General features: G+C 42.3%; 10 protein-coding genes, 3 long non-coding RNA genes and 1 pseudogene across 19 annotated transcripts in view; 7 read left to right on the plus strand and 7 right to left on the minus strand.

Annotated features, from left to right (window-relative positions):
* The window catches only part of LOC146273491 (Krueppel-like factor 15), an 8,026-nt gene extending 3,820 nt beyond the window's left edge, over positions 1–4,206 (plus strand). Inside the window, exon 3 of the mRNA XM_084705119.1 lies at positions 2,489–4,206. Within this exon, the coding sequence (XP_084561245.1) occupies positions 2,489–2,657 (169 nt within the window). The 3' untranslated portion in view covers positions 2,658–4,206. The remainder of the gene's footprint in view (positions 1–2,488) is intronic.
* Positions 4,207–44,092: 39,886 nt separating this feature from the next.
* On the plus strand, positions 44,093–68,161 carry cfap100 (cilia and flagella associated protein 100). 4 transcript variants are annotated; one of them, XM_084705197.1, is made up of 16 exons: positions 44,161–44,175; positions 49,670–49,711; positions 49,980–50,007; positions 50,188–50,285; positions 50,417–50,618; positions 50,946–51,013; positions 54,357–54,520; positions 54,707–54,787; positions 54,927–55,105; positions 55,274–55,379; positions 56,674–56,716; positions 57,147–57,301; positions 63,585–63,720; positions 65,200–65,402; positions 67,647–67,740; positions 67,919–68,161. In XM_084705197.1, exons 3-16 carry the CDS (start codon positions 49,980–49,982, stop codon positions 68,030–68,032), a joined length of 1,671 nt encoding a protein of 556 aa, XP_084561323.1. In that variant the 5' UTR covers positions 44,161–44,175; positions 49,670–49,711; the 3' UTR covers positions 68,033–68,161. The 4 variants fall into 4 exon arrangements, with proteins under 4 accessions (XP_084561325.1, XP_084561323.1, XP_084561324.1 ...); XM_084705198.1 differs by having other exon boundaries at positions 56,677–56,716; XM_084705200.1 differs by lacking the exons at positions 44,161–44,175; positions 49,670–49,711 and adding exons at positions 44,226–44,619; positions 49,247–49,274.
* LOC146273493 (uncharacterized) lies at positions 45,000–48,778 on the minus strand. Its single transcript, XM_084705815.1, has 3 exons — positions 48,714–48,778; positions 46,192–48,268; positions 45,000–46,105 (listed from the first exon to the last, which is right to left on the minus strand). The coding sequence occupies exon 2, from the start codon at positions 48,266–48,268 to the stop codon at positions 46,343–46,345; it is 1,926 nt and encodes a 641-aa protein (XP_084561941.1). The 5' UTR covers positions 48,714–48,778; the 3' UTR covers positions 45,000–46,105; positions 46,192–46,342.
* Positions 68,162–68,690: 529 nt separating the features above from the next.
* LOC146273494 (zinc finger protein ZXDC) lies at positions 68,691–96,073 on the minus strand. Its single transcript, XM_084705196.1, is given in 11 exon segments — positions 68,691–69,619; positions 83,157–83,258; positions 89,210–89,382; positions 90,741–90,825; positions 91,382–91,779; positions 91,782–92,174; positions 92,800–92,970; positions 93,178–93,308; positions 93,465–93,543; positions 93,752–93,904; positions 94,091–96,073. Coding segments are annotated over 11 exon segments (3,744 nt in total). The 5' UTR covers positions 96,063–96,073; the 3' UTR covers positions 68,691–69,532.
* Positions 96,074–103,112: 7,039 nt separating this feature from the next.
* Positions 103,113–283,126, minus strand: LOC146273495 (copine-9-like). Its single transcript, XM_084705201.1, has 21 exons — positions 282,914–283,126; positions 269,870–269,910; positions 232,121–232,167; positions 226,466–226,569; positions 191,517–191,556; positions 191,301–191,303; positions 191,018–191,094; positions 182,325–182,388; positions 153,118–153,221; positions 151,795–151,899; positions 150,757–150,798; positions 147,208–147,283; positions 144,894–144,947; positions 137,491–137,552; positions 137,247–137,293; positions 136,420–136,601; positions 121,955–122,082; positions 117,312–117,414; positions 117,037–117,094; positions 104,707–104,780; positions 103,113–103,325 (listed from the first exon to the last, which is right to left on the minus strand). The coding sequence occupies exons 1-21, from the start codon at positions 282,988–282,990 to the stop codon at positions 103,155–103,157; spliced, it is 1,659 nt and encodes a 552-aa protein (XP_084561327.1). The 5' UTR covers positions 282,991–283,126; the 3' UTR covers positions 103,113–103,154.
* An 865-nt stretch (positions 283,127–283,991) lies between these two features.
* On the minus strand, positions 283,992–318,120 carry mtmr14 (myotubularin related protein 14). 2 transcript variants are annotated; one of them, XM_084704106.1, is made up of 19 exons: positions 317,981–318,120; positions 317,483–317,631; positions 316,235–316,343; positions 304,256–304,331; positions 304,022–304,082; positions 302,720–302,842; positions 302,388–302,461; positions 296,622–296,692; positions 296,466–296,540; positions 296,140–296,206; positions 295,624–295,706; positions 295,322–295,398; positions 293,476–293,512; positions 293,130–293,200; positions 292,780–292,838; positions 292,020–292,155; positions 291,597–291,773; positions 290,590–290,769; positions 283,992–286,717 (listed from the first exon to the last, which is right to left on the minus strand). In XM_084704106.1, exons 1-19 carry the CDS (start codon positions 318,113–318,115, stop codon positions 286,537–286,539), a joined length of 1,941 nt encoding a protein of 646 aa, XP_084560232.1. In that variant the 5' UTR covers positions 318,116–318,120; the 3' UTR covers positions 283,992–286,536. The 2 variants fall into 2 exon arrangements, with proteins under 2 accessions (XP_084560232.1, XP_084560231.1); XM_084704105.1 differs by having other exon boundaries at positions 295,624–295,709.
* Positions 318,121–318,269: 149 nt separating this feature from the next.
* LOC146273497 (uncharacterized) lies at positions 318,270–341,382 on the plus strand. Its single transcript, XR_014766439.1, has 2 exons — positions 318,270–318,355; positions 340,983–341,382. It is a non-coding gene; the product is annotated as an uncharacterized LOC146273497 (long non-coding RNA).
* On the plus strand, positions 319,336–330,491 carry LOC146273498 (uncharacterized). The gene is made up of 2 exons (XR_014766440.1): positions 319,336–321,190; positions 329,993–330,491. It is a non-coding gene; the product is annotated as an uncharacterized LOC146273498 (long non-coding RNA).
* A 31,458-nt stretch (positions 341,383–372,840) lies between the features above and the next one.
* Positions 372,841–375,816, plus strand: LOC146273499 (uncharacterized). 2 transcript variants are annotated; one of them, XR_014766659.1, is made up of 5 exons: positions 372,841–373,099; positions 373,505–373,698; positions 373,869–373,918; positions 374,685–374,784; positions 374,927–375,816. It is a non-coding gene; the product is annotated as an uncharacterized LOC146273499 (long non-coding RNA). The 2 variants fall into 2 exon arrangements; XR_014766658.1 differs by lacking the exons at positions 372,841–373,099; positions 373,505–373,698 and having other exon boundaries at positions 373,788–373,918.
* Positions 375,817–375,947: 131 nt separating this feature from the next.
* On the minus strand, positions 375,948–391,378 carry setd5 (SET domain containing 5). The gene is given in 26 exon segments (XM_084705073.1): positions 375,948–378,687; positions 378,842–378,930; positions 379,029–379,156; positions 379,636–379,985; positions 381,430–381,522; positions 382,404–382,883; positions 382,987–383,043; positions 383,190–383,256; positions 383,325–383,472; positions 383,614–383,731; positions 383,947–384,207; positions 384,352–384,720; positions 384,812–385,036; positions 385,276–385,359; positions 385,518–385,693; positions 385,696–385,781; positions 385,984–386,093; positions 386,223–386,340; positions 387,453–387,601; positions 387,841–388,143; positions 388,258–388,296; positions 388,972–389,159; positions 389,286–389,350; positions 389,553–389,818; positions 390,176–390,278; positions 391,282–391,378. Coding segments are annotated over 26 exon segments (4,767 nt in total). The 5' UTR covers positions 391,353–391,378; the 3' UTR covers positions 375,948–378,063.
* A 14,936-nt stretch (positions 391,379–406,314) lies between these two features.
* Positions 406,315–411,402, minus strand: LOC146273501 (putative peptidyl-tRNA hydrolase 2). Of its 2 annotated transcripts, XR_014766452.1 has the most exons (8): positions 411,158–411,386; positions 410,088–410,201; positions 409,787–409,858; positions 409,594–409,668; positions 409,355–409,452; positions 408,125–408,239; positions 407,730–407,889; positions 406,315–407,602 (listed from the first exon to the last, which is right to left on the minus strand). XR_014766452.1 is itself a non-coding variant. In XM_084704229.1 (7 exons), exons 2-7 carry the CDS (start codon positions 410,193–410,195, stop codon positions 407,803–407,805), a joined length of 555 nt encoding a protein of 184 aa, XP_084560355.1. In that variant the 5' UTR covers positions 410,196–410,201; positions 411,158–411,402; the 3' UTR covers positions 406,315–407,802. The 2 variants fall into 2 exon arrangements, 1 of the variants encoding a protein (XP_084560355.1); XM_084704229.1 differs by having other exon boundaries at positions 406,315–407,889; positions 411,158–411,402.
* Positions 411,403–414,166: 2,764 nt separating this feature from the next.
* Positions 414,167–486,606, minus strand: plxnb1b (plexin b1b). The gene is made up of 39 exons (XM_084704227.1): positions 486,270–486,606; positions 468,749–468,851; positions 445,125–445,212; positions 443,592–444,759; positions 440,060–440,242; positions 436,225–436,353; positions 435,961–436,061; positions 434,964–435,096; positions 433,855–434,011; positions 431,798–431,906; positions 430,107–430,215; positions 428,527–429,507; positions 427,856–427,990; positions 427,487–427,609; positions 427,114–427,207; positions 426,477–426,643; positions 426,182–426,333; positions 425,649–425,754; positions 425,311–425,447; positions 423,794–423,967; positions 423,442–423,649; positions 422,847–423,089; positions 422,397–422,576; positions 421,594–421,742; positions 421,239–421,339; positions 420,314–420,531; positions 419,913–420,091; positions 419,620–419,686; positions 419,281–419,427; positions 418,974–419,139; positions 418,670–418,773; positions 418,383–418,467; positions 418,048–418,214; positions 415,569–415,729; positions 415,156–415,303; positions 414,987–415,051; positions 414,753–414,828; positions 414,428–414,502; positions 414,167–414,315 (listed from the first exon to the last, which is right to left on the minus strand). The coding sequence occupies exons 4-39, from the start codon at positions 444,747–444,749 to the stop codon at positions 414,211–414,213; spliced, it is 6,792 nt and encodes a 2,263-aa protein (XP_084560353.1). The 5' UTR covers positions 444,750–444,759; positions 445,125–445,212; positions 468,749–468,851; positions 486,270–486,606; the 3' UTR covers positions 414,167–414,210.
* Positions 486,607–494,175: 7,569 nt separating this feature from the next.
* Positions 494,176–498,171, plus strand: ube2v1 (ubiquitin-conjugating enzyme E2 variant 1). Its single transcript, XM_084705440.1, has 4 exons — positions 494,176–494,312; positions 495,606–495,754; positions 496,060–496,185; positions 496,575–498,171. The coding sequence occupies exons 1-4, from the start codon at positions 494,291–494,293 to the stop codon at positions 496,719–496,721; spliced, it is 444 nt and encodes a 147-aa protein (XP_084561566.1). The 5' UTR covers positions 494,176–494,290; the 3' UTR covers positions 496,722–498,171.
* Positions 498,172–506,038: 7,867 nt separating this feature from the next.
* On the plus strand, positions 506,039–509,004 carry LOC146273504 (transcriptional repressor scratch 2-like; annotated as a pseudogene).
* Positions 509,005–511,611: the final 2,607 nt, after the last annotated feature.

The following is a 511,611-nucleotide window of genomic DNA, read 5'->3' on the forward strand; positions in this document are numbered from 1 at the left end:
GGGACTGTGATTTGTTTAGAATAACATCACTGAGAAGGCGCCCCCTACTTGCAGCCATTGATATCAAAACACAGATACAGTAGGAGATACCATCACTAGATGTGCCACGGAACATAACTACAAACTAAACAACAACTTTGTTATTCAAAGTGCTAATTGTGTAGCTAATACAAATGTAACATATTAGCAAGTAGCAATGGCTTGAGGGGAAAATATGAACGAAGAGGAGTTTCAGAATCAAATCATTAAGACTGTTTTTGTTCATCCAAGTTCAAAGGTTGATTTGCAATGAATTTGCAGTGTTAATTAGGTGTATTTCAGGCATGTATTGCAAGTGTGTTCTGCTTGTAGATTCACACTTTTTGTTAGGAATCGGGCGAGAGAGTGCCGTATCTGGGATATGTGAGAATGGCGGGGGTGTCATCTTTCTGCGGGGTATACTAAAACTAGGACGAGGCATGTGGGTAGAGGTCACATGGGTGCAACTTGGGCGCCTCCTGTTGTGACTAGACAGCTGTACAGTGGCTGCAGCAGTGATGTGTGTGTGTGTGAAACTGAGCCAAGTGTATTGGTACAAGATCTAGACTTTCGATGTCTTCATAGCAGTTTGATTAAGAGGAGGTGGCTTAGGGATATGTGTGTGTGTGTGACTCTTGGCCCTTGGTTTAGCTGGCGGATTTCCTGAGACTGCAGAGTCAGGCGGTGAGAGTGACAGTATTGGGTGAAAGACTGTAACCATTGTGCTAGGGGCCATGTTAAACCCTTTACACAATTAACAGAGACAGGGGCACGCTAGGGCATGGATTCTGTATACACACATGGCATTAAACAGTTTTTCTTCAAGTTGGATGTACAATACATGTGTACATGCATGGAGGCATACTAGAAAAGATTCTTCAGTGAGCTTGTATCCAGTTCATATTTAATCGTTTACATTTTTAGGCATAGCAGACAGATTCAGCCACCATATCAATCCATATTGATAATACTTATTGCACCAACTTGGTTATCAGTCAGTGGAACATTTGGTTGTAATGCAGCACAAATCTTTTTCAGTACATGAGTTGGAGAAATCTGGATAGTGGGTGCCAACACAAAATGTAGGATGTAGCTGGAGTTGAAGCTGATGTCTGTGTACCTGCTTGAAAGAGGGTGAAGTGGGAAAGTAGTGATAAAAGGTGTGAGATGTGTTAAGATAGTCAGAGCACAAGGTGAAATGAAAGGGAATAACCAAATAGAACCATGAGCAACAGAAATGCAGAATAGTAAGGGGTCTGTTTCAGTTTAGCAAACAATCAGAGTGCGTGAGCACCACTGAGGAAGTGAGACGGACAAAGGCCAAGTGTTGAATAGTTGCCATGGCCGTGTGATAGGAATGTCATGGCTGGCAATCTGCATGGAAAGAAGAGAGAAAGAAAGCAAGAGAAGATTAAATAAGAGAGAGAAGTAGAGTTAAGAGAGAAAGATGAATATGGGCTGACCAGAGGATTGATGCTTAGTAAGTTACTGTACATTCACAGGTAATGTAATGCTACAGACAGTCAAAACCATTTTCTCACTGTTCATTTCGGTCATGTCTCATTGTTCACTTTCAGAGCCTCTCCCAACACAGAACAAACAGACACACAAACTGAAAATCTGCCACATATTTCACGCTTGTTACACAGAATTAATTTAAAGTGTAGTTAGAATAGGCATGCTGAGTTCAAATCCTTTAGAAGCTTAAAGAATGTTTTATTTTTTTACTTTGTGATCTGATTGTGTCAGTCTATGTGCCCTATTAAGTATTTAGTGACTGGCCAAGGCTTCTGAAGGGACAATTAAAATCTCTTGATATTTGGTATGTTTTATCCACTGTATTTTGCATCTTAATTAAGGGTGAAGATTGAATCAAATTACCATCCTTTCAGGTTAGGCTGTACCTAGTTAACATCTTGGAGATAGAGCAAGATTATGAGAGGCTTCAGAGAGTTTTTGCATCGTGGTCAAGTGCAGTTTTCAACTTGAATTAACGTCCATAATGTTTACTCTAGGTTCTCCTGCATTACTGTGCTGTTGAGCTTTGAAGCACAAAGGATGGTGCAGGGCAGTTTGCTAATGAGTCACATGACTGGGAATATTGGTGAAATAATTGTATCAATTCATTGTGTATGCATTGAAAATATAGGAGCTGCTGCTAGCATTGAATGCAAAACAAAATGAATAGAGATGTTGAAATCTGGAGAGGGTGTTTTCCCTTCTGTGTCATAGTGAGTTCTGTACACACTAAAGCTGACCATTATGAAAACAACTGGTTTATTCTCTGGAGAAATATTTAGGTTAGGTGTCCTCAGCATTTGTGCAAGTCATTATGCTTGAGTTCAATCATTTCCAAATTTCTTGACAGACCTTTCTCCAACAAAGTGTATTGTAATGTGATTATAACACATAAGATATGACATTCAAATAGAATTAACCTGTATTCCTATTATCTTTCTGTCTATTTCAGATTCTCGCGTTCAGATGAGCTGTCGCGACACCGGCGGTCCCACTCCGGGGTCAAGCCCTACCAGTGCCCTATATGTGAGAAAAAGTTTGCTCGTAGTGACCACCTGTCAAAACATATAAAGGTCCACCGCTTTCCACGAAGCTCCCGGACGGTGCGCACTGCAAACTGACTCCTCTCTGATCACTGTCAAACAGACATTGGCCAAGGAAGCAGAGAAAGAGTATATGGATGTGTGTGAAGGGTGTTTGTGACTTCAAATGTGTGTCTTTTGAAAAGAAAGCGTAATTGGGGTCATGGTAATTTATTGTGCAAATCAAAAATTGGTTACCATCTTCTCTGTCATCAGAATTTCAGAAAACTTGGTGACATGTTGTATTCTCTGTAAATGTTTTAGCAGTCCTTTATCTTTTGTTTCAGTGTAAGATAAGATCAAATCAACTTTCATTGTTTCATTGCTAAAATGTATATTGCTTCAGTAATGGCCTTGTGTTTCTATTTTACCTAGATAAAAGACTGCCTTTTTATCTTAAAAAAAAACGCCAATGTCTGGACATTCCTCATGTTATGCAATATTAAGGAAGTCAGGTTGAAGTTTCTCTGGAAACTTTTTGTCCTTGTGTTGGTTTCGTCTTATTGTGCCATGCATTTGGGTGGCGAAAAAGTGAAGCAATGAACTTAAATCATTTATGGACATGAACTACTGATGACACAAATAAGAGAATAAGATAGTGGGATTCCTCTCAAGAACCTGCTCCAATTATGATACAAGGCAAGGGAAAGTTCAAAGCAATAAGAATATCAAAAAAGTAACACTAGTAATTTTGTATATGTAAACAAGCCTTCCAGTCAGTGTTAGATTATTACTTAAGTTTGTTTTCAGCTTTTTATTCGAGTGAATAACATGTTTATGTTGGTCTTTTTTGAATTGGTAGCTCAAGTAGTCTTACAACTCAAGTTTGGCCTTAACTTGTCACAGTATCCTTTTGATAAAGCAACCAGTGGTCACATAATAGGTTGTTTATCAAGAATATTTATTTGTCGGGTAACCAGTGTCTAAATCAGGAAAAAGATTAAGGAGGTATTATACACTACAGTGCTCAGCATCCATAGCCATTGAGATGAATGTCTCAATTAGCTAATTTTGTTTGTTGTCAACACAAAATCTGCCTCAGTTGTTCAATCTGTTACTGGAATTACCCTCAAGTTTTTGTCCTCAACTTGCTATGGCAGCATGGGGCTCTGTATGCGGACACAACACCCTGGTGCTGAATGCCCGGAAGAACTATGTTCTGGCGATTCATAGTTGTTTCTGTTAGCTCTTGAATATGTATGTTATGTGTGTAACAAAGGTTGTGCGGATGACCGTCCATGCATATCTCATGTATGTTTGCTAACAAAATACAGGGGGTACACAATATTGTACATCATTCCTTTCATTCAATTTTTGAATTTTGAATGCTTGTTTAAACACAGGTGTTATATTGCATCCTATGAATGTATGTAAATATGAGGACGTGTACATGGCTGCATACACAAGAAAACACAAGACTTCTGATAAACTATCTTAGTCTGTCTTTGTGAATATTTCTAGTGTAAACCCTAAAAATGTACATAAAAAGTTTCAGTACATATGAATATATTCTATATTTTTTCTTTGTTCTACCCAAGATGCATTTACAAATAAAAAGAAAGCAAAGCACGTGAACGTGTTTATTTTCTCTATGCTGTATGATCATGAATCGTTCTCACGTTTGACTATGGTCAAAAACAATCCAAGATCAATAAACGGGACACAAAATAAACTCCCCAGCAAAACAGTGAAATAAGTACAAACAATGCACATATACAGTGCACACATTAATTTGTTGTAGTGGAGCCTGGTTTGCCTGATGTAACCCTTGTTGTGAGTCTTGGTTTACCACACCATGAAACCCCACTCTGGATATTATATCACCATCTTGATAATCACCATAACAATGAAGCGATTTTAGAAAAGGACTCAAACTGGTTTTATCACTTAACTGTCAGTCTGGGGTGGATTCCCTTACATCACGTACATCCCTGACAACCTTCCCAGTTTCCCAAATCCCTAAATGAACATGCATGCAAAGGAACAGAGGTAAAATACGTTTCCTCATTCTGAACATCCAGTACCTGCCAATGCCTCCACTGAATGCAGAGCAACCATATGGACGCCACTTTAGATTTATAACCACTCAGTTTACATGATATCCATTTTGATCACCGGCCGACACAGTGTTTGACATATACAAGGCAGACAGGCAGGCTGTCGTTGCAGTTAATGTTCCACGTGGAAAAGTTGCTGACTCACTCAACATAAGGAAACAGTCAACATGGTGTCATGTACAGGAGAGGGGGAATGTAAAGAGGAAAGGGGGGTGAGGGAGGCTGGCCCTTGAAACACTAACTTTGGAATGAGTCTGGTTTTGGATGTAGTAAACTGGTTTGTGTGTGTGGGGGAGTGGGGATGGATTAGTGGGTTTGACATGGAACGTGTATGTGTACTGTGGTCTGGGTTGCACTGTCCCTCTGCACTTCCCCTCCTTATTCTCCTGGTTCATGTTGTGTTCTACATTCTTTGGATGCTGTCTTGTCTGGACTGTACCACAACACTTAAAGTGGGGGTTTAGAGGGTAAAGAAAAAAAGGAAATCAAATACACGTCCGCCCACCTACCCACCTACCTTCCACATTTCTGGGATACTAGTTTGCATTGTGTAGCAATTGTGTAGTTAGTCCAACACATCTAGTAAAATAAACAGCAAGAGACACATTGCATCTTATCAAGGTTCTCAGTCCATTTTGGGCACCCAGACAACCCCAAGGTCAGTTGTTGATGAGAAATAGAGCATTGTCTAACATGTGAGCCATGCCAAGGATAATTGGCTGAGTAATTCATTGTTTGCAGTATGGAGAATGGAAGGAGTTAAAATCTATGTATTTTGTTACTTGCAAAATCTTCAAAAAAAAACAAAACATTATGTGTATGTGTGTAACCATCAAAGTTGGTACCAGTAAGTGGGTACCAATTCCTAGAATTGTCCAGACTCCTCCTAACCAGGTGTACCCATGTCCTGTTTTTGAGGAAATAATGGACAGCTCTGCCACTAAATCCTGTCCACCTTTAGTCTTTTTTTTCTCTGGTAAAAGGCAACCTACTCCCCAAACACAATCATCTGTGAATTAAATCTATGAGTAAAGAGTTACATGTATCTCACAGTACCTGATTAAGACATCTACTTAATTTTGAAAAAAAAAAAAACTGTTAATATACTCAAATTATGCTTTCAAGCAATGGCATTTTTGCATCTCCTATTGAACGATCCGCCTCTTAATATTTGAAATCTGTGGAGCTCGAATAGATATCTGAACTGAACTTCTTGATGCACTTGGGATGTATAAATGTTGGCTGTGCGAGAGTTATACACTCATAATAGCTAACTGTATTATTATGTAACCCAGGTATTGTTTCCCATGCTGAAACAGCCAAAAACTGCTGATAAGCTAAGTGCTAAGGTGTGCAAAGGGTCATCTTATCAAATATTAACTTATGCCCTACCCATTATTCTGTTTTAGACATTAGAGTTAAAATGCCATTCATTTAACTGTCTAAAACATGTGAATATTCTGGATTGTCTATAGAGCAGACAAAAAATAATGTCCATCTCACAAACAATATTAATTTGTATTATAGTGTTTGAGTAAAACAAGGAATAAAAGATCAATAAAGCAGGATGGTTATCTGTTGAAATGTTACAGAAAACAACATGTAATAATTGCTGTGTTGTCTCCTCAGAAATGTGTCTGAATGTATTTTCTAAACCAACCTTTATTATATTCTAGCTTAATGGTTCATTTAAAAAGTGCTTGATTGTGGATTAAATTCTCACTGTGGGCCATTACCCAAGAGCGTCTAAGCCAAGCCAAAACTATCTTTTATTTTTTGTTTGGAATTCATGTGCAAGAGAAGCTAGCATGACCCTTTTCACTCTTCCTTTTTTTGTCTTGCCTCCCACTCCCCTCCTTCTCTCTCTTAAGTAATAATATAGACTGGACTTGTAGAAACAGAGATGCATTGCATTCTGAAAGTTTCTCTGATTAGAGCCACGTTTGTGTGAAAAGTGACAAAAACATTGGCAACATTCAGAGGTGACATCGCCACTGTAAAAGTAGTATTGCCAAACTTTATAGTGAGACACAATATGGTGGATGCATAAAAGAATCATAAAGCTATGTATTTTTCTACTGTGATTATTGAATGTTGTGTGTGATTATGGATCATTTTAGGACATCCTCAGATCTCAGACTCAAGTGTCAGTCTCAAACAATAGTAGGCTACAGAACATATTTTTTGTTTGAATCGTTCCTTCATGGTATGTTATTGGCGATTACTTTACAGCCACAGAGTAATTCTGAAATAGCTATTTTACATTGAAACTGTGCATAACCCTAGATAGGAGTAAAATTTAACAGATTCATTATTTAAATTAACCTACAGAATTTATGGACTGAAGCATCTCAGGCAGAATTGTCCAGAAGCTAGAATTTGAGAGGCTCAAAAAAATATGTTGTGTAGCCTACTATCGTTTGAGTGGAACACTAAGGTGTTCATTTTAGGACATGGTATATGGAGTTTGTTTGTAGTATCCATGTCAACTGAAGGACTATGGGTTTACTTTACATGTGTGAACTTGCTTGCAGAAAGCAACTATTTCGTATTATATCAAATAGTTTGCATGCTGTACCAGTTAACAGAAACAACACCATGGTATTCACTTTCAAAGCTGCTGCTTTAGCTAATTCAGAAAGCTAGGCAACAGCTCCCTCATCTAGCTCTGACAACTTTTTTTCTGACAAAGTTTTGTCTGAGACTGACAGAGGTTTTTCTGACGGCATTTGGTCAGAGAATGACAAATGTTTTTCTAACGGCGTTGGTTTGATGGCGTTTTGTCTGAGACTGACAGAGGTTTTTCTGACGGCATTTGGTCAGAGAATGACAAAGGTTTTTCTAACGGCGTTGGTTTGATGGCGTTTTGTCTGAGACTGACAGAGGTTTTTCTGATGGCGTTTGTGTCAGACTCGTTTGAGTCTGAGATCTGAGGATGTCCTAAAATTAACACTGTATCATAAGCATAACAGGGGTGATGTTTATGGAGCTAAATCAGGGCCAAATGTTTTGTTAATTTGAAAAAAAAATCTTCGGTTGAAAAATTTAAGCTTGACATTCAAAAAGTTTTGGTCGAAAACTTGTAAAATAAAACCATGTATTCAAAGAAAAAATAAGTTTACCAATTTTTTTTTCAGGTTGAATACAATAAAAAAATTATTGCAAAATCTAATTGAAATATGTTTCAACTTTCATATTTTCACACTTTTTACGGTTTCAAAATTATTACTTTTTCACTTTCAGGTTTTTTTTTCTTCAGTTTCACACTTTTTGCCCCAATTTTGCGTAGGGGACGTGGCTTCAACTCAGAGGTGGGAATTATGAGTGACAGCCTAACAAAGAGGCAGAAGACTCTGCAATAATTATTATTTGCCACTGAAATAAAAAAATCGAAAAAACTCAACTCAAAAATTGAAGCCGTAAAAAAAAAGTTTGGAATCTGAAAACATGAAATGTGAAACTGTGAAAATATGAAAGTGAAAAATGAAAATTAACAACTTATTCAAAATTATTGCAAAATTAAATCGAAATTGTATTCAACCTGAAAAAAAATTGGTACACTTATTTTTTCTTTGAATACATGGTTTTATTTTTCAAGTTTTTGACCAAAACGTACATTTTCAATGTCAGGTTTTTTTACTAAAGATTTTTTTTTTAATTAACAAAACATTTGGCCCTGATTTAGCTCCATAGATGTTAAACATAAAGTTCTACTAGGGAAGCGCGTGAGACAATCTTTTTTGCAATAATTTGAGCACAAATACAGTTTAGTGAGCTTCATGTAATAAAATATTTCTTATGTTCTTATTATGTTTGAGGCTAAATAAGATCATTGGTAGTCCTATTACTTAGAAATGTTCTTTAGTTTCGTAATGTTTTTGTTAGCCTACCTAACTTCTGACTTGCGTGCTGACCCTGGTCTTCTGTGTGCTGCCGCAGTGGCAAGCACAGAATGGTGCACGAACCTGGAATTCTGCGGGCATGCATCAGTTTGTGTTGTCGTTAAACAGCGTTGATTTTACGAGCGTTAATTGGGAGACTGCATCCCCCCCCCCCCCCCTTGATTATCGATCAAAATGATTGCTAATAAAGTAAATTGTTAAAACTCAAACTTGAGATTTTACTGGGGCACAGCAGACATGGGAAAATGTGTCCAAACGTTTGACTGGTACTGTCCCAGTAAAAAGGGTCTAGCGATGCCCCTGAACTACCTATTTACAATACAGTGCACGTGCATTGCCACGGTAGTCGTACACATGCGCTAAAATGACGGGACGTGTAGGAGCCAATGTAGCGCATTCAAAAGTTGAATGTTTTCTTTTATTACAGATTTAATTAGATTCTTCACAACATAACATTTGGTTGTTATAACAGCTTACTTTTAAATGAGGTCTGACAATACTTAATTGAGAAGTAGTATTGCCATGGCAACATCAGGTTAGTCAGAACCGGTTATAGTCAATCCAACAAACCATCAAAGTGAAGTCTGTATACTTTACATTTAACATGTACTCTAAAGATCTTTTGTACCAGTGTCAAGCTTGCATAACGATTAAATGAATTATCTGTTATTGGGTCCTTGAAAGGAAAAGAATGATGATTCAGGATTTGGGAAAATGGTGAGAAATAAACTTGAGATGGAAATAGATTCACCAGACATACAGATTAGATGTGTCATACACACAATTGCAAAATAGTTAGTTTCCACAACTATCTGTGCAGTGTAGAGAGAGAGATTGATTTGAGGGGTGCAAAAGAAAGAGATAAGGTGGCATGTGTAGTGACGTCAGCGACAGACAGAATAGAAGAGACAGAGATGCACAAAGAGACACACTCCCCACCCACTGGTCCCTTTTGAAGGCCATGTAAGCATTGGATAGGATACAAAATCAATTTAAACTCTTTAGTTCAGGCCATGTTCTACTGTTGCCTCATGAGCAGAAAGAGATTGTCATGAATATAACTAATGTGATGTTGCCAGCTGTTTGACAAAAAAGTTGCTATCAGTTTGCTACAATTTTCTTTTTTTAAAAGACTGATCATTTTATAAGCATTCTTTCAATACTGTGAGATTTTATTGTAGACCTCAAGCACAGTGATCTTTGCCCAGTATTCAATATTTCTTTTTTTTTTTTGCAACCTTGAAATAAGGAAGTGACCACTTCAGGGAATGGTTAAAACTGTGGATGCTTTATCACTGTTGAAAGCAACTTATGATGTCAGGTCACCTACATCTTGTCGTCATGGTCAAGGGGTTGTGATATCCCTTTCTGATTGGGTCGGGGAATCAGAAATGCATTGTTATGCAATAGGGCTGATCTTGCCAAAGTAGTGGCAAAAGAGACAATAATAATTGCACAACACGGTGTCAACTGCACACTGACTTTAGCACATTGTGAAACTTTGATGTGCCGCAAGCTGTCCCCAAGCGGCGCATTTCTCAAGGGTGAATGTGTGTGCATGTGTATGTGTGTATCTACTACACTATAGTTTTTTGACATTCTTGATCAGATTCTGTGCACCTTTTAGGATGTAAGGTGAACCCTGTTTGACAGTCTGGCATCTACACAATCTTTAGCTCATAACAAAGAACAAGTCGTGCTAAGCTACCCAAAAAAGGTTTGTCCAGTCAATATTTGCGTCTATGTTTTATGCAGAACTAGTTTCTTCAGAGTGTAATAGGATTTTGGTGGCACGGTTCAACACGTGATCGATCTACACCATTAAGGTAGCTGCTTTTTGTCAACATGGATGGATATGGTTGGCAAATAGAGGATGGGACCTTGAACGTCACCTGGATGACCAGAAATTCAGCCCCTGACAGTGTTTTGCATGTGATACACTGCGGCATCAAGGGTTCTTTTATACAGGGCCCTCACATTGTCTGCTACAACCTGAAACAAATAAAGAACATTGTCCCTTTGCAAGGCAAACTTGGAGAAAGTTGAAAGTGTCCATTTGACTACTGTGTTTCAAGGTTCATTGCTTATAGCTCGTGTCTTTGTCTTGGCCTTGAAGGAGAGGCCCTAGGCTCAGGGGGAGGAAGAAGTTCCTCTTTCTGCTGAGATAGCCATTTAATCAATTGAGTCATATTTCGCACTTTAAGGACTTGTCATGTCTTGTCATCTCATGTTCAGACCACCAACATTAGCAAGTCATTACAGCTACTTCAATCACAGCCACACGTTCACACACTCTCACCATCTGTGTTGCAAGTGGTAAAAAAAAGAAAAGTGTACCCGCAAAATGTTGGTAGGCAGACACAGTTTCCTGATCATGTAGGACCTCCACTTGAGAAAGTAAATGGCATATTTGATCAATATTCAGCAACCACATATGGCATACATACTGGCGTATGACTATTAGGTTTACTGTTACCTCTCTATGGCACAGTGGAACGACATGAACATGGTCACATAGATTACTTGAAACATACATATGCCTGGGTTTCCGAGCTGCTGCCACCAGGGTCTGAAGAAATGCCACCTTACACTCCTTCCATCATGGGGCAACCCTGATAGCTGGAGGGCCAGCTCCTCAGCAGGAGTGAAGTCCTGCGGAGGAGGGCCCCCTCCAGTTTCCTTTGCCTAATTTTTCATCCTGTTGGCTGCGAGCAATGTCATGGTTCTATAGGCCCTTTGTATACCAATATCCTACAAAAGGGACTGACTCAGGCAATTCAGTCTTACTCGTTGGCAAGTATTGCCTACTGCTACTTACCGTTTTGAATTATGTTTTAATATTTATTTTTTATTTACTCCCATGAGATTGCCACTGCCAGGGTTGCAACTAAAATAATATAGCAACAAAAGTTTAAGTTATGGAATGCACAAGTGTAATTATGGTCATGTCTTGTGCCTGGGGCAGTGATATCAATAAGTAAGTCATGAAGCTTAGACATTTACAGCGCCTGCTATTTTCTGCCAGGTTGGCAGCAGCGACTTTGTTGATTTTTGCTTGTATTATGTCTGTATTCCTGATATGTTTGTATTACGATATTTCACGCAGGAGTAGACACAGTTTGTAAGATAATTGGGCCTCATTCTCGAACACAGTTAAGAAGAATTTAAGAATTTCTTCTGAATTGGATTTAGGAAAACATTTGGCATTCATGAAAGTTTTCTCATCTGGGATTTCTGCTGAACTTCAGAAGACTTTCCGAACTCGAAATAGCAGTCGTAATTTGGCCAAAGTTGTTTCAAATGCGATTCCTTAAAAAAACACAAGGGGAATCGCATTCAAGAAAACTCTCTGTGTTAGAAGTGTTAATGAATTTGTAAGAAATTGTTGGTGATTGCGTTCACATCAACTCTACAGACATCCTCGGATTAAAACAATTATTATAATTTACCTTGCTTAGTGTGCACACTGTTAGATCCAGTGGAGAACAATTCCACTGCTCATCTTACTGGTATGATCATGATGTTGCACTGATGCACCTGTGCACCAGTTGCTTTTCGCTTGGACATAATTGCGTTCCTGTTGCTTTCCTGACGGCATTTGGTCTGTGTCAATTCTGACTGCACACGTCACTGCTGTTGCGTGCCCTTATAACGGTCTGTCGGGGCGTGTATGTATGCAAATTCAGGAGCACAAGGACGCGCTTTCAATTGAACCTTTAGAGGAGTGAGTTCTAAATATTACCGACACTGCCAGCAGCGTGAGTTATTTTTTCGAAATGAAAGCTAGCTAGCTTTAGTTAGCTTCCGTTACCTAGCAACCTAGCATAATATTTGTAGCAATGCTACTACCTGCTAGTGTTACTTGTTAGCCTCCTAATTGTAAATTTTGAAGCCATACTATAGCGTTTGTCATATAGTTTTTGTCTATCGGAAAATAGTCGGTTGGAATGTTCAGAATCACATATATGTGACGGTACTCTGTGGGGCCCGCTTTCGAACGATCACATATAGCCTATGTGACGCTACTAATTAACGGGTTGATTGTAGATTTACATGACACGGGTTATTTATTTGAATGAAACACAGTCAGGAACATGAGACACAGTTAGCCCCATTGCCAAGAAACTAGGCTAAATTATCACACATTGTACCCATGCTCTTGCGTTAGCAAGCTAAACTAGTTTTGCCTACTACAGTCTAGGTGTTACTAGTAGCTAACAGTTACTAACAATGCTAACGTATCCTGTATCTAGCACCTGCCTTTCTCCAGTTCTTTCAAATAGATTTTCTAGACAGGCGTTTGCAATAAGCCAGACTGCTGTTCGTTTTCTGGCTATTTTTTCGGAAGCTTCCCTTCTAATGCCGACTACAGCTAGTCTAGCTAGAGTCATTTGATGTGTGTAGAAACGTATTTAGAATTCTACCTATACTATATACATGACACGTTAACATTGCTAATACCTGTTAGCACAACATACTGTCCTTACAGCTTGCGGTTGCAATGAGCATACGGTCGGAACAGCACCTCTTTCCAGGTTCAGCTTCCTAGCAAATCCTGCTTGAAATTGTCCAAGGTTGTCAAAACGCAAAGGAATGATTGAGTGTCAAACTTTGCCGGGATCTTCTCATAGACAACAGCAGCCATGCCTGTCGAATGTTTGGCTCCTTGGGAAGACTGTGAGTGTTAGCCTTCCCTGTACAACCTGTAACACAGCATTTACGACCGTGGTCCATTTTCAATATCCTTGTTATAATTCAAAACGTTCTTCTTTGTAATTCCTTATAAGTAGCCTTGTATCGGAGATAGACGCTACCTCGGGCTGGTCTGGATGTAAATTTTGGGGCGTGACAAAGATACAGACCAGAGCCAAAAAGGGCGGTCCCCGGTCCTACGTCACACCAGTGGCTTTGTTGAAAAGCTAGCGTTTTACAGCCAAAGTCTTTTTGAGATTTGCATAGGAAAGATGTGTCAATGGACTTTGATATTCCCTGTATGTTCATTTTACCCACCGAACTGTCGTTATTCAACTATGACAAGGTAAAATCGGTTTTGCAATCAATCGTCCCTTTAAAAGAAAATATAAAACTTGCCAATGTATCTTACTACTTGCCAATGTGTTTTATAGCAAAAATGCTAATGGTTATTTACTTACGAAGTAGGATTTTGAAAATGTGTCCCCTACTACAGTGCCGTTTGCCATCCGCTCATCAAATTTTCCATCACATTACCTATTTCACTAACAGGGAGTTTTAACGTGAGGGAAGATACAAAACGTGCCCCACCGGTTTCACCTTCGCAGCATGGTGGGTTTGTTGCTATCCTTGGGGGCATGGTGCCTGTACATTAACCTTTTCGGTTGAGCGTCATATTGAGGTTAGAAATCCCTTCTCTCCTCTTTTTGGTTCACCCGGTTGACTGGGCACTTTGTCTCCTAGGGAAAATGGCACTCCTCAGACGTTCGTGATTGGTGACTCCATCACTTGTATCATTAGATTAGAGCCACCGGCGATAGTTTACTATGTACCTGGGGCAGGGCTAATCTTAGGGTGCTTGCTAGCACTAGGGCTAAGGCAAAAGCCAAAGTTAAGGCACATGGTACACTCATTGATGAGAGGTACAAGAATATTGTCATACATGTCAGCACCAATTATGTTAGACTGAGGCAGTCAGAGGTCACAAAGGTTAATATAACACGGGCATGTGACTTTGCTGTGAGTCCACTACCTGTTAGGAGGAGTGATGAGATCTACAGCAGTCTCTCTTCTGCGCAGAACACGGTTTCAGATCTGTAGATGACTGGTCTCGTTTATGGACCAGACCTGACTTGTTGAAAAGTGACTGACTCCACCCGAGCTGGAGGTGCTTTTCTTGTCAAGGAATATAGAAGTGTCACGACTCAACACACAGCGTGCCCTTCAGGACAGCCGAGGACACTAAGGAGTCGGAGCAAGGCCAGTTCAGCCAAGCTGGTGAGGAAGTGAGCGGCCAAGCTTAAAAGGAACCCAGCGATTTTGTTTGTCAGTGCCCAATTACTTGGAAACTCTATTGGATACATGAACTCTTTATCTGTGCTTGACCCTACTTGCCTCGATTTCAGATTACGTTTTGGACTGTTTACTTGGACTCTCTTTGATTCACGGTATTGAACCCCACTTGTCTTTGAACTTCCCTTTGTCTTGCCCTATCTGGATAGCTCGACTGCTCTGTGTACTTTGACCTTGGACTGTGCCTGGACCTCGATTTTGAATTACACTCGAACAAACTGTCTTGATGGTGTAACCCTTATTAATAATAAGTTATTCAAGTATGTGAGGTGTATTTATTAGGACTAGATTGACAGAAGTCTAAGTTTGGCTTTGGAGTTTAGCATAGACAATAATACCCAGAATCACAACACACCAATCATTTCTTTTTGGGATTGAGTCCCTTTTAATTAATTAGTAATTAAGAAATTATTAAGCTATTTGTTATTATCCATTTACTATTTATTAATATTATGTGTTACTATTTATCGAACTATTGCTTATTATTATTATGTATTAACGGCTATTCATTATCTATTACTTTCTTATTTAATTTGTCTATTAACTCAACTTATTTATTCAGTAACATTACCCTTTTAACTGTTACCCTTTCAAATAATCATTTTTTAAATTTTACCTTTTGGAATGTTACCTTTTGGAATGTTACCATTTCAAATAATCACTTTTTAAATGTTACCCAGGTAACCAAAGAAAATAAAATACATACATTTGAATGATCAAAATAACAATGTAGCTAACATCTTCTTGGTGATCTTTGATAATTCGTGCAACATTCTTTTACAATGGTCAGTGTAAACCAAAATAGTCATTTGGGAATTTACAAATAACTAACAATCTCATGCCCACTTAAAAATGGACCCAGTAGCAGACAGTCGCCGCACTAACTATTTTTAGCACAAGTCACGATTCAGGAGCAGCGGCAGACTTCGATGGAGGTAAAATCTGAAACACAGCTGCAGAATGCAATGCAGCAGAAGACCACACCCCAGACCTTTAGGGTCACTCTTTTCTTGACATCATCATTCACCTGGTAGGTCCGAAAAAGATCCACAGAGGTATATGCAAAAGGTGCCGCCAGTTCAGTCCTCTCAGGCGGCAAGTCAACCATCACTTGTTGGCACTTTCTTGCTTTTGCCTTCCTGCAGACTGGGCAGCTGTCGACGACCTTTTGGGCTATTCTTTTTTTTGCCAAAAATATTTTATTTCAGTTTAACAACGTAAAATACAGTCCGTCACAGTCATATAATATGGAATAAAATCTTACATTATTGCAATGACGTAACAAAACAAAAACAAAAAATTAAAAGAAAAAAAAAATTACAAAACAGTGCTTCTTCTGTTTTAAAAAAGTGGTAATCTTTACAAGGTTTAGTAAATATATCTCATGTAAAATACAATTGAAAAAATTAATAAAAATAAAATAAATTCTGCCAGCCTAGAAACTACATTAGCCACTTTTTCACAATTATTCATCGTCTTGATCCTCTGTTAAGTCTAAATCTTTAACATAGTTCGTGAAAGGTCTCCAGATATTTTCAAATTGTTGCTGTTTATTTTTCAATATGTAAGTTATCTTTTCTAAAGGGAGGCATGACAACATCCGTCTGATCCATTGAGTTGTGTTAGGTTTATTAACCTTTTTCCATAACATTGCAATACATGTTTTGGCGTACAGCAAGCCGAGGTCTATGAATGCTCGTTCATTTTTACTATAATTGTGTTTTTCTGGGAATAAGCCTAACAGAAAAAGCTTAGGGTCAAGTAAAATTTGTTTTGAAATTATCTTCTCAAGTATATCTCGTACCTCTTCCCAGAACGTTTTGATTTTTCTGCATTGCCATATACAGTGAAACAATGTTCCCTCAAATTCCAGACATTTTGTGCAAATGTCAGGGATGTTTTTGTTGTATCGATTTAAATCAACAGGTGTCACATATGTCCTCATTAACCATTTATACTGAGTCAGTTTAAGACGAACATTTATAGACTTAGTGTGAGCACCAGCACAAGCTACATTCCAATCTTGATCGGAAAGGTGCAAATTTTCCCTCCAGGCATTCAACTTATACTGTGAACTTTCAGGAGAGTAAGATGTCATCAATTTATAATACTCTGATATTATACCCTTTTTCAAACTGTCTTTTGTCGTAATTTTTTCCAAATCTGAGTGTAGAGGTCTAGTAAGAGCATCGTCTAGGTTTACTTTAACAAAGCTTCTTAGTTGTAGGTACTTGAAAAAGTGTTTCCTATCAAGATTAAATTTAGACCTCAACTCCTCAAAAGACATCATGACACCTGAATCAGTTGAATAAAGGTCTTTAATCATGTTGAGTCCCTTAGAGTTCCATGATTTAAATGTTGCATCAGCTCTACCTGGTATAAATAACTGGTTACCCCATATTGGACTATATAATGACAATGATTGTGGTTCTTTTAAATATTTTTTTACATCATACCATATCTTTATCATATGTTTTACAATTGGATTTTTCGTTTTTTTACGTAGTTTTTTTTCTGTATCTGAGTATATGTATAAGGGAAGAGGTACTTTAAGACCTTCGGATTCCATTTCGCTCCAATGAGGGGTATCATTTGTTGAGAAATAGAACATAATAGACCTCAGCTGCACAGCCCAGTAGTACCATAGTAAATTTGGACATTTTAATCCCCCTCGATCAAATGGTAAATACAACAAAGACAAACGAAGTCTCGCCCTTCTATTGTTCCATATAAATCCAACAAATATTTTTTTAATTTTTGAGAACAAGTCTGAAGGTGGTGGCAGAGGAATATTTTGGAATAAATAAAGGAATTTCGGCAATATAGTCATTTTTAAGATATTAATTCTCCCAATTATAGAAAATGGTAGCGACGTCCATCTTTCAATCAACTCACTAATTTCAATCATTAACGGTTCATAATTTGCATTAACAACATTTTCTAGTTTAGGCAGTATCTGTACTCCTAAATATTTAAACTGTTCTACACTATTAAATTGGGTTACCTCAGAAGTTGGGTTTCTTCTGTCCTGTTCATTAAGTAGTAATATAGAAGATTTTGTATTATTCACTTTATATCCCGAAATATCACCAAATGTTTTTATTAGCTGTGACAAGGCCGGAATGGTTTGATTTAGTTTGGACATGAATAAAATTACATCATCACAATACAATGAAATTCGGTGTTCTATCGGTCCTACTCTTATTCCACAAAATTGAGGGTGTGAACGTACTGCTATTGCTAGAGGTTCGATTGCTAATGTAAACAGAAGGGGGGAAAGAGGACAACCTTGTCGGCAACCTTTACTGATTTTAATTGATTTTGAAATATTTCTATTTGTTAAGATTTCCGCTGTAGCATTTTTATATATTATCTGCACCCATTTTATGAAGTCAGTTCCACACCCAAATCTTTCTAGAATATTGAAAAGATAAGGCCATGTGACTCTATCAAAGGCCTTTTCAGCATCTAACGTTAGAAGTGCTGTATCTGATATTTCTTTGTTGGCATAAATTATATTCAGTACTCTTCTTACGTTGTGGAAACCTTGCCTTCCTGTAATAAAACCGTTTTGATCTTTATTAATGATATTTGGTAATAATGGCTGTAATCGTTTTGCTAAAAGCTTACATATTATCTTAAGATCAGAATTTAATAAACTGATGGGTCTCATGTTCTCACATTTGTTTGAGGGTTTACCCGGTTTTGGCAGTAGAGTAATTACAGCACTATTCATAGCTGGCGGAAGACTGCCATTCTGAAATGACTCTAGAAACATTTCAAGAAGTGGTGTTAGTAATTTGTTCTTAAATTTTTTATATAGATCAATAGGGAGACCATCCGGTCCTGCACTTTTTCCGGTTTTCATACTATCAATAGCGTGCCCAATTTCTTCTTTATTAATTTCTAAATCCATATCTACTTTTTGTTCATTTGGGATACTTGGTATAGTTAAGTCATCTAAAAACCTATTTAAATTTTGTACATTGGTTTCATTTATTGTGTCATACAATTCTTTATAATAATCTCTAAAGGCATCATTAATTTCTACAGGATCGACCACAGTGTGCCCATTCGATATAATGGTGGTGATTGATGTTCTAGTTTGGAGTTGTTTTATCTGCCATGCTAATAATTTACCCGACTTATCGCCTTGTTCATAAAAAGATTGCTTCAGTCTTAGAAGACTAGATGCAGCTCTGAAAGCAGACAACTTGTCATATTCAGCTCTCAAAATAAGCAAATCCTTTTCCATTTGTGGGTCAAGTTTCTCATATATTTTTTCCTGAAGAATCTTTATTTTATGTTCCAATTGTAACCTCTCCTCACGCACCTTTTTTGATTTAGAACCTGTATAACTTATAATATGCCCTCTGAGAAAGGCTTTAAATGCTTCCCATTTTATACAAGCAGACGTTTGTGTAGTATTAATTTCAAAGAATTCTTTTATCTGTTTTTCTATATATTTTACAAATTCTTCATCTTGTAACCATTTGTGCTGAAAGTGCCATCTAGGTGGATCTTTTGCCATTTGTTTATCGACATACACTAAGCAACATGGTGCATGATCTGAAACCACTATATTTCCATAGGAACAGTTATTAATTTTGGACCGCAGTTCTGAAGAGATTAAAAAATAATCAATTCGAGAGTACGTCTGAAATGTGTTAGAGTGACAAGAGTAGGCTTTAGCTTGTGGTTTCAATTCTCTCCATATGTCTAGCAGATTCAATTCTTTAATACAACGGATTATAACTGTTCTACACCGGTTGTGTGATTGATCTACTCCTGTGGATCTATCCACATTGGGGTTTAATGTGCAGTTAAAGTCTCCTGCTATTATGTGATGTCCTGTAAATGATGAGATAGAAAGGAACAGATCTACAAAAAATTTAGGATCATCAACGTTAGGACCATACAGATTTACTAAATTTAGGTTAACTGATAATAAAGAGCCTTGGACTATCAAATATCTTCCCCCTCTATCTTTGATTACATTTTTCACTTGAAATGGGACAGTATTATGAATAAGAATCATAACTCCTCTGGCCTGGGATGAATAAGAAGCTGTGAATACGCTGCCTTGCCACCTTCTCCTGATTTTTTTATTGTCCTCCTCTAGAAGATGGGTTTCTTGTAGAAATACCACTTTGGAGTCTATATCCTTTAATCTATTCATGACTTGTTTCACTTTTTTAAGCTTTTGCAGACCTCTGCAGTTCCAAGAAACAAAATTAAGTTTTACTCCTTGAGACATTTACAAAAAAAAGAAAAACAGATTACCTTGCAATATAAAAAGAATGTACAGAGAAGCATAACAAACCTGGACGTTAGAACCCACATCCAATACACTGAACATGAACAATTCCCCTTTACCCACTCTCGTGGAAGCCCCCCCCAAAACATACTGACTTCTGCTATCGCTGACGACCACTCCACACCAAGTGAGGATCAGTCAGACCACTGTTTACTTTTCTCTTACCAAACCGTCTCTGCTTCTGTTTGATTTGGCCTCAATAAACACTCATCTGCAGCGTAATAAGTTTGCTCTAATTAGTAATTTTAACAGTTTTAAATAGCCACATTTATAAAACATTTTATTTTTTATTTTTTAATACTTTGTGCCTTTTATACTTTCCCCACACGTAAGGCTTAAGTTACCGCCTACGCATATATATGAGATCAATGTGTATAATGCGTGTGTTTTGCATGTGTATGCATGTCGGCCACACTACACGGTGTGTTTGCATGCAAGTGTGATTTAGCCCCCACCGTTGTCCATCTGAATCTTCTTTATGAACTCTTGTACCTCGGCCGGGGTGTTGAAAGTGTAGGTTCGTTCTTTATATGTGACCAGCATCTTCGCAGGATGAATCACTCCATGTCGGATCCCTAGATTGCGCAGCTCCTGACGGACCGGGTCGAATTTTTTCCTCAGTTGGTGTATTCCCGTAGCCAAGTCCGGGTAGAACCGTATTTGCTGGTCCTTGTACCGAATGTCTTTTTTAGCCCGTGCAGCAGCAACAATTGCCTGTTTGCCCTTGTAGCTGAGGAACTTCATGATCAGTGTTCTCGGCGGCATCTTGGCGTCCCTCGCCGGTCCGACTCGGTGCGCCCTCTCAATGACCACTGATGACTGAAGAGCCGTATCACCAAGCACCTCCGGTATCCATTTTTCCAAAAAGGGGCACGCATCCCGTCCTTCGGCCCCCTCCGGGAGGTTAACTAGTCGCAGGTTGTTTAGTCGAGACCTGGTCTCCAAATCCAAGAGCTTGTCCTCCAGCGTTTTATTTTGTGACTCCAGCGTGTGTACTTTAGCTTGCAAGTCAACGACATCATCCTCAGCACTTGATATACGCAGCTCAGCCTGCGAGACCCGTTCGGTGCAGTCACTTATCTCCTTCCTCATATTTTCAATCGCCCTCAAAACTGCATCAAATCTTGACGAAAACTCCTTTTTCATAGAGCTTAAAGCAGCCAGTACTGCGCCTGCACTTCCTCCCACGAGTTCACCTTCTCCGCTGGCCTCCTCCGCTGCCACCGCCGCCGCCATGTTGTCTTCGTTAGCTTGCTTTGTTTCGCTATGAACACGATAGTCCGTTAACTTCGACTGTGTAGGAGACGCTTGGCCCTTGTTTTTGCCACCCCTCGGCATCTTAGAATCCACTCCAACACCGTTCGATAATATTTTTTTTTGCAAATGAGAGTTTTCAGTAGAAATTATAGTAGCAAAAGCAGAGCACTGTGAAACACGTCTTCCTACGTGGCTGCCATAACCGGAAGTCCCCTTTTGGGCTATTCTACTTCCTTTTACAACCCAGGCCTTTTTCCTCATCTTGACCAGGGTCCCAGCCACTCCGTTATGACCCTCACCGTGAGACTCCCGAGCTAGCAATGTAGACACCCATAATTTGTAAGGCAAGAGGGGGATTTAGGTACTGTCTCCTCTGAAACCCTGCACTTTACCACCACAGACAAAGATCCCAGAGTCCTGTTCTTTGTAAACCAAAAGCCTATCAGTTGTAGTGCTTGGGAAATTGGTTCCCTCTTGTGCAGCAAGGAAATGGTCTCGCAGCACATTTTACCTTTTCTTGGACAGAAAGGAAATGCTCCACATACCTCTGCTTTCACAGCACCTTCTGATCGAAAGGGGTCAGTTTGGCTTAGGACTCCACCAGCTTGATGATGGGGCCCTGGTCAGAGTTCCACCTCAGGTGCATCACTGCTCCATAGGCATGCTCGCTCCCATCTGAGAATGTAATTGCCCACGGCTCACCGATACGGCCTGAAGGAGTTAGAGCCCTGGTGAATTTGACTTCGCCGAGTTGGACATACTGTTCAAAAAGCTCAATTGCATCTTCCCAGAGCCCCTCTGAGAGAGCTGCTTCCCATGTAACTTTAGCTGGGCAACTTTTGCTTTTGGCTTCTTGGAACGCTCGGCGTACCACCATGGCTCCCTTTTGCTTTACAGGCGTCACCAGGCCGCCGGGGTCATACAAACCAGCCACTTGACTGAGCAACTCCCTTCTTGTCAGGGGATTGGGAGTCTGAGGCCTAACTTGTTCTTGCAGGAGGTTCTGACCAAGCTGCATCTTTCTCTGTCTCCTTGAGAAATGTATGGAAGTCATGACATGAAGCCTGTCTTCCCCGACAATGTAGCCAAGGCCAAGTGCCTTATTGTAGTCATCACCCATTTGATTTGGGAGGACCAAGGTTCCCTCTTTAGCTCTTGCTCTGTCATCTGGCTTGTCATGAGACTCCTGCCTCCCACTGTGCCCAGTGAATACCCACGGCTTGAGCTGAAACCCTCCAGCCTTCAGAATGCTCTCTACATTTGCCTTGATGGTTCTCAGGTGGCCAGAGTCATTTTGCGATGTCAGGACATCATCGACATAGCTGTCCTTCTGGAGTACCCGGCACTCCTCCTCAAGGTGCATGAACTGAGGGAGGTTGGAGGTCCTTGCATTGCGAGCTTGTCTCCCAGGTTCACCCTGGTGACAGCATATTCTCCCAGTTCCTCATCCCCCGAGTCTCGCCACAGGAATCTGTAGAGGTGCATTTCACGGTCCTTCAGCCAGACAGTTGTACATTTTATAATGTCACCCAACGCAGCGTATACCCCACCTCGGAACTTCAGGAGGACTGTACGGATCAGGTTGAGGACGTCTGGGCCCTTTATCAGCATGTCGTTCAGGCTCACACCTGAATTTCTGGCTGCTGTTCCAGTCAAGCCTCACCGGTGTCGTGATTGAGTGCGCATTCGGAGCGATGAGGTGACTGATATACCATAACGGCCCGGTCCAGTTGTTTATCATACCTCTGGAAAGCTTGACTGCAGCCCTCTAGATACCATATCATGGACCAGGGTGGCATAGACAGCTTTCCATTTTGGCTCCTTGGCAAGATGTTTTTCTGTTCTGAGGAATGTGGCCTCAACAGCTCCCCTGTTGTTCGGGAGCAAAACTGGGTCTTCTATCCAGGGGTATTTGGCATGCAAGTGCGGATCCTCGCTGTGGTAGTCGCCTGTGACGTACGCAAGCCAGCCTCTCACTACCTCAAGTTCCCATTCTTCAACAAGGGTCATCTCTTTTCCACCTGGCTGGCAGTTTCCATTACGACAGCCCCCACACCTTGGATCGCAGGCAGCGCCAATACTGTCCCATCTCCACCATTCCAGGAAGTCTCGGCCAGTTGCAAAGGTGACTGACTCCTGGATGTCCTGGCAGCTCCGACTGTTTGTTGGCTGCTGCTTTGGGATCCTAGCGGGCAGCTCCTCATACTTAAGTAATGGCGACGGTCCTCATTGACCTGGTAAAGTGAGTGTTGGCTGTGTAGGTTGACACGGCGACGTTCTCAAACAGGTCTGGGTGAGTGCCTCCAACATTCTTCCCCAGCGGTCCACCCCACAGCACAAGGTCTGCGACGACTCGCATTCGCTGAGGTGCCAGTTTACCCTCTCTGTGACTTATCAGCAAGCTGATATCCTTGGGTCTCATGAGCTCATCGGCTGGGAGGTCCTGAAAGATCTTTTGCAGTTGTCTTGCTGTTACGCCCTTGTCCGCCAATATCAAAGTTTAAAACAGCACGGAAACTGCTGCAGAGTATGATGCTAAGTGTTTATTTGAATCTAACACAAAGGATTGTTTCCAACAAACATGAGTGTGGTCTCGATCAGACTGGAATTGTTCGACATTCGCTTATATATTTACTCTCCATTATTTTGTGATATTTTGGTACATTATAGTTGGTCACAGATGCATTTATGTAGCCACACCCAGTTGGTCAATTGTCTCAGAATTTGAATTGCCAGTACTTTTCCTATGTATCCCCCTTCCAGGGCCTTCGTGAGGCATTGCGGCCCTGCTGCAAAGGACTACTAAGTTTAAGGACATAAATCTGTCCCCTGATATCTGGAGCTTGTAGTTCTCAATATCTGGGCTTTGTAGTCCTTCATGGGAGAGGCCTACACACATACTTCTCTCTCATGCACTCCAACTATCCATCTGGTCTTCCACATTTGGCCTTTATTAGGGTTCCTCCGGTGGGAGGGAACCTATTGCTTTTGTTAGTATTCTTATTAGGGTTCCTCCGGTGGGAGGGAACCTATTGCTTTTGTTAGTATTCCCATTATTAGGGTATAAAACATTGTTGTTTTCCATTGTTGTTTTCAACTGGAATTGCCTGATAGCCGTGTTGGAGGCACCCACGTTCAGTAAGTTATATTTTTACACATTTTAAGCTAGAATCAATGATTGGGTTCGTGAAAGTACACTACTCTTGAATTATGGTGAAGGTTTGGGCACTTTGAGACCTTTAGATTGTGAGTTTGAAGTGTCGGAAAACCAAACTCGAAAAGTATCTAGCTTTTTCCCTCTGTGTAATTACTGAATCATGTAGCATCTCGGCGAATTAATCAAAACGGTAGAGGAGGGCAGCTTTTAGGAGAACTAGCAATTCCCAACAGACCCGTCGGCTCAGAATTTTGATTTGGGTTGAGAAAGTCTTTGTAATAAGCCTATGCGCCAGGGAGACCGCATAGGCTTAGGCAGCAGCCATGTTTTGGTCGCGTCATGTTCATAAGTTCACAATTTTACAGTTCGGTCGACACCAAAAAATGTGTTTGTTACCAAACCTCGAGGAGGGAAGCTTTTAGGAAATGTAGGAATTGTGCTTGTAGCCAGATGCTCCAATTATTTTTGTGATTTGTGGAAAACTTGCAAGTGGAGTGAGACTGCGTCCCGAGGGTACATTGTTTTGACTTAGCCTCAATGACAGACTCGGCTCGCTCACTCACTGGCAGTGTGTAAACAATATCGTAATTCACTAAATTCTAGTCCTAAAACGTCAGGGAGGGCTGCTTTTTGTAGACAAGAGTCTACTGAAGATAGCCAGTATATAGGACCCTTTAAAACAAGCCTATGTCATTTGTCATTTTCCTGAGAAAGCGACCTACGTTAGCCAGGCTAGTTTCACTCGGTCAGCCTATTTAAAAGTCTCTGACAGTCAGAATCACTGTTTACAGGCAAAGGTCGAGCTGGTCTTTGGTCAGATGGGTATATTGACCAGTTTAGAGCTAAATACTCTTGCCAGAGCCTGGAATCTAGCCAAATGTTTTGAGTGACTTTGCATGGCCGGGTCTCCATCTGTTCAACACATTTGGATTCAAGCTCAAGTAATGCCACTGCATTTCACAGTCAAAACTGTAGTTTATGTCAAGTGTAGATGTAAAAAGCTTCATTTTTCAAAACTGACATGGATCCTTTCTTCACTTTTACAGGTCTGGAGGGTCATGCAGAGGCCTGCTCAACAGAGTTCAACAGAGGATGTGGAGAGAAAAACTGATCCCTTGCTGGACTACCCCCCCTCTAGCTGGACAGAATCAGAATCAGGACAGCTTCTCTTCAGCCCTGACCCTAGGACAGCTTCATCCAGCTGGCCTGCCCTGACTGCAGGACCTGCTTGCCCCTGCCTGCGGGCCCTGCTTGCCCCTGCCTGCGGGCCCTGCTTGCCCCTGCCTGCGGGCCCTGCTTGCCCCTGCCTGCGGGCCCTGCTTGCCCCTGCCTGCGGGCCCTGCTTGCCCCTCCAGAGACACAGTCACTCTACAGACACAGTAGCTCTGCAGACTGCTTTTTTGAGGATATTGATGAAAAAGGACAAACCAGTATTTTTTACTTTGATGAAAGTCTAAACTTTTAATCCTTTCCATGTCCCAGCATTCCAACCTGCTGACGTTTAGTGTCTTGAGTAATGAAACCAGTTCAAGTTATAGACTTTTGACCTGAATCCAATGATTAGTCATCTGAATAAAAACCACTCAAGAGAAGTACTGCTTCTTGGATGATTTGTGCTCCACGTCAGTACATCTAACACATTTGCCTTTGTTTCCATGGGATTCATGGAATTGCTTGTTTATGCTCCACCATTGTGTAATATAAAATATAATTTAGGACAGCAACTCAATTTTTGTGTTATCCTTTCGCATTACACACATTTAGTCAATGTTCTTAAACTCAACCGATTGTTGTCATTTTACCATACTGTTCATATTGAACAGACATCAGTGTTTGGGAAGATTACTGTATATTTCTACATTTTGATCTGTGTTTCCATCGTAAATTTGGTCTTTAATTTCAATTGTAAGGGGTATTAAAAGGTCTTAAATTTAACATGTTTACACCTGTAGAAACCCTGTGAAGCCCCCAACCCCCACTCCAGAGACAGTTGGTGACAGAGAGGCGCAGACATTAAGTTAAACATAGTTATGCCTTAAGAGTAGAGTAAAAAATAGAGACTAAATGTGTAAATGGATGTTGAAACTCAGTTCTCTGAGTTGGTGCATGTCAGTTTAGGCAAAGGTTGTCTTTTAAACCTCTAGGTTTTAAAATAATTCAGATTTGGAACTCGCTCTTTTATACATTTATAGTTGGATTTGACATTTAACAGCCATTGAATTCATTAAGCAAGTTGTTTAACTCAAACAAGCATAACAGTGTACATATGGTATACAAGGCTGCAGTCAGATTTGGCGAAATTGTTAGCTTGGATGTTATCTTGACATCTTGGGTCTTGATGATGATGCGCACGCAGCTTCAAGGCAGAAAAACGCGTTCCATTTCAGGAGACTCCGAGACCTTAGCGCGTCACTAGCATCTCGTCATATCACGCAGTCGGAGCACAGCTTGATCATCAGCGTCAGCGCCCCTTGGGTACCCAGCATGCAGTGCGGGATGTCAAATAGGCAAAGACTTGTGAAAAATTGTGCGTTTACAACAGCCGTGGGAGGGATTTCACATTTGTGTTTGTTCAGTTAGATGTTTGTAATATTATTGTTTATCAGTTAATATAATCTTGTTGGTCACCCTGAGAGTGCATGTTGTGTGGTTTAATCGGTAGTGAGAGTCAGCCATTGTAAATTAATTCTTGAAAGGAGTTGATCATGATTGGTGTCATAGAACTATTGCCTATGAGACTACTCTTGATTGTAAGTTGAATATGCTTCTAGAAAGCGGTCTTCAGGCCATCTTTGAGAAACTCTGGAAACAGTGTTGCAATCAATGTGTTTTGATTGTGGGAGGCAATATTTGGTCGACAACTAAACCTCATGCGTCTGCTATAGCATTTCTGGTTTGGCGGGACTTGCGCTACGAGGGAGGTAAACGGCATGGATTGGAATAGTGTTCGGGTAGGTGTGTTTTTATATAGGGTGAAATGGAATGAGAAATTTAATACAAAATGTCTGAAAGGGGTGTTTTTATGTAAATGTCCACAGTGCCTCAATATATTTGTGTCAATAAATCAAATATCATTTTGACTGATGGTTTTCAAACCCTATTGGGTTCAAGATGACATCACTCTGAAGTACCACCAACAATTTCACCTTGGTATGTCAAAACATGATTGAATTTGAGTAGTTTAAACTTTGGCTGAATCTAACAACTCTTACCACAGAAGAAACAGCTAACTTTTTTATACAGTAAATGAACATGACAATATTCAACACTGAGAACAGCTCAATGGACTGGGACAGTGACCTGCAAAGTATAAGGTTGCAGGTGTGAATCCAGCCGCAGTCTTTTAGCCTGTATTAAATTTGAATATCTGTTTAGTTAAACAGGATGACATCATTATGAAATACCATGCGCAATTTCATGCAATTCCACTTTGAAATGTCAACCGTTTCTTAACCCTTCTTCCAAAGCTGACCAGAGCTATTACTCTGCCCTTTCTACTCATACAGTCTCAACAGTTGGTGTGTAGCAGAGAGGATAGAGAGGCTGCCTTGTAACCTTATGTTCATGAGTTCAGATCCCCATTCAGCGTATTGTAGTTGGCCCAACATGAAGTAGCCTTGCTCTCTTGTTGTCTAACTCTTGACATTCTACAATTTAAATGTTTATAATATTTTGCCATTATGGGGAGGAACCCGCATCGCTGCTTGCAGCTACATTTATTATTATATTTCTCCGCTAAATGGCCCAATAGCTCAAAAAGTCCTGGACACGATTTTTTCCAATTTGGCCCAATGTTCTAAATCTAATATGATTTTGACTCATGGTTTTTCAAACCTAATAGGGTTCAAGACGATACCATAAACAATTTCACCTCTATATATGATTGAATTCAATTGAATTGCTCCACAGCGTGCGCTCCAATTTCTCGCAGGCTCATCCTGCTCCTTGACACTAGGGTGACCACCTGTCCCGCTTTGCGTTGTGTCGCACAGCATTTTGTCCCCTTGACCATAGGTGACCCTTGTCCCGCACGTCGCATATTGAATATGCTGTGCGATACAGCGCAAAGAGGGACAGGTGGTCAACCTACTTGACACATGCGCAAGCTTGGCAAGATGCACTCACAGCCTTTCTGGAAATGGTGTGCTGACCAAGCCTCCACCCTTGGTCTTTAGCTCCTGTTTCATTTAGCTTCCAATCGCAGCTCGCCGTTACAAATATAAATAATTTTTGGCGGCCATTGTTGTTTTCAACTGGAATTGCCTGATAGCCGTGTTGGAGGCAGCCACATTCGGTAAGTCCTATTTTTACACATTTTAAGCTAGAATCAATGATTGGGTTCGTGAAAGTACACTACTCTTGAATTATGGTGAAGGTTTGAATACTTTGAGACCTTTAGAACGTGAGTTTGAAGTGATGGAAAACTGAACTTGAAAAGTAGCTAGCTTTTTCCCTTTGTGTAATTAGTGAATCATGTAGCATCCCAGCGAATTCATCAAAAAGGTAGAGGAGAGCAGCTTTTAGGAGAATAAGCGATTCCCCAAAGACCTCGGCTCAGAATTTAGATTTGGGTCGTGAAAGTCTGTGTAATAAGCCTCTGCGCCAGGGAGACCACATAGGATTAGGCAGCAGCCATGTTTTGGTCGCGTCATGTTCATAAGTTCACCATTTTACAGTTCGGTCGACACCAAAAATGTTGAGGAGGGCAGACTTTAGGAGATGTGGGAATTGTGTTTTTAGCCAGATGCTCTGATTATTTTTGTGATTTGTGGAAAACTTGCAAGTGGAGTGAGATTGAATGACTAATTAGGAATGTTATTAGTTGTGTTGCTTACATGATAACATTGATTTATTTTGCCCTTAAACAGTTTTTAATTTTAACAGAAGCAAACCCAGATTGGTCATGTGATGATTTGAACTTTAAGTATTCAAAGTCTTACAGTACTAAGTGATGTACCTAATGTGGTGTACTGAAAAGTAGCTAAATAAACCAGACAATGCATTTATTGTACACAGTTAACAACTTTAATAGCTTGTGGTTTAAACTAGCAATGTGCAAAAGTGCAAAACATTCAACTCCAAATAACTTAAAGATACAGTATTTTCTTATTTCTTACAAAACTGATATTAAATTAAATACCTACAATATAGGCGAGGCCATGGAGAATGACTTCCGAAAAGGCTTCAAAAAGGTTCTGGACCACCATCCGGCGACTCAGGAGGGGGAAGCAGTGCTCTGTCAACACTGTATACGGTGGGGACGTTGCGCTGCTGACTTCGACGGGGGACGTCCTGGATCGGTGGAAGGAATACTTCGAAGACCTCCTTAATTCCACCAACACGCTTTCCGACGTGGAGGCAGAGTCTGGGGACATCGGGGGGGGCCCTTCTATCTCTGGGGCCGAGGTCGCCGAGGTGGTTGAAAAGCTCCGCGGTGGCAGGGCCCCTGGGGTGGACGAGGTCCGCCCGGAGTTCCTTAAGGCTCTGGATGTTGTAGGGCTGTCTTGGTTGACACGACTCTGCAACATCGCGTGGACATCGGGGACAGTGCCTCTGGACTGGCAGACCGGGGTGGTGGTTCCCCTCTTTAAAAAGGGGGACCGGAGGGTGTGCTCCAACTTTAGGGGGATCACACTCCTCAGCCTTCCTGGGAAAGTCTATTCAGGGGTCCTGGAGAGGAGGGTCCGCCGGATTGTCGAACCTCGGATTCAGGAGGAGCAATGTGGTTTTTGTCCTGACCGTGGAACAGTGGACCAGCTCTATACCCTCCGCGGGGTCCTGGAGGGTACATGGGAGTTCGCCCAACCAGTCTACACATGTTTTGTGGATTTGGAAAAGGCGTTCGACCGTGTCCCTCGGGGGCTCATGTGGGGGGTGCTCCGAGAGGACGGGGTACCAGATTCCCTGATCGGGGCTGTCCGGTCCCTGTACGACCGGTGCCAGAGTTTGGTCCGCATTGCCGGTAGTAAGTCAAACTTGTTTCCGGTAAGGGTTGGACTCCGCCAGGGCTGCCCTATGTCACCGATTCTGTTCATTACCTATATGGACAGGATTTCTAGGCGCAGCCAGGGTGTTGAGGGGGTCCGGTTTGGTGACCTCAGGATCGGGTCGCTGCTTTTTGCAGATGATGTGGTCCTGTTGGCTTCATCGGGCCGTGACCTTCAGCTCTCACTGGAGCGGTTCGCAACCGAATGTGAAGCGGCTGGGATGCGAATCAGCACCTCCAAATCTGAGGCCATGGTTATTGACCGGAAAAGGGTGGAGTGCCATCTCCGGGTCGGGGAGGAGATCCTGAACCAAGTGGAGGAGTTCAAGTATCTCGGGGTCTTGTTCACGAGTGAGGGAAGAATGGAGCGCGAGGTCGACAGGCGGATCGGTGCGGCGTCCGCAGTGATGCGGGCTCTGCATCGGTCCGTCGTGGTGAAGAAGGAGCTGAGTCGAAAGGCGAAGCTCTCTATTTACCAGTCGATCTACGTTCCTACCCTCACCTATGGTCACGAACTATGGGTAGTGACCGAAAGAACGAGATCGCGAATACAAGCGGCCGAAATGAGCTTTCTCCGCAGGGTGTCCGGGCTCTCCCTTAGAGATAGGGTGAGAAGTTCAGCCATCCGGGAGAGGCTCAGAGTAGAACCGCTGCTCCTCCGCGTCGAGAGGAGCCAGCTGAGGTGGCTCGGGCATCTGATTAGGATGCCTCCCTGGTGAGGTGTTCCGGGCATGTCCCACTGGGAAGAGGCCCCGGGGAAGACCCAGGACACGCTGGAGGGACTATGTCACTCGGCTGGCCTGGGAACGCCTCGGGGTCCCCCAGGAAGAGGTGGTGGAAGTGGCCGGGGAGAGGGAAGCCTGGGCCTCCCTGCTTAGGTCGTTGCCCCCGCGACCCGATCCCCGGACAAGCAGCAGATGACGACGACGACGACGACCTACAATATATACTGATCTGGGATTGTTGAAAACGGACCTGCTGTATCATCAACTGTAGCACTGGCACTTCTGGGCAGGAGGCGTTGGTGGTGGCCCAGCTCCAAAATATTTCAACAGTGTTCCGAGGGAAGATTCATATGAGTACATGGTAGACGGATCAGAATATTCATTTAACAACATAAATGATTTTACACAGCAGCAAGCCATCTGAGCACAACTCTAAATCTATAACTAGCTAACTGAGGCATAATGACATTGAAATATTATCACAATTACCCCAAAAGGGTAGGATCTATGCATGCTACTCTAGGCTACCTTTGTTAGCGAGCTTAACTGTCAACTAGCCAGTTTAAGTAAGCTCACAACGGTAGCCTAGTTAGCAAACCTATAGCAAAGTTCAATGGCAATCGAAATTGATTTTGAAATTGTTTTGAGCTAGTATGCATTTGCCTAGGTAAATCCGCCTAAGTGAATGCATAATAGCAAAAGAAATGCCCATTTTAACGGGGGGATCTAGCTATTGTTATATTTTGTTAGCTAGCTAGTCTAAGTGTTACACTAAAATGATAGCTAGCAAGCTTTAGCTAACGTTGAAGCTTGTTTGACACATGTGTCTCTAGACAGTAAATGTTTATGGTTAAAAACGAATTAATCATGCAAACATACCTTGATCTTGCTGTTTTTTTTGTCTTCCTCTGTTTTCTTTTCTCTGCACCAGAGAGTCTTTTTTTGTGACATTGCTTTTTGCCGTGTCAGATTGCGATTGCCGACTGATCTTTTCTGTTCTTGAACAATCGTCAACGTTGTTGCTGTATAGAATAGAATTATTATTATAGAATTCTTTTTATAGGGTATTTCACACTGTTCCTTAAGGTCTCCAAATAGGGTAGGCAACATTGGTTGGGCTGAAAATGTCCCGGCTGCTGTTCTATGCGCCCTAATGCACCCTGTGAAATAGCCCTTGAATAAAATGAGAGGGTTTCTTCTTTCCATGGTATGCTCATGAATATATAGATGAGCTGCGCGCTGATTGGTTGGTTTACAACGAGTGAAGCTGTGGAGCGAAGCGCAACATGACCAACAGTAGGCCTACTCACGGAAACATCGAAGGTGGAGACTTGAAATAAAAACGTATAAATAAACCTATTGTGTCTGCACAACACTGTTTTCAACAGACTGACTAGACATAACGTTAGTTGTTTCCACTTCTGTTGTCGAGCAAATGGGATCAACATAGGCAGTGCCGCCGTTCCCACCACGCGCATTGTGCGTAGGGCACCAAGTGCTGAGGGGGCAACAAAAATAGCCTAATGAAAAATCATCATAGTCATAATAATTATAATAGGCCTACAGATATTATTTTAGTATAGAAATATTATGCTCTTTTTAGGCATGTATATCACAAAACTGCTAGAACAAGAGATAGGCCTATATTTAATTGCTCAAGAAAGTAATGAGGGTGCCCCCCAAAAAAAACACTCAACTTCCCACGCTCCCCGTGGGTGCTCTTCCATTGGTCATCAGTGGTCTGTTGGATTGCGCCTGACAAGGTTTGACAGTAGGCAAAAAGTCAACTGTTTGGGAAATGGCCTCGAAAAGGCAGCAGGAGTAAGGAGCAGAGAAATGAAAAAATAAACTGCGAGATGATGCCCATGCATCACTTGCAGGTAAGTCCGTTAAATCATTCTTAAATACGGGAACTGTGCTGCTAATGTAATGCTACACTTCGAACTAGCTGACATTATTGCTAATCTTAGCAAACTCAAATAGACGGGCCTATGTTATAACTTAGCTAAATTGAGATTTTACTCTTAAACATGATATATGCATTTTACAAGTAACTGACGCCAGCTAGTTGTTACTTTACATTATATTATGCTTTTATATAAGACATATCAAATAGTTTATAATAGCCCCTAAGAAATAAAGGTGGAGAGCACCTTGGCTGCATGCTTTTAGTTTTGAATGTTTATAAATTTTTTTTGGTATAAGATTCTTTGTTTGAATATTTGGTCTCTTTCTATACAGATCTTTTTTCTTCGTATTTCAAAATTAATGCAGGGTCAAATCGTGAAAGAAGTAGGCTACAAGGAAGAGCACGTGGCCAAGGTAACTACAGTATAGCAACCAAACTATCGTGATTAGATATGGATATTAGTTTCATTAATAAGAAGAACACCGTGTTAAAAAAAAATTGTTGCAAAGGGTTTGAAAAAGTTTATTTTGAACACAAGTCCTAATACATTTAGCCTACATTTAGTCATTTAGCAGACACTACTCTCTTACGCTCAGACGATCTCTCATTTTAATACAAATCAATAGGCTAATATGATTGATAATTAATTAGCCTACACGTTTATGCTATTTGTGCATGTTTCTGAAGTAAAAAAAAAAAGAAAGAACATTTATCTCATATCTATCACTGTACAAAACACAACGGAGAACATGTTTATGTTCCACCTCTAGGCAGGCTCTCTCTACCTAGGCTAGGCTAATGGGAGCAGTGAGTCTGCGTCTTCGCTGCACACAGCCGGTGGATGCGGGGCTGTAGTGACGACAGGAACAAGTGCATGTCGCCCTCGACCTGCAGCCTCGACTGGTACTTGGTTTTGATCATGGTCAAGGCAGAAAACCCACACTCACACAAGTAAGTGGACGTGAATGGGATAAGTACTTGCATAGCCTTTATGGAGAGTGACGGGAACTCTATCTCCACAGACAGCCAAAAGTGTGAAAGCGACACTTCACGGATCTTCTGTTGCAACTCCATGTTAGAGCTCAGGTCAAGTAGGGCCTCCTCCTCTTGGATGCTTAATCCATCACGGAGCTCTGCTGGGAAGATAAATGGATTTCTAACCCAGTGATTCGCCTTGGTGTCCTCTCCAGAATATTCCCAAAACTGCTCGCGCAACCCCTTCAAATGCACATTGGCAACCTGCTGCACAGAGGCAACGGCCAGTCCTGCCTACTCCAAAACGTACTCCAAGGATGGAAACATTTCCACTAAGCCCTGTTCCACGCGAGCACACCACAGGTCCAGCTTTTTCTTGAATGCAGACACTTTATCATATACCAAAAAGACATGGCACTCCTTTCCCTGCAGAGAAGTGTTGAGCACATTTATCTTTTCAAAGATATCCGACAAATAGGCCAACCTTGCCACCCAGTTCATGTCCTCCATGTTTTTCACCAACGGAGAGTTGATTTCGGTGAGAAATAGGAGGACTTCCTCATGCAAGTCACACAGGCGGGTGAGGACCGTGGCCCAGGACAACCAGCGGACTTCAGAGTGCAGGAGTAGCTGGCAAAAGTGTGCGCCCATCTCATCGCAGAGGATGGAAAACAGACGCGCATTCAGGGTGCGGGATTTGAACAAGTTGACTATTTTGACTGCCTCACCCAGGACCGCACGCAGCTCCTCGGGCATCTTCTTGGCCGCCAAGGCCTGTCGATGGATGATGCAGTGACTCCAAACAGCAGCGGGAGCAACATCTTGCACTCGTTTCACCAGACCACTGTGGCGACCTGTCATTGCCCTTGCCCTGTTGCTACATATACCACAGCACCACTTCCAATCAATGGTGTTATTCTCAATGAAATCATTCAAGGCCTTGAATAATTCTTCTGCTGTGGTGTGAGCTGTCAGAGAATGACAACAGAAACTCCTCCTGGATGTTGAGCTCTCTGATGTAGCGCACGTAAGTCATCAACTGTGCGCAGTTAGCAACATTGGTGGACTCGTCAATTTGAATGGAGAAGTAAGGACTCTCACGAATACCGTCCGGCACCTGCTCCTTCACATCCAATGCCATGTCAGAGATACGGCGCTAGAAAGTGTTTTCAGACAAGGGGATGACATTCAACTTGGCCAGAGCAGCTTCTCCCATCATCACCGAGCACATATCCTTTGCAGCAGGTAGGAGTAAGGTTTCGCCGATGCTGTGGGGCTTACCCGCCTTTGCAATACGTAATGCTACCAGATATGATGCCTCAGTTGCCTTGCTATTGGTGGTGCTGAATGTTTCGACTGTCTTCTTCTGTTTGTTTAGTTCCTTTAACTTATTAGAAAAAAACTCCAGCGGCTTTAACACCAAACCTTTGTGCTTGGTTTCCAGATGCCTGCGGAGTTTGCAGGGTCTCATGCTATCATTAGCCATAACCTCTTTCCAGACCACACAGTGGTTTTTGAACATCGGCTGGCTCTATCCAAGAAAATCCCAACTTTAAATATTCCTCATCATATTTCCTGCGCTTTCTGCTGGGTTCAGACATTTTTTATTGGTAAAGTTGCTGTCACTGCTAGCTAAAAATGTTTTGTGTCAAGTATATGTCAGGACTGAGAGAGTGATTAAATGACCACAGCTGTATGAGTCAATAGGACATTACCATTACCTGAATGACTTGTAGTAATCGGAAGGTTATGCCTGTTCTGATGATGGCATAAACCATGTTAGATTGTTGGCTCTGTGCATTGTTTGGTTCTCCTCTCCCTGTCTGTTTCTGTGTCTTTGTTTCTGTTGCAGGATGGCAGGCAGGTAGAGGAGTTATGATTGCTGCAAGGGTACACCTGTGATATGTGCCTCGGTTCTTAATAAGCTGTGCCCTAACAAGCTGGGTTTCTCATTACCAGCAGGAACATCATCACAGTTTGTAGTGATTCTCTACACTTGCACTGATCCCACACCAACTCCCTACACTACTGATTTACATGACCCTAACATCCAACCATTTCTTTGTAAGCATTTCTTGTTGAATAAATACACTGTTATCTTTATTTCCATGGCTTGTCACTTCCTGAAGTTCCTAAGTATCAATCTAATCTTCCTATGAACCTGGTCATGAGAGCTTTAACAAAGCACTGTTTGGCAACACACCTCATGCCTGGCTTATACACATTTGTGTATTGGCACTTTGAAAGGTTTGAATTATTATATCCATATATCAATGTATAATTGTTAAATCCACTGCAACAATAGCACAAAGGAACACCAACAAAATGTGAATAGCCTACAAACAAATAGCCTACTACAGGCTTGAGGCGATTCTAGGTTTTTAAACTGGGGGTGCAAAAACATGCTCAAAATTACTGGATCTTAAAATGTATAATTAAGCATTAGAGTACAACAAACCATGATAGAACATACAACTCTGACATCACTTTAACATGTTCTATAAAAATGTAATCGTTCTTTTACATTCATTTGAAAATGGTATTCTCAAACAGTAGGGACTGCAAAAGCACCCCCCGCACCTGCGGTAAAATCCTCTATGCTACAGGCTGTTCACAGTTGGCTAATCGTACTCTATAGTTCTCAATAAAGACATTTTAACATATGAAACATGTAGCCTGCACGACTTGATTTCACTCAATAAGGTTTGAAAAACAAATCGGTGACGTAGCTACTTAGTAGGTGTGTTGTTTGGAGACGACGTGTGTCTCACACGGCTTAGTGGCGACATACTTATCTCAGACGTACTTAGTAGGCGTACGTTTTTTAATACTTTCTAACATACGTCACCGCCGTAGACGTTTCTTACAGTGCGTTCACACTGCAGCGACGCGATGTGAGCGACAACATGTTTTCCATTCATTTTCTATGGAACCAGGCGAATCGCTTGCATGGTGCATTGTGGGTAGCGATTTTCTCTAGCGATGGCCAATCGGAGGGTTTTGTTTCTCGTAACGTAGCAACCATAGTAAACATTTCTAGGTTTCAAGGTGGAGGAGAAACTAATGTTTTGTGTGGTTCCTTACTGTACCCAGTCCTGTACGATACATAGCTGTATCGTACAGAGATGTTAATTAAAAAAAAACTATGCATGGCACAAGGTTGCCGAAGTTGTTGGAGCTTGTACTTTCAAATTCAGTCTTGTCACATTACGTAACTTCGTTCTGTGGTAACTAGCTGGCTAGCTAGCCCGGCTGGAACTTCCTATTATATTGACAGATTAGCAGAGACTTTGAGTAATATAATCAAGCAATAAGCCCCAAGAGGCTGTGTTTTGCGCAAAGCGGAGTGCCGAAAACCCCCCTACCTGTTCTAAAATCAGCGCAAAACAGGGCTTATTGCTTTTCTAAAACTGTTATTACAAATATTTGATATGGTTTCATAAATAAAAACAATTAGAAACAAAATAGTTTAATAATAAACCGTCATTCTTCCGCCACTACAACGAGTTCCTACATAAATCGTTGCCAGGCAACAGCCAGATGGACACCTTTGCCTTGTTTTTTTATTTGAAATATTCGATGCGCAGTAATATGGAATGTTAAAGAATGTTATGAGGACAACCTGTAAGGTTATGCTGGATTTTGCAACGGCATGGAACACGATATAGCCAATCACAATCAAGGATGGGAACAACCAGTTTTAGAATATAACGTTTTTTACACGTCAACGTGTATGTCTATTAAAAGGTTTTGATTTTGTATACAAGTTGTATTTTGATCGATGTTGCGAGTAGGCTATGTAAACCCAAGTCTGCATACTTGGCCAACTACAACAATAACTTTAGAGAACTACATTCTACATGAACCTGATTGAAACGCCCCCGAGTGTGTTGAACTGTGGGAAGGCGAGCGATGGCAAGCGATTCGCGTCGCTGCAGTGTGAATGCACTGTTACGGTGCGTGTCCACTACACTGGAGCGGTGCGGAGCGTCGGCTTCCAATCCATTTTCAATTAAACCGGGCGTTGGATATTCTCAACTTTATGTAAATGAGGAGCGTGAAAACGCTAGCGTTGGCCAATCGGGTTGGTTTCTTGTAACGTAGCAACTAGCAACTGTTCGTCATGGTAAACATTTCTAGGTTTGACAATTTCAAGATGGAAGAGCAACTCATCGTATGTGTGTGTACGCACTCAGTCTTGTTTTATACGCCTCTGTACGATTAAAGAGACGTTAACAAAAAATGTATACCTGGCGCAGGGTTGCCGAGATTGTCGGTGTCCCTGGTGTGTTAAATTCAGTCTCGTCACTTTAGCTAGCTACAGTACGTTACCTAGCTCTAACTTTCTTCTGTGCTAGCTGCATACTGTACTAATTTAGCTACAGTAGTCTAGTTTACCCAGCACACGATTGACATTCAACGTTGAAATGCTGGTTGGCAGTCACTCGCTAGCCATACAGTAAATGTGTAGTGGCCATAACCTAGCGAATGTTACTGGAACAATGTTTGAAGTGCTGTACTGTAGCCTATAGCCTAGTTGAGAAGATCATGCAACATCTAGGCAGCGTATCTGATTCCTTGCATCATGCAGTGTAAAAGCTGTATTTTGATCGAGACAGGAGCACCTATATTTATATTAATAATGATCGTTATTGTAAGTACATGAACCCAAGTCTGCACACTTGTCCATGACACCGTTTTACACAAACTACAACAGTGACCTGAGAGAACTACAAATCTGTATTAACTTTTCTAACACGCCCCCGAGCGTGGAGCATTGTGGGAAGGCTAGCGGTGCATAGCGTTAAAAAATGCTGTAGTGGACATGCACCGTTACATGCTGTCACCGTCACGTCGTCGCCACTCTAGTTTGAAGTCCCATTAAAAAGAATCCACATGGTCAGGCGGCAACGTATGGTTAGGCTGCTCCTTCTCCCGGGAAGCCTAGGAATGTCCCTTTCCGCTCGCCATACTAATCACCCCCCATAGAGACGGGGCTGCGTCAAGCAAGGCGCAAAGGACTGGATGTTAATTACGCGTAGTTGACACAAAGGGGCATCTTAATACTTGCCCACTAGGCCTTCCATAAAAACTTGTCCAGTAGGCCTTCCATACCAGAAAGATATTGCTAAAATGGACCCTAAACAGGTGGTCATAACTTCAACTGGCCTTTCTCTGCAGTTAAATCAATCTTTGTCTTCTCTGGAGAATACAAATCTTGTCGATTTGTATAGCCTACAAATCTAACAAATCGTGAAAAAGTTTCTCTGACACGTTTAGGATTTAGTTGTGGCAAGTAATACAGATTAGTGTTTGCATTTTAAACTAGGCCTATTATCAAATAGCTACATTTTATTGTCAATTAGTTGACAATAGAGGGTTTTCATTGACGTCACGTTCTGGGCGGTAAACAGGATGCGCGGCCATTGTGGAGGCACTCAAGTGTAAAAAACTGAACAGAGTACAATGGAGTATTATGCGCTTTGGATACTTTAGGTGAATGTAGCCATGTCCAAACAACCGAAAAGCTCATCAAAACGCGTCCAAGATGCAAAAGCATATAGGGAAGGACTTGGACCAGAAGAAAATGTGCGATATTTCGAGAAATTACGATTTATTGGCGGTGCAGATCTCTACGAGTTAGCGTTAGCTCCCTCTTGGATCCGTGACAATCCAAGAGGGAGCTAACATCCTTCAGTTGCATATCCCGATATAGTCAACTACCTGGTTTTCTTGCCGAGCCCATACACAGTGGAAGACCTTAAATCCAACAAAGGTTTGGAGGCCTATAACCAGATGGTGTATGGATGGGTAATCGGGAGACGCAGTACCAAGTTAGGCCAAAGTAAGTAATGCAATAACGTTGTTAACCAACTTACCTTAACTGTATGATATTGCGATACTCAAGGTGTAGCCAAGTGACTCTCAATCGTGTTTTTTCCCTAGTAGATCTTGGTTGAGCATTCCCAAACACAAGCGCCTCCTTTACTTTGATAATCTCTGACATTCCTCTCCCTGGTTTTTAATAACTTTTGGAAGTCGATAATATTGCAAATGTTTTTCTCAATCTGTCCTATTGCCTATTGGTACAACTTGAAACAAGGCAATAATTAACCATTTTCCTTGACGACGTTCGCTATATACTTCAGTGCCTGTGCTTTGTTGTGATGCAGAGTGCCTCCAATATGGCGACTTCCGGTCTGATGACGCGCCGTGAAGACCCTCTAGAACTAGAGAAAAACGTCCATCAACTAATTGTTTTTCTCCTCCCGCAAAACTGCATCAGCACGTTTTTAAAAACTTTTAAAAACATAACTTACAGTATAACGTGCACATTATGCATTTGTCGGCTTTTTATGGACGAAATGCGACGTTTAGGCCCCGTCCACACAGCCCGGGTAAATAGGAAATACGCGTATTCGAATTGAAAACGATCTCCGTCCACACTAGCGTTTTCATATCGTTTTCCAAATGTTTGCCGTCCACATTAACACGGATACATGACAATCGTTGTCATGGTTACGCCACGTCTGTCCCTCCTTTCCCCCACGCTGCTCTGTTTACATGCACGCAATCAGCTGAGACTGACACTTGTTTTGAGGTTTAAAAAAACAGTTACACTAACTTATAAATAACTTATTAGGACGAGCAGCATATTTCTTTCACTTTCCATCTTGACGTTATAACCTCTAGAGCGCAAGCTACCCCAGTGCCATGGTAACTGAGCGTCATCGTATCTGAAAAGCTCCGGGGACCCCGTCCACACTACTACGCGTACCCGGCGTTTTCAAATGTCTCCGGCTAGGGGAGCGTATTCGAAAAGCTCCGTTTTCAGTATCCTAATACCCCGTATTAGTGTGGACGGGAGGTGCAAACGCAGACATATGTATGCGTTTCTAAATTTACCCGGGCTAGTGTGGACGGAGCCTTAGGCCCCGTTTACACGGAAGAAAAATGCATGTATTTTCATGCGGTTTGGCCTTTCACTTACACGAAAACGGAGGTTTTATCACGGAAAACGATCATTTCTAAAAACTCCGGCAAAAGTGGAGATTTCTGAAAACTCCGTTTTTGTGTTTGCGTGTGCACTAGCTTAAACGGAGTTTCAGGTTCTCAAACGTCACAGTAGGGGAGACCGGGGATGAAAGTAACACGGGGTTAGTTGTAACACTGTCAGTTTGACCAATTAGAAAGGAACTACGGTGATGTCATCAATATCGTAGACTCCCACGTAGACTCCCAAGTGGCAGTTCTTTGTTAGCAACACAAAAAAATTACAACCAAAAAAACTGATTTTCAGGTAAGAAAGTATTTTTTTAAATCAAGATTGTTATTTGCCTAGCGTTTCTTTTATTGTAGATGCAATGTTGCAATTTATATCACCTAATGGAGCCGTTTCTCTAGTTTAATTTGATGCTTAGCATTCATGCTAACTTCAAACCCACATACCTTAAACAGTTAGCTATGTAATGGCTGGTCGTTGTGGGGATGGTTGTAACAGTTCATAAAAAATGTTACAACCATCCCCTTATGATGACTCAATATGGTTTTTGTACTTTTCACCTTTTTTCTAGCATGCCAAGGCAGTGGAAGCGCAAAACAAACAGGGGTGTCCCTGCAGAAATTCTGAGGAAGGCTGCAGTTGAAGTCAGGAAGGGAGATTCTGTGAGATCAGTGGCCAAGGCCCATTCAATCTGTCACGTTACACTATACAGATATGTTAAAGCTGCACAGAAGCTCAGAGAGGAGGGTTCAAGTGAGAGGCCCCATGTAGGCTACCGTAGTAGTCAGAAGGTCTTCAGTGAGGCACAGGAGGAACTCTTGACAGAGTATTTAACAGAAGCAGCTTGTCTGTTCTATGGGTTAACCCCTCGAGAGGTAACAATGAGATAGGCATAGTATAAAAAATAATAATAATAATTTCACTTCACAATTATTATCCCCATTAGATCAGAATCAGAAAAGGATTTATTCGCCATGAATGTTTACACAGACAAGGAATTTGCTTTGGCAGGGAGTTGCATACAATAAAAATATAGGAATCTTACATTTAAATGTGGTCTAACTATACTAAGGATACATGAAGAGGTAGAGATTATTTACAGCTTTTCAGCAACAATTGTTGTGGCTTGTTTATTACTTATTGCCCCAAGGGCTCATACATCATTCATGGGGATAACAAGTTTACTGATCACTTGCTTTTAGGTCAGGAAGTTTGCATACCAGTTGGCAGAGGAGAATAACTGTAAATATCCCCATTCATGGAAGCAGAAAGCCATGGCAGGAACGGACTGGTTTTCCGGCTTCATGAAACGCCATCCAAATCTGTCCATCAGAGCTGCACAGCCAACAAGTTTGTCACGGGCCACAAGTTTCAACCGTCCAAATGTGGAGAGATTTTTCAAAAAGCTTGGAGATGTGATAGAGAAGCACAGCTTTACTGGAAACGATATTTGGAATGTGGATGAGACGGGTATCACAACTGTCCAGACTCCTGACCGTGTAATCGCACGGCGCGGTGTCAAGCAAGTTGGTGCAATGACCTCAGGAGAAAGGGGTGTCCTGGTATCTGTAGCTTGTGCTGTGAATGCACTGGGAAATGTCATTCCTCCAGCCTTTGTCTTCCCACGTAAAAGATACAAAGACCACTTCTTAAACGATGGACCACCAGGCAGTGTTGGGTGTGGTAATGGCTCCGGATGGATGCAGGAGGAAGATTTCTTAATCTTCCTGAATCATTTTGTAAAGCACACAAAAGTCAGTCCTGACAAGAAGGTTTTACTGTTGTTGGACAACCACAGTTCCCATCTTTCAGTGAAGGCAATCACTTACTGCAAAGAAAATGGGATAGTTCTCCTTTCTTTGCCACCCCACTGTTCGCACAAGCTACAGCCTCTTGATCGTAGCGTCTATGGTCCATTCAAGAAGCTGATAAACACAGCCAGTGATGCATGGATGAGAATGAATCCTGCAAAACCGATGACAATCTATAACATCCCAAGCCTGGTCAGGATTGCATTCCCCAATGCTGCTACGCCAAACAATGTACAAGCTGGTTTTAGATGTACAGGCATCTGGCCTTTCAATCCAGACATTTTCCAGGACTGTGAGTATGTACCATCACAGGTCACAGACCGCCCTGAACCATCTGCCTCTCTGGCCTCCAGCTCAGCCGAGCCAGTCCGAGCCTCCAGCTCAGCGGAGCCAGCCCAAGCCTCCAGCTCAGCCGAGCCAGCCCGAGCCTCCAGCTCAGCCGAGCCAGCCCGAGCCTCCAGCTCAGCCGAGCCAGTCCGAGCCTCCAGCACAGCCGAGCCAGTCCGAGCCTCCAGCTCAGCCGAGCCAGTCCGAGCCTCCAGCTCAGTGGAGCCAGCCCAAGCCTCCAGCTTAGCCGAGCCGGCCCAAGCCTCCAGCTCAGCCGAGCCGGCCCGAGCCTCCAGCTCAGCCGAGCCAGTCCAAGCCTCCAGCTCAGCTGAGCCAGCCCAAGCCTCTTTTCCAGTTGACCAGGCAGGTCAAGCTTTTTGTCTGACTCAGCCTCTGGACTTATGTCAAGCTGCTCAAAAAGGTTTCAGTCCATCTGCTCTCCGTCCATTTCCCAAAGCAGGTCCAAGGAAGAATGCCAATGGTAATAGAAAGAGGAGGCAATCAGAAATCTTGACAGATACACCTGTGAAACAGGCACTTGAAGATGAAGCAAGGAAGAAGACCCTTAAAAAAAGAATAACCCTGCCACCTGGAAAGGTGCAAAAGAAGAAAGCAAAGCAAAGAAGCAAAAGGCCCAAGCCCAATGTTCAAGAGGATTCTGAAACCTCAGATGATGAGAATTTCTGCATTGTGTGCATGGAACCCTTTGCAAACTCGAGGCCAAAAGAAATGTGGGTTAAATGTGTGAGCTGTCAGTTCTGGGCCCACACAGCCTGCACTCCAGGGGCAGCCGTCTACATTTGCCACCATTGTGAAAGTGATTAAACCTGTGACAAATGCACATACAGGAATACAGTCCACACACGCACACAAACGCACACTCAAACAAACACACACAGAAATAGTTTTCAGTTAATGAATTGTGTTTTTGTCACTTAAAATTGTTCAGCTTATTCAAAACAATATGTTCTTTGTTTATAAATAAAGTTATTGTACAAATTGTATTGTGTGGATCTTATTTTATCAAATTACCTCTCCATGTTACATCCATCCCCAGCTAGTGTTACAACTCAACCCAGTTGTGGGGTAGGTTGTAACAACGGAACTCTTTGTATTTGACACTAACTCACCTAATCTATGATTGTGTAGTAGATGTCCAAGAGAGTTATATGTGTAGAAGACAGATATGGGTTGTATGTATCAAAGTTTGAGAGAGCTAGCACAAACAACCACTGAGTTACTGATGCTCAAACAAAAAGTGTTACAACCATCCCCGGTCTCCCCTATGGGACTAAAAAAACTTATAGTTTATAGTAATAGGTGCTTTCGACTTCATGCAGCGCCGGCGTCGCCTGCAGCCCGGCTGACTTAAAGCAGTCAATGGCTTTCTCAGCTTCAACGCAGTCAGCTGTCGGCCCTGCCGGTGCTGCATGAAGTCGAACACAACTAGTGTAATGGGGTCATTTAATTGTGAATTGCGTTACATTTCTGAATCACGAAATACATTTGAGCATCGCATTTGTGAATCATTCAAGGGTAATTCTTCAACTATGGTACTCTTTGAGCTAGACAGTTTCAGAAAATGAAAACATTTCTACAAACAGTTTTTTAGTATCAGTTAGTTTCTCAATCTGTCTACAAACCTTCCCTTAAGTTGGCTGCAATGATTTGTATTGAATAATATATATTTTTTGCCATTTTTATCTGAGAGCTGAATAAAAATGTCATTTCCATCACGTAACAAAACATGTGTTTTTAAGAGAAAATAATTAAATATCTTCTGTTATAAATATATTTGATTAAATAGCACACACATCTCTGTTCAAATTTGTTATTTATTTATTTTTCAAAAATGTACATTAAAATATTTTACGATGTTTACACTAAAAAACACCTAAAACTAGGTCACTGGAACATTTCATTTACTTATCATAGCTCAAAATCATGTATTTCTCAAAGGGTATACACGTATCTTACCCATAACTGCACAATTATCAACACCACTGAATATAGTTGGTTTGTTTGTATGTTTTTGATATGTTTTACTTTAAAATATGTGTTGTGGTGGAAATGACATGGTGTGGCGGAAGAGACAGTGTGTGGTGGAAATGACATAGATAGCAACTTCCAATTAAAAACACATTTTCTACTGCTCTGTGGTGAACCAGAGCAAATCAGTAACATCTCACCAATATTTTAAAATGAAAAACAATCCAAAAAATGACAAAATATGAATTTGTGTTAGAAATCTGCAAATTTCTTCACTGCTTTCTATATTCTGAACTAAAGCAAACTAGTACGAACTAGGGCAAACTAGTACGAACTAGAGCAAACCCTTTGTCATCATAACCTTAATATAACCAGTTGAATATAATGTAGATTAACAGATAAAATAGGCAATATATTTTCAAATCTAAAACATATATGCTATATGCCTATGCTGACGTCAAACGTAATCATTTGGAATAACAAGTTGAATCTGACTAAATAGACATTGTATTTGCTAAATACTGCATCTGTCAAACTTGCATATGGACCAGAGGTTCAGTTATGTTTCATGGTCAAGAACAGAGCAAATTTCCTTCCAAATGGTTGGCTCCACCATCACATGCCTCTTTGTTACTGGTTGAGGCTCTGGGACCAGCCTGATCACATCTTCTGGCTGGTACCAAATAACATCATCTCTCATAGGCCAGAAGAACCTGTTTTTGCCAATATTACTCATGGTTCTCACCAGTGCACAACCCTCAGGGTCCACATCCTGTATGATGCCAGGGTAAGGATCCCCATCATACCGTACCACACACCAACTTCCAAGCAGTCCCTCATGCAGGTCTATGATGGGTTGAGATGTGCAGGTAACTGTGCTTGAACTTGGTGATCCCAATGCAGTCTCCATGTTCTGTGCTTCCAGTATGTTTACTTTTTTGAGACCAAAACACTGGCAAGGATGGGGATCTGCACAAAAGCAGCTGAGAACTCGCCAAGAAATCTCCCCCGGTCTTGTAGAGATGATCTAAAAGAACAAAATGCATTTACACACTGTGGAGACATAAATTGAAAAATGTTAAACTCTCATTACAAAGGTGACATGTGTGATACCTGATGTATCTGCATGGTTCCTTTGATGGTCAGCAAGCCATCAGGAAGGAGACAATCCATCTCTTCAATTTCCCCATCAGTGATGTACATTAACTTGACAGTCGATGGCTGGTTAAGCAGTTGTTCAAACAACACTTTTCCAGTTGGAAGGTCAATGCCCTTGGCCACAAAGCGAGTCTGCCTGGCGCTTAACAGCCGCACCTATTCCATCAGCTGGGCCCTTCCCATGTCCGGCCTCCAGAAAATTCCAGGTCACCTTTTGGAATCCCAGCTCGTATGGTACTTTGCTCAGGAAAAAAAAGTTCTTTTTTGATCTATACTGAGTGGTTGGGCCATCACTTATGACATGCAGGGTGGTTGCAGCTGCGTTTAGTTGTTTGAGGTAGGTAAGCACTTTTTTGAGGTGAGCCCAGATTGCAGGTGGGTCATGGCGCATTGAGGAACTAATGGTGCAAACAGACACAACACCATTCGTAGTGTGAGCCACACCAGTATGTAGGCTTACCTGCTGGTGGGAATCGCCAAAATGGACAGCTTGAATTTCATTGTGAAATTTGCACATGTAATTTTCTGCGAAGTCAATTTGTAGTACAATACTGTCTTCGTCAATGTTTTCTTTTAGTGCTCTCAAAGACAGATATTGATGTTTTATGTTGTGAATGTGCTTTCCCATCTTTTTTTTCAGTTGGTCCGAAAAGTCATCCAGCAGAGTCTTCAAAGTCCCATGTACTTTTTCCTTCGTTGTGTGGTGAACTTTGATGATTTCTTTGGAGCCATCTTTTTTCTTTTTTTCTCTGTCTTCCACAGAGCTTCTCCATTCGAACCACCAGGTTTGCTCTCCAGCATCAAAGGCAGAGGTTTGGAGCTCATGGTCTTTGCAATCCAGACACTCCCTGTACATGCACTCTTTTGTCACATTTTTGCAGGCAATTGAAGACATGAGATCGGTAACTTTGGACGTTTTGATTACTTTGTGGAAGAACAGTTTGTTTGCCATGAACTCTATGTTTGAGTGTAGCTTACACAGACATGTGTCTCTGTCTTTGATTGTTGGTGCAACAATCCAAAAGGGTCTCTTTTTGCAAAACTCTGCATAGGAGAGTCTAACTTCGGGATTCTCGTGTCTAAACTTCAGGTGCAGTGTCTGCATAGAATCCACCAGGAAGCGCTTTTGCATTTTATTTTTCATCTTTGTAATTGTCTCTTTCTTTCCAGTAGTGGCCCTACTGTTATCGTCACGTTCTAAAAACATTGTTATCTTTTCCTTCATTTCTTGGCTGACTCTGTTTCTTTGTGTTTTGCGGGTGTATTTGAGTTTGTCAGCCCTTGTCATGTTTGTCCTGATTAGCTTTGTAGAGAATCCAAACTCCTTCTTGGCCATGGTGACCAGGCGGTATTTTTTTAAGATATTGCCAGCCACAACTTTGGAGATCAGTTGCCGAGCTTTACGATTCTCAACATTCAGATATTTTTTTCTTATTTCTGACATAATGGTATTATGGAATAGGAGTGTCTTCTTTAACTGCTTGCTTCCTTGCTGCATCTGTTGCTTTGTTTTCATTTTAGGTGATTCTAGTGTCCCCAGGTTCTTCCTAAGTCGAATACTTCTTTTTTTGTATTTTTCAACTTTTCTGAGGGCATCCGCAAGCTTTTCTTTAATGTCATTAAGATCTCTGTACACCTTTGCTCTTGCCTTCGCAACCTTTTTTCTCCCTCTTTTCCTCTGTGGAGTTCTCTGTGGTGTAGGCTCACACAGCTGAGGTGTTTCAGGGGTGTCTTCTGCATAAACATTCATGTTGTCTGGTGATTGTGGTGGTGTTGTATGTGCCATAAAACTATTCACTGCTGAGATCATTTTCAATTTCCTACGTCTGTTTTGTTGAGAAATTCGCCACTGTCTTCTCATTTTCCGTTGTTCTCTTTTTGGCATTTCTGTCACAGATTTAACAACACCTTGTTGCTTTTTCTTCAGGTATCTTTCTCTGTCCCTCTTGAGGGACTCTGCATATTTAAGTGGATCTGATTTTATTCTTTCTCTGTATGATCTTGACCTCTGTGCTGTGGTATTGCTGGCCATCTTAAAGAAAGAGCCAAGACATTATGTCAAACTTACTTATCTATTGTTCTCTTATTTACCAATAATATTGTAATAAATAATAAAATACTTCTTTACTATCTTAACTTAATTAATTGTTTTTTTTTTTTACATAAAAGTTTTAGTATTGTAGCCCAAATAATTGGCTGTTCAGCACGAACAATGTCATTTCCACCACAACCTGTCTTTACCACCATTATGAACACCGTGGTGGAAATGACTGTGGTGGAAATGACATTTCCCCCCTTTCCCTCCAAAATCTCATGCTATGTTAGCCTGCTAATATTAGTTTTAGAGTTAGCATTAAATATACACAAAATACACAATATTAAATTAAATGTATCCAGTTATTTTTACGTCCATGTTAAATATGAGCTGTTTGGAAATGACGACCAATAAACATACTCTCAGTTTTACTCATATTTACCTTGATTTTTCTTCTTTTCACTAACCCCTGTAGGGGTCACACTTTCATCCAGCCATGTATTCCACTGTGGAGTTTCTGTTGCCATGGGTACTATGTATACAAACCTAAAACAATGATCCTAGGATTCTATTTTGTACAGTGTGGTGGAAATGACAGTGAACCCAAGGGACACGGGTTCTACTTATGAAAAATATAGGAACATGTGAATAAATATCACAATATGTAATATGCATAATTGAAATAGATATTATTTTATTATTTGTACTTGAAATCTACATTATTTAATTATTTAATGTAGAATTAGGCGAGGTTGAAGATACAAAGTCTGGCTTAGGGACAGAGGGAAACCATTAAAAACCATGCATGAAAGGCCTCATATTATATAATAAAAACAAAGATTGAGCCATGATACATTTTTTAGAAGTTCCCCTTAGGGTAAAGTAAGTGTGACAAAAACAAAAAAGAATAAATGTTCTTTAGTTTTTATTATTTCATCCAGGGACAAGAAAAGTACCATAGTTAAAGAATCACCCTCAAGCAAATGAACCTCGCGCCTGAAAGGTAAAGGAAGTCGATCGTGTTATCCTTAGTTGTTGTTGATTTTGAACATTCTGATTGGTTTGCATGGCTTTATCCTTCACATTACACTGCCGCCAACAGGTTTGGCATAGTTATAATGGCGCTCGGGGGCGTATATGCGGGTTCAACAGAAACATTTTTGAAAACGTACTTGTGTGTGCGACGTTATCTTTGAAAACGGAGGGGCAGAAATATTCGTTTCTGTAAACACCCGGCTATGTGTAAACGTGGCCTTAGACTTTAGCGCCATCCATTGGAAAAATAAAGAGCACTCTTAACAATGACGTTACTATAGCAACATAATTCAAACTCCGGAACACAGCACAATCGCGTTCCAAAGCTTCTCCAAAGGGTATTTGAGTTAAGTCTTTTATTAGTGTTTCAGCAGAAGACACTGCCAGGGACAAATCATATTGAGGGTATGTAGAGATACTAAGCCAATTTCGATACACCTCCATTTTACATTGGTTTAACATTTAAATGAACTACGCAGGCGATGCTGTTACTTTTACTTGTTTGCAAGACTAGCATGATGCATAGCCTATCAAAGTAGTCCCTGGCATGTGGTGTGGACTACCTTTCTGTACCAATTAAACGGTTGTCGGTGCCGTTTCACAATTAATCAACATCAATAACATAACATTTTCCATACAATCAATCCTAACCTGTAATCTTCTGTCTCTAAAGATGTTATCACCAGCATTTTCAGCTCCATGTAAGTAAAATGTGTTCAGCATCTTGTACTAGCAATCCGGCCTACTATAATTTCTACATTTAGTTCGAGTTTTATATGTTCTGCTCCACAAGGATACCAGTTATTTAGTCAGGTTCTGATCTGATAGATATGAGAAATACAAACTAACAATAGTAACTTTGGTTTGCTTGTTGTTTACAGCCACGGATGCCAAAAAGCCAAGGGAGAACCCATTCAAGCTGCCAAAAGACAATGATATATTTGAGCTCCGGAACAGGGAGAAAGAGCGTAGAAAAATGGTGCTTGTGTTTGATTTACAAATCACAAATTCGATTTGACTTTGCATTTGCTAACGTTATAGTTCACTTAAGAATCTAGGTCACTGGATTTGGGGATGGTTAAAGGTGAGTCTATGATTTTTTTTTCCAAGGAGCTACAGAGGCAGCTGGGCCTGAAAGTTCATGAGAAGGTCACTTATGCTGGTCGGGTGAAAGTCAAGCAGGCAAACCTGAGGAGGATCCTGTGGGATGGACAGGAGGAATTGAAGGAGAAGACTAGAGCTGAGCTTCAGGGAAAAGAGAGCAGAGCCCATCCCCAGATCCTCACAGCCGTGAGGATGGCCATGATTAAAGGTGGAGATTTTTTTTATGATGCATGCACAGGAGAGACACACACAGTCCAAATAATATTGTTTGGTTGTTTGGAATAATGCTTGTGTGAATAATGCCTGACATCGCTGATGTAGCTGCCCACTGCTCCTGACTGCCTTGGAGAAATAACTGAAATGGGGGAAAAAAAAGAGGACAACTTCCTTGGGGGTCCTTTGCATGCGTGTGTGTTGTCAGCTGATTCCTGCAAGCATCTGTGTGTGCCATACTGCAAGATTTAACTGGTTTTAACATTTCTTAAAATGTTAAAAGATGATCATTCAGTAACAATCAGTTCTTTTTCCCTCCTAGACCGTAATATCGACAAAGAGAGCATCAGCGAGTTTATTATCAAGAAGCGAGAGATGTTTCTTCTGGAGGTAAGAAAGCAAAGCAAAACAAGACAAGACATATGGACAGGCTGTGTAGGATTTCTTGAGTACACAAACAAAGGCTAGTGTTAAAGATGTAGACAAAAAATACAAATCTTTTGAAGGACTGGAAAAGTGTTTTCTGTATTTGCTTCACCTCATTATGGTAAAAAAAAAGAGTAGCAGCCACAGGGGTGATGCATACAAACAGCAACAAAGTGCATTAAATTATCAAAATAAATCGTTAACAAACAAAACCAAATATTCCAGGGAGCCTTTCTCTACTGAGGACCGGGGACAACAGCAAATTGATTGCTCTCTGTCACATCAGGCTGGGGTTCCGCGGTCACTGTAAACACAGTAGACCATGTGTTACCACAAAAAGAAAATACAATTAAGTGGCCAGCATCTGGCTCTCACTTCCGGGCTCTGATCTCTAATTTCCTGTTTAGCACAGCTTTTATTGCTGATCGCACAATTAGCCAATGAGCCACAGCTGTGAGCGGCACCTCTGTCAGCCTTGCTGTGTTAGTGTGCTTTATAGATAACATTTACTTACTTATTTACTTACTGTTTCTCCATTGCTCATTGGGAAGCAGGAAACAGCAATACTGGCTCAAATTCATTTTAGCCAAATTAAACAGCAATAGAAAAACCGGAGAACCGGAACTCATCACTTTGCAGTGCTAAAATCCAGGGCTGTGTGTATATATACATATATTTATCATTAAACTTACCATTATTGAGTTTGTGAAAAATGTATGAATATAATGGTAATGGTGTGCCTGAAAAATCACACTATTAGAGATTAAATCCACCAGGGTAACATCCTTAACACATGTAACTGTATATAACAAAATGTTACAAGCATAGCACCATGATACATTTATTTCCTACATAGCCTATGTAAAAGAAAATGTCCATCTCCACTAGAACTGTGTTACAATCAGTTAAGGTACTGGATTTATAAGTATTATACAATCAGCTGATAAGAGAGAGTTCACATACACCTCGACAAGAAATATGACCAGTTACACACAGAATAGTTGTAGCAAAGTGTGTCTTGGGGTATGAAGGTCTGGGGACAAATTTGATAGTAAATAGAGGGAAAAAGGTGACATACAGCCAACAGATGTTTGTTAAACACTCAGGCGGATACTACATCTTAGAACAGACAGCCATAGTATTTTAGGAAAGCTTACCATATCAGTACTCATAAAAGCTAGATCTGAAAGGTCAAGTGTACGGGTTCTCTTGACCCAGGCACCCAGTGCCTATATGCTGCTCTGCCTATAAAAAGTATATATTTTTGGCCTGACAACTGGTTGCAACTGTCACTGAAACAGTTGGAATAATAGATGTTTTTATTCCATTAGATACACAATATTGATTACAGTAAGAACATATGAATGTGTTTTAAGAAAGGATACATGAACAAATAATAAGGCAATAGTTGATCTACTGTTTATAAATAGATTCTCCCACACCCATAGCTTCTTCACATCAACACTGACCAGTTACAATTGTTATTGCTCCTGCTTGCTCTGTGTCTTTATTGTGTTTGCTTCCCTCAGCATTTTCAAAGTGTTTCTCATGGCTCTAAACTCCTGTTGTCTCTGTCTCTATGAGTCTCTGATTCATCAAAACAATCACACTACTGTCAGCTTTTATAATAATCTTGAATACATCAGTAACAAACATAGTAGTAGACTTCATCAAAGTAGACTACTTGACTGATCTTTTTTCTCTTGCCATACTGACAGTACTGAATAGTAATTTCTGAATTAACAATGGGAAACTAGATAACGAAGGGACACCACAATAGTGAGGTTATCTTAGCTACCTACATCATAATCTGCTCTGATGTTTAGTCACATGACGACGCCTCTATATCACTGTCATCAAAGTTTCCACTCGGGCAGTGTCACTACCTCGCAGCTGTTTCCTCCATTGGGAACTAATGATAAAAATGCGGTGACGAGATGGACTTGGTGTGCAAACATATCTTACATAGTGTGCTTTTTTGTCCCCGCTGAAGCACTAATCACCCCCCGTAACAGGGAGACAGTTTAAAGTGGTCAGCCAAGACCTGGCTGTGAGGAGGCTTGGACCTCTGTCACTGGTGCTGGGGGGACTGGATAAGCTTCGTCTCTGGGGACGCTACAAGAGATATACATGTTTGACTATAATTTTGCCCCACAGTACACACACCACCCACTAGCCATTTTGTCTGTTGTTTTTACACCTCACTTGTTGCTTAAACTTGCGGGACAGCTGGATTTGCGATATCACAAACACTCGAGAATTAATCTTGCCAAGCTCTCAAGTTTTTAGTTTCTGTATAAACAGCAGTGGTTGGGACCAATCAGCATCCTATGAGGAACTACTGTCAGCTAACGGTGTGGTTGAAGTTATCCTAGAAAGATCCATTCACCTGCCAAGTATGTTTTACAAATGCCTGTCCCTTTCCAAACAGTTTCCAAGGAAAACTCCCAACCCAGATGGATATGTTACAGTTACAGTGAACCCCTTCTCCACCCGTGCAGGGTTTGGATCTCAGCACAAAGTAACACAGAAGACCCAGAGAGGTCAATGTAGGAAAATATACTTTATTGATCAAATTAACAGGTGTCTTCAGTTTTCCCCACAGGGCAGGCGTCACCAATCACCATACAATACTAAATAGACTGTTAAAAGGAACATACTACAGATTAAGAAGAGGCACTACAACTGTAGTGATCTCCTAGTGGAGAGAAAAAGCACAAAAAAAACAAACACACTGGTGTAGGGACCGCCACCGAGGGCGACAGGAAAAAGGGCACAACAAAGGTATTTTAGAGTTATCTAGTACAGCACATATTGCACAACATAAAATGTATTCCTTACTGAAGGGAGACAGCCTCTGCAAGCGGGGCTGCAGAGGCTGTCTCCTTTTCAGTAAGGAACGTATTGCTCCAGTCTACCATCGGCTTATTGATGAGCCTTCTTGGGTTGTCTTGTTGATAGTTTTGTTGCTCCTGTATATTGGATGAGTTACAAAGGAGAAAAAAAAAACACAAAACAAAAGGGAAAGGGAGACCGAAATGCCAGGTGTCAACTCCTCAAACCTCTCTCCCTCCTTCTTACTCTCCTTTTTCAGCAGTGTTCCCCTGCACCCATCCCACTCTGTGACAGATATTTGTGACAAACCATCTGGCGAGTCAGGTTACTTGTTGCTGGCCTTGACTCTTGCCTCTTCTTTTCTGTCTCTGTCATTTTTGCTTTTCTCCGTATCCATTCCTCTTGTCTACCTAATTCAATAATTTCCTCTCATCTCCTCACTTCTACTTTCCACATTCTCACTGCCTCTCAGTACTCTCTGGCAGTGAAGTACGGGGAGATTGCACAGCTGGAGAGGGTGGCGGCTGAGGAGGAGAGGAAGCTGATGCAAGCTGAGACGCTCCTTGAGAACGATGCTGTCATGTTTGACGAGTTCCTTAAAGAGAATGACAAGAACTCTGTGGAAGCCATCAAAATGTAAACTCAAATGGCAGAATGTCAACTGTAGATATTTCCAGAACACTTAATGTAATCAATTACAGCAATTTCCATAGATACAGAAACAACCTGAACATTATTCCATGACAAAGTAATCAACAGAAATGTAAAATAATATAATCAATTGATGATTCACTTTATGAATAAATTTTGGCATTCTAATAGAGCTGAGCAAGAGACTAAGGCCAAACTGGAGAGGATTGCTGAGATCAAGAGAATTACTACTAAAATGGTGGCCATTAAGAGGTAAGTAACATGAGTGGTAGCCATGATGACATGATGAGTATTTTCCTGAATATCTAAGTAGTTATCTAGTTTTGTGAATGTATGAGGATGTGTCCAAATACATATGTGTAATATGTGTCTGTATATGATGATCTTGCAGTGACATTTCCAAATTTGAAGACATTCTGAAGGAGTACACTCTTTATAAGGACTTCCTCTTTAAGCTCTCACCTCCAGAATGGCAAGAGACCCAGAGGACCAAGGCCAAGTCTACCAAGATCCAGTCCACCACCAAGAGCAAGGACAAGGAGAAGGAGAAAGAGAAGAAGACTGGCCGTAGTATGTCATTTAGCTCTGTCTTAAATTATTTTGTTTTGAGTTGGGATGTGTATGTTTCACTGTCTCCAGTGTGGTCTGCATGTTGTGTATTCCATAATAATCAAGCCCTCTCTACCTATCCATTTCCCTCTCTCTTAAATTGAATATGTCTCACACATACACTTCCAGACATTGTGAACAAGGGGTCGTTCACCAGCAGAGACCTTTCCCAGCTGAAAGACCCTAAGGCTTCCTCCAGACAGAACAGGAAGTCTACAAGTCCCAGTGACAAAGCGTGAGAACTTCTGTACTTTTATGAAGGGAACATATGTTTGAGTTACAATCAGAGGTGGCACCATGGGTCTGAAACTGGTGAGGAGAAAATTGTAAGTGAGCCAAAAACGCTTGCTAGCTAATTAGCTAGTTAACTAGTCTCTATGCCTGAACATAATCTATTACTGTCAGCTGCAACAAAAGGTCAATTAAAACTAGTGCTGTCAAACTATTAAAATATTTAATCACGATAATGTCATAGTTAGCTCGCGATTAATCGCAATTAATCACACATTTTAATCTATTCTAAATGTCCCTTGATTTCTTTTTGTCCCATAATTTTTTCTCATTTTAATGCTCTTATAAACATGGAAAAGTGGATCGGATTGGTGCCAATGTTTTTATTTATTTATTGAAAACAACATTGCAATTTGACGAGGGGGCGGAGAGTCGCATCAGCTGTGTGCTTGGCCATCAAGTGGTATTTCAAACTGGACGTGCTGCGATGATAGCTCAGTTCACAACGACAAAACACACAGATCACTTTGGTCTTATCAATGGAACCATTTGGCAACTTTTTAAAAGTCAACTTTCCATTCAGAATCTTATTGGCAGTTGTTTTGTTTCCGGTCTAGCTAGATCTGTGGTCTTGTAGTTTTTCTAACGTCAGTAGTTGTTGCAACAGCATGTGAAAAAAACTGACAAGTTTGTTAAGACCAAGAACGTTAATCTTGCGATAAAAAAATGTACGCTGTTAAAATGGGTTTGCGTTCACGCCGTTAATAAGGCGTTTAACTGACAGCACTAGTTAAAACGCAATACGGCTTTGTAGGCGTTGTAAAAACTAAAAACAAACATATTATTTGTAACTCTACTGTTGTACAGTTCGTTCGAGCCGCTGTGAACTCTTTGCCGACCAGAGGATAGCCCGTAAATAGAGAAGGGGGAGCCTGCAGCCCTGGAGCATTGATAGTTTTACGGCCATGCCCTGACGCTGTTCCTGATGCATCCTAAAGTGGGGGAGGCTGTACAGTTACGTATGGGCGTGGCAGAGATTCTATAGGCAACAAAACTATGCACGCTGTGTATGATAGACAAAAGCCAACACTCTGAAGCAATATGGTTTGTCGCTTAACCAATCAGACTATAATAATTATTCTGATGCAAATGTTCTGTACAGTTAAGCCTATGAAATGTGATATTTTTGGTGGGTCTTTATACCGGTGTGGCAGTTGCCCCTGGCCACACCCTTCCTGGTGGCCCTGATTACAATAGCTATTGAATTTTGTGTTAAGTTCTCTACTTGTCCATTTCAGCAGCACTGTGTCAGAACAAGACTCAGAGGGCTCTGCATACGAGGTCAGTTTTACATAACATTTTCAGTTTACATTTCTCTGCATGAGGGTCAGGGTTAGTAAGATTCCATGGAGTCAGATTTTATTCATTGGTGATTGGTGAATTTTTACTGACTCACTGTCAGACGAGGTAAACAACAAACCTAAAGTACAAATTTAAAGACAATATATTGTGAAATTTAAATTCATTCTCAATGAAAATATATTTCAGTAGCAACAATGACTTGAGAAATTGGTAGGCATGGTTTTGTTTGGTTAATATCAAATCCCTAAGTAAATGTGACATTTAATTAAAGACTAATAATCAGAAAACCAACCCACCAAAAAGATAGGATATAGGATATATAAGAAAATGATTTGATAACAGCCATACTCTCTTACTCTCTCTGTATATAACATTGGTTTTCCACACTGTGTTTTGTCACTCCCTACAGGCGCAGCCTGAGCTTTACTTCACAGACCCACAGCAACTCCTGGACCTGCTGACTGAGCTGGAGGAGCAGAACCTGTCTCTGATCCAGAATTCCCGCGAGACGGAGGAGGCCCTGGAGGATATTCGCTACACCATGGACTTGACCCAGAAGAAGATGTAAGACCAGGGGTCAAGGGTCTGGGTTGGGAGGTGGAATTATACGTGTCCTGGTAGGAATGAGTCCAGGGGCTTTTTTTTACATTTGCTCACCCCCAGTTAGCTTTTGACCTCCATCCCTTTTGATGTGAACAGAGCGTAGCCTACTGCGCAGATTTTTATGACGTAAAGCATTGGCAATACAGGTAATACAGCAATGGTTGATGGCCACTCAACTAAAAATTAAAAAATTAAAGTTAAATTACAAATGGCTTGAAAAGAATGAGTATTCTTGGTTAAGATTGGTGCCTGGAAATGTTTATGAAGCGAACCTCGTGTCAGAAGAATTTCAAACTGGGGACAATGGGGATCAGAGTGATGGAATCGCACATGCAGAGCAAAAAACACAGAGATTACGTTAAGGCACGCCAGCAGCCTGCAATTGCTAGTTTCTGCTCCACCATTTCCACCGCTAGCAACGATGTCAACGCTACAACGCTGGATGTTATGATAGGAGCTATATATATAGAGCTAGCAATGCCATCTGACCTCTGAGCAATTACACACATTTATTCAATGTTCTTAAACTCAACCGATTATTGTCATTTCACACTGTTCATTTTGAACAGACATCAGTTCATTTGGAAAGATTACTGTATATGTCCACTTTTGTATTTCCATTGTAAGTTTGATCTTAAATGTCATTTAGAAGTGGTATTAAAAGGTCGTAAAAATACTGTGGCCCACGGGTGCACACCACTAGCCTGACATTTTCATACTCATAATTCTAGTCAGAACATGAGTCTGATAACTCTCCGTTGGGCTGTGACTATGGGGTGTGTTTCAACCGAACTACTAAAACAAATGCCTCTTCCGTCAATTGGATAGACCTACAACCAATCAGAGCTACGTAATATGTTGTTTGTTGAAAACGAATTCAACCCAAGCGCTCTTTCGTGACGTTGTTGATTACGTTACTGTTGATCATCTGTCCATCATCGTATAAAGCCTGCCCAGGCAATTTCATTGGTCCGCCCAGATCTAGGGATGGGCGTGGTTAATCGAATATCCGGATATCCTAAAGTAAGTTAGTATTCGAATATTTTTTCGAATACTTATGAGCGTAGTTTAATAAAAAAAAATGTTTTAATGAAAAACCGTTGCGTCGTGTTGTGAATTCTAATAGTTGTGACGTTAAAAATGATGAAAACCATCAAAAAAGGTAGGCTACGCCTGCGTTCTGCTGCGAGTCTCCTTTCATTTCATTTGGCGCTACAAGAAGCATTGTGTCCTGGCTAAGCAGTAGGCTACCTCGCAGCCACCTCAGTTCATGCAGTTTTTTCTATGCCGGCCTGCTCGTAAATCGACTCCGTACTGGCCTCTCCCCTGAGCATGTTTACGTGCTCATTTTCCTGAATAAAATGCGTATGGCTAATTCAGTTGTGGCTTATTTATTTTCTTACCAGTAGCCATGTAGAGCTAGCGTAATCCGCTGTTTATGTTTGCATTGTGTGGTGGCGCACCGTATCCTATAGGATTTTGGTTCCAAGTTAATATCCAAGTTAATATGCAATATTAACCTGGCACATGGACACCCGAGGTCTCAGTTCGATGATCGACTTCGTAGTCGTGTCGTCGGACTTGAGGCCGCATGTCTTGGACACTCGGGTGAGGAGAGGGGCGGAGCTGTCAACTGATCACCACCTGGTGGTGAGTTGGCTCCGATGGTGGGGGAGGACGCCGGTCAGGCCTGGCAGGCCCAAACGTAATGTGAGGGTCTGCTGGGAACGGCTGGCGGAACCCTCTGTCAGAAGGAGCTTCAACTCCCACCTCCGGGAGAGCTTCGATCATGTCTCGGGGGGGGCCGGGGACATTGAGTCCGAATGAGCCATGTTCCGGGCCTCCATTGTTGAAGCGGCTGACCGGAGCTGTGGCCGCAAGGCGGTCGGTGCATGTCGCGGCGGTAACCCTCGGACCCGGTGGTGGACTCCCGAGGTGAGGGATGCCGTCAAGCTGAAGAAGGAGGCCTATCGGGCTTTATTGGCTGGTAGGACTCCTGAGGCAGCTGATGTGTACCGGCAGGCCAAGCGGAACGCGGCTCTGGCGGTCGCGGAGGCAAAAACCCGGGCATGGGAGGAGTTCGGCGAGGCCATGGAGACTGACTTCCGAACGGCTTCAAAAAGGTTCTGGACCACCATCCGGCGACTCAGGAGGGGGAAGCAGTGCTCTGTCAACACTGTATACGGTAGGGACGGTGCGCTGCTGACTTCGACGGGGGACGTCCTGGATCGGTGGAAGGAATACTTTGAAGACCTCCTTAATTCCACCAACACGCTTTCCGACGTGGAGGCAGAGTCTGGGGACATCGGGGGGGGCCCTTCTATCTCTGGGGCCGAGGTCGCCGAGGTGGTTGAAAAGCTCCGCGGTGGCAGGGCCCCTGGGGTGGACGAGGTCCGCCCGGAGTTCCTTAAGGCTCTGGATGTTGTAGGGCTGTCTTGGTTGACACGACTCTGCAACATCGCGTGGACATCGGGGACAGTGCCTCTGGACTGGCAGACCGGGGTGGTGGTTCCCCTCTTTAAAAAGGGGGACCGGAGGGTGTGCTCCAACTTTAGGGGGATCACACTCCTCAGCCTCCCTGGGAAGGTCTATTCAGGGGTCCTGGAGAGGAGGGTCCGCCGGATTGTCGAACCTCGGATTCAGGAGGAGCAATGTGGTTTTCGTCCTGGCCGTGGAACAGTGGACCAGCTCTATACCCTCCGCGGAGTCCTGGAGGGTGCGTGGGAGTTCGCCCAACCAGTCTACACATGTTTTGTGGATTTGGAAAAGGCGTTCGACCGTGTCCCTCGGGGGCTCATGTGGGGGGTGCTCCGAGAGTACGGGGTACCGGATTCCCTGATCGGGGCTGTCCGGTCCCTGTACGACCGGTGCCAGAGTTTGGTCCGCATTGCCGGTAGTAAGTCGAACTTGTTTCCGGTGAGGGTTGGACTCCGCCAGGGCTGCCCTATGTCACCGATTCTGTTCATTACCTATATGGACAGGATTTCTAGGCGCAGCCAGGGTGTTGAGGGGGTCCGGTTTGGTGACCTCAGGATCGGGTCGCTGCTTTTTGCAGATGATGTGGTCCTGTTGGCTTCATCGGGCCGTGACCTTCAGCTCTCACTGGAGCGGTTCGCAACCGAATGTGAAGCGGCTGGGATGCGAATCAGCACCTCCAAATCTGAGGCCATGGTTATCGACCGGAAAAGGGTGGAGTGCCATCTCCGGGTCGGGGAGGAGATCCTGAACCAAGTGGAGGAGTTCAAGTATCTCGGGGGCTTGTTCACGAGTGAGGGAAGAATGGAGCGCGAGGTCGACAGGCGGATCGGTGCGGCGTCCGCAGTGATGCGGGCTCTGCATCGGTCCGTCGTGGTGAAGAAGGAGCTGAGTCGAAAGGCGAAGCTCTCTATTTACCAGTCGATCTACGTTCCTACCCTCACCTATGGTCACGAACTATGGGTAGTGACCGAAAGAACGAGATCGCGAATACAAGCGGCCAAAATGAGCTTTCTCCGCAGGGTGTCCGGGCTCTCCCTTAGAGATAGGGTGAGAAGCTCGGTCATCCGGGAGGGGCTCAGAGTAGAACCGCTGCTCCTCCGCGTCGAGAGGAGCCAGCTGAGGTGGCTCGGGCATCTGATTAGGATGCCTCCTGGACGCCTCCCTGGTGAGGTGTTCCGGGCACGTCCCACTGGGAAGAGGCCCCGGGGAAGACCCAGGACACGCTGGAGGGACTATGTCACTCGGCTGGCCTGGGAACGCCTCGGGGTCCCCCAGGAAGAGGTGGTGGAAGTGGCCGGGGAGAGGGAAGCCTGGGCCTCCCTGCTTAGGTCGTTGCCCCCGCGACCCGATCCCCGGACAAGCGGCAGATGACGAGACCAGACGATATGCAATATTTCTCCATGTGTGTCTTTCGTTTTTATCGAGGATAGCCTTCCCAATGTGTTTAATTTAGTCCAATGTAGCCTACTTTTGATTTCACATAATAATAGGCTATCGCTTTTCCGCCAAATTAAGAGCCTACGTCTGAAGACGCAGCGTTTTTTCAAGTTCATTGTCTTTTCGTCATGTTAATAAATTGATCTTTCATTTGTTTTCTTTATTCAACCCTTATTTAATCTAATAGCTGAACAGTCCCAATTATTGCCAGAATGTGTGGTGGTTCATGTGTTTACTGTATGCTTTGCGTCACGGCAGGCTAATTAACGGAACCACATTAACAAAAATAGATTATCCTACTATTCGAATAGTGAAATCAGTTCAAATCTCCATCCCTACCCAGATCCTGGTTTTATATAGTTATATAGTCCCCAATACGAGCCCCTCCAGACCCAACTTCCCGTCCAAATTTGTTTGTGGGCGGGGCTAAGTTGGGCTGGAAGCCAGGCTAGCACACCACAGCAACATTAGCGAAGCAAGCAAAAGTTGGAAACACAACAACATCAACACAACAACATTAACAAAATCGAAACAAAAAAAAACGCTACATTTCAAAAAACAATTTACTACTTACAACACAACAGCATTGGTTCCCACCACCAACATCAGCCGAGGAGAACACACAAGCTTTAGCCGAGAACACAACAGCATTAGTTGAGAACACCGCAGCATTAGCCGACAACACCGCAGCATTAGCACAAAACACAACGACATTTGCAGAAATGCTGCATTTCAAGTTCATTTCAAGTTCACACCAAATCGTTCTCCAGACCACTAGGGTGGGTGGGGATGTCAGTTCCTGCGTTTTGGCCACAGCACAGGGAACTTATTTTTTAACAATCCAATAACCAGTCTTCTGTTGCCTGAATTACAACCTGACGTTGATCACGGACATGTCTCCCAGGCCGGCTCTACACAGCGATGGCTAGTTCAAAACCCAATCTTTCGGACACAACTTCAACGACTTTTAGAGTTAGGCCAACACCACACATTACATTGGAGCAGGGGCGTCGTTAGAGCCTTTTTACTGGGGCACGTGCCCCAGTATAAATCTGCTGTGCCCCAGTAAAATCTAATTTTGAGTTTTAACAATTTACTTTATTAGTCAGTGCATTAATTTCGGCACACAAGTCAGAATTGAGGTGGGCTAAGAAAACATTACAAAACTAAAGAACGTTTCTAAATGTGAGGCCTACCAATCATCATATTTTGACTAAAACATAAAAACAATATTACTTATGAAGCTCAAAAAAACAGTAGGCTATTTGCGCCCAAATGAATGCGAAAGAAATGTACGTGCTCGCATTAACTATTGATGTCCTTGCCAAAGCTGATATCAAACTTGTGTTCCTGAGCTGTTGTATAGTGGGTTAAGCAAGCAGAGTTTCTATAGCCTATAGTGCATTGTGCGCAGCAAGCTTGAAAGAAAAAAAAGGGATATGAATAGGGGCTGTGCCCCAATAGAGTTTCATGTCTAACAATGCCTCTACATTGGAGGCTGGAACACACAGCCCCTGCAAGCACAATGTAGGGTGGGTTACCGCAGTCTGAAGTCCACGTTGTTGATTAACCTCCTCCTCGCAGTCCTCAGTAGTTTCCCCTCATAGCTTCTGTTAATTGGCAAGTATAAAGGCAAAAAACACAAAACAAAAGGGAAGGGAGGTCGAAACAGGTCGCAAACTCCACAAAAAGGACGTGTTTAGACATCAATTTCTGTCATCATGTGTTGTGATTACGCAAAACTTCTGGTTTTGTTTCAACCTAAACTAAAGGCATAAGGATAAGGTCGCAACCTGATGGGGAAGCTTTTAAACCTATCACTGAACATTTTGAAGACTTCAGCTTTTGTATGCGTTTTTCGATTATACTTGAAATATGGTTGTTGGACGACTTTGATCAAATGTTAATAAGGAGATCGTTGCTCCACATGAGCCCTTTCCTCTTTTTGTTAAAGCTCTAATGGGTTGCAACTTGTTACGTGACATTCTATTATTGGTCCGTTTAGACGTCTTTGGTCTGTGTTGCGTTCACATATCCAAGCCAAGCTTGTTTGGTGCGCATCAGGGTTCGGATGACAACGTTCACACTTGTTCACGTGAACCGCACTAAGCAATCGCACCAGAATTTGAATTAAACCAAACTTGACAAGTGTGAACACAACCTTAAACATCCCAAAGTCAATTTCATCCTTCTTTTGTTCTTTCTCATTCTTTTCTCCCTTTCTTTTACAAATGTGTACAAGTTCCTCCCACACCTCCACCCAATCCATTTCCCTCAACCCACATTCCCTTCTTCTCCCCTTTTTTAACTTGATTTCTCTCTTCCTCAGGCTGCATGAGACAGAGCAGCTGACTCAGCAGATAGATATTATGAACCACACCATCCAGAGGGAGAGAGAAAGGGCAACCGAATTGGAGTTGAGGTCCCGTCTTTTCAACTATGGCAACTACAAGTCTGACGACCAGGTAAGATTCAAAGGATTCTTGGAGGAATCTACACTGCCAGCTTCAAAACATTCCATTTCTAATTAGCCTTCCATGTGTAATAAGAAATTGTTTAAATCCTGTTAACTCTTACTGTAACAACACATGAAGAATTCACATGAAATGTAGTATTTCTGTTTTTATAATTATATAATTTTAAAGACATTCTACATACAGTTTTTGCTTTGTCATAATTGTGTGGAAAGAAAATATGAATTCATTCTCTTTGAGAGTAAGGAGTAAGTATTACTTAAGGAGTAAGTATTAAATTATCTATAATTTATAGAGATAATTTAATTCCTGCACTAATGCTTAGGTAGGTGGTACGTGTCAAAGTAACATCCACATAAATGGCAGGACCCAAGGTTTCCCAGCAGAACATTGCCCAAAGCATCACTGCCTTCTCCAGCTTGCCTTCTTCCCATAGTGCATCCTAATGCCATATGTTCCCCAGGTAAATGGGAGTAGTAGTGGGAGTCAGATGGCTGAGCGGTGAGGGAACCGGGCTAGTAATCGGAAGGTTGCTAGATCGATTCCCGGCTATGCCAAATGACGTTGTGTCCTTAGGCAAGGCACTTCACCCTACTTGCCTCGGGGGGAATGTCCCTGTACCTACTGTAAGTCGCTCTGGATAAGAGCGTCTGCTAAATGACTAAATGTAAATGTAAATGACACACACGCAGCCGGCCATCCATGTGATGTAAAAGAAATGTGATTCATCAGACCAGGCCACCTTCTTTCATAGCTCTGTGTTCCAATTCTAATGCTCACATGCCCATTGTAGGCGCTTTCGGCAATGGACAGGAGTCTGGGCACCCTGACTGCTCTGCGGTTACGCAGCATCATACGCAACAGACTACGATGCACTGTGTACACCTTTCTATCAGAACAGCATGAACCTTTTCAGCAGTCTGTTGGATTAGACCACACGGGCCACATGCATCATTTAGTCTAGCCATGACCCTGTTGCCGGTTCACCGCTTTTCCTTCTTAGGACTACTTTTGGTACTGACCACTGCAGACCGGGAACACTCCACAGGAGCTGCAGTTTTGGAAATGCACTGACCCAGTCGTCTAGCATCACAATTTGGCACTTGTCAAAGTCTCTCAAATCCTTCCGCTTGCCCATTTTCCTGCTTCTAACACAGCAACTTTGAGGATAACATTTTCACTTTTATGCCTAATATATCCCTCAAACTGACAGGTGCCATGATAACAAGATAATCAGTGTTATTCACTTCACCTGTCAGTGGTAATGTTATAGCTGATTCATAATGTACCATTGTTGATGCTTTTATGTAGGCCTATATTGTTTATTTTCTTCAATTTGTTTTATGTTGCTCTATATTCAGGCCCACATTGAGATTTTATTGTTGAAGGAAACCACTTTTTATTTGAACTTTTGAAATGATTGAATCATTTATTGATGTTTCTCTCATGCCCCATCTCTTTACTCTGCAGGAGGGATTGCTGGACACCCTGGGCAGAAAGGTGGAAGAGGTGTACCGTAGCTGCGTGGGCGACAGCGAGGGCAACCTGAGCACGCTGCAGATGCTGACGGCCATTGAGGGCCGCCTGGGCGAACTGCTGGAGAATGCTGAGATGATCCCCAGAGACCGGCTGCTGCTGGCCGAGCGGGCCAAGGATAAGGAGAGGAGGCTCAGGTACTGGAGCCCTTTCTGCTTATTTGTCTGTAGTAGCTGGTTGAAGGACTCGAGCCCGGTTAAATTTTGCTATCTGGGATTTAAGGGTTTAGTACATTTCGGGGGAGTAGAGAGACAGATCTGGGACCTGTTTATTTCCATAGCAGGTAGTCAAAGGACTCAGGCCCTTTCACTATCTGGCACTGCACTCCAGTGGATCTCATCCTACCTGTCGGGAAGATCCTACCAGGTCTCCTGGGGAGGCAAACTGTCAGACCCTCGCCAGCTCTCCACTGGTGTCCCACAGGGCTCCGTCCTTGGAGCCCTCCTCTTCTCTCTGTACACCACCTCACTTGGACCAATCATCACCTCCCATGGCTTCTCCTACCACTGCTACGCTGACGACACACAGCTGTACCTGTCGTTCCCCCTGACCGATCCGGGGATCTCAGCTAGGATTGAGGCCTGCCTCGCAGACATCTCCGCCTGGATGACCGAGCACCACCTCCAGCTGAACCTCGTCAAAACAGAACTTCTCATCATCCCGAGCCAAACCCTCCATCTCCCACGACCTCTCAATCACCCTGGGATCTGCGACGGTGACCCCCTCATCCTCTGCCAGGAACCTTGGGGTTACCACGGATGACGAGCTCTCCCTCACGGCCCACATTGCTGCGGTCTCCCGGTCGTGTAGATTCACCCTCTACAACATCTGGAAGATCAGGAGATACCTGTCTGAGCACTCCACCCAGCTGCTTGTCCAAGCACTTGTCCTCTCCAAGTTGGACTACTGCAACTCGCTGCTCGCCGGTCTCCCAGCATGCGCAACCCGCCCTCTTCAGAGTATTCAGAACGCGGCGGCCCGCCTGGTCTACAATCTACCCAGACGCTCCCACGTTACCCCGCTCCTCAACTCCCTCCACTGGCTACCCATAACGGCCCGCATCAGATTCAAGACCCTGGTACTGACCTTCCGAGCAGTGAACGGGACTGCACCCGACTACATCAAGTCTCTCCTGCAGACTTAAACCCCCACCCGTCACTTACGGTCTTCTTCAGACAACCGCCTGGTGGTCCCACCGCTCATGACCGCCTGATCCCAACACAAGCTCTTCTCCTGCCTGGCCCCCCAGTGGTGGAATCAACTCCCCACATCCATCAGAGACACAGACTGTCTCTCCACCTTCAAGAGTAGGCTCAAGACGCACTTGTTCCGGGAGTACAATGGTACTTAGGAATGGTTTGCTGAACCCAACGCTAGTTTCCTCAAGGATCACTCTTGCTTAGACTGTTGCTCTTGTTTGTTAGTGGTAGCTTATTTAAACTGTTTTCTATTTTAGTTAATCCTATTTTTATTGCTTTCCTACAGGTACACTTGCACTTAGAGTTTCATGTTGTTTAATTGTAACTTGTTTAACTACATGCTCTTATGGTTTCCTCCCTTTAGCACTTATTTTTTGGTTGTTCACAATGTGTACTTCTTGTTTTGGCTACCCGCAATGCTTTGGGGTTATCTTGTTGTTATTATCAGTGACCTATGCACTTTGTAAAGCTCTCTCTTGGAAGTCGCTTTGGATAAAAGCGTCTGCTAAATGAATAAATGTAATGTAAATGTAATAGGGCTGAACAATTTAGAGAAAAAAGATAGTAGCAATTAATTTAACTAATATTGCAATTGCGATTTAATATGCGATTGTTATATGATTTATTATAAATAAATTTAGATTTACACTACTCATTTCCAGTCAGCAACATAACACACAAAGTTCAGAAAAATTAAGGAGCACATATCGCCTGTACCTCTTCGAAAATATTTTAAGCGCTTTTTTTTTACTATGCATTGTACATGGCTTTGTGGTGTGGCATTGCCCCGCGAGGTAGCGACACTGCGCAACATCTTTTTAAAAGGCAAAATTGGCAAAGTGTGTCAGGTTCTGTCAAGCCTGAGGCCATGTACAGGTCAAGGTGAAGTGTACCGTGCAAAGTTGATCCTTCGTCTGCAAACTGCGTTACTCTCGCGTGTCACATGACCAAAGTAAAATCGCAGCCTTTGCGATTACAAAATCGTGTTTTGTCACACTGCGATGCAACTAGTCGTTCAGCCCTAACCTGGAACTTGAGCGTCAGTGTATTTCTTGTGGTTGGTAAAGTGAGGGCAGTTAGATGGATAGACTGTGTAGTACAGTAAATGCTGAGTGAGGTTATTGTTCCAGTTTGGCATTGTTAACTAAATGGATCCATCTTTCCTTCCCTCTGGCTGTCCAGGTTGCGTGATGAGAAGGTTCGTGAGCAGAAGCAACACCAGGAGGAGAGGTTGAAGAGGGCTCTGGAGAGAGCCCAGGCCGACATAAAAAAGGCGGTGAGATAATACATCTTCCATTCTATCAGGCCATTTACTGTTACAAACTAGCCTACTTATAATTGTATCTTTTTATGTAAAACAATTAATGTATTATAAAAAAATAGAAATTGATTAACCAGCCTGAATTTTATAATCGGTCAAGTGATTTTGTGAAAACAATGTTGTTCTCTTTAAGACCGGAAAGAAACTGATGACTCGATCACAGCCTCCTGTCCACAAGCAAAAACAAAGACAAGAGAACCCGTTGACTGACAAGAAGATGGAGGAGCACCTATACTTCTTCACTTAAGGGCTCATACCCTATCACAACATAACCCTTTGCAGATATTGACCAGACTTATTTAACCCATTGTTATTCATTTCTGATGTATTTGGGTTATAAGGATTACAAATAAACTGACATCCCTGGCCACGGTGACATTGTATGATGTTTGGGAAATGTTTTGAAGTTGTACTTATATCACTTGGCAGTTTTATTATTACTGGACTTACATAGCACACGCGGCGCTTGCTTTGCTAAAGCAGATATACCTGAAACCTCAAGAGAAAACAATACTTTACCAAGGACTTTCTGGTGTGATGCCATATTTTATTAACCAGTATTAGTCAGAAAATGTACGTTGGTAGAAAAATAAATAACACATTTCATAAATTATACAATGATAAATGATAAGATACAAACCCATATACGTTTTCATTATATGGTAGTTTGTGATATCAAATGTTTAGGCTGATGCTACATGAAACGTCTTAATCTAAATCACCCCAATAGAATGATCATAATGTGTAAAAAACAAAACAACGATTGACCAAAACATTTGTACCTAAATCCACTTGACTTCCTCTATCTTCACTTGAGATCCTCCATTTTCCCGATACATTTTTAAACACGGTTTTTGTATTTGGTTAATAGTCTATATTTAAAACAATGCAAACAAAAAACTAAATCAACGTACATGTGTTTTTAATCAATGAATCAAACATTTTTTCATCCGTCTATGTATGAAGAAAAAGCATTTTAGATCATTAAAAAGCTTTGGACAACTATTTCTTTCAATCCTTTATTTAAACTTTTCTGTCACTGCTATTTTGTAAACAAAGCGAATAAATAGGGAATGTCTCAGGTAATACAGTCCTGACTCACATGTAACTACTACAAATCCAAACAAGGCAGCGGTGCATGTTATCAACATAAAATGCTACTGTCTAGCTCATCGTAACACTAAATACTTTGGACACAAAAAAAGTAAAACAAAATTCCTAGTCGACACAAAGCAGTTTGTCAACAGTTGTGGCAAGGGGTATGGCATAGCGTGTCCATAAGGCATTGTAGATGCTCAGACAGGGTGTCAAGCACAGTGGCTTTGTGGCACCAGTTTAAAAGGAATTTGAAGATGTGGGTGTCTGTTTTTGTCCCTTTTAATAAAAAGGGAGAGTGCTTTTCTGTCATGATTGCGTTACATATTTCACAAAAAACTTAAATGTGGAATGTTTCTCTGTGAACTCTCACTCAATGTTTCTCTCAGTTCATCCCAAGGTGCAATTGGCTCTGGGCTTCAAGGTCATTGCAACCCCAGATTTTAAAAGGAAATTGTATTCTGAAGCATTGAAGATGCAGCAAGGCTTAAGAAACCTTGTGGTTAGAGATGATCCAACATCCCAACACTTGTTAGTAGCAGCTCTATCCTGTGTGGGTTGAGCAGAGGGAATGTCTCAGGTTCACGTCTTGTCATGCTTCTTCCTTCCTGTTTAGTGACTTCTGACCCTTTGGTGTTGGGCATGCAGTTGGTCACTCCAAGTCCTGCAGGTTAATGGTACTTCCTGTGAACTGGGAGTTATCAGAGCCGTTGTCATCCTCAGTCATGGCCGGGGGCTCCTGTGTGAAGACAAAGGACAAAGTTGATTTTTTGATGGACAAATCGACCAGATTAAACTTAATTATACCATGGTCTGGGTGAATACTCGATTTTGATTGGCTGCAGGGGTGTCCATTATTGGGTGATAACGGACACCTACTGCGTCATTGCAGCAAAACTGTCTTTTCACCATTCTAAATTATTCCGCTGGCAACATAGTATATGAGCCTGTACAAAATCTGAAATAAGTAACCATAACAACAGTGATGGAGTCAAAGCCTCCATTTACTCCGCTACGCGTCGGGCGGTTCACGCCTCCGCCTCGTCCATTATCAGGTGATATTGGACACCTCGTCGGGCATTATCCCTTACTTGTATAACTGACAATAACTTATGAAAACCCTGACCCATTGCACTAGAATTGTGTGCCTTTAACTAGCACTTTCTAAGTTTACTACAGTCCTGGTCAAAATTATTGGCGCCCCTGAATTTTAAGTACAGAATATCATAAGAAATAAATGCAAATGAACCAATTTTGTATAATCTGAATATTTTAATAAGATGTCCCAAGGTTACTTAACAAAAACAAAATTAATAACAAATACTTCAAAAATTGTAAAATAATACAAACTGGGTGTGCACGATATATCGACTCAAAATCGTTTTTTGCGGTATCACGTTGTGCAATATATCAATATCGAAAATGTCCCGAAAAGTATACGATATTTTGTTGAGAGACGCGCCGGGGGCTTTGTGTTGTGATCAATTTAGAGTACACGTTTCATTGGCCAGTTGCCCTGTCACACATGCACACTTCGACAGCTTGAGTAAAGAGGGGGATAGAGACAGTGAAATAAAGGAGCGAGAAGTGAAAGGACAGAAAGAGAAAGTGCGAACTGTGGGTGTGTGGAGAGAAAGGAAAGAAGAGACAGAAAAGACTTTGGATAACAGTGTCTGCTAAAATAAAGTAACATCAGAAGTAAGAATATGAGTGTGGCTCAGGGAGACGACGAAATTATAGAGATTGAAGAGGAAATGTTAGTAGCCAAAAATAATGCCTAGCCAGCATGAAAGTAATTTGGCTTTTAGCCAATGTTGCTCAGGCTAATGCACTATATAAAACGTGCCGTATGGTGGTAGGCTACAGTGCGTATGAGGCAATACAACCTTTTTTCTCACCTCAAAAATCACCACAAGACACTGTACGATGAGTGCATAGTAATATCTCAATATTACTAATATCTGCCACAGCTAATACGCCAGAGCTAGCAAAGCAAACATTGCTAGTGAGTGCTTTTGCTAGTGGTACTAACTACGACAAGAGCTCCAAGAGACATAACAAAATCACCAATGCTGTAACATAGCCTACTATTTGGCCAAAGACATGATGATGTCCATTTATACAGTCGATAAAGAATGCTACAATAAGCTTCTGAATGAACTGGAGATACCAAGAGAAACATTTTGGCCATTATTTGAGCGCAAAATAGTTTAATTGAGCTTTATGTCAAATAAACAGACGTTTTTCAATTGGTAAAACCTTGTCTAGTGATGCCATCACTCCGGCCCTGCTCCCATCCTCGCTGACACGTATCGTGGTAGGGCCCCCGGCCCAGCTATCGGTAGCCTATCTGAGAAAACTTCTAGTTTTGGAAAAGACGGGCTATGGACCCAACCAACTCTATTTGGGAGGGGAGAACTCCCTCACATGGTACAACCCATGCAGAGGCTGAGGTGTCAGAATGCGGAACATGTGTAGCCTACTTTAAAATAAGATAATACTAACGTGACAAATGTCAACAACAAAAAAATCCTCAACCAGCCCAAAAGTGAAGCGGCCCATCGGGAACTATCCCCATTCTTCCGGTTACCCACCTACTTGGTTGCCTTTGCCTTTTCAGCATGAGATATACAAGGTTTGGCGTAAGAGTGTGTGAAATGGTTGAAATGCGATATCGCAATATTCATGCTCAATATAACATTTTATCAATATCGTGCAACCCTAATACAAACATAAAATGTACCCCTCACACAATTTTTGGCACCCCTCACAATTTTTTGGTTGCAGAACCTTTGGCAACAATGACAGTTGTACAAATACAAAAAAGCATTAATTTCCAAACCCTTTATTCAAAAACAGAACTGACAGTGCAAATTCACAGCAGGGGCGTAGCCACGGGTAGGCACAGGCCTACCCAATTTGTTCTAAGGCCTACCCAAAGACGAAAATATCTCCGAAAAATTATGCACCGGTTGCACATCGCAAAGTAGAAAAGTAAAAAAAACTGAAAAGATGGCTATCCATATTTTTCTAGGCCTACCCCCCCAAAACAATTTTGGCTACGCTCCTGATTCACAGTGATTTTTTTTTTTTGAAAAGGTTATTAATATTAGCGTGGATTTAATACTATTTTCCAAAATGAGCAATTTATTTGAGTTTTGTTTAAAACTTTATTGAAAATTGAAAGGTTGTAGAAGTAGGCCAGACTTTATTATAATAATCTAGTGTAAATAAAATATTTGACACCATTTTGAAAAAAGCGATGTTTTTTTTTTTGTGATTTTCTATAATTTTATTTGAAACTTAATTGAAAAAGTAAAGGCTGTGGAAGTATACCAGACATTGTTATGGTACTCTGGTGTCTGTTTGAGGTTTTATATTCTTAAAATTATAAAAGGTCCGTATTAAGAACCGCTTGCGTCAGGGGCGGGGTTGCCGTGACCAACAAGACGAACATAATCCTTTGACTACCATTGGTTTACAATTCATATTTCAGCTAAACAGTACATGTAAATCAGCATCTGAATTAAAATGTGACGAGAAATGGGCAGTCTAGTAGCTGAAAATGTGCTTATTTTATTGATGAAACGGCTAATTTGTAAATCTGCTCCAAATTTTCGATGACTTAGCTAGCATCGCAGTGCAGCGCCACCTACTCTTCTGGCAGTGAATTGTTTTCAGCTCTCAGAGCCGTTGGAGTAGTATAAACTGAACCAATCCGTCTGACTCCGTCCGACTGTCCGTCCGTAAACGGAGTTGGAGAAGTATAAATCTGCCTTAACTTCACCTTGGTCAATTAACACACGTGTGTGTGAAATGCTCCCACACCTTGGATAACTTGGGTCGTACTGATTTCTCCGCCTCCGCCATGTGTTTCAGAACAACGTTACCAAACAACGTCTCTCCAATGGCCTTTCCTCTACCTCCGCGTCATGCTCAACTAAACTTTTTTTTTTTTATACTCAAACATCTCCCCGACATATTGAGTGGCGTAGTAATCGTGCAACATAACAAATTGATAATGAAATTTGTTGCCAACGCTTTTAATAATTGATTTTAATCGATTTGTTGTTGCAGCCCTAAACCATTTCTTTCTTTTTAAGTAAATAGCTGTATTAATTTGTCTTTTTTTTTGCTGGATTGTGCCACCCCTAACATTGATCACTTACAACAAGACCGATCAGGTTTTTGAATGAACATTGATATGGACATTGATACACTGTTGACACTTCACTAGTCACTTTACACACTGTCACTTTCAGCCACTGGTAGCACTTTCAGCTACTAGTTGCATCAGCAATATTGCACTAATTGTAGGTAACACTTGTCTTAGTTTAGCTTAGGTTGTACATTAGATATATATTATATGTATATTAGAGGTTTAGTATACCGTCTTGTATATGTTATTTTGTATATTAGTTGTATATTTGTATAATATTGTATATTTGTATATTTTGGCTTATTATAGGTGTAATCTATGGTCTGAGTACTCATATGTCATGTTATGTTATGCCAGGTTGTCTTGTCCTAAGAATTTCAGTGCCCAGTCTAACCTTGTGTTGTTCTGTTCATCTGACAATAAAAGACTTGAACTTGAACAACGGTAGACAAAAAATGTTGGTCAATCACTGAAATAACAGTACTAACCCTCTTTTTAAGATGGCGCTATATTAATCACCTGTATCATTTTAAACATTGCATTCATAACTAGGCCGTACATTTAACGTGCAACTCTTCCTTGATAGAGCATTATGTGAAGTTGTTTGCAATATCTATGCTGCATTTATCAGTATGTAAGAGGAGAAACGTATTACTCACACAAACACACACTCAGAGCACAAGAGAAATGTGAATGTTATGAATTGACAAAATAAGTTACTCCAATCAAACATTTGATCTTATTGATAAGCCTAAGATCAATAACAATGCTACCGTTTGACATAAAAGGACAACTGATAAACTCTGATGAATGCGGCCCATTGACAAAATATTTTTTTTAGGTACTTGAAAGTCTTGTAGAGCTGGTCAAGGTACCAAGGTCAACCTCATCAGCAGCGAAATAGATGGGAGAAGAACAGCAGTTGTTGTTGACAGGACTGTTGGAGAAAGGGGGCGTCCAAAGCTGGTAATTTCAAAAGACCACCTCCAGGATATGCTAGAATGAATATCGTAGTTTTCAGTCACGTGACATCCGCGGTGCCTTGGAGGGCAGAAAACTGCTGGCGATGGAGGCTCACACCGTAGAGACGCAGCAAAATTCTAATTCATCTTCCCACGTTTCTTTGGATCACCTCTTAGCTAAAGAAAAGGAAAGATATGGACACAAACTGCAAGTGCCGGACACTTACGATCCATATACAGCACCCGCTGCCGTATTTCTGCCCTTAAAAACCGCAAGGTCTTTATATATGTGATGACTATGTGATATCATTACTGTAAACTAGCTAACCCCTCTCTCCCAAACAACTGCTAACTATTCAAACGGAAAGTCAACTTTTCCTTTAATTTTTTACTTATTACAACTTCAATTACAAAAGTTGGGATGCTGTGAAAACGTAACCCTTGTGCTGCCTTCGGGTCACATGACCAAAAGGTTCATAACGAACCATCGTTGTGTTTACCCAATTTTACCCAATACAAAAGAAAATAAAAATAATTATTTTAACCTTCGCAATGTGGGGTTAAAATAAAAAAATGCTTCACTTTGTTTTTGTATGCGGTAAAGTTGTCGCAAACAAAGGTGGGTCACAATGAATGATGGGTCAGAATGACCCGAGGAGAACACAAGGGTTAACTAAAAACAAAGGACCAAATGAGACTGAAAAACCAATCGGTCTTACCACAAGCCTCACACTGTCTTTGTTTTACATTCAGTTGAATATTGGTGTAAAGGGATTTCCAAATCATTTAATTCCTAAGGCATTTTGAGTTTAGTTGTGTCTCATCCCAACTATTTAGCCAACTTTATCTCACTACGGCCACTGCAGTTGGTCGCCTTGATACGCAACAAACTATGTCAAACCGATTACATAAAGATCAAAAATCATTTTCTGTCAAAATTGAGATTTTTGATGGTTTGTATAGCAAGATTTAAGCCATGTCAAATCAAATGCTCAGTTTGCCTGCTCTTTTGAGTGCTGCAGCAGCCCCTAACAACTGATCAATGAAGTCAGGCTGTTAAACTTAAAAATAACTTGCTGAGAAGTTATTAATGTAGCCTAAACTTAAACTGACATTTACTTTCACAACGTCATTACGAACAAAAGGATTTTCTCCCTTATCACTTTTTGTTACAGATCGACTTTAAAATGATGTAACTTCAGTTGTGATAAAGATATCTGAGAGATTTAAACAGATTTGTATCCAGGAGAGTTTGTAGTTTCCAATATGTATAATACCCAGAAAGTACTTTGCAATCATAGGGTGTCACTTATTGACATGGTTCTTCATATGAAAATAATGAACTATTATTAACAACTATATTCACTCCAGGGCTCTAGAGTGCAACCAATTTCGCACTGGTGCACCTAACCTCCTCGCATCCGCTGCCTCTCCAGGAACTAAGCAATTTGTTTTTCTTTGACGGAACTCACACTCATGGTTGGATCATATCGTGGTCTAAACTAATCAGAGACAGAGATGGAGCGGGTCTTTGCCTCTGATTGGCTGTGGTCCATATATTCCTGTAGACCTACACTGCTCCGTGCTGTGTGATTGAAATTACGACCTGAGCACCAGAGAATCAGTTATGGCAGACCTGGGCATTGTACGGCCAGCGGGCCACAACTGGCCCACAGGCTTTCCCAATCCGGCCCGCGTGAGGTAAATAAAAAATGTAAAATAAATACATGTGTTGAGCTGTAGTAAATATGTAGTCCTGAAAGACTAGTGATCAAGTGATTTACAAATGTGCACTTGCGCAACCTCACCGACAGGAGAGTTAGCTGTTGGTTAGCCCTTGAAAATGAAAAACGAAAGGTTGATACAGAATGTAGTGTTTTTAACAAGACATGGACATATAAGTATCTGTTTACTGAGGTTAGTATAGTAGTCAGATAGTTTGACTTTTGATTTTACTAAGGGGAGTTCCGAACATCAACATGTCGCCGTTTGGCTTCCACAGCTGTAGAGATGCTTTTGTTACTAGACTGTCTCGCATGCAGCGTTGCAGTGACCTACACTGGTTTGAAACCACAGGTAAAGATAATTTCACCAATAAATCGTTTACTTGTAATCTAAGGTCATAATAAAACCTACAACGACAATGTATTTGTGAGGAATGTTTATTTTAATGATATAAAGAAGAAAACAGATGCATCACAGACCGCTGTCGTATGTGTCGCCCGCAACAGAGGCTTATGTCATGATGCTAACGCTTCAGTAAAATAGTAGACTACTGTTTCCAAAAATAGATGTACAAATATCAGCTCTTATTATATGGCCAAATTATATGGGTACGAGCTTTCTGATTGGGTAATGGGTAGTCATGCCAGCCGCATATTGACCTCGTCTGCGGTCTGATACGGACTATTATTGCCCTGCTCTGACGTCATCTGCGGTCTGATACGATAGTAGACTAAGGCTGCGTTCACACCTCTTTTTTTAGAAAAAAGCGCTGCCTTCAGCGCCTTTTAACATGCAACCCTATGGGCAAACGCCTTTTTTTTTTAAAGCGGCCGCCTTTTAAAAACTTCTAAAAAAGCGCTGAGCCCGACGCCTTTTTGAGTTCAATTTTCTCAACTTTTCAGAAAAAAGCTGGGTGATGTCAAGCGCCTTTTTGACAGCTGACCAATCAGGACGTGGAGAGTAGGTACGAGTGTACCTTCCCTAGTAACCTACCTTAGTTACCAGGCTATGGCTAGGGCTATGGCTCCTCAAACGCCAAAGCTAAAGCAAGTAATGGCATTTTATTGGCCATAGTAGCTAGCTGTTAAGTAACCACCGGAAAATAACGGATAATAATGTATCGCTCGACTATATGATTCCCGTTCAGGTTACAAAATTCTTGTTAGAAAAAGGCGCTTGACGTCACCCAGCGCTTTTCTGAAAAGGCGTTCAAAAGGCACTGAAGGCAGCGCTTTTTTCAGAAAAAAGAAGTCAAGTGTGAACGCAGCCTAAGACTAGACTAGTACTGTCATATTTACTATCCAGACGACACTGAATACATCAACAGTGACAAAGAAATTGTCACTGTTGATGTATTCAGTGAACTTTCTAAAATAGTCGTTATTTGTGTTGGAATTAAAGCCCTTTCAGCAGAACCGTGTTGTCCGCTTTCTATCAAAAGTAATTGGTTGCTAGGCATCACCTGAAACACACCGTGAGAAGATTTGAGAGCTAGCTACAATTAGCCTACCATTTATTTTCATTTACAAAAATGAAAAGAGCCATATAATAAACAACTTACTAACCTCGACCGTTCGGTCATGCAGGGAAATATCAAACTGAGGCTTTGCCGTTCCAGCCACCGTCCGGAAATGAGTCTCTGCAGGTTGGGATGTCTGTAAACCAGACTATTTTACTTACTGTAATATAATCCTAAACCTAAACCACTGAACGATACAGCAACACATCACACAAGCTTGAGTTCAATAAAAAAAAAAAAATGTGACTTTATGTAGGCCTGTACATGAAAGTCTTAAGCGTTAAATAACTATTTTGCTGGTAGGCTCCATGACGCCGGGTGAATTGGGCCCGTGAGACTGCAAACCAAAAGGGGACCCACCTGTCTACCAGATTAAGACGTTTTCTTAGGTACCTAGCGAAAAGTAGCCTCAACTTTCCTAGACTTTTAGCTACATCCTGAGTGCTCGCGACCAAAAGACTAAATTAAGTAACGCGTTACTTGTTTGAACAAGGAACTAGTAACGGATACATTAATTTAAATAAGTATCGCGTTAAGTTACCTAACAAAAGTAGTCTGACTACAGTAACGCATTATATTGTAACGCGCTGCACCCAACACTGGTAATTAGTTAATATTGTACAACATTTCACTGGGTTGAAAAAAATGTAAATAGTTCTCACCCTGGCATCGTTGCTTGTGGCGTTGCTACAGCTGTCTGCCATTTTAGGTAAAGCCTAGCTAGCCTATCTCCCAGAAGTTAACAAGCTGCTAAAGCAATATTCTGCTTCCATGTACTCGCGCGTGTTTTTGTGACGTTAGTAACTGGCTAGGAAGGTAGCTACAGTTAGCTTCACTTTTGCCACAAAAACCTAAACCGTGCAACAGAACGTAAATCCCAATAGAAGCAACACAATTGTGACCAACACTAACATTTTGACACCCACGTTGTCTGTGTAGTCCAAATATTGAGGGATTCTTAGGGAGGCGAAAAAAATAAACTAGAAAGGGACATTTCCTGAAGAAAATGTGTGTTTGCTGAGAACAGTTGAAAAGATGAATAGTGAAGGTTTTTAAAAGAGGTATGTGCTTTACGGCTGCCGCGATTCGTTGACGTCGCTGAAAATGCGCCGACATCAATATTTTAAATGGACGCATCTGTCTTTTTAATTACTATTAAAAAATACAAAAAACGCTTCAATTCATTATAACAAATGTTCTTCTTCAATATCACAACGTAATTGGTGCTTGCATGACGTCAGTCGTTGTTGGCTCAAGTCATTGGTTGACTCCAGCAGATCATGGCAGCTGCAGCAGAGTCCGACTTGGTTCTGAAACCCGAGTCCCCAAATACCCGAGGCTTCAAAAGTATGGGAATACTTCGACTTAACGCTATCATCAAACAATGAGGTGGTTTGTACACTGTGCAAAGTTGCAATGGCATACCACAGCAGCACTTGCGCTATGCACAAGCACCTGAAAAGAAAATCATCCAGTATAGCGCCTGTATGTTGACTGCCAGAAAAGGCAAAACCACCAATGTCTGGTGTTGTCTATTCATGTCTATTAGGGAGAGCCTTTTTAATATATGTTGTCATTGTAGCTGCTAAATACACGCATTATTAAAGCTATAAAGTTGTCTGCCTGCTACCTTAGAGTTTCTATTGAATAAATGTCTAGGTAGGTTAAATCTGGGATTATTCTACTTGGTTGATAGGATGGCTCTCTAGGCTACCTCTTGCTATTTAGCCAACTTGTTAACCGTAACCATGACGCGTTGTTTGGACAATGGAGGCGTAAGAAGTGATTTAAAGACGTTAGCCTTACTCCGGCTTTAGTGTGTGGTAAATGTAGACTACCTGGTTCTTAGATAATTGGTGAGTATCGCTATCAAATCATTACCGAACTGACATAAGCACCAGCCCAGAACCAGCACCTTGGAATTTTTGGTTTAAAAGGGGTGTGTGTTTGTGTATGTTGGGATATTTATGTACCTTATCTAAATATTTTAATTAACGTTGGAGTTGATAGTTTAAACCAACAGTTTTGCACTTTAATTTCTAAGCCTTTGTTTGTTTGTCAATGACATATACAGTTTGTTGTTTTCAAAATAAAATGGTAATTTTTTTTTGTGGAGAAAAATTAATCGTTTAGATGAATCGACTAATCGATAAAATAGTCTACAGATTAATCGATAGAATAATAGTCGTTAGTGGCAGCCCTAATGTGCTTTAAAAACAAAATGTTGAAAAAGTGTTAAAAGTATATCTGTCAGTGTTACGCATTACAATATTTTCTTACTGTTGAAAAAGGAGAACAAAATAGTTATGAAAAAAAGAGGTATGAATTGCATGGTCGGTGAGCAGCATTCTGATACCTACTCAACAAGAAACGTGCTGATAGGACACACGTTTTGCACTCGCAGCAAAAGATTTGCATCCGCAGAACAAGATTTGCATCCGCAGAAATAGTTTTGCATCGGTAGAAATAGTTTTGCATCCATAAAATACTGCTAAATATTTTCGATCAAAACTTATGTTATTGACCCTAATTTGACTCCATACATTCCTCTTTGAAGTGATTTCAGATTTCAGCTCTTTTCAAAGGTTTTTGATGGGCTTAGGTCATTGCTGGCCAGTTTAAAACAGTTCATCTTTTCAACCATTTTTTTGTGCTGTTGAATTTGTGCTTTGGGTCATTCCAGTCCTGCTTGGAAGACCCATCACCTTCGACTTAAACCTAGTTGACTGACACTGGGTAAGACATTTTGCTCTATGATGCCTTGGTAATCCTCTGATTTCATTATTCCTTTGATTCAATGCCTTCGGTACTAGAGGCAGCCACACAGCATGATGGAACCTCCACCATGTTTTACTGTAGGTAGGGTGTTCTTTTCCTCATGGGCTTCATTTTGTCGCCTATAAACAAACTGCATTCTCAGAGCCCATAGAACATTATCCCAGAAAGACGTGGCTTATTTATTAATGTTTTTGCAAACATTAGTCTTGCCTTTTTGTGCCTTTCTTTCAATAGTGGTTTCTTCCTTGGTCTTTGCCCATGGAGACCTACTTTGTTTGTCGGCATAAGGTACGGACCAAAACCACCACTCCAGATTGCTTCAGGTCAACCTGAAGCTCTGTAGATGTCTTGCATGGTGTTTTTTCCACAATCCGCACCAACCTTCACAGACTTCTCTCATTGAGTTATTCTTCTTTGCACCATGTCCTGGAAGTGTCTCGACAGTTTTATGATTGAAACTTCTTGATAACATTCCAAACAATGCATGTGTACATATATGAGAACATGCCCATACAATGTACGGACATATATGGTGATATTTACATTTAGTCATTTAGCAGACAATCTTATCCAGAGCGACTTACAGTAAATTACAGTAAGTACAGGGACATACCCCGAGGCAAGTATTGCCTTGCCCAAAGACACAGCTTCATTTTTTCACTGCCGGGAATCAAACCAGCCTAATCCCCTAACCGCTCAGCCATTTAGAAGGTATTCTAATAATGTTGTCAACGGCAGTATTTCAAATGGAATCCCGATTCAAACAGTACAATCTGCTAACTGAAAATGTGCCCCCAAAACGTAAATAAGATTGACATTTCTTTAGGGGGAATTGGCTGATTCAAAAGAAGTTTGCTGGAAGCGATCTTTGTCAGTATATATTTCAAATATTTTTCAATATTTTACAATATATTGAACACATATCTGTACATATATTTCATGTATATCTTTCCATATAATTTGGATTCCCCTGTCAGGGATAGGCTTTAAGGTAACACCCCCCTGAAGTACTGCAAAGTTTCACCTTTATATGTGAAAATATGACTGAATTAAAGCTGTTTGAGCTTGGACCAAATCTGACTATGCTTGTCATAGGAGAAACGTCTTATTTTAATATTCAGGTACTGAACATGGCATGGTCTAGATCTGGGAATGGCTCAATCGGATGAGAGGTTGTGCTGGTATACCAAGGGTTGCAGGTTCAACTCCAGACATAGGCTTAAAAAAACATTGTTTCTAGTCTTCTGGTTAATCCCGGTGTAACTATCTATTATGTCAATTTTACAATATTTAGCCATTTTGAAAGAGGAATCTGCCATTGCTGCTTTCAGCTATATATTTTACAAATATTTAAAATATATTTTACCATATGTTTAACACGCACTTGACACTATATCTTTACAAATATTACCAATACATTTTCCCATATAAATCGTAATACATTATGGTGGTATTTATAAATATAAAATTGCATATATTTTGGGATATATAAACACATATTATATATTCATGTTGAATATGTTGCAATGTATTGTCAAATATAAATATTAAATCCCATATATGGAAATATATTGCCTAATATCACATGATATTTTCCAATATACTGCGATATATTTTACTTCCGTAAGGGCCTGGAACCTTTCCCTGCAGTAAAGGAAATTTACGGGTACCAAAACAGCCACAGAGGAAGGAAATACAACTTGTAAGATGTGTTTTAGAGTGGTTGCTAGAGGAGACAATGCGTATGATATCCCATCTAAGGGAGCACCACCCGTCACTATTCTGCAAAATTCAAGATAACGGTGTACTGAAATGAACATTTGCAATAAGTTAAGTTTGGCACTGCTGAGATAAACTTTGAACAGTACTATTGACATGCTACCGACTGAGGCAGATAACAAAGCTAATTAACCAGCTGGCTAGCATCAGGTAGTTTCATGTTACATTACACCAGAGCCATAGAAAAATATTTTTCTCGGGAATTATGTCAAGCTTTTGCATAATGCCATGAAGGTAGTCAAAACGTTTCGGGGTAGTACCACCGTGTGGCCAAAAGTATAATTCAATTTTTAAAAAGCAAATTTGTTCATTAGTTTTGCTTTGCTTCTTTAGCTACTTAATTTACCTATTTTGTGCTGCTTGGCCCCTTAATTGCTGCTTGAAGCTATATTTACTTATGGTTCTTAAAAAAATTCAAATAACATTTGAACTATTTAACGTGACATGTTGACTGCTGTTAAAAAATGTTATATATGTTGCCTAAAAAATAAAATATAGTGTTCAACAAAAATATTTTAGAGCTGTAAATGCAATACCGCAGTGCAGTGGTATTTTTTCTGAATGTTATTTTACCGTCAATCTGGTACCGGCTCATGTCTACTTGTAGCCTTTGGAATTCTTAAGCTTTTGGATAATAGTATTTATGACGCTCTTGGACAGCTCTATTGTCTTCACCGTTATGAATAAGCAACTGGAAACAAACAGACCCTTTTTATGTAGCAAAACCATAATTTATTGGTTAACTGAGGTCACGTGAATGCTGACAATTAAGCACGGGTGAGTCTTGTTTTTTATTTTATTTGAGGAACTAATTTGAATTAATTAAAATTGTGCCAATAATTGTGTCCAGGATACATTTCCTTTTTGCATTTTGAATTTCACTATTATGCAAGCATTTCCTTTTGTTTGTGTTCAGTAACTTTGAAAATATTCTGATTATAGAAAATGGGTTCATTTGCATTTATTTCTTAAGATATTCTGAATTCTGTACTTAAAATTCAGGGGTGCCCATAATTTCATAATAAGATGTTGTTTGTTGGACGTCTCAGGTAAAATGGCCCTGCTACTGTGCAAGACTGATCTGACTGTCAATTTTGAATTGCGACTGTAATACAGGGAAGTACTCTGCTCTAGACTCAATATTTAAGACTGGATGAACTGAAGAATGGATATTAAGTGCTTTTCTCATAAATAATTCACATGCAAGTCTTTTTTTGGGGGTGGATATAGCTTTTCCTGACTTCCCAAACATTTGGGTATCAAACAGGTGTCATTACTGCAGACTGACTGCCTATGTAAGAGGAAACCTAAACATTAAAATGACAGTAGGTGAGAACTAGGAGGACAGTGTCACCTGGAGGATGTTGACGGGCAGGTCGACAGTGAGCTGGGAATGGGAGCTGGAGGCTTGAGAGCTCAACTGGAAGGGCAGGTCCCCATCACTGGCAGGGTCATCCTGTGTCACAAGCACACACAACACAGATTAGAACAAGTTAATAAATGCAAAGTGCCCTTCCATGATGCTGTGCCTCTTTGCTCAAAATGCTAAATCAACGAATTTAGATTTATTCTGCTGCAAACACTACTACTACACTACTGCAACTAAGCCCTACTACTTTTAAACGTTTTACATTACATTTACATTTATTCATTTAGCAGACGCTTTTATCCATAGCGACTTCCAAGAGAGAGCTTAACAAAGTGCATAGGTCACTGATAATACCAACAAGATAGCCCCAAAGCATTGTGGGTAGCCAAAAACAAGTAGTACACATTGTGAACAACCAAAAAATAAGTGCTAAAGGGAAGAAACCATAAGAGCATGTAGCTAAGCAAGATACAATTAAACAACATGAATCTTTAAGTGCAAGTGTACCTGTAGGAAAGCAATAAAAATAGGATTAACTAAAATAGAATACAACAGTTTAAATCAGCTACCACTAACCAACAAGAGCAACAGTCTAAGCAAGTCATTGTGATCCTTGAGGATACTAGCATTGGGTTCAGCAAACCATTCCTAAGTACCGTTGTACTCCCGGAACAAGTGCGTCTTGAGCCTTCTCTTGAAGGTGGAGAGACAGTCTGTGTCTCTGATGGAGGTGGGGAGTTGGATTCCACCACTTGGGGGCCAGGCAGGAAAGAGCTTGTGTTGGGACAGGGCGGTCTTGAGCGGTGGGACCACCAGGCGGTTGCCTGAAGAAGACCGTAGGTGGCGGGTGGGGGTGTAAGGCTGCGGGAGAGACTTGATGTAGTCGGGTGCAGTCCCGTTCACTGCTCGGAAGGTCAGTACCAGGGTCTTGAATCTGATGCGGGCCGTTATGGGTAGCCAGTGCAGGGAGATGAGGAGCGGGGTAAAGTGGGAGCGTCTGGGTAGATTGTAGACCAGGCGGGCTGCTGCGTTCTGAATCCTCTGAAGAGGGCGGGTTGCGCATGCTGGGAGACCAGCGAGCAGCGAGTTGCAGTAGTCCAACTTGGAGAGGACAAGTGCTTGGACAAGCAGCTGGGTGGAGTGCTCAGACAGGTATCTCCTGATCTTCCGGATGTTGTAGAGGGTGAATCTACACGACCGGGAGACCGCAGCAATGTGGCCCGTGAGGGAGAGCTCGTCATCCATGGTAACCCCAAGGTTCCTGGCAGAGGATGAGGGGGTCACCGTTGCAGATCCCAGGGTGATTGAGAGGTCGTGGGAGATGGAGGGTTTGGCCGGGATGATGAGAAGTTCTGTTTTGGCGAGGTTCAGCTGGAGGTGGTGCTCGGTCATCCAGGCGGAGATGTCTGCGAGGCAGGCCTCAATCCTAGCTGAGATCCCCGGATCGTTTTGATATAGGTGTGAATCCATGGGTGAAATATCCAGCATTCACAATCAACTCCAACCTGGACACACTAAGGGTTTGACACTTGGTCCCTTTCAGCACTCAATCAAACTCAAGATAGATTAGGCAGCATTTTGTGCAGATATGTGAACACTCCAAACAAACTCTGAGTACAGTTCGCTTAAAGTCCACATTGTGGTATACTTAACCTTAGTATTGAGAACACAAAGCGCTGTAGGTTTGCTTTGCCTTCTGCCATTGTATTATTTCCCCTCTAAGCTTGCCGTAGACAGACAACATGCTATTGGCTGGGACATAAAAAAAAAAAATAAAAAAAAGAATGGTTCAAGGATTGTTTGTTGTTGTTTTGTTTCCGGTCTAGCTAGATCCGGTGTGGTGTTGTAGTTTTTCTACCGTCGGTAGTTGTTGCAACAGCATGTGAAAAAAACTACAAAATTTGCTTGGCCAAAAAGAGCATTAATCGCGCGATAAAAAAATGTACGCCGTTAATTTGGGTTTGCGTTAACGCCGTTAATAACGCGTTAAACTGACAGCATTAATAAAAACATAAAAATATAGCTGCAAGCAGCAATGAGCAAAGGTGTCAAGTAACGAAGTACAAATACTTTGTTACCTTAAGTAGACATTTTGGGTATCTATACTGGAGTCATTATTTTTCAGCCAACTTTTTAGTTCTACTCCTTAAATTTTCACGCAATTATCTGTATTTTCTAGTCCTTACATTTTTAAATAGCCTCGTTACTCCAATTTCTGTTCGGCTTGTCATTGTAAAAAATAAATAAATAAATCGCGCCATCCGGAGTCAGGGTGTCAATAGAGCAAAGATTTGTTGAGATATTACCTCACTTACTTTTTGGCGCCTTTGTTGTTGACTTTGATTGGCTGTAACTACAAACGATAGCGAAAATGATTCTTTTGGCTTTTGTGAGGCTTGGTCTGGAGATCATGTGTGCAACATTTGGGGAAGATTGGACATAATTTGTGACTGGTGATAAATGTCAAACGTTTTTGATAATATTGGAAATAGCGTCAAATCTGTAAAACCAGAAATTGACACCATAGAATGCGTTGAACTTGTCTTGATCCAGGAAGTCCAACGATACCTCATTTTTGAAAATCGGGCATACAATTCAAAAGTTACATGTGTAAACGCACCTCCAAATTTGAACCGTTGGTGGCGCTAGATTGCTCAAATGGGAGACATGAAACTTGTTGAAAATGATTAGGCGACTGTCCTTAAATTGGACACATTTCAAAACTTTTTTACCATACGGTTCTTGGGGCTGATGATGCGGGTTCCTCCTCAAAATGGAAAAATATTATTAAAATGTACATTGTAGGAGGTCAACAAGAGAACAAAATGGATTCATGCAAGGCAAACAACAACAGGTTGAATGGGGATTCGAACTCATGCATGCAAGTCAGCTTCTCTATGCTCTCTGATACACGTCAACTGTTGAATCTTTATGAATAGAAAGGGTAGAGTATTATTTGGTCAGCTTTGGAAAGTTTAAGCAGCTGTAATTCAGTGATATTTTGACATATCAAGGTGAAATTGTGCATGGTACTCCAGAATGATGTCATGTGGAAGCCTATGAGGTTCGAAAAAATTAATCAGTCAAAAGGACATTAGCGTTATTGGCAAATGTGGACATTGAATTCAGCCATATTGTTTTATATTCATTTTTGCTGATAATTCTTTGAAAGACATGTATCCTACACATCTACAACAAATGTAGGTTTTCTACACACATGATGCCAGAAATCTGAAGTGCTGTCTAGATGAAGCGGGATCTTATTTACAAAGCACAAGTTAAAAAAGGGCCAGACCTAGTTTGGGCTCTTCTGGTGTAGTATTCACCCTATACAAAGACATATCTTACAAATCAGTTTTGTATTTTAAGCATATCGGTAAGCTAAAGTACATGAGAAGAACTTTGTTGTTTTTGACAAAACTTGTACAGAAAAATCCAATATAGCGGGCGTTATAGGTTCTTGAGGCTTTTTTGTTACTCATGAGAAATAAGGCATATACACGAAATATCTGAATTTTGGGACCTTTGGGCTGCCAATGGCCTCACTCTGAAAATTGACTCATTGGGGCATGGCCTGTAGCACCACCTATTGTTTCACATGGCCCATGTTTTCTATGGCAGTTACTAATGCTTTGCAGGGTCAACATGCCAAATTTCACAACTTTTTACAATACTGGTCTAGGGGCTGCCATTGACTCCCACTGAACCAGAATTAGAAATAATAATACCACCAATAACAATTAAAATTGGAATACTAACAAAAACAATAGGCTCCTCCTACTGGAGGGACCCAAATAACTAGACAGGGTACAATTTCTGGGGAAATTGTTAGGTGTGCTTGCGTCCTTTGCAGATGGGTCTATATTTTTTACTTAAATTGTACAACTTTATTGTTATAAGTTGAATAACTATGCATTATTGTTTATGAAGATTGCATAGATTTAAAAGCTTACATTTGTTGCTGCTCATTTAAACATCAAAATAATTAGAATTAAGTGTAGAAAGAAACAGGGTTCTTCCTGAGATTATTCTCCTACCCTGGGTTACCATGGATGACAAGCTCTCCATCACCCTCTACAACATCCGGAAAATCGGGAGATACCTGTCTGAGCAATCCACCCAGCTGCTAGTCCAAGCACTTGTCCTCTCAAAGTTGGACTACTGCAACTCGCCGGTCTCCCAGCATGTGCAACCCACCCTCTCCGGAGGATTCAGAACGCAGCAGCCCGCCTGGTCTTCAACCTACCCAGACGCTCCCATGTTACCCCGCTTCTCATCTCCCTTCACTGGCTACCCATCACCGCCCGTATCAGATTCAACACCCTGGTACTGACCTTAAGAGCGGTGAACGGGACTGCACCCGACTACATCAAGTCTCTTCTCCAGCATTACACCCCCACCCTACGGTCTTCTTCTGACAACCGTCTGGTGGTCCCACCGCTCAAGAGCACCCGGTCCCAACACTAGCTCTTCTTCTGTCTGGCCCCCCAATGATGGAATCAACTCCCCACCTCCATCAGAGACACTGACTGTATCCCCACCAGAAAAGGCTTAAGACGCACTTATTCAGGGAGTACAACGGTACTTGGGAATGATTTGCTGGACCTGATGTTAGTTCCTACAGGATCACATTGACTCTTATTAAGAAACTTGTTGCTCTTGTTGGTTAGTTGTAACTGATTTAAAATTCTTGTACTCGCTGTGAAATATTTTACAGTTGCTTCATGTTTTGGCTACCCGCAATGTTTGGGGCTATCTCGTTGTTATGATCAGTGACCTATGCACTTTTGTAAAGCTCTCTCTTGGAAGTCGCTTTGGATAAAATCGTCTGCTAGAATATAGCTGCAAGCAGCAATGAGGTGGCCAAGCAGTCAAATGACCCAGGAAACATTTTAGACATCCTTAGAACAGAGTTCCGAGTTCCTATACCAAGTTTGGTGTGAATCCATCAAAGATTTGCTGAGATACGACCCAACTTCCTGTTTGATGGCTTAACTGCAAATTTTGATTGGATGTAAACGGTTGCAAAAAAACTACAAAAAAAACATGTGATGGACTTTGTGAGGCTTGGTCTGAAGATAATGTCTGCCAAATTTGGAGAAGATTGGACAACATTTGTAGGAGTAAAGAAAAAACGTATTTTTCCAGTAATTCAAAATGGCGCCCGCATCAATTCAGCTGTTATCAAAAGTTATCATATATCACACACAATGGTCAGGCTTGGGATCTCACAAGACATCAAGAGAAAAATAAATGACTTTATTAAGGTAAAAACTTCAACAGTTAAAAAAATTATAGTTAACACTGAGCGCTGGGGTGTTTTCCAGACAATTATCTTTAGTGTTGCAGTATTTAGTTGTGTGAAATTAAATCAAATGTGAAAAATAGTCTGTGCAAAAGTTTCGGCGCCTTAATCATTTTATTGATTTGAATACCTCTACCTACTAAATGCTGATTAACTGCAACACATAATTAGTCTGATTATTTCGTTAAGCCTTCCATTCCATAGAAATGTGCATCCAGTCATTAGAAAAGGTATTTAAGGTAGGTAATTGCAAGTTATGCTTCTCTCTGATTCTCCTCTGAACAGTCGCAAAATGGGGGCATCAAAAAACAAAGATTGTTCAGCCGTATAGTTTAGAGGAAGGCTACAAAAAGTTAACCCGGAGGTTTCAGCTATCAGTTTCCACTGTGATTAATGTTATTAAGAAATGGAAGGCAACAGGCACAGTTCTTGTTAAGGCCAGAAGTGGCAGGCCAAGTAAAAAATAAGAGGCAACGGCGAAGAATGGTCAGAATGGTCAAGGACAACCCTCAGACCACCTTCAAAGATCTGCAAGGTCATCTTGCTGCAGATGGTGTCACTGTGCATTGCTCGACCATTCAGTGCACATTGCGCAGAGAACAGCTGTATGGGAGAGTGATGCTGAAGAAGCCTTTTCTGCACACGCCACAAACAGGCTCGCTTCCACTCATAAAGTTAGTCAGTCAGTCAGTCAGTCAGTCGAAATGTTGTTTAAAGCAAGGAAACTATTTACCTGCAGGAGCTGGATCTGGACATACTGGGTCCCTGTGACAGGGTCGCAGAGCGTCAGCCCCCCATTGGCTACTGTGGCACCGTTGCTATAACGGGCATTGCAGGAAGCAAATGATGACGAGGCACATCCAGCCTTTCCACCTTTACCTTTCCTCTGGCCCAGTCCGGAACTTCCTGTCAGGAACATTGTTGGAAAAATTGAAGATGTAACACATTCATCCTGTATAAGAATGATTCATGTTCAGAGAGGCCTACCCCCAAATCTGAATTCTGTGTAAACCTACAAGACCCTTATCTTGGGGCAGAGGACTAAGAAGAGGGTTTTTTGGGTTGTTTTAAGGATATACTGTGTGACAAGGACTATAGGTGGAGACGCAAGGTCTGATGACCATTTGTTGAAACTTATGTGAAGGAGCTTTTACGGAGATCAGGAGATCCTTTTGTTGTGTTTTAATCAGGGTTGATGTCGTAAACACACACACACACACACTCACATGCACACTCAAACACGCACGCACACACACGCACCAGGTCTATGCAAGGAGGTAATTTCATTACCATGATCTTGTTCAAAAGACTTGTGTGTTATTGTGCATACTTTCTAAATGTGTGTTCTTACCAGTGTTGGAGGAAGTTACTCCAAATAGTAATATATTAGTTATTACTTATTATTGTTCAGTAAAAGTAGTGTGATTAAGTTACATTATTACTTTCTGTACAAAGTAATATTATGACTTATTATATTACATTTACTATTACTTTTAATAGTAGCGAGTTTGACTTTGTAAAGAATTTGCAAGAACATAGGCTACAGATGCAAAATAGTGTTTCTTTAAAGAAGAACGTTTATTTCAAACAATCTTAAACATAAAAAAGGCTTATGAATTCAATAATAATATAGTTGTATGAAGAAATTACACTATGTTAGCAGCTACTTGTGGAAACGGGTCGCCATCTCTCTTTTGGTTTAGCTTTAGCTGGATTCCTGCTTTGTTTCTCTGTGGACACTTTTGAGGTGTTTTTTTAAGTTTGAAGTGCTGCTTTTGGCAGTATATAGTATTTTGTTGGGTTTGCAGTTCACTTCAATGTTTTTTCCTGTATCTTCAATGAAAGCAAAATAGTGTGAATATTTCCACCCAGAAAACGTAACACGTTCTGCGGCCATGACTGCTGTAGTGTTTGCCTGCAGCGTAAATCAAAGGCAAACAGTAGGTTACTGTGCCCAGGAAGTGTCGTTTAGGCAACAATCTGTATTTATAAGGCAATTTTAGTCCTTTGTTGAATTAATGCAGTAACGTGGACAATTAACACTAGTTACTTAAATAAGTAAATAATATTCCTCAATGTCAAAAACTAACACGTTATATTACTTTGTTACTCACTTAAGTTATAATATTATGTAACGCGTTATATCACATGACACGTTACCCCCAAACTGGTTCATACACATTATTATAATTTGCTCTATAAAAAAAATATTGATAGATGTAATGATTGAATGTATGACCGTGTCTGTTGAGCGTTCATGTTACCTGAGCAGGCAGCAGGACCTCTTTGCTTTCTCTTCTTGGCTAGTTGAATAGCTCTGTAGTCTGTCCGCGCTGAACCCCCACTCTCCTACAAGATACAAACACAAAACATACATTAAGGTTGTTCAATACATCCTCATACTCAAGACACTTGCTGTACAAATGTGGAACTTCCATTTCTCAGGTGATCAACTCATGTTTATCAACATTGTACAATCCCTAATCAGGCCTGAGGTGAATATTGCAGACATCCATCAAACAGCAAAAAAACTGCTAGTACAAGGTAAAAAGAATAACTTTTGTATAAATGTTTTACAGATTGATGGTTTGGGCCAGTATTTAGGTCCAAATAGCAACCATCATCCACAATTATTTGTTTGACAATTAATCAGCAACTGAAATGTGGTGGTTGTGGCAGTCCCCACATGTTTAACTAGTGGGATGCCCACCGGCAGAGCATGCTAGTGCAGCTCCATCGCCTAGTGCAGCTAAAGATGGCGATGAACGTCCGCATTTATATATTTATTATCCGTGAGTCCAAATGTTGCATAGCATTGGAAACCCTTTCTAATCTGTGGGAAACACTGGTAGAAGATATGATAGATTGATGAATCGGCTGTTCTTCAGCTCACACGTCTCTTTACCAGGAAGGAGCTCGGTGGCATGGCGCTGAACTCCGGGTCCTTCTGGGGGCTGAAGGTGGCACTGTGTCCTGGGAAGACGTACTGGGTCAGCACCTTGGCCCTCCCCTCCTGGGGTCCCAGTACCTCCACACACCCCAGCAGAGGCCCCATGCCTGCTCGACCACTCCCAAGACCTGCCTCCAGCACCTTGGAGGGCAGAGCCAGGAGCTCGGACACAGGGGGCCCTCCCGGGGAGGGGGACCCGTCGGGCTCAGTGCTTGAGGAGCCAGAAAGGTGTGTGTGTGCGAGGGCATGATCCACAGTGGCAGGACTCTGTAAGGTCAGGGCAGTAAGAGTCCCCAGTGCCTCTGTGGTGACAGTCTGGACATCGTCCAGGTGAAGGGTGGCTTGAGGGGGAGGACACTGCCGACAGCCCCCTCCAGCCCATGTTGGACTCCCATGTCGGTGCCGGCTGTAAGTATGAGCGGGTCCACAGCTTTTGTGAGTGTGGCGTTGGTACCTAGCGTAGAGCTCACTGAGGACGGGTCAATAGTGAGGATCCCTGAGCTGACCAGGGAGAGGTCCATAGCAAATGAACCTGTTCCACCCGTGCCTCCCACGGTTAGTCCAATTCCAACACCGGCAGCAGTCGCTCCAGGACCCCCAGGCACCCCAGAGAATAGGGAGCTGAGGTCAAGATTGGCCAGCTGGTCGACCCCAACAATGCCTGGCCCTGCCGCTGTCGTGGGTGTGGTGCTGATGAGCTCGCTGCTGGGGGTCAGGGCCGGCGTGGTTTCCAGCTGGTTCAGCACATCTATAATAGGAGGACAGGAAGATTTGTGTCAGAGTCAGACTCTGTGCTGTGTTCAACAAGGATCACCAGCTCTGTAATTGTCAGACAGAAATACATTGTAACAATGAAAATGATTATGTAGGAATTAGGGATGGGCATAATTAATCGACCCTGGTTAGTGGTGGCGGTGCATCCTGCTCTCGGTGTTAGCACGGAAGAGCTGCGATGCACAACGAGCAGATCCAACAGATCTGCAAGTCAATCGAGATACCCTTAGGTATTGTGTTATGAAGCGTTGTTGATTAGCCGGAAAAAACGAGGCTCAATTGTGTTTGAGCACCGGCTTCTAGCTGTCGGCTCCGCTTCTAGGAGTTACAGAAATAGTTGTTCTTCTTGTAATAGCTACAGATCTCAATGCGGAAACATGCTGTGTTTTTTCTATTTTCACGGCATTTTAATATAGCCTATAAATAGTGAATTTTAATATAAAAACGTTGATGATTAATCGAAAATCGATCGTTAATTCTCCCGACGATAGATTAAGACAATTTAATCGAATGCCCATCCCTAGTAGGAATCCCAAGGAACATAAATGCATCAGAGGCAGAACATACTTAGGTGTCAGGGTCAGTGTGTGTGTGCGTACCGGGGCTGAGGTGGTGGTGTTTCACCATGTGGCTCTTCAGACTGCTGCGGGTAGAGAAATGCTTGTCGCAGCTGGCCACAGGGCAGCGAGCCCTCAGGCTTCCTGCATCCTGCTTGTGCTTCTTGGAGTGAATGTATAGACTGCTCCGGGCTGAGAACTTGGCATTGCAGCCTGGGAATGCACAAACACGCAGGAAAAACACACACACATTCACAGATACTAGTTAAGCCTCTGATGCAGTTTTATAAAGTAATAAATATTGTGGAATCAATTACACTCACATTCTGCTGTGTGGTTGTGCCCAAAATGTATTTTTACATGGGGTCACCACAATAAACTACGGATCACATAATGGGCAGTTAAAGACCTGGCCCCCACCTTCAAAGTGGCACTCAAAGGGTTTGGTGCCCAGGTGGGTGATGCTATGGCCTTTCAGGTGCTCTGCCCGGGTGAAGGACTTGCCGCATCCGTCCTCGGGGCAGGTAAAGCGGCGGTCATCGTCGTGCTTCCTGTAACATCAATGACAGGAGGGTCACAGGAGTTTGCTCGGTTGGAACTCCAACATTACACTTTCCTACGAAAAAAAATTACAAACAAGTAACAACACGAAATGTAGAGACAGTGAAAAATTACACAAAAGATTGTGTTTTAGGGTTCAAACTTACCTTTTGTGCCTTAGTAACTTTGACATGCTGGTGAAAGTCCAGCCACAATTGTCTGAATCACAGACAAACGGCCTCTCCCCTGGGACCAGAAAGTTCACACCGAGTTGAAATATTGTTTAAAATGACAGAATCTACACAAATGTCCATACAAGTTATACACAAACTGATTATAGGCTTTATACATCACAATACCCCTACTCGTATAATCACATTTCAATGAATGGTATTCCTTAGTAGCTGATTCATTACTAATGACAATTGTGTTTATTCTTGTGGACAGTTTCTACCTGTGTGGCTTCTCATGTGGACCTTGAGTCGGCAAGCCTTGTCGTAGCACTTGTCACAGCCTGGGAAGGTGCAGATGAACTGGCCCGTCTCACGGAAGTGTGTCCGGTTGTGGGAGAAAAGCGCGCTGAAGGTGATAAAGGTCTTTTCGCAGCCTAGAGAGGACAAGGGAGTGGAGGAAGAAGTAGGCAAGAGGGTTATCTAAATCACGTTATTTTCGTAGTTTATTTGCATGCCATTCAAATGTAGATCACAAATACACCTCTTAACAGATAACATGGGGGGGGGGGGGGGGGTTGAAAAATGTGTGTTACGAAATAGTGACAATTACACAGTCTCACCTGGGAATTCACACTTGTACGGCCTCTGGGGTTCGAAGTGGACTCTCTGGTGATTGGTGAGCCGTGTGGAGCTGCGAAACCGCTCATTGCAGATCTCGCACACAAAGGCATTCTCTTGGTCGTGGGTCTTGACGTGCGCCCTTAGGTTGTAGACTGTGGTGAAGTGGCGGCCACAGCCCTCAAACTCACACTTATGTGGCCGGACCTTGTTGTGTGACTGGAGGTGGCGCTTGAGCTTGTATGAGGTAGTGAACGCCCAGCCACAGTCCTCAAAGGAGCACTTGAAGGGACGCTGATCCTCTGTGTGGTTCAGCAGGTGGACTTTAAGCTTTTGACGAGTGTCAAAAGTGATAGGGCAGCCCTGTTGTGGGCAGTGGAGTGCCACTAGGGCACCTTTCTTGGATAGTCCCATTGAATTGAGGGGATGGAAGTCCGCATTGCACTCGGTGGATGCCTCTTTGGAAGATTGGGACAAAAGGTCCCCCTCAATTATGGCACAAAGAGCTGCCCCCTCTTGCTTGATGACAGGGCATGAGTCCAAAGACGCACTCAACTCTGACAACGAACAGTCGTCAGCCAGGGCTAGTTCAGAGTCACTAATTGACAGGCCTGCTCTGGGCTCCTCGTTGTGGCCTGAAGAGGTTATGGCCACATTGCTGATCTTACCAATGGATTTGGTCCCACTGTCGTAGTTGAGAAGCACAATATCCTCGTGGTCTTTCATGCCCAGGTGCTCCTTCAAGCTGACCATCCCGTCATCCCTGTGGCTGTAACCCTCTGGAGGCGCAGCCAGAGTCAGAATCCCATTCTCAATGGTCACTATGATGCTTTGGTTATTTATCATTATGGTTCCAGAAAAGGTCTCATTGGCAGACGCACTGGTGGCGGCCACATCCACGTTTGCAGACTCGGTGAGACTGGTAAGGTCAGAAATTATGCCTGAAGTGTCCGTGCCGTCGTTCATTTCAACAGTCTCAACAGTGTCCGAAGTTTCTAAAACCAAGGCACTGTTATTTATAGGGTGAGAGGCTAGTTCCCTGGATATCTCCCCATCCATGTTCTCAATGCAAACTCGGCCACGGACGTTTGGATCGTCATACTCGTTTGTCTGAACAATGTTTTCATTCATTTCATAATGAACAGAGTGTTTGGCATGTGATATAGATGCCTCGTCCTCACCAACCGAGGTTGAGTTCACCAAATTAAATTGAGGGACAGATTTACGGACTGAAGTCCGGACTGCCTCCATCAAACTGGAAGGGCTTTCAATTTTTGAATTGTCTGCCTCCTTACCTTTTATTGCATCACCCTCTTTAGATAGAGCACTGGGACGATCTTTATTTGCGTCACTATTGTTGCTGTCTTCTTTGACAATGTTGAAAACAACATAGAATTCCTCCGTGTTTTTGTAAGCTACATTGTTGCTCTCCTGGGCCACTTGCTCCTTTGCCAAAGAATGTTGCTGGGAGGCGTCGTCTTCATACTGCTGCCGTAAAGCTGAAGGTTGCAGAAACTGTTGATGCGAATGTTCATCTTCCCCCTCAAAGAAAGGCAACGCCATTTGTAATATGTTATTCCCACTTTCGACTTCATATTTATAACCTGTCCTAAAATCGTGTGTGGGTAGTTGAACCTTTAACTCCCTTTCTTTCAAAGTATTCGCGTTACGCAGTCCAACGTTCGTAGTCTGCGTTTGCAGCAGCGGACAGTTTTTACCGTTCTGCCTGTGAGTGGGAAAGTACAAGCCACAGCCATTTTCTGCCTGTAGGCGAAATGGCGATGTCCTAGGCCTATTGTTGTTGTTGTCATTTTGCAGTTCGTGCGATTGAAGATGCTCATCTGTTTCGTTCTCGTTCGAAACGGAGCGAGAAAGTGCTTCTGTCGTTGTTCTACTAGAAGACGAACCTGTTCTACGTGGGGCGCCATGTTGATTGTGAATGTTCTGGCCATCTGAAAGCCCCTGGATTTCCATCTTGGTATCCCTGTAGCAGCAATGCATAAAAGGCCCGCCCTAGTCAAAGGCAAGGAAATCCGGGTAAGCCACCGCGGAGTTTACTGTGAACTGCAGGCTAGTCGTGTAATGGATCAGTTTGGACCGTTTAAAAAAAACATCCATATTTCAGAGCACATCTTTCTAAGAAGGCCATTCATTAAAAAAAGAAAAAATTATATATATATATATATATTTACGAATAAATTATCAATTACTAAATGATCAAATAAATGAGCAAGCGCAACGCTTACTGCATGTACAAATAAATGATATATGTATATATACTGTATGCAAAACATATCTGTTTATCTAAGGTTGCATACTCCAATAATGCCAGGAATCTCTCTCTCTGTCAGCGTGTGCATGTATTTTTTTGAATGGGATTTTAGCCCTTTCGAGAACCGGGCACTCTTACGTTCACACTGCAGACTTTTTTACCGCTCTGCACCGCCGGCCTTCCCACAGTGCACCACGCTTGGGGGCGTGTCAGACAGATTAATTCAGAGCTGTAGTTCTCTTAAATCACTGTTGTAGTTCGTATAATGTCATGGCAAATGTGCAGACAAAATACAGCTTTTACACACATTAGGCTAAAATCCGATACGCATTCTGGATCTGACATGATCTTATCTACAGCACACAATAGGTTATCTTTTTCCACACTTTTTTTTAGGACGAGTGAAAGATTAAATGCAATCCGCACTCTACGTACATTAACGGGTCTTGTTCCGGCTGGAAAAAAAGATGCATCAGACATAAACGTTGACATGTGTAACCTTTTATTATATTACTCGAAATCTCTGCAAATCAATCGCTAGATTATGACTTGCCACTACACATTCACTGTATGGATAGTGAGTGGCTGCCAGCCAGCATTTCAGCGTTGACTGTCAATCGTGTGCCAGGTGAGCTAGCTAGACTATGCAGCTAGCACAGAAGAAAGTTACGTAATGTGAAAAACTGAATTAAAGTACAAAATACAACACACCAGGGACGCAGACAACCTCAGCAACCCTGCGCCAGGCATATTTTTTTAGTTTACATCTCTGTAATTGAACATAGACGTATCATACAATACTGGGTATGAAGACACACATACGATGAGTTGATCTTCCATCTTGAAATTGTCAAACCTAGAAATGTTTACCATGACAAACAGTTGCTACGTTACAAGAAACAAGAAACCAACCTGATTGGCCATTGCTGGCGTTTTCACGCTCCTCATTTACATAAAGTTGAGAAAATCCAACTTTCGCCGCCCCGCTCGCCTTTCCACAATGCCCTACGCGGGCGTCAACGCCTGGTTTCATTAAAATGAATGGGAAGCCGACGCCCCGCTCTGCCCGCCCCGCTGCAGTGTGAACGCACCGTTAGTGTATGGCGTGAAATTAGTGCCAGGAGAGCGAGCTCTGTAAAAAAGATTTGTAACTTGCAAAAGAGATTTGTGTACTTCAAGTACAGTACTTAAAAAAAAAGGTTTTGTGTGTCCGTAGAAGAAAAAGATTTGTGTACTTGTAAAAAAAAGTTGTGTCTCCGTAGAAGAAAAAGATTTGTGTACTTGTAAAAAAACGTTTTGTGTCTCCGTAGAAGAAAAATATTTGTGTACTTGTAAAAAAAAGTTTTGTTTCTCGGTAGAAGAAGGCGGGAACACTGCTCCCAAAACCATCCAAGCCCATCGTAGCCATTTCTGTGTCTAGTATCATTGGACATTTTCGTCTGTCTATCACACATGACCTAGGTCGTAGTAAGTTTAATAGTTTTTAATGTAAATATGTATACGGATATTTATTTAGACAACCAGTCATTACACCTACCATTAGTTGGACAATGTGCAGCTAAATGGCAGGGAACTGGCGCGAAATATAGTGGTTTTCATTCGAAATGTATTATTTACTGCCAGTGTAACAGTTATCTGGGTTCAGATTAAATTCCACTAAATTGGCAGAACTACGCCACCTGCTGTTAAAATGTGTACCTGCTCAGAAGCTGCGTTAATTCCTCATAGTAACGGAGGATTTTTAGAAAGGTAACATGTAGTAAATGCTTGTGGAGGACAATATAATGTAAATAACGTGAAAAGTATTTAAAGGTTGACCCAGTTGTTAGGTCAAACATTTTGAAATTGTTCATTGGACACATTGTGAATTGTGAATACAACCTTGTACAATAATAAAACGTTCAATGAAAAGGTACATTTGTCTAGACAATATATAATGCAAATTGAACGAGCCTGGTGTATTCCTGGCCTTAGACAAGACCAACACCTGTGTCACAGGTAGATATGCAGGACTGCAGTGACAAGCTGAACATGGCATGATTGTCATAGTTTCCAAGCATCTTCAGGGACTGACACAACATGGTCTGGTTGTCTAATTAAATATCTGTATACATATTTACATAAAAAAACTATTCAACTTACTACAACCCTTATTCATTAGTTTATACTATTAAGAATGTGTTAACTGAAACATCTTTAAATGTTGCATTAAAGATACATGCCCATGGATATTTTGAACTATTAAACGTTACCAAATTACCTTCACTAGACAATGTTTTACCAATTGGACAAAAGGCTATGTTTGTTTGGTTTACATCAAGCTCAAAAAACTACTTTTCGCTCAAATCAGCCAAAATAATTTGCGCGCTACGCGTGCTCGCATTAAGCGTGGAAGTCCCAAAGCATCACATCAGGCACAGAATTTGCATGCATTAGCAGGGCGGTCGCGGTGGTGGCGTGTACGGGACCGGTTCTGGTAGGCTGGTCTGGATCAAAGTCCAGGGCCTATTTTTACTCCCAGTCCGTCCTTGTGTACTTGATAAGTATTTTGAAATTTCCCCAAATTAATTTGCTGCCAGTTTCGCAATGGATCTTTTTCAGCCATGTCACTATACAGTTCACAAATGCACTATGTGCACTAGAGGTAAGAGGGTCCAGGGGTGTCACAAGACCTTTTTTACTGGGACCCCACATGTCTTTTTACCTGTGCCCCAATACAAATCTGCAGTGCCCCAGTAAAATCTCAAGTTTGAGTTTTCACAATTTACTTTACCAGTGCCCAGGAGGCAGTCGGTGATTAAGATGTCAGTGAAACACACAAATACAGATTACGTGAATGATAGATGGTGCATAGTGCCAGTGATAAAAATTGGTGGCACACACACACACAGATTCCTGGAATTATAGATGGTACCTATATTTCTCAGATCACAATTTAAATTCTCTGTCATCTCTGAAGTACTTGTTCAACCTCCACACCATCTATTATAGTCATTTATGCACATCAGCAGCAATTTCTCATGATTTTAAACAAATAGCCGATGCTGTGGTACATTCATGTAAATGATTACGTAGCCTTCAATAAATTCCCTTCAGACATTTCCTACATTATAAATTGCTTATGTTATGCCTTATCTATTATTCCAGGAATCTGTGTGTGTGTGCCACCAACTGCATGTGCCTTTACCTTTGCAAATAGCTCTGAAAAAGTAGACTGACATTAGGCCTACTTCAAATGTAATGCCATTGCATGTTTCATAGTTTCACTTTATTGAACCACAACATCATTCTCTGTCACCCCTGGCAAGATTTTCTGTGCTGCATCTACGCGTACTGTTATACTTTGCTAAAATGGGTTTGAGTTCCAAAACTGTCCAAGCGTTATTACGGCTTTTTTTGCATTTGACAATATGGATTGGGAAAAATAAATAATTAAATGTCCGACAGGTACACGGACCCAACATGGTTGTAATATGTTTGATGACCACTAAGTGGCGAAATAGGCTCATTGATCAGCAATTGAAGTTGAACACTCGGTTAATCTAAAATCAGTACACTGAATAAATCAGCTTACTGAAAAACAAAAGAGGCATACTCTAATTAAATGTATAGGCCTATAAAATATGTCAACATATGTTTTTTGTGGCTGACTCAAAGTTTAACAAAGTGGACTAAAATGCGTGCAGCATTAAAATGAATGACTCCAGGGGTGGATTTGCAATGAAAACTTTGAAATCTATAACAGCTGCCATTCATTCAGAAATCATCTTAGTTATTACAATATCTTTATTTGATTTCCAAACTAAAGCTATAAACCACCATCATACAATTCTACAAGACCACTACATTGTTGACAAAAAATAACATACACATTAACATTATCATATAGAAACAGAGAGTAGGAAGACTGTTTACATAATATTCTGTACATTGACTCAAATGTACGGAAGCAAAACAGGTAAGCAAAATCTATAATAAGTATACTTGAAGGAAAAATAGTTGTGACCAGTATACTGTGTGGAGTGCATCAATTGTACTTAAATGAGGGCACAAACAAATACCGTACACATTAAATAAAAAGTCTGATATGCATTCTGCAAAGATTTTAACATGTGAAGTGGTTTCAACCTTTCTTTTATAATATTAACACACATGCACTTGTTAAAACACTGTGTGTTACACATCTATATATTTACTATTAATATATCATATAATCTTATAGAATCTTATAATTCAAGTAAACTGGTTGTAAACTAAATTCAGTGATCAATTTAGGCGCTTAAAGTAACGCAGCAAGGTCAGATTGCAACTACAACCAGCAGCAGTGTAATAGCCAAATAAGCATGCAAAAACAATAGAAATAACTTGCATTTAGTCATATAAAAATAGAATCCTCCCCTGACACATACATTGGGATTAAGACAGAGATAAGGCCACATATCAGTATCCTTTCTGAAGCCAAAAGACAAACTACTGTATTGTCCTGTCCATTTCATACTTCAGCTTCTACTGTATAATTGACCGTGTTTACAAAGTTTTTTGGACATGCAAGGGTTTTCCCAATAACATTACCAACCAGCCCAAAATGTGTCTTGTAAAAAGTATTTATGGATCATTGTCTTTCCAATTCCGGATTTCCTGTACATACTTTATTGTTGATATCAGATGCAAGCCATGAAATTATTATATTAGCCCATGCACTTGCAGCGAATACAGTGCATGAAGGAAACAATGACAACTGTTGTCTTGAAATACAATTAGAGTAATGTAACCGAAATGGTTTGGTAGTTTTTGGTATCCACCTCATACAATTTGCTAAAGGTCATTGAAATGTAGTTGCTTTACTGCAAGGAATTAGGGGCATGAGTGGAGAAGAGAAACAGACAGAATGACAGACAGAGAATGATCAAACATGTCACACAGAGAACTTTTTTTCCATCCAGTCCTCGTGGTATTCTTCTTTACTGTACATCCAAAACTAAAAAGGCTTAATAAAACTAACAACTCCTGAGAATTAATTAATTTTTTTAATTAAAATGAAAAGCCAAAGAATGCATCATTTGGCTCATTTACAAGCTCAAAGATTATGTCACCCTACGAGACATATCGGGTATATCTTAAATACCACAACATTTGCAAGTAAAATGGAACATTCAAACTTTCTCAAAACAGCTTGAGAGCAACTTTTGCCGATGCACGCCATTAGTCTTTCTTTCTCTGCACTTTCTGCAGAACTATTGAAGGGATGTGAAGGTGACTCTGGGCACGTGCTTTAATACATTGAAGCACTTTTGGCCTGTGAAGTGTGCAGTGCTTGGCCTTTCTAATTCTAAACAGACACACACTCCAAAGGCTTTAAAAGACAGCAGCTGGGACAACTGACTGAACACATCATAAATGATTCATAAAAAGTGCAGAATAGGGTTTTTTAAAGTTATCAATTGGAGGGAAGAAAAAATAAATTCTTTCATAAAAAAATGACAGCAGAAGAAGATAGGTGTTATAGTCAGGAAGTCATCAAATTGCAAAGAGGAGGAAGAAAATAGAGGCGAGAGCTGGGAATATTTTTCAGCCGTGTTTCATCTCAAGACAATTTCAAGGCCCTTCGTTTCTGGAAACATTGGCCTTCAGGGGCGCCTGCAAAAGCCACCCCGCTGGCATGGCCAAGTTCAATTATGTATATATTTGAAATAGAGGTTTCAAAGACCACTGTATTGAAAATGTAATACAAGCAAATGTTATAATCTTTACTGTATTTATATAATACATTTTCATGTGCTTACAGTGGCAAATATAACAATAATAATAATATAACTTGAATCAGTGCCATATCCACAATGTGTTTGCAATTGAGCATTTCCCCAGTCAAAAGGAATGAAAGAATGGTATTATTTACAACAGTCCAGGGATACCCACAATGTTCCTCTATGTAGCTCTTATCCAACCCATTCAAAGGCTTCAATGATGCCCTGAGAAGAATCCAAAACATGAAGAAATGTATTTGTTCTTATTCTGTCTTCTGACTCCATAAGAGTTTTCATGTGTTATAAACAATATGTGAATATAGCCTTTCTTAAAGTGGATTTTGTGAGTGATAAAGGCACTGCCATGGCAACCTTATGTGGACTGTTTTGATTCATGGAACCCAGTTGCTATTTCCTGCTTCTCACCACAAAAAACACTCAAACTAAAACACATGCTGATATGAGTGTCAGCAGTTGAGACACTAGTGAGCCATTGTTAGTCAGATAAAGGTGCAACCTTGTTTTTGGTCTCTCATAATGTTCAACTGTATCTTCTGAGGTGAAGAGAAAGAAGGCAAGGACAAAAATGGAAACGAACGTGAACGCAGAGGCTGCTCTCACCTTAAAAGGTCAAGTAGTGTTTGAACCATTCAGGTAGAGGCATACGTTACATCACAGACAGCTCACTGTGTGTGCCAGAAAGGAAGGCGCTCAGTCAACCAGCAGTGGAGAGAAGCAAGTCAGGAAGGGAAAATTAATGAATGTCACCATGGACTGAAAATCTGTCAGTGTCGCATTGTAGATTTGTCATTCTCTCAGAAACCTCATGGCAATCCCCCCAAAAATAAGAAAGAAGAGTTGAGTTTATATATATATACATATTGTTTTTGGCTCCATTACTTTAAATCTACATTACCCTACATCTTCAAGCAAAACATCTTGCCCCACACCCACCCTAAAACACCTTCCCTCGATGTTCAATGCTGTCACCAAGTTATTTCCCTCACTCCCAACCTCTTTCCTTCTACCCCCAGATGGATATGTTGGGCATTAGTGGGTGGTGGAGGAGGGTGGCGGAAGGGAAGGTCGAGGCTCAATTCTCCGACTCTTCATAAAGGAGAGAAGCTGCTCCGGGACTTCAGCTAGGACATCCTTGGCGAGCCTTGCCATGCTCAAAACCTGGTTCCCCGACCTGTCAATGTAGTCTCTAAATGGCACAAACTGGAAAGGAGCAATCTATTGTAGAAAATTATGCAAAACTTAAAAGTAATTTAAGTTAACAAAGCTGTAAAAGTATAGAATGAAGAACACAGTAAAGGTATACAGTAAAAACTATTATTAGCATACTGAACACAACTAGTATTTTTTACAAAATGTTTTGTCATTAATTGGTTGTGTATTTGGGTGTGTTGTCATTAGCATTAATTTAAGTGTAAAGGCATGTACTGTGTGTGTTTGTGACTCGATTATTTAGAGAATTGGGCTTTGCATTAAGTGAAATTCTCCAGCTGTATTGCTCAGGACTGATATGGAATTTTTGCCTGTATATAAACCTAATGTGGTTTAAATGTGATTTGTTTTGTAAGGCTTCTATGTTCAAGGTTAAGAAACAGGTTTCACCAGCTGTTGCTGTATACAGGATGGGGGCTTGTTTGTTGTAGAGTAGATGATAGCTGTTTAATTACTTCTGAGGTTGTTGTTCCCTGCAAAATGACAGTTGAACCTGAGATAGATGCTCCATTGAGTTTTATGATGGGGTGTTCTTCTAAGGGGGGACTATTGTTGAATTGTTGGGACTTTGATTGTATTTAAATTTGTATGGTTTTAGGTTTGTTTTGATCCTGGAATTCATTGTGAAGAAGACAGTGACCATTGAGGATGGACTAATGTTTAGAACTGTGTACTATAAAATGGTGTGTTGAATGATGTTCTTGGGAGTTCAGGGCCATCAGCTGAGAAGTGCTGGTGTCCGCTGGATTCTCCGGTTCCAATCTAGAATGCTAGATGGAGCTGTTCCCATCTGATTCATGGCCAGGTGTTTTTTGTGTTATTGTCTGATGTTTGTGTGTCAAAGATGGTTATGTTGGTGTAATGGTTGGGCTGTTATCAGTATGTTAAATAATTCAATTCATTTTAACTATTGATTCTCCCCCAAAATTCCACCACAGGACTCAGCGACAAGTAGCATGTGAAGATGTTTGGATGAGTGGTTCATGAGACATAATTATAAATGGGTCTGCCGCCATGTTGAACCGCACTAAGCAATGGAGCCATGGATATCAAGAGAATGGGCACTGCACTGGCATTCCCCGCCAATGGGTGTTACCATCGTAAAATATATAAAAAGATGTGTTGGTGACAGGTGTGTGGGGGAAAATACATTTAAAGAGATAGCAACTCTACACACCCCTAGTCCTACAATTGAAAGAGGTTTGTATGATAAAAATGTCATGTCAATGTCAAACAGTATTTATGTTTATTTATTTTTATTGCAAAACAGTGTACCGGGCGTAACACAGTGACTAACAAACTTGAACAGACAGCTTTTAACTATATTGTGGGAGTAAAATATGTACTTAGAGGATGAAGAAAAGCGTTTTACCTGGACGATATCACGCTCTGCAAAACGCCCCCTTGAGGACACTCTCACCTCGTCCCCATCGAGTTCCTCCATGGCTATGGAGCAAAGAGTTTGAAAGGATTCAAACCAAAATATCCCACCCCTTCACAGAAAGGTCACTTCTCCAAAACAAATGAACACGTTGCCGGACTTCTATCGGGAAATAGGTAGACAGACAAGTAGTCAATCATTGCATTTGGTACAAATTCTGTCCAATCATTAGTTCCGGTCCGACATTAATTATTGGTCATGTTTATTACAGTCCTGCAACGCCCACAGATATCAGTTTTGACTGTCAAACTTTTAGATTATTTGGTATTGGTATTTGTGGCATGTTGTATCAATATGCTAAATGTCAAAACTTCCCTTACAAAAAAGAAGTGTACTTTAAGTTCATTTTGTAAGTAGACTTAGTATAAAAAGTATACTATTATCATGTTACTTAAAGTATACTAGCAGTGTACTTAATTATATACTTTTTTTGTACTAAGTAAACTGAATTGGCCCACTTTTTAGGTCATTTAGTACACTTTACAGTACACTTATAATGTATTTCAAGGTTTACTTTTGAATACTGTAAAGAAGCCTGTGTAGTGCACTTTCAGTTCATCAAGTATAATTCCTAAAGTACTTCAAAGTATACTTTTGAATACTAGTAACCTATGTCTTCATTAAGTATACTTTGCAATAAGTGCACTTTCAATTAATTTAAGTACTTCAAAAAGTAAACTAAATAATTTCACTATGACTTACTAATATATTAAAATGTTCAAGGGCCCCTCAAATGCCTCTGATTTGGCGTCACTTGGCAGAACGGGGGCAAAGTTACACAGCAGTTTCTTAGCTGAAAGAAGCTATTTACTGCGTAAGCATTGACGATGCTTGAATCCAGCTCTTTATCAAACGTAACAGTCATTTAACTCATGGTTACAGTGGTAAACCAGCACAACAATGACAATTAACATGCAACAAAACACTACATTCTAATCAGACACATTTAAAAAAACTAAATTACTGAAGTTACATTTGTATTTCGAACAGAAAACTTAACAGCAAATTAATGCTATTTACCGCCTTGCATCATGGGAATTGGAATTTCTCAAGTAGCTTTTTAGTTTTTTCCATTAATACTCTAATTGATAATTGTTAGGATAAGAGTATAGGGCTCCAGAATGTTTTGGCAGTAATTAAGGTTACAGCTTCAGTACCAAAAAAGATTCAATGTGCAATGCATAATAGATTTTCATAGACATGAATAATTAGAATGAGATGGATCTAAAAAATGTAACCTGTAATGTACTTAAAAATTATTTGGACTGTTTTTGCTGTATAATAATAGAAAATGTACATCCTACTCCAGAAGAAATGTATCCATATTTTAGTGTACTTATAGTATACTTTAATATACTTGTTTTTTGTAAGGGACATCACATGACCCCCTAGTCTTCAAGCAGGGACATTGCTACTGTACTGACACATGATGATCACTTCTAGTGAACTTTATATTTGCCAGTTTTCCAGACACACATTTAAATCTTATTTCGTTTTGGGGGGTATTTTTTCAGTTGCAGAGAGTACTGTTTGAATCGTGTTTCCAGCTAAGATATTGCCAGTGAAAACGTTTTTACATAGCTTTCGCAACCCGCCCTCTCCAGAGGATTCATAATGCAGCAGCTCGCCAGGTCTTCAATCTACCCAGACGCTCCCATGTTACCCCGCTCCTCATCTCCCTCCACTGGCTTCCCATCACGGCCCGTATCAGATTCAAGACCCTGGTACTGCTAAGTGTGCACGATATATCGACTCAATATAATTTTTGCAATATCACGTTGTGCAATATCAATATCGAAAATGTCCCGAAAACAATGCGATTTTTGTGGAGACATGCGCCGGGGGCTGTGTGTTGTGATCAATTTATAGCCGTGCATTGGCCAGTTGCCCTGTCCTACGCACACTTCAACAGCGTGAGTGGAGAGGAAGATCGAACTGCAAATCGAGTGTGTGGAGCGAAAGGAAAGATGCAAAACAACCTTTTTTCTCACCTCAAAAATATCAAACGCCAACGGTGCCAAAATATCTGAATTGTTGTTTGTGTACAGACGTGACATCATCTGACGTGAAATATAATAAATAGACGTTTTAAATGTCTGTACACGTTTTGACGTCTGTATACGGACGTTTTCAACGTCTGTACACGTTTGGACCATCTATGCTTCCATGCTATTGGTTGGGACCAACATAGCCACCCCCCATTTTGACAGTGTCTGCGCTAGGCTGTATGTATCTATCATTTAGTATTTGCAGAGCCTGTTTAAGGAGAGCCTTGCCACTCCCTATTAAGCCCCATTGTACTGAATTTGGTTGCAGTTCCATCAGAGTTCCACTGGGGGTGATTGAGAGCGAGTGCATGTTGAATGGGAGTCAATGGAGCTAAACGGCTAAATTAGTCTCTTTCGCCTGATTGTCGTTGAGAAATCTCCGATTTGATTGTAGTTTTTGCGTGTTCAACATGGATTATAGGTCAAAAGTTGAATGAACGAGTACTTATGTCCTTTTGATTTCTTACAGGGTAAGTCGTTGTTGCCCATAACACGCTAGCATTCTGCTAACGAATGCTGATATTAGTTAGTTATATGTTAGTGACGGACTGACTACAACCAGAGATCCCGCTTGATGGCATTCGAAGCAGAACCAGAATGTCAGAGCATTAGCAACATTAGCAACAACATTAGCAAGCCACAAAAAAATGTGGTCGGGAAGTTGGGTCTGGAGTAGCTTGGTTGCGGAACAACTATACCCGAACAGGAGCTGTTCGGACCAATACAATTGTCAGGGCGGGCTTTATACGATGATGGACAGATGATCAACAGTAACGTAATCAACCACGTCACCAAAGAGTGTTTGGGTTGAATTCGTTTTCAACAAACAACATATTACCAGAGAATGTCTAATAAAGAAACAGGCTTTAAACAGGCTCTGATATCACGATGCTCTAATTGGTTGTAGGTATATCAAATTGAGTGAAGAGGCATTTGTTTTACGAGTTCGGTTGAAACACGCCCCATACTCACAGCCCAACGGAGAGTTCTCAGACTCATATTCTGACTAGAAATTATGAGTATGACAACGTCAGGCTAACTATCTGCTAGTTAGCCTCCTGATTGTAAATTTTGAAGCCATACTAAAGCGTTTGTCAAATAGTTTTTGTCCATCGGAAAATAGTCGAGGAGCAAGAGGAATTCATTGAACTGAAACAAGATCGTGGTTTAAAGCTAAACTTTGCTGATCTTCCTTTGGACAGTTTTTGGTTATCTGTTGCCAAGGAGATCCGCATTCTAGCCACAAAGCTATTTTGACAGTGCTCCCGTTTTCAACCCCATATCTGTGTGAGCTGAGCTTCTCAAGCTTGACTGCGATAAAAACCAAAAACAGACTGAGAGCTATTGAGGAAGAGCTTTGTGTGTGTCTTTCTACCATTACTGCCAGGATATCCATTTTGTGTACATCGAAACAGCCCCAGGTTTCCCACTAAGTATACATAAAAAAACAATATTATTAACGATGTATTATAATAAAGGTCATCTAATCTAATATCTATTGTGTTAGAGTGTCATTTTGTGTAATTTTGGTTGGTGGTGTGACCCAGGATTTTGGTAAATGTAAAAAATGTACCGCGGCTCAAAAAAGGTTGAGAAACACTGATTTACAGATTATTTTATCAGGTATTCCCTTGATGTGAGGTGTGTTTAGAGTGACTAAAGTCGCTCGGAAGAACGTCGGAGCCACTCAGAAATCATGATGTGTGAAGGGAACCCCGAGCACTTTCGGTTACACAATTTATCCTTGGGTATACCCATCACATTGACCAGAGGCTCTGCCCTTACCCCTTTTTGCTCTGTTAAATTGCTGCACTAGTCCACACTTGACCGGTGGGGATCTCATTCTATTATGACTGTAACTGTTAGCTGGTCTTGGCATTCTCTAATCCCTGCTATCCCCTCTCTGTCCCCCCCCCCCACACACACACACATCCCTTGTGGTGTGGGGGGTTTGAGCTGTCAGCACCTGCCTGGTCGTCGGTCTGCCAACGCTGGACCTGGTCGTCAACCGGAAACCAGTTTCCATGACGGCCAACAGCGAGTCTCGCGGTCCTGTCCTACATCTATAAAGTTCAACAATGGATTTTGGTGTTTCAAAACCCATTGACACTGTATGACTATGTTCTGCTCCTCTCTCTCACCAACCGTCTCTGGAGTAGGGGATCCCTCTCTGAATTGCTCCTCCCAAGGTTTCTTCAATTTTTTCTCCTGTTGGGAGTTTTTCTGGGAGTTTTTCCTTGTCTTCCTTGAGTGTTTAGGTTGGTTGAGGGGCAGTTCTATGGGCGTATGTAAAACCCTCTGTGACATGCTTGCGTGTAAAAGGGCTATACAAATACATTTGATTTGATTTAAGCTCCAACAGACATAACAAAATCACTGAAGCTGTAACATTATTTGGCCAAGACATGATACTCATTTATACAGTCGATAAAGAATTCTTCAAGAAGCTTCTGAATGAACTGGATAAATCCAATCTCTCTCGTCTCTCGTCATCTACCGCTTATCCGGGGGTCAGGTCGCGGGGGCAGCAACCTAAGCAGGGAGGCCCAGACTTCCCTATCCCCGGCCACTTCCACCAGCTCTTCCTGGGGGATGCCGAGGCGTTCCCAGGCCAGCGGAGAGACATAGTCCCTCCACCATGTCCTGGGTCTTCCCCGGGGCCTCTTCCCAGTGGGACCTGCCCAGAACACCTCACCAGGGAGGCGTCCAGGAGGCATCCTAATCAGATGCCCGAGCCACCTCAGCTGGCTCCTCTCTACGCGGAGGAGCAGCGGTTCTACTCTGAGCCCCTCCCGGATGACCGAGCTTCTTACCCTGTCTCTAAGGGATAGCCCGGACACCCTGCGGAGAAAGCTCATTTCGGCCGCTTGTATTCGGGATCTCGTTCTTTCGGTCACTACCCATAGTTCGTGACCATAGGTGAGGGTAGGAACGTAGATCGACTGGTAAATAGAAAGCTTCGCCTTTTGACTCAGCTCCTTCTTCACCATGACGGACCGATGCAGAGCTCGCATCACTGCGGAAGCGGCACCGATTCGCCTGTCAAGACTGGTTGGGCGAACTCCCATGTACCCTCCAGGACTCTGCGGAGGGTATAGAGCTGGTCCACTGTTCCACGGTCAGGACAAACCACATTGCTCCTCTTGAATCTGAGGTTCGACAATACGACGGACCCTCCTCTCCAGGACCCCTGAATAGACTTTCCCAGGGAGGCTGAGGAGTGTGATCACCCTAAAGTTGGAGCACATCCTCTGGTCCCCCTTTTTAAAGAGGGGAACCACCACCCCGGTCTGCCAGTCCAGAGACACTGTCCCCGATGTCCACGCGATGTTGCAGAGTTGTGTCAACCAAGACAGCCCTACAACATCCAGAGCCTTAAGGAACTCCGGGTGGACCTCATCCACCCCAGAGGCCCTGCCACCGCGGAGCTTAACCACCTCGACAACCTCAGCCCCAGCGATAGAAGGGCCCCCCCCCCCCGATGTCCCCAGACTCTGCCTCCACGTTGGAAATCGTTTTGGTGGAATTAAGGATGTATTCGAAACATTCCTTCCACCGATCCAGGACGTCCCCCGTCAAAGTCAGCAGCGCACCATCCCCACCGTATACAGTGTTGACAGAGCACTGCTTCCCCCTCCTGAGTCGCGTGTCCCTCGGGGGCTCTTTTTGAAGCTGTTCGGAGGTGATTCTCCATGGCCTCGCCAAACTCTTCCCATTCCCGGGTTTTTGCCTCCCCGACCGCCAAAGCCACGTTCCGCTTAGCCTGCCGGTACACATCAGCTGCCTATTTGTTATACTGAAACTGCATTCAAAGATTCCACTCCGTTTCATTCTACTTTACTGTGGCAAATATGGAAAGGAAATCCTTTTGTTCATAATCACGTTGTGAATGTAAATGTAAGTTTAACTACTAAGGTACATCATAAACTTCTCAGCAAGCTATTTTTAAGTTTAACAGCCAGACTTCATTGATCAGTAGTTTGGGGCTGTTGCAGCACTAAAAAGAGCAGGCAAACTGAGGATTTGATTAAACTTGGCTTGAAAATCTTGCTGGTTAACATGTCCAAAAACCGTTGAAATTAAGAGTTTTTCAGAAGTAATCATTTACTTTTTGTACATTACAATTAAGTTTAGGGTGTTAACTATACAAACATAAAAAATCTCAATTTTGACAGAAAACTGAATTTTGATCTTTTTTGGCTTATAGCGAACAATGAGCGGCCGTGACAACGACGGGTTATTGCAGACCGCCACACACGTTTAAAATATCAACATGAATATCAATATCGCAATATTCATGCTCAATATCGCAATATCACATTTTGTCAATATCGTGCAACCCTACTGACGTTCCGAGCGGTGAAAGGGACTGCACCCGACTACATGAAGTCTCTCCTCCAGCATTACACCCTCACCCGCCACCTACGGTCTTCTTCTGACAAACGCACTCTTGCACTTTTGAGTTTCATGTTGTTTAATTGTAACTTATTTAACTACATGCTTTTGTGGTTCTGGCCTTTAGCACTTATTTGGTTTTTCACAATGTATGTTTCATGTTTTGGCTACCCGCAATGTTTGGAGCTATCTTGTTATGATCAGTGGCCAATGCACTTTTGTAAAGCTCTCTCTTGAAAGTCGCTTTGGATAAAGGTGTCTGCTAAATGAATACATGTAAATGTAAATATAAGTCAGGGCCATTTTTTGGGACCAAATTCTTTGTTTTGATGTTTGATGTTTCAACTATGTAAGGCTGCAACATAGCCTATCACCATTCTCAACTGTGATTCAATATTAAAAGGGACTGTTGTAATTCCCGAAAGTAGATATTAACCCTCTCGTGGTTAATGATTCTGGGAACTGTTTGTCTCTCCTGGACTCCATAGTAGTTCTTAGAGACTCCTAATTTACCTTGTACTGAGTACCACTGATTTCCCAAAGTTTGTGTAGCTTTTACTGATAAGAGTTACATTAGTCTGGAAGTGACGGCATTTGTGAGGAACTGCCCTATGTGCCAAGTATACAAGCCTGAGGGACGGAAGACTGTCGGAAAGCTGCAGCAGACCATTGTCATCAGGCCTTGGGAGATAATGGGTGTGGACCTAATGGGTCGGTTTCTATGCATTTCCAACCTCAATGTCTACATGATAGTGTATGTGGATTACTACTCCAAATGGGTTGAGTTCATTGCCCTTCGGAAGGCCACAGCTGAATCTTTGTCTTAGGTCTTTAGGTGTTGTTACGGTGTAGAGTTAATTGAGATCCAGTGTTTCAGAATCTGAAGAAGGCAGTGTATAATAGGCAGTGGACAATATCATACTGCTTGAGAATTGTCTATCTACTAGAACTAGCCTGACAGACCATTTCAAATAGGTTTCGTTCCCTTTACATTTACAAACTATATAGGCTTTTTGGACATTGCACTGTGCACAGGATTTCGTATACAATGTATATATATTAATATGTACACTCACCGGCCACTTTAATAGGTATGCCGGTTCCTGCTTGTTAATACGCCTGGTCCTGCTTGTTAACACAAATAGCTAAGCAGCAAATCACATGGCAGCAACTCAATGCATTTAGGCATGTAGACGTGGTCAAGAAAACTTGCTGAAGTTCAAACCGAGCATCAGAATGGGGAAGAAAGGGGATTTAAGTGACTTTGAACGTGGCATGGTTGTTGGTGCCAGACGGGCTGGTCTGAGTATTTCAGGAACTGTTGATCTACTGGGATTTTCACACACAACCATCTCTAGGGTTTACAGACAATGGGCCTCATTATCGAACGCAGTTAAGAAGAAATTTCTTCTGAATTGGATTTAGGAAGACATTTGGCATTCATTAAGTTTTCTCATCTGGGATTTGTTCTGAACATTAGAAGACTTTCTGAACTCAAAATAGCAGTCATAAATCGGCCAGAGTTGTCTCAAATGCGATTCCTTAAAAACACACAAGGATCAAAGGAATTGCATTTAAGAAAACTCTCCGCGTTTGAAGTGTTAATGAAGTTATGAGAAATCATTGGTGATTGCGTTCACATCAACTCTACAGACTATGGCAAGACGTTTTATCATTTAACCAATGAATTCTTGATATCCAAAATCTCCAAATGGTGTCTCAAACTGGTGTTTAAGACCAGTTATTGTCATTTTTTGTGTTAGCATTAGCATATTAGCGCAATTTGACGATTACATCACGCTAGGGAGTCGTGTAGCAGAGGAGCCTCAGTCTAGTACTAGAAATATGGTGACTGACCGGGATGAAGAAGAGGTGGCAAGAACCACTAATGTATATGATGGCCCTCAGCCGGCCGTCAAAGCCAAATAAATGATTCATTTATCTTTTATTCAATGATTAATTTATTAAACGGTTCATTGTACCGAGGAGAATGAGTGGAGGGTTGATGAAGTGTCCTCCTGGTGAGTTGCTATCATTTAGCAACGCAGCAACAACCTCTGGAGCTCGTCTACGAATAGCAGTGCACATATACAATTTACTTTTACTGTCAGTGAATAGCACCGAGTGGAAGTCAACGCTTTCTTTATATCTAGTGATCATTCAGGGCCTGACATTACTTTTTGAGGCACTACACTAGCCTACATTTACGTTTCACTTTTCCATGCACAAAAGTCACGTCCGGGTAAACATTGTGCCTGTGACCTACGAAGATGAGCTGTAATATTATTCAAATGATAACAGTTGAGGTGTTATAAAAACGTTTTTTGTTACATTAAACATTTACACAATTTCTGCAGAATGAAACACTTTGTTATGTACTGTATTGCAGCTTTGTCCCAATATCTCAACAGATTGTGCAGCTAATTTGACTTGAACGAGGGCTTATTACTTGAAAGAGGAATTATTTACTGCGTCTTCTCAGTTACATTATCAGAGCTTGGAAATACTGTGACTTGCTAAAGTAGGCAAATAGCTAGTAAAACACAAAATGTCATGACATACATTTGATATAATTTCAGTCAAACAGCTGCAAGACCCAGTGAAATGTTATACGCTGATGACACGCAGCTGTACCTGTGGTTCCCCCCAACTAATCTGGGGATCTCAGCTAGGATTGAGGCCTGCCTCACAGTCATCCGCCTGGATGACCAAGCACCACCTCCAGCTGAACCTCGCCAAAACAGAACTTCTCATCATCCCAGCTAAACCCTCCATCTCCCACGATCTGTCAATCACCCTGGGATCTGCAACGGTGACCCCTTCATCCTCTGCCAGGAACCTTGGGCTCTCCCTCACGGCCCACATTGCTGCAGTCTCCCGGTCGTGTAGATTCACCCTCTACAACATCCGGAAGATCAGGAGATACCTGTCTGAGCACTCCACCCAGCTGCTAGTCCAAGCACTGGTCCTCTCCAAGTTGGACTACTGCAACTCGCTGGTCTCCCAGCATGTGCAACCTGCCTTCTTCAGAGGATTCAGAACGCAGCGGCACGCCTGGTCTACAATCTACCCAGACGCTCCCATGTTCCCCCGCTCCTCATCTCTCTCCACTGGCTACCCATCAACGCCCGTATCAGATTCAAGACCCTGGTTTTGACCTTCCGAGCAGTGAACGGGACTGCACTCGACTACATCTAGTCTCTTCTGCAGCCTTACACCCCCACCCGTCACCTACGGTCTTCTTCAGACAACCGCCTGGTGATCCTACCGCTCAAGACCGCCCGGTCCCAACACAAGCTCTTCTCCTGCCTGGACCCCCAATGGTGGAACCAGCTCCCCACCTCCATCAGGGACACTGACCTTCAAGAAAAGGCTCAAGACGCACTTGTTCCGGAAGTACAACAGCACTTAGGAATGCTTGATTGGACCTAGATCTAGAAGACATCATAGTAGCTATGGGCTAGCTATGGGCTAATTTGCCAGTCCCACCTGTAAAATCCCCACAAGATCATCCCAAATTAAATATTTTCCCCGACGTTGTAAACACCTTAATTAGATGTCCCACGTTTTGATGGTACTAGCAGAGCCCATATTAGACATTCTCTGGTACTAGCCTAGTGTTTTTTTCTAATTGATTTCAATGGTCTCAAAGCAGATTTTGGTCTGTTGTCTTCCCAACGTGACGTCATGCAATGCATTGTGGGAGAAAGAAACCATTGCTTTTTCGTATTATATTGCGTTTTATGACACCCAACAACATCAAATACAATGGATAACAGTTTAAATGTTTATTACCAACAAGCAAATAGCGCAAATTCGTTAAAATTTGTGAAAATTAACCTGCCAAATGGACTTTAAGGCAGTTCTGAAGGCAAATGGGGGTTTAACCCGCTACTAGCGAGGTGTACCTAATAAAGTGGCCAGTGAGTATATATATTAGTGGTGGGCATAGATTTTTTTTTAAAATCTAGATTAATCTCACTGTAATCTTGGCGTTATTCTAGATTAATCTATATTAAAATGGCCCATTTGAATTCCGCCAAAGGCACTCAGAATATGTGTGCTACCCAAATAATGACTAAAAGTAAGTCTTTGAAAATGGGTTTCTCAAGCCAGGTGGCGCATTTAGTCCAGGGACTCATCTCCTGTTTCCAAAATCCATCACAAACTGCTTGATAAAGCTGTTTGTGTCCGGAGTCCAGTGCATCTTTATCTCAACGGGAGTTTCTCCAAGGTTTGGAGCCTTGTGACCTTTCCATATCTCCCAGAATGTGGATTTTTTTAAATGAATGTGACACTAAATCCTGTCTGTCTTGCAGCATTCATGACAGGGTATTTCCATAATTGCAATCCAATTCTTATATCCCCAACATGTTCTACTCTAGATACAATAGGATTCATGTGCATTGATCTAACTAAAATCTTTGCAATCTTTTCAAGATTCAAAAAGATTTATTGTCCAATATGTTGCCATGTTAGAACATTTTCTTTTGATTGAAGGCAAAGTGTGTGTGTGTGATGTGTCAGAAGCATGAGTTTTGTATATGTATTGCATTGGGAATGAATGATTTGTTGTATACTGACTTTTTAGCCAGAGGCACTCTGAATCTTCTTCCTGATATTAATAGCTCAAAGCTTTGGTGGAGGGAGTGGGTGGCATCCTGGATGATGAAGTTGGATTTTCTTTCCACTGCTTATATAACCAATGCTAAATGCAACCATTTGGTCTCAGTCTAGAGCCAGTTGCATGGAGAACCTGACCAGGGTAAATTGTGCTACGAGCAAGCTAGCCCAGCTGGTGTTGCTACCCAAACTTCACTGAGGAAATTGTTGGACTGTGCCGGAAATTAAAAACGTTTCTTTTGACAAAATGTTTAGGTTGTGGCATTGAAGACAGCGACGCACCACACAAGCTTAAATACATTATTTAATGTGACATTACTTAATGTACATGCAAGTCTTGAATTGCTTAAATGTATGAAGCTGCTACACTGTAAATAAAAAAGATTAAATTACAGTAGGCTACTTATTCTGTTTATTATGTTTTTTTTCTGTATTTCTGAATGACAGGAAATACAGATAAAAAGACAATGGAAAAATGTTAATTTATTAGTGGTGGGCATTATTTTTTTTTAATCTAGATTAATCTCACTGTAATCTTGGAATTAATCTAGATTAACCTAGATTAAAGTGGCTCATTTGAATTCCGCCGAAGGCATTCAGAATATGTGTGCTACCCAAATAATGACTAAAAGTAAGTCTTTGAGAACGGGTTTCTCAAGCTCTAGTTAGCTTTGCTGATAAAGCTGTGCTGACGGGCTTACCTCAGTTGCACTCAAACATAGTAGTTTGACAACAACTCTTCCCCTGCGCTACATCAGTGTTTGGCCTGGCATCTTCCGCATTAGCTAAGGGATGCTTTGCATTTAGGTGGTATTTGAGACTGGAAAAACTCCTACAGTAAACTAATTCTGCATCGCACAAGGTGCAAACAACCGTAGTCTGGTTTCCATTGGGAAGCCTCTTAAAAATAAATTCCCTGAAACAAACCCGCCGGCTTCATAGCTGCATCCATGTTAGCACGTCACGTTCCATGAAAAACAGCAGATTGTCCAAGAATTAAAAGGCGGATTACAACTAATGAATAATTACAATTACAGCAGAACAGGCCCTATGTTCACAACAGCTACAACTAAAACGTTGTTTCATCGTTACTGACGTTACATCGTAGTTACAACTGGCCCTTTGAGGGCAACCATAATGCTGATGAATGCTTGGTGAAAATGAGTTTGACACATGCTGATGCACACACACCTACCATCAAACTCTGCAGGGCCCACTCCCACTATGATGATAGACATGGGTAGCGCAGCCGCCTGAGGAGAAAACACAAAAGATACTGTGTGAGATGTTTTGCGCTTACACACACACACACAACCCCTCATTCCCACATAACCAAGACAACAAACTCAAGTCAACATGCACATCGCAAAGACACATATCAAAACGGAAATTCCAAAATAATGTGAGTGACTATTGTCATCAGTAGTGCTGACTGGTGATTTACAATGGATAGTGTTGTTGTGTGCATACATTGACCACGGCCTCCTTGGTTTGCATCATATCTGAGATGACTCCATCTGTGATCATCAGCAGAACAAAGTACTGTGACCCGTCCGTCACGCCCTCTGCACACCTGCACACAGCAACAGGACAAAGTCTGTGATTAAGTGTGTGTGTTAGTTTGTGTGTGCCATTGGGTGGGGTATAAATGTGACTGTGTCAGTTTGTATGTATTTGTTACTGTCACAGCATACACTCACTGTGTGTGATTCTGTCAGTTTTTGTGCGATTGTGTCAGTATGTCACTGTGTGTGTGTTTATGTGTGCGTGATTAAGGAACATTGGCATGTTCAAAGGAAACACGATTTTGTCAGCTTTCTTTAGGGTTAGTCTCAACCCTAACCCGTACGTTACACTTCAAAGTCAAGACTCATTGTACTAAAACAAAAATTAAACAAAAGCTGAATAATAAAAAAAAAGTGTGTTTGTTTAGGCCAGGCTTCTCTATGACATGATGTACTATTTATGCATGTGTGTGTGTTTGTGTTTATATATCTTGCAGGTAACAGAGAGACCTGCTGGATTGCTGTCTGGCTCACTCTCACACTGGCCTGAGGGAAGTAAGACGAGAGAGCAGAGTTCACTACAACATTTCTTTCCCTCTTCCCCCCTCTCTGATTGTCGCTCTCTCTCACACTGTCTACTTCTGTTTTTTCAGTTTCTGTGTCTGTGTGTCTTACTCTCCATATCTACCTCTTTATTTTGCATCCCCCCTGTTCCCTGCCTCACTCCTTTTTCACACTTTCCAGAATAAATGTATTTCACTTTTCATCCCCCCCTCGGCCTGACTGTCTGTCTTGCTTTCTGTCAATCACTCTCTCCCTTTTGGCTTTGTTCTCCGCCTGTGTTCTCTCTCTCTCTCTCTCTCTCTCTCTCTCTGTTTCCTCTCACTTAAATAACCATATCTCCCTCTATAAATGCATGTGCACACACACAGGCTTCAGTTACTGAAAGAAGTGAATGGTGGAGAGAAGTAGTACACAGGCATTGAGTGAGAGACACAATATGGTGTATAACATCATGTCCTACATAACAAGCTGGTAATGTGAGAGACTAGTTCAAAAACATACTGCCCCTGCGTCGATCTACTAGTGCAGTACCCAAGGGATTTCAGACTGGCTGGTTGCTAGTTCTGACCCCATAGCGTACTCACCGGTGGTCCGACAATATCTGCCACCTTCCTCCAAGCAGCATTCCACTGAAGGCTATCCGTGTAGGCAGGGAGACTCTGATCATATCAAAACGGGAAATAGCCCGAAACGGCTATTATAAGTTTATCTTTCATCGCCATTGAGAATAAAAGCGAGTTGTAAACAGAAGGGTCAACTCCATGGTCCCATCTACATCCTGTACGTTCATTGGTGCCTACATCTTTACGCTGTGGACATTTTTTTTTTTTCATGGGGCCCAAAATTACTGCCAGCGCCCCTGGATATCAACACCCTGTCCCCCACACAGTGATAGTGTATTTAGCACAGGTTGCACACCGGTCCGGTCTGATATGGAATGCCGTTTTAGTCAAAATTAAATTAATAAATACATAGCAGGGCTCCAGACTGCGACCAAATGGTCGCATTTTGCGACCAGTTTTTGAGACAGTGCTAGCATTTTTTACAAGCACTCGCGCATGTGCGACCTACAAATTTTGAATTCATTGGGTGTGCACAATGTCAGCACACGTTAGCAACGACACATAGATACGACGTTCTAGTAAGACAGCGATATCAGCTTTCCTTCTGCATTCGGACCGTAGCTTAAAGTCTAGGAAAGTTGAGGCTATTTTTCGCTAGGTACCTATAAACCTAGCAAAAAGTATTGGAAAATTTAGGATATTTTTCGCTAGGTTCCTGCGAACATGTCTTAATCTGCCAGACTTCGTTCTTTTGGTGAGCAGTTTCACGAGTTCTTCTTACCCGGCGTCATGGAGCAGAGCAGCTAAATACTTATTTAGCACTAGCGTTGCTACTGTATCCCTCCCTTACTGTGTTTGAGCTGTTGCGCTGTTATACTCGGCAAGTATCGTGTTGTGGTGTCGGAGGACTGATCGAAAACTGCATCATACATTTAATTCATTAAGCTAAGACTTGCATGTACAGTACGTAATGTCACATTAAATAATGTATTTAAACTCTTAAAGCTTATATATGGTGCGTCGCAGGGGCGATTCTAGGAACAGACCTTTACGGGTGCTCAGCCCCCAATGAGAATGTGACATGAATACAATGCCTTGCAAAACTAGTAAAAAAAGTTAGTCTGGAGTCCTGCATAGGTAAATAAATATGGCTATGAAATAAACCCTGAAATTAACAAAATTGCAATAAATAAATATATCATCATATTAATATATAGCTGAATCCATTTACCTAAATAAATAAATACATTTACTTATTTCAAAATGACTTTTTTGTAAAGACAACATTTATTTAGTTCTTGAGACTTTTATTTCCTAACACCACATATATTTCCGAACACACATTTATTTCTGTACTGTATTCATTTCCAATCCTATATGCAAGTGAGAGGGGCGTGGTTATCTTCAGACCAAAGCAGCTGCACAAGATAAACTGCTCTACAGAACATAGACATTGATAACAAAGTCTTAAATAGCTTGAGACTTATTGAGCACCGTGTTCATGTGCAAGATGTACAAGTAGTATGAAGGGTGATTAGTGCCAGGTAAGGTTAGGTTACAAAGCTAGCAACCATTGCGACACCTAAATTGAAAAGTGAGGCAATCCTTCGATCAAGTTTCTTAACGCGTTGTCAATATTGTCAATGAAAAGTTGCAACTAACCAAGACGTGTCCAGACCAAGACCCATTCAACACGGTTACACAATACCCAAACCCAGATATTATAACATATATAATTTATGTTATTCTTCACTTTTTTTCTACCAATATTACCACTTGACTTGTTTTAATGACCAGTCAGTGACAAAACGGGTTTGGCTGTTTAGGTCGCTGCCAATACAGCCCAACACTAGCTAGCTGAAATAGCCACACTGATGATGTATTTTTATTATTTTCTCCGTTGATAGCGAGCTAGCCACTTAGCCTACAGTCAGGGCCGGATTAAGACATTTTGAGGCCCCTATATGACTTTGTAGCTTGTTGTTTACAAAGTCATTTGGGTTTGTGTGCGTGTCATGATGTGCGTCGGGGTGATATAGGGGCCTCAAAATGTCTTAATCCGGCTATAGAGTTATTGATCCCGGAAGTTTGAATCTGTGAATGTCATGCCAACTTTACCGAACTCGCCAAGTGCACTGACACATCAGTGCTTTAACGTCCACAGAGCCACTCTATAAATATGATCAGTTTAAACATGTGACTCACCATCATCACATCAGTGATATTAAAAGGCCGGTTTTTGCTCATTCTTAAAGCAAACAATGCAAATTCATCAATGAGCTTTTCAAAGACCAGTTGGCGCAGTATGTCATGCTCTATTGACTAGGGATGCACCAAATCCAGGATTTGGTTTCGGCCGAATATTGGGCTTTTTGACGGGAGTCGGTTTTGGCCAAACGTGGATTTTTTTCCACCGAACCCAAACCCTACGGTTGCACTTAACGCGCTATGCTGGTTGTTCATTTAATCAGATCGACCTCATAATTTGTTCCCATACAGTAGAAACATATCTACAAATGTGTGATCTCAAATATACATACATAAAAATGGATCTGGATCATTCAAACAATTCCCTCAGTGAAGGTTGCCTAGCAAGTGAGAGTAGCAGTGACTGACCTTCAGTGACAGGTGGGGGGAGGGTGCACAAAGAGCACATATTTGTGGTATCTTACTTCCAACTATTGTTTTGACAACTCAGTCATTTGGAGCAGATACACATCTTAAAACATGGAGGGCTACAGTAGGCCCAAGGACCAGGATTGACAGAGGCTGATATAGAGGGAGTATAAGAGCAGCTGACAAAGTTGGATGCGGTTTTCCCCACTTACAGCGCGGATAGCCGGTCACATGACCCTGAGACTTCAGACCGGGACGTTGTTACTAACAATGATTGCTTCCAGTAAACTTGTTATATTTGCCATGTCCTGCTTCAGGTTATTAATGCAAGCGTAGGGTTGTTTGTGTGACTCGTGCAGTAGAACCATTATATAAAGCCAATTTTGCAGTTACACCCAAAACATTAGAGACGGGAAAACAATATACAACACACAGTGGAAAGAAGAACACCTCAGCTGGCCTATCTGCCAGAGAGCAAAGAGAAAGAAAGGGGGAACAGAAAAAAAGATAAATTGAGGGAGACAGTGATTGAGAGGTGGTAGAGTGTGGGAGACTATATGAGTTTTAGACATGTTTGGTTCATACATAGTTGGAAAAATAAATCCAACCAATTAAAAGTTTGAAGTCAGTAAAGTTTGAACAAAGTAATTCATAGCTGAGCTGACCTACAGTTGGAACACTGTGAGAGAGTAATGTGTGTGTGTGTGTGTCATACACACATTTATTTCTCACATTTCACCATGTGACAATATTTGAGTGTGTGAATCTATTCTGCACATATTTGTGACTGTGTATGTGTGCACACGTGGGCATGTTAATGTGTGTGTGTGTTCATGCGTGTTGCTGTGTGTGTTCAATCTCGCACCGTGCCACTTGGTTGATAACAGGAGCAAAGTTGGTTGGTCCGTACAGCTGAACAGTTCGGAGACTCTGGAAATACGACTCCAGCACGCCCTCGATCCCCACACAGTTAGGGTTCTCTACGTTGAAGTTCTACAGCAAGAAACAGAGAAGTAGACACCATACTTTAGTTGTCATCACCTAAAGTTGTACAATCTTTACAGTGTTGGGAAAATCTGACAGATTACCAGCATTTATTTGTCAACCAGAACCAACCACAAAGCGCTACATTCATTTTTGTATACAAAACAATTCTGACAAAATCATACGTGATAAATGTGAAACTGTTGTAGACATTTTCGTCATATGCATATATGTATGTGTATGAAATCTATAATCTTCTATGTTCATTGGTAAGAGACAGAAAGGGAAGATAATTAAGTTGAGTTCAAAGGAATGTGAGGTGCTGATGGCTCTGTGGGCAGCTTGCCCTGGGGGATGGGTGAAGCATCTTATATGGCCTTCTGTCCTCTGGTCACTGTAAGGGTTCAATGAGACAGTTGCTCTGAAATTTGGCTAGAGAAGGACTGTGTCCTGTTTCATTGTTTGTGTTAATTAAAAGTATTGTTTGAAGATGACCACACAAAGGACAGTTGACCATTTGGCTTGCCACTCCTAGGGTTTATTATCTACAGCCCTGCAGAGAAATGCCACATCAAAGAACAGTGAGACATTTGATATGTAAATGTATTGTTTTAAGCTGTCACTAAGTTGAGTTAGCCAATCACAGAGTTTGCTACATTGATTGATTGACCTTACAGAATGCCATTGATCTAAAGTTTATATAAGGTTGAGCATGTGTGATAGTCAGGATCACTCTTACGAACGATATGTGTGGATGGCACCTCCTTCGTTAATGACTGATCAACAAAGCTTTGTTTAATCATATTTAATTGTATAGTCTTAATAAATTAAATTGCAACCGCCATCTTCGACTATGTTCAATCTACACAGTCCAGCAAGAATTTTCTACCACAGAAACAGCAGAAAATATTATAGGTAGTGCGGTGAATGGTCAGTGCCATTGATGTTCAATGTCTTTGAATGTCCTGAACATGTCAGACTTGACTCGGTTCTATTAATAGCTGTGAATTCTCCAACATAAAAGATTGTCTGCCCCAAACTTGGACAGTCTGGATGAAACTGTTCTCTTCTGCTCCTCTTGCTATTGACTATTGTCAAGCACTTCAAAAGCATGTTAGACTTAGGCCGAATCCCAATACTCCCCCTTCCCCTTACCCCTTCCCCTTAATTTACCCCTAGCCCTTGGCCCTCGAAACTAAGGGGTAAGGGCTACATAGCCCTAAGAAATGGGACACCACTTGGTTACAGGTACGTCATCTAGCACGTATCGATATCTCCAAAGCAAGTAGTGTTATGCACTGATATTAAACGAAATTTGCTGCTAATGGAGTTTACTTTAAACTGTAGACATACTAATCAAAGAAATGCGGGACTGTTGTGCAATTCAGCACTGTAATATTAGCGTACCAAACTAGCGATTTTTAGAAACGTTTCAATTAGGAAAATGGTTGCAAATACATATGTTCATGACTGTATATAACACAAAACAAGACTGTCATAATTTTTTTATCAATTAAGCTGAAAATATTATATTTAGCGGACTCTCTGGATGATCTGGCCGCCATTGTTGCCGGTCGCGTAGTTTTCACATAGCCCTAGGTTTCAAGTAAGCTCCCGACCTCACTTGGTTTTAAGGGTGTATACCCCTTAGTCTTAGCCCTTCCCCTAGCTCAAAAAGAGTATTGGGACACCACTAGCTCTCACGGGAACGCGCAAAACTAGGGGGAAGGGGGAGTATCGGGATTCGGCCTTAGTCACTACGTCTAGCCTTTTTTGTTTGTTTGTAATTTTCCTAAATATATACAGCTAGGAATCATACCAGTATACTACAATCAAAATATTGAATTAAACCCGGGGTACATGAGGGAGAATAAGAAATTCTGTGTACTGCAAGGACTTTAAAGAGTTGATGTTTAACCATGAGGGTACTGACCTTGGTTCAAGGCTTCTGACTTGCTTTTATTCCGTGCTATATAACTTTATTAGATCTTGACCTAACCAGTTACAGTATTTGGGCCATTTAACTTCACACTTCAACTGTTATGAACAGTTGAATGAGCACATGTTGGATGACAGTTAGCAGCAGTGGCGGCTAGTCAATAGAGGGCGCAACGGCGCCGCCCTCCCTGGTGAAACACTAAATACTCATTTTAAGCATGACTGTGTTAAAAATACACAAAGTGTTGTGTATATATATACAAAAATTATTTTTTGGGATAAATTTACTTCATGCTCGACATCTGGGCATCGAAACGCCTACCAACCTGCTGGCAATAGGTGAATTGCTGACCGTTGCTAACAAGAAACACATATTTAGCCAATCAGCGTCCTCAAAAATTATGGTTAAAGAACGCTGGAATTAGCGCATGTAAATCATACACAGAGGTTTCTCCCACGATTGGTAAGCTACACCAGAAAGGCCTGGCTAGCTGGATGCAGTCATGTCACTGCCTTATTTTGCTTCCCGTGCTTGCTTTTTATAACATTCGGAACAGATACAGCATGGACTGTTACAGGAGTTAAGGACATTAAACATTTATCTGAGAAAAGAAAACAATTGCACAAAGGCACACATGGAGAACACAATCAAGCTAGACATGCTAGGCAGAGACAATCGCTATGCAAATGGTCGAAGGTCATCGGATTGAGGTGAGGAGAAACAACGAAGAAGTGGATAAGAACAGGCACATTCTATCAAAGATAATTGATTGTGTTAAATTAATTTATAAATCCTTAATATTTAGTTTTACAGTAATAGTTGTTTCCTAATAATACCAGGGAGAGTGGCTCAAGTGCCCAGATGTCCGTGGTTTTCAATGTTGTGTAATGATATTTATAGTCCACAAATGTGGACATTTGCCTATGGCTGTGTGCATTAATTACATAATTACTATTTCACAGAGAACTCGTATCATGCAGTATGTGTTCAATTGTATTAGGATGGTTACCGAATTCACTGAATATTTCCCAGCCCCACCTAGAATCATTTTCACCAGCCGCCACTGGTTAGCAGTAAAGAAGACATGGCCCCCTATTTTGACGATCAGAATCGCCAGTATCAAAACGCAAAGCGCAAGTAACTTTGTGGGTGTGACTTCAGCTTGGTTGTTATTTTGCCGGTGGGATGAATAACTTTGCGCCTGGCCCAAATCTAAAAAGGGTTGGTCTGAAGTAGCTACATTACTAATGGGTGTGGTTTGGGCGTAACGTGCAATAAACCAATCAGAGCATCATCTCACATTCCCTTTAAGAGCAGCGCTTGTTCCATGGCGAATTGCTATTATAACGGCGGATTTGCCAGGCGCACGCCAGGAGCGGTTCACAGGAGGAGAACGACGTTCTCGTCAGAGATAGAGAAATGTGTAAGGGAAAGGCAGAGCAGTTTTCTCTTTGCACTAAATTGCCCGCTCATGCTGTTCATTCAAATTATTATTCTTATTGTATATTTTATTTTTTTAATTGGTATATTTTTTAATTGTTTAGTTCTTAGAATTAGTTTAATTAATGTACTTTTGTACTTAATTTATACCCGTTTATTGTTTGCACCTTCCTGCCACAGTAAATTGCGTGTTTGTGTAACATAAGCTTCATGGCGAATAAACAGAATTCTGATTCTGATGGGAAATTGCCACAGTTGTTACAAATAAAGTTCACATACATAGAAATTTCTTATGAAAATCTTTTTATAATCATTGAAGAAATGTAACACGCCATAAATCAAAACAATGTAATGTAGCTTTGCAGAAAGAAGACTCTGGCCTCGCCAGCAGTGTGCACGGACCAAGCTTGCGCCCTTAAAATAGCATCTGAATAATGCGCCATTAACTTTCGACCACGTTTTTCCTGGTCAGTAGCGGATTTGTTTTTCGGAAACTGCAAGATAGCACCAGGGAACATTTGCGCCGGAACACGCCTCCTTTTTCACTGAACCGCCCACGGGAGCGCAAAATCATTCTGATGTGCGCCTGTGGAGGGAAAAGTCCCCTTTGCGTCGAGTGCAAACTAGGAATGACACTTGCGTCGTTGACTAAGTCAATTGCGCTGGGTGCAAGATAGGGCCCTTGGTGTCACTTAAACTTCTAGGGTTCACCTTGAGAATTGAGATTGTCATCAATGATGTGCTTGTTTTATATAAATACATTTAAAACTCTTCTCAAACGTTGTAGTCTTCTAAAATAATTAGTTGAATTTTGTCCTAAATGAACACAGACTGTGTTCCCCTCTATTTTTTGTTGTTTTTATCTCCATCTCAACCTGATACTTAGCTCCTTTATCATCTTTCTGATTTCAGCTTTGGTTCTCACTTTTCATTAAACAGATGACACAATTTCCTTATTTTTCCCCTCTGTTGTTGCTTTGTGACTCACTTTTTCTTCCACCCTTCCTCTGCGTCGTCAAAAAAAATTCACACAGCTACTTGTGGCTGTCTCAGCTTGTGTGCTTGTGTACTTACACAACGGCTTGCATGTCGTTTTATGACTTATTTAGAAGCTGCCAGGTTTTTGGGGGCCTTCTACTTTGTGTAATATGGTTGGGAGGTCATGCTGGTGGCTGCAGTGTTAATAGTGCATTGACCTGTGGTGACAGGGCGTTTTCAGTTGCTGCACCCTCTCTCTGGAACACCCTCCCATACCACATTCGACAGGCAAGCACCCTGCCATCAATCAAAGAAGCCCTCAAAGCTCACCTTTTCAAGTTACATTTACCAGTTAACTCCTTCCCTTCAATAATTATAACAACAAATATAGCTGCAGGCAGCAATGGCGGGTTCCTCCTCAACATTGCAAAATTGACATGATACAGACATGTTATTCATACATGTACACAGTCACCGTGGTTACATGGATTTGAATTACTGGCTTATTTGGACTGAAATAGAATCCCTTTCTCGTAAACACCTTTGTTTGAATAATTGCGGTCCGACTACGATCCGATCGACACCCCGAGATCACTTGGTCCGAGTCGGTTGAGAATTTTGACATCGCATGCTTGTAAATGGTGAATTGGACTAATTACCGGACTCAAGGTTTTTTGCGCATGCTTGAGATCCCGCCGCCCTCCCTCCCAGGGTGTGACCTGGAAGTCGAAAAAGACAATAAGTTGTCGCTGCCGGGAGCCGGCCCAGCAGAAACAAACAAACAACGCGAGCCAATAGCGCTAGATAGATTTTTTTGTAGTATCATGACCCCAAGAATTGATTCGAATTATGAGGTACCAAAATATTCCCACCCCTACTGTCTGGAAAGCCACCTGTGCTTTGGTCAGGCCCATCATGCAGAGAGTTTTGACTCAGGACTGGGAATGACAGCAAACCTGAGTTCAGGGTTGCCAGGTCCGGCCACAATTTTCAGCCTGATGAGAGCTCAAAACCGGACCAAAATGCAATTTTGGGGTGTACAACGGAGGAGTTACCACATTTATCCAATATATACCTCCATAGTTTGATGTATAAATGACTGATGGATTAATATTTTCCTTGTTTTCTGCTATTCTCACATTTCATTGGTTCATTGGTATAACAAATTATTTAATCGTGCCGCTTCCTATCACCACCAAACAGAGACACAGAGCAACAATTACTTAATGAAAGTGAGGAGACACATTACTAAAGGAAATGTGTGTAGGATATGAACTCTTACTGCTCGCTCTCCCAATACACTTTTCCCATCCATGCTATTTCCCTCTCTCAGCACAGGTCACCCCGGGGCAGAAATCTGCAGCCGCATAAGGTTTAGAAGTATCCCAAAAACCTGCCACCCGCTACCAAGACATTTTCACCCACTGCACTGTTTTCAAAGTTCCCCGATTTGGCAGGAGAACCGGAGTTGATCTTATTCTAGAATCTCGGTCAATGCAAAATTGACAAGAGTCAGGAGAACAACTGGGGTAGGACAGAGCGTGTGTTCAGCGTCCTGTGAATGTACCTGGTGACAGTACAGCATTCTCAAATTTCAAGCCCATGATTACACTCTCTCGTTACATTAAACTACACAACATGCACAATCAGGGTGACCAACAGGATTATCTTAACTAACAAAACAATAACATTACACACATTTAACTAAACAAACACAACTGAAATCCCCCGCACTGCTTTTCTAACCAAACTATTTTCCACAACTCTTTTCCTTTTTTGGCATGCCACACAGCATGCTGGGTACCCAAGGGTGCTGACGCTACAAGATTAATAATAGTGGATAATCACCACTATGATTATCTAGCTCACACAACCATAACTGAGCGAATAGTGTTTTACTGAGTGTGCATCATGACTGTCTCCTGACTAAGTAAGTGACTTTAAATGTGTAGCTTCTGTTGTGTTTTTGCTAAATCTTGTGTCTGGTAAAGCTGAGAAACAGCAGCTATCCAGGCCGTTAAGTAGCTAGCTAGAGATCGAGTTTCAGGGTAACAAAGCCAGGGTACTTGCTGCCGCGTGAGACGCTGGCTTTGTTTACATAATTAGGGTCATTGTTAGCTGCGCCTTGCATATTTAAGGCGGCTGGCACTACAGAGGCAGCCTCGCCTGGCGGCCTCGGTGCACGAAGACTCGATCAAACAGGGACAGGGAGTCTACCTGCGGGAGTCCGCAGAGGAAGGCCGACGAGGCCGGATCACCTCTTCTGATAAGTATCAACCTATTCATATTTATATTCTATTCTACCTAGACTTATTCCTAGCTAGCATGTGTTTCATTATCATTCCTGTTCATTACACTACCCGTAGACATGTCACAAAGTATATACGGTCAACTTCTAACGTTCACTACCCATCCAGATCTTCTCCACCTGCCCTCTCTTTCTTTAGGGCTCTGGAACTGCCAGTCTGCTGTGAACAAGGCAGACTTCATCCCGGCGTCTGCATCTCATGCTTCTCTTCATGCCCTCGTGCTGACAGAGACGTGGATCTGCCCAGAGAACACTGCAACTCCAGCTGCTCTCTCCGTCAACCACTCCTTCACTCACTTACCCCGCTCAACCGGGCGGGGTGGTGGGACAGCTTTGCTTCTTTCCCCACATATTATATACACATCCACACCACTCTCTGTTACTGCCAAATCATTTGAACACCATTATGTGATGCTAACTGATCCTATCAAAGCATGCTTAATTGTTCTGTGTACTAACACTGCCACCGACTCCTTGTTAACCACTTTAACTGCATCACTTGACTCTCTCTGTCACTTGACTCTCTCAACTGTCAACCAGGCCTGCACGATTTTCTTCCTCCTGCCCGTGGCTTATGGATGTTATTTGTGAAGAACGGTCCACCCTTCGGGCGAGAGGAGATGGCGCAAGTCCAAAGACGGTCTGGACATTGAAGTATCACTCTCTCCTTAAATCCTTCTCTTCTCAAATATCTGGTGCTAAAACCCTATACTTTCTGAACAAAATTAACTCTGCTTCAAACCCCCACAAACTTTTCTCTACTTTCTCCAACCTTCTTAACCCACCTCCCCCACCACCCTGACAGCAGACAACTTCTCCTCCTTCTTTGAGAAAAAGTCACCGACTTTAGCAGTCGGTTCCCTAAACCCACCTTTCCTACCCTCTCACCCCCCTTACGGAAAGAAAATATATTTACCAATATATGATTTGAAACATTTTAATATATTGTAATATATTATTTTCCATTACATTGACCAAAATATTTTCTTATATACTAGTGTAATAATTGGACCAATACGCTGTTCCTATTGGTCCAGAAGACGTTCTCAGAAGTTAATAAATCAGTTTATTAACCTCCCGAATGTTCGCAGAGGTAAATAAACATTTTTAACTAATCAGAGAGATGTTCTGTTCAGTTGTTGATATGTTGCCTTGGAGATGTAGTGACGTCACCAATGCAAGTGCAGCTGATTGTTCTGACAACATGGCGTCTGCTCCAGATTCGACGTGTTTGATTGGGATCTTCCCACGTATTGTTGTAGTATATAAGAAACCAAATGTTTACTCTTCGACAGGTCAGCAAACGCTTTATAGCCTCGATTTGTTAAAACGATTTGTTTGTAAACCTCGACCTACGGCAAGGGCCAATTGAGGCCCGCGAGATGATATTTTGTGGCCCGCTACTTGACATCATAGTTTAGTGTTAGTGTGGCCCGCGCGTTCTCATTCATTCAATTTTGTTTCCAGTCATGTCTTTCTCAAAACCTGCCGTGAAGAGAAAAGTTTCAGGGAAAGTGGAAGACAGAATATTTTTTTGTTGAGCACAGGGGCACCCCGACGTGTCTTATATGCACAGAAAAAGTTGCGGTGCACAAGGAATACAACATCAGATGTCATTACTCAACTAGACATGAGGAGTATGCAAAATACCAGGGAGATGAGAGAGAGGACCGGGTCGCCAATCTTAAAAAATGTCTACTGAAGCAACAAGATTTTTTCAAGAAAGCAAGAAAAGAGAGTGATGAGGCAGTCGAAGCTAGCTACGTGGTGAGTGAGATGATTGCTAAGGCGGGAAAGCCATTCAAAGAAGGCGAGTTCATCAAAAAGTGCATGTTACAGGCTGCAAGTATAGTCTGTCCGGAAAAGAAGGGTCAGTTTAGCAACATCAGCCTTTCAGCCAACACAGTGGCAGAGCGCATTTCTGACCTGTCAGGTAACATTTACGATCAACTGCGTGAGAAAGCCAAACATTTCCGTGCATACTCAGTCGCTCTTGATGAGAGCACAGACGTCACTGACACTGCGCATCTCGCAATGTATGTCCGTGGTGTTGACGACAATTTTGAAGTGATGAAGGAGTTGCTCACAGTGATTCCAATGCATGGCCAGACCACCGCTCAGGAGATATTCCGTCAGCTGTGTGATACCATTGTGGATGCCGGTTTACCATGGAAGAGGTTTGCTGGAATAACAACCGATGGAGCGCCATCAATGACAGGGAGGAGAAATGGACTGGTGGCACTTGTTCAAAGAAAACTGGAAGAGGAGGGTGTGGAGGAGGCCATTGCTCTGCACTGCATTATTCATCAGCAGGCCCTTTGCAGCAAATGCCTGACGTTTGATAATGTGATGTCTGTTGTTGTGAAATGCATCAACCATATCAGATCCAGGGGCTTAAAGCATCGGCAGTTCCACGCCTTTTTGGAGGAAATAGAGTCAGCATATGAGGATGTGCTCGACTTCACTGAGGTACGTTGGCTCAGCAGGGGAAACGTCTTGAAGAGGTTTTTTGAGTTGAGAGCAGAAGTGAAAGCCTTCATGGAGAAGAATGGGATGGCTGTTCCTGTGCTAAGTGATCCCAAATGGCTCATGGACTTAGCTAAATGTACTGAACAAGAAGTTACAAGGCAGGTGCAGCTTGTCAGTGCTGCCTACGACAACATCAGAGCATTCTCCACAAAACTTGTGCTATGGAAAGCCCAGCTCTCTCAGACAAACCTCTGCCATTTCCCAGCATGCAAGGCACTCATGGATGTGGGCACACCATTCAGTGGTGAGAAGTATGCTGATACCATTGTAAAGCTACAGGAGGAATTTGATCACAGGTTTGCAAACTTCAAGACACACAGAGCCACTTTTCAAATGTTTGCGGACCCCTTCTCCTTCGATGTGCAAGATGCTTCTCCTGTGCCTCATATGGAGCTCATTGACCTGCAGTGCAATTCTGAACTCAAAGCCAAGTTCAGGGAGGTGAGTGGAAAAGCAGACAAGCTTGGACAATTTTTGAGAGAATTGCACCCCACCTTCCCTGAGCTTTCCAGGATGTTCAAGCGGACCATGTGCCTTTTTGGGAGCACATATCTGTGTGAAAAGCTCTTCTCCACCATGAACTTTAATAAGTCAAAGTACAGGTCCAAACTTACTGATGAGCATCTTCAAGCCATACTGAGGGTCTCTACGGCTTCCTCCCTCAAGCCAAATGTGGCACAACTGTGTGAGAGGAAGCGCTGCCAGGTCTCTGGCAGCAAGGAGTAGGCAAGAGAAGCCATGTTCTGAAGAACCGTTCATGTTCGGAAGAACCTGTTGATGTTCTAAAGAATCGTTCATGTTCTGAACTGTAATTGAACAAAAAAATTGGATCAGTTGTACTTTTTTTGGGAATACTTGAAACCCTTTTTTGTGAAATACTGAATGCGGCCCAGCCTCACCCAGACTTTACCTCCAGCGGCCCCCAGGTAAGTTGAGTTTGAGACCCCTGACCTACGGTCTCGGTTAACAAACGTTTTAACAAATCTCGGTTTACAAAGGCGTTTGCAGAACTGTCGAGGAGTAAACATTTTGTCATGTTGTCAGAGCAATCAGCTGCACTTGCACTGGTGACGTCACTACATCTCCAAGGCAACATATCAACAACTGTGGAGTTTCAATAACAAATACTTTATTTCGTGAACAGGACAACTATGGCTGAGATATCACAGAAATGAACTTTAGTTTTATTCTTTAAAACGGGAAGCGATTGCGGGGCATTTGTGGACCTGTGCAAAAACCATATTTGGTTGTTTTAGGGGTTTTTAAGTCAATTTAGGCTACTTTGTTGCCGAGCATATGCCACTCGTTAAGGTCAATTGCTACATCTCCAAGGCAACCGCTTGTTGCTACGTCCGCAAAAACGTTTATTGACCTCTGCGAACATTCGGGAGGTCATTGGTCCAGAAACGGATTTATTATATGGCAACGACGGTACGAGCTTTCTGATTGGCTAATGGGTAGTCATGCCAGACGTGTATTGCCCTCTGATGTCATCTTCAAAATGAGCGACAAGTCAGCTGCTGAGTTTTACTATCCAGATGATGCTGAAAAGATTTGTCATCGAAAGTGGGGATGAAGACTAGACTCTCTTTTAATCACTTGTGTCGTTATTTTGTGTTGAAATTAAAGCCATTTTAGCAGAACCATGTTGTCCGCATTCTATCAAAAGTAATGAGTTGCTAGGCAACACATGAAACACAACGTGAGAAGACTTGAAAGCTAGCTACAATTAGCCTAGAGGTACCATTTATTTTCGTTTACAGAATGAAAAGAAGCTAAAAATGCCATATAATAAACTACTTACTAACCTCGACCGTTCGGTCATGCTGGGAAATATCAAACCTCCAGTTCCAGCCTCAGTTTGATATTTCCCGGCATGACCTCACTCTCGGTTAGTAAGTAGTTAATATATCCCCAAATATATGCAATTATGTATTCATAAATAACCACCATAATGTATGCCGCTTTATATGGGAAAATGTATGGGTAATATATGTAAAGATATTGTATCACATGTATGATTCATATATGGTAAAATATGTTAAATATATGTAAAATTATTAATGGCGATTTTATCCAGAGTGACTTACAGAAAGTACAGGGCCATACCCGAGGCAAATGGGTGAATTGCCTTGCCCAAGGACACAGCTTCATTTTCGCGCTGCTGGGAATCGAACCGGCAACCTTCTGATTAACAGCCTGATTCCCTAACAGCTCAGCCATCTAGAAGGTATTCTAATAAGGTTGTCAAAGGCAGTATTTCAAATGGAATCCCGATTCAAACAGTATCACCTGCTAACTGAAAATGTGCCCCCAAAAACGTAAATACTGTAAGATTGACATTTATTTAGGGGGAAATGGCTAATTCAAAATGAATTTGCTGGAAGCGATCATTGTCAGTATATATTTCAAATATTTTTCCATATAATTTTATAATATATTGAACACATATCTGTACATATATTTCATGTATATCTTTCCATATAATTAGGATTCCCCCCGCTAGGAATAGGCTTTAAGGTGAATTCCCCCTGAAGTACCCTGCAAAGTTTCACCTTAATATGTGAAAATATGACTGAATTAGAGCTGTTTGAGCTTGGACCAAATGTGACTATGAGTGCCATAGAAAAAACGTCTTATTTTATTATTCAGTAACTGAACACTGCAAAGTCTAGATCTTGGAATGGCTCAATTGGATGAGAGGTTGTGCTGGTTAACGAAGGGTTCCAGGTTTAACTCCAAACATAGGCATTTTTTTTTTTACAAAACAGTTTCTAGTTTTCTGGGTAATCCCGGTGTAACTATTATTAATATTTTGCCGTTTTGAAGGAGGAATCCACCATTAGTGCTTGCAGCTATATTTTGTACATATTATAAAAAATATATTCTACCATATATTAAACATACATGTGACAGTATATCTTTACATATATTACCAATACATTTTCACATATAAATCGGAATACATTATGGTGGTATTTATAGATATAAAATTGCATATATTTTGGGATATATAAACACATATATTATATATTCATGTTGAATATGTTGCAATGTATTGTACAATATAAATATTAAATCCCATATATGGACATATATTGCCTAATATATCATATTATATTTTCCAATATACTGCAATATATTTTCCTTCTGTAAGGGCCTCCATGACTGACCCAACTAAATGTCTAAACTCTTTCTCTCCCCTATCCGAGGTAAAGATCTCTGACCTCATTGTCTCTCATCGTCCCACCTCCTGTCCCCTTGATCCTATCCCCTCCCCTCTCTTTCAAACCATCTCCCCCTCCATCATAACTTTTCATCTCCATGTCCTAAACTCTCTTACCTCCAGCACCTTTCCCCCTTCAAACAAGCCAGAGTTACCCCTGTACTCAAAAAACCCTCCCATAACCCTGCCGTCCTCCAGAACTACAGACTGGTATCATTGTTACCCTTCAATTGAACGTGTTGTATCTAAGCAACTGTCAAACTTTCTCTCTCAGAACAACCTGCTTGACCCCAACCAACCGGGCTTCAAGACTGGCCACTCCACAGAGACTGCCCTCCATTCAGTCACCACTGCCCTCCAGTCTGCCAGAGCGGCTTCCAGGTCATCCGTTATCATTCGGCTGGACCTTTCTGCAGCGCTCGATACGGTTAACCACCAGATCCTGCTCTCCAGACTTTCTGAGATGGGCATCCCTGGCACTGCACTCCGGGGGATCTCATCCTACCTGTCGGGCAGATCCTACCAGGTCTCCTGGGGAGGCCATCTGCCAGACCCTCGCCAGCTCTGAACTGGTGTCCCACAGGGCTCCGTCCTTGGACCCCTTCTCTTCTCTCTGTACACCACCTCACTTGGACCAATCATCACCTCCCATGGCTGTTCCTACCACTGCTACGCTGACGACACGCAGCTGTACCTGTCGTTCCCCCCAACTGATCCGGGGATCTCAGCTAGGATTGAGGCCTGCCTCACAGACATCTCCGCCTGGATGACCGAGCACCACCTCCAGCTGAACCTCGCCAAAACAGAACTTCTCATCATCCCGGCTAAACCCTCTATCTCCCATGATCTGTCAATCACCCTGGGATCTGCGACAGTGACCCCTTCATCCGCTGCCAGGAACCTTGGGGTTACCATGGATGACGAGCTCTCCCTCACGGCCCACATTGCTGCAGTCTCCCGGTCTTGTAGATTCACCCTCTACAACATCCGGAAGATCAGGAGATACCTGTTTGAGCATTCCACCCAGCTGCTAGTCCAAGCACTTGTCCTCTCCAAGTTGGACTACTGCTGCTCGCTGGTCTCCCAGCATGTGCAACCCGCGCTCTTCAGAGGATTAAGAACGCAGCGGCCCGCCCTGGTCTACAATCTACCCAGACGCTCCCATGTTACCCCGCTCCTCATCTCTCTCCACTGCCTACCCATCAACGCCCGTATAAGATTCAAGTCCCTGGTACTGACCTTCCGAGCAGTGAACAGGACTGCACCCGACTACATCAAGTCTCTCCTGCAGCCTTACACCCCCACCTGTCACCTGCGGTCTTCTTCAGACAACCGCCTTGTGGTCCCAACGCTCAAGACTGCCCGGTCCCAACGCAAGCTCTTCTCTTGCCTGGCCCCCAATGGTGGAACCAGCTCCCCACCTTCATCAGGGACACTGTCTGACTCCCCAACTTCAAGAAAAGGCTTAAGACCCACTTGTTCCGGGAGTACAACGGCACTTAGGAATGCTTGATTGGACCTGATGTTAGTTTCCTCCAGGATCACCATGACTGTTATTGAGAGACTTGTTGCTCTTGTAGTTTAGTTATAACAAAGTTAACTCTTGTACTCGCTGTGAAATATTTTACTGTTGATTGTTCTTCTACAGGTACCGTCTTGCACTTTTTGGGGTTCATGTTGTTTTAGTTTGTAACTTGTATAACTGCCTGCTCTTATGGGTCTTCCCTTTGGCACTTTTTCACAATGTATGCTTTATGTTTTGGCTGCTTGCAATGTTTGGGACTACCTCGTTGTTATGATCAGTGACTTATCCTCACCATCTCTTCTCTCTCCCCCTTCCATTTTGATCTACCTGTCTCCTTTCCCCATTTCACTCCATTACAACCAATATCCCTATCCACATCCCTCCCTTCCTTCCTCCTTTACCAGTGGAAATGCGTGAGAGATCTTGCCGTCCGGGGGCAGCTTGGCTCCAAATCCGTAGGCAGGGAACATCTTGTCACTGTCGTAGTCTTGGATAATTTCCCCGACAGCCTTCAGGGCCATGGCGTAGGCGTTCATCTGGTACGGGCTCATATAGTGGAGGGAAGTGGGCTGGGAAGGGTTACCTGCGAAATAGTCATTTTCCCCCAGAGCAATGGAAGGGAACAGGGGATATATAGGAAGTTAATTTTACTCCATGGACTGTGTAGGTTTCCCGTTCTCTAGAGGGGTGGATGACGTAGTGGATCTGTCAGTCCAGCAGACACCAGGGAGTACTAATGAGTGAGTTCAATTACAATTTGGTCAGTGGAAAACAGGCGACTTAGATAATGTACTCAATAAAATGCTTAAGAACAGGGTGCAAATTATGGGGGGGCTTGACCCCACAAATTACGACTTGGACCCCCCCAATAGGTAAAAACAACAGCTTGGGGGAGTCGATACACGCCCTGGAGAAGAAGTTGACCCCCCGATTGTCATTGTATAATTCACACTCCGCTTAGGAATATCAAACCCAATAATAAACTTAGGAATATAAACCCAACCACATTTTACACACTATTGTCATGTTAAACATGTTATTCTCACAATCACATAATGATGAGGGGGTGCTGGGGAATATCAATTAGGCAATACAATTTTTGAATTAAAAACAAATCCAAAATGTTAATAACAATAAAAAGTTAAATAGCAAAATAATATAAAATACATTTTTCTAAATTACATTTTAGGGGACCCTCCAAGTCATCGGTCATTTTGAACATGCTTACCATTAGAGGCAGTGAAGTCTATCGCCACTGTGAAGTTCAGCTGTGTCCTAGTAGAAACAACAACAAATATATATGTTTTTTTTACAACTTAATAAGATATATTATGAGGACAAAGCAACTGAAGCCAGTCATGATTAGCTGAGCAATATTTCCCACTGGCTTATCAACGCTGTAAAAAAGGGGTCAACATCGAAGAGGCCTTGACGTTAATATATTGTAAGTGGATGGGGGTTGTCGGGCTCACCCTCCCCGGATGAAGTCCACAAACGTGCATTCCGTGTCCACTTTGAATGACAGGAGAGTCACCTTTAAAGAAAAGATAGAGAGAGAAAAGAGAGAGGGAAAATGAGACCATGTGTAACGGATAAAACTAGAGAGGGTACAATTTCTGGGGTAATTGTAGGGTGTGTTTGCTTGCGTCTGTTGCAGGTGGGTCTGTTGATTAACTGTAATTACAATTGCTATATCTGTATATTTTATATAAAATACATACTTATTATTTATGATGATTGCATAGATTTAAAACCATACATTTGTTGCTGCTCATTTACAATACAATTCAAAATACAAAAATGTAAGGGTAGAATGAAACGGATTTCTTCTCATTTCCCCTTCAAGAAGGGACAGTGATAAGCTATAGCATCCTCAATTGAAAAGTTGGATCAAACAAAGATATCTGGGGCCATTCCACCAAATGGGTGACATTTCTGTCCCCAGGACATTATATGTATAAAAAGGCACGAAAATTCACTCTAAAATCCATTTTATTATTAAGCAAAGTGTCCTGCACATTAAGCAAAATGCAAAATTTTAAATGTATAATGAAAAACATTAATAAAAAATACACAGAACACAAAAAATGCATTTGTTGCATGTCCCCCCCTCTCTCAATACTTGACCATGAAATATAATTATTAAAAACCTTAAGAAATATGATTTGTTTTGCATTGATGTGTAATTGTATATCCAATCTATGCTTTAAAATAGTTTTTTTCCGTGAGAAATCAATTATATTTTAGATAAAATACACATTTTAGTTGTGTCCCTGGGTTTTCACTCAGTCCTGTTACCCTAACACATTCACCCTGCTGAAAACTTGGAACATTCCATAAGACCCATTTTCAACAGGAAGTTTGTATCATCTGAATTCATTTGATTCACATGACGTCACTGTAGCTTTACGCCGCCATCTTACCTACCTACTCTGCCTTAGAAATGCCAGCAATATGTTGTGCAGTTGGCTGCAACAACAGCTGAAAGAGGTACCCCAGACTAGTATTTCATTCTATACCAAAAGACTAAAGGCCGACTACTACTATCCTGCTATTGTTATAATGGATAGCATAATAACAGTTGGAGTCATAGATCTTCTGTAAACCTTCTGTAGGGCTTGTTCCCTTCAGGTTCTTCCAAACACATCTCAGGGCTCGACACATCTCATCCGCTTTTCCGGGGCAAGTGGATTTCTTTTGTTGGGCAAGTGGAAGCGAAATGTATTTGCCCTACTGGACAAGTTATACCTCAAACATGATAAAATGCCATGTTACTTAACGTTAGGTGCAGTGCCACTCATTACGTCTATTTAACCGATTTTAAAGTTGCTAGTGTTTCTGTGAAGTTCATCTCGGTAAATTCTGCTCCAAAAAGGTCTTTTAGAGAGAATGCGATTCCCCATTGATCTGTTGCATCAGAATTTTGATTTGGGTCACGAAAGTCTTGACATTTGAGTGAGAATATGCCCGCATAGTAGTAGGCGGCAGCCGTGCCATGGTCCCCCGGTTACACTGTTTTGACGTTAGCCTCAGAGTCAGACTGGGGCGCTCACTGGCAGTGTTCACAATTTTGTATTTCACTTCATTCTACACCACAAACGTCAGGGAGGACTGCTTTTGGTAGATATGAGCCTACCGAACATAGCCAGAATATTGGATTTCTTTAACCGAGCCTGTTTCATTCGTCATTTTCCTGAGAATGCGACCTCCATTAGCCTGGCTAGTTTTGCCTGTTTCACTAGGTTAGGCTATTTAAAGGTTTCGGACAAGTGACTTTTGTGCATAGAACGTGAGTGCCTCAAAAAGTTAATGTCAAGCCCTGCATCTGACATTAAAGAACATTGGGCCTCATTCTCGAACGCCGTTAAGAAGAATTAAAGAAGGAATTTCATTTGAATTGGATTTAGGAAAACATTTGGTATTCATGAAGGTTTTCTCATCTGGGATTTGTTCTGAAATTCAGAAGACTTTCCGAACTCAAAATAGCAGTCGTAAATCGTCCAGAGTTGTCTCAAATGCGATTCCTTAAAAAACCACAGGGATCAAAGAAATTGCATTTAAAACAACTCTCCGTGTTCTAAGTGTTAATAAAGTCATGAGAAATCGTTGGTGATTGCGTTCACATCAACTCTACAGACTATGGCAAGCCGTTTTATAATTTAACCAATGAATTCTTGATATCAAGACTTGCATTTTGGATATCAAGAATTAATTGGTTAAATGATAAAATGGCTTATCATAAAAGACATCCTTGGATTTAAATAATTATAATAATTAACCTTGCTTTGTGTGCACACTGTTAGATCCAGTGGAGAACAATTCCACTGCTCATCTTACTGGTATGATGTTGCACCGATGCACCTGTGCACATAACTTGCGTCCTGTTGCTTTCCTAATTGTGTTTATTCTGACTGCACACTTCACTGCTGTTGCGTGCCCTTATAAGGGGATGTTGGGGCGTGTATGTACGCAAATTCAGGAGCATGAGGACGCGCTTTCAACTTTCTTATCCAGTTTTTTTACAATCGCTATGACAATTTTTTTCAATACCTTAAAGTTTTCTAAACTCTTAACGCACCAACACACCTATCACACACAATTGCTCAAAATCACACATTATAAACTAAACTCAAACACTAATTGTCATAAACAAAAATACACTAAACATGACCGCATGTCTACCAAACACGTTCTCTTTTCACAGGAACATTTAGTCAATCATAGCACAATGTCATAAAAACACTAACATCAGATGGAATTACAGAAACTGCATTCATTTATGCAGGTATGCGTCAGGTCTCACAGTATATGGATTATAGATTATGTTTGCAATGCAGTTTCTTTTGAGGCCTCTCTACATTTGTTTTGTAAATGCATGCATTTTGTTTCTTTTGCTGCATAAATTCAGAACAAAAAATGAATGACCCATCTCAGAGTAGCTTTATAGAATGTACGGTTACTGTATTGAAAAAAAGAATATAGAAACATAATTGGTGCAGTAAAGGCTTCATTTACAACAGGATACTACTGCAAGAAATAAGCAATATAGCTTCCATTTACAGTATTAGCCTAGCTCTGGCCCTTTTCTGAATGCCACCACACATTCTAACTCCTCTCCCTTTCCCCACTCCTCTCCCTTGTCCTGGTACTTGTCTTCCTCTCCCTCGTGCAGGCATAACTGTATTCTTACTTTCTTCATGTTGCTCTATATTGTTCTTTTTCCACACAAGATCAGCCCAAAGAGGTCCTCTTTACTGTTTATATACCAGATGGTCATGCAATTGAAAGAACCTCAACACCTGAGTGTTTCCTAGTTGGGAATCAGCTTTGATATACAGTATTTGCATAACTTCAACCAGCTGTTTCTCAGTAGTAATGGAATAAAATACAGGGGATATGTTTGTGTTTCAATTTACAATATGAACAGCTGTTCACTTTGGCTGTAGCCAATAAGTTAGGTTTTGAACATGATGTTATCTCTTCCGACATACAGTGTGAAAACATTGGTAGATTGGGCAATTGTTTTGGCCTTGGTTGAGCTTGTGTGAAAAAGAAGTTCAAGTATTTAAGATTTGTGTTTTTTCTATGCATGTTTTGTCAAATCAACAAGAAATGTGTTAATTGAATAGCCAACACAGACGGATGTTGTGCTAACTGTGTCAAGAGTTTAGGAAACGTGTTAAAAGTATTGATAACATTGTCATAGCAATTGTTAAATACTGTATTTATATAGGCCTAGCACAATACATACACAATGGAAATTCAAAGTGCTTTACAAATGAGCAGAAGTGTAAGTGTAGTGTGTATTTATTAAAACAAACAAAAAAATGTGTAAAATTATGAAAATGATTAGTTGGAAAATTGTAAAGGAGAGAAATATTCTATTTTAAATTAGAACGGACGAAAAAGGTAAAACTAATTATTTTGCGCAAACATGTCAGCTCTCAATTGTGCGTAAGAGTGCTCTTGGGTGTGCATCAATTCTGTTCTTACCAACGAACAATTTTGTTCGTAAGAACATTTGGTGAATGAGGCCCATTGTTTGTAAACACAATACCCCATCTATATATAAAGATAATATCCAAGCTAACAATTTCGCTAAATCTGACTGCAGCTTCTTACACCATATGTACTGTGTTATGGTTGTTTGAGTTAAACAACTTGCTAAATGAATTAAATGTCTGTTAAATGTCAAATCCAACTATAAATGTATAAAAGAGAGAGTTCCAATCAAATCTCACAGTCTCAAACTAGCATAACTACATATGTGGCCTACACATACATACAAAATTATGACAGGCCCAAAGACCGTGGCTGGATTTGAACCTGAGACCTTCCTTTGTAGGACACCAAAAGCTCATGAATCAAAAGGAAACATATAGATTTACATTTTACATTCATTCATTTAGCAGACACTTTTATCTTTTTATCCATCCTTCTAAGAGAGAGCTTTACAAAGTGCATAGGTCACGGATAATAACAACATGATAGCCCCCAAAACATGAAGCACATATTGTGAACTACCAAAATAAGTTCCAAAGGGAAGAACCATAAGAGCATGTGGTTAAACAAGATAAATCGCAAGTGCAAAGTGCAAGTGTACCTTAGACTGTGCCGTAGAAAAGGAAGCAACAGTAAAAAAAAAAAAAAAAATCACAGCGAGTACAACAATTTAAATCAGTTACCACTAACCAACAAGAGCAACAAGTTTCTAAGCAAGAGTCATTGTGATCCTTGAGGAAACTAACATTGGGACCAGCAAACCATTCCTAAGTGCCGTTGTACTTAACAAAGGCAAATGTGGAGATGTACTGATGTGGAGCACAAATCATCCAAGAAGCAGTACTTCTCTTGAGTGTTTTTTATTCAGATGAATGATCATTGGATTCAGCTCAAAAGTCCATCACTTGAACTGGTTTCATCATTTAAGACACTAAAAGTCAGCAGCTTGGCATGCTGGGACATGGAAAGGATTAAACAGGATTAGACTTTCATCAAAGTAAACATTTTTGGTTTGTCCTTTTTCATCAATGTCCTCAAAAAAGCAGTCTGCAGAGCTACTGTGTCTGTGGGGTGACTGTCTGACTCTGGAGGGCTGGCAGGGGCAGGCAGGGGAGGTCAGCTTGATGAAGCTGTCCTGGGGTCAGGGCTGAAGATAAGCTGTCCAGCTAGAGAGGGGTAGTCCAGCAAGGGGTCTGGGTTGCTCTCAGCATCCTCTGTTGCATTCTCTGTTACACTCGGCATCCTCTGTTGTACTCTATTGAGCAGGCCTCTGCATGACCCTCCAGACCTGTAAAAGTGTAAGGTCAGTTTTGACAAAGAAGCTTTTTCCGTATACACTTGACACAGACTTAAGTTTTGTGAAATGACTGTGAAATGCAGTGGCAATACTTGATTTCAAATGTGTTGACCTGATGAAGACCCATGCAAAGTCACTCAAAACACTGGTTTGATTCCAGCCTCTGGCTCTAAACTGGTTAATATACACATCTAACCAAAGACCAGCTCGACCTTTGCCTGTAAAAAGTGATTCTGACTGTCAGAGACCTTTAAATAGTCTGACTTAGTGAAACAGGCCAAACTAGCCTGGCTATGACGAATGAAACAGACAGCAGGCTTGTGTCTACAAAAAACAGTCCTCCCTGATGTTTTTGAGTAGAATTGAGTGAAATACAAAATTGTTTACACACTGCCAGTGAGCGACCCAAGTCTGACTCTGAGGCTAATGTCAAAACAATGCACTCTCACTCTTGTTGCAAGTTTTCCACAAATCACAATTCACACATCTCTTGAAGGCTGCCTTGCTCATTTTTTTGGTGTAGAATTGACTGAACTGTAAAATGGTGAACTTGATGAACATGACGCGACCAAGATATGGCTGCCGCCTAAGACTATGCGATCTGCCTGGCGTCCAAACACAAGTCTAATTCCAAAGACTTTCACAACCCAAATCAATATTCTGAGCAGACAGATCTGTGAAGAATCGCTTTTCCTCTTATAGGCTGCACTCCTCAACATTTTTGGTGAAGAATTTGCAGAGATGGAAAATGAATCACTAATTGTAAACACAGAGGAAAAAAGCTACTTTTTGAGTTTGGTTTCCCTTCACTTCAAACTCACAATCTAAAGGTCTAAAAGTGCTCAAACATTCACCATAATTCAGAGTAGTGTACTTTCATGAACCCAATCATTGATTGTAGCTTAAAATGTGTAAAAATTTGAAAATACTTACAGAACGTGGCTACCTCCAACATGGCTATCAAGCGATTCCAGTTGAAAACAACAATGGCCGCCGAAAAATAATGTATATTCGTAAAGGCGAGCTGCGATTGGAAGCGAAATGAAACAGGAGTTAAAAACCAAGGAGGGTGGGAAATTGGTCAGCCCACAATTTCCAGAAAGGATGTGTGTGCGTCTCACCAAGCTTGCGCGTGTGCCAAGAAGGGTGACCACCTGTCCCGCTTGTTGTTTTGCACATCATTTTCAATATGCGACGTGCGTGACAAGGGGTGAAAATGCTGTGCGGCACAACACAAAGTGGGATAGGTGGTCATCCTAATGTCAAGGGGCAAGAGTCTGAGAATTTGGAGCGTGCGCACTGTGGAGCAATTCAATTTAATTCAATCATATTTTGACATATCAAGGTGAAATTGCGTATAACCGTGGTTCTCAACCCTGTCCTCAGGGACCCCCTGTCCTGCTTGTTTTAGATGTTTCCCTGCTCCAACACACCTGATTCAAATGCATGTTCGTTACCAGGCTTCTACAGAGCTAGATAACAACCCTTTTATTTGAATCAAGTGTGTTGGAGCAGGGAAACATCTAAAACAGGTAGGACAGTGCGTCCCTGAGGACAGGGTTGAGAACCACTGGCGTATGGTATTTCATAATGATGTCATTGAAACCAATAAGGTTTGAAAAACCATCAGTCAAAATTATATTTGATTTATTAACGCAAAGATATTGTGGCAATGTGGACATTTACATAAATACACTTCTTTCAGCCATTTTGCATTGCATTCCTTATTCAATTTGACCCTTTAGAAAAACATGTATTCTACAAATCTGTAACAAATTTCAAGTTGATTGGATCTATGGTTCACGAAGACAATGGTTTTGAAGGTTGTACCAAATTTGGACAGTACAGCAAAATCAAACTGTACCTTATGGGTTCTTGAGGCTTTTTTGCTCCCCATGAGAAATAATATATAATAACATATATTTGAGAGAACAATGGTTGTGCTCGCCAAAGGCTTGAGCACACCTCATAAAGACAAGAGTGAAAGAGGCAAGACCAATGCCATATTTTACTGCATATGACATGACAAACCGCCATAAATCACATCAATAAAATTGATGGAAAAATGGTACTCACTGTCCCCGAATTGATGTATTTCTTCTTCTTGCCTTTCTTTTTTGGATTCAGAACCTTGACAACAAGAAGGAATTGAAAATATCTTAGCAGTGGTGCATTTGTGGAAAAATCAGCTTTGCAGCATAATTTCCTGTTGGTAGATGCTGATGCGGAATGTCATTAACAAATCTATTGCTTTGCAGCATGACGGATTAGTACTGAAAGATAGTGACATTACTTGCACAGTGCCTTTGAATATGAATTTGACCTCTTCATTTTGTACACATTTTTTTAAGTTTTTTTCTTCAGTCCATACAAAATACCCCTTGTGACAAACTGAAAACAGGCATAAAGATATAAGACAAAAACACAGACATTCTATTTACATACATTTGTAGAGGCAAAATTCTTCTTCCAGCTTGCTGACCAGACACACTAAGAGCGCTATTTTAACGATCTGAAACGCAAGTATCAAACGCGCTGTTGCTATTATACCGGCGGGATAAATGACTCTTGCATCCAACGCAAATCTAAAATGGGTTGGTCTGAAGTAGCTACATTACTCATAGGTGTGGTTTGGGCGTAACATGCAATAAACCAATCAGAACGTAATCTCACATTCCCTTTAAGAGCAGGCAAAATCTTTTTAATCATTGACATGAAAGAAATGTAACACAGCCATTATTACATTTACATTTATTCATTTGCAGACGCTTTCATCCAAAGCGACTTCCAAGAGACAAAGAGCATAGGTCAATGATTATAACAACAAGATAGCCCCAAAACATTGTGAGTAGCCAAAACATGAAGCACATATTGTGAACAACCCAAATAAGTGCCAAAAGGAAGAACTACAAGAGCACGTAGTTAAACAATTAAACAACATGAACCGCTATAAGTGCAAGTGTACCTGTAGAAAAACAAGCAACAATAAAAACAATATATCACAGCAAGTACAAAAATGTAAATCAGAGCACAAACACGATAATCGTGTCTGATAAGATAAAAATTGTTAGCAATGGCCTGAATGTCAAGCCCTGTGTCTGGCAAAAAAACAGGTACCACTAATCTTCTGGCTAATAACATGCGGTGTGGACATAAGGCTATAGGGATGCTTCTCAGCAGTAGGTACAGAGAGACTGGCCAGCATTGAGGGAATGATGACCATATCTACATATGTAGATATTATTTAAGAAAACCTGCCCTAAGCCAATTTAAATCTATAACCCAATTTATATTGGGTTATAGATTTAAAGTTACAAATAATTGTAACTTGTTTAACTACATGCTCTTATGGTTCTTCCCTTTGGCACTTATTTTGGTTCTTCATAATATGTGCTTCATGTTTTGGCTACTTGCAATGTTTTTGAAAATAAATGAATAAATGTAATGTAAATACTGTAAGCACAGCTAGTTCAGGCAGGGCAATCGGGCAGTCCGCGTCATCCTTTTGTCGGGGATGTAAGGCGTCTTACTCCACCTTCCTTCCTCCGCCCACTACTACACCCATGTAGCAGCACATACCCATTGGGCCACGTCCGATTAGGCGTCTTTAAAAGACGCGCGGATATGCTCACACTCACCCCGGTTGTTGTATGATCAGTGCTGCTGCCACCCTCCCCTTCTCCCCCATGCTGTCTGTATGTTCTATCCTTCAGGGGGATTATATCTCTATAACTCCAGAGCTTCCCTTAGATCATCCACTCCGCCAAAGTCAATCTACATGTCCATGTTGTGTTACAATAAATGCTCAAATCTAATATGTGATTGTCTTTACTGAACTGCATGTAGAAAACAGAATTGGGTTTGAACCCTTCAAAAGAATCTATGTGGAAGGAATATTCATCCCACTTGTGATTGTACAATGTTCCTTCTATTATTAGGGTGTTCTCTAATCTGTCTTCTTTTTTTACACTTTCATTATAGATTTTCCATGACTGACAAACAAAAAACTGTATGACAATACAAAGACATGGCTTTTGCACAAACAAGACAACCCATTGGAAGGATGGAGTGTTAAATTATACAATGCATGTGTTTTATATTTAACAGAATGTGTACATAGGAATACATGCATGCACATGATCTAAATCTTGATCTGTCTTCTTAAAGAAACACATTGACGATAAAGATTAATCAACAAAAAAGGCACCAATCTGAATATGGTGTGTAATAAAATAGAAAAAACTGAGGCAGTTGCAAATTTCTGAAGCCATTGCTTGAATAGTCCCAGCTATTCAACTGCAATGAACACAAACACATAATACTATGAGACTTACCAAATAAAGCCTAGTGTATTAAGATGTTTAACCTGCTTCCTTCTATCTCCATTTACCTCATAGACGTTGAACTGGCTCTGGCCTTTGGACAGCTCTCTGTAGCTTGTGGTAAACTCTCCGATGAAGTCGTGACTATGGACGAGAGAGGAGTGAGGATTTACATGCCAGTTTTGCTCATCCTTTGATGTGGAACATATAGAGCTGTGCTGCGTGTTTACAGTTGAGTCAAGTCATCAAACATGAATGTTTAAGTTTCATGTTCTGCTATAGTTCTGTCACTGCTCAAATACGTACAGAATGTTTCCTCAATCACCAGGTTCATATTTTGGTCCAGGCCAGTCCAGTACAGGCCCACCAGAACCGGCCTCCGTATACGACACCACAGCTGCCCTGCTAATGCATGTACCTTCTGTGTTTGATGTGATGCTAGTTCGGGAGTTCGATACTGCGAGCGCGTGTAGCGGGCGAGCCAAATTTTGGGGCCTTTATTTGAGTGCAAAATAGTTGAGCTTTATGTAAAATAAACAGCCGTTTTTCAATTTGTAAAACCTTGTCTTGTGAAGGTGATGTATTTTTGTCTCTTTATTGTTCAACCCCACCCTTACGTTTTTTAGCCTGGTTTTCCATCGTTAGTCTTCTCCCAGTGCTCTCGATGGCCAGTCAACTACTGCGGGGCTGTGCCGCGGAGGTGGATTTTGAAGTCATATCATTTTTTTTTTGTCAGGGGGCTGTAAGGGGGTGCTTCAGCACCCTCAGAACCCCAAGTTCCCGTGGCCATGGATTTGTCCCGTCCAGGACAGCTCCAGTCCCGTATTCCAATCACAGCCTCACCGGACAATAGGCTAATAGGCTAATGTAAACGGGCGAAAACTCACGCAATGAGACACGGTTGTTGCTTGGTGACTGTGTGTGAACTGGCAACTGGTGAGGTGAGCGTTGTGTGTGTCAAAAGGAGAAACTTGTAATAATTGTCATGACTACTACTATGAACAATACATCCAAGCAAGTTGCTATTAGTGGTTTGCCAAAATTACACAGAAATAGTAGGTTTATGGCTAATGAAAGCTTTGCGATTTCCGTTATTGTTGGTCAGCTGTTGTGGCACCTGGAAGAAAGTATCCCTCATTTGGGGTTGAGAAAATTGGCAACCCTTGATACAGGGTTCCTGCAGGGTACTAAATAGTCTAAAAGTCAGAACTTAAAATTTAAGGCCTTAGGCTGCGTTCACAATTGACTTATTTTTTCTGAAAAAAGCGCTGCCTTCAGCGCCTTTTGAACGCCCTTTCAGAAAAGCGCTGGGTGACGTCAAGGGCCTTTTTCTAACGAGAATTTTGTAACCTGAACGGGAATCATATAGTCTAGCGATACATTATTATCCGTTATTTTCCGTTGGTTACTTATCGACAGCTAGCTACTATGGCCAGTAAAATGCCATTACTTGCTTTAGCTTTGGCGTTTGAAGAGCCATAGCCATAGCCCTAGCCATAGCCTGGTAACTAAGGTAGGTTACTAGGGAAGGTACACTCGTACGTACTCTCCACGTCCTGATTTGTCAGCTGTCAAAAAGGCGCTTGACGTCACCCAGCTTTTTTCTGAAAAGTTGAGAAAAATGAACTAAAAAAGGCGTCGGGCTCAGCGCTTTTTTAGAAGTTTTTAAAAGGCGGCCGCTTTTTTGAAAAGGCGGACGCTTTTTTGAAAAGGCGGCCGCTTTTTTGAAAAGGCGGACGCTTTTTTGAAAAGGCGTTGCCTTTTTTGTTTTCCCATAGGGTTGCATGTAAAAAGGCGCTGAAGGCAGAGCTTTTTTCTAAAAAAAGAAGTCAAGTGTGAACGCGGCCTTAAACGTCTTAAAAACGGACAGATTTTCTTCAGAAGTCTTAAATTTCATTTAGTCAGGTCCAAAAAAGTTTTTAGGTTTTGAACTCTCGTTCATTTCCAGAGACGCTAGCCGCAGAAAGTTATTACAAAGTCGCAAAAAAATATTTGGTCATGGCCTACAAAACGGAGCTCTTTGCTACCAACAAAACCATCAGAACGCTGCCCTCAGAACATTGGTTCAGTTTGTTGTAGTTCTTTCTGGGGGATATTGGTGTTGTTATGTAGGCTACGCGGTGATAAAAATAAAATCCTGTGATATATGCAATACCTGCCAGCGAAATACGTGCGCGTCTCCTCAGAGTTTGTTAAAGTTTGGCTACGTGTGGGAACTGGGAAAGTGTCCTTACAACAAGACATGGCCAGATTGCAGCGATTTCCGCTGTTGGTTACAAGCGGTACCTAGCCTGACGATGTCATACTCATAATTCTAGTCAGAATATGAGTCTGATAACTCTCTGTTGGGCTGTGACTATGGGGCATGTTTCAACCAAACTTGTAAAACAAATGCCTCTTCGCTCAATTGGATAGACCTACAACCAATCATAGCAACGTAATATGTTGTTTGTTGAAAACAAATTCAACCCAAGCGCTCTTTCATGACGTTGTTGATTACGTTACTGTTGATCATCGGTCCATCACCGTATAAAGCCCGCCCTGGCAATTTTATTGGTCCGCCCAGCTCCTGGTTCAATATAGTTTGTCCCCAATACGAGCCCCTCCAGACCCAACTTCCCAACCAAATTGATGTGGGCGGGGCTAAGTTGGGCTGGAAGCCAGGCTAAGCGGTACCCAGCTTCTGGTACGAGGCTCACTGCAAAGTTTGCCAAAAAAATATTCAATTAGGTTACTAATGTGATTGCTTTATCTGTAAATAAAAATAATCATTTTTCAATGACTAAGTTCATTGAAATAAAATGTTTTTTTTTCAGAATTTCTATGATCTTAATTTTATTTTTGATAGTGCATTGTGTAGTTCTTAAATTTCAATCTTTATGGTCTTAAAAAGGCCTTAAATTTGACTTACTGAAACCTGCAAGAACCCTGATGATATCAACTCTATCTAATATAGATATATATTCCATTAGAATATAAAGTGTAAAAGAAAGGCAAAAGGGGCACCATACTAGAAGTTTTTGAAAAATGTGCCAGCTATAGGTCTCTGGATAGGGGCTTTGTAGGACCTTTCAGTTATTAATACATTTGGCCCCTTTCTGGAGAAAACCAGGAAGTGCCAAGTCTCACAACCTAAAATCTCCATCCTAATATCACCACTTAAAGCCCTACATGACAACATTGCCACCAAGGTATGTGATTTTTGATGGGGTCCTCATGGGAATATGGTGTAGGTATAGGGGTGTGGATAGGGGGGGGTTGAGGTCTATAGATGGGGAGGAATGAGGAGAAATAGGATGATGAAAGGGGGGGAGGGAGAGCAAAAGGGGGACATGAAAAAGATGAGGGGGGTGAGAGAGAGGGAAAGAGAGGAAAATTAAGTGTAGAAAACAACCCTCAAACCCTCATATTAGTGGTGTGACCCCACCCCCAGACATTGCAGTGTAATGTATCTGTCTGTGCCATACAAAGGAGAATTTCAAATAAGTAATAAGAAATCAGGGATCGAAGGAGTGACATTTGAGACAGATTTGGAGTATCTGTGCTGTAGGCTGTCTTGAGACAGGAAGATATATGAATAGTGGGAAAAGGGAGGCGGAGGGGAGACAGCAAACTACCTTCCATCTCTGTCCCAATCATACACGTCCACCTTCACAGTCCTGAAGAAAGGGAGAAATAGAGGGAGAGAAAGGGGAGAAAATAAACGAGAAAGATGAGAATTGTGAGGAAGAGTGTGTGTGCGTATGTATGTTTCACATGCAAGAAGGAAAGAGGGAGAAAGAGAAGTGAAAACTGTAAGAAAAGGAGATTGGAAAAGAAAGAAAGGGGAGGAAAAAGATGCAAAGGAGAGGGAGAAAAACATTACTTGAGTAAATGGTGTTTGTTTGGAAGTATTCTGCCTATCAAAATGATAACGTGAATGTGATTCCCTGAATTATTAACAGGAGAAAATGATTCATTTGCTTACACTTTGAGCTGCAATTCTTGTATGAAAAGTGCTATATAAATAAAGTCTTACTTACTTACTAAATGATCAAAAAAGCTTAGCCCACTGGCATTGAAACTCCTAAGCAACATCAATGTGTGTGTACGTGTTTGTGAGTTTGTGTGTTGTGTGAGTGTATTTGTTTTTGTATATATACTGTATGTGTGTGTATAAGAGTGTGTGTGCCTGTATTCCAGCAAACAGTGCACAGACTCCATGTTAATCCCAATAACACCAGTGCTGGCCTGTAAAATGGCATGGCCGACTGCTGGCATTATTCTGACCACTACGGAGCATTACAGCAATCCTATATTCCTCCTCCAGTCACCGCAGTAGCCTTGTTAGCACCTCTTGGGGGTTGGGGGAACCTGCTAAATGTTTTATGTATTTTTATATATAGTACATTTGACGTGAATATTAATACGCAATAACTGAATATGTATTTTTTTCCATTACTAATATAATATATTACTAAATAAATATATTTTAGACATTTCACAATAAGTTCACTACTCACATATAATGTACTGTAGTCACCTACAAAATAATCCTAATCTAAGAAAGTTCCCAGAACAGTACACATGCGGAGGAAGTTTCCCAAGGGAATAGATTATCCCCAGGTTATATATCTTGCCTTAATATATAATTTTTGGTCAGAAATGACACCAACCTGTCATAGTCTCCATTACAGAGGGCTCGCACAGGGATTGTGAAGGACTGCCACACAGGGTTCAGAGTGTTCTTTATCACCTCTGTTTTATGGCAGATGGTGAACCTGGATCACAGAATGCACAGAAAGTGGGATGGGGGTATTCAGAAAGGTGGATATATTATTGTAGATAATTGGACTAAGAATTGGATTGGTGATGATGGACACAAGTGTTGTGGGCCATTACAATGTTAATTAGCTCATGGTCAACCTGGGGCGCTGGTAGTGGAAAGAAGGTAGAGACAGTGTCTGCAACTTACAAATATGTTTGTGCACATTTTTTGCGGAACATGACTTGTCATTCACAATTTCTTAAACACTGGTCACCCTGTGTAGAAAACTAGCAGAAGCCAAAAAAACATTTCTCTCCACCCCCCCGACCCCTGTAGGAGTATTATAGGGGTTTGTTGTTTTATTTAAGACAGGAGCATGACCTTGGAAGGGGGAGGATCGCAGATGGGGATTGGTTGTGGCTGGGTTGAAGATGGCTCAGAAGGAGAGACAAGTTTGGATCAAGGCAGACAAAGGATGCAAGTGGACCTGCTGGTTCAAGAGCAACAATGCGCTCTGCATAGGCCTGATCGGAGTGAGCAACGAGGCGCACCTGAGTTTCCCAAGATTACCCCAGAGCCACCACAGATCATTCTATGCCGAGGGTAGACTATGTCTAAAAGCGTACGCATGGAGTACATTGACTCAACTTCTGAACTGATAAAAAGTGGACCCCCTTGTTAGTGACAACTGCCCTGGGAGAAGGGGGATGGTTTGCATCACTCCCAGAGCGGGCATTAACTTTTCCAATTCTTAGTATAATTATTGTTGTTGCTAATATTTAACAAGGTAGACTTAGTGGGGTCGCAGGTGACTAAGGGGTGCTAGGTAACTTTGTTGGGCTAGTTCAGTCTCTAACCCTGGGTTCATATGCTACACTAGGATTGTGATTCTACCCTCGGGTGGGAAATTGTTTCCTAACTTTAGTTGATGTAAATCTTTTTATGAACAGTATTTAGTGTGACCTAGCGTAGTCTATTTTTGCTATAAATCCTGTGTGTTGTTCTGATTTATTGAGGGATCACATGGATGGAGGGTGTTTATAGATGAGAAGGGTGCTGGTAACTCAGAGACTATACCTCTCCTCATTTGACACAATCACACGCATACTGTGCACACATTTTCTCTCTCTCTCTCTCTCTCTCTCTCTCTCTCTCTCTCTCTCTCTCTCTCTCTCTCTCTCTCTCTCTCTCTCTCTCATACTCGTACGAGAGAGAGAGTGCGCACACTCACGTTCCATCCTCGTTACTGCGGTAAAAGACCAAGAAGGGATCTGACTTTCCGAAGAAGTCCTTTTTGTCCAGCTTGTTGGCACACAGCTGCATGGTGGCAATATCCTGAGAGGGGGACAATTTCTCAAAATCAGACACAAAATTTGATTGTAAAAAAGTTGATTTTCAAAGAAGAATAAAATATTAGCTATTACTATTTTGGAGTGAAGTCAAGACTAGCTGGAATTTCATTTATTCTAATAATAACAAATATTATGTTCTGCTTTGTTCTATTGTAATTTTAAGTCAACCTTAAAATATACTAGCAAACCTTGATAATGAATGGCAGTATACAATGTTTACAAGCGTAACCATATGATACAATCATGAAACATTTGTGTTGGTGAATATCTGCCAAGGAGGAAGGTGACATCACACTGTCTGGTGAAGCGAGCAAGGTGGCAAAGAAAACACACGACTCCCTGTCTTGCATGCAGTATGTTACTTGCTCAGCCTGTACTTCCACACTCCACTCATCAACTTAGTTATCAATTTAAATTTTCAACATAGTCAACACCCAGCCCTAAACTATGGAGGACCAAACATGCCATAATTGTGAATACATTAATAAATACATGTATTTATAAATATATTTCTACATAAAAATATGGTTGAAAGCTAATTATAATCAATATTTAGTAGCTATTTATTTGTGCAAAAGGAGTTTATTATTTGATTATGGTCATGTACATCACAATTGAAATTCTGTCATCTTTGAAGAATTTGTTCAACCGCCACATCATCTATTCTAGTCACTTATGGACATCATGAAAGCAATTTCTCATTATTGTTAACAAATTGCCAATGCTCTGTACATTCATGCAAATTATTATGTAGCCTTCATTTGTCTGCCGTTTCCAACGTTTTCAATTGCTTATGTTAATCCAAAGGTATTATTTTGGTTTTTGGTTACATTGTGTGTGGTTATTCAGACTGAAAATCTGCGGAAATCCGCTAGCCTACCTGTTCTCATGTCGGAGCAACCGAAGATGTTCCACAACAGTTTGACACCGAATATGATCAATTGGATGTTGACAGACTTAGAATAGGTTATAGGGAATAGGTTATAGGGTTAATAGAATAGGTTATAGGGTTGTAATAGGTTTTATGTGTATTTACGGTTAGTATAGTGTATTATTTATTGTTATCTGTATATTTAGGAAGTTTTTGTATTTACGGTTAGTATAGTGTACTATTTATTGTTATCTGTATATTTAGGAAGTTTGACTTATTTAAGCTTAGCATAGATGTAAATAATGTTATTATGCATAATGATTATAATTATGTTCTGTGTAGGCCTACTTATATGTTATGTTATGCCAGAGGCCTGTTCCATAAACAGAGTTTACCGAATAAGCCAGAGTTATGTCAGTTAGTCGGACTAATTTCTAGTTCATTCGGTTCCATAAAGCTAGCTCAATGTAGTTCAAACTCGGTTACTATGGCAACTTAGGCTGCGAAACTAGTCTGACAGGCTAACTGTCAGGTTTAGCGTGACTTGGTGCTTAACCAGACCTTCCTGTAACACTGACCCAACGGGAAAACAATGATTTACCACGGATATTCTCGTTTTCTTAATCTCATCAGTTCAATATGTTCAACATTGATAGAAAATCTACTTAAATAGCCTACAGAGATTTCATAGTACAAGGCTTAAAGTGAACGTTCTTTCACGTGGCCGTGTGCATTGCTTTTGCCGTGGTGGATTGTATTTTCCATGTTTTACCTCTCGGGCTTCTTAAGAATAGGGTGCACGCGCAATTAGCTTGACAACTGAAATCGGACTTTTCTGAATCTGAATTACTAGGACTGCGTGAGCTGAAATAGGCCTTTATGGAACCGCTTTAGCCCCGCTTGACTTGTTTAAGGTAATTCAAGTCTGGTTTGTGACTTTAAGTCCAACTTATTTGAGCGGACTTTATGGAACAGGCCCCGGGTGCTTGCGTTGTCTTGCGTTGAATTTCTGTGCCCAGTCTGACCTTGTGTTGTTCTGTGTACCTGACAATAAAAGACTTGAACTTGAAGACTTTGTAAAAAAGTATTGATCCATCCTCATAAAGATCGCCTGAAAGCTCTCTGGCCCTGTCTCTTGCTGTAATATTGGTTGATAAGTGTTTCCTTTTAAATTCTAAGCGTTTTTGGATAACGTTTTAATAATAGAGACGTAACGAGTTGAGAAGTTTTAGATTTGGCCTCAGCCCAATGCGTTCTATTTGAAAATCTGTGGGTTTGTGTCGGAATTCTGCGCCCGTGTATTATGATTGGACCTGCTTATAACCTTCCAGCTATGCCTACTGAAATAAACCATCTACTTTAAATATTGTCTTTTTCTTAGTTAGTTAGCCAGGGACACACTGGCTGCGAAGCTCCTGGAAGCGCATGCAGCGCTACGATCGGCTACGATCGGCTATGACTGAGCAACAGCTGTTCACACCAGCATTTCTTAGCACTGGTCACCAAGCCTTTCAGCTACTCTGAGCTTTCCTTTACGCTGACATAGTACATAAACATGGCATTGGCTATATATCAGCATTGATACTTATCTAGCCTACGTTGTACTTGTAAAATAGTCGCTGATTAATTTTGATGTCGTCCATCTCCTGGAATTTCTAGCTGCTTTTAAAAATCAACTTGGGGGTTCTCTCTCGGTAGGCTATGTCTGCATGTTTGTGTGTTGTGTGCGACGTGTGACAACTCGTTTCTCTCAAACAAACTAAAAGACTACAGGCATGGTAGCTCAACAGATCCATCCGTTTATTAGGGTTTCTCCTGTAGGGGGAAACCTATTGTTTTTGTTAGTATTCTTCTTATTATTATTATTAGGGTTCCTCTGGTAGGAGGGTACTGTCCAAATTTGGTACAACCTTCAAAAACCATAGATCCAATCGACTTGAAATGTGTTACAGATGTGTAGAATACATGTCTTCTTATAGGATAATATGGAATAAGAAATGCAATACAAAATGGCTGAAAGGGGTGTTTTTTTGTAAATGTTCACATTGCCTCAATATCTTTGTGTCAATAAATCTAATATAATTTGTACTCATGGTTTTTCAAACCTAAGATGAAATCACTATGACATATGATTGAATTCAATTGAATTGCTCCACCGCGCGCTCCAAATTCTCACATACTCATCCTGCCCCTTGACACTAGGGTGGCCACCTGTCTCAATTTGCGTCGTGTCGCTCAGCATTTTGACCCTTTGTCCTGCACGTTACATATTGAAAATGCTGTGCGATACAGTGCAAAGCGGGACAGGTGGTCACCCTACTTGACACGCGCAAGCTTGGCGAGACGCACACATTTCCTTTCCGGAAATGGTGTGCTGACCAAGCCCCCACCCTTGGTGTTTAGCTCCTGTTTCATTTCACTTCCAATCGCAGCTCGCCGTTAAGAATATTAATTATTTTTCGGCGGCCGTTACATTTACATTTGACATTTAGTCATTTAGCAGACGCTCTTATTCAAAGCGACTTACAGTAAGTACAGGGCCATCCCTCCGAGGCAAGTAGGGTGAAGTGCCTTGCCCAAGAACACAACGTCATTGGTACGGCCGGGAATCGAATTTGGATTACAAACCCAATTTCCTAACCGCTCAGCCTCCTGACTCCCATTGTTGTTTTCAACTGGAATCGCCTGATAGCCGTGTTGGAGGCAGCCACTTTCAGTAAGTCCAAATTTTACACATTTTAAGCTAGAATCAATCATTGGGTTCGTGAAAGTACACTACTCTTGAATTATGGTGAAGGTCTGAGCACTTTGAGGCCCTTTAGATCGTGAGTTTTAGATCGAAAGTCACTTTAGAAGTGATGGAAAACCGAACTCGAAAAGTAGATGGCTTTTCCCCTCTGTGTTTATAATTAGTGAATAATTTAGCATCTCGGCAAATTATTCATCAACAAGGTAGGGGAGGGCTAGCCTGGCTCTGCCCTCCTACGTACTTCCGCTCAATTTGGATTTTGCTTCTGTACTAGGTCTGGGAGCTAGGCTCTGAAGTCGGTTTCTAGAAACACATTTCTTGTAGGTCCAATCAGCGAACAGAGGGAGCGGCTGAGAACGATGACGTTAATGTCGTGCACTAGTTTGAGTAGTTCAGTAATGGCGGCAGAGAAAGATGCGAGCAAAACTATTCTGCGGTTGTGGCAGCAACGCTGCCGAATATCCATAGGTTAAAGCCAGAGCAAGAACATTCCTTACTGAGTTTTGTTGGTGGCCATGATGTTGTGGCCCTCCTCCCCACAGGGTTCGGGAAAAGTTAGATTTTCCAGCTACGGCAGCTAGCTCCGTTACAGTAGTGGTGAAGGAGTTGGCTAAGGCGAACGCTTGCGAGTGGTTATGGCAAATCAGAGTGGCTCTGGGCGGATCCAATAGTTTTAAACTTCAACAGAGGACCCGCCTTCAAGGAAGTTAACGTTTGTCAATGGAGAGATCCCAGACCCTCTGTACAAATGAAATGTACGAGGGTCTGGTTAGGACCAGGCTAGGGGAGGACAGCTTTAAGGAGAACAAGCAATTCCCCATAGATCTGTAGGCTCAGAATTGTGATTTGGGTTGTGAAAGTCTTTGTAATTGGTGTGAGTTTGGACGCAAGGGAGACTGCATAGGCTTAGCCATGCTTCGGTCGTGTCATGTTCATAAATTCACAATTTTACAGTTCGGTCTACACCAAAAAAGATGAGCAGGGCAGCCTTCAAGAGATGTGGGAATTGTGCTTTTAGCCAGATGTTTTTTTTGTGATTTGTGCAAAACTTGCAAGTGGAGTGAGACTGCATCCCGGGGATACTGTACATTGTTTTGACGTTAGCCTCCGAGTCAGACTCAGTTCGCTAACTGGCAGTGTGTAAACAATTATTTCACTAAATTCTACTCCAAAAACGTCAGGGAGGACTTTTTTGTAGACAAGAGCATGCTAAAGATGTCGGATAGCCAGTATCTCGGATGTTTCAAGGCGAGCCTGTTTCATTCGTCATATGCCCTGAGAAAGCGACCTACGTTAGCCAGCTCATTTTGCCAATTTCACTAGAACAAGCTATTTTTAAAGGTCTCTGACAGTCAGAATCACTGTTTACAGGCAAAGGTCGAGCTGGTCTTTGGTCAGATGTGTATGTATTGACCAGTTTAGAGCTAAATACTCTTGCCAGAGCCTGAAATCGAACCCGTTCTGAGTGACTTTCCATAGGTCTCCATTTGGATTCAAGTAATGCCACTGCATTTCACAGTCAAAACTGTAGTTTATATTAAGTGTAAATGGGAAAAGCTTAATTTTCACTACTGACATGGACCCTTTCTTCACTTTTACAGGTCATGCAGAGGGCTGCTCAACAGAGTTCAACAGAGCATGCTGAGAGCAACAACACATGATGCTAAGTGTAACAGAGCAGGGCTCGACAATAACGAAGGCCCGGGGCCAGTAAAAAGTAACGTCGGGACAGTTAAACCAGCAACTCAATGGCCCGATCGGGCCACTGCAAATTATTGATTGAAAACTAAATTTGCATTGTAAAAGTTAACATCCTTCATATGTTTTGCTATCTGCTGAATGCATAAATAACTTTGCAGCTCGCACAGTTGGTAAATCAAGAGTTGAGGAGTGACGAGTGGTTGTCAAATTGTAATTCTCTAATCTCTATAAATTTGTTTACAACTGGCGCAAGACTGGCGCAAGACAATAAAGTGAAGATGGCAGCAAAGTAGAGCTAGAGCTCAAACGGAAGCAACTTTTTTAATGGAACGAAGATGCACTGTGTTGTTTGTCGTATGTTCCCATCTAAAGCAGACAAAAGTGGATATTTTAACATTTTACAGAGGCACCGACAATTTTCGAAAACAATACCTGCCAGCCATGCTAGCAGTAGCCGACAGCACCTGGTTTGCGTGACAGCTAACCGGATGGTTGACAATCCATCTTCCAGGCTGTTGACTATATAGCCTAGTCAACGGCCTATATATAGGCCTATATATAGACTATGCTAGTCAGGAATTTCAATGTAGATGCCCATCGTGTTATTGCACGACTTATAACAACGGCATATCACGTAATTAAGACGGGCCAGACATTCGCCTCGTTTCCCCAGGCTATTGAACTGCAGCGGAAGAATGGTGTCGACTTGGGTACTTAGTATCATACTGATGAAATGCTATGGAAGCTTTTATATATCAGCATTGAGGGACCAGAGGTTTCAGTTGTGCAGAGAGATGGCTGTCAGCAGGGAAGAGAGCATGTCACGTTTGAGGTTAAAAGTCAATTGTTTTGCTGACTATTACCTTTTTATTATCACTAGAAATGTGATTTCATTTTTGTTCTTTTGATATCCAGGATGTGTTTAATAAATGGTTAAACATGTTAACAGAATAACACAACTTATAAGTCTTTGGTTTTGTTGTAACAATTATAAATTACAACTTTGAGGGGGGGCCAGTAAAAATTGTCTTGGGGCCAGTAAGTTTCAAACCCACTGGCCCGGTGGGGCCAGTGCCAAAAAATGTTAATGTTGAGCCCTGCAGAGGATAAAACAGGGGATGCTGAGAGCAACACAGACCCCTTGAAGGAATACCCTCTCTATCTTTGTCACGCCCCAAAATTTAGATCCAGACCAGCCCGAGGTAGCGTAGATCTCCGATACTAGTTTATCTGCGCGCTGCTCTGTATAGGCTACTTCTAAGGAATTACAAAGAACCTTTTGAATTATAAAAAGGATATTGAATATGGACCACGGTCGTAAATGCTGTGTTCCAGGCTGTACAGGGAAGGCTAACACTCATTGTCTTCCCAAGGAGCCAAACATTCGACAGGCATGGCAGCTGTTTGTCAATGAGAAGATCCCGGCAAAGTTTGACACTCAATTATTAATTTGCTCTTAGGGTTGCCAACTGTCCCAAATTGTCCAGGACATCCCGAATTATGGGTGATTTTGATTTGTCCCATCAGGGACAGCTCCAGTCCTGTATTCCAATCACAGCCTCGCTGGCCAATAATAGGCTACTGTACACACGCCAAAACTCACGCAAACGTTGCTATGGGACCATGGGCGACGCTAAGGAGGGGCTAGCAGGTGCTTTAGCACCCCCATAAAAGAAAGACCAAAGCACCCCCATAGCACCTCCAAAAATATTGCTAATTTATTAATAGTATTCAGGCCCGAAGTGGCCATCGGGAGAATTCACGGTCGTCCGCTCTGCCCTCTCATGAATTGGTCCAGCGGATCGCCTTCTTTCTCTTTGTTTTTTCACACACCGAATAAAACAATATGTGTTAAGTTACTGTGTGACTGATAAGTAAGCTAATAGGCTACACTAGGTTTTAATCTAAATAAACGCATGATCAGACCGTGGATTAAAAAGTGCAGTTTTCAGTTGTAGCATGCTCTCTTTCTCAAACACAAGTGCGTAAGTTTGTTGCCACGGAGACAACCCTAAACAATCATGTATTGTTGTGGAGTTAGCAAGATTAAGCTGATGGAAAAATCATAAAATGGATGGGGAAAAGATGCCAGGAGGAACTGAAAAGGCCAGGTAAAAAAAGAAATATCTGTCACTTAATAAATCTTGGTTCCTTGCAAGGGTTCCTGCAATAATTCACGATGCATGTTTGTCCAGATCTTTGTCAGGTTATTTTTCAGCAAGATATTTACAGCTAGCTAACTGAAGCTGAGTTGAATCACAATATAGTTTGGTTGCTAAGCTCTAACGTTCAATCCACCTAAGTCAATCCAGTTTGCTTCGACAACAGAAGTGGAAACAACTAACGTTATAATTTCAAATGATTTGTAGTCAATCTGTTGAAAACAGTGTTGTGTAGACACAATAGATTTATTTGCGTGTTTTTATTTCAAGTCTTCATCCTCCGTGTTTCAGTGAGTGCTGTTGGCCGTGTTGCGTTTTTGCTCCACAGCTTAACTTGTTGAACACCAACCAATCAGCGTGCAGCTCATCTAAACATTAATGAGCATACTATAAAAGGAGAAAAGCTAGTGTTTTTCCCCGGGAACATTTCTGAGGATCTATGAAGGGGCATAGAACAGCACCCGGGCCATTTTCAACCCAACCAGTGTAACATTCCCTATTCGGAGACCTTAAGGAACAGTGTGAAATACCCCAAAAACCCAGTCAATCACCCCTTTAAACTTCAGCTAAATCTTATAACGCTTGCCACAGGACAAACAGCTTACTAGTCTATACAGTAACTGACCACAATGGATCACAACACTGAAAATAGCTCAGTAGGCTAAGACAGTTCACTGCAAGGAGCAAGGACACAGGTTAAAATCCAGCCACAGTCTTTTGGCCTGTCATCATTTTGATTATCTGTTTAGTTAAACAAGATGACATCATTCTGATATACCATGTGCAATTTCACTTTGAAATGTCAACCGTTTCTTAACCTTTGTCCCAAAGCTGACCAAAGCTAATACTCAAATCACACAGTCAGAGCACAGCTAGATAATCAGCGTCAGCGCCCCCAAAATGTCTGAAAGGGGTGTATTTATGTAAATGTCCACATTGCCTCAACATCTTTGTGTCAATAAATCAAATATCATTTTGACTGATGATTTTTCAAACCTTATTGGCTTCAAGATTGCATAATTCTGAAGTACCATGCGCAATTTAATGCAATTTTACATTGAAATGTCAACCGTTTCTTAACCTTTGTCCCAGAGCTGACCAAAGCTAATACTCTGCCCTTTCCATTCATAAAATCTCAACAGTTGGTGTGTTGCAGAAAAGATAGAGAGGCTGACTTGTAACCTCATGCTCATGAGTTCAAATCCCTCTTCAGCCTATTGTTGTTGACCAAACATGAAGTCGTTTTGCTCTTTTGTTGTCCAATTATTGACCTTTTACAATGTACATTTTTTATAATATGTTGCCATTTTGCGGAGGAGCCCGCATCGCTGCTTATAGCAATATTTTTCATTCATTTTCATCAGGGTAACCACATGTAAAGGCCGTTCGTTACCAACATTGTGTAGTTACGTTTAATATAGGTTGAATATAGGTAAAGTACATAGGCCTCCAAAGTAATATATATATTTTTTAATAAAGTCTACAACTTTACAAATGCCCATCGTAGTCTACAATTGACATTGTAAAATCTTAATACCATGTTTTTTTATTCAAATACATCAACTAATATGGTGTCTTTTATCATCCTGCTGCCAATTTCGCAAGCGTCTCGCGAAAATGTTTTACCAGCTGGGCACCGAAAGAAAAAAGGTGGCGAGTCACAGCAGATCGCAGGCAGTGTGTCCCAGGCCAGGCGTTATGCCTGTTTTCGGCTCACAAATGTTTATCCATATTTCGCGAGAGCTGGCTTAGTGCAGCTCAATCAACGCAATATGGCTGAGAGTCAAGAGCGAAAAGAGCAAAACTGTCAGTGAATTATCCAAACATCGTCAAATAAGGCACTGCATTCCCTTGGATTATAAAAAGGACACCTACAAAATATGAACTTTGCCCAGTTCTCGAGATAATTGTGGGAAATACATACAGAGATTCCTGGCATTGTTAGAGAGATGAGTTAAGTTGTCAATCAATTTAAGTAATCTTAGCATTTGCGTCAGAAATTGCCATCTAAACACAGATGTTTTGAACGTTTTAAAACATTTGGACCATCTATGTTTCCATGCTATTGGTTGGCGTCAACATAACCATTCCTCTTTTTGACGTTGGGACCGTCTTAACCACCTTCCTTTTTTGTTATAGCGTCTGCGTTGGGCTGTACGTAGGTAAGTGTTTCGGCCTTGCCTAGGGCCTTGCAGTTTGTGTTGTCTGTCCACGATTGGCCTGGATCGTCATGCCCGCTCCAGCTTCCACCCAATTGTATTTCTGTCCGTCTGCCCGCTGACTTTATAACTGGAACTGTCCTCTGTTCGGGAGCCAGCCAACTGTTTGAGTTTTTTTTTAACTTAGTTATTGGCTTGTCAGTATTTGTGTTGGCACATTAGTGCGTCTCATACTTTGATACATTAAGCGATTTTGTTTCTCCGTTTATGTTTGTTTGACTTTGTTTTATAGGTTGTGTTTTCTCCAAACGCTCACAGGAGAGAGGGGACTGCGCCTTCCATGGGCATACACTACCATCACCTTACTCCGTTACTACACTAGGCAAGGATTATTTAGGTTAGGCAGGGAATTTAGAACTTTGTTGTTTTATTTTCTTTGGCACTATTCATAATTCCCTTGTTCTCCTGTGACAACGTTTTTGTTAATAAACACACTGTTACGGTGCAGCAATATTCGGACCTTAAAACGGACTCGTGAGGCAAAAAGTTTCAAAAGTTAGTTTTTAATGTTCTTTGTTCTAGCAGAGTTAACAATCTGGCAGAGTCTGAAAGGTGAGCAGGGTCTACATAGATCGTTGATTGCTGATCTGCCACAGGTGAGGATGGTTGTCTACCCCGGGAGACTCATGCACACACATGGAATAAACAAAAAGGGAGGGAGTAGAACAAAGGAAAAAGAGAAACAGAAACAGTGTCACAGCCAGAGGCGTGACAGTAACCCCCCCCCCCCCCCCCCCCCCTAGCGGACGTCTCTGGACGTCCTACCAGGCTTGTCAGGGAAGGACCTATAGAAATCTCGAAGGAGGGATGCATCCAGGACAGAAGAACGAGGAACCCAGGAGCGCTCCTCCGGACCGTATCCCTCCCAGTCGACCAGATATTGGTAGCCCCTGCCACGGCAGCGTACATCCAGAATGCGGTTCACCGTGAAAGCCGGGTGGTCATCAATAACACGGGCGAGAGGAGGGGAATCTGCCGGGGGGCTGAGAGGACTGGATGAAACCGGCTTGAGGAGGGAAACATGAGAGGATGGATGGACCCTCAGGGAGGAAGGTAACTTAAGGCGAACAACAGAAGGGTTTATAATCCTATCAACGACAAAAGGGCCAACAAACTTAGGTGCCAGCTTCTTCTAGGCCACTTGAAGGGGAAGGTCACGTGACGACTGCCAAACCCTTTGTCCAGGCTGGTAAGCGGGGGACAGCCTGCGATGTCTGTCTGCCATTTGCTGGTTACGGGTTGCTGTGCGCTTGAGGGCGGCACGAGCAGTCTTCCACACACGTCGACAGCGTCTCAAGTGCGCCTGGACTGATGGGACAGCCACGTCTCCTTTTTGTTCTGGGAAAAGAGGAGGTTGAAAACCCAAAGACACCATGAATGGTGACATACCTGTGGCAGAGGAAACCAGAGAGTTGTGGGCGTATTCAATCCAGGGTAAACAGGAGCTCCACGTAGAGGGGTTGCGGGCCGTGACACAACGTAGGGCGGATCCTAGGTCTTGATTGGCTCGCTCTGTTTGACCATTGGATTGGGGGTGGTAACCAGATGACAGGCTGACTGAGGTTCCAAGGGCTTGACAAAAAGCTTTCCAAACCTGAGAGACAAACTGATGTCCTCTGTCTGACACAATGTCTGTGGGAATGCCATGGAGCCTGTACACATGAAGGACTAACAGTTTAGCGGTCTCGCTGGATGTAGGTAATTTGGGAAGGGGAATGAAATGTACAGCAACATGGGACCACGGTCTGCTGGGGATAGGCAAAGGGTTGAGGAGGCCCGCTGGAGGTTGATGGTTGGACTTGCTCCGGGCACAGATAGAACAGGCAACAACAAAAGAACGAGTATCTTGGCTCATGGAGGGCCACCAGAATCTCTGCTTGAGGAAAACAAGGGTCCGGCGTGACCCAGGATGGCAGGTAAGTTTGGAACTATGCCCCCACTGGAGGACCTGCGTACGAACCGCGTCTGGGACAAACAAACGATTTGGCGGACCGCTACCTGGGTCGGGTTGATTGAGTTGAGCTTCGCGGACCTCTCTCTCGATCTCCCAGTGTACTGCACCAACCAGGTAAGGTGATGGGGCATTCTTGGACGGGGCATTTGACTCGTCCGGGTCGTCAACCACACAAGCGGCGGGCAGAATGGAACCAGGCTGGGACTCTGGGTCATCAGGCGTGGATTGGCGTGACAAGGCATCTGGCTTAACGTTCCGGGATGCAGGGCGATAGGTTAGGGTGAAGTTGAACCTTCCCAGGAACAGCGCCCATCTAGCCTGTCGAGAGTTCAACCTCTTGGCCGATCGGAGGTAGGAGAGGTTCTTATGATCAGTCCAGACGATGAACTGATGCTCTGCTCCTTCAAGCCAGTGTGTCCATTCCTGCAAGGCCAGTACCACAGCTAGAAGTTCACGGTTTCCTATATCATACTTTACCTCAGCGGGAGAGAGCCGTCGCGAGAAAAAGGCGCATGGATGTAGCTTCTGATCGTCAGGTGAACGCTGGGACAGGACTGCTCCCACACCGGAGTCTGAAGCATCGGCCTCGACGACAAACTGCCTGGAAGGGTTAGGGTGAGTGAGCACAGGTGCAGAAGTAAACAGTCCTTTCAGGTTGGAAAAAGCCTCTGCGGCCTCTCTGGACCACTTAAAGGGACGGAGGGTGGAGGTGAAGCGAGTCAGTGGGGCAGCCTTTTGGCTGTAGTCTTTGATAAACCTCCTGTAAAAATTGGCGAACCCAAGGAAACGCTGAAGCTGTTTTCGGGTGTCAGGCCTTGGCCATTCTGCCACAGCTTTTACTTTGTCAGGATCTGTCTTCACTTGCCCCTGCTCGATTACAAAACCCAGGAAGTGAACACAAGCAGTATGAAAAACACACTTCTCGGCTTTGTCAAAAAGCTTGTTCTCTAGGAGGCACTGCAGTACTAACGTCACATGCTGTATGTGATCCTGAAGAGTCCTGGAGAAAATAAGTATGTCATCCAAGTAGACGAAAACAAACTTGTTCAGCATGTCCCGGAGAACGTCATTCACAAGGGCTTGGAACACAGCAGGTGCGTTTGTAAGGCCAAAAGGCATCACCAAGTACTCAAAATGTCCCAGTGGAGTATTGAATGCGGTCTTCCATTCATCGCCATGTCTGATGCGCACCAGGTGGTATGCGTTCCTCAAATCCAGTTTCGTGAATATGGTGGCTTGAGGGAGAGGTTCAAAAGCGGAATCAATGAGGGGAAGAGGGTATTTGTTCTTCAGTGATCTCGTTTAACCCTCGATAGTCTATACAGGGCCGCAGTGTCTTATCCTTCTTGTCCACGAAAAAGAATCCTGCCCCTACAGGTGAGGAGGAATGACGAATCAACCCCCGCTGCTAAGGAGTCCTTAATGTAACTCTCCAGTGCCTCCCTCTCAGGACGTTAAATCTTGTACAGTCGGCTAGTAGGCAACGGGGCACCAGGAAACAGTTCAATTGCGCAATCGTAAGGGCGGTGAGGAGGCAACGACAGCGCTTTCTGCTTGTTGAACACCTCACCGAGACCATGGTATTCAGGGGGCACAGCAGACAGATCAGGAGGACTAGGTGGCGGGGTGTCTGCTTGTTTGCTGGAGATCACAGCCGACCGAAGACAGCTGGAGTGGCAGAACTCGCTCCAGCTGACAATCTTGTTGGCTGTCCAGTCAATGTGTGGGTTGTGTCTCTTTAACCAGGGAAGTCCCAAAACCACTGGGGCATGTGGTGAGGAAATGACCAAGAACTTGGTGAGCTCTCTGGTTTTCAGACACCACCAGAGTCAGCGGAACAGTGAGGTGAGTGATTCTGGCTAATCTCTCTCCATTCAAAGCATTGACATCCTGAGGGCGATCCAAGGGCTCCATAGGGATGTTAGCCCGAGAGACGATGCTGGAGTCAATAAAGTTGTCATCTGCTCCTGAATCGACTAATGCGAGAAGGGGAATGGACTCACGTGACCATAGCAGGGCACACTGGAGTTGGAGCCTTTGGGGGGGTGTGGACTGGAGAGAAAAAGTGTGGCTCACCAGAACCTATCCGCTTACTGGTGAACCCTCTCTTTTGGCAGCAGGGGACACGTGTTGGTGTAATGTCCGGCTTGTCCACAGTAAAGACACAGCCCGGACCTTTGCCGACGTTGGCGTTCGGCAGGTGTAAGACGGGCCCTACCAAGCTGCATAGGTTCCTCTCAGTCAGATGGTCCAGGGGAACTGGAAAGCACAGGAGAAGGTGCAGCTGAAAGAGAGGGAAGGAACGGTGGGGCATCGAGAACGCGAGATGTAGGCTGTCACATGGCTCTTTACCACAGGCTCCTGGATCACCTGCATAGCGTTCTGGAGTCGGGATGTGAGGCTCTCGAGCACTTGCGGTGAGGGGCTGGTCCGAAGACCGTGCAGGGACCTCAGGTTGATTCCTGGAAGGCGATGGTGGTGCAGCCAGCGTGGACACCTGAGCGGTGAGGTGGATCATCTGTTTGCCAAGCTGAGTAACGTCAGTGGCGAGCCCGTTGAGCTTCTCCACCAACTCCCGTAAAACTTGTTCATGCTGGCCCACTCGGGTTCCTTGTGTGGCCAGGGCCGTCCGAAGCGCGTGTTCTTCCGTTTGGTCCATTTGGCCAGATTGTTCTGTAACAGTACAGCAATGTTCGGACCTTAAAACAGACTTGTGAGGCAAAAAGTTTCAAAAGGTAGTTTTTAATGTTCTTTGTTCTAGCAGAGTTAACAATCTGGCAGAGTCTGAAAGGTGAGCAGGGTCTACATAGATCGTTGATTGCTGATCTGCCACAGGTGAGGATGGTTGTCAACCCTGGGAGACTCCGTCCATGCACACACACATGGAAAAAAGAAAAAGGGAGGGAGTAGAACACAGGAAAAAGAGAAACAGAAACAGTGTCACAGCCAGGGGCGTGTCACACACCCCGTCTTGTTTGTATTCGTTGTGGCTACAGTTGTTAGACCCTCACTATCCCCTAGACATTGAGCATAACATTTTAGCCGTGCAAGTTCAGAGAGGTCCGTAACAATAAGCCAAGGTTGTGATCATGTGGGCTCTTGCGTAGCTATCACGTTTCTGACATGCACATGTGATTTTAGATTACGTCCTTGATCTAGACCCATCTTATCAAGTTACTAAGGGCCCTATCTTGCACCCAGTGCAATTGACTTTGTCAACGATGCAAGTATCATTCCTAGTTTGCACTCGACGCAAAGCGGACTTTTCCTTCCACAGACGCACGTCGGTAAATTATGGAATGACTTTGCGCTCCCCGGGGAGGTTCCGAAAAAAAGAAGGCGTGTTCCGGCGCAAACGTTCCCTGGTGCTATTTTGTAGCCTGATGTTGTCATACTCATAATTCTAGTCAGAATATGAGTCTGAAACCGCTTTGTTGGGCTGAGTATGGGGCGTGTTTCAACCGACCTCGGAAAAAAATGCCTCTTCGCTAAATTGGATAGACCTACAACCAATCAGAGCAACATAATATGTTGTTTGTTGAAAACAAATTCAACCCAAGCGCTCTTTGGTGAAGTGGTTAATTTCGTTACTGTTGATTATCTGTCCATCATCGTATAAAGCCCGCCCAGACAATTTGATTGGTCCGAACAGCTCCTGTTCGGACATACTTTTCCCCAAAACTAGCAACCCACAATAAATCAAATTGTTTTGTCACTAGCTAATAAACAAATAGTAACACGAGCTAGCATTCCGAGTCCAAGCGGCTAAATATCACTTCGAAATTTCCTGCACTCATAACTCTAAAATGACAATAATCCAAATGGCATTTGCGTTTTCTTGATTTGGACCGCTTTTTCTGTACATCATGCACTAATCCAATTGTAATAAAAACCAAACGTTTCACTCACACCTCGGGGGTATTTGTCATAGCTCGCTAAAGGTGCCAGTATGGTAGTCAGACTCCGTTACGGATGGGCGGGCCGCCGGATAGGACGGATTAATTAGCATTTCTGTTGCCTTTATGGTTCTCCGAAGGCTGGGGGTGCTGAAAACAATTCACCACCAGAACAGTAGGGGAGAAGCGTTTTTTTGTCGAAAACACGTTGCTTTGTTGCGTCTTTGTAAGTTAGAAATCGTTGTTTATCTCCCACCTCTCATCACACGTGTGACCCTCCTACCAGCTGTCACTAGTCAGACGATGAGTGCAGCAGGTGCAGTCACATAATATCATATTAAAGACTGTGTCTAATGCTATATAACCACCTGAATGAGCAAACTTATCTCTATCATGGTAGGTATTATATGAGTTGAAAATAGTAGCACTCTATAACAAACTCTATAACAAAATGATCTTATATAAACGATTAAAAAACGATTCCATGAAATAAATACGTTCTTATTTTCTTTGGTATTTTTGTGATTAGCAATGACGATTGCTGGGTAATCTGTATGTTGTTGTGCGATGGCAAGTCTCTATTTGATCATGTGACGAGACGATACGATATAGACAAGGCTCTGGTTTTGTGAATTCATTTCTCCACCACCAAGTGTATAATCCAATGTGAAAAATTATAAACAAAAAGACTGATGTAATTGGAAACAAAAAGATCCAACCTCCACAACCTGCGCAACCTCCTCCATCGCATTGCGCAGTCTTTAGGGTCCAGCTCTGCCGCTGCAGATATTGATCGCCACGAATTGGCCGTCATTCACGCATCTTTATAGTCTTTTATTGATGTGTTGAAGAGGTGAGGATATTTGCGTACCTCTTCAGCAATGCGCTCTTCGGTGTTGGTGATCTCCATCTTCTTAGGTTTTTTTGTGGATTTTAAACATGGCGGTATTGTGATATAGGGAATGAAACAGGAAACGCGAGGTACAGAAATGTGAGATTCCGGAAATTATGTCGTTTGGAAATGATGTTGTAGCGGACCAATCACGGCCAAGGGGTATCCGTTTCTGTACAGCATGGCATGACGGATCGACGGGAATTTCAACGGTGCACGGGAGAGCTCTCCGAGGGCCCCGGAGACGACGGAGAGGGCGTTCCAGGGCTTTCCATCTATGTGTAGGCCCTTCCCATGTGTGCGTAATCGTGAAGTACGGAGTACCATATAACGGCCTTAAGCAGTTTAGCAAGCTAATTTTCAGGCTAAGAGAAAAAACGGCCCTCTATTTGGTTTGTGGAAGTGTGACGATATGTAACGGACGTGGCCACGCTCCGTCACTACAAGGCGTCGTTTGCCACTCGCTGGGCTCAAACGCACGACCTCTGACTTGCCAAGCGCGACCACTTCCAGCTACGCCAAAGAAAAGCTAGCTATTCGTTGACGCGGGTAGCCCATTACATACCTGAGGAGTGAGTTTCACAGGGTCATACCCGTTACAGAAGCAACTTTTGATAAATCACCATAGTAACATATCAATTAGCACTACCCTGCTCCAGAACAAGCTAACGTAAGTGTAGCTGGATAAGCTTGCCACACCCCCGGAAAATAATTGGCAGCTCCCTGTTTGAGAGACCCAGTTGACCAAGGAGATATATTCTAGTTCGATTTGCTTTCCATACCAATTCGCGATAGCCAAGATCTTTTATTTCACACGGATGAGTTCTCGTTTGAGTGATATCAATTCAGCCGACAAGGACTAATTTATTTGCAAGACCTTCTCGGGCCGTACATTGCAAATATCACACGCCGCAGCAAGCTTTATGCTTTATGAGCTTATGCTGCTGTATGTGAATATGTAACGCTATGTTCTAAGAAATGTCTCATCTGTTGTGCCTGTGCTTTTTATGTTTCACTGTGGGAGAGTGAGAAACGTCATATCGATTCCTTTTTATGTCTTGACATGTGAAGAACTTGACAATAAAGCTACTTGAAACTTTTACTGTGCTTCAGACTCTGCATAGCGTTGAGGTTTCTTGCGTCAGATAAGGCAATATAACCTTTTTATACAGTATAGGCGATGCAGAAAACATTGGCAAAGCCGCAGCATGCGTTGCTGTAAGAAAAGTGTAGGCTATTGGCGCTAGTCCAGCTGATGAATCAATTCATCATATTCCCTCGCCATGTCCCAGTCAATGAAATCAAAGAGGGATTTACACAGGCCTACATGCATTTAAGCGCCTACATGCATAAACGCTTTCAGTAGGCCTACATATATCCTCATAAGTGTCTATGAATTCGTATTAATTAAATACTCTTTGGCCTTGTTTTATACTTATTCTGAGAGTTGATATCATTATTTTCACTAGCAAGATCTCATTTGATGATTAATTTCCATTAATTTCCGTTAGTGAACCATAAGTTTAAGTGCCGAAACAATATCAGAATCCGGTTTACTCTCAAGTAAATTTAGGTTACACAAAATAATTGGATTTGGTGGGTTTGGCGCATGCAATAAACAAAGGTAGATTTAAAAAACAAATGTCTGTCTTATTCAAAATACTATAACATTGAAATACGTCTGTTGTAATGTGTAGTAACTAGAAATGCATTAACGTAACGCGTATACGAGTGCAATAACACAACAACAATTGAACATTGAAGATGTTTATTTGAATTACAGGGCTGGTAGCACGCCAAGCCCGGTGGATAAGGGGCTGGTGGCAAAGCCGAGCCTGACGTTGGGGAGGCTGGTAGCGAGGCAGAGCCTAGCGTCCTGTGAAGACAAGAGTGTCGTTCTCTAGAATATGATCAAGACTGAATGAAGTGGGTAAGGATGGGATAGTAACCGGGCTGTAGGTCTGGTGGAAGAGTCCTTGAGGGTCACGACTGAGCAGAAGCATGAGCAGATCCCCCTGGCGTGCCTGAGAGAAGCAGAGGGTGGGAGGACAACAAAACATGTGAGCATGCAGACAGGAGGAATAGAGTGTATATGGAGAATTAATAGCCTACCTGGGAAGAGGGAGGTGCAGTTTAATTCTCCCGTAGGTCTACTTCATTTGGCCTAACGTGGTATTCTTTTCCTGGATTCAAGTTATGCCTAATTCCATTTAGACATGAGTCAGTGAGAGTTGGAAGAAACTGTTCCTTGGGCGAGAGGTTCTTGTCCGGGTAGACCGCAGCCTCCTGCCAGGGGGAGTGGGTGGAACAGTGTGTCCAAGGCAGGGTACCAGATGGTGATGAAGGAGGTGAGGATGCAATCAAATATGGTACCCAACAATGTCAGTACCCAATACTGCACCATCATTGTCTTTGACAGATCAACTTCTTCAGTTGACACAGGAACTACATCCTGTTGTGCCTTCTTGGTGAGGGAGCTGATTTTACATTTACATGTATTCATTTAGCAGACGCTTTTATCCAAAGCGCCTCTAAGAGAGAGATTAACAAAAAGTGCTATGAGATGGTAGTGCCCAGCAAATCGAAGGACTCCACAGGGTTGACTGGGAAGACACAGGGTGAAGGGGCTGGGAGGGAGTGAACACTCATACAAAAAAAAGCCATTCAGGGTCTAAACAAAAAACTCATTGATGACACGCTGCCGTGCTTCAAAGCCAGCGAGATACTGGACATGCCGGGGATCGTGGGCCTGCAGGGGAGGGCCATCTTCTTCCTCACCATCTTCCTCCAACTGGTCTTCTTGAGGACCCAAGGGGGTTGTAGCTCTTACAGCTATGTTGTGCAGCATTGCAGTTACTGCAATAACTTCACGACATTTCGACGGATGTAAAAGAAGACCTCCAGCCGACTTGTGGAGACATCGGAATCTCATCTTCCATCTGCCGAGAGTCCTCTCAATGACACTCCTGAGCTTCATTGTACTTCTCCTCAGCCTCATTGTGGGGGTTGGCAACAGATGTAAAAAGGTATGGCCTCAAAGGATACCCACTGTCCCCGAAAAGCAGCCATCCATCCCTGGAAGCTTGTGCCTACTGGCCAACAGAAGAATTAGAAAAAACAACAGTCGTGGCTGCTGCCAGGCCATCTTGCCACAAGATCAGTGATGAGCCCCTGATGGTCACAGATAACCTGGCAGTTGATGGCAGCATAGCCTTTCCTACAAAAATAAACATGGGCGTCATTGGATGGGGTGAGGATGGGAATGAGGGTGCTATCAATTACTCCAATGACTTGGGGAACGTTATACTCCACACAAAAAAAAATCCTGCACCGCAGACTTGTCCCCTCTTTCTGTGGGGAATTGGATGTGGTCTGGGATGTGGCGAAGTAGTGCTGATGTTACAGCCTCCACGGATCTTGATACTGAGGCCCTGGAGAGCCCATATCCATCTCCAAGAACCTCCAAAAAACTGCCAGTGGCATAAAAACGCAGTGCTGCCAGTTGCTTGGTTGCAGGGGTGAGTGCATAGGACCTCCTGGTTGGCCTCTGCAGGTCTGCCTCGACCAGGTTTAGGAGCATCATATATAAGGAAATCCAAAGGCAGAGTGTATGATAGAATGTATTTCTGTCTGAGGCAGGTCTGCCGACTGGTTTATTAGCCCAAGCTCGGATCATGTGACGTCCCCACGACAGAGTGGTCAGCATGAGTGACGTACACGTCTCTCAGATGGCCTTTATGTATGGCCGGACAGCACAAAACATGCCCTTAAACAGCACAAATTCCACGAATGATGCACATTGGAAATGGCACACAGGTGATAGTCATAACTCAGTGTATAGACTTCCAGTGAATTGTTTTCAGCACCCACAGCCTACGGAGAACCATAAACAAAGTCTATCCATCCGTATCCGTCCGCCCGCCCATCCATAAACGGAGTTGGAGTAGCATATTTCAGCCTTTAGGGGGAGGACTTGTCTGAAGTCAGAAGTTGATTTGGGTGAAGCTGGGTTCTCCCCCTCTTTCCTTGACACATACCAAAGGTGAACTGGTCTCTGGCTGGTTCATAAGCACGGCGGCCTGACTCAATAAACAAACTAAACATTTGTACATTGCCATCAGTGCAGTGCAGTGCATACAGTGCATTTTGCCAATCAAAGGGCCCCCTACACATTTTTTGTTTAGGACCCCCAAAAAAACAGGGACTGGTTACGTGTCGTCTCAAGCAGGCCCTTTGAAGCTTGCAAGCTAGCAAGAGGGCTTCACATGCAGAGGAGGAGGCTCCCCACCCAACTCTATGGTTCCTTTGCATCGGCGTTTGGTGGATAATCAGCATCCTTAGGGTGTTTAGAGGGCTGATTAGGTTTGTCTGATGTGGTCAGATCAGACTCTACAGGTGTGACAGGATGTTGGCTCTGTGTGGTCTGGCGGACCTTGTGACAAATAGGAAATAGAATGAACAGAAGGTACATGGCTCTAATCCTTATAGTAGCGTAATACCCACTGGTGACACGCTAGTGCATGGACTGTTGGCAGAGCCCGTTTGCAATAAATGCTACTGCAGCGCCCTTTGGTGGCTTGCGAGGTCAATGGCACCATTGGCTAGTGCAACTCAACATGGCGTAGTCATGTTCATACATTTATTTCTCACAAAAAGCGAATCCAAGCAACTTTACAGGCTGCACTGCGAATCCTTGCGTACTGAGCATCACACCAGCCAAATTCAACTTTATACAATGCCTGGTTCTTTAGATTATAGTCACGGACAGGCCTCCTCATACAACAGGACACCTATCCTATTGACTCCACCATGTTGCCCTCATTTCATGACGATGTGAGAAATAAAATGTTAAGTGATAAAGTGGAGTCTGTGTCAGTTTGTTTCTTGTGAAGTTCTTTATGCTCTAGCTAGTTTCTGTTGCAGTGTTTTCATCGGATGCTCGTGCAACACCTGTGGACTGAACACAGGGCAGAGCATTTCAATTTACTTACCATTATATTTATTTGTTGCGTTTATATCGTCATATTTATTTGGCGTGAACAGATGACACTGCAAGCCCTTCGGGTCTGAGCCATACACCTGCCGTCATACACCACGTTCCAAATTACCGTATTTCTTCTATTAAACGCTGCACCAACAAATACAATACAGTTTGGAATGCAAATGACACGACAGTCTAATTGGCTGTGTAATTCATTTGTCACAATGCCAGAAATGAAGCATTGTAAGTGGGGTCTTTGTAAAAGCGTTGTGAATGGTTTGCACTTGTACTCTTACAGAGCCCCTAAAGGGACATAAAAAAAACAAATTCTGGTGCGCACAAGATATTTTCTGGTGCACACGAGATACTTTCTGGTGCGCACAAGATATTTTCTGGTGCGCATGAGAAAGTATCTTCTCAGACACTGTTACTTGTAGGCGAGGTGGAGGCTCGAAAACCACATTATTTGGTGGCCGGTGGATCACCAATAAAAACTGTGCGAGTTGCAGCATATTGCTGCTGCCATCAACTATGCCAGCGATACCCCGAGTCGAGATACAATTTGAAAACAAAAGTGTTTTGTTATGAACAGTATTAAAGTTTGAAATGAAAACGAGGACGTAAAGTGTAGCGATGGCGCCGGGGCTTATAACTGTATTTCCAGTTTTTGACATGATGATATATGCACATTATTAAATACATATATTTAGTTATACACTGTGTTCTGCAGTTATCTAAAGGTGGGATATATGATGTTATCCTGTATTTCATGCAGTCAGGGCATCTCCTCTTCCTGCACCCATGGTGGACCATGTGATGTTGAGACAGCCACGTTTATAAATGAGACCCCTGGTCAAGACGGGTGTATCCCTTGCGCCAAAACAGACAACACTACTTCAAAATTCATTTTGAATGTATTTCTAGATCATATAGTGGTAACGACTCGCAAGCAAACTTTTAATGTCCTTAAAAGTCATTTCCACGCATGAAAACAGCAAATCTAATGCACGCTTTTGTGCATGCGGTATCCACTAAATACTTAAGCGTGGTAACGAGAACGTTTATGGTGCGCACCAGATATTTTTTTTCTCCATGTCCCTTTAGGGCCTCCGCACTCTTGACTAAACGCGCGGCTTCAATTTTACATAGTCAATGTATACTTACCGTCAATACAGTATTATTATGCTCATTGGATTTAAGTGTCATAAACATGTTGTGATGCCACGAGAGGCTACACAGCCCTCAGCGGGACAGCTCAAAATAGTGCGAGGACACCGGGGTTGAATGAAAACAAGGGGTTTATTACCGATCCTCAGAATTAACAAAAACTTTCAAATCTTACATACGAGGGCAGAAAAACGTATACGGCGCCTCTTCCAGACGCAGGAATCCTTCTCCCACCCCCCTTAACTGTGGCTCTCCCTCTTTAACCAAACCCTTTTGGTCGTTAGGGTCTGATCAGTCCCAGGCGTGCAGGACTGCCCCGTTTTGAGGGAGGGATGGAGCTCCCGACGCCCCCAGCAGAGGGAGCCACAGCTGCTCAGGGCTGCAGCCTCCTCCGGGCAATGTAGCACCCCTCCAGGACCCAGCCTCTCGTGACGTCACAGTGTATTTGGTGGTTTTTCAATTACCTCATGGATAGTCAGTGTTGGGTAAGTTACTTCAAAAAAGTAATTTATTACTAATTACTTCATCAATATTGTAGTTAAATTACTTTTGTAATTACTCTGTCTGAAAAGTAATTTAATTACTCAATAAGTAATGTAATGCATTACTTCTTACAATCCCTAAAAACCTTGACTGGATTGACAACAGAAAGGAGTCAAACTTGGAACAGTTTAGCCTTTAAGCTTTTTAAAACATAGCCTACTAATACTTAACATTTTAGTAACACGTGTAACCAAATGTAACCTTCTTTCATCTTTAGTTACCAAACAATATGTGCATAACACAAAAGCTTAACTTTAAGTTAAACATGACATCACAGTATTCTACAATAGGCTACGCAGCAGTAGCATCTCTTCCTGCAATCTAGTTAGCAATATTTTTTTTCAGCTCACCTTTAGACACTTTCTGCACTGGCGATCAAATCAAGTTTTGCCTACTTAACAAGTGTTGCTGAGGTGTTATCTGTCGATGCCAAAGTAAATTCCTAGTCTGTGGAAACTTTCATGATGAACATGGATCACTCAAAACTGTTTGTCGATGCTGCCTTGTGAGGTGCTTCAGTAGGTTACTTGTGCTAGCCGCAGCCGCATTTCGTTTTTTCTCCCCAGGACATAGCGTGCACTTTGCATTAATGTTCTTGTTAACCTGTGACAAAAAGGTAAAGTACTTGGAATATTTCCATTTGGTAAAACAGCTAGAGCTACTTGCTGCAGCCGAGTCCGAAATCTTCCACTTCAAACCGCTAGAGCCCGCGCTTATGCAGCAAAACTCGCGTCTCCTGTGCAACTGCACTACAGCTAACGATTTTAAAGAGGCAGCGTTCACTTTTACCCTAAAACGATACATTTAGATTTTAATTCAATATTGATTTATACAGAACTGTTTGATTAATTTTACAATATGTAACGCAAGTGCATTACAAGTAACTGTAATTAAATTACCTAAAAATGAACAGTAATCCCTTACTTTACTTTTTCAGTGGATAAGTAATTTAATTACAGTAACACGTTACTTAGTAACGCGTTACACCCAACACTGTGGATAGTATTGTGTCTCAGGGCTCCTTGGATCACTGAAATCAATCTCAGACACCTGTGATAATTAGTTTGCCGGGTGAGCCCAATAAAAGGAAAACTACTTAAGATTCCACATTATTAAGCAGGCCACAGGTTTCAAGCAATATGGGAAATAAAAAGGATCTCTCTCCTGCCGAAGTGTCAAATAGTGCAATACCTTGGACAAGGTATGAAAACATTTGATATTTCACAATAACTTAAGCATGATCATCGTACTGAAGAGATTTATGGCTGATTCAGAGCACAGACGGGTTTGAGCAGATAAAGGCATAAGGAGAAAGGTTTCTGGATTTGGATTAAGAGAGCATTGGCTAAAATGCCATTACAAAGCAGCAAAGAGGTATTTGAAGCTGCTGGTGGCTTTGGAGTACGGGCATAAAAGGAAAGAAACTCATGGTGTGGCCACCATCCTTTCCTGACCTCAACCCTATTGAGAACCTTTGGAGCATCCTCAAGCAAAAGATCTATGGGGGCTTGAGGTAGTTTGCATCAAAACAGCAGCTCTGAATCAGAATCAGAATGGGATTTATTCAACATGAAAGTTTGCACAGACAAGGAATTTGCTTTGGCAGGAAGGTGCATACAGTAAACATATAGGAATCTTAAATTTAAATATGTGGTCTAACTATACTAAGGATACATAAACTAGCAGTACTAGGTGGAATACAATTAAAATAAAATAGAATATACAATAAAGTAGAATATAAGTTGCCAATTTACAATATAAAATACAATATAAAATACAAATATTACAGGAGTTGAGTGTAGTGCAAAAAGTTTTTAAGGACATTCAGTCAGTGTGAGTTTTGGCCTTGTTGAGGAGGCCAACAGCGGAAGGGAAGGCTGGGAGGCTATTCTGACATCTTGCAAACAAATTCAAGCAGAGACTCTCCAAAAACTCAAATGTTCAATGGATGCAAGAATTGTGAAGGTGATATTAAAGAAGTGGTCCTTTGTTAACATGTAACTTGCCCTGTTTAAAATGTTTTTGATTGAAATAGCTTTTGATTTCAGTAAATATTACCTCCTAATGCTGCAAATTCCACAAATAACACTTTTCAGTTCTTTACAACCTAAACTATTTGAAACTCTGTTGTGCATAATAATTTGGAACAGTGCATTTTGAGTTGTTTTCGAAAAAAAATACTATTATCATTGGGAGGTTTGTTCAATAAAATTCAAATTATACCCAAACGGTTGATGACTTGAAAATTATACTGACTGTCCTTTGCATCGACTATTTCGGAAAATCTGAGAAATATATCATTTGCATAATAATTTGGAACGCGGTGTACAACACCCTGTTCTCGAGATAGCGGCTCCAAGTTTGTGTATTTATCAACCTGTTCATTTTTCTTGAACAGCTCAACAACATCACACGACATTGCACTTCTTTCGGTCCTGAGCTAAACACCTGGGGCCTCATGTATAAACGTTCCGTCGCTGGTTTTCACGCACAATTTGTGATGTATAAAGATTTACTTGACGTGAGAATATGCGGGCCGTCACGGAAAATTTTGAGCAGACGTGAAAATGTCCGGACCGTCCGCAAAGTGTGGTCTGGCTCTGTAACATGCCGAATTCTAACTGAAAAGTGCCTAAACTTACCAAACATTACAAAATAAAGTTTCCACTACTACGTTTATGACGTTGACGATTCAAAAAACATTTAAATAAAAGTTTGATCATTTATGTGGATGATCACATCAAAATGCCAAAACCCAAAACAGGAAATGCTAAATGATTGATTGTTGATTTGCGCTCCTGCCTACAACACATGGCGTCATATGATCCGTGCCTTTAAATACGATTCTCTCCCTGTGTAGTTTGTTCATGCCGTAAAGTGCGTGTTAAACTTGAGGGTTTAACAGCAGACAAAATCACTCAGGAAATGCATGTCACGCAAACCTGGCATGCTGTTGGATGCGCCACCACTCGTTTCTTTATTTAAAGTTTTACATCGGACCATTTCTTCTTAATTTCTGGTCCGGTTCTCTGAACCCATAGCATTTATGGCACTATAACAATCAGAATAAGAATCAGAATTCGGTTTATTCGCCATGTAGCCTATGTAATACAAACACAGAAATTACTGTGGCAGGTAGGTGCAAAATACTAAGCATATATGAATCTTAAATTAAGTGAAAGTACAAAAGTTTAACTATTTCTAAGAATTAAACAATCTAAGAATACATCCATTTAAATATTAAAAAAAAAAAATAGTGATTTTATTTGTAATGCACTTTTAGCTAAATCTCAAAGAGCTAAATGTTAAAAACAAGAAAGGGCGCAAATAGTGAGAGCTTTCCACTCCACCCACTTTCTTTTGTCGCTAATACCTGATGACAGGCCGCCAAACAGGACACATTTTCTCGCCTCCACCTCTTGTCAGAACCTCGATCTCAAGTCACCATATTTTTTTAAATAAACGCAGCGGCGAAGAAATACGATAATTCAGAGAAAGAATAACCTCAGGAGCGCATTTATAGTCCATCTGCATATTAATTTATGGGAGGAGGCAAGGCGGGGTCAGTGGCTCGTTCACGTGCGGTCAATCTCACGTTGATTGTGATTGATAAAGGAAAGGTGCGCAGGACTAGCCTGGTCCTAACCAGACCTTCGTACATTTCATTTGTACAGAGGGTCTGGGATCTCTCCATTGACAAACGTTAACTTCCTTAAAGGCGGGTCCTCTGATTTGCCATAACCAATCGCAAGCGTTTGCCTTAGCCAACTCCTTCACCAGTACTGTAACGGAGCTAGCTGCCGTAGCTGGAAAATCAAAATTTTCTCGAACCCTGTGGGGAGGAGGGCCACAACATCATGGCCACCAACAAAACTCAGCATGGAATGTTCTTGCTCCGGTTTTAACCTATGGATATTTGGCAGCGTTGCCACAACCGCAGAATAGTTTCGCTTGCATCTTTCTCCGCCGCCATTACTGAACTACTCAAACTAGTACACAACATTAACGTCATCGTTCTCTGCCACTCCCTCTGTTCGCTGATTGGACCTACAAAAAATGTGTTTCTGGAATTTGACTTCAGAGCCGAGCTCCCAGACCTAGTACAGAAGCAAAATCCAAATTGAGCGGAAGTACCTAGGACGGCAGAGCCAGGCTAGCGCAGGACCTGGTGTACGACCGGTTTTATACATGTGAATATTTCTGTGCGTAGGTACTTCTCGAGTTTTGTCCGTACGCTATCTTCTGGTATGAAAGCTGTGCAATCCTTTGTACATGGAGCCCCTGCTGACTTGCCACAAACAAACACAATCACATAGAGATTATCCTGTAACTGAAACTATAATTCCAGTAATGTCATGCCTGTGATGCAGCTGGTAATTAAGATGTTGGTTAGTTGATTGGGTGTTGATTTAATTGGAGTATGAGCCCTTTTGCTGTAGAGTTTTTGCATAATAGTGTAGTTCCCATGATGCAACTGATCAATATGGTTGTTGACCAGGAGCAGTGCTTATTGGTCAGAAAATATTCTTTGAGAATGGAAAGAACATGGCATGTAATTTTATAGTCCTTAAAGTTTTTTGCAAACGTGAACAGGACATCCAAACAACAAATGCCTTTGCTCTTTGTCTTCCCCTCTTTATCTCTCCCTGCAGCGCTACATGGCATTGCACATCTTTGGGTCCTGACAAGACAGCTGCCAACTTGCAACTTCATACAATGCCAGGTTTCATGAAATAATTGAGATACAAACAGACACACATCACAGAGTTTCCTGGAATTGTAGTTAGATGCTGCCTTAACTGCATACATTCGACAATCCACCAAAAGCTGTATAATGATTCACAGTAAAAGTAAACTAATAATAAAAAACACAGGCTTTGATATTGTCAAACGTATGCAGGTAGAACTGAATGGAAAATTATGCCGTTTTGCAATGCCTTTAAAACTATAAAAAATATAAGGTACATGTTACTCTTGGCTAGAAGACACATGCTTTACAGAATACATTTATATTTTGGACATTTTCCATGCTTAATTTGATCATCTTCAAGTGACATGTGACGGGAAAGGGGGAGATAGATAGGGGAAGACGTACAGCAAAGGGATGAGTTAACAGTGAGTTAAATCTCTTACTGATTTATTTTGATTCATTTTTTTATGAGAGACAGAGAGAAAATGAGAAAGATGTAGACAGAGCTACAAAACAAAATGGAAGAGAAGGAGAAAGAGGTATAGAGTATTCAAGTTTGGTGTATGTTCTCTAATCCACCAATCCATCTTCAGAATCTCTTAACTCATTTATTGTCATCCCTCCATAGGGACACTACATTATTTAAATTAGACCCAGAAATTCATAAGCAGAAAGATTCTAGAGGGAGTGACGTGTCTGTGTGTGTGTGCAAGTATGTGTATGGCACAGCTCATTTTCCTTTAATTGGACTCTATTTACTTGACGTGCAAGAAAAGAGGAATAAAGAAAGAGGAGATACATTATTAATAGAATTGCAGTGGCAAATTGTCAATGTCTTATGCCAACCTCATTACTCTAGCCAAAATATATTAATATATATCAAAGAACACTAACTTTTGGTAACTTCTGACTTTCAGTTACAATGTCCAGTAAATGAAAATATTTAAAAAAAAATCAACATCAGAAAAACAGCACTGAGGTGACAAAACAAATGTAATTTACCATGGGCACAGTGTTAAAAGAGGAATGAAAAACAGAGAAAAGAGGGGAAAGGTGTAACCTAAATGGTAACATTTGGTTAAGGTGGAAAGTGTGACTATTTGGTGGCCAGTTTGAAGTCTGTGATTCTTTGGCCTCAGTTGTCAGTAAGAAAAGGAGAGACAGACGGGAAGCAAATAGTGATGGTATGTATGAAAGTGTGTGTTTGTGTGTTTTTCCCTGTGAAAATAACCAAATTGTAGGTCCTCCGAATAATACTGACCCTGCAGTTGCTGAGTTCTTCGGCTGTCAAGATGATGGTGCCACATTTCTTTCCTGGAATCCCACTGGAGGGAAGGAGAGAGAGGGAGACAGGGTCAGAAAGAGAGATAAAAAAACATTTCTGGGGGGTGGTCACTGGTTAATGTTAAGTACAAAAAAGTGCCTAAAAAAGTGTGTGCTTATTGAGAGAGGGAGAGAGAGAGAATCCTTGATTAATCAATCACTTAGCCTGGGGAAAAACGGATACTTGAGAGAGAGCGCGAGAAAGAGAGACCTGGGGCCTCATGTCGAAATGTTGTGTACTCACAAAAAGCTTGCGTACGCTGGTTTTCACGCACACTTTGTGTTGTACAAAGATTTACTTGACGTGAGAATGTGCAGGCCGTTACGGAGTTCTCACAAACTCTATTTATGGCAACCGTAGTCATGTTTTTGATTGAATTGGATGAATGCCAGGTAGGATACTCATGAACTCGCCAGCAAGTAATGCTCTGAACTCATGCTGTGGATTTAAACTGGCGTGGGTCGGAGCAAGACAATAACTCTTGTGTGTCTCCGTGTTTTCACAGGTATAATAAACCATATTCCAAATTAGTTTATGGCTATTCAAATATGAATATGATATCAATGTGATCTTCAATAGTGTGTTGGTAGCGTTGTGAGTTGTGTAGATATAAGTAATAGATTGTCTAACATTGTTGAGGATCGCCATTGACTGGCTAATAGTATGCTAGCTAACCCGTTCCAATACTGATGATAAACTACGTTTAACCTTAAGTACAGTACTGAAATGTTGGTAACATGCTGTTTTGAAAATATGTTTAACGGATCAACAGTATTGAGTTATAATTAGCAGATGCTTTTCTGCACTGTTATGTTCTGCGTTTTTATGTATTTTGCTGCTGCAAGTTAACTTGCGCATGCGTGAGACTACGCATGTGAAATGAGCCTGTATAGCGCATAAAGGTTGTGTGGGTGAACAGACACTAGTGGTTGTTAAGTCCTTGTTTCATTTGTGGAAATGCATCGATGTTAAACTCTTTTGGATGTTTATATGTTTTACTTTTGGATGATATGCGGGTATAGGTATCTACATGTAGATATAGAGATGCAAAGTATCATATATGTGACGTGTCAGTACTACACTATGCTATTATATATTCAAGTATATTTGATTGTTTGCATTTTCTCAAGATAATATGTATAATGTGATATAGTGGTTCTATATTGCATTGCAAGATTATTATGTACGCAGTATTAAACTGGCGTGGGTCGGAGCTAGACAATAACTCTTGTGTGTCTCCGTGTTTTCACAGTTTAATCCAAGATACACAGTACTGTTCAGCCTGTGTGTCACTTGCTGCCGGTCCAGATATCCCCTAGGTCTGGAGCCGGTAACACTGGCAAAATACAAAACCTTGTCGGTCGGCAGTCATAATGAAGCGGAATTATGCTTCAGGAAGCCAGAAAAGGAAAAAGAGAAAGGAAGAGGAGGATAATAAAAAACAAGATAGTGGTAAGTGATAAATTACACTGGATAAAATAGCTCTACTTGTCTTGGTGTAATTTTGCAGCAGGTAGGCTAGCAAAAATATTTTGTTAGTACGTTGGACAGAGACAAAAGAGAAAGGAAGGAGAGCTGCTCATTCAACCCAAGGCATGGCTCGTCGTCAAGCAGATGAGGACAGCTACTTCAAGCCTCTTTGGAATTTATTCGTGTTTTACCTTTTCTGTTCTGTTCCACTGTTCTGTTCTTACTATTCAGCTAAAAAATCAATAAATAAATGTTGAAATTAAGTGTTTGCAATTTATTCATTACCAAAAACAGATACAGGTGGGTTAAAGAGTGATACTAGAGTGATAAGAAGTCCTAGTGAATGCTTGATAAGTAGACTAGAATACAGTAAATAAACAAATAAATAAATGATTAGGCTAAGTGAAATTGTTGGCGCGTGCTGTGCGTGTGCATTAAACCTGTATCACCTAGTACCACCATGAAATAAAAACAACTTTCACCCCCTGCATATGATGCACCCAATCCTAGATTACAGCCTCACCTGTGCTCAATAATTGATCAAATCAGTGGGTGTGTATAAAAAGATCCCCAGCACACCAGACCTTCACATAAACTGCAACTTCACCTCTGACAACATGCCTCAGATTCACCCTGAGACCAAAGCGTTGATTATCAAGAGGCTGAAGACCAGATCCACTTCTGAGGTGGCTGACACCTTCAATGTGTCTCAGCGTCAAGTACAAATAATAAGAAAAAGATTTGAAGAGACTGTAGATGTTTTTGACAAGCCCAGGTCCGGCAGACCCCGCAAGACAACTGCTCGGGAGGACCGTTTGTTTCTCGAAAGTCCAAGGCCAGCCCCCTTTTCACTGCAGCAGAGGTCCACCAAGCCTGGTCACCTCAAGTCCCCGTGTCAACCAGGGGTGCGTTTCCAGATAACGATGGATCGCAGCTGTTACGAAGGTTCTCTACGATCAAAATAACGATCCATCATTATTTCTTACGTGCGTTTCCTGAACATGCTCGTAAGGAGAACCATCGTACGTGTCTCTAACTTAACAAGTTATCACTTAACAAGACGCTGTCCATTGTACTGAAATGTGAATCTTCTGACGCAACTTTAAGACTTTAAAATTAAAACGTTAACCAAAATATTTAACGAATAAAGATACAAAGCTAATTTACTCTAAAGCACTTACTTAGAAGGCATTAGACTGCAACCAGGCTATTGTTTGAAAATGTAAATAACTGTGTTCATACATAGAACTTGTTTTGAATAGGCTGTTTTCTTTCTTTAGGGCTGTAATACATATAATACACAATTTGAATGAAATTAATTGGTTGCATTTTGTAATCAATTTATTACAAAAGTTGTTCACATTTTATAATATTAAAAGCCTTAATATTTCCATGCCTGCCTCTTAGAGTCTATCTGTGGATAAACACAATGGGATTGAAACACATTTTGCAGAAACACATTACACCTTGTGTAAAGAATATTTGTAATTGTTTTGTGTCAAAAGGTTAAGAACATATTAATTTATTGTTGCAAATATCATTGGAATTGACTGTGACAACCAACCCCACCCCCTGTGACAACCAACCCCGTAATGGGGTTGGTTGTCACACTTTCTCAGAGTGTATTTTGTGGCTTATTACTTCATGTAAAAACATGTTATGCCAATAAAAGTGAAATTAATTCACACCCAAGACCTTAAGCTTTGGACCAATAATAACATGTGGCTTCTATAGTTTACTGGTGCTGAGAAATACTGGCAAGAGTAAAAAGTGTGACAACCAGCCCCGGTCTCCCCTAGAGTACACAAAAAAATATATCTGTCGATATAGAAAACTTTATATTTATTGTAGGCTCCTTATTTGAGTACATCAATGTCTATTGTATGATGCTACACGAAGGCAAAGACAATAAGGTGAACGTGCAAACTATGCTGCATCTGAGTTTTACACCGGTGTTAAGACCCTGCAATTAGCGACACAGGATGCTAAATACCAATAGGAGGTCTTGGAAATTAAGTGGGCTTGTCTCCAAATTGAGGTGAGGAAGCTCTTGTTTGAAGAAATGAAGTTCACAAGGCCCTCCTTTTCTGTGCCTAGTCTTCTGCTCAATCAAAAAGGTAGTGTCAAATTTAGGTTACCTTATAGCCTAAGTAAAGGCTGAATTGTGTATTGTATCATATGTTCAGTGTTGCCTGTCCAATCCTTACATGTTCACCTTATAAATCCATGTGAGGGGCAGGAGCAGGGAGAACAAACTCCCATAAAACAACTATTTCTCAAATTACTTGTGCCTTGGTTTTTAACTCTTCTTGGTACTACACTTTCCATAGGCATATATATATATATAAGAGTCCTATATTTACTACTTGATTGAATCACAAGGTTAAAAACCATGCATGTAAATGGGATCACACATGGCATGTCCCAGCTAGCAGCCTAAATAATTCAATGCACAAATACAAGCATCTCAATCGAACATATTTACTGTCTTATTTTGTAGTGCTGGCTATATCTACAATCTTGCATAGGCCAACAGCTTTCCAATACCATGTTTGCAATCTCATAATTCTCACATATTGACCACAAATGACATTGTGACAAATGACAAACACAAGAGTAATGAATACCCCATGTCTTTAACATGGAATCATTGTTTCTGACATGAATAATCAACTCTTTAATTGATGGTTGATCAATTATACTCATTATGAGTGTAAGATATGTCAGATGACATATATGATATATCATGATGCTCCTGAACCACATAAAAGCAGACCTGCAGAGGCTAACAAGGACATCCTTTGCACTGACCCCTCCAACCCAACTACTGGAAGTGTTAAGGTTCTATGCCACTGGCAGTTTTCTGGAGGTTATTGGAGATGGACATGGGCTCTCAAGGCCTCAGTTTCAAGATCTGTGCAGGCTGTCACAACTGCATTACTTTCCCACATCCCAGACCACATCCAATCCCCCACAGAGGGGACAAGTCTGCGGTGCAGGACTTATACTACCTTCAATGGCTTTTAGGATTTTTGTTTTTTGTAGTAGTTTTCACTCCCTCCTGGCCCCTTCACCCTGTGTGACTTCCCAGTCAACCCTGTGGAGTCTTTCCATTTCCTTGGCGCCACCATCTCCCAACATCAGGCTTGGCTCTGCCACCAGCCTCTTCATCCACCAGGCTTGGCGTGCTACCAGCCCTATAATTCTAATAAACATCTTCAATGTTCAATTGTTATTGTACTGGTAAAAGCGTTACGTTAATGCATTTCTAGATACTATTCCACATTACAACAGCCATATTTCAATTTTATAGTATTTTGAATAAGACTGACAGTTTTTTTAAATACCTTCATTGCATGCGCCAAACCCAACAAATCAAATTATTTTGTGTAACCTAAATTTACTTGACAATAAACTGGATTCAGATATGTTTTCAGCACTTAAACTTGTATGGCTTAACAAATATCCCAGTTCCATCATAACTGTTGTAAAAAGAGAACCAAAATATTCTTATTTTCCACCCGGAAGTAACTTTTAGCATTAGTTTAATTTAGTTTTCATGGTCGGCCTACGTGTGTCTCCACTGAGTCTCTGTGCTACGATGCACTTAGCGATCTACGACTGGTCTGGAGCTCTCGTTAATCTACGACAATTTTCAGGTGCCTCTTTAGCTACGATGGTTTCGGGAAACGGCCCGTACAACTAAGATCCATCGTACGATGGACTCTACGATCAATTTAGGCTTACGATGCTTTCGGGAAACGCAGCCCAGGACAGTTTGTAGAATTCTGTCTCGAAATGGCCTTCATGGTCGAATCAGTGCCCAGAAACCAGCACAAAAAAAGCAAATTAAAAAAACTTGTGGCATTGGCCAAGGCCCACAGCCTGCTAAAAGGATGAACACTGGAAAAGTGTCAAAAGATGGATTTCTCAGATGAATCTTTGTTTGAATTACATCACAGCCGCCGCAAATATTGCAGGAGACCTACTGGAGCCCGCATGGATCCGAGATTCAGCCAGAAAACAGTTACGTTTGGTGGCGGGAAAAATCATGGTCTGGGGTTACATCCAGTATGGGGGGTGTGTGAGAGATTTGCAGGGTGGAAGGCAATATCAATAGCCTAAAATATCAAGAAGTATTAGCTACCTCTTACAATCCCAACCATAAAAGGCGTTACATTTTTGCAGCAGGATGGTGCTCCATCGCATTCCTCCATCTCTACATCAAAGTTCCTCAAGGCGAAGTACATCAAGGTGCTCCAGGACTGGCCAGCCCAGTCACCAGATATGAACATCATTGAGCATGTCTGGGGTAGAATGAAAGAGGAAGCATGGAAGACGCAACAAAAGAATCTTGATGAACTCTGGTAATCATATAAGACTGCTTTCTTTGCTATTCCTGATGACTTCATTAATAAATTCTATGAATCATTGTCAAACCGCATGGATGCAGTCCTTCAAGCTCATGGAAGTCATAAAAGATATTAAATATGGATCTCACAGCACCACTACTTAATGGACTGATGTTATGCAACATATTTTTGTATTCAAGTAAATTATTTCTTCAATTTTCAAATTACTCTCTGTAGGCGACAACACTTTTGTCTTGCCAAAATCTGACCTTTCTGTGTTCATTAGATGATCAATCTTTCTTCGGTGAAGCAAATGTATTTTTGTATATTAAACATAATTTGGGAGGGTTTTAGCTTTCATATGAGCCATTTCAAAAACCAATGCATTAATTAAAAGCTGTTGTTTCTACAAAATGGATAACCCTTACGGAAAGAAAATATATTTACCAATATATGATTTGAAATATATTTTAATTTTATATTGTAATATATCATTTTCCATTACATTGACCCATATGGAAATATGTGGGATAATATGTGGAAGATAAATATATTATTAATATATTATAAACTATAATCCTGTTAAAACAACAACATTCATCCGGGAGGGACAGAAAAGGCCCAAGTATCCTCCTACAAAGCCAGAAAATGGACACCTAGCCATGGGCCGAGACTGGAAGATGCTTGTCGACATTGGCCAGCAACAAATTTTTCCACCTGAAATTGCTTCTACCAACCTTAGGCCAGACATGGTACTCTGGTCCCCTTTACGAAAGGCTGTGTACATCATAGAGCTCACAGTCCCGTGGTAAAACTCTGTTGAAGAGGCCTATGAGCGTAAGAAACTGCGGTACACAGAATTGGCAGCATATGCAACTCAGAGTGGCTGGAATGCAAAAGTCTGGCCAGTTGAAGTGGGATGCAGAGGATTCGTGGCTTCTTCCACCATCAGGTTGCTGAAAGAACTTGGTATCTATGGACAGGTCTGCGGCAGACCGTCAGAGCAATTTCCCAAGTAGCTGAAAGAGGAAGCCAGTGGATCTGGATCAAACGGAAGGACCCTTGCTGGGCTATAACTTTATGACCCCCCACCTGAGAACCCAGGTCAGATCCCTCCAACTTGAGGACGGCATACGAGGTATGCGGTCAGCTGTAGGGCTGGCTCAGGGAAGAGGACGCCCCTGCCTTGCATAGTCCCGTGGGAAATCTTAATTGGGCATGGGACACAAGCTAAGGCTTGATCACCCTTTAGCTGGCCACCTTTGATGAGGGTGTTTAGTGATTAAAGGCCGAAACACCCACTGACTCAAAGGCACATTACTGAGGATGTGTCCCAAAATTGACATCTTAACCCAGTCTAAGAAATAAACCTCCCATGCCACTGTAAACATCACGGCAAATCTCATGCGAGTGCATACCATCTATTACATTATGGTGGTATTTATAGATATAAAATTGCATATATTTTGGGATATATAAACACATTATATATTCATGTTGAATATGTTGCAATATATGGAAAACGGCAATCATTGCTGTATTCTGCAATATATTGCAATATATTACATGAATATATATTATAGTTTATAATATATTAGTAATATATTTATCATCAATATATTGTCCAATGTATTTCCGTACAATATAAAATAGTAAATCCCATATATGGACATATATTGCCTAATATATCACATTATATACTGCAATATATTTTCCTTCCGTAAGGGAAGCTCACCTGAGGTACACGAAAAGATACATACCCTAATAAACTCAACATATTCTTACATACTGATAGGTCTCACATTTGTGCTTCTGGCACTGGGCATATATAATCTGCAGATAGTGCTTGTAGAGTGGGTTGCTGAGAGCAGGAAGTACTTATGGTTAGCAGGTGGTTGATTTCTTGCTCACAAAAAAAACTAATAGACTGTTGAGCTGGGTTGGCGTTGTTGAACATTGTTGATGTATGACACCGGCCATGGGTTTCCCTGGTAATCCCCAGGTATTGGAAATAGGGCTAATTTCTCTTCCCACCCCCATGCCTTGCCCTCCCTACCCAACACCTAGAAACAAATAGTCATGCTGATGGATGAAAAAACTGTTTAGTCAAGTGGAATTTCATTATATCACAGAGAGAAAAACACTGAAATGCTGTGCTCCTAGTTGCCATAGAAACCTACCTGTTACGAAAGAAGTCCTTTTTTTAAAGACTGTATGTATAAGTACATGTAACGTGCGTGTTCGTTTGTCCATGTGTCTTGGTGTGTGAGAGATTTGATACCAAAACATTATCTTTTTGAGGTCCTCAGACATTTTAAAATCAAACATCTGCCATGTGTGTGTAGATGTATTGTATGTGTGTCCCACAGCATGTGTGGCGAAGCTTTTCTTCCTTACTCCAGCAACTCCAATCAACGCTTTACTGTCCTGAGTGCACTCACTCATACTCTCACACTCCATTACTTTGTCATGTCCTTGCTTGGTACAAAGCTTTTTTACCTCCCCCATGTGTTGGAAAACACCATTGTCAACCAAAGCCTCTTTACTGACAAGCTGTCTGAATAAGAGGATGCCTCCTCCTCTGACGTCATCTTCAAAATGAGCGATATCGAAGAGTCAGCTGAGTTTTACTATCCAGACAATACTGAAGACATCAACACCAACAAAGAAATTGTTAATTTTTTTTTTTAAAGAGTTATTTGTGTTGTAGGACCACAGCATTACTTATGAGAGTAATAGTTCATACCCTACAGTATAGCTTCAACATAATATTGCATCCTACTATAGTATATTTCTGGCTGGACTTACGACAGTGTCCTCTCCAGCCGGCTGCCCACAGAGCCAATGATCTCCCCCAGAGTGCAGAACATCTGACCCAGGAAGTCCTGGAGACAGAACACAGATGTTACCTTAGCTACACCTCACTGTTCCTACAGGGGTTTCATACACGTCACTAGGTACAATAGTTCCAAGGGCAATTTGTGGTAGTATATTATGTATAAGATTCTGAAGAATACATGGAGTATAACTTTGTTCACTAAATGTCTGACTGCAGACAACCATTTTTAAACAATAGTTTGTTGTGACCAACCTTCTGCTCATCCAGTCAGGTTGGCCAAAAGTAGAGAGAAATATAAATGTTAAACAGAAAGCTGTAAGGAGACCACCACAAAAAAGAAAATATTACTCAACAGAACTTTCCTTGTGATAGGAAAGATATGTAGATGTTTGGATTTAGGTTTTTAATTGGACCGCAAAAACAGGAGTGACAGAAAAGACTGTTACAATTTTACAAGGTACAGCTTACGTGTTTGGAAATGTTAGAACTTCTGGTGTCCACATTGTACCTGTGTGAGAGAAAAAGGTTTTGATTCAGATGTACTTCTATACTTTTTTTCTTTAAAATAATTGCACTTGCTCAGACAACCAAAACAAATTCCAGACATATAAACACAGAATAACAAAACTGCCAATTTGGACATACTATATTCAGTTGCAATCAGAAATATTCAACCCCCTCACCTTCAGACATTATAGTGATGTGGATGAAAGAATGACAATAAATGATACAAATAAAAATAAACTCAACAACAAATATGTATTGATACATATGGGTTATTTTGAGAACAGAAATTGACTTAACTTTGAAGTTCAAATGAAACATTGTACTTTTTTAACACATGTGCATGTGCAGTATTATTCAACCCCCAGCTTCAGCTTGGCATCCTTTAGCTTTTATAACTTCTAACAAACGTTCTCGGTAAGTACTGTTTTAAAGTAAGTTTTTTGTATTTATTTATTTGTTGTATTTATTTATTTAAAGAAACAGGGACAGCGTACAATACACATTAACCTCAAGAGGAGAAATGCATTGTACCAGGTTTTAGCTCAAGAGCTAATTTTCACCCGTAGTCCCTGGGTAGGCTGATCTTTACTAAAATACATAATACATGATACATACATACATGAATCGTGAAATTGACATTGACCAAATAAATAATACAAAAAAGGTCATATTCACACCTTTCATGTACTCAAATCTACTCTTTTAGACCTCAGAATGCACACATACACACACATACATATATTCGGTCACATGTGGGTACAAATTTGATTTGACAAAAGCCAACCTTGTGGCACCCTCATGCTGCAAGGTCTTAAAGGTGATTTTGTATTGTCGACCTCAACACATTGTTGTGTGTCATTAAGGTAAGATTGAATCCATGCTATTATTTTTATGTCAAGAGAGAAATCAGATAGCTTTCTGATGAGAAGCTGGTGATTAACTGTGTCAAAGGCCTTTCTCAAGTCAAGAAAGACCGCCCCTACCACACCTCCACCATCAAGACTGGATTTGATGTCTTCCAGTAGGTACCAGCACGCAGACTCTGTGGAGTATTTTTTCCAGAACCCAAACTGGCAAGGATATAATGCTTCAATATGGTCAAGGTGCTCCACTAGCTGCTCTGCTACCACCTTCTCAAAGATCTTGGAGATGGCTGGTAGGTAACTAATCAGTCGATAGTTTGACACACAGAGCTTGTCTTCTGACTAAAAAATCAGCTTGACTACTGCTTTTTTCAACGTCAAAGGAAAATTGTTTTCATTAATAGATTGATTCACAGCTATTGTTAGTGCTGGAGTTGAAATAATTTTTTATTCTTTTAGAAGGAATGTATCAAGTCCAAAAACATCCTTTGCTTTACTATTTTTTTAATTTGCTATCACTTTGAAAATGTTGTTTTCATCTATATTCTGCAACCTACAATAAGACACATTACCATCTCCATGATCATCTCGGCAGCAGTTCACTTCAGGAAAAGTGTCCGCCAGGTCTAACACAGAATTCAAGAAATAATCATTGTAATGTTTAGCCAGAATAGAGCCCTCACTTTGAACAATCCCATTGATTTTGAGCTGTAAATGCTCCTGATGTTCTTTTTCCCTTCCCAATAGTTTATCCATGCTCCTCCACAAATTTGTACAATTACCTTTTGCCTCTTTGATTAAGTTTAGGAAAAATGTGCTTTTACTTTTCGAAGCAGCATGGTCATTTTTTTTTCTCAGAGATTTATAACTGTAATAATCAGTGGTTAATTTAGTTTTGAGAGAAACCTTGAGAGCTTTATCTCTCTGTTTCATTGTATCCCAAAGGGCTTAATTAAACCATGGGAGCCTCTTTTTATTAGATTTTCTGTGTTTAAGCTATATATATATATTTATCTATTGTATTCTTTATCAAAGTCTGAGACTTTTCGTTGTTCTGGTATGTTTTTTAATCAATTGTGTCATTTGTATTGAGTTTGCAATGTCTTTTAGGTGTGTGATACAGCACAAAGTGGGACAGGTGGTCACCCTCATAGATATATAAAGGCTAGATGTCGGTGGAGTCTAGAACGTCCGAGTGAGTTTGGACGCATGGGAGACCGCATAGGCTTAGGCGGCAGCCATGCTTTGGTCACGTCATGTTCATAAATTCACAATTTTATAGTTCGGTGTACACCAAAAAAAAGGAACAGGGCAGCCTTCAAGAGATGTGGGAATTGTGCTTTTAGCCAGATGTTAGTTTTTTTTGTGATTTGCGCAAAACTTGCAAGAGGAGTGAGACTGCGTCCCGGGGATACTGTACATTGTTTTGACGTAAGTATCAGAGTCAGACTCGGTTCGCTCACTGGCAGGCCAAGCTGCTGACTTTGAGTGTCTTAAGTGATTAAACCAGTTCAAGTGATATACTTTTGACCTGAATCCAATGATTATTCATCTGAATAAAAAACACTCAAGAGAAGTACTGCTTCTTGGATGATTTGTGCTCCACATCAGTACATCTCCACATTAACCTTTGTTTCCATGGAATTCATGGCATTGCCAGTTTCTGCTCCACCATTTCCACCATAGTGTAATAATAAATATAATTTAGGACAGCGATTACATTTTTGTGTCATCCTTTCACATTACACACATTTAGTCAATGTTCTTGAACTCAACCAATAATTGTCACTTTAGCATACTGTTCATATTGAACAGACATCAGTGTTTCCACTTTTGTATTGTATTGTATTTCCATTGTAAGTTTGGTCTTTAATTTCATTTGGAAGTGGTCTTTAAATGTCTTAAAAAGTCTTAAATTTAACTTGTAGACACCCTGTGAAGCCCCCACTCCAGACACAGTTGGTGACAGAGAAGTGCAAACATAACGTTAAACGTAGTCACGCCTTAAAGGGGCGATTTATTGCAAAACCGATTTTACCTGGTCATTGAATAACGACAGTTCGGTGGGTAAAAGGAACATACAGTGAACCCAAAGTCCATTTACACCTCTTTCCAATACAAATCTCAAAATGAAAAAATGTGGCTGTAAAACGCTAGCTTTTCAACAAAGCCATCGGACTGACGTCAGTCCGGGGACTGCCTTTTTTGGCTCTTGTCTGTATCTTTGTCACGCCCCAAAATTTACATCCAGACCAGCCCGAGGTAGCGTAGATCTCCAATACAAGTTTAGCTGCGCGCTGCTCTGTGTAGGCTAATTTGAAGATATTATAGGGACGGGCGAACAATGCCTTGTGAAGCTTTGGTGGTTACTTCTGGATTGTGCCGGCCCAAAGAGCCGAACTATCGGCGCATTAAAAATGAACAGCGTCATCTAGCAGCCGTTTAAACTGGCTGAATGAGGCATAGTGGTTGTCTCCGACGGTAGACTACCCTACGTTATTTAATATTTTTATTAAGGCTACATCATTCATTTTCATCTGATATTAGTGCTCACACATTAAAATGTTGTGATACATCTGTAGCCCGTTAAAATTATGTCACTTTTCTCACAGTAAAAGTTAAAGGATATCGTATGAGGGTCCCTGCACTGGGGCGCGAACTCGAGATCCCAGATTCGCATTTACAATAAGTTGTCGTACTACGCTTTAACCAACTACACCACCGAAAAACCTGTTACTTATTGATGCGGGTGGAGACTTTATCCAATATGGTCTTTATATCAATTAAACTAGGTAACACTGATTTTTTCTTAACATTTGTGATATGTAGGTCTATTGTGAACTGGGGGGACTTTATTTTTACATATTACTATTAATGTTGACAATGTTGACGAATCATCAACATTTGATTTCTGGGCACTGTATAGACCTACCTCGTCCTATCATGTTATGTTTCATTTCAATAAAATAATACAACACAAGTGCACGGATTTATAATTATTACTATACGGATTTGGCTAAATAATAATGACTAATGGAAGAAACTCGAGCGATGCCTGGTGCTGCTTCTCTGACAATGTGAGATTTGTCTTTAACAAGAAGTGGTAGCTTCGTTCCTTCTATGGATCTGGTTCAGAAGAGCGGCAAAACTTCAAACCAGATCGTGACGTTTTTTTTTAACGTCATCTATCACGTGGTTTCGTAATTTGATACAAGCTCCAAAACACTTTTTCGAAACTGTGCGTATTGGTTTTGCGACACAAGCATCGATGCGTCAGTGCCATACGTCCCATCCCTAAGATATTACAAAGAAGAACGTTTTGAATTATAACAAGGATATTGAAAATCGACCACGGTCATAAATGTTGTGTTCCAGGCTGTACAGGGGGAAGGGTAACTCATAGTCTTATTAAGGAGCCAAACATTCGACAGGCATGGCTGTATGGCGTGAAATTAGTGCCAGGAGAGCGAGCTCTGTAAAAACGATTTGTAACTTGCAAAAAAGATGTGTCTCTGTAGAAAATGATTTGTGTACTTGCAAAAAAAAAGTTGTCTCCGTAGAAGAAGGCAAGATTTGTGTACTTTTGTAATTTACAAAAAAGATTTGTATCCTTGTAAAAAAAAGTTTTGTGTCTCCGTAGAAGAAGGCGGGAACACTGCTCCCAAAACCATCTAAGCCAATCAAATATAGCCATTTCTGTGTGATGTATCATTGGACATTTTCGTCTGTCTATCACACATAGAACGTCAGTGAATAAGAACAAAACTAGAATGCTGATGATTTCAATGGCGAGTCATTTGGTAACGTTTAATAGTTCAAAATATCCATGCGCATGTATCTTTAATGCAACATTTAAAGATTATTCAGTTCATATTTACATTAAAATACTATTAAACTTACTACGACCTAGGTCATGTGTGATAGACAGACAAAAATGTCCAATGATACTACACACAGAAACTGGCTATATTTGATGGGTTTAGATGGTTTTGGGAGCAGTGTTCCCGCCTTCTTCTACACAAAAACCTTTTTTTTGCGAGTACACAAATCATTTTCTACAGAGACACAAATCTTTTTTGCAAGTTCCAAATCGTTTTTACAGAGCTCGCTCTCCTGGCACAAATTTCACGCCAAATGGATGCTGTTTGTCTATGATGAGAAGATCCCGGCGAAGTTCGACACTCAATTATTCATTTGCTCTGAACATTTTAACCAAGACAGTTTTGACAACCTTGGACAATTTAAACAGGAATTGCTAAGAAGCTGAAAAGTGGTTCCGACCGTATGCTCATTGCAACCGCAAGCTGTAAGTACAGTATGATTTTGTCGCTAACAGTTATTAGCAATGGTACCGTCTCCTGTATCTAGTATAGGTACAATGCTAAATACGTTTCTAAACACATCAACAGACTTTACTTAGCAGATGACTCTAGCTAGATTAGCTGTAGTCGGCATTAGAAGGGAAGCTTTTGAAAAAGATAGCCAGAAAACGAATAGTAGTCTGGCCTATTGCTAACGCCTGTCTAGATTATCTATTTGAAAGAACTGGAGAAAGGCGCTAGATACAGGATACGTTAGCATTGCTAATAACTGTTACCGACAAAATCATACTACAGCTTGCGGTTGTGATGAACGTAAGGTCGGGAACGCATCTCTTTTCAGCAACAGCTTCATAGCAAATCCTGCTTTACATTGTCCCAGGTTTTCAAAACTGTCCTTGGTAAAATGGTTCGCGCAAATGTGTCGGGGGTCGAACTGCACATGGATCTTCTACGCTACGCTATAGACCAGGGGTTTTCAAAGTGGGTGCCGTGACGCATGCTCAGGGGTGCCGCGGAATGGCCCAAGGCTTGATCATTTAATAAAAATTTAAATTCATTTTATTTATATTATATCGATAAAAAATGTAGGCTATTTGCTCTCAAAAAACAATCGGCTGCAGTTCACAGTTGATTCAGGGCTTAACGTCAACAACAGTTCTTTCGTTGATTTTGTTTGTTATTCCGTATTGACAGCAGATGGAGGAGTGCAGGTAGGGGCAATGGATACGTTTTTAAAGAGAATGCATCCACAGGAACAGACATTGGAATCAAAATCAGCAAAGAGAAAAAAGAGACAACGATTCTCCAGTAGGTAACATGCCCCACACCAGTATGCCTGGTCTGCAGGGAGACGTTGGCTAATGCAGCCATGGTGCCTTGCAAATTGGCAAGGTACCTGGAGACCAAGCACCCAGCACACCAGAACAAAGACATTTAATATTTTAAAAGACTTAAAACACAGAATACCACACAGTGCGAACGTATGCTTTTATTGTGCGTGTATGTGAAGGCACAAAAGGATTGTTTTTTTAGTTGACGAGTTGTTTGCTAAATCTAAAAAGCCACACACTTTAGCAGAGTCGCTCATATTACCAGCCTGCAAAACATGGATGAGGTAATGCTAGGGCCAGATGCTGCAAAAGAAAAAATCCCCCACTCTGATAACACGATCAAACGTTGCATTGATTATATGTCGGAGGACATGAAATCTGTATAGGCTACTGTATGAGAAACTACGGCTAAGGTGGAAATTTGCGCTTCAATTAGACTCCACTGATGCTAGTGGCCTTTGCCAGCTGATCGCTAACGTGAGATGTGGATGAGGACAATGGACAACTTTACAGATAACTTTTTAGTTTGCAAAGAACTGGACAACCATATGCTACCATTACATTAGATTTATGCAATCAGACGCGTTTATCCAAAGCGACTTCCAAAAGAGTTTTACAAAAGTGCATAGGTCTCTGATCATAACAACGAGATGGTCCCAAACATTGCGGGTAGCCAAAACATGAAGCATACATTGTGAAAACTAAAGTCCCAAAGGGAAGAACCATAAGAGCATGTAGCCTAGTTGAACAAATTACATATTGCATTGAACAAGTTACCGGAGATTAGATATTCAGGGAGACAGTGATATAGTTGTGACAGGTAGTTCTGTTCACTATTCATTCAAAAGTTCTATTAAATGAGTTGAATTAAAGAGAGTGGTTCATTTGAACAAAAATGTGATAAACTTAACTTCCTCAATGTAGCCTTTTGCCTATAATAAAAGCAGTTATAGCCTATTCGACATATCACAAGGTCAAATCAAATGGCTTAAAGTACAAATATGACACAAAGGATGTTGAGAGTAAAAAGTAAAAAACAAGGGTGTCGTGGATGGAGAGAGATATGTTTAGGGGTGACGTGAGCCAGAATGGTTTGGGAACCACTGGTCTAGACAAACATCAGCCAAGCCCGTCTAGTCAATGTCAGCTAGACTCATCTGCTTTTTATTAACGCTGATTTGCAAGGAATGCAAGAACAGTTAGGTAGCAAAAACACCTAGACTGTAGGGATGTAAACTAGTTTAGCTAGCTTGCTAACGCAAGAGCATAGGTAGAATGTGTGATGATTTAGCCTAGTTTATTGGCAATGGGGCTAACATTGTTTCATGTTCCCGACTGTGTTTCATTCAAATAAATAACCTGTGTTGTTATGTAAATCTACAGTTTACAATGCATTATTGTCCTGATGATTGTCAGGTTATAATTTTATTTATTTTTTGCAAGATATCTGGAGCTAGCTAACTGAAGCTGAGTTGAATCACAATATAGTTTGGTTGCTAAGCTGTAACGTTCTAACCAACTAGTGTTAGGGGCCCCATTATCCAGAGCTTTACACTAATGTTTTCACCAAGGAGTACATGTGCTCCTAAATGAAAAAATGTAGGAGCACTCAAAGAAATTAAGGAGCACAGTGTTTTTTTTATTTATTGTATTCGTTTATTAAACAGGACTTAAGACAGAGGCGTCCTTAGACCCTTTTTACAGGGGCACGTGCCCAGTTTAAATCTGCTGTGCCCCAGTAAAATCGAAAGTTTGAGTTTTAACCAGGGCCGTAGCCACGGGTGTTCTAAGGCCTACCCCAAAACGAAAATATCTCCGAAAATGTAATTACTAAATTATGCACCGGGTGCACATCGCAAAGTAAATAAGTAAAAATAAAACTGAAAATATGCATTTCTAGGCCAAAAATATTTTTCTTGCCTCGCCCCTGAGCTGTGCGTTCTGGGTAACAACTGAGTTGTTAGGGCCTTACAGTATCTTGGGGAGAGCGTTAAGCCTTTCAAAGTACAACAGCAACGGAACCCAAATGTTATAGAACTTGTCAGTTGATCCCTCTAGAGCAGGGGTTCCCAATCCTGGTCCTCGGGCCTCCCTGCCCTGCATGTTTTAGATGTTTCCTTGTTCCAACACACCTGATTCAAATGAATGGTCATTAGCAGGTTTCTGCATAACTAGATAACAACCCATTCATTGGAATCAGGTGTGTCGGGAGTCAGATGGCTGAGTGGTAAGGGAGTCAGGCTAGTAATCAGAATCGATTCCCCGCCGTGCCAAATGATGTTGTGTCCTTGGGCAAGGCACTTCACCCTACTTGCCTCGGGGGGAATGTCTCTGTACTTACTGTAAGTCGCTCTGGATAAGAGTGTCTGCAAAATGACTAAATGTAAGTTAAGTCTCGTGCTGTAAAATTATTTTTGCACTGGTGGCGTTGCTAGCATTCTTGATCGAAGATGACTATTGAAGGCTAACTACTTACTAACTGAGAGTGAGGTCATGCCGGGAAATATCAAACTGAGGCTTTAATGTATCGACCGAGCTTTAACGAGGTCGATACGCCGAAACCCAAGTTATATGGATAGTAAAACTCAGACTGATCGCTTTCGCTCATTTTGAAATTTTCGTCGGAGGGCATTACGGATCCGCATTGAGCTGTGAGTAGGTCACCACGCGGATGGCATGACTGCGCATCAGCCAATCGGAACGCTCGTAACTGTAACTTTTTTGAGTCTTTTGTTTATAACCCAAGTGTTGTCTCATGTGAGGCAGTTGTTTTTGTTTGTAATAAATAATCGAGTGCGATGAAGTACGGTATGGTTATTTTGTACCATTTCGTAATTGAATTTACAGAACAATTACTATACCGTGATATATACCGTGACTGTGATATAAAATTACTCATACCGTGATAGAAGATTTTGTCCGTATCGCCCATCCCTAGGTAGAACGTTCATTTTTACACAATTAAACCTACCTGCAAGAGATAAGTATAAGGCTGACCATCTCTGCAGGTCTGATTCAATTTTTTTCATGAGGGGTTTGAAATTCTTTCCATAAAGATCTGAGAAGTTACGGGTGACCTGTTTTCGTAAGTATTTAAAGCCACATTTGGAAAAACGAAAGGGAGAAATCTGAAGAGCCAAGTTATTGAGTAGAAAGCATTCACTTTTAGACAGGTTGAGCTTGTAACCAGAGAAAAGATCAAATATATGTAACATTTCCACAATATTAGGGACACATTACACTGGATCTGATATATAAAGCAATAAGTCGTCTGCATATAAAGAAAGTCTATGTTCAATTCCTATCCTGCGAAGTCCATGTATGACATGTGATGTTCTTATCTTAATTGACGGGCTCTATGGCTAATGCAAACAGAAGTGGGATAAGGGGACAGCCCTGTCTGGTACCCCTTGACAGAGGGAAAAGTTTGGAAGCCAGTTTGTTAGTTATCACTGATTCTTTTGGGCAAGTATATAACATGTGGATACAGGAGATAAAATTAGAACCAAAGCCAAATCTTTCTAATACGAAGAACAGATAACCCCACTCAATTCTGTCAAATGCCTTGTCCTCATCCAAGGAGACAACCACTTCTGGAGTCTCCCCGGACGCTGGGGAATGCACCACGTTCGAAAGTTTACGAATATTTGTGAAAGAGTGGCGGTCCTTCACGAATCCGGTTTGGTCCATCGAGATTATTTGGGGCATTACAATATCCAATCTTGAGGCTAGGAGTTTAGCCGATACGACCCACACTTAAACAGGGTTTTAAAATAAGAGAAGTAGATGGTTCTGTTAGGCTCTGTGGCAGGTTTGATTGACTCAATGAATGATTGAACATTTCAAGAAGAATGGGAGAGCTAGCTGAGATGAGAATTTCTTGTTAAATTCCACAGGATAGCTGTCTGGTCCTGGGGTTTTACCATTTCGCATTTTCTGGATAGAGTCAGAGATTTCTTGTAGTTGCAAGGGTTTGTCCAAGTCAGTTTTAGCAGCCACATCTATCTTAGGAATATCTAAATCATTAAAAACGGTATCATGTTTGATGTATCCTGTGGAAATTCAGATGTATACAGGTCTGAGTACAATGCTTTAAAAGCATTGTTTATTTCCACCGGATCTATCGTTAACTGTGAGGCACTGTGAATCTGTGGGATAATACGAGACGCTGATCTGCTTTTCAGTTGGTAAGCTAACAAGCGACCTGCTTTTTCTCCATGCTCATAATAGTGCCCTCTTGACCACAGGAGGTGTCTCTTGGATTTTTGTGTTGATAGTAAATCATACTGGGTTTTCAGAGCGATTCTGTTTTTATATAGTTCCGGAGTTGGGGCTTTGGAATACTGGTGGTCTATTTGTCTTATAGAGTTAATACGTTTTTGCTCCCTCTGTTGTCCCGCTCTGTGACGTGATATGGAGTATGACATAATTTTTCCCCTTATAACAACTTTCAGTGTCTCCCATAAAGTAGATGGTGATTTTAAGTCTGATCTATTGAATAATAGAAACTCATCAATTGGTTTAGATACAAATTCACAGAACTGTTTGTCTGCCAGTAAAGCTGTGTTCAGTCTCCAGTTATTGCGCTGTTTCAATTTTTTTAGAGAAAACAAGGTCGAGAATCACTGGTGCATGCTTTGACTCCACTATGGCGGTATACTCTACCTTCTTTACAGAAAGAAGGAGTGTCTTGTCAATAAAAATTTAATCTATTCTACTGTATTTATGTTGAACGTGTGAAAAGAAAGAAAATTATTTTTTATGTGGGTAAAATAACCTCCATGGGTCAACACAGCCAGTGTGATCCATGAAATCACAGAGCCTGGGACATTTTAGAGCATGTTAAAGTTTTAGGATTGGAGCGATCGATAGCTGGGTCAGTCACAGTATTCAAATCCCCAGCAAGAATGAGCTTATGTGAATTAACCCTTGTGTTCTCCTCGGGTCATTCTGACCCATCAGTCATTGTGACCCACCTTTGTTTGCGACAACTTTACCGCATACAAAAACAAAGTGAAGCATTTTCTTTTAACCGTTGGGCTATCTAAGACCCCCCACATTGCGAAGGTTAAAAGAAAATAATTTTTATTTGCTTTTGTATTGGGTAAAATTGGGTAAACACAACGATGGTTCGTTATGAACCTTTTGGTCATGTGACCCGAAGGCAGCACAAGGGTTAAGATTTGGAATCAGGGAGGTGAATTTGTTAATGAAGCTAACATCATCCCAACTAGGGGCATATACACTGATAAGTACGACTGGTGTGTTAAAGAGGGAAGCTGACACTATTATAAACCGTCCTTGAGGATCGGAGATTGTTTTGGAAGTCGTAAACAATATATTTTTATGGACCAATATTGCCGCTCCCTGTGCCTTGGTGTTAAATGTAGAATGAAAAGTCTGTCCAACCCAGTTTTTCCTGAGCCTAAAGTGATCCGCTATGGTCAAGTGAGTTTCCTGTAAAAATTCTACTCCTACATTTAATTTTTTAAGCGTGAAAATATGTGTGCTCTTTTAATCGGCCCATTCATTCCTTTAACATTCCAACTTATACATCGGGTGGATGACACACTCATGTCTGCCTTACTATAATTTGTGCCATCGGCCATGCACTATGAAAGGGATAATCAAACAAAATGAGCAGAAATCCCCTTTGACAGTATACAAACCCTTTTTAACACACAATACACAAAAGTATGTTGTGTCAATCAGTAAACCCATCCCAACATTGAAAATAACATAAAAATAAATAAAAAATCCAATGTCTGCCTCAAGAACATAGACAGACCGCTGGTCCCCCTCTAAATCTTGAATCTTCCTGGGATGCATCTTTCCTAATTGAACCATTAACTTACGGGAGAACCTTTGACCATCTAAAAATTAAACTTCAAACCTTCAAAAATAATCAATATCGCCGTCTGACACTTGCCTCATCCTCACGGACTGTTCCGACAGTAAACTTGAGTAGCGATAGTAACGTTTAACATGTAGGTAACGTGAATGTAATGCTAGACCTTATCCACCTTATTCCTAGCTCCCATGATCCATTTCCTGAATTATGGGCGCGACTTCCGGAGCCGGCGATTGTCATGGTAACGCTCAAACAGTCATTGCGGTAAGCTAATTCTGATGCGAAATTAAACATGTGGGAACACAGCCTGTTACACCAGAATCGGGACAGTTTGATCATACATCTGCCTTCTACTATCGAGGGATAGGAGGCCAACCTGAAAAAGTGGCCTCAAATAACGTACAATAGCATATTTAGCTACTTTAACTCTGTTGCTACAGTACGGACGGTGAAGCGATAAATAACCTGAAAAGCTCTGAGTCTTATCAGTAGCTAGGTACCTCCACAGCAATAAAGTTGGTCGCGTTTTAATAAAGGAGGTGGGACACAACCTTATCTACTTTAAAGCAGACATAGAGCCTAGTCAGAGCCTCGGATCACCGGTCCTGGGTTTTAGTTTCATCGTCAGGTGAAATTGAAACGGCTGGGTGCTCATGTGTAGCTGGACCAGCACACTACTAACCCACAAAAAATCCTATATGAATAATTGCATCCCACCTTTACTGACAGTACTGCAGTTAAATCTGTGGAGGTCTTTCATAGCCTAAACACAATGTAGGATGCGGATTTCCTCCGTCGGCTTTTTGTCCACAAAATGAAATGAGTACACATTCAATAGTGTTTTGGGTGGTCTCTTCAAGGCTAGGTTTTTCAGCTAAATTATTTTGTAGTCCTCATCTGTTGGCAGGCAAAGGAAACTGTACCGTTTGTCACAAGAACAATCCCTTTTTGTTGTGGGTGTGTGTTCAACACACTGTCGTTGAAGCCACAAATTTAGCTAAATCCGGTTGTTAGCTAGTAAAGCCGCGAACAGCGCAACAGGTAGCTTACCAGAGCTGCGAAATGACATTTTATAACAATGATAATAACAATCAAATGACAACAAATGTTTAAAAACAAACCAGTTTTAGTTAAATTACAGTTGAAATTACTTTAGAAAGAATCACTGTTGACGGCTGGCTGGGACTAACGTATAGCAAACCGCAACTTCCGCTACTCACCGGAAGTTGCACCCATAATCATTTCTACAGTAGACCCTTGAGAATAAGGTGGATACCTGTATAAAATAGCCAGCTATAGCCACCACCGTTAGTCACAGTTTAGAATAACCCCAAACAAACAAACCCATTGTCGTGATTAAGAGAGGATGCACACAGGCCGGGTATAATACAGATTTACCTCAAAATGATCACGTTAGTACTTCTATACTGCCATCATCAATTGGAGAAGACATCACGCCTCCTCAAGCACAGCTCAGTCTGAGATTGTTAACGATCGAACTAGCCGCTAGCTGTCAGCCAAGCCAGCCACCTAGCCACTTCGTAACAAGTTCAAAGCTGAGTTGGGTCGCCAGTGACTGGCAACCAGTCCGTTGGGTCACTTTCAAACAACCGACAGTTGATCGTAGAACGCCTTGGCTTCCTTCAGTGTGTCGAATTTAAGCGTACTTTCTCCGAAAAAAAGACTTGCAGGCATGCTGGATAAATTAGCTGGAACTTTATTCCCTTATTGTAAAGAGCTCGTCTCCTTGATAGACTGATGCTGAAATCTGGGTACACTCTCAGGGTAGAATTCTTGTACTTTAGCTCATGTTGTCTAGCCCATCGCAGCACTCGTTCCTTTTCCTGGAACCGTTGGAAGCATACAACAACCGGCTGAGGCGACGTTCCAGTATGCTCCGGCTTTTTGCCCACTCTATGCGACCTCTCCAGAGCCGGGGCAGAGTCAAAAACCTCACTGCCCATAATCTCCATCAGCATCTTCGACATAAATGCTACAGGATCCTCGCCCCTTTCACTGTATTCCGGAACGTTGAAGGCCAACCACAATGGATTCATGCGTCTCGACTACGACAAGCACATCCTACAGCAGATGCAGTATAGGACTTATGGAATGAAGCAGACAGAACATCGAAGGATGGGTAATATTTCCCACCCCAGCACAAATATTTCATTATCTTGAGTTTGGATATGGTGTTGTTTTGCTCTTTCTGTTTCACGAAATATAGAAGTGGAGACATTGGTGATAATACCAAGCAGTAAGCACCATGAGACCAGGAAAAAGGATGGGGGATACTCCACAGAGAACTCGAACCAAGTTTGTTGTCATGCGGAGCATCATCTCTATTGATCATCTAGAGTTGATTACGGTCAAATATGCGGTCATGATTGAACACCCTACTAATTTGGATGATGTTTTATGGAATAATACGAAGACAGGGATAGTGCTTCAAGAAGAATTGATTGAACATTCTAACTCTGATCAGCATGTTCGTACACATGTACAACGTAACGTTCCAACACCTGCGAGTATTCTTGAAGTTAGAGTACAGAATCATATTCCTATGAATGAATCAGACATTTCCTTAAGCTACCCGTTAATGACAACAGGGAGGTGTTTGTGCTATTGTGGGAGACGATTGTTATGGAAGAATTCGAGTGGAACTGTGTAGATCTGATTAGTCCAGGGATGCGATTTCAATACAATTTATTTAGATTTTGCAATTACATAAGGTAAGAGATGATAAAGGACAATAAGGAAAGGTCTCCCTCATATAAACAGATGTTAATAATCAATCAATACAGCGGTTACCATGATTGGTCAGTACTGGTCAGTGACAGTTTAAGACAATAAACCCCCAGGCCAGGTCCCACAGTTCTGGGGGGTGTTCCATCAACGTCGCTAACGCAAGTCGCGCTAACACGAATAAGTCTCACTTGGGCAAACGTCAACTTAGACTTAAGCCTGAAGCCGTTCCACTAACGTTCCGTTCCACTAACAGGCAACGCTAATTCAAGCTAGACCTCAATAAGCTTAGACTCTGCAGCCCAGATCAGGCGATCGTCGAAAAGAGGAGTTATGTCGCAAAAAGCAAAGCGTAAAGCAGCAGAAAGGTGTTGTTTTAGCAGCGTAAATTGATTTTTTGAGTTTTTTTTTGTTGTCCCCAAAAAGGGCAATGTTGCCGCAATTAACATGGCAAGGGGTATCAACTTGTCAAACCATTACGACCGTTAAAATGCGTATATTGTAGACCGACCAAATCTACTTAACATATATAGCCTATATATATGCATTTAGGCCTACTGATAATTAGCGTAATTTGATGAGCTGTCTGAAACCGTTCTGACAGGCTAGTCTATGGCCAATATTCTCAACAGGAGATTGAGAATAATAGCCCAAAAAAGAACGTGGGAGCAATTGAAGATTGTAGGATAAAATTCAAAACACTGAAGAAAGCCATGGTTAATTGCACTTGATGTGAGCTAATAATGTTTTTGTCTTCACATCTTGAATAAATTACTTCAAAATAACTTTGCCACACGCATTTATTAACTGATAGGCTAAATGCTGAGCTTTAAGATAAAAGGGAAAGATAACCATGACTAAAATAGGGATTCACTGACTTTTTAGATCAGAAGGTGACCCAAACTGCACACTTTGTTTGGCAGAACAGTTATTTTAAATTGCTCAGCATGACTAGCATTATTATATCACAAGTAGGCTATTTCCAATTAACATAGTCTGCCTCCACAGATCCAGAGGGGGCTTGGACAGTGATAGACTAACTTTGGGAAAGCATGCCCTACTGGGAACATTAGGGGAGACTGTTGGGCACAGCATCTAATTGTCTTCTTTGGAAAGGGCAACATGTGGGACACTGTCATGTAGGGGCAGCATAAAGGGCACTTCATAACAGCACCCTTTTCCATTGGAAGTAAGGGCATGGGAACAGTCCAATTTAGGCCATTATAAGGGCACCATATAGGGTACTGCATCACATTTTCTATACTATAAAGGAACTCATTAAGACATGTTTTTACATTTATAGAGGGCACACTGTCATTTATTGCGCGGGGCATCCTGGGCACTCAAGCATATTTCACAATGTGAATGGCAGACAGTAGGGCACTTGGTCTAATTTTTGCCACTCTGGGCATTTTAGAAACACTTTCAACCATGGGGGCACCAGGCAGTCACCCCCTGAGTCTTCCAATGGCCTGGAAACACCCATGGGGACAGTATATTACACCTATAATATTCGGGAAGCCAGAGGAGAGGTAATATAGAGGCTTGTCAACATATAGGCTACTTTAAACAATTAAAATACTTTATACAATTGAATAAAAAGTCTCCTTGATTCTTTGTGTTTCACGATTACCTGAAAAACTGATGAGAATATTCAGGTACTGCTTGGAGCAAAGTATACCCTTCACATTTCCTGGCATAGTTCAAGAACGTCCCACATGCAAAGACATAGACAGATGCAGACAGACTGAACAGTGTCAAGGCTTGGCTGCAGTGGGTTTGCTTCCTTGTGTGATTCCAGCAGACTACATAGTCTAGGCCTACCTACATAGACTGCAGTCTACTACCCTCCTTTCTACTATTATAGTCTACTCTCCTTTCTATTACTTTCTACAAAGGATGGTAGGCTGCTCTTATGTGTTCATTGCCATCCTTAGATGAGTTGCTAAAATGTTATTGCACAGTATATATATATTTGTGTATATATATATATATATATATATATATATATATATATATATATATATATATATATATATATATAAATATATAATTAATGTTTTATTTTATTTAAGAATGACAATTAAATCTATCTAGATAAACTATGCTGGGCATGCTGAACTTTGAACTATACTTCTTCCACAGATACTGGTCAGGGAAGCATTACTTCTGTCTCTGAAGACCCTTGGGGCTGGTGGGATAAACGCTCTTTGTCTAATCTGAGCACCTTCATCCACCACAGGCTTGTCAAAGAACGGATTCGCCATAATTGATTGTAACTTGTCTTGAGGCTCTGCTTAGTTTCTAAGGCCATATTTTATGTCAATTAACCAATGGCTTTTGAAAACAGATAAAGTGACATTATTTCTTAACTTGTTATTTTATATTATTATATTTTTGGGAGATGAAGTAGACCTAAACACGAGAATCATTCATGTCTGCACTTCAAAAAGTCTGAATTTACGTTCCCGAACACGGACTAAAGTGCTTTGCGCGCAGGAATTTACTCGACTGTCTTTTGAGATTCTGTTTCCGCCTGTTTGAAATTATTTGCAACACATTTTAGTTTAGCTTGACTTTTAGCCTGACACGGATCAGGCTAGTCCCAATCCTTGGTTACGTAGCTCGAACTAGAATAATCCACCTTAATGGAACGGAACTCTCGCTAAAGTAAGTGTGACTTGGCGAAATAAATCTCGCTTTCCCTTAATCGAGGTTGATGGAACACCCCCCTGGAGTTGGTTAATGATACACAAACAGGATGTTTGACTTGGCCATCTCCTTGGCCAAAAGGTCAGTTCTGCCCAACCCCGAGACCTAACTAAGACCCTCTGGCTCTTAGTTAGGAATCATAAAACAGAGTTTCACTCCACAAAACCTCAGTTCCTTACATTTGACTGTCTATAACAAAGGAACTTACTTTTTACCGCTTAAAGGAACATAGATATTGTAACTATGTCAAAAAATGCCAATACACGATTCATGTTGTACGTGTCTTGGTAATTTGTCTAAACCTATTGACAATATTAGAGACATACAGGAGAATATTATTAGAACTAATCGAGATGCCAGGGTGTTAGGAGGATATTATAAGAATCAGATCTTGGATGTTGTAGCTAACATGTTCAAAGGAAATTCTCTACTGACATAGATCATGAGTTGCTGGTGAAATCTTTGCAGTCCATTACCAACATGCTAGTCATAATCACGGGCAATATAGCGGTTAACATTCAAATCTATTACAGGACGTTCTGATACTTCTTCTGAAGGTTAATTCTCATCAAAAGACTCCATCGACAATGGTGATAAGGAAAGGTAGTGTTGCATGCCATGCAATGTCTAATTATGAGCACAAACTTGAATTGAACAGATGGAGAAGGAGAGGTCCTGCCTGAAGAGGAATTCGAGTTCGGCTGACCCTCGGATGAAGACATCTTCTTTCTTGAAACTTCATGCATCATTGATAATTGTGATGGGAATTCAAGTTGATTCCAGACTGGGCACAGGCTTATCAGACATTTGTATAGATTTCATGTGTTGCAAATCGATTAAAATCAATTTACAGATATAGAAAGAGGAGGGAACTGATATGCAGATTTTCTGTGTACAGAGAAGCTTGAGTTTCTTGCTGTGGTCAAGAGGTCACGCAGTGGGCTAGTGACAATACACATATAGATTGGAGAATGTGCACTTTAACCTGTGGAAAGTGCAACATGCAGAAAATAGTACAAACGATGAACTATGACCACATCACTTGTGTGTTGTTCTTCCTATAACTTAAGTTGTGGAATAAGTACCGTTTAAGGACATGTTTTGGTGGTTACTATATTTGTACTGTCCAGCTCATGTATATAATGTCCATCTGAGAGACATGTTTCTCACTCATGCTAGCCACTCTGTTGTGGAATGGTGACATGATCCGACGTCGATGCTAATAACAGGGCTCTCAAGTTTTGAAGACAGGCAAGAGTGACAATCCCCCCCCCCCCTCAGGGGGTCAGAATTAATTAATTGCTTTTTACCTGACATCTTTGAAAGGCAGCAATGATTAATGCATCCATGGCTAGGATATAATAATAAAAGATGACATTATTTTAAAAGTCAGAGGCATCGGGCCTTTTTAAGTCCCGCACTGGGTTTGATCCTGCCACCTTTGACATTCCAAGCACTGCCACTACCAGCTACGCCAACTAAGAGCTAGATTTCTCGTGTTGCAGGTGGCTTATTATTTACCTGAGGAGTGAGTTTCACCGATACACACCGGCTACATCTATGAAGTACTTGTTCTGAGCAGGTGTTGTCAGTGAACAGAGTGTAAAACTGTTGGTTAAGAGACTCGTGAAAAACTGATGCTAATGATCTGGGAAACATTTTTTGACAGCAGTCAAGTTGTCATTGTTTATTTCAAACAAGTTGTGAATTTGTTGTAACATTAAAACAGGAGATCATGACTGTGCTCAAAGTGATGCTCGAACTCCTGCGGTTTGCTTAGCAGGTGAACAAAACTTTCGGAAGACGTAGCAGAATCACGAAAAATTACAGGATATGCTTTTTTTCGATTGGTTGTTGCATTAAATCTTACCCAGATACAATGGTGCTATTTTCCGATTGGCTATTGTATAAACCCTTTCTTTTTTTGGATTGGCTGATAAGTGTCAGGCTCGACTAAGAACTCCAGGGGAGACGCGCTTGACTGCCGATTCCATAGTGAGAGTGGGGCGACCAGAGGAATTTTGGTTGGGTGCTGCGGCATATTAAATATAATTTTAAAAAAACTTCTGTGTGAGAAATACAATGTGTGGCGGGAGGGCGTGACTAAAGACCAAAATGAGTGACTGTCACTCTCAATGCGTGACACTTGAGAGCCCTGTAATAAATTAAGCCAACCACTATATGCATGACAAAGATACAGACCAGAGCCAAAAAAGGTGGAGCCCCGTTGTGATGTCACAGTGGGGAATTTTTCAAGAACTACTGTTTCACAGATACATTTTTTAGTTGTGAGATTTACATAGGAAAGAGGTGTCAATGGACTTTGAGGTTCACTGTGTGTCCATTTTACCCACTGAACTGTCGTTATTCAACTGTGACAAGGTAAATTCGGTTCTGCAATCAATGCCCCTTTAAGCACCAACTGCATCCTGGGCACTGTGCAATAGTGTAATTAAATTACAGAGAACAAACGTTAGTGCTTACACTGTATAGACCTGGCCCCTGAGGGTAAGGTGGAGAAAAGTATTGAGATCCCAAATTCATAGGGGTAAATTCTATCTCTTGTGTAGACTATTTATTTAGAAACTTCCCAATGGTACAGGAAACAATTGGCCTCTCCCAATTGGCATTTAAGTAAATTACATTGGTTTTAAAACCTAGTAATATAATAATGTCTCACCAGGTATATGTAAAGGTGCTGAATTGTGTGCTCTATATGTGCAAAACGTATGTAGGAATAAAAATAAAGTTGCTTTCACATTCTTTATTATCTACTCTTTATTTATCCGCCTATCATCTCTTACTAATTAGTATTGCCCTGGGTGTGCTGTCCACTAAAAGGCTTGGCAATGTCCTATTCTAGCATCTTCTTCCATTTTCTCTCTTTCTACTCTTCCATCTTTTTCTTCAATCTTTTTCTGTCCAGTCCTCCTGTTCCTTTTTTCCAGCTCTGTGATCTACAGGTGGGAGTTCTACATGGCTTGAAGAACATCTAGGACAGAGAGAAGTGTAGCAGGACTGACAACTGGGTGAAAGACAGATGGACTGCCTCACGACCTCCTGCCTCTAATATATCAGAAAAATGCAGAGATCTGAGATCATAGGAATAAAAGTAATTCACCTTTCATTCACTTAATATGAAAATAATTACTCATCAAACCAAATCAGGCTCATAATTATTGTACTGTCACAAAGTTTTAATTTAATGTTCACCTGCAATGCATCGATTGCCTCCTGACATTGTTTTTGCCTTGCCGACTTTAATAATTAGCGTTCCAAAGAATGTGACTTCTTGAGAACAAAAAACTTGGGATAAAAAGGAAATACCCAGCAATAGCAGAGACACATTCCTTTTAAAGGACTGTGCAAGGCTTGCAGGTGATCCACCATCTATGGCATTAGACCTTTCAACACCCTGCAGAGTTTGAAAAGCTCATACACACTCCCACACACTTTCATTACATATCTTTTACCCCACTCCTCTACAAGTCTTTCATCATTTGTCTCCTTCATCCTTCCCTCATGCAATCAATGGAATCCCCCTCCTCCAATCGTTTCAATCTCTTTGCACAAATCCCTATATACAATTTTATGCGAAGGAGACTTGGGTTTGGATGGTATCAAATGAAATTACCACCCAGTAGGATGAGCCTGGCAACGTTAGGGAAATTAGATTTTTTTCACGCAGAGGAAGCAATATACCTCTCCAAACTCTGATGACCTTCATTTACATTGGAACGTGACAGTAGAATTTGGGCCAGCCTTTGTAAACGAGACAAAGGGGGTTGCATTAAAAACGTTCAGTAACCCTGAGCTAAGCTAAGCTATGCTTATTTTCAGTGCACTTACAGTAACTGTATGAAAGCCTTAATTACATTTATTTTCAATAAGAACAAAGCTACAACTCTCTGAATTGGGATGGCTGTGAACTTTTGCATTTCATGATGATAACATTTGGTACACAGATGTATAGATGTAACAAAATCTCTGACAGTGATGAGTCAGCTTACAGAGAGGAGGTTTTTACCCTGACATCATGGTGTCAGGACAATAACCTCTCTCTCAACGTCAGCAAGACTAAGGAGAGGATTGTGGACTATAGGAGGCGGCAGGAGGAGGAGCATGCACCCCTACACATCAACAGATCCAAAGTGGAAAAGGTCAGCTTCTTCAGGTTCCTCGGGGTGAACATCAGCAATGATCTCTGGTCTGCTCACACAGACAAGGTGGTCAAAGCAGTCCGGAAACGCCTCTTCTCCTTGGGGAGACTGAAGAAGTTGCATGGCATGGACTCAGTCATCCTAACTAATTTCTACAGACATATCACAGTCTGGTATGGGAGCTGCACAGACAGGGACTGCAAAGCCCTACATAATGTTCATCATGAGTTCATCATCGGCAGGAAGCTCCCTGCCCTGCACCACACTTACTTACTCACTTAAATAGTTTCTATCAGTTACGACTGATTTCTAAGGTTAAATCTGCATTGTCTTTTAATAACCTTGAAACTGTTATTCATACTTTTATCACCTCAAGTTTAGATTATTGTAATTCCCTTTATGATGGTCTCCCCCAGTCCTCAATCTCTTGTCTTCAGATGGTGCAGAATTCCGCTGCCAGGATTTTATCATCGAAGTTTGACCACATTACCCCAGTCTTGGCCTCTTTGCACTGGCTTCCTGTCCAGTTCAGAATGTTTTACAATGTTATTGTTTGTTTTTAAAGCTGTTTTTAAAATGGACAGGACCCTTCATATATCTCGGACCTCTTACAATGTGTTCTTGATCAGTGCATCATTAAGTACTTTCTGAGTTATGTATTAACTGATGATGATTCATGCATTAGTTAATGCATTAATGAATGATAATTAATGCACCGTGAATACACTTTAGAATTAATCTGGCAGCTTCTGCCTTCTGTCACATAATCACTGGTGCCCCAGTGCCATTGGAAGCCATGCATACCAATGCCATGACACTGCCTCCACCGTGTTTTACAGATGATGCTTCAGATCATGAGCTGTTCCAAGCCTTCTCCATAACAGTATTCACATAGCCCTAGGTTTCAAGTAAGCACCCGATTTTACTTGGTTTTAAGGGGTGTATACCCCTTAGTCTGAGCCCTACCCCTAGCTCAAAAATAGTATTGGGACACCACTAGCTCTCACGGGAAGGCGCAAAACTAAGGGGAAGGTGTAAGGGGGAGTATTGGGATTTGGCCTAAGCTCAGCACCATGGATGACCAGGCTTTCTGTTCTGCCGCTCCTCGGATCTGGAATGCCCTCCCTGACCATCTGAGGGCACCTCAAACTACTGAGACTTTAAAAAAAGCATTAAAAACATTTATTTTTTTGCAGATCTTATGAGTTTTAATTATCTAATTGTATTTTATAATGATGTTTTACACATCTTAACTGTAGCACTTTGAGATTTGTGTTCAAATGAAAAGTGTGTCAGAAATAAAATGTATCATTATTATTAGATGCTGATTAATTTGAGGTTTAGCCACTAGGGATTGTGAAAAGGAGCAGAATCAAATAATTAAAATGTACTTGTTACAAATAAATGTATACTTTTTATATATTGTCTTATGGAACATGGAGCACCAGTTTTAACATGTGGTTTAGATTTTTAGGTCATACACTGTTGTTTTGTGTACATGTGAAAAGCACAAACTCACCCACAGCAGACCAAATGTACCTACAGGTATATACAGTAAACTGAGCTGAATAGCACTGATTTTTAAACTTTCCATTTCTCCTGCATCCAAAACGTTCTTGACAAGAACTGATTGTTTGCTTCCCCTCTCGTCTACCTTGACCTGAACATGTGCTCTTGTTTGGAGATTATCAATATTCACTTGTGAGTGGCCATAATGTTTTGGCTCATCAGTGTATACTGTGCACATAATATTTTATCCCTATTGGATTACCTTTTAAGGACAGTATTCCGTCTAGCTGTCTTACCCTCTTTCTGACCTCCAGCAGAGTCAAACAGCTTAAGTTTGTATTTATTTTTGAGCGTTAGAGAAATTCAAATGACACCGTTCTGAATTTTCCTTTTCAATTTTGTGACTTCATGTGACCTAGATGAACCATTTTTAAGTAATTTGAACACACCGAGTGACATGTGTGATATGCCCCTTTGCACCCATATCTCTTTTGAACTAAATCTGAAATAGCAGAGAGATATAATTATCCTGATTAGGTAATTGGGTAGAAGTATTGCAAAAAAGACCCATGCAGATGAAATACTTTATGCTGTCTATCTTTAACCACTGGTCTGGAGTTGAGTACAGCTCTCAAAGCATTAATGCAGGCTCTGACTGTAACAGCAGTGGGAAGAGACCTGTTTTAAAGTTACTGTATTTCTCTCTAGCCCTTATAAAATTGAATACTGAGAAGATAAAAAAATAGAACAGATCTATGAGTACATTTTCCTGTAGCCAGATGAAACATATGTGCAAATGACCAGTTGAATCCAGTGTATTCAGTGAAGAGCACACATTTTATTTAACTTCCCTGTGTAATGAAGATTTATCATCTGTCATCAGATGATAAACACACTATTGTGAATCATACTTTTTGCTAATGTTATGTTTCTTTAAGCCCTTTGCATACCAAATGTACCACTTGCTACCTCTTTTTGATTGAGGGTGCTAAAAATAATATCAGAGAGGGGGGTGGAGGTTTGAATAATTCAATATCCCTCACTAGGGATCCACCATTTATTGGAATCCACACTTATGACTTGATATCAGAGAAATTACACCCCTCCCTAGGATTTGGTACAATACTGTATGAGACAAGAGCACTGAGTTGATTTGCATTCTTCCTCCTTCTCCGTTTCTATTGCATTTCTAAATGATGACAGCCTTGTCCTCACATCAACATTATCATACATTTACAGTGATGCCTGGATATGATACACTGATACCCTGGTTTCTCGTCAACATGTTGTATTGATATAAGATTAGGAAAAGGTCAGCTTGCGCTGCACTTGTCTGGTTACATACCACACCAAGTGATCATTGCTTGTCGTTTGTCTACCATTGAGGCATGTACAATCAAGAAACCAAGTAATGTTAAATTATGGACACAAATGTATCAAGACAATTTCTTACATTTTATATTTTATAAGTGTTAGGAAGAGATTTGGTGGTAAAAAAGTATTTGATGTGATGCATATGAATTTGAATTGGAGGTGATGAAAATGCATATGAATTTAAAAGACGATGTAAATACGTATGGGAATTTGTGATGTGATGTCTTTTCAATTCTTACATTCATCCTTCACAACACAAACATTTATAATTTAAGACGTGGTCTTAACAGAAGAAAAATTGAGGTTACGCAAAACCCCACCCTGAGATTGGAGGAGGAAGAGGCAAGGTAGTCATGTGTGTACAGAGTATAGAGCAGGGGGCTCAGCACGCACCCTTGGGGGGCCCCGGTGTTAATAAAAAGGGTGGAGGAGGTGTTCTTGTCCACTCTGACCCTCTGCGTGCGATTAGTTAAAAAGTCAGCTATCCAGTTGCACAGTGTGGTGTCTAATCCAAGATCATTTAACTTGGTCCGGAGTTTGAATGGTCGGATGGTGTTAAAAGCCGAAGAGTAGTCCACAAAGAGGAGCCATGCATAGCTGCTCAAGGTGCTCCAGTAGAGTGTGGAGCACAATGGCAATGGCATCCTTAGTTGATCTGTTCTCCCTGTATGCAAATGGATATGGATCAAGTGATGGTGAGATAGCTGCTTTAATATGTTTGATGACTAGTCTCTCTAGGCATTTTGCAGGAATGGGGGTGAGTGCCACGGGTCTGTAGTCATTTAGACATGTGATCTTAGACTGTTTGGGTATGGGGACTATTATAGCGGCCTTGAAGCAGGCTGCGACTCATGATGTAGCCAGCGACATGTTGTATATGCCGGAAAAGACGTCCGCCAGCTCCGCTGCACAGTCTCTTAGCATCCGGCCCAGCACTCCTTCTGGTCCGGGTGCTTTCCTGATGTTGAAGCTGCGGAAGACACATCTCACCTCATGTGTGCTCAGGACCGGGGCGGAGTCCATGGGGGGTAGAGGGGGCAGGACAGGGTTGTGTTTTCCCAGTCAAAAAGGGCAAAAAATATGTTTAGGTCCTCAGCTAAGGTGGGACAGTCAGCTGAGGGAGGTGGAGTTTTCCTCTTACAGTCCGTGATGGCCCTGATACCCTCCCAGACCTGCCTAGGATTTGTGGCAGTGTGGAATCTGGCTTCAATACGCCTCTTATGTTGTTCTTTGGCAATACTGATGCTCCTCCTTAAAGCAGTCCTGGCTGCACTGTATGCCTCCGGGTCACCCGAGCTAAAAGCACTATTCCTAGCCCGTATTAGTTGTTGCAATCCATTTGTCATCCAAGGTTGTCTGTTTGGGAACACACGGAATTGTCTCCAGCATTTTACATTGTCCACACAGAAGGAGATGTGCCCTATTTATGGGGTAATTTGTAACAAGATACATTTTGGCCCATCTCTGCCTGTCCCCAGAGGAGCCAGGATGGCGTCAGCCATCCTTGATGGTGGGCACATGCCCTTTTCAGAAAAGGCTTTGGTTCCCGGTATGACACAAAAGTCGCCACCGTCTGCGTCAAGAATTCCTGGAACGCAGCGATTTGACTTAATTGGGATGTTGCTTGAGTTGACCACATCTAGAACTAGAAATGCCGGCACAAAATGACTTGATGTGCTGGTGTGACTTTGGTGTTGGTGTTACTTCAGCCCGAAATGCCAATCAAACACTACGCCCATCAGGGTTTAGATACAAACAATAAAGACACAAACTCAAGTGCATTTTTGGATGTTCAGTTTAATGCTACAAGGGGTAGAGGAGATAACGTGACTGGTTGGCCCGATGTATGTAGTCTTTACCAGCAGTGTGTAGGCCTACGGGAGGGTCAGAGTTTGCGTAGAGGACCGCACAGTCTCCCGTAAAGTTTGTTTTTCATATATATATTTTATATATTAAAAAAATATATATATTCCTTTGCGTGGAAAGTGTTGTACGCACATTTTCAGCCCCGTTTTGTGCGTACGCAAGCTTTATAAATGAGACCCCAGGGCTGGTTAAAAATAAGGAGCAAAACAGGATGAGGCCCAAACGGTAGTCAGATAAATGGTCAAGGAGTCATACAAGATAATCAGAAGGCAGGGAACAAGGGGTGATTCTAAACGGCTTGGTAATGAAAGCTATAAAAACGGAACCTCACAAAGCACCAAGGGTAGATGGGAGCACTAAATAAGCAGTGCTAATATGCAACATGTGCTAGTACTCAGGTGACTGTGATCTAAGAGTACAGTTGTGTTTGTGAGAGGCGGGTTGTGGGTGTGTTTGAGAAGGAACTGCAGGTAGAGGGCGTGAACGAGCTGGAGGATGACTGAACAGTTGCATTTTATAGTAACAATTAGTCCTGTGAGCATACTGTGAGTGTTTACAGTTTTAACATTTTGACATGACATGCATTTATTTCTCTTTCTTCAACATGCATTGGCAAGTGACTGCAGGTTGAACTTTGGATATTTATTGTGTGCCAGAGAAAGAACAGGCTGTATTAAATAATTCAACACTAACGATTTATTCACTGGAGATTAAGACTCCTCCCTCCACCCATGGTGGCAGTCTTGAGGGAGGGGGTTCACAGAATCTGAACGGGTGTGCCACCTGTATGAGTTTATGTCCTTCTATTGTTGAGCATGTGTCTGTGTCTTTGAGAGGGGACGTCTCCTTTACTTCCTCTACTGTTTTCAACCACTCCAATTTCCCAAACGATTATAGGCCAGAGACCCCTTTTAACACACACAAACACACATTGCTAAACTACTATGGACAGATCATCACTCCTTTTAACACACATAGGCTATACACCCCTCAATTTATGGGTAGACTGATGAGTCCCTCTTCCATCTATTCCTGTATAACAAGCCAGATAAGGGGGTTCCTATCAGTTCCTGGAGCCGAGTGTACCAGCTAGGCGTACTCTGACTTAGAACTGAAAGTTACGACTAGTGCACTAGTTAGACTTAAGCCCTTTTTGTGCTGCATCTGGGTGTACATTTTACTCCTAGTGAGGAGCAGGCGTAAATGGTAACATCTGACTAATATCCATGGTAATTATAATGTAGCCTACAACAGTTTGATCGCACATGCAGCACGTCTTGTTTATAGGCAACATATAGAAAGGGAATTAAGGCGAGAAAGAGTCGTCCGTGAATGCAAAAATCCACTGTTAATTTTATTGGTGATCAATTTCCAAGCTGATGGTTTCTGTTTGTTTGTGTTGATATTATTAAATGTCCCCGTGAGCACGCTTCTATTCTGAGTAAACAACTCTACAAGTTTTCTCATTTCTCTATCAGTAAAATGTATTTTCGTTTTGTTTTTTGATCCATGGCTTGTTTTGAAGGGAGATAGGCTATCTATAGTAGCCTGGCTGCCAGCCCAACTTCTCCCCGCCCACAAAAAAATTTGGTCGGGAAGTTGTGTCTGGAGGGTCTCGTATTGGGAACAACTACATAAAACCAGGATCGGGACGGACCAATAAAATTGCCAGGGCGGGCTTTATACGATGATGGACAGTTGATCAACAGTTACGTAATCAACAACGTCATGAAAGAGCCCTTGGGTTGAATTAGTTTTCAACATACAACATATTACGTTGCTCTGATTGGTTGTAGGTCTATCCAATTGAGCGAAGAGGCATTTGTTTTACGAGTTCGGTTGAAACACGCCCCGTAGTCACAGCTCAACGGAGAGTTTTCAGACTCATATTCTAACTAGAATTATGAGTATGACAACGTCAGGCTATATCTATAGTGCACTTTGGATAGGCTCTTAAATGTGTTGCTTGGCAACAGATTTAATGCCCAGCTGGAGCCGAGTGTACTACGTCGGTCTTAGCTACGTCCGACTTTGTGATTTGAATTTACACAAAGTGCACCAAGCTTGACAAACCACGGTCGTAGCTACGCCTGGTTTTAAGATGCGCATCCTTGTGAAAATGCAAAAGCGTCGATCGTTGCCAAGCAACACATTTAAGAGCCTATCCAAAGCGCACTCTATAGCTAGCCTATCTCCCTTCAAAACAAGCCATGGATTTAAAAAACTAAAAGAAAAGGAAAATACATTTGACAAATTAGAAAACTTGTAGAGTTGTTTACTCAGAATAGAAGCGTGCTCACGGGGAAATGTAATAATATCAACACAAACAAACAGAAACAATCAGCTTGGAAATCGATCACCAATAAAATTAACAGTGGATTTGTGCGATCACAGATGACTCTTTCTTGCCTTAATGCCCTTTCCATATGTTGCCTATAAACAAGACGCACTGCATGTGCGATCAAACTGTTGTACATTATAATTACCATGGATATAAGTCTGATTTTCTTACTTACACCTGCTCCCCACTAGGCGTAAAATGTACAGGTGAAGCACATAAAGCACATAATAAGTCTAACTGGTGCACTAGTCGTAACTTTAAATTAGTCGTAACTTTCAATTCTACGTCGGACGTAGCGTAAGGCCCATCACACCGTAACGTTCTGGTCAACGTTCTCTGAACGTTGTAATCGTTCAATTTCGAGCGTTCTAGGGGGAGGTGGACACATCTGGCGTGTAACTAACATTTGACTATAACGCATGACTAGCGTGGGACTGGCACATGAGGAGCGTGTAACAGCGATACATCGAGAGAACATCCCATAAAACTATTAGCGTGTGATGACGTGTCACTGGGTCGCCATGACGTGTGAAGACAGAAAACAATAAAAACGATGCGACAAAAGCAAACGATGGATAACAACAAAGTAACGCTAGGGTAACGACTGACTAACGATAGCCAAACGCGTGCAACCTTAGTCAAACGTTCCACAAACATTCTTCAGCGTTATCCAGTGTTTAAAATTAAATGTTGAAGAACGCTGGTCTCCATGAGAACTTTTGTGCATGTCCAAAACCTTTTTTTTGGACCAGCGTTCTCCGCCGATTACCAGCGTCACCAGCGTCCACACAACGCTATTCTGGCGCTATACCAGCGACCGTGGACGTTTACCAACATTTCCTCTAACGTCATAGAATCTTGACCAGAACGTTTTGGTGTGACGGGGCCTTTACACCCAGGCGTACGCCCAGCTGGTGCACTCGGCTAAGGGGATCATTGGTGGGCCTTCACTCTGAATATTACGTCATTTTGTTAGCTGGGGAGTTATTTAATCAGTTCAAAGCCGGAGGGGTCAATGGGATCTTATTTTGTAATGGAGGCTACCCACTAAATGCTGGCTACACCATTATTGAACCCACGGACTCAGTAGGAACAACTCTACAATGCCACCCATACCACTACCCGCTCGATCATAGAGCGATGTAGTGAGAGTAGAGAGATGATTGCTCAAGCACAGGTAAGCACATAATAAGCACCATAGACAGAACTTTTTGACTATGGAATAGCTACTTACATAACCTAACCAACAACCCCCCTATATGAAATTTAGGTTCCACTGTCTTCACGGAGAGACAAGGATGCACCCAGAGAGAGCCTGCACAGTGATAGCAGCTTGCACGGTGTTGCACAATATCACAATAAAAAAGAGAAAACCTCTACCAAGGCATGACCCTTTGCTTTTCCTAGATGAAGAAGCCCCTGCTATCTCTGCAGCACAAGAAGATGTTGCCGGGCCACTTGTTCGCGCACACGTTGTGAACTTGCTGTGGGCATAAGTGTGAATGTGTGTGTGTTTGTGGGAATACAAAAATAAACAAGCTAGGCCTAGACACAATGGTCGTGTAAGCCTCTTTTATTATAGGCAATTGATAAAGCCATTATGGCTGGAAAACATAAAACATATTGTTTCGACCAGTTGGGCCATAGCCTAACTCTCCTTTTTTCGTTTGTTGGTTATTGTATTGCTTTGTTTCGAGGTTAAAATATATTTATGGTGGTCATACATCTCAGTCAAGGTTCTTATTTCCGAATCAGAGAAATTACTCTTTCTTTTTTTACGATCCTCCACAGCTAATTAGACATGGCAACGCACGTTCCATTCTTGAATTCCACGGGCACTTTCATGAACGCTCATGTTATGACCAAGCTTAGTTAAGACTGGTGTTAACTTCTGTTGGTGCAACAGGCGTTAGATATGGGCCTAAGACCGGTCTTAGCAAAGACTAGTTGGTGCAACCCACTCCAGAACTGTTAGAAAAACTGGTTCCAAAATAGCTTAGCCCTCGACTTTGTAAGACATGTGTAGCTAGCACGTGGCTGATCACTTTTTGAGGCGGTCAGTCGGTCATGCACAGGGCGCTCTATAAAACTAAAATAGTTAGATTTAAAAAGACCAAAAAGGTAGAGGAGGACAGCATTTAAGAGAGAAAGCGATTTGGGTCACGAAAGTCTTGAAATTTGAGTGAGAATGTTGCCCGGTACAGACCGCATTGTCAAACGGCAACCATGTCTTCACGTCATGTCACAAAGTTCATAATTTTACAGTTTTACAGTCAATTCTACATCTAAAAAGTCGAGCAGGGCAGCTTTCAAGAGATATGGGAATTAGGCTTTTAGCCAGCTGGTCCGATTATTTTTCAGATTTGTTGAAAGCTCACATGACATGAAAACTTCACTTTAGGAGGTTATTTAACATTACTATGAGTTCCCCTAGCCTGCCTTTGGTCCCCCAGTGGCTAGAATTTTCGATAGGTGTAAACCAAGCCCTGGGTGTTCTTCTCCGCCTTGAAATGAAGGCTCAAACGCTCTGTTTGAAAATCTGCTCTGTGACGTCACAAGGAGCCTCTGCACAACCAGTAGTCTATCTTAATTTTATTTTCGCTGGAAATGCGCCAACACAACCGCTCAAAGTTTTGCATGTCTGCGCCAAACATTTCAGCCACCACTGTTTCCTTAACTTGAGCCAATACAAAGTTGGCCTTGCTGACCGTCTGAAATTAAATTCTGGATCAGAACCCCTTGGTCCAGCTACAAAGCTTGGAAGTAAGTCAACTAACGCTATATCATTTTGTTGCTTACTATATGGTTACCTTGCTTGCTACCCTTTAAATCTGGCTGTAACATTAGCTATGCAGCTATCAGCTGAGGTACTGTCACTAATGTAAAGGTAAATAGCATCAAGTATGTGTGTGAATACACTTTCTGTAACGCCAGTGTTGTACGCTTCGTTGTTATGTGGATAACGTTCTGCTGTTGGTGTTATGGCGCGCGCAATATCCGCCTTTCCCCACATTGAAATGACTGAGTGTGCAGCTCTGCAAACCAGGGTTATCAGATGAGAATGGGCAAATTTGAGGTATCTTACAGCAACGGGTCTATGAGCCATTGCAATACATCCACTGTAAGCATTAGCACATGGTGCCACCTCTCTCCTTCTCATTTAACATTTAAAGCTACAGACACAGAAACTGGCTGAATTTCAGGAAAGAGACTTCAGATACAGTATTAGGGGACCACTAAGGCCTATATAAAAGCATCCAAAAACAGCATTTCATGTGACCGCGGGAGACTGCGTCCCCGTTACACTGTTTTGACGTTAGCCTCTGTCAGACTCACTCACTGGCAGTGTGCACAATGTTGTATTTCACTCCATTCTACACCAGAAACGTCACGGAGGACTGCCTAACGTAGATACAAGCCTGATAAAGATAGCCAGTATCTCGGATTTCTTTAACCGAGCCTGTTTCATTCGTCATTTGCCTGATCACTTGGTCAGGTTATTTAAGGGTATCGGGGTCATGTGATTTTTGTGCATAGACAAGTGAAACGTAAATTTATTTGTCCAAAGGCCAAGAGCCTCAAAAGGTTAATATCAAGAGCTGCAATCCAGTGGCCGGGGATATATGATGACCTGATTGACACTCCAAGTGTAATAGACCGGGGAGAAGTTCGTCTTTTGCAACCAACATGCGGAGTTGAGCCTGCTTGACAGTTGTGTGACGTAGGGTGATAATTGGTCTATTGTAAAGGACAATTTATACTTCTGCGTTTTACGGACACGCACACAGGGAACGCCCTCTCCGTCAGGGAACTCCCTCTCCGTGCCCTCTCCGAGCCCCTCGCAGAGCTCTGCGTGCACCTCCTTATTTTCCTGACCATCCGTCCGTCATTTTACGGATACCCCTTGGCTGTGATTGGTCCGTACTAAGAACTGATTGAGTCAGGGGCGGAGGCGGGGTTGCCATGACCAACAAGAAAACAGAATCCTTTGACTGCCATTGTTGTACGTTTTTACAATTCATATTTCAGCTAAACAGTACATGTAAATCAGCATCTGAATTGAAACGTGACGAGAAATGGGCAGTGTAGTTGCTGAAAATGTGCTTATTTTATTGATGAAACGGCTAATTTGTAAATTTCCTCCGACTTTTTGATAACCGAGCTAGTATCAAAGTGCCGCGCTATCTACTGTTCTGGCGGTGAATTGCGTTCAGCACGCAGAGCCGTGGGAGTAGTATAAATTCAACCAATCCGTCCCACTCTGTGCGTGCGTCTGTCCGTAACGGAGTCGGAGAAGTATAAATCGGCCTTAAGAACTGGAGATAAGCAGGTGCTCCTACGTTAGCAAGCTGAACTAGTTTACATGGCTACAGTAAGTAGTCTAGGTGTTTTCGCTATCTAGCTGTTATTGCATTCCTTGCATATCAGCAATAACAAAAAGCAGATGAGATAGAGCTAGCCAGTCAAACTAACATTGACATTTGATTGTTGCTTAATCGGTGATTTAGAAGAGCGTACTGTTCAAACTATCTGTACGAACATTTAATGTAGCAAACTAACATGTTAGCATGCCAGCACAGACAGCCTAGAATACCATATTTCTTAAAGGTTGTCCTCAAATAAACGTCGCCTCGAATAAACGGCGCACCAAAAATGAAAAATGTGTAATAAATCGAAGTTTAATGGAATAAATACGGTAATTATGAAAAAATTATAATCATTGGCGACACCAATAGGCCCCCAAATCAATTCTGCATAAGGCCCCATAAAGGCTTGGGCCAGCCCTGCGGTGGTGGATTTTCAAGTCATTTCATTTTACATTCTCGTGCTGTCAGGGGGTGCTGCAGCACCCTCAGCACCCCTAGTTCCCGCGGCTGTGCACATGTATTTATTTAAGCAAGTTTGAAGCTCATGATTTGTACCCGATGTTTCTGGTTGGACCTCTGTTGACGTGTCTGGCTCTGGCACACGCGTAATGTTAGGGTCATTACCAATCTCTCTGACATGACACTGATGCTGTCTCTGTCAGTGGTAGAGGACCGGGCTACATGGGAGAAGTAGCAGTACGCAAGCAAAAGTGCCGGTACGCTTAAGAGTAAAAAGTAAATAACTAAATGTAAAATGTAGAAGTGCCGGTGCTGCGTACCGCTGCGCGTCGGGCCTAACAACACCCTTGAACACGTACTTCATTGACGATACAGTACTGCCTCTCGTACCTTATTGCTTAAGTAACTGGTTTGGTGCCCATGGTATTACTGTGCTTGATTGGCCAGCCAACTCGCCTGACCTGAACCCCATATAGAATCTATGAATCTAGGATCTCAATGCAAGGCCTCAGTGCAAGATGATATTGTCAAGAGGAAAATGACATACACCAGACCCAACAATACAGACAAGCTTGAAGGCTGCTATCAAAGTAACTTGGGCTTCCATAACACCTCATCAGTGTCACAGGCTGATTGCTTCCCAGCCACGCACTGATGCAGTAATTTGTGCAAAAGGAGCAACGACCAAGTAGACTGCATAAATCAACATACTTTTCAGAAGGTTGACATTCATGTATTTAACATTTGTATTCAAATATTTTGAGATACTAGATTTTTGACTTCCATGAGCTGTGAGACGTAATCATCAAGATTAAAACACAAAAGGCTTGAAAGATGTCACTTTGTGTAATGATTCTAGAATATTTTAAGGTGTCACTTTTTGGATTAAAAAACGGGAAAAAATAACTTTTTCCATGATTTTCTGGGGGAATGCACTTGTATATTGTATCTTCACCCCATAGCGGTTTCTTATTTTTCTTTCTCTTTGACAACATCAAAAAACAACTCTCGCCCCTGACAATATCTCTTTTCACCCTCTGTTACACCATCATCTGGCGTAACTGATGCTTCCAGTCCATGTGAGAACCCTGACTGCATACGTGATCACTCTTAGACTTGCTCCTATTTTATTCATTTTTCCCAATAAATGTTCCAGTTGTGTTTGACCTGGTAACCAGGGTACCAGACCTGGTTTACAGGACAAAATATTATTATTAGGTGGAAAACTGAACTTGATAGTAATTGCAGAAGTTTTCAAAGGAAAATTATTTGACATACCCGCATTTACTGGAAAGATTAAAGGCAATATTTTCTTATATTTATGCATATTCCACTAACCAAGTATGATTAATTGGTTCCATTTAACATGGTAGGTATGAGTTAATGGTCAACCTTAAGGAATGTGAGGTGTTAAGGTTTGGATTGGATTTAGGGTTTTCCTTCACCCAAGGTGTAGGAAAGAGAGGGATGATGGACACAAAAAAGGTGAGAGCAGCCATGTCAGCACTTACACATCAAAGCGAAGGTTCTGCTTCTCCTCGAAGAAGAAGTCCAGAACAAACTTTCTCACAAAGTCCGGGTTGAGAGTGTTGTCGATTACTTCAGTTCTGCCAAACTTCAGGAAAGAAAAAAAGACAATATTTTTTTGGGAAGACATTGAGTAAAAAGAGAAAGTAGGAGGGAGAGTGTAGGTTAAACGGACATGTCAAATGAGCTGTGTTTCAATGGGGATTAGGCAGATTGTGTGGTACAGCAACCTTGTCAATACACTGTTTAACAAAAGGTTTGAAAGGGAACTTTCTTGCTATAGGTTAGATCTTCAACAGCCTCAATCAATAAGGATTATACTAATTTCAAAGGCTTTTAAGGTGAATTTGTCATCTATAGGGTTAAAGGCAGCACTTAAGCTCACCTTTGCACACTACAAACCAAAAGATAGAGAACAAGGCTCCACATCAAGGCTGACCCTTTTCTGCAAATGCTATAGGGTTAGGGTTAAAATTAAAATACAACCTCCAATCATGTGCTAATAACCCCCGTCGGCTCTGCACCTCACATTCTCATCTTGCTCACTGGGAGGAATGATGAGCTATTGATCCACATTTCGTCACAACCTCCTGTGTTGAGGGCAATGCCCTCAACGCTTCCAAATCTTCTCTGGTTCAAATGATATACTTAAAAAGGGATCTCATGAAGAGGAGGGTATAAAGCTCTAACAAGCATGTATCCCCGTTGTAAGAATGTGACCTAGATTGGTGGAGACTATAGTTATTCTAACGGGTGTGTGTGTGTGTGGGGGGGGGAGGGGGCGTCAATGTTTTCATAGGGCAGTTGTGGCCGCAGATAAATCAAATCAAATGTATTTCTATGGCCTTTTTACACGCAAGCATGTCACAGAGGGCTTCACATACACCCATAAAACTGCCCTCAGATAGTCAAGATTTATAGAAAAAAGTTTTATATACACTCCCAGAATCCAAAATCTGGAAATGTATGTTTTCTACATGGAAAATTCCCCACAATTTAAAAGTTTAGCAGGCTTGTTATCCTTCTGGTTCTCTCTAAACAAATCCCAAGACTTCAGCCAGATGTGGAAGACTGCCGCCTATTCAATGTTGTGCAATAACACAGATGGGTAAACTATGAAACAACCCCTAATGTACACACACAAACAAGAGCAGGCTGACTTACAGACACATGCTTGCGTACATGCACACACAAACAAAGCACACACAAAGCACACACTTGGATGGAGCATTGGGTGGGGGCGGGGCAAACAGAGGTGTAGCAGAAGGTAGCTGCCATGGATGGAATCGTACAGGCTCCCTCTGAGAGCTCCGACAACGATGAAAGGTGCCAAAATGTACAGCAGAAGCAGCGGCTCTGCAAATCATCCATAAAGGAGAGTGCGATGCTACATCAAATCGTGCTTCTTCCCAGTAGCCTCATGCATCTGTGTATATGTGCATGCAGATCCCTTGACATGCCTTGATGAATACGACAGCAGGGGGTGGGCAAGATTGTGTGTGTTGGGAGATGGTACGAGGAGGAAGTGGAGAGAAAGACGCAGCAGTAGCTGGATGGCTGGGGTGAAAAAAAGATTCCTTTACTGATTTGAGGTTGAGTCACTCACTGTTTGATCCCTCACTTTTAAATAGTGCCTACTGCAGCTTTGCAGGTCCCGCAGTCTAGTAGCTATAGTATGCAGCTATACTATGTGCTGTTCATTAACAAGTATCCTCGCGCCTCCTTTGGGAATATATTGCAGGGCCAGTGTGTGTGGGTGCACAAACTCAGTTTGACCCTAAGCAGGGTGGCTTTATAAGATGACGCTACAGAGTGTGTATTGATTAGGAAGACTTTCACAAGAGTGTGTATGGAAAATATGCAAGTCTCCAAACTACAAAAGGGTCCAAAAGAGGATTCCGGATGGAAAGGCTTGTTTGATTTTCAGGAATGCTGGTGACATTACAATCCTTGAGACCCACTTGTTTTTTGTGATTGTTGAAGAATGTGTGTGTATATGTGTGTGTGAAATGTTTAGTTGCATCTACTTCCAACTCATCTACCCTGCAGGTCCCACTGACCACCCTACAAACACCTCTGCCCCCACCTACAACCCACATAGTTTCTTTTAAAATAACAGACACACTCAGTTTTTTTTTTCAACGAGTTTGTAAGCTGAGAAATGTCAGACAACATTGTCTAAGCTTGTCTTGACGGCAGTGCTAAGCACGGTGGTGACCGGAAAAATGAGCTTGACACAGCCACTTGGTGGGTCCTCAGGGGAAGTTAAAAAAATCAAACTTTTATCGCTCTCAATATGACATGTCCCATCTTCATAATGAACTATCTGCAAGAGGCCAAGAAGAATCCTAATCGAAATGGGCAAAGGGGATCTGGGATCAGTTCCAAAATAAAGGGGCAGTGATGGTTTGTCAGTTATCGCACTGGTTGGAGAGGGATCCTCATATTCGGAAATGTTGGGGAAAGTAGGTAGGTGGAGTTGCTGGCTCCCGCTCTCGGTTGGGTTTGGGATTCAGGTTCTCTGGATCTGTACACTTATGAATATTTCAATCTGAGGAAAGAGACAGGAGGGGTATCTGTGCGCTTGCATGTGCGGAGACACAAACAGAAGACACTTGGTTTTCTCCACCATTATTTAAATGCAAAAAAATTACTTCCAAGCAGTCTTAGTCATATGGTAAATATAATATTTCATTTATATTGATTAAAATATAATGTAATTTCTGCTAATTGCATTCAAACAAGCATGGTAACGAAGTTCTTCAACCCAGCATCCCACACTGCCTTGCCACCATACAGTTTTGGAGGGATACCGCTTACTATCAGCAAGCTTAAGCTAGATGCTGAGCAGCTGAATGGAAAACGTTAGCATATGGGGCAGTCCAGGCAGCTCTCCAACCCGGCAACCCAAGCAGAAGGAGAAAGACGCTTTTCAAGCAAGTCCAGTTTTATAAAAAGCAGACAGGGAAATAGATTGCACGCAAAATGAGCCAACCTCACATTGAAGAAGCAGAAGCCTTGAACTGTGGATAGGTGAAGAGAATTTAGGAGTTTTAGAATAATAGAGTTTGGAAATAGCACTTTCCAAACATTCTTTTTGGAAATTTCAGTCCTTCTGAAGCAGGGGTGTTGATCGCTAAACACTTATCGGTGATCAGATTGCAACCCCTGATCCAGCGCTTCAGGGAATCTAGCATTTTCACCAAAGTCTCTCATTGAAGCTCATACCACTCATAAGTGACATTGTTTAACAATTGGCTCCTCATTGAGGTAGGTGTAGGATGGATGTGTGACTCTTTAAAAGAGTCAAAGATAAAGCTTTGATCTTAATATAGGGCTAGTGTTTAGCTCTTGATTCATGGGTGTATATCGACCACCATGTACTGTGTATATACAGTTTGTGTGTTTGCTTGAGGGTGTTGTGTCCATCTGTGTGATTCCCTACAGAGGTAACTACTGGGCAGCTTTGTTAGCACATACACAAAACAGAAATTTCAGAAAGAGATAGAAGTCATCTGTGTGTGGGTGTGCTTGTCCATCTGGCGCAAAGAAAAACACTAGTTTCTAGTATATAAGATTTCATTTACATAAATGGATAAACTATGTTTAATTGAAAATGTCATTAGTTTAACACAAGCAAAATAAAAAGCCTCTCAATACATTATGGTTTGGCTAGTAGGTAAACTTAATTTACCTTGTGATGACTTTGTGCTAGATCATCTTTAAATAATGTAAAATTGAGTTAAATTGCTCATTTTAAAGATGAACATCCAATTTAATGACTTCTTGCAGCTTGTTTAATCATATCTTCTCACCACTTACTTGGTAAGGACTACTGATATTTTCACTGAAGTGTACTATATATTGTCAATTCAGATTTTATATTTTATTAGTGTTTTGTATATTTTAATGTTACTGTACCTCGGCTAATGTAGCAGTGTAAAAACATACTATTCCACTCAAACTTTATCATGATTATTATACATAGTAGGGGTGGGAATCTTTTGGTACCTCACGATTTAATTCGAACCAATTCATAATTTTTCCGACGCTTCCACCAGAGTGAGTTATTTTTCCAAAACGGAAGCTAGCTAGCTTTAGTTAGCTTCTGTTACCTAGCATAATACTCGTATTATACAATGCTACTACCTGCTAGTGTTACTTGTTAGCCTCCTAATTGTACATTTTGACATACAATATCGTTTGTCATATAGTTTTTGTCTATCGGAAAATAGTCGGTTGGAATGTTCAGAATCACACGTGCGACGTTACTCCGTGGGGCCCGCTTTCAAACTATCGCACATGTGCGACGCTACTCCCTAATAGGTTAAATCAATTTGTATTTTTTTATAATCGATTCACATACATTTGTGAATCGATCTGAATCGCTAGCAGACTGAACCACGATTCAAATGTGAATCGTGATTCCCCCACCCCTAATACATAGGGTAATAATAATGTAAATATGATGCTGTTCATGTTTGATAAAGTGTTTGTGAACAGAACTTTAACCAGTGCATTACATTGTGTAAAGTAATAATTGAATACATAATGTATGGTTATTTATAACATGCAGTTGTAGTAAGTACATCATACAGAACATTGGGCCTCATTCTCGAATGCAGTTATGAAGAATTTAAGAAGGAATTTCTTCAAAATAGAATTTAGGAAAACATTTGGCATTCATGAAAGTTTTCTCATCTGGGATTTGTTCTAAACTTCAGAAGACTTTCCGAACTCGAAATAGCAGTAAATTGGCCAGAGTTGTCTCAAATGCGATTCCTTAAAAACCACAAGCATCAAAGGAATCGCATTTAAGAAAACTCTCTGTGTTTGAAATGTTAATGAAGTTATGAGAAATCAATTCTAGACTATGACAAGCCGTTTTATAATTTAACCAATGAATTCTTGATATCCAAAATTCCAATTCTTGATATCAACAATTAATTGGTTAAATGATAAAACAGCTTGGTATAACATACATCCTCGATTTTAATAATTATAATAATTAATCTTGCTTAGTGTGCACACTGTTAGATCCAGTGGAGAACAATTCCACTGCTCATCTTACTGGTCTGATGTTGCACCGATGCACCTGTGCACCGGTTGCTTTTCACTTGGACATAACAAGCATTCCTGTTGCTTTCCTAATTGTGTCGATTCTGACTGCACACGTCACTGCTGTTGCATGCCCTTATAAGGAGCTGTTGGGCGTGTATGTATGCAAATTCAGCAGCACGAAGACGCGCTTTCAACTTAAGAAAACTCTTGCCGGGGACCACAGCTCAGAAAACTTCTGCTGCGTAGGAACACATTTTCAAGCGTTCATGAATTTAGCGGATGTCTTTTTCTTACGTTGTGTTTTCCAAAGCCCGTAAGCATGGGCATCAGCAGCATTTTGAAAGTGGGGGGGACACATTTTGCCAGGGGGTCTGGGGGTTTCTCCCCCAGAATTATTTTAAAGATGTAGATGCAATTTCACTTGGGGGGGGCGTGACCATGCCCGTAAGAAACATTTCAGAAGAAACTTCAAAAACATGTTAGAGAATGAAGCCCATTGCCTGTTTGAACAAAGTTGTACATATTGTTGTTCATGAGCACTATTTAGAGTAAGAAATAAAATGGCGTGATTTACTCACCTCTCTCCATTCCTTTGTCCCAATGCCTTGTACATAGAGCACCATGACTGAGAAAAGACAGAAATGGGAGATATTGTTATACTATATCAGAATCAACAGAAGAATCCCTTTATACAGTAACTGAACACAGTATCTTCCAGCAGCGAGAATAGCTCACTGGTATAAGACGGGTTCCTTTAAAACACAAGGTTGTAAAATTGAATCCAGCCACAGTCATCAAGCATGTTGTGATACCGGACTATCTGTTTAGCAAAGCCAGGTACGCCACAGTAGCTGTCTAGAAGGATAATCATTGGTAATGACAATGTTTCATTCTCAGGGGATTTATACTCAAGAAGAGTCGTATTTATTGTGCTTTGTAGATATAACGCTGCTACATCTAGCCGTCGAATCAGATTTCTTGCATCATAAATTCGGAACAGTTTGACCCAAAATCACAAGATCGGACTATTCCGATTCTTTGCGGCACACTGAGTCGTAAAATATTACGCTTTCCCACGTCGGATATTTTGTACGTGAAGGTAATCAAAAGTTTCGGGGTAACGCCAATGCAATTTTAAAAAAGCAAATATTTTATTTTTCGGTTTTGCTTTGCTTCTTTAGCTACTGAATTTCCATATCGAATGCTGCTGGGCCCTTTCATTGCTGCTTGCAGCTATATTATGTAATTGTTTTTGTTGTTCTCAATAGGGGGAAAAGAAAATCATGTTTTTTTATTACTTAAATGCAAACATATCAAAATATATATTGAATATCGTGAAGATTTTGACAATATTGAGATATCGTTTTTTAATATATATTACCCAGCCCTAGTTATGACCGATGATCTGTTTTGCTTCATACAGCAAGGCTCGTAAGTAGCGAACCACTGCAATGGTTTCAACCACCGCTGCTGTGGTCTCTGCCTGTAGAATTTTTTTTTGTGATCCGAACAAGTTCATGCATTTGTGCACTAGGAATTTGGTCAGATTGGAAAGTCCAGTTGTGTGTGAGGATGCTGTTCATTGACTACAGCTCAGCATTCAACACCATCAACCCCCTCCAGACTGGTCTCCAAGCTTGTGGACCTGGGACTAAGCACCTCCCTATGCAAGTGGATCTTCTACTTCCTGACGGGGAGGCCACAGGTGTGTGAGAATCGGTGACCACACCTCATTCACACTGATCACCAACACAGGCACTCCCCAGGGCTGTGTGCTCAGCCCTCTCCTGTTCTTTTTCACTCACTCAGCTCCAACCTCCTTGTTAAGTTTGCTGACGACACAACCATCGTGGGCCTCATCTGACAGTGACGAGTCAGCCTACAGAGTGTCAGGACAATAACCTCTCTCTCAACCTCAGCAAGACTGCATGAATGATTGAAGACCTCCATGATAGCCGCTTGCATTCGGTCTCGCACACGCAGACTGGACAACAGTTTCTTTCCAAGGGCCATCAGGCTTCTGAATGGACATTGATATGAACACGGACACACTTCTCACTAGTCACTTTACACACTGTCACTTTCAGCTACTGGTTGCACTATCAGCAATATTGCACTATTGTACTTCACTTGTCTTAGGTTAGCATAGGTTTATAAGGGAATATAGGTTATGTCAGCTACTGGTTGCACTATCAGCAATATTGCACTATTGTACTTCACTTCTCTTAGGTTAGCATAGGTTTATAAGGGAATATAGGTTATTTCAGCTACTGGTTGCACTATCAGCAATATTGCACTATTGTACTTCACTTGTCTTAGGTTTGTATAGGTCAGGGGTAGGCAACCCTGGTCCTAGAGAGCCGCTGTCCTGCATGTTTTAGATGTTTCCCTGCACCAGCACACCTGATTCAAATGAATGGTCATTACCCAGCTTCCACAGAGCTTGATAACGACCCATTCATTTGAATCAGGTGTGCTGGAGCAGGGAAACATCTAAAACATGCAGGAGAGCGGCTCTCTAGGACCAGGGTTTCCTATCCCTGGTATAGGTTTATAAGGTTAGTATAGGTCAGAGGTCTTCAACCCTGGTCCTCAGGGACCCCCGGTCCTGCATGTTTTAGACGTTTTCCTGCTCCAACACCTGATTCAAATGAATGGGTCGTTATCTAGTTATGCAGAAGCCTGTTAACGACCATTCACGAATGGTTGTTGGTTTATGAAGACCTCTGGTATAGGTTATGTGTATTTAGAGGTTTAGTATGTTGTATATTGTTGTATATTAGGAGGTTTACTATATTTTAGCTTATCATAGATTATGTTCTGTGTACTGACTGTACAGTCAGATGGCTGAGCTGAGCGGTGAGGGAGTCGGGCTAGTAATTAGAAAGTTGATGGATCAATTCCCTGCCATGCCAAATGACGTTGTGTCCTTGGGCAAGGCACTTCACCCTACTTGCCTCGGGGGGAATGTCCCTGTACTTACTGTAAGTCGCTCTGGATAAGAGCGTCTGCTAAATGACTAAATGTAAATGTACTTATGTTATATTATGCCAGGTTGCTTTGCGTTGTCTTGTCCTAAGAATTTCAGTGCCCAGTCTGACCTTGTGTTGTTCTGTGCATCTGACAATAAAAGGCTTGAACTGGAACTCAGCAAACAATCAGACTAAATGGTAGAACAATGGTGGTGAAAACCAATCTTCTTGTGGACACATAAAACAACTTAAAATACATGAAATGGTATTTCATTTTTCATGTAAAGGACGGCTTGCTGTATTCCCCTGCTCGCCTGCACTGTGCTTGCCTTTCCCTCGGAGAACGGCACAGCCGCTTTGGATTCTTTAGTGAAGAGGATCTAAGGTCGGGAGACCTCTGTCCACCCAGAAACTTTGCACTGGTTACGCAACGCTATCACCACAGCTTATGAAGTGATGGGTTGTCCCGTGCCACTTGGCATTCAGGCTCATTCTAGTAAAGGGGTGGCTAAGTCTGTAGCCGCTCTTCGTGGCATGGTGTAGCATAAATCTGTGAAGCAGCGTCTTGGTCGTCACCTTCACCTTTTGTTTGCTATTACATTCTGGATGTTGTGTCCTCTTCCGCTCACTTTGTTCTGGCAGGGGGTGCATTGTGAACATGGGGGGGGGGGGGGGGTGTCGATATAACTTGCCCTGAAATGCCCTGTCCTGATGTTGTTTTTTGCTTCCTTTGTTGTCGCATAACACTGTAAAATACGCAGGACTGACATCAGTTCGGTGGCTTTTTCAAAACCTACCGTTTTACAGCTAAATGTTTTAATTGTGAGATTTGCATAGGAAAGAGGAGTGAATGGACTTAGAGGTTCACTGTACGTCCATTTTACCGTCGTTATTCAACTATGACAAGGTAAAATTGGTTTTGCAATCAATGACTCCTTTAAGAGCAATGCAGGGCTCTCAAGTTTTGAAGACGGAAGAGTGACATTCACCCCGCGGCCCCCCCCCCCCCGCCCAGGTGGTCAAAATAAATTAATAAATTAATAGCTTTTTTCCTGACATCTTTGAAAGCCAGCAATGATTAATGCATCCATGGCCAGGATATAATTATAAAATATGACATTATTTTAAAAGTCAGAAGTATTGAGCCTATGTTCGTTATGCACTGGGTTTGAACCTGCCACCTTTGACATCCTAAGTGCCACCATTACCATCTACGCCAACGAAACTTAACACATCATCGATGCGGGTGGCATTTTACTTACCTGAGGAGTGAGTTTCACCGATACACACCGGCTACATCTATGAACTACTTGTTCTGAGCAGGTGTTGTCAGTGAACAGTGTAAAACTGTTGGTTAAGAGACTTGTGAAAAACTGATGCTAATTATCTGGGAAACATTTTCTAACAGCAGTCAAGTTGTCATTGTTTGTGTCAAACAAGTTGAGAATTTGTTGTAACATTAAAGCAGAAGATCATGACTGTGCTCAAAGTGATGCTCGAGCTCCAGTGGTTTGCTTTGTAGGTGAACACAACTTTCGGAAGATGTAGCAGAATCACGAAAAATAACAGGATGAATTTTTTTTTTTCATTGGTTGTTGAATTAAATCTTACCCAGATACAATGGTGCTATTTTCTGATTGGCTATTGTGTAGACCCTTTCTTTTTTTGATTGGCTGATAAGTGGCAGGGTCGACTTAGAACTCCAGGGGAGACTCGCTTGACTGCCGGTTCCTTAGTGAGAGTGGCGCGGCCAGAGGAATTTTGGTTGGGTGCTGCGGCATATTAAATATATTATTTTTAAAAATTGTTTGCGTGACAAATACAATGTGTGGCAGGAGGCGTGACAAAAGACCGAAATGAGTGACTGTCACGCTCTCACTTGAGAGCCCTTGATCCTTGTTGATACATATAGTGGAAGTCACAGAGACTGTTGTGCTAAGTAGCAGAGCAAAATAAAATTTGCCATCCAGTACACCAAGCTATGGTACTTTTTGCTCACCATAAAATCTCCACCCCTCTTTTAATTCTGCACATTCATTCACTAAAAAGTGTGTTCAGCACGCATGTGTCCTTGGGGTACGCCATAATGGATGACTGGTTTATATGGTTATCTACGGAGAGGGACAGTACGGGTCGTGCATGTATTCCCTTCTAAGTGTGTGTCCTGAGTGCGGAGTGGCCTCATTAGAAACTAAAAGATGTCCATGTTTGCCCTCATTTCCTTGTAAAAGCTCATTGAAAGAGACATTTTCTCCCCCCGTAGGAGCTAGGAGATTGAGGCAGTGCCCTCATTCTTTTGGACATGCTCATCTTAGACTTATGCTGTGATGGGTTGGAACACCACCTCCTGAGGGATCTGCAAGGGTTCTGGGTTCTGTAGACTGGATTTTATGTCATACTCCTGTAACAAGTCTATTGGATGTACCTCACACACTCTTAAAACTCTCAGCATCTAACCTAAGACCCATATACAAACACATGGATAAGAATGAAAGAATGTAAAGAGATGGGGTAAGGGAGTATATGTGTTCTTACAAGTTGTGTGCCTATTGTGTGTATGCAGACAATAATACACATACACACTCACCCAATTTCTCTATTCTTTCACCAGAGGCCTGTTCCATAAAGCGAGTTTACCAAATAAGCCAGGCTTATGTCAGTTAGTCAGACTCATTTCTAGTTCATTCGGTCCCATAAAGCCAGCTCAACATAGTTTGAACTCAGTTACTATGGCAACTTATGCTGCGAAACTAGCCTGGTCCGGGGCAGGATAACTGTCAGGCTTAGCCTGTGTTGTTGCTTAACCAGATGATCCTGTAACACTGACCCAACGGGAAAACGATGATTTACCATGGACATTCTATTTGTCTCATTCTCATCAGTTCAATATGTTGGCTACATTTATAGAAATTCTACTTAAATACATAGGCTACAACATTGAGCCTAATGCATTAAACAATTATGAACAAGGATTTCCGAATGACACAAACGTAAAACGTATGGCTGTATGGTAGTTTGTGATTTCAAATGTTTAGGCATAGGCCTAAATCTAAATGATCCCAGTATAATTATCATAGCTACATAATTGTTAACAGTAGCTTACAATTGCAAAACAAACCTAAATCCATACATCTATCCTCCATTCTCCCGACACAAAAACCATGTTAAAAAGTTAGGCTACTGGATAATGTGTTGATTAATAGTAGGCTATTTATTTAAAACAATGTGTAAAAAGTCCATTTAGATGTGTTTAGATCGTGTCTGTTTTTTTAATCAATAAAGTAAAGGTCTATAAAAAAGGACCTCGAGCTTGGTAGCCTATTGTTCACGTCAAACATGGCTTGACATTTTATTTTGATGAAGTGGTGGATGAGGGAGCTGTCATAATACACTGCTTCAAGGGAACTTTCTTTCTGGAAGAAGTCACGTGGCCATATGCATTGCTTTTTGCCGTGGTTGATCGATATGATAAGTTCCAGGCTCTACCTCTCGGGCTGCTTAAGAATAAGGTGCACAATTATCTTGACTTCTTGAATATGACTTGAATTAGTCAGCTTGCGTGAACTAGAATGTGCCATTATGGAACCGTTTTAGCCCCAACTGACTTGTTAGGCTAATTCAAGTCAGGTTTGAGATTTTGAGTCCATCTTTTTTGAGTGGCCTTCATGGAACAGGCCTCAGGACAGGCTGCAGAAGTCTACAATCTCACTCATGACACAGATGCTTCTCTTTGCTGTCCCTGAACGCAGCCTCTTAATTTCCTCCCTCCATCCTGTCTTTAACCCATTCTTTTCTCATTCATCTATCTCGGTGCCTGATTAGTTTTATCCAATATTTTACATCCCTCTTCCTCATCGTCTTCCCTCCTTCTCCCTTTTTCACTTTGAAGACTGGAGTGGGAAGACGGAGGAGAATGGAGGAATGTAGGCATGTTGACTTGGCTGTCACATCCTGCCCTCCCAGGTCCCAAGGTTGTGGCATTATGCTGAATGTTTATGACCTATCTCCTCACCTTTTTTTGCTTTGAGACACAAGGTACCTGGATCAGAATGGGAGGTGGGAATGAGGATAGGGGGAGGAGAGGATTAGGTGAAAAAGAAGAGGGAAGGAGAGGGTTGGAGAAGAAAAAGGAAGGAGGATTGGGGGAGAGGTGGAATTGAAGTAGAAAGAAGGAGGCTTTAGGTTTTTAGACTTATAGACTTCAGTTTCAATAAATGTACTCATTTTCGCATTGCAATCGATGGACTTCAGACTTGACATAGTTAAGGAGTGAAAAATCCTTACGTGGAGAATTTTTCTGAATATCATTACGAAAATTATTAAGTTCTAAATGTTTTTTTATTCTGTCAGACTTCGACGGAAAGGACAGCCACAAAGCAGTAGTGTCACGCCCACGGCCGTGCCCAAGACTATCCCCCAATCTCAATATCCACTCTAAACCCTCACATACTTTCTTGAAGTCACATGACAAGTGATTTATTGCAAGAGGGCTCAAAATACTATGAATGAACCTTTTCAATGCTGAAACATGTTACACACTATTATTGTTTATTACTTTCTCCGCTATCAGTGAGCTTTGTGCTGACATGTTAACTTTTTAAAACATGTGAACTTCAGGGTTAGTTGCTCCTTCCATGCTTGTTTCTTTACCAGTCTTCTTCTTTCTTACCTTATAAGGCAGGTTTTCTTCCGCTTGCCCTGGTAACCCTTGTTTTTCACATCACAATGCTGTGAATTGTGCGCAATTTCCTTAGTCAAAGTCTGCAAAAATGCGGACTTACACAAAGGGTGCATAAAGGGCCCAAAATGTCTGCCAAAGAGTACTTGCACACTTTCTGATTTGACAATGGGACAGCCTTAAACCCTTACAGAGTTAGCGAGAACGCGTCTGTGAGGGTGGAGATTGAGATTGGGGGAAAGTTTGCCTGCCCTAGTGTGTCCCTGTGGTCTGTGTTTATTAGTTTCACCTGCTGTTAGAGAAACTCTCTGTTGTGCTCAAATGGGGGTTGTGGTGCGCTATGGTTTGTCGCTGAAACTGTGCTCGCTGCATGATGGAGTTGTCCTTGGTGCTGAAAGGGCTTGGAAATTATGTGTAATAAGTGTCTGATTAGGAAGTGTATCTCCAGAGAATGCACTTCTTTGTGTTCTAACTTGTTGGTGAGCACTTGAATGATTCTAAGACTTTCAAATTGTGGTTTATGCAACATTCATATACACCTACAGATTATATCAAATTTTCATGTCTTTCATGTTTTTTTCTTTACTGCCTTGTTGAGTTATCTAGAACTAGAAAATATTGTTTTGCTTAAACATACTATTCTACAAAGACCGGTAACACTTTAGAAAAATGGTCCGTTGTTAACAAGTAGCTATGCAGGAAGTAATAGGTAGTTCTACAGTAACACCAGGCTGCCAGGTAAAGCCAGGCTATAGCTGTCGGCTAGCTTGTAAAAAGTCCCTCATACAAACTGTATTGCAATCTAAATTTGCACTAATTCTACAATTTGAAATTCTAGTGAAATTCACCTAGTCGTTGTTGTTGTTGTATGTTAGCCAAATACTGGCCAAATACTGGATATTTACCATCCATAAAAATGTGCCACTGCCAAATGATTTTGCGCTCCTAACTCACTCATTGACGTTGCAACAGTATAGGTTTAGGGAAAACATGACATGGATTCAGGACAAATAGGTTTCGGTAAGCCAAGTCGACTGGATTTGGAAAATGGACCGGCCGTGATTTGATATTTTCTGAGCTGCAGAAAGACCTAATAGCAGGCACATGAAAATTGCCCGCATAATCATACAGTATGATCAAATATTGGGGAGGACGTGTCCCATAATCATACACCGGCATGTTATAATGTTAATATTCATAAACTGGTTTCCACAAATAACTCATTTCAGGCACAAGCTTTTGAAATGTTATAACCATGTTAAGTAAAAAAAAACATGTGAGTAAAAAAAACACAATTGTTCACTTTTTAGACATTACTTTTGTGATTAGTATTTCATTGGTTATTCTTCTTAATTGGTCATAGTTCACAAGTAGTTCACAATGAGGATATATTATTTAGTAATAATCAAATACCTACCAAAGAACTACTTTTCTACTAAATTCGCTATTACTTACTGCTTAGTTAATCTTGGTTCCATATTAGTTAATAGTATAAAATTCAGTGTTAATGTAAAACTACATATTACTTCCTGCATAGCTACTCATTATCAACTTTAGAGGCTTAGCCCAAACCTAGGTCTTTGTATCAGTTTGATGTGAGTGTACATAGGGACTTGAAGAAGTAACATTTTTAGCATTCATTTGAGTGCAATTTGAACTTTCATTTGATCTGTATGTAATCTTATGGATGGAATCTTAAAGGGGCAATTGACTGCAAAACCGATTTTACCTTGTCATAGTTGAATAACGACAGTTCGGTGGGTAAAATGAACATACCGTGAATATCAAAGTCCATTGACACCTCTTTCCTATTCAAATCTCAAAAAGAAAAAATGTGGCTGTAAAACGCTAGCTTTTCAACAAAGCTACCGGTCCTACGTAGGACCGGTGATCGCCCTCTTATTGGCTCGGGTCTGTATCTTTGTCACGCCCCAGAATTTACATCCAGACCAGCCCGAGGTAGCGTCTATCTCCGATACTAGTTTAGCTGCGCGCTGCACTGTGTAAACTACTTATAAGGAATTACAAAGAAGAACGTTTTGAATTATAACAAGGATATTGACAATGGACCACGGTCGTAAATGCTGTGTTCCAGGCTGTAGCCTACAGGGAAGGCTAACACTCAGTCTTCCCAAGGAGCCAAACATTCAACAGGCATGGCTGCTGTTGTCTTATGAGAAGATCCCGGCGAAGTTCGACACTCAATCATTAATTTGCTCTGAACATTTCACCCAAGACAGTTTTGACAACCTTGGACAATTGCAAGCAGGATTTGCTAGGAAGCTGAACCTGGAAAGAGGCGCTGTTCCGACCGTATGCTCATTGCAACCGCCTATAAGGACATATGATGTTGTGCTAACAGTTATTAGCAATGCTAATGTTTCCTGTATAATATAGCATACCAGGTAGAATGCTAAATAAGTTTCTACACACATCAAATGACTCTAGCTAGACTAGCTGTAGTCAGCATTAGAAGGGAAGCTTCCGAAAAATAGCCAGAAAACGAACAGCAGTCTGGCTTATTGCTAACGCCTGTCTAGATAAGCTATTTGAAAGAACTGGAGAAAGGCAGGTATTGATACAGGATATGGTAGCATTGCTAGTAACTGTTACTAGTAACACCTAGACTGTAGGCATGTAAACAAGTTTAGCTTGCTAACGCAAGAGCATAGGTAGAATGTGTGATAATTTAGCCTAGTTTATTGGCAATGGGGCTAATGTTGATTCTTGTTCCTGACTGTGTTTCATTCAAATAAATAACCTGTGTAATGTAAATCTACAATTCAAGATGCATGTTTGTCCAGATCTTGGTAATGTCATTTTTCAGCAAGTTATTTAGAGCTAGCCTAGCTAGCTAACTGAATCCGAGTAGAATCACGATATGGTTTGGTTGCTAAGCTGTAGCCTAACGTTCTACCCACCCAAGTCAATCAAGTTTGCTTCAACAACAGTTGAGTGGAAACAAGTAATGTTATCATTTCAAATGATATATAGTCAATCTGTTGAAATCAGTTTTGTGTAGACACAATAAACTTATTTGCACGTTTTTATTTCAAGTCTCCAACTTCGGTGTTTCAGCGAGTGCTGCTGTTGGCCGTGTTGCGTTTTTGCTCCTCAGCTTCGCTCGTTGAAAACCAACCAATCCGCGCGTAGCTCATCTAAATATTAATGAGCATACCATAAAAGGCGAAAAGCTAGTGTTTTTTCCAGGGAACATTTCAGAGGATCTGTCAGAGGGCATAGAACAGCACCCGGGCCATTTTCAACCCAACCAATGTTACATACCCTATTTGGAGACCTTAAGGAACAGTGTGAAATACCCAAAATAAACAGTCAATTGCCCCTTTAATCCTCGGTCCATTAACACAGTAAACACATTAATAAAGTAAACAATGTCGACTGCAGTGTATTCATTTTTATTTATTTTTTACTGTAATAAAAAGAAAGAATAGGCAACATTAAGCCAGGACAAGTGGGAGAAACAATTTTGACAATTACCATATGCCTATGTTTAACCAACAAAATATTAGCCTTTTCGATTTCTTGAATTTCTTTTAAATGTTTCATACGTAAATGTTTTAACAGCGAATATGTCATGTATTGTTTAGGGTCCTTGCCACCACAAGACAAATTGGCATTGCAAATTGAACATGTAGCTCTATTTGAATCGCCTTCTTTTGACTGAAAGTACTGCCAAACAACACTTTTTCTCCTCACGAGTTCCATTTTCACTTTCTCGCAGCCTACTGCATTGAACGTAATCAACGGCAAGTGTAGGGTTCGGTGGAAAAATATTCTAAGGTTCTGCAGAAACCGAACCCTGTCAAAAAGCCCAATATTTGGCCAAAACTGTTGAAGTAACTGTGGGAGTCTTTACTTTACATCCTAGCCGGTTATTTTTTTTAAATAAAACCTCCAGGAAACCACATTGAACTTGGCGGGAGAGGTGTACACCGAGTCTGAAACCCCAAACACGCATGTGCACCTTTTCGAGAACGGTGTCTCATAGCGTGCATACAGAGCGCAAACATAATCATTGAACAGAATTATTTACATCCCCTTTCTTTAGTTTGTGCCTTTTATGGAGAACAAATGGAAGGCTAGGCAAAATGAAAATTTGTAACAGTTTCAAAAATCCATCTTTAAATATACTTGAATGGTAATTAACCGACTTATACTCTCATTGCAAAACATTACAACATTTCAAGGTGCATCGGTGAACTCAGTGCCCAAAGTTGTGGCTGTAAACATACTTAACAGCAAATGTTATATGCTTAGCACTTCAACTAAACATACGTTTTTTTGCACATAACTCAATGGGCCTCATTCACCAAATGTTCTTACGAACAAATTTCACCAATGTTTTCTTATTTGGGATTTGTTCTTAGGTAAAAGGGCTGCCATAGACTCCTTGTCCTAAGTATAATAATAATAAAAAAAACTATTATTATACTTGCAACGGCATCAGTGTCTTTTATCACAATTCCGTGGGTGTCATCCGCCGCTCTCGAATTCTATACCGACGAGGCTCCCTCCATTGGGTTTGGGGGGTTTCATGGCAACGAGTGGTTCTCTGGAGCATGGCCCGCAGAGATAGTTTCTCTGGCTCTGGAGACGTACTCCACGGCTCTACACGAATTGTATCCCATTGTGATTGCTTGTTTATTGTGGGGGCATTTATGGTGTAGGAAAAAGATAACCGAGTTCTGTGACAACGAAGCTACTGTCCACATCATCAATAAAGGGAGGTATTCGGTGCCTTTTATCAATTGCTTAGTCAGACGGCTAACGTGAACAAGCGTGCTTGATAATTTCATATTGCGCGCCACATTCATTCTGGGCCTGGAAAATAGCATTGCTCCATCTACATTAAAAACCTACGACAGGGCATGGCTTCAATTCTCTGGTTTCTGTGCCGTATTTGGTGTGAGTTCTATGCCTGTGAATTTATCTGTGTTGTGTGCCTTCATTGTTCTTTGCTTCGAATATCGGAAGTTGCATCCCTCCTCCATTAAAGCACTGGTGTCAGGCATTCAAATTAATGTATGGTGTTCGGAGCCCTCAGCACGCAGCCTGCTCGGGAGCCCAAGCATCCGCCTGCTGATGAACGGGCTGAGGAAGCTGCGTCCAGAAACCAAAGATAATCGTTTACCTATCACTTTACCCATCTTGCACATGTTGGTGTCCAATTTGAGACAAGGGTGCTTCTGGCCTTACGTCAACACTCTTCTTGAGTCAGTGTTTTCTACGGACTTCTATGGGTTTCTGCGGTGTGGGGAATTCACCACCAGGTGTGCCACAATCTTTCCATGTAGTGAACTAACCGTGTCTGATGTTTTTGTGGCCAGTGACATGTTTACAGTTGTCCTAAAACATTCAAAAACTGATGTTGCATGCAGAGGTACCCCAATTGTGATTGCTCAAACTAATTGTGCATTTTGTCCACTCTCCGCTTTGTCACGGTACATGCTACCTCGTTTGCGCAACGACTCCGTGTACGGTGTGCTTGCTGCAGACTGTCCCCGGAACTATACACAGCCACCTGGGCATCATCCAAAGTTCCTACAGCCACTCTGAAAATGATGGGGTGTTGGTCTTCATCGGCATACGAGCGCTATGTACGCCCCAATGCCTTGGCCATCGTAGGAGCCCAGAGGTCTATGAGTTTGATATGAACGGAGCGTTGCGGCCATGTGGTCAAATTCTACATCTATTGCATCAATAAACAAGTTGCATTACAGATGGTGGCTGGGTCGGCTTGTTAACCCATAACAGTAAAATATCTCTTTAGATCTCGATTTAGACGTGGTGATATGCAGACGTGCTCTGATCTGGTAGCTATGAATCAAAATCCATAGTGTCTGAATCGAGATATCTTTAGAGATACCCTGGTCTCCATGGAACAGCGGGTGCTCTGCCGACACATTTGTTTATTCAATTCTCACATAGTGACATTGAGGATACATGCACATGTGCTCATGTACATCTTCGGGGTGGACGACGGGCGCTAGAGGAAGGGGTCTCTTAGGACAGCTGTTACTCTGCGCCGTATGGATGAGATTTTACCGGATCACGATCACAGTAGAATGTCTCCGTAGATCTTGGCTCAACACTGGTGATCCGCAGACGTGCTCTGATTCGGTAGCAATCAATCAGAAACCAGCGTCTGAGTCAAGATATCTGCGGAGATGCCCTGAATACCGGCCAGGGAACGGCGGGTGCTCTGCCGACACATTTGTTTATTCATTTTCACATAGTGACATTAATGGTACATGCACACGTGTACATCTTTGGGGTAGCCAACAGGCGCTAGAGGAATGGGTCTCTAAAGACAGGTATAACAGAATCCAGCGTCCGCGTCGAGATATCTGCGGAGACAGGCGGGCAGGTGCTCTGCTGACACTAGTCATTTACACTAGATAACATATCTTTGTGTTCCAGCGTACGTGCTGCCTTTGTGTACATCCTGATGGGTTTCCTGACGGGCGCAGCTCTCTGGAGGTAGCTATCTGCCCGATGTCAGATGAGAAGGGTACTGGGGAGATGGTCAGTGTATTTGGCTTAGTCGCAGGTTCACCTCCCGTCCAGCACCGGGTCTGGACGGGATGTGCGCGTGGGACGGCTCGGTAAACCGCACAGCAGATGGTATGTAACACGACGGATATGCACACATTCTTAGTCATCGTTAATGCTAGCATGACCCGCGCATCCAGAAAACACTTGTTTTTCGCCACTAATACGTACGTAGTGGGATGTCAGGGGGTCCTCCTGTGGCTCAGGTGCAGCGGCAATCTGCTTTACACATATTATGGCGGAGTGGTGGCGTGTTGGGGGATTTTGGGGGACTTCGAGGGATGTTGGGGGACTTCCTTTCTTCCGCCCACTATTACACCATGTTAGCAGCGCATATTCATTGTGCCACGTCTGATAAGGCATCTTTAAAAGACGCGAGGATACGCACACACTCACCCCCACTGTTGTATGATCATTACTGCTGCCGCCCTCCACCATCCCCTTCTCCCCCATGCTGTCTGTATGTTCTCTCCAACAGGGGGATTATATCTCTATTGCTCCCTGCCTCATATGTCGTGTATGTATGTGTTGCATCGAGGAGGCAGGGAGTGCTTCCCTTAGATCATCCACTCCGCCATAGTTAAATCTACATGTCCATGTCCATGTCATGTAACAATAAATGTTGAAATCTAATATGTGATTGTCATGACTGAAATATAATTCAGTGTTTCTCAACTGGTGGTTTGCAACACCTTTTAGCTCCTTCAAATCTTCAACTATTAAAACCATTCAGCTATCAGAAAAATCTGCAGTTTCAGTTTGAGTTCTATGACCTTTCAGCTTTCTACCTATGCTTGAATTAATATAAATCAATATTCATAATATTTTTTACATTTTAAACACCTTTTAAATTTCTTCAACTTTCAAATCCTTCTACTTCCTCAATCTTTCAGATAGAGCCACGATTTAAACTTTAAAATGTTGACAAACATTTATCTTCAACTATTTAAAAAAATTCTGCTTTTTGATATCTATTCAACTTTTTTCAATATCAGTGATTATGTTTCATGAGTTTTTCATACCGTTTCTGAAATGTACATGGGTGACCAGCGGCACGCCTGGTCTACAACACTCCGCTCCTCATCTCCCTCCACTGGCTACCCATCACGGCCCGCATCAGATTCAACACCCTGGTACTGACCTTCCGAGCAGTGAACGGGACTGCACCTGACTACATTAAGTCTCTCCTGCAGCCTTACACCCCCACCCGCCACCGCTCAAGACCGGCCGGTCCCAACATAAGCTCTTCTGGTGGAGTCAGATGGCTGAGCGGTGAGGGAGTCGGGCTAGTAATGAGAAGGTTGCCGGATTGATTCCCCACTGTGCCAAATGACGTTGTGTCCTTGGGCAAGGAATTTCACCCTACTTACCTTGGGTGAATGTCCCTGTACTCACTGTAAGTCGCTCTGGATAAGAGCGTCTGCTAAATGACTAAATGTCTTCTCCTGCCTGGCCCCCCAGTGGTGGAATCAACTCCTCACCTCCATCAGAGACACAGACTGTCTCTCCACCTTGAAGAGAGGGCTTAGTTATCTTATTTTTATTTTATTTTACTGTTGCTTGCTTTTCTACAGGTACACTTGCACTTAGAGATTCATGTTGTTTAATTGTAACTTGCTTAACTACATGCTCTTATGGTTTTTCCCTTTGGCACTTATTTTTTAGTTGTTCACAATGTGTGCTTCTTGTTTTGGCTACCTGCAATGTGTCAAATTATCTTATTATGTAAAGCTCTCTCTTGGAAGTCGCTTTGGATAAAAGCATCTGCGAAATGTATACATGTAAATGTATGTTTTAATTAACTTCAGTTAACTTAAATTATGATCCTATTAACTGTAACTTATTTCTGATTAATGCAGTTTGGTAAACAAGTCATATTTACTTGGACAGTTAAATATTCAAAGACAAAACCATATTTACTTTGCTAATTTTCCATACCACATACAGTATAGATTCATACAGAGAATATTGAGAAATATTTATTGACATCTTTAAATTTACTATTGTTTTTTCTCATGGAGAGATGGTGATTTTTGTTTGTATGTGCAATATATGAGGCTTGTCTGTATGTTAGTTTTGACATGTTGACACTAACTACTGTGTTAATTATTTCAAAATTGTCTATTTACAAAAAAATATATAATGTAAACAAATAAAATCAGTTTTTGATGAGGACACCATCTGCTTTATCCTTTTAACATCACTATATTTGCCAATTTTTTTTAACTTGAACTAGAAAAACAAATTTTCAGTTTCTCAATCTTTCAATGTTTAATACTTTTAACTAGTGCTGTCAGTTTAACACATTATTAACGGCGTTAACGCGAACCCAAATTAACAGCTTCAATTTCTTTATCGCGCGATTAACGCTCTTTTTGGCCTAGCAAACTTTATAGTTTTTTTCACATGCTGTTGCAACAACTACCGACGTTAGAAAACCTACAACACCACACCGGAACTAGCTAGACCGGAAACAAAACAACAGGCACGCCACACACACTTGTTTGGCTTGTAAGCCGGCTAAAGAGTAGTAGCAGAGCCCGTTTACGGATATTAGACATTCTCTGGTAGTAGGCTAACGTTAAGTTTTGAGTGGATGGCGAGCGCGAGACGCCGAAATGGATGCCAATAAGATTCTGAATGGAAAGTTTACTTTTAAAAACTTGAACTTTTCATTCAATATTTTTCTATCGTGATGTTATAAAAAAAGAAATTCTCAACTACATACTTTCACAACATACTCTCACATTGTTTATTGCACATACCTCTTTAAAAAAAACTTTAAAATCCCTTCTTCACTATTAATCTTTTCAACTGCTTTCAGCAAACACACATTTTCTTCAGGAAATGTACCTTCTGTAGTTTATATTAGAATCCAATTTAGAGGACATTGACCGGCTACCAAAAATCCTTCTCGGCTGCAACAGAATGATATTTTTAATCCCTTTCCCTAAATTCTCACATCCAAGGAATATGCATCTGCGACCAGGCATAAATAGGTAGAAAACAGTAGGCTGTAATGACAGCAATTTGGGATTGAGCTGGCGATCTGCTGATGCTATGCACTTTTTTTATTAGACTGTTAGCGGAGGAGCCATACTCAGTGCCTCCATTGTGTCATCGAGGCATCAAACCGATACCTTGGTTATGTGGACATATGTGGCCAGTATCCTAGTCCATAGTTAGAACTGATGGATATGTGAACTGCAATTGATATAAACAGACACAGCTATTTCTTGTTATATTAAGAGGATACTTTATTTAACCTCTAGGAGAATCAATCATAAATCCCCTTGTTGTTGATGTCATTATTAACATTTAAGGGCTGTGGTTTAACCTAGGATTAATACTTTTATCAAGACATTCTCCTCAAGTGTTACACAAGTGTTGGCTGGAGTGTGTACATAATGCTGTCATTGGACTCTGGAGAAGTGGAAACGTGTTCTCTGGAGTGATGAATCAAGATTCCCTGTCTGGCAGTCTGATGGACGAATCTGGGTGCGGTAGATGCCAGGAGAACGCTACATACTGGACAGTGACATGGTCATGGACTGTTTCTTAGGGTTAGGGCTAGGCCCATCTTAATGCTACAGGAATACAAATATATCTTAGAGAATTGGGTGCTTCCAACTTTGTAGCAACAGTTTGGGGAAAGCCCTTTTCTGTTCCATCATGACTGTTCCCCTGTGCAGAAAGAGGTGTCCATTAAGTCTATATTCAGGGTCAGACTGGGATGGAAAAACAGCCCGGGACTTTGAAACGCAGACCGGCCCGCAACCTGTGTACAGTTGCTTAATACAAATAAGCTATATAATAATAAAGTATCATGCAGTGCTATCGAAGACTGTTAACAAAATTAGATCTAATACAGTATCTAAAAATGAATATGGCAATTCTCCCTTCATTTATTTTTCCTTGCTTCTCTCCGTTTCTGCATCTGCTTTTAAATGTTGTAAAAGAACAATAATCAGTTAACTATAGGCAATAATGCAAATCAATTCAACAAACTAATTTCCATATAATAATCCTGTTAACATATAGTCTGTATTATAGTATATATATATATAGTATTGTGTACTGTTGCATTGCTGCCCTTTCAAATTCTTTCCACTGGACCCTTTCACCACAGCCTCCATCTCTTTCCCCGTGTCACCTGTCGCTGCACAGAACAGAATAAATAAGACAATTGCATTTGAAAAGCACATTTAATTTTTAAAGCCAAAAAAACATGTTGTGCATATTTAAAAGAGTGCCTTTTTTCTTGGCCATTTTCCCCCTTTATTTAAAATATACAGCCTACATATTGGCAACAGTAATACAATGTATAATGTTTTGAGAAAAATGAAAACTATATGGTTTGGATATTAGAATTTTCTAAATGTCGACAATGCAGCTGCTGGCACCTGACGCCTCTGGTAGGCTACTACCGCATCTTTGGGCTGCAGACTCTCTCTCACTTAGCTTGGTTATTGCCAGTCTAAACATTTGTTCAATATTTTTACATTTTACAGCATTTTTCAGGTGTGCCCATTGTTTTTTGTTTTCTTGCTTTTTCCGTGTCACCCTTTCTCCTTTAATTTCCCTTTCCATTTTGTTGCAAAAGAAACAATGTTTTTAGCAATACCTAAATATTTTTCGGTTGCAAAGGACTTATAAAACACTGCACGCAATCTCATTGCTTCCACCCACTCCAACTAACTGTCCGTACTCGGAAAACGATAGATGTTTGACCAATCGCGATCTATAAACCGGACGGACAAGTGCACCGTTCAAGTTTACACGTGGGGAATCCCCACCCTTCGGATTTTGGATCGCTCCAGTTAAACATTTTCTTGGTATTCAGGCCATCCTCAAAGTGAGCGTAAACTATTAACAATTTTTTTTGCATAGTGCCGTGGCCATAGCGGCCGTTAGTTGGACCGGCCGTTCGGGAAATCTCCCGAACTTGGAGTTTTCTTGGAGTTTGGTGTGGAGGAAATTGAGTGGCCTGTACAGAGCTCTGACGTCAATATCACTGAACACCTTAGGGATTCATTTAAATGGCGATTGCGAGCCAGGCCTTCCCACAGACAGGCTCCAAAATCCTCATGTGGACAGCCTTCCCAGATGAGTAGCAACTGTTATAGCTGCAAAGCTGGGCCAGTCTTTGATAATGCCCATGATTTGGAATGGGGTGTCCAACAAGCCCATATATTTGAGGTGTCCACATACCTTTGGGACATATGGTGTATGTCAGTTACATTTAAAAGATGCTCATATGTCATTTTGCCAACACCAGAGGTCCAGTCACCTGACTCAGTCAGCTCATGATGCTCTGTGAAAGATAGTCATATCAGTTTTTTGGTTCCATTGGGCACAGTGGAAAGCACAGATGTGTAGATGGTTTATTGAAGGGTAAGGGGGAGGATGGAGGGATTTGTGAGAAAAATGAAAGGTCATGGTAGCCCCATGACCACCGAGGGTCTGCCTTTACACTCCCTGGGCCTCGTTTTGAAGTTCTGGACCCCTTGGTTGTGATCGTTATCTTCCTTCCTCCTCTGTCAACCACCTACCGTACCCCCGATCCCAGGGATTGAGGCATTGAGAGGGAAGGGGTTCAAGGCAATAATTCTTCAGACCTATAGATATCAGTAAAGGATCCCACCTGTGTGTGTGTATGTGTGTGTATTCCTGTGCCTCTGTGGGTGTACACCAGGGCCAGAAACATAAAACAACTCCCACGCTTCTGCCGTGACACACGCTTTCGCATTCAGCTGCTATCATGCTGGCCAAACAACTGTCATGCCAAAACACTGCGACAGCAACAAGAGATGAACAGGATAACATGTGACGTGCTGGTAAAAAGGTCTGCATGTTGGCAATCTTCAAATTGTCCGAGGACATTTATTTATTTACCACTTCTACGAAATTGTTGAATAATTCACTCAGTATTATAAACATGATAAGGATTGCTGAACACATAAATTATCAGAAAAGTAGGCTTGTTAAGGCATGTTCTAAAACTGGTTGTTTCCATCTTTGATTGTGAATGGCTATATCGCGTTCCATGGCGTTGTATAATCCAGCATAACCTTACAGGTTGTTCTCATAACATTCTTTAACATTCCATATTACTGCGGATCGAATATTTCAAATAAAAAAACAATAGCAATGAATATGAAAAAAGGTAATTATGATAGTAATAATGGTCTTTTAATAGGCTATATATCCCATGATCTGTACGGATGTACGGTGAATAACAAAATAATAAACTAATCTAGCATTATGAATATATTTAAAATTATAATAAAATCTCCACAATAATACTGGTAGTCACTCCGGCAGTCCGGCCCATGTAATTTTCTGTTACAGACCGACCCGGACCCATATTAAAGAAATGAAAGATTATCTTTGTCTTTTGAGATTCTGTTTCTGCCTGTTTACAACACAATACAACCTATATTCTCTCTCATTATTATCAATCATTATTTCCCCACCCTTAAAATGCTGAACATTTTTGCACTACATAGACAGTCAGTGTCAAAATGTTTGTCTTGGTCTCAATAGCGTTGCTTGTATTCGCGTATATTGTATATTTGTTTTATGACAAAAAGTGAAGCTAACAGTAGCTAACTAGCTAGCTACTGTCAGAAACGTCACAGAATGCTTGTGTTCATAACAAGTCCTGTACAATCAATACAAGCTGTGAGCCAGTGGAGACCAACTTAGTGAAGGACATGTCTTCAGTCATTTTGGTACAAAATAATTTATAATACATTACAACACAGTTAGGCTGTGATAATGTTGTATTAATAAATGGTATTAGTGCATGAAGAGGGTTATTATAACATTTCTAATTTGGGAAGACTCATGAAGTCTAATGAATTGTGGTTATGATGGTTTGAGCTAATTTACTCGTTTTGAACTGCAGCAAAACGAGTTATGAAGTTCTACCTATTTGACTTTTATAGAAAATATAGTTGAGAAAAATGTTTGATTCATAGCTACATTAAGAACATTGTTTGGTCTATATTTCATTCCAGAAACATACAGATTCAATTCTGGTTTGGCATAATGAAAATTGCTTTTATCATATATTTAATGAAAAGAGGTGTGATTTGGTAAAATCACACCTGATTTGGAGAATGGAGAATCTGAAATGGAGAATCTGAAACAATATAGGTCTTAAACTTAACTTTTAAAAGAAAGAAAACGTTTTTTGAAGTGAAAGAAACAAGACTAAGTTGATTTTGTTTATATAAGGAAACAAAGAAACAGATTGTAAATTCTGGTAAGTTATGTAAATTCACAGGACGAACTTATATTACTAAGGAATCTGTTTCATTATGTGCTGATTTGAGCCATGGGATGAATCATGTCTCAAACAGGAGGGATGGAAATAATGAAAGTGTTTATAGCATATGGATTTAAAAACTATTCAAGGAAACTTTAAGATTCTTTTTTTTTTTTGCATACCCTATTTGTGCAAACATGATATGCATGAACTTTATTGAACTAAAGAAATGTGAAGGGGAAAATACTGCCTGGTAATTATATATAATATGTTTACTATGTGAATTGAAGTCTTTCCCAGTCCTATACCAGATGCTTAACACCATTTGAATTGATTTATAGAAGAATATTGAATTGATTTATTCTCATTTGATTCTTTGTAATACCACAACTTAAACTTTTCACATAGCATGATGAAAGAGGCTAATCAAATGGTTAACCAATTTTATTAAAAAAATGCTAACTAGAAAAGAGATCTTCTGCTTAATTCTGTTCCAGGTGAAGCTGTTACCCAAAGAGTGGAGGAGTTAAACCAGGAGATTGGTTTGACAGTTACATTTTGAATTAAATGTATTTTGATAATATCTTGAATTTTTTCTATATTACCATTCTAAAAAGCTTGGCTAAAGGTGTATGTATGTGGTGAAGGGGGCCTGTGAGTATGTCCAGGTCTGCCGTGGATACGTGGATGTCGAATGTCCACTCTGCGGAGTGACGGTGGGTTTTCCCCTATAACATCATGAGGGTTTTCCCACTGTGTCCAGTGTGTCCTCACCACTTGGCCATAACGCTGCATAGTCTCATCATTATTGTTGAATTGTATGTCAACATTGTGTAATCAGTAATGGGATATTTTTAATGTTTGTTGTCACCACCTAAAAGAGTGTGAAAGGAGGGATTTATTTGAACTTTAAAAAATATCCACTTTAAATCCTCAAATGGGTTCTTGATTTCAATATCTGTCTTTAATCATTAGTGTCCGACTGTTTGCCTCATTTGACTAACTGAGTGTCATTTGACTCAGTTACTGCTTGATCATGGGAGATAAGGTGATGCTGGGACTGTAACTCTTTTCTGCTTCAGGATGAGTCAGAGCGGCGGGTCTGACTACCTTTGGATATACAACCCCTGTTCTAAGGCCCCATTCCCCTGGAGACCCTGTCCCCCCCTTTCTCACTGGATGATCTACCCCTTCCCCTTGCAGACCCTGCCCTATTTGCCCCTATGCCTCATCAGACCTAGGATTGCCCCCCCCCCCCCCCTTCCCCTTGAAGACCCTGAAGACATTTATGGACAGGACCATTCCAGGTCATCGAGAGAGCCTTGCAAGCCCTAAAGGTGTTGGGGAAAGGGAGTATGTGGAACCACTGGAGCATGTGTTGTGCTGTGCATGAGTTGGTGGAGAAGTGCCAGGACGGCAAGTGAACCTTTTGCTATTGCTACGAATGTGAGAGTCCGGAAAAGAGGGTTACGACTAAGTCAAGAGTGTTACTGCTTGACCATACTAGAATTGTACTGGACGAAGAAGGTTTCCACTAATTTGCTTAGTGTGTGCTATATCAAATATCAACATGATTGTTGCTCTATCCCATGTATCAGGTCCCTGTCCAACCGGATCATTGTCTTGGCTGTGGAGAACCCAACGAAGGGGTTCCAAATGCCGTTGCTGGGGGTGGCTGACCAGGACGAGGAGGCGGTGGTTGGTTTGTGCTATGTTGATTGATCTCTGGTGTTTTCAGAGATCAAAAGAGGGATTAAAGAATTTATAATACATTACAATTCTAGAACTATAATCATTAGCTGTATCACGGGCATGGCACTATCTACAATCCCAGTTATTAATATTTGTGGCAACTTAATCACCAAATGCATCACGGGCACTGTGCACTATTAGCAACGGGAACAATGCTCATAAGACTTTATAAATGATGCATGTATTAAAATTATGTATTGTGCTTATTAAATGTATGTCTTATGAACTTAGAAGTGTGCTCAGGCTTAAAACATTGTGTCTCACACAGGGTGTGGGAAACAGGCTGTATTTTGTGTTGTTATCTCTCCATTTCAGAAGCAACCTTGAATGCGGGCTGAGAGAGAGCCCGAGCAGGTGAGATGCGTAAGGAAGAACAACTCCCTGATACACGAGAGAACAAGCTCAACCCTTTTTTGATATTTCTGTTTCAATTGCACTGTATAATATATGCTGGGGCAGGGACAGATAGCCAGTTGGACTTCGTGAACCAACCCAAACTCTGTTGCGGGTAGGGAAACCTAGACAGCCCCAGAGCTCTGTACTTGTTGATTTCTGCATTAAAGCTGATATTATCGGACCTCTGCGACTCCAGACCACTCTTCCTAGAACACATATTTGTGTCATTGAATACCATCATTACATATTGGAATAGACACAAACAATCTAAATCCTTCAGTACTTGCATTGATAGTTATATCTTTAAAAAATAGAGCCCAGGGTGGTGTTATAGCAGAAAACATAGCTGGCTACATCTGCAGTGTTGCCCTGTTTGTTTAGCAGATTAGTGGCTTCTGGCCACAAGCACAGACCAATAGTGTCTCATATGTAGCTCTAGCTAAGTAGATTGATATTCTTTTCTGTGATATCAGCACACAATATTTTTGTCAGTGTTGCGTTCACACTGCAGCAACGCGATGCGAGCGACAACATGTTTTCCATTCATTTTCTATGGAGCCAGGCGAATCGCTTGCGTGGTGCATTGTGGGTAGCGACGCAATCGAGTTGAGATTTTCTCAACCTTATGCAAATAAGGAGCGATTTTCGCTAGCGATGGCCAATTGCAGTGTTTTCTTGTTTCTCGTAAAGTAGCAACCATGGTAAGCATTTATAGCTTTCAGTTTTTAAGATGGAGGAGAAGCTAATCGTCTGTGTGGCTGCATATCCAGTCCTGTACGATACGTCCCTGTATTTGTACAAAGACATTAATAAAAAGAATGAGGCCTGGCACAGGTTTGCCAACGTTGTCGGTGCTCCTGGTGGGTTTTCTGTACTTTCAAATTCAGACTCTCGTCAAATTACGTAACTTTGTTGTAGCTAGTTACAATAGTAGCCCGGCTGGAACTCCCTGGTCGTATCGACAGATTAGCAGAGACTTTGAGTAATATAATAAATACTAATAAAACGTTTTTATGTCAATGTGTATGTTTATGAAACAGTTTTGTATTTTGTATATAAGTTCATTCAGTTTTTTTTTTTTTATCGATGTTGATCGATGTTGCGAGTACGTAAACCCAAGTCTGCACACTTGGCCATGACAACTACATCAGTGATTTTAGAGAACTGCATTCTACATAATCTGTTTGAAACGCCCCCCAGCGTGGTAAACTGTGGGAAGGCAGGGTTTGAGATAGGTTGTAAAATGTAAGTTTAAAAAACTGACACATCTGCAACGGACGCAAGCAAACCTCACACTTTCCCCAGAAATTATACCCTCTGTAGTTTCGGGTTATTTCTACCATTCTGATTCTCCTCTTTGTGTAAACACTTGTTGTGAACATTCAATAAAATGTTGTAGTTTTGGTATTGTAAATGACATGTAATTGACCTTCATTATTGAGTGAACCTGTGTGCCCTTTATTGGGTTTCTGTACATGTCTAATGTTGTGAAATTGTATTTCCACAACCTGAAGTCGTCTTTGGAAAATGTTTTGGAAAGGACAGGCACTTTGAAAAAATACTTTGCAGGTGATTGGGCAGGGTTTTTCCTGGCTCATTGCATAAATAACCTACTATTAATCAATACATTATCCAGTAGCCCAACTTTTTAACATGGTTTTTGTGTTGGGGAAATGAAGGATAGATGTATAGATTTAGGTTCATTTTGCAATTGTAGGCTACTGTTAAAGGGGTCAAGTTTTAAGTTGTTATTGTCAGGTGCACAGAACAACACAAGGTTAGACTGGGCACTGAAATTCTTGGGACAAGACGCAAGCAATTGAATCATTGAGTTGGTCATTGAATGCAAAACCAAGTTTATCTTGTCATAGTTGCATAACAACAGTTTGGTGGGTAAAATGGACATACAGTGAACCTTTAACACCTCTTTCCTATGCAAATCTCACAATTTGAAACTGCCGCTGTAAAACAATGTTTCCAAAAAGCTTCCTTTGAGACGTCACACCAGCCCACTTTTGTTCTGGCCCAGGAACATAAATGGAGGTTGCGTAGATCTCAAACACTAGTTTAGCTGCGCGCTGCTCTGTGTACCCCACGGGAATTACAAAGGATATTGAAAATGGACCAGGGTCGTAAATGCAGTGTTCCAGCCTATACAGGGAATGCTGACACTTTTCATAATCTTCCCAAGGAACCAAACACTTGACGGGCATGGCTGATGTTTGTCTATGAGAAGATCCCTGTGAAATTCGAATATTTATCAAATATTTATTTGCTCAAAACTTTTCACAGAGGACAGTTTGAAAACCTAGGACAATTTAAAGCAGGATTTGCTATGAAGCTGTTGCTGAAAAGAGGTGCAGATGTTCCGACCGTATGCTCATCATTAGGGCTGCCGCGATTCGTCATCGTTGACGTCGAGGCTGAAAATGCGTCGACATCAATATTTTAAATCGACCCATCTTTTTAAATGTATTTTTTACAATTAAAAAATACAAAAAACACTTCAAGTCATTATCACAAATGTTCTTCTTCAATATCACAACGTAATTGGTGCTTGCATGACGTCACTCGTTGTTGGCTCAAGTCATTGGTCGGCTCCAGTCAACGCTCAAATATCATGGCAGCTGCAGCAGAGTCCGACTTGGTTCTGAAACTCGAGTCCCCAAATACCCGAGACTTCAAAAGTATGTGAATACGTCAATTTAACGCTATCACCAAACAATAAGGTTGTTTGTACACTGTGCAAAGTTGCAATGGCATACCACAGCAGCACTTGCGCTATGCACGAGCACCTGAAAAGAAAACATACAGGCGCTTTACTGGATGATTGACAGCCGGAAAGGCTAAACCACCATTGTCTGGTGTTGTCTATTCATGTTTATCAGGGAGAGCCTTTTTAATATATGTTGTCATTGTAGCTGCTAAATACACGCATTATTAAAGCTATAAAGTCGTCTGCCTGCTACCTTAGACTTACCATAGAATAAATGTTTAGGTAGGTTAGAATCTGGGTTTATTCTACGTTGGTTGATAGGATGGCTCGCTAGGTTAGCTCTTGCTGACAAGGACAATGGAGGCGTATGAAGTGATTTAAAGACGTTAGCCCCACTCCGGCTCTAGTGTGTGGGATATGTACACCACCTGGTTCTTAGATAATTGGCGAGTATCGCTATCGAATCATAACCGAACTGGCATAAGCACCAGCCCAGAACCAGCACCTTGGAATTTTTGGTTTAAAAGGGGTGTGTGTTGGGATATGTTGTATGTACCTTATCTAAATATTTTAATTGGTGGCCAAGCCGCGAAGCGGCGAAGCCACATAAGTGATTCTACCTTTTCTTATTATTATTACACTTCTTCTGTCATTGGAGTCTATGGTAGCCCCTAGAACCGTATGGTAAAAAGTTGTGAAATTTGGCACACTTATTAAGCACAGTCCCCTCTTTATATTCACCAAGTTTCATGTCTCTCATTGGAGCACTCTAGCGCCACCAACTGGTCAAAGTTGGACTTGTGTTTACACACGTAACTTTTGAACCGTATGACCGATTTTCAAAAATGAGGTACCATTGGATTCCCTGGATCAAGACGAGTTCAAAACACCCTATGACGTCAATTTCCGGTTATATTGATTTTCCACCATTTTGAATTTTAAGGAAACACGTTTTTTTGCTTCAACTACTTCAATTTTTTTGCTTTTATTAAGTGATTCCTTTGTCTCATGATATGTTGAGACATCCCGTATGTGATACATGATAACTTGTGATAATAGCCGAATTGATCCGTCGCCATTTTGAATTCATTGAAAAACGTTTTTTCTTTACTTCTCCTACACATGTTGTCCAATCTTCACCAAATTTGTCAGACAGTATTTTCAGACCAAGCCTCACAAAGGGCTTCACACGATTTTTTGATTTTCAGAACCGTTTGCCTGGTACAGGCAGTCAAAATTTGCCATTAATCCAGCCAACAGGAAATTGGGTCGTATCTCGGCAAATCTTTGATGGATTCACACCAAACTTGCTGCATGCACTCGGAACCCTGTTCTGAGGATTTCTAAAGTGTTTTACGGGTCATTTGACTGCTTGGCCACCACATTGCTGCTTGCAGCTATATTTAACGTTGGAGTTGATAGTTTAAACCTACGGTTTTGCATTTAAATTTGTAAGCCTTTGTTTGTTTGTCAATGATATATACAGTTTGTTCTTTTTTTTATAAAATGAACTGAAATGGTAAAAAAAAGGAAAATTAATCGTTGAGATTAACTGACTAATCGATAAAATAGTCTACAGATTAATCGATAGAAAAATTATCATCAGTGGCAGCCTTACTCATCACCCTATAAAATCAGTCAATGACCCCTTTAACAATTAAGTAGCTATGATAATTATACTGGGATAATTTAGACTGAGATATAGGCCTGTATGCCTGATGCCTAAACATTTGAAATCACAAACTACCATATAGCCATACGTTTAACATAGGCTATGTAGGTTTGTATCATTCTGAAATCATTGTTAATAATAGTTTAATGCATTAGGTTAAATGTTGTAGCTATGTATTTAAGTTGATTTTCTATAAATGTAGCCTACATATTGAACTGAGGGAGAATGAGAAAATGACAATGTCCGTGGTAAATCATTGTTTTTTTCCCATTGGGTCAGAGTTACAGGTACGTCTGGTTAAGCAACAACACAGGCTAAGCCTGACAGTTAGCCTGCCCTGGACCAGGCTAGTTTCAAAGCATAAGTTGCCATAGTAACTGAGTTTGAACTACGTTGAGCTGGCTTTATGGAACCGAATGAACTAAAAAAGAGTCAGACTAACTGACATAAGCCTGGCTTATTCTGTAAATTTGCTTTATGGAACAGGCCTCTGGGCCTCTTAGTCTGGTCCATTGATGGCCACCTTTGCAACACATCCAAGATAGTAGTGATGTTTCTGATTGGCTGTTTTTAAAATCTGTATAACTGGAGGCAGGTATCAACTCAGCAACAATCTGCACCTTGTCAATTAATTTTATATAGTGGGACATGTTATCTCTTCTCAGTGTGAAAAATGGTTGAAATGCGTGAGAATGCTACTTTTTAACTAGCCTGGTCCTAACCAGACCCTCGTACATTACATTTGTACAGAGGGTCTGGGATCTCTCCATTGACAAATGTTAACTTCCTTGAAGGTGGGTCCTCTGTTGAAGTTTAAAACTATTGGATCCGCCGAGAGCCACTCTGATTTGCCATAACCAATCGCAAGCGTTCGCCTAAGCCAACTCCTTCACCACTACTGTAACGGAGCTAGCTGCCGTAGCTGGAAAATTCAACTTTTCCCGAACCCCGTGGGGAGGAGGGCCACAACATCATGGCCACCAACAAAACTGAGCAGGAATGTTCTTGCTCTGGCTTTAACCTATGGATATTCGGCAGCGTTGCTGCCACAACCGCAGAATAGTTTCGTTCGCATCTTTCTCCGCCGCCATTACTGAACTACTCAAACTAGTGCACGACATTAACGTCATCGTTCTCAGCCACTCCCTCTGTTCGCTGATTGGACCTACAAAAAATTTGTTTCTAGAAACCGACTTCAGAGCCTAGCTCCCAGACCAAGTACAGAAGCAAAATCCAAATTGACCGGAAGTACGTAGGAGGGCAGAGCCAGGCTACTTTTTAACTGCCTGTAATTACAAGATGATGTCTGCACTTGCTGTTTCACTTGCTTTCATGACCATCTTACTCACAAAACCGCCTTGTAAAGAAATCACTAATATAACTCGACGAGCCATATCTGCTGAGCTTTAACTTGAAAAAACAAACTTTAGCTATCTACCTCACAAGCATTGCTAAGTGCAATATTCAGTTCTTCCTATTATTATTCATACCTCCATTACTGCTGTTGCACTACCAAGGCCGTAGGTTTGGTCTCAGACTTGGTGGGGACATCCACCCATCCTCACCCCCTACCATATTGTATACACTGTTATACAGTGTTATTTGGACATTAATAATCAAATAATGATTCATTATATTTGAATAACCAACAGTATTAACTTATTCACATTGCCAACTATTTTTCCAGCACCTGTCTAGCAATGCAGTGAGTCCATCAACTGTGAATTTGTCCTAGGCTAGACTCCTAACCTTGGTTGAAAGATTAGCTACAGCTAATCTACAGCTAGGTTTAGCTGTAACAATATCCTGGGTAACATATAATATCACCAGTTAATACTTTTTCCACAGTAGAATCTGCATTTGAAAGCCTGGTCACTACCACTGCTAGTATGGCTAGTTATTTAGCCTGACTTACACTTCTTTTTGAAAAAGCTTCTTATGTCCCCTTTCTTCTTCTTGGGTGGAGGCATATCTAATCAAATTATGGCATTTCTTGTACTGTTGCGTCTTTGCCGTCGGAATCGATCCAAATAGCAGCACAATTCGCTAAAATATTGGTGGGGACAATTTTGTCATTTTCAAATGTTGGTGGGGACAAGTACATAGCGGCCCCTCCCTAAATCTACGCCCATGTGCACTACTACTTATTACATTGCATTATTATACCGTATTATCATCATCAACCGGTAGACCCACTTGGTACTTCACACTTATTTTATTTAATATTGTACTTATACCCACCTGGTACTTAATTTATTTTCTGACTGGTTTTATAGTGTATTGTATTTTATGTATTTTTTTGTTCTTTCTCCTTGTGTGCACTAACGTTAATGCGAGCTGCTGTAACAAAGAGTTTCCCTTCGGGGATTAATCAAGTATTTCTGATTCTGATAACTAACTAAACTACACTGTAAAACAAAGCTATAATCACTGATGGGATGTAGTGTTAATAGTCCAGGCAGGCGCAAACAGCTACCCCCAGCTACTGCGCACTAAATTCTAACAAATATGTTTTTAGACTGCTACACTTGCCATATATTGTTGGAAAGCTACGATTATTATGCTTCTATTGACATAAACCATTTCAAGATCGAATCGCAGCAGCAGGTACAATCAACGTTTGACCACGAAAATGTCAAGATCGCTTAAGAAAATGTTTCTACTTACCTAATACGGCTCAGAGCTGTCCAGTTATGCAAAACATTCCAACAAAAATGGTCTGGTTACATTCCCAAAGGTCCAAACTATCTAATCATGTGAAGTATTTCGTCCAAAACAATGTATTACAACCCTTATAGCCACAATCTCTTGTTGCATCATTTTGACTTCACCAACTGAATTGGGCAGTCACTCACGCACTATCACTCATCACAGGAGTTTGTTTGAGAGTGGCTGTTTATTAATCCACGTTTTTTTCCATTCTTGTGTTCTTGCAAACTCGTTTGACGTCATCTTTCATTGCCCAAGTACGGTTCCAATCCAAAGAACACAAAACGCCAAAAATACCCGGAAATGTTCCTGATCCGCCCTTTTTATCGAGGATGCATCGGATGGTGACTTGACCAGCGAGAACGCTTCTGATTTCCCAGAAGCCCTTGCAGACTTGCAAGACCATTCTCGCAAGGACGTTCTTCAAAAGAATGTTCTTGGGTTCTCAGAGCTCTTCGGATTGATAAACAGCCAATATTTACATTCAAAGATTTCCAAGATGGCCACTATTCTCTGACCTTTCGATTGACACCTCGTTTGACCAAATAGGAGCTTCCATGCCCTAGCGATAGCCTTCGAAAGCCAACCAGGTCGTGCATCCTGCCTGACCCCTCCCCCCCCACACTCTTTCTAAGCTAACAATTAAAAGTGGTTTCATCTGACTCTCAAATTAGCTTGTAAGCCTTGTAGCTAATGAAATTCTGCAAATGCTAATAGCTAACATTATGGGTATCTGTGGAGCCTTCAAAATAAATGTCAAGGCGCAAAATGGATGACAGAAGCAGTGTTCTTCGTCAATCCTGGTGAATCAGATAAAGCACTCCAATGTGTGCATGCATCAGTTTTTGTGTTTCAGCAATACTAATGGGGGATTTGAGCCTGATGTTGTCATACTCATAATTCTAGTCAGATATGAGTCTGATAACTCTCCGTTGGGCTGTGAGTATGGGGCGTGTTCCAAACAAACTCGTAAAACAACTGCCTCTTCGCTCAATTGGATAGACCGACAACCAATCAGAGCAATGGAATATGTTGTTTGTTGAAAACAAATTCAACCCAAGCGCTCTTTGGTGACGTGGTTGATTACGTTACTGTTGATCATCTGTCCATCATATAAAGCCCGCCCTGACAATTTCATTGTAGTTTTTCCCCAACCGAGCTTCCCCAGACCCAACTTCTCGACCATTGTTTTTGTGGGCAGGGCTAAGTTCGGCTGGCAGCCAGGCTAGGGGGATTTAGCTATAATATACTATAGTTCTAAGTACCACCTTTCTCCCAATGGGAGATTAAGGCGAGGGGGAGTTCTGGAATTGTGCCGATTTATTGGCCCACAATGATGACCTGGTTGATAAATTGTTATGGATATCCAAGAGCTGGGCCCTGTGTTCGAATGCTAAACAAAAGTCAAGCAAATCAACTTTAAAAGTTCTCTGCAACTAGGACTTGTCAGCGGGAGCTGGCAGACAGGTCAGAAATAAGCCAATCTACTCCAAGATCTTCGTTTCACATTCAGTAAATTTTTTCACCGTTTTTTTTTGTTGCCTCAGCCATTTGTCATCAACCCTTAGCTGTGTGAGTTCCCCACAGCGTAAGTTATTTTTCCGTAACAGTAGCTAGCTAGCTTCAGTGCTACCATGTACCATGTTAGTGTTACTTGCTAGCCTTCTAATTAGTTCATTTTAAAGCCATACTAAAGCGTTTGTTGCATAGTTTTTGTCAATCCGAAAATAATCAATTGGAATGTTCAAATCACATATTTGTGATGCTACGCTGTAGGTCCCACATTCGAACGATCACACATTTGTTAAGCTACTCATTCACGGGTTAAGAATCATTCATTGTTCACAATGGGTTAATTTAAGTTTATTGAGGAACCTGAAATATGTGCGTTTCAACAACCACGTAAGGTAAAATATGGGAGTTGACGGGGTGTGGACAACAAGCTTGTTCACGTGCGCAAAATCACAATTTAAGTGGAATATATGAAGACAAACGTGATATCGGTAACGGTTTCTCCTTATGCATACTTTTATGGATGAATTTATACAGAGGATACATTTGGCCCCAGGTGTCTTGCTCAGGACCCAAGGTTCTGCTCTGTGTGGGGTTGTTTGGATAAGCAGTTTGCGTTTGCTACTTTTAAGGATAAATAGGCCTATAAAAATACAAACATGATGCTGCCATTTAGAATATTCTCTCCGGTCTCAAATTATATTTTCTGAGCAGTAGGGAAGCGATTGGTCAACAAACAAATTGGTCCCACTTTCATTATCTTTACATCCCCACTTTGTTACGTAAGTCACATTTCCACTGAAATTACCCAGAACAATTAATCCCAATAACTTTTTTTGAGCAACCTTTTGATTCCTCCAGACCTTTGTTGTCTGTGTTTTCATCGTGGCCTGAAGTACCATGAAGATTACGGAAATAGTCCGGTGAAGTATGACTGTGCACAACTGCTCCTTCCATTCCAGGGGTGGGGGTAATGTAGAAGACTGTACAACGTGAATAAAGCAGATTCTGATTCTGAAAACATTGATAATGTCATACAAAGCGACAGACATTTGTGCGACACTGCAACAACAACAAAGCATGGAGGAAATTCAAGCTGTGCTGCTGTTGATTTTAATGTATTTCTGACTACATTACAATACAGAAAACGCTGTAAAAGACATGACGCTGTATGCTGTAACAGTCGGTTACAGCATAACAGACCAAGTCTGTGAAAAATTAGTGTTTTTTTTTAGAAAGTACCACCTCCAGAGAAGGGTCTTTGCAATGGCTAAATATTTTACTCTGAACTTAATTTTGAGCTTGATTCCTGTGGTGGAAACACACAGAGTACCTCCAAAAGTCCCTAGTTCCTGGGGAAAGTGTTTAGTATTATTAACATAGCAGAACTAGAAACCGGTCACGGTCTGAAATACAAACATAGGGCACTAGTTCAATTTAATTGACTTCAAAAATAAATTTAAAATCCTACTTAAAATACATCTATTTAACATGTAGAAATGACAGAATGAATGACCAAATGACAGGAATGACCAAACTGGATGATGTCCCGGAGCCAGAAATAAACACAGATTTATTATGACCTTATCATATATATATATATATATATATAAATAGGTAAACGCAAAGGTAAACGCCCCGTTAATTCCCATAAAAGGGCATGATATGGCAAGGCCGTGTGCACACTCAGAGAAATGTCAAAATGACATTGTAAAGACGGTGGAGGCCTCGACGAAAGACGTAACAATAATTCTGAAGTGGAGGTACAGCTGCAAAAAGTTAGTGACAAACAACACATCATAGTTCATAGTGTCAGGTGTGGATACAAAGCAGTAAACAAAACCAATGCATGGAATGAAATTACTCATACAGTGAACGCTGTATCTGGAGAAGTGCGCAGAACTTATGAAGTGAAAAAATAAATAGTTTTACTTGAACCTGAAATCTCAAACAAAAAAACATAGAAACCTAGAAACAAGTTGACTATTCTATATATTGTGAAATACAATTCTAGCTGGACTGTGTAGATTGAACATTGTCGAAGATGACGGTTTCAATTGAATTTTCTTTCACAATATCTATGAGGACTGCTCTTAGTGGCCTAAAGCATTCCAACGAGTAGCCTACACGTCGCTCTCTGCAAATAAATTGGTATGGTCAGGGATCGTTCCCTGAGGCCTCCTAAATAAATACGCCATTGTGTGGTTTAGTCAATGTGTGCGGAATAAGCCTACTTTGGGCCTAGAAATACAGTGATAAGTCACTTATTATTTGATGGCAAAGTTCCCTGTTAACATAATTGATTTTAATTGAAGGCAAAGCAATCTAGTTAGAGTTTTTTACAATCGCTATGACAATCTTTTCAATACATCTAACAAGTTTCCTTGTTACTTGTTACTCTTACTCTAACTGCACCAATACACCTACCACACACACAATTGGCAAAACTGTTAATTTCATGCTCAAAATTACACATTGTAAACTCAACTCAAACACTAATTTTCATAACACAAAAATCCACTAACAATACACAATATCTTCCAAAACACTAACACACGTTTGCTTTCAACAGGAACATTTAATCAATTGTAGCACGTCATAACAAACACTAACATCAGATGAAATTACAGAAACTGCATTCTATTATACAGTATGTGTCAGGTCTCACAGTATATGGATCATAGATTGTGTTTGTTTCTTTTGAAGCCTCTTTACATTTTTGTTTTGTTGGGTTTAGTAAATGCATGCATTTTGTTTTTTTTGTTGCAGCCATTTACAATATTTCATCAGTTACCCGAGCTCGGCCCTTCTCTGAGCACCACCACACATTATAACTCCTCTCCCTTGCCCCACTCCTCTCCCTTGTCCTGGTACTTGTCTTCCTCTCCCTCGTGCAGGCATTACATATTCTTTAATTCTTAGTCTTCTTTCTCTGTATTGTTCTTTTTCCACATAAGATTGAAAAGAACATAAGATTGAAAGAACCTCAACACCTGAGTGTTTCCTAGTTGGGAATCAGCTGTGATTTACAGTATTTGCATAACTTCAACCAGCTGTTTCTCAGTAGCATTGGTATAAAATACAGGGAATATGTTTGTGTTTCAATTTAAAATATGAACAGCTGTTCACTTTGGCTTTAGCCAATAAGTTAGGTTTTGAACATGATGTTATCTGTTTCGACATACAGTGAAAGCATTGGTAAATTGGGCAGTAAAAATCAATTGTTTTGGTCTTGGTTGAGCTTGTGTGTAAAAGAAGTTCAAGCATTTAAGATTTGTGTTTATTCTATGCATTTTGTGTCAAAGCAACAAGAAATGTGTTAATTGTATAGCCAACACAGACAGATGTTGTGCTAACTGTGTCAAGAGTTAAGGAAACTTGTTAAAAGTATTGAAAACATTGTCATAGCGATTGTAAAATACTGTATTCATATAGGCCTAGCACAATTCATACACAATGGAAATTCCAAGTGCTTTACAAATGAGCAGAAGTGTAAGTGTTGTGTGTATTTATTAAAACAAACATTTTTTATTTGTAAAATTATGAAAATTATTAGTTGGAAAATTATAAAGGAGAGAAATATTCAATTTTAAATTAGAATGGACGAAAAAGGACAAAACTACTTATTTTGCGCATACATGTCAGCTCTCAATTGTGCGTAAGAGTGCTCTTGGGTGTGCGTAAATTCTGTTCTTACCTAAGAACAAATCCCAAATAAGAAAACATTGGTAAATGCCAGAATCTTTGTGAAAACTGCGTAAGTGGGGTTTGAGAACAAATTTGTTCGTAAGAACATTTGGTGAATGAGGCCCATTGTTAACGTGTGGGGGTTAAAGGTCTGTGTGAATATCTCTTTTTGCTACAGTATTTTATGTTCTTCAACTGCAATTTTGGAGTCTAAATCCAACTGTCCACAATGCAGACACATCAGACAAAAACAAACGCACACCCACAAGCACTCTCATAAAACATTTATATGCACACAAAGACACACATCAAACAAAGAGAAGCTCATTGACAGAACACACAAACACACCAGGCAAAAGCCAAATTCATGAAGACAGTCACAGTCACTTATGCACTCACACACAGCCAAACACACATCTCTAATGCTCTCTCTTCCTCTTTCCATCCTCACACAGACTAAATGAGAGGAGCTAAAAGCAATCCTCTTAATTAATTATTTTGTTATCCTGCAGCATTCTCCAAGGTAATTCTGTGCGAATGGCACAATTAGTTTTTCCTTACAAGGCAGATAAGAAGTCTTCAGTTTGTGCAACCAAAGACCAAACACTCACAACATGCTGATGTAACTATAAATATGCCGCTCAGAGTGGAAGAGTCATTAAGTCAATCAGGTTGAGAAAATTAGCTGGCCCGACTAAGAGAGAGGACAGCATTTGGGGGCAGACATAGTAAACCTTAAGGAGTGGATTCATTTTGTTCAATTATGAGTGGTTTATTTTCTATACAGATTCTGGAATTCATAAAAATCTTATCGCTTTGGTGAGCAAGTTGAGGGTTGGTGCTGTTTGATATATTTGTATAAATTAGTAACGGTGGTCGGTTGTTACTATTAGGGGCCAAGCTGCGGCACCTATTGTTTTTGTTAATTTTATTATTATTATTATTATTAAATTTAGGATCCAAGCAGCAGCAAAGCTGATGTGGCACATTTTGTTTTTCTTAGTTTTATTATTATCGTCATTATTATTATTATTATCGTAATTATTATTATTATTATGCATAGCGATTGGTGCAAAGTTTTGAAATTTGGCACACTGATTTGGAACGGTCTCCTGATTATTGTCACCAAAGTTTCATGTAGATCCCTGAAGCTCTATAGCGCCACGAGGCGTCAAAGTTGGAGGTCCGTTTACGCCCATAACTTTTGAACCATGAGAACGTTTTTCTTAAGTGAGGTTTCATTGGATTCCGTAGATGCAGACGATTCAACTGAATCCTATGGCGTAATTGTTGTCCCAAAGGTTTTCCCGTCATTTGTATTTTAAGAAATGCCAACTTTTTCAAACTCCTCCTAGGCCGTTGCTCCGATTTTCGTGAAAAATGTAACAGATCATCTTCAGACCATGCCTACAAAAAATCTTTAGAATTTTATCGATAAGTCAAAATGAATGATGCGCAAACGATTTTGACAAAGAGCACGCCAAAGCGGATGTGAGGCCTTGTCTCTGCGACGATTTACCGTATGGAGATGAAACTTTGGAAATGTAATCACGAGCATGTAATCTAATCGATTTCCTACAACAATCACCTAATAATGTCAAAATATGACTGAAATACAGCTGTTTATACTTGGGTCAAATCTGACAACGCTTGCCACGGGAGAAACGGCTTCCTTTTTTTCATAAAGTAACCGAACACTGCATTTCCCAGCAGCGAGAATAGCTCACTGGGATAAGACGGGCTCCTTTGAAACGCAAGGTTGTGGGACCGAATCCAGCCACAGTCATCAAGCAAGTCTTGATACCGCATTATCTGTTTAGCGAAGCCAGGAATGCCACAGTAGCTGCTCAGCAGTATAATCATAATGGTAACAATAACATTTCATTATCAGGGGATTTATACTCAAGAAGAGTTGAATTTATTGTGCTTTGTGGATATAGCGTGCTACATCTAACCAGTGCATCAGATTTTTTGCATCCTAAATTCATAAGAAACGGTTTGACTCAATCGCAAGATTGCGATTCTTTGCGGGACACAAAGTCGTAAAATATATTACGCCACGTCGGACATTTAGGACGTCGGACATTTCGACGGTTGTCCTAAAATGACATATTTACCGAACGCATCAGCTCATCTTTACAAAACTCGGTATACGTCTTTTGCACAACGCCATGAAGAGAATCAAAAGTTTCGGGGTAGAGCCACGGCGTTGCCCAAAATTATAATGCGATTTCAAAAAAGCTAATATTTTTCTATATGTTTTTCTTTGATGCTTAAGCTACTGAATTTCCATATCGAATGCTGCTTGGCCCCTTCATTGCTGCTTGCAGCTACATTTGCAAATGGAACTGTTTCTCTCACATATTTAAGTACAAAAAAACACCTACCAGGATCTGACTTGGAAAAAGTGTCCATGTCCAAAAGATTCCTGTAAAAATAATAATATTAACAATTAGTCACAGAGTTGGGGTGAAACAAAGAGGTTCATTTTGACATATTAGACGAGTACATGAATGAACTGAAATGTATATCACACACATAAAACACAAAATATGATGGCGGACATATAAGTCTGTATGTCTTTTGTGTGTCAGGCTGCTAGCTGTTCTCCACAGGCAACCAGACAGGTTTGTCTTGCGGGTCTAGCAAGCACATGTTTCTTTTCTGCGAAACGATTGGACTGAAATAAGTACAAGCTTCTGGAATAGATACAAGTGGATACAATCTTCTGAAATAGATAGGCCTGAAAGTGGGTTTCTGGAAAATAATTAAGCGCACTCGGCAGAATAGTGTCTATGAGGCCAAATACAATACGCATCATTACCACTTGAAGTAATGTCTTTGCACATTCCAATTTATATTCCATTCAATCTCAACTCTTTCTTGAGGATCTCCAAAACAAGTAAATGTTTTGAGTAAATTGAGTTCTAAATATTTGTATACTCAAATATGTCCTCTTCCTGTTGAGTACAAAATTAGTATTCCATTGATTACATCAGTGTTGTTGGATTGGCTCAGCAGATGTCGATCCATCATGTTGTTTAAGGATGTTTAGTCACTTGCATAAGTCCATGTTTGGACCACTTGGGAACATGTATCAAATCTTCACTCAGAGAGCGAAGTTGGTCAGGACAAAGGTTGTGTAGGCTGTGACTGACAATCTCTTGTTTTGAAATGCCCCCTTTGTGCTTGCCCCCTTTGTCCTTACCACATGCAGAACAGGTGCTAACATGAACTAAAACAGCCTTCACATGTAACCCTATTAAACAGGCAGAGAGAGTTCAACATGACAAAGCTGGAAGAAACATTGGCATCAAATTAAATAATTAAGCTGATGACACTCAACAAAACACAGTTAAAAAATTACTAAACCATTGTCCAAGAGAGCTGTAACTTTATACAATGTAAGGATAATGAATGAATAACAACCCCATTAGTCTAGCTATTAATTAGGCAATAATCTACATATAAATGTTTGGCCATACAACAACCATAATTGTTTTCATCAAGACATCAACCAAAAAGAAAACCTCTTGATTGTTAATACAATTTAGGTACTCTTTTCCAATTAGACTGCTGATGGCACCCCATCAGTGTAGAGAGATAGGAGGACATTTTGGGCATAGTTGGTGGCACTGGTGGTAAGACAGAGGGAAGCTATTTATTTCCTGCCCCATCCATCCATCATCTACCGCTTGTCCGGGGATCGGGTCGCGGGGGCAGCGACCTAAGCAGGGAGGCCCAGACTTCCCCCTTCCCGGCCACTTCCACCAGCTCTTCCTGGGGGACCCCGAGGCGTTCCCAGGCCAGACGAGGGACATAGTGTCCTGGGTCTTCCCCGGGGCCTCTTCCCAGTGGGACGTGCCCGGAACACCTCACCAGGGAGGCGTCCAGGAGGCATCCTAATCAGATGCCCGAGCCACTTCAACTGGCTCCTCTTGACGCGGAGGAGCAGTGGTTCTACTCTGAGCCCCTCCCGGATGACCGAGCTTCTCACCCTATCTGTAAGGGAGAGCCCGGACACCCTGTGGAGAAAGCTCATTTCGGCCGCTTGTATTCGCGTTCTCGTTCTTTCGGTCACTACCCATAGTTCGTGACCATAGGTGAGGGTAGGAACGTAGATCGACTGGTAAATAGAGAGCTTCGCCTTTCGACTCAGCTCCTTCTTCACCACGACGGACCGATGCAGAGCCCGCATCACTGCGGACGCCGCACCGATCCGCCTGTCGACCTCGCGCTCCATTCTTCCCTCACTCGTGAACAAGACCCCGAGATACTTGAACTCCTCCGCTTGGTTCAGGATCTCCTCCCCGACCCGGAGATGGCACTCCACCCTTTTCCGGTCGATTACCATGGCCTCAGATTTGGAGGTGCTGATTCGCATCCCAGCCGCTTCACATTCGGTTGCGAACCGCTCCAGTGAGAGCTGAAGGTCACGGCCCAATGAAGCCAACAGGACCACATCATCTGCAAAAAGCAACAACCCGATCCTGAGGTCACCAAACCAGATCCCCTCAACACCCTGGCTACGCCTAGAAATTCTGTCCATATAGGTAATGAACAGAATCGGTGACATAGGGCAGCCCTGGCGGAGTCCAACCCTCACCGGAAACAAGTTCGACTTACTACCGGCAATGCGGACCAAACTCTGGCACCGGTCGTACAGGGACCGGACAGCCCCGATCAGGGAATCCGGTACCCCATACTCTCGGAGCACCCCCCACATGAGCCCCCGAGGGACACGGTCGAACGCCTTTTCCAAATCCACAAAACATATGTAGACTGGTTGGGCGAACTCCCATGTACCCTCTAGGACTCCGCGGAGGGTATAGAGCTTGTCCACTGTTCCACGGCCAGGACAAAAACCACATTGCTCCTCCTGAATCCGAGGTTCGACAATCCGACGGACCCTCCTCTCCAGGACCCCTGAATAGACCTTCCCAGGGAGGCTGAGGAGTGTGATCCCCCTAAAGTTGGAGCACACCCTCCGGTCCCCCTTTTTAAAGAGGGGAACCACCACCCCGGTCTGCCAGTCCAGAGGCACTGTCCCCGATGTCCACGCGATGTTGCAGAGTCGTGTCCGCCAAGACAGCCCTACAACATCCAGAGCCTTAAGGAACTCCGGGTGGACCTCATCCACCCCAGGGGCCCTGCCACCGCGGGGCTTTTTAACCACCTCGGCGACCTCAGCCCCAGAGATAGAAGGGCCCCCCCCAATGTCCCCAGACTCTGCCTCCACGTCGGAAAGCGTGTTGGTAGAATTAAGGAGGTCTTCGAAGTATTCCTTCCACCGATCCAGGACGTCCCCTGTCGAGGTCAGCAGCGCACCATCCGCACCGTATACAGTGTTGACAGAGCACTGCTTCCCCCTCCTGAGCCGCCGGATGGTGGTCCAGAACCTTTTTGAAGCCGTTCGGAAGTCATTCTCCATGGCCTCGCCGAACTCCTCCCATGCCCGGGTTTTTGCCTCCGCGACCGCCAAAGCCGCATACCTCTTGGCCTGCCGGTACACATCAGCTGCCTCAGGAGTCCTACCAGCCAATAAAGTCCGATAGGCCTCCTTCTTCAGCTCGACGGCATCCCTCACCTCCGGAGTCCACCACCGGGTCAGAGGGTTACCGCCGTGACATGCACCGGCCGCAGCTCCGGTCAGCCGCTTCAACAATGGAGGCCCGGAACATGGCCCATTCGGACTCAATGTCCCCGGCTCCCCCAGAAACATGATCGAAGCTCTCCCAGAGGTGGGAGTTGAAGCTCCTTCTGACAGAGGGTTCCGCCAGACGTTCCCAGCAGACCCTGACATTACGTTTGGGCCTGCCAGGCCTGACCGGCGTCTTCCCCCACCATCGAAGCCAACTCACCACCAGGTGGTGATCAGTTGACAGCTCCGCCCCTCTCTTCACCCGAGTGTCCAAGACATGCGGCCCCAAGTCCGACGACACGACTACAAAGTCGTATCTAGCACAGAAGTCCAACAACAAGGCACCACTCGGGTTCAGATCGGGGGGGCCGTTCCTCCCAATCACGCCCCTCCAGGTCTCACTGTCATTGCCCACATGAGCATTGAAGTCCCCCAGGAGGACGAGGGAATCCCCGGGAGGCCCCCACCTTCGGCCGCCGCCCGTCTCACACTGCACCCGACCCCCATGACCCCTCCTGCGGATGGTGAGCCCACTGGAAGAGTGTCCCACGTTGTCTCTTCGGGCTGTGCCCGACCGGGCCCCATGGGAAAAGGCCCGGCCACCAGGCGCTCGCCATCGAGCCCCACCCCCGGGCCTGGCTCCAGGGTGGGGCCCCGGTGACCCGCTTCCGGGCAGGGGCAACTGAGAACCATTTATGTTTTTCTTCATGGTTGGTTTTTTGAGCCACGCTTTGTCTGGTCTTTCACCTGGAACCTGTTTGCCTTGGGAGACCCTACCAGGGGCATAAAGCCCCCGACAACATAGCTTCCAGGATCACTAGGACGCGCAAACCCCTCCACCGCGGTAAGGTGGTGACTCAGGAGTATTTCCTGCCAACTCATTTAAACTATACCCTCCTGGTGATAAACAACGTATACTCTGGTAGGGGTGTGGGCTTGGTGGGGTTGACTGCCACGCTTCATTTGTCTAATAAGATCTTACCAGAGTTCAGTTTGGGTGGCAGGCAGGCAGGCAGGAGGTCTTAGAAAAAGAAATGGTGTGTCTCTGTGCCTATGTTGAACACAGACCCACATGCAGGCCTGGGAAAATGTTGGACCATACAAATCAATTTACAATATCAAACTATCTTATATATCTGTCTCTTACACACACAAATCAACTCACTGATATTTTCATACAAAGAGATGTAGAGAAAGAGAAAGCTGGTGTCACATGTGTGTCAGCAACTGGTAGACTGGTTACTACTTAACTACTGTTAATCTAAAATTATACATTGGTATTAGGAAAGCCCTGTAATCATTTTGTCAGAAGTTAGACAAATTATAATCACATTAACATATAATTCCAGTTGGTTGGGTGTGTATGTAGTTTTATAGTGGTATTTTAAGTAGACATTTGTAGAACAATTAGCTTGAGAACCGGGCACTGCAAAGTTGTAATTTTGCAGGTGTCTTTCTCAGAACCCTAGGACATGCCGTAACGTTGTTTGAACGAGTGCTTCACCTTTCTGAAACAAAAACAATATGCGTAAAAGGTTACATATGTGTTGCATGATGGGTACTTAATGCAAAAATAAGAATAGCCTACTGGGATGGGAATCAGCACCTCCAAATCTGAGGCCTTGGTTATCGACCGTAATAGGGTGGAGTGCCTTTTCCGGGTCGGGGAGGAGATCTTGTCCCAAGCGGAGGAGTTCAAGTATCTCGGGGTCTTGTTCAGGAGTGAGGGAAGAATGGAGTGCAAGATCAATAGGCGGATCGGTGCGGCGTCCGCAGTGATGCGGGCTCTGCATTGGTCCGTCGTGGTGAAGAAGGAGCTGAGTCGAAAGGCGAAGCTCTCCATTTACCAGTCGATCTACGTTCCTACCCTCACCTATGGTCACGAACTATGGGTAGTGACCGAAAGAACAATAACGCGAATACAAGCGGACAAAATTATCTTTCTCCGCAGGGTGTCCGGGCTCTCCCTTTGAGATAGGGTGAGAAGCTTGGTCATCCGGGAGGGGCTCAGAGTAGAACCGCTGCTCCTCTACGTCGAGAGGAGCCAGCTGAGGTGGCTCGGGCATCTAATCAGGATGCCTTGGGCATCTGATCAGGATGCCTCCTGGACGCCTCCCTGGTGAGGTGTTCTGGTCACGTCCCATTGGGAAGAGGCCCCAGGGAAGACCCAGGACACGCTGGAGGGACTATGTCTCTCGGCTGGCCTGGGAACGCCTCAGGATCCCCCAGGAAGAGCTGGTGGAAGTGGCCGGGGTGAGGAAAGTCTGGGCCTCCCTACTTAGGTCGCTGCCCCCGCGACCTGACCCCCGGATAAGCGACAGATGACGACAAAGACGACAAGGATAGCCTACTGATTGGATGATGAGACCATGAAAGATACCGATAGGAAGAGGACAAGAACCATGTTAGCTATTAGTGATGGGAAGTTCGGATCATTTCACTGATTTGGTTCTTTGAATCTCGTTCAGTAAAATGAATTAATCTTTTTTCAAGTCATTCATTTCAACGGGGGGAGGTCTATACGTCCACTGCAAAAACTTATCATATTCTCATGTAGGTTAGTGCATGACATGTGCACCAGCAGATACTATTTCAAAAGAAATGTATTGTGACAGTTTGTATGATTTGGTCATTTATTATCACACTAGCATTTAATTATCACGGCAAACAATTACACTGGACTAAACTGTATGTGTAAATGTTTAATTAAAATTAAAACCAGTCAGTATGTTGACTTGAGCAAATATCATTCACGTCTTACTAAAACAGCGGCCATGCGAAAGGGAATGAGGAAACGGTTTCCTCTACTAAAAAGTACAATGCGGGTCACGTGAAAAAATTATCCAAAGACTCGTAGAAAGACCGAGTCTGGAAATGAACGAATCGTTCGTTTCCTCTAGCTACCAGTACAGAGCCTATGCAGGTCACGTGAAAAATGATCCAAAGACTCGTACCCGAAGACCGAGTCGGGAAATGAATGAATCATTTCATTTTACTTCGACGAGCCTATGCAACAGTCCCGATGCGCGGCCACAAGAAAATGAACGAATCACTCTTTGAGAGGACTTGTAACTCCTGTGTCCTTGTAAGGATTTGTTCAAAATGAACAAATCGTTCACGAACGAAACATCACTATTAGCTATTTCACCTTAAACTGGCTTTAGTTCCACGTCTTTTATTTTATGTCACAGTTCAGTAAATATACCTTTGGTGAATATTAGGCCCCGTTCACACTAGCCCGGGTAAATACAAATACGCGTATTCGAATTGAAAACGATCTCCGTCCAGTGGCGGAACCAGACTTTTATATATGGGGTGGCCAACGGCTACTTCAGGGGGTCCACAGACCAAGACTGAAAATGTGTGTGTAACCTTAACCTGGCATCCAAGCAGTGTAAATTATTCATATACTAATGCTTATGAGAAATATAAATAAAATTCACTTAAGCCTGTGTTCTTAAGTGTGGCCTAGTATGATCCACTAGGGTTACTTTAATCAAATTCTACATTTACTATGAATAGACACATTTCTCTACATCTGAATTGCAACAAATGTCTTTCTTACACACACTGTACTGTAGGCTACTCACAAACTGGAGAGACTTTGGTCACTCACTTTTCATGAATATACTGTATAATCTGGGTATAACCAGGTTAGATCCTTCTTTTACATTAAAACATAAGTATTAGTGTACACTCACACAAAAAATGCCACGCCATCAAAACAAGAACATTCATGAATCAACAACCAACATTTAAAGTGAGGCTTAATCTGAAAAAAATGTTTAGGCTTACATGTGTGGCCTACAAACACAAGCTAAATTTGGCATGAGACTGACTGCCTAGTATGCTCTGACCTGGTGCCTGTAGCTTTGGGGAGGGAGCTGCTCTGAGGTCTTGGGGAGGTGCAAGGACTGGGGTCTATTTCCACCTGATCCTGTTTGCTCAGCTTTTTTAAGAAGTCTGCTATCTCACCCTTTCTTTTAATGTTTGAAGTGAACCCTAAGCAAAAATAACATGTAGGCCTACACATCCAATTACCCACATTTGAGTCCAATCTTAAACATATTCCCATTATTATTTTCAATCAACTACTAGATCATGGCTAGCCCTATTCTGAAATACATTAATTCAAACAGGCATTATATGATAGCAAACAGATACAATTATTAATTCATGCCCATTAACCCCTTAACCAAATTAGATGTCCTTTTAGCTTATGTTGTCAGGAGTATCTGGCAGTTTTCAGAAATAAAATTGGTGATTAAATGGCGAAGATATTGAGGCAGGAGCCATGGGAATTTAAGTTCCCATATTGAGAGTGGCCGCCTGGAAAGGGCGCGTAGCCTGCAAAGATGGCTGCGATCCCAAATAAGTGACTTAACTTTGCATTCTCTATACTCATGCATTGCTTGGTATTGTAGCGACAACCCTCTTGGTACCAGAATGCCCCGCGGCAAGCTGAAAAGCTACAAAGTTAAGGGCATTAGCTTAGTTAGATAAGCATTGTTTGGAGTTCTATTGTTGTGTTTGTTCTGTTTTGATATGATATGTGTAATGCTATGGTCTGTAGTTTAGATAATTTGAGTGTTCAACCTGTCAGAGAAATTAAGAATGGGATGTTTTATACTGAATAATACATGCTTAGCATTCTTTGTCAGCAGATAACAGAGCCCTCCAAACTAGACTCTAGGCTTTTCTTATCAACCTGGGGCAGGGGTGTCCAATCCCGGTCCTCGAGGGCCGCTGTCCTGCATGTTTTAGATGTTTCCCTGATCCAGCTCACCTGATTCTAATGAATGGTCGTTATAACAACCCATTTAATTGAATCAGGTGTGTTGGAGCAGGGAAACATCTAAAACATGCAGGACAGCGGCCTTCGAGGACCGGATTTGGACACCCCTGCCCTGGGGGAAGGGTGAGCATTTGTTAAGACTAGAAGATGTTGGGGGTTTTGTTTGTTTTAAGGAGATGCTGTGTGACAAGGACTAAGATGGGGTGCAAGGTCTGGAGACCATCTACTTGACACCTTTGTGAAGGAGTTTTTACGACATCAGGAGATCCTGTTGTGTTTCAATCAGGGTTGATGTTGTAAACACGCACACACACAAGTGCGCCAGGACTATGTGTGACGCTATGTAATGGACGTGGTCTTGCGTGTTCCGTCAGGCTTTTCCGGACCGTGTCCACCCTTCACCGAGGGTCGTACACGCCATCTCTGACTTCCCAAACGCCACCATTACCAGCAACGCCAAAGAAAAGCTAGCTATTCGTTGACGCGGGTGGCCCATTACATACCTGAGGAGTGAGTTTCACCGATTCACACCGGCTACATATGCAAGGGCAGGGGCGGTTTTAGGCACGGGCTGACCGGGCATTTTTTCATGTCACGTGGGGGGCGCACGAGTCCTCAAAAAAAAGAAATCTCTGCGCGGTTTTCTCTTATCGATCATTTCAATTTGTGGGGGATTGGCATATTGGCGCCCCCTTCAGGCAGCTGCAGGCACCCCTGCTTGCAGTGCAGCAGTTTCGTTTTTGTTTGTCGCAGCCAGGTAGTAGCGGTGCTCATTCTGAGGGCGCTGTCGGGGGGCGGCCGACGGGGTAGGGGGCGGCCCACAATTTCTTCCTCCCCCGGGGGGGGGTTCAAGTGATAAACTTGCCCTGGGCGCACAATGTGCTAGAACCGCCATTGTGCAAGGGAGCCAATGAAGAAGAGCCATGGTACATTTGCATGCCTTTGTCTTAGCCAATGACTGAAAAGAGCGGGGCTGTTTAAATAGCTAGCAACACAACATGCTAGCAGACAAACTTGTAGCACAATGGCGTGGTCTCCTTGCGGCCGCAAGCAATAACGCTTTTTTAACTTGTTCACCGACTGGCTGTGCAATGCTTGATAGATTAATATTTCTGACACACCCTATTTAGGAATGTTGTCTAGTTAGATGGCTATCCAAGCTGTCCAATGGAAAATGTTTCTGGGAAAACAGTAGTGAGCATTGTTCCGCTCAACGCTAGCCGGGGCTACGGTATCGTTTAAAGTGCTGCCTATATTCCAGGTTGGCCTGTACTCCGATTTACAAACACAAAACTCCCATTCTGGTGGGGTGCGGCTTATAGAAAATGCGTCTTATTTTCTGAAAAAATACTGTAATATATATGGGTATTGCACATATTAAAAAGACAGCATATAAATACAAATACAAAAATCCCTTGCAAACAGCAGCATATAAGACCAATCCACATGAAGCTCACTGTAACGCATGGAGATGTAGTGATTAGGGGTTATTTAGAATTCAGAAGTCTGATAACTTGTGGAAAGAAGCTGTCGCAAAATCTGTCTGTTCTGGCCCGAATGCTGCGGAACCTCTTGCCAGAGGGCAGCAGTGAAAACAGTTCTAGATGTGGATGGGTGGGATCTTTGGTTATATTTTGGGCCCAAATTAGACTGCGTTTGTGTGCGAGGTCCTAGATGGAAGGCAGTGAAGACCCGATTTTCTTTTCCGCTGTCCTCACCACTCTCTGTATAGATCCAATAGTTCCAATCGGAGGCATTGCAATCCCCAAACCAAACTGAGATACAGCTAGTCATGATGCTCTCTATGGTGCTACTGTAGAAAGTGGTGAGGATGGGAGGTGGAAGATGTGCCTTCCTTATTCGGCGCAAAAATGAAGACGCTGCTGTGCTCTCTTCACAAGGGAGGCAGTGTTAAGGGACCATGTCAGGCTGTCCGTAATCTGTACTCCCAGAAACTTGGTACTACTGACTGATTCCACCGGAGTATTGCTGTTGAGAAGTGGCATGTGGCTGTGCTGGTTTCTCCTGAAGTCAACAATAGTCTCCTTTGTTTTTTCGACATTCATGATCAGATTGTTTATATTGCACCAGTGCACAAGCTGTCTCACCTCCTCTCTATAGGCCTGTTTGTTCTCTTCCAGATGTGCCAAGCTCAGATGGAATACAGAGGAGATGGCATCCTCTGTAGAGTGTTTGGGGCAGTACGCAAACTGGAACGGATCAAGCATGGGGGAGGCAGTGCCTCCCCTGTGTCATCATGAAATGTAAAAAACAAATAATATAAAATAATAATATTTGTCCACTGATCCGTGATAGAAATATAGTTATTGGATGATTCCAATGATTTTTATATCGCTGAATTTGTGTATTGTCCTGTTCAAATACAGGGAAAGAAGTGGAAGGAGGCAGCGACTAGCTGAACCTCCTCTCGGATTGTGCAATCCCACACAAACTGGGCTGAGCTGCACATTTTTTTTGCTCAATTTGAGCATGTGCAATTTGATCTCTCTGTATGTCACCAATGTAATGTTTGTACACATTTGTACTATATGTCCTCACATTTCATAGTCTTGGTCATGCATTTTACGTATTTATATAACATATTATTCTTGCTGATCGTACATAACGCTGCAGTGAAAAAGCAGGAGGGGAGGCATCCAGTAGCTCTGCTTCACTGAAGGGGTCGTGTGTGAGCACACGGGCTTGTTCTGCTTCATGTATTATAGACAAATGCCATTGTATGGTTGTTGCTAGTTAAAAAAGTCAAATAGAAAAAGTACATTAATATTTGTTTTTGCCCTGACTGATTATAAGGTAATATATATATATATATATATATATATATATATATATATAATCTTGCATTTTTATAATCTTGCAAATATATAAGCTTAACATTTCTCAAAACTGGACTTTCAATCAAAACTGGAAGTGATAAATCATGGAAGATCGATGCCCGTAGCTGAAATATTTGCTTCAAATGAAGGGAAAGAAGATAACAAATTATATAAAACCAGATCAGAAAAATATATTTTAAAGAATAAAACAACATTTGTCTTTTTGTTATGGACTGTATATACTTTCATTTCTATTGAATGAGTATGAAATGTAGAATTGTGATGGCAAATTAAGAACACAAATGCGGAGTAAATGCGCTCTGAGCCACTATAAATTGGGATATGAAACATAACCATTAGTCAATGTGCAAGCAGCCAGTTGAATGGTGAATTGATGCTGCTCTGTTGAATTCATTTTTTTTTTTTATATGACTTTGAAAGAGTCAGTGCCACCACAGCCACAAACCTCTCTGCACGTCACTGATGTGAGGACAGGAGCCAACTTATTAGCACATTCCTTGACTACCTTGCTTGGGATGTTGTCAGGCAAGGTACTTAAGGTTCAACAGATTCAGGTCTTTATTGCAGCTGTTAGTAGCACAACCAGGTTGGGTTGCGCTGTGCACTACAGAACCTACCCAGTTGACTAAAAGACACAAAAATGTTGAAGCAAATGTTCACTTTTACAATACCCTTCATTGATGCAGCCCCTGTGCGTGATAAATTAAATGTCACACACAACACATACACCAAACTCTTGATGCCAATTTTGTTAATGGTTAATGGTGCATCAAAAGCTGTCAAACAAACACACATCTCTCAAGTGATGAAAGACATTTTTGATGATCTGGGGAAATTTTATGTTGTAAAACCCCACACAGGTCAGAACAACAGACAGGCTGACATCCATTACGAATCAATTCCTGGCAGTGTTTAGGCCATATCGATTGGGTCAGGCACTTATGACTGGCTCCCTGAATGCCAAATGACATAACATTAATGTTCCTATTTGTTATGATTATTCATGTACTTTACTTAGTTTCTGTCAAACACATCATGTTGCGGTCTGGTCACTGGATCTCTCTGGATGCACCAACTCTCTATAATATCCACAGCTGATGCCTTGTCTGGTGATGGCTTTCTGAATTCACCCAATCCAATTCTGTCCGTTTCACGGACCGGAGACAACCCGATAAACCCCAACTGTTAGACCAGCCCTCGATGGACAGAGGGTCAAAAGTGCTTATCAACAACATTTTCATATTTTTCAACCCAATACAATAGGCTACACTAGCGTGATGCGCTAGCCTAATGTCCGAGACTTCAGCTCAGGAAATATAGATCTATAGAGTGTTCTACTTTTGTTTTGCTTTTCGTTTTGTTCTGCTATTGGATTATAATGAATCTGCATTTTGGGGGGAAATAGCTATTAAAACCATTTAAATATCGGCATTAACAGGGTATGCATATTTAAGTCCATGGCGGTTACAAGGTGAACAAACAGTCTTTTTTACATTATGATTTGTGATCTGTAGGTAAATATTAAAATATGTCATTCTGGGCTAGCCTCAAAATTACATTAATATGGTACCAAATATCCCCATCCTTATACACCTGAAAAGCCTACACTGCATCCTCTCAAACGCCCCCTCACATTTAGAGATGACACGAATTTATCCAACATAAAGTCTTGCTGTGGATTATTGACGGCGTATTCATATCCAGCAACACACATCCATGTGATCTGGTGAGTTGCTCGACCTGGGGCTCTCGAAGGCACTCAGAATAAATAACGCTAGCTACTGCGCCCCCACACAGTTATACACCCACCGCAAATGCAAATGCCTCGCAAAAGTCTGTGATTCTTTCAAATAAGTAAAGAGGTGTTTAAATAAGATGTAAGATAGTTGACATGAGGCTAGTTAAATTTGGCAAGATGTGACCATGCTCAAGTACAGGACAATGCAGTGAAGGAAAACGTTTAGATCTAATTCTGTTAGGAAATCTTTGTCAATATTGTCGACATTCTTATGCAATTTCATTCCATATTACAATCAGAAAACTGCTGTCGAACATGTCATTCTACATTTTCATTTTATCATACCTATTTGAATTGAATTAGAAACATAGCTACTGAATGCTGTAAGTATTTTCTTACCTGCACGAGACGGTAACTTCAATCTTCGTCGCAGGTACAGTGGAGTTGAGTGGGTCGAATTCCCCAATAGACGCCATATTCTGGTTTAAAATGGGTTCGTTTAAAATTCAGAAGTTATTTATGTATGTCTAGTCGCTCTCGAGCGATATATTACGAACCGCTAAAAGGTTCACTAGGAAAAAGAAGACAAAAGCTCAAAGTGACGACTGATGACATTCGTCTTCACGAGGTTGAGCGCAACGCGCATACCTGTAGGTAAACCAAGTGACAGCGCTCGAGACATTCATTGCAAGGAGGTGTGGCGGTGGATGCAATTTCATTCATCGTGGAGAGCGCGCGTACGCGTCCCTGGAAAGCAATAGGTCCGTGAATCTCTGTATTTCTCACTGTTCGTCGGCAGGTGGATGCAGAGACTGTCAGAAGTTTCTGGCAATATCCTTCCATATTCGTAGACCAGGCTACATGGCGAGTTTAATATGTGCTACCAAAGACGCGTAGACTGAACAACAGCTATTTTCAGGCATTATGTCTAGAGGGCTTATACTTAACTTAAAGGCAGGGAAGGCAATGTTGTTGAGAAGCACTTTGTCATATTTGCCAAAAGTAACTTCACGTCTTGATAGCAACCAATATCTAAAGGTTTGACGGTATATGAAATCATTCCTACATCTGTGGGCATCGCAATACTGTAATAAACACAACCAATCATTAAAGGGAACGCTGACTATTGATTGGACGGCTACCTGTTTGTCTACCTACCCACCTGCGCACACTCTGCCCCTTCACTCAATGCGCGTTACTGTAGTTTTGCGGAGTGGTTTTGAGGAGTGGTTTTGAAGGGAGGGGGTGGGATATTTTGGTTTGAATTGTGTCAAACAGAAGCCAAGATTGCTAGCTTCGCAAAACTTGCGTACCCTGACTAACGCAGAGAAACAAATAACCCACAGTTGTGACAAAGCTAGTGACTGACCAACTGCTTACAGGATTGCAGGAACTGCTTCCAGATTAACTGTAGGCTACAGAATATAAACACAACTGTAGTCTACAGAATATAAAAAAAACACAAACAACCTACACAGGTATTTAAACTTTTTTAATTCAGAATTAGCAACCTTCAGCTCAATTAATCTTTCCCAATGTCGATCTCTGGCGACAATTAAGAGAGCAATTTAAAACAAGATAAAATTACTTGAAAATGAATTGACTGTACAAAGAAAAAAAAAGTTTTCTATACTCAGAAAATAAGGATGAGTGCAACGCAGCATTTAACATTTAAAAGAAATAAGACAATCCTTCAATACAATTCCACAAGCCAAAGTTGGAGAGAACCATGCAGACACTAAGAAATGGAAATGAAGTGCTTCAAGTTACAATGTACAGTATATGCTACTACAGAAGTATTGTAACATGGTGAATGATTTGTGATCGTTATTTTGACATTTTCTGCAAAACCATGGCATGTCAAGTGATGTATTCATCAACAGTGATTAGGCAGTGAACAGGGGTCTCTGGTATCTAATGTGATGAAGCCAGAGCAGAAAATAAATCTTACCTAATTTTCAATTACTTCAACAATTACTTGAACAACATATTGGAAAGAAATCCATGCCATTATTTTTGGAACACATAAGGAGTTTTCACCTTCTTGCATTACCTTAAAGCAAATATGTAAACATGAGTCCAAACCAACCAAAAGAGATTCTCTGATTCCCTCCCTTCAACAAGTTATCTAAAATTAATGGCCTCCAAAAAGAAAATCTTGAGAGATAACCCCTGGCATTGCTTTATCTATGCTGCATGTGCAACATAAATAATAGCCTAAAAAAGGTGCCTATAGCTAATTGTGAATCACTCTTGAGAACCAGATATCACTCAATTTCCAAAGCCTTACTATTGTGTGAACACATTTTTAAATAAGTGTCCGGCAGGTTAACATGTTGCACTCCCTTGGTAGAGCCCTTCTATCCAATTTGACTGATGTTTTTAATTGACAAAAATGATGTCCCTCAACAGCATACATACTTATTTACCTTGAAATCATAGCACAACTAATGTAATCAAACAAAGCAGAAAGAATATGATTGTTCTAGCAGTCAGGTGACTGATAGAGGGTGGAAGAGCCATTGACCTTGGAGCTTAACTGTCAACAGATTTGTTTCGATAACATTCAAGCTTTCAAACTGTATAAGATACAGATGCGTTTGAAAACTATGTTAAATTAAGAATCACATCCACACTTATGATAAAAGGCACAACGAAAGGTCCTGAGGTATAGCAGTCATCAAAACCGTTTGGCCCTCAAGTGAACGTAAAATACCAAGTACTGCTCAAATCTTGCACTGAAAAATGTGATAAACCGTTGATAAACGACTACTAAAAATACACTGGTGTGCATGTCTCAATGCCCTTCAACTCTGAAAGGCCAGCATCTGGTCACAAAGAGCAACTTGTGAGAGACAGTGGGGTGGAGAGAACTGCTTAACTGGCAAAATTCTAAGGTGGGTTTGCATTTTACTAGCTTGATCAGCAAGGAAGAGCTATGAAAATATTAAATAAACAAGATTGTGTACAGAAAGGACTAGACCAATGACTTTTTGTGCTTCAGTTTTGAAGACTGATAAAGAAAAAGGGGTTTGAGGTGACTGGATGTGAAATAACCATGGTGTTGAGCCCAAATCTTGACCTTGTAAATAACATGTTTTGTTGCACAGCTCCCAAATGGTTGGACTGTGTTCTGAAGCCTAGACCCATATGTCCTTCCCTACGATCTCTGATCTGACATGATAGGATAGGTGAAAGCTACAGGGTTATCCAGTCATTGCAAACCAGCCATATCAGATCAGATGAAAAAAACAATGGACACACTTTGAGGGTTTAGGAAACATAGGTGCATGTGAATATGAATCAGCGGATCCAACCATCAAATCATGGGTTTTGGAAAGGGCATCATATATATTGCCCTAGCATATTCATCTATTCAAATATATTATATAAAAATGGAAATGTAACGGTGGATACTCCAGCTTGGTTCAGCATTGAATAGCAGCTTGTCAGTCTATTCATCCACTAAAAAAAGGAGAAGTACACACTTTTCTGAGGAAGATCGTCAAGATGAATCCCAGAGCATTCTTTCTTTTCTTGCAATAGGAAGAACTGAAAAAAAGTGTCTGTCATTTCAAAGACAATGAATTATTGGTTTGAACTAGGTAAATTGGTGTGTAATTAAGGTCAAATGTTGCTCTACAACATGAGCAACTGAGATGGCCAAATAAGTCTGCAGTTCCCTTTTGATACTGTGGCCAACCACTCCCTGAATTTGACAAACATGCAACACACAAAAAAGAACAGTAAAAAGGAAGTTCAAATGGCACAGATAAGATTAAAAAAATCCAGGGCACTAACATTTGCTAAAAAGAAAAGAACCAAAAATGAATATTAGATATGTTTCAGCCCCTGGGTCGAGTACATTAATTTTGGCACTTTTTTATTGAAGTCTTCTGATGTTCGACCGTGAAGCACCCCACCCTTCCTCACAGGGTAGGATTTTGTGATGAAGAGTGTGACTAGATTAAAGATGTCAACGGCCAATGAGGATGTGGGGATGGGAGGGAGGAGAGAGGTCATCAGACGATGTTGTTGGTACCGCGAAGACCCACGCCTCGGGCAAACTGCTCAAGGAGGCCTGAGATGGCACCAGAAGGGCTGGAAACCGAGGATTTGAGCCCCACGGTGGAGCTGTAGGCAGCCAGGAAGACCTCCCTCACCGCCTCCAAACGGGCCTGACGCTCTGGGGGGGACTGGCACCTGGGGCATAAAAGGGTTAGTATTTAGGGAACAGGAGATTAACAGAGGGAAAAGGAGTGGGGGTTGGAGGAAATGTAACCAAGAGGACAGAGTAAGAGTAGAAAGAGAAAGTTGAGAAACAAGAAGTACAAGCAATAACAAAAAAAACTGAGAAAGAGTCGCTTCAGTCATTGTCACCAAGTGCTGGAAAATTCCCATGGTCCCATGAAATGTTCACTTTAGAAGGTTATTTAACATTAATATGAGTTCCCCTAGCCTGCCTCTGGTCCCCCAGTGGCTAGAAATTTCAATAGGTGTAAACCAAGCCCTGGGTATTCTCCCCCAATGAGAAAATGAGCTACGACCGTGCAAGCTCTATATTGGTTTTTCCTCGAGACATCATGGCTTGCAAACAACCAAAGCATGGCAATTAGCCCCGCCTCTTTCTTCCTCATAGTTTTTAAAGCTACAGACATATAAACGGCACGTCCTGAGGAAAGCTCATTGTGGGACTGCTCGCAGTGGCTGTAATTCTGCACCAAGGCTGAATTTTGGGAAAGAGACTTCAGATACAGTATTAAGGTACCACTAAGGCCTATATAAAAGCATCCAAAAACAGCATGTCATGGGATCTTTAAAGGCAGCATCTCTCTGACCCCTGCCTCACTCATTCTCTTCATTCTCCCACCCTTCATCCGTTCACCTCAAAGAAGGATGGGTATATGCAAGATGATATTTGCTCATTCTGGCTGTGAGTGTTGTTCTCAGGACACACTCAATTTAGAAGCCAGACCAAGCAGACATTGAATTATGTCCCACCGTGGGGATAGAGAAAGGGGGGAGGTGTTGGATAATGCAGATAACCTTTTCTCATTCTGCCTCATACCTTCCACTCTTCCAACTGTTTATCTCCCACCACCACAACCACCTCCCCACCCCAAGCCCCTCGTCCCCTTCTAGGTTTCAGAGAATTATGCAAAAAATGCAATACTGCTTTGACTGGGGGGCCACTACAAATGTTAGTTGGGTAGAATGTGTTCTTCTAAATTGAGTTCTGGGGAGCAAAAAGCAGGTCCCTGCTCTGAGGGTAGCACAATTACAAAATACAGAAACTTTGAGGGTGGGGCTTCAGTGCTGAACATTTGAAATTGGTTGAATACTCGTAGCAGCGTACAAGTATCTCAACCAATATTTCAACTAATTCCAAAAATTCATGCAGATGCTTTAAGCCTATTTTAAGGAGTTTTGAATCTGCTTTCCTACTACGGCTCATGTCGAAGCATGCGTTGGTAGGCGAGGGGAGTTCAAGTGGAATGCGCCAAACCACCCTCACTGAACAGCGTAGGCAGTGGCGTAACTATAGGCAGTGCAGGGAGTGCAGCTGCACTAGGGCCTGTGGCGAAAGGGGGCCCGTCCTCGATCTCAAGTGAGAACTCTACCTGAAGTACTGACCGGGCCCCTCGCTCCGCGTAAATCACAGAAAGGTTAACATATGATCCGGTCCAATCAATTCGCAAACATTTCTCAATTATGGTGTCAGTTATTCTCACCTGCCCAATAAACATTTGAACAATAGTCAGTCTTAACAACAGCAAATAATTCATTTAGCCTTTTGCTGAATGAAACGAATCTCGTTTTTATTAAGTAATATTGTCTGGGTAATATGTAGTTCTATAGACGTTGTGATCGTTTGCCATCCTGTTGTGTTGCATTGCGTTGCGTGTTGAGTAATTGCGGCAAGTAGGCTACCCCATCATGCCCTTCATTCAAAAACACAAAAGTGGCTGCAGGAAGCGGCACGAATGCAAAGAGCAGGATGAAAGGGTAGCAAAGCTGACAAAATGATCTTCATTTGGATTTGTGGCGAGGTGTTCAAGAGGATGCTACGTCTGACCCCCAGCCCAACAGCAATGAGAGAAACTCAGCCACCAGGGTAGGCTAACGTTTACTGTCTGGTATAGCCTATTGAATGCATTTAGACATGGCTATTAAACGTCATTAAATGGACGTATAGGCATAAGGCAGCAGCCAGGTTAGATATTAAAAACAATGTGCAGGATGTTGTTGGAAAATAGCTAAAGCTAGATAGGCTAAACTTAAGCTAGCATATCTAGCTAACAAAAATAAAATTAAACATTCACCAATCAATTCACAGTGTGTATTGTAATAGGCCTACGCAGTGTTGGGAACGTTCACTTTCTACATTAACTAGTACAGTTCATAGTTCATCATTCAAAATGTTGAACTACGTTCAAAGCTCCAAATAATGAACTAGGTTGGTTCAGTTCTTTTTTTCCAATGTGGCTGCCGTCTGCAATACCGCTCTCTGACTCTACGCAATTCGGCGTTCTCACACTTGCCAGGCATAGACAGTAGCTAGAAGAAAGAAAGAAAGAAAGCACACGCAGCGATTGACAGGTTGGGCAACCCTGGACACAAGACTGGTAACGGTGTGTTTTTAGCCTGAAAGTCTCTAGAAATCTGGCACCTTATTAAACGAAATTAAAAAGAGTGAAAGTGCCATTCACAGACACCAAAATGAATGCGTCCACTGCACAGTATCATTCATCAGGCAGTAATACAGTAGGCTACGTTCAGTTCACCAAAATTATGAACGAGTTCATGAACGTGTTCAGACGCAACACTGATAATAAGTACATTTCCATGCGCCTCGCTAAGCTCAACACTCAATAATTTCGCCCGACGATTGGTCGGTTAAGGGGCCCGTTGGTGAGATCTGCACTCGGGCCCGCCAAGTCATTGTTACGCCGCTGAGCGTAGGACCCTCACCAAGTCTGCATGTGACAAGCTGACTAGCACAGTTACCAAATGGATTGGAAAAAGCTGTAGACCGATTCATATTGTTGAGGACGAGGGGTTCACCAAAGTTTTGCGAGTGGCAACGGGGGACTCGAGCATCAAAGCACCGCAAAGACGCACAATATACACATATACAGACAAAATCGGTAATATGTGATTAATCATGATTAATCCACAGAAACCTGTGATTAATAAATAAAAATTATTTCACAGCCCTAGTTTTTACATTATATTTTGATTACTTTACATTAAAAGGGTACAGCTCAAATCACATACCAGTTGAACATTTCATAAAATATCTCACAGTTAAAAAGTATCCCAGAGTCTGAAATACAAACATTTTGTCCTCAAAACCAACATACAGCTAAGGTTTCCAAATGCCAGGAAATTTTCAAACCAGAAACTATCTAAGTATGGGGTCAGATGGCTGAGCGGTTAGGGAGTCGGGCAATTAATCAGAAGGTTGTTGGTTCGCTTCCCGGCTGTGCAAAATTAAGTTGTGTCCTTGAGCCAGGCACTTCACCCTACTTGCCTCGGGGAGAATGTCCCTGGACATACTGTAAGTCACTCTGGATAAGAGCGTCTGCTAAATGACTAAATGTAAATTTCCATGAATTAACAGGAACGAATGGGGAAATTTGGACACATTTTATTTTCCTTCAAATTTCAAATGCAGACTTAAATAATAAGCAATAATTTGATTAACCTAAACAAGTCTACAGAACACAGTGCTTCTGTAACTCTAAATCCTGAAGCAAACACAGCAGACAATATACGTTCTTGAAACCTTTCCGAACTTCTTATTTTTTGAACCTTTCTGCGCAACTATGAGACAATTTTCCTAGAGAACGGAGTTTAACTCTCAGGACATTAGGTCACAACTGTATTACAGTGTTCCCCTGAGATGGTTAAACACACCACATACGCATCCATGTTTTCCTAATTTATACAAAGATTTCTGGGTGACACAGACACACACACACAGGCCATGCGAGGCATTGACCCCACCCCACCACCAGTGAAGGGGAAGTGGAAAGCAGGGAAGGGAAATAAACCAGGAGTGGAGGACTCACATTCGTCCATTGGGCCCCTCATCCTGGAAGCTGAAGGGGAGGGGTGAGTCGGCGGCGGCGGCGGCGGAGGGCAGCAGGTACGGGGCATGGTCGTGGATGCTGCCACAGCCCGAGACAATCTGCCAGCTGCCATACTCTGTGGAGAGGGAGGAGCCTGAGCGGGCATACTCCGCCGCCAGCCTGGGGAGAGGGTGAGAGAGAATGGGAGGGGCGAAGATGGAACGAGAAGTGAGGATGGAGGGAGAGTGGGACACAGAGAGAGAAGATGGAGAGAGGGAAGGAGAGAGAAAAAGACGTAAAGTACAGAGAAGTAAAAAGGAGAGACAGAGTGCAGAATAGCAATGAGAAATTAACAAACAAAAATAGATTGAAATGAATAGACAAAAGAGAGGAAGCAAGACATAAATGGAGACGAGAGATGGATTGACGATTGCAGCAACAGGAGGACAAATAAAGGAGAGCAAAAGCAGTGAGAAGACGGATGGAGCCCAGATAATGACAGGATTGAAAAAGAGGAGGGAGACCGCAAAAATGGAGAGAACCAAGCGGTCAAAGAGCAAGGGGTCAAAAGCATTTGAGCAAGACCCAAGCTAAGGTGAGGTCATTGGGAGAGGCTTTCCATGGCTTTGGCTCAAGAATCCTTATTCTAATCAAGCAGACCAATCATAGTCCAAAGTCCAAAGCACCAGCTTCCATAGCTGTAACATATGTGTGTGTGCCATTTCTGTGCCTATGTACAACTTGCATCTAAATTGAGGAAAGATAAAGACCAGGTAGACATTCTTTCCCCAATTTGACACACTCATGTAGGAACAATCATGCAGGAGCAACAAACTCTTCACAATCGAAATTGCATCCTTCATTACACAACACAGGCAGACTCTAAATATATCACTACCCCCACATACGCCTTATTTACATTCCACCACTTCAGCCCGGATACAATGCACAGCTCAGTGCTGCGTTTGCCGATAACGATGGATTGTAGCAGCCAATTAAGTGCTCACCTCTTCCCTGGCACGGCCAATGGACTGCTGCCGGTGCGTGTGAAGCCCTGCTCTGATTGGTTGGAGGAGGAGGAGCTGGAGGACTTGCCCTCGCTGAGTGGATGGCTCAGGCGCTCGTCAAGGAGGAGGGGCCTGTTCCACATCACTGTTTGGGGGGACGAGGTAGGCCCTTTCCTCCTGGGAAAGCAGCAATTATTTTAACTTTTTGATGTAAATTAATAAAACAAGCTTCCAATATGCATCTCACCATTACTACATGCCTAACTTATAACAAAAGTTAATGTAATAAAAAAATAAAACAACACACGTCTTTGAGATTCTCAATTTAAGGGTTTCTTCATTTCATGAGTGTCTAAAATACAGTTCCTGAATTATGATTATCACAGAGATTTTGTCTGCTGTGATGAATGGGAGTGAGCTCACCAGCTGGTGGCCAGTGGTTGGCTGGACAACAGGTCCATGCTGTCATTGGTGAGGCTGGAGGCTACACCCCCTGCATCGTCCGTGATCAGAGAGAAGTCACTGCTCAGACTGGTCACACTGCCCCTGTCCCGGGATTCTGCACCAACCACAAAAGGAATAAGGGTTGGAGGGTGTCACCAGCACCCCAATCATAAAATGGGTTTGTCCCCTTTCATTTCTTTTTGAACAAGATACAATAAATGTGATGGCACAGACCAGGACAAGGGGGGTCACAAAGATATTTCAATACTCAAGTAGCTTCCTTTCCTTTTCCTGTGTTATTGATAAGCATTTTGTTCTCTTTGTTTCAAATAGCCATTGCATTTCAGCTATTATGTAGATGACTACTAGATGATTATATTCTAGTAGCCTTTTAAATCCACTCAGTGGCAGATGCATGATGCTAACTTAACTGTAACTTCTGGTGGCGCCCCAGATCTTTTTCCCAACACATAATCTTAAGTGGCATAGAAAAAAAGAGGACCTGCTCATGGACTTGTATTTCTCTTTAAGAAACTTAAAGTTAGCATTACGTTTGGTACATAAGTTAGCATTCTCATAACTCGATAACATGAGCTCTACAAATACAAGTCTCCTTAATTAGACATGCAAGTGGTTCACAAGTAGCTTTTCATGTCTCAGTCCAGCAGGAAGGTACAATCCCATCATGAAAGTGTGACTGTGTGCAGGGGATCCACCACAAGGGGGTAGAATAACTTACTCAACTGGCATAGGTCATCCACTGTGAAATCAGTGTCTTTGAACTGGGAGTTTTTTCTTCTGTTATGAAATAACACACAGACAGAGTGACCGAGTGAGTGAGTGAGTGTGTAAAAGTGAGACAGGGAAAGGAGGGGGGGGGGGCGAGTATTAGACAAAAACGAGAGGGAGGGGGGGAGATCAAAGAACACAAAAAGCATAAATAAACACTTTTTTCAACTACGACCATAAAAATCTGGGTTATAATTTCAAAAGAATGTCTTGGGATCATGATATGGTGAGTGTACAGCCCAACTTGTTTTCAAAAAGGCCTCTATTTTATAGTCAACAAAAGTCTACAATAGTGCTTACCTTTGTTTCTTAACAGCAGAGAACTTCTCTGAGACAATGTGCTTCAGAAAATTGAAGCAAAAAAAAAAAATCTGTCGGGAAGGGAGGGGGCAGGGTAAATCTGACAATTAGAAAAACATACACGCAACACAATACTACCCCCTAGTTTCCAAGCCTTGACCAATAATTTATAACTTATTACAATGTACCATTACAACATTCTATACACGAACTTGTAGACTTAGTTGGGACAGCGTCATATGGAAAGCTTCCAATCAACACTAATGAAAATGATGGATTAATGAAATGTCGAATGGCTAAAGATATCACATCCTTATTTAGTTATTTTAGCAGCATTTGTTCTCACCTCCTCTCCTTTAGTGAGGCGGTCAGGCAGCATATGACTGAAGGAGGAACATGCACAGAAAACACTGAATTAGGGCAAGGCGCTATTGCTTACTATGTAAACATATTATGATGATGTGTCTTTTATACCATCTAACAATATCACACAGCATTATGTGACCTTGAGTTTGAACTTTAAATTAAAGTTTTCAATATCAAAGCATTGTACAGAGTTACACAAGATGTACCTGGCATAATAACTTCAAACTGACCCTGGAACAACTAATTTTCTATCTCCCTCACACTTCCACTCAGAACAAACCTTGATCAATTGCACCTCAACAGATAAACCATACTGTCCAAGGGAGTTTGACAATAATGTACTCCAGTTTCTCAACTGGTGGGTCTTGTTATGAAGGGGGTCATGGACAGAGGCGGTTCTAGTGATTTGGGGGACCTAGGCAGACTGGTTGAGGCCCCTAAATAATGTATTTCTTTACCTTCTGAGCCTGTCAATGTCAAATCGTTTTTAGGAATAACTGCAGCCGCTAAACTACTACTACTATTGTTAACATTGTTGGCAGAAGAAAAAAAAGGGGTCACCTTTGGGGGGGTAGCAATAAAAGTTTAGTTTTCCTCCTTCTTCCGTCTTTTTGCTGCACCGCTAACATATAATCGTTTTATAATTTCATATTATTGTTTCAAAGTCTCCTATCTTTCTCTCTTACTGTCAGCTAACTGATTAAGCCAGCTAACATATTTTGCGCTGCGGGGCTGAGAAATGATATGGGACAATCCATTTGTGCAAGATAGGGGGGTTTGGGTTTGTCTCGCACATGAATAATGTAATGGTCTTCAACCTACCCAGATGCTTCCATGTCACCCCCCCTCCTTATCTCCCTTCACTGGCTAACCATCGCGCCCCGTATCAGGTTTTCACAATGTATGCTTCATGTTTGGCTACCCGCAATGTTTGTGGATATCTCGGTGTTATGATCAGTGACCTATGCACTTTTGTAAAGCTCTCTCTTGGAAGTCGCTTTGGAAAAAAGTGTCTCTCTCTCTTGGAAGTCGCTTTGGATAAAAGCGTCTGCTAAATGCATAAATGTAAATGCTAAATGAATAAATTTAAATGTAATGAAAAAGAACATATCTTGCTATATTTACATTTACCAGACGCTCTTATCCAGAGCGACTTACAGTAAGTACAGGGACATTAACCCCGGTGGCAAGTAGGGTAAAGTGCCTTACCTAAGGACACAACATTATTTTCCACAGCAGGGAATCGAACCGGCAACTTTCTGATTAATACCCCAATTCACTACCGCTTAGCCACCTGACCCCAAAATATTTAAAATGTTGGAACATATTATTTAGAATCTTTCTTTTTTTTACCGGCTGCCTACTTTGCCTAATGGTAGCGCTGTCCTCTGGTCACGGATGTTTGCTTAGGCTCAGTCAAAAAATCGAACTTTAATTTGTAGAAGTTACCGAACTTCAGATGGTGCGCTTTTATTTTGATAGGTGCTCAAGTCCCCGCATTCACTGTGAGACACTGAGTTGATAGCCATCTCAAGTTATACAGTTATATGCCACCTACCAGCCAATCAGAAACACCACCAGCACTAGCACCCCCCCACACACACACCATAATGGTATTTATAAAAGAAGTAATACAAGCAAAGGACTGAAAAAAAGAAAGACAGAGTAAGGGGATGGGACATCTAATTGCGTAACCAGATGGTTTGGGTGGGGGATGCTGTTCAAACTTGTCCCTTAAGAAAGTATCTTGGAGTCATGTGCTGTAAGTTATATGGTGTTATGAGGAGCTGGTGGGGTGGAAGGAGCAGAGGGGTGGGGGAGAGTACCCAAAAAGGAACCAGTCATAGGCAATGGTCAGGTACAGAATTTCGGCAGGTTCTAGACTGGAGTGGACAGCTCCGTCCTAGAAAAAAAAGAAAAAAAAAAACATGAAAGGAGTACAATAATCAAACGCAGGAAAATCACTGCCCCAGAGACATCAAACAATATTGATACCTCCTCCCATCGGCCTGTCTTGAAAGGTGCTGCATGTTTATGCTGTTAAATTTGATATTCCTTTCTAAGGGACAGATTTATGTAGAGTGAGATTCAGTGGGAGGTAGTGGACAGTGGGGAGGCAAACACTTACAGCCCACAGTGAAAGCCTCAGGAGGGAAACAAAGAGTGGAGTACGATCCCAACCAGATATACAGTGCACCAGGAGGCCGCTCTCTTCTGGAAGGAGAGAACAGTTTATTAAGCCAAGTGGTTATTGGGTCCAACTTTTTCCATTGGAATTGCTAAAATGCAAACAAACCCATTATTTTAAATTACACAGGGGCTCTAACTGGTTCTAAACAAAACTACTTGGTACAGGTTTGTATGAATGGAAACTAAAATCTTAATTCAAAATACGTTTTTTTTTTTTTTTTTTTTTACATCCCCTTCAGATACATAATTAAAAATTACAATTACTAAATAATTTAGATGATTAAAAGTTCCTCTCATATTGCAATGACCTTTCAATCAGCAGACCTTGGAACTAAGTTAAAATAAGAAAATACACAATATCCAAAAAGAGACAGCTAATCCAGTTTGCCCAAAGACATGCTAAGTAGATTTCCCTTCCCAGCTAGCAGGGTATAGGTGTCGAATGACCACTTACCATCATTGTTGATGATGTGAAGCAACAGCTTCAGGTAGTTCTGGGTCTGCTGCACCAGGTCCCAAGACTGGACAAAGAGAAAACAACTTCAACATACAATATATCAAAACGATGATTTGGCTAAAAGGCTAGATGTTTCCAAAGGCTAGATGTTTCCATTTGAAGTTGCTTGGTGGAAACGCAAATTGTCAAACATGTTAAAAGGTAAACTTAATATTTGTTATTTAATTTGAGTGCATTTCCGTGACTGACCTACAGGTGTCAATGTGTGACTGATAATACTAGCAGTCCACGTTACACTGGTGAGTAAATGTAGAAAGAGGTACCTGATATTCACTCCAGTCAATGTTCAAGTTATTGGTAAAGCACGTGGGGATTGTCAAAGGCGCATCTACAAAGTCCTGTCAAGACGGAACCTAAGAGTTATATTTAAAATAAAAAATAGCATAAACAAGTAGTTCAACTTTTTTTTCTTAGCGAACCTGATTCCAATTGAACACCAGTCCCTCAGCAGTGTAGTCTCTGTCTTTGTAGTCCTTGAAAAACTCACATCCTGGAAGCATGGGACATAAGAGTAAAAAACCCCACATATACTGGTGAATGAGCATTTCCCACACCATTGTTTTGGAGGGGTGGTGCACCCCCCCAAAACGACCTCTTGCCCCCCTTAAAAGAATAGACAAAAAAATACATATAATTAGCTATAAATTCCCCAAAACAAAAAACAGACCTGTGAGAAAAAGTTCACACACAGGCAATTTGCTTCTTGCTCGTCGCCTCAATTAATTAGCAACGTTTAGAAAATGTGGCTTGTTTTCCGAAAAATACGGTACACTAAGCCTGCTGATCTACTGGCATATAGAGGCTTTTAAAGGGCCAACACTAAATATGTAAATACATACAAATATATATAATTGAATGTTTCTATACATGAACTAATATACCATTTTACAATACAATGCTTAAATAAATCACTAATTATTAGTGCTGTCAAACGATGAAATATATATTTGCAATTAATCGCATTAATGTAATAGTTAACTCGCAATTAATCACACATTTTCATCTATTCTAAATGTCCGTTGATTTCTATTTGTCACAGAATTTTTTATACATTTTTATATATTTTGGACATCAACATGGAAAAGTGGATCGGATTTCTTAGTGCAAATGTTTTTTTGTTGTTGCTGAAAACAACTTTGCAATCGCCTGGCTTTGACGAGGGGGCGGAGAATTTGCATCAGCTGTGTGCTTGGCCATCAAGTGGTATTTCAGATTGGACGTGCTGCGATGATAGCTCAGTTCACAACGACAACACACACAGATCACTTTGGGTCTTGTCAATGGAACCATTTGACAACTTTTTAAAAGTAAAGGTTTCATTAAGAATTTTGCTGGCATCCATTACAACTTCCGTCTGCGCTTAATAAAACTAATTTTGTTGCGCTTATTGAGAACTTTGATCGCTATTTTCCAACAGAGAGGTATGCCCTTCTGAATGATGAAAGGTGGATGCAAAATCCCTTCGAATTTGAGAGTCCTCAGGTTTAACTTGAGTTGACGCTTACGGTGCGTTCACACTGCAGCGGGGCGGGCAGAGCGGGGCGTCGGCTTCCCATTCATTTTCAATGAAACCAGGCGTTGACGCCTGCGTAGGGCATTGTGGGAAGGCGAGCGGAGCGGCGAAAGTTGGATTTTCTGAACTTTATGTAAATGAGGAGCGTGAAAACGCCAGCGATGGCCAATTGGGTTGGTTTCTTGTTTCTTGTAACCTAGCAACTGTTGGTAATGGTAAACATTTCTAGGTTTGACAATTTTCAAGATGGAAGAGCAACTCATCGTATGTGTGTCTTCATACCCAGTATTGTATGATACGTCTATGTTAGATTACAGAGACGTAAACAAAAAAAATATATGCCTGGCGCAGGGTTGCTGAGGTTGTCGGCCTCCTTGGTGTGTTGTATTTTGTACTTTAATTCAGTTTCTTCACATTACGTAACTTTCTTCTGTGCTAGCTGCATAGTCTAGCTAGCTCACCCGGCACACGATTGACATTCAACGCTGAAATGCTGGCTGGCGGCCACTCGCTATCCATACAGTGAATGTGTAGAGGCAAGTCATAATCTAGCGAATGATTTGCACAGATTTCGAGTAATATAATAAAAGGTTACACATGTCAACGTTTATGTCTGATGCATCTTTTTTTCCAGCCGGAAAAAGACCCGTTACATAGAGTGCGGGTGGCATTTAATCTTTCACTCGGCCTAAAAAAAGTGTGGAAAAAGATAACCTATTGTGTGCTGAAGATAAGATCATGTCAGATCTAGAAAGTGTGTCGGATTCTTGCTTAATGTGTGTAAAAGTTGTATTTTGTCTGCACATTTGCCATGACATTATAGAACTACAACAGTGATTTAAGAGAACTACAGCTCTGAATGAATCTGTCTGGCACGCCCCCGAGCGTGGTGCACTGTGGGAAGGCCGGCGGTGCTGAGCGGTAAAAAAGTCTGCAGTGTGAATGCACCGTTAGTCCTGCTGAAGAAACCGAGTTGTTGCAGCTCAGCTGCGATCGCACTGACGCTATGGATCTGTGACTTTATCATTCTGGATAAGCATTTCGTCAGAATATCCTGTCCTCAGTAGGGCCAGTATTTCTAATTATATGCTTATTCCTTTCACTACCACGTACATGTGCGAATTGGGATTTTCTGTGCTCACAAAAATGAAGACAAGCACAGAAACTGACTGAATGCTGCGCCTGATATGCGTGTTGCGCTCTCCTCCTGCACCACAGGCCCAGCTATCCCATTAGCAATGTTGAAATGGTACTACATGTTTTGTATAATTTGTTATCTTTTTGTAATTATTTCATATTTTGTTCCAATATTGCTGGTTCAATTGAATGTTGAAAATAAGAATACATGGGCTATATGTTTTTTTTATAGCCTACATTGTACGTCCAATTAGGCACTTATTGGATACCTTCTTTAAACATTGCTGGTTCAATTGTTCAGAGAGAAGTGATCACTCAGTCTGAGATAGCTTATTAACAATGGCAGTAGGCGTACAAGTTCTGAAATAACAATAAAATAACAGTAAAATATCCTTGTTATTGTGCAATAATAGTCAAATCCACCTATATTTTGTGATTTACGAATAATCTCTATTGGCTTGGGTCGCGAAGGCTTGTGACTTTTAAAATCTGGGTCCCCAGAAAAAAAGTTTGGGAAACACTGGTGTAGAGAGTTACAAATACCTAGGTATAGTCATTGATTCCAAGCTGACATTTGATCTGAATTGTGAAATGGTCTGTAAGAAAGGTCATCAGCGTCTGAGTTGCCTGAGGAAGCTTGCCAAATTTCACATTGACAGACACATGCTGTTATTGTTTTATTCTGCTTTTATTGAATCTATTATGTCATTTTCCATTGTGGTGTGGTATGGGAGTCTGTCAGTGAAGAACAAAAACTCCTTAAACCAAATTGTACATGGGCGAGTAAGATAATAGGAGTAAATCAACGGACTCTAGAATACCTTTATACAACACAGTTGTACAGGAAGGCAAGTACAATTTTAAAGGCCATATGGCAGGTTAACCACCACTGTCAATTAATGGGTACATAAAGCTCTAAAGATATGTATTTTATTCAAGAAATCTCCAAATGGTGTCTCCAAATGGTGTTTAAGATAAGTTTTTGTCATTTTTGGGGTTAGCATTAGCATATTAGCGCAATTCGACAATGACGTCATGTTAGGGAGTTGTGGAGGAGAGTAGCCTCAGTCTAGTACTAGAACTATGGCGACTGACCAGGATGAAGAAGAGGTGGCAAAAACCACTAATGTATATGATGGCCCGCAGCCGGCCGTCAAAGCCAAATAAATGGATTGTTCATTGTACCAAGGAGAATGAGTGGAGGGTTGATGAAGTGTCCTCCTGATGAGTTGCTATCATTTAGCAACGCAGCAACGACCTCTGGAGCTCGTCTACGAACAGCAGTGCACATATACAATTTTTTTTACTGTCGGTGAATAGCACAGAGTGGAAGTCCCAATTTTTTTTATATGCACTTTAAGTGATGAGCTGCATCCCTTAAGCAACGGGTTTCAGTTACTTCCTTCGGGTTGCTGGTTCGATGGAAATCGAGACACTACAGGAATACTTTTGTTCCTGCGGCAATTGAGGTTTTAATTAATAATAAGAGGATAGATGTTTTAGTGTGCAATAGTTAGTTAAATACAAGAAGGGATATGCATGTGTTTGGTGCAGCCTGTCATGATGTTATTAACCAGTATATTTGTTGTGAATTGTTGTGTCTTGTATGTGTTTTTTCTGGACAACAAAATTCTATTTATCTGCAAAACAATTTTACCTACGGTACGAAATAAAGATACCTTGACACAGAGCCATTTAGGTAAATAGGCAGGTTTTTTTTGCTAATTTAGTCTAATGTATTCTAGGGATTCACTGAATTCAGGATTCGGTTTCGGCCGAATATTGGGTTTTTTGACAGGGTTTAATTTCGTCCGAACTTTAGAATTTCTTTTCACCGAATCCGAACCCTAAGCTTGCAATATGCACGCTACGCTGGTCGACATAATGACGCCGCCGTTGATTACTGGAAGTTGTTTATATAGGTGGACCGTTCAATGCAGTAGGCTGAGAGAAAGTGAAAATGGAACTCGTCAGCAGAAAAAGTGTTGTTTGGCAGTACTTTCAGTCAAAAGAAGGCGATTCAAGTCGAGCTACATGCTCAATGTGCAATACGATTTGTCTCGTGGTGGCAAGGAACAATAAACAATACATGACATATTCGCTGTTAAAACATTTGTGTATGAAACATCCGAAAGAAATTCAAGAAATCTAAAAGGTAATATAAAAGTCTAAGGTAATATAAATGTCTACAAGTCTCTCCACCTTCAAGAAAAGGCTCCGCAGACGCAGGAGTACAACAGTACTTAGGAATGGTTTGCTTGACCCGATGTTAGTTTCCTCAAGGATCACAATGACTCTTGCTTAGAGACTTGTTGCTCTTGTTGGTTAGTGGTAACTGAGTTACATTTTTGTACTTCCTGTGATATATTGGTTTTATTGTTGCTTGTTTTTATACAGGTACACTTGCACTTGTAGCGGTTCATGTTGTTTAATTGTAACTTGTTTACTACATACTCTTATTGTTCTTCCCTTTGGCACTTATTTTTGTTGTTCACAATATGTGCTTCATGTTTTGGCTTCTCGCAATGTTTTCTGGGCTTGTTGTTATTATCAGTGACCTATGCTCTTTGTCTCTTGGAAGTCGCTTTGGATAAAAGCATCTGCTAAATGAATAAATGTAAATGTAATATTTGGAATATTGATTGGATCTTGAGATAGGGTTAACATAGGCATATGGTAATTGTCAAAAATAGTTTTTCCCACTTGTCTTTCAAGCATAATGCTGCCTATTCTTTTTTTACAGTAAAAAAAAATATATAAAAAAAAAATACACTGCAGTGGATGTTGTTTACTTCATTAATGTGTTTACTGTGTGTGGTCTAAGGATGGGAGTAGGATTCGGTATTCGGATCGTATCTTAACCAGTGGATTCAGTATTCGGTCGAACCCCGAAAATCAGGATTTGGTAAATCCCTAGTCAAGTCTAGTCCTATTAACAGCCTTGTGTGTGCATGTATACGTAACATTTATATTAACCCTAACCCCTTATATTTTTTATGGTGTCAATTAAGCATCAAATTAAGTTTTTATTCATTTATGTATTAAATGTTTTATATATTTTGTTTTGACCCTTAAAAACCTCCATACTAGTAGTGAATTTGCCTCTTCGCTCCTCGCAAGCGGCTTTGTGGTGCTGGGAATAGCATTTACTTCCTTGTTATGCTAGTTGTGTTATGCTAGCTAGTTTCATTTTGACTGTCAACATACTGAAATTGATTGTCCACAAATGCTCTAATAAACACATAGAATAGGGTTTGCTTCTCTTGCTCGGCAGCCTGTTTGCCTGGCTTGTGTTGCCAGTTATCTCATGCTGCCTTACCAGGCCTGTCACATCACTTCCATTGAAAATTAAAGTAAAATTGAAGTCTACCTCCCCCCCTGAAAGAAATCCTAAAGGAAACACTTACAGATGTACAAAACAATATAATCCATTACCTGTGAAGCAATCCTATTTCTGTAACTGTAATACAATATACTATGGTACATGATAGTAGTGTGATAAAGCAGATAGCGGGCAGGGCTTAGAATTTTTTACCTGGGTAAGGCACAGAAAGAAGGGTGAAGTCTGCATAGCGTTGGGCCTTGTCTACCTTCTCGGAGGAGGTGACACTGGCGGAAGGAGAGATGAAGGGAGAGAAAGCAAGTTGGACTGTGATTGTTCTCACACTGAATCAAATACCACAGGACCACTGGCTTTATTTTCCGCTCTAACACGGAGAGGCACATATTACACCACCCTTCCTCCTCCTTGCATGGCAAGGTCCAAAAGCCCCACAACACTTTTCGAGACTCTGGTCTCATACATGGTTAGAAAATGGTTAATCACCAGGCATGCAAAGCCTGATGGTTCCTTTCTTCCATACTTACTTTAGGCCAAACTTGACCTTCTTGTTCTCCACCATGAGGTCACAGATGTAGCGCACAGACAGATATCGTAGCAGCTTGATGTCCAGGCCTCGCACCTTGTCAAAGAGCTGCACTTCCCCATTCCTAGAGGGGAAAGAGAGTGATGGATAGAGAGAACACAAGAGCAAAGCGAAGGTGCAAAAGAGTGAAACAGGAGACAGAATAGGAAGGAAGTAGTACAAAATAGGCAAATTGGCAAAGTGAGATGAAAAGAAAGAGACAGATATAAAGGAGATTGACGTGGATGGGAGAGCAAAGAAAAGAGGGGTATTAATGGATAAAAAAGATTTTAAGAAATGTTCTGTCTTTCACTGTAATTGCATGCTGATATTAAGAGTAATAATAATACTAATAGGGATACACCAAATCCAGGATTCGGATTCAGCCGAATATTGGACTTTTTGATGTGATTCAGATTCGGACGAACTTTCACATTTTTTCCACCAAACCCTACGCTTGCACTACGCGCGCTATGCTGGTCGACGTAATGACTCCGCCGTTGATTACTGGAAGGTGTTTACATTAGGTGAACCATTCAATGCAGTAGGCTGAAAGAAAGTGAAAATTGACCTTGTGAGCAAAAAAAATTTGTTGTTTGGTAGTAGTTTGTGTCAAAAGAAGGCGATTCAAGTCTTGTGGTGGAAAGGACCCTAAACAATACCCAACATCTCCGCTGTTAATGGATTTTGATAGGGTAAACATAGGCATATGATAATTGTCCAAATAGTTTTTCCCACTCGTCTTTCTGGCATAATACTGCCTATTCTTTCTTTTTTTACAGTTAAAATAAAATGAAAAACACACTGCTGTGGACGTTGTTTACTTCATAAATGTGTTTTACTGTGTTAATGGACTGAATGGGAGTACAATTCGGTATTCAGATTAGGCAGAATCTTAACCAGCGGATTTGGTATTTGGCCGAACCCCAAAAATCTGGATTTGGTACATCCCTAAATAATAATAAATATACAACACATTTCATACAAGAATTGCAGCTCAAGGTGCTTTACATAAAATCAATAGTACAAATAATAAAAGTAATAAAGCCCTTCTGAAAACAGGCCGCAGTCTTTGCGGTAATCCAAAACACACAAGCCGCAGCCTTTGAGGTATCTCGAGCCACAGTCTTTGTGGTTTCCCAATATGAATAAAAATGTAACTCAACAAAACACAAGCCGCAGTCTTTGCGGGAATCCAAAACAGAGACACTGTTCCTTCTCTTGGACACTTCCTTCTCATGGTAACAGTCTGAAAGACACTCACCTCACTGCACTATCGTCCTCTAAAACTTCCTCGGACTCTGCCCACGTGTCATCGGTCCCCCCTGTAGAGAGAGAAATATAGAAATAGAGAGAGATATAGAGAGAGAGGGCAAGAAAGAGAGCAAGAAGGTAAACATTTTGCACTAGGCCCAACAAAGCTTTTAAATCATGTGATTTTTATTCAAAAGAAATGGGGGGCAATAGGATACCGCACTTTAGAATCAAGACAAAGTACCTGAGAAAATGTAGTTGTAGCCTGTACGCCCATACAGCTCTCCCCATCCAGCCAAAGTAGACGACCGACAAATATGCTGAAACAACAGAACCACAACAACATGGGTTCGCTGTGATCAGTGAATGAACCGCAACAGTGCAAAGGTTTTGATAAGTGCAAAAGAATCATGAGCATGTGGTACAAGTTTCTCCTATTCTGCTTTTTTACTTTTATTAAACACTTACGTTTATTTAAGCACAAAGCAATATAAAACAGAATATTGACAAAAAGTTGCCTTTAAACAGTAGGATAACACATACAGAGAGAGATTAGAGTGGAATAGGGCAGCATGGTCATCCTGAAGATTCCATAAAATATGTATTGAACTTCTGCACCAGAATGAGAAAATCTTTGTGCACTGTAAAATGTTACCAGGATTTAACAATATTTAACTGGAATATTTCACAATAACTTATCGTATTATAACTTTATAGGCTTTAACTGCAATTATCCCAATATCATGTTTTAATGCAGAATTTACTGTGAAATGTAGTTACTGTAAGTTACTGTGACTGAAACGATACCGGGATTCCACTGCATTTTTTTAGGTTATTTCAGAGTAAGATACTCTTTTCAAATCATACTTAGAGATAACCCAGTACGTTACTGTAAAACTTGAATTGCACTTGAACTTTGCTGCATTGTGGGATCAAGAAGAGACAGGTGGATACAGCACACGATAGGAGCTCGAAAGTACACTCACGGAAATGACATTGTTTATTACATCTATTTGGTTTCATTTAAATAGTCATTTTCTCAAAATGTATTCATTAAAATTCCCTATAATGAGCATACGTCTATTAATTCTTAAATATATTAAAAATGATCAATTACATTATACTATAATGTTTTAAATATGGCTAACTGTGAAACAAGCAAGATTCAAAACTCGTATGAGATTGGTTAAAATGCAATTTTCAGGAAGTGAAATAGTTGAGGTGGACATGACGTCAGATTTTGCGCTTTCCCGACCGTTTCTCTTTTCCACCATTTAACCTCAGCTCTGCCTGCCAGGATCGTGACTTTTGCTCTGCAACGGTAAATTATCTGCAGTCATCCCTTTTAGCTGCTAGTAATCTCTGTGCGTACTTATGTTTTACTTGTGCAGTCAATACCGTACTTCACTGATTTGAATAATCAAATCCAGTAAATCTGTCATGATTGCAAACATTTTCGTCTAGTTTGATAGTTAAGTCTCACATGGTCGATGCTTCAGCTAGGGTGGCTAATTTGCAGCTGGCGTCAGTGAAATAGGAACATATAGAATATGTTGCCTCAGCTAAAGATTCATAGCAAGTACTATTCAAATTATACATTGAAATTTGTAGGTTTTTGCCAGCTCCAAATTTAGGATGAACTATCAGCTAACTCTGCTGTGGGTCAGCGCGAATGCTATTTTTATAGCTAAGTATTAACATTGGAGTGAAATAGTGTTGCACAGTAAACCTGTACTAAAAAGAGACACTCATACATAGCTTCAGTGTTCCTGTGCATACATAGGAGACAATCACTGCAAAAGAGCTGCAGTTCCAGTGCAGACAGGAGAACCTAGCAGAATGCCTTCTCTGTAGCACTCCATCCAGTCCAGAACCCGGGGTCCTGAAGTCTCGACTCTTACGATACTCAAACGATGTGATGTTAATATACCTCTCTGATCTAACGAATCAGGCTAACTGTCGCGACCTCTCAGGTGGGCTATGGCTGCGATGGAGAGCTGGAGAGATGGTTGTTCTGCTAGGTTCTCCTGTCTCTGCACAGGAACTGCAGATCTTTTGCAGTGATCGTTAATGAGCCTAATGACTAATCATGGTCAGAATTATGATGGCCCATGCTACACCTCTTCACCAAATATACAGTACATAGATATATCTATATAGACGGTACTACATTGTTCTTGATCTTTCCATGGCAAGTTGTTAAGTTTATAGTCATGAAACACTACAAAATTGCTATAGTTGATATAATTTTTACCTCAACAATTTAGCAGTGATCCTTAATGTATATTCATGTATTTATAAACTGCATTTTAAGGTATTTACCTTACAATGGAAGCCAATTCCAGGTTGATGGTAAAAAATATAAAACAGTACATGGGAAGTCCGAAAGTTAAATTGTTGAATTTAAAAGTGAATTTAATACTTGTTATCATTATTAAAAAGTTAAAATGAGTGTTGTCTTTGTTGTATTTGTTCTTGCTTTGACTTTTAATTGAGCAAAACCCAATGCACGTTTGTGTGGTAAAATCACAGTTAACAAGTCAAATTTGCAGTATTTTGCAGTGTTAAATTGGAAATGTACAGTAAATTACTGGCTATTAGTTGCATTACTTTAACAGTAAAAAAGCGTAGAAATACAGACAATCACTGTCATATATATATATACACAGCAAGACAATGTAATTCCACAGCTACATACTGCTTTAGCACAGTAATCTAATGACATGACAACTGTGAAGTTACAATATACCACTGTAGTTGGTTTGCATTTGACTGTGAAATGTTTACAGTTCATTATTGTGAAATATGTGCAGTACATTACTGTGAAATATTTATAAAAATTACTGTGAAAGTAATGCAACTAGTAGCCAGTAATTTACTGTAAAGTTACAATGAAAAATGTTGTGTGGCAAACTGTAATGCTTCACATTTTCTCAAACAGCAACCAGTTTTAAAGTACAACATTGTTCATTTTGTACACACTCTTGCCATAGTAAATGGAATTAGAGATACAGGATATTTCATCATGCTTCTGAGGAGAAGAGATTCAATGTCCATGGAATTTCTTAATTTTGGGGTATTAACAGGAATTCACAAAAATGTCTGTGAATTCATATTGATTTTTGTAATTTATTTTTTACACCATTATGTAAACCATAATTTGTTTAACTACACGGCTTTTACATTTTAAAATTATGAAAATACATTATGCTCCACCTGGAATGCAGTGATTAACCAATTTAAGGTTAACCACTATTTAAAAAGTCTAGGTTTTGTAACCGTAAAGGCTCAGCTACACCTCGTGTTTCTGTTCTCACTCTCAAACAAGGGACATTATGGTACATAATTTTTCTATGAACGGTTTCATAGTGAGGAAAATTAAACAAGCATTGCCGGAGTTTGCAAACAGTTCCAGAGAATTCAGGTTCCGTTTCCCCTTCAGCGCACTTGCGCAAAATCATGACGTTTTCTCCTGTTGCTAGATTGAGCTGATAGTATGTGATTTATTATTGCGTAATAGTACTTTCATCAGCATACAGTACATTTCTTGTTTGTTATCTAATTTCCAAATACAGACTTTAAAGTATCGAATGTATTGTTTAGTTGTATAGTTTTCATTGCTTAATCGTTAGATGTACATGCTAATTCTAACTTTAGCCCTATTTTCAGTCAAAAAATAGGGCTAAAAACATTCAAGGCTCTAGCACCAGCTCCGAACTAGTCCCCGGTTCACTTTGGTGGATAGGGGGCATCATTGGCCTAGTAGCCATTCTGTGACTAGTTTGGTCACAGCTAATTCAGCTGTTAAAATAAACAGAAGGTCTTCTTCTTCAGAACTATAAAGTTGACTCAACCAAACACAGCTTGGTCATTTTATCTTCTTCTTTGGCACACTTAAACTAAGGACTAGATTTTTAAGATAGCATGACCAAAGCAATTTGGTGAGGGAGGGTTTCTCCATAGACAGTTGGTGACAGAGAATTTCAGACAATAACTTAAACATAATCTTGCATTAACAGTAGAGTTACAGTATGAGTGGTGAAATTTGACAACCTCAAACAGCATGAGTCTACCACTGGGCCTAATGAAAAGGCTCTTGTCTTCAATGCAGCTAGGGGAAGTTCTAGACCATGGGGTGCAAAGCTGGGGCCAGTTGTAGTGTTAAAAAGAGCAGTTACATTAAACATTATTGTTCTCATAGTTTTCTTCCCAGAATTGCAGGCACTAACAGGCAAAAGTTGTGGTGCCCAGAAATGTTTCATAGGAGTGGCAAAAAAGAGAAGCAGAACGGTGCAACACCCTCCCACTACCATTAACTCTAAATCACTGTCCTGACTCTCATCTGTGTTGTATGTCTGTAACTGCTAAAGTATGGGCCTAAATGAAAGTCAAAGTGTAGTAGTGCAGAATAGAGGAACTGGGAAATGGGTGCTGACGTGCAAAGTCCCCAAAAACTGTGCCGAATGAGCAGAAGATATTAGATTTTAGATTAGATAATATCAAGGACCAATTAGAGAAGAGGCCAAAGGATATTTACAATTGTAGTAGGCCATTGATACGTTTTAAACATTCAGGGGTGTAATTTGTATGGATAAGAAGCCCCCGCCCCCACTCCAGAGACAATTGATGACAAAGAGGTGCTGACATTAAGTTAAACATAGTCATGCGCTAAGAGTAGAATAAAAAATAGAGACAAAATGTGTAAATGGATGTTGAAACTCAGTGCTCTGAGTTGGTGCATGTCGTTTAGGAAAAGGTAGCCTTTCAAATCTCGAGGTAAAAAAAATCTAATTTGATTGGAACTTACTCTCAGTTGGATTTTTGACATTTAACAGACATTTAATTCATTTAGCAAGTTCTTTGACTTCATAACACAGTACATACGGTGTAAAAAAAACTGCAGTCAGATTTGCCGAAATTGCCAGCTTGGATGTTATCTTTACATATAGATGGGTTCTTGTGTTTACAAACAATGAGGATGCGCACGCACTACCATTTCATCTTTACTGTATATGTTCCCACCACCCCCCCTTTCTGAATACAGTTTGATCTGATTTGTTGATTTCTGTTGCTATGAAAACCAGTTTAGCCAAGCTAACTAACATTGTTTTTAGCTAGCTTACATTACCATTCAATAACTAACAAAACATGAATAGAAATAGCTTGCTAATCAGGCAAAACTGTGTTCCATCAAAGTAGATTAAGGAAAAGCCAGACTTATTTAGACAAGTCTCGCTTAATTCAGCGAGAGTTCCGTTCCATTAAGGTGGCTTATTGTAGTTCCCAAGGAAACTTATACCTCGGAAGTAGCCTACTCCGTGTCGAGCTAATTTAAGATGTGTTGCAAAAAAAAAAATTAACAGGAAGTGCAGACTTTTCTCTCACAATCGAGTCACTAGCATCTCGTCATATTATGCAGTCGGAAGACAGCTAGATAAATATTGTGGTGTCAGCGCCCTTGGGTACCCAGCATGCAGTGGGGCATACCAAAAAACGCAAAGAGTTGGAAAATAGTTTGGTTACAATAGCTGTGCGAGGGATTTCAGTTGTTGTGTTCGTTCAGTTAAATGTGTGTAATGTTGTTGTTTGTTAGTTAAGATAATCCTGTTGGTCACCCTGTGCATGTTGTGTAGTTTAATGGGATCAGACCGTGTTAAAGTATTGTCAGGCTGTAGTACCATCACAAGGTACACTTGCAAGCAGCATGACTCCTCAGTTGTGTTTGACTGAGGTTCTAGAGAGGCCAATTCAGGGAGAGTTCCAATATCTGTGGTTTTCTAACCAGTCCGGGGTACTGTGAAGACTGTCTGACAAAATCTGTCTAGCAACTGAAACCAACGCCCGTCGCCCTGAAACATACAGTATAAAACTAGCTACATTTCTTTGTGTAATTGGAGTTTTAGTACAGAGGCACATTGCAAACATTAAGTAGCTAGGCTAGCTTTACTAGCATCACTTCTAGCTTACCTTTGTAATGTTTTCTTTCTAAATGCCAGTAAAGGTTTCATGTAGGCCTAGTGCCGGCCGTCTCAATCAGCATCTCTTTGCAGAATTTACACAAACTGTGTGTTTTCTTTTGGATGTTAGGGCTGGGCAGTATGGCCTAAAATGTTTATCACGGTATAATTCGTAAGCACTGACAGTATCGGTATTTATCAGGATATATTAGTTATTCTTAAAATGTCATGACATACAATCCGCGCTGCAGCGGCTAATCTACTGCACTCGGACGGATTTGGATTGGGTAACTCCTGTGTGTCACTGTCACATGAGTTGAATTTTACAAATTTTTCAGCGTTTAATTGCCACGGAAGATTGACTTCTAAGTAGCCTACCTGTTCAACAGTAGCCTACATTTATGGGATCGCAAAAAAACTGTTAAATATTTGTAAGGTTAGCTCTAGCTATAAACAATTATTATATGGCTGAATACTCGATTCTGTTGGCATACAATAAACATACATTTCACAATTCTACCAAACAGGCATTAGATTTGTCAAACGCATTCTGGTAGATTCATTTTCGCGCACATGCATGGCTTTCAGGTGGTGAAAGAGATTGCTAGTGTTTCCACCTTTGGCTAGCACAATTTGACGACACAACTTACAGAGTAGGCTACTGTTTGTTGATCGATGTTGGATAACTTGAAACCAAATCATTTCCAAACGACAGAGGCTCAATTTTTTTTACCAATTCTTCTTTGTCCAGCAAATCAACCCCACTGGCGTTATTTTCATACATCATTAACTCTTGCTTACACTTGCCAACAAAAGCAGTTTAACTCATATGAATGTTTGCTTCCTCTGGAGTTGCGCTAGCTTGTTTGTTGACTTTCATTGGTTGGCACAATGTGTGCAGCGTCCATGCTGCATGTTTTTTTTGTAAAAGATACAAATTTGAACTAACCCACAAGGCAGTATCACTTGACTTATAATTTATACCAAACACTTTACTAATACATTTATTAATATATCGTGATATCCATGATATGGCAAAATCCATATCATGGTACAACGCAATACCGGTATTCGCATTCATACCGGTATACCGCCCGGCCCTATTGGACGTTATTGTAAACTCTTTGTGGTTTAGGTAACCACATCTAATTATAGCTGATTTGGTCGACATCTTCAGACAGCCACTGTTTTGCCAATCTTCCTCATTCACTTTGGGGTGTGAGGAGGGGTGATTGGTAATTTCAAATTGGAAATTAGTTAAGTTATTGGCTGCATTTGAAGCATGACATTTTACATAATGTTTACACAATAAATTAAACAATGCACAGGCAATTTAGTGATATTCCCGCACTTGTGGTCTTGACCAGTCTTGAAATAAAATCCAGAGTCCTCTTTGTCGATTCCAAGACCGAGACCTTCAAAATATCTCGAGACCAAGACTGGTCTTGAGTACTACAACACTGGTAATAAGGCTGTCAAAGATGCTTATGGGATTATCTATACCAAACACCATGTTAAAACATAAGGATGCTCATAAGTGTACATGGTACCAGAGCAGGGGCGTTGTTAGACATAAAGTTCTACTTGGGCACAGGCCCCTTTTTATATCCCTTTGTTTTCTGCCAAGCTTGCTGCGCACAATACACTATACCCCACCTTCAAGAAAAGGCTCAAGACGCACTTTTTCCGGGAGTACAACGGCAGTTAGGAATGCTTGCTTGATTGGACCTGATGTTAGTTTCCTACAGGATCACAATGACTCTTATTGAGAGACTTGTTGCTCTTGTAGGTTAGTTATAACGAAGTTAACTCTTGAACTCTTGTACTCGCTGTGAAATATTTTACTGTTGATTGTTCTTCTACAGGTACAGTCTTGCACTTTTTGGGGTTCATGTTGTTTTAATTTGCAACTTGTATAACTGCATGCTCTTATGATGCTTCCCTTTGGCACTTGTTTAGTTTTTCACAATGTATGCTTCATGTTTTGGCTGCTTACAGTGTTTGGGACTACCTCGTTGTTATGATCAGAGACTGATGCTCTTTTTTAAGGCTCTCTTTTGGAAGTCGCTTTGGATAAAAGCGTCTGCTAAATGCATGAATGTAAATGTAAAATATTGTTTTTATATTTTTGTCAAAACATGATGATCGGTAGGCTTATCATTTAAAAACTTTAGTTTGGTAATGTTTTTTGTTTTTTTATTTTATTAATTGTAATTAATCGCTAAATTATTCAATCAATTTAATCCAATAAATGTTTTTTTTTTTTATAACATTAAAGGGTGTACTTAACTTCAAATAGGCCTAACTGGATGATAATGTCCATATAGCAAGTTCAGATGGAACACAACTTAAATTGAACAAAACTCTTTTAGTTTTATTCACTCACAAACTATCCTGTGGTATAATAAACATCCACAAAATTAGCCTTGTTCTGGAATATAAAATACTTTTCAGACATTGTCCTTAATATTGAACAATACAGTTTCTATTTTGTTGAACCCAGTCAGCTGCTCGCTTCTTTTGCGAGTGTTGTCTGCCATATATTCCCGGAGCGAACGGTGCTACTGCTGCTGCTACCACTGTTACTAGCTGTGTGCTTTGTTTGCATGTGATAGTTAAGGCTGAAAGAACTCCGGTGATAACTAAACTCAGCCTGACAATCAGTGCACACAGCCTTAGTTTTGTCGACCGAGCCGTCTCGTAACTTTTTGAAATGGAATTTCCCATCTAAAAGCCCTCTGTTCATCATTCAGCTACCGTCAGCAGTCAAATTCATGTGACAACAGGTGATCCCCAGGGTCAAAAAGAAACCTGCGTTAACGGCACTTTTTTTGTTGCGTTAAAGTGAGATTGCGTTAACACGTTATTAACGCGTTTACTTTGACAGCCCTAGTTAAAACTCAAACTTGAGATTTTACTGGGGCACAGCAGATTTATACTGGGGCACGTGCCCCAGTAAAAAGGGTCTAAACACCACTGTACCAGAGCACCCTAGGACAAAGGGTGATGTTTGATTTTGTAATTGTGTCATCCGATCTGAGGCCGTATGTTTTCGACACTTGGGTGCAGAGAAAGGCCAAGCTGTCAACTGTATTGGCAATTTTTGACATAGTTACTAAGAGTGTCTTTTTTTAAAGACTGAGGTTGTGTTTTGACAGATGGTCAGCTAAGGTATTTGGGACTGATCTAATCAACGGTTTCCTGGGGCACTAAAGTTGGGGAGAGTGGTCAGCAAGTTAACCTCTGCCCTCCTGAGCCTTGGCCTCAGAAGATAAAGCCAGTGCCCTGTTTATCATGAACTACATCAAGGACATGGGACGCTGGCCTAGGGGTTTCTATTGTCTTAAACTGTCACTGACCAGTGCTGACCAATCATGGTGACCGCTGTATTGATTGATTATTAACATCTGTTATCTGTTCATATAAGGGGCCTTTCCTTATTGTCCTTTATCACTCTTACGAACGACCTGTGTGGATAGCACTTCCTTTGTAATGACTGATCAGCAAAGCTTTGTTTAATCATATGTAATTGTATAATCTAAATAAATTGTATTAAAACCATATCCCTTGACTGTTCAGATCTACACAGTGCCACTCGAATTCTTCCATAACACAACCGATCACCATCTGGTGGCGAGTCGGGTCAGGGGGTGGGGGAAGACTGGACAAACCTGGTAATCCCAAGCGAGTAGTGAGGGTGAATTGGGAACGTTAGAGGAGGCCCCTGTCCATGAGGTCTTCAACTCACACCTCCGGCAGGCATCCCTGCAGAGGTTGGGGCCATTGAAAATTGCTGCAGTAGTCCACACTTGACCGGTGGGGATCTCATTCTATTATGACTGTAACTGTTAGCTGCTCTTGGCATTCTCTAATCCCTGCTCTCCTCTCTCTGTCCCCCCCCACACATCCCCTGTGGTGTGGGGGGTTTGAGCTGTCAGGACCTGCCTGGTCGTCAGTCTACCAACGCTGGACCAGATCATCTACCGGAACCCAGCCTCCATGACGGCCAACAGCGAGTTTCCCGGTCCCATCCAACGTCTATAAAGAACAATGGATTTTGGTGTTTCAAAACCAATTGACACTGTATGATTATGTTTAGCTCATGTTCTGCTCCTCTCTCTTACAAACCGTCTCTGGAGGAGGGGATCCCTCTCTGAATTGCTCCTCCCAAAGTTTCTTCAATTTTTTCTCAGGTTGGGAGTTTTTCCTTGTCTTCCTTGAAGGTTTAGGTTGGTTGAGGGGCAGTTCTATGGGCGTATGTGAAGCCCTCTGTGACGTGCTTGCGTGTAAAAAGGGTTATACAAATAAATTTGATTTGATTTGAACCGGAGAAGCCCATGTTCAGAGCTTCCATTGTTGAAGCCGCGGTGGAGAGCTGCGACCTCAAGGTCTTAGGTGCATCAAGGGGCGGTAATCCTTGAACATTGTGGTGGACACTGATGGTCAGGGAAGCCATCCAACTGAAGAAAAAGGCTTTCCGGGATATGTTGTCCCGGATGTCTCCGGAGGCAGTCGCAAGGACATGCCTGAAGGGCTGCAGCCTCTGCTATGAGAGGCAAAGCAGTGAAAGAATTTCGGAGAAGATATGGAGAAGGACTTTAAGTCTACACCAAGGTACTTCTGGAAAACCGTCCGCCACCTCAGGAGGGGGAAGCGGGGAACCATCCAAGCTGTGTACAGCAAATATAGGACACTGTTGACCTCAACTGAGCAGGTTATTGGGCGGTGGAAAGAACACTGAAGAACTCCTAAATCCCACCATGCCCTCTATGATAGAGGTGGGGCCGGAGGCTGATAGGGGATCAGATTAATGGTTCTCAGCAGGAAACCAATCGAGTGCTTTCTACGGGTAGGGATTGCGTTCTTAACCCAAGTGAAGAAGTTCAAGTACCTTGGGGTCTTGTTCGCGAGTGAGCGGAAAATGTAGCGGGTGGTTGGCAGGAGAATCAGGGCAGCGGGGGCGGTATTGCACTCGCTCTATTGCACCATTGTCATGAAAACAGAGCTGAGCCAGGAGGCAAAGCTCTTGATCTACCAGTCAATTTTCGTTCCTACCCTCACCTATGGTCATAAAAGTTGGGTCATGATTGAAAGAACTAGGTTGCGAGTACAAGCGGCCAAAAAGGGTTTTCTCAGGAGTAGTGTTTCACGGTATACCGGTACTGGTACCGTACCGAGGTACTGGCTTTTTAGGAACAGTACAATACTGGCATTAATATAAAACTGTACTTTTATGCGCTGAAACAAGCAGTTGAATCACAGCAAATCAAAGCTGTTGGCTACTGTGTTTCAAGACAAGCAGACGTGTGTGATGTCACGCCCGTGCTCTGCTACATGCGGCCGGTGTTTGGAGAATTCAGTTCCCCTGTTCCCCCTTCCGCACAATTGCCCGAAACAATGATGCTTTCTCCTGTTGCTAGGTTGAGCTGTATGTGATTTGTATCATCGCGTGTGTAAGCATTCACAGGCTTTAAGGTAGCCTATATAATGTATTTTGTCAGAGGTTTTATTGCTCAATCGTTAGTCATAGGTGCGCTAATTCTAGCTTTCGCCATTTTTCACCCTGAGAAGTAAGGGATAACTTGTCCCGCTATGTACAATTAATGGCACAGGCATACAGAGGTACGTTTTCGGCCGAGTTGATAGCTATCTGTGAATAAACTGCTACCTCCCAGCCAATCAGAAACGCCAGAAGCACCCCCCCCCTCCCCCGCCTCAGTTACACAATACACACTAAGATTTACTCCTGAGAAGTGCATCTATAAAAGTAGTTTTATTCATTATTTTACGATTCATTATGTTTAATCTATTATACCACAGTCTCTAACCTGGAGCACTGGGGGAACAGGGGTTCAACAACCGGGGGAACAGGTGTTCAACAACCCGGGGAATTTCCAATTGAAAATAAAAGTCTAAGTCATTGTCAAATTCAATTTCAATTAAATCATTATTATTTCAGTATTGAGTACCGCAATACTACACTTGGTATCAGTATTGAAGTCCACATTTTGGTATTGTGACAACACTAGTCAGGAGGAGGGGCCAATAGTATCACGATAGTATCAGGGTGGCCGTGGCCCCCCCTGCCAACCCCCCATTGGTGGCACCACAGTGAGTACATAAAACAAGTTGTCAAATATTAGTGCATAAACACAAGTTGAAATCTTTGAAATTTTGCTGCTTTTGCTTGCTCCTCCTTTCCCCAGAGACAAAATAACCCTAACCTGCGGTGGTGTCGGGGTGTTGGTTGATTTGAGCAGCCTCACCTTGCCGTTGTAGAGGATGACTGGACAAACAAAGCGGCCCCTGCAGCGAGCCATCTTACTGCGATTCACTAGGTCCTGCAGCTTGCTGATCTGGACCGTGCTCTCAAACCTGGACCACACAGGACACAAGGTTTAGTAAGAATACAGATTTACTTTGTAGTGTACAATACTATTCTGTAATATGAGTATGCAGTGCACTGACATACTACTGGAAAATATAGCTGATTTATGTATATTGATATTTTCATTATGACATTATGTTCTCTATAATCATTGCTCCATTGTGAGTTTTAGCCATACTAAGGGGGCAGGATCATATCAGTGTGGCTTAATTTGTCTTGTCATTTAGCCTCGATTCAAAGGTCTGCACATTACTTTCGAATGACTGATACAATTTTAATGGTATCTGATCATATAATGTAGGCCCTTTTTGTAGCTTCTAAACCTTGTCCCAAACCAAAACCAAATCTGTTTATCCAACAACAAAAAGGCTTAGATTTACCATGTTGGAAAAATGTTCACACAGGGGGAAAACGAGGTGCGTGGAACGTGTGCGTAAATTGGGCCATTTTTATTTACGCCTGCCCGCGTGACAATGAGTCACAAACTCATGTCAAACTCACTCAATGTTTTTTTCTGCACAGAGAACACACAGTAGATGCAGAAGATAGACAATGAAAAAACACCTAAAAAAGTGCAAAGTAAGGCCCAAACTAAGTTTGCAACGTGTAGATGCATTTACTTTCGAACATTCCACTTTTATGTTAAAACTCAATCCATGTCCACGTGTGAACACTTTCAATTGCTGAACAACTACAGGAACATGAGTGTTTGTGGATAACCTAAGTTTGCCATATGTTTACACTATCATGTATATGAAAATGTTTGAGGCTGGTCTCCTCAGCTTAAACGTTTACATCAAGGCCAACAGAAGGAAAAACAAAAAAACTGTGCCAAATTAGTGTTTCAAGTCAAGACAGGTTTCCTGTGAAATTCTTGCTCATAAGTCAAAAGTCCTTACACTCAAGTTAAATCCTAAAAGGAGATAGTACTATGCCACATTTAAGTTCACTGGAGCTGTCCTCATATAATGATCACTGACACTTTAACCCTTCCATGTCAGAGACAAATAAGGCCTGCCTTCAAGTTCACTGAAACAAATGTGGGCTATATGCTATTTCCAATAAACAGTACTTTAATTAGTTACCAAGTGTACTGAACTTTGTAACTGCAGTAAACTCAGGGTACCTGTCTTTATTGGGTTCTGTGCATTCGTACTCCAGGAAGACTATCTGCCTGGGGTAATGTCCACACACTTCTCCATTGGTGTTGTGGATGACACTGTACTTGTAGTCTTGACCAAACAGCTCCAAGCAACGTTTCTCTATCAATTCCACCTGTGCAGAAAATAAACCAACATGTTTGCTTACAGTGTGTGTATAAATTAAGCTAAACCCACTTACAATAAAAACAAGAAAACCTATGTGTAGCTCCATTAAAATGGCACATACAGAACTGAATAGTTATATAATTTGTTACTTGACAGAGGTGCTTGGTTATTATGGCGGATAATGCGTGGACGTTAGAGGTTAGTGTTTAAGGACTAGTGTAGTGGGAAAGCTACATGGGAGGGGGGAGATGTTGTTGTTTACTTGGGGCGCGCATAAATACAAGTGACGTTTCAGGAGGCAATAACAAACATAGATAGAGCTCTAATTTATGTCTGTCGGAGATAATGTAACTTACCCGCGGGTTGACTTCTTTCGCTCTGTACTGCATCTTCGAAAACAAATCTATCAAATCCGCTATTTCTTCGCTCTTTCTGCCAGACAGCCCGGAGGCCATAAGGCTCTCGGACACGGAGGGGGATGTAGCCATCATCGCGCTGCGACCCACAATGGGTTGTATCCGAACTTGCCCTCCTTCAAACACCGCAGAACCTTGTCCTTGGGAACGGGAAGACCGACCAGGCCATCCCTTCCCAGCCAGTTTCTTCCTGACTGCCCGCTTGAGGGGGCCGGAGCCGGGTACTCTCCCCGAATTCAGGGCAAAGCCGGCGTGATACACTCTACACACTGTGTGATGTTAACTCGCCCCTGAGTTGACCTACCCTTTTAGCTGGTTAGTACAAACGAGTAATAGTACTAGTAGTGTGCCAGCTTGCTAGCTAGTTAGCTTATAGTGCTAAATATACGTGATCGGTATGGATTTCAAACACAAAATATCAATATATTAACAGAAACATTGCTAAAATAGTCATTCAGTTGTATACCTGGTAATCCTCTGTAACATAGCGTTTTCGTTTTGTACGGCTCCGCTTGTCAATAGAGGTGTTCACCAAAACCAAAATAGGAACTACGGGCACCAGACTCAGGATTTCTCGAGGACTCCTGGCCTAATCACGTTTCCTCAATGTTACGTCTTCATCCTCCCTCTGTTTCCTATGTAATAACAAAAAGGACGGAGGTATGAAAGTGAACAATTTCGTAGCTGTAGGACGTCGAATCAGTGTATGTTGTCATCCAAATCACACGACAGTCTACTGTTGCAATCCCTGAACTGTCTCAAGGAACAAGTGGTAAACAGGAAGTTTGCACTAACACGTGACTACCCTCGCTCCCTTACGTCTACAAACCGGTTCCAAAAATGACGTAATGCGGGCAATTAGTTAATTCACACAATTATCATCGATGTGCCACTTTTCAGAAAGCCAATTTTTCAATTAAACCTTCAAAATGCATTTTCTCCACCTTTTAGAATTAAATAGACAGATCGCTATATATTTTAAGAACACGTTGGCATACATTAGGCCTAATACTCCCAAATACGTTCTCAATATGCAGGGAGCCTAATGCAAACATGTAAAAATATAATAGATAGCCTAAATGGTTACACTTTACAATAATGGTGCATTAATGAGCGTTCAGGAATGCTTTAACTAATGCATGAATCATCAACGTTAATAGTAAGAAGGTACTTAAATAGGCTAGGCCTATGCATTGATGTTTAACACATCACTCATTAATTGAGTCACAATATGATTCACTTTTATTTAAATCCGCCATCATGGATTAATTCCTATCGATATTAAAACATGAACTAATACTGATTTAACTGTGTGAATTTACACTGTGAGTTATCCGTGTGAACTAATACCGTTAATTCATGTGTTAATTAGCCTAGGCCTATATCACAATGCCGGCATCCATGGATTTTTGTCTCCAGACATCTGCAACTGGACCGAGCGACTTTAAGACTAGGCTACCAGATGAATCGGGAACTATACGGGGTTTGAGCGGAACATGGAGAACAAGCGAACGGATACCGCCATTTCAGTAACGGCGGTCCCTCGTTCAGATTTTGGTGCTCTGATATTTGCGTGCAGCACTACTTCACTTAACCTCCTTCATCCGCTATATCTGAGTAGTCACTGTGCAACTGTTCCACGGAACTACCATAGTGTGGATGGTGTGTGGCCTGTCCAGCATCAATACTCATCAACCATCTCATACGGTACTTAATCATCATGTGCCTCACCAGGTAAAGTCATAACATAGCCTAATGATACATTAACACATAATTAACTAATTATTAATTAAAACAGATAGGCCTACTTATTGTTTTTTCAGATAGACAACATTTAGGCCTAAATAAACTCTATATGAGTTGGAATCCTGTATAAAGTCAAAATAAGCTTTTTGTGGAATTGATGACTGTTTGCAAAACTTTTTATTTCACTCGAACAACACATGCAAGGCCTCCCTTTCTAGACAATGAAGGCTGTGAGACAGAAATGTGAAAGATGCTTAACGCCTAGCCTATAAGCAGATTATTTCAAATGTCTGCAATACTCCAAACGTGCGCGCCATCATCAACAGCCCTTTCACCCTGAAAACGTGTGCGCGCGAAGGAGACAGGAGGGAAAGGGAGAGCGAAAGGGAGAGCGAGGAAAGACTAGCATACATCAAAAACTACAGCCATGGCCTTGGTATGTACAATGATAAAAGGTTAAAAGTAGGCTATATTCCTTAGTTTTAATTCTTCAAAGGAGACTTTCCTTTTTTGTTTTGGGTAGATTGGAATGCATTTTCTCGATTTCATTAGACCTCCGGTTCGTTGGTGGAAAATTCATCATCGGGTCTCATCAGCTCTTCCTTTCTCCTTTACAGCGCTTGGTGTAATGGGATTCAATACAGCTACATTATTAATAACACTCAGACGGTGGTGAAAAAATGCGCCTCATCCCGTCGTTTCTTGACCACTGTTTTTGGCGGTGCGAGCTTGGTCGAGTCTTTACGCACTGAGAGGGGAGAATTTTTCAATTTTTTTCTATCGCTATTGAATCACGCTTGGTTCTCCTTCAATTGCGAAGTAAGACTGAAAGGGGAGTGTTTGTGGCATATTTGTACAGTTTGCGAATGTAGGACTTTTTTCATCTATACAGACCACGGGGTCCTCAAACAAAAAGCGTTGTTGAGGGACTGCTTAAGACAGGGACAGATAGAGACACCGGGAATAGGCTCCCAGATAACGCCACAAGGTGTGGAAAAATGCTGCCCTCACAAGAAGCCTCCAAAATCTACCATGACAACTACATGCGGAACTCGCGAGCCATTGGTGTTCTATGGGCTATCTTCACCATATGTTTGGCGATTATAAACGTGGTGGTTTTCACTCAGCCCTATTGGATTGGGGACAGTATGAATACTCCTCACGCCGGCTACTTCGGCTTGTTCCATTATTGCGTGGGCTACGGGAACTCCAACCGGGAGCTCGCCTGCCAGGGAACCTTTGCCGAGTTCAGCTCCATTCCCTCTGGCGCGTTCAAAGCGGCCTCGTTCTTTGTGTTGCTGTCCATGGTGCTCATCTTGAGCTGCATCGGCTGCTTTGCGCTCTTTTTCTTCTGCAACACCGCCACTGTCTACAAGACCTGCGCTTGGATGCAGCTGCTATGCGGTAAGAGATTGGTTCTTGAGTTGCCATGCACCTCCACAAGGACGGCACAACTGGCATAACTGATTCATTCTACCCACTAACATGAAGGTCCATTGAATATTTATAAGTGTTTATATGTAGGACTGGTACGTGTGTGGGGGTGAATGTTTGTTGAGTGTGTGCCATCTCTAGTGTCCTATGTTGGGCAAAATGCATCTTTTACTACTTATCCCACGTGACATTACGATGAAACCAATTGAGTGTAATTGTTCAGGATTTTGTTAATTATCTTCATTCAGCAATAGGCCTAATGCAATTAATACTTTCTATTTTTGTGCCTACTGCTTGTCGGTTTTTCTGTATGATTCCATTCATTTTCAGAGCTTTTTAATTACTAACTATATAAGCCCATCTATTTGCCACACATGACACACAAAAATAATTTACATGACATTTTTCACTCGCAAATGGCATTAGTCAGATGAAGACCTTTACTCAAATGTTTTGCAGGACACTAGTATGAAAAGTTTGTTTATTTTCTGCAGTACTAGGCATAACATAGTCCACCAAAATCAAGATCCAAAAGAATGTCATTATTTTTGTTCCTTGCTCTCCTGCCTACATTACACTGTTGTATCAAAGCTTTTGTGATAGAAACAAAGGATGGCTTTCACTTGATGTGGTTCGTCATTTAAACAGTGGAATCCTCCTTGTCATTGAGAGCGTGCGCACAACAGGCGGGAGAACATATTGCCACAGCTCAGGCAGCCTACCTGTCTCACACAGGCTCAATCAATATAAGCGCTCTGAAAAGCGCTTTGTTGAAAACCAACAAATCCACTAGAAAGGGCACATGCTTAATGTGTTTAGCTACATCCAACTATTGTGCACACAGGTATTCACCCAAATCCTCTATTGATATAGTGGATCAATGAATGGCATTGTTACAGACAGTTTTGATTTGGAATTCACATCAGCTATCATAGAACAATATCAGAATGTTGTTCATGACATATATAGCTAAAATGTTTTTTTTTAAGATAGGCTTTTATCTCCTGATCAACCAAGAGCAAATGCATTATTTAGGCAGAAAGGTGTGCTTAACATGAGGAACTGAAGTGACATCTAACACTGCTTTCTTTTTTCTAACCCCCAATTTTCTCCGTTATACCACAATCCCCTTTATTCCCTGTTTTCAATGTGATGTTTCGCATGGTGCTAAGCGTATCTTTAGGTCTAGAAACGGGTGTGAAACTGCTGATGCTCTCTCTCTCACTCTCAAATAGGTTTCTCACTAAAATATGCCTCTACCCAAAACAACTAGTGCCATCACATACACAGTTTTCAATCTTGTCATTTGCTTTTAGACTGTTGTGAATGTGCATGTGCTCAGCTGCAAATTCGGTGATCTATAAAAAATTTACGTCATTGCTTGCTGACGGCTTGCTGGGTCAGTGCAAAATAGTGCATTGCAGACAAGTTCCCTGGAATATTGACTGTTGGATTCAAAAATTCCCCAAATCCCCCAGACAAGCAGTCTTTTACCCAATACCAATCTTCTCCAGTATTTGGGGAATGAGGACTTGTGAGCATTTACTCTGGCAGGTTAACAGAAATGACTAATTGCAAGAGGCCATATTGACCTGTTCCAAGGAGAAAGTGTCAACAAGATTTCTAATTGCCCTGTTTAAATGTATTTTTTCTCCCAAAACAATCCCATTGATCAGTTACAGAATGCAACATTGAGGATGAAGAAAAATGTGTTTGGCATCACATTTCATTTAACTGTATTTAAGGTGGCTGTAAGAAAATGTCAGATTTAATTTTGACTGAACCACTGCAAAAGTCAGGCAACAAGACAGCTGTACCTCTGCTTATGTAATGTAGGCCTAATGTACTAATTTAGCAAATTCTTATCTCACAGTGACTTACAGGGGATTAGAATCTGTGACCTGTAGAACTGAAGTCAAATGCTCTATATTTCGAGCTTTATGCATGTGGGCATCATCAAGATGAAACAGGGAAATGACTTCTAGAATTACATTTTGTGTGTTAGCATTGATATTTCCACCAGCAGAACTAAGGGCTACGGCCCAAAACCAGGAACAGTCCCTATTAGGAATTGACTTTATACTTTTGGTCATACATACACAGACAGACATATATCTCTATATCCTTTATCATGATAAAGTATCCCCTTTGTCATTCTCTCCGATAGTCCTCAAGCTTTTTTGACCAAGTCAACACAGGTCTCGGCTTCAAACGGAGAACAGCCTCAGGGAGCCAAGGGTTGAATAGGACGGCAGAAAGGACAGCTCTGAGTGCGCCCCACAGTTCATATTACATCAGACAAAGAATAGAGGGGGCTAAAACCACAGTAGAACACACTTGTCAACAGTTGCACTTAACTGTTTTAGCCCTGGGTCTGGAATCTGATACAGGCCGTGATGGGTAGCCAGTGGAGAGAGATGAGGAGCGGGGTAACATGTGGGCGTCTGGGTAGTTTGTAGACCAGGCGGGCCGCTGTGTTCTGAATCCTCTGAAGAAGGCGGGTTGCACATGCTGGGAGACCAGTGAGCAGCGTGTTGCAGTAGTCCAACTTGGAGAGGACAAGTGCTTGGACTAGCAGCTGGGTGGAGTGCTCAGACAGGTATCTCCTGATTTTCCGGATGTTGTAGAGGGTGAATCTACACGACCGGGAGACTGCAGCAATGTGGGCCGTGAGGGAGAGCTCGTCATCCATGGTGACCCCAAGGTTCCTGGCAGAGGATGAAGGGGTCACCGTCACAGATCTCAGGGGGATTGAGAGATCTTGGGAGATGGAGGGTTTAGCCTGGATGATGAGAAGTTCTGTTTTGGTGAGGTGGAGATGGAGATGGAGGTGGTGCTTGGTCATCAGATGGAGGTGGTGCTTGGTCATCCAGGTGGAGATTTCTGTGAGGCAGGCTTCAATCCTAGCTGAGATCCCCGGATCAGTCGGGGGGAACGACAGGTATAGCTGCGTGTCGTCAGCGTAGCAGTGGTAGGAGAAGCCATGGGAGGTGATGATTGGTCCAAGTGAGGTGGTGTACAGAGAGAAGAGGAGGGGTCCAAGGACGGAGCCCTGTGGGACACCAGTGGAGAGCTGGCGAGGGCCTGACAGTTTGCCTCCCCAGGAGACCTGGTAGGATATTCCCAACACGTAGGATGAGATCCACTGGAGTGCAGTGCCAGTGATGCCCATCTCAGAAAGTCTGGAGAGAAGGATCTGGTGGTTAACCGTATCAAACGCTGCAGAAAGGTCCAGCGGAATGATGACGGATGACCTGGAAGCCGCTCTGGCAGACTGGAGGGCAGTGGTGACTGAAATGAGGGCTGTCTCTGTGGAGTGGCCAGTCTTGAAGCCCGATTGGTTGGGGTCAAGAAAGTTGTTCTGAGAGAGAAAGTTTGACAGTTGCTTGCATCTTATTTGCAGATAGAGACTAAATGAAGGGTATGTATATGTGAATCAGGGTGCTGTCAAGCCTCTGCGGTGAAACAACTCATGCACTCATCTGGGCAGAACCTGAAAATCAGGTCCTGGTGGAAAGTTACTTAGCTTTAAGGTCTTGTTTGATGAGTCGTTTATGTATTCTTTCTTTCTTTCTGTGTGACTTTCAATTTTTCTTTTTAGCTAACAGTTAGCTCCACCCGAGTGCTGCTCCCAAGTTCATATTATCCAAGCTTCTGAGAAAGCATTGTATTTTACATTTGACAACAGAGCAACATAAAATTGTCAATAATTCTGCCTCGCTCCTATCTCACCCTTTTTTCAAATCAATGTAAACGTTTTAACATTTTTTATTTGATTTTCTCAGTATCCTTTAAAGAAGAGATCCTTTTAACATTGTGAAGCACCATGTTGATAACAACAAAATAATGGATGAATGAATGATGGATTCAAGGTCTTTGCTTCCTCATGCCATGCCAATAAAGAATCCCTTCATACCCTGCACATCTGGTTCTTTATACACAGCACCATGATGAATTTGAAAATCCTGAAAAAATCTTAATATAGGACTGAAATTGACATTTGTACATTCACTATCTCTGAAACAAACAGTAACCTTTCTTCAAAAGCTAGAGAGCTTTAGAAATTTCACTTCTCATTATCTGCTCCCTCCGGAGCCAGCCCTAGGAGGGGAACCATAGTTTAATTATGTTCTCATGGCTAGTCTGTGTGGTTCAAAGACGAAAGAAAAGAAAGTGAGTGTGTGTATTTGCAATATTTCCATTCTTGAACGTAATTTCGAGTAGTTCCAGAACGCATGTGAACAGGGTCTGGAAAGGCTAAAATGCCATGAAAGATTGAGATAAAGAACAAGAAAGGTAGAATAATTAAACAGTAGAAAGATTGGCTGTAAAAGGAGACTATCCTTGCTGCTGTGTGTGAGTGTATCCTTCTAACTCATGTCTGTGGGGACCCTTGCTAATGCAGAGCTAATCTTCAGTCAGAGGGGGAGCATGCCTGGGGTTTCACATCGACGCGGCCCACTCCGCCAATTCATAATCTGCAGCTCTTCCCTCAGAGGTTAAGCTTCCACCAATTATTCAACACTCCATGCATCCATGCAGACCACATTATCGCCGGCAGACCAACCCCAACTCAGCTCTCATGCACTTACTCACGCACTCGCTTGCACATTCTACACCTCACAGGGTTAGGTAGAAGGGGAGAGAGGAGTAGGACAGAGAGGATGGTAAGGGTTCAAGAGAGAAGGTTATGGGAAGATGGATGAAAGTAGAATAAATATGTGATGAGGAGAAAGGTAGAAAGAAAGAGGGAATGGGAGAGGGGTAAGGACTGGGATGGATTGAATGAGATGGAAAAAGGGAGGATAAGGCAAAGCAGCCCAAATAATGGAATTTAGTCTTTGAATTGATTTGCTGTGTTTCTGATGCAAGGAAGTGTAAATGGTTTGATGTCAGATAAAGTACATTTACAATGGTTTTGACTGATTGAGTAAGGATTCCCATGAATTAAGTACAAGTGCAATAAGGGATGGCAAAGGATCGGATTTGGTCATGAATAGGTTAAGAACTGTTTGGTAGGGGGTAAGCTCGACTCAACCCTCGGAAGTGTGGGTCTGTGTGTTCTATTGTACAACAAAGAGATGCTAATTGTGTGCACTTGTATAGGGGTACACAATATGCGTGTGTGCACGTCGAGTCAGGACGAGAGGAACCATCTGATAGGTTTGGATCCAGGTCAAATTCCCGGAGATGACAGTTTAACCAGCTCTGTGATTCCAATGCCATGCTGAGGCCTCTCCCTACCCTCCACAGGCCAGCCCGCCGGCCAGCCAGATACCAGCCCGGTTTAGGACAAAAGAGGGACATCTGCTGCACACCGGTGCCCGGCACCTAAAACCCTTGCCCAAGGAGAAACAGCGGAAAAGGGAAGGGAGAGATGTGAGACAGAGAGAGGGAAGAGGAAGAGTGATTGAAGGAGGAAGAGGAAAGAGACAAATGGGGTAAAGAGCGAGGGAAAAGATAGGGAAGGAGACAGGGTTGAGATGAGGGATTGGATGGAAATCAAGATGTTAGAGAATCAAAGGTAGAAGACTGAGAGGAGGAAAGTACATTTGATATTTTTAGACTTTATGAAGTTTGAAGTTCACCATCTGATGAAGCCGTAAGATGCATTAAAGGGGCAATTGACTGTTTTTGGGGGGTATTTCACACTGTTCCTTAAGGTCTCCAAATAGGGTATGTAACATTGGTTGGGTTGAAAATGGCCCGGGTGCTGTTCTATGCCCACTGACAGATCCTCTGAAATGTTCCTGGGAAAAAACACTAGCTTTTATCCTTTTATGGTATGCGCATTAATATTTAGATGAGCTGCGCGCTGATTGGTTGGTTTTCAACGAGTGAAGCTGGGGAGCAAAAACGTAACACAGCCAACAGCAGCACTCGCTGAAACACCGAAGTTGGAGACTTGAAATAAAAACGTGCAAATAAATCTTTTGTGTCTACACAACACTGTTTTCAACAGATAGACTATATATCATTTAAAATGATAACATTACTTGTTTCCACTTCTGTTGTTGAAGCAAACTGGATTGACTTGGGTGGGTAGAACGTTAGGCTACAGCTTAGCAACCAAACCATATCCTGATTCTACTCGGCTTCAGTTAGCTAGCTAGCTCTAGATATCTTGCTGAAAAATAACATGACAAAGATCTGGACAAACATGCATTGTGAATTGTAGATTTACATTACACAGGTTATTTATTTGAATGAAACACAGTCAGGAACATGAATCAATGTTAGCCCCATTGCCAATAAACTAGGCTAAATTATCACACATTTTACCTATGCTCTTGCGTTAGCAAGCTAAACTTGTTTACATGCCTACAGCCTAGGTGTTACTAGTTACTAGCAATGCTACCGTATCCTGTGTCAAGCACCTGCCTTTCTCCAGTTCTTTCAAATAGATTATCTATACAGGCGTTAGCAATAAGCCAAACTGCTGTTCGTTTTCTGGCTATTTTTCAAAAGCTTCCCTTCTAATGCCGACTACAGCTAGTCTAGCATCATTTGATGTGTGTAGAAACTTATTTAGCATTCTACCTGGTATGCTATATTATACAGGAAACATTAGCATTGCTAATAACTGTAAGCACAACATCATACTGTCCTTATAGGCGGTTGCAAAGAGCATACGGTCGGAACAGCACCTCTTTCCAGGTTCAGCTTCCTCGCAAATCCTGCTTGCAATTGTCCAAGGTTGTCAAAACTGTCTTGGGTGAAATGTTCAGAGCAAATGAATGATTGAGTGTCGAACTTCGCCGGGATCTTCTCATAAGACAACAGCAGCCATGCCTGTTGAATGTTTGGCTCCTTGGGAAGACTGTGAGTGTTAGCCTTCCCTGTACAGCCTGGAACACAGCATTTACGACCGTGGTCCATTTTCAATATCCTTGTTATAATTCAAAACGTTATTCTTTGTAATTCCTTAAGTAGCTTACACAGAGCAGCGCGCAGCTAAACTAGTATCGGAGATAGACGCTACCTTGGGCTGGTCTGGATGTAAATTCTGGGGCGTGACAAAGATACAGACCAGAGCCAATGAGAGGGCGATCACCGGTCCTACGTAGGACCGGTAGCTTTGTTGAAAAGCTAGCGTTTTACAGCCAAATCTTTTCTTTTTGAGATTTGAATAGGAAATAGGTTTCAATGGACTTTGATATTCACGGTATGTTCATTTTACCCACCGAACTGTCGTTATTCAACTATGACAAGGTAACATCGGTTTTGCAGTCAATTGCCCCTTTAAGTAATGCTGGAAACATAAAACAATCCAAAATGGACCATTTGGATAGCTAAACCAGCCCAACTAATTTCCATGGCAATTACATTAAACTCAAATTACATTAAAGACTGGAATTAAAAACATCCCTCCAATTTTTCCTGTTACGGAAAACACTTCACTAACAACCCTGAAAGGTTAGGCAACACAAGCACAAACACACATGCATTCACACACTCAAATGGAGGTTCTCTTTCTTCCTCCTATCCGTCTCCATCAATTAGAGAGGGGGAGAGTGAGAGAGAATAAGAGAGAGACACACAAACACACACAGAGACTTCAGGGAACTGTATAGTTATTTGTGTCTAATTAGCATGCATCTGAAAAAATGCACACCAATCTTTCAGGATTCTTTTTCTTTCACAGTCTCTCTTGCTATTTTCTCTTCTTTTTCCATCATTATTCTGCTTTGGCCACAAACTTCTAAGCATAACTTGGCCTAGTTAAAGTTAAAGGGAGTGGGTTTTGGCTTGGGATGACTTCTGTTGAAATAGGAATTTAAGGGGAAATTGTTATTGATTTGAACATAGATTTGTCTTAATTGACGAGCATGTGTAAAATCTATATGGACTCAACATGATATTTTATGTACATTTGGGGAACCATACAGTTCTGTCCATTTGGCTGACTGACCACCTAAATGTGGGAGGACTCCAGATCCATAGTTGTTTAAGTCTCTGACATGCAGTGGGAAATATACCTCTTTATTCCAGCTGCAGAACATTTTGAACAATGTTATTACAGTATTTTTATTTCCAGAGTTGGAAATGGTTTCTGTACATGTCAATTTGTGTGTGTATCGAGATGAGTGCTTACATATTTATCAACAGACTCCTTCCCTTACAGAATGTTGGCATGCCTTTTAATTGTCAGCTGGTGTTCTGAGGGGCCCATAGAACTTGAGAGACTCAAACATGTTAGCGAAAATCTATCGTTAACATCAATTGGCATAGTGGTGTGGTTTTCAAATCCCAAATGTGAGTTCGAGAATTACTTTCGTCAAATAAAATCAATATTACATTTATTTGTATTGATTTGAGGTACAGTATTAATAGAGGTGGGCCCCTCTGGTTAAGTGTCATCTAGTGCAACGGTTCAGCCTCAAAACTGAGTGAAATAAAACTTTTCTTAAACACAGAGATAGGGTCAGCCTCCCTGATTGAAACAAGACTTACGTTTCATCGGAGAGGAGCTCTTCATGAAAAAGCCCTGCCCTTTTCTTACCCATTGTTTCCTTCTTGTTCATGTTGGTAACCCCCAACTTGCTAGTGTCTTGTGATTGTAGTGCCCTTATGGTGAAAGGGTGCAAAGAGGTCTGAGAAATAGGGCAGTGTTAATCCATGGAGTGATTTGTACATTAAGAGTAAGACTTATAAATTGGTTATGGCTTGGATTGGAAGCAAGCATAGTAGTAATCTTGCTGCAGTTGAGCCAGAAACAGAATATTACAATGGTCCAGTTGGGATGTGACAAATGCATGTATTTGTTTTCAGCATCATCCTATAGAGGGTTTTCACGGCGCGTCATCAGACCGGAAGTCGCCATATTGGAGGCACTCTGCATCACAACAAAGCACAGGCACTGAAGTATATACCGAACGTCGTCAAGGAAAATGGTTAATTATTGCCGTGTTTCAGGTTGGACAGAACATAGTGTGATCCGAATTTAACAGTGGAGCGCTTTTGTGAGCATCACAGTGGACAAATTGTGATCTGTCAGATAGATACCTTTGGAATGCTCCTTTCGGAGATCCCTAGATGATTATTAATACACTTGAGGACAATTTTATCATCATCAACAGTGTCAAATGCTGCACTCCAATAGGACAACCAAGACAGAGATGGAGTCTCTGTCTACTTCTGTTCACAATCTGTAAAAAACTGAGAAATGATCTTGCCGACAATGTACCCTTTTGACTGGACCGTGTTACAAATGTATCAAACTCTGTGTAAATGAATCAATAAATGTATGCATACGGAGAAAAACTGAAAATCTGTAGGCCTACGCAATGTTTTTCTCAGATGTATGAACACTCCGTACGCGACCGATACCACACGTTTAATGTCCTCCAAAAGAGGTAAAGTATAGCGCACCGATTGTATAGTCACATTTGGCATAACTAATTTGGGGCCCAAATTCTTCTTTCTGGCTAAATAGGCTAAAACAAGATAATTGGTATAATTTGTACATAGCCTATACAATTTACTCCCATTGTAGATCAAGTAAAACTGTTATTTGTTATGCATGCACTTTTCTCTCCGCCTTTCGGTCACTGTGTCGCCATATCACATCTTCAACTCATGCCTCAAGAACACTTCACGTGTGTTTTCATAAACATGGACATAAACATGTTACTGAACAAAGTTCAAACGCCACACCACCATCGATAACAAAACAAAGAATAAGACTCCACAACAAAGTCTGAGACAGCTCAGCTTATATAGCCATCCTAATGAGTTTACCACATAACAGGTGCCTCTTAATATTCCGGTGACGCAGATCGGCGCTCAGACGCTGTGCAATCCGTGACATTACATTTGCACAGCTCTGTCACAGAGGGCTTCACTTATGGCCATACAACATTGGGAAAAGCAATTCAGTGAGGAATCCCACTCCTCCAGAGACCGCCAATGGTTGGTTAAACACAGATATCTAGAGTTCCGAATCAGTGCTCAGTAATGCAGCATTGGAACAAGATCAATGAGAGCTTGGTGGTTAACCCCATTCATCCTTTTGAGCCCCTCCTCCAGTTGCTGGGTGAAATGGAATGCTGCGGACATGACGAATTCAATTTCTCTGCATGAATTCTTGAAACAAGTCACTAGTAAAGGTTGTTGCATTGTCAGAAACAAATGAGCCTGGCAGACCATGGGATGCAAATTGTCTTTCAATGGTTGTTGTTGCTATATTTTTGCACATGACGTGAGCCTCCAGCCACTTGACCAAGGGCGGTCCAGCCACTCCCACAGATGTGGTGGTATGGGTGGTCGTTTCTGGTTGTTCTGTTACACAGAACAGGCTTTCACTTTGTTGTGACTTATGCCCTGATCCATGTTAGGCCATTTGATGTAAGATCTGGCTGAAATTGTCCGGGAAACCCCTGGGTGAGCCTCATGAATCTCATCCAAGATTTGTGGACGACTCTGGGCTGAAACAACAACTATGGACCCCCAGAGAAGGCAGCCATCTTGACCATCAGTTTAATGTTTACAGTCACACCTCACCCTCATGATAGAAGGCCAACCCTGCACTAGGTATCTTTTCACGTTGGCCAGGAAAGGATCTCTGTCTATTTTTGCAGCTTGATCTGATTAGCAGGTACTGGCGAGTTTGACGATATCTCCATCAAGAAAATGGTCTCAGGCAGCATCGAGGTTGTGGAGAACATCACTGTAAGTGGGAGATGGCTAAGGGAGCCTTTGCTTGCATTGTCCTTTCCCGCTCTGTACATGATGGTGTACCGGTAGGCTGACAGTGTAAGGGCCCAGCAATGTATCCTAGCTAAAGTCATGGGAGGAATGTGTCTTGATTAATTAAAAAGACTCAGCCGTGATTAGTGGTCAGTTCAAATGGTAAAATTACAACCATAGACATACTGATGAAACAGTTTTACAGCAAAGGCTAAGACTAGATCTTCCTTGTTTAACTAAAAAGAGTCTTAACCTTATCAGCACTCATCAGCATGCATGAAGCAAAACCACACATGGGACAGTTTTGGGGTTTTGTAGCTTCCTAGATTGTCCTTCATCCTCCATAGCAGTGGTTCTCAATCCTGGTCCTCGGGACTCCCTGCCCTGCATGTTTTAGACGTTTCCCTCCTCAAACACACCTGATTCAAATTAATGGGTCGTTATCAGCCCCATGTATTTGAATAAGGTGTGTTGGAGCAGGGAAAAACATGCAGGGCAAGGGGTCCCGAGGACCAAGATTGAGAACCCCTGCTCCATAGGACACAGATGCTCTGTGCTTGCATAATCAGTGTGACTTCCCCCAGCAACCAACCAACTGTAGGCCATACTTATTAATGCCATAGACTAATCTGTCAAGGAACATGTTCTCCAACACAGTCCCAGACTCACAATGTTCAGCTAGTTGAGCCAATTCAGCTGCAACGATAGCAACAGACTGACCTGCTTTCCAAAAATGGCAGTTTAACATTCTACAAAGGCATCGGATTGTTGGGTCTGAACAAAGTATCCAAAGGAAAGTTCCCCTGGCTTCCAGAGGAGTAACCAAATTCCTCATGAACTTGTAGATTTTAACCCCACACACACTCAAAAGATTAGGGTGCTGTTTAGTTTAATCAGAAATTTCATTTACAGATAAAAGGTTATTAAGCCTTTCCACATATTCCTTCCAGTCAATTCAACTCAACTTTATTTCGCCATGTATACAATACTAGGAATTTCATTTGGTATTCTCCATGCAGGCTATAACATCTCAAATAGAACAACAAGACAAAACAGAAAAACAATACAAGGACAGATAGTACCAGTGTGAGCAAAAATAGAGTGGAGGTAGTGCAACAATAGTAATGTTAAATAATGTTAAATAAAGTGCCATAAAGTTCATGTGTCAGAGCTATTTAGGAGGGTTATTGCTCGGGGGAAAAAACTGTTGAGGTGACGTGATGTTTTGGTCATGATGGCCGTGTATCGCCGTCCAGAGGGGAGACGGTTAAAGAGACTGCTGGCAGGATGTGAGGGGTCTACTATGATCTTTATTGCTTTCCTGAGGGATCTGGAGCTGTGAAGGTCCTTGATGGAGGGAAGGGGGCAGCCAATGATGCGCTCTGCTTCCCGTACAACTCTTTGGAGCCTGGCCTTAGAGCGGGCAGAGGCAGAGTCATACCAGACCGAGTGAGAGGATGTAAGCACACTCTCAATGATAGCCCTGTAAAACTGCACCATGATGGGGGGGCTGACCTGTAGTCCTCTCAGCTGCCGGAGGAAGAACAGGCGCTGCTGACCTTTCTTCACTAATTGAGTGATGTTATTGTCCCATTTTAGTGTGTTGGTGATGGTTGTGCCAAGGAACTTAAAATGCCCTACTACGGTGACAGATGAGTTGTTGATGACAAGTGGAGGATGTGTCGGAACCTTTTTACGGAAGTCCACAATCACCTCCACTGTCTTGTTGACATTGAGATCAAGGTTGTTGACTCCACACCAGGATACTAGACGGCCGACCTCCCTCTGGTAGGCAGACTCATTGTTGTTGCTGATGAGACCTATCATGGTGGTGTCGTCTGCATACTTGCTGGTCTTGACAGACGGGTCACCAGAGGAGCAGTCGTTGGTGTACAGGGAGAACAGAATGGGGGACAGCACACATCCCTGGGGGGCACCGGTGTTAACTGTACGGGGCTGTGACAAATGCGGGCCCAGCCTGACATACTGTCTCCTGTTGGTGAGAAAATCTGTAATCCATAAGCAGGTGAGGGGGTGGATGTTCAGATGGGTCAGTTTGCTATGGAGGAGGTTGGGAATGATGGTGTTAAAGGCAAAGCTATAATCCACAAACAGGACCCTTGCAAAGGTGTTCCGATTATCCAGGTGTTGTAGAATATAGTGAAGGGCTACGTTGATTGCATCGTCTAAAAAGCGGTTAGGTCTGTATGCAAATTGGAGGGGGTCCATGAGGTGGTCAGTGGATGCTTTGAGATAGGAGAGGACTAAGGGTTCAAATACCTTCATGACTACAGAGGTGAGGGCGACCGGTCTGTAAACATTCAGGCAGGTGATCTTGGGCTTTTTTTGCACTGGAATGATGACAGCAGATTTGAAGCATACAAGAACACGGCATAAATTAAGAAACTAATTAAAAATGTCCGTAAACACTGCAGCCAGCTCGCTGGCACAGTGCTTGAGGGTAGCAGGTGACACCATGTCCGGCCCACACACTTTCCTGGTGTTCTGACCTTTGAAGAGCCTCCGAACCTCATGCTCAGTGATTACCAGTGGAGCAGGTTAGGTGGTGGCAGGGAGAGGGGAGGCGGCGGGGATGGACCCACGCGGTGCTTCAAACCTTGTGCAGAACACATTGAACTGGTCTGGTAGATTTGGGTCGTTAGAGGTAGGGGGTAGGGATGGGGATCGATACCCAGTTCTCTAAGGACCCGGTTCCAAATTTCTCAAAACCCGAAGATAAATAGGTCCTAGCTTATCGATACCGCTATCGAGACTAGGTAGGCTAATATAATGTCACTTGTCTCGATAAGTCATGTCATTTAAATCAAATCACTGGTGCACAAACATACATCGATTCATGGGCGTATCTAGCCCTATTTTATATGTTTGAAGATAATTTCTTGTAAGGGGGGGGGGGGGGTACTACTGCAATGAATAAGCACCTCAATGTGTGCATCAGCTAAAGGTAAAAGGCATTCGTCTTCGAGAAGCAACGGTGCCAACCAGCTGCCGGACAATCCTCCTCCTCCACCCAAGGTATGCATGGTGAGCTCAGTCAGCGCACCCCAACTTTGTAGCAAGTATCCATCGTTGACAATAATAAGCCTCAATAATAAGAGCCAGGGCTCTACAGTGCAACTATTTCACTTGCATATGCCCCTAAAATTTGATGCAAACCGGATTTTTTTTTAAGCAGGTCTGTGGGCTCTTGTTAAACAATAACAGAGACAGAACAAAGTAGGGATGAGATAAGGATGGTTTGGGTTTGGTTTGCTGGTCATTTAGCTCAGGTGCCTTTTTTTGAAACATGTTGAACTTTTCATAAAGTCTTGATGGCAACAATGATGGCTTGTCACTTTCTGTCAAACAAGCAATCACAGTCATTATACTAGTCATCCAGGTTGTGGATAGTACATCTGTAGTGGACAATTGATTTAGCCTGATCCATTGTGCCAATATGTGCTCCTTTTATCCAGCCTCCTCCTGAGAGCAACACATTCCCCTTGTTCTATTTGACATCTGTTTTACTTAAGTTATACTTATAAATGTTGTTCAGTAATCTTGTTTACATAAAGTGTGGCGTGGGTTGTGTGGGTGCTGCTATATGTTTAACATTTGCCAAATTAATTCATTTAGATGGTGGTTGGCTCTAGCTCACCCTAGAAAAGTATCGATAGATGTATTGATAAAGACTCGCATGGTTAAGCAGTCTCGAAAATGGTATCAATATCGATAAAAATTTAAGAACCCCATCCCTAGTGTGGGATTTTTGTAGCCCGTGGCAGATTGTAGGCCCTTCCAGACAACACTGATGTTTGTATCCCCGACCTGTTGTTCAATTCTAGCCTTGTACACCCCTTTAGCATGCTGGATGGCTTTGCTGAGGGCATATAAGGCTTTAATGCACGTGTCCTTGTCTCCGCTCTTGTGGGCCGCCTCCTCTCTCCTCAGTAGCTTCACCTCCTTATTGAACTACGGTTTGTTATTTCCATATGCAGAGTTCCTCACAAAAGTAGACGTAAGATGAGTATGTGTCTGCATACTCATCAATGTTATTGCATGCCAGCCTAATAGCTGCCCAGTCTGCAATGTCAAAACAGGCTTGTAGTGATTCAGTTGCATTGGGTGTTTGTTTCTGGACAGACCTCTTAATCGGGTTTTGTTTCTAGAGTAGGGACTGGTATGTGGGGATGAATTTAATCACAGCATGATTGCTATCGCCTAGTGGAGCACACGCGCAATTTGCCTCTTTGATGGTAAAATAGCACTGATCAAGAGCCCGTTCTCCCCTTGTGGCGCAGCGAACCAGTTGATGGTATTTTGGAAGTTCAGATCTCAGATCAGTGTGGTTAAAGTCACCCATGACAAATAAAGTGGAGTTAGGGAACTTGTTATCCACCTCCGTGATCTGATCAGCTAAAAGTTGCTGTGCAGTGTCAGCGTGCGCCTGAGGCTGGACGTAGACACACGCAAAGATAACTTGGATGATATTTCTCTAGGTGAGTAGAAGGGTTTGCAGTGTATCACCGATAATTCCAGGTCAGGGGAGCATAATTCAGCGATGACTGTTAAATCGCTGCACCACTCGTTACTCACATAAAAGCTGAGTGATCTCACATTAGCTAGTACTAATCCAGGTAAAGGTGCACGGAAACCTTTCTTCTTCAATTGCCCCACGCTCTGCTGCAGGGTAGTAGACTCCATGGGTGAGCTCTTGTGCGTTTGTTTTGGATACGGTCCGTAGAGTTTCTAAGGATATCCAAATGAAAACCCTGAAGATCAGGGTGGCGATAGGAGATAAAGTTGCTCTGATGTTTAGTAGTTCAGTTCGTGTGTACGGGATTCTCACAGTGTCCTCGGATTCCTCCAAAAACTAATTGAGTCTCACACATTGCCATTGTTTTGTCAACTATTTTGACAAACAAACCTTTTATCAGTGTATTTTAATTGCTGCAGAATCACTTAGTCTGCATTTAAAACGCAAACAAGCTAACTAGCCAACTCTATCTCGCAAGGTAGTGCACTGTCCAGCACCTGCTAATCAAGTTTAATTCTCGTCACAAAATAATGTGGTGACATGGTCCGCTCCTGACAAGGAGTGTACCATACGTGTTTTAATAAATCTCTCTATGAAAATGTCTAAAATAAATGACACAAACAAACAAATGAACAAGGCACCTGAGGCCTGTTCCATAAAGCAAGTTTACCGAATAAGCCAGACTTATGTCAGTTATTCGGACTCATTTCTAGTTCATCGGTTCCATAAAGCTAGCTCACTTGGTCGAACTCTAACTACTAGTTACTATGGCAACTTAGGCTGCAAAACTAGTCTGGTCCGGGGAAGGCTAACCCTATGTTCACACTGCTGTGACGCGAATTGCTTGCCATCGCTCGCCTTCCCACAGTTCAACACGCTCGGGGGCGTATCAAACAGATTAATGTAGAATTGTAGTTCTCTTAAGTCCACTGTTGTAGGCCTAGTTGTAAAGGCCAAGTGTGCAGACTTGGGTTTACTTACTCGCAACATTGAACAAAATACAACACTTTTTAATAGACATTCACGTTGACATGTGTAAAAAACGTTTAATTATATTACTCAAAGTCTCTGCTAATCTGTCGATACGATAGTGAGTTCCAGCCGGGCTAACCAGCGAGTTACCACAGAACGAAGTTACGTAATGTGACTAGATTGAATTTGAAAGTACAAGCACCAACAACTTTGGCAACCTTACGCCATGCATCATTTTTTTTAAACTAACAATCTCTGTACGAATAGCTGTGTAGGCTGTCATACAGGACTGGGTAAGCAGCCACACAAACGATTAGTTTCACCTCCACCTTGAAACCTACAATTTTTACCATGGTTGCTACGTTACGATAAACAAGAAAACACTCCGTATGGTCATCGCTAGCAAAATTCGCTCCTCATTTGTAGCCTGATGTTGTCATACTCATAATTCTAGTCAGAATATGAGTCTGAAAACTCTCCATTGGGCTTTGAGTACAGAGCGTGTTTCAACCGAACTCGTAAAACAAAGGCCTCTTCGCTCAATTGGATAGACCTACAACCAATCAGAGCAACGTACTATGTTGTTCGTTGAAAACGAATTCAACCCAAGGGCTCTTTCGTGACGTTGTTGATAACGTTACTGTTGATCATCTGTCCATCATCGTATAAAGCCCGCTCTGGCAATTTCATTGGTCCGTCCCAATTCTGGGTTTTCTGTAGTTGTCCCCAATACAAGACCCTCCAGACCCAACTTCCCGAACAATTTTTTTTGTGGGCGGGAGAAGTTGGGCTGGCAACCAGGCTACCTCATTTGCATAAAGTTGAGAAAATCTCAACTCTGTCGTGTCGCTACCCACAATGCACAACACAAGCGATTCGCCTGGCTCCATAGAAATCAGACATAGGCCTATCTCAATCGAATTTATCCAAGTATAATTATCATAGCTATATAGTTGTTAACAGTAGTCTGCAATTGCAAAACAAACCTAAATCTATAACCCTCCATTTTCCCGACACAATCTTCTTCTGGTTCTTCTTCTTCCAGTAGCTGAAAAAGTCCTGGACCCGATTTTTTTGTGTTGCACAGCATTTTCACTCCTTGTCCCGCACATCGCATATTGAAAATGCTGTGCGATACAGCGCAAAGAGGGACAGGTGGTTAGCCTACTTGACACATGCGCGAGCTTGGCGAGACGCACAAGGCCCACCCTTGGTCTTTAGCTCCTGTTTCATTTCGTTCCAATCGCAGCTCGCTGTTACGAATATAAATTATTTTTAGGCGGCCATTGTTGTTTTCAACTGGAATCGCCTGATAGCCGTGTTGGAGGCAGCCACGTTCGGTAAGTCCTATTTTTACACATTTTAAGCTAGAATCAATGATTGGGTTCGTTAAAACACACAGCTCTTGAATTATGGTGAAGGTTTGAGCACTTTGAGATCTTTAGATCATGAGTTTGAAGTGACGGAAAACCAAACTTGAAAAGTAGCTAGCTTTTTCCCTCTACTGTAGTGAATCATTTAGCAGGGCTCGACATTGACTTTTTGAGGCACTTGTCCTTTGGACAAGTACATTAACGTTTCACTTGTCCAGACACAAAAGTCACTTGTCCGGGTAAAGATTTATAATTGTCTTTATTTTCTAAATGGTGTTGACGTTTTTAGTTTGCTAGCGTCGGCAGTGGTGTACTTAGCAAGCTTTAGCAGCATTTGTATCGGTTGTATGTAGTTAAATATCAGCTAATTTTAACTGTAAAGTAGGCTATACGCAAGTGGTGATTTTAGAGCCTTTTTTAGGGGTGCTCAAGCACACCTAAAAAAATAAATAAATAAAATATATATATATATATATATATCATTTGATGCTGGTAGTTCATGAAGAAAGGGACATAGTTTTTTCATTCATTCAATATTTTTCATAATAATACATAAATATATTAATTGTTATCAAGTGAAATTAGGGATTTATAATAGCAAGGGGGTTTAGCACTTTTGCAAGGCACTGTATTCATGTCACATTCTAATTGGGGGCTGAGTACCCCTAGAGGTCTGATCCTAGAATCGCCCCTGCTCAGACGCTCTCACACCAAACCTTGTACTTCTCACGCTGAGAAGGCAACGCCAACCAAGTAGTCCTGCTAACGTTGTAAACAGTAATGGACGAGGTGCAGGCCCACGGAGTGAAGCAACATAGACATGCGAACACCCGTGAAAGCTCATCTCGCGGCCATTTCTCTTATTTTAGATACAGTATAAGTTTAGATAGCTTGCAAATACAGAGGATAGCCTACCGAAGTAGAGTTAGCCAATGTCGTAGCGATGCTAGCTAACGTTAGTTAAAAAGTCTTTGTAATAAGCCTATGCACCTGGGACACCGCATAGGCTTAAGCCTAGTTTATACTTATGTCGCCGACATTTTTGAAATGGTCGCAGACGAAGAAAAAAAAGTGTTGCTGAAGCTGCTGCATTTATACTTTGGCAAACACGGTTTACTATGGTTACATTGTTTACGCTTTGTAGCCTAGGTGATCGTTTGGAGAAAAATGGCTGTAGCTAATTTTGACAGGCATTATAAAGGTGTGGATATGTTCTAACTTGCTCTGCCAATCTCTCCTCTTTTCCTTCCATCTTAAACAGCTGTTGAGCGTTCACTGAAAATTCAAAACAATGCAGTCAACGACGCGTGCCGTCTATCTAGCCAATCACACTTGCGCGACACTGTGACGACATCAGCGCCAGTAGAAATTTCTCCTGGTAGGCGACACTTTCAAGCAACGGTTAAAAGTGTCGACCGTGACGCCATTTCTGTCGGCGACCTTTTCAAAAGTGTCTGCGACCTAAGTATAAATTGGGCTTTAGGCGGCAGTCATGTTTTGGTTGCGTCATGTTCATAAGTTCACCATTTTACAGTTCGGTCGACATCAAAAATGTCAGGAGGGCAGCCTTTAGGAGATTTGGGAATTGTGCTTTTAGCTAGTTGCTCCGACAATTTTTGTGCTTTGTGGAAAACTTGCAAGTGGAGGGTGACTGCGTCCCGGAGTTAAATTGTTTTGACGTTAGCTTCAGAGTCAGACTCGGCTCGCTCACTGGCAGTGTGTAAACACGTTTGTATTTCACTCAATTCTACTCCAAACACGTCAGGGAGGACTGTTGTTGCCTGCTGAAGATATAGTATATAGGATATATATATATAGGATTTTCAAGGCAAGCCTGTTTCATTTGTCAATTGTCTGAGAAAGCGACCTACCTTAGCCAGACAAATTTCACTTTGGTCAGCTTATTTAAATGTCAGTCAGAATCACTGTTTACAGGCAAAGGTCGAGCTGGTCTTTAGTCAGATGTGTATATTGACCAGTTTAGAGCTAAATACACTTACCAGAGCCTGGAATCGAACCAAACGTTTTGAGAGACTTTGCATGGCCGGGTCTCCATAAGGTCAACACATTTGGATCCAAGTTCAAGTAATGCCACTGCATTTCACATTACAAAACTGTAGTTTATGTCAAGTGTAGATGTAAAAAGCTTAATTTTTCACAACTGACATGGATCCTTTCTTCACTTTTATAGGTCTGCAGGGGCATGCAGAGGCCTGCTCAACAGAGTCAACCAGAGGATGCTGAACGCCCTGAACTTGCTGGACAACCCCCCCCCCCCATTCTAGCTGGACAGCTTCATCCAGCTGGCCTGCCCTGACTGACTGGCCCTGCTTGCCCCTGCCTGCCAGGCCTCCAGAGACAGTCACCCCACATACACAGTAGCTCTGCAGACTGCTTTTTTGAGGACATTGATGAAAAAGGACAAACCAGCATTTTTTACTTTGATGAAAGTCTAAATATTTAATCTTTTCCATGTCCCAGCATGCCAAGCTGCTGACTTTTAGCGTCTTAAGTAATGAAACCAGTTCAAGTGATAGACCTTTGACCTAAATCCAACGATTATTCATCTGAATAAACACCACTCAAGAGAAGGACTGCTTCTTGGATGATTTGTGCTCCACAGCAGTTCATCTCACACATTTGCCTTTGTTTCCATGGGATTCATGGAATTGCTAGTTTCTGCTCCACATTTGTGTTATAAAAAATATATATATTTAGGACCGCAATTACATTTGTGTTATCCTTTTGCACTACACATATTTAGTCAATGTTCTAAAACTCAACCGATTGTTGTCATTTTACCATACTGTTCATATTGAATAGACATCAGTGTTTGAGAAGATTACTGTATATTTCCACTTGATTTGTATTTCCATTGTAAATTTGGTCTCTAATTTCATTTTGAAGTGGTATTAAAAAGTCTTACAAAGTCTTCAAATTAACTTGTTTACACCTGTAGACACCCTGTGAAGCCCCCACTCCAGAGACAGTTGGTGTCAGAGAGGTGCAGACATTAAGTTAAACATAGTTATGCCTTAAGAGTGAGACTTAATGTGTAAATGGATGTTGAAACTCAGTTCTCTGAGTTGGTGCATGTCCGTTTAGGCAAAGGTAACCTTTTAAACCTCTAGGTCAGTGTTTCTCAAACTTTTTCAGACCAAGGACCACTTGGCCAATAAATAAAAACTTGCGGACCATTTAACTAAATAGTAGGCTATATCCCTGGAACAACAGGCCTCCAGACCTGGGGCCATACAATTGTTAGCGGCACATGATTTTCTAACGGATAACGTAGGCTCTTATGCTAATTATAATTTCCGCTAAGAAAAAATACTAGTTTTGAGGCTGCTAAACGATCCGAGTGTTAATTAAGCACGGAGCCAGACGTTGTAAATATTCTAGCCCAAATCTAGGACATATGGGTTTGATGTGATGCAGATAGGGATTTCCACACAAAATGTTTGGCCTTTATTTGAGCGCAACATATTTTTTGAGCTTTGTGTAAAATGAACAAAGCCGTTTTTCAATTGGTAACACTGTGCGTAGCAACCCACCTTCTGACTTCAAGTTTCAATGACTTTCCGTTACGTTAAATGACCGGAGTACTTGCGGAATGATATGAAAGATGTGATGGTATCCTCTCAGGCTCCGCTTCGGTAAACAATGGCTGACAGTAACCCTTTAACCAATGCTATTTGCTTTGAACTTAAGTTGTCATGAGTATCTGGCAGTTTTCAGAAATAAAATCGGTGATTGGACGGTGAAGATATTAAGGCGGAACCTACAGGAATTTTTCCCATATTTGAATGGTCCGGAAGGCAAGGGTAACTTCCAAAACATATGTTAAAGTTTCGGTAGTGACATGATCATTTCGGTAGTGACAAAATGCAATGGTAAATGTGTTGTGTGGACTAAATGGTAAACATTCACAATACACTTATACACCAAATGAAGAAAAAATACAAGTCTGTCAGCTATAAAGAGAAAAAAAAAGAGAAAAAAAGCATTGCATTCAGAAGATCTGTCTCAGACAGGTTGCTCAGAAAAACAGTAGGTATTTCCCACAAGTCTACAACAAGACAAGACACAGCCAAGGGTCACCTATCAGAGAAGGTAGCCAGGGGTACTGACATACCCACAGCGAAAGCCCTCTATGACACACTCCTTCCTCTCACCAAAGTTGAGCTCCTCTACGTGGAGGAAGACCAGATAAACAGAGTAAGCACACTCCTTCCAAAAGAGCTGACCACCATTAAAGGTACACTGAGTATTCATCAAGTAATCTGTACTACACCTGGCACGATCCATTATAGAGTGCTCAGCTGCTTCTGCAACAGAGAGGCCATCTGTGCCTGTTTCGACCCATCGTCCACGAACATTGCACCTTAAGTACAGCCTGAACTTTTGTTGTTTTCATGTTTTTTCCTAGGTATTTGGCAACAGGGGACTCATACCGGTCCATTGCTTTTCACTCCAGGGTGGGAGTTAGCACTGTGGCTGGCATAGTTATAGCTCTATATAGTATATAGAATTATAGACCTATGCAGTATACAGAATATACAGTAGGCTTATATGAATGAGAGTTTATGATGAACTTACCAGAAAAACCCAAAGACCTACCGATCTGTTCCCAGTAGGGCTGTCCCCACTCTGTCGACTAGTCGATTTCCTAGTCGATATGCTCTTGGTCGATAAAGTTCTTTAGTCGAGCTGCCGTTTGGCAGTGTGAGATCTGATTCCCGCTTGTGTCACCATTGCTGAATTAATTAAATGTTCTACAGAAATTGTAGATTATATTATTTAAGACAAATAAATCAACTTTAAAAATATAATTTAAAATAAAAGGTGTTACTATTTCCCCTTTCCTTAATCTGCGCTTTGGTTCGGTATTTTGCACATGGCACGAGCACAATTGGCTGCAGAACTACAAACTCTGTCATAGCCTACTTTGTCAGTGTTATTAGTCAAAATGGGAAATAAATCTGTGGTATGGCAGCATTTCATTAAAGTACATTTACAAAGTACCGGGTGACTCGAAAAACGTTGAATGCAAACCCAACAACGGTTTATTCATAGTTCGACGTCGAATATGATGTAGCCTACCACCTGAAAAACGTAAGTTGGCCTAGCCCTACTTCCTCATGTTAAAGCGCTGGGTTGAAAAATGAATATGCCTATCATAAGATCCAAATCGAATGACATTATATTCTCCGGCCAAGACAACAAATACACCGTTCCCCAATCAGCTTCTACGTAAATTCGCAGGCTGCTAGTTCAGGCAGTGATAAGCGCGCTCTGTTGATTTGCATGTTAAACAAACTATATTTTTAATTTGTAGTACATTGTAAGAGATACTAAATACCATCGGCATTCGGTTACAACAGCACTGGTGAGACGAGTCTTATTATTAGTAGGCTTTTAGCAGCTGAATCTGCAATGTCCAGCGGCCATTGAGTCAGATCTCGAAAATGTTTGTATGGTTTTTGGGGGGTTGAAAAAAAAAGCGTTTTAAGTTTTAATTAGTTGATTTTCAGACGTTTTAGTTGAGTCTTGGTCAACCAAAGAAAATCTTAGTCGGAGACAGCCCTAGTTCCCAGATAGACTCTTTTATTACTCATGTCGTATAACTCTGAGTAGTACAAAACGGCAATTATAAGTGGTTCGATTGGTACCTTGTCCATCTTGGTCTATTTTTGGGACCACGGTAACTACGGTAGAAGGTTACTAAGGAAGGTACACGCGTACCCTACTCACCTCGTCCTGATTGGTCAGCTGTCAAAAAGGCGCTTGACTTCACCCAGCGCTTTTCTGAAAAGTTGAGAACATTTAACTCAAAAAGGCGTCGGGCTCAGCGCTTTTTTATACGTTTTTAAAAGGCGGCCGCTTTTTAAATGTTCCCATAGGGTTGCATAAAAAAAAAAATCTTTAACAATGCTGTCAAATTGAATTTAAAATGAGTTTTAAGTTCATCACACCACAGAAGAATGTGTTGTGAACTACCCATCCAAATTCGAATGAAAAAAAACCATCGACAAGTATGTTAAATTGGGCTTTAAAATCGTGAGAAAATCAGCAACACTAGCTAAATCAATTGCAGATATTGGAACAGACCGACCTGCAGTCTCTGAGTGTTTTGTGTTAATTACTTTGTCTTTGCATTGTACCAGCTGAGTAACAGAATGCAACCGTCCGTGATCTGACGTAGATAGTTCACTGTGACATAGTGATAGTTTGGGTTTTTGCCCCGCCTATACAAAGCCTGAGCTGAAAACTGCAAAGAAACTGTTCAACAGGCTAACTCAACATTTTAGTGCGACTAATGTTTCGCGCTTTGCAAATGCTTTCAGGGACTCATTTTACACGTATATAATGTACTAAGAAGCAAGTCATGGAATTTGTTTACAGCATCTTTAAGATGTTGAATCTATTTGTTACAAACCTTTCGAGGATACATTGGTTAGCGTTCAGAAGCCTGACAGCAACAGCATAATATCAGTTATATATACTAGTCAGAGAAGAGATCTGAACTTCTTATATGGACATTATCATCCAGTTGGGCCTATTTTAAGTTTTTAAGTACACCCTTTTGTTTTTTGTAATCGTTTATTGGGGTCAAATTTTAACAGATTAAATAGTTTGTGATTAATTGCGATTAATCATGTGAAATAATGCGATTAATCGCGATTAAATATTTTAATTGCTTGACAGCCCTAATATTTAATATAATTAAGTTCTGTGTAACGAATTATTTAAAAATTAATTATTTTGATATCAAAAGTATACAGTAATCTTTCCAAGTAAACTCACTGATTGTTCAAAATTAACAGTATGGTAAAATGACATTAATATAGCTACCTGTAGATAATTGTTGCGTTGACATCGTTGCTAGAGGTGGAAATGGTGGAGCAGAAACTAGCAATTGCAGGCTGCTGGCGTTCCTTTACGTAGGCAAGTCTCTGTGTTTTTTGCTCTGCACGTGCAATTCCACCGCTCTGGTTTGAAATTCTTCTGACACATAACGCAGTTCGCTTCATAAGCATTTCCAGGCACCAACTTTAACCAGGAATACTGAAGCCATTTGTTATTGAACTTGCATTTCCCCATGTTTCTAAGTGGAATGGCTATCAACCTGTATTACCTGTATTGCCGATGCTTTACGTCATCAAAAGCTGCGCAGTTGGGTATGCTCTGACTTAACCATAGACAACGCAGCGCATAGCCTACCAAAAAAAAATATTCGACCTGGAAGAACAGATTGCCTGCATTTTCACAGTGACATGATACCCCAAAAAATTAAGACCCATCCAATCTGAATTTAAAGACAATATAATACTTTTTAAGGCCTTATTTTTAGGAAAATTGATTTAAGACTCTTTAATTAAGGATCCGCAGCCACCCTGTTATCAATAATTAATAAAGCCTCACCCCCTTGTGTGTGTGTGTGCATGTGTGTGTGTGAAAGATCAAAGTGTCCTCTACCTTCTTACAGTCTTCATCAGTAGTTCAGGGCCTGTCATTGACAGAAAACCACCTTTCCCCTGGCTTATTGAAGAAGAGATGGAGGAAGGGAGGATGTATATCTTCGTTGCTCACTTTCATAGTGTACAGCAACAATGCTTCTGTCAGGACACTCATTTCTCATATTGTTTTGAAGCTTGTATAGTATGTATGTGGAAGACGCGTATCACTGTTGAAGTGACATGCTATATTATGGTGCATGTGGTGCAAAATTACATAGCTATAAATACAAATTTGTTTCTTTACAACAAAATATCTGCAACTATGTAATATAACTAATTTGCTGTGAACTCTGAACAGGTGGTCAAAAAACAAGCAAACTACATATTGATTTCACAGTCAATGTGCAGTGTCCTATATAAGGTGTGGAATCCCTAGCCTCAAAAGCATGGAAACAACCTAAAAATGTTGCATCTGTGGTTCACATTGAGGTCTTCTTTTCACATACAATCACGTAGACACACAAATCTGACAGCGTATTGGAATCTATCAACTCTGCTTCTGGCTAGGCCCCACTGGGTCCTGGGTGAGATTGAAGATGATTGTCAGCAGAAACGCACTGTTCCCCTTCACCCTCTCTTTTCCTCCTCTTACTACTGTTTTGTTTCATAGCATGTGTCCTCTCTTTTCTTGTCTCTGGTTTCTCTCTCTCTGTCCTTATCTGGTTCAGTGGAGGGTAGCAGATTTGCCTCTGCTCAACAATAAGGGCAAAGAGAAAGAGATAAGGGGGAGATGCTGGCAATGCAGTTCCAATGTACTTGCATAGCAGTGTGAAATGAAAAAATAATCTACTTTCTTTCCTGTCTTCCCTCCTTTTTTCTGCGTCTGTCTTTTTCATCTCTATCCTCGACGGCCCTATTTGTGTTCTGCCAATTATTTTTTCCCATTGAACCCCCATCCCTCCATCTCCACATCCATACAACCCCTACCCTTATCTTACACCTTATATCCTATGCCCTTATCCAAAACCGGTAATACTCCTCCCTTTTACACTCTCTCCTACCACAATATTTTATTGTATAATATTCTTTTCTCGCCCCTCTCCTCCCTCTTGATTACACTTGTCATCCTATCTTCCACTTCCACCATGTCCTCCACCTCCTGTCATCCTGCCTCTCCACTTCTACCCCCTCCTCCACTTCTACCATGTCATCCCCCTCCTACACCTCTACTTCATCCCCCTCTTCTTCCTCTACTCCAACCCCGTCCTCCGCCTCTACCTTGTCATCCCCTTCTTTCACCTCTACCATCTCACTCTCCTTCCCACAGCTGTGTGTCTGGTCTTAGGTTGCATGATCTTCCCGGATGGCTGGGATGCCGAGGTGATCCGTGATATGTGCGGCGAGGAGACGGGAAAGTACACACTAGGCAACTGCTCTGTGCGCTGGGCCTACATTCTGGCCATCATTGGTATCCTTGATGCCCTCGTTCTCTCCTTTCTTGCCTTTGTGCTGGGTAACCGGCAGAATGACTTCCTACTGGAGGATCTCAAATCCGACAATAAAGGTGAGGCTCTAGCTTGGGCAGGCTAGGCTTGGGTAATATTAGCAGTTGATCTAAGTGAAGTGAAGTATCAGTTTAATGTGTTTATAGACAGGCAAATAATGTTCTTTTTTAGCCATTAAATGTTTTTGTACATTTCAATGCAATTTTTGAGATTTGTTGTTAGGTTTTCCTTCTTTACTCAATACCTCCATATGGTATTACTAACCAGCAAGCTAATAATCTGGCCGGGAAAAGCTATGATGTACTTTAAGTCATTGGAAACAAATGGAGAGAACCTGATACTTTTTCTTCTCAAGTCAGGTGTCACTGGGTAGTATTCCTGATTCCAGCCGGGACCAATGTTCCTGCTTGTTAAAGTTCAAAATGGTGATGGTGCTTGGGGTGGAGTCTGAAGCTCTGTGGTACAAGCTTCAGGGGACACATTCATAAATATTTGATCTTCTATTTCCGTCGTTCCTCTAGAACGGATTATGGTGTTGAGCCTATTTCATCATCCATCCATTCTTTGTCAATTATTTCTGTGTGTGTGTGTGTGGGGGGGGGGGGGGGGGGACAACATTGAAACATTGTTAAATAGGAAATACAAAGTACACAGTGAGGGATTTTGGGGGGATCCCCAGCAAATTTTTTATGTTTTCCCACTGACAAAGAAATTATCAGTTTATAATTTTAACGAAAAGAAAAAAAAACGCATGTCAATTAGTTTTTTTTTATGAGTCAAATAAGTATTTGACCCCTCTGCAAAACATGACTTAGTACTTGGTGACAAAACCCTAGTTGGCAATCACAGAGGTCAGGAGGGATTTTGTCCCACGTTTGGCAACTCGAATCTTCAGCTCCCTCCACAGATTTTCTATGGGATGAAGGTCTGGTCTGTCTAATGGGTACTCATCGATAGGGCAGCCGGAAAGAGCGATTGTCGGTAAGCCGAATGTGATGAACAAATCCTTTGGCTTCACTACAATCCAAAGCAGTGGTTTCAAAGTGTGGTCCGCCGACCACTGGTGGTCCGCCACTGCCCCCATAGTGTTCCGCGATGGCCACAAGTAAATTATTGTGACATTTCTAACATACAACTCAGAAAGAAGAAAACACAGTCAGTAGTAGCCTATTACAGGAAAATGGACTACACACGTTCCGCATTCTGACATGGCAGCCTCTGCATGGGTTGTACCAGAGCCTCTCTGGTTGCACAATGTAAGGGAGTTCTCCCCTCCCAAATAGAGGTGGTTGGGTCCATAGCCCGTCTTTTCTAAAAAGTTTTCTCTAATAGGCGATTGCTGTATGCATTTGTATGGCGACAGGTCTGGAGGCCTGTTGTTCCAGGGATATAGCCTACTATTTAGTTAAATGGTCCGCAAGTTTTTATTTATTGGCCAAGTGGTCCTTGGTCTGAAAACATTTGAGAAACACTGGTCTAGAGAGACTGGCTAAGGCCAATCCAGGACCTTAATGTGCTTCTTCTTGAGCCACTCCTTTGTTGCCTTGGCCGTGTGTTTTGGGTCACTCTCATGCGGAATACCCATCCACGACCCATTTTCAATGCACTGGCCGGGGGAAGGAGGTTCTCACCCAAGATTTCACGGTACATGACCCCGTCCATCGTCCCTTTGATGTGGTGATGTTGTCCTACCCCTTAGCAGAAAAACACCCCCAAGGCATAATGTTTCCACCTCCGTGTTTGACGGTGGGGATGGTCAAGTGCATTCTCGAGCAGGGGGACCTTGCGGGCACTGCAGGATTTCAGTCCTTCATGGCGTAGTGTGTTAACAATTGTTTTCTTGGTGATGGTCCCAGCTGCCTTGAGATCAATGGGCCTCATTCTCAAACATTTTCTTAAAGGGGCAATTGACTGCAAAACCGATTTTACCTTGTCATAGTTGAATAACGACAGTTCGGTGGGTAAACTGAACATACCGTGAATATTAAAGTCCATTGACACCTCTTTCCTATTCAAATCTCAAAAAGAAAAAATTTGCCTGTAAAACGCTAGGTTTTCAACAAAGCTACCGGTCCTACGTAGGACCGGTGATCGCCCTCTTATTGGCTCTGGTCTGTATCTTTGTCACGCCCCAGAATTTACATCCAGACCAGCCCGAGGTAGCGTCTATCTCCGATACTAGTTTAGCTGCGCGCTGCTCTGTGTAAGCTACTTAAGGAATTACAAAAAATAACGTTTTGAATTATAACAAGGATATTGAAAATGGACCACGGCCATAAATGCTGTGTTCCAGGCTGTACAGGGAAGGCTAACACTCACAGTCTTCCAAAGGAGCCAAACATTTAACAGGCATGACTGCTGTTGTGTATGAGAAATCCCGCGAAGTTCGACACAATCATTCATTTGCTCTGAACATTTCACCCAAGACAGTTTTGACAACCTTGTACAATTTCAAGCAGGATTTGCTAGGAAGCTGAACCTGGAAAGAGGTGCTGTTCCGACCGTATGCCCATTGCAACCGCAAGCTATAAGGACAGTATGATGTTGTGCTAACAGTTATTAGCAATGCTAACGTTTCCTGTATATAGCATAGCAGGTAGAATGCTAAATACGTTTTTCTACACACATCAAATTACTCTAGCTAGACTAGGTGTAGTCGGCATTAGAAGGGAAGATTCCGAAAAATAGCCAGAAAACGAACAGCAGTCTGGCTTGACGCCTGTATAGATAATCTATTTGAAAGAACTGGAGAAAGGCAGGTGCTAGATACAGGATACGTTAGCATTGCTAGTAACTGTTACTAGTAGTAACACCTAGACTGTAGGCATGTAAACAAATTTAGCTTGCTAACGCAAGAGCATAGCTTGAATTTGTGATCATTTAGCCTAGTTTATTGGCAATGGGGCTAACGTTGATTCATGTTCCTGACTGTGTTTCATTCAAATAAATAACCTGTGTCATGTAAATCTACAATTCACGATGCATGTTTGTCCAGATCTTTGTCATGTTATTTTTCAGCAAGATATCTAGAGCTAGCTAGCTAACTGAAGAAGCCGAGTAGAATCACGATATGGTTTGGTTGCTAAGCTGTAGCCTAACTTTCTACCCACCTAAGTCAATCCAGTTTGCTTCAACAACAGAAGTGGAAACAATTAAGGTTATCATTTCAAATGATATATAGTCAATCTGTTCAAAACAGTGTTGTGTAGACACAATAGATTTATTTGCGCCAACTCCAACTTCGATTTTTCAGCGAGTGCTGCTGTTGGTTGCGTTTTTGCTCCCCAGCTTCACTCTTTGAAAACCAACCAATCAGCGCGCAGCTAATCTAAATATTAATGAGCATACCATAAAAGGAGAAAAGCTAGTGTTTTTTCCCAGGAACATTTCAGAGGATCTGTCAGGGGGCATAGAACAGCACCCGGGCCATTTTCAACCCAACCAATGTTACATACCCTATTCGGAGACCTTAAGGAACAGTGTGAAATACCCAAAAAACCCAGTCAATTTCCCTTTTAAGTTTCTTCTGAAATGTTTCTTAAAGGGCTTCGGAAAAACAACGTAAGAAAAACACATCCGCCAAATTCATGAATGCTTGAAAATGCAGCAGATGTTTTCTGATCTGTGCTCCCCGGGAAGAGTTTTCTCAAGTTGAAAGTGCGTCCTCGTGCTCCTGAATTTGCATACATACACGCCCCGACAGCTCCTCATAAGGGTACGCAACAGCAGTGACGTGTGCAGTCAGAATCGACACAAGAAAGCAACAGGAACGCAAGTTATGTCCAAGCGAAAAGCAACCGGTGCACAGGTGTGCAACATCATACCAGTAAAATGAGCAGTGGAATTGTTCTCCACTGGATCTAACAGTGTGCACACTAAGCAAGGTTAATTATTATAATTATTTAAATCCGAGGATGTCTGTTATAGCAAGCCGTTTTATCATTTAACCAATGAATTTCTTGATCTCCAAAATTTTAATTCTTGATATCAAAAATAGAATTCTAAGCTTTTTTAGTAAGTATGACAAGCCGTTTTATCATTTAACCAATGAATTCTTGATATCCAAAATTCGAATTCTTGATATCCAAAATGCAATTCTTGATATCAAGAATTCATTGGTTAAATGATAAAACGGCTTGCCATAGTCTGTAGAGTTGAATGCAATCACCAACAATTTCTCATAACTTCATTAACACTTCAAACACAAAGAGTTTTCTTACATGCGATTCCCCTGATCCTTGTGATTTTTTAAGGAATCGCATTTGAGACAACTTTGAGACGACTGCTATTTCGAGTTCGGAATGTCTTCTGAAGTTCAGAACAAATCCCAGTTGAGAAAATGAATGAATGAATTCGAAATATTTTCCTAAATCTAATTCAGAAAAAATTCCCCTTAACAGCGTTCGAGAATGAGGCCCATTGACAAGATCCTCCCATGTAGTTCTGGACTGATTCCTCACCCTCCTCATTGGGGTGTGCTTGTAGCCTGGCTTCCAGCCCAACAGCCCCGCCCACAACAAAAATTTGTTTGGGAAGTTGGGTCTGGAGGGGCTTGTATTGGGGACAAACTATATAAAACCAGGAGCTGGGCGGACCAATGAAATTGCCAGGGCGGGCTTTATTCGATGATGGACAGATGATCAACAGTAACGTAATCAACAACGTCACGAAAGAGCGCTTGGGTTGAATTTGTTTTCAACAAACATCATATTATGTTGCTATGATTGGTTGTAGGTCTATCCAATTGAGCGAAGAGGCATTTGTTTTACGAGTTCGGTTGAAACATGCCCCACAGTCACAGCCCAACGAAGAGTTATCAGACTCATATTCTGACTAGAATTATGAGTATGACAACGTCAGGCTAGTCTGCTTGCCTTTGGCGAGCACAAACCATTGTTCTCTCTCATGTATATTATTGTTATTAGCCTATTTCTTTTCCCACTCCTAAGGATCCCTCAATATTTGGACTACATATATAACGTTGATGTCAAAAGGTTCGTCTTGGTAGCGATTGCGTTGCTTGTATTTTTATTTACGTTCCATTGCACGGTTTAAGTTGAAATTACATTTTTGTTGCGAAAAGTGAAGCTTGTTTCTTTCTACGCTTCACTTTTAGTATTTTGAGTTGTAAACGAGCAGCAACAAATGTATACTTTAAATATATGTAATCTTTATAAATAATAAGTAATTATTTTTATATTAAATATACAGAAATACCAGGATGTAATGTAGTGCGCACGTAGCCTATACTTTCATATTCGCCGCAGCAAATATGAGATCCGACTTGAAAATCGCCAGTAATGTGTTTGTGAATTTGTGACGAATCTGGTGATGGAGGAAGACTGATACGTGAATACACAGCTGGGGAACTGGTTAGCGTGATAACCAGTTGGGCAACAACACCGGCGCCTTCAAACAATCAGTGAAGTGTGGCTAGCAACAGCAGCTAGCTTGCCTTGAGCAAACTTATTTTAAATTAGCCATGTTCCCCTAAATTAATGTCAAACGTATTTACGTTTTGGGGGGCATATTTTCAGTTAACAGAAGGTACTGTTTGAATCGCAATTCCATCTGAAATACTGCCAGTGACAACGTTGTTACAGTAGCTTGTTCCAAAGGGGGTTCGCTTGTTTCAAAGGCAATTCGCTTTTTAAAAGGGTGTTCTTGATGAATTATGCAATATGAGTAGGCTAAATGCTTGAAAATATCACAAGATGGAAAAACAGACCCACCTTCAACCGATGCAAGCAAGCACACCCTACAATTTCCCCATAAATTGTACCCTCTATAGTTATAATTGCAACTCCATGAGGTGAGATCTTGCATGGAGCCCCAGACCCAGGCAGATTGACAGTTCTTTTGTGTTTCTTCCATTTGCGAATAGTCGCACCAACTGCTTCTTACCAAGCTGCTTGGCGATGGTCTTGTAGCCTATTCAGCCTTGTGTAGGTCTTGTCCATGACATTCTTGGACAGCACTTTGGTCTTGGCCATGGTGGAGAGTTTGGAATCTGATGGATTGCTTCTGTGGACAGGTGTCTTTTATACAGGTAACAAACAAAGATTAGGAGCACTCCCTTTAACGGTGCGTGTCCACTACAGCTTTTTTTAATGTTTTCAGGGTGAAAGATTGAATGTTACAATATGCCACCGGGCACTCTGGGTAACCAGTTGTGTACCGCCTGTGGGGATAGCTAGCTAGCAGTGCAAAGTTACTTTATGTTATGAGACTGAAATTAAAAGTACAAAAACCCCACCAGGAGCACTGAGAACATCAGCGACCCTGCGCCATGCATCATTTCTGTTAGTTAACATCTCTGTATGAATATAGAGACGTATCAGACGGTTTTCCATGACCAACGGTTGCAACATAACAAGACAACGAGCGGTTTGGCCATTGCTCGTGCAAAGTGCTACTCATTTACATAAAGTTTAGAAAATCCCAACTCTAATTGCTTGAACCGTGTTGCGTCGATAGCCACAATGCACCATGCAAGCGATTCGCCTGGCTCCATTGAAAATTTATAGAAAGCATTGCGTTGCTCGCATCGCGTTGCTGTAGTGGACATGCACTGTAAGAGTGTGCTCTTAATCTCAGCTCGTTGTCTGTATAAAAAACACCTGGGAGCCAGAGATCTTTCTGATTGAGATGGGGTCAAATACTTATTTCACTCATTAAAATGCAAATCAATTTATAACAATTTTGACATGCGTTTGTTTTTTGTTATTCTGTCTCTCACTGTTCAAATAAACCTACCATTAAAATTATAGACACATAATTTCTTTGTCAGTGGGCAAACATACAAAATCAGTGGGGAATCAAATGTTTCCCTCACTGTTTAATCAGGTTTAGCTGACGTTGTGATCAACACTGGTAGACAGTGTGCATGTGGTGTGAATTGTGTTGCCTTAATAAATAAATAATTTCCTTCATAGCTCTTGAATTCTATTGAGGAAGTTTCCATGGTTACGTGTTAGATTCCAGCAGGATAAGACGGCGGTCGCTCTCTCTTCCCAGCTACTTGGCACTCTGCATATGTGGCTGGTCTCTCTTTCCTACTACTGTCTCTCCATCTATTCTTTCTCTCTCCTACCCCTTCACTCTTGCTCATTTTTTCCAGCTCTCTTTGGTTCACTCCTTATTTCACCTCTAGCTTTTTCTCTTACACAACCAAATTTTTCTATCTCTATCGGTGCTCTTAGTAGCATTGGTTGTGCTTAAAAGGGTCATTGACTGTTTTGGGGGGTATTTCACACTGTGAAATAGCCCTGTGGAAAAATGAGAAGTTTTCTACCTTTTATGGTATGCTCATAAATATATAGATGAATTGCACGCTGGTTGGTTGGTTTACAACGAGCGAAGCTGCGGAGCAAAGACGCAACACGGCCAACAGCACTCACCGAAACATTGAAGGTGGAGACTTAAAATAAAAACGTACAAATAAACCTATTGTGTCTACTCAACACTGTTTTCAACAGATTGACTAGATATAATTTGAAATTATAATGTTTGTTGTTTCCACATCTGTTGTCGAAGCAAATGGTATCGACTTTGGTGGGGCTTAGGTTATTTTTTATTTGTCAGACCTAACAAAGAACATGAAATAATGTTAGCCCCATTGCCAATAAACTAAATCAAGTTTAAGTCTTTTATTTTCAGGTACACAGAACAACACAAGGTCAGACTGGGAACTTAAGACAAGACAACGCAACCCTGACCCTGTGTTGTTCTGTGCATCTGACAATAAAAGACTTGAACTTGAAAGTTTTGAGCGCACTATACATAGATGGTAGCCTAAGTCTCAGTTAGTTACACACTGACTACTGCCGGGTGACGGACAGACAAGTGCCTGTCCAATCATTGCATTAGATTAGAAAGCTAGTGTCGGTCCAACCTGATTGGTTGTGTTTATTACAGTCATGCGACTCCCACAAATACTGGATTGATTTCATTTTCTTGTTAAGCCTGTAGATTTATTGGTTGCAATTGCAACTGATAGCAATCAATACATCTAAAAGTTTGAAAGTAAAATGTAATAAATCCAATATCTGTGGGCGTTGAAGGACTCTAATAAGCATGACCAGGAGGTTGGACTGGCACTAATGATTGGACGGCATTCAGACCTACTACTGGATGAGCCACTTGTCTATCTACCTACCCACCTCCTGACAGTAGTCAGGCAGTTGTTCATGTGTTTCTTTTCCAACCTCCTCGTTAAGGAGAAGACTTGGTGCTGTCTTTTTAGGGGCGGTTGTACTAAGGTTAAATTAAAGGGGGCCAATAATGGTATTACACATGGTTTCATAAAAATCTTTTTTTCTGGAAGACAGTTGTTTTTTTTCTAAATATATTCACTTAAAATGTAACATTAAGCTAAATTACAAAAAGGTGACATTTGTATGCATTTTTTTACTAATCTTTTCCTAGGGTTCCAATGATTTAGGAATCGACTGTATATGTCCCCCCTTAAAATAAACAGTAGGGTCATAAATGAATGTGTGATAGAATATATGGGAAAACAATGAGCAAAGACCTGACTTATACACAATTCATTCCTTTTGAAAGCTATCTTTTCGAAAAAAGAACAAAAATCTACAGACAGCCTCTTGTTTGTGCACTAGACTATAAATTTGCTTGTGTCCAGTGGATTGTGAGAGAAACTCCCTCTAATTTTCAGAGCATCCCATTCCACTCTCTCAGACAAATATATATTCAGTCATACAATCCAGTCTTTTGGGAAAACACTTGTATTTATACAAACTCATTTTGAATGCCAACATAGGCATGTTTGAAATCTTTGGATGTATGATTAATCTATGTCAGGTTTCTTCATACATTTTTAATCAACACCAGTGCTGTATAAGGAAGGTAACTCAAAGTGATTCTCGTTCTGTCTTTACAGATTTTGCGGTGTCCAGGGTAAGTTCCATCGTCTGTACTGCTGTGGTTTCTGTGCTGTTGTTTATTTTTGTGGCCGTGAGGTATACGTCTTGTATAGCAGTTGTGTGCTAGCCTGTGGATGGTGTTTAAAGCCAACCTTTTTTGTTCAGGTGTACCTCAAGGTTAACAACTACAAGCTCCAACACCTACCATGTCAAACGTGCGTGTTTCCCTTAGATAATTAAACCTGGTCTGATATACAACCACTTAGGCTTCCCTGCCCATCCTTGTTAGATGATGCGTTTTGTCACATGAACCGGTCCGCGCTAAGGGATATTCCACAGAGATTCCAGTCTTCCTCATCCCTACATTGAGGAGAAAGGGGGATGAGGGGGGGGACAGGGAAAAGACAGAAAAGGCAGAAGAGGAGGGATGGTTTAGTTGAAAACAAGAGGTGGTAGCATGTTGTATTAGAAGTCCCAGAGCAAAATTGTTCTCCCAAAGGAAGAGGCATAAAGCAAATGGAAAGGAGACGTCAATTTGAGAAAGGCTTATTTTGGGGGCCTATGTCGGCCTTGTACACATCCCAGGACCCCCAGGCTAATATGTGTACTCCAGTTTAAATATGAAACAAAGAGAAGAAGAGGAGGGTAGGGTAAGGCTAGCCCAATTACCAGCAGAGCCTGTGTGGAAATCTAAATTACATGTCCTCTCGAATCAACAAATACGAGATGAGTTGTGCATGTCAAATAATTAATGAAGATTTTTTAAAGCAGTGATAACGCTAGAAATGCAAGGAAAAAGTGTACGCCTTTCTTGTTCTCACCATTTTTAAGAGTTGTGGTAACTTTAAATGTGCTAGAACTAGAGTTTTAAATGTCTCCACATGAAAAGGGAATTGTAATTTGAATATTTAATGCTGAGGTATTTTAGGAACCGCTTTTTTTGCGTCCCCTCACTTGGAAATGGAGGGCTGGTTGTTATTGTTCTACAAATTACTAACTCAAAATGGAAGGGGTGAAGTGAGAGAGGAGTGAAATTTGCTCAGTATGTTTATCAGATGCATCCTATGCCATGAATCCTGCCAGAATGCTAAAGTATAGGTATACAAACTATATGTATGTGTTGAATACATTTACAGCTAGAATCCACCAAACTAAATGTGAAGAGGACTGATCTATTTTTTATTTAGTTACTTCTGCCCAAGGGAAATTCTAAATTCAATCTTGAAGCAAGAGTGTTTGTTTATGTTATGTTTGATTAACAAACCAACAATTTGTGTAGTCCTACTGTTTATGTATTCAGTTTTGAAGCAATTTTTAAGATTACTTCAAAAGATTGAAATCATATATTCAACACACATGTATTCTTTGTGTGATCATGAAGAACATATTGAATACATTAATCTGTGGTAGAAAGGTAGTGTTATATTAAATGCACTAAATAAAAACCAGACTAACGCAATATTCCTCCTCCCCAAGCTCCACCTTGGATCCACCCTCAGGATGGATGGAGTAAGGACCAATCAGTTTACCCATGACTTTTCAATTAAACAATGTGCAAGTGACCCTGGCATGTACTTTTTACCTTCCAAAGACACGATAACAACATTAACTCTCCCTTAAGTGATATTGCTCCTCTGTGTTAATTGCTCCCTTGTAAAACCTGTATTGATGTTAGACATCTTAAAGGCAAGATCGTTAAGTTTTGCGAACCTAATCATGTTGGCTTGAATTTTAAAGGATTCAAATAAAAAAATCCCACCCCCTCCCTTCAAAGCCCCTCCCCTAAAACATGAATGTGCTGCCTGACTACTGCCGGGAGGTAGGTAGACAGAAAGACAAGTATCCCATCCAATCATGACATTCGGTCCGAATGCCATCCAATCATTAAGTTGGGTACAAACTAAATGGTAAATAAAAGGTACATACTCATATTAGATTGTTCTCCTTTATCAAGGCTCGAAATTGCAAACCAGTCACAGGCTCCCAAAATGTATTGTGTACAAACTCAAAATATATTGGGGAGCATTTTTGTAAGTGCAAATAATTGGTGCAACCTGTTTTTTAATTTCTCTACAAAATATATCTTGCTAATTACTGCACAGTATGTGCCTGCTGTGAGCTGATACACTGACCGGTCCACCGTTCTATCCAACATCTTTACATACTTAACTTTCATGAAGATTTCCTTTCACTGCACTTCATTGTCATGTGACAGGGAGCTAATTAGCACACAATATGTAAAGAGCTGAAGAGAGAAGACGAATAGAACACAGACATTTATTTTGTAAGCCGTCTACAGTTACATATAATATAACTCCTGGAGTTGATGATGGCAATCATTTGGCAAACTTTCCCACCAGCGTAAAAGAAGGCTTACAGCTTTGCTGCAGTACAACATCCGGAAGATCAGGAGATACCTGTCTGAGCATTCCACCCAGCTGCTAGTCCAAGCACTTGTCCTCTCTAAATTGGACTACTGCAACTACCTTTTCGGCGGTCTCCCAGCATGCGCAACCCGCCCTCTCCAGAGGATTCAGAACGCAGCAGCCCGCCTGGTCTTTAACCTACCCAGACGCTCCCTTGTTACCCCGCTCTCAACCTACCCAGACGCTCCCATGTTACCCCGCTCCTCACCTCTCTTCCGCTGCCTGGGCACTATCCTCTCCCAGGACCTCAAGTGGGAACTGAACATCAGCTCCCTCACCAAGAAAGCACAACAGAGGATGTACTTCCTACGGCAGCTGAAGAATTTCAACCTGCCAAAGACAATTATGGTGGACTTCTGCACAGTCATCATTGAGTCCATCCTTACCTCCTCCATCACCATCTGGTATGCTGCTGCCACTGCCAAGGACAAGAGCAGACTTGATTCGTTTGATAGCAGCATAAACTAAAATGTTTACGACACAAACCAGCACAAATAGAGCACAAACGATTTAGACTATTTTGACAATGTTTTGCGTTGGGTGGGGGGCCAACTTCACGCATATTCATGGCCCATATCAGATTCAAGACCCTGGTACTGACCTTCCGAGCGGCAAACGGGACTGCACCTGCCTACATCCAGTCTCTCCTCTAGCCTTACATCCCCACCCACCACCTTCGGTCTTCTTCTGACAACCATCTGGTGGTCCCACCGCTCAAGACCGCCTGATCCCATCCCAAGCTCTTCTCCTGTCTGGCCCCCCAATGGTGGAATCATCTCCACCTCCATCAGAGACACCGACTGTCTCCCCACCTTCAAGAAAAGGCTAAAGACGCACTTGTTCCGGGAGTACAAAGGTACTTAAGAAAGATTTCTTGGATCCGGTGTTAATTTATTTCCTCTAGGAATACAATGAATCTTATTGAGAGACTTGTTGCACTTGTTGGTTAGTTTTAACTGATTTAACTACTTGTACTCACTGTATATTACACTATTGTTGCTTGCTTTGCTACAGGTACACTCTTGCACTTTTGAGGTTTAATTTTTAATTTCATTAACCACATGCTCTTATGTTTCTTCCTATTTGCACTTATTTGTTTTTCACAATGTATGCTTCATGTTTTGGCTATCCGCAACGTTTTTGGGGCTATCTCGTTGTTTATAATCATTAACCTATGCACTTTGTAAAGTTCTCTCTTGGAAGTCGCTTTGGATAAAAGTGTCTGCTAAATGAATACATGAAAATGTTTAGCAGGGATTTTCCTGGCTCAAAATTAGGCCTAGGTGGTAACTGTGCTGTGGAGCCGAAACATGTTTTTGTCGCAAATCCAGTGCTTATTATAATCTCGTGCTGTGGCTGATGACAACAAATATTGCCTTAACAAAGGGGATTTGCGGCACAACGATATAAACTATAAGGCATAATATGAAACAAACAAATTGATCTATCGTCACACAAAATATATTGTCACATTGCCCAGCCCTAAGATGTATAATATTTTGCTGTCAAACCTTCTTATGTATTGATTGCTATCACGATGTGAAGTTTATTTGAGCAAACATGACACAAAGTGCATCTCAACATTATCGACCGAGCCTTTAATATTCTGTTGACATTCATTGCAGATGAGTGATGCAATTCTTACAGAATCAGTCCTTATCTGATGGATAATTAATTGTCATATTAGATCATCTTATACAATCCAGTAGACTTGACACTTGAACTTACATACTAAGGGTAGGCCCAATCTTAACAGAATTCAGTTTCTACTGATTTCAATTATCCTTAGAACAGTGGCTATAAGTAAAAAAAAAAATGCAGCCATGACTGAACTTTACACTAACTATGACAGTGTAAGACAGTTTTTTTATGGCAATAAACAACATGGTCGTGCTGTGGGCAAGTGGCCCAACTTAGGCTAAGTGTAAACAGTGCAAGGGTGTTGAGAGGTGTGGTGGCTGTAGTGTTGTCTTCTAGGTTGTACGTTAGGACTTAGGACGTATGTTTCCAAGGCAAGATAAGGTAACACTTTAGATTAACTCACCAAATTCATAATTTATTAACCAATTTGTTACTTATTAGTTAACGGTTTGTTCACCATTAGTTATTTGTTGTTCGTACAAAATGTATCATTAGTAAAGCCTTAGTAAAGCTAAACCCTAACAAAAACTTAAACCCTAAACCTAAACCCTAGCCCTAAACACGAACCCTAACCCTAACTGTGTGAACAAATGCTTTACTAATGATACATTTTGTATAAACAATAAATAACTAATGGTGAACAAACCGTTAACTAATAGGTAACAAATTGGTTAAGAAATTATGATTTTGGTGAGCTCATCTAAAGTGTTACCCAAGATAATTTAATTCAGTCTGTGCTGCGACAGGCAGCAGTTCTCCTAGTTGGCCAAATGTGACACCTGCTAGAGGTAGACCGGGGCCCAAACCGATTAATAACACTTTAATTCCCCTTTTTTCCTCCACCTAGCCTCTATTCATTCCCAGAACCCCTCACCATTCACTTTTGGCATAATACAATTTTCATTAAATTGGCTTGTGTTGAGGATGAACACTGACATTCATGTATCTTTCAGTATGTATATTCATTATTTATGAAGATTACATGGTACATGGGCTAAAATGAATACAACAATAATTTGTGGCTTCTTGTTTACACTTTTAAATATTGAGAGTGAAAGTATAGTATGTAGGCATAAAGGTTATTTTCGCATCTTCCAGAGTGTAGACAAATTGCTAGAAGTGATGTGTGGCTTACATAGTTGAAACAGATGCATAAAAACTAAGAAATTGTGCAATCCTGTGTAAAAGTTGTGTCCAAAACTAAATCGTTTGTCCAGTGCCTTAGTCCTGTGCTCACTCAGCTCCACTGTGTTGAACTTGTCCTAAACTAAATTGTGGCTTGAATTTCTCCATTAAGCTTTCCCCTTCTACTGACGTTAAAAAATAAATAATCTCACAATATCTTATGTTCAATTTTTTTTTGATCACAGTGGAATCAACACAAGCCCCTGAGTTGACTGCCTTTTCATCTTTCTGTGCTGGCCAAACAAGCCAGTGCAACCACTGGGTAGCTTTACTTTTCCATCCAGCACAATGGGAATGAAGACCGTGCCATCTGCTATAGCAGGCACAAGCAAACCACAGACATGATGTAGGCCTCGCGCACAGGTACTCACAATGGCCCATATTGCCGGAGTATGACTATTGTTCTAGGACCACCAAGTATGTTCCCTTGATACAATTATTTATCTGAATGGAAAAACTTTTGCCTGACGTTGTCATACTCATAATTCTAGTCAGAGTCTGAAACCGCTCCATTGGGCTGTGAGTATGGGGCGTGTTTCAACCGAACTCGTTAAATCCATCATCGTATAAAGCCCGCCCTGACAATTTGATTGGTCAGAACTGCTCCTGTTCAGACATACTTTTTCACCAACCAAGCTACCCCAGACCCAACTTCCCGACCAATTTGTTTTGTGGGCGGGGCTAAGTTGGGCTGGTAGCCAGGCTAGAAAAACGTATTGTCTATATTCCATCATACTTCAACCTTCAACAATACATCCTCTTCATAAATTCTCTGCAATTTCATTTAAATTACACAGAAGCAACACCAGGTGAAACAAGCTTGAGGAGTGAGCCTTGTGTTATTGGCTGGCTGGAGGAGAAGGCCTGGTGTTATTGACTGGTAGGAGGAGAAGGCCTGGTGTTATTGACTGGTAGGAGGAGAAGGCCTGGTGTTATTGACTGGTAGGAGGAGACGGCCTGGTGTTATTGACTGGTAGGAGGAGAAGGCCTGGTGTTATTGACTGGCTGGAGGAGAAGGCCTGGTGTTATTGACTGGTAGGAGGAGAAGGCCTGGTGTTATTGACTGGTAGGAGGAGAAGGCCTGGTGTTATTGACTGGTAGGAGGATAATTTAATATTATATTTTATCCTATATTGGCAAGATGAAAAGGGTCAAGTTTACTGGGACATCAAATACATGAGAAATTGAACAATGTATTTGATGATGCAATGTATATGACATTTTGTTTTGGTAAAGTATGGACTACATATATCAACATTTGGATGTTTTATGATGTATAAACGGAAAAAGGCATCATGTGTAAATTGTGGCCTACTCTGTTCTGTAAACCAAACTGACTGGCTGGTCAAACCGTGAATACACCCAAGATTTGCAGAACACGAGCAAAGCACTGCTTTGGAGAACTGACAGGATAGCAGCTAGCGCACATGCTAGCAGGAATTATGTACCATAGAAAACAACAAGGGCTAAAAAATGCAAACGCTGCTCTATATGATTTCTCTGTGTGGCCTTAACAGTTGAAGAGGAGGAAGACTGAAATTATCATTAAAAGTTGTGTTCATGAAAATATAGTTTTAACAGCTTTTAATGTCATGCTATGATTTTGTTTCTTATTTTATGTATTACGTTCTAGTAATATTTGTAAAATACATGTATATTTACAGGGTTTACAGAGTTTATGCATGCAGTAGCCTAACATGTGTTTACATATCCCTTGTCTTGCAAAGGCATCACACTTGGCCTACTGCAGCCTTGATTAATGATGAGTGATGGTCCAATTTGAATTTGTATGCGTTAGACCTTTCTTTCATATGGCCGGTGTCCCCATTTTTAGTATCATTGTGCATTTACTGGTTCTCCTTGTACATATCTACCACACTACGGCGGTGAAAACCTTGATCTGGTTTGGGTTGATGCAGCTAATACTGTTTTTTAGACATACACTTTCAAAGTAGGTTTTAACTTAAGGCTCTGAGTTACTGGCAGTGGACTTTCCATGCTCCAAAGGTAATACCGTAGCCTCTGGGGGTCAGTTTACATACTGTGTTGGTGGTTAAATCCATATCCATAGTAGAGATAAACGGCTGATTAGTGAGTATGCATACTTAAAGGTCGGTGCTCTGATCAAGCAGACGATTTTTACCTACGTCCGAGTTCCATGTCATTAACTGTTTAGCGCTCGAGGTTGTATACAGGTAACGTACTTGCACATTTCTAAATTGGAGTCAGATATTAATGAGTCAATCTCCCCGAACATCTAACCCGGGACAAACCCAAGCGTCTCCGGCCTTACAGTTTAGAAGTAAAATCGTTAAACTACCCCAGGCGGGTCTACCGCAAGCACACTTCGAAATTGCTCCAAAAATTATACCCCTCTAGTTGACACGTTACTTTAATGGTGATTTTTGTCTTCTATTCGGAGAAAGCTGAAAAGCTTAGCCTACTTGAAAAATGTCTTTGTGAGCACATTATCGTGCAATATGCTGATACTATGATATAACATTAATTTCCCTTAAGGGACCACCTAATAAACCTTAGTCTAATAGTTGTATAGAAAGAAATACTATCAGAATTCTTGTGATTAATTTAACCAATAGCACCATACAACACATTCTGAACATTGCTTCATGCTGCCTTTTCATATTATGAATTTCAAATATAGCCTAATAAAACTTATGAAACAGTCTCATAAATAGAAGAAGAAAAAAATATTCAACATACTGACATTTATTGTCCAGGGATTCAGCACGAAATGTCAGAGAAAATATATTAAGGTGTGACCTTTAAAGGCTATTACAATTGTATGTTTTTCTTTGTTGATTTTTAGATGCTTTCATATTCCACTGATTTCTAGCTGGCAGTGACTCATATGTCATAGCCCTTTACACCATGTTTCCCATGCATATCCTCTCACAGCATTTCATCTGCTGGACCAATAGAGTGTGGGAAAAGATTACATTGATATGTTGATAATAACAACTGTAAAAGAACATCAAGATAATTTGATCTGTATCTAGCAATCACTTTTCCCTATCATAAGCATTAGAAAAGATTCCCAGACCTGGGTTACGAATGTAAATGTTGTGGGGGTGTCCCAGAGCTTGCATTTCAAAGAGCTTGAGGCACTTTGTTGTAACTGACAGTTGTCACCTAGGCCCATTTCACTGCTCCACTGGTTTCTAGTGCAGCCATGCATTTATGAACACCATACACATTTTAATTTCCAATTGTGAGCTACCTCTGTGACATTGCTTGTAAAAAAAAAGGTTATAGCCTACAAATACTATGTTATTTTACTTACGTTCAATTCCTGTATTTTTTCTATTACTAGTATTCATTCTGACCACAACTAAAGTTCAAAGTGTTCCAGCAGGCTTACAATCTTGTTATTGAGTCTCAACCATTCAATTATATATACATATTTGATCTTGCAAAACAACTACACAATTTGATGACTTGTCTGAAATATTATATTTGTATTCCAGGAACAGGCAAGACAAACACACATTGCAATGAATGGAGTTAATTCCAAAATACAGAATGTCAACCCCTGAACCTTGTGTGTCATCCCTCTTTATTGTTATTAGATACACCCTGAATCTTCTTTCTTCTATTCTTAAGTTCTCCACTTTCAAAGCTTATTCTTACATTATTCTCTGTTATTGTTTGACAGATTGAAATTCGGGACTCCAAGGATTCGCGGTTCGGAGTCAAACGTTTCCGTTGAGCATCCACCTCCTCCTCAATCTCCAGTCTCGCTTCTTGTCTTCCTTCTCTTCCTGCTCCATCCCCCCTTCCTTCTACCTCCCCAACCCTCCCTCCACCCCCCACCCCCCCAACCACCCCCCCCCTCCCACCCCCGCCTTTGTGCTTTTCAGGTTGATTCCCTTGATCTCAGTCTGGAGTGCTGATTGTAATATAGAACCGAAAAGGAATTATATTCAAGAGAAACTATTTGCCCGCTTGAAGAAACATACAATTAAGAGGAAATACATGTTTAGCTTTACAAAACTCTGGGATTTTTTTTAAGTATGCACAGTATTAGGATCACAATGTTCTTGTAAAGCAAAGTTAAGAATTTAGCTTATAAAGCTTGTAAGCAAAAGTATTCTATAAAATACACATTTTTATTCAGAGTGGGAAGATACATTTTTTGCATTTAAAGGAAACATCATGAAGTGCATATGTACAAGCACACAGGTGCTACTTTGAGATACATAATAAAATAAAAAACTAAACAACATTTTAAAACAAAGGACTTTTGTACAAGTACAAAGTAATTTTGAAGTTTGTCTTTTTCAAGATTTTCAACATTCATCTTTGTACATGAGATCAGATTCCAAGAAATAAATGAGGGATATGTGTAAATAAGATGTTTCTATGGGAACAGGGTAAAAAGACTAGCATTAAATCCCCAAATATAATATCCAATATCCTAAAACGCTTTGGAGTTACCACCCCCCCTACACACACTCACACAGAAAACAACCACACACACAGTCTGTCTTATTCTGGACAGATACGTGGAATATAAGGACAAATTAGTGTTAAAACAACATTCTCAGCTCCAGCAACATATAAAAGGGGTGTAGAAAGTAAGAACTGAGCTGACTCAACCAGGCATTAAGACTGAAAGATGACCCTGGTCTAAGATCCATCATTTAATTTGAGATACTTTTTGTCTACTCAAGGTGTGTTCTTTTTACCTACGGTTTTGGCCCACTGGGTTTTATTTGTGCATCCCCAGCACAAGGGAAGGCCCTGCATGCTGCATTTATCTCAGGCTTGCAAAGATAAGGCTTGCTCAATGCGCCATGCCCTCCAGACACAGCAAGTGGAGTGTTGCTTAGTCCAAAAGGCAGCACTGTGGACTGAACAGACCTGTCAACATGGGCGTATCTAGCCCTATTTGGGGGGGAGCCCCCCCAAAATCCCCCCAAAAGTTTTAAAATTATGTATTTTTATTTTTCATATTTTAAATCTAAATGTGTTCATTTCTCTTCCTAAAACTATTTAAAAGGATATTTTCAAAAATGTCTTCTGGGGGAACATGCCCCCAGACCCCCTAGATTTGCTAGGTCGCAGGAAAAATAAAAGGTTTTAGCACAATTCCAAAGGCCAGGGTGTGAAGCTGAGCGCCCATGAGTTCCTCCTGAGAATATTGACCGCACTTACGCATTGTCAGAAACTGTGCTGTTCCACTCCAGTTCTATGACATCAACACCCAACCACATCTCAAGGTTCAAAATGAACAGGTAATAGTTGTAAATTAAAATAAGTATTATTTCAGGATTCTCACCTTGAGACGTCTGTAACTGGCTGTGTAGTGAGTTCAGTTGCACAATAATCTAGACTAAATATAATATTAAGATTAAAGTTATTTGTAACTGAACATTGAAAACATTTTTGGGGGGATCCTTGAATCTTCATGTTTGCAGATCAGCATACTGTCTCAGGAATGTGCAACATTGGAGTTAAATCTGTGTAAGACAAGATCAATGTGAACTACAGTAGTATGTTTCTTGAGGTCAAGAGACTTGAAATGATCACAGATCAGAATTTCTCCCAGAAGTGAAGGTAAAAGTTTGGACAAAATAACAAAGGGGCGTGCCAAGTCCTATAGATTTGTTGTTGTAAACTGTGGTTCAAGTGCCCTATTATGCCAATGCAGATGTCTTTTATATTTCTTGGTGTCACCATCTGCAGGTCAGTGAGGTTGACCTCTTGTACTGCAACACTGTCATAATACCCGGACAGACAAGTGTGATGGTGGAGAGGGACTGCCACTTCTTTGAAAGTGGTAAACTTGTTCTATCCGGTGCTTTCCCATCCCTGCAAAGCCTCCTACACCCAGGAACGTCCTGAATCTGGCTCTGATATTTGAGGTGGGGGCAGTTGGAGCTGTAGCAAATGAATGGAGGAGGAAAAACAACCGTGGAGATTCCACTGCAATGACTGTAGACAATAACTTCGCCCCCTTCTCCAGACCCTCAAGACCCAAATTAGTTCTACAAGTGAATATTTGTAAATTCTTAAATTTCCTTGGTATTTGTATCATTTATATGTATCAAGTGGTAATCATTGTGTTTTTGACAGTTATTTTCTTTTTTTTCCCCCAAAATCTTTTTATGTGCATTTTTAAGAAGTTTCCATTTTGAGAGAGATTTGTTGACTATATACTAGGGATGGTATGTCAGGCTGTTGGGACAAATAACTACAAAAGGATTAGGGTACACCAGAAATACAGAGAAAATGTGCCTATATGAATATAATGTGCTTAATATCACTTGGTCCAACTTTTTTGGCCATGTCTGGTGCTTTTTTTCTGGTTTCACTTGGCATTTTTACAAATGCTGCCTAAGAAATAGTGTGTTGTTTATTATTTTATTGAAGTATTTATTTTAGACATTTGATGGCTTTATATCTCCGTCTCATTGTTAACATCCATGCCAGGTGCTTGAGAGAGCTCCAGATGTTATATTTTCTCTCATTTATGCAGTATGAAATTGGACAACATGACTTTTAAATTAGACTGAGAGTTTGTATCCCTCTAGATGACTCATACAGCTCTGGAAAAAAATGAGAGACCACTACACCTTTTTCTTTCATAAAAAAAAAGTTGAGAAGGACAATTGTGAGTGAGGAACAGAAGGGTAACATTTAAGAGGCCACTGCAAATGTTACCCTTCTGTTCCTCAAAATTGTCCTTCTCAACTCTTTTGGCGTTGAGATTTCTCAAAAATTTAAGAAAAAGGTGCAGTGGTCTCTCAATTTTTTCCAGAGCTATATATCAGGACATGTTCAAGTGGAGTTTATGACATGGGTACAATTTAAATTTGCAGATGGTCACTTCAGGTTACTTCCTACTACACCATCACTTTACTTCATTCACCCTTTATAATGTTTGTTTCCTGTTAGTCTGCAGGTCCTATTGTGCAAAAACAAATTATGGAAACTTAATGGAGTTAAACGATTTATGGATTTAAATATTTAATCCTATGTGCATTATACATTCATTGGTTTTATTTATTATTTATTTTCCCCTTTTGGTTATAGCTATGATGTTCCTTTCTATTGTCATGAGATGTTGTTATGCCTCTCACCGTTATGAAAACAGAATGTTTAGGCAAGATTGTCACAGAAGAGTCCCTCGTGGCAAATATTGTCACACACCAGTTTAACATCGTTGGTGTTGTTGTGTTAGAGAAAATAAAAGAAATAAATGAATGGAATATCATGCGATTTCAAAACTGTTATTTGACTGACTTTATAGCATTCCATTGTTTAAATGCTATTACATGGTGTTCTAGTGATGTTTACTGTTTAATAGTTGTAAAGCGCAAGTAGATTTGAAGGAAGTAAGAGGGTTGTTGCTACAGGTGCCAGTTGTTATGTCATAAACTGTTGTCAAAGTGTAAACAAGTTTAACTTTAAACAAGTTTTAACAACAATTACAGCTTTTCTAAACCAAAAGAGGAGTGACCATGGATAAATCATAACACCATCATTATTTGGGGATATGGGAAGCTGATGCAAGTTCCCTCGGCGTACGGCTGTGACCTCCCCACACTACTGTCTTTATAGGGTTTACTTATGCTGAAACAACACCCCTCATTCCCCCTTAAGTTATGGTAGCTGACAGCCCATGTAATCCCCCAAATTAGATGAACAAAGGGAGAGAGGGAGGGGGAAGAAGGATTGACATTAAAAGAGAAGAGTGATGGGCTTCATCTGTTTAAGAACCAATGGCCATGATAAAGGGGTGCTGAACTGTAAATAATGACAAGTATAGGTTTGAAAATGTGGATATTTAAAGTCTTATACAAAAGCACAACACATAAAAAGAGGGGGTGCAAACTCTGCAAAACACATTAATGTGAAACTCAATTTTGGGTAAACATCTCCTGGCACATAACAAAAATCTCTCCACCCCACTGAATTGGTTAGTGTGCACTGGCCCCCACTATTTATAGTACCTTGACAGTTCTCAATACATTTTGGAGTTGTAGCAAGCCTAGCTGTGGTCTGCACAGCGGCACCAAACAAAACAGATGGGCGCGCCTCGAGTGCACTTGCAAGCTAGTTAACAGACTGGCACAAAAATGAATGTTGACTTTGAAGGCAAACAATTTAAAGAGAGGTGGGAGACTGAGTAGTTCTCCTTTACCAAGTGTTAACAGAAGCCTGTGAGTTTTAGGTTTAAAGATATTTTTTGTATTGTTTTAGTTTGAACAATTTACTTTATTAGTCAGTGCATTGATTGTTAATCCGGAAAAATAAATGCAAATTACGAAAGTAATAGGCCAACCGATCATCTTATTTTGACTCAAACATAATAACAACGTTATTCCAACGTCCAACGTATTAGCCTATGTTACATGAAGCTCAAAAAAACAGTACTTTCACTCAAGTTATAAAAAAATGTTTTGCTCGCATTAACTATTGAACCAGAGAGGTTCCAAAGGGCACAGAGGAGGGCCTGTGGAGGGCACTGTTGGCTTTCATTTTAGTGCCCACCGCCATCAAGGAGACAGGCCAAGGTATCCTGCTAGACTGGTGTTTATGCCACTCATGCTGAAGGGAAGCAGGAGCCAAGTTTGCTTAACCACAGTGTGGCACTGTATGAATGGCATGGGTGCAAAGCTACTTTCTAGGTTTATTGGATGGAAATCTGCCACATTGACTACATCAAGGTTGTCACCCATGTTAGTGTAACAGGGGTAGTCGCATCAACCGTCAAAGTTGCTTCATCCCAATCTTTCCCCCCACTAGTACTCAAACTTACAAGCCCTCTGACTTACAGGCACAACTACTAACCAGCTACATTTGCACCAGGATGGGTGTACTGTATTTATATGCAATGTAGTATTTTACATTGGTCGTATGGTCATTTGTGACAGGTGCCAAATTCTTGCTTTATTGAATGCAAAGATACAAAGCACCCATCATTACTGATACATTTACATGAACTCACTTAAACATTGAGCAGTAGGTCTCGGTGGTGCACCTGTGTGGTCTTATCGACCGCTTTCTGACCACTTCAAGGGAGGAGACGTCATCAGGAAATAGCCATGTTTATTTTAAAGGCATAGTTTCAATAATCAAGTCTGCTGAAAGAGGGAGCCAGACGTAGTTCCGACATCACCTGTAATTCATCATCTAGTTGAGTCATCCAGGCTTTGACGCACACAATGAGTCTGGCAGTGGACTGCAGTGGGCCCGAGCTCACCAACTGAGTTGTGGTGAACAGTTGGGTGTGGACCACAGGGGGAGTGTGTGTATGTGTTTATGTGCATGCAGCCTGTGGGAGTGTGTGGTCCATGTGTGAGTGTGTGTTGTGCCTGCGTGGCCTTTGTCAATGTGTGTGTGAGCGGCCCATGTGTTGTCGGCGGTAGTAAAATAGTCATATTGAATGTGATCATAATTGTCAGGTGAACAGATAGACAGTTGTATATTCTTCATCTGTGGACAGGCTTGGTTGGTGTGGAATGCAGAATGGCATAAAAGGGGAAAAAGGGAATGACGTGCACAGATTTGGTAGGATGGGTCGAGTGCTTGAGATGAGTTAGCAAGTGTTTACACTCCACCCTCGGAGTGGCAGCTTTGAAACCTCAGCTCTAAGTCATGTCATTCTGAAACTCAATGCCTCAATGTGTGTGTAGCTTTGGCAGTCGGCTTGGAAAATGTCACCCCTTACCTAAAATGCGCAAATGTGCTCGTTCACACACGCAATAGGGGAAACCGCAACTGGCTCCCACGGGTCACAAAATGTATCTGTGCATGAAAAGTGTTTATACAAATCCGCATATTTTCTGTGCCTTTCCTAAAACACACATGCACAACTCACACCCAAACATATGTCATACACACTCTGCCTTGTTATGACATTTTAGCTTCTGCTCATGGAGTAAAATAATTTGATTCTCAATCAAGAACTCTGTCTCCATCAAAAGATAATGAACACAGACATACACACCATTTCCACACCATAAAAAAATCACAATCCTTAACGATATCAATAGAATTGCTGCAATATTGTCTTGAGATGAACGAGTACAATATGAATCTACCAACAGCCACAGCTAGCTAGTTGTTCTTAAATACTTTATTTAATCTAAATAAAGTTTAATTTAATCTAAATAAAGTTGTCAGAATAGTTGAAGATGTAACCTTTTATTCTGTATAACATGGTACTGTGTTTAGCCTTGTGGCCACCCCCAAATTAACTATAGGCAAGGGACCAGGCTTAGGTAAACAGGAAGATCCTTATCTTATCTGAGCATGTCATTTAGTTAGCCGGCCACTTCAACGTGCAACATCTATGCAAAGGAGCCAATGCAAGAAGAGCCATGTGACAGTTGCATGCCTGTGTATGAACCAATGACTGTGGGGAGCGGTTTCGTTTTGGTTAGCTAGCACAACATGCTAATAGACAAACTTTGTACCACCATGGCGTTTGGCCTTTTGTCTCCTTGCGAGCCAGCCGCAAGTAATAAACCTTTCTTAACTTCTTCACCGACTCACTGTGCAATACTTGATAAAGATTAATATTTCAAACAAAAGTATCCTAAATTTACATTTAGAAGGAGGGTATATGGTTGTTCTTATTAAGCAAATATATAATATGTCTCTGCCAGGGTGATACAGATCGGGTGGCATAGAGTGGGGTTTGCTGATTTAAAAAGACATCTGACACACATTTTAAGCCCATTGGTGAACAAGCCACATACTTGTGATCCTGGGTTGGGATTCGGTTTCTTTTACGAGTTGATGAACCCACATTGTTGGTGTTAGTTAGTCCATGTGATTGGCTCCTAGTATTCTACTGTTTGCAAAAACATTAGTCCCACCTTTTTATGACAGCTATGTCTGAAAATGTTTAGGAGTCAGAAACTCATTGTTTAATAGGCTTCTCTCTATAAAAGACTTGAACAGTAGAACCAAAAACATTTTGAGTCATGATAATTCGGGTACGTCACTGCAGCAGTCAATCCTTCTGAGTTCCCTTTACAAGTGTGATAGTTATTCCGAACTCACGTCATAGACCTCCATTGCTATCTATCGCCATGTAAGACTCCAGGGTATTGTTGATTAGGTGTGCTTGAGTGTGTGTGCAAGTGTGTATGTGAATGTGCGTTTGTGTGAAGAAGCCACCCAGCATGCGAACTGTGCCTACCCACTACCGGACACTGAACGCACCCACAGGGTAAAATGCCGGCATGGGACTCAGATGTGGCCCGCATTCCATGGCCTACTGTAGCGTTACCATTCTGGAAACTGCGCTTTGCTCACATAAACCCAAATGACTCAGAAGAAATATTGAAACGTTTAATGGAACCTTTTCCTTGCTCTGAGCCCCAGATGGACCAAACCTTTTTGGACCCGTGTGAAAAACAAACAAATTCAAAATAGAGAATGTTGTGCCAAGGAGGGGGAGGACTTCACTTGGCACAGACAAATAAGCCACAGAAAAAAGAGAACAAACTGAAAAATAATTTTTGAAGCAAGCACAGAAATGTCTGTTTAGTCCGTTAACTTAGTCCTTTCACTCACTCTCTCGTCGCTCTCTTTTTCTCTCTCTCTCTCTATTGTACCTTGGCTGTCAGAGCAGGTGTTGGGCAGCGTATAAAAGCCATCTGGAGTAAGGGTACACAGAGTAGTGAGAATAAAGACTTCTACACACTGACAGGACTCAGATGAACCATCTGGTCTCCCTCCCCCACTGACCACTGAAGAACCTGTTCTTACACCAGCCCCAGGCACCAACGCTCGCTCTAGAACATACGTCTTCACCCACTCGCCACGGTTAGCGTCTTCCGTACGGAACTAGCAGAGTGTGAAGCCCGCTTCTAGCCTTAAAGAATTTTTAAGTGTTTTTTTTTCTGGTATAAGGTATTGGACAGAATGGTATATATGAGATGTACGTGCAGACAAGGGATGTCAGTGTGTTTCTGGGCTGTCTGTCTGTCCCTCAGTTTACTGTGGAGCAGTCAGGTGACTCGGGCAGCCATCTACAGACAATCAGGTACAGTAAGATGTCTTGTTTGACCTCCAGATTATGGTTAGTTTAAATTCATCAACTTTATTTATATTCCAGTTTATAAAATCATTTAAATTAGATGGACAGGCTTTTGTGCTGATTTCATGGCTGTCAGTTTTCATCTGATTCTGAATAGACATAACAGATTGGCTTGAACTGATTTCATGATGCAATCTTAAACATGAGTATATTACTTTTATTAGCCATATCAATCATTTTGGATAAAACAAGTCTGAAGTGCACAGACAAAGATGCTTCAATTTCTTCAAGTTTTTAGGTGTTCTATGCACCTATGTGTATTCTTACACACAATATAGATCAGGGGTAGGCAACCCTGGTCCTAGAGAGCCGCTGTCCTGCATGTTTTAGATGTTTCCCTGCACCAGCACACCTGATTCAAATGAATGGTCATTACCCGGCTTCCACAGAGCTTGATAACGACCCATTCATTTGAATCAGGTGTGCTGGAGCAGAGAAACATCTAAAACATGCAGGACAGCGGCCCTCGAGGACCAGGGTTTCCTACCCCTGATCTATATTGTGTTTTTGTTTGGTCGTCTCACTGTGCACTCCACTGTCTTAAATTCACCAGTTTAAGATCTCCCTCTAGTGGTCCCCCAAAATAATAGCGAAAATAATAAATGAATAACAAGTAACAAAACTATAAATAAGCAATAAATCTAAAGGTTCGATTAGATGTTAGACATACAATTGTATTTAATCCTATTGACTGTGTTTTCCTTGCCCGCAGGTATCTGCATGTACAAAGAGGTTCAGTTCCAGCCTGGTCAAACATTCTACAGAGGGTGTGACAAGTGCTTCTGCCATGAAACTGGCTACACCTGCCTCTCGTAAGTATCCTTATACTAAACTTAACAGGCATCAGGGCCCACTCAATTCACTTGCAATAAATAATGTTGGTAAAATGTCCTAATTTAAATGTATTAAATGAATTAAATGAAACACATTTTACTTTTCTGGCTGCTTTCCCAGCCCAATGAAGCCTACATCATGGCCAAGAAAGTGCAAAAGAATTCCAACAGCGTGTGGCTACAGTGTTGTCTATAAGGAGTATCCAGAGGTGGAGTGTCGAGCCTTCAGCTGGATTTGGTGACGGGAATGACACTGCAGTAACCCGCTCTCCAAAATAACACTAATCTTGCAGTGGATGTCAAAGGAGCTTGTCCTAAATTGAGTGTTTTTAATCTAAATAGTTTTTGTATGGAAGACCAACGTGATAACATATCAAATAACAAATCAATGTAACACATTTTGTTTTTCACAACATTACCAATTGTTATATCCCATGGCCTATTTAATCATAGTTTGATGGTGACTTTTAACATGATCAAATGTTAATTGAAGATGTATTCCTTTTTGAGTACTTTGGTTCTCAATGTATTTGGAGAAGACCACTGTAGAACAGTCTCAACCCTTGCTAAGTTTCCTATCCATGTTTCCTCACCTGAGATGTGCACTCTGACAGTTCACTATCCAACTGAAGCAACTGAACATTTAGCTACACGTGGATTTCATAGTAATGTTTTGGCCTTTTGATCCACAAATGATGTCAATACCATTTCACCTCAACGAAGCAATAAAAGAAGGCCTGGTCGCTTTTAACATCACAGTGCAGTGTAACAGTACACTGTGGCTTTTGTCCTATGGTCATTCTCTAAAAGGAGTTCAGCCTTCTCTGTGACACAAGCGGGTGGTATCACAGAACGCTAGTTTTCCAGAGTTGGAAGATGGAGACCAACATTCTCTCACCCACTTACATGCAGCTCTGAAAAAATTCGTACTTGTGTAAGTCTGTACAGCTATGGCGACGCATGCTGCAACTTTTGTGCTTCAATTTACTTTGTATCTTTTATATTTTCTTCATAAAGTATTTAAATGAAACAACAGTGGTAGTGTGAACATGATTGAACTGAAATCTGTTTAAAACAACAAAATTGCGATAAGTAGGTCTACATGCAGTGATTTGTCCACAAATGAAAACTCAAAACTACAGTTTTCAAAATACATTGCCATCATGAGTATTTTATTATCAAAATGGATTACATCTGTTCTGAGTTTTATCTTTTGGGGGGGGGGGTCCAAATTGTTTCTACTATGCTCTGTAAAAAAACGGAACAGAATCAACATAGAAAATTAAATGTCATCATCAAAAAAAAAAAAAAAAAGCATATGCAACATCTAGTTTTGCATGGACTCCAAGGATGAGCAAAACCGACCCTCTGAACAGATTTGAACATTAGATCCCAACCACCAGTCAGTTGGTCAATCAGACCCAAAAAAGAAATATCATGCGGCAAATGAAGTGTACTATATTTCTTCTTACATGTTTATAACACATCTTTTTTTTTATACAAGTACTTTTGGTTGTACATATGGTTGTTTTTGTTGAGACAAGTTTTATCTGTTTAATTAAGGTGCTGGTAAATTTGGGTCATAAATTCCTCTTGAAGTCCTCTGTCAAACATTCATGTAACAAGTGAGTACCCTTATGTCGATGGTTGGTGGAAGAGGGTTGGCAGGGGGCCAGACAAGTGTCCTGTTGGCTAAAAACAGTGAGTGCCTCTGTCCCCAGCCTTTATGGTCTCCCTTTGTTGTTTCCTGGGATGACAGACATACACTCCTCACAGCCAAATGGTAGGGTCCAAAATTAATTTGTAAATTAGGTCCACTTTTCCATGTTTCATTGCCAGGAGAATCTCCGTCTCCCAGTGCATACACAATGTCATTTACGTTGTCTAAAAGTTCCACTGCAGTGGTCATGGCACATGACTGTAATTATTCTCTCTTGCTTCGTGATGACCCTTATAAAAAATGAGGGTACAGCATTCTGTGAAAAGGGAAAGTTCTCAAAGCAGCACTTGGATAAAAAGAAAACAAACAAGGAGAACACAGCAGCTTTTTCTTTTTTATATATACTGTCCAAACCATCCTGCCCGCCCCCCCCTCTCTTGTACTCTTAGGTGGCATACGGAATGCAAGGATTGGTCAGAAGAAGAGAAAAATATATATCTTCTCAATACATTTTCCAATAAAATGTTATCCTAAGGATTCAAATAGAAGACCCATCAAGAGTAAGGACAATTAAATCATATTCTGCTTCTTAGCGCCATTTTCCCCTGCATTCCAGCACAATAATAGGTTTGTACTTTTACAATGATGACACAGGAAAAAAAAAATCTAAATCTCACGTAAAGTTCATTCTAAATGCTCATGAAGAGCGTAACTGGATTGCAAATAAAATCATATATATTTCTTTTTTCAAAACATGACTGTCTGCAGCACCATGAATTACAAGACCTGTACGTCTCAAGTACAATATAGTAAATCTACTATGAAGTAGTACTAGGCAAAATGAAAACTGAAAAAAGGAGGGAGAGTGTAAAAAAAAAAAAAAAAAGGGGAAAACAAAGAAATTATTGAGAGAAAAAAGTTAAATACAGGTAAAGAATCTTCGATAATTGGCTACATTTGAAAGGTAGCTGGAAATCATATGGAATGAACTAATTATGGAACTCTTGGACTCCCGAGCCCTAAGATGCATCTTTATAACGGATGATAAACACATAAGCTCTAGCTCGTATTTGTTTCCCCTTTCCAACTGAAACACTTATACTGCAGGACAGACTTGGCTGTTTGCCAAATCAAAAAAACTGACAGAAACACAAATCAGCTTGAGAATTTGTCAAACCAGGTACCAAAACAACAGGTACACTTCTTTTTTTCCTTAAATTTTATACAGATACTTAGTCAACGTTACTTGTTGCCTGTTTACAGTCCGTACAGAGCAGGAAAACCAAGGGCAATTTCAAATGACATGATTTCTTTAATAATAATTAAAAAAAACTTTTACATTGCTTTATCCATTGATTCACTGTTGTCAAATGTCAAAGTCCTTGATTTTTTATGTGCAGAATGCAGTAATTCCTTTTTGGAGAAAAAAAAGAACAGAAAAAAAAAAACAAAAAGAATAAATCCATACCAGAAAGTTCTTTAGCTCCCATTAGGTCTGTACATTTCCCCTGCCAAACTCTTTCATACTTGGTCCTCCACAGGTTTTATTGAGGAGGTACAGGACTTCTCGCACACATTCACACAAGCACAGATACACACTAAAAGCTTCCTGACTGTGTCCTTACTCCCGACCCCTGTATAGGAGGGTGCTGAAACTGACTGAGGGCCGGCCCGCGCTGCGGGTAGTGTTGGCCTCCAGAGGCTTGGAGGAGTCTAGATCCCACCTGCAACCCTGCCTGTCCAGGGCTGCCTGGTTTCAGGCTCCGTGGTGCCTGCTGCTGCTGGTTCAGTCTAGAGGCATGGGTCACTTGGACCCCCACAGAAGCAGCCGCACCCAAGTCAGTTTTAGGGAGCCCATGAGCCCTGGAACCAGGGGTAGGAGACAGCCCACTGCTCAAGAGGCTGGCTTTCAGGTGGCTCCCGCTGTACCTATTGGACACATCCATGTTGCTGCTGCTGCTTTGCTGATGGAGAGCACCCCCTGGTGTCCTGGAGGTCCCACATTGGGCTGAGTCTGCAGAGGTGGTCTGTTTGGGGTAGGAGGAAGGGGGGTTTTGGGGCTGCTGGGAGGGGTCAATGTGGGCAGACATGCGGGAGTAGAAGCCCTGTCCAGAAAGAGGTGCAGCCGAGGGACTGTAGGAGCCACGGAATGGAGAGGATGCCGTGCTGATCTGCAGGAGCACCGGACTGTCCGTCTGATGATGGCTTTCCGACAAGGAAGGCTGCAACCCGATAAAACGGGTACAAATTAGAATAGGACACTAACTGATTTGTATCCTTGTGAACACTGTATGGTCTCATATACACAATATACAACATCATTGTATCGGTCCACAACGGTATCTGATATATCTGAGACTTGCAGGTGACACTTGCCTGATGTGTGTAGACAGATGGGCTGTATCTATGTGGACTCTTCATAGGAGAGGCCATGCCCATGGTCTGTAGCTCATACCTATCTGCATCTGGAATTTTGAAAGAAGAAAAAAGGAAAATAAATTAAAAAAAACTAACAAAAAAAAAAACTAACAGGGTTGGTGTGACAGTTGTGACCAAGCTGTACCAGGGTCCTTGTCTGCGTCAGCGCCGCCTAGTCTCTTGGCTGTGCGCTCCATCTTGAGCCCCCCTCGAAGGACTCGCTCCAGCACCCCGTGGTTCTCTCTCAGGCGCTCCACACTGGTGGGCACCATCCTGTGGTCAGAGGAAGGCAGCCCCACATGGTTACACTTGGTCAAGTATGAGGGAAAAGGCACTAGAATCCCAAACTTCAGAAAATAAAAACCTTAAACAAGAATGAATAGTACACAAGGTCCCCAGTTTTTTCAGACAGAGTCACATTTACAATGTAGGGACCCGTCGCGCGCGCGCACACACACACACACACACACACACACACACACACACACACACACACACACACACACACACACACACACACACACACACACACACACACACACACACACACACACACACACACAACTTCCTGAGTATAATCTGGGTGGGGAAGAGTTACCAACCTAGCAAAACAGCATGCGATACAAATATTCCCAACAAATATTCCCACTCCCGTTCTATACATTTCATAGCTAATTATGTTATATTGCCAAGATGGGCATGAGGACGCAAAACAGTTGCATGCATATAAGACAAAACAGGAGTGTGTTTACCAGTGGCTGTTGCCCTGATACTGCTGGCCTGAGGCCTGGGAGGAGTTCTGATGGTGATCCGGTGGGGGGCTGACCTCCTCGATCTGGGCGATGGAAGAGGAGGGGTGGGCGGGGGAGGAGAAGGAGCTGTGTGGGGAGGAGGAGGAGGAGGTCGGGGGCTGCAGGTGTGGGTGGTGGTGTTGGGAGTGGTGGTGGTGGTGGGGGGGGCGAGAGATCATCCCTGGGGACTCAGCCCTGCCGGGGCCCATGGAGCCGGGCCGGGTGGAGGTACCCAGGTGGCTGCCACCCCCGCCGGGCTCCGAGTCCCGGCCACTCCCCTGCTTCCTCTTGCGATACTCAAGCAGAGACACCTGGGGGGAAATGAGCTCTGTCGTCATTTTTCGTTTCCGGTTGGTGCGTTTAAACGATGAGGTCATAAAAAGCTAAAAACCTGCCTTAAAAAGGTTCAACGTCAGCTGTCGTATGGTATGGCGAAATGTGTGGATAACATGCATCCAAATCAGGCATTTCTATTCACCTCAAAAGCACGTTCAATTAGTCTATCTAATATCTGACCAGACTTCAAAAGACCCTACATCTAACTTAAAGAAGATCTCACTTTGTCTTTTAATTATATGCAGGATCTAAACATGGATGGACAATTACTTCATGGAGGACAAAAATGCAATGCAACAACAAAATAGAATTTCAAACAGAGAAAGAAGGAAGTACAATGAGAAGCAATCAAAGTAGCTCTCCCATATGAAGAGAAAACTAAACGGGGTTAATTATGCAAGTGAATCATCTTCATGGTCAATCATATTGCGGCGCGGTCATACTGGTATATGAGAAAGCGCACACGCAGCATTATTACCTTTCAGTTATTGTTAGTAACTCATTAAATGTTGGAAAGAAAACACTACAAGCAACCTTTCATTATCGTCCCCATGACCATCCCCATTAGCAATGCATGAAGCATCACAACATAACAGCAACCATTAAAAAAGAGACAGAAACAAAATGGTAACAAATGGCCAACTTCAAAAGTGAAAAATTCACAACCACAGAGCTCACACCCACATATATATGCACGGGTCCAACTGAGAGAGAAACTGAGAGAAAGAGCAGGCCGGCGGAAATGTCATCATGGCACAGGCAGGCTCAAAGAAGGGCGCGGGGAGAAAAGGAGGAAATGAGGGATCAATGGAGGGCAGGCTGACGAGGGGGTGGATGAGTAGTTGAAGACACCGAAAAGGTCGCGGATGCCAGCTGACATCTGAGGAAACTGGTGGTGGTCAACTTGGCTTCCTCCAACTATTTGTTGCCGAGCATTAAGGCCATGGGATTACCTGCACATTTTGGAGGTGAAGGGTTATCGAATTCAATCTAACGGATGGCCTGTATTTGTATGCCTCTGGATAACCTAGAGGCAAAAGGAAGATGATGGGGGAGGCGGGGGATGGATGGACTCTGAGACAAACCCAGGTAGGCTGAACCCCGCATGAGCGTCAACGAGGTTGCTTGCAGGGCACCCTAGCTGCGTTCAAACCAGAGGGTCAGACAACTCATGTGATGACGCGTTTGAACGCCGCATTTCGGACGGAGTGACATCAAATGGCCCATGGTTGAGTGAATACATTTGAACACATGGGATTTGGTTTCTGGGGGAAGGGGTAGGAACAGTTGGTTGTACGTATGCAGATGCACAAAAAAAAATATATATATATAAAAAAAATTAACAAAACCAAAAAACAACCAACAATACTGACATGCACACTTCTAAGACTGGTAGTCATAAGGGGAAAAAATATTCACCATATTTTGTACTGGCTTGTATTCACTCCTTACTGCTAAAGCCTGGTAATGTGGCTTGTCTGTCAGCAGACTAATGGTGTGCAGGCTGGCTCTCTGCATTGGGAAAAACAGTGGAAGAAAGATTTGGCAAAGGATTCAAGGAGCAAGGCGGGGGAGGGAGCAGGGGGAGTGAGGAAAGGGAGGAGATTGGAAGTTTGGGACAGGGACGGGGGTGAAATCTAACAGAAGAACACAAAATTGTTGGGGCCAGAGCTAAAGCAGGGAAAGAGACAGAATCCACACAGAAGCGATAAAAAGGTGAAAATCTGTTCAGTTGGTCACACGCACGCAGACGCACAAAACCATTTTCTCTTGCTCTCAAACTTTTAAGTTTAACTTTAAGATTATTATCTGCCCATTTTGTTCAGTTTTGTCAACATGACAGTGATTAGGTAAGGCAAATTGCCATATCTAACACTAAGTCGGCGAGGAGTTGTAGTTGAAAAAGTACCATGTGTATAGAGCGTTAACCTTTCAGTGAAGCATATTGCACTCTCATCATCCTCTCACCGTCACAGTTTAGCAATTGTTACGCTGCATGATGCCTTCTACCATACCGCTGTGCATGTTCTTAAAGACCCCATGACATGCTCATTTTGGGATGCTTTTATATAGGCCTTAGTGGTCCCCTAATACTGTATCTGAAGTCTCTTTCCCAAAATTCAGCCATGGTGCAGAATTACACACGCGCATTTTCTCAAACGCGGAGAAGAATACCCAGGGTTTACACATATCGAAATTTCTAGCCACTGGGCGACCAAAGGCAGGCTAGGGGAACTCATATGAATGTTAAATAACTTCCTAAAATGAACATTTCATGTCGTGGGACCTTTAAACATAACCATTTAACTTGGGGAAAAAGTAATCTCCTACAACTTGATTGGCAGTGCCACTCTGACAGTACTGATTACAACAACCCACAATGGTCGACTTGCCTTCTTTTTCTGCGGTGGGTTGCTGGTGTGGGGCGGTGTGTCGCTGTCCGGGTACCCTCCTCCGTAATTCGGCTCGCCATAGGGCGACATGGAGCCAAGCCCCGCCTCCACTGGGAGGCCCTGCCCACCCACGGTGCCGTAGAACGACTCGGCGGGGGAGAAGCTGCCTTCCGACTGGGATAGGCGTCTGTCGGTGGTGGGGTTGCCCAGGTTGGCGTTGAGGGGTGAGCAAGTATAGATCAGGTTGAACTCTGTCCTGAACGCCTGCTCTCGGCTCGGCCCCGCGTCGGGGGGCGTGGCCTGTGTGGGGGTGTGAGAGCCCTCTTCTACAGAGGCGGGTTCCTGCGACTCAGGGGGCGCGCCCCCCCCCAAGAGGGAAAAGTCATCGGGGCCAAGGGGCACGGGGCTCTCCATGCAGGAGGAGAGAGAGAGGTCCGGGAACTGGGGGCGGCCCAGATCAAAGTCTGTCCTTAGGCATGGCTGCAGGCAGGAAGGAGCGAACAAAATAGAAGGGAACACAACATTGTTAGCAAAACTCTAATCAAGGACTCACGAACGAGAGGGAGAGAAAGGGGGGACCTACCTCTGGAGAGATGGACTCTGGCCTATGTAGAGGAGAGGCCTCTGGGGACGATATGTTCTGGAGAGTGGAGCAGCAGGACAAATAAAGTACGGTCAGAGACGGGGTAAACCCACTTCAAACTGCCGTGTCACCACGCGACTCCAGCAAACAGCCTACAACACATGTTCTTCTCCTGCGAGGGATGTGTCTGTGTGTGTCCTTACCTCAAACTGCAGCGGGGTGTTGCAGCGGCTGGTGGGCAGTGAGGGCAGGGGGAGCAGGCCAGGCTGTTGGGCCGATGCACCCCCCCCTCCTCCTCGTCCCCAGGGTAGTGGTGGTGGTGAGGGTGCAGGCCCAGGAGCAGGGCGGCGCACGAGGCGCTCAGCAGCGGGTCCGAAGGCGGGGGCGGCGTGACCGGGGACAGAGGCGGCAGGAGGTGCTCGCTGGGTGTGGCCGAAGCCTCTGAGGCGTACTTTGCCCTCCGTTTCTTGATGGGCGCCGCCAGTTCTGCACGGGAGAGAGACGCGAGACAGTTCACCCCCAATGATGAGTCCGAAAGGTTAGACTGTTTGGAACGACGGCACGCCGCGAGAGAAACGAGAAAGTCGACGACAGAATGTACACGACGTGTATATGATATGGAAGTACCGGTGGAGGGAGGGTTAGGGGTGGAGCTGCTGCTGTTGCTCTGGTGGGAGGAGGTGGACTCTGTGCCGTCCTCCAGGCTAGCCGAGCAGCTCTCATCCTGGGCCTGCTGGATCCATCTCTGAGGGGGCACAATGAGGCGGTTCAGACAAAACCAACAAAGACACCACTCACCCAAACATACAACAACTAGACTGGCTTCAGTTGGGCTGAACCACACACAACATTCCCCGATGCTCTGCCCGAACGTCCTCAGCTATCAAACCCATTCACACACAAACCCAAACGCACACCGAACTGCATTCCTACATTCTCCACTCCCAACATACACAGTACCTTCTTGTAGCAGCCATAGGTGCCGTCCAGTTTGAGGGGCCGTGGGCGGTGGCGCTCCGGGTTGAAGGGGGAGCCAAAGCGGACGTAGTGTTTGGGTGCCGTGCAGATGAGCGGCGGCTGGGACAGCCCGGGCAGCATGTTGAGGGTGGTGGCCAGCACCGTCGGGTCGCTGGTGATGCGCAGAGGGCGCTCTGCCACCCCAGGAGCCTCCTGGGACGCCTTGTCGGGGACCTTGTCGTTGAGCCACTCAGTCACCAAATACTAGCAGGGTAGGGAAAGGAGGCCGCCATTATAGATGGGAAGTTTACCTTCCAGCATTCAAGACTAAGAGTATCATATGCTATTTGCAACAGCTTTGACTGTTTGACCAAAAGGTCAACTCAACACCGACGCCTTCCAACTCACCTTCTTGGTCTTGGGGTAGCGCAGGTTGCCCTTGTTCAGAGTGGAGCTGAGGTCTCCGTCCAGGGGGTGTCCGGCGGTCGCACCGGCGTCCCCTGGGCCAGGCTCGGCCCCGACCGGGCCCTGGGGCCCCTCCTCGGCCGCCCCGCCCCCCTGCTCGGCCGCGGCCTGCTGCTGGGCGAGGGCCTGCCTCTGGCGGCGGGCGCGCTGCGACGAGCTGGAGCGGTAGCGCGAGATGCGGCTCTTGGGGCGGGGCTTGGTGGAGCGGGAGGGCGGTGGCTTCGAGGGGGCAGGGAGATTGGGAGCGCCGGCAGTGGAGGAGGAGGAGATTGGCGTTGACGCTGGGGTCTTGTCAAGCTCAACTGTCGGTTCCTGTGGAGAGAGTTTGAGTTACACTCTTAGTAAAGCAGAAACTCTAACTAAACTAAGAAGAAGAAAAAAGATGACACACATCCCAACTCACAGAGACATAGGTGGTGCGGCGCGTGCTGACCCCCGTCCCCGTGCTGTGAGGCGCAGGGTTGCCCCCTGAGGGGTTCACTGCCCCCTCCTCAAATGGAGAGCCCTCCTGCTTTGCCTCTTCGGCCCCTCCTCCTGTGGAGGCACCACTCAGGGTCGCCCTCCGCTTCCTCTTGTCGAGGTTCTCGAACACGTGCATGATGGCCTCCGCCTTGCGCTCCTCGCGGGTCTGCCGAGACAAGGGATGGACAAATAACGAATGAACAATTTTGCATTTTCCCAACAGATCACATTTTTACTACCAATTTCAAGAAAAATTAAGTAACAAATATGTATTGAATGAATAAACAGATATACTCAAAGATATGAGATTTGCACCATATGGGTATTTTGAATACATGATCAATTGTATACATTGTATAATTGAGTCCTTTAGAATGTATTGTTTATATATAGTGTGGTACGTACTCGCCGGCTGGACATAAGTAGGCCGTTTTCGTCCAGCTCTCCTTCCAGCCCTTCTTCCTGTTTCACCCCATCTACAATGCCCTCCTGAACACCAACAGACAGGAACAAAGAAAACGAAAGATCAAATGTTAAAGTCAAATATCCACCTCCAGCTGTTCGTCGAGGCTGACATGGTTACGCGTGTACAACAGCCATGCTAGTGACGCGTGTACAACAGCCATGCTAGTGCCGCGCGCACACACCTCTGGATCGCTGCCTCCACGCAGCTCCTGGGCCTCCCCGGTCTCCTCCGGGGGCAGGGTGCTGTCGTCAGACGTGGCCCCGGGCCCCACGCCGCCCTCCATCTCTTTCCTCCGCGCCTTCCGCCGCCGAGTCTCCGCCCCCGCCAGGGAGGACGGAGGGGGCGGGGCAGGGGGAACAGGAGATTCTCACGGGGGCTCAGGTTGTGCTTCTGCACGGGGCAGTTTTGGTTGCCCTTTTGGCAGGCGCAGTCTACCTTGTAGTTACTGTAAGTTGGGAAGAAGAGGGGAGGTTGTGTATGGCACATCCACACATCCTACTGCTACAAAGTGGAAAACTATAAATGAACTTTTAGTACTTAAGTATTATGTACATGTATTTTACATATCCACAATACATAATGTAATATGTATAATGAGTATACCAATTAAATTCAGTGGGGGCAAAATATATATCTTAGTGACTAACCAGCTGTTGAACTCGTAGTCAAAGCCAATAGTGACCTCCGCGTCTTTGGTGATCTGAGTAACAGCATAGATACACAAGTGGATCATGCCCTCTGCGATCATGTGACGCACCTACAGGACCAAAAGCAGACAGATTAGTTCATGGTGATTCCCAAACCATTCAGGTAGGTAAAAGAGCATTTGTCGTGGACCTCAACTCTTCTATCAATAATATTATTTGTCAGTTCCAAGATGGCTGACCTCGGCATTGGGTGTACAGGACCTCCTGATGAAGCGAGCGTCGTTTCCAAATGTCCGTGCATCAACGCACATCTCTACCTCGTTGAACTTGGAGTAGAAGAGAATGAAAGGGTAAGGCCTATGAGAAAGACAAAGAAGGGTTGGTTATAATCACAGTGGCACCTACCTGAGCATTACTGGATTCAAATAATTAAATGCTAACTCGACTCGGGTCACTCCCAGGCATATTGTCATGGTTACCAAACTATCCTGATTCAATTCAGTCAATTTACGGTTCTTCATTTGTAACCTTTTAGTTGTACCTGTCAGGGAATTTACACTTTTGGAATATTGTGGTTTTGAGACCAGTTGAAAAACCAGATATTCTTCTCAAAATGTTTTGTCATTGATTTACTCTCTACTATTTATTCTGTACAGTCTATTGTAACTTGTAACTCAACATGGCTGAGTCCTGATCAAAGAGAGCAAAACTGGCAGCAAATTTTGGGGGGGAAATGTCAAAATGCTCATCCAGACAACATCACTGCACTCCGTTGGACTATAAAAAGGAAACCTGCAAAATATGAGCTTTACAGAGTGCCCGGTTCTTGAGATAATCATGGGACACTCGCTGCCCTCAAATCCCATTCAAAATACAGATACAGAGATACACATGCGCACACACACAAAGATTCCTGGCATTATTAGAGAGATTATTCCAGTTTAAATGTACACACAGAACAGTAACGCTCGTGTATGTGTATGTAATTTAGTTTGTAAAAAGCTTTATATTATATTAAAATCACATTTAGGAATGTTCTCAATAGCTATTGAGTCAATATGAATCATTCGGTCAATTTGAATTAGGTTTTGAATTTGTTTTCGGGACCCCTTACAAAATCTTTTAACTTATAGGTCTTTCGTCTGAGCAGTATGAAACTTTGCACACCCCCTGTTGTCATTTAGTGGGAAAAAAGTCATCCAAAGTCTAAGATCTCTCTATAGTGGATTGTTCCTTCTTTTGTGCTTAACTTCTACTACTGCTGTGAACATTTGTGAACTGTGTGATTTTTTCCTTTCAACCTGAATCAACGATATGCACGTACTCACTTCAGCACCTGTTGATGTAATTTTAGTCAGAAATTCCCATTTAGGCACCCTGTTGCATCAAATGAAATACAATGTATATATTTTTGCCTAAGAGATCAGAGGCTCTGGAGTTGCAGTTGTGGCAACTAAGTTGCATCTTACTTTTTAAAGAAGTGTCCGTTGACCTCAAATTGCTGTTTGAGCATGACCTTGCCCCGGTACTCGATAATGAGTGTGTCTGGCTGCAAGTCCTTGGAGGCCCGCAAAATCTTCCTGTGTTTCTGCACGCGTGTCACCCGCCCCAGCTGTAACTTGTATGAAGATGTGTAAACAGGTTATTATCTCAAACTCAAAATGGGGAAGTTGTCATTGTAATCAATGTCATTGAATTTTTATATATATTTGACCAAAGTTTTCCCACAACTCTTACAAAACCTTTTACGGTTTAGAACAATTTCAGGGTTTAGAAAAAAGAAAAAAGTGGCAAGTGAAAAACGTACAATCCTACAATCCCAAACATAGACAAAACACACAAGCCATACACACACACCTGCATCTCAGAGCCCAACACAGTGTTGTTACACGCCAGCTCCGTACGGTTGATGGTGTCCATCATGTCCGCCGACGCTCTGACCTGCCCCTGGGGCGACCGCGTCACAGACTCGTTCTCTGCTCCAGCGGTGGCGTTTGTGACCGTGGTGTTGGCGGCGCGGTGCAGCTGGAGCAGAGTCTGGACATCGGCGCTGTACTGGTTGGCCAGGGCCTCCTCATACTGGTCTGTCCACTGGCGGATCTTAGACTCCCAGCCCTCGGCCGTGTTCTCGTCAACCTGGCTGGCCTCTGTCGTAGAGTTCTGGGGGGGGGGGGGAGTGAAATGCAGGTTTACCATTTGCCGACAGAAAAGCTTTGACATTAAAAAGTGTGATGGGGATTTGTAATCACATTTCTGTCAGAACTACTACCCTACCTTCATCCTCATGGACTTCCTTGAACCCTCCCTAAAGGCCTGTTGAAAACCCCCCCCCGAAAAAAAGAGTATGTTAAAAAAATATTTTAAAAATAAAGAAAAACATCAAATTCAATAGCATTCAAATGTTAGCTACAGAGTGAATATCATTCTCCTAAAAATCTCTCAAATCTTACATTTTCTACTCATTTTAACTGAGAGGCAATAATCTAGACCGACAAGCTATGGGTGCAAATTTTAGCATGCTAAGCCTTTTTCCTTTGGCCACTGGCGATATGCTTAGCACTTACTGTATGGAATGCTGTTAGCACTCTTGGCCGTTTTCAACACCGCAATATTTAGCACAATGGGTGGTTTTCAACTAGCTCCACATTTAGGCCCAGTTAGCGCCTGAATTCCTGCTGTATCTGGCACCATTTGCCCAACCCAGTGTTAAGCACACTAGGCATGTGTCCAGGAAGTGCACTAAGCATGCAGCAAAGTCTTACCACCTACCTAGAAGTGCATTAGACTTGGTAACAGTTTGTTTAGCTCTTGTAGGTCACTTAGTGATAGCTTAGATGCCAGAACAGCATTATAGCAATGCGTCTTTTTTACATTTGGACTCTTTGGACCATCTTTACAGTCGCTTTGAAGCTGTTAGCGGTAAACCTGACTAACTACCCCGTATTTCTTTAGCGCCCCCTAGAGCTCCACCCGCCTAGCGACCCCTACCTTCACCTTCTTGCCCTTGGGTGCTCCCCTAGCCTTCTCTGTACTCTTCTTCCTCTTCTTGGACTTGTTCCTCTTGACGCGGTTGACCGTGAGGGTGATGCTGGTGGGTGTGTGCTGGGTGGCTGTGTAGGACACCGTGGCGGGGGACACCTCCTCGTCGCCACTCTCTGTGGCGCTGCTCTCACCCACTGGAGGGGGGAAAGACAACAGGAAACAGAAAAGATCATCAGCTTCAGCTTAACTACAGCGCTGCATCATCTTGAATTCTGATGCACACTTGGGTTCTGCCGTTTGATGCTCATCTGTGACCGTACCTGATACATTTTCAGGTTTCCTGCGCTGGCCCTCAACACCTTTTCGTCTGTCCAAACCCCTGAAACTATCAAGACAAGGCTACACGTCAGCTAACAGCATAATAACTGTCCGCTAAAATACACTCAACACAATATTGTCAGATACACAAAACACACTTTGAACACAAAATAATCATTACATTTATTGCGTGTTACATCAAATTTCTTGCACGTGGACACTAATAAACAAAAAGACAAACACAAGTTCCAAAACGGCCACATGTTCACCTGCAGCTCTCGCACTTGATGAGGAAGCCATCCTGCGTCAGGCTGCAGTGGCACCAGCTCGCCACGCCACCATCCTCCTCCGAGGAACTGTCGCTGTCGGCCGAGTTCTCCTCGTCGCGGTTGGGGTGGTAGCGTGGGCCGCGGGCCACGCCGTTGAGCTCCACCCGGGGGATGATGGTTTGAGAGAGCGGGGAGGCGGGTGGGGTGGGGGGAGGGGGCGCGCCATAGTTGTGATCCTGACAACACACAACGGAAGACTGTTGCATCTTCAAACAACGGGTGTTCAGGCAACAAAAAGAAAGAAGGGAAACGGAAAATGGAGACGAGTGAAAATGAGGACCAAAAAAAGGTACCGTGAAACAACACAGCTGTTTACTGGAATAACGGAAGGCGTGTCATTATTCGTCATTAAAAAACTTTGTTTTATATTTCACTGAATTCCCTTGCTTCTGTTTGTTCACTACACAAAGCTTGGAATGGTATTGGCAACTACATGGATAAATGCACATATTCACGGTCGACAAAACGTATTCATAAGTATTTCACAATGAAAACCTACTGAATGCATGAGTGATACTGAGGTACAACAGAAAGTGCAGTAGAAGAACAGGTTTTATACTCACAGCATATGGTAGTCCCCGATACCCATGACTTTGTGCACTCCCACAGCTATGATTGGAGTAGGTTTTCTCGTTCACGGCAGGGCTTGCTTCCACGGACTCAGGGCTGAGTCACAAAAGAGACATCAAGTTTGTGAGAAGCACAACAAAAGACATGCCAACTGCTAGAAGTAGTCCCTTAAGCTGACCTAAATGTGAACAGAAAGTGAGACCCAGAATCCTAATGAACAGTAGGTGGCACCATAGACCAAACTAGGAGCACAGAAGACGCAGGGGAGCATGGGAGGGTTGCAATTCAGGAAAGGGAATGTTAGCCGCCATGATGTTATGCAACTCGCGCTGCCCTTTTTGCAGAGGTTTTGACAAATTATGACCCCCCCCCCCGTCTTTAGCTAACAAACTCAGTCCTGCGTAAAGCGCGATGCGTTGCAATGTCAAACGGTCCGGACACAATGTTAGATCCGAGGTCTAGATATAATAAATGTCAGCATGTCTTATTTTTCTCACGTGAATTTCCCCCACCCCTACCTAGAGAACTTGATTTCTAAGAAATATGGCAGACGCGGAAGGAAGGATAGGAGGTGGTGGGGGGAGGGCACCCAAAGTAGCAGCATTCCTCAGAGCCCCAGTCATGTCGTCAGGCTAAGGTTACCTATGGTACAATTGATAGACCTTTGTTACCCTGTGCTGCATTGTGGTTGGCTACTTCCTTGTTGACTGTTCAGCCATTACAGGACTCTAAAGGAGTGCTCCTTGCTTCCTTGTCTTGAGGTTTGCACTATTCTGTCTTCAATGGGAGGGATTAGGACTACGTTTGAGACCATTAAACCTTGTTATTCATTACCCTGTTCCAGGGAGGCAATGGAAGGATATTCAGACAGTGCTGAAAGGTTGGCCTACACTCAAATGGGGAATGGTTTCTTCCCAGACTCCCTGCTTGTCTGCCCCACCATCACGCAATATTCCTCCACTCATTGGGTCTTGCTTGTGGCCTCAGTCAACTGTCTGGGGACGTGCAGATAATAACAGTCCACTACTACTACTCAAATTGATCAAACACGACCCCAATCACAAGACTGTTAAGCCATGTTTGATGGAACGCTACTCACTCTGATCCAGCAGCCATATCTGAGTAAGACGTTTCTGGTGTGGTGACTCCCAGTGCGATTACTATGCTCATGACGTCCAGCCACAGCAGAGCATGAGAGAGGGGGGGGGGGGGGGGGGGGGGGGGGAGGGGAGAAGGGAAGGGAAGGGAAAAAAGGGTAGGAGGAGAGGAAAGGGGAGGGAAGGGAGGGGAGGGGAATGGGGGGGTGTGGACGATCACGGGGTCCGAACTGCAGCGACTGACCACTCCAGGGGTGGGGCGCCGCAGAGCCGCAGGCGACGGCTCACGGACATGGGGAGACCTGTTGGAGAGGTTAGGCAGGCGTCAGTTGAGTGGGCTAGTGCGTACACACACACACTTTAACATTTCATGCAGAGAAATAGTAATGGAACCACCACCGGGTTTGCTACACATGTGTACTGCTAACATAAAATGTCAGTCCTCAGCTTTTTTTTTTTTTTTTTGCTGCCAGAAACATCTTTAGTGCCACACGAGAGTACAGTATAGCTTTGGCAAAATGAGACTGACACCAGAAGCAAGATATGGCTAGATATCAAGTGTTATCAAGTAAGCAATTTCCTAATGCAACATAGATCTTTTCACTTTCAACGGCTCAGCTTGTTCCAAAATAAAATGGCTGCGCACCTTTTACAAAGCTCTCCTATTGGCTTGTGTTTAAACATTACAAATATGAATTAGACCATGGGAGAAGCCTAATATGGGTACCAGCGGACAGGAAACAAAAAGAGATAATGCTTGTGAGCGTCCTTGTTTCGGTTGAACGACACCTGCCCAGAAAAGATAAGACATAGACCAGTGGAACCACACAGTCCAAGAGGACTGTTTCAAAAGGGAGCCGATCGGTATCCCATTCAACAAACCAAATGTGCTGAGTCACGTCGCTATGGATTCTGTATCGAGTATTAATGCAACTGGAGTTTTCGCCTGCCCCACCTACAGTGGCAGCCTCGCTATGGGCCTGTTGCGACAACACGGTCTCCTACCCCATACAAAGGTTTCCATTCGCTGGATAGAGGGGGTATTCAGAGAGGGGAAAAAACAACAGAGACAGATCCCTGTGCCATTTGCTGTCCACCCCCTCCCCTCCCCGACAGGACGGGCTTATCTGTCCTCGGGCAGGCTGCAGTACTAAGGAGGACCAGCGGGGGCCGTTTCCCTCACTAGACGGCATATGAGAGCAAAAGGACGAGACAGAGAGAGAGACAGAGAGAGACAGAGAGACAGAGAGACAGAGAGACAGAGAGACAGAGAGAGAGAGAGAGAGAGAGAGAGAGAGAGAGAGAGAGAGAGAGAGAGAGAGAGAGAGAGAGCGAGAGAGCGAGAGAGAGCGAGAGAGAGCGAGAGAGAGCGAGAGAGAGAGAGAGAGAGAGAGAGAGAGAGACACAGAGACATAACGACAGAGCGGGTGAGTCATCCAGCATCAGGCTCGGCCGCCATGTCATGTGATCGCACATACTGCTGGGACACTGACCCACGCTCATCCTCTGTGTCTCTCTGTCTGTCTTTCGCCGTCTCACCTGCCCTCCCAGTCCGAATGGTCCGCCTGCTGAAGAGGAACCCGGTTTGTCCAAACGCCGTCATTCACATGCTCCCGAAAGACTGAGGTCATCTCAGGGCCATGCACAATGACTGGGAACACAGAGCCACACGTGCACATACAGGGCGACGTCTAGATACCACCGGACAAGGCAGGGGGTGGATTTCACACGCACAAGCAAACAAACAGGAAATGATCCAAACAAAACATCTACAGAGAAGTCTGTCCTGTAGCTAGACTAGAACAAAGTTTGAAGATGTAGGTCAAACTATAGTAACTATTGGCAAAAACAGCTCTGAGATGCATGGCATTTAAAATGCTGTCTCCTAGCTACAGTGGCTGGCTTGCGTTCACAGTCGATGGTTACTACCACTAAGGCAACAACAAGGGTGGCTAGCGACTAATAATGTCAAGGTCAGTTGACCCTGGGCATTGTTGCACTGAATAGAATTGGTGTAGCAGGACCACAGGCAAATAATAATCAGCACAGGACCAGGTTTAGGGAATAGGTGTGGCTCACAACCTGTTTTTATATCTCTATAATGCTTTCTCTGTTATTCTTGAAATGGGACCATTAAAATGACCCAATGGCCATCGAAACAATATTAAAAGGTGGGTTATTTAGGACATCAAGATCTGCAACTCTTACTTTCCGTTTTTACTCCTGAGTCCCCATTTTATCCTTTGCATTCAATATAAGAATATCCAGACTTATGTCTACGACATTCCCTGCTGTATAGTGTTCAACACCCCACCCCCCAGAAATGTTGCCTCAGTCCAATTATGGAACAGACAAGTTCTGGTTATGTAACAGACGGCAAGGTCACAAACGGGCAACGACAGTGTGACTGAACGCTAGTGCTAAAAAAGAAAAAAAAGGAAACTTCGAGCTCATGGGTGCACACTATTACAGAGTAAAGTGCTTAGTCAAGCAACTTGACTTGTTAATGGCTCTGCTACTGTACCAGTGATCCATTTTAGTGACTAAAATAGCTAGTTGCTACAAAGCCACAAAGGGAGTTCACTCCTGGGCCTCTTCCAAAACAACCAGACAGTGAACTGGGAGGTTGATTCCATAAGTAGAAGCAAAGCTTTTCTTTACCTTTCCCTCTCTCCCTAGTTTGCTCCCAGGCCATGAATACTGGGCTCAAATTACCGGCAGACTCAACAAAGTCTGTTCACTTCCCTAGAACAGGGGCCATTTTGGAAAGGAGTCTGAGAGGGACACAAAATGAACAGCAGAGAGGATCCCCTCCCTCCCTCCCTCCCTCTCATCCCTTCTTATACCCCTCTCCAATTCCTTCCTTTCCTCCCCCCTCCCTTTTCCTTTCTCTCTCTAGACAGGGCTGAGCTCTGCTAGACACAGTTGTACCATTGTGTCATGAATTATTTGATCCCTTTTTAATATTTAAATGATTCACATGCTCTGGTGTCCCTGGAGTGACATAGTGTATGTGTGTCATCACCATGGGAAGGAGGAGATGGTCGTGTGTGTAAATACGTAGACGGCGCACCAACAGCAGGCAACCAAGACAACAGTACACTGTACACAGCTCTGAAAAATAAAATACCAAAGAAAATAAAAACTAATAATTATAGCTATAGCCCCCTATAAAACAAAATATCTTGGATAGTTAAAAACCCCAGGAAAAATTAACCAGGACGAAATAGTATATTAAACTTAAACAAAATGGAGGGGGCATTTATTTATTTTTAACCATTAAACACTGGTGATTTGTCTGTCAACGTGGTTACATGGATTTGAATTACTGGCTTATTTGGACTGAAATACAATGATCCCTTTCTTGTAAACACCTTTGTTCGAATAATTGCGGTCCAACTACAATCCGATCGACACCCCGAGATAACTCGATCCGAGTTGGTTGTAGTGTTGTGTCGTTCGTGAACGATTCGTTCATTTTAAACGAATCCTTATAAGGACTCGGGAGTAACGAGTCCTCTCAACGAGTGATTCGTTCATTTCCCGACTCGGTCTTTCTACGAGTCTTTGGATCATTTTTCACGTGACTTGCATCGGCTCTGTAGCTAGAGGAAACGAACGATTCGTTCATTTCCCGACTCGGTCTTTCTACGAGTCTTTGGATGATTTTTCACATGACCTGCATAGGCTCTGTAGCTAGAGGAAACGAACGATTCGTTCATTTCCCGACTCGGTCTTTCTACGAGTCTTTGGATTTTTCACGTGACCTGCATAGTGACCTGCATAGGCTCTGTAGCTAGAGGAAACGAACGATTCGATCATTTCCCAACTCGGTCTTTCTACGAGTCTTTGGATCATTTTTCACGTGACCTGCATAGGCTCTGTAGCTTGAAATGAACGAATGACCCCAAAAAAAAAAAATCTTTTTACTGAACGAGATTCAAAGAACCGAATCAGTAAAATGAACCAAACTTCCCATCACTAGTTGGTTGATAATTCGGACATCGCATGCTTGTAAACGGTGAATTGGGCTATGAACTGGACTTTGCGTCTTTGCGCATGCCTGAGATCCTGCCGCCCTCCCTCCCAGGTCGTGACCTGGTCACCTGGAAGTTGAAAAAGACGATAAATTGTCGCTGCCGGGAGCTGCCCCGGCAGAAACAAACAAAGCGAGCCAATAGTGCCGTTTGCATTCGCAGTACTCCTATTGTCATCATGCATGAAATGTAGAGGGACGTAGCTTCACCTTGCTCTCCGTCTTTCTCGAAATGTTGATGTTGTTGTTGTTGGTAGTGGTGAAGAGGTCAAGCACAAAGGGCTGTATCACCACTAGTTGTAATGAAAACAGCGCCACGTATCGTACTGGGATATGACATGCTTTCGGCCAATGATTCGGTTTATTCACTGCCATATATATTCGGATAATAGCAGTTGCCCCAAAAAATAGCGTTGTCCGAATAAAGCTAGATTCAAATTGATACCATCTTGGAAATGTAGTGACTGAGTAGCTTCCACTACCTGCCTTTGGTCCCTTCCCCCACCACACACAGCCTATTCAAATACCCTAGAAATACACTCACAAACACACACTCGCTTTTCTATTTGAGCGGTCTGGAGAGTCCATTGTAATACACTGTCGAGCAAACCTGCCTCTAAGCAACACCAATGTGTCAGTTCAGACTCCTCGCCGTCTGTGGAGATTACACTCGCTCCCTCACTCACAACCCCCACACAAATCCTCAGGGAGTCCAGCCTACGTGACGTTCTATCTGGGACGTGGACGCGCTGTTCCCTGCCAAGTGTTGGTTACATGAACAGAAATTAAGTCCTATCAAGGAGAGATACAACGTAATAACAGATGCAAAGGTAACAAGATGTAGGGTGGCACAGCCCCCAAAACCTTCCTCTTTACTTTCCTTCAAATCAAAATGTTCCCTAAAGTAACTACACAATCTAAATTGCGTTGACCACAGTGGCCTTCTGCACACAGGAAACAGTTTTTCTACACACCACAACCAACCCCATGTCCCCTAAACCCAATTACAAAGCAGAATAGCAGTCTAGATCAGATATGGAGACAGGACAGCCTGCCAACAGGAAGTAAACATCTGATAGAGTAACGTTGAGGATGATTCTAATGGTGCTACGTGAACAAGGGACCAGGCAAATCCTTATACGGTCAATTGTTCTCAGGCCCATCTTTTGCTCTCAAGTGACCCTCCTACCATACTGTTTACCTCTAACCAGCTGGCTCAACATATTAACGCATGGCATTGTTGAAGTAGAACGTTAAATTACAATCGTTCAACATGTTGCCCACCCATACTAGGTTGACTTCTGAAGAGAATAGGGATGTAAAGATACACTGAGGTCACAATTTGATGCAATTCACAATTATTTATTATTAGATTTTTTAACTAATGACATTGATGACAAATTGACTAAAATTGGTTAATTTATTTCTGAAGATAACTAACAAAGATTATATATATATATATATATATATATATATATATATATATATATATATCAAATTCAAAGATCCCTTTTTATTTCAGAGGTAGGGAATAAACTATGCAAAACTATGTATTTTTCATTTTCTTTGTAAAAGTGAAGCAGAAAATGTATCCTTTGTCTTTAACTTAAACTTTTAAACACATCTCAAGTCCGATAAATGAATAAAACAAGGAATCAACAAGGAACAAGGAAAGTATCTTCAACAAAACAAACTAAGACTTTGCCTGTGTTCCTAGGTTGGAAATTGCCTTGTTAATCTCAATCTTAACCTGCGGTAGAGCATTCACAAAATAAATGCAAGCAGCAACATAGTAGCTAGTGCCTACTTATCCGTCACCACCCTTTTGTCTAGCTAGCTTACGTTCCTTCCAACTTGGTCAACACCCACACAGAGCGTACCACCACAGCTTTGCAGAGCATGGAATAAAAGTGCCTTGTAGCTGCATATATGAATGCCAGGTTAGCGCATACCTTGTTGCATCTACTGATTTCTAAAGGGGATGTCAAAAGTAGATAGGGTACTTTGTTTACAATTTTCGTTTAATCGTCACATATTAACCATCTCAAAGTCAAGCGACATGGCCTCGATTGCAAAAAGGGAGATATCACCATGTTGTGATGTACGTGCGTGTGCAGGGGGGTGCAACCGACCATTACCACAACAATGTCCAGCTGTCTGAATGGACCCTGACCAGACCAGGGGATGAGGGGGACACAATGGAGAACAAAGGGAGCGCGGGTGCCATAAGGGGGGGGGGACAAGAGGGTGAGAGTGGATGACAGAAGGTCCGGTGTGACACAAAATCAATCATCTGTTTTTGGAGCAAACAAACCGGGGTCTGTCTACATAAGACTGGCTACGCAGCAAGTGAATTCGACAACGACATAGCTGCATGTTTGGGGTTGGCCATATGTGGTTTTCCCTCGCTATCACTTTCCGCTAGTCAAAATCCAGACACTAGAGCAGTCTTTGAATAAATTACAAGGGGAAAAAATACTTAACTGAGCTGTAGCTGGAAACGCAATACAACGATTTGACATACAAAGTCAATGTGGTCGATGTTGATGTGGCTAGGCTATGTTGAACGTGCAAATGGACAGCTTTAAAAAAATCTGGATCGGTTGTCAATTGGGTGGTGAGGGTGGAATTTCTCCCTAAGAAGTCTGGGAGACCAATCAATTATTAAAAAGCATGTCCTGTTATGATTAGCATTGTGCGTTAGCATAACATCATATGCTTCCCATTTGTCCATTGGATTTTACTTTATTCTGATTCATTACTGTATTACCTTTATCTTTCACCTGTCTCTCTACTGCTAAATGTCCCCAAGTGAGGATCAATAAAAGTATTTTCTATCCATCTACCATGAAAAAGACACAATCTCCTCTGTCACGTGACTATGGGCTGTGACAAACACATTTGCATTCCATTTCCTCCTGTGGCCAAAGCTCTTATCCAGCGAGACAGACGAGTCAACCCCTCGCTCCACCTCACACAAAACCTCAAGAACATGTACTCAGTAATGTTGAGCTTATGTCACACGGACAACACTGGAAGCCATTTTGATTAGCCACGGAGGTCATAGGTTGTTTTTTTACTTGAAAGACTAAAATACATTCAATAAAATATGTTTAAGTGCATCCAACACTGTTTCTTGACTAATTTCACTGAAGTGAAAAAACGGTGTCAGCTGTACATATTATTCTTTTTGCAAACACTTTTGTTTCAAGCACTGCATAAGAAGTTAGGTGTTGAGCATTTCAACTTTGGGAAAGCCCTCCCTGATGGGGTTGTTCCTCATTTGCTCAGTGACAACACCCTCTGAGCAAACACACATACATTCAGAAAAACTGTGTGTGTGGTTTTGCAATGTTTTTGCATCTGTCAGTATTTTCAGCCAGGTTATTTCTTTATTGGCCTGGTACATACTTCAGAGGTAGAGCAGGGGTGGGAACGATAGTAGGGGCTAGGGTGTAGGGTTGGTGGGGAGTCAATGTGCTCAAACTTAAAATGGCCGCAGGGGGTTCAAAAGGAGAGAAACAAAGATATTGCTATAAATGATCTTCTGCCACGCGCTACAGCTTGTCTCATGTGGCATTTGTAAGCAAGAACTGTACAGTGGTGGTGTGGGTCAGAGAGACAGCGCCTGTGTGAGTGTAAGAGAAAGTAAACTGAGGAACGGAGCATAAGGGCGCAAAAGCAAAGACAACAGAGGAAGGAGGACATGAGGAGAGAAGGGAGGGAGTGAAGAGACAAGCAAAGAAATAGAGCTACAGAGAGCAAGGCACACAAGAGGGAAGGTTACGTAGTTTGCCTGCTCCTCCCCCTCCCCTCCCAGCCCTGTTTTTTTCCCAGCCTCCTACTCCATTATTCTGCCAAGAAGCCTTACTCCTCGCCACACAACAGAAATTACCCAGCAGAGCCCACTGCAACACGGCTCCCACAGTGCTGAGGACGTGCTGAGGAATCGGCGCACCCCATTGGACCAGCTCCAGAGCTCCTGGGCCAATCAGAGGGCACCAGGGAGACAGGCGTCACAACGACTTGTTTTTAACCCCATTGTGCAAGACGGGCCAGCAACACAACACAGAGCAGCTGCTAGAGAGAAGAGAGAGACAGAGAGAAAATAGAATACAAAAAGAGAGAGGAAGAAGGCTGGGGAAGGAATGTAATAAGTCACACACAAAACACACCTCCCTCACACAAACGTTAGGATGTTAGGTACGCAACTTTTATTGGCATAAAAAATAAGCACAGAAGCTTTTCAAAAACCACAATGAATGTAAAAATTGTCCAACACAGAAGACAAAATAGAAAGATGACCAAAGAACGGCGTTAGTTAGGCTCTGATATCGTGACCATTTTCTATGAGGCAATGGTTGCCTAGCAGGAGCCAAAGAAAAATTGCCCACACTGCTATGAAGCAAGGTCAAAACTACAAATGGTCTTGAGACATTTTACAACCAACAGGGTTTTTTCATCCAAATTCAAAGATCCACCACTGAATTTGATCCTCAAGTTCATCAACCCAATCCAACATCAAAAAACACTGACTCAGTGCTCAAAAAAAGAACACACACTACGGGCGTTTACATGTCAATAGCCACACCTGCCCTCCGTGTAATGTCACAGGGTGTCATCAGCATTCAAATGGGGGTCTAAAAAAAGCAAACGTTTTTCTCCTCTTCCTATTCCCCACAGCAACTTCCCCCTCTTTCTCTCTCTCTCCCTCTCTCCCCAAGAGTGGTCTGCACTGAGATGGAATCCTGTCTTCCTCTGCTGGAAATAGGCCAGCATCCTGCTTCTCCCCCACACCAACACACACACACACACACACACAAACACACGCAGAGAACTGAGGTAGTTCAGATGTTGTACATGCATATAACAGTTCATTGAACAAGACGGAACATGTGCTTTGAACTTCCCTTTCAAATGATTGGTCTTCCATTAATTTAAACATGTGTTACTCAACAGTTAATGACCACTTGCTTTTTCGAGCTGGCCTATCCTTCAACATGAGTCAGGGCAGACTAACCTTGTACGTCTGCACATTCCTTTAGATCTTCAAAAGTTACAGAGGCCCAACGTTTGGGGGGGAATTCCACAGCCACCAGAGACACAGGCACACACATACACACAAAGCCAAGGGAAATCCAAGCAGAGGTTATTCAACAGTACTGTAGAATCTCAAAGACACAGCTTTCACAGGAGAAAGAAAAAGGCATTTTTCACTCATTCTCATTTGGTCTTCCTCATGAAATGAAGCAGTTTTTACGTGTCACAAGGCCAAATAAAGTAGGCTAATAATGGGAAATCATTTTAAGTGTTGGCCAGAAGGAAAAAAAAAAAGATGTGAGGCATTTTTGAGAACGAGGAACTAGTCAGTTTGCCCATTTGAAGGAATTTTAGGTTGACAGGTTGGCTTATAAAAGAAAGCCATTGTTTGCCTCTATCCTAACTAGTCCATGCTTTTCTTAGGGGGCTGTGTGCTTGTCTTTGTTTCTTGGGGAGCACACCGTTTGTTCGAGATAACAAGTGAGGTCAGTACGGGGGGAGTTTGGAGATCTCATGTTGCCAATGACTTGAAGTGGCCAGCAAGGCTAGTGGCAGGGGCTATTAAAAGACATGAAAAACTATTCTGAGAATGTGAGTTGCCCCTAACACAACAGGATTCTCACAATTGCATGCTATAGACGGGCCTCAAGATCTACCAAAAAATGAGGTGATACTTCGAAAAAATGATCAACCACTGTAGATTTTGAGGTGGTAGAGGCAAGATTTCCCCGAATGTGTTTGAGATAGTTTTTTTTTTTTTTTTTTTTTACAGCCCTGGAAAAATACTAAGATGACAAATGCATCCACAAATCTCTTTGGTGAACTTTATATCGAACCTAAAATATTCAAGTTAAAAAACAGACTGATTTACATCCAACTTCAGAAATAATTCGTAAGAACCCGTACAGCAGATCGGACACTACATGTTCCTTTGACACGGTCGTCATACATCCGGTATCACACTGGCCTACCCAGTCGAAACTGACGGAGAAAAACAAGGTTTTTTCTTCCCTGTTGCACACTTGCAGTTTTGGCGGAAAAGGCATAATGTAAACGGCAAATGCAATGTAGTCCATGACATATATGTAGTGTGCAGTGTTGTTGTCGTAAAGTAGGGTTGTTGCTATGTAACAAAAAAATCATAGTTGATTGCCATCAATCCATTTCAAATAATCGTTAAAATGACCCAAATATAAACCATTAAACTCATCATAAACATACACGCACCAAGGGAAGTAATGCAAAGCACAAGACGTACATTTAATGTAACCGAATGTATGATTGAACCACGGAAATCACAATAGCAAGTTCCCCTCATTCGTATGTTTGTGCTGCATTTTGTCCCACGTAGCCTACACAGGGTAGCGCAAGTCATGCAATGTTGTTCTACACAGTTTGCAGCACAGCAGCCATTCCATTCTCGCTCCATGATTCTCACTCATGTCCTCGCCTCCTTCGGCTCACTTGTTGTTCAAATGAAAATGGAGTCTAAAAGAGAAACGCGAGCTCCCCTCTAAAATATCACCCATTCTCCTGGCCGTCACAGAGCTTGGGGGATGGGGGAGGTGGAGAAGACGGTGAAAAGCAAGTCACTACTCTCGAGTTATGGCTTTTTGGGATGTAAGTCTCCAAGCCGGGTCTTTAATGTGGCCAATATCAAACAACAGCAAGCCCAAACCTTGTGAAGGCCAATATAAGCTTGATAAGGCAAAAACGTACTTACTTAGCTTATTTGCTAACTTTAAAACATGTGTAGCTTTACCCACATCACGTTGATGTCACATACAGTGCCAAACTGATGGCATAATGGTTATATTTTCCATGGAGTTAAGGCACGGATTACGAAAATCACTGATATCATGTGAGGGCACAATAAACTGGAAACTGGCCAAAAAGTTAGCTAGCTAGAATGACGTTAGTCTTGCTAGCTCTGTCATACCCAACAACAAAATTTCTGACTTTCCTAATCGTCTTTTGATGTTAAGGTCCAACTTAACATTAATGTCAACAACTACAAGACAACTTAGCTACTTATCAAACGATTAAACTTGTCAGATAAGCAACACAATAACAAAACGAAATAGGCGTATTGTTGGTTGGCTAAAACTTGTCTTGATAGCTAGAGGGTTAGCTTGCTAACTTAACCCACAGCTCAGACATTTTGATATGCAGCTAGCTTACTAGTTCCTGAGTCAGATTTGTTTATAACCAAAAAAACAGAGAGTCTACAGTTCATAAAATATTGCAATATAATTTCAATACTTGAATGGCAAAAAGGGACAAGCCAAATGGACCTTAAGAAACAATATATAAACGATAAACCCTCCAATAAGTCAAAATAAACACTTAGCTTGCCAGGTAGACTAGACTACTATTGGAGCCAGCTGGTTAGATGGATCAGATGTAAATGTATGTCGATAGCTAGCTTGCTAGAAGCTAACTGAGAAAATGTGTCTGGGTTGTTCGAGACACTGAATGTTGTCTATGAAATGCATTGTACTCAGTTACCCATCTCAGAGAAAGTCATGTACACTGTTAAATTAGCTAGTGTTTCAAGTATTTGTGAACATATTGTATGGCTAGCTAATTGTTTAGCAGGAAAAACTGCTGTGGTTGTGTTGGTCAGCTAGCATTCTTCCATGCATTGCACGAGGACCTGACCTAAACCATGGAATATCATTCTACAGACAGACAGCACAATGACTGCAGCATATGAACATTTTTATGTTAGCTAGTTAAACTTGAACTGTGAAAGACAGAATACAGACGTCTGTCTATGTGGGCGCAAAAAGTAGTCTTCAAGACCATCTGGTGAGCAAAAACAGCCTACAGTATTTTCTATGATGCTGAGATACTTACAGAAGGTAAGCCAAAGTATCATAAATAATAACTAAAGCAGTAAACAAGCATGCTTTGAGATTAAACCACTTACCTAGAGAGACATTCCAATCCAGTACGAATAAAATAAATAACTGTGTTGTATGCAGATCTTCGAGTATTCCAACATCAAATCGACTCAGACCACAAGGCCTGTACCTCGGCCTCGGCGTCTCCTGTATCCTTTGCCCTCAAAAGTAGCTCCCTCTTCTGGGGTAGGAAACAAACTTCTCACTGTCCCCACGTAAAGGTTTAAAGTTTAATTCCGTGTACTGTTTGGACACAGCACTTCCATCGAGTGTCTATGTTAAAATCCCAGTGGTTTAATCCATTTATTATGGTGTTATGAATATTTACAATCGATATTTATAAAAGGGTATATGCTGCTCTATGTGTATAGGGCTCTGATTCTGTCTCGGGTCCTTACATTCGCTGAGGCACCCATCCCCCTCCTCACCGGCATCGACCGCGGGTCCCAGCGAAACTGACACACAACCACGCCACGGGGTTTCCTAGGCGACCATGCAGGGGCTCACTGCTTTGGGAGGGCTTTCCATAGAAGCCCTGCCTCCTGTATATAATTGGTCAACGATGTGTCCATCGTTTTGGAAAATTGGCATAAAACAAAACCATTGGACCATTCGGGCGCCTAGTTTTGTTGCTCGTCGACGCAAAGAAGGCGTACCCTTTTTTGAGGAGGGGTTATGGACCAGTTCAATCTTGCAATGTGTACTGGTGGCACACAGGATTGAGAGCAAGTGAATGAAAGTTGGATTCGGGGAGCATTCTATACAGAAAAAATGGATCTGTGTTTTCACAATTGAGGGACATTTAAATCATTAAATGCAAAAGCCGTGGAATGTATTTCTTTCTATAGTGGGATTATATTGTTTAAATGCTTTTTTGACTTGGTTGGGTATGATCATTTCAAAGGGAAAAACCTTCGTTACGTATACCGATACAGAGTAGCCAACCTTTAGCTTCACACAGGGTCTCCGGTGCGCTATACCAGGGAACATGTAAGAGGTAGGGTCAGCCCCACCTAAATCATATGAATGGAGTACGAGGTGTCGATCTTGTAAAATCTGGCCCTGGATTGGACAGAGAAATTATCCAGTTTACGGACTGCATTCTATTACTGCTGGTCCCTCCTCCTCCATTCTCTAATCTGTCCAGATACTTCAAGAGATAGCGAGGGACAACAGTCTTCCGTAATAATGCCATGGACTATAATTTACCATCAAAAAATGGCTGTAGTGTGCATTTGTGAAGATCAGAATTGGTACAACAGTAGCCGTGATGACATTTGAAACGATCAAAAATATGTGCGTTAATGAAACTGCGGAAAGTGTCATTCTTATTTCCACAAGTTTATTTAAATCTAAAATCGGATGCCTGACAAATACTGTAAAATTGAATAGCATTACCACTATATTTAGATGCTTGATCTGTAGGCCTACGTCGTTGAAAAGAAGAACTTCAAAATGTCTGATAATATATCGGATAGAAATTAGATTTCATGCGATTGGTTCATTGGTGTGATGTCATGGGACGAAGGAAACGAATTGGGATTGGCTCAAATGACAAACGCCAACGTCATTGTTGCAGTGGTCCGAAAAACAGAATTTAATTAGCTACAGATAAAAAAAATGAGATGTATAACCATGTAGGCCTATGTTAAATACGGGGTGATATGCGAGGCAATTTGATGGTTTATCCATTGCTTTATTTGGACAATAGGTAGACATTATAGAAATATGGAAGCTATAAAAAGGAAATACACGTTTAGGTAAAAATAACATTAAAATAAATGTGAACATAATGTAGGCTACAAATTAAATGTTGGCTCAATGTGCTTGATACTTTTTGGGCTTAACACTAGTACCAATCAATTCGTGAATTAGGATACAGTTTTACACAAAGTAAATAAATACTGCCTCCTTGTCTTGTTTAGCCACTCCCCCGGCCGGAACTCAGAAAGGAATGACACGGAGCGCTTAAACGTTTAGGAAAGCAAAATGTTTCGAATTTGTAACATTGTAAAGCTTTTTGTAAACTGAATACTTAATATGAAATATTACACGCAATTAAAGAAAGCAACATTCAGCATTTATATTTAAGGGCGGCATGAACAAAACAATGGATTTTGCATTACAGTATAGCATGTTAAGTAATGTTGCACTATTTGTGGGCTAGGATATCCTGGGTTTGTTTATTGAAACATGTCCTCAGAATACGCTTCTCATGTTTCCCATGAATACTTCTATTTTATTCGAGTCATATACCGTACACTTGGTAGTTGCACACATATGGTTCTGATAGTATTATAATATGAAAAATAAGTTACCTAGTTCTCCTTTAAAATAAATTCAATTATAACTTTAAAAGGAAGTGGCATTAAATTCTAAGAATTCGTTCCCCAATTTGCCTTCATTCTGATAGATTATTTGTTTGCTAACCCTGGATAGGTAAACTGAGGAGACATGGGCTTGCATCTCCAAAAAGAAATATCTATCTCTGAGATTATTTTGATGACTTTAGTGAACAAAACACAGTTAGCAATATGTTGTTTCCTTAATCCACTATCAGCTCTCAGGCCAGGTATTAACCATATTAAGTTGTAGTAGAATGTATCCAGTCCTCCCATATTATCTTTGCTTAGCTGTTCTGAGGAAATTTACCCCATGCTTCTTCAGCCAGAACTAGTGAAGCATGTGACTACATATTTTTTTTCTGGAGAAGTATTTCCAAGTTTCCCAGCAACCATGCCAGAACAAGGCAGCCTTCCACAATACCTCTATTGTCAGTGCAGTGAACTAGCTACATAGCAAGTTATGTCACATGGGCCAGCTAACCAAGCAAGCAGCTACTCGCTTGACATTCTATCTGCCAACCCCCACCTCTGGTTTGATACGTGGCATGCAGATCTGTTCCAATTCATGAAATTACATCATGATACAAGTTTATAATCAAATATATGTCTGCAGTATATAAAATGCCACACCTTAATATTAACTGTTCTCTAACATTGAAATGACATATTGCTTTAATATACCTAAAACAATAACAAAAGTCTGTGTCATTTAGTTGACGTGGAGGCATTTTATTTGTCTCCTCAGTCTTTGAACAAATGAGTGGTAACACAGGGAGGTATCAAAGTGCTAGAACGTTACAGAGATTAATGTGGCCATTGATTTTAAAATGGTCATTTAAAGAAAAAATAAAACTTTCATTTAACTGTAACATGCATGACATTTTCCTTCAAATCAATCTGCAAAAATAAAATTTTGCCACGAGTAGACCTTGACTTGTCAACAGCTTAGAATGGCAACCCAACGTCCAAATACAATTCCTTTGTCTAAACCAAAGAACAAGGAGAGTTAAGACACAATAGACATTTAAACTTTTAAGATTCTTTGTAAATGTTTAAGACCATACGTGTGTGAACAACTGAATAATGCACATTCATTGCAAAATCCATATTCTTCATTCATTTTAAAATTGCAACATTTTGATTTATTAACTTACCTAAGGCAAGTACACTAAAGATTGATCATGAACTAGAAGACCACATTTTAGTTTAACATTTTACTTGTGTAAATTGTTATACACAAGAATTAGCAGGAGTACATATGCTGGGGCACTCTAAGTATCAACACAAAATAAACTCTCATCCACAGACTGAGTCTGTCATTCCCTCTCAAATGCTATCATGAAATACAAGTCAATGTAAATCCCAAATCTAGGAATTGTACCTTTCTGAGAATGCTTCAACATTTTCCTTTTGCAAAAAGAAAATCAACAATGTAAGAAATTCCATTGGAAACAGTGCAGAATCATAAGAATGGCACACCAGATTATATATGGCCTTAATGGACATATGTAAACGTAAAGATGGCCATTTTACTATGTAGTGTTTTAGTGTCTATAGGATAAGGGTCTTTGGGAGAGAATGTTGCATACAAACACCATTTAATTTACACATAGAAAAAAATAACATTGAGTAGAGCACTCTTTGAGCAGTAACTTTAACAGGGAGATCCTAAATCTAGCAGGATTTCATAATGATTGAATATCTATCCCCTTAAATTACGATAACAACAGTAATGTACAATCACCAAAACACGCCAAATCATACCTTTAGCTGGGGAAAAATGACTATGGACGTCATGTTTTTTTTATATACCACATATACATTTTGATATGATAATCATATATAGTAATGGACTCTCCCTTTAACTAGCGGAATTTTCTCTTATCACCAAGATATATGTCAACATGAATAGTAGTCCTGCCTTCAACAATGTAGTCTGCTCAAGGGACCAGTTCTCTTGACTCCCGTCTGCTCCCCACAAATCTCCAGTCAGTGGCTTGGACAGGGAACGGAAGGGGAAAAAAATGGCTGAGTGTTATTCTTTTGTTGTGGTTGGGTCATGTCTTGTTTTTCTCTTTTTTTGTTTTCCTTTTTTAACAGGTTGTTGTTACGCTCTTTCATGCCTCTTGCGGTGAAGGAATGCCTCCCTCTGCTGGTTGCCCCCAGCGGCTTCACACAACTTTGCTGTTTAGTCCCTCAGAGCAGCTTTAGACTTCCAGTGACGTTGTTCACCATCTCCTCCTCCCCCATGATGGCCAGGACAGTACGGGAACCAGCCTCCACCTGCCAAAGGCCGGAGGTACGCAGGATTTAAGCGAATGTTTGGTAGTTAACCACTGTGGTAGCATTATAAAAGTACTAATATGGATTCAGTGAGACTGAACTATTTCATGTATCAGGATATATAATAATCATATTTATTTACTTGGACCATTGTTGTTTATCATAAGGAACAAAAAGACAAATGAAGTTTGTGATAAAAGTGGCAATAGGGGTTAGGTATATGCCATTGTCTTACCTGTGTGAGGCCAGCGTCCTGGACCAGGTAGGTGGGAAGGCTGAGGCTCATGGCCAGGGCCTGCAGCTCCAGGAGGTGAGCCATGTTGGTCCCCTGCACTACCACCTTCTTAGCCCTTCACAGACGGGCACATTTGAGAAAAGCACATCAAATACCGTATTTCTTCAATTAAACGCCGCCCTCAAATAAATGCCGCCATCGATTAAATGCTGCACCAAAAACACAAGTAAATCACAGGTGTATTATAATTCCCTTGATGCACTGGCAGACAAGTGGCTTTCTTGCTACAGGTTTGAAACTTCTTCTCCAAATCCACTATGAAAACTAGACCCACAGTATAACGAGAAAATAAAGACCACATTAGTTTAATATGAACATACAAGGACATGCGCAGCATGTAAATAACGTTCACTAAAGTAAAATACAGACACAAAACAACATACATTGTTGGCTGCATGCTGTTCACAAGGAAATAAAGGTTTCCTTAGAACGCTAACATCCGATAACAACCTTAAACTTTTATCGTAGCATTAAATTGTCCGTGCTTCGCTTGCTGTTAGCTTGTCGACGCTCACTCACGAGTACATTATATAAATTCCATGATATATTATAAATTATGTCATTGGTTGAAAACAAATTATACATTATAATAATGTAATTTTGATAATTACATGTAACCTACAATATAGAAAAGTCGCTGACTTTACCACTGGCAAATTTGCCTTTCATCAACCCCAAGTTCATGTGCTGCAGATCTGTTGCTGCTGGTGAGTGCTTTCTGCACAGCTTTCTGTTTGGAAGCGTAAGTGTAAGAACGTTTCGGCATGCTGCTTCGGATTTCCACACAATGTAGACACGCGTGGCTTCAAATTTATACTAGGCTTTGTGTTTGACCTTGTCCATTCTTTGTTTGTCTATGGCCGCACTGCAGCAGCAATTCTCTAAATCTTTCTTGCTAATTAAACATCGCCCTCGAATAAACGCCGCACCAAAAATGATCATTGTTGCAGCGTTTATTCAAAGAAATACGGTACATGAAGTGCATTAGCTACTGCCACCTGTCAAAATGTATTCTGTCTGATGAAATGACAAAATTGTGGTCATCCCTTCAACTTTGAATGTTATTTGAATCAATCAACAACATTTGTATTTCCCTCTGATGTAACACCAGTTTAAATGGCACAAGAGAAGACCGCGCCAGACTCAAATGGACCCAGAGCGGGTTCTTACCCTCCGTGGTCCCATTTCCAGGCCATCTCCCGCCAGCTGTTCTTCTCCTGCAGTGCCTGGTACAGTCCCACAGCGGCATGGCCCACCTGTGCTGCCACCTGAGGGACACAGCACACACACTTACCTCTCACAGACACAGAGACCACAGAGACTACAAACCACCATTGTCAATTCTTTAGCCACATTATTTCAAACCAAGAAGACGTTCAACAAAATGTTCCAACAACTCCTCAAAAGACCTTTCCGACACCCATGGCGAGTTCCATGTTCACCACAAACACCATTTTGAACATGAGGTCATCGTCTCCCTCCTCCTAGAACAAATAGATACAAGAAGAAGCAGGAAGTTGTTAACCGCAGGTCCAAGGCACAGAACCGCAGAGCTAATGTACCACGGTGTACCTGTGTGGACTAAGGCTATCTTATGGGCACCTCATTCTCCAGCTTGTTGAAGTAGTACATGGCAGCCTCTTCAGCAGATACATTTCGGGTGTGCAAGAGGGCCTGGGGACAGGAACAAACAACCTCTTTACTCCATTAGTTGTTGTTTTTTGGAGTGAGAGAATCAACAGGTAAAAGTTATGAACTGAAAAATATTATCTACATGAATTTACGTGATTACGTCAGGATGTGACCCTTCATATCCATTTCGCTTTAGGTAAGAGGCCCTTTGTTAGGACAGCCCAAGGAGGGCATGGGATAGCACCCTGTGAAGCTTTTTGACTTGCTTTACCTGCTTGGCAGCCTCCTCTGGGATGTCCAGCTCTCTCAGCTGCTGCAGGTACACAGGGTTGACCTCCTGCGAGCCAGAATCTGGGCCTGTCTGCTCAGAGGGCTCCATTGTTAGCTGAGGCAGCAAAAAAAATGAAAAGTAAGAGTTGACTTGGTAATTGTTATTTGATATAAGTTTACTCTGAGACACAAAATCGTAGTCAAACTGGTTTTCGAATGGGCCTATCCAGAAAGCTAGTGGTAACTTGGTGGCCGAGGTTTCACTGCAAGTGGTGCACACAGGTTGTTAGATCAACTGAGTCACAATCATGACATTTTGTGTATCTGGATCGAGCAAAGACTGTATTTCGTATTCGAGGCTAGTGTAGATTTAAACTTCGCTACTATCGCCGCCAAGTTTGCTAGCTATTCAACTTGGTAATTCCGTTTAATGGCAACTCATGCTAACTTGCAAACGTTCTCAGGTACTGCAGCAGGTCTGACAGGGATATTATAGACCATTATTCATGTGGTTATAACATTAGCCCCATGCCAAGGTTACGCAATGTTAAAATTATATGACATTTATTTTAATCATTATTTAGTATTTCGGTCGCAAGTCACGGAAGGCAAACGCTCTACAAAACTGTCAGCCTTGGTAGAAATCAACTTCCTCTGATTACCAAGGCCGTCTAGACTCCAGCTTACTAGGTAGCATAGTTAGCCTAGTGCTACCCGAGTAATAGCTACCGTTCTGTAGCTAGCTAGTTACTTCACTTGATAGTGTACAGTAGCAATAGTTAGACGCTTAGTTGGTCACTGATCTTAGCAGCTAGGTCCAAGAAATGCTAGATAGCCTAGCTATTTAACAATGACTAACACCTAGCGAGTCTAGCTAGGCTGCTACGTCTAGTACGTGCATTGCGATGCAGCCCAATTAATTATATGCATTAAATGACTTGTAAGCAAATGCATATTTCAATTCACAAACAAACATTGTATGAAATGGAAGATGCATTAATTCAAGACTTGAGCTAGCTGGCTAGGGCTAGCATTATCAATACACCACCGCCGGGTAGCTGCCACTCCTACCTGGGCGTCGCAGCTAGCTTGTTAGCGTTAATTAGTGGGCTGAGAAAGCTTGCTTGAAAACCAGTATCTCCTTCTTCCTGAATCACTGCGTCAAAAACAGGTTGTTGTTTGGGGATAGATGACATTCATTTAAATGGAGCGGTGGTGAATTTCTCCCTTTACACCATTTTGTGTACCGAATTGCTGCTCCAAAGTAAGTCGGAAGCCATGAAATGTAAAGTCCTCTGACATCCTGTTCTGACTGTAAATAGGTTGTAAGGGACAAATAAAATGAAAGATGCGTTCCACTTTCAATTCAGCAACATGTTACTCATCACGTCAATAAATAATCATTTAAAAAAGCAGATAAAAACAATTTTGAATACTTTATTTCTTCACCATCTGTAAGAAATTGCACATTATCTTATTAAACAGGTTAAGTTGCTACAAGTTACATTATTAAATCACTATGTACAAATAATATTAAGAAACAAAATAAGAAACATCCTTAAAATTGCTCCTTGCAGAGCCTGCTCTACATAGCAGAACTTTATACAACCTAACAATAATTACAGTTTTCCCTCAAATGACCCCCGTGTCCATCATACTCAGGTTTTATAGTCATCTACATTAAAAGCATAGGACAGTACAAATCATCCATTCAGACGAGCCATATTAGTTGTGTGAATGGTAATTAGTGTGATAGCCAATGGCATTACTCTATGACTTGCTTACAATGTGTCATTTATGGGCATGGGTTTATAGATACAGCAGAATAGAACTTATGGGACCATGTTGAACAAATACATCCCTCACACTCTTGCCAAGGAGTTGTTTGGAGTACAGAAATAAAATAGACAGTTGATATAATTCCTCCTTAGGCCTTACAGTTTTTGGTCGCTATTCGTTGGAACACCTCAAGTGCATCCGGTGGTCTAAATTCTCAAAGTCAGATAGGTAACACACACAACCTCGGATTGACTGGGCAAACATTTACCAGCTTTTTAAATATTACCAGAATGTGAGTTGATAAAATTATAAACACTTGTTGAATCTTAGACAAATGGCTGTATATCATATAAAACACAAAAACAGCAGTGTGCTTTATGGATAATTGTAACAACATACCTGTCAAAAATAAATGTGTTTTAACATCCCCAGGTCATAGCATCTTTGAGTGTTTTGAAGATAAAGAAGCCGTTCAATAAACATAGAAATTGCTTCCATCTAGTGTTCAATAAGAAAACTGCAACACAGATCCAGGCAGTTAAACCATACAAATTAAAACACTACAACAAAGCAAAGTGAGACATGACTCATATTTTTCCTTGATGAAAATGTAAAAGGAATGTGAAAAATATTTAATGCAGAAAGGTGTACAGAGCTATGCCATAAATGTCATGGGGCATATACCTCTGTGGTTCAATTCTAAAAAGCAATACCATGTTGAGATTCTAGTGTCTTTCCAGTGATTGTTAGACTAGAAGCGTCAAATATCAGCATATAACACCAACAAAACATTCACAAAAACATAATTCACTTGGTTTTCTGTACTTTCTAAAAGACAGTCTCTTGCTTGAGTACCTTTCAGCATTCTGCTGAAACTTGAAAACATTCTTGACCACATTGTTCTCTTCCCTATAGTTTTGTGACATAATTAACAACACAGGCAAAGCTGATGGACCTCATCAATTGGTTACTGCCACAACTATTCCACCCTTCAGCACTGCCCCGAATCAATTTTGAAAAGATATAAAAAGTCTGAAAAATGTCTGATTGAGAGCTGTGTGCGCGCATCGGTCTTTCAACACTCCCAACTCATGCTATGCAAATCCACCATTTAAACGGATATGTGCTAGCAGTACCTGTTGGTCAGGATATGTGTATAAATAAAAATGTGAGCATTTAAATAACATTAAACTATAAAATAAAAGTATTGTGATGTATTATGGTAAACTGAGGTAAAGCAAGGTGATACAGCATCTAAGCCCCTATGCTTTTCATAGTAAATGTATTTTCTTGTAACATGGCAGAATTTCTTCTGGAAGTTAAGGAACTTCTTTAGACCATCCCTTCCCCCAAAAAGTAAATTGACCCCTGAATTGGCCTTCATGTGTGTTGTTATAGAAAAAGGGATAAAAATCAGAGAAACAAAGCCAAGAGTACCCTATGATACAAACAATGCCTGAAGTATGTGTATATTTTATATATCAGTAATAACCATTTTTAAACCAGTACTGTACTAGTAGTGGTTGAGGCTTACAAGCCAAAACAATCTGTGAAATGACATCATATGTACGCACACGCACAAGCTTTGTAGACAAAAAGACAGAGGGACAATTCCAACACAATTGAAAGCAAGTGAAAAATGAGTACCATGTTTGTATGAACATGTATTGATGACGCTTCAACACTCTGCTTCGGAGTGTGACGAGACTTTCACTCCCTCCCTCTTTTTCTGTCCATCTCTCTCTCACTTGACAAAGCTCTGGTAGCTATCAGTAATATGCCACATGAACCATATTTAGAAACCAGCCTTAGAGTTTAGTTTGAACTCTGACACTGAACCCTTTGCACATCTGGGTCAAGAAGAGGTAGATGTCACAGAAGGGCAGACGTCCAGCGGTGGGTAATAAAAAGGTGACAAACCAAATCCTTGTCCTGTGTGTGTGTTTATTCCCAACAGCGGTCACGTCCACCGCACAGGAACCTGTGGAGTTTAGAGCTCCATGGTCAACTCTTCTATATTTTTTTTTCGTGTTCCATTCACTTCCAAATCCATGGCACTCCAAAGTCAGTCAAGGCTTGCGGAATGATCCTTGGAGTGGTAAAGGGGGGTACTCAGTCCATTGCCACCTCCTTGCACCCCTTCTCCCACAAAAGAGTAAGTTACTTTGTGTCCATCAGTCTATCCTTCTCTCCATTTATTTGTCCATCAATTTATCCGTTCCTCTTCTCCCTGCTCCCTCCTTTCTCCTCATTAGACCCATCCTTGGAGTGTAAACCTACAGTGTGTGCTCACTGTAACTCCTTTGGCCCCCCCCCCCCCCCCGAGCAACTCTGGCGCTCCTCTGTCACAAGTCGGTGACCTTGTTCTCCACAGCAGCGGCGATCTGCTGGAGCCGGTAGCCTAGCTGCATCTTCTGGGCAGTGGTGTCCTCCTCTAATGCGGTGATGATCTGGGAAACAAAAGACAAGATGGAAGGAAAGGAAACGAAAGAAGAATAAACTTGTCGTATATCCTGCCAGCAGTGACAGGAAAAAAACACAGATGCAAGTCAGAAGACTCACCTGGTCATAGTACTTGTTGATGTACTTATACAGCTCATGCAGGGCGACAAGGTAATTTAACTCGCCTGAGTAATTCTGGGGGGAAGAAATTGGAGAAAAAAAGATTTGCGTACATATAAATACACAGTCTATTTTACATATCTTAAAACCTTCAAATGTACCTCATGCAACAAGTGATTACTAAAGTTAGACCTGAGACACCTCACCTCACAGTTCTCTGACCTTGTATGATCAACATTGTGCCGTTTCTCCGTGGGGATTAATAAAGTTTGTTTCTGTCTTTCCATACATTACTATCTGTGTAAGGCCAGTGTGCTCCACCTACCCTGGACAGTTCTGCTAGGGCAGAGTTCATCTCCTGGTCGCTGGCTGATATCGTTTGCCTGATGTCAGCGTAGTACCTACAGAATGGGAACACACGTGCACACACATCAGTCAGCCAGATGGTTTTAGGTTTCAAATATACCTTTAAAAATGTAGTCCTTTATTCTATTGCTGACTCACAAGATGGTTGGAATTGAACGCAAAATGGAAATAACAGATTAACAGACTCAGTCACCTTTCCACCATCTGCTTATAGCGGGGAATGTCTCTGGCATACAGCAGTTTGTTGATGGGAGAGTCCTAAAGGTGTTAAATGAGTGAGAAAGCAGAGGTAAAGAAAGTGATAAAACAATGTGAGCAGAAAAAAGCAAGGAAGAGCACATTTTGACTATCCACTTCCTCACCCTCCCCAGCTTGTGCTCAGCGAGGGTGCAGGAGTCCATGAAGGTCTGGGAGATGACAGAGAGCACAGCATCAACGTGGTCAGACGCCTGGACGTCGAAGATGAACTGGGGGTTCTTCACTATGTTGATCCAGAACCTCAGAGGAAGACTGGAGGGGGGGGGGGGGGTAGAGAGGAAGAGAGAGAGGAGAAAGGAGAGGGAGAAAGGAAGAAAATGACAAAATGAACGAGAGGGAGAGGGGTATAAAGATGACGGGATAGAGATTCTCGTACGATTGGAGGGATGGAGAAAAAGTGATTGAGGGATAGAGAGAGACAAAAAATAAACAGTGAGATCATATTGAAACAGATATGACAGGGAATAAGGCAAGAACTTGTATATGTACGAGTAAATGTTTGAGTGTGTGCGCACACCTGTTGGTCTTCCAGATGTGGATGGTCTCGGGGTCGGATATGCCGTGGTGGCCTGCCTGGTCGTCCAGCAGGTCGAAAAAGTACTTGACCGCCAGGGGTACGGGCCGACTGGTGCTCAGGATCACTGTGAACAGGTCGTCCACAAACTTCTGGAGAGTTCCCTGGAGAGAGAAAGAGAGACAGGTATGGAAAGGGAGTGAGAGAGACAGGGAGGGAGAGGAAGAGGGAGGGGGTGAGAGACCAGGAGGGGAAGAGACAGAAGGAAAGAATAAAGAAAAGTGTGACGTTGGGTATTGTGGTGCAATACAGATGGCCTACCTTTAATAACTACAGCTGTCTGAAGTAGATTCAAGATTGTAAGGCATCCATCATGGGACATGTGACATGCATGTGCATACACACATGACATATTGTCCCTACCCTTAAGGCGATCAGGCCAAAGGGGTAGTTTCTCTAAGATGGCATGTATTTTCAAGTTCAGTTTACAAGCAATACAATGACTGGTCCTGCAGTTTCCCATCAGTCTAACCCAGGTCGTATAACTCTTTGGGCCTCATTTACTGACATTGCGACCGCAGCTTAATCTGCGCCTTTGCCCAACCGCAAATAGCGCATGGTGTATTTCCGCATTTTGCGTGGTATTTATCAAACCAGATCCTCGTTGGGAATCAGCGCCTTACTCCGCCCTTAAATGTTAATTAGCGCGCCGTTAAAAGACCGGAGAAATTGCCTGCATGTTACTGCCACCATGGGTGATTTGAGGAAAAGAAAAAGAAGGTTCAGCGAGCAGGAAATATTGGTTCACAAAGTTACAGCTAACATTAACATGTTACAAGGAAGAAATACTAATCTTCTCCCATCTCTTTGCGGCACAGACCCACTCTCCCTTATACCCTCCCAGCAGCGGTAATCTGCGTTTTTACTCAAGTGCGCTGCCTTTGTAAATACGGTTTTATGTCTTTCCCGCTATTTTACGCCTGAAATGGGCGCAATCCTGATAGTAAACGAGGCCCTTAGTTTCTAAATTAATTAATCTTAAACATATATAAGCATTGTGACAAATCTGGTGGAAATTTTGAGCACAACAGCAAAACACAGCCAGGCTCAGTTTAACTATGATACATGATTTATTTAAAAAATTGATTGAATCACAACGTTTTTAATACCAGCTGTGCTTAAGACTAGCCTGGCTCTGCCCTCCTATGTACTTCCGCTCAATTTGGATTTTGATTCTGTACTAGGTCTGGGAGTTTGACTTTGAAGTCGATTTTCAGAAACCCATTTTTTGTAGGTCAAATCAGTGAACAGAGGGAGTGGCTGAGAACGATGACGTTAATGTTGTGCACTCGTTTGAGTAGTTCAGTAACGGCGGCGGAGAAAGATGCGAGCGATGCTATTCTGCGGTTGTGGCACTGCTGCCCCATAGGTTAAAGCCGGAGCAAGAACATTCCTTACTGAGTTTTGTTGGTGGCCATGATGTTGTGGCCCTCCTCCCCACGGGGTTCGGGAAAAGTTAGATTTTCCAGCTAGGCAGCTAGCTCCGTTACAGTAGTGGTGAAGGAGTTGGCTAAGGCGAACGCTTGCGATTGGTTATGGCAGATCAGAGTGGCTCTGGGAAGATCCAATAGTTTTAAACTTCAACAGAGGACCCGCCTTCAAGGAAGTTAACATTTGTCAATGGAGCGATCCCAGACCCTCTGTACACATGACATGTACGAGGGTCTGGTTAGGACCAGACTAGCTTAAGACGGCTAAATCTATAGAAAACGTTCAGCAGTCCTCTTAGTTCCTTTCCAAACATTTGACTACTCACTACTCAACTACTCATTATTACCGACTAACGGGTGTCGGCAATAAATGGATGTGGTATCAACACATCCATATGGACATAACAATTTGACAATTAAGACTGCAAACAGTAGGGTTTGTAGCTGGAAGTTTGTGCACTGAAGTTATGTTGCATTGATTAATGTGGGCCCAAATCCCTAATTAATTTGGGACACTAAACCCAAATTAACAATAAGATCCATTTATAATAAGAATCCTATTAAAGATAACAATAGTTCCAAGCATTATCAACAATATTCTGTATGTAAATAAAAAAAATATTCAACCTTAAAACCTTATAAAGCATCTATGAATATATATTCGTTGTCTGTGTGGTGTTAGTGTTTTTGGTGTGTGTGGTCTGTGTATGGTGTCTGTGTGTGTGGGGTGTGGTGTATGTGTGGTGTGTGTGTGGTGTGTGTGTATGTGTGGTGTGTGTGTATGGTCTGTGTATATGCCTGGTGTGTGTGTATGATGTCTGTGTGTGGTGTGTGTGTATGCGTGGTGTGTGTGTATGGTCTGTGTATATGCCTGGTGTGTGTGTATGATGTCTGTGTGTGTGTGTGTGTGTATGCGTGGTGTGCCATGTGTGTATGATGTCTGCGTGTGTTTGTGGTGTGTGTACGCGTGTTGTGTGTGTGCGCTTCCCTACCTTCATGGAGAGCAACCGTGTGAGGTAGATCTCTGGTATGGCCTTGGCCCTCTCCCTCTCCCTCAGGCTGCCCCGGCGGTGCTTGGGCAGCTCGGGCTCCTCGCTGGCCTTCACCAGGTGCCACAGCCTCACGCCGCCCTCGTCCGCATCCTCCAGCATGGGCGTCTCTGTGGGGGTGGAGAGATACAGCACCGATGAGGGCGGTGGGGGATTCAGAGGTTGGCGTGTGTGTGTGTGGGGGGGGGGCGTTCCTGCAATTCCTACGTCACATCGATCACCATGTATTATTTTGACTTTGTTATTGTGCCGTTGAGAGAGGAGAGGGAGGGATTTACTTTCTCCGGCCACGTAGTCGTGGCTGTCATGGTGGATGTGTTTGGTGTGGCGAGGGACCAACGCAACCGTGGCGCCGTCTGGAACCTGAGGAACAACAACAGTTCCATACCCTTTAGGAACTCTTTGATCAAAGCTCTGCGAACTGTAGAATAAAACACATCTAAATAATGTAATGAAAGTCAAATAAGAAAGTGCAAAAAAAATACATGTAGGACTCATAAGATAAGAACATTTCTGTTTTGAATGCAAATCTTTATGCTATTTTGTAATGGCTTCAAAAACATACCTTGTAGTGCTGGAGTGTGTTGAGTCGTTTCCAGTTGCCCTGGACAACGGATGTTAGGTCCTCATCCGAAAGGATCAGGTGACCTGCTACTCCAGACCTCCACTCTGAAACGTTACAACACACACACACACACACAGCGTCAGAAACGACATGTGTGTGTTGAAAGTGCATCTCTATTTACATCCACTGTACATACACAATATACACACAGAAATACATACATAGGTGTATTAGTGAGTGAATTAAAGGATTTGCGAGCCAACACGACACGTGCGTGTGGGTGTGTGTGTGCGCAGGTCCTCACCCAGGTCCAGAGAGTCTGTGTGGGGCCTGTGGGAGAACGAGGTGCCCTTGTACACCTGCTCCAGCAGCTTCTCCTTCACCTGGGTGATGGTGTCACAGTCCAGCACCTTGGAGGGCAGGGGCTGGGTCTCGTTTACCCCCCCGCCCTGCATCAGCACGTTCAGAGTCTGGATTGTGGGGAAGGGCGATTAGGATCGGAGAGAGATACAAAAGACGTGTCAATATAAATGAACCTGTACTCCACGTGTCCACAATCAGTCTTTGATGGTCCGTTTTAGGCGATTGTGTGTGTGTGTGCGTGTCCTCACCAGGGTGCGGTACTCCACGTCCTCTCGGAGCAGGCGGTTGTCGTTGAGGGTGTACTTGGCTTTCCCCGTCACTGCGTCAACAGGACCCTTGTCCACCTGGTGCTTGATGGCCCTGAACAGCATATACAAAGACTCCCCTGCAGAGTCCTGGGTGAGGAGACAGAAAAACAACGCTAGAAGCTAGCATAGCGGCGTCAAGGTCACTGAAATATAAATAAATGTCAGTTGTCCCTGCAACCAGGCTAGCTGTGGCTGAGGCTAGCATATTTGTAGTGAACTCTTTTGTACGTGTAACAAGATGAGCGGCCGTGTCTGAATGAGTTTTTCAAAAACACACACCCTGAGGAAGGCATAGAGACAGATGGACATCCAGTTGGTCAGCAACTTTTCCACAACCGTCTCTGTTCTGTGAGGACAAAACAAACAAAAATGTAAGTTCAACCCCAGCAACGGAGCAACGGCATGCACTGAACCATACGTTTTGTACAGATTCTATTTAAAACATACTTTTTGACCTATGCTCATCTCTCTCGTTCATTCTCTCTTTTGTTGGTCTCTCAGTCAAACAGGCATAGACATCACACCACACCACAGACGCCCCCCCCCCCCCATCCTCTTCCTGTCGGTCGTACCTGCGCAGCATCAGCTTGGGGTTCTTGGCCACGTACTGCTCCACCAGGTCGTTGAGCAGCGTCTTTAGGATATCAGTGAAGTACTCTAGTTTTCCGTGCAGCGCCACCGTGAGGAGGGAGGCCACGTAGGCGCGGTCCCGCGGGGAGAAAGTCCTCTGGCTCTCCAGGGTGTGGATAAACTGACAGAGGGGACAAGGAGGAGGGCCGGAGAGGACAGATGGTTAGCTTCGGCGGTTGGCTAAAATGCCGTGGCTCTTGGTGGATGACCCCCAGTGCGTGTGTACCACACCACCACTACCATTGCCATGTCCCCTTTACTTTCTTTCTGTATGTCGGTTTGGAACAACACAGGGTCTCTGGACTAGATGGCACCTGCCTGAGGTCCCGCCCCGTCCCCCTACCTTGGTGAGGAACAGCTTGCTGTTGAGCAGGTTAGACAGCTGCAGCAGGCCCTGCTCCACCGTCTGCCTGCGACACTCCTGCACATCCAGCCCTCGCCGCAGCGGGGACTCCCGGTGGCCCGGGAAGAAGATGCGCTCGGCGTACGCCCGGTAGTCCAGGAAGGGGATGCCCGAGCCCACCAGGTCACTGGACATGTCCATCATCTCTGTCATCAGATCTGAGGGGCGGGGTCAGAGGCACGGTCTTAAAATAATGGTTTTTTTTTTTGTGTCCAATGGTGTGGATCACATGTGTAGCTTTAGGAAAGACAACGTGTAGACAACTAAATAATCTATCCTCTTGTCTCTAGAATATGAATGCTAATAATAATAATTACAAATTACAAATAAGTACAAATCTGGCAGACACTTGTATCCATAGCGATGTACAGTGGGGGATTTGAACCTGGGACCTCTTAATCTGCAGTTGAATGCTCTCCCACTGAGCTGTACCAATACCCGAATGTTGAAGTTGAAACTAAATGCTGGTGGCTGTATCGGGAACATTGAAAACAGTGACTGTTTACATTGGAAGGCGAGTTTCTAAAATTAGAGTCGGAAGCAGGCTGGAACCTGGGAGACATCCAGTACTTTATGTAATGAGATCATTTTGTGAAGTCTGTCGGAAAACAAAACGGATCCGTCCGCATGAGACGGATAAATAAACACCAAGGGGCTTCTCAAGCCTCTGCTTTTCTACTTCCTCAACATTTCCATCCCTGTTTTTCTTACCTTCTTCTTCATCGTATTTGATTCCCTTGCCTATTCCTTAAGGGTATTTTTTGTCCTTTTCATATTTTCATCTCCCCTCATCTTTCCCTCACTTTCCCTCTAACCCCATTCCATTTTGATCCCTAGGGTCAAGTCCTCCACAATATGCCCTCACCGGTGAACTCCTTCTTGCAGCGGTCTCTCACACTGGTCTCCAAGTTCTCCAGCTGGATCTGCACCTTCTTATAGTCCCTCAGGGCCTGCTTACTCTTCCTCCTGAGAGAGAGACAGAGAGAGAGAGACAGAGAGAGAGAGACAGAGAGAGACAGAGAGAGAGAGACAGAGAGAGAGAGAGAGAGAGAGAGAGAGACAGAGAGAGACAGAGAGAGAGACAGAGAGAGAGAGAGAGAGAGAGAGACAGAGAAAGAAAGAGTGTGGAAAAACAAAGTAAATAGAATGTTATCTTTCAGTATAGAACTGCTTGAGACACGTACAGATATATATTATCAACACACAGAAAAAACCTTCACCTGTATATGAGCACGATGATGAGGACAATGAGGGCGACTATAGAGGCCCCTACCCCCACCCCAACCTGGGCCTCAAGGGGGAACGTAGCAAGACTGAGGGTGTCATACTGAACCCTCCCCAGTGAGAAGTTCAGGTTCCCCATCTGGACCTGCGACACACACACACGCATACACATGGGTCAAGCTTGTGGATAAAACATCTCTGGTTACAGGTTGTGATGAAAATAATCAAACTCTGTTCCAAGAGCAAGATAGCTACTTTAACGATATAGCCTACAGCAATCTGCTTTTGAGTAACCCCTTAAATGCAGGGTAGGCAATGTTGTTGAGAAGCACTTTTTGTCATATTTGCCGAAGATAACTTCACGTCTTGATAGCAACCAATATATCTAAAAGTTTGACAGTAATATGAAATCTTTCTGACATCTGTGGGCGTCACAATACTGTTATAAACACAACCAATCATTAAGGGACTAAGGCATTGATCCTGACTATTGATTGGACGGGCTACCTGTATGTCTGTCTGTCTGTCTACCTGCGCGCACTCTGCCCCTACACTCAATGTTCATTACTATAGTTTTGCGGGAGTGGCTTTGAAGAGAGGAGGTGGGATATTTTGGTTTGAATCGTGTCAAAAAGAAATTAAAATAGCTAGCTTTGCACAACTTGCATACCCTGCCTTTAAGAGTTATTTAAACTTGATATAATCATAGTATATGACACACGCAATGTTGTTTTTCTGTTTTGTGTATACAGTGTCACCACTGTGGCCCTGTGAGTGTAATGACGTCGAGTTGACTCACTGTGAATTCGGGCAGCGTGTCGCCGCCCTCGCGTTTCCTCCCCGGGCCTCCGGGGGCGGGCTGCAGGGGTGGGGGCTCGCAGTAGAGGTGGTTCCTGGTCAGGGTCTTCACCGCGCACAACCCCTCGCCTACCAGCACCACCACCTCATCCTTAGAGATTGCCAGGTCCAGGTTCTCTCCCTGGGGAGGGGTGGACAAGGAGAAGGAAAGAGCAAACATGGAGGGGGGAGAGGGAGAGAAAGAGTGAGGGAGACAGAAGTAAGAAGACAAGGCCATGATGAGGGAGGTAGCATACGGGAGTGAGGCAGCTTCCATCCCTTATTTCTACCAGCTACAATGCATTTAGCAGACCACTGCAAAAAGTCCCTTTCTCTAACTGAACTCCAAACAATCCACAAAGAGCTCATCGCCACTTAGCCTCCTGTCCGCGCGAGTTCCCCTAGTACTGACCTCCAGCTGAATAAAGCTGCCAGGGTTGTAGCGGTAGGGCTGGAGAGGGTCGTGCTGGTTGAGGGGGTGCAGGACAGGGTCGGGTTCGTACAGGAAGCCCTGGGGGCTGACGGCACCGAATGGGAAGCGCAGGTTGTCCAGGAGAAAGTCCACAGCCACCTGGGAGCCCCAGACCGAGGCGGCCACGGCTGGGCTGCGACACAGGACTAGGGAGGAGGAGTTGACCTCGCAGCGCTCCACATACTGGAGGGAGGGAGAGGAGGGCAGACAGAGGAGAGGAAGGAAGGTAGGGAAGAACATGGAAAGGAAGGGAAGGAGAGAGAGGAGAGGAGTGAGGGGAAGGAAGATAAAGGAGGGAAGGGGGCAAAGAGGAATAGAAAAAGGAAAGCAGGGACAAGGCAGGGACAGAGGGAGGGGAAAGGATGGAGAGGGAGTGAAGGGGGAGAGAAAGAGAGAGGAAGGAGAGAGGACAAAGAAAAACACAAAAGATAAATCTTTTGGATGATCCTTTTCTGTACAGGTGAAGTATAAATTCACATTGACATTTTTGCAATTTTCTGCTCCCGACTACCCAAAAGCATAGAACCACACCAACCTGCTTGAGTAAACAGGCAGGATCCCCAGGGCAGTCGACCTCAGGCACCATCCTACGAAGCCTGCCCCCCACCTTCTCCTGCTCCCCTCCTCCACTCCCCCTCCTCCTCCTCCTGGTCAGGGACTGGTAGGGAGAGACGGTCACCACCATCCTGGGATCCTGGACCACGTCCAGATTGTGGCCCGACACGAAGATCACACGACCGCCACTGAACACACACAATCTTTTTTTAGTACCTTTGAAAAGCGCACTATGCAGTTTGAAGACCACAGAACCATCCAAGGATTTTGTTCATCAGACTTCAGTTGCGAAATGGACAAAAGCTATTCCCGACACACACACGCACACTCACCCAAGGAAGCTCTTTGCCGGAGCGGCGTTGGTGATGTTGGGGTCCGGGGTGTAGCGGTAGGGCATGTCGTGGAGGTGACGGGGACTGTTGCTGTAGTGAAGCGTCACACGATGCTCGCTTGTCCTGTTGCTGCTGCCTGTAACACACACCACACTGGACTCCTGCACTGAGGATCTGGCAGAGAGGCGGCAGGAGAGGGAGAACCAAGACACAACCAAGAGACTGAGTATCGTTTGGATCATATTGCGTTCTTAGAATAGAGGTTGTCGCACTTATGATATAGCTGTATGTTAGAGGTGCATTTGTTCATTTAGCATAGACTTAAATCCAAAGGAACATATCAAACATGCATATAGTGAAGTGGAGCAGACAATCAACCACTAGAATGTTCTAACAGTAGTCCGCTGGTTAATAGACCAATTTTTAGTTTGTAAACATTCGGGATGCGCGCACAATGTGGTGGCAGAAAACCGGGAAAGGATAGCATTTATAATAGCAAAAGGACCACACAGATAATACAAATAGTTGGATTTAAAAACACCAAAAAGGTCAAGTAGGACAGCCTTTAAGAGAGAAAGCGATTCCCAATTGATCTGTCACATCAGCATTTAGATTTGAGTCACGAAAGTCTTGAAATTTGAGTGAGAATGTTGTCCGGTAGACCGCATAGTACTAGGTGGCAGCCTACTGTATTGACTAGGGCCGATGTTTAAACAGCACCCCCCCCTCCCCCCCGGGAGCGCAAATCGGAGAGACGCCCCCCACCCCGCTCTCCGCTGGTGGTGAGGGACGGTTAATTAATGGACGCACTTCGGTATTTGGCGCCCCCCTCCTCATGGCGCCCATGGCGGTTTTGACGTTAGCCTCAGAGTCAGACTCGGGTCGCTCATTGGCACAATGTTGTATTTCACTCCATTCTACACCACAAACGTCAGGCTTTTGGTAGATACGAGCCTGCTCAAGATAGCCAGCATCTCGGATTTCTTTAACCGAGCCTGTTTCAATCGTCATTTGCCTGAGAAAGTGACCTCCGTTAGCCAGGCTAGTTTTGCCCGATTACTTGGTCAGGCTTTTTAAGGGTATCGGGGTCAAGTGACTTTTGTGCATGGACAAGTGAAACGTAAATATACTTGTCCAAAGGACATGTCCAAAAGTACTTGTTCAAAGGACAAGTGCCTTAAAAAGTTTATGTCAAGCCCTGTAATCCAGTGGACAGAGATATATGATGACCTGATCGGCACTCCAGGTGTATTATACCCGGGAGAAGGTCGTCTTTTGCAACCGACATGCGCAGTTGAGCCTGCTTGACAGTCGTGTGACGTCGGGTGAAAATTGGTCTATACCAGGGAACCATCTGCGCTTTTCGAGACACATCGCAACCACATCTCGGATCCGTCGCATCAATTCACAGAAGCAGCTGTATCAAACGGACTGAATAAACAGGTATTTCTCCGTATGCAGTCATTGGTGTGTTTGATGTGTGTGTGTGTGTTGTGTAGTGACATGAGTCCACTCACATGGAACAGGGCACCCCTCCCACAGTGACGGTCAGGTCAGCGGGCCGACCAGTCAGCAGGTTCCTCCCCGTGATGGTCAGGGACGTGCCCCCTGCCTTGGGGCCCCTCTGTGGGGTCACTTCCATCAAGAAGGGATCCTGGAGAGTGAGGGGTTAGGAGGAGGGTGCTGTTCAGATATGGATGACTGTTATTTTTCATCGCCAGTAGCGCCATGCCAACGAATACCTCTGGGTTGACTTTCTGATGTATGGATGATTCATTGTGAATACGTGGTTTTGTGCATCGCTTTGCATGTGCATTCGCTGTACATGTGTGTGTGTGTGTGTGTGCGTGCTTACCTGGTAGCTGAATCTCTGGCTGGAGAGGCCAAATTCTCCCCCACTCACTTCTACAGACACCTGGCCAATCTTCTCTCCTCCACTGGCTTTGGTCCTACACACAATCCTATGGTTGCACACATACAAAGTTATTATTCAATAATGGTCCTGGTCAAAAATGGTCCTGTTTACAGTGTGAAGTAATTTGCTCCTGTAACAGACAAATACAGACAAGGACATGCACTCAAACCCACTGTCCCTTTTACACACACATACACACACACACACACACACACACCAAGATGGCGCCAGAGAGTGTGGCCATCTGTCTGCTGGTACAAGTGCTGTTTGTGTTTTTTTCTGTCATATGTCATAAAACTTGTTGACTCTGTACTGGTTTATAATCAGCAAACACTCTTTAACCTGACATACACAAGTGTACGTAGGAGCACACACACAGATGAACACCGGACAAATCCAAACATGTTATGCGCACCCCCCCACACACACACACACACACACACCTCCCCCACCCCCCCTCTTCTGGACAGTACCTGGAGGAGATCTCGTAGAGCTGGGGGATGACAGTGCAGGCCACCCCAGCCACAGTGACTGATTCCAGGATGTCGTCGGCCTTCTGCCCCAGGTTAGACCCGGAGATGGTAACCAAAGTTCCCCCCTCCACCAGGCCTGACAGGGGCTCGATCTACACCAGAGCAACAGCTGGTTACACTTTATTTTGAGAGACAAACTGCAGTTCATCCAAATACGATGTAGATAATTGGATTCATTGGATTCCAATTCAGAATTTGTAACCCATTTACAGAAGGATGATAACGATGCACTCACAGAGTGGATGACGGGGGCGGGGCAGGTCTGCTCTATGGGCTCGCTGCAGGAGTCTCCGTACAGGCAGCTAGCCTGGGCCCCCCCGCACCACACGCATCCATACACGGCATCCGCAGTGTGGCAGCGGCTGCAGTCAGACCTGCCCACCGAGCAGTTGTACAAGGTGACTGCGGTACAAACAGAAAGACAGAGAGAGAGGGACGACAGAGAGAGAGAGAGAAAGAGAGAATCGTTGGTGTGTGTGGGAGTGAGAGAGGACGCGAGAACGAGAGTAGTTAGGGGTGTGGGTCTCTGTGTGTCTGCTGCCATGAGAGCAATTACAACAGTGACTTCAGGTTTATAGAATGACAGGCACGAGGAGGTGGGGTAAGCACGGAGGTGATTGTCATACTTCCTTTTTTGGCCTTTTTGTGCAACACAAAGCTACCAGCCACCATTACTGCTTACCAGTTTACCAACATTTCCTCCACCCCTCTTGACAGGATAATCTGTCAATATCGGATCCATCAACACAAATTGGTAACTCGAGCCAGCGATTTACTTTGACATTTCTACTGTGTTTAGTGGATTGGCGGATGGGTTCAGTTCATTCGGTGAACAGGTACACCATGTTTTGCATTCCAGTTCTAGAATGTACCGTAGAGGTCGGGGGCACTGTCCACGTGGAAGGTGTCCCTCCTCTTCACATACACCATGGCGTTGTACTCGTCCACCACAGCTGAGTATGAGTACTGTAGGAGGGGGACATGGCTACAGTCAACGCACAAACGAGATTCATAGCAGTGTGACAACATTTCAGCTTCATTGGTAACAGACTTGTCTTGAAACATTTGTTAGGAATCTGCAAATATTCTTCAATGCCAGCACCAAGTTGATTCCAAGTGAACCATTATGTACAAAACTATTATACTGCAAAGCTAGGAAAAAACTTTACGCAGACTGAATGTGCATTTCAGTTAAGAAATGCCTCCTATATGGGAGGATAAGAGCCAGAGGGCAGTGGGACTGACCTGGTGCAACTGACAAGTGATGTCAAACAGGGACGGACTCAGGTCGTCCATCTCCACATAGGCGTCTACCACCACAGTGCGCCCTTCAATGACCAACACACACTCGTAGTCCAAGTCTCTGTCCTGCACACACACGCCCATTAATCAATTCAGCACTTGACTATCAATAAAGGGGGAGGGATAGCGTGTCTGGGTGACTGCATGCGTCTGTGTGTGGGGGTTGAAACTCTAAATGTGTTCCGCTTGTCTCGATAAATTGTGCGTGTTTGAGTGGATGTGTGTGTAACTGTACGCGAACTTAATTTCAGCTGTGTAAGTGTGTCTGTGCAAGTGTGTGTAATGCGTGCCGCGCGCGTCTGCGTTGGGTACCTGGTACAGATGGAGGTTGCGAGCCAGCAGGGTTATCTTCTTCTCTACTTTGACAGGCAGAAGAGCAGAGCCCTGGACCTTCTCTACACATGGACAAGCTGACGAGCCCCAGCTCACATAGGAGCCCTCGTCTCCCTACACACACACACACACACGCGCGCGCACTCACGTTACTTATGCACGCAAGTCTTCGGCACACTCACACCCACATTCACGTTCACACACAAACACTCATTTTTTACACAATCATACACATGTATCTGTATTGCACTCCTGCCACATATCCTCGCAAACATTATCATCCATTTTATTTTTGTTAACATAATGATCTGCTCTGGGTTGAAGTTGGTGCTTTGAGTTTGTTATCATACTGTTAATGTGATATGCTGTACTATCCTGTTAAAATGAACAAACAAAACAAATAAAAATGGTTGTAAACATTGACAAAAAAACAACTGCTCCAGTTTGGCAGGAGGTAGTCGCTTTTTCGGGTAGATTTCTAGAAAATCAAATGACAACAACAACATGAACAAAGTTGGTAAAGCAGGAGGATAAGGGAAAAGATCAGGGATAGCGGTGTCAGTGCTGGGATTCTAGAGAAGAGTCGTCCAGTCAAGAGCTGGGAGCGCAGAGAGAGGCCGCCAGAGCCCCTTTAGCAGCCTGGAACTCACCGGAAGAAATGTGTCGGCCATGTCGTACTGGTAGTCTAGCTCCCCATCAGCGTCCATGAGTCGGGGAAACGCCTGGGAGGTGTGGTCGACCTCCCCGTCGCCCGACAACACGGTGGCAGCAGAAAAGGAGGCCGTGTCGTTTTCGGCTGCGGCGACTTCCGAATCCTCATCTGCATCCTCCCCGGGCCAAAAGAGGACTTCTGGGTCAGAGCCCCTGCTTTGGTCCGGGGTGGGTGGCTGGGGGTCTTGTGGAGGTCGAGTGAAGTCCAGGTGGAAGGTAGGCTCCGAGTCAGACGGCTCACCCAGAGGGAAGGGGGACGGAAGGGAGTGGCCGGATGACGAGGCCTGGGTGGTCTCGCTGGGGAGTTCCCCAAGGCTCTGTGCTTGGTCCATTTCTGGTACACTGCTCGGGGGGGAATCGGTGACCACCTCCAACGGAGGTAACTCTGGAGGACCTGCCAGGGGGGTCAGTTCGTCCAAATTGTCATCATCGGCCGCGAATGTGACATTGATGAAGTCCGCCTCTGTGGCGACATCCACATGGCCTGGTGTTACCATGAGGCCTTCGGTTTCCATTTCGGTTTGCTCATACGCAAGGAATATCACTGCGGATGTCGTCTCCTCCTTGTTCTTCTCAGTTGTGGCGATCTCAACTAATGACGTTGTAGCTTCGGTTGGAGGGGGCAGAGTAGTGGGAGCCTTGGTCACTACGGTTGTGGTCGAGGGCGAAGTTGCAGGCACTGGGATGGTGGTTGTGGGTAATGTAGTAGACAGTGGTGTTGTTGAAGGCTCTTGAGTTGTAGCTACAGTCGTAGTGGCTTCCGTTGTAGTTGTACTAGCTATGGTTGTTGTAGCTATGGTGGTTGTGGTTGTCGTGGTTGGGGGTATGGTTGTTGATGTTGGTGCTACAGTTGTGGTAGGGACAGTTGTTGCTATGGTAACAGTTTTGACTGTGGGAGGGGCCGAGGTGGGGAGTTTAAACTGGTGGGAGAGGGGGCAGAGGGGAGGAAGACATGAGGGTGAGCGAAACAAAACCAAACCATAGAACAAACTGTAAAACAACCAAACATGTCAGAAAAAAAATTACACAAAATAAATGATGTGAAACACGTATCCTGATGGAGTCAGTATCGTGTTACCATCGACGACAAACCACAACGCAAAGAAAATGAACATGATTGTTAGTCAAAATCTCTGATCTGAATTTGTAGAATGATATGCAGTGAAAACATTAGTATCGTTGACTTCACCAACAGAAATGGTCTCTCACTGAAAAAAGATTGTCAATCAAAGTAGCCTCCTCTTTCTTTGCCATAGTTGCCCTACATAATCACTTCATAGAAAGCAACTCCTTCAGCATTACTACTAAAATCATAAATGTGTGTAGTGGACTGATACTTCTCCCAAAGTAATGCATGTGGCCATAACAAATATACAGACCCAGGATCGCTGGTATGGAAGGTTCCAGGGAAATCCTACTAAACACACTGGGAATGGCTCAACCATGATTGGGTATGGTACAGTTGTATACAGGGGCGGCAGTGGCTGTTGCGATCGCTCGCAGGGGGGTTTTGACTTACGTGTTCGTTGTAAATGATGACACCCTCGTCGCAGGTGGGCTTGTGGGTGCAGGTGTGTTGATGAACACACCAATTACAGCCCCAGCGACTTAACACGCAGCCACGGCAACTAGAGGGTGGACGAGCACAGGTGTTTAGAGAAAAATTGATTGCAGGAAGAGAGGGCAGAGAGAGAAATACATAGAGTGAGCTATAAGAGTTTGGAACCAGTGAAGCAAAGAGTGGAAGATCATTTTGAATGAAAGGAAATCAAATGGAGGGAGAGAGGGGAGGAGGGGGAGAAAGGGAGAGCAAGCCAGAGAATAATCAAATTGCATCCAATCTGCACACCATGGTAAGAAAAGTCCCTTGTCTAATTTCATTTAGCGTCAGTTCTTTTTTTGAGCATTCTGGAACATGTAACAGGGAGAGGAGAGAGAGAGAGAGAGAGAGAAAGCAAGGCAGATAGAGAGATACACAGAAAAAGCAAGGGTAAAGAAAATACAAGAGAGAGAGAGCTGGAGACCAGATTAAAAAGTCATTGATTGAACATATGTGGCAACACTGCCAATCAGCTGGGGGCGAGACGCAGCAAATGTTTGTGGCCAATAAATAAAGTGACCTGGTGAAGAGCTTTTCTTGGAAAATGTAAAAAATAGTGGTGGGCCACTATTGGCGTTAACGTGAGACTCTTATCGGGGCGAAAAAACAATATCGCCGTTAATCTATTCTCAAAGTTAGGTTGGGAGCTGGGTCTATACTACGCAAGCTATGATGACTTTCACCTTGATATTTTAGCACGGATGTATACCTAGCCGAACTGCACTGTAGGGGGCGAGAACGAGTCTTCGAACCTGTGTGTATGCCTTGTGTATGAAACTTTACTGTACGAGTTCTTCCAGTCTCAAATACCACCTAAACGCAAAGCACCCCTTAGCTAATGCGGAAGATGCCGGGCCAAGCACTGATGTACTGCAGGGGAAGAGTCGTCGTCAAACTACTGTTTGAGTGCAACCGAGGCAAGCCCGTCGGCACAGCTCTATCAGCCAAGCTAACTAATCTCCTCGCTCACCTGGCTTGAGAAACCCGTTCTCAAAGACTTACTTTTAGTCATTATTTGGGTAGAACACATATTCTGAATGCCTTTGGCGGAATTAAAATGAGCCATTTTAATCTAGATTAATTCCAAGATTACAGTGAGATTAATCTAGATTTAAAAAAATAATCTATGCCCACCAGTAGTAAAAACACAAAGTGTTTACACAAACTGTCTCTAAAGACAGTTCCGAAAATTTCCAAGAATATAACGCCCATGGCTTCTTCATCCCTTCATCAGAACTAGGAAGTCAACTTCTTCCTGAAATATGTCTCTTCTTTTGGTGTATTTAATTTGAACAAGGTGGTATGAACAGAGTCATCTGATGAGTAAGTCAGGTGCCTGCAGCTAATACTGCCACCACTTCACTGTTAGTCAATGCAAAGGCTTCAGTTTAGCCTTCCCCTGGAGAGAATCACAGATATGTAGTGGCTGAATGAAGTGTAAGGATGCAGAGTTTAAATAGTGAGAGAGATAGAAGCAAAAGTAAAAGAAGCCGGAAATTGGAGAGAAGAAAAGACAGAATTTTTGTTGTGTGAGCGAGAAGGAAAAGTTACTGAGAGGAAGCGAGACAAAAAAAAGTTAAAAATGATGTGTGTGTGTGCGTTTAACTCACGGCATGCTCCCAGACAGCTGCTTGACAGCGGTGCAGTCGTAGAAAGTGAACTTGTTGGCCGTGACAACCACGTCGTTGAAGCGCAGTGACAAGGTGACCGTGACAAAATCTGACAGAAAAAAAAGATAAACAATAAAGCCCCCTCATTAACATCACGTTTCAAGACTTACCCCCACAAGAACAACGAGGTTCTGAAAACATTTGGTTTGATTAACCCTCTTCTTAGTATTGGGGATAAGGTACTGGGGGGTGTTGGGAAAACGGTGTGTCTTGGCTGAGTTGGTCTTCATGCAGAAGAACACCAACGCGTGCTTCAAAACACAGCACAGAGGGAGAGAATAAGAGGGAAAGGGAGTACTTGCGAATGCCGCCCGGCCGAGCCACAGTAAAATCCATTTGCAGCACCCTCTGAATGAGCCAGACATAAACAGTTCTCGAGTTCTACCCTGACCCTACCATGTGCCCAGCCGACAGACACACACAGCTATAAGAGCTCACACATACACCCCCCCACCCACACTTATTTACATTTTGTCCACTCTCCCTCTCTCTCACATTAATCACGATGGAACTGATAAACATTCATGTTCCCATGAACGATGATCATCTGACTTACAGTTACATCATGGACAATCAAATAATAACATGAAAAGAGCATTTAAGAACCTCCTTGCCATTTTTCCACATTGGAGAAAGCCGGTACACTGGACTACTGACTAAGAGCTGAAGCTTTTTAAGATCCGCTAGGGTGTTCCACAAGGATCTTTGCTCAGTCCTGAGGTTAAGTTTGTTGCAGAAAATTATGGTTCATTTCCCAGACACCAGATTATCACATCTAATCCTAATGTTTAAAATCATTATCCCAATCTCTGCCGGGCCAAACATCTCAGAGCCCATGCTAAATCCTGGGAATGAAAACTGTAATGCACTTCAAGTTCAAAACAGCGGTTCTCGAAGTTATACAACACACACTTCACCTTCCCACTCAGCACCATATACGGTCTGAGCAGTCCTGTTCTGTTCAAGGTAAGCCTGGAGGGGCTCTCTCTCTAATGCCTATGGGATCTCCTGCTAAACTCTGTGTGTGTCTATTCTTCATTAAAGCCTTTCCCTGGGGGGGGGGGGGACTTACCCTGTGCCTGAGAACCAAAACCTTCCTCTCTCTTTTACCCTCTACCTCGCTCTCTCCAGGAATGCTCTCATGGGAAACAAGGGGATGGGGGTGCTTAAGGAGGAAGGAGGATAGGTCTGTGAGAAGGAAGGAGAACTAGGTGTGTGTGCATACAAGAGTGTGTGTGTGTGTGTTGGGGAGCGGTAGAAACAAACCTAAGTGTATAATGCTTGTGTCTTCAGATGTGTTTTATGACTATATTTAATACCCCTTAGAAATCACAAGAGACCCCCCCCCCCCCCCCCAAAAAAAAAAAAAACGAACAAAACCTTACAATCCGTGCACGCAATGCAATCATCGGACATAATCAGAGGAAAATAGACATTACACCAAAAAAAACACAAAAGATGATAAATGAATTGTGTAAATGGAATGACCAGTTGGCTGCCGCTCAATAGAGATTACTCCCAGCTGTGCACAACAGTTTCAAAACAGGATAGAAAAGGATTGGTCTTGAATGCGCATCTGCTTGAGCAGAACGCACGCAAAACAAGTGTCAGACTGGCCTGTTTGTTGTCCACAAACACACATACACATTTAATTCTTCTTCAACCATACAGACTCTTCACAAATGGCATCCACCATCTTTGAATTGTTCCCCCTTTCTTTTCTCTCTCCTATTCATTCTCCCCCTCCCCCACCAGTCTCTCTCACCCACCATATCTATATATATATATATATATATATATATATATATATATATATATATATCTATATCTATATATATATCTCTCTCTATATATCTATATATATATATATATATATATATATATATCTCTATATATCTATATATCTATATATATATATATATATATATATACACACACACACACACAATATACACACATACCCAAAATAAAAGAAGGCCCCGTCTGTAGGCTCTCACCTTGCCCCGGTGATACAGCTGGGGCCCTGAGGGGATCGGGGGAGAGGCAGACAACACCAGAGTCTGTGATGGTGGCGGGGCTGGAGCTGCTGTGGAAGTAGCAGGAGTAGGACTCACCGTCCTCCAGCACGGGCAGCCCCGGGACAGACAGAGAGATCTGGGAGAGGAGGAGAGAGTAGGAAGGGGACAGAGGGAAAGACAGAGTTGGGGGGATTGGAAGGAGAGGGCCATGAGTCAAGAGTTGGAAAAGGGATGAGAAACTCAGATAAAACCAAGGAGAACGGCGTAGAAAGCATGTTATAAAAAACAAACAAATCAAGACCAAGGATGTTGTGCAAGAACGGAATAGAGATCCTCTAAGTCTTCTTCAATCTAGATCTAACTGGATTTTAAGAGGATAAGTGCACAGATTCAGAATCATCCAGATTCAAGCTGAGGGGTGTTCTCCAAGGTTATTGTTGTAAACTAAAACACAACGTAAAAATAGTCTTTTAGGTAAAAAAAACAAACAAAAAAAATCACAGAATCTAAGCTAAATCTATTTTGCACTCTTCCAGATAAAATACACAGTAATGGAATGTTTTTCAGTTCAGTTTTTTGTGCCAAAAGTAAATATTACAGATAGTCAAACTAAAACAGTTTTAATATCAAAATTGCAGGCAAAGCTATAATACACTAGGGGATTTTCTGTGTCAAAGTTATGAGGACAACTCATTTGTATACTTTTAAGGATATTTTCTTTCAGTTTTTTTCTAAGCCCCAAAGGTAAACGGCTTGTATCCGCCATCTCTCTAAAACTAGTCCCTACTAAATAACTGATTGATATTGTTAGTTTTTCTACTCAAGTTCAGACAGGGGCACACATGACTCTGATAGCTATCAGAAATGATCTCCTTGCCTTCCCTTCCCACCGCTCCCTTGTAGAGGAATGCAGAGGTTATGTGGAGTCGTAGTGGGAGATACGCATGTTCAAAACATGAGGGCCATTAACACAAAACACGCAGGACACATTCATGGAAATGTACATGCTGTGCCTCTGCAAATCTGAACACAAAAACACACACATACCAGCCCGAGGCACGCACACACACGCGCACACTTGCACTTACGCTTCTCCTCTCCTCCCGGCTGATGTTGGCGGGGTTAAGAGACTGGATGATGAGGCATTGCTGCTCCATGTCGAAACTCCACAGCCACTGGCCAGCCTGGGCCCCACGTCCACACTCCCCCTGCTGGACACACCTGCCATAACAAGTGGAACACAGAGAGGCTCACACCTGCAGCACTAACACAATTATACTGGGTGTTTACAGATAGACAAACTTAAAATAGGTTACTTTATCAACGGTATCAATGTGGTGGTTGATGTGGGAATCGGGGAGGAGGGAGATTAGAGAACGAGGAGACTGGAAAGAGTTAAAGGATGGAAAAGATGATTGGGACACGGCAGGAGAAGGGAGAAAAAAAAGGAAACTGGAATGAATGGAGAGAGGGGAAAGGAATAGTGGAATGAGGAGGTTTGAATGAAGGACAGTGAAGGAGAACAGGACTGCATGAATCAGGAACAGAAGGTAGATAAGAAAGTTGGGAAAAGAGGGGACATGAGAAGAAAACAGATGATAGGGAGAAGGGCCAGGTGGGCAAGGTGTGTGAGAAGAAGGGTGAGGGACGAGGGAATACAGAGGGTGGAGAGGAAAACAGATGGTGTACTGTGGGAGCTGGGCTTTTCATAATTGCACAAAAACAAACCGAAAATGAGGCTTTAACAACGACTTGGCAAAAACACAAATCCAAATCATATTTACGTCAGCAACTTTCTCATCAATGCTGGTGCCATGCAAAGGACTCCAAGAATTTCTATGCAGAAGCGATGCGGAATTTGAACTTCGAGGGACATAAAACGACTGTAATTTTTAAGCTCAATAAAGTGCTGGATGTAGTTATCTACTCGGCAGCACTAAAACAACAGACTTATAAGGCCACCACTTTAGAACATTTAGGGCTTCATGAGCAGTGGACATGAGAAATGTGTCAATTTCTTGGGTTCTGCTGGCAGGGAGCAGCAAATTAGCATGTAAGTTTCTGAGCAGCTAGCCATTAGCTCACCTTCCTTCCAAGACACACCAGCCACAGTAGGGATCATGAGCAGAGAGACACGACTGGCAGTCTAGATGTTGCTGACACTCTGCCACGGGCCTCTTTTGCAACTGTAATAATAATAAGAAAATATATATATAACAATAGAAAAAGAGATAACATTATGTTAATGAGCAAGAACATAAAACCTAGGAAAACAGGACTGGTCCATTCGACTGGAACCACACTGCCCATGTGAAAAATACAGCGAATATGGTGTGAGCTGGTGTGTACCATGGTGGACGTCATGATAAAGAGGTTCTCCTCGGCCTGGTCCAGCAGCAAGTCTGAGCTGATGGGAGCGTTGGGCTGGATGGATACGACGTCGTACACCTCCACCTCACCCTCGGGGCCCAGGAACACCTGCGGACACCCAATCCCACATGTCGTCATCAGAACACACACACCGCCAATCAGGACGTTGAAGTCATCCCCACACAACATGCATCAGTAACGCAAAGCTCAAAAAAGAGACACCGTCGTGTCACGATGACAAGCAAGACACACTAACTCATTGAAGAGAAACATTTAGTGTTTCAAATAGTGACATACACATCTTAGATATGTCATATAAATATGACATGTATCAAACAACAATCTCTTTTTTTACTTTCCTCCAAATGAGACAACTGCACAGCCGAGAACTGAGCATGGCTCAGGTATGAGACCTCTCTGCTGTTCCAGCAGGGGCAGAGTCGCTGCAATGTGGTTCAGAGCTTGAACTAGCGCTCCGTTGACATCTCATCAACTTCAACTAATGCCATTACTGGACATCCCCCTCCCCCTACATGAGACGGTTACGCACAGAGATATCATCCTACTGGGAAAATCTATTACTGGCTAGGTATGTGTGTGTGTGTATATGAGAGAGAGAGAGACAGAGAGAGAGAGAGAGAGAGAGAGAGAGAGAGACAGAGAGAGAGACAGAGAGAGACAGAGAGAGACAGAGAGAGAGACAGAGAGAGAGAGAGAGAGAGAGAGAGAGAGAGAGAGAGAGAGAGACAGAGAGAGAGGTGTCTGAGCACGGTGACGGTGACGGTGTCTAAGCACTTGTGCGTGAATCTTTCATTTGAATTCACAAAAGTGTGTATCTACGTCAGTGTGGCAATGCCTGTGTTGTCTGTTTGCTACAGTGTGTGTATGTCCCAAAAAAGGCCAGACAGATGACACTAGCGCAAGTGCCAGATATGGGCCAAGAATTTAACATGATGAGATAATCTGATCCTATTGGAGGGAGGAAGGGAGGAAGGGAGGGAGGGAGGGGGGGGGGGGGGGTCAGCTGTGCAGCGCTACTCTTTGATCCAAGGGCCCATCAAAGGCCCTGACTGTCCAGACGTCAATGACGGGCAATACTAGCCCACACTGCTGTTCCTTTACTTTGCCAAATCTGTCAACCCAACCAAACAAAAGATGAAACAAGCGTTTAATGAGATTCCCCCTCTCTTCAAAGGGGAGAATGCTCAGGCAGGGAAGACCTAAGGTCCCACTTTTTTTTCCAATTAATGCCAAATAAAACCACTGCTCATTTTTTGGGGAAATACAAACACAGTCAGGCAACAGACTAATTGTTGGGGGTCCAGGCTGTGCATATACACAAACAGTGCACATGCACACATGTATACACACACAGGGAATTTGAGGAAGGGTGGGAAAGAAAGAGATAAAGATAGTAAAGAGGGAGACGTCTACTGCATACTTCTGCCACACAGTAACCAACTCTTCTGACACCCACCCATCTGACGTCCTCAAGACATTTAGACAAGAATCCAAACTGGGCAACCGTGCATTCTTAAACACTCATATAAATTGATCAGGGTAGCGCCAGAAATCACTGTGGCTGAAATGTCTTGAATACCAACAGAATCTAATTTAGCATGCTTGCTATTCCTAATGACTACATGTAACAGATTATGCTAGGGTGGATTTCTCCCTTGCCGTAGGTAATGGGAAATGAATTAGTCTATAGAGTGAGAATTGTAAAAACATACTATGCTTGTAACCAAAGCCAAGTGCTGTTATGTTCCAATCAAAATATTTAATATAATATTTACAAATATTATTTTGGATTATGCAGCTTTTCCCAGTAAGGTAACATGATGACTCCATGAACATTGGTAGGTGACCCAAGCAGCAAGTTAACCTCCTCAAATTGTTCCAGTAATACAACCGCTAATTAAAACAAACTGTGGTTTTGTCCAACAACATGTCTTTTATTCCGATGTAGCTCGATAGCTGTCAATCAGTCGCAAGCCGTGTTCACATTTAGCGCTGCAGCTAAAGCCAGCTCGACTCTTTTGGTGGGGGGCTGCGATTCAAGGAAAGTGACAATAGTGACAAGGGCCACTGTTCAAAAGCAGGGTGGTGACATTGACACAGTGGATGAGCTGCTAATTCTATGACTCATGGTTTGTTCTCATAGGCTTTGAATGGAGCTTTCTGTTCTTCGCGCCATGCTGACTGCCTGTATGATGGTGAAGCCCAGCCACTGGTTTAGTTCTGTGGGAAGTGGTCAGACAGTGAATAAAAATACCATTAATGGGTGTCGTTGTGCTGCGTCTGCTTTGGCTACAGGCGCAAGAAGCCGTTGAGAAAAAGGACACAAAGCGCTAACTGTTAGTGCTTACCAGTACTGCCCAGTGTCATTTGTGAGTGTATTTGCTACTAGTGTGCCTTACTACTGGAGGGTGGCCATGTTATATGTCTTTATGTTGCTATGCTTGATATTCTTTATTCCTTGTCATCAAATGTTTCTTGACCGTCGTACGTTAAATAAATGGTTAGTATAAATGTAATAAATGTGACATTCAGTTAACCCCATGGTGTGTTTGTATTTACGCGTTCACCCCTCTCTCAACTCTTTCCATTCCCTCATCTATACCTCCCTACCGACCAACTTTATCTCACTCGTCATAAAATGTTCCCCCCCTCGCTGACTCGGGCGTTGGCCCTTGTGTGAACCCTGAGAGGAGCGGTTCCACGTGTCCCCGCAATGACCTGTCCCCATGTTCCCCGCACCGCAGAAATCCCACTGACAGACAGCCCGTCTCTGCTCGTCTCATGTGGCTACGCGGGACACTTCCAACCTGGCGACCCGGTGTCGTTGTGGGGGCGGCCAATCAGCTGATGCACATCAACAGAACTCCAGTTGATGAGTGATGAACTTGCTTTACATTGTGGAAGACAATGTTCAGAACCCTGCATGGGTTTATAAGTCCAACAATGGTGCCAGACCGTACCACTTCTTTGATAGCAGGGCCCTGGCTATGGGATATTCACCCCATCACTGTTCAGTGGTTTTTCTGCGCCCCCCCCCCCCCTCCCCCCAACATACACACACACACTTTTTAACCACTCTGCCGACTCATCACGATATAGGGAAAAATAAATAAATAAAGTCAGGAAAAGAACACAAGGAAGAGTGGACCCTCATTATGGGAGCGATAACATCAGTGTTTTGTCTAGGATTTTTTTCGCAGTGGGGGCAGGTCTGTCCAATAACAGGCTTAAATGAACTGACAACATAAGTTAAACGATTTACAGTTCTCAAGGACGCACACGCAATCTCAACTGCGCCGTGAAGCGCATGTCCGTGCATGTCTCTGACATGCACTCTAACAATCACTGCTGATAGACGGCCTAAAATTTGTACAGCCCTATTTCTGATACCGTGGCGGCAGAAATGTAGATAAAATCAACATAGAGGAAACACTGCACATGCATAATGTCAGCGGTATTTTCTGGCCCAACTAGGGGAAAGAAAATACACTGAGATTCACTGGAGACACATGGCCTCGCCTTGTTCTGGCTCTTATTTCTGGAGCGCTGAGTATGGCCAGTGCTGCCTTGCTAGGATGCTATTTCGGACATCCGCTTCTTGGCAAGGGAACTGAGAACTGAGAGGGGGGTCTTAAGGTACGTTGAGAAAGAATGTCTGCTCTGGCTGTTTCCAACCCTCTCACCCAGTTTGGCCCAGTTACCCAAGATGTTGGACGCTTTTTCGTGCATTCAAAAGGTCGAGAAAGAGAGACTTGTGCTGTCTGTGATTTCCTAGTGTTGAGATGGTTCTTACCTTGTGCAGGTTTCCCTTTGAGTCCCCCAGGAAGGCGATGGTATGTCTTGCCCTCACGCTGACCTCGACGGCAGTGAGACGGGCAGATGGGCTGTCTAATATGGACTCTGCCACCACAGGTATCCGGCTGGCCATTGGACTGGGAGTGTGGTCAGAACCACAGGGGTAGGCATCCAAAGTGTTCTAGTTCACAGAAAGTATGAGAAATGTGTGTCAGTCAATTACGCACACGTTCAACAATTTTTGGAAATAATTCAGTCAAGTCCTTAAGCATTTAAACACCTGTAACACAGCATTTTCTGCACCCAGTTGTACACATACCTGGGTATGGCTAAGTGTCACCCTGCCCCCCACCTCTCATATGTTCAAATCTGGAGTTGTTGGACAGTCTCTACTCGATGGGTCTCACACCTCATTGTGGAATTTATTGTCGCATTGCTAGTCCAATGTTGATAAGTAAGGGTCAAGATGTGGTCTGATTGGTTGTTCTACAGATAATAGTTGAGTATAAAGGGAATTGTGAAGCATTGTTCTCTATATTCTTGATCTCCTGAGGGCTTCTCCTCAGCTCTGGCTTCTCCTAATCCTTCTCTTTCCTCCGATTTACAATAATCATGGTAGAGTCGGAAAGATTTAAAACCTTAATTTTGTAACAAGTTTGCCTTGTAATTCATTTAATGCATTTGCAATGTTAATAATTATATGTCAGTTAACGTACTATGACTCTTGCTGTGATTTAACCCATAAATTCAAATAACTAATTCCAGCATATATGGTATATATGTATAACCAGCATGTATGTTAATACACTGTTCAGTTAATCCCTCTTCCTTTAAACAAAGGGAAATAGTTTGGGTTGTTTGGACAATATTAAACCCCCTACACCTGTATTGCTCCTTTATAAATAACCATGAAGCTTATTCGCCAGTTTACCCCATAACACTTCTATGACAGCCTATAAGAGAGCTGTTGGTTTCAATCCCCATAAAGCAGCACACATAGGTGAAATAGTTTTGACAAGACAGATGGAAAAACTTTGACACTGTGTTTTCTACAAGATCTTAACAGAGATTTATAGTTCAACAGCTGGAGGTGAAAGGAAACTTTTGCAAGAATCTGGCAACCTGTTCCCCTGGTCCCTTTAAAGCTTACAGAGAACTTGCTTTCACAACCATACTTTAGCAAGTGTACTGGTGTTTTTTGTACCTCTCCATCCCCTCCCAAGAACAGGTCATAATGACATGCCTAGGAGTAACATTAGCAAGAACAGGCAATAAACAGATGATCCAAAACTTCTGATAGCTACTTGTTTTGATTGCTGTTACTCTCATGGCCACTTCTACACAAAAGAGACTTCAGTGTAATTACCACAGAACTCCCTAATTTGAATACCCTGCTAACTTTTTCAATTTTAAGCAAGATTGTTAGACTTTGTCAAATATTGTAAGTACTGCAGTGACCATTTAAAAACGACTAAGTACTAATCCATGAATAAGTATTGATGAGGTTTAACTCAAGGCAAATAACATTACAACCCATGCATTATGGCCAACACAAATAGCCCATACATGACGTCTGGTTTAGCAGCGTGACCTGCAAGGCTACAGGATCATGTATCTCTATTGACAGACCGGAATCAATAATTACACTACATATTTTCTTTGGCAAGACACAAATGGCAACGAGCCCAGTATAATATAGCCTTTTCATAGAAAGATATGCTGTTGAAAGTGTTAAGGAAGGGCCGTACAGTTAATGAATCCATGTTGCTAAACTGGATGTCTTTCCAGTTAGATTTGTGTCTTGACGTTAGCAAGAAAATCTTAAGGGCTGACTAGAGATCAGCTGAGGGCTAGTTTCCTCGTTGGATGCAGTTGTGTGAAAAACGGCGGTAATCTGGCCAGATGGGATATGTAGACTAAAAGAAGACCTGGGAGACAAATATACTCCACAAATGAAGGTCCTCTCTTTATTTCCTAATAATACAATGTATTCATTTTGCAGATGCTTTTCTCCAAAGGGACTTACAGGGAGAATTTGAACCTGCAACCTCTTGACCTGCAGTCAAATACTCTTTTTTCCCTTAATGTGCTCCCTTCTCTCACTTTCATCTTCTGTCTGTCTTCACTGTTAACCATCTTTCTATCTTTTCTTCCCATCTCCTGCTGCTGTATAATGCAGTAGTCTTGCTCTTGAGCTCTCCCTGTCTACGGTCCTCTCTACGTAACCTTACTGGTCCCGCTCCAACTTGTCCTCCTCATCCCATCTCTCTATCCCTCCGTAAGACCGCCCACACTTCCACGTCTGCCTGGATCTCCTCGTCTTCGTGGTGACTTCATCCGTCCTTGTCACTCCTTGTTATACATCGCCCTCTCGCTAAGTGGGGGCTAATGCTGCCCATCGATTGCCCCCCCCCCCCCCCTCTCCACGATCCTATTAAATTACCCCCCCCCCCCACCACCACCACCACCACCAGTCTGAGGGGAAAACAGCAGGCCAAGTTCGGGGGTCGTCACTTGTTCAGAGTCCTCTACGATTCATCATTCAAAACCACTGTGAATCGGTGTGCCCACTGCCTAACCCAGATGCCCACACACTCAAGGCAACGCATGTCAAATTAAATATAAAAAGAGATATACACAAAGCTGTGCTGCACACATCCAATAGACACGTACCTATATAGACACACCACATTCGGATTTCCGAAGCTACAGTGGCATAACGGGACTCAATCTCGTACAATCCCCCTCACAAAAGAGGATTACATTTGTCTGTTCTAAAAGATTAAATAACATTTCATTTTCAGACAGAGGTCACTTTGCTGTGACTGGGCTGACCCTGAAAAGCTCGGACACATCCTAGACATGTACTTTGCAGACACAGCATTTTAGTGAAACACTAAGCATCAAACCAGCTAAAGGCCTACTGCCATAGTAAGAACACAATGCCAACATGGTTAATACCATAACATCTTCTTACAGACAGCAATTATATGTATGTCCTTTGAAGAAATGTGATAAGAAAGGTCAGCAAATGGACATTGCTTTGGAAGAGTCTGCTAAATGAAAATAAATACAATGTACTAAAACTACAATTTCATAATAGCCTGGCATCACCAGAATAATTCATATTAGTTTGGAACCTCTCGGTTCAATTTCCAAGGGGGATTATCAACAGGCGCAGACCAAAATGCCTCAGGACACATTTTGATTGAATTGCATAGATACAACCAACAACCATACCATACAACCAACCAATCAGAACAACAAAACAAAATCCTGTTTGCCAATGAAAATGCCTCAAGTGTGCTCTTACAGTCATTGTATCAAATCTGTTCAAATGGAAGGGAGGCAAAATCTGCCAGAGCAAATAAAGCATGAGCTTGCAGATTCAACTGGTTCCCAGATGTTGTTACTAACAATTACAAAAGTCAGCTTCAGGGTAAGTCAGTCATTTCAAGTAATGTTTAAAAAAAACACACCAATTATACAATGCAATGCAAACATAAGACTCTCCCAGATGGTCTACTCACCGAAGGCAGGTTGGCACAGTTGGACTTGACGTCGTACTCTATGTAGGCGGCCTCAACCCCCACTTCTGTCCTGCCCACCTGGGTGTAGCAAAGGTCCCTGGTGGAGTTGATGCGCTGGTCCAACTCGTCCAGGTCGAACATGCAAAGGGCCGAGTCCTCGCTGGGCCGTGTCGACGATGCCATGCGGGTGGAGAACACGCCCAGGAGGACCTCGGGACCTCTGGACACCACGTCGTTCTTGGGTAGACCGAGGCGCACGGCCTGGAGGAGGTTATAGCTTTTCCCGCCGGCCGAGCGGCACGCCAGGGGGACCTCTACGTACGAGTAGTACGCCTGTTCGTCCAGACACACGCGGGACACGTACGTGCGGTACTCGCGCGACTGCGACTTGAGGTCGCGGCGGTAGAAGAGGAAGTAAACGTGCTGGCGGTGGGCGAAAGAGGCCACAAAATGATGGTCGTACTCCGACAGGCGTCCCGCCACGGCCAGCTTGGCCGTCTCCTCGTAGGAGAACACGGGTTCCTGGGCGAGGTTCCGTGTGGAGATAGGAGGGTGGCTGGTGGTGTAGCCCCGCCCCACGAACAGGACAGGTTGGCGGTCGGGGCGTGAGCGGACTATGAGTCCCACGGTGCTCACATTGGGGTGGTTGGCCGCCACGTACTGGGTATCGACCGGCCTCTCAGCTGAGAAGAGCACCTCATCCACAGAGGCCAGACTACGCTTCTGGCAAATTCCTTGGTTGACGCTCCCACACGTGATCAACTCCATGGAGAAGGGGTCCACCAACAGGAGCTTGTTATGGTTGCTGGTGCGTCGTGCCTGGGGACAGTTGCCCACAGTGACGGGCGGCAGGCACTCTCGGCTGTCCGTCACGGGCCCCGTGTTGTCTTGTAGCTCAGGCGCTAGGAAGCGGTCCAGCTGGAAGAGGCGGTCCCTCGCCCCGACATAGACACGGCCCACGGAAGGGTCCGGGTGGAGCGCCAGGTGCTCAAACAGTGTGTCGTTGCGGGAGAAGGAGGGATAGGGGTCGAAGTGAGAGGGGTCAGAGGCCAAAGAGAGGCCACTGGGAAAGGGACAGCCCAGGACTAGCAGCAGCAGCGGAGGTAGCAGCGATCGGACTGCTGGGGCTGAAAGACGACGTACCATCCCTGGAGGCATGGCAACCAATCTAGGAACCAGACAGATAGCCACTTACCATTAATTTACAAACAGTTCCAAGTATGTACTTGATACCTGCCTTGACATATGGCCATGGAGTCTCTGAAGAAAAATATTTTGCTTCACTTTGTCTCCAAACATTATACAGCTTAATAAGCTTCACAAGGAATCTGATATTGCATCTGCATTACAAATGCTATAGCCAATCATAGTTTCCCTGACTCTGGTCAGAAAGAGCAGTGCATTTGCATTGAAATACCAATATGAATATTAGTAATTGTTATAATTAATTATTGGATATTTTGTATAACTACAAAAGTGTGAGGGGAACCACTTTAGCATGTGTTGGGGAACTGTACTAAATCATAAGCTCACCATTTGTTTCAGACGATGTGTTAGAGAGGCATGTCACCTCTTCACCTCCTCGGCAGCCTGACTAAGAAGACATCTCTAGAGAGCAGACCTGAAAGACAACAAAGAAAAGAGTAACAGCTATGAGTTTCTCTGTGAACAAAATGTGTGAGCGTATGATGTATGATATATTTATCATATATTTTGACATGCAACCAGATAAGATTTATATAGCATTTGTTTCTCTGGACAGAGAAGCCATTCTACAAAAGCCAGGTCAAGTATAGTTAGAGTCTTAAGTACACCACGCACACGCACACACACACACACACACACACACACACACACACACACACACACAGCTGAACAATCCCTCCCCATTGGTAAGCTTCGAGGCTAGCGTAGATTCACACCGGAACAAGAGTAATCAGGAGTGATATAAAAAGAGTGAGAGAAAGACAGGCAGAGACGTCACAATCATCTCATTCTGTTTTTCCACCTGTAACACATTCCATTCCTCTCTGTCTTCACAGCTCAAACTCAAAGTGATTTATGAAGTGCACACACAGTGTAACAAAGGCATTCTGAGCAGTGAAATTCTTAGGGCATGGCAGGAAACAGCTACATAGTAGGTAAAAAAAAAAAAAAGAAAGAAATATTCATTTAAAAACACTAGCAGCAAAAAATTCTGTCATACCAGTAAAAAAGAAATTGCATAAAGATGAGCAAAAATAGCAGTAAAAATACCGAAACTGTAGAGTGCCAATGGAGATGTACAAACAATATTTGTGATGTAGAGTGAATATACGTAGGAAATCAGTACAGCAAACATTGATGACATCATGGGATCAATGGTCACTGAGATTAATGATGCTGATTGTGATGTGTGATGGCATGCAGGAAGAAACTTGAGAGTCTGGTAGTAGGGGGGTCAGATGGCTGAGCAGTCGGGCTATTAATCAGAAGGTTGCCGGTTCGAGCAAAATGACGTGTCCTTGGGCAAGGCACTTCACCCTACTTGCCTCGGGGAGAATGTCCCTGTACTTACTGTAAATCGTTCTGGATAAGAGAGCCTGCTAAATGACTACATGTAAATGTAGTCCATGCCTGGAGGCTATTCCTTCTCTACACTTCCTGTTCCTGTTTTCTCTCTCCCTCCCTCCCTCTCTACCATTCATGCCCCCTCCCTTTCTTCTCTCTCTCCAGTAACTGGCACGGAAGTAGGATTCTCTCCTGCCAGTACAGACGGGTCTTCGTGTGTCTGCGCTGAGAGAAAGGAAGGGAGAGCGCCAGAGGGGAAGAAGAGTCTGAGACACCGGCTGAAAGAGACACCATTCACCAGGCTCCACATCCTTACCACAGGCCCGAACACACACACCTTCCCTGGCACACTGGATCATTCACTCTTTTGTGCGAGAGGCTATGTCCCACCTGGGAAAGAGGGGTTGAGGTTGGCACATGGCCAGATCTGGAGTGAAATAAAACCCTATTTAATGCAGCACAATAATAGTTACCAGCATTATCTCTTTACACCCCTTAATCTCACACTTCTTTTTAAATGCTTGTTTGATCGACAGTTTACTTGTGCATAGCTACATAACTATACGCTACTTCAGCTCTGTTTTTATTTTATTAACTGAACTAGAGAAAGTTGCTCTTTGATTGATGCTTGCGCCAGAGTTATCGGAACATCAAATCAAAACATGTACTGGAGACTCTGGACGATAAGGCCAGACAAACAAAAACAAGAACCGAATGACAGATTATCATTTAACCCAAAGTAGAAAAAATATACACAGGCAAAATGCCTCAAAAGCTGAGGAGTTTCCGAATATGAGTAATGGAAGCCCATGCCAAGGTCTGAACTTGCCCCCCACTTGCAACCCGTGCAAAGGCTGCGAGTCATGAGAAAGCCGGGCGATGGAGGAGTCCAGCGGAGCAGTGTTTGGAATGACATGTTCAACTCCTGCGAAGGGCTACTAAAAAACCTCCGCCTTCGCCTCGTTTGCCAGAATTTCTGTGGGTATGTATAATACCGTTTCGGGTATTACTGACCAATTTGGCGTGGCGGTGCCCATTTATGCAGTCGTCACTTTAAATCATTGTTAAAAGCTCCCTGGTTTTCTGTCCAATATCAACAGTCCATTGGTTTCCGGTTTGGAGGCGCTGTGTTTTTCTCTGTAACCTACCACTGGTATAGACCTGGCCGATCTGTTCTCTCAGGAAATAATCCAATAACGCTCAACTTCATTCAAAGTTTGGCAGACATTCGAGAAGAGACGAATGGACTTCTGATTCGATTCTCCGACTCAAATCGCATTTCGGCGGCAGGAGGAAGTTTCTTGTCGCTTTAGCGGTGCTAAGGTATCACTTTGAAAGGGAAGAAGAGAGAGGTGTGAGGAACTAATTGGATTACGTGCATGTAATGTGTTTCTCCTCTCCGAGTAATGGACTTTTCCGTTCTGCTCTAGCGCCAGAGATGGGTCCATGGATGCAGGAGTTCATGCACTGGATTCCTGCTGTTTAGGCACAGGATGGGTCAACTGAATGAGCAGGTTGACACGACCAAGCTACAGTTCAAGGCCAGCAGCCTAAATCAGTATAGATCTAAATGTAAAAGCTGGGCTTCAACCTATACAAGCCTACACGTTAAATTACTTTACTATGTTGCTTTATTCCATACCCGCAACAACAACAACAACAACAACAACAAGAACAACAACAACAACAAGCTCCAAATGGTGGACCCCTTCTTCATGTCTGCTGCAAAACATGGGGACAGTAGGGATTTAAAGATGGGCAAAGAAGATATACTGTACGACAGATTCAGACAAGGGTCATCTGAGGTGTTCGAGCCAGGCCAGAGACTGGGCAGACTGACTGCACAGACCACAATGGGACATTCCTGTGAGGCACATTTTATTTCAACATTGTCTGCTTCATTGAGTCTACATGTTGGCATTATCCAGACAGAGGGAGACAGAAAGAGGGGGAGAGAGTAGTGAGACAGAGAGAAAGACATGAAGAGAGAGAGAGAGAGAGAGAGACAAAGAGAGAGACAGAGAGAGAGACAGAGAGAGACACAGAGAGAGAGAGAGAGACAGAGAGAGAGACAGAGAGAGAGACAGAGAGAGAGACAGAGAGAGACACAGAGAGAGAGAGAGAGAGAGAGAGAGAGAGAGAGAGAGAGGAATAGAAATCACCACTAACAAGTGCTTGCAAGCATCAGTGCTTCCTGAGAACTGATGGAATGTGACTAATGATAATAAGCTACAAACCGAGAGTGAGAGTGAGAGAGAGAGGAAGCGAGAGAGCATGATATAGAAGGGGGAAGAAAAAAGAGGAGTTGGCCATTAATTACAATGCCTACCCACAAAGCCCCTATTCAACGCCCGCTCATTCACAGAATGTGGGAGACAGAACAATGGTGGTTTGTAATTAGTGACAAACAACTGGGTGCATAAAACACACAAACACACACACAGAGCAGGTCTTATGGAAGTCCCCCCCCCCCAGCATCCCCTGAATAAGACAGGCCTCAAAAAAGGACTGAATGAAACGCAAACAGTTTGCATCGTAAGTCAAGTTTAGGAAGTGCTTAAACATGCAGACATCAGTGTGAGTGAGACCATGTGCTAAAGCGTTTGAGGGTGACATGAATGTGTTTTAAAGGGCATATTTCTGGGTGCTTCTTCTAAAATGGCAGATCTCAGCAGGCCTGTTGAAAGAGCCCAGCACGGTTTGGCAATTGAATCACCTTATTGACATGCAGATGTTCTATACATAGGTGAGGTTGTCTCTTGCTGTGGTCAAGAGGTCACGCAGCGGGCCTTTGACAATACACATATAGATCAGGGAATGTGCTCTATTTAACCTCTGGGAAAGAGCAAGATGCAGAGAATAGTACAAACAATGAGTTATGATCGCACCACCTGAGTGTCGTTTCTCCTGTGCATTAAGTCGTGGAGTGTGGACTGTTTAAGGACATGTTTTGGTGGTTACTATATTTGTACTGTCCAGCTCATGCATATAATGTCCATCTGAGAGACACGTTTCTCACTCATGCTAGCCACTCTGTTGTGGAATGGTGACATGATCCGACGTCGTTGCTAATAAAACCGAGTCAACCCTTTCTCTAATTGTAGTTCCTTCCGGCTTGCCTGGAGACAGAGATCTCATCTTTACACTTATCATCATATTTTCATCTTATCATCATAGTATGCAGTAGCATATCATTTGATTTGATGTATCCATTTTCAATACTATTAAAACTGTTACCAAACTCAGAGCAAGTTTCCTACAATGTACACTGGAATCCTCTTCCAAAATGAGACCAAAATGACATACATCATTTCAGCTCTGTGTTTGCTGCAACCGACCAAGATTTCAGTTAGTTATTTTATATCATCATATGTCCTCTACCAGACCCATTTCTGTCAGAGCCAGTCATTGGGCAGTTTAGAATTAAGGTCCAACATTCATTTCCATATACTGTCAAAATGGCCACCGGGACTGGGCGAGGTCATGTCAGTCCATGCAGTGACCGGAGTGGTTTGGATTTGGATCAAACGTATTTATTTGGTTTTATTTTCAACATTACCCTGCTCATAGCTGAATGCATTGCCTGCATGTCAGCTTGATAGCAAGTTAGCCAGCCTTGCTAGCTGACAAGAGGTTATTTATAGATACCCCAAACAATGGTTGACCGACTACAGGACCACATTCCTCTTCGGCTGATGAAGTTGAGAGGGATGCAGAGCAGAGGGGTGCAATTATCTCCTGCCCTTTCCAGACAGTTCTTCTCTTTCTTACAAAAAAGACATGGGGGGGGGGGGAAAAATAAACACAACATTTACTGAGGGGTGAAGGAGATCATAATTAGTTCCTTTTAGGGAGAAGTTCTTCCCGCAACTTTTCTGGACATGTTCCACTGGGTCTGGGGAAGACACACTGGCCACTGGGGAGGAAGTTCCCCAGGCAGTTCAACTTTATGGTCCTTAAGATGAGGCGCTCATTGCTAAGGGAGGCCAAGGGAGGGGAAGGATATCCGGGTGACTCCTCGGTTGGGTCAAGGGGGAACCCTGCTCATTCCAGTTGGAGGGACAGTTGGAGGTGTGGAACCAATTGACTTGATTGACTGTCGTATGATAAGGATGAACACTAACAGTAAGAGAGACTTTTCCTCTGAGGGCAAACGGTCAGTCTGAGAGGCTACCATATAATACGAACAGCTGCCAGGAAGCCATTAACTTGAACACAAGTGAGGTTGTCTATACTGTAATTCAAATGGAAACAGGTGTATTTTGCTACAACTCACATTATGAACAGTCTACTTTAACACATAGGAATAAGAAATATAACCTCTGAGAGGTGAGACAACCGCATTTTCACACAAATAAGACATGGAACATTAGTTTGCTCGCTAGGGTAACGCTTACCTTTTCTATGCAACATTCTTACATTTAGGGACTATGTGAAAACACATTCCTGGGCTAAACCAGCCAGCTGTCTCCATCCAAAACAACAAGGTTAGATGGTTTTACAATATGCCACTGCATCTTCAGCCCATAATACTCCGCCCCTCTGTATTTATCTATGCAACCATATCATCTTTTGTCACGGTCCTGAACTCTAATAGGGGGGCAATGTGGGTGAAGGCAGGGGAAGGTGTGTTGATGACAACGTAAGGAAGTAACCAAAAAGAATGTAAAAGCTGACAGTGCAGGTCAGGAGTGACTGTATGCTTGATAGGTAGCCCACGAGTGCAACAAAGACAGATAGAGAGGCAGAGAGAAGCAGAGAGAGAGAGAGAGAGAGAGAGAGACTGAGAAAGTGCGACAGGCGAAAGTGAGTGACAAAGGAAGCCTGTTTTCACAGGTCACCCTGATTTATTTCCTCAAACACATTTACGACTACATGAAGCTGCATACACTCATATTCCCACCGTACGTTCCCTAGTGGTCAACCCTTCCACGATGCTGCACCCCCAGTAGGTGGCACTGTAGCGTGTCTGCCACACAGGTCCTCCACAGAGCTCCAGGGAGACTCGGAGGGGCACGTCCAGTGAATGTCTCTGCTGTTCGCCTGCTTCCTTCCAGTGAAGCCAAATTACGCAAACACAACCTATGACATTGGTTTGCTTTGTCTTGCCAGCGTCAGGTCTGCTGCTCTGGTTATAGACATGGGGGAACCAACTGAGGTTGGTCTGTGTGGGTAGGTAGGTGGATACTGCCCACTTCCACAATAAACTGTGTGTCAAGCGGCCATCTTTTTGCCCCCGCCCATGTTCTGGATGGACACTCTGTACCAGAGGAAGGCTTGGTGTGCCTACTCCCTTCAGTTAAATTAAGGGAGGATTGTTACCTATGAGTCAGCAACACACACACACACACACACACACGGGTGTCTGGTGGGCCGCTTAGACCAAGGCACGGATTCAGTACAAATCACACCCACACAAACATGGTCGGGACATTCCAGGAGTTTACAGGAAGCTAATTAGTCAGCCACAAACAAAAGAACCCAACCCCTATCGAATATGTAGACACACTGATTGCAGGTGTACAAACATAATAAGACTGTCAAAAATGCCCGGACACAAGCAATAAGAAGGCAATGAGAAGGCAATAAGAAGGCAATGAGAAGGCGGTCGCAAGCCATCGACAGACAAACACTGCCAACTGATAGCACGCTGACAAAGACTGTGTTTATCTTGTCTTCTCACAGGGCATTTCATCTAGTATATGAGCTGTCTTCATGCAGAGAATAAACCCCTGTTCTCAACGTGCAAAGGTGTCATAATACAGACGTCACTACTGGTTAGTACTCATGCATACTCAGTTCAAATTCTAGGTTTCCACTAAAAGAGAGGGATCTATAAAAGAAAAGGTGGTCTGAAGCTGTACATTCAGACGTGTGTGTCCGTGTGTTTTTGTGGAACTATGCGTTCAGAGGGAAATTACAGCCAGTGTTTTTATACACTGATTATGGCTTGAAGAAGTATGCCCACATTTTTGGAAAGAATAGCAACTCTGCATATCAGAATGCAAAACCTTTGCTGACATAGGCTGCAGCGTGGAAATATTGAGCAGTGGCCATTTTCTTTATGGTCAGTTTCATTATTCACGTCATGGCATAAAAGCAGAAATGAAACCAACTATGGCACTGAGCCGCTGAAAGCCCATCAGTATTTGGTGGAAGCTAACGGCTAGCAATAACATTAGCCTGGCCCTAAATACAACCATGCTAATAAAAACTGACCACCTTTAGACTCAGAATATGTTGTTGCTTTACAAAAAAGGAAATATACTGGTCAAGCTTTCTGTAATGACAATTCCAGTGAAATATGATGGGTTTGTGGGGATGAAACCCTGCTATATGGTGTTTCAACAAATTCCTGTTTCCTAATTCAGAATGTCAGTTACTATTCACACACAGTGTACTGTAAATCACCCACAGCTTTATTTATGCGTATGTAGTCCGCAAGTCAAATAAATTCAACCCTTTTGTGATGTAATTATTTTTCCTCAAGAGGAGTTGGTCTTTGATGTTGAAGGACTCAAATTATGTACTTTCAGGACACACACACACAAGTGTCCACACACACACACACACAAACGTTTTTCTTCAAAGGCATCCTATATTCACACACGCACACTCTATATCCCTATATGTACAGCAAGATATACAGAGCCCAAAAGACAACCTGACTCAAAGACCATATCTACTATTAGAGGCTACAACATGCACCAGTCAAGGACAAAACCTTTCTAATATATTTTATATCGGTGATTCTTCTAAATTGCCACCCTCTTTGCCTTGATGATATTCTTGTACCAACTTTATGTAATAGTAAAATGTAAATGAAAAACCTTGAACCTGTGTACAAACCTTTGGCTGGTACTGAATATGCAACAATCCCTTGGAGACTGAGTCCTACAGCCTGTTAACGGTTAACCTCCCAGTGTTGTCTAAATGTCCTCAAAGGAACCAGCCAATGAGAGTACCGGCTCCAGAGAGTGAAGGAGGCCGGCTACAAGGCTTTTAGAAACATCTAGAGGGCTTTCGAAGATAAAGGTTTGTGTTGTTGGCATGTTGAATGTTGTGACGTTTAAAATACTCGTCGTGGTGGGATTTCTATCTTTCCTAGAAAACAACAGCTCAATGCATCAAAAAAGGAACAAATGCTACAGAAAAAAGGGAGGGCAGGGTGGAAGGACAGATGCAATGTCTGTGATAGATAGTGAATAGAAGCTGGCAAAGAGAAGAGTGGTATTTGGAGACAGAAAAGTGGGAATGAGAGAAAAACACAGGAGGCTACCGAGAGAGAGGTGGATCTTTAGAAACAGCGACAGTGTCAAATGACAGAGACAGAAAGGTAGATAGGAAAAGCGAGATAGGCCAAGGGGAAAGACTGAAGAGACAGAGAGAGAACGACAGGGAGACAGACGGGGTAGCGTCAGCTGGGGAGAGCGGGAAAGGGGGCGGCTCTGGGAAGAAACACAAATATTTTCCCTCATCGGCATCAGGCCTGACACAGCAAGGAAAACAAGCGTCTATTTATAACTGCTGAGACAGGAGCGACACGTGGGAACGGCCAGACAGATGGACAGATGACTGAGCGAGGGACGGGGAGGAGCAGGGGAAACACTTCACAGAGAGAAAGAGGGGAGGGAGAGTTTGGACAGACAAAGCAGTAACAGTTAGCAAACACACACACGCAAACAGACATAGTCAGTTGCCTAAAACATTTTCTTTCTTTTTTATGAAACAACTTTTTTTAACCAGTCTTTAACAGCAGAGTTAGGTATTGACAGACAGACTTTGATTACAAAGTTCCAGCTTATGCCCATTTCAGACAGTACCGAAGTGAATACATGTAAATGTAAAAATGAATACATGTAAATGTAAAAATGAATACATGTACCGTACACCAGACTCCCTCAGGCAACACAACACAGCAAGGTTCATGCTCAAGGTGAACCGAGTCAAGCTGAAGGACACACACACAAGTACAAACACAGGCACACCAAACAAGGACAGACAAATATGCGCCCGCAAACACAAAGTTTACACACACAGAAGCGCAAGCGCACGTGCACAAACACACTTTCATCAAATCCTATCCATCTATCCTTGCATGAGACCAAACAATGAACCCAAACACGAAACGGCACTCTCAAACACAAACACTCCATCGGCACACACTCAAGCACACGATGCCTTCAGTGACACTGCTTCCTGTCGCAGACGGTGCCTCATGGTTCGGACAGGCAGGAAATGAAAACCTGGAACTCTCATGGAACAACAAATCAAACATGATGGAGACGATGACATCGCAGGGCGGGACTTTACAGCTGCACCCTTGAGAACACTCAGCTCACAAATTTGCCTTCATATTCACTCCCTGGTGCTTTCATGCCTCAAGTCTGTAGCATTGACATTTAACATCATATAACTGGCCACTGGTAAACATTCCCATTTGCTCAGTCTACTAATTTGCAGTTTCCACTCGGCTTTGCAATGGTAAGGGGCATAAGTGACCTCAAAACGTATTGTAGTTAACAGAATATGCCAGCACCTTAAAACAAGTGTGACTATGAATGGATTTGGGTGAAACAAGGTGAGGGGGCGGGGGGGTTAGCAGGAGACCAAAGCTAAATGATTACACAGCATCACCGTTTTGAAACATTGAACAACGGATCCATAGATTCATTTCCAATTAACCACTCCCCCCACCCTTAAAAAGCCGTCAATAGTCTTTGCAGTGGTCTTTCACAGGAAGCTGCAAATATTGACTGTAGGAATCAATGTCAGTCTAAGCAATCTGTGTCTATCTGATCACTCATGATACATATCTAATAACATAGAACATAGTGACAACTGACTATAAACTGACAGCTGAATGTCACCAAGGCACAAGGACACATATATATATACATATATATATATATATATATATACATACACACATACACACATACACACATACACACATACATATATATATATATATCCATTGCTTACAGGGGGTATAGTGTATTTTATAGTTTTCTGTGTAATGTATATTCTATTTTAGTAGTTAGGTGTATATCGTACATTGTGTTGTGTAACAGATATGTAAATTGTATTATATACACAGTTTGGGTAATTGTTCTACTGCTATGTTGCCTGGAACTGCACACAATCACCCACTGTTGCATATGGTTAAGTGAAATTAAAGGGATTTTATGTTATTAAGCAGTGTTTTTTTTAAATATTATAATAGTTTGTAATTATATTCTGCCGTACACTGTCTGTGTGTGTGTGTGTGTGTGTGTGTGTGTGTGTATGTATGTGTGTGTGTGTGTGTGTGTGTGTGTGTGTGTGTGAGTGAGCGTTTAAGTCTACTGAACTCGTAACTTATGGTAAGGCTGACTAAACGCAAAACACCAAACACACACACCTTTCTGTCGTAGCCTGGGTAATAACGAGCGATGCAAAGATAGGAAGAGCAAGAGAGAGAGACGGAGAGAGACACAGGGTGAGATGTTAGTATGACCACTGTGCTGTCTGGGCGCCGCTGAATGATGCGTGTGTAAAACATAGCCCATGTACAAAGCACCCCTTTGTATTCCTGTGTACCCGATGCTGTGTTTCCATAACGTCGCCTCCATAAAACACTGGGTGTGGGTCCCTAACAGCGCGGGCTGACAGACCTTCCAGGGGTGAAAATGATGCCGTAAAAAACAGCGAGGGGAGCACCATAATGGGAGTTGGAGTCGTTTTAACTGCTGCACCACAGCAGAGGGTTTAGAGAGACGCTGAGGGGTCTGGAGGGTGTCTCAATACTCTCTTTGGCCCGAGGTAGACTACAGTCGACAGAAAACACTGCATAGAGGACAGGAGAGGGGAAACTCCCCGACTAAAGCAGAGGAGTAGGCTATTGGGATTTCTGCAGTGTCGGTGTTGGTGGAGTCGCCTCCGTAACAACTAAAACCTACAGAAAGTCGTATGCGACTTATAGGTGCATTCCATGGGTTCTAGAACACTCACTGAATTCTAGATTGTTGACTAAATACTAGAAAAGGAGCCTAAGGCCGTGTTCACACTTGACTTTTTTTAACTTTTTTTTTTACCGCTGCCTTCAGCGCCTTTTGAGTGCCTTTTCAGAAAAGCGCTGGTTGACGTCTGACCAGAATTTTGTAACCTGAACGGGAATCATATATTCTAGCAATACTTTATTATCCGTTATTTTCCATTGGTTACTCATCAACAGCTAGCTACTATGGCCAATAAAATGCAATTACTTGCTTTAGCTTTGGCGTTTGAGGAGCCATAGTCTGGTAACTAAGGTAGGTTACTAGGTACACTCGTACCTACTCGTACCTACTCTCCACGTCCTGATTGGTCCTTTTTTAGAAGTTTTTAAAAGGCGGCCGCCTTTTTCCTTTTCCCATAGGGTTGCATGTAAAAAGGTGCTGAAGGCAGCGCATTTTTCTGAAAAAAGAAGTCAAGTGTGAACACGGCCTAAAAATTCATGCATTCTCTTTTCCCTTCCCGTTTCCCTTTTCTTGTTCTCTTACATAGATTTGATAGCAGGTGGGCCCATGCATGCAGTTAGATCTGACATAAGTGGCAGGCTCATATTACCCATGCACAAACACATGAAGCATTTTCAAAAAGTACAAATTGTATACAACATTGCATTGTAATTCTAGAGGAAACATCATTGGAAATGCATTCCAAAAACAACAGTGCTGTACTAGACCACCTTGAAGGCTCTCCTTCTACACCATGCATTACTACACCCTCGGGCTGATGTGCATAACTGTGCCTGCCCGGGAAGTATGGAGGGAAGACTGGAGGAGTGTGAAAATAAACAAAAAGGGAAAAGATAAGGACTTTGGCGCATTCCTGAGGTCAACTTGCATAATGTTGTTGACATCCCAGTTGAGTGTAAGCTTGGCGAGTCTCTCGATATGACTTTGGATCGGCCACACGGACACGTCTGTTTTACGACGTGGGGGTGAGAATGGTCCGTGAACTGTTGAAGGAGAGTGGCTGTAGTTTTGGTTATTAGTTTGAGAGGGAAGGAGGCAGGGAGGGAGGGAGTGAGGGAGGGAGGCAGGGACGGAGGTGCGGAGGGAGGGAGGAGAGAGAGAAGAGGAGATACGCCTCCTGTTGGCGTGCCTGTCCTTCAGACCACCTGTCTGCTGTCCTCGTCTCTCTCTCCCTCCCTTTCTCGCTCTACCTCCATCGTTCTCTTTATCTCTCCCTCCCCTCCCCCCTCTTGCACCCTCATGCACACAGACTGAATCTTTTATTCTGTCTTACTTTCTCTTCCGGCTTCTTTTTCCTCTTTCGTTTTTACCTCTCGACAGGACCACACTCCTTCACTCCTTTCTTCTCTGCCTGAATCGTTTTCCTCTCCTTTTCCCCCTGTATTCCATTCCACTATTCATCAGTCTCTTTTCAGATATTCCCTGCCTATTTTTACACCACCCACCCACCCACCCTCCCTCCCTCCCCAACTCTACACTCCTCCCTCTCATCCAATCGACCACCACCCCAAAAAGAAGCCACAATGTTCCTCCCATGTGTGTCTGCCCTATTCTTCCCAACCATAAACACAGCCTGCTCTTAAAACGCTTGACATTTCGTCTTGAACCCCCCCCCCCCCCCCCCGAGCACATTCAACACACCCTGCAGAGGCCCTTACCACCAACCAAGTCCTAAAGCCAAACATGTGCAATTTAGTGTTGAAATCCCCCTACTTTCAATTAAAAGAGTAAACCTCACTGAAGAACTGGAAAAGGTCTTGTCTCCTGGACGGAGATTAATTGATAGCCGAGCAGATTCCACGCGATTCTTTGGAAGCACAGGCGTTTAGTGCAGACGGAAAATGTGTCACCTAGGGCCTCTTTTGGAATGCATTGGGCTGTACCCGACCATCGTTGCCATTACTGTGTGTTACACGATCATGCTGTTCAGTTTTGCTTGTTATTACAGCAACTTGAAGGCCTGTTACATCACACGTTTGTACCCATGTTCTATGATGGCCATCGAAGTGATCCTTTCAGCCTAAACTACATCTGAGGGGCTGGGTGAAGGGATAGAGATGGTGGCTGTGTCACATACCTCCTCACTCATTACTTTTAGCCCGAGGAGTATCTTTTTTGGGGTGGGTGGGGCACTTAGGATGTTTAAAAGTGACGGGCCAAACATACTAGAGCTTGTGCATGAGTGTGTGCGAGTTTTTAAGGGGTTGTGGACCGTGTTTGGGAAAGGGAGGGCTTTGAAGGCGATAGCCCACCCATATGAGCGAGTGATAGCAGAGAAGGGAAAGAGTGTGCGCGTGCGTGCACACAAGGCGCGGTAGCACTCCACAGTCAAGTCTCACACCTCCACTACAACAGTATCATTCATCACTGTGTCCCAGATAGGACAAGGGTCACCAGCCCTCACACACCCACACACACACACACACACCTCATTATGCAGGAACACAACAGACAACGACAGAAACCCTAACAGTTGCCCAGCGCAGTAAACATCTTAACAAGGGCTGTCTGACCTGACCTTGAGTCGAACACACACACACACTTAAGTTAATCAACACCCCACCAAGGATGAAACGGTAGAATGTGTAGTCTAGGTACATAGAGAAAGTGGATGTTCTCAGTAACATGTCATTACTGAATTGCAACAGAACATCCAGAATACTCAATGATGTGCCAGGGCTTGATTCTGTAGTAAACTACAAAAACGACGCTCCTACAGACCCCAATTTGGGCCAGCTAGTTATTTGAAGACAATAGCTACTATGATTTGTCATGAATTGAATATATGGTTTGAATATATGGAGTGAAGAATGACTGTTCAATGTGATCAATACAGACATGTACGCAGCTGTCTAGACACTGATAAACACGGCAGCTCAAAATTCTTAGACACGCAGATACACGTAGGCTGCACACATTCAGACAAAAAGAAACCACACACACACACACACACGCACACACAGACAGACAAACACACAATGAAGTACAAAAAAAGCATGCAAATGTTGGTTACAGATGTGCACACACACACCTACATAAACAAAGCCAACGGAAGTTCAAGCCACTCCAACCTCTTCACTCTGACAGAGTTAATCCATACCCTGCACAGTCATCAAGCCTAACCTAAGGGGATATCCACTCCAGTCATAAAGCTTAGTCGCAGGCTATGGGGGAATCCTCTGCCCCAGCCCTGCACACCCCTTCCTATGCCCACTAATGGTCCGGTCCAAACATCTACCCACCCAAGGGGCCAGCCAAACCAATCAGGAGCAGACTGGGACAAGATGAAGGGTAATTTGGGGGGTTACATTAACCGACAAAATCTTGTGGTTTCACCCTCCAGATCTCCTAATAGGGTGGTGGTGGTGGTTTTTCTAATCCCTTCTGTTCCCAGACCAGGGGATGGACAGCTCCATTTAAAACACAACAGACATCCAGCCAGCTTCCCCATCACCCTCCTGCTGATTGCAAATAGGACTGGAGGACTAAGGCGCGCGCGCGCGTGTGTGTGTGTGTGTGTGTGACGAGTGGGAGTGGGGGTTGGCGGGAGAATAGATAGTTACAGGAAGGGTGATGGTGGAGGAGGGGAAGGGGTCAGCACACAGGCACACTAACTCACACAGTCGATATGTACAGTACATGTGCCTACGCACTGCCAACACACTTGTATATCGATTCCCAAGCAAGTATATATATATAAACCTAGCAGCGACCATGAGCACACACACACACACACACACACACACACACAGAGGCAGTGTATTGACCTCAGAAACACCATGACCACAGCAGCTCCCGTAGAGGCCCAGATGAGCTCTCTCCTGTTAACGCTGGTAGGCCAATCAATAAATGAGATTGACCTACTCTCTCTTGCGTGCACACACACACACACTCTCTCTCACACACATGAAACACACTGTCAACCCCTCCACACAGATAATTTATTCGACAGCTTTACATAAACACAAAAAATCTGTGGCATACTAAAACCTAAAAACATGTGCGCACACACACACACACACACACACACAGCACTGTCACCGCATCACTTATTCAACGCCTACACACACAAAACACAAGAAAACTGAACTCATGGTGCACACACTAAACTTACTAACACAGACACACATACACACACACACACACACACAACTGGGTAAATACCATGGAGTAACTGTGTGGAAAACAATACTCGACTAAGCAGGAACAATAGACCGTATGTTGCTGAGCGTACACGCCAAGCATTAGCGTGCAATGGTATACTGGTTTATCTGTTAGCCTCGTGGACAGGGTGGGACAATGCTATCAGCACCAATGAGTATCCACAACAAGTGAACTCAGTTAATCAAGTGAATCAGCTGTCGTTTTGCTCTCGGTAAGAGCTGGTTTCTTTGTCAATGTGGACGGACAAGCTGAGGGCTCTGCCTTTGAAACCAGGAGGATGTGTGACTGTTCACCTTCAAATCCCGTCTGTCGGGGGGGGGGCGGGGGGTCTATTTCCACAGCCCTGTCACCGTCTCAATGTCTCATCTTGGGTAAAGCTGACAGGAAGCCAATTCATATTAATGGACTCTCACTGCCCTCCAAGCTAGCTAGATAGTATCAAGAGCCCATGTAGCTAGGTGGATGCTACTGTAGGAGCATGCATTTAAATCATTTTGACATGAAAATATCTGTACTTATACATGAATGGCGTCATCCCTAAGGAATACCAGTTTAGTTACCCTCTGTTAACGGGGTATTTTCTTATCTCATGGAACAAATAGTGCATGGTGGTAAATGTTGATTGATGAATCTGCATTGTTGAAGATTTCAGTTTTAATTTGTATGAGGTATGCCGATGGGTTTCTAAGACTTCATTTAGGGTTTCTGGCACTAACTAATAAGGGTTCCGAGGAGGATAAAGAGGCCATTTTGCTTCAAAGTGCTGAAGCAGACGCTTGGATCTTTAGTCTTTGAAAGAGTCAGGTACCAGATGCTGAAGCTGGCACAGGACCACAGAGACCAGTCATTTTGCATGCGCAAACACACACACACACACACACACACACGTCATTTTGCACCCTATATACACACACACACACACAAACGATGGCTGCCAACTGTGCCTCCAATTCCCAAAAGTCTTCATTAATTTCTCTTTAGCTTGGTCCAGCCTCATCAGGAAGCCTTGTTCTCCAGCGCTTCAGAGGCAATCAAAGACCCTCAAAATAAAAGAGCATCTACTGCTTTGTTTGCGCCAAGAACAATGGATCCCGCCGCTATGGCCATATTTAAAAATAAAAAGACTGCCGACCACTTAGCCCTGTTAGGAGTTTCAAAAATACCGGACACGGCACCCAACAGTCACTCAACCCCACTGTAGCCGTTGTGGGAACTAATGTAAGCTACTATATGGGCCACAGAGGGCCACATAGCAATGAGTCATACTCTGATTGGAGGAGAATCCTCTATGGTACAGAGCAGGGCTGAACAGTGGGGGCTGGTTCCAATGATTTGTCAGCTTGCATTGAGCTGGCATAAGAGAGGCTAGTGTGAGTGAGGATGCAGGGTGTGTCGTGTCGTGTCAGCCACCTGGGGCTAGTTGTCCATTACTGATCAGGCCCCATGTGTGTTTAACTGGTCCACTGGGCATTGTTGAGGGGAAGTCTCCCCCTCTGGCTCCAAAACCTGCCCATTGTCTCCTTAAATCTACTTCTCTTTTCTCTCTCTCACAGGGCCCTTCTTTCTTCTCTACCTCCATCTGTCTTTGACGTTGCCTTTCTTCGTCTTCTTTTGTTATTATTTTTTTTATCCGCATCCATCTGTGGATCTTTAGGTCTATCGTTGGGTTGCCATTTTGGAGAGATGGACAGAGCGGGGGATGGAGAAGAAACAAAAGCACAAACAATCCTGATGTTTCCATCATTTCCAACCCTGTCACACTACATAGGAACTACTCAATGTCCATACTTTTTGGTCCACATTTATCTTTGAATCTCTCCCATTTAACACATTTTGGACTTAACCTATCCCACTTAAAATTCTAAAATCAAACCCGCCAACGAATAAACAAATACAAATAGGAAGACCAACCCACACTGGGGCAGAACACAAGTTGGTATTCTCCCACTGAAATACATTTGAATAACAAAACACACCACAGCCCATGGCCCAGTTGACAGGGAAAGCAAGTAATTAGCACAAATATTATAACAAATGCACTGTCTGTGCTTCAAGGAATTTTCTAGGCCATGCTGGTTGGTCACAGCAGTGTAACCTTAGATGCTATTAGCTATCCATCAACAGCCTTTGATTGACAACTTCAATTTCTATAGGGGGTATGTATTCTTGTATTCTTGACCGACAATGGCAGGGCTTTATTGTAGATTATCCACATGCACAAGAGGATGGCAGCCATTTTAAGCTCTCCCTTCAACCATTTTCTTTCAAGTCAGCTAATTACAACCTATAAACCTGTGAAGGAAAAGATGACCCAGTTTTTTCTTCACCAATCACAGGTCTTCTCATTTGATAGCTCGGGAAATTCATTTCCTTAACATCTAAGAGGGCTGAACCACTCTGCAAAATCCTTACTCCTTCCCTGTCAATCATTTATAAACAGTTATGTACTCAAGGAAATAGGACATTAGATTGAAAGTAATATGCATAACTAAACAACTAGCAAACGTCACAGACGGTCATGCCGTGATTATGATTCTGGACAGTTTTTAAGGCGGGGAAGCCAGGGATGGATGGAGGTGACTTTGTAAAATGGAAATGAGGATGAGGGAAGTTCTGTTTTGTCTCTTTCTACTGTCTTTCTGTTCAGTCTCTGGCTCCCTGTCTCTGGCTCCCTGTCTCTGGCTCCCTGTCTCTGGCTCCCTGTCTCTGGCTCCCTGTCTCTGGCTCCCTGTCTCTGGCTCCCTGTCTCTGGCTCCCTGTCTCTGGCTCCCTGTCTCTGGCTCCCTGTCTCTGGCTCCCTGTCTCTGGCTCCCTGTCTCTGGCTCCCTGTCTCTGGCTCCCTGTCTCTGGCTCCCTGTCTCTGGCTCCCTGTCTCTCGCTCCCTGTCTCTCGCTCCCTGTCTCTCGCTCCCTGTCTCTCGCTCCCTGTCTCTCGCTCCCTGTCTCTCGCTCCCTGTCTCTCGCTCCCTGTCTCTCGCTCCCTGTCTCTCTCTCCCTGTCTCGCTCTCCCTGTCTGTCTTTCCCTGTCTCTCTCTGTCACTGTCTCTCTCTCAACGTCCCTCTCTCTCACTGGTTCTCTCTAAGGCTAAATGACATGATTTGATTACTTCTGTCTGCTTGTTATGACTACTGCTCCCTCGTTCAAGTAAAGTCACCTTGCTGCACGAAGAAACAGTGTGCAGATAAGCTAGCCGATTGCAGAGTGCGATTACATTGCAACTTTATTAGCTCTTTTGGTACAAGTATGGTCATGCAGAAACTGCCTTGCTAAAGGCCAGGAGGATAACGGGGAGAAGACACAGGAAAAGGCCTGAGGGCTCGTTTCTTAGGTGGAGGGCTTGGCTGTAGTGAAACAATCTGTAATATGAGTGTGTGTGTGAGTGTGTGCGCACATCTCATTTTTGTTTACTCAAAATTCTGGAGCATGGTGATGTGTCTCATCCGAACCGTGCAGACCTTCCAGACATATGGTTGCTCACATATTACAGTCCCTTTGGGAAATGTTGTTTTATGATGAGAGGACACTTTCTGAAATAACCACGTCCTTTTGTGCACTTTGAATCGTGAGGCGAGACAGAGACCTTGCAAACATCTACCTTGTAGATTGTTTGTGACACCATGAAATGACAACATCTCTTTTACAGGACGCCCAACAATACCTCAGTGTTGATCTTGTTTTTCCTTAAACCAACAGAATAACAAACGGCAGCTCTAGTATATGTGTCATAAATAGCGTGCTCTACATGACTATGGCAGTCTGCAGCTTGAGTCAAGGGAATGTCTGGAAAACAGCGGCGCTGTCGTCAGAGGGCGAGGGGTCATCTTGTCAGGACCCTGCGAAGACGTCAGCACGGCACAGGCAAGAACCCGCTTTCGTTCCCAAACCTTGTTGATGCAGTGTGTTCAGACAGAGAACACCTTTGGGTCACATGAAACGTTTCAACCCAGCCATACTTATAGTCTTTAAATATGACCACAATTGAACCTCATCGTTCACAGCATGTCCAGACACTGCAAGAGCACAGGCTCCACCCTGTCACACACACACACACCTGAAAATATCCCAAAGCTTTACTGGGAGTGTGTAGGCAGAGGTTCCCTCTCGAAAACGCTGTGTCGAGTTTTCATCTAGGGCTGTGTCGTGCGGGAGTGATGGTCCAGTCGACTCGAATGACGGAACTGAGAGACCGAGAACAGAACTTGGTGACACCTGGGACTTTGGCAGACCTGGCAGGAATAAACATGGAATAACCTACGCAGTCTCCAAGTCTCCTCTGTCATCCTTGAAGTCGTCAAACAGCCACTACCTTCACTTCAACAGGGCTGGTCTGTGGAAGCAGACAGGTTTGTTCGAAGTAGGTCCACTCCACAGTCCCCCTGACTGAAGGGTTTCTTATCAGACCCCCTGATGTTAGCTAAGAAGTCTGATACGATTAGAGGCCGTCTAATCTACAGCTGCCTCGGGCCGGCCTTAGTGCTTTACCAAACCTCCATCAGGATGGCGCACAGTTGAAATGTCTCCATGGGCAGGAGTGATGGGGAGGGCGAATATGTGCATCTGAGGTGTGTGCATGTCTGGGCACACGTGTGCATGTGTGTGTGTGTTATAGCTCAAAGCTGACATTAAATTGGCAAACCTTTTTTGTCAAACAAACTGTGATCCCTTTCGACTTCAAGGTCCAGGGCATAGTCAGTTTGTCCGTGTGTCCTTGGACCAGATTGTGAACAATCGGTCTGATTATGAATCTTAACTCGGAACTCATTTACACATCTGACCATATTAAATAAATGTGCCTGACTACAACTTCACTTAGGACGCCTTAATGACTGAGTCCTCCACTTATTTCACGACGTCATTCAAAGCAGAGGACAACGGTTTTGAGACAATCCTATTTTCTCCTTCTTATGTACTTAAATACTGTAATCTATCTTATAGTATGTGCATGGTGGCAGATCATTCCTGCAAGACTGATCATCCCCCTTCCGTGATTAGTCCATGTGACAGGTTTTAAAAGCATCATGGCACGGTATGGTTGACCTCAGTATGGCACGGTGTCTGAGACAGGTGGGCCACGTTCTGTGGTCTGCTGAGGGGTTACGTCTTTGAGCACACCAAAACACACACACGCACACACCAACAAACACACACGCACAAACACTTCCCCTGCTGGGTTTCCTGTCTGCCCCTTGCTGATATTTTCCCTGTAATCTATTACTCGGCTACTCATCTCCGGTCTGGTTTGATAGAGGTGTGTGTGTGTCTGTGTGTGTGTGAGTGTGTGTGTGCGTGCGTGAGTGTATGTGTGTCTGTGAGTAAGTGTACATACACGCAGATATACAGCAGTAGATGCATGCAAATTCACAGAATACTCAAATAACCTACTTAGGTCGTTGCCCCCGCGACCCGATCCCCGGACAAGCGGCAGATGACGACGACGACGACGACGACTCAAATAACAATGGAGGCCTTTAAATCAGGATTCGCCAAACACTAGTCAATGTTTCCCCAAACGTATTTTTCTCTGTGCTGACAAAGTCATAATGTTCTTGACAAAGTCAAGAGTCTCAGACAGACTAAGATTTTCTAGATGATGACAAAGATGAAAAGAGCTCTAGAACAAGACAGCTAGGGGTCCAGAGAAAGAGAGATAGTGAAAGAGAGACAGATCAAGACAGAGATCGAGAGAAGGAGACAGGCAGACAGAGACGAGGATTGCACAATATACATACGACAGCTAATTGACAGAATATAGGCAAATGTATATTATGTATCATTCCGATTATAAAATGATAGCCGTTAGAGCCAATAATACGAAGCCAATATTGCTTTTGTTGACTTGACAAACCCAGCACGCCGGTGTTGTGCTCATGCTGTCAAACTGCTGCAAGTGGATAGGTAGGACCACACCGTGTAAACAAAGAGCAGCAGGCCGACAGACTAGAGAGCCAAACATGTTGTTGTCGGTGTGGATGGATTTCACAGTTTTGGAAGGTTGCAATTTGCAAGACATGTTCTGTAGTTTAATAGTACATGTTCCAAAGTAATGTTCTTTATGGGAAAAAAGAAATCAACTGAAGACTCAGAACTACTTTTTGTTTAAAAACTGTGATGTCAGGATTGGTTAGGTCAGAGCTATGGAATATTATATCATCAATCTTGGTCAGTACATCTTAGCCTTTTGTATACCTTTTTACACCAATATTAGCAATACATGCAGGGTTTTTTCAAAGGCTGTTAAACCCCCTAAATATTGACGATGCGCATTTGAGTTTTCCCCCATTATAACAACAGTTTCTCCGGTTCCTAAAGTCCCCAAAACTCGAGGCTGATACTGACATATTCGTATGGGTCCCCTGATTAGCCCCAAAGCTAATACACACTCTGACGAGATACAGCGCTACCAAGGGGTGGAACCTAGGGTGAGGGTTAGGGTTCCTTCTTTTATATATATATATATATATATATACAAAAACATGGAATTATCCGTTGTCTCATAAGTATAGGCCATGAGAAGCAGGCAATTATCTGTTATCAGTATTGGCTGAAATCCATATTGTGCATCCCTAACGGAGGCAGAGAGATACAGGCAGACAGAGAGAGAAAGAGACATCAAAGAGAGAGAAACGGTATTTTCTGAGTGTGTATGTGTGTGTGATGACCAGCTGGGTAAACACACTGAGGCCAGGCACTGTTATTGTGTTGGGCCCTGGATGAGCTACTGGACGTTGGGGGGGGGGGGGGGGGGGGGGGCAAATCTCAGCCAAAACACCACTCCCTCGATCAAATCCCTGTGTGCATGTGTTCACGCACACATGTGTACATACACACAATCATAACAACCCCCCTCAAAGTGAGGTTACAGTGAGAACGCAGACAATAACAACCCACTCTAGGGGCCCATGCCTTGAGGCCGCCGGCTTGTGCGAGTGGAGGGATGTTTAAACAGTGACCAAATCACAGGCTTGGCTGAGTGCTAGAGCCTTAATGATTGTGCTTGGAGCTGCTGGAGCTAATGTGGACAACCTGGTGACTGAGGGGTATGAGAAACAGTACTGTAAACCTCAGGCGTACAACAAAAAGGTTAAAGGTAAGATGACAGCAGAATGCTGTCCTGTGACACCTGTTGTCATCCTGCTAATATGAGGATTCTAAATGACCCGCTGAAAAGGGAACCTGAGGACGTTAGCCAAATGTTTCTCTATACGTGTGAATGTTTCGTGTAGTGTGACAGCAGGAGTTGAATCCCGGAGTTGGGAGGCCTGGCAAAAACATGGAGAACCCGAACATGGTCCTTCCCTGTGACATAACAGTGGTTTACAGTGTAATTGAGACACTTGTTTCGCCACATGGTCTGTGAGGAAAGGTTAAAGGAGGTGCAAAGAAGTCCGGGTTCAACTACAACAGCTTCCTCCCTCCCTCTTTTTCCCCCCCCAACTCTCCCTGCTCCACCCCAACTCTCCCTGCTCCACCCCAACTCTCCCTGCTCCACCCCAACTCTCCCTGCTCCACCCCAACTCTCCCTGCTCCACCCCAACTCTCCCTGCTCAACCCCAACTCTCCCTGCTCCACCCCAACTCTCCCTGCTCAACCCCAACTCTCCCTGCTCCACCCCAACTCTCCCTGCTTAACCCCAACTCTCCCTCCCCCCTTTAACCTTCCTGACCTGGGAGAAAATACCCAGATCCAACTGTGATTTTCACAGTGTGATCAAACCACTGGGATTTGAGGGAGCATTGGAATATGGGAACCCTTGCAAAAACTGGCAACACAACAGAAGGAATCGGAAAGGGGGGGGCTATGTTTCTAGTTTATGTAACCAAGGTCAGCAGGAGAGAAAAATAACAATACCCCCCCCCTTCCCTCCCCAATAAAAAGAGCAATGGGCAGCAAAGGAGTAAGAGAAGAGGGTTGACCAAGGACCAAAGGAAAGGAAATATGAAAACAAACTGATAAAAACTACTGTAGAAGGAGGGAGGGATTTTTAGTGGGTTAAGCTCCCTCGGCTTCTCTGTGTGTGTGTGTGTGTGTGTGTGTGTGTGTGTGTGTGTTGGAAGGGGTGGGGGGTAATTGGGACCAGATGTTGACACTTTAAATAGTTGCTGAATGCGCTGGGATGTGGTTGTGAGTGTGTGGGATCTTGTCACCAGAGGTGAAGGAACCCCAAACCCAGACGGTGAGCTTTTGCATCATGCAGATGGATTGAAGGACGTGCCTTGAAGGATTACGCTCATGTTCCCTGCTTTGTCTAGTAATACGGCACAAAATGTAAATAATCTTTGGAAATCATGATGCGTTCGAGATCTGGACTCGATATCAAGGAATCTTATGAACACATGAACACACACACACACACACACACAGACACACGTGGTCTTTCCAGCTATGTTGATTACGTGCCATTCCCACCAATTTAAAAAAGAGTTTCCAATTGTCTAGTCTTACCTTTAGAATTCCTTGTTTGACTGTTCTATCCTTGACATTTCAAACTTGACAATCCTAATGTAAAATTCGAACTTGCTGGGCCCCCATATGAAGCAAGTGAAACCTAAAGATAGAAGACATATGATTAATAATCTTACAATGACCTTGGAGTGCATTCAGCAGCCCTACCATGGTCTAGGTTCATATATGATAAGGTGTTACAAACAGTAAAACAATTAAGCTTTCTACACATCATTCTTTAGCATGAAATAGTTGTGTCTGAACTGGTCATAAGCCTTTTCAAATACTTAACCCTTGTGTTATCTTCGTCACTGTGACCCATCGTCGTATTGCGACAACTTTACCGCATACAAAAACAAAGTGAAGCTGTCTCAAACCCCCCCACATTGCGAAGGTTAAAAGAAAATTATTTTTATTTGTTTTTGTATTGGGTAAAATTGGGTAACCACAACGATGGTTCGTTATGAACCTTTGGGTCATGTGACCCATAGGCAGCACAAGGGTTAATACACACTACATCTTCATTCATGCTAGCCAGGTGAGGCCACCATGCACTGGCCGAGAACAAGGCACCTTTTGTCTGAGGCAACAATGGAAGCCTTGCTGAACATGGTGGAGCAAAGCCGGTTACAAAAGTCACCTAAAAAAGGCTACCACAGAGTAAAGAGGTTTGGCAGAACACAAAGCACTTTCATGAAGTCCAACCGTAGAAGAATTTCCCAGGCTTTACATTGGAGTTCATAAAAGACACAACTGCATTCAGATTATAACATGTCAAAGATGTGCGATGAACACATTTCATTACGATTGGGTACTACAGATACAATGTTTTTGGTCAGGTCAAATGGTCGATTCAATTAGGTAAAATAACATAGGAACTCAAGCTAAAAACTGCAAATTCAAATAAAGCAATCATCAAATGATCAGACACAACATTGTGTCCGGACTTTACCGAAACCGCATTGCCAACAAGACTACACATCAATAGTTAATTCACCACCAAAAGATCACAAGGCTTATGATATGCCAGCATTTGGTTTGTATCAACTTAATCTTTATACACCTAGCCACATTTTGGTAAACAAAAAAATGGTACCCAATGGCATTATGATGATTCGTCTTCCTACTGTAATATCCTTTTGGTCATCTTCTTGTCAAATCCATACCATGCACAGGACTTCAAAATGATGGAGAACAAAACGGTCATGGCCAGGAATGTTGCTTATACACATAGGCCAAAGCTTGGGCCAATCCCCAGAAAACTCCCTACAGGTTGTGAAAGGAGAAAGTAGTAACTTATACATCTTTGCCCTGAGGTTTCAACAAGCATCTGATGTCTTAGCCCAATCGCCAAGGCAACCGGTTTTACCAGATCAGGAAACCTTTCAGGGTTCCGTCAGCTGATCCTCCTTCGTCAATCCGGGATCAGAAAGAATCCCTACTCCTGGATCTGTTTGGTCTTGCATTGTGACTACTCCCTCAGGCCCAAGCAGAAAGAGTGGCTCAGTCATAGAATAGGCTCATTAATCTGTGACCTAGCTTGAGACCGCTAGGCCCAGGTTGACGTCAGTTAAAAGGAGGGGGTGGGGGGGGGGACTGCCCATCTTGAATACTTTCTGGTGATGTTGATACTTTTAGTGTTGGAAATGTGAAGCATCCTCACCAGACATCTTGTTTGCTTGACCCTTATTGGACTTCCACTTTGAGGATTATGACCCATTTTGAGCACAATGGATAATCAGTTCAGGTAAACATCCCCAAGACAAGCGTATCATAGAGGGAAGAACGTCGTGCGAGGGTCGTTTATCTAGGATCTACATTGTGAAAGTGTGCTGTGTAGATTTGCTCAGCTAACTGTGACAGGGAGGAAGTGGTCTGCTTACAAGGCTTGGCTAAATAATGACCGGGAGGACAGAACAACCGAAGCACCCTTGTACGCTGGCACTCGCAGAACATAAAAGGGGACGACTTACTGTCATTTAGGCAGACTGTAACTCATTGTAACATCCGGGGATCCGGATGTTTTGTGAGTCAAGTTCCCATTGTGGCCCTGAAGTGGGAATGTGCTCGTTTCAACTAGACTTCCCATTGTCGGGGACTGTACGGTGACTCAACTAGTGACATAGCGCGTTCGCTCAACCCTACCAAAATTGGTGGGCTGCTGGACCAAACAGAGGGGTGATTGTCCCTGAACACACGCTCTGGGGGGTGGGTTACATCACACTCATTGTGCTGAGAGTCCTCTCCAACACACCAAATCGACGAGTGTTTTTTTAACCAGGTCAAAATGGAGCAAACTCAACATTATGCAGGTCAGATGGACAGAGAAAACCGAGGAGTGAACAAGACCTTATCAGACAATGCCATCTCCTTCTGCAAAGGAGAAACAAATGTCAAAGCCATTTGGACACTCAGGATTATTTTTTTAATTGTGGGACTTTAAAATAAGGCAGTTTCTTACTTTTAATAAATGACTTGAATAAGAATATTAACATTGACAGTAGACTTATCTGCCTGCAAAGCATAAAACCCAAATGTAAGCTCCCATGAGCACACACACACACACTTCCACTCTACCAGCTTAACCATTCTTGCATTTAGAAGAGCTTTGGAACACACACACACACATAACCGAAATACATCAAAAAGAACCAGCACTTAAACTAGGGAAATGACACGTGACGTCATCAAAACCAGTGGTGCCACAGCTCTTTAAATCGACCACGTAGTGTTCCTTTAAGCAGAGTCAGTCTACAATTAAATACACAAAAAGGCAGCGATCTTTTCCTCTAGAGTGGAGAATAAATTGTTGCCCAAATATGACTCTGAACCCTGTCCAAAAGTCTGTGCCCTCTCAGGCCTCTTGGCACATGGCTAACGCCAACCTAATTGCTTCCTTCCGGGGCTAACGATATTTGAAAGGCCACAGACTCCAAGACGGTCATGCCAATACCAGGCATCTCAAAAAACATAAGGAGGCATTGCGGCTTTCCTTTCTTTATAACTGCTTGGTAAGTTGTATTGTGGGTCAGTCAAGGAGGCCAGGCGATTATTAGAGATGAACCACATCCCCTGTTTAGCGTATACGAGTCGTCACCATCAAACAGACCTTATGGAGTGCCATCCCTTCAAACCAACCGGGCTCGTCGATCATTTGTGCCGACCTGTACTGCACGGCTGAACAAACTGTCAAACCAAAAGAACTGAGCCTCTGTGTGTGAGGAAGCCGCACCTTACAATATGTAAAGCACTTTGGTGATGTGATGTCTATAGGCCTGTGATTACGTTGAGATGCTTTATTGGCACTGTTGTCAGGTTTTTGTTGATATCATAGTTTTCAGTGTGTTTGTTTGGTTGACGATTGCTGTGGCACATAATTAATTTCCGGTGAGACTAATAAATATATATTGACGGGCAATTAGTCCTAGTTTGACATCATAAAAAGATGGGAACGCTCACTGGTTCAGAATGTGAAGCACCAGGATTACGAGATAGAGGACGAGTTCATTTCTGTAGTGCAGCTTATTCATTATGTTGAGTAGTGTTCTAAGCTGGAATGGTATGAAATGGTAAGTGTTGTGCTCAACTGCTTCATTAGGCTTCTAGCAGCATATTTGCAATGGCACGCACACAGAATAAAGCCTCTAAATTTAATCTGACAGCAACACAATCTGCTTCTCATATTAGCACGTTCCCCTTTTTCAAATCTGCGAGTGGAAAATCCATTTGAGTTGGTGTGCAGTAGCCCCCTCAAAACACACACACACTGACTGGGTTATCAGCTGGGTCTCATCTGCCTACGATCATTACCAATGCTTTTTTAACTCCCAGGGCTAGGGGTCATCATCCTCCTCCCCCCCCCGTCTGTTAGTCTGGCTTCTCCCTGCAGCGCCTGTCCAACTGCCTTTCATCTCCATAGACCACCGAGATAATGATTAGGAGTGTTCACAGTAAGTCTAACACCGAGGCATCATAGAGGGCCTGCCTGGGTGATTTTAGGAGACCCCAAACCTACAATTCTTTGGGGACAGCGGAAGCAGGCATGGTCAAATCTGGCAAAATAAACAGCTCCCTTAAGGGGTATCCCTATGTGCCTTTTGGACAGTTGAAGGTGGATTTCATTCATGGCTTGAAATTATGGTCGATATGGAAACAGGAGCAGACCAACGGGGTCTGGGTCTGGGGGGGGGGGGGTAAATGTGGGCAAGTCCCCTCTTTACTGAACGAGTCTTGTATGGCCTTGTTGAATCTAAAGCTAATATCTCCGCCCCCTGTTAAACACTGAAAGGCTGGGAAACTCAAAAGGCTCAAAAGTTAAGGTTTATTGTAAAATGTAAACACCATACAGAATATGTTATACTACATCACCTACGAGAAGAGAGGGACATCATCTGAGATATGAAAGAGAAACCTGGAATGGAAAAAGCTCCCCTCCCCCTCCAACGCCGATTTATTCCAATGCTAACCAAGACACTGGAACAAACATGCAGGCCAGCCAAAGATCTGTGATTGGAGGAAGTTTAATGAGGGAAAAAAAACTTCCCACAATGTTCCACCCGATTTAAAAGCCATAACGGGGCAGAGTGAAGGACTCCCAGTTTAACTGAATTTGACCTTCTTGGAAAACGGTTTCTGTAGCCAACCGACACTACAGATGTTAGAGAAACTTACTATAGGAATCAATTCTTACTGGAAATCCACAGGTCGTTTTGTTTGACCATGAACTGCTTTTGATTATAACAGTGTGTTTTGATGAGTTTGGTGTGTGAAACCTAAATATGACCAATCTTGACAACTGACTTCTACTATCTGGGACATGGTTGAGGGACAGTCATGGTCAATAAAAAGTAGACTCACCGACTGAACTCAGTGTGTGTGTGTGTGTGTGTGTGCGTTGGCGGGGTTCAGAGTCAGTGAACCAGAGGATTGTCCGGTGACTTCACAGTGAAACATGGTGCACAGACCAGACCACAGTGCGGGTGTGTGTGTGTGTGTGTGAAAAGGTTCTACCATTTGGAGACTGTAGGGGCCCGTCAAGAGCAAATACCGCTGGTACATGAACATAATGGCCCCGAGGCAAAATAGTTTCAGTTTGTGTCTTTTGCTTTTGATTGATATATAAACACTGAACAAAATTATAAACGCAACACATGTTTTTGCCCCCATTTTTCATGATCTTAACTCAAAGATCTAAGACTTTGTTTATGTACACAAAAGGCCTATTTCCCTCAAATATTGTTCACAAATCTGTCTATAAAAAGCCACTCTAAAATGTGGAGTTTTACTGGGTTAAGGTAAGAATTTCTGTACAAACTGTCAGAAACCGTCTCAGGGAAGCTCATCTGCATGCTCGTCATTCTCATTGACCTCATCGGGTCGTCCTCATCAGGTCGGGGTCTCGACCTGTTAGCTCAAGTGTTAGCTAAGCCTAACCCTGACCCTAACTCAAACTTACTGGTTCCCCCCCCCGACCCCCCCAATACAGAAAAACTGCACATTTAAGAATGGCTTTTTATTGTGGCTAGTCAAAAGCACACCTGTGCAATAATCATGCTGTCTAATCAGCACCTTGATATGCCAAACTGTGAGGTCGATGGATCATATTTGTGAACAATATTTGAGAGATATAGGCCTTTTATGTACACAGGAAAAATCTTAGATCTTTGAGTTCAGCTCATGACAAATGGGGGCAAAAACAAAAGTGTTGTGTTTATAATTTTGTTCAATGCCGATTAAACCCCATTATGATTATGATTAAGGGGTCTATTTGAAGCCTTCTATTTATCATGTAACATTATCTATTTAACAACAATGTATATTAAGTATAACAAAGAATCGATGATAAAATATTATGAATTAACTGTTTATTTAGGCGCAGGAAACATGTTTAACATATTCCACTCTCTTTCTTAGAGACGCTTGCTTTTGAGAGACGCACCATAAACCATAGCAGCCTATGCTGGGTTATTGATAACCGCTTATAAATAAACAAATGTAACTATCCTGCCATATAATAGTCTTTATACATCCTTTATACACACTTTAGACTATCAAATCTGCAACATAAAAGGCCATAGTCAAAATATAGTTTCACTTTTTTTCTCTCGGTAGGAGATAAAGAACCATGGGCAATAAAGTGCACAGCAAACAAAAAACAAAAAAACGTCTCCTTTGATAGGCCTTTATAGTGTGTACCGATCTGGTTTTTCAAATGATCAGTCGGTGATGATCGCCGATCGATCGGAGCACCCTTATTTGAAACCTAACTACTGCATTAAAATTTGCAGCAACTGTATGACTAAGTCAGAATGTGCGTGTGCATGGGGTGCTTTGACAGGATGTAATAGGATGGCCTTTAGGGATTGACACTAACACTGCAGCGCAAGCTAGCTTCCAAACAAAAAAGGCATCCTATTTGTGCTCACCCTTCGTGTATGCATATCAAAGCTGCGTTTTTACTCATAATTATTAAAATAACAGATTATGAAAAATTGTGACCAAAATTCACATTTGTAGGAAAAAAATGCATTTTACATTTGAATTGTGCTCTTCACATGAGATGCGGTTGCGTTTGAACGTGCATTGTCAATTTTCAACATTGTGAGTTTGTAGATGAGGTTCGGGACTATGCATTTGTCGATATATTGTAGAACTTACCACAACTAAACTAAATTCTCACCACACAAAACTTTTCTTTTTAACTATATATTTGTTTTCCCCCACAACACAGTATTCTTACAATTTCTACATCATGTCTGTTTGGACAATTGTTGGCTGTTATTCTGGTCCATCCTCAAGGGCCTTGTGTCATTTAGGGTTAAACATTATTAGATTATATTACATTCAACGTTATTGTGATTGTGCAGAGTACAGGTACAAACTAGTGACATGCAGTTAGCATCTAACCAGAAATGCAAAAGAATAACATTTATGTGCAGCAGTGCGAATATATGTTCCACAAAATGGTAGCTCTATAAATTACACTATGCACAGAGACATAGTATGACATGGAGATAGTATAGACAGTGTTTGTACAGTATGTGCAGTATGGCAGTATGTGATATTTATGCAATGGAGAGACATGTTTAAAGTATGTGCAATATATTGTACTTATTATATTATCCAGGCAATAGTATTTAATGCATTGTTAACAGGAAAATGTGTTCCCTGATGCAGTCTTTTTTATAGTAGGACTACAGGTTGATACACACACGTTCTGGTACATCCTTATGTACCAGAACCTTATGTACTACATCCTTAGGACATTGTGTAGGCATTAGCAATCCTTTTTTTATTGAACTTTTCATAACAGTAAGTTTGTGCTCTCTTTTCATACTGTCAGTATTGTGAGTTTGCAGATGAGGCTTTGGGAAATGGACATTGTAGAAACAAAAACATCGGGAGGGCATTTGTGTACAGAGCGTCTCTCCTCTGGAACATACTTCCTGTTTCAATCAGGGAGCCTGACACCGTATTGGTGTTCAAGGCTACTTTAAAAACCTTTACTGCCGCTATCATTTATTTGGTTCTCCACAATCTCTAATTGTACTTTTTTTTTATATCTCTCTCTCTCCCCTGACCCTAAAATGCATGAGCTATAGGCCCCAGCAATGGTTGCATTCTTTAATCCCTGATTAGCTAAGGGAGATGAAAAACCATCCTCAAAGACCACAAAATGGATTTGAAATGGATTCTGTATACTCATCCAGTCATTGGTACAATTTACCGTGACATGCCACTGTTGAAGCAGCCTTTTTCATGGGCAGCAAGAATGAGGGCGGAGGGGGGGGGGGGGGTGCACTTTAATTGTATGTCTGCCCTCCAAGCTCCATGCCCGTGTGTGCATGACAATCGTGTGTTTTTATTTTCAACCCACTGCTTGACATACTTGGGGTTAAACCCAAGACAGTCCCTACTCTGTAGGAATGTGCCACGGTCAGTGTGTGTATGCCTGGACAGTATGCAGGAACAAGGCATGGAAGAATAGATCTGGCCTCTTTCTGTGTTCTGTCTGTCTGTCTTAAAATGTAGCTGGACAATGTAGTACTATGCATATAAGGACACAAAGTCTAGAAGAGCAGGGTCTGGTACACAGCTGAGTTTCACACAGACATATTCAACTGCACAATGTTTATCGCATCAGCTTGGAAGAATGACAGCTAACAGGTCCACAGAGCTAGCTAATACTGTGGGGCACAGATAAGTCAAAGCATGCCTAGCCAACTAACAATATTTACCAAGGTTTTTGTAGATATATATGTTTATATTTATCAATACAAACATTTGGCATAGACGGGAGAAAAATGTAATTAATTCTGTATTTCAAACCGTATGGTTGGCAAAAATGAATTTGGGAAAGATGCAGATATTCATTGCATGTATTTGCATGTGTAAAACGAGCACAGGTTGAAATTGTTCAATGCAAGCTGTTATTCCACACAACTGTGTGGGTGGTTTAGCATGTGTGCGAGTGTAACGTTTGTTTTATGTGCAAGTGTGCGTATCAAAACAGTAAGCAAGTCATGAAAGTAAGGTCTGCTACCAGAGTTTCTTCGAGCTGGATCTCATTAGGACATCTGTGCTAAACACATCCGATTCTGATCCCACATGTGAAGGCTTGTGTGTGTGTGTGTGTGTGTGTGTGTGCGTGTGTGTGTGTGACTACTTGAGAGAGAACTGAAGTTCTGTCTTTGAATAAATGAACTATTCACCATTTGTTCATGGTACAAACCATCACTGTGGGCCAGGTTATACTAAAAAACAGAAAATGTCTTAATTACAGCAATTACTGCAAACTCAGGGCAGTTTTACAGCTGTTCATGGGATGTGAATGCGATGCTCGCTCGATTGCAGGAAGCCAAACAAACCACAACATGAATTACCGCTCATTGACGTACGCTGTGTAATAATAATAATAAAGTATGTTCCAAATGTGTCTGTTATTGTACAGAACCACAACTGATAAGACAAAGGGAGAATGGTGGGTCACGTCAATACTACGACAGGTAAACAACCCCACCTCCCCCCACTGCACTCCCAGTTTGGCTAGTCCACCTGAAATAACGCAGCATGTTTCTCACCCTAGCGCCCCAACATTTCCTAACGGGAGAGGGGGGGTGACAGGTCCTAAGGTTGTTTGTTTCACAGCCTCCTCGCTAAAGTGCGTTCCTTCTGTGCACAGCACGGGCCAGTAGACAACTGTATTGTGTCCTCTGCCTCAAATTCAAACCATTTCAATGCTGAATAGGAAGAAAAAAAATCCAATGAATGAATGACATGAAACCAGCATGGGTCCGGCAAACGTTTCAAATTGGGAGGAAATTTTACAGGAGAGGTAGGGTGGAGGGGGCAAGCAGAGAGGCGGAGATCAACGGACACCCGCACGTCCCGGGATGGCCTGGCTGGTCGGGGTTGAAGGAATGTTAATGGCTGTCGGCTTGGAGATAGCTGCCGTAGTGGGTGTGTGTGTGTGGGGGGGGGGGGGGTCAATGGAACAGAGGCAGAGATGTGGCGGAGGAGCAGGAGGTAAGAGGACAGACCACCTGGCAAGGAAGCTTCTCTGAGCTCTCCATCAGTGGTGTCTCACAGGCTAGCACAACCCCGCCTCGGGGATCTTCTATGCTGGTGCACAACTGCACAGATAGAGAGCACACCAGAGGAATGAAAACTGGAGGAGGAGAGAGACGTCCAGAGTGGGGAAGTGGTCTGAACACGCTCAGCACATGAGGCAGGCAAACGGTCCGGTTTGGAAATAGGAAACTTCCTGAAGTATCGTGCACAATTGTGAGGTTGATACACTCAACAAAAACGTTTTCGTATTCTCGTAATTGTCCTGTGGGGAGTGGACCACTGGCATGACGTGCTACACCATTTTAAGTGGAGGTCTAAACAGTTTGGTGTGACCTACCGTCAGAGTTACACCACTCCACAGTTCAACAGAGTGTTGTCATGTGTACACTAATAAGAAGGGTAAAAATAGGAACAGCCAGCCAGTGGTAACAGAATGTGTCTACTAGCTCCTGCCATTGGTGGAGTGATGTGAGGTGGTGTGTGTGTACGGAGGGGGGCATCACCCCCAAACCACACCACGCCCCATCCCCAGTACTTCCAGAACTCTTAGTCATGTAGCAACAGAGGGCTAGTTCATTACTACCCCAAAACTCCCAGATTAAAGCTACTTGGGCTTTGGGAAGCGGGTGGAAAAGCGTATTCTTCTAATAACATGAACATAGCTGTAGCTGGCTGTAATATGGCACATTCAAGCGCCTATGGTGGAAGCAGACTGGAAGCAGAGTGTGCAACAGCAAACATATGCTCCCACCAACTGAAATCCCAGATCGAATAAACACACACACACACTTAGACTCAAGGATTAGGGGGGCGGACAATTAAAGAAACGCGCAGATCTATACGGATGTTGAGGGAAGAGGATTTGATCATGGCATTATCCTACTGTATATGGAGGCAGAGCAGGATTAGTGTGATCAGTTACTGAACAACCCAGATTGGAAGCAACAAAGATCGAAATACCGTCATTATGAGTCTAAATAATGCTGTTTTTCATGAAATACTCTGGTTGACAAATAGAATTGGACTTTTCTATTTCTTCTTCTGTGGGTACACAAATTGGTTTAACTTAGCAACAAGTGGCAAAAGGTTGCCAATTGACACCATGAAGTTGGCAGGGGGGAGGGGTGTGGGGGTCAGTAACATCTTTGGGGAGATGACATATGACATCCTAACCTCTGGTAGGTGTGAACTAACAGGAAGTGACACGGTGAGAGGGCAGCCGATGCAGGCCTGTAAAGAACCAGCCCTTTCCCCATCCTGGCACACATCTACATGCGCACATCCACACACACACACACACACACACACAAGCACAAAGGGAGGCAATCTTTAGACAAGTCTGTTTCAGCAGAGGTGAACTTCCTCAGAGCGCCAAACTTCTCAACGTCGCTTCCAACATTTGTCTGTGGCTCACCATAGCAACCCCCCGCCTTTCCCAGGACAGGGAACATTACTGGGGGGTTGGGGGGTTTAAGGTGGGGGAGGTCGGGGCAGGGGCTAAGGGAGACCGTACCAGCTTTGGCAGCCACCTTGAGAAAAAAAAGGGTGTTTCTGGGGAAACGGAGCTCCCCCCCCACCCCCCACCACCACCCCTTTCTAAAGACTCCATGGTTCCTGCTTAGCAACGGTGGGCTCTGTCGGCATCCCGAAAAGGCTGCTTTTCACACTGGTGATGTGGCTGCCAAAACCACACACACACACACACTCAACAACCAACGTTCAACAAACTCCCCCAACTAATGTGACAATGACAGATGCCCCTCATCTGGGAATCAGGTGGCTGAGAAGTTAGGGAATGGGCTAGTAATCAGAACGTTGCTGGTTCGATTCCCGGCCGTGCTAAATTACATTGTGTCCTTGGGCAAGGCACTTCACCCTACTTGCCTCGGGGGAATGTCCCTGTACTTACTGTAAGTCGCTCTGGATAAGAGCGTCTGCTAAATGACTAAATGTAATGTAAATGTAATATCGGCCCACACCCTCTCAAATGAGTCAAAAAACAACCCTGCCATCACGGAGATGATGTTCTAGTTTGAAAACCTTTGAATATCCATTCTCTTCCAGTCAGGAGTCACGGTGACTGGCCAGCTGTCTGTGTTCAGCCACCAAATTACCTGTGAAGGATATAGGTATTGTAGGGCTACTGATATCTCCGAGATAGCCTGATTCCAGGGACATCATCTCAACAGCTTGTCTGTTAGGAGAGATGAGCACTGACAGGGACTCTGTTCCAATCTATTATTATGGTCTAGTTCATTATGGTTTATTTCTGATAGCAGAAGAAAAAATAAACAAACAAAGAATATCAAGCTAAACATCATCTTTCCATCATCAATAATCCAGCAAAAGGTCATGCAACTTCAAACATAATACACTGTGTAAACCATGGAATTAATCAAATAACTTAACCCCTACAGAGCCCGAATAATATAGCAAACAATACAACTCTAAAAGCTACTATAAATGCGTTTAAATTAAGTAAATGTTATAAACACAGATAAAACAATGGGGGGGTGGGCTGCAAGCACATGAGGCCAGCCAGCTTTGTTCTGAAAAGGATTTACCACAGGTGACCTGACCTACTGATTCCTAATGCTCCACCGACTAGGAAGTAGAGAGGCAGGTAGAGGAGGTTGGACTGGAAGGGAATTGTCCACAGCCAGCAATGAATAACTATAGAACAACAACAAACAAAAACATGGCAAATGCTATAAGTCAGACACTTCGAATAGCTAGAAAACTTCAAAGCCCCTCAACTTCCCCCCCCCCCCACACTTTCTGCCCTAACTTTGCTGAACACTCCCTCTCCGTCACACCCACTCACCTGTCCTACAGCGGAGAAGTGCTAACCGCAAGTCAACACCAGCTGTACTCCACCACACACACAGACAGACAGACAGGCAGGCAGAAATGTGGACAGGTAGAGGTAGACAGGTCGGCGGATGGACAGCCAGACAATACACATCCCACTGTTCCCTTCCCACCATACCCCTCCCCCGTCTTGTCCTCCACCCTCATGTTCCCTCCTCTCTGACACCACCCTACCCCCTCCCTCTCTGCCTTCCCCTCCCCCCCAACCCCCTCCCTCTGCATGGGTCCCTCCCCATTTGTCGCCTGGCCCTTTCAACCTCAACTGACAACAAAAGACACAAAGCAGATAGTGGTGCTTTCCCTCTCTGCTACCCTGCTGAGGGAGAGAGACACGCACATACAGACACACAGACTTTCAGATGAGTATTAAAGACAGCAAAGGCCCAGCTCACCCCAGACACACACACACACACAAGCTCAGACCCATTACTGACGACACACAAACTTTTACAACATGCCAAAACAATCCAGCACATCCATATTAAGTAGGCATGACATGAGGGAATCCCTAACCTTGAAGAAGTGTAATGCAAGGGGTGTGCCTTGGCATAACAGCAGTACAATAACATACACCCACAATATTTCATTTTCAGAGCAGTGTGTGTGTGTGTGTGTGTGTGTGTGTGTGTATGTGTGTGTGTGTGGCCAGCTCTCCCCCCCCCATCACCTGCCCGTAGGTAGGGGCCGATCTTCTCCTATTCAACCTGGCTTTGACAAAGACCCTCTCAGCCTTGTCCGTCCTTTTCTCTCTGGGCCCTTCAGCTTGCAGGTGAAAACCAGACATATAGACAGAGCAGAGGTTTGTGCCAGGGAGAGAAAGAGAGAAGTGTGTGTGTGTGTGTGGGGGGGGGGGGGGGTTGAAGAGATACACATTGAAACTACTTTTGGAGAGAGGTTTAACAAGTCAAAGAATTACATGGAACGACAGAAGAGTTAGGAGTTAGAGGAAGCAGGAGAGAGCGAGTGGGATGGACCCCCCCACCCACCCACACACACACACACACACACACAGATGATGTTTATAGGAGAAGGTATAGCTCAGTAGTTTGAGCTTTTTACTGCAGATCAAGGGATAGCAGGTTCAAATGCCCCCTGCTGTACATTGCTTTGTCTCTCAAATGTTATGTTAATTCCACCTTCAGCTAGGCCTAACACCCAGGAACCACTTTGCACTTTGGGCTATAATGCTATGCTCCAGTGACATCGGAAGTAAGAACTCGAAACGCACCCGAGTAAATCCAAGTTGATCGTGTTTCAGAAAGTCAGAAAACTAGATGGCTGCCCCCAGGAAAACTTTCCCTTACTTGTTGTCAACACTAGCCAAAATAGCTATTGTTAATCAATACCCGTTGATAAAATGCATTACGGCATATTCGCAAATACTAACACCACAGCAACATGTCCACCACCAGCAGTAAAACAGTACTGACAGTGCTGTGTGTACAACAATTTGAATGAGACTCAAATATACAGAATTGCTCAAATATACAGTATATACTACAGCTTCCATACCGTCGATACAAGGTGCTGCCATCTTGGATTACAAAGTCGGAGGTAGTGGCGTTCCTACGACCTTCGGAGTTGGAATTCCAACTTGAGAGGGCGTTCCAGTTGAACCGGTGACTTGGAACTCAGAAATTCCTGATCTCCGAGTACCACCGGATAACACAATTACGACAAAACTCCACAGGACATTATGCATACACCTAATCAAATAGGTTAAAGCAATTTGATAGTCATTTAACCAAGATCTTGCAATATGTCAACCTACAGACATGATCTTCAGTAGTGTGATGCAGACAGCGAGACATACAAGTTCTTCATTTGCATCCTCTTTGGGCACTTCAGGGCTGCTTCAAAGGAATTCCAATACTGCACTGTGTCTACTTAACACCGCATGGAGTTGGATCTAATGCCTCATTTGAATAGTGAACAGGCTTTCACTCCTAATTGAACCCTATGAGGGTGTTATCAGTAGGCATGTTACTGGAAAAAAAGACAAGTCAGCCATTTTTCTTCCAAAATTCTGGGCTCATTTGAATCAAGGACACGTCTAAACTTGGCCTGTTGGATAATGGTGTGCCTGCAGACTCTAGGGGGGTTCATATTCCATCTTGAGAGGCAATGCTCGACAAACACACGATAGAATATCCATACATCGTGCACGGAGCCAGCTAAGCTCCAAGCCCAATGATCATGAGTCATCATATGAATAACAGACCCTTAGGGTTCTGTGCCACATCTTTTAAGAGTAGGATCCCCCCAAAAAACTGTTCCATTCAGAAATTGTTGTTTTAAAGAAATACCTCACATAAACAATAAAAACCCTTAAGCCTTTGCTAAAAGGCTCTGTAACAAATCATAATTACTTGGTTTACATGATAGAAGTCTGGCTGGTACCGCATCTCTGCATTCTCTACAAGAACGTTCTCCCTAATCTTCAATTAAATACTGTGGACAATCACCAACTTCATTTATGAACACCGAATTACTTCTTCTTTAAGAAACAGTTATGAGAGGGGAGATGTTTCATTTGACTTGTGCATATTAGCCGGCGCTTCCTCCTATATCACATAGCACTTTGCTGGAACACGGCAGTCCAGACACCGAGAGGCATGAGACACTGTTAATCAACCCAACGCCCAATGATCTACTGCCGTCGCCTACCCTTGGTAGTTTATCAAACTTTCCGCCCCGCTCCGTCCTTGACATCTCACCACCTGTTAATTACCGTACTGTGGGGATAAACGGCACAGCAGAAGCCAAACAAGACGATTCACACCGGCAGACCACGTCCGCCCCGGCTCACTGCCCTACATGACTGGTTTATTGATGGACAGGGACTAGTGTTGAGGACATTTGGCGGGAGAGAGGAAACTGATGAATGTATTTGATGCTACACTGTCCGACAAGGAGGACATGCACAGATAAGCCCCTCCCCCCTCTAGACCTTTGACCTCGGCTGTTACAGTGTTTAAGGCGTCACACTGCACCATTGGGGAACAAGACTGCACTAGCGCCTGGTCTCTGGAATACTCTTTTTTACAGTCTTAGTCTGTAAAGAATAAATGTTTGTGAATTTCCATCTGAATTAATCTCATGCGTAATTCACCACATTTGTTCGCTCATAGTTATGATTTCTGCAATGATCCACAGGGATTGAGGAAAGGTTGTTAATCATATGTTGTTATCTGAAAACTGCACATTTTACACACAGGTCATTACAGGTCAAAGGTCAAAACAGAGCACACATAATGCTAACATTCATTCATAAGGTCATGGGGTCATTTTACCTGTCATGACTTCTCTGGTTTTTTGGTGTTTGACTTTGTCCAGGTGGAGAGTGCAAAACCATGCCACCCTCTTTATTTTTTCCTACAAGACTGACACATACGTATTTTACCCTAATTGACTGCTTTCTTTGTAACTTTTAAAGACTCTTTAGACGTCTGTTCTAATTAGCCACATTTATTATCCTACACTGACTTCAATCATGCAGTTGCTGCTGTGGTTTGACTTTAGGCAACAGTGAGTTCGGTCATTCTCGGGCCTATTTATTTATGACCAATATTCAGTGGCAGTTTTCTTTTTAGGAAGAAAATACAAATAATTGGGTTTTCCCTCCCCCAAGCACCAGAAGAAGCTCCGTCATTCATAAAACTGTACCGTTACCGTCTATAGCTCACCATGCTAGTTGTCAAGGTTTTGGGGCAGTATTCCAAATGATGACTTTGTGCCCATAAACCTAATAATTTCAAATTACATTTGCAGTATTCTCAGACAAAACTGAGGGTTTCATAACACACAGCTCTCATTTGCTGGTTAAGTCGTGCAACATCAGACAAATGTGTCTCAAATGTGAAAATATGTAGGATGAAGACAAACCGTGTAAAAAGGGAAAGACAATGTTGCTGCCAGTTGCAAAAATAATAAAGATGCATTGAACAAGCTGATGTCGAGAAATGGCCTAGTTATTTGACTAGAGCGCCAAATACAAGCCTCTCTAGTGGAAAATCAACATGGGGGGGGGGTCCATGATTCCTGAGCTTATGCTAAGCTGTCATTTCAGTTATAAGGCTACAGTATGAGCTTGAGGAGAACAGATGGCTACAGTTTGAGGAATGACTACTCTGTGAACAAGGGCTGAAAATTACTAAAGGTCTCTTGCTCTAAATATTGGAAAAATAAATGGAACTTAACATACTGAACTTGAACCTACATTCTTAAGCTTCTCTGATAAGCAACTATTTCATTCCCACACACAAGACGGCACATCTCTTTAAAATACTGTTCCTTTGCATGGATTTAAATGGTTAAACTAGAATACAGGAACTTATGCCTTCTACCTATGATGCTGTTCTCTGTGCCAGTTTAGAGTCTAACATCTATTATAAAGTGTAGCCACAATGACTCATGCAGAACTCTTGATCCCAGGTGCTGCAACAACTACCAATCAAAATACACGTGAAACTCCTGGAGGCACGACGCATTCAGGGCATAATCCAAATGGACTGTAAAAACAGAACAGTCAGTCCTAATCCAATGACCTCTGCCTGTTGCGGTTCATTGAACTACTGCTCGGGAGAAAATGAGTTTTCCTAAATAACAAAAAAATAACATAACTTCTGGATAGCCATGCTTCCATTCTCACTGACTTCTCACTGATTTCGATATCGAATAACTATTTCATGAAAACGTTTTTGATTTAGAATGATTGTCTGCTCCAACAATTCGTTAAAATGTCCTAGCTAACTGAGTTTACAGAGTAGGCCTAGGCTATTTATCACGAAAAATACAACAATCTAACACTTTTCGACTGGTCAAATATTGTCACGAGTTAGAGGCAGTCTCAACGGCGACTGTGTAAACTTTGTAGGACTGTTATAAGTATGTCTGACTTCGATTTACAGGCTTGTTTAAATAGCAACGATAAAAAAGGGATTATGATGGTAAAAAAGTAGGCTACTCGTAAAACTTTGCTTCACAAATAAATAATAAATGTTCCGTAATAGATAAGTGAGTTGCTGTAGTCGTCAGGTGCTATGAAGTTATCCAGGGTCCAAAAGCCCACTCCACTCACCTTTTCGGTGTTACAGGACTAGCTGTTTTGTTCACTTCTTTTGATAAGAGGCAATTCTTGAATGCCTAATACTTTGGGGGTGAGGAAGCTTATCCAATGTGTCTGTAACGGGTTCTTATAAATCCAAGCAAATCACAGCGCTTCCCAGAGGTTACAACAACACAAATTCCACAGTCGTTCAGAATTGAGTCAAATACCTTTCTTTCAGTTGTGCTCAGATGGTTTCACGCGCGTAGCCTACTTCTACAATCTTCTGTAAAAACGGCCTGCAGACAGAGTTGCGCGCGGACGCTTGAACCGTTTTTTTCTTTCAAGTGCTTTATTTGCTTTCCACGATTACCACATGCACCCGGCGAATAGTCGCGAGAATGACTTGATTTTGGACGATATCACTTTAGAGTAGCAGCGCCAGCCCTCCAAACACGTAAAAAGGGGCTTGGCTAAATTGGCTATAAGGGATCTACTACAATGTCCCGGTGACTGGCGGACCCCTTCTGGCCAACTTCAGACTTGCGTATAGTTTAGTGGTCGTATTTTTCAAATGATCAGGATATAAAGACAAATACATCGGAATGTCAACGTCAGTGTATTGCGAGTAAGTGGGGCGTTTCTTTGTAATGTAGGCTATGAGCGGTCCTCTAGTCTTGACTGAGGGCGTTGAGATATTCAGTTTAAATGACATCATAAGCCCTCATTCAGTGACAGTATTGTAGGCTACTCAGTGCAATACATTCAATCAATTTCCACACATACTCAGTAACAGTCACTTCATTTGAATTATGTGCCCTTTGGTAAATGTTTAGGGTGATATTATGTTGATTCTTGATTTTTGGATTTCTCACAAAATTCCAACCTTTGGAGACACATCTTCAGCATATCAGTAAACGTATTTAGAAAGATGATTCAATATAAGGTTGTGTTGAGTCTCCCCTCTTTGGAAAAGAGAACCATTTGTCTCCCAACGTAAATCTTGCTGAAGTACATCTAAAACATAATAGAAACATGGTAGCTGGGAGGTGACAGCAAATAAGAAAGGAAGGGGGGGAAGAGAAACAACTTGATCAAACAGATAACCAAAAATAACAAAGCTGAGCAGAGGAGAAAAGATGGAAATGTGTGCGTGTGTGGGAGGGGGTCTACTATAGCTTCTGTGTGTGTCTCCCTGAGTGCGTGTGTGTGTGTCAGTAGTATTCATGGCAGTGTGACAGAAAGGTGCAGTGGAAGGAGAGAGCAGTGTGTGTGTGTGTGTGTGAATGAACGTGCCTGTCCGTCATGGTGGGGCTCGGGGAGTAGGGGGGTGCAACACTCTGCATTCATACCGCTGAAACACTGAGCCATTCATCCCAACTCTCCAAGACCCCTCCCTTGAATACCAACTCTGCCTTTCAGAGGGGAGAGGAGGCTGTGCAGACTGGGATGAGAGAGGGGACACAGAGTGGGACTGTGAGGGAGGAGTGGAGTTATTGGTCATGAGAGGGCCAAAGATCAGAGGGCCACTCTCCCTCCTTCCGTACTGACGAGGTTCAGAGGGGTTCTGGGATAAGCTCCCCAGTTCACAGGTTCACACTGTGACGTGTGGGAACAAACCATAGCAAGATAGCAATGCTTGAAAAACAAGTGCAACCTTGAAAAACAAAACAAATCTACTGGCAATTTCCTAAGTATTGGTAAAAGTAGAGAACAGTACTTTTTCGTGAAAAACTGCTGTATGTCTACAAATATGTGTATTTTTCCACTGTTGAAGGTTGTAAAAAATGATTTACACCCATTTTATTTCCCATTGAAGTTCAAAACAGTAATGGTTGGTTTTGAAACAATCTTCTATCCTGTTTGCAAGATGCAGTATCTACTGTAAATACAGAACTATTGTTCTGTTATGAATGGTGGACTGAGTGCATCTGTCTGCATAGAGGTTATAAAGACACAATACACCAAAGCAAATTGGTGATGATGCACTAAATCCTTTCTCCATAATCTCGATTTGTTGAGTCTGGTTCACAGAATATTTGATGAATGTTCCTTCATCCTATTATTTGGGGGCAGGGGAGCCGTGACTCTGATGGATTCACATTTCATTTGTTTCATTTGATTGACATGTCTGTGTTGGGGATAATCTTCACTATTCTACTGAAAGAATAACGTGATTAGTACAATGCAAACCTGAGCGGAATAGAAGACCACACCTTTGAGTGGTAAATTGTTTCCAGGCATGTACCAAGTGTTAAACAGTTTTTCTCAATTTGACGCATTTCTCTATGCTCAGGTGACTGCGCTCAAAACAGTTAAAACAGTGATGTGAACACTTTGTAATAGTCCTAAACCAATGGTAGATGTATTTTCATACAAATTGCAAATTACATAACACTGTCCACAAAATTCTCAAATGTTTTCACAGTATTTCATACAGCTAACCAAAACGTTCATATTTCAGGAAAAAACAACAGCCGCTCTTTTTTATCGGTTGCAAACATATGTGTACCATTTTCCATACACAACAAACAAAACTCTAATTATAGAACTCTAATTCATTAAATTCTCAGTTGTTGGTATGTTTTCAATTTGCCCCAAATGTACATGTGATGAGTTAGAAATACACACAACACAAGAAACGCACATGTCCTAATTGTTTACACAATGGTCTTATGGTAATTACAACAACTGTAAAAGGGGAAAAGAAAACAACAAAGATGAAGAATGAGAAAGGGGAAAAGAGTTATAAGACTGGGCGGTGGTAGACAGGGTAGAGGGAGGGAAACAGATGAAGAGGTAGAAAGATATGATGGGAGAGGAGTAGGGGGTATAAGAAGAAGAGATGGAGCAAGAACAGTTGGGTTAGGGTTAGGGTTAGGGATGTAGGAAAAGTAGAAAAGGGAAGAGTAGAGGGAGATGGGTTGATCGGAGGGCAATGGTATAGTGGCAAGAGCAAGATAAGAGTATTCAAGAATACCTGGACAGAGAGGAAGAGGAGAGGTGTAAGAGGAGGGGGGACAGGTTTTGTAGAAGAATATGGTATGGAAGTGTTTCAAATGAAACCAGAGAGGGTACAATTTCTGGGGAAATTGTAGGGTGTGCTTGCTTGCGTTGTTTGCAAGTGGGTCCAGTTTTTTCCCTCCGGTTAAACGCTTAAAAAGATATCAGAAATCACTAATATTCGTAGGTTATTGAGAGGAGACATAGGCCTATTTATGGATGCTATAGAATACATTAATTGACAGAGCCAGATATACAGATAGACTGCCAGAGCTGTGATGCATCCTCGAAAGACCCGGCAATTCAATCAATTTCCCGGCACATTTGCTATGTAATGCAATACAGATGTACACCGCCCCCTACCGAACAAGATGGGTAGCTCAGTCAGTAGGGAGCTGAAAAAGAGCAGCTACTGACGTCACTCTGCTGCGCCACTCAGATTGCTTTTTTGTTTTCTAATTATGGGCAGTACTTCGCTAGCCTGGCTCTGCCCTCCTACGTACTCCCGCTCAATTTGGATTTTGTTTCTGTACTCGGTCTGGCCATTCGGTGCGTAAGTCAGATATTGCAGGTTGATTTTCTACCGGCGAATCAGCGAACAGAGGGAGTGGCTGAGAACGATGACATTGATGTCGCTAGTATGTGTTGTAGTTCCGTAATGGCGGCGGAGAAAGATGCGAGCGAAGCCATTTGGTCCGTTGTAGCAACGCTGCCGAATATCCAGAAGCTAAAGCTGGGTTTTGTTGGTGGCCATGATGTTGTGGCCCTCATGCCCACGGGGTTCGGGAACAGTTTGATTTTCCAGCTACGGCAGCTAGCTCTGTTACAGTAGTGGTGAAGGAATTGGCTAAGGCAAACGCTAGTGATTGGTTATGGCAGATAAGAGTGGCTCTGGGCAGATCCAATAGTTTTAAACTTCAACAGAGTACACGCCTACAAGGAAGTCAACGCTTGTCAATGGAGTGAGGCCACACTCTGTACAAATGAAATGTACGAGAGTCTGGTTAGGACCAGGCTAGTTGGCCTACTTTGCTGGCAGACCACGAAAACGAAAAAGCAATGTCCGTTCTGTTTTCTTTTTGATTATGGCATAAAATGTGCAGTCATGAAGAAGAAAATGCAAATGCAAATAGGATGCTGGATTACTAATTTTATTATGAGTCAAATAATGCAGCCACATTTTTAAAATGAAAATGCATTTCTGCAAATGCATTTTAATAAAAATTTAAGCACGATTTGCTTCCATATTTGAGCAGTGGCGGTCCTAGCACATTTGACACCCCGGGCAAGGTTTTCCCCTGTGCACCCCTGCCTCCACATTAGGTGTCTGCAACAGATCCATGGGGGGCTCTTTCACTCCACACCCACTGTAAAGAAGTTCTCCCTGCCAAACAACACACTGGATTCCAAAGCAACATGTTTAACTACTTCAACTTATTACGGTGTACTCTTTTTGGCTGTTCAAGAAAGACCAATACCTTAACATGATAGCGTGTTGTCTCCTGACCTGATTTGTCGAAACGATCATTCTTCAGGCAAAACCTTAATCAAAGGTAGAAATCCATCCATCCATTGTCAACCACTTATCTAGTGAAGTGCTGAAGGTCAAGGACCGATAATGACAGGAAGACCACATAATCCGCAAAAAGCAGCAATAAAATCCTCAGCCCACCAAAGAGCCCATCTGACCATGAATATTACAAACAGGATTGGTGACAAAGCGCAGCCCTGGTAGAGACCATCCCCCACACGGAACAAACTTGACTTTGTGCTAAGGACCCGGACACAACTCTCGCTTTGGGTGTACACGGATTGGATCACCCCAAGAAGGGCCCCCCTCACCCAGTACCCCCGTAGCACCTTCCACAGTATCTCCAGGGGGACCCGGTCATACACCTTCTACAGATCCACAAAACACATGTAGACCAGATGGGCATACTCCCAGGCCCCCTCCAGGATCCTTGCGAGAGTGAAGGTCTGGTCCGTTGTTCAACGACCAGAAGGGAACCTGCATTGTTTCTATTCAATCCGAGGTTTGACAATCGGCTGAACCCTCCTCTCCAGCAACTAAAAAAAAGTGAACTTTACCAGGGAGGCTGAGAAGTGTGATACCCCTGTAGTTGGCACTGTCACGTCGAGAGGTGGGGTACGACCCAAAGGCAGGAGAGTCGGCAGGCATTGTCGAACAAGGGGTTTATTACTGTAAACAGGAACACAGACAGGGTACTCACGTAACAAGGGTAATGACAAGGGTTAGGGTCCTAGAGGACATGGTGGGATTTAGGAGCTCTTCAAAGTGTTCCTTCCACCGCCCAACAAAATACTCAAGTAAGAACAACAACAGCGTCCCATCTTTGCATACACGGCTTGGATGATTCCCCGCTTCCCCTTACTCAGGTGGCGGACGGTTTTCCAGAAGCGCCTTGGTGCGGACCAAAAGTCCTTCTCCCTATCTTCTCCGAACTTCTCCCACAGCCACTGCTTTGCCTCTCTCACAGCAGAAGCCGCAGCTCTTCAGGTGTGTCGGTATATTGCAACTGCCTCCAGAGACCTCCTGGACAACAAACCAGGAAGGCCTCTTTCTTCAGTCGGACGGCTTCCCTGACCACCAGTGTCCACCACGGTGTTCGAGGGTTACCGCCCCTTGAGGCACCTAAGACCTTGAGGCCGCAGCTCTCCACCACGGCTTCAGCAATAGAAGCTTTGAACATTGCTCACTCCGGTTCAATGGCCCCAACTTCTGCAGGGATGCCTGAGTGTGAGTTGAAGATCTCATGGACAGGGGCCTCCTCCAAACGTTCCTAGTTTACCTGCATTACTTGCTTGGGCTTACCAGGTTTGTCCAGAGTCTTTTCCCACCCCCTGATCCAAGTCACCACCAGATGGTCATCAGTTGACAACTCAGCTCCTTTCTTCACCCGAGTGTCCAAAACATACAGCCTCAGATCCGACGACAGGAATACAAAATCGATTATTGACCTTCGGACTAGGGTGCTCTGGTACCACATACACGCATGAGCATCCTTGTGTTTGTTATAGATAATCCATGACTAGCACAGAAATCCAACAAAAAACATCCATTCAGGTTCAGATTGCGGAGGCCGTTTCTCCCAATCACGCCTCTACAGGTGTCCCTGTCATTTCCCACGTGCAAATTGAAGTCTCCTAGCAGCACTATGCAGGCCCCTACTGGGCCCTATACAGGACTCCATTCAGTAGGCTGAATACTCTAATCTGCTGTTTGGTGCGTATGCACAGACAACAGTCCCCCGCCACAACCCGTAGGTGTAGGTAGGTGACCCCCTCGTCCACCAGGGTAAACTCCAACATAGCTGCGCTCAGCCGGAGGCTTGTGAGTATCCCCACACCCGCCCGTTGCCTCACACCTTGGTCAATTCCAGAGAAGAATAGAGTCCATCCCTTATCAAGGAGTAAGGATCCAGAGCCACAACTGTGCGTAGAAGTAAGCCCTACCAGATCCAACTGGTAGCGCTCCACCTCCCACACCAGTTCCGGCTCCTTCCCCCCGAGCGAGGTCACGTTCCATGTCCACAGAGCCAGCCTCTGCCGGTCTGGTCCGTCGAAGCCCCTGTCCTTCACAGCCACCCAAGTAGCGGCGCACCCGACTCCCACGGTTTCTCCCATGGGTGGTGGGCCCACCAAGGATGTAGAGGGGGGTGCCACGTTGCTTCTTCGGGCTGTGCCCAACCGGGCTCCGTGGCCAACCTGGCCATCAGGTGCTTGGTGTTTTCTATTCCTTCCAGCAGTGTGTAAAGGCTATTCAGAAGGTTGATTGTATTTAAGGACTTTGTGTGTATTTTGAATGCAAAGTTTGGTTTCTACAACAGATATTATGGTTTTGACTACAATGTTTGATTTTGGGTCAAAAGTCAAGGGTTTGGCAAAAACAGTGCAAGTATGAAGATGTGTGTTTAGAGTTTGGAGAAAACACTGTACACATTCCAGAAATGTGCAATTGAGAAAAACTGTAATTTAGAGCCTTCTTTGGGCTTACTGTGTACACGTGTTGAATATACATACATCCAATGCATTATTTCTTGCTGCAATTACAGTATACCTATATTGATTGTACACCTACTAAACTGTGATTACTGAATAGTGCTATACTTTTTTTATAGCAAATGCGTTTACTTTAACAAAAAAAGGCTTTATGTGATCTGAAAGAATTGAGAACGTTAAATGGTTTTAAGGCGATTGTTTGGTTTTGCCAGAAGAGTCAGGGGTTATGAGTGTAGTAAAATTTGTTTTTGCGTTTAATGTTTTGAGAAAATTGGTGAAAGTTTCAAGAAAGCATAAAAAAATTAATCCACTCAGCAACATTGTGCATCTGCATGGCGTGAATTATCCACTAGATGGAGGATGTGTATTGCAAAAGAGAACTCGCGACTGTGGACATGGCATCTTTTGAAGCCAATGAGGAAGAGACAGACCAAATGGAGCATTGCTCACATGGAATTAAGTTAAAAAATGTAATCATTAAAGAAAATCATTGATTAATACAGGCTAGCAGTGATGGGCATTTTAGCTGCAGTCCTTGGGTAATTTAGCTGCAGCATTGGGGCTTAAGTATACAACTAAGTGTAATTCAGTAGGCTATAGGCTACCACACATAAACTTTCATACAGTTGTCCATCGATCATGGCATATTACAATATATTGGAGTGCTCGTTGCTTTTTCCCCTCAATTTATATTTTAGTTCGTTTTAAAGCTAGTAGCAAAGGTGTTTGGGGAATTGTAATTGAATACAAGTATCCATTTTCTTACTTGCCAATAATGCACCGAGCTGTGACAAATGTATCGTAAGGTCTTTTTTTAAAGCAATTCACTGTTATTGATATAGGGAGGTGTATGCTGTCCGCCAGTGCACCCTAACCATATTATATAACCTTTCATGATTTCATGTTTATGAATGAAGATATCAGAGTAGTACAGTATAGCCTACAGCGAAAGTACGAAAGTCTATATTTTCTAGCACCTTCAATTGACGTACGTACAACAACGTGCGCGTTCCCGCGTATCATAGACAAAGATGGCGGCCGCCGCCGGATCAGGTAAACCGAATTCATAGTCGCACATATATGATATTGAGGTCAGTTTTTAGCGGTATATCATTTCATTAAAATGCATATACATGTAATGTATCATGTCACACTTGTAAATTATAGTTTATATATTTCGACTAGTGCGAGATTATTCATACGACGGCAGTTCTAGCTAGCTAGCAAACCGTTAGCCAAACTGGCTGTAATATTACTCTACCGGGTAGCTATATATTGCAGCAGTCGACTCGCCCTCCTCGTAGCCTGGTGCACATGATGAAACATTAGCCAGAACGCTAGCCAACGAGTTCGATTAATATCTCCAAGAAGTCTTTGCTCATTAGATATTATTTGGTGTATAATGTGGCGCCTATTACTTAAACAAGCAAACCAAGTTACCGAGTTAGCGAGGCTAGTTTGCGTGATTAGCGGCGAGGTTTTCGGCATGCTAGCTGGTTGTGGTACTGATAGCTTTTTCTAGTGCAGAGTCATGTCTCTGCAGAGCTAGCTTGCTAGCTAACTAACTACGCCAAACAAGACGGGAACTCCGTGGCACTTATTCAGATTGAAATAGCAGTACTCTCAAAGTCGCAGAGCTCGTGGCAACTGTTGTATGGTCAAATATGAGAAATATGCTTACAAAATAAAATTGCCGTGACCTTACTGGCTAACAATAATAAGCGTTTTTCTAGCAAACTGGCTAATATTTTCTTTCAGCCCAAGCTTAAGTAACGCCCCTAACTATAGGCTAAAGCCATCTAGTATGTCGCCAGCTAACTAGAATGTCGTGTGTGAACACCAAAAAACACAATTTGGGTACATGTCAATAGTACAATAATTTACGTAATATGGCCACGTTCTCAATTTACTTTAACAAGTAATGTTAGCTGAGTTGTTGAGACCTCCATTACATAAACTCGTTAAAACTCGTGTGAATATTTAGCTCAAGGTAATCTAGACTTAATTCATTTTTATGAAGTTTGTGACCACCTCGGAGTTCACTTATTGAACACCTCACATTGTTCCATGAAATCTCATAGTGGAGTCTACATGCAACATGAGAGCACTATGCTTTTCGTTTCAAATTTAAAACCAAGCACACAAAATGAACCCCGTCAGTAAACTAGATTATGATGAAGTGTATGTAACAGTTGACTTAGTAGAGTTGTCAATCGAAAAAAACGATTTAATAACTTAATCCAACCCAACAACACATATCATGGAACATCTTCAGATTACTGCTGGTGAACCTAGTTGAGGATAATGCTGTCCCACCCTCTTCTGCTTTGAAATCTCTCTAAATAGGCGTCAAAGTTCCCCGTAACTTTCGGTTGCTGGAGGAGCTGGAAGAGGGCCAGAAAGGTGTAGGAGATGGGACTGTGAGCTGGGGACTTGAGGATGATGACGACATGACACTGACCCGCTGGACTGGCATGATTATTGGGCCGCCCAGGGTGAGAGAGCATACTAGACCAATCATTTAACCACTGTCACGTCATTAAATCCCTGGATTAAGAGATATATTATTACAATTCTAAATGTTTTAATTGTCTTTCAGCCTAGTTTTACCTCACTAGCTTCCCTCCTTCGCCTCGCAGTCCATCCCTTGATTCTTCCCTCCACCATGTCTCTGTTTTGTAGTGCCCACCCCAGTATGCAAGATTCTTACAATATGGTTAATAGTACAAGGTATCAAAATAGTAAGGCAGAATTGTCCTGCCTTAAAATATTGTTGCTGTCCAATGTCCCCCCATTCCAGACAATCTATGAGAACAGGATGTACAGTCTTAAGGTAGAATGTGGACCCAGGTATCCTGAGACTGCCCCTTTCGTCCGCTTCGTGACCAAGATCAATTTAAATGGCGTGCACAACTCCAATGGTGTCGTAAGTTTCTTATGCCATTACTTCTTATTCTCCGGGCAGGGTGGTGGGATCACTTCAATGTGTGGCAGTTCATATTTCTCAACTCTGCCTGTTGCTGTTAAAGCTTCACTTGTGTAGAAGCTGCACGTAACGTAGGCTGTGGAGAGGAGTAGAGGAGGGTGTTTGTATTTAGTATGTGCCTAACCCTAACCAAGCCTCCGTTGGATCAGTCTTTCACATTAGTGGTCTTAGACCAACTCCTAGACTTCAGTGTTTCACAGGTGCACACTGGAGCTCAGTAGTCACCGTGTTTGGGGATATATTTCTTGTATATTTTTGGGACTATGATCTTAAATGCACGTGTAGCCATGCCTCCTCCTTGGGGTAAGAGTGTACATGCCTCCCACCAGGTGGACACGCGGGCGGTGGCAGCTCTGGCCAAGTGGCAGAACTCGTACAGTATCCGTGTGGTGCTGCAGGAGCTCAGACGGCTCATGATGTGCAAAGAGAACATGAAGCTGCCCCAGCCGCCCGAAGGCCAGGTCTACAGCAACTGAGCCTCCCCCCAGCGGCCTGCCTGTTCAACTCTGTTCTTCACTGTCCCTCCCTCCCCCGCCCGCCATCCACATGCACACACACATGCACACATGCGCCGCACACACACACAGAAATGCAAAGTACACTTGCTCAACGCTTCCTTTCAACTAGACCGACACACCACACAATTTATGTACATGGATTAAAAGCTTCCTCTGAAATACACGTATGTATATCTATATGTATATATATACAGATACACATAAACACCGCAGCAGGTTGCCTCTATTATTTCCAAGACTCTTGGAAAAAAACAAAACCCCATTCTCACGTAACCCCCTCTTTGCCAGGTCCCCCTCCCACATAGTCTTTCTTAAACCATGCTCACTTTCTCTCTCTGGAGCGTTTCATTGAACCGAGAGATGGATGCTCGGGTGAACACCACCCCTCACCCCCCACCGCCTCAACACTCACCGTGCAGATCAGACATTATGATACAACTACAAACCAATACTGTACATCTTACTAATCTTGTTTTTTTATTATCTTTGTGTTCTACATCCAGATTGTAAAATAACATAAATGATCTTATTGAGTGTACCTATCTTATGTGTGTGCTGGATTCTTCAACAAAGGGTGGCGGTGGCTGCATTTGACTATAATGCAGGTCGTAATGGGTGGGATTCAAGACATCCTGCTGCTTTTGGAAAATTCTTGTTGGGCCCCTATTGTAAGACAGACTTAAGAAATGTGCTCTTCGTCTTGTCACTGAAACTTAAGTGTGTAACCAAAATCAACCTAGTCATTGTGGGCCAGAAGTGTCTTGTTACCAAAATGTTAACAAATTGAGAAAAGAAACAGTCCCTAAAACGCTGCTATTTGGGGAAACAAAAGAGGAGGGGGAGTTGAGTGGGTCCATTTTACAAAGCTGCAAAGGTCTCAGACAAGTCACACGTTTTCCTCCCGTTTATGTGAATAACCGGGGTCTTTACTCAAGCACATGTACGGTACATCAGGTTAATTAACCAACATATATTCAACAGCAACACGTGTATCAGCAGGGCAGTCCCTCTATGTGCTCCACACGCCTGTTTTCTCTAACTTGTCCTTTGTGCCATATAGTTCATAGCAATTTATAATGATTTAATGACGATTTAGTATAGGTGATAGGTGAGGAAAAAGTAATACAATTTTCTCTTAAAAAATAAGTACATGGGATTTCAGATGCTGAGCTTCAGTGCTTGGCCTCTTATCGGATTCACCACAGTCATGTTTCCTGAGAGTTTGGTGTGAGGAGTATATGGGAGGGTTCTCTATTTGAGATTGACTTGTGAACTCTCTTTCAGCCTCCTCATTGAAAGCCCATGGAATGAAATGTATGGCTATAGATGTTTTATTTTATAACGGGTGTGAATCTAGTCTGGGTGACCTGTGCATGGTTTTATTTGAATTAAACATTACTTTTGCATGTGTTGGTGTCCTGATTGTTGAGACCTGTTCTCTACCAGAAAACTCCCATCAATCTTGCCAGCATCCGGTTTCCTTACACGTGGACATAAGTGTACCTTATGTACCATGAATATAACTTTTGTATCCAGTTTTGTTTGAAAAACAAATCAATTTCTGAGGTCAACAGCCAGAATTCACCCCTTCCACTATGAACCTGAGGCCACGACAAGTTTTGTACTAAGATAGTGTTAGACAACCTTGAAGAAACCATGCAAGAGAAACTGGCCCCTTTCAAAGAGAATTAGGCGAACAACAACAGAGTTGACTTGTTTATTTACCATGCTACCAGGCAAGCAGGAAGTAAAGTCTACTCAGCATTCAGTATTTGTTTTTGTCCACCTGGCTGGATTGACGGCAACCTGCAGCCCATCTCTGGGATGCTTTGCAGCGCTTCCCGTTCGACAGCTGTTGCTTGTCTGGATGGTGTGACGGTCCACCACTGCGAGGATGGAGACTGGCGTCAAAGGGCAGGCTGGTGGAAGGGACAAAGGGAGGCATGTGACAAGGGACTCAGGAGAAAGCAAAACAAATTTATCACAATGAGAGACAGCTGGGTGTGCCAGACTGCTCTCAGCTCATCATACTGGAGTCCTCTGCGACCCCCAAGAAAGAGTGCCAGAGATGAACCACAGAGCCTATAAATGAACAGTCATTCAGTACAATATATACAAAGTTATTGAATACATTTCTCCATGCACCTTGCACTATACTTTATCTGATTTTTTCTCTCTCTGAATATGGGAGTCACATTAAGTTACTAAGCAAATAAACATTTTCAGTTTTTTGGGATGGATTGCACTTCCGTAACAGGTCTTTTTTTGTTGTTTGTTGTTTTCTCTTTTCGCCTAAACAACCTCTTACTATGTCCCTGTCACTGTTTGCAAATGGCAAATAAACCACAGTTAGGGAAGTACATCTACGCAACCACAATATTAACCTTTTATGTAAACTTTTTTGTGTTGCATTTATGTGTCGGTGTGTGTACCATGTGTGTTTTGCAAGGGCAAATTTAAATGGACAACATTCAATCAGCCTAATTGTATTTGCTTGGATGGACAAGCACTCTATCATGCCTACTGTATCCCTGGTGAAAGGGATGGCAACATACAGACAATCCATCAGTCACCATAATTGCATGTGTATGAACAACATTCCGACCATTCCTAGACCTACCTGTCTAGAAGGGATGTGGGTGTGTATGTGTTTGAGAGGGGGCTAGAATATTTATAAAGCACAGGATCACACACATTTACCAGATAAGATAGCAGAAAGGACAACAATCAGGAAGAGTGCATTAACACAAACTTTTAGTTTTAGTGCACTCAAACTTGTGTTTTTTTTATTTTTATACTGATGCTATCCTTGATGCTTTTAAAATAAAACATGAATGCACAGATTTACAAAATATACACATTTAAAAATGTGTATATCCATTTTTACAAGAAATGTCACAGAGGGTTTCACATACGCCCATAGAACTGCCCCTCTGCCATCTTAAACCCTCAGTGATGGCACACATTGCAGTTTTATCTCGATTGCTACAGTGCTTATTTTCGTAAAGTTCTTAAACCCCTTCTATCAAAAGTAGATTTTGATTTGTTTAATTTCAATTTTCCAAAATCTAAAGTAGGTTGATGTACTGTATGGATTTTATAGTGAACTATCTTCTTTTATACACTTGATATGTTCGTTATTCACAGGTCTGCACAGACTGGCTGATTATCATATGAAATATCTCTAGTTGCACACCATCTCGATAATTAACTCATTTCCACGACGTACTCCATTTGTTGTATTCAGATGTAAAACACAGGCGGAGTGTAGACCAGTTGTGGGAGGTGTCAGATGGTCATTGACACACACTCCCCACACCATTCTACCAAGCGACCTTGTGTGTGTGTGGAGGCTGCTCCGAGCAGTCTGGAGAGCCCCATCTGCTCACAGGGTCAATACCACTCACACACACTCTCACACACACTTTTTTTCTCCTAACGTGTGTGTGAGAGTGTGAGGGACCCACAGTTAGAGTACCAATTAGCTAAATGGACAGATTTGGGCTTTGTGAATGATTATCATTTTGTTCTAGTGAGAGCATACCCTTAAAATCTCTGATTCAGATACTTTTTTGAGAAGCTTGTCACACTTATTTTGCTTTTTTTTTGTCTCTCATGGTTAATTAAACAAGGCATTGTTACAGTATGGAATGTAAACTTGTGGAAAAGTGTTCTTCTTTACTCGAGCCATGAAAAAAAGTGTTTACAGGGCATTTGATGTCCCAGATATTTCATAGAGGTCATGCTAAGTTAGCCAAAGTAACTCGTTGAACAAGCCAAATAAACCAGGGGCTTGTAACCCCCCCTCAACCCCATGTCCGAGCTCTTCCAAACCTCTGGTTCCATGGCCCTGGTCTGGCCCTGGTGTAATGTAGCCCCAGAATGGTCATGGTCCAGTCTAGCCCATGTGCATGACTAGGAGGTGACGGAATGTAGCCCTCTCACTCATTCTCAGACCTCCTTCAACCCCCCCCCCCCCCCCCCAACACAGATCCATACTCGGCACACACATCCCTTTACGCTCCCCTCACGCACATTATGAAAGCCCAGCAGATGGCCCAGAGACAAAGAGTGTAGGGTGTGAGAGGCCCCCCCCACCAACACACACTCTCACTTTTAAGCACGCAGTCTATGGTCTTAGTCGTGCAGCTGGCCCCTATCACACCCACTCTCTCCCTCCAGCCTGCTTTTTTGTGAAGCCACGTGCCTCTCAATTAAGCAGAATTTACGATACTTTCCACCCCACCCCCTTGCTCATCCACTCTACCCAGATACGGCCATCACTCTCTTACACTATTTCATTTGGCGAAATGAGCTGTTTTTATGCGGACATTAGACCAAACGATATGCAACGTCCTTTTCAGAGAGACCTCCCCATCCTTTCCGCTTCCATTTGGGTCCTTTTGCAGGTCATTTCCCCTTTTGACAGCGTAGTAGAACCAGACCAGCGTTGAAGGGCTATTTGGCGGAGAGCCATTTAGTGTAAGTGCTCTCAAGGCCACCGAATGACACTTGTAGAGACAATGTCACCCCTGGTGACACCATCAGTTGATTGTGTATTGAATGGGGGATAGAGAAGTGATATATGCACCCCAGGGCCAAAAATATTCAGCATTATCATCAGAGAAAGAAGTCGGAGCCAATCTTTCCCTGGGAAAGTTAATTTACTCACTGGTGCAGCATGGAAGGCCTTTTGTCAGAACCAGGTGCCAAGGACATCGAGGCAGTGTACTTTCAGAAGATAAACATGGTTATTTCAGTAATGGAAGAGTGACAATGGTACACAGTCATTTTTAATGGAGGCCCACGTTGGATGTAATGTATGGTAATGTGATGGACACTTTCTTTTATCAAAAATGTTTAGAACACACACTCAGTCATCAGTCTGCATTGCGCAGTGTTGTTTGAAAGTACATATTTGTGAGATTGTTGAGTGATTATTCAATTTATTCAATGGAGAATACTTCCAAAACCTTTCCATTTTAGAATGCTGCACCAAAATCCATTGCTCCTTGGCCCCTCATGAAAATCAATGTAGCTGTACCATGCATCTGTTTCTACTATTGTCACTTTTCCTGGCTCCATCTACCATACGGCATGTTTTTGCTAGCCCTCCTATCATCCTAATCATGCACTGGGTCTCCCCTCATGCCCTTTCCCCAGAAAGCGCTTCCATTTCCAGCAGCATCTGCAGCTCGGGAGTGTTCCCTGGAGGCCACGCCACGCACCATCGAACCGGCAAGCTCGGAAGCCATGAGGCGAGTGTGACAGCGTTGATTGATGAGTCCCAAAATAGAAAGGAGAGAGACAGACAGAGTCCTTTTTATCAGGACTGAGGGCTGACTAGATTGAAATGTAGTTGCACATCCTCCTCCTGTGCATCACCGTGGCCCCACCCATCCACAATGGCAATCACCGCCCTGACCGGCTCCCTGTTACATTTACATTACATTTAGTCATTTAGCAGACGCTCTTATCCAGAGCGACTTACAATATGTACAGGAACATTCCCCCAATCAATCCGGCAACCTTCTGATTACTAGCCCGATTCCCTAACTGCTCAGCCACCTGACTCCGCCCCTGTTACTCACCACCCCTGATGGGGTCTCAAAGCTCCACGTCTCTTTGGTCAACCATTACTCTGATACTCCTGGATCTCCAGGACAAGATGGAATACATGGTTGACCTTCCCCTGGAAGTGTAAACGGCCACTTCCCACTGAAGTGAGGTGAGGTTTTGCAATGTGTGTGTATGCTGCAGTACTATGTGTGTCAAATCTCTGGAGATCTTTCATGATTTGGTCTCAAAGCTTGCCTGCAAAATGTAGCCGAAAGCTGGGATAAGAAATCTGAGGAGGAAGGTGTGGTGCATGGCCAAAAAGATCTTTTAAAGAAACATTTTTCTGCAGGGGCAAGTGCCGTCTCTCCAGCTATTCACACACGTCCTACAAGAGGGTGAACAGGAAAGATGGGAATTTCTCTTTCTATATTGAATTCAATAGAGCCACTAACTGCTGATTAAAAGGAAAAGACAATCAGTGTCATTCATTGGCTTGCAGCTGCCTCGTTGTCAGGTACCCAAAGAGAAAAGGAATTTAGTCAGCCGCTGAAAAGATGCCTTAGTGAAAAGGACCTACGTTTGTTTTTCCGAGGGCCCTCCACTGATGACTGGATGTGATTAGCACAAATTATCTCACTTATCGCTGTTAAAACAGACCTCAAAAGCCCCCTCTCTAGGCTCTATGCCCTTCTCACCATACAGTTGGTAGAATAGAGACTAAATTATGTTTTTGGCTGGAATCACAATCTCCTCACACTCACCGTAATTGTGAAATCTGAATTTGAATCACCTATGAAAACAAGTACTGACATGACAAGAATATATGTAGGCCTATCTAACTAAGATAGTACCTCATGTAAAATATACGTGTTCTTGCTTTGCCCTTTATTGTGTACTGATGACAGTTATGCAGTTAGACCAGGCCTAAAAAGACATCTTGTAGTTTGAAAGAAAGTGTTCTGTGGGCTTTTTGGAGACCCCCAGGGGTCTATGGCACAAGCAGACCTGGCTTTAGCGTTCCAGGAAGCGTAAGAGTCCTGATATGGTCAGGACTAAGATACTGTGGTTGTTGTCTCTATGATTCAGGGCCGTAATCATAATGTATATTGGGGGGGACACATCCCCCCCCAATATTCAAATCTGGTCAATATGTCCCCCCCAATATATTTATATAACAATATAAAATATTATTGTGCTACGCTATGACAGGCAACCACACACGCTGTCCCAAAAAAAAAGATTATCCCATGTGTAAATTAATAAAAAATTACAGTTTTCAGGGGGGGACCCTCAGACTCCCCAGCAAATTTCACCCCCCCCCCAATGTTGACTCCATGGCTACGGCCTTGCTATGATTATACAACAAACTATACTGCCTGATTGTATATTAAACACCTGTTGGCTGTATGTCATTACATTTACATTACATTTATGCATTTAGCAGACGCTTTTATCCAAAGCGACTTCCAAGAGAGAGCTTTACAAAAGAGCATAGGTCACTGATCTGAATGAGGTAGCCCCAAACACTGCAAGCAGCCAAAACATGAAGCATATATTGTGAAAAACTAAACAAGTGCCAAAGGGAAGACCCATAAGAGCATGCGGTTATACAAGTTTCAAATTAAAACAACATGAACCCCAAAAAATGCAAGACTGTACCTGTAGAAGAACAATCAACAGTAAAATATTTCACAGCGAGTACAAGAGTTCAAGAGTTAACTTCGTTATAACTAACCTACAAGAGCAACAAGTCTCTCAATAAGAGTCATTGTGATCCTGGAGGAAACTAACGTCAGGTTCAATCAAGCAATCATTCCTAAGTGCCGTTGTACTCCCTTTCTCTTTCGTTGGACTCCCGTCATCTTCATTTTGATCTATTCACTCTCAATTCTGTCCTCTGATCTTTATGCCTTCAGGTGACGTTGCTACTACCACCGTAATACTACGGTTGGGTGGTGCTAATAGGTCACAGACTTCAGTAAGTTATGGCATGCAAAGGATGTGCAATAACTGAATGCATGTGAACATACGCAAATTAAGCACTTTAACCTCATAGTCATTGTTTTATTCAAAATGTGTTGTACTGTAGAGCCAAAAAAACAAAAATGTATGTCACTGTTCAAAAACTCACTTGAAAGCTGGTGTGGTGTATGTGACATATGAAATTCTAAGAATGAATCAAATGGGGTTTGTGTGGATGTTTGGATTTTGTTTTGTTTTTCCTCGTTTTTTTGCCAATAATAAATAAATTACACACCATATTAAGTAATCAAAGTAATATCTAAAGAGGATATTTAATGGGACACATTCAACTGTGCACTGTTGCAAAATACTGGATGGCAGTCAGTCTGTGATGCCATATTGTGAAGCTTCCAGGCAAACTGTACACGCCTTGTGGAGCCATCTGGATGTGAGAACCATCCAGGCTTTGTTAAAGCTGTGTGTGTGTGTGTGTATGTGGCCCCTGCAGAGATTGACCCTGTCTCCCCCATTGACTCTTAGGGGTCACCTCGCCACAGTGTACGAGCTAGAAGTCACACAGCTATTGTGATTTGAGGAAGGCTGAGCTGGCATGACGGTGAACAGAAACTTAGAAGAGGTGTGTAAAAATGCCATCAAATTGGAAATATTCACAAATATTACAGTAGACATACTCCTATACTACAGTATACTACAGGAAATAACCTGTGCGTAATATTCTAGGAATTTTGAGAATGCCCAGATGTCTACATAATTTAAATAGAAAGAAAGGCAAATCTTTAGTAATTATATAAAATAAAAATTACTTTGGCTTTGTGTGAAATGGCTGTGTGTAAAAAGAAAATTACTTGTCATACTTGCTTGTCCATATACATGGCTTTGCAGTGAAATCTATATCCCTACTCAAGTCATTATACAGTTCAAATTCAATTCTGTGAACATGAGGCATTGCAGATGCAATTTTCAGAGAACGTAGAAGAGAGGGAGAGAGAGTGAGAGAGGCAGAGCTTTTCAGGGCAGCATAAACTGTGTTAGCGACTTCATTTCAAGACAATGGGGGGACAAGATGCTGTCTGTAGTGTCACCCACGTGCTCCCACCATGCTATTGTCTGCTCTCCTTTCTTTGCTAGGGAAAGGGATGAAGGGGTGAAAGCGAGGAGGGGGAAGGGGCAAGTTTAGCTGCAGTGGGAGTGTGTGTATGAGAAAGGGAGTGTGTGTGTGTGTGTGTATAAGCCTGTGTGCACCCTCACGCATGTGGTTGTGTGTGTGCGGGGATGCACAGACGGCTTGTGGTAATTTGATGTGTGTCCCTGGGGATGTTTGATGGATTAATGCTAAGAAGCTCCCTTTTCCAAAGCACCACCTGATCTTTGGGGGCTCGTGCCCCATATAAAAGGCTGCTGCGTTAGTGCTGAGCTCAGCTAGTAGTCATCTCTCTCCTCTCTGTCTCTCTACCTCTGTACTTCATTTCTCTCTCTCCTCTCTGTCCTCTCACCAGCCTTCTGTCCCTTTCCAACCTTTTCTATCTCTCTTCTCTGGGCAAAGAGGATATTCAGGCCAAAAAGAGTTGTTGTCTTTTTTTTCTTTTTTTTTTTTTAAGAGGAACATTTCCAGAGCATCATTATTTACGTCATCAGCCACCATTTTGGTTTCTTAGACTTAGTCTTCAAGTGTTTTTGTATTTTTTTTTCCGTAATATTTCCATGTGGCTCTAGCGCTTTTGACTGTTGTGAAAATGCCACGTTCCTTTTTGGTTAAACAACTGAAAGTCCATGACTTCGCTACCTCCGGTCATCATCATCCTCACCACCATCACTCGACTGGATCTTATTCTGTGACACGTGCCATCACCGAGTCTGCAACCAACTTGGCGGTCCGTTTAAGTGAAAATGGTGAGTGAGTCTATGGAACAACAAAACATGTTTTCATCTGCTGGAATGCTATGTGCTCTTAGTTTTTTCTGTCAATTAGATGTATTTTCCTTAATCAAGTTGAGGTTATTTTATGCCTGAGATTTGTTGTTGGTGTTCATTTGTATCGCACTTAAAGAAAAGAAAATGCTGAAACAAAACAAAATAACAGATCAACATATTTATTCCTGTTGCCCCCCCCCCGATGTGGGGGCTGTGTTGTTGTTTGCTTCCTAATTCCCCACAACACCCTTCCCCCTTAATGCACACACACACGCACACATACACACACACCATGCCTCCAGACTTTTGTTTACTCATTTCAGCAATGCTAAATAGTATTCAGGTCATGCCACAACAATCAGCTTAATACTAGACCCACATCACACAGTAGGCTTTGGGGGAGCTTTAAGACTATTGTCTACGTGCGTAATGAACGTACGTGGATGCAAGCATCGGCGCCTGGCCGTAGCCTTTATGAATTCTGCAACCTCAGTAGAAAGCAGATCCCCACATGGGACCCATTTGTCCTTCGTTGGTGCCGTCGCCCTTGAGTCTTTCTCTTATCATCCACTAACCCCCTGTGCTTCATCCTTCCATCCCCTCATCCTTCCATCCCCTCATCCTTCCATCCCCTCATCCTTCCATCCCCTCATCCTTCCATCCCCTCATCCTTCCATCCCCTCATCCTTCCATCCCCTCATCCTTCCATCCCCTCATCCTTCCATCCCCTCATCCTTCCATCCCCTCATCCTTCCATCCCTCCAGCCCCCACTCTATCTGACCTTACAGGACGTTACACATCCACTGGGGTTAGGATTGCGGCAACCCAATCTGTGTCTGGTATAGAGTGAAGTAGCCTCTGTGAAGGAAGTGCATCGATTGGACATATAGAATGTCAGATGTTTGAGAATAAGCCTCTTTTGTTCATTATATGTAATTAGAGAGTACTGTAAACTTCACAAATACATTGCCTCTACGAGTGCATTTCAATGAGGGTCTATGGAAATTTGTCGTGGTTTTTTTGTGTGGAATGTGACTGAGCATCACCGAAGCTTGGGCTCACCAGATCATTTGTCCCCCCCAGATTTAGGATGCCAGCTGTCTAGTTCCCTTTGTGTTGCAGGGGGGAGTGCAGTATACTCCGCACTGCTGTCAAGATCAGACTATGAACCCCCACCCACCACCCACCACCCCACTCCTTCATCCCCCAACACACACACACACACATGCACACACTCTAAGTCCTTCCTTCCCCATTTTGCCCACATAACACTCCACCTGTCACTCAATATCCCCATTACCGTCCTCCCAGCACTTTCAAAACACCCCAGATGGGGCAATGATCTGATTAAAATGATTTAGCGGTTTAGGGATTTCTCTACTCAGACATTCTGTGTGTCTGCTGCTACAATCACAGATTTAGATACGCTGGCAGGGGCCAATAACAGGTGGATCAGTGGCCTGTTGAGGCGAGCCAAGTGTTTTTTTGCATTATCAATGTGTGGCAAATTTATTTTGTCATTGTGCATTGGACTTCTGTATCTGCCTGCACTTTCCATTCAGATATTTATGATAGCACTTGTTTGAGCCTGATGACTTATTGATCCGCTGTAAAACGTGAGCACTGAAGGGTCATTAATATTTCATTCACAGAGCTTGCTGAACCAGGCACTTGCAAACGGTTTCCTGTATGCAATTTCCTATTGATCTGCAAAGCCTCAGGATACAGTCAATGGTCTTTCACTAGTTTAGCTGACAATCTGAATAAAGAATCAATGAGTCATACATAAATGTGTCTATACAAAATATTTGAATTCTTCTAAGTGAAAATCTGTATTTCTTAACTTTTAGAGTTAGGAAGTGTTTACCAAAATCTCTTTGTGAATATATTTCAGGCTAAGTCTGTCTCTTTATGCAGGATACATCCATGATTACCTCATTCCCTCGGTGTGCCAGAACACAAAGGAGGCAGGGTTGCCGAGAGGGGTCCCCAAAGTCCTCTCCTCAGGACCCCTGTACTCCCCGAGGAACGCAGGGGGGGGAGCGGGGGGGAGGAGTTCTCCGACCACGACATGGAGCATCCCGACAGCCCCCGCTCCAGCGCTGCCGAGTCGGACAGCAGCAGCTGTTTGGGGTCCGAGAGCTCCGAGGGCTTCTCCCCCGCCTTCCTCATTTCCGATGGACGCTCCCGGAGAGCGACCACTCAGAGGTGCCCCCGCAAGGGCAGCCACCCTGACAGCAGCGACGAGGGGACCTCTACAGAGTCAACACCAACCAAGGGCAAGTCAAAGGGGCCAGGACGTTACACGTGCGGCGAGTGTGGCAAAACCTATGCCACCTCCTCCAACCTGAGTCGCCACAAGCAGACGCACCGCAGTCTGGACAGCCAGCAGGCCAGGAAGTGCCCCACCTGCCATAAGGCGTACGTATCCATGCCTGCACTCGCCATGCACATGCTCACTCACGACTTGCGCCACGAGTGCAACGTATGTGGCAAGGCATTCAGCCGACCCTGGCTCCTTCAGGGTCACATGAGGTCACACACGGGGGAGAAGCCCTTTGCCTGCGCCCACTGTGGCAAAGCTTTCGCCGACCGATCCAACCTGCGCGCCCACATGCAGACACACTCGGCCTTCAAGCACTACACCTGCAAGCGGTGTGACAAGAGCTTTGCGCTGAAGTCTTATCTGAACAAGCACTATGAGTCAGCCTGTTTCAAAGGGTCTGGGGACGAGGATGACTGCAGCTCCGAAGACTGAGCAAGTCACATCCACAACAACAACATTTTAGAACTTTGTCCCATCCAAGTTAAGAGACATTCAGTTAGCACTTCAGAAAATACATTTAATATCAAGAGGTGATTTAAATAACTGAAATCTCTCTCGCACATCTTCCTGCTCCTGCCTTTAATGAAAGCAATAACGCCACTTACGTTTCCTCTTACAACTGGAAGATAATATTAATAACTGACTTAAAGCGCAAAGGTGGATGTGTGGACTCAATTTCTAAAAGATGCACTGTTTATTAGGCTGCAATATTTCCAGTAATATTTTGTTAACCAGAGAGCTCTTAATGACCATCAATTTCTTTGTTATTATGTATTTGTGTATTTATTCATTTATTTATGTAGTATTGACTATTTATTGATCAGATTATATGATTGATTATTTATTTACTAATTAATTGTGCAATTGTGCATCTATTTATTTAATTTATACATTGAACTTCTGATTAATAAAACTCTGTATTATATTTCAACAAAAAGTCAATGCTGTAAATGGTCTCAACCATGTTAGTTATTGATATGTAAATCTATGCACTATAAAGGAGAAAGGTCTTTTAAACCTACATTTGAACCTATGGACACAATACGTGGTTATACTTCCAATGTGGTTATACTTCCAATGTGGAAAGTATTATCTTTCTAATTTTATGAAGTCTTGATATTACGAATTAATATGTTATCTTTATGGGCTACTGTAACTGACTCTATGTAGCCATAAAACATTTGAATGTTTAATTAACTTCAATTAATATTTTTTAATTTACATTGCTACAAGGTCCTCATTAAATATAATATCAACATCAGCCAGCCATTTAATGACTTGAAATGTTATCAGGATCGGGTCTTAATCAGGATATCATTATTCTAGAAATCAACATTCTTTCAGAATCTTCCAAACAGAAAACATCTGACAGTAAAAAATCTGACATTTCAGTGTCTCAAATAAATTGAGCATATACTTCCAAAAACATTTTTGGGAGACTCCTTGAAAGATATAGAATGTCATGATCTCTCTCGTTTCAATATGGTCATCCTGTTCTGAACTGTAGTATCTCTGCTGCCCAGCAGAGGGGGAAATCGCATTCACTGAATGTAAGGTATAGTAAGTACATCAAAACAAACGGTCTACTGTGCATTGGCCAAATAACAATAAAAAACAAGTCACTGTACCTGAAATTATGTGTTCTCTGGAAGAAGAAACCCATCACTGGGTCACATGAATTTATTTTGTGTCAATGTACACAAATTAAGCATACATTTCTTGCATGTTACCAACCACAAATACTAACAAGAAAGGTGAGTGACATCTCACACACATGAAAGTGGAAACTCACGTAGCATTCGGAGTGCATTGTACAGGTTTCCTCTTTCTGTGTTTAGACACCCCAGCTTAACCTGTGTTCCAGAGCCTTCTTTTGGGTCAAAGACTTCTCCTGCCTCCACTTTATCCCCCTCACAACACCATGCCAGAGGGCTGGGGACAGGATATGTACTGGGTCAGGTGTCATGAGAACCAGGCTGCCCTACCCCGACTGGTCCAAATGGGCCTAAACCCCCCCCCCCCCCCCCTCCGTCTCCTCTTAGACCCCTGGTCCCCAGAGAAGAATCAGCTATGCAGTCCAATGTGCTGTCAAGACTATTTTGAGACACAATGCTGCTCATGAAAATACACACAATTGCATGTATACTCAATCATATGCATTTCTGTGTAAGAATGCACACAAACACTCTCACACACATACACAAAACCCCATTCTCCTAGAAAGGATGCAGTCGTAACAGCTTTACCCTACTGTACGTGTAGCTACACAATTATGGTAGGGGCGCCAGCCTCTCTCTTGTCTTTGGTCTATAAAGGAGGAAGACAAACACAGACCTCCAGCCATCCCCCATATCCAGAGCAGGTAAGGTCACTGGAAGGCTAGAGCGGATGGCCTTTTTAATAGTCTCCTTTATCAAATATCTGTCTTTAGAAGTTGGAACAGGAGAGAGGAGCTTTTATGGCTGTCTTGTCGATATGTCTGGCCTGATAAACTCATTGACCGGAGAAAAGACAAGGGGCCCGCGGGTCCCCAGCGACCCAGGAGGAAGTCGTCTAACATGGGCCAGAAGAAAAGACTGCCCGCAGTTGACGTCGCGTGTGAGGAGACTTCCTGTTACAAGGAGGTTTGACAGTCGGGTTGTCCGGTAAGGAGCGCAGATTCTAAGGAGTGAGGAGTGGTGGCTGGAGTGACAACAAGTTAGTTTATCTGCCCTGAGGTCCAAAGGGACATCACCTGCTTTTGGATATCCATCCCAAAATATATATTTTTATTTTCCCCTGGACAATATCGTTTTTAGCGCAAGAGAAATAATTCCACTATAAAACTACACTGTAAAATGTCATTCTCTTGGGTTCTGTATACAGTGAATCATGCTGATGTCATAACTTGACCATGGTAACATGTTTTTTGTGAAAATACAAAGTAAATCTCAAATCACTTACTGAAACCCCATTTTGTCTTGTGCGTGGGATATAGGTTTTGTCTGCTGGTCAGGATGGCCATTTGTTTGTTTTACTAGCAGGGAATCCCCACCTGTCCTGATTCTTCAAGATGGCAACTGCTGTGC

The sequence above is a fragment of the Hypomesus nipponensis genome, chromosome 9 (genome assembly GCF_054491055.1).
Source record: "Hypomesus nipponensis isolate SF chromosome 9, ASM5449105v1, whole genome shotgun sequence".
NCBI classification, from domain to species: domain Eukaryota; kingdom Metazoa; phylum Chordata; class Actinopteri; order Osmeriformes; family Osmeridae; genus Hypomesus; species Hypomesus nipponensis.

Coding starts and splice junctions, on each gene's coding strand:
- cfap100 (XM_084705199.1), top strand. CDS start 44,128: ATGTTACATCCATCCCCAGCTAGTGTTACAACTCAACCCAGTTGTGGG. Junction 54,788..54,926: donor AAAATGGTGGCCATTAAGAG/GTAAGTAACATG, acceptor ATGATCTTGCAG/TGACATTTCCAAATTTGAAG. Junction 55,106..55,273: donor AGAGAAGAAGACTGGCCGTA/GTATGTCATTTA, acceptor ATACACTTCCAG/ACATTGTGAACAAGGGGTCG.
- LOC146273493 (XM_084705815.1), bottom strand. CDS start 48,268: ATGGCCAGCAATACCACAGCACAGAGGTCAAGATCATACAGAGAAAGA.
- LOC146273495 (XM_084705201.1), bottom strand. CDS start 282,990: ATGGCGTCTATTGGGGAATTCGACCCACTCAACTCCACTGTACCTGCG. Junction 117,415..121,954: donor GTTATCAACCAAGTGGCACG/GTGCGAGATTGA, acceptor TGCTGTGTGCAG/GTGTGCAGAGGGCGTGACGG. Junction 117,095..117,311: donor CCAAGGAGGCCGTGGTCAAT/GTATGCACACAA, acceptor TTTTCTCCTCAG/GCGGCTGCGCTACCCATGTC.
- mtmr14 (XM_084704105.1), bottom strand. CDS start 318,115: ATGATGGCTACATCCCCCTCCGTGTCCGAGAGCCTTATGGCCTCCGGG. Junction 296,207..296,465: donor TTGACTGGAGTGAATATCAG/GTACCTCTTTCT, acceptor CTCTTTGTCCAG/TCTTGGGACCTGGTGCAGCA. Junction 292,839..293,129: donor TCTGCTGTTAAGAAACAAAG/GTAAGCACTATT, acceptor ATTTCATAACAG/AAGAAAAAACTCCCAGTTCA.
- LOC146273501 (XM_084704229.1), bottom strand. CDS start 410,195: ATGGAGCCCTCTGAGCAGACAGGCCCAGATTCTGGCTCGCAGGAGGTC. Junction 409,669..409,786: donor TCAACAAGCTGGAGAATGAG/GTGCCCATAAGA, acceptor TATTTGTTCTAG/GAGGAGGGAGACGATGACCT. Junction 408,240..409,354: donor TGGAAATGGGACCACGGAGG/GTAAGAACCCGC, acceptor CCGTCTGTGAAG/GGCTAAGAAGGTGGTAGTGC.
- plxnb1b (XM_084704227.1), bottom strand. CDS start 444,749: ATGCCTCCAGGGATGGTACGTCGTCTTTCAGCCCCAGCAGTCCGATCG. Junction 431,907..433,854: donor AGCTGTATCACCGGGGCAAG/GTGAGAGCCTAC, acceptor TTTTTCTGTCAG/ATTTTGTCACGGTCACCTTG. Junction 418,468..418,669: donor ACACACTCCAGCACTACAAG/GTATGTTTTTGA, acceptor GTTGTTCCTCAG/GTTCCAGACGGCGCCACGGT.
- ube2v1 (XM_084705440.1), top strand. CDS start 494,291: ATGGCGGCCGCCGCCGGATCAG. Junction 494,313..495,605: donor GGCGGCCGCCGCCGGATCAG/GTAAACCGAATT, acceptor CTCTCTAAATAG/GCGTCAAAGTTCCCCGTAAC. Junction 495,755..496,059: donor TGATTATTGGGCCGCCCAGG/GTGAGAGAGCAT, acceptor CCCCCATTCCAG/ACAATCTATGAGAACAGGAT.